We start from the raw sequence: 576716 nt of genomic DNA on the forward strand, positions 1-576716 counted from the left end.
ATTACATAAAAGTTGATGACAATGTTATCGCTTCTGGGGATCACTTCCCGGGATATTTTAGTTCAAATTCAAGCTAAGGTAGATGATAGAAAAAAAAAGAAAAAAAAAAAAAAAGACGTTGACGACAAATGGGAAGAATTTGAAGCTAGACAATCTTCAACATGCTTAATGCCTTTAGTTAGACAGAAGAAATTAAAACTTTTCGAAGCCTGGGGATAGAAATGAAGATGTTTTTAGGACCATGAATTTTCCTTGCAAACAAAATCCCAAGAAAAACACAGTTCAATGCAAATTAATCAACTTTTTTTTTCTACTGTACAAAAAATATAAATAAATAAATAAAAAAACACGCATGGCAAGTGCATGAATTTTGAAGATTTTTTTCAAACTCGTTTTTCTACGAGTAGTCGGTTATAACGAGTACCGTGGTCCCTTCGCGCTCGTTATAAGCAAGTTCGACTGTATAATGTGATGCAATTGGTATATCTTCGTCTCAACAGTAAGTTATTTCTCGGATTAGCTGTTTTACAGTTGCTCTGAGGCAACGATATATATTTTAAATAAAACTTTTTTTTTCTTCGGGAAATGGAATTTTGTTCATTCGAACTATGAAGTGTATTTTAATTATACTTTTTTTCTTCGCGGGAAGAAGAGCATTTTCATTTTTGTCGAATTGTAATACTTATTTTAAGGGGGTCTGGGACACATTTTGAAATTTTATTTATTGTGTATTTTAGAGTTTTGAATTTTTTTACACTGATTCACCATCAAATTAATAAGCAATATCACAATATAAATATGAAAAAAATTTTTTTATTCCAATTTAGTTTTTTTTAAATGGAATTGCTTTAAATTGCTATAACTCAAAATATTGTTGGTCAATTTTCAATTTTTTTTTTCCAAAAAAGTATGCACAAATATCTAAGCTTTAATTTTTATTCGGTGATTTTAAAAATATTGATTAAAAAAAAATTGAAGAAAAATTTCGAAAAATTCAAAGATACTTTTTTTAAAAAAAAATCATATTTTTTGCAGTAAACGGTTTTTTTTTCAAAATCGCCGAATAAAAATTAAAGTAAGCTGTTTGAAAAAGACATGCTCCAAATTTCATTACTTTATCTTCATTGGTTCCTGACTCATAAGAGTTTAAATGCAAGAAATCAGGGAAAATTGAATCATGGAGAAAAACGCGTTTAATGTTTTAAAGTTAAATACACATTAGTTAGGTGCGGGCAACAAAAGAATTATATCTTTCGTTCTAATAAAGATAGAAACACGATTCAAACGTCCTTTTAAGCAGAAAAAAAGGAGTAATTTTTAAAATGATTAAAAAAAAAAAAAAAAAATTGCAAAATTTGACGATTTTTGTGTCCCGGACCCCCTTAATGATTTTTTTCCTGGTAGAGGGCAATTTTCATTGTGTAACAGGCGTTTTGAGGAACAGTTGTCGTTATTCTAAATAGAGATTTGTTTTTATTATTACACGAAATACCCTTGGAACAGGATATTGCATTGCGTCGTGTGTCCTGCTACTAAGGAACACAAAATGACACAGATGACTGCAAGTCATAAAACATGAATAGGCATATACAAATAAAATTAATGAGTAAAAGACAAGATTGATTTCGAAAGTTTGAGCGGCTGAATATTTTCCGTAAATGAACTAAAAATAGCATGACGTACGCCATGTGATTTTCTGGTGTTGAAACATTTAAAAATTGTTCTTGTCATCATTAAGTCGTTGTTGTAGATAACTTATTTTTTTTTCCTCTTTTCCAGGGCTTCCCTTTAATACATACTCTCGATAGAAGGCTCTAAGACGGCCAAGTTGGTCTAACACGTCTGCAAGTTCAGTATGTTTCTACGGATGTTTGAATGTCAGAAATAACAAGCATTCTCAAGGTACGCCCTTAAAATTGTTATGTATATTTGGAAAAGGAGTTCGAAACTTTATATTTTATGTTCCTCACGCCCATTTACCCAAGGTGGGTGTGACCACATAAGCCGGGAAATATCTCTGCTGGTCGGGAAAAAAAGCTCGCATGTGTATCCTGACATATGAGGAAGTTGATCTTTTCATTTCCAACGAGGAACCCATACGGTAATGTAATAATGAAAAAAAAAAATGCAAATATGTAGAAATCAAAAAAGCATAGTAAATCATGTTTTTGCACGCATAAAATATTTGCCTTCGTATCCTCGTTATCATAATATGATATCTTAAAATCTGCCAAAATTTTAAGGAAATTCACCAAATTTAGCGAACTTTGGTGAGTAGTGGAGGGCATTTGTCTTATGTTTTGCAGATGGATGTCCTAACACATGCAGACGGGGAAATCGTCGACGAGAAATTGGTATCTTCAATTTCTGGCCAAGTCTTTAATTTTAACGCTTTTCCTAAAGTTTCGGCAGAGTTTAAGACCTTATATCTCGATAACGGTGTGACGTAGGCAAATAGTTTTGGGGTCAAAAATGTTTCATTACACTATTCGTGTGGTTCCCTGGTAAGGGCGGTCGAATCCTCACTTGATTTTGATTTTTCGAGAAAACTTTGGGCCACATTCTAGAAAAAATCGGTAGTATCCCGCTTCGAATCGACGTCATACTTCCTCCCTCAAACCATCTCCATTTGCGGAATTTTGACGCGGCAACGATTTGGGAGGAACTACGATGTCAATCCTAAGCAGAGAGGTCCCCTGCTAGTGCCAAATTAGTGATGTTTATGCAAGTTATCAAATGTTACGATAGCGTTAAGAATGGACACGTTGGAGTTCACTGTTTAGAATGTGTCATACTGGTAAGAAGCACCATTAAGTAAATAAATCGACTGTATTACAACATAAAAAGGAGGAGGGGGACTGCTTAGAGCGTTACTTAGTTTGCGTCAAAATAAGTACTCAACCAAATTTCGTTATTCAGAGCGAATACTCATGCATGTGGCGCAAGGCTCGCTAGAGAATCGCAAGCAAGACAGAATAATTTTTGCAGATTTCGATACTTTAATATGTGTGGTTTAACTTAATCATTAAAACAATAGTTACTCATAACATTCATCATCATGTTTTTTATAATACAGCGTGTCGGAAAAGTCCGTGACTTGTTTTAAAAATTCACAGAAAAGCAGCAGATTGTCGTATCAATATGCGATTTGTGCCAAGGTGCGATTGGTTCGAGAATTTTTTATGACATCGTAAAAAAATCAGTTATAGTAAGAATTAGTTTTTTTTCTGTGACGATACACTGAGTTTTTAATATGTTTCAAGGACTTTTCGGACGCCCTGTATTTTGAGGACTGGAGAAAGAAATGTTGATATCGTTTGCGAGTTACTACTTTATATTGATTCCAACACATTTAATGTGTTGCATGAACATACATCTATTTTTTTTCACCGTCATATTTTTTTACATTTCACCACATAGTGAGAGCATACAAGAAGCGAAACTAACATTAATCAGATTTGGAAATAAATAATACCTTTGTGCTGAGAAGTAAGAGATAATATAACATAGCTAAATTGCTCAAATTCCTACCTTTAAATTTGCAATTTAACTGTTTTATATTATCTTTTATCTTAAAGAATTGTTACGTTTTCTACCTACTCGTGAAATCCAACAAAATATAGGTAGCGAAAAGGATAAATGTGACTCGACGCAGCTGGAGTACACATAGCCAGAAATTCACCCATCTCGGCTAGTCGATTCAGATTTGATCGATCGATTTTGCGCACCGGATCTCAGATTTATTTAAGAATTTTTCTTCTTTGCTTTATCTGAATTTTTGTAAAGAAAAAAAAAGGACACGCTAAAGAAAACCTTATTGCATGATGCTGGGAAATTATTCTTTTCATCTGAGGAACTTTAACATTGTGTTTATAGGGAAATTTTGGGTTCGAAATGGTTTATTCGCAAAACGAGGTGTTGCTCTATCCGTTACCCGATTAAGTGGTGACTTTCTTGCTGACTTATATAATAGAGTAGCGCCATAGGATTAGTAGCGCCTTGGGCGCTTCCGTTACTTTGAAGTCTTATAAGAAGCATATTTATCGGAGGAACATCTGCGTCGTAATATGAGCTTCGCGCCATGTTCTCACACGTGTTTTGCAGCTAAAAATTTCGGAGTCCCCGATGTTCTACAAAAATCTGCGAGTACATAGAGCAGTGGGCGGTCATTCCAAGCTCGTCAGCTTGCGAGATCTAGATTCTTGCTCACGTGATCTGTTGTGACGTAGAAATGTCGCAAAGTAGTATTCTAATCTACTCGAACCTAGCCGCAAGCTACATTCGAGTAGATTAAAATGCTACTTTGCGACTACTACGTCACAACTGATCACGTGAGCGAAAATTTCGATCTCGCAAGCTGATGAGCTTGGAATAACCGCCCAGAATTCCCTTGTTTTACGATATGGATGGTGCTCTGTCAATGCTTATCACGCTAAGACTTCAAAGTAATTATATATAACAAACACTCAACCATAACTAACATAATATTGATGATAAAAGGTTTGAAGGTAAGTCCACTTTCGAGCCGCACTGTACATTACTAGTTGTTCCCGCACGGCTGCGCCCGTGCTAAGACTTTAACAGACATTCTCCTAAAAGTTTGGATTTTGTACGCAGGAATGAACACTTTTCACTTTCGTTTCTTTTGTCGTCTTATTTGGAAAGCATCCGAGATAACTTTCGAAAATAATCTCGAAAGTGAGTGAAAACGAGTTTCTCGGCGATAAGTCTTTCTGTACGAGCTCCGGCTCATTTACCGGAGCGAACAAAAAAGCCCGAGGTAGGAAGAAATAATGAAAGTTTTCTTTCCATTGCCAAATATGCTGATTACGTCCATTCTACCCTTTGTTGAGGTTGGATTTAAACACCTCGGGCTCTAAAAACTTCTTTGAACGCGGCCTTCCAATGACTTTTTTCAACTTTTCGAAAAGACTACAAAGTAAACAGATAAGAAGATCAGAAGTTCTCCGAGTTTAAAAACTGATTAAGATAAAGGAATTCAAGTAAATTGAAAAGTTTTGCCGGAGAATAATTTTATCAATGTAGAAAAAATGGGTTTGAAAGCGTGAGGGGAATGTTTAAATACGACAATGTTCGTTATGTTCCATTTCCGTGTAAGGAATCCCCATTTTATTTAACATCCCTTGATGACTGAACAAGCATTCGAATTCACTATGTTTAAATGATATTTCACGTAGCTATATCACTGTTGGGCAAACAAATGTTTTTCGTCATCATGCTAAGATGGAAAGATACCCACACCCAGTGTTTTTCAAAACCAAAAAAATTACCCCTTTTTACTCTACTTATTGCTAGTTGCTGATTATCATCAAAAGACAAAGCATGCATAATAATCATCGAAAGATCGAAATACCGCAACTTATTGCAACGAACCCAAATAAGGCGTTTATTATGAACACCAGCTTCAATCCATGATTTTTTTTCTCCTTAATGTTATAATTTGTCGAAATACAATCATGCCATCAAGCAATTTGGAACAAATCCCTCTCAATCAGGTTAACGCGAATTAAAGTCCGTTTTACTTCAAAATCTATTCAATCCACGCTTTTACTATAATTATCCCCACTGTAGGGGTAACATCCACAACATTTTTATGCTATTCATAAATTACTTTCTCAACTCATGCATTTCATTGTTGAGCTTGTACATGGCAATTTGCGAAAATTTTATTTGAGAAATAGTTGAATGGAAAAATAAAAATAAAATATGGTCGGTTTACTTCAAAATCAGCTCAGTCTAACTTATTCTTATCTGTAAATTATCAAGTGCAATCTCAGAAATATTTTACATCAGTGGTTCTGGCTGTTTTCTCAACTTAAGAAACAATTACGAGGCAAACATATTAAAAGCAGCAAAACATGTCTAAACTCTGTGGAGGCGGCTTTGAAATAGCTTTCACAAACGTAACGTTCACAAGTTTTTAAGGAGTGGACAGAACTTTGGAATAAATGCATTTAATAAAGCAGAAGTTAGTCTAAAAAAAAACATGTAAATTATGACGATTGAAGTTGTTCTGTTTTTTTTTTTTTTTTTTTTTTAATAAATTTACTCTTATTACTTATTGAACAGCCCTCGTACTAAATGGCCAAATGGGTTGAGTTATAAATTAAATGCACTGATGAAGAGACTCCTATGTACAGCCTTGAAATAGCTATATATGCTGTATTTTCTTGATAATTAGTGTTTTATTTACGTTGTTTGTTTAATTTCAATCATATGAAAAAGTGATCGGTACAAACATTCTTATACCAATTAGAACAGCTTTTGAAATCTTCACACATGACTAGTAGCATCTACTTCAACATAACGATTTAAATCATTATTGTTAAAAAAAAAAAAAAAAAAGTAAACGTCATTATATCGATACGTAACAATTTTTTGGAAGAAGTAAAAAAATGGTCGACTCTGTTTAAGCTACCCTTTTTTTTTAAATAAATAAACAAGAGAAGACCGAGAGAGTGAGTTAGAAATCGATTTTATTTCTTTAACTCAACAGCACTGCAATGGCATTGACGGAAAGAAAATCCGAAATGCGATTAACTTTCAAATATTTTCCCCAATTATGTTAAATATGTTAGCAATTTTTATAAATGTGAAAATATTTCTTGAGTAAATTCTGTACTTAGTTGAGTGTGCAAATAAGTTTTAAAACTTATTACTCTGTCACATCTTCGAAATTGTTTATCATTTTGTTCAGCGTTCAACATGTAGTTTCTTCAATATGTAAGTTTTTCTCCTACACATAATCTAAATAAATGCTAAGTAATGATGCAAACAGGGCACTATTTTATCTGAAATAGAGTGCAATTAATGGGAAAAAATTCCGTTTCTGTGAATGACCTTCGAAAAAGGCATTGTAGATTTAATGACAGTCGATCCATTTTTTTTAATTGTAATTGCAGAGCAAGTGAGAAAGATGTGAAGCCGATTGAGGACAAAAAAGCTCCTTTTTGTTCTCAACGTTCTCTTTCTAATTGGGTAGTCTCATTTTCAGCGCAATGAGGCATTTTTTTTTAAATGCTAGTTTTCGTTGTAGTCTTTTGCTTAATGAGGAGCGTCTGAAGAAATGAGGCAAACAATAAAAACTGATGGACAGAATAGAGACTATGATCAATCGTTGAGAACTAAACTGAAAAGGTGAATACGTTTGTGCATTCGAGTACCCTTCATCTCTTACTATTAATTGTGCCTCAGCCGTGTATTTCAAAATAAATAATAGTTTTGCAAAATTAGATTATGTTTTGTAATCGACTCCAGGGAAAACAAAAAGCAAGCATTTGGAGAGAAATGCCCTCGTTAGTTATGGAGAAATGCATCCCCTATTTCGTATTATTAAGAGAGCTTAGTTGGTGAAGAACGTTCAGTTGATCTGTGTGCTGAAATAAAGGGTAGCATATAAACGTTGGGCACAAGTAGTAATTTAAAAAACAATGCATATATGCGTCTTCGGGATAACCTTTTTAAATGAAAAAAAAATTATTTGAATCTGTATTCTTGAAAGAGGTGTATGCAGTTTTTTTAAAAATAATTTTGCTCTAGGTGTACTGGTTGAGTTTATTAAGTGGTATAGGTATGGGGCCATCGTTCAATTATGTGATCGTGATTGAGACCATTACAAATGCAGTTTTTTGAAAGTAAACTCTCAAATGTGAAATGAACTGAAAAAGAAAATAAAAATAGCGCCCTTTCTAAAATAGTCGCACGGAATACATATAAAAAACTTTCCTTTGATCTTGATAGAAATACAAAGCTTTGAGATTATGGAAGTTAACGGAAATTCAAAAATCCGATTAAGTGTAGGTTTTTGAAAAAGAGCCAAAATGTGAATGGTTTGAAACTACTACCTAACGTAACTGACTAAGTTAGGTTTTAAAAACTAATTTCGTGTTTAGTTCAATTAGTGTTTAACTTAGAATTCGATGTATAGTCAGTTTGGTTGGGTAGTTTATAGGAGGCACCAACTTTAAAAGGTGAACAAAAATTAAGAAATTGTATATAATTAGTAATGTATTAAAGTAGTTTACCGTGCAGTAACTAAAATAAGTGTTTATTTTATAATTGAGTGTTTAGTTTAGTTGATTTTTGTACTAGAATTGTAAAATGTATTTCATTTCTAGGCTTGAAGGAAATAGTATGCGAGTGTAATCAGTTATTTTCTGCTTTGTAGTTCCTAGGTGTTTTTGAAGGCCGTTCTTTTTTTAATTTAAAATTAATTAATTTTTTTAAGTGCTATTTTTTGAAAAACAGTCAAAATGTGAGTTGTTTGTTTATTTGTCCTTAAAATGATGCTTAACTTTTGAAGTTTAATGAATTGTTTAAGAAGTTACGGGCGTACCCACAAAAAAAGTGCCTTGAGAAATAAAATATATATATATGATGTATAACACACCACACACACACGGAAAAGGAAGGAGGATTCAACTGGTCATTTATTTCGTGATCATTTGGAGGTTGCAGGTGGGAAGGGAAATACTCTTCTAATGCATAGGGCAGTTTGAGAATCTGCAAATAACCGACTCTACGAATGCTTAGGGCCGATCAATGGTTTTCGAATAGAATTAAAATCGATCATTTCTAAACATAGGTTAGGAATGTTTCTACGTAAAAGTGCAGGAGTGTCAAAAGTAATAAACGCAGTTTACGTTTGAAATAAAGAATAGCAAATTGGGGTGCGTACTTGTTATTTTTTTTTATTGTACAGGGCGCATCAAACAATTTCTTACAACACAACTTTGATTATTATAAAGTTCTACGTAAGTTTCTTTCGTTGGACCCAAAATATATTAAGCCGAAATTCAATTTTACACCTACTAGAGCATCGTACATTTCAGGTGGTATTCGTCCAAAGACTTGAATGTTTCGTTGTTTTAACATTTGATATTTACCAGTACATTTCATGGATCCATTAAACGCACATTGCTTTTTCGTAGTTGCTTTTTCGCATTGCGTTGCCATTTGCAAACAGACGCAATCAGTAAAATTTCCCAAGAAATGCTGTTGTGCAATCTTCTGGATATGTGTAAGTTATTCAATGTTTAAAATGTTGTTGTATAAAACTGTTTTATGTTGTCTTCCTAATAAAAAAATACGTAACCTAAATTTCTTTTCTTCTTAAATTTTATTTGAGCATGAAAAGCGTTCAAAACTTTTGAATGGACTTTCAGAAAGAAGCTGACTTTTGCATTTCTTCGTCTTATTGTGTTATCAGGAATAAATTGATTATTTTCTATGTATAGATGAAACAAATATTTCAAAATGGATCACAAAAATTGAAACTCGCATCGAATATGATAATGAAAGTTGGGTGCTTTTTAATGGAGGAGTTTGCTGCAGGTTTAAACTAAATTATACATGCATTCATCGCATAAAGCTTTAAGTTTATTTCAGTCAACTTTACTTTTACTTGTTCGATGTCTAGAGGCGAAAATCGAAAATGAACTTACGATACGATGCAAAGAATTTCGAAACAATTCATGTTCGAAGACGCGCTTAGTATTCAAATTGGATTTTTCAGCTCAGAAAAGGCTTTTCTCCATATGTGCTAGTTTGTCAAATAGAAATCTCTTTTAAAAAAAGTGACGTAAAAAGACGGTAAGAAAGAAAACTGAAAATGGAATTTTTTCGAAGCAGCATTAGCATCTTATTTTGTAGTCGAACAAAAGCTATGGCTTCCAAACACGAAAACGATATCTCGATTATGAATGTATAGAAAAAAGGATTTCAATTAAAAAAGAATCTTGATGATGTTGAATGAGTAGTGATTGCGTTTCGATCTGCATCTAAAGTTGTTTTAGTTGTCTGTTCGATAGAAATCAGGGGTTTATTTTTTCTTTTTAACTCAGTTTATTTTAATGAAGTAAGACGCCGTGTAAAGTTTTCTCTAATAAGTCCTATAATCTGTCCTGACATCGTAATTACTTTCGTTTCATACATCGGAACTTGTTTTTCATCGATGACGGGTTGCTTAAAAGATAAATAAAAGATTAGACGCCACATGGCGACTAACTAAAAAAAGTGGTGACTAAAAAGATTTGTATCATTCGTCATCCGGTCGCCAATCTCCCAACCCCAACTGTATTGTCATTAGTCTTTTCTTTTGAATTTAACGGTTTAGATTTTTTGTGCCTTATTTTAACTATGGATGAGTAAAATTTTCATGAAAGTGAATAACAAGTTTCAGTTGCTAGAAAACAGACCTTTTAAACTTAAAATAATTTCCTGTCCATAAATATTACTTGATCATAATGATAATGCAATTCATTAGTTATATTAACTAATTAGTTACATTGACTTTTATTTAAACTGATAATATTTATGTTTTCAAATCAATTTGAAAGCCAATATTTCTTTAGTTACTCCTTTTTTATTTACTAAGTGGCGACTAGGGAAAAAAAAGATGTTTCGACTAATGAAAACAAGGAATGGCAAGTAGTTGTTTATGTTCGCCACTGGTGACCAGAAAATTTTCCCGATCTTGAACTTTATGTTGCTTCATTTATTCTGCAAGAGTTTTGTTTTTAATTTATCATTCATTTTCATCGCAATATATTTCATTGATATCGTTATCAATTATGTTAACGATAACTAAAGTCATCCATGTGTCAACATTTGGGGTTAACGAAAGACTGAGGTTTAAGAGTGGCCAGCAAAACTTCAGATTGTTCAGAAGGAGCAATGGTAATGACGTTTCCTGCACGAAAAAATGTAATAAATAAAATACTTTTTAATTCAAAAGTTTAAAATCCTAGTTGATCATTGATCAATGCGAATGTTCCGCGAACCGTAGAATGTCATTTTTTTTCTTCGATTGAAAAAAAGAAGGCATTTCACAAATCAGTATGCATCATAGGCAAATTATTATCCAGAGCTTTTGGTTTGTAAAAAATGCACTTTAAAAGTAAAAATCGAAAAACCAAGTACAGTAGAACCTCGTTTATCCGGATCTCCGTTTTATTGGGAGAAATTTGTAGGGTTTAATATGTATGTATACAATTCACTTAAATAATGATTTTAAATTATGATAGCAAGAACGGGACTATAAATATACCGACTATTTGTTTTTATTTTGATTAAATGTAGCTACTTTTGACTGCATACAGTAAATTATAGTAATGTAAAAACATGACGTTTTTGGAATCCAACACCAATGCAACTGAACTATTAATGATAAAGTGTTTTAAAGCGACCACTTTCAATTTTCATATAAAGCATTGTTTTTTGCTGTAACAAAAGATAAGGCTGCTTATTTAAGGGGTGTGTTTCACTTATTTCCCGCATTTTCCGTATTTTCTTTATCCGGAATGCCTTCGGTCTCAGTCCTGATAAACGATGTTGTACTGTATTGCTAAAACAATAACTTCAGTGGTGCACACAAGGACAGGGTCCAGGGGGTCCGAACCCCTCCCATGGCCCTTGAGTTTTTCAGTTGACTATAATCCTATGTATGTAATACGTAAAGCAAAGGTAGCAATAATTTCAGATTTAAAAAATGAAAAAAAAAAAAAAAAAAAAAACTAATTTTCTTTTTTTCTTCCCCAACAAAATCGAACTGCATGTGAACATACATTGTTTCAATCTGAACTGTCTCGTTTTGCCCTTGGTGTGGTTTTAGAATGATGAGTTTGCTTCGCTGTTTTCATTTTTAACTATGAGAAAACTAAATAAATTCATTTTTGTGCTTCCTGATGGCGGTATTTTAATTGAGTATTTGTTAATCATACATTTATTTAATTTAACTAATGCTAAGTAATAACTCAATAATTAAAAAAAAAAAGTTTTTTGTTCCCAACAATCGTTGAAATCAAAAAAATATGTTTGGATGCGTGTTGGAGTAGGTTATAAGAATGGTGAACCATCGATCGTGGACCGCCCCCCCCCCTTTGAGAAATTCCTGTGTGCGCCGCTGAATAACTTAGTGTAGAGGTAAGAAGGCATTCAGACATAGTTGCCCTTTATACTTTCATTTTACAATGTTTCGCAATGTCATTTCTGCATATATTAATGTTTTATTATGTACACTATGTAACCAAAAATATTCAAACACTTTCAAAAGTTCACTTTTTAAAAAAAAATCTCGAGAAATAAGGGACCAATTGTTCTCTAACTTTTGTTATGTAAATAGTGCATAGGCTGACACTTTCCAGTAAAAATGAAATCATGCATACATTTAAGTTAGGAGACCAACAGCAAAATGAAGAATCAGAAAAAAGTTTTGGTTCTCTCTTTCAAAATAAAAAGAATCCCTTCCTGGGAACGATGGATTAAATGATAAGAAAGTGGTTCTTTAGTTTTCAGTTACAATAAGCGCTTTAAAAAATCTCTCTTGGTTAATTGCTATAAAATTAATACAGAAAGACGCAACTTCAGTAAATACAAGCAGTTTAAAAAACACGTGGTAACTCTTTCAAGACTACCTAAGAGTTGGAGGGGAACAACAACAAAAAAAAAAAAGCTCCAAAATATGTTTTTTAAATACGTTTCTGTTTAAAATTAGGATTAAAAATTCGGAAGCACGTACTGCGAAACAAGTTAAAACCAGTATTTATAAGGCTTTGATTTTTCACAAGATAACATTAAAAATTGACTTTAAAACACAAAAGAAACTTTTGGAAGAAATTTAAATGAGTCGCTGAGAGAGAGATCAACTGAGGTATCACTAATGCCATTAGCTGTATGTGTAATAGCGTTATTCGAAGGGGCTTTGATTCAGTGGAGTGTAAATCCTCCAAGCTAAGAAGACGGAATATTTGTTAATTAGATTGCACAGGAATCCGCCTTAGATTTGTTGAAGAAAGTTATGTAAGGAATGTCTTGAACAGACATTCACACATACAAACTTAACACAAAGGGTTTCTACTCGACCATACAGATAACCACAGCTGTGGTTACAATGTCGAAATCATGTAAAATGTGTAATAGTTTTTTTTAAATACTTTTATAAAATTATTAAATACTTTTTACTCGGCTTTTCGTAAACACAGGAAGAACATATAAGGCTTGATTTCTAACAAACAAATAACTACAGCTATGGTTGAAATGTCGAAATCTTGTAAAAAATATTTAATAATTTTACTTATTTACTTTCTTATGTTTCAGAGTGATGTAGTCTTACTCAACCTAGATATATAAACAGTATTTAATCAATGTTAGTCCATATGAAATCCTCGATATTGTTTTTTCTCAGCGATGTTGCACACTAGAAAAGCAAATATGGGATCAATCGACATTGACTGAAGTATTTTTTTTAATAATTTAAGTAAAACAGTATAATTATACACTGTGCATTGCAAAAATAGCTTTGATTTGATAATTTTCGGTTTTTAGCCCTTTATGGAAATTAAATTTATCATTGCTTTTAAATGGTACGTGTTACTGGAATTTAGTTTATGTGTTTATGTTTATCATGCTCAACTTGACACAACTCATCTATTTAACTTAATACTTTATAAAAAAAAAAGTAAAAAAAAAAATAAATAAAATTTTGTCATACAGTGTTATTAACTGATTTTGTTAAACTACAGGCACTGGACCAAACGAGTATCTCATGTTAAGCAAAATTTCACCTAAAGCGATTTTGAGTTAACGAGGTTCGACTGTACCACACAATTTTATAATATCAGTATCAAATTTTGAAAATGCCTTGCATTGTCAGGTACCTGGATCTTCTTGGCTGATATTTTTTTAGACTTTTAGATCAACAACAAACGGAGTAAAATATTTCACAATTTCACTTTGCCCCGCTATTTCACTTCACATCGCATTCCCTTTTTCGATGATGTTTATCGTTTGCTATACTAATTTCGCTTTTAACTCGTGCGAAATCTTTCTTCATAAATGAACTGGCTGTAAGAATAAAACAGAAAGAGATAATTAAGGTCAATACCTTAAAATGGTCGAAGCTCTTTAATGAAGTAAAGTCAACCATTTCATTCAAACGTGCCTGTTTAAATTTTAAATATATGAACCATCCCGAGATAAATCTTTCAAAAAAATATCGCATCGTGGCTCGATCGCAGCTATCGATTTTCGTAACGAAAACGGAGAAATGTACTCGACTTTCACAGAAAACGACATTACGGTGTCTTGAAGGGTTTTTTCATCACTAACTTACCTTTCAGCGCTTTTAAAAGATTAAATTTTACAGAGATATGCGTTGGTGGTTAGGGCATTTTGATAAATTAAATCATGCTACAAACGTAATTATTGAAAAAGATGAAAAGGTGCTTGTTGTTTGAGAGAAAGTGGTTTATTTATCAAGTGATGCAATCGAATGTCGGTGAAGAAACAGACATACTAATCAGTCATTTTGAAAACGGATTGCAATTTTTCGAAATAAGTGTCGTTTAACAGTTTAAGTAGAATGTTTTATCATTGTTTAAAAATAAGTTAGAAAAATTAAATTGTATTTGTAGTGAGGCGATGCAATGTTCTAAATGCAAAGGGGGGGGGGGGTGAATCCGGGTAGCATCCCCACTTTGGAAATGAGAAGTGGATACAGAAGTTGTCATGAGCTGGCTCATGCAGGATAGCAAATAGTAGCCAAAATTTTTTTTTGGAGGGGAATATGGTTAGTTTTAGTCCTTTTCTATGTCCTAAACAGGAAAATTTCCTAGTTTTGGGGATATATCATCAAATCCCCCTCCCCCATTGGATACGTCCTGGAAACAGTGGCATAGTGAGACATTTTACAAGAAAGGGGGATGGGTGTGGAGCTTAGAATACAGGCATGCGTACATGCACACATATCAATGTTTTAAGTAATGTTAATAGTTTTATTGCATCAGGAGTTGGGTTATGACCCTTTCCCCAGAAACAAACTCAATCCATTTTTTTTAAAAAAATGACAAGGAGAGACAAAATAAGGTTCACTCGCTGCCTACTTTTTGTTTTCTTATTTAAATGCACAGCATTGTGCCGTACGTTATTCACAGATAAAAGCAATTTGGATTGAGCTGGTTTGGAAGTCAATCGCCTCATTTTATTTTTAAATTTTCCATTCAAATTCCAATTAAATGCATGTGGTATCTTACTTTTATGCCTTTAAAATCAAAATTCGAAGTTGATTAATCAATCTATTGTAAAAATGTTTTTATTGTTTATATACCGAATGTTTTTACACTGGCATTATGGATAAAACTTTAGATTAAGATAGTTTTGAAGTAAAACGGGTTTCTGCTGCGATTGTATGAATAAAGTCAAATATGTGTTATATGTATGTTTTATTTTCAAATAACATTTCTAGATACTCCTTTTTCATGTTTTAAAAAGTACTAATACAAATTCAAACAGGTTTGACGGATGTGAAAGAATAAAAGAGAAGCAAATAATTGTATCAATATTTCATTTAATTTATTTGAATGCTCAAATATTTTTAACAATAGTTAAGATGCAATGTTTCGAAATTAAAAAAAAATGGTGATAATGCTCAGAAAATGTTTTCTTCATTCTCAGTTTCAAAACGTGGGGACAATGGTTTATAAATTGGAACCGTCCCCACAAAATAGAGACTATTTTCGCCTTATTTTAATATACTTTTTTAATACTGACAATAGAAAAACTATTTTTAAGTACATGCTTTGAACTGATTTGGTCTTTAAAAGCATATTTCTTGCGTTTGAAAGTACTATAAACAGTTACAACATCATTTCATGACACGGAATAGAAAGAATGATCTCACAATTACTTAGTGCACAAAAGCAACTTTTATGGATGATCTCACAATTATTGAAATCAATTTATTTATCGGGAAAACTTTTTGATTCTTTAGGTTTGGCACACGCACCGCTCAAGTGACTGAAACGAATCTTTCAATTTCCCATTTTGCTCTAAATCAACTCAAAAAACTAACTCAGCGCAAATTTTGTTAAAATTTATTCTTCTGTGATAGTCAAGATATTTTAATGAGATAACTTAAAAAGATTAGGCACATGCGTGATAGAGCAATATCATTAAGTACTAATATAATAAATTTGTAAAATAAACATGAAATACCAAACATGAACACCAATATTGCTGCTCGTCTAAATTTAGACTCGTACAAGATATATACTTGAGCAGTCGCTGGTTCTCTGTTTGTTTCTGTAGATTATTAATCTTAGAGCCACGAGGCAATCTGTGAGTAGGATGTATCGGAATTGGAATGAATCTCTTATTGGGTTGTCCAAAAAGACCGCAGGGATAGAGAAGACAATTGACTGTTTCTACAGTTTACTAGCAGCGATCGATCAAATTTAAAATGAACGTCGGTATTTGGATAGCATACTTCCTACCCATTAGATTTTGGATAACGTGAGTTTGATGTAATGTCAGTACTTACCTATACTTAAAATAAATAAATAAATAAAAAAAAGAATCAGGCTGACTCACTAACAATTTTTGAAAAATGAGAGTCAATTTAAAAGTTTCATGAAATAAACATATAAAAAGATGAACTTTTTTAATGAAGCGAATGAATAAATAAAATAACCGCTTTTGTTTTTTGGCTCATGTAGTAAACCTACCGATTTCACCCCTAAATATCAAGTTCGACAGTAACACATGCGAAAGGACAGAGTAGTTTATATACATGGGTAGCGAAATTTTCTTAAACAAAAATTATTTGTAATGAAAAAGTAAAAAAGAGGGAAGGAACATTTTATTTACAAATTATTTATTTATGTACAAAATACAAATGTAGAACTCAACTTACTCTTTTTCAATGCACATTGCACAATGAAGTTTCAGTTGCCGTTTAAATATAATTTTAATATTTATTACTTAGGTTTCATTGAATAATTTATCTAGACTAATGAAAAAGTATGATTTTCTTTATTGGTGTTATTTAGTGTTATTTCCTAGTATACAGCTGATTTAGTTTGTTAAGTATTAGTTTAATTAGATATTGTTTTCGTTTTGTTTCCTTGTTTTCATTTGACATGATATTTTTTATGAGAAAAAAAACCGTGACGCAATAATGCATGTTTGACTTGTATATAAGGGCTCCCCCCCCTTTCAAGTCTCCTGGTGTGAAAAAAGCGCAATCATTTTACCTAACTGGTTGAACAAAGAAATATTTTTTTATACTAAATAAGTTTAAAAAAACGGCGTAGCATTTTGATGGACTAAAATCGGTTCTAAATATGTAACGTGAGATCGTATAGTTCTATTGATTCAAATAAAAGTTATAAGTTCCAACAAAAAATGGGACTGTCCCCAGTGTCTCCTATCAAGTACTCAGAATCGGCCGTATTGATACTTACTCAGTATCCATAGTATGATTGAGTCCCGCTTTTTTAGTATCGAATGACCATTCGGGGAGTCTGACGAGAAAGTTTTCCATAAATAGGATCCCATTTTGATCGAAGCTCAGTGACTCGTTTCATATTTAGCAACGTCTCCCGAATCAGCCGTGGTTATCATCTTCAGTTTCTTTTATCCCCAGCTTCTAAGAGTCTTGTCTTTTCAAAAGTGAATGATGAATCCAGAGGGTTTGTAAAATAGGCCCTCTATCGAAAAGATCTATTTTGGAGAATGGATGCTTTCTCCTTTTGTTGCCTCTATCGGCTCTGCGCTTACGAAAATGGAGCTCGGAAAACCTTTTTTTTAATACAATTTTCCTCTTTTTCTGGGACCCGCATTTCTTTTTCACTTTATTGGAGTGCTTGACTGTAGGCAAAGATTGATTTTTGTATCTTAAGTTCCTACATCTTTTAAATGTCTCATCCGATATTTTCATAAGGAAGTGATCTAGTTTCCTCAGGCAAATATGATAAATTTTTTTGGACAACCTGGATTTTCTCGTCCTTGAGCCTTGGAGCTTCGATTTCTATTTCGAAAACTCTGACCTGTGATTCGATCGAGTTTTATTATAAAATGCATTGTTCTTTCTTTATGCACTGTAATTTTCAAAACAAATTTCCAATCTGTTCATTTTGAAAAAGGTAAATTATCTTAGCTATTTCACTTTGCCCCACAGTCTCCTGTGGCTACTTAGGTTCGCTAGTCCAAAACAATGAACTGTACTCATTGTTTTTTACAGTACAATAGACCAGTGGTATCAGTGCTCGCGCTCGTTTCAAGCGCCCCCTTTTTCACTTCATAATTTCACTTAATGTTCATTGTTTTGGATTAGTGGACTCAACAACACTAGTCCAAAACAATGAAAACACTTTCATTCTTCACCTTTTATTACATTCAGTCGTCACGTGACGAGTGGTGATCACTAATCTTAATATTTAGCATGTGGAAGGCCATGTCGAGTGTCAGGGAAGGGGAGATTAAAGTGTCTAAGACAATTTTGGCACATGGTTTTGTCCTGCTTTCCTGTACCTAAGTTAATGCAAAATTTAGAGCGACGATTTTCTGGACATAATTGGACCTCGTTAAAAACAAAACTGTAGGAGATCAAACATTGCGGCGATATTTTTTTTTCTTTTTACCTACTTAAAAAGAAACAATGCAAGAAAAACAAATTTTGAACCTCCATGATGCATAACATTTTTCAAGTAACATATTGACATATTCGAAGTTTTGTATTTCGGATACGCAGTCGGCCACTTAAGGGGGGAGGGGGAGAGTCATGCCGCAGACTGCAGCATTGACATTTTTAGGGGGGTTATTTTTCCTTTTTTTTTAGGGGCGGGGTCTTCGCGATATTGGGGGGTGCGCCCTTGCTCTTAGGGGGTTAGGCACCCCTGGAGAACGGCGGATACAATTGCCCTCCTCGGACCTAAAGCTGCCACACTCTTACTACTTGATAGTTAAAACTTGCAGACCTTAATTCCAAATCCACTTGAGACTACGAACCTATTTTCAGACAGTTTGAAGATAGTCGAGGGGGACAGCATCTCTAAAATGTGTACCTTAAGTAGTACCTTAAACTTCGAGCTAAGTTCTTCTCTTTACGAAATGGTTAATGGCAATGAAAATCTTAAAACAAAGCACTTCAATATTTTCCAGTTTGTACTTCGGCAGAGCGGGATAACCTTATTTTATTAGGTCCGGAAAGCCGTTAGAATATTTGCCGTAAAGAAAACTTTAGAAGTGGGATCTTTCGGTTGTAAACTTAACGTGCTCTTTGAAAGTGTTTGGTAATTTCCTTTCGAAAGAAGTTGAGCATTCTCAACTATGATTCTGTTATTTTCATAGTCTCAAAGATCGTGTATGTAGTTTGCTCAACCCCATTTGCAAGGGTGTGCCATTTTTGTGTATTTATTTGCACTTCCTTTCGGAGTTTTAAACTTTGACATTTAATTTTTATTCATTTGAATAAAGAAACCATTATGTATCATACTATGAAGTATCAATATTGTAAATAAATGTACTTCAAAAATAATGATTTGTATGTGTTGCGGGTGTGATTGCGTCACACCCGCGTCATGCACAAATCATTATTACACGACGTTATCGACATTATCACACGACGCAAAGTTGACGCAAAAAGAAAGCTAACACAAAGGATGATAAAAAAAATAAAAAGAAGTGAAGATTTAAGAAAAACAAAAGGAAGTGAAGAAGAATATAAGCGGAAAGAAGAAGAGGGTTCAAAAAGGAAAAAAATGACTTGACAAAATAACGGAAGAAAGCTCCGGCGAAAAGTTTGAAAGGAAAGAAAAAATATTACCCATGACATTGAAATTTATAACAACCAAAATGTTGATGATGAATTGCGGTTATTTCTATATTCCACGTCTATTGCAGGCTCGGTTTTATATGGTAATTGTATCAATTCGGCCCGCAAGTCTTGGCAGCTAGGATGAAGACCGGTCTTGGTTGTGCATTATGTATACAGAAGTTTCTACGATTAAATCTGTGTAAATAATTATTTCGTAACATAAATTGTTTTTCCTTAAAATGAATCACATCTTTGTTCGATCCAGGCATGAGCAGGACGGGATAAGATTCACACAAGCCGCATACGATTTAAAAAAAAGGAAATCTTAGAAGAAAATTGCTTACATTTATTTCACGCATTCTCATTTTACTGTATTCTGCTAACTTATAAAGGGTGTCCCAAAATTAACGCAAGATTTGAATTTGCCACCATTTTTCCATAAATTGTTGGCAGCCATGAAAAAAGAACAATTTGACAGTTGAGAGTTTAGGGTTAGTAAAAATGGGGTTTTATTGTACCATACAGCTAGAGAGCATTTCAATTACTGCATAAGGCATTTCCTAGTTACGTTCTCTCTCATTTCGGTGATCAGAATTGCCACCCTAGATCGTGTGATTTAACATTATTAAATTTCTTCTTATGGGGTTATTTGAATTCAAAGGTCTATGTCAACAAGCCCACAACCACCCGTGCATTACCGTGTTGCGATACCGAGCGTCAATAACAGTAACTGCTTGACCAGCCTCAACTTTCATTATTTTTGAAACAATTGTTCAATAATGAAAGCGCGTTATTGTATCGTATAACGCTCCATTTTTTTGAACCCTCTCAGCTATCAATTTTTTTTTTTCAGAGATGCCAACACTATTTTGCACAAATGGCAACAAAATCAAATCTTGCGTTAATTTTTGGACACCCTTTAGTTAATACGAAAGACAAAATTTTCTTCATCACTTCTTTTTTATTAATTGGATACCTTTAAATTCCTGTCCGAATTCTAATAGTAAATTTTTATTTTAGGTAAAAGTTTTTTGTCTGTGTGGCCGGAGGGTGAGGGGGATTTGAGGTTCCGCATTCTCCGTACAAGTTGGTTAATTTGACCTTAATACCACAAACTATTCAGCTTTCTTAAGTTTTTTTTTGCCTTTGAATTTTTTAAAAACTGGTTGGTGATAGCTGATGCGTGTAAATTCAACTAATGTTATGTAAAATGAAAATGCTCTTTGTCATTCGGTTCGAAATCTTTTCACAAAGAAAAATAAAAGGAAGTGAGAAATAGAGTTTTACCCTGTGATAGTGAAGACTGAAATTTTTCTACCAACAGAAGAGAAAAAAAATCTAGCCTAACAGTGTTTCTAGTGACAATTTAAACCCAGAATAACAATCTGACCCAGTGATGTAAAATGCCTAGGCATTAAAAAGTTGGGGCAAATGCCCGAAATCCAAACATGCATGGGCGTTTTTTATTCTTCTCATTTTCTTACAATAGATTATTGTCAAAATGTCAAAGGTTCTAAAATCACTAATAATATTTCAAGTGTGATATGAGGCAGTGAGAAGCAAATAGATGTAAGAAGACATTTCAAAGTTTTGAGTAAAACGCTTTTAAAGATAAGGTCCTAGGTAGGCTTTCATTAAAAAGTTTTTCTAAATTATGCTGTATAACAGAATCCACCAGGCTACTAGTACTATCTCTTGCCCCAAGACAGAGGAGAGGTTCGTCTACCATTTGGTACTGGTTATCTCCACATTGTTAATTTTGCCACTTGTATCCCTTTGGTTCTCACTGCCTCATATGGTATGATGCATTTTTTTTTTCAATTTGTTTGTTAGAAGTAATTGTTATTTCTGCCTCCACTAAGTGTTTTTTTTTTTTTTTGAGAAAAATTAGTTTGTATAACATATTCTAAAGATACTTACTTTTATCGTTTCAATGTTCCACCGGAAAAACGCTAATAGCTAGCACATATTACGGACATTTGAAATTTAATGAAAAAAATTAAGGGGTTAGAAAGCTTTTGACTTTTTTTAAAAGGCCATTACTTACTTGCATTGTTTATTAATTAATTTATTTAGTTTTCATTTTTAAAAAAATTGGCTGCCAGTGCCCACACATCTTACAGTGATTTTGAAAAATTATATTACAATCATTTGTAGTTACTCTCCTTCGCCGTGTTACATTATATTTTATTTTATTTCAAAAACTTATTTTAATTTTGATAGTTTTTAGAAGTATACCCAGTGTTCATTATGATGGTTGTGGTATGATAATGACATAAGCATTTTCGAAAATATCTGAAGTAACATATACAAAACATTCGTGATTAAGTCATGCTTAGCAGATTAACTACGTTTTACATTGAAAACGTGCTTCAGCTTTGAAAGTTTGCCATCGTATTATAAGTTCCGTCAACGGGTTTGGTTAAAACGTTTCACGAAATATAATAATTAGTGTATGATATTTATTTCTGGAAAAACAATTAAAGTGTTATTTCAGTCATTAGTATATATTCAAATATTTCTTAAAAAGCCAATGCAAGCGCGCTGGAAACCTTTACGACTTACCGTTTCCCCTTTTCTTGGCTAGATTTCTACAGATTTTCAGCATTATTATCATCAGCTAGAATGTTTCTGTAGAATTTTCTCACTTAAAGACAGTTTGGAATGACTTAGCTTGAAGAATACAATATAATAATAACCAACTGCATGAGTATTTCTGAAGTGAGCATTACTTATCATAAGCACAAACGCAGCAAAAGTTTTTGTGGCTACCTTGATAGAAGATGAACACCTCATATATGCTGCTTATTTATATACTTTTCCAATGATAGGATTGGATCCCTAGTGTTAAAAAAACGAAATTTGGTACATTATGTTCTTCGAATGCTCCTATAAGTCTTGAGTAAGAAATTCCATTCAGTCAAGAAACACAGAATGCGATTTTGTCGAAAATTGTTCAATCGTCTCCAGCTTCTCCTACTTTACAAAACTAGGTTTAAGAAAGATTATTTCATAAATTTGACTAAGCCTCTTCAAGTGTTGGGTTTTTTTCACACTTCGACGTATTTTTTACATTGTTAATGCTTGGTAAGTGATGAAATACCCTAATAAATATAGACGAAATTCCACTAGTATTCAGTTGTCAAAAATAAAAGTTGACTCGTTTTTTTCTTTCTTTTATCAATCTGAGAACAACAACACTTGTATAACATCCTAAAATTCGTATCGGATCATAAAGTAGTTATGTGACTATATGCTGAAAATATTTGTAAGCCAATGTCATAGCCGAGACCAAATAAATAACGTCTTGTAAGTTTTCTTTCTTTTTGGCCCTTACCCAGCTTTCTGGGGGCCTTAAGGTCCGCTCTCCATTTCAAATACCGTGCACATCTGGGTTCTTCTTGGATCGCTATTATCTGGAGGCATTTTTCTTTTTCAAAGAAGGAATGAGGTGACCGGAATATCGGATCAAGATGCTTTTTTCCTTTTTTTCCTTTAAACTTTATTGAAGATTGAAATTGCTATTTCCTTGATATGAAGGGACTTTCCTTTTGCATTCGTTCAAACTGGATGATGTCCAAGCAGTTATCAATTCATAGCACTCCCGCGCATTGTCAAACGACACGCTATTTAATACAAAGAGCAATTTTTATGCTTAACTACAGCTTTCTGTGGTAGCGTTCGATTAAGATTAGATTCAGTTACAGTTAAACAGTGATTTGAGTTAACAACCTATGTTCATCTAAAGAAATGGATATCATGTTGCTCTCATATGTTACTTATAAAGTAGTGGTACAATAATATTTTCATTATGATGCGTTTCATTTTCCTTTTCGATTGTGACGAACTAACTACTACTAACTACTACTCTAAAACTAACTCATACCAGATGCACTTTTATCTGCTGGAGATTTGTTATAGCATTTCTTTAGATTTGAGATAACTTTAATAAAATGTTGAGTTGAAAGAGATTAGAAGAAGCTAGTAAAAAGGTTTGTAACATTTTTTTTCGGAGGAGAAGGAGGGGGGGGGGGAGGGAATGAGGGTAAGCGTTTAAAAATTTATGTTAATAGATGATGTAGTAAGTACACTTCCCTCAGCCGTACGAAGATCTCAACTTATCAACTCATCAGAGGTAAAAAAGTCTCCCATGGACGGTAGTAACATTTATTACCTTATGTGGGACTAAAATGGTTCTTGTAAAGATTTTGAATCGATAAATGAACAAGAATTTTTCCGTTTGAAACAATGAATGATTTAGAATCATATGTTCTGGTTTATGTAATACATAGAGTGGGGGGGGGGGCTGCAGTTTTTTTTTTTTTGGGGGGGGGGGGAGGAACGCAATCCACCAAAATATGTGGTTTTATTCTAAAAATTATGCAAATGTAACGTCAATTGGTTTCAAGCCACCTTTTCTAGTAGCGAGTTCCCCGAAACCCCAAGGTGGAATCTCCCCAAATGTGTTTTTTTTAAACAACAGCCCTGATTGCATACAGCAGAATTCATGATTCGAAATCTAAAAGTAAACGAGCTTTTGTGCGCATCACATGACTTCCTTTTACACCAATTTAATGTTATTTATCCATTATTGGCAATTTTAATGGGATTCAATAGTTAACTCTATAAATATCACCAACCGTTGCCAAATTGAAACAAGATTTTTAAAAAAAATCGCCAAATTTGTCGCCAAGTTGGCAACAAAACTTGGCGACCAAAAGACTGGCGATATATCGCCGTGTCCGCCAAATTATAACACCACTTGAGTTTGCGTCGAAATTAACAATGATTTCCCCTCAAAAAGGTGCAAAAGACCCCTTTAGAAACACCCGATCGCAACCAAAAGGAGAGGTGCGCAACTAGACCCCACTAGGAGTCTACGTACCAAATTTCAACTTTCTAGGACATACCGTTTTTGAGTTATGCGACATACATACGCACGTGCAGAAGTTACGAGAAAACTCATTGTAATTAACTCGGGAATCGTCAAAATGGATATTTCGGGCGTCTATACGTTCTTAGGTATATATGCACGTGTGGTCGGGTCGAGAAAAAAAAACTCAACATTCATTCGGGGGGTGAGCAAAATAGAAATTGAGGTCGATTTTTGAGTGAAAATTTTTTCGCGAATACAATGCTTCCTTTTTTGTAAAAGGAAGTAAAAAGAGATTACGGAGTACTATTTCTCAAGCTGTGTGCAAGACATTCTTTATGTTATCTGCGTAGCATTCAAGCAAATCACCATGCCCAAAAAAATAGGCTGAACTTACTGAAGTTACTTTACAAGTTTAAGAGAAATATGAAAATGCAAAAGAAATGTGTTATGTTTATTTTTATAAAATGAATTTCAGTTTGAGCAATCGTGTCGGATACTTTGGATTAATGACTTTATTGGGACAGATTTTCGTTCTCAAGGTTTATTATTTTTTTATGATATAATTTCCAAATGAGTCGTTTGGTACCAAAACCAACTCAATCCACAAATTTTCAAAAGTAGGTTTTTTTTCCATACTTTGATGCTTTTTATCTTGTCTATATTATCAAGCCAAAAAGCGACTTGGAAGGAATCCCTCTCAATCAGATCATAAACCGCTGTCAAAAGCCCATTAAACTTCAAAATCAGCTAAATCCATGCTTACACCATATCGACACTATGAAAACGTACGGCTACTATCAACACCTATATTATAAATAAACAGCTTTAATCAACCCACATTTTTGGTTTAAAGGCTAGTACACAGCATAAATGTGAGAAAACACATGCATTTAATTGGAGTTTGAATAAAAAATTGAAAAATAAAAATAAAATAAGCCCAATTTACTTCAAAACCAGCTCAATACAAATTATTTTTACATGTAAGTAATGAGACAATGCTGCTCATTTAAAAAAGAAAACGAAAACAAATCGTATGTTTTTAGAATGATTTTTTTTTTTGAGTAATCACGATTGCTTATTGTTCTCACTTGACTGTTTTGAGGTCCTATCATTTTATTTTCCCGCCAGCACCCTCTGCAGCATCACCGTCGACCGGCCGCCTCGCGATGCTACTCCTCTAGCGAAAACCGTCTCCAGGTTACGTTCATATCCTACACACCTACACTCACATACATACACACACACGCACAGATACACGCACACACACACACTCGATGCGAAAACATAATTTGAATTCAAAATGTCAAAATTCAATTTTTTTTTTTTTTTGTCGCTCCTATAATTTTTTTGTTTTAATGTGAATATCTGATTTTGATATTAAATGCATCAAATATCATTCGCAGAAAACAGTAACATTCTTAAAGAATGGCTTAGTACCTCGAACGATTAATATTAATGGTAATAATTCGACACGTTTTCTTTTCCGTCCGAATTCTCAATTCCCAAAAACATACACGTACAAAACATTCAAATTTAAAATGTATGCGCTTAGATAAGTACTGCCTTTTTTCATGACGTCATGGAATTTGTTCCATAACCTGTAAAATATTTCCTTCGATTAGTGTCGGTTAATTATGTTTTTCCAGTAAAAATGAGCTTTCCTTTTGGATATCAAAATGTTTCCTTTTGGTTAAGGCCATTTCCTTGTTTGTCAGGAAAAGATCTCTCTTGCGGAATTTTTAGTTTTATTTGCCAGCCTTTCCTTTCTTGTGGATAAATATCATTCAAATGATTTTTCTCTTCCTTTATTTCGATTGAAACTTTTATCTGCATGGCTTTTATTTCGTACGTGAAAATATTTGATCTGTAGCTCGCTTCTCGTGCATTTTTTTTCACTTTCTGTCTCTCTTGTACGTTCTTCCAACTTTCTAAAGCTTTGAAGAAGTTTTTTTTTGCCCAGTATTGATTAATTTCCGAGTTACGTGTTCACGAGAGAGTGAAAAAGTTAATTTATTCATTGTCTTCGTGCTTAATGAATGGGTTTTGTACATTTTTATTTATTTATTTAAATCGGGACTTGTATTGTTTTCCGTTTTTAATTAAGTTACCATGGGACGCTTCAGCGATTTACTGTGTTTGTAAAGTATGTTTTTCTCTTGCATCGTAATAAATTTCCTGACAGTGTTTTTTTTTTTTTTTTTTCTATACGACAAATACTTCCAACAGTACTAGTGTGTATTTCAAATACTTGCATAGATAAAACATTGTTTCGAATATTTTCCCCTGAGTTTTTCTTATCACTTTTCTCTCTACTGAGAATTTTGCGTCTGCCTGAAAATGATTTCTATTCAAGTTTAACGCCTAAGTCCGTGACACATCTTTAGTTGTATCAGCGTTTTCAAGATTTTGGAAAACAGTAGAACTATGTTTATCCGAAGTCTTTAACTCAGGTCGATTTCATTATTATTTTTTAAAGTAAATAAGCAATATCACTGTAAGAGATCACCGGAGGCAGCAAGGGCGAGCCCGAATTATCTGTTATTCCTGTTTTTATTTTTCTCCCTTACCCACCAGTAAGTTTTTGGAACATTTTGAACAATTCTTACTTTTGAAATGCTTTTGAATTCAAAACTGAGTGGATCGGCATGTTTTGCTTTATTAACTTTTTTTAAAACTATGTATAGGTTCAAAGTGAATTGCATTGTTAATAATACAGTAAAACCGGTAAAGTTGACCACCCTTGTAAGTTGACCACCTGTCTACACTGTTAAAAAATTTTCCGTAAAATTTACGGTAATTGTTACTGGCATCCATGTTGCCAGTAACTATTACCGTAAAAATCAAATGTTACTGTAAAATTTTACGGTTTCCTCGGTAGGCCACAGCAACCAATTGGAGCTCGGATCGCTTATTTTTCCAGTATAAATTACTGTAAAAATCAGCGATGCGTTAAGTCCGCCATTTTACAGTAACAATTACCAGAAAATCTTCATGAATTTTTAACACTGTAAGTTGACAGCTATTCTCAGGCACAGAATTAGATCTATATCATATAATTCAACTTCTATAAGTTGACCACTAAAGTAGTGCACCGCAAGTGGTCAACTTACACAGGTTTCACTGTACTTAAAAGTTTACTACATTGTTTCCAATTGAACTATGGATTCAAGCTTAATGTATCTTCAAGGCGAACGGAGGCTAGTGCATGCATGAAAATCTTTTGTCTCTTTTCAGTTCTGCCTCCTTCGCCGAGAATTCAATTCAACACCAACATCTGCTCGTTTTCTGCCTTTAACAAAAAGTACGTTCATAGCATTCGCATAATATATTTTACTAGTCTTGCATTGCGTTTTCTGATTTGTGTAACATTTATTGAGCAAATTTATTGATTATAATTAAAGTAATATGTTAGTTTTGAACAAAACACGGAATTATTATGATTTAAAATGTCCTCTCTAAATCTTGTTTCGTTTAATACTGCAATCGTGTACATTTGTAAGTCCTAGGAAATATATTTTTTTGATACTTGCTTCATGATTTAATTTTTACAGTCTCCAATTCATTGGTGTTCGTTTTGTATAATAATGAGTGTAGAAAAAAAAAATCTTGAAAGGACAGTGCGAAAATATGGATAACCGTAACTTTTAGAAAAATGAAGTAATCAACCGTAAAGCATAGCAATTCGAAAAGAGAAAAGAAAATCAAAATCTAAGAAAGAACAATTTTTAAAATTCTGGCTTGAATCCCAAAAAATAAAAAATAAAAATAAATAAATAAATAAATAAAATAAATAAATAAACAAATAAATAAAAATAAAATAAACATTTAAAAAAAATTAATAAAGGTTCAGAAACAAATAATTTTATTATTATTTCTATTTTTTATTTTGTCTCGCCGCAGAGGTTCTCCGCGGATTCCCGGGATCTCATAAAACACAGTTTGAATTCCACTGACCTAGTCGTCTTCAAATAAGGAATTACTAACATCTTGTGAAAGTGAACTTTTTGGAATAAAATGATGTCAAGCACAGGCGTTTTTTTACAACTCCTCTAGCTAAGTTCGCAATCCGCATACAAAAAACTGAGTGCTACAGTGTAAAAAAAGAAAGAAAGAAAAACGAAACAAACAAAAAGAAAAACTAGCACTTGTAGTATCTTTTATCCGAAATTGAGTTTCCTCGCTCTAGTAGTACTTTATTTAAACTCGTTATCTGGGCAGCAATTCAAGGAACAAACACTACCTCTTGTAACCCACCCTAGATAAACCCACTTGTTATCTCTTTCTGGCGGGCGAAATATCGTCAGCGTTTGAAAAATATTCATTTCGACCGACCCTCTTATCTTAACATGGAGAGCTCAATGTTAAACGTATTGATATATGAAAATGTTAGATAACCGCTAACTATAAGCAGTGGCAGAAAAGCACTTAATACTACATTGGTATCGTCTGCATAGCAGTAAAACTGCATTTCGACTCGGCAAATAAACCCTTCGTATGATTAACAAGATAAATGAATTTTGAACTTGTGACTTTTAAATTATTACATTTTGTTTCTTTTTCATTTAAATATTCCTTATGCAGGAGGAGTGAGTTAAGGAATATTTTCACTACTTTCAGGAACAACTTTATACGTGAAAACTTATACGCACTAAGTTAACTGCTAAAATCATCTATGGTTCTATCTTTGGCTGTAGCTTGGAATGTGTTCCAGCTAGGGCCATTTTACAATAAACTAGGGGGCTTCGCTCGACAACCCCCGTTTTAAGGGCGCTCATATAGGGGGGCAAGTTGGGGCTTAAGCCCCCCCCTTAGAAATGAGAACTTCCTTGCTTTTAATACGTTTTTCTTTGCAAAAATGCAAAAACATTTCTTTTTCAGCCATTAATGAATAAGTTATTAAAAATGTCAAATTTAAATAACTCTAATCTGTACTGAAATCGGTTTTTATGGGGAAAATATCCTGCTAAACCATGGGGAAAATATCTGAGCCCCCCCCCCCCCTTAAAATTTTGCATATGGCCGCCCATGCCCCATTTGCTATCTACCTTAGACCATTGAGCTGCATACCTAAACAATCTATGGTGGCTCAATGCTGCCTGTGGCTGGTGACCAGGGTTCGAAAATGTTATGATATTTTCGAAAATATCCGATATTTTGATATATATCGGATATTTTGATATCTATCCGATATTGTCAATTAGCACAAACTAAAGTCTTCAAAATAGTAAATGCATCCTCAAATCACTCTTTATTTTCTTATATTATAATTACAATACGTAGACTTAAAATTAAGGTTTCTTTCATTATTTATATATAATATTTCATTTTACATTTCTATCAATTTTGATGGAGTTGATTTAGCATTAGCTCTTTTTTTTTCTGTTAACTACTATTACAGTTATATGATTCAGAAATTAATAATATGCATTAGTCGATGCACAGTCATAAGACATTTTCTTATTTTCTGAGCAATGTTTAATGTTTAATTAGGCACTTTTAATGTGAATTATAATTGTTATATTACGTATTAACAATTTTATGAATATAAAATACAAGTAAAAATGGAATATTATATTACTTTGTTGTATTAATGATGTATTAATACATCATAAAAATATAGTACATAACATTTTAATTATTTTAAATACCAAATTAACGATATTACTATGATTAATACACTTTTTGTATTGAAAATACCATAGTTGAAAAAAAATATATCGAAAATTTCAAAATATCATGATATTCAAAATAAATATTGGATATATATCATGATATACAGGGTGTTCCATTTTAACCAGCAAAGACCTCTCTTTTTGCAACCGTTAATCCTAGATGCATACTTCCAGCTGCAAAAATGTTCAAAATCAGATGCAGAGTTAAGATATTGAAGATTTAAATTGAAAATAAAAATGAGTAAAAAAATTAAAAAATTTAACTTTTTATACTTGCTCTAGGTCCCCTAACTTATATTTAGGGAAATAATCTCCAATGAAAAATATTTCCGACACAAAAAGTTTGAAGTAAGTACGACTAATATTCACCGAGATATGAAACGCAGCGTTTTGTGACTTACGCAACTTTACACTCGCCGTTAATAACACCTTTTGGAGGAAAATGTAGCAGTTAACAAGTTTTTAAAATTACATATCGTCGCCTCAGGGCAACAGTAAGACATCCAATCCCAGAAATAACACTAAGATGTTCTACTGTTGCTCTGAAGCGACGATATATGCAGAGTGTGGTTTTTCAAATTGTTCGAGGTTTTGCAGTGTGTTTTGCGTGTCACGTCTTAACATTTGCATGAACTTTTAAATAGCAATGAAAAATATAAATGCCTTGTTTTTTTTTTTTTTACGTTGACAACCTGTCATTCTTCTGAAAGGGCGGTAAGTTTCAATCTCATCTTGTGTATGGTCCCTTAAAACTTTGAACTGGAGTATCTCCTTGAGTTTTGGTCGCACAAATGTCAAATTTTTTGTGTTAGTAATATCTTTCAATGGATATTATTTCCCTAAATATAAGTTCGGGGACTTAGGGCCCGTATAAAAAGTTATTATTTTTATTTTTTGACTCATTTTTATTTTTGCTTCATACTTTCAGTATCTTAACTCCGCATTTGATTTTGAACATTTTTGCTGTTGGAAGTATACACCTAGGGACTAACGATTGCGAAAATAGAGGTCTTGTAGGTTAAAGCGGAACACCCTGTATATCGACCGATATATATATCTTTGAATCCTACGGGTGACAATTGATGATTTTAATACTTTTACCTGGATGCCCTGAGGACATCCTCCATCCTCAGGATTGGATGTCTGGCCCCTGAAGGTTTAGATGGGTGAGAAAGGGCACGGGCAGAATGGCTTTCTCTGGATAGCCTGTGCCCAAAGCTGCCAGTAATGACCTGGCAGACGTAACCAGTCCGGAAGAGATAAGGTTACAGACTCGCACGCAGGTTTTAATAGTATAGATTTACGCACGTTTCTGAGTTGCAGATCTTAACTTGCAATTTTTATTACAAAAAGGAGCATTAGATAACTTTCTACATAATGGATTAAAACAAAAATTGCGTGGGTTTTCGTTTGATAAAACTTTATTTTATACATTAAAAAAAATATATTTGAGTACGAATTAAAAGTTTTGCAAAAATTGATGGTTGAAGCAATATTTCTATTTTTTAAGTTCCGTTTTGTAAAACTATTCATACAATATGTAGCAACAGGTTTCATAGCCAAGCCTTTTTTCCGTATCCTACCTTTCAGCATTGTAGCTGAAGAGTGCTTTAATTTCTTCATTTAAAGAAGGGAAGTCTGGGATAAAGTGATAACTAAATCAAAAGTGACTGGTTACTAAATAAAAACTCCAAATTTCAAGTTCTTTTGAAAGACTGAAAAAACTTTAAAGATAAAAAAAACCTAGAAGCGTCCTGGAACAGGGAAAAGTAAAGAGCTGTAGCCCCAGGGAAAACACAGCTCCGGAACGCTCCGGCTCTAGGTTCCTAATCCAGCTCCTGGTCCTTGCTACAGAGTGATTAAGTATTTAAAGAGAAAAACTTTTATACCTGGCGTCAAACTATTCTTAATTTATTTTTCTAAAGGAAAGAGTCCGTAACACGACGAAGCAAAATATCCTATTAAAGTTGCTTCTGGGCGCATTTTTGAACAATTAGCCATTATGCTTTACCTGATTGATTTCAGCTGATTCATTATTAAGCTCGAGGAAAATAGGGCAACTGGAAATACGGTGCGAATGAACCTGACATTAATTCTTATCGAAACTTTTTTTAATCAATAATCGACCAAACAATAGTTTTAATAGAAGAGAAGATTTCCTGAAATTGGAAATTATTTTTATCTTCCTTACAATCTTGCATTTTTGCAATCAATAGAAAAAATCCATTCACTTGGATTCAATTTTCGGACGAAGAGATGACTTAAAAATAAAACACCGCTTTATTATAAAGAAATAGAGTTAGATATTTCGTTAAGTTGATAATAGATTAATTAATTAGATACTTTGAAAAGATTGAAGGGTACAGTTTAGCATTCCGACATTCTTTGAAATAAAAATGCGCGATAGAAAAGTTTGTGAAGAAATGTATGCTATTTCATCTCCTTTTTTGAAAGAAAATAGTAACAATATGCAAATTTACATCTCTTTGCATTCGACACCTCTGATTGTTTTTGTCTCTTCATTTTTTCACATATTTACGAAGGCCTCATGCAATTACTTCTCCTTCGTCTTTTTTGACAGTAAAAAATTAATCTCTTCGGAAGATTTCATTTTGTTAAAGAAATATATTAGAAGAGTTATTGCTACTGTTTTAAGATCAGTAAGTACATTTTAAGTTAGGGTACACTGCAAAATAAAAGTTTTTCAAAAACCCAGAATTGACAAAGACCTGAAAATTCAAATTCTTAGTTACCAGTAGCCGGTAGACACTTTAAGTTTAGTGGCCACTTTTTCATTTATCCAGTACCATTTTCTTTTACGAAAACATAAAGGCACTACACTAAAAGGTAAGCTGTAGAAGACAGCATTGCCATACAAAACTGAACTGTAATTTCATTCATTTACATTTCTTTCTTTGTTTTCCCACTCCCAGGGTGTGTTCTAACCTTATGTACATTCCCGTGTATTTGCGCTGGCTAGTGGGGGAGGGGGTGGGGGTTGGAGAGTGAAATGAATAATGGCTTTTCTTATCAGTTGGTGCACACATAAATACTACACACACAGATTCGAAATATGTTCACTCGCTCATAGCTAGTTCTCCTGCTTAGAGCTTCTAAGGCTAATCGCAAAACGATCAACTCTAAAGGATACATACACACACTATTTGAAAATTCGAGCTTTTGTCCGCTTGTGATAGGCGAAGTACTTACCCGCCAGTGGAATCTACAGGTGTCTTTGAAGCCTTTGAAAGAGGTAAGATTAATAATTGAGCGAAAAAGGAGCTTCTCGTACTATGTTGGGAACTCCCGTTTCATCTCAACAATGAAACAGGTATTTTAAAACGTATCTCATTCTCAAAAATTTGCATCTCCAAAGTGATGCCGTTGTGACAGATAGATATTTATTTTCAGACAGTTTCATAGACGGGGCCCGGCCCCACGAGTCCGTGAACTTAAGACACCAAAATCTTAGTGGCATCAAAATAGCGAACATTTCTTTCTTTCGTCACCCTCCTTTTTTGGCTGTCATCATCACATTACTGCAGTTTTAATGTACATTTTATTAGTATTAGTGTACAATTTACAGGTATTAATCAGGGATTAATTCCTAACCAGTGGCGTACGTATGGGGTACAGTGCCCCTGGCGAACTTTAGGGATGGCGCCCTTCCTGCACCATTTTGCAGAAATTCAATAAAATCAATTACATTAGCATTCATAATTGCATTATGAATTAGAGATGGGCGATGTCGTTTTTTTTAACGACCTGTTCATCAGAGGATCGTTTGTTTTTTACCCGTTTATTGAACTCCTTCATTTGAACTACTTTGTTCATTTAAGTATGCTGCAAGTAATCTTTCTACAAGACCTAAAATTTGAAATTCATTTTGTTCATACTAAATAAAATGAAGGTTTATGACTTTTTTTTTTTTTTTTTACTCTTATGCAAATTGATTTTAAGCAGAGCTCTTATGTCTACTTTTCCAACCAGTGTTCTCAATAGTTAGAGGGTGGTGAGAAGATTGGGTCTGTTTGGTTTACCAGTCCTGGAAACGGTGGGAGAGAGTGGAGTAAATAAAGATTAATCTTGTCGGGCATTGTTGATCTTAAGAATCGACGGGGAGGGTGAAAGAAGGGGACTTGTTACAGGCAAAAGGCAGTTTTGGAACGGTGTTTTTCGTGCACCTCCATATACGTTTTTATAAAATCAGTACTATCGGTTTCAAAAGTGCATCTAATGCGTACACCACACTACTTCCTTTTGCACCTAGTTATCGATATCCACTGCCTTTTGCATTCTATCTTCGAGTTGAACCGAACCATTGCTTCGGTCACTCGTCTGGTCTGTGCCAATTCTTATATTAGCTACCAGTTTGTTTGGCACTCTTGGCTTCCTTAAGAAGTTTTCCATCTCCAGCTCAGTCACATCCTAAACCGGACTGATGAGTGCTAATAAGCACGAAACTGCAGTCCTCGGCTGGAATGACTGAGCTGACGCTGTATTTCTAGTTATCGATGTTTTTATCAACGTTAAATAATGTGAACATGTACTCATGTACACACGTTAGAAATACTACTTCTCAAAGGCATCACTTTTAGAAAATCTTCTACGAAAATAGAAGTATGATGAATTTAGAGAATATCCCTACAAAGCACAAAATGTTTTCTTCGAAGTTTTAGAATAAAAAATTGTTTTGCTATTTAAGATTTCAGAAGAAATGCATCTTTTGAATGGTTCAAAGTGAGATTTTTTCTTCTTTAGTTTTTAATTATGGATTTTTTTAGTCCTATTAATATGAATTTTATGAGAAGAAATAAATTGAAAAGTTAAGTTATTCATTGAAAAATGATGCACGAACCAACCACATCACATTTACGTTTTCTATAAAAATGATACACTCTGAAAAATAGTTTGCCATTTGTGGCACTTAAGGTTTAAAAACTTTTGTTAGCAAAAAGTTTTTGTCAGCAAAAGACTTATTGACTTTTGTCAGCAAAAGGTTTTATAACCTTTTCAAACAAAAGGTTTTATAACTTTTGTCGGCAAAAGATTTTGAAACTTTTGTCGTTTGTTTGAAAACGTAGTGCTCCAGCGTAGTAAGAAGCACTCCATTTTTCCCTTTCGTTCAAGAAAAAAGAAAAGAAGAAGAAAACGTCTTTAGATTTTTATGTACTATCATTTTTGGACTTCGTTTTCAAATAACTACTTGAAAATTATTGAATTTTCTTTTAGGATACATTAAACTGTTAACTAAAATAACTGTTAAGATTTTTTTGAAAGCGGAAAGATAATGGAAACTAGACTTCGGGAAAATATGATTCAATTCGGAAGATGAAATAGCAATGGGACTTGATGCATCGGTCGCCGTCACGGGCGCTCGACGCTCTGGTTCTAAAGTTTTTTTGTTCTTATATATATTACGCTTAATTAGACCCTTCCCAACTATTGTTTCCTGAGACGCCGAGCTGGGGAGCGGAAATTTACCTCCTCGAGTTTGCAAAATACCTGCTCGAATAAAGAGATCGTCGGCCATTGTAACATCTAGATGGATTGATGTGTTCGCTATGTTTCTTGTCCGATTTGTGGTGAGAATAGAAAAATCCGTTTGACTTTAGGCGAAAAGAGTCGGAGAAAATATCGATTTGCTTCTGAAAGACTTTTCGTAACTCACGGAAGTACTTTTGTTTCCTTTTGATTACGGACTGGAGGAAAACACATTTCCCAGTTTATATCTCGAAGGTTTACATTTATCGAGAAAAAAAGAACTATAAACCGGTAATCGGTAAAGGTTTTTTTGGGTACCTAGACATTCTCGGTACATTGAAATACTCAAAATTATGACTCCCCCCCCCCCCTCTCTTTTTTTTAGTGACATGTGTCTTTTGAAATGACTACTGATTGAGCTTTTTTGTGCTTAATAATAACATTTTTACCATATCTATTGAATTATAAAATAATCATTTTAGAAAAATGTTTTAAATTCTTGCATGTCACGCTCCATGCATAACCATATTGCTATCAAAAATGTTTTAATTTCAAATAAAATGTTTGATGTCACACTTTTTGTTACCCCCTCCACATTGTCACTATCACAATTTCACGAACCCCTTCCCCCTCAAAGTGTGACGTCATTAGCGAACGACTCTAATCTATAAAAATGGCTGTGTGTGTGTGTTCGTGTTCCTTGTACAAATCCACAGTTTATGTGGGATCTTTGCCAAATTTGGCACAGAGGCTCTTTATTGCTCAAGAATTCACATGAGGGGGGTGGGGTCCTGATACAAATCCAGTTTATGTCAGAGCTTTGCCAAATTTGGTACAGAGGTCCTTTGATGCTCAGGAGTTCACCTAAAAGAAAACCCGCGACCAGAAAACTCGCGAAACGGAATATTTACAACTATTTATAAATCACTTAATTTTTTGAATTTAAAAAAAAATCCAAAGAATGACTCCAAATTTTAATTTTGAGTCAAAAAGTTGCTCTTTTCTTCCCGTTTAACGGTAAATTTTACACTATTTTTTTTCCTTGCCTGATTGTTGAACATGCGTCACTTGACACAACTTTTATTTTCAAGGCAGACCGTACAACGCCGTTCAATGCAGCCAGTGTCAAATAAGAAGCCTTCAACTTTTGACTGAAATCGGTCTCCAAAATGGCGGTCGATCCGTTGGTCTTGCAGCCCGAGAATGTCTCAGCTGTGGAGTTCTGGTATGCTTGACACGTAAGAGTAAACATGGGTTTTCAAGTTGTCAGCCATTTAGTACTTGGGCGCCCCACCCTGCTGCGGTAAATGTGGGTGGTACTGGTGGTTGGCCTTCCTATCGCTTAGGTTTTATGAACACAGCCGGGGTTTATTGTACTGGTGTGCCAGTAACTTTTCAAAACTATGTAGTGCTCAAACATAGGGATCAGAGGTCACAAGTTGAATAACAAAAATGCAGACACGTTCCATTTATTTATAGTTTAACCTCTGACGAAGTGTCAGCCAGTTGTTCTGAACTTGCTTTTTCCCCCATCACGTGCAAATTTGTGTGTTCCATTTTTTTTTCTTAACGCAAAATCTATTACTGGTTAAAAAAAAAGTGTGATGAAAATACGTTTAAAGGAAAAACGTGTGTCTTTTATCTGTCAAGATTTTTGAATTAACCATGCAGTAAATAATTAAAATACATTTTTCCGAGTTCAGTAATTAAAAAAAAAAAGATGCATATGATCATTTTCTGTTTGAACATTTTTTTTTTCTTTTTCTTTCTGATCAATAAGGAGTTTTTCTTATAGAATGAAATATAAAAACAATACATTTTTCAACAAACGTTTTACTAAATTCAAAATTGAGTTCAATTTCCTTTCCCATTTTTTAAGATATCAAGAAAGAGCTGCGAAATTGTTTAACTTTTATAAAAATCTTCATAACGACGTACCATTCCCTTCAATTTATTTCTTCTTGTATTGAAAAACATTAGTAAAACTCTTAGTTCTCACACTGAGCGTAGTTGACTTCAATATTCTTCTCGCTACATGTTTTTCTTTATGCTTTCCGTCTTCAAAGTAAAGATTAACCTATTAATGTTTTTCAGGAGCTCGAATCTTCTTTGAAGTTTTTATATCGAGTTTCAATGGGGGAAAAATAACAATAGGACGAATTTGCCTTGAGGGACACGGGCCCCGGCTTGCTCCCCCTAGATTAGGCACAGCGCAAATCTTGTTTATATCAAGTAGTAACAGCTACTAATGCCAGAGCCGAATTTAGATGGGAGCAAACCGGGGCCCTTGAAACGAGGGGCAACTTCTGGGGGCGAGAAAACTAGAAGAAAGATGGGTGAGGTTTGAATATTTTGCCCCAGCTCGAAAAAATAGTGGATCAGGCTCTCACTACTTCTACTACAACTTAATTCTTTGGAACGGTTAAAAAAAAAAAAAATGCTTCATGGCAACATTGTTGTTACCAGGGCCACCCCGAACATAAACTTTTGGGTGGGTGGAAATTCTCATTTGCCGAATGGAGCTCCAAATTTCATCGAATGATGATAATTTTGCCGAATAGAACTCCAGATTTTGCTGAATGATGCTAATTTACCCGAATGGAATTTTGCCAAATGATGTTAAATTTGCCAAATAAAGCCCCAAATTTTGCCGAATGAGGATAATTGTGCCTAATCGTCAGCCAAAATGTGCCGAGTAAGGATTTTTTTTGGGAAGTCAGAGTGACTTCCTGTAACCTCCCATCGTGGCGCCCCTATTTGTTACATGTTAAAAAGACAAACATATTGTTTGGAAATGATGCGGAAAGTTTTATATCTCGTGTGATGTTGTCAAACCCCTGAGGTTATCGCACACCTGTGTTACATCTTACACGGATGCGATGAGGTTAATAATATATTGGGAGTACCATATCCACAGTTGAAGACATGCGATCATGAAGAATTCTTGAGGCCTAGCTCTTGCAGCAATGCATCGTCTAAGTGAAAAGTTGGTTTGATGTCAAAAATGCCTCAAATTGTTTCAGCCTCGCTGATAATCGAAAAAAAAAAAAAGGAAAAAAAAAGTTACTTGTTTGAAGTACATATGGTTGATTTATGCAACAAAAACACTTGTTTTCGAATGTTATTTTCGTAGTATCCCATAGTAGTAGGCACCCCGTGTAAACAAACCTTTTCCGGGTTCTTTTCAATGTATAACTTAATGTTTTGTTTTAAGCTTTTAAACTGATATAATCCTGATGCAAGAATCCTGAGTTTTCTTGTTTGCTTAATTTTATTATTTTTTTCTTCATCGTGTCAGTTGTTAGTGACTATAACAAAAGATACCCCTCATTGAATGCTTTTACCCAAGGTGTTAAATGGGGTCGATTGATTGCTTGTTCAACGCATAAGTGAGTGAAAATAAAATAATCAATAAAACTTCAATTGTAGACTTTTTCTTTTTGTAAAAGATTTTAAGACTCATACTACAGTTTGTTGAGAAATAAATAAATGAAAGCTAGAAAATAATTCTTGTTCAATAAAATAAAATCTTTTTGAGCGAGAATACATTGTGTGTTTAAGAACATGTGCCATATTTTATCATTTTAAATCATAATATCTCTTCATCATTTGGCTGCAGCTCTATTAAGCGTAGCTTTTTGCAAAAGAAATAAAATATTTGTATTTTTTTCGTGTTGTGTTGTTCTAAGTGAAGAAATGTGTTTGATTTCTTACATGTTGCAAAGGGAATAGCTTCACTTTTCTTCCAATTCTACGGGGATTATTCTCTTACAAGGTGCTGACCGAAACTTCTTTTTGACACTGCCGAATCTTTCTCGTTTCTTTTATCTCTTTGGGGAGTTTCTTGTTGTTTTTTTTCCCCCAGAGAAAAAAAAACTAATCAAAATTAAAATGACGGACTTGTGCTCATTAATATGTCGGATCTTTTTTTTCTTTCATTTATCTCTAATTCATTCTACATAGTTAGGACGTTTATCGACATTTCTATGGAAATAAAAAGTTATGTTTTCCTTTCTTCCTTCCTTATTTTTTTTTCTCCCGAAGCGTTCAAATTGAACGTGAACTAATTTTCCATGTTTCCAATGACTTTTCACATCAACCGATACAACTTATTTTTCTCGCTTTTTTTTTTTTTTTTTTTTTTTTTTGCCAATGAGAAATCTTATCAGTTGAAACTTTTATGCCTCTGAATTATAGTTGCAAAGCTCTCTCTGCACCAAATTATAACTACTGATAAAATTTGCCTTATATACTGTGCACCGAATGTTCTTCTTCAAAATGTTTCTTGATTCATTTTGTTTTTGTTTTAATGTGATGAACATTTTTATAAATAGCTTTTCAGTAATGCCTGAAACGTGTCCAAATCTGTTTTGAGTGACAGTATGTCGAACATTTCATGCTAGTTTTATACTTTATATATTAGTTGGTTTTTCTGATCATTTGTCTTTTTACGTGTGTTTTGCTGATTTTCTATGAAAATATGCTTAGCGTTTACAGACTTCATATCAAATGCTGATTTATTTACCTATAGTAGTATTGTATTTGTCATGAACTTAACCGCTGTCACACTGGTTTTGCTGATTTTTCTCTCAATAAAGGTTCTACAAAAAAAAAAAAAAAAAAAAGGAAAGAAAGAAATTTGTGAAGTTCAAAAGTTAGTTGTTGATTTTCTAACACAGGAGATTTTTTTAAGCAAAAGTATTTTGTGTCTCTCCATGAATGATGACTTTATCAACACATTTGACCCCTTTCCTTTGTAACAAAATACCACATAACCCCATACGCCGAACATCTGACCCGAAATTTTACGAACATGTTGTTTTACCCCCACCCCCCCCCCCAAAAAAAAAAAAAAACTCCTAGTATTTTCCTATTGTTCGTACTGAATCCAAAACGCATTTCTTCAAATGTCTCGAAAACTCATTTATGCAGATACTGCCGTTTACCAGTCCGTGGCAGTATATATAAAAAAAAATAGACAAAATGAAAAATCTGACACAAATCACGCATAACAGAAATATATTAAGTGAGAAATGGAATGAGCATTTTTTTCCCCCGTAACATGATTTGTCACCACATTCGCTTGCTTAAATTCTCCGAAGCATGATTTTCTTATGCTTTATCATGAATTATTTTTTTATTATTATTTTTAAAAATTTCTTTCATAATTTATTTATTTATTCATTTTGTGTGTGTGTGCCGAGTGACTCACTGGAGTACTGATGAAACGTGTGCAGCGTTTTTTTATTGTTCACCATCTAGTAGTATAGTGCCTGCTAGAAGAGTTGGAAACTGGAAAAGAAGTTTCTTATGTCTGTAATGGAACACTTCACAAATGATTCGGTTCTAGATCACTCGGCCTTAAAAGAAACGGGTACAGCAAGAAGGATTAGTTTTTACTTTTATTTCTAACAAATGGCTGCAGGCTTTCATTTTTAAATGAAGCACGGTAAACTATTCCAGCGATTCTCATTGATTTATAACTTAGATGTGATTATTTTAACCATTGCGAGCTAAAGTAGTATAAATCAGTAAAACAAGATTTTGAGCCATTGATTGGTTTAGAAGCTCATTTTTCACATAGCGCTACTGCGGTTTCGTTTTACGATTACTGTCTTCTGAAAAATGGTTCAATCTAGACCTACGCCACTTTCGCATGAAGAAATTTGTTTTTACCATATCATAGAATGGGGTTACAATTGATTTCTGATGCTGTAAATACAGATTATGGAAAAAAAGGACTTTGACCATTTGTTTGGAGATTAAATGAATAATGACTGATCCAAATAAAGAAGAAAAAAAAAATGTTGCACCGTGATTTAATTTTTATGATAAGCATAGCTATTTTCCTCAAATTAATTGTTTTCGTCATTTTTAATGCATTTTAAAAATTTTCAATCAAAATATGTAAATAATTGAAAGTGGAAAAAAAGTATTTCATAAGTACTTTATTGGCAAATTATTTAAAGCGTTGACTGTTAGAGGAAAGTTACCAAATATGAAATAGTATCCCTAATAGAGAATACTGGCATTTTTATCAAACGGACTCTGACGCAAACTCTTTCTTCGTGTCCGCGTTCGCGCGTACAAGTCGTAACATGTCAGTCGAGCGAGCCCTTTCATCACAGTCGCAGTGTTTTGTTTTGTCGCTTCCGCATAACTTTCTAAAAAATGTAAAAAACACGTATTTTTCATACAAAAAGTGCATACAGTATTGTTGTTATAACTTCTAGACATAGTTTAGATATTTTTTTGTGGGTTTTAGTGGTATTTGATTGTATTACCTTATCAAAAATAAAAATATAAATGTCAGTTTGAAGTCGTTTGAAAATCCAAATATGGACCAATCATAGTATCCAATTATGGAATAAAGAAACAAGCTAAGAGAGAAGATTAAGCCTAAGGCAGATTCTGATGATGATGAGGAGATGATGCTGTTTGATATAGACAGTGAGCCCGATGCCTTGATAGGAAATACAGCTCCAGACTCTGAAGATTCAGTGTATTTTCTGTCGCATGCTGTTTCAAATGATACCCATGGGAAACATGGGTCAAGTGCTTCATGTGTGGGCTTTGGGCACATAATGATTGCGCAGGACCAGAGTTTGATGCCTGGATTTGTGTTCTTTTCTATGTTATACCAACGTTTCCAAGGAATCTCATTTAAGTTAAGGTTAAATTTTGATGGTGTTTATAGCATTCCATGTGTGGGGTACCTATTTTATCATTAATTAGTTTTTTTAATTATTATTTTATTTCAAATTAGTCAATGTAACCAAAACTTGTTACAAAATAAAGGGTAAATATAATGATTATTATTAATGACTACAAAAAATTTTTATTTGTAACGTTTGGGCAAATTATGTGTAAAAAACAAAATGATATTCCATATTTATTCACTTTCCTCTACATAATTCCACTAGCTGGTTCTGACGAAGCATTAGCGCGCAGTTATACTGCGATTTATCATATTAAAAAAATGTTGTTTTTATTGATTCAGCAGTAACTTAAAATCCTGCTGTGATTTTAGAATAAATAGTTTTGGAAATTTGAGTCTGAATTCTACTGAATCAAATAAGTCATCAAAATGATATTTTTCAGACCATCGGAATTCGAACTCACGACCTTTTGCATCATTATCTTGACACTCTAAACAACTGAGCTAATGGGTCTCCATTTAGGTATGCAATGCATTGAAGCAATGTGCAAAAAAAAAAAAAAAACACACACACACACACAGAATAAATCGGTGTTTTCGACAAAACAACCAAAATATGAATTGTGTTTATTTTTCGCCAAAAGCGGTGGAAAAAAATCTTTTCAAATGATGCCTTATTGATGAAGTTTGATAAAGGGTTGAGAAAGTTATGGATTTCCTAATATAACCCCTTTGTTTGTGTAATTCGCAATAATAGAGGGTGTTTATTAAATAATAGTTAACTATATCTAAAGTATACGGGGGCACCCATATGCGAAATTGTAAACGGGGGCTCAGATATTTTCCCCATGGTTTAGCAGGATATTTTCCTCATAGAAACGGATTTCAGGACAGATTAGAGTCATTAAAATTTGACATTTTTAGTAACTTATTCATTAATGGCTGGAGAAGAAATATTTTTACATTTTTGCAAAGAAAAAAGTACTAAAATCAAGGAAGTTCTCATTTCTAAGGGAGGGGGGGGGGGCTTGAGCCCCCACTTGCCCCCTTATATGGGCGACCATGAAAGTATACGCTGATCCATGTGGCTGAAGTGTATACTGGATTGTATAACAGCTCAGCGTACTGTATAAAATCACAGCGGGGGACAGCTTTCAGCATTATCACTTTGTTTCGATTGCTCTTAACAATGCTATTTTTGCTTCCGTACGTGCTTTTAACACTGTATGGACGTTGAGAATTCTTTAGTTTTTCATGACAGTCTTTAATATTAAAGAAAAAAGGGAAGGTTAAGGACTATTTATTGTTGTTTTCGTTCATTGGAAATGAAAAATATCCTTCATATTTGTTTCCGAGACAGTCCTCTCAGACTTTCTGTCTTTTTTCTCGTCCGGAAGAATATTCCCTATTAAGGACAAGAAAGGTAGTTTATCTAGAGTAGGTTTAGCACATTTAGTGCTAGAAAAGAGTTTTCTTATTGATGATTGTTGATACATTTTACCTTAATGTCTTATACCATCCGTTGCTGAAAGATGTATTTGCTCTAGATTGCGCTCAGATGTTGCTTGTATCGAGCCTAATGGCCTATATGTTATTTTGATTTATTTATTTTTGCTTTGCTTCGAGAAGGATTCGTTGATAAAAAAAAGATGAGATCGATCAATGCAACTTGTTATCGCTTGAGCTCGGAAAAAGAAGACCCGTATTGTTGATGTATGAATTCTTTCAATAAGTCTTCCTAGGTATTTTACATTGATGATGTTACAATATTTTCTTGAATTAGTTTTACAGTGAAGATCAAAATTAGCGGTTGCCTCTCTCCACTTGGCGACTAAGTAAAAAAAGTGGCGACTAAAAACTTTCGTGCTATTTGCCACCTTGCTAACAATCTCCCCGACCCCACCTGCGTTACTATTCGTCTTTGTTTTTTTTACATGGAATTTAATCATTTTAAGTAGGTTTTTTTTGTGCCTAGTTTATAAGTTGTGGATAAGTAAAATCGTAAATGAACTCCTGTTCGTATGATAAACCCTTGATCATACAATAGCCATACAACATTTTCTTAGCAAATTGTATTCTATCTCCCTTTACATGAGCCACTTTCCCTTATTATTACTCGACTATGGCGAAGCCAAAAGGAAGGGTTAAGATTTTAGCAGTCTGTATGTTTTTGTATTTACGTATGTTCCACCGTAGCGCCTAAACTATTTATCCGATTTTGATGAATAATGTGTCAATCGATTCGTTATTATGGCCCGAATAACAAACATGTAGGCTACATTTTAACCGACTTCAATAGTGGGAGAAGTCGATTTTTTATTTTTTTTTTTTATTTATTTATTTTTTTTTTTTTACCCGACTACGGCGAAGATGTAGTGGCGAAGTCAAAAGAAGTGTTATGATTTCTGCAGCCTATGCATGTTTTCGTATTTACGTATGTTCTATCGTAGCGCCCAAACTAGTTTTCCGATTTTGATGAATAAGGTGTCAATCGATTCGTTATTATAGCCGGGTAACATAGGCTACATTTTAACCGACTTCAACAATAGCAGGAGCCGATTTTTTTTTATTTTAGAAGTCTTTGTATTTACGGTCTTTCCACCGTAGCCCCTAAACTATTTATCTGATTTTTATGAATAAGATATCAATCGATTCGTTATTATGACCCGAGGAACATAAGCTACATTTTAACTGACTTCAAAAGTAGAAGGATTCGATTTTACCTTGTAAATCTCAATTTTAAGCGATTTTTTTAGCACTAAATAAATTTATTAATAACCAGACTTATGGAACAAAATGTAAGAAATAAGTTAGGTGTTGATTACAATTAAAGTCGTATTAAGTAAGATCAATCTTTTATAACTAAAATTTTCTGTCAGTTTGATATAATAGCAATAAATTAAATTTACCATTATTGTAAATCAAACTAAAATGCCTGCATGTTAAGTGGGTATTACTCACGCTATTATTTTGTTGTCCATCACAGGTTAAAACGGAAAATATTTATTAAAAAAAATTTAAAAACTGAAACCCGACTACGGCAAAAAACAGTAAAAGGTAAGAAACAAGGTAGGTGCTATTTGATGGCATCGTCTTATTGTGCAAAACAAGACAATGATATCAGATAACATCTACCTTGTTTCTTACCTTTTACTGTTTTTTGCTGTAGTCGGGTTTCAGTTTTTTAAACTTTTCTTTTTTTTTCTGAGTCTTGTAATGCATTTATCTTCCTTAATAAACTCCTAGTAGGCCTGAAATCGTTTACAGAGAAGTACTTTGGGCGCGGAAAAGAACCCTATGCACTTATTAAAAACGGCATCAATAATCAATTCCATAATGTGGTGTTGACATTCCAGAATTTATAGTTTCTTCATTTTTTTGTATCAGTATAACGGGTGCTATTGATTTTGTAAGTATTGATGCTCCTTTGGTCAAAGCACAACACTTTGTCAACATACAACGAATTAATTGCACAGAATTACATAAACTACAACATCTTACAGAAAAACATTTGTATATTTACATAATCTATCGTCGGCACCATGCTAAACTAACAAATGTGGGAAAATCGCGAATCTCGTTTTTCAAATTCGATGGTTGGCCGTAGTAAATGAAAAAGGGCTACCTACTGCTACTGGTTATAACTACTTTAAACGATAGTTTTACTCTTCAAATTATCTATGAAAATTAAAACATTGAAAATAACTCAACATGTCAGGTGGAAAAATAATATTTTTTTGGTTCTCCTGAAAAGTGCCAGTTTTCATATTCGTATGTTTATCATGGTGCCGACGATATTTCATGATTAATGATGAAACTATGTACAGAAAATATCATTTTTATAATGTAGATAATTTCTTTTCAATTAAATAGCAATCATATTTGTGATTAGTAAGTTACCAGCCTATAGCCAGGGCTAAGGCAGAAATACGTGAAATACACCGCCAACTCAGTCATTCCAGCAGAGGACTGCAGTTTCGTGCTTATTAGCACTCATCAGTCCGGCTTAGAAAGTCACTGAGCTAGAGGTGAAAAACCTCTTAAGGAAGCCAAGAGTGCCAAACTTCCTAAGCGGTGTAGTTTAGCGGTGTATTTCATGTATGTTTGTGATTATTTTATTCCTTTGCCAATACACATATATTCTGATGCAAACTTCCTCTGCTTGCTTTGAGCTACCTCTAAATATTATCGAAATGTTATAAAATTTTGTTCCTACTTATTTTCTAATGATTTGGAACCAAATGAGAGGGTAGGACTCAAAAAATGTTCACTTTCGCTATTTTGGACCACCCTAATGGACAGCCCTAGCAGAATATTTGTGTGACTAAATTTACCATACTGCATGATGCAAAGAAGTAAAACGGAAGTTTGAATGTTTTGTTGCAAAAGAAATGTTCGATTGTAGAAGGTTTTATTCCTGTGATTTCTTAATCCGTTTACCCGAGTTGGCAGTACATTTCAATCTTCATTTACGTTCAAGAACATTTTAGTATCTATAGATGGAATCTCGTCTTGTAGCTCCGTTAGCTTAACAGCCAGTCTTTGAGACGATCGATAAAAAGCGCTTTTAACCAATTACAAACAGTGAGGGGGGAGCATTCATTCACTTTGCAATAATAACTTATGGAATCTGTACAATATGTTTTTTAGTACTATCTCCAAGAAACGTTTTCTTTTTATTGGTAGTGGTCGTGTTTCTTATTTCCTTGATGACAGCAGTACATACTGTATTATTATCATTTAATTCATTGCTCAATGTTGGTAAACATGATATATGAAGCGTTTATTGTGTCAAATCGAGCTCAATCCATTTTTGTAAATTTTTACTGTAGAGACGACAAAACTTATCTCGCTCAGCCCACTTCAGTTTCCCAAAAGGTATTTTTTTCTTTTCTTTTGAAAAAACATTCGGTGTACGACTTAATTTTTGCATCTTTTATAACTAGGCAATATTGGCTCGTTAATTACAGATAAAAATAATTTGGATTGAGCTGGTTTTAAAATAAATTGCCTTATTTTATTTTTATTTTTCCATTCAAATTCGAAGCTAATTCAAGTGGTTTATCACTTTTGTGCCATGTACTAGCCTGTAGAGTCAAAAATGTGAGTTGTTTAAGAAATTTATTTTAATTATGTTGCAGATGTTATCCGCATGTTTTTACATTGAAGATATGGTATAAGCTCGGGTTGAACTGGTTTTGAAGTAAAACGGGTTTTTGGGCAGTGGTTTTCGACCTGAGAGGGATTCTTTCCAAATTGCTTTGTGGTGTCATAGTGTAACAAAGTGTCAACTTATGAAAAAATAAAACTTTGAAACTTCATGGATTGAGATGATTTTGATACTAAACGCCTCATATATAAAAACAAAACTTTACTTTGAAAACCATTTTGTTTATTTAAGATTTTTTTAACTACATAAAAAAGAAAGTCTGTTTCTTCCACCATATTACTACACTACTGGCCATTAAAATTGCTACACCAAGAAGGCGACATGGTACAGACATGAAATTTAAATGACGGGAAAAAGATGAGGTGATATGCAAATGATTAGCTTTTCAACGCCTTCAGACAACGCAGGCGCCCGCAGCGACACTTACAATGTGTCTAAATGAGGAAATTGTACAGCCAATTTCCCGCGTGCAAATTCAATTTGAAAAAATTTTGTGGGTGCCATTGGATACACATCTCGGTCACCTCTTGTTCGCATTGACGACACTGAACAGTCGGTGTTACATTTCTGATGTGTTACGACCCGTGGCACTACCCTTCAGTCCAGTCCTGCGAAACTCTACGTTTCAGCTGGATAATGCACGACCGCATTGTGGCCGGTATTGTGCAGACTTTCCTTGATACGGAAAATGTTGGACTGGTGCCCCGGCCAGCACGTTCTCCAGATCTCTCTCCAATAAAAAAACGTCTGGGCAATGGTTGCTGAACAACTGGCTCGTCAGTAAACGCCAGTCACTACGGTCGATCAACTGTGGCATCGTGTTGAAGCTGTATGGGTTTCTGCGCCTGTACATGTACATGCCATCCAATCTCTGTATAACTCAATGCCCAGGCGTATAAGCGCTGTCATTGCTGCTGAGGTAGTAGTTCTAGGTACTAATTTCTCAGGATCTATTCGCCCAAATTTCTTGAAAATTTAATCATTTGCTATTTCTAACATAATATATCTGCCCAATAAATATCATTTTGTTATCTGCATTTCTTCCTGGTGTAGCATTTTTAATGGCCAGTAGTGTATTTCTTATAAAACATAAATACATAAATATATAGCTGAATAAGTATAATAGCTGTAAGTAAGCAAATAAACATAATTTACGTGTATTTTCACCTTTCTTCAAAGTTTTCCTCTTGAGATTAAGACACCCTATATGTGCACAATCACCAGACTCAGTGTAAGAAATCTTTCCAATTTCTAGAGAAATACATGATGAAATATACGCAACTTTCAAAGGATTATGTATAACTGAAAGCAAGATTTTATGTAACACTATGAAGCAACTCAACTATAAAACATGTTTTACGTGACTGATAATATTAATGTAATGTTGTATGAATTATGAAATTAATATTTTTAGAATACAAGATCTGAAACGGGGTTTTATATATTTCGATGAAAAATTTTCATCGTCATCTTCGCTATCCCTGAACTTTATATGTATTATGCTTCAGCATGAAGGATTGTTTAAGAAATTAGAATTTTCTACTTCACTCTTGGCTATAAGTTTTTTTTTTTTTTTTCGGGTTTCTTTGTTTTATTCAAAATATTTTTCGTTTTGATTTAGAAGTTTTGGGTCTTTTTCTTTTTTTTTTCTTTTACCGATACATTCTTATGGGATGATTCAGTCAAAAAAGAAAAAGGTTGTTCCACATTTTTTGCGCGGTTTTGTTATTGTTTTCTTTATCCACTTTTAAAGTAGCTTGAATGAATTTAGGGCTGATAATAATTTGAAAGTTAAAAGAAGCAGCCACTTGTTCTTATCCGGTGACTTTTCTGAGGTTTTACAGTTTGACACAATTGCGGGATTTGCATTGAACGATTCTATTGAATCATCCCCGTCATGCTCCCAAGATGGGGTTTTGTTCGAGTTTGGCATAGTGAGAATAGTGCAGTAAAAATCGAAACGATACGCACCATTTCGTTGCTAATACGACAGGGGAACAGTGATTTCGCTGACTTAGATCTGTAACTTGTTTCTGACTAACTTTTGGCCCCCGAGTGCAAAAATGTTCTCAGTTTGAGACCCAAGTCAAGTTTTTAAGCTACACATGGCTCAAAGCGGCAAATCTATAAAATATAGGACAAAAGAAAATAGTTTTTTGGAAAGCAATAATTTCATACATTACATACACAGTACAAAAATATTAACCTTCTGGTGTTCCTGATAAACAGATTTTTTTTTTTGCATTCCTTGCAAAAAAAAAAAAAAAGAATGGCGTGACAATGAGGCGAAGTACATAAAATTTTTCACAAATAATAGTAAGGTTTCTTGCAATACAGGCTCTGATGAGGAAAGTGGTCACATTCTCAAATTAACATTAGGGGTAGAGAAAAAACTTGACTTGGTAGATGAAAACTAACTGCAGTTCAAAAATCACCATGCCTATTTTACTTTAAAAATGCTCAACATTTAGCTCACCAGAAATGTTGTTGAAATCGTCACTCTGTTCTATATATAGTGATATACATACTATTTGAACAATTGCCAATGTATGTCATGTTTTATAGCCTTAAAAGTAAAAGATTATTGCAAATCAGTACAAGAACAAGAATTATACGAAACTTGCATATCTTACAGAATCCGGTGTAGGAAAGAAGTCAGGAGAAGTCAAAACTATGGCTGCTATCTATCTATGAAGTTCACAGACGTTTCTGCCAGATAAGTTCTCTAAAAAGTATGATTTCAACTTATGACAGCCATACCTCGTCAGACAGCCCTACACTGTAAAAACGATTCAGAAACGTTCCTGGAAAATGATGGACAACTAATGCACCCAATTTCTGCCAGTAAACATATTTTGCAAAAACCAGGAACGTTTTCCGCTAAGTGTCAGTAACCTTCCTGAAATTATTCCTTGAATCTTTTTGGAGAATTTGGGAAATCTCCCTGGTGAAAGCCTGTCTGGAACCTTCAAAGGAAATTCGGTAGATTTAATGTAATTGATTAAAATCTTCCTGATTTATTAATAAAGCTCCAGAGGCTTCAATGCAACCATGGCCAAAGCTAAGGCAAAATTGCAAGTAAAAACCAAGCATCTCCATTGCCTGCAATCCTGCAACTATTCAATTTGCTCTCATTGGGAGCTTTGTCTACTTGGATGGGCCGTAATTGAACTAAAGTTAATAAAATTTATACTTTTATTAAACACGCTCAGTCAATCCTAAAACCGGTAGCTAAAAATATTTTTAACAACTGTGAAAAGTCTCCATTTGTGCAACTTGTAGCAACTTAGGAAACCTTTTGCAAAAATACTTGATTTTACGATGAAATAGATAAAATTCGTGAAATCCCGAAACGTTCCATGGAAATAATCAGTGACGTTTCGAATTTTTTTTAGTGTATGACAGTTCTTCCCCGTCCTACTCAGCCTTCCCCTGCCATGCCTAAGTTTCCGCTTCTTTAGTAGATGTGAGAAAGGCACATTATTTTGTAAGGAGTTTTTTCGTGTGTTAATATGTACAATATCATCTACACACGTTTTTTCTTTATTTTTTTAACCCTTGATGTTTGCATACATCGTGAATTTAAACTATGAAACTTGCATGATAATCCTCCAAGACTCGCGCCGGGAGTAAAATATCATACCAAGAAGAAAATGTATTTTGTTTCATCAAGTATTTTTATTTTGTGGTGTTTAGAACTAATAGTAAGAGACACATTTTCATCTAAAAAACATTTTTAACATTTTTTTAGGGAAATAGATAGTGTGATAAAACTTTTCGCAACGCGAGTTCTGAAGAGTTAAGGGGTTACAATACATCAAAAATGATGAAACGATCAAAAAAAATTTTATCGCTTATTTCAAAACTGAAAACTATTCTAAACACAGGGGAAAAATTTCATTGCTTTAGTTCAAATATTTAAAAAGTTATGCGTGGTTTTAGGCCATGCTCGCTATGTGTTCTTATGCAAAGGAGGAACTTTAAATTGCTTTTTCTCGATGATGGATTTTTTGTGTTTTCATGTCATTAGAATCCCTAAGGATTTTTTTCTATTAAAGATACAGCTTTAAAATAATACTTTTTGCAATTGGGATAACATATTTGACAAAACTGTGCATTGGATAAGCATTTTATAAAGTACTCAAATGTTTAGAGCATGTTAAACCTTTAAAAACCAAATTTTTTTAAAAAAACTTTGAATTTTTACATAATTAATCACAGAAAATTTTCTAATAAACTCATTAGCAAATGAATGCACAGATTTTTAGAGATGATTGTAGTGATCGTTTAGCAAAAAACTTTTTTTAAATTAGTGCAAAAATAAGAAAGGCTTAGGGATTTTAAAATGTTGAATTTTTCTTCAAATTTTTTTAATTTTTAAAAAAAGTCGGCAATATTTTTAAATTTTGAAGATAAATTATTGATTAAGAAATGAGTATGCATGTTATGGTTTCAAAAAAATATAAAATTTACTTAAATTAAAAAAAAAATGTTTGAAAGGTACTGTGACCCCTTAAAAATAATCATGGTTCCTTTATGAATATCAATTCTAATGACGCATTCCGTTGGTCGCATGCGTCAGACGTACAATAGGGATGCACCTTAATCCCATCCATTGGATCCTTTTTTTGGACTTGTGTGTTTCTCCGAATAAGTAGTAGCACAGTTGTGAAAGATTTTTACAGCAGTCATTAGGATGCTGAAGAGTCGTGATTGCTTTTTGCTCTTAAGTAATCTCATTTGCTTCTCTTTCCTCGAGTTGGCCCTTCTCACTGTTCAACCATTAAACGAAACCTTCAACTACTCTTTCCATTAACGAGAGTCTGGGGTATACCTCAATCGGGATTCGTGTTTCTTTTCCTATTCTTCCTCTCAGAGATTCAACACAACTTCAAGAATGGGTAGCGGCGCAGTAGCGACTAAAAATGTCGCCCCTGTCCCGTGTAAAAAGTATTCAATGGGTTAAATTAAATAAGTATTTCAACTTATATAACAATCATTTATTTTAATCAATAAAATTGAAAAAATATTTAAAAAAAAATTAATTTGAATTTTTGGCATCTTGAATTCAAAGTATGTTTTTCGCAATCACGAGCGTGTGTGTTTGTGTAGGCGCATGTGTGTGGGTGCGTGCGTGTGTGTGTGTATGTATGTATGTATGCATGTGTGTGTGTATGTATGCATGTTGTGTACGCAGTGCTGTGTGTGTAGGCGTTCTTGTGTGTGTATGTATGCATGTGTGTGCATGTTGTGTATGCAGTGCTGTGTGTGTACGCGCGTGTGTGTGTGCAGGCGTTCGTGTGTGTGTGTGTGTGTAGGCGTTCGTGTGTGTGTGTGTAGGCGTTCGTGTGTGTGTGTGTAGGCGTTCGTGTGTGTGTATGTAGGCGTTCGTGTGTGTGTGTGTGTAGGCGTTCGTGTGTGTGTGTGTAGGCGTTCGTGTGTGTGTGTGTAGGCGTTCGTGTGTGTGTGTATGTGTAGGCGTTCGTGTGTGTGTGTGTGTGTGTGTATGTGTGTGTAGGCGTTGGTGTGTGTGTGTATGTGTGTGTAGATGTGTGAGTTTGTATGCGCGTCTGTGTATGCGTGTGTGTGTAGGATATGGACGCAACCTGGAGACGGTTTTCGCTAGAGGAGCAGCATCGTGAGGAGCCGGTCGACGGTGGTGCTGCAGAGGGTAGCGGTGGGAAAATAAAATGATAGCACGCCAAAACAGTCAAATGAGAACAATAAGCAATCGTGATTGCTCAATAAATAAAATCTTTAATAATCTGCAGTATTTTATTAAAGATAATAATAAAATATAGCAGATTTTTTTTGGATTTTGTGGGAAGCGAATTCATTAATAACGCTGTTGGAAATGTCCCGTTCGATTGATAGAATTGCGACAATCTGAGTGTACTCATAGTTAGGCTTTCCAGATTTCTGAAATGTTTAACCGGAAAACCGGAATCATCCCCCCCCTGCCAGCGTAGAGAGTATTCAAAAGGGTGCACACCCCTGGTTGGTTTTTAGAGTGTTTTAGCGGGTAGTTCATTCTCAATGCTATGAATAGATGGTTACTAATTATGAACCTAAACCATCAGGGGTTATAAATAATACATGACGTTAGCAGATACATTGAAACATTTTATTTCCTTCATGTCAATATTTTTAAGTTACTTTAGTAATTTAAAAACTTTTAACTGTTGGTCATCTCTGTAATCAAATTTACAGAAGAAAAACTTTGAATGAAGAATAAAAATGTGAACAATATTTATATGTTCTTTGTATTTGCCAGGACTTTTTTAGAACATTTTTTTTGTCTTTAATCTTGTTCTAAAAATCCTGACATGCAAATCTGATATTAATTTTACAGATCAAGTCTACAAATCTGTATCTCAGAGCCAGATTAACATAAGTCACATAATCACTACTTTGCAGGATATAGGAAAAACATTTGTCTGGCGCATGCAAAGGATAGGAGTCGCGTTCTTTTAACACTGGTAAATAATCACAGAGGATTTTTTTTTTTTTAGAATAGCGATTGCATGGCTCGATGTGGACTAGGATTGTACATGCAATGCAGTAATAAACAAAAATCGCAATTTTTGGTCATACGTCAGTTAAGCTCTGGGGAAGAAATGAAAAAGTTATTATTTGAAATAATCCTTTACAGTGAATTATTTTCATACCTTTATAGTCATCTTTAATCAAATTTATCTTTTACCGGGACGTTAAGTAAACCGGCCGGGACACCGAGATTTTGTCTGAAAACCGGGACTGTCCCGGTCAAACCGGGACGTCTGGCAAGCCTAGAGTGGATCTCAAACACTTTTCTATAAGTTGTACATTCTAAAGGGTGTCCCAAAATTAACGCAAGATTTGAATTTGCCACCATTTTTTCCATAAATTGTTGGCAGCCATGAAAAAAGAACCATTTGACAGTTGAGAGTTAAGGGTTAGTAAAAATGGGGTGTTATTGTACTATACAGCTAGAGAGAGTGAAACATTTCAATTACTGCATAAGGCATTTCCTAGTCGCGTACTCTCTCATTTCGGTGATCAGAACATCGCACCCTAGATCGTGTGATTTAACATTTTTAAATTTCTTCTTATGGGGTTATTTGAATTCAAAGGTCTATGTCAACAAGCCCACAACCACCCGTGCATTACCGTGTTGCGATACCGAGCGCCAATAACAGTAACTGCTTGACCAGCCTCAACTTTCATTATTTTTGAAACAATTGTTCAATAATGAAAGCGCGTTATTGTATCGTATAACGTTCCATTTTTGATTACCCTAAACTCTCAGCTGTCAAATTGTTCTTTTTTCAGGGTTGCCAACCATTTATTGCAAAAATGGCGGCAAATTCAAATCTTGCATTAGTTTTGGGACACCCTGTATAAGTATAACGCGTAAGGAGGACAAAGACTTGGCTACATAACTTAAGTAGTAAATAACTACTCATTTCTTTTCTTGTAATTCAGATTTTTTTTTTGTCTTGTTATGATACAATGATAGTGAAATATAAAGATAAATCATTATTGTCATTATTATACATAGGCAAATAAACCTTTGAGAAAAGTCACAGAAAATGATCAGCATGAATGACAATATGTATTGTCATGTTGAATGTTTTGTTTTATGTTACGATTTTTTTTTTTTTTTTATTTTTTACGCGGACAGGTCAACATGTCCGGTGTCGGTCACATTTTCCCATATGACCAGCGATTGCATCAGACAGTTGTTTTTCCTCAATCACTCTCAATTGAACCGATTCAAAAACTAAATAAATAAAGTGACCCTTGTATATGTGATATCTATCGACAACGACATGTTTAGAAATAGCTAATTTTCAAACATGTTTATTGGGTTTAACGTTGTATAACTAATGGCACTTCTTGTTCTTTTTAGGATTCCCTCTTTCTTGCTCAAGATATTCCACTAAGGTAAGAATTTTTTTTAATTCATTCCTCGATCAGGAACGTCCCGAAAGCGTTTGGGAAAGCAAAAATTCTCAATTTGTCGAATGGAACTCCGAATTTGGCCAAATGCTAAAGTACGCGTATGCATACAATAAAGTACATCTAATAAAAATGGATATTCATGCATTTAATAAAATAATTTTGAAAAAAAAAAAGAACCGACTTCAAAATTGCTTTTAAAAGTGAAAAATAATTTTATTCTTTTAACACCATCGATAATACTTTTAAACATAATTTTTGAAGTTGGCGCAAAAACCAAAAGTAAAATCACGTGTAACCATACTTTGTTCATAGTTTTCCTGAAAATCATCCAAAATTAGGAACGAAACATTTATGCCGTTACTCAAATATGCCTGTTATCAATTCATAATATATGCGAGTGGTATTGAAGAAACTGGGCCCAGTTAAATTTATAGTTGAAGTTGAATTATGAATACGAATGATTTTATCTATCGTTTTTGCGCCAACTTCAAAAAATTATGTTTAAAAGTGTTATCAATGGTGTTCAAAGAATAAAATTATTTTTCACTTTTTAGAGCAATTTGGAAGTCGGTTCTATTTTATTTTTTTTAATTATTTTATTTTATTCTTTTTAGTGAAAATGTGTTTCAGAAATAGTACGAAATTACCATCACGAAACTTCACATGATTTTTTGATACAAATATGGGAAGTGACTGTGTCATTTCGATCGTGAACCTCTTTCCTTTTCCAAACATAGACTAAAACTTCGTTTATAGGAGTTAAATATCAAACTTGTCTGGAGAGAAAGAACCCACCACACCTTCCTTGTTAACTAACATCATTAAAGATAGCCAAATTTTGCATTTCTGAAAAAAATACTCCCCCCCCCCCCCCCCCCGACTCCATAACATCACCAGTGATTTCAATTTTCGAAAACATTTCAAGAGAAAATCACTGCTCCCTGTCTTCCATTTACGTTACCGAAAAAAAAAAGCTTAAAATTGCGATTTTTGACGGTAGTTTTGGAGTTTTCTCAAGAGCCCTTTTTTTTAGACCACCGTAATTTATTGTAAAATCTGTACAGGAGCTTTACACTTAACAAAAGAAAAAGAGAATGACGTATTATAGTTATGTTATTGCTAGCGTGATTTAAAATTGTTATTTTTGTAAAGATAAAAATGTTTTTCATAAAATTTGATCTGGATGAACGAGGGCCGGATAAACGAGGTTCTACTGTAATTTCATACACATAATACATTTTATATACCCTCGATAAACATATTTTCTAAAAAAATTCCGCTCACATATCCATAGTCTGGATTCGCCACTGTTTATATTTAATCATTTAATAGGGAAATTGCATGAAATTTACTGTTTTTTACCCATAAATTTGGCCGTAACGAACAAATATCGTCAAAGTAATGGGACCTAAGTTGAACCATCCCCTATCCATTAAAAAAAATAGTTAAAATCGGTTCACTAGGTAAGACGCTGGGAGTGGACAAAAAAAAAAAAAAAAAAAAAAAACCCTTTCGGTGTAAACTGATTACCGCCTTTTTTGAAGTCGGTTAAAAATAGCAATATTGCAATTTTGTCCCCGAATTTGCCGAATTGACGTACAAAATTTTCCGAATAAAGATTTTTTTGTGAGGGCACAACGACCTACAGTGACCTCCCATCGGGGCTGTCTTCAGTATAAACGTATGCAAGACACTTTATCTTTCATCTGCTCAGTTTTAGTATATATTTTCATTCTCTTACCATTTTCATTAGATACTCATATTCTGTCTGTCGTTTTAATAAAAATAGTTTGCATCTGAAAACTGTTACATAATGAGCGGATTCTGATTTTTGTTTTTCGAAACCTCATGAACACATTTTAGGTAAACGAGCAAGAATGATTGTTCCTTCGTAGTACATACATTGAACTTTCATAAATTCCTACAATCTGATTGTTTATAAAGGAGTTGCGTATTCGTTTTTCACCATTCGTTCTTCATCATTTTCTAGTGCATTTCCCCAAGAGTGGCAGTCATGCTTTCACGTGGCACCTTTATTAGTGGATGACCATTACCACGAGATCGGCCCGTTTCCCCACCACATGAAGACGCCTGCTCTCTTGGCGATGCGAAATTGCGCCAAGAATTTGATTTTGCCGAGGGCATTCAAAACCAAACGAATACTCAAGGTATCTATTGCAGGCCGCATATCACATGAACTCTCAATTTTCTGCATCTTGAAAATCCGACTGGAGCTACGTCGGTCGTTAGGTCAAAAAAACCTGAGCCTATTCATCGCGTCACTCTGCCATCCATCAGGTGCGACGAGAAGCCATGTCAGCCTAGTCAAAACTAGCGTGTCCGCGTCGGAAACAGTACAGTCAAACCTCCATATAACGAACTTCCACATATCGAAATTTTCTATATATCGAAATCCCTGCAAACTTCTATTTTCATTACATAGAAAAATTGTTTCTATATATCGAAAAGATCTCTATATATCGAATTTTTTTTCGAGACATTCGTAGATTTTTTTTTCCACTTCAGACTGTTTGTCTCATGAAAAATAAAAATTAGGGGAGAAAATTATGTTCATTAAAGGTTGCTACGAAACTCATAAGGAATCTGGGGCTGAGGGCTGTGTAGATAGGTCGTTGCGCCGTTCTGGAGTTCCCTCAAGTTTATTTCAAATCTAAGTTGTAACCAGTAACAATGTAAAATCAGTTTCAAGTTATCCCTTTTGTCTGTTGATTATCATTCCTAGTCTTTTTAGCTTCAGTAAAAATCATTCAAGTTAAGTAGATTGATTCTTTACCTTTCTCTCGATTACACTGTCAAAACGAAACCCCCGTAATGTTACGAATCAAGTTAATTGCAGAAGAATGAAGATGTATGATGGCGCAAAAATGTAATTTCTGTTAATTATTTATTTTTCGACTTTCATTTAATCCGATGCTCGTATAAATTAGAAATTGGGTTTTATACACGAAAATTAGCTTTAATTTTAGTGTTTTGGGAGATTTTTACGATAAAATAAGATCGTTTCTATATATCGAAATTTCTATATATCGAATTTTTTTCCGGAAATTCGCTACTTCGATATATGGAGGTCCGATATAAATTAAGTTTTATGAGAGAGAGGGAAGTTTCGCGGTCAAACTCACAAGAGGCTCGCTTTGGCTTTCGGTGACACTGCGTTGTGCTGGTTACGTATTATGCGTTTTAAATTAAATAAAGAAAACGAGCTAATATCCCCCCCCCCCCTTTTATTTTTCTTTTTTGGCTCATACTAAATACTTCTGAAAGGTCAACCCCCTCTCCAAGCTATTTCTTTCAAGATCTATTTAGTACGAGCAGGAAACTGTTAGTTTGGGCTTGTTGAAGTTTTGTGTGCCCCCCCCCCCTCCTCGACGCCCAAATCTAGGGGTTTTCAACAGAGATGGGTTTTTAAGACAGGAATTTGTTGGTTTTATTAATGAACAAGAATACATTTATTCAATATTCTATCTCTAAAACAGAATACTTTCATTTAAAAACATTTTGTTTTACGAAGAAATCTAGATTGATGGTTTCTTTCATGTACATGCATTGTCTATAAAGTTTGCTTTGGGAGGAAACAAAACAAAAAATAGATCTTCCCCTCTCTAGTTATGTGTGTAATTTTTCTCTTTATGTCATAATTTTTTCCTACTCATTTGTCTGGTGTGTATGTGTATAATTACATCAAGACAAAAATAAAACATTTCCTTTTTTTTTTTTTTTTTTTTTTTTGAGTAGACGATCACCAAGAAATTGTTCCAAAGAAATTATTATGAGATCAGTTTTAGTACATAGTATAACATTTTATCCTAATTGATCACTTTAAAGATTAATAACTGAACAATTAAAATAACAGCAATTACAAATAATTGAATATATTTTATAAATAATTAGTTACATAATCTTCGTTTTTTCCCCATAGATCTTGGACTTTACGAAAAATCCCGTTGTCAGCCTTGAATGAAAAAGTAGCCGCCGTTACTCGGTGGATGCTTGTTTACTGAAAGCACGCGTGTTTAACATTTAACCTTTTCGTTGGAATTCGGCGTATGTGAGAGAGTGTCCGTCAGAGGGCGTTCCGGCAGCCGCACGAAATCCCTCTATTAGCGGGGCCAATTAACAGGGCGCTCTGGAAGAGCGAATCTGCTGACTTAGCCGTTTTTCGATAATGGCCTAGTGCTTCATTTTCACAAAATCCTTTCACATCGGAGGGCCGTGCTCATAATGTAGAAGAAAACATTTTATCGTTCTAGTTTTTGGCGAGGACCACAGTAGATGTGTGCGATTTTCAATGGCTAAGGAAAACAATTCACTGCATTAAACAGGGGAATGACTGACTGAGTTATGTTATACTTTTTTTTTGTGAGGTATACTGCCGTGCTTAGCACAGATGTGGTAGTAAAACCTGTGAAGTTGACCACCCTTGTAAGTTGACCACCTGTCTAAGTTGGCCGCTTTTTTCATGCACGGAATTAGCCCTTACCATATACATCAATTTTTGTAAGTTGACCACCTGTTTAAGTTGACCACTAACGTAGTGCACCGCAAGTGGTCAATTTACTCAGCTTTCACTGTATCTGCATATTTTTTCAAAATTGAGTTTTTGTCACCGGGTGGTCATTAGTAATTTAGTTTACTGAAATCTCAACTTTTTTGGCGATTTGTGAACGCGAAATATTAAAAAAAGCTATAGCAAAAAAGTGGTATCTGCATATTTTGCGTAGTTTGCTTAAGCAATTTGAACGTATGTAACAAATACTAAGCCTTTAAAGTGGTATCTGAGCAGTTACTCTTTTTACTTCCTTTTACAAAAAAAGGAAGTGTGTATTGTATTCGCAAAAAAATTTTCATTCAAAAATCGACCTTAATTTCCATTTTGCTCACCCCCGAATAAATGTTGAGCTTTTTTTTCTGACTCGACCACACGTGGATAAGTGCCTAAGAACGTATAGACACGCGAAATATCTATTTTGACGATTCCCAAGTTAATTATAACGAGTTTTATCGTGACGTCTGTATGTACGTATGTATGTGCGTTTGTATGTCGCATAACTCAAGAACGGTAGGTCTTAGAGAGTTGAAATTTGGTACGTAGACTCCTGGTGAGGTCTAGTTTTGACCTCTCCTTTTGGTTGCATTCGAGTGTTTCTATAGGGTCATTTGCCCTTTTTTGGGGGGCAATCATTGTTAATTTCGATGTAAACTCAAGTGGTGTTATAATTTGGCGGACACTTGACGATATATCACCAGTCTTTTGATCGCCAAGTTTTGTCGTCAACTTGGCGACAAATTCGAAGGATTTTTTTTTTATAATCTGGTTTCAATTTTTCCACTGTTGGTGATATTTAGAGAGTAAACTATTGAATCACATTAAAATTGCCAGTAATGGGGAAATGGCATTAAACTGGAGTAAAAGGAAGTCATGTGATGCACACATCAGATCGTTTTCTTTTGTGATTATGTAGATACAACTTTTATACCTTAGTAAAGCAGTATATTTAATAATGTAGCAATTTATTGTAATAGAGTATGTTGTGTGTTTAGCGTTAAGGGAAGTTCCGCTGCTTAAGTTTAGCCTTGCTCTGAATTGAATAATAACGCAGACGATTTTTATCTGCAGGCGAGTTTTATTTTGGCATGCATTTTTCATTCTGTTTTGGTTTTAAGTCGCAATAAATGGTGGAATAAGGATGATGTGTGGTCAGTTGTCTTATTTTATTCATTATATCGCATAAATTTCATCACATCGCATAAATATGAACAACCCCGCATCTACCAGCACCTTTCCGCATAAAAATACAGTCCGCTATCGCAGCTATCGTACAGAGTACTAAAATTGAACAGTTGGTATAGTTCGATAATAAAAACTAATAAAACTTTGCATAAATGTTCAAGGAAATATTAAGCTTTTTCTATTTAAATTTTTATTTAAAATTCGAATTTTAAAAAATGAAATGCATGTAAAATATCCATATCTAATTCTTTAATGCAAAAAAAAGAAGAAAAAAGCATTACATTCTACGGCCAATTATATTTTTGTTTAAGTATCGTCTGCCGTCAAACTTATCTTCATGCTCGGTAAAACTGAATCTAGAAAATAAAACATTATAAATTATAGCATCAACGCATTCTTTGAGTATAAAGAACATAATACTATTATAGTTTAAAGTTTTACGTGTCCGAAATTTTAAAAAGGGTATTTTTCAGAAGGCGGATTCTGTTAGATTTGTATTAACAAAATAAAGCGACAGGAACTCCAAATAAAGCAAATGTTTTCAGTATTATTTAATGATACACTAAACGCGTTTTAATTAGCTATTTTTGTCGTATCTGTGCAGATACCCGTAAAAATGACTAGTATTAGTCACTTATGGTGAAATTAACCTAATATATGAATAGATTTTGAAGGGAAAATTTGTCGTAACTACATTTATTAATTTTAAATAAAGACTTTTACCAAAATACTCTCTTACGTAGGTTAGATAAGTTATTTACGAAACGACTACCGCGAGTTGAATATTTAATTAAGTCACAAATCAAAGAAACGAGTTGTAAAACTTGAATTATCAATCTCTCATTTTGAGCTCTACTGCAGATACCACATCTGTGCTTAGCACGGCAGTATAAACGTCACTCTTTTTTAAAAAAAACTTTTACCCCCCCCCCCCTCTTATTTTGGCACCCATTGTCGCACTTCACCTTATCCCTCCTATTTGTGTAGTCATACTTCTTGTTCCCCCCCCCCTCGCCTCTTGTCACCAACTGTCACAATTCCACATAACCCCTCCTCCCTCAATGCCTGACATCATTTGTAGACAGCCCCTATGAGGAGCCCTGATTTCGACATTCGGAAATGGTGTGCGAGGAATGTACAGGGAAATGGCACCCTGAAAAAGTCAACAATTAAATATTTTACAGCATTTTTTTTTTTTTTGAACGAATAGTAGTGCATAATATTGAACGACACAGGAATGCACTCTCCCCCTAAGTGCGATGCCATACATCCTTCAATTGCTACGGAGCAACCCCCCCCCCCACAAGAACGTGTCCCCTCTCAAAACCCTGTAAAATCAACTCCGCTAAAAATTTTAATGGGACTGTCTGTGACATCATGAACCATGAACCTCTCCCTCTCGTAGGTACTCCTCAATAATTCTTAGTTACGGGAAGTAAATGGCTAAACTCGACTGTATTTTTCCAAATGTATTCAGTTCAACTAAGACTAGAGGCCACCGAAAATATCACTGAAATCTGGCCGAGTTTCTGAAAATGCTCGCTTATTAGGAATGCACGAGCAACAGATTTTTCACACGGGTTTTTATCGTCCTGGGAAAAGGTGGCCGAGTTTTCTGGATTCGATCGAGTTATTAAGTGTCTAGTTCTTGAGGCACTTAATAACTCGACCTAGGTCTAGCTCGGTTTCCAGATATCTTATGCTGGCTTGATTAGGGCTACACTCAAAAAGTCCCTAAAAATTTAACATTTAGCCATGAATGCAGTTTCTAAGGAAGCCATTTTAGTAACTTAATGCTAGAAAATGTGGCAATAAAGATCACTTGATTCCCGGGAGAAAAAAAAAAAACAATTTTTCTTCAAAAAAATTTCGGACATTTTTATGCAACAATTAATTTTTTGTTCCTCTTTATCAAGAGAATCACTTCGACTGTTATCATAACAGCGTAGAGCTTGCACTATCAAAGTGTGATAAATGTGTTCTCATTGCCGATGGGATTTTTCGTATAACCCATGATGAGGCTCATCAAAGTCCTAAGATCTGGACGAGAAAACGCAGCAGCCAGAATATAAACAGAATTTTTTTCTGAGCGTCTACGACGCAAAACAATAACGAAAAAATAATCTGAGAGATAAAAATACGGTAGATTAATCGTAAAATCTAAATCGACTCTGAGAAATGCTTAATAAAAAGATGCAAATACAAGTACGTGCCACTTGTGTATTATATCCAAGAAAATACAGTACAAATCTTCATCAGCTGAAAGACTTTTTTTTTTCTTTGAAATGTTTAGCTTGTTTCTCCCACAACTATGAAAAAGTTTGCAGACTTTTCCAAAAATCTGCGACTCACGTTGCAGCGTCGCGCTGTTTCCATTACCTAGTTTTTGCTCAGGGGCGTGCACATAATTTTTGTGGCCCATCACAAAGGACTTTTACAGGTCCCCTTCCATATTGTTTGCCCCTACGTGCCTATATATGTTTCACCCCTTATTTTAAAAATCTCGGGCCCTTTCAAGCTCAGGCCCGGGCCAACAGGTGTGTCCCCCCCCCTGTGCACGCCCTTGTTTCTGCTACCTGGTATATTCACGTTTTTGTAATTGCTATTATTGTAGTTGGTCGGGAAAATGTAAAATAACAAAAGTATGATAACGAATACCAAAATTGATCGCTCAATACTTAATTTCTATTTCTAATGAGATCTCCCAATGATCAATAATTTTTGAACAAATTTTTTGAAAAATGCTATGAAAATCGTTTGCTGCAAAAAATAAATAAAAAATTAACGTCTTGATGCAGTAAAACAGATAGTGCTAGAAGACAGGCAGGTAAGATTTACATCATAAAGGGAGAACTTTCATCGATGGTTAGAGTGGGGAAGTTTTCCCCCCTCTTTCTAAAGCAGTCTTTTTATACAGTCATAGCAAGTACAAGAAAGAAACCTTCATCAGTGATTGCTTAGCCAAAGAAACTATAATTTAGTTAAGGTATTATATTTTATCGTTAAAATATTTAAGAAATTCTTTTCTTTCGTTAAATTAAAACCAAAACCCAGAATCTCTATTGAAAACTAAGATGTTTGATTTTAACCCAAGATTTGGCAGCCTTGCTTGACTGCTTCTTTTGTATTAACAAACAAAATGCAACCACCTTGTATTTGGTAGTGCGTCATCGGTAGAATTTGCGAAAATTCTGAGAGGCACTTAGATCATGTTTGGTGAAATCGACACGTGATAGTTAACAAGGGAGTACAGACAGCCCGAGTACGACACTTTTTAAAAAGGATCTAAAAAGTCACATTTGCCCCGGGACTGGGGCATTAATGACTTTTTGAGGGGCATTTGTGATGACTGCCAATTATAGGTGATTATTTTAGTGCTTTATCATACAGGGTAATTGTTATGAAAAATTTACATTCTGAACTGCAAGTAGCTACATTCTTAGTTTTAATATGACAATAGGTTCTTGAGAAATTAAATTTTATTATGACCCACAAATTAGAACATTTTTCAAAATTAAAAATGATACATGAAAAAAGATGTTATAACCTACAATTTATAAAGGAAACAGTGCAAAAATGACATTTTTTAATTTGTTAAGTTTTTGTACATTAAAGAAATCATAGCATATGTTTTTGAGTCCAACGTGAATGGTCCAATTCCTATAGTCTTTAGTGGACCAGCAAATATAAATGGCTTATTAATTTCTGAGATATCATCTCTTCTTGGCCATTGGAAAGTTTGGTTTTCAACCTTGTGAAGAAACTTAAACATATATCCAGTTCCAGTTTTATTCTCTGTCAAAACTCTCCCAATATAATAACACTTTTCAAAATATACAGCATAATATTTCTCTAACTCGACTTGACACTGAACTTGATTCAATTGTTGTTTGAGCCCATCTAAAGTCCATTCTTTTAAATCACTTAATAAATTTAGTTGAGTTCCATGAATTTTGCCATCATCTTTATCAACAGAACTATTTTCATTTTGACTCTTTATCTCAGGGTAAGTTTCAAGTTTCCCTATTTCTTCATATTCTTCTAGTTCATCAATAATAAAGTCACTCACAGATATATCACCATCACTGTCCTTGTTCAACTCTCTGTTAAGTTCTTCTTCCAAATCTCCGTCTACTTCGTCATTATCAGAATCTACTTGATACACTTTAAGCTTTTTTTTTCCTGTTTGCATAGATTTAGAGCTTTAAGTTCACGTTCTTCCTTTTTAATTTGTCTTACAGCCTCTCTCTCTCTCTTTTCTTTTGTAGTCTTTCATCTTCTTTCGCTTCATTTTCTCTAGCCTCTCCGATTCTTTTGCTTTCTTTTTCTCCAGTTTTTCTTTCTGTAATGCTTTCTTTTTTTCCTCTTCCGCTATTCGTTGTTCTAAATAAGATTTACTTGTTAATGTTGTTGACAAATCTATTCAAAGACGTTTAATAGGCTGTTGGGTAACAGTTTGAAGTAATATATCTTCAAATGAGCATCTTGGCTAAGTCTTATGAATTTAATAAATAAAAGATAATACTTTATAATAACAGCAATACATTTGAAACTTACAAACCAAAGATCTAAGTGATGTTTAAAAACATGATTCAAATCAACACCAACTGGTACCTATATTGGAATCACTTTTGCCCCACACTTCTCATCACTATTGCCCCCCTCCCATTTTTAAAGGGGAATAAGTGATTTCACTTAAAATAACTGTTATAAGTGTTAAAAAATTTATATTATTATAAATTTATAATGTAAACCTTCATTTAAAATAGCGCAGTACAAAAATTATATTTTTAGAACAAAAATTAAAAATTTAGTGAAAACCTTTGTAGATTATCAACGAACCTGAAATCCATGTTCAAAAGTAATGTAATAGGAAAACTCCATCCATTAAAAAGTATAATGTAAATGCATCTCAAATACTTTTGAGTGTTATATAAGACATTTTAAGGTATAAGACTGAGGTAATTTCATACGGTAAATAATAATATCACAGGAGTAATAAACCCTGGTCACATTTGCCCCAAATCACAATTGCCCCACCTTACCCTATATTATATAAAAAAAATGTAGGTAAAAATATTACCCAACCAATGGTATAGAATTGCCTAAGCAGAAGTGGTCCAATCATAGGGTTGCCGCAATTCTAAGTTTTAATATTGGATCTTTGGATAGTGGCAACCCTATGATTGGACCTCTTCCGCTTGGGCAACTCTATATCATGGGTTTTGTAATGTTTTTATCTACATTTTTTTTTTACAACTTATGTGTCAACCTTTTTTTGCACGTAGGCATCATATTAAAACGAATTTTGTGGGTCGGAACACGTATAAAATTTAAATCTATTGAAATGTTCTGTGCAAAAGGGCCGAAGAGTACAAACCAAGAATTGTTGTTATCATCACTATTGTTGTTATCATGTTCATTTTATTATTACATACAAATAAAGATGATCACTTGTTTTAAAAGCTTCTAAAACTGAGTTTTCGTCAGGTCCCCCCCCCCCCTCCCGCCTTTGAAAAATTTATGTTTTTACACATAAATGGGCATGTTTTTTTTTTTTTTTTTGCTGTTTTCCGATTAATTTTGCATATTGAGTATACAACCTTTGTCCTCCCTTGGAGAAATTCGAAATCACCAGCCTGGTTTTCGTTACATTGAATATTAACTACAGACTACATATGGCTCGTGAGCTGTAGTTTGTGCTTGTCCCACTGGTTAAGTTTACTGCTCTAGGCAGCATCTGCATTTATTTTTCTTTTTTTCATTTTTGTCATTGATCTTCCCGCTACACAGAATACTCTCTATAAAGTCACCTTTAAAAAAATCAAAACCAGATCATTAGTTTAGTAGCTCTGATGTCACAGACAGATACACAGTCACATACATATGTGTACAAAAATACACAAGTACACACATTAAACTTGTAACCCCCTTCCTTTTTCGCCCGTGGTTAACCGTTTGAGGCACAAAACGAAGCTGTAACAGGCTGAGAACAGGTATATTTTATTGAAGCTACCGTATGAGTCGGTTGAAAAAAAGTTCTGTACTGGATGTTTTTAAATGATGCCACTATGTCTCAATTGGTTAAAAAGAGAGAGTTTTAGATGGGGTCAAGTTATTAAAAAAAATGAACTTGATTTTGAAAACTGATGTTCTCAACGTTATTAGTCGCCTTAAGTGATTGATACGGTATTTATTACCTTGTGTCTCGTTTTCTCTGCTGGAAATGAATGATGCTTTGAGCAGTACTTTAATGAATATGTAGAGGTAACTCATCAATGTTGATGATGTGTTTACTAAGAATAAGGGCATTTTCTTCTAACTCTCTTCTTGTCAAAAAGTTTTTGATTAATGCCTTTGCGTTCAGAGAACATTGAATGTATATGTGACAACAAATCATTGCAAAACTTTGACAGTTTCGGTTGGTTAGGTGATGGTAAGAATTAGAAATATTTTAAAGGTGCATTTGTTTATCAATTTGTCTCTTTTTTGTTTCTAATACGAGATAGGTGAAGCTAAAATCATAGAAAATATTTCACCATTTCACTTTGCCCTGCTCTTTCACTTTGCCTCATTTCTCCCTATATGGGAGGGGTTGAAGTGAATTTTGACATTTTGTGACAAAGAGGGAAGAAGGTCCAATATGTTGAAAAAATTGGGACATCCATTATATTTATGAACAGCCCCAAAGAAATTTTTAGTACAAGCATGTTACTCTTATTTAGGGTATTTAATTTCTATGACAAAAGCCTGAAACTTGATTTGCGCTGCACAAAAAAACCGTTCTCTGCAGTACCGTTGCTATCAAAGAAAATAAGATCAGTGAAATGTTTTTATAAGTATCATATTGTTTCAAGAAGTGGAAGAAAATCCTCCCTTTTTGCTAAATGAAAACCATTCCCTTTTCCAAACTCCCAAAGAAATCATTTATTTCTTTTACCATAAAGTATTTGACATAAATTGTACACTGCTTTGCAGAAAATCATTCGATTGCTTTTTTGACAAGCGCAGTTGCTTCACATTTTCCTTCTTCTTAAAAACTATTATTTTAAGCAATCAAAATGCTTAAAAGAATTTTCTGCTTCAAAAACATCGGGCCATTCTTAAGCAAATAAGTACCTCGAAACCTGTTATTACATGTCTTTAGTCTTCCTTCAAATCGATAGTTAGAGTTTTGAGAATACTGTTCTTTCTTCCAAGCTCATTTTTCTAAAACGCACCAAAAGTGTTTGACAAAAATATCTGCATTCAAGAAGCTGATACTGAAGTTTCTGTTGTACTTAGGCGCCAAGACTGAAAATTTTCAATTTACGAATTTCACCTACTCTTGTCATTAAGGGGTCTGCCTAAAATATAATTATTTTCTATTTTTTAAAGGGAAATTAGTGTAAAAAATAGGCTAGTTTTACAGTTCGCACCAAACACTCTATAACCATTTCAGTTTAATATGTTTAAAACTCCTTTCGTATGTAAGTCACCATATTACTTACCTAAGTTCTCAACTAAAAGACTCATTACAATCCCAAAACTGTTTTTAAAAAAAAATTGGCAATATTATTGAAATTTACATATTTTCCACCAAAAAAGCCTCAATTTTTCCCGGGTAAACACCGGTAACATTTTTAAATACTGACATACAGCTTAGATTATGTAAGTTTATCAGGTTTAAAATATAACTAGCAATGTGATAAACGTTTCTTGAAAAAAATCAGGTTTATTGGTATAAAACTTTTTTAAGTTACGCAATCTGTCGTAAATGAAAACTTAAAAAAAAAGTAGTTTTTCAGAAAACGCATTTGAAAATGTCTCTTATTTTAAAATTAATGGTTTACATAATTTTTGAGGCTAAAATCCTTCATGTGAGTAGCTTATACAACCCATATTCAAAATAATAGAATATTTCTCACTTTTTGAAAAAAAGTTTATTTTAACCAAATATAAATACAAATTAGGTTTTTAAATGAACGTGCCACTTTTCTTAGACTTTAAAGTGTGTATTTCAGTTCAAATATAATCAATTAAAAATAATCTTAGATAGACTTTATAGTGTTGAAGATTTACATAGAGTCAAAAAATTACAATGTTCAAATTAAAGGGAGAAAAAACACATTCAAAAGAAACAATCTCAATACTTGAATGCGTCATACTTTGCTGTATTCAATGCTTTAATTCTTTCACACACGGATTCTACCACCTGTTTACATTAATCGTTTCTGACAGTTTTCATACCCTCTTCAATCCGGAAACGAGCTAAACTTTGTTGGCGGGCACCAGGTCTTGAACCGCTTTCTTTAAATTTGACGGTACCACAAATTCTTGATCGTACTGAAATTGGTCGAGTAGAGTTGCTTGACCAGTTTAATACCGAAATTCCCCTTTCTGTTTAATATGTATGAGTCGATTTAGAGCCATGACAAGGAGTAGAATCTTGCTGATAGATAAAATGTGTCACTAAATGTGTAACTGCTGTGTCTCAGATGAAGTATTATGCAGCATTATTGATAAACAGCAGAAGTCACGCATTGTTTTATTTTAAGATAGATATAATTTCCCTATTCCAGCATCCCCCATGCACCCACAAACCAATGAGGATATGTCATATTGGAGCGAAAGTCTTGCACAAGATTTCTCATGCGCTTTTTTTTTTAAACGTCAAACCCGAGAACCTTTTTTTGTTTACAGATATTTCAAAAAAAAAAAGATTCATCACTGAATATAATATTTTTCCAACCGTGCAGCCCCTGTATGAACCTCTCTTTGCTCCGGGAGAGTTGTGCACGTTTCTGCTTTATGTTTATCTTTGGTCTTACTTTGTAGATCCGCAATTAAAACTGCAGTTTATGCAACCTTCCAAGTGTAGTTAGCGTGGACAAGATAACTATACCTTTTTTCCAACACTTATGGACGTAAGAAGCATTTTTCAACGATTATTTTGGACGATTTACTTTAATTTGAGTTCATCTCTGCCAGGTGTTACAACTTTTCTACCCGATTTACTTCGGTTACTTTATAGTTGGTCAGCCCTTCTATATTCTTTCAAAATCTTACATACCATTGATTATAAATCGTTTATTTGAATTGAGTTGGATGGTTTTTTTGTAACTTTAAGAAATGATACAATATGTAACTTAGTTTTTTTCCTATTTATCACCTTGACGACCCATTTGGAGCAATAAAAAGCTTTTAAAAGAGCGTAAAATTATCCGGGCCCCAAGCTCCATACTTGGAGCAAACTATCGGTTAACAGTATGCAAATATTTTCGCTACATTTTAAAATTCAAATTGAATAAATGGATTATTCTAATTTTTTGACCCATATGAAACATGTATCTATTTTTCCAATGTGTTAATCATCCATAAATTATTAAAATAATACCTACAAAGTTCTTTAAATTGATTTACCCCTGCATGAATAACGAGTTTTACTCTTTTTAAATTGCATGCGTTCATTTTTCCCGACTCAAAGACAAGTTTTGTTCAAACAGTTCTAATATTCTATTATTTTGAATTTGAGTTGTACAATATACAATGTTTAAATATATTTGTCAATATGTTTACTTTTTTTTTGACTTTCTTTTTTCCTGATCTTTGGGGTTTCTAAATTTAACTTTCGGTTCTTATAATATCCCTTCCGGTGTACTTAATTGGCTGAAACTTTTTTTCTAATTATCGTAAGAAGGCTTAAAAAATGCTTGCCTGTTTGAAAAAACATACGCGCTACTGAAGGGTGTATCTATTCTAGGGTATATTTGAAATTAATTTGCAAAATGATTCGTTCTAGAATTATTGTCATTGAACATAGTGTTTGTTTTTTGTGTCCATAAGTAATCTCGTCTCAGTGCCGGATCTTTGATTTTCGCAAATCGGAGAAAGGCTTGAAACTGCTGCCCTTGCTCATCTTTCTTCATATTTTCTAATCGAATTTCAACGAAAAAACCCCCTCAGAAATAGAGTGAATTAACCGGCCCCAGAAGTTGCCTCCCGGGGCAAGGGTCCGATTGCTTTCCCCTACATCCCGCACTGCCTTCTGAAACGTGTTGCTGAAAGTCTAGAAAAGGGTTTTTTAGCTGCCTGAAGTATGGATTCTGGCGTCACGTCGATAGAGTATTGGGCATCAATGATACGTGATCATCTTAGATTTGAGTATGACGTATCGATATCGAGTGCGCATGTGCTTTAAGAGAATGGAGTCGCAAGGGGGAAACATTGAAATACAGTTAAATTTTGATATTTTACGTTCACTGAAATGTGTTGTAAATATATATATATATTTTGAAATCGCAAATAGTTGATGGGATTTTATATCAACTATCTTAGGTGTTTATTTTCTGCAATAATGCAAGCGTGAAAAAAAAAAAAAAAAAGGAAAACCAAAAATAACACGTTTCAATGGGGAATAGCAAGAGAATTTTAGTTATAGAAAAACAGAGCAGTCCATTTTGTTCTGTGATCATAAGTTGTTGTATTTAAGTAAAGAGCTATTAGTTTAATTGTTAAGGAACCTGATCTCTGTTAAGTTAGGAAATAATCATAACTCCCAGTTGACCCCCAGTGGGGAACATGTCTGTGCTACGTCGGAGCATAATTTAAATATTCCCAAATACAACCATTTCAAATTGAAACGGTCACAAACTATCCAGTTCTCTTTAACTCGCCTAAAAAATAACCATTTTTAGGAACATCAGGAAATGCACTGAAACAAAAATATTAAAAAAAAAAAAAGTCTGATCACAATTTTTTAAACAGGAGTACAATTACCATTCTCTTAATTTGGAAACTGAGACGTGCTAAAGTGTGATTTTTTATCAGCAAAAAGCAATATATGTATTACAAAAATGAAATATATCACTTAAGTTTTTATCTAAAAGTCTTAATTAAATACACTTAAAAGTATCCTACTTGTGAGTAATGTTATAGTTTTTATTTAATAATTACGTACAGCTTATAATACCTTAAATACCGTTGTTTTCTCTAGAATGCATTTTTCAACCGAAACCGAACAGTTTTAGTATTTGAAGAACTGTGTTACTGCTAGTTATAAATTTATTGTCTACCGCACAGTGCATTTCATTTTCTCTTAATTTAATTTTGGCTGCAATGATTTATTTCTTTTAATTATTTAATTTAATTAATGTCTGCGCTATTTAATGCTTTTTTTTAAGTGGTATTGCTAGAAGAAAGTTGATGAGAGTTCCTTGATGAAGTTAAAATATTTTGATGAAATGTGAATGCTGTTTTTCTCACTCGTTGTGGACAGAGAGAGTATTAATATTTTTTCATGCAAGTATATAATTTAAACTACATCTTTTATCAAAATCCATGTATTTGATTTTTATTTACTAAATGAAAAAAAGTGTTTCTTTAAAATTCCAGAGAGGCGGAGCCGAAGAATCAAACTGTCATATAAAAAATAATAATAATTTTTTTTATTTTGAATATGATGCGTGTAAAAAAAACTATTTTATTTCTGTTCATTTGAATTTGGGAGCGTTTAAAGTGAGTTTTTTTAGTCGTCTATAGTGCGTCAAACTGCATTTCTGTAGTGAATTGAAAAAGGATTCATTATTCCGCCTCCGAAGAAAGGAAGCACTACTGAAAGGCCGTATTTTTAGAGAACTTGAAAACGCCGACTTAAGTACCTGCTATCGGTTCATTCGACTTTCTTTTTTTTTATCTATATTTATCATCTTTTTATTTTCGGATTGTTTTATTTTATGATCACTTGAGTGCTAGAATTTGGCAGCCGTCCCAAAATCACTCGAAACAAGTGGTATGATAGGGAACGAGCTCGAGAGAGGATTAAATAATTGCCGGGATTTTTCTGGGAACACTCGACATTTTTCTCCGTTGTTGACTGTTCGGAGTTTGATGAGACTTTTTTTTTTTGTTAATGTTTGCGCTGCGGGTCATTTGTTTCCATTCCAGTATTTGATCTCGTCTCGACGAGGAAGGATGATGGGTTGTTATATCGGGCTGTTTAATTATCTCAACAAGAGAAAGTCATTCCCACACAGATGCTCGCTTACCGAGAAACACTAAATTGTTTGCAAGTGTGTTCTGGTGCAGCAGCAAACCCAAGTTCAGTTGGAGAGTGACTGGTGACATCACTTATCTGGATCTCTGTTTTAGTTAATCTCCGAGAAACACTAAATTGTTTGCAAGTGTATTCTGATGCAGCAGCAAACCCAAGTTCAGTTGGAGAGTGACTGGTGACATCACTTATCCGGATCTCTGTTTTAGTTAATCTCCGAGAAACACTAAATTGTTTGCAAGTGTATTCTGATGCAGCAGCAAACCCAAGTTCAGTTGGAGAGTGACTGGTGACATCACTTATCCGGATCTCTGTTTTAGTTAATCTTCAGCGTTTTATGTGTTTCATGGAAAAAATGTTGACTTTTTATCGAGTGTCATGAATTCCTTCCATAGACCGGAATTTGAGTTATATCTGTACAACTAGTAAACTTCCGTGCGTGATTGATTTCAGATGGATGTCTTCCCCATGTAGTGCTTCTTGAATTTCAATGCATGGCACCTGCGAGAGGAATGGCAGTATGATAAACAGCAGTATCATGATAAGAAATGTCATGACACATATACTCAATGACTTATGTAGTGCCGTGCCGGATGTACTATTCGGAAACGTTTTCTCGTGACACCATAAAAAAGAATCCATCCATGGGATATATTCCTTCGAAGAAAAGAGTTCATGACCATCAAAAGTTAATATCGGGATTCGATAGCTGCTGGAATACTATGTTCTACGTAGGTGGTTGAGTACATAGAAAAACTGGATTTCGGACTAAAGGTAAGAAGATGAGTGAAATATTTTTGAGTGTTTTCCCTATCTGTGTGCTTTTTAAGGGTTTGCTTTTGAAAGAATCTTAAGGTGTTCGGATAAATCCATATTTTTAGGTTTTCAGATATTTTTTGTGACAATGGGGGTATTGGCAAACGCACAATGTTTTCTTAAACGTACATATGGTTATAAATTCTTAAGAGTATGCTAAAAAAAACATTTTATTTACTAGTAGAAGCAAAAGTTACATTAATTTCAGAAAGTTTTTGAGCCAACCATGGAACATTCGGCGCTGTTCAAGTTCCTGTGCCATCTACGTCAGATTCTGTTATACAATGGCGGACAAAAAATTACATTACTTGCCAAACTTCACCTTAAAGAGAAATAAGAGAACAATTGTTCTGTAATTTTTTCACATTAAAAGGCATGCTTCAGTTAACATGTTTCAATGACATTTAAATTACCCATGCATTTAGGGAACCAGCAAAAAAATTGAAGGAACTAAAAAAGCTTTTTGATCGTCCTTCATTGTAAATTGCTGGGAATAAACTGTAAAGTTCAGTAATTAGTTTACTAACCACGGGCAATAGTTTTATGGATTATCACGAAAGTATAACTTAACCTCACGAAGAGAAAAACATTTGTTTCAAACATTTCAAATTTGTTCGCACGTTTCTGGCTTATAACAAGCAGAGTTTTTCTTCTTGGCTTACCAAACTTTCAGAAAACTTGACAGCATGCAAGGGAATCATTATACTGAATTTTGAGAATTCGATGAAACATAAATATTTTTTTTTCTTTTCAAATATCTAAAAAAGTTTTTTGATCATCCTTCATAGTAACTTGCTGGGAATAAGCTATAAAGTTCAGTAATTAGTTTACTAACCATGGGCAATAGTTTTATGGATTTTCACGAAAATATAACTTAACCTCACGAACATAAAAACATTTATTTCAAACATTTCAAATTTGTTCGCACGTTTCCAGCTTATAATAAGCAGAGTTTTTCGTCTTGGCTTACCAAACTTTCAGAAAACTCGACAGCATGCAAGGGAATCATTATACTGAATTTGGAGAATTCGATGAAACATAAATATTTAAAGCAATTTCTCACTGAGCATACGCGAGAGAAAGCAATTTATAACTTTCAAAATTTTATAGCCAAATAAATTTTTCAACATATATAAAAAATTTCCAGTTGAATATCATCAAAATGTAAAAAGATGTCTGCGAGCTAATGATCCGCATTTCAATTATCTTCGGATAGGCGACGAATCGTAAGGGATCGTTCTCAAATTTGCAACACTTGTCTGCAGTGTGATTTCTGAGAAAAACAAAATTATTTGTGTTTCAAATGCGATATTTTTTAATGGTTTGTTTTCGCATTAGCGATTTTTCAAGTGAATAATTCTTGTAATTGTTGTAATAGTTGTTTGCATTTCCGGTAAGAGTCACCATAAAGTTTAACGTCTTAATTTCTTACAGCCGTGTTCCATTCGATATATTTAAATTAGCGCGAACTTTAAAGCTCTTAGAACTCTGGAATGCGCTTTTTCCAGTATTTCCCGAATAGTTGAGCTCGAAAAAATATTATAAAATAGATTAATATAATTTTGTGATAAATCGGAGATTCAAAGAGTAAAAATACATCAGAAGCGGAAAAAAATCGGAAATTTGTGCTTTTCCGCCTTTTTTTTTCTTTTTGAATTAATGATTTAGTTTAATACGCATGATAAAATCGCGAGAATATCCGGCATTGTGATTTTTTTTTTGAGCAATCACGATTGCTTATTGCTTTTGTTTGACTGTTTTTGGCGTCCTTTGATTTTTCCCACCGCCACCCTCCGCACCGTCACCGTCGACCGGGTCCTCACGATGCTGCTCCTATAGCGAAAGCCGTCTCCAGGTTGCATCCATGTCCTACACACACGCGCATACATACACAACTACACACGCACGCACACACACACACAAACACAAACACACACATACACAAACACACATACACAAGCCTGCACACAGACACAAACACATATGCCTACACACACATACACACATACCCCCTCCCCACTGACATTCATATACACAACTACCCACACACTTATGCCAGCACACAGACACAAACACACATGCCTACACACACATACACATACCCCCTACAAACAAACACACACTCCTACATACACACACTCGTGATTGCGAAAAACATAATTTGAATTCAAAATATCAAAATTCAAATTAATTTTATGATTTTTTTTTTTTTTTTTTTGCCATACTCCTTTTAAAAGCGCGTCTATTGCGGTCTCGCGCTCTATCAGAACGACAGTTAAAAAGTAGTATTCCCAAATTGTTTTTTCCTTTTTTCCCCCCTTCTCGTGAGTAGACTGTAATATACTTAAGACTTGACTGCTTCTATTCCCGTTTCCGTCCTCTAATCGGAAATAGATCTACGAAAGTATCTTTTTACCTTTATTGGAGTCGTGGGCGATTTTTTCTTGACGCTCTTAGAAAACTGCTTAAGGGGGAAATGTTATTTAACGGGAAATTTCGATTGCAATTAGCCTGTCTGGGATTTTAAATGAAGGCGTTAACCCTGTCAAGCGTAACAATTACTTATATCATTCAAAGGTTAGAAGAATACCCTTTATTAAGGCGACGGTTTTTATCTGTCGAACTCGGTTGAGTTGTTTAATTGGTCTTTGGACACTTTAAAAGGGGTTCTTTGAAAATTGTTTCTTCCAATAATTATCAATGAGTATTCGAAATGAAAAAAGTTTGTGTGTGTGTGTGTGGAAAACATAATAAAGATACACACTCATGGTCTTCTTCCAGAACTCAAGTGTCAGGAAATGAAGCTACATGAGAGCAACATTAGTGTTTGTTTGCAATGAAATCGAATAGTAGAAAATTCCCATTTTAACACGAAGTGCAGACATAACGGAATATGATTTGGTTGGATTTCTTTTTACCGACTTGAAATATATTTGTTTAGTGATTAATTTTCAACTAAACGGTTACGAAATTCCTCTGCGTATAAAAAATGACGACGAAGCCAACTTGTATATTTGTTAAGTAAACAGTTTTTTACTAAACGATCACGGAAATCCACTGTGATTGAAAAATGGCAACGAAACAAACTTGACATATGTTTTTTGAGTGAAGCATATTTTTGAGTGAAATATATTTTGTTGATTTGTTGAATTTTATCAATACGATCACGTAGTTCCAATACAATCAAAAAATGGCTACGAAACAAACTTGTGTACAATGTATTTCACAACGTAGTAAGCGAATGTGGACTCGATTGTAGATTTAGAAATGGCACGATATGAGAGAAAGTGGGCAATTCTCAGAAACCTGACCCTTTCTAATCACAAAGTCATTAAGCATAAAAATGTTTTAAATTAAAAAAAAAAAGATTAGTCTTTATTAGGTCACTTAACAATATTACATTTTAGCTGTGTTGTTCTAGTACAGAAAATACTAGAGAATGACATTTTATTTACACAGAGCCTGTTATCATAACCCAGAATAATACTGAGGTTAAAAATGTTGTTTTATTAGTCCTTATCTCTTAATTGAATTACTCATAACAAGAATATTTTTTTTTTAAATGTGGGTTTCAAGGAACTGGCGTTCTTATTCCGATGAGGAGCTTTGAGGAATACTGTCTTTATTCAAAAGGGAATTTTTCTATTTCGGAATTTTTCTTTGTTCTGATTATTTTTGAAAATATTTTCCCTATCCAGGTAGAGATTTTTAAAGCGACGGTTAACATTGGAATAATATTACCCTTATTCTATCAGGGGTTTCAGAGACCGATTTCCTTACTCCAATTTGGACCTTCTGGAATTTTTTTATCTTTTTCTAAAGGAGAGTTTTGGAGACTATTGTCCCTATTCTTATTGGATTTTTCAGAAACTGTAGTCTTTATTCTAATGAAAGTTTTAAACTGAACCGTTAATTTTATTTATGAATCATTGTCCTTCATTTTTTTAAAATTTATTTATTTTTTGGTCGGTTTTGTAATGAAACTTTTTGAGGGTTCCCCTTATTGGTAATTGGTTCTTTTCAATGAAGATTCATGAGTTTTTGTTTCACGATATTTCAGGACTGTTATCTTTATTGTAATGTCACAACTTTGACTTACTTCTTTTTCTTTGTTCAGGAGAAAATTTTAAGCATATGTCACGCGTTGTTCGTTATTGTACGCAACTGTTGTCATTATTGTGAAGCGAATGTTTTCCTCTTTTATACACGCCTGAGAGTTGAGCGTGTGTCACTTGACCTCGCTTTTATTTTGTAGGTAGACCGGGCAACGCCGAGTAACGACGCAGATACTGGTTTATAAAATCATTCCAATAAAATTCGTGAAACAAAAATCGTAAAAGTAGTCATTTTCGAAGAATTACCATTCACCAAAATTGGAGTCTCGGTGAAAATGCGTTTTTTCATAAATGAAAAAGTTAAATAAAAGCCGTGATTTTTGGAATATATGTGCGGTTTTCAGTTGATCAATATTCGACTATTGTGTGTTTCTTTTTTTTTTCATTTATTGTAACTATATCACAAATTTCAATTAAATTCGTCTTCCTTTTGGGGATGCAAGAATTTTCATTTTGTTCTAATGATACAAAATATTTCAATAAAATTCTTTACTCTTTGGATACGGAGATATTCACTTGATTATTATCCTTCACTGCGTGACTAATATAATTCATACTCTTGAATTAAATACTATAATCTGTATGCTGGGTTTTTTTTTTTCATGTATAAATAAGATTTTATTTTTGTTGGTCTGTTTATTTAATTTTGTTTCATTTATTATTATTTTTAGACGATAAATCTCAACTTAGGGATTTTTTTTGCTTTTTTATTGGCAATTTCTTTCAGATTGGATGGTTACAAATTATTATTTTTATTATTCAACTTTAAATGCTTAGCTACGGTGGTTTTGAATGATTTTAAAGAGTACATACTTGAATTAGATGCTTTTTCTTTGGAAGAGGGTATTTTGATGAGTAGCTGACAGCATTATAGTAGAATTTTTTATTACTTCGTCTAATACGCGTGGAGCTTAGGTAAAATTAAATAATGTGTGCTCATTTTAGTTTACGAAACAGTGTTTTTTTTTTTCTATTTTGGAATGAGAAGGAAAATTTATACACTCTCAAATAGCTTCTTTTTTTTTCAAACCTTATTGTACGAGTACAGCCATGCGGGTACAGCTAGTTAATAAATAATTGTTGATGAATATGCGATCATTAAAACAAGTAGTTAATGGTAATTATTAAAGTAGAATTCCTTTTTCTCATACATAGGTCTCCAAATTTGGAAGAAATGTAAGATATCTAGTCGATTGTTGACTTTGCATTTAAGGTTTTTAAATTCTTACTGCAAACCTTCAAATAATAAAGTTTGCAGTTTGTGACAAAACATTGTAATGCTATTCATAACTGTAAACTTTTTTACTCATGGAAATTTATTTTCACATTTGAACTAATTCACAGTGTAGCGCATAAGGAAAAATGATGGTTAATTTTTCATGAATGATTAGGTTCTAGCGACGGTCATGATATAGCTCGGTTATCTGAGAATGACCTATAAATGAGATTTTTTTTTCTCATCAATGTAGCACAAGAAATCATCGGCATTGGTGCTCTTGGCAAGTGTCAATCGTGCTCTTGCGTTTCTATTTCCTAAATTTTAGGCTCCTCTCATTTCGCAAAGCTTTTAGAACATTTATTCTTTATTTTGAGTGTGAAATGTTTATGGTGAGGTCAAAGCATGACATTTTGTTTTGTCACTATGACATGCAGATCGTTCTACAACAAATCTCTTAAAAACTTCGCCCGCCGTACGTTTAATAGCAACTTCCAAGGCTGCGGAGGCAGAGTCAGATCAAGTTGGGGTAAAGGAGTCGGAGTCGTATGTTATAAAATTCTAGGAGTCGAAGTCAGTTGTTTTCCCTCCAAGGTTGAAGCTCTGCATTGGCTACAGAGTACGAGTCGTAGTAGGATCGATTTTGGGATAAAGGAGTCAGAGATTTTGAAATTCCAGGAGTCAGAGTCTGTCATTGTTCCTCCGACTCCCCAGCCTTGGCAACTTCACGAGAAAACAGATGCAATACCGTAAGCGCGGGCTACTTTTGCTCTAGGGTCCTTCTTTGGCCCAAATTGAGAAAAAGATACGACGTTTTCTGTAACTCTTCAGGAAGAATTTTTTAAACATGTTTTGACAGAATCTGTTAGAGAGCAGCCTCGTGGACTCAGTAATGTATACCATGCAGTTCAATAGCTCTCCACAAGGAGCAACACTACTGGTTTTGTATTCCTTGTGCTAACATGTGTCTTTACCTGTATAACCTCTCGTACTTTTACCTGTAGAAGCAGTTCTATGTCAGCTAAGAGTTTGTGAAGTACAAAAGCTAAAAGTAAAACTCTAACCAGGAAAAACACAAGAAAATAACAGGAATTCTCTGCAACGGATTAAGAGCGATCTCAGAATCAAATTCTCAGAGCTCAGTTACATAGCTTTTATTATGGAAGATGAAGAGGAACTAAAAGTTGCAGGAGGTTTAGAAAACGTTGACCCAGTTGCACCTACAGTGGTGATTATAATTATAAGGACACACAGAAAATTGCACAGTAAAAAAGAAATATTCCTTAAATAATTCAGTGAAATTCATACACAAAATGCCTTTTTATGCTAGAAAACATTGTGGAATGCAGAATATTTGAAAATTCAAAATACAAATGTTTACCTTGATTAATAAATAAAAGAAAAATCTCATTGTAAAAACTGGACAAAATTATAAGGACAACTAGCATTTTGCCCCAAAAAACCTCCCAGTAATCAGTAATATCCCTCTTTTTTTCAGTCACTTTCATCAGTCTTGATGACATGGGAGTTGAAGAACGTTCTTAGAAATTTTTATCCTTACTTTTTTGATGGAAAAAATGAGTTATTATTTTTTTCTATATTGAATGCAATTTTTTCATACTTCGGGTCCCAAAATGCCTCACAAAGTTTCCATTAAACTTAGAACGAACCTTTTGTCCGGTCAGTATAGTAACAAGATTTTTAACATTCATGGAATATAGTGCATAGCTCTAGATACAATAATTCTCATTCCAAGAAAGGAGTTTTATGCTGAACTTTTAAAATCAGCTCAAGAAATTTTCTATAATCATCTTTTAAATCATATCGCAGTTTTTTTACCAGATTGTATTTTATAGCTCTTTACACCACCCTCTTTTCCTTATTATTGAGTCTTGTAATGCATTTATCCTTATGAGTAAACTCCCAGCAGGCCTGGAACCTGTTGCTAAGAAGTAATTTTGGTGCAGAAGTATAAATCTGCATTTATTAAAAATGGCACCAATAATCAATTCTATAATGTGGTGTTGACATTCCAGAATTAATTATTTCTTAATAATTGTGTACTAGTAAAACAGGTGCTATTGCTTTTGCCAGTATTGATGCTTCTTCGGTCAAAGCGCCACACTTAGTCAACTTACAAAGAATTGGACAGAATTGCATTAACTGCTACATCTTTCAAAAAACATTTGTATATTTACAGAATATATTTCATGGCTAATGTAATGTTGAAACTGTGTTCATAAAAATAGCAATGTAATTAATTTCTGTGAAGGGAAAAAGCAATCATATTTGTGATTAGTTTGGTCCTTTGTCAAAACCCTTATATTCGGCAATGATGCAAACTTCATTGGCTTTGAGCTACCTATAAATATTATTCAAATGTTATGAAATTTTGTCCCACTTATCTTCTAGTGTATTGGAACCAAATGGGAGGGTAAGACTCAAAAGTTTAGAATTCTTTGTTTTACAAAGGGTGTTCTCTTGGGGGGGGGGGGGGTCAGTGTCAAAAAAAATCACTTTTTTACGAACTTATTTCTTAGAAAATGGTTTGATTAAATTTTTTAAAACCTTTTGTGCGGTTTTATGTATGGTTTCAAAAATATTCTATAAATTTTTCCCAGAGCACCTTTGGAGAAAGATGATTTGCGGTGTTAACTGTATCTCAGTTGACATTTATCTGAAATCAAATTCCATTTGAACTTAGTCAAAGTATTAATTAATCCTCCCACCTACGTTCTCAAATCTTTTTTTGTATGACTTTAAAACTTTTGGCTCCCTTTTGAATTTAAAAATGCTATTTTTCACAAATAATTCCGTTATTTTTTTAGTAAAAAAAAACAATAAAAAAGCTCAAACTAAACGTAGGGGGTAAATTTTTTACCCGCAGAATCTGTGTTCTAAATTTGAAATGAATCGGTCAATTAGTTTTAAAATGAAAATGAACACAGACTTTGAAAAAGTGGTTTTGAAAAAAACGCGTTAAGTTTTAGAAGCTAAAAAGCATCAATTCCAGCTCCATAGAAAACAGTCCCTGTAGCAGCTTCGATCTCCTCAGCCTCTTCTTTTTTCATTATTTTTTTATAGTGTATTTGACAAACCCCAAGCAAGCATCTGACATTCTGAGCTTCAGCAGCTGTCACAACTGCTGCATTCTTTGGCAACTGTCGGAACTGCAGTTTGAAGGAGCGGATACTGAATACTTGATAACTTTGAGAATTTTGCTCGAAACGACTTTTAATTTGGGAATATATTTTTGAAATGTTTCATTACAAGACGAACCAAAACTGAAGAAAAGATGACTCTTCTCCGTCGGTAATTAGACAAAAACTAAGTATGCTCACACAATTTAAAAAATATTTAATTTTCCTTAAAACAAATACTTTTTATTCAAACTTTTTGTAAAATGTATTTTTCTTTCAAATAAATAGTTGTTCTTATGAACACTTGCCTTTCTTTGGCTGTATTTGGTTCTACAACGATTTTAAAATGGGAAAACCAATTCGGGCCAAAGTAACCTAAATATAAAAGTAAAATAGGCTCAAATAAAGAAAAAACAATTAAAAAGGGAAACAATGCTTTGAAACAAAGTGATGAGTAAAAATGAAATTAAGAGAACTCTAGATGCGCCAAAAATGTTTCCACAGTTTGGAAATATGAATAGTTACAAAATTATTGTGTGAGAAAAGATGAGAAAAATTCCAAAATGTGGATCAAAGTAGCCTGCGTTTATGGTAGATTTCTCTCAAAAATAAAACCGCTAAATGCTTAAACATGGGATTCGTTCCCAGCTAAAAGGGGAACCCTTACGGCCGAGGTTGATACGTGCAAGTTAAATATATTTGGCATTTAATGTCTTCAAATATGTGTCTCATTAACACGGTTTCATAAATGTAACATAATTTTGTCTACCTATTTTAATCTTTAGGTTAATGAGAACACTTTGTCGAGTCATTTTCGCCAGCGTCATATTTTCTACCTTTAAACAATGGTGCCAAGTTAAAGTGGAACGATACTTAGTTAATCTTTCCTTAATATTCGAAATAAAGTAATCGTTTAATAAAATTGGTTTATACTTGCATTAAATATGTTCAATTTTTCTTGTCTTCTGTAATTGAAAGCTTTCTGTCTCGAACTTAGTACATGAGGTTCAGTCTTAACGAATTTCATACTGAGCCAATTTTACTAGTACAAAATATGCCTTTCGGAGTTGAATTAACGTATGTTTAACCTGATCTGTTATTCTAGAAACCTTTATGTGAACGGAGAATTGAGGTCGATTCAGATTGTTCGTTTATGATCATTTACTGCACATAACTTTTTTTTTTTTCATTCAGGATCGAAAAAAAAAAATCATACTTCGCTCGGGAATAGGGTCTCATGTCAAACCAAAATTTTCGTAAAACTTTCAGAAACCTTGCTTTTTACATCTTATATTCATGTTTAATTAAAAGAATATATATCATTCATCATTGATGGGTAATTAATGTTTGAAATGCGTTAAAAAGCTCTTTTTTAAAACTTCCTGGCAATGCTTTAACGTTTTATAATTAGAGTTCTATGAGAGCTAAAACGTTGTATAATGGCTTGTTTTATAAACAATAACATGCATTTTAGCTTTATGTAATTTAAACATGTTTTTTAACAAAACAACCCGCACAGTTACTAAATTCAAAATTTTTAAATTTTTTTAAATAGTCCGTTTTGAACATTTTAAAATGTATACATAGTTTTTAATGTATTTTGATGAATACATCCAAAATGTTTCAGAGTGGGACCATGAAGGTATTAGCAATTGCGACAAATAATGTGAGACATTTTAGAAAATATTTTCGCACTTTTATTTAATATGAAACTTGAATACTTTTCGGGACTTTTCTTTCCTCAGAAATAAAAAAAACAAACTTTGAGATTAAAAAAAAGTCAGGTTTTTTTTTGTATTTTATTGGTACATCCAAAAAACTTCAAGAGTTTAACCATGAAAAGATCAGTAGATATTAAAAACGTTTAGCAAAAATTGTAAAAACACATTACTGCATGATTTACTGTAACTGCTGACCCTTCATGGTTCCCGGCAGTTACAGTAAATAATGCAGTATGTGTTTTTGCTAAAAGCTTTTAGTATCTACTGATCTCTTCATGGTTGTACTCTAAAACATTTTGCGGATATATTCACGAAAACACTTGAAAACTCATATTTATTTTTCGAAATTTTCAAAAGACACATTGTAAAAAAAATTAAATTTATTAAATTCTAAAATTTTGTGAAAAAACATTTTTTTCGAAAGTTATTCAAAATACATACATTAAAGTACACGTAATTATCTTTAACATAAGCTATAGCGCCATTCTGTTGCTCTAGTAGAACTTGTGGTATGAATAACATTTTAAAGCACTTTAGGCAAGTAAAAGTACTTTTTAATGAATCTCAAAAAGTAGTTACTCATGATAGATCAATGATAGATTATGAATTATAGATTTTATTTAAAAAATAAGTATATTTAAACTGTCAAAAAGTAAGATTTCTGAATGTTTAGTAAAAATCAGAGATGGTCAAGTTGAGAATTTGTTTTTTTTTTTTTTTTTTTGATTGAGATGGAATGACCCGAAAATCTTTTGAAAACAAACCGTTTTTCACAACTTTCTGAAGTAAAAGATACAACACTTCGATCGCTTTCAGACTGGTACTACTGAATGCACGAAAATTGTTTACTTCAGCTCCAAACTTGATTCTTGAAATGACAGGCTTTTCATTCTAAAAATATAAATGTATCGTCATAAAAAGACGTTCATCTCTATAACCGCTGAGTTGAACGATTCAAATAGGATTCTGGCTAGCTTCACATTTTAAGACACACCGAAGAAAAATAAATTACGTTTCTTAAGTTTTAAAAATTGAATCATGATGAGAATTGTATAAGTGTATCAAAGATTTAAATGGATATCACGTAGAAAATGAAATTTTACAAAAAGGAAATACCCATCACTGAAAAAAGAAATGTTGATGGTGAAGTAGAAAATAAATTGCTTTAAAGATGGATTCTTTTTTTTTTCTTTTTTTGCGTTCTATTAAAAACGAAATATGTTAAGAAAGTATTACGAAACTGTTTATTCTTGAAAAGCACATAAATAAGTGACAACTATCAGAATTCATTTTTTTTTTATCTGTTTATCTCACATATTGTATCTTTGATTCATTCGTATGATTACGTTCCAAAATGTAAGCTCTTTTGCTCCTTGCACATTTCATTATTTCATCACATCGATGAATCTGTCGAGGAATAATTAATATTCTTAACAGCTACTTCAACGTTTCAAAAAAAAAAAAAAAATCAATTGACGTTTTCTATCGGAAATTATTAAGAATCGATTACTTTTTTCCATTTAATTTTTAGCATTGTTTTCCATCTACATTCTAGGTGCAGAACGAAATGTTGTCGGAGATTGCTGTAAGGTGTAATAACAGTTTTTTTTATAAGTTGCTGAAAATTTTTTAAAGTTTTCATGACTCGTAAGATTACAGTAACGTTTTAAATATTCGTTTAGTTATGATTTTATTTATGCCTTCCCCACACAGTTGTATTTTTTTTTTTTTTTAGTATGTAGAAAATAACATAAAACATTGAAAATATTTGAAAATAAAATTAAACCTTTTATTTTGAATGGAAAATGCAACTAATATTTTTTTAGTTGATTTAAATACCATTACTTATAAGTTTGAAATCATCAAAACTAAAGAAAAAATAAAAAAATATCTGTTTTAATCATAGAAGCATGCAAATTTAATCTCATTCGTTTTCGTAGCTTCATTGAAAACGTTTGGGCAGAACCGATCAAGGAGCGATCCCCCCCCCTCCCCTCCACCGCATTAGGTAGAGTTTTTCCCCTCTATATACTATAGTGGAACAAATTTGGTTCATTTAGAGCTACAATGCAAGACGAGGAACTTGTTTAGTAAGCTAAAATATAATTCTGTAATTCTAAATATAGTAAATTCACATATTTACTTACTCCATACAAACGTACGCGTCTTTATGATAGAAAATAGGATCTTTATCAAATTAAAATCAAACAAAATGTTATAAATACTTTCAAAAAAAAAAAAAAAAACACCTAAACTAAACAGCTGATACGAACTAAATGCAGCTTCAACTGCTTTTTACAGCATTTACTTTAATAATTGATGTTCTTTCCATTACATCTAGTTGATAGCACGTTATATGCACAAACGAGAGGCGTCGATTTTACCCGCCTGTACAGTTTATTTACAGGAAAAGCAAACAGGAGTGCCCAGATGGGAGGTTACGGTAGGTCACTGTTACCTCCCTTGGGCAAGTCTTGTCTGATGATTCAGCAAATTTGGGTACCTAATTGCAATATTGAAATTTTTAAATGACCGAATGTCCCATTTCATTAGATGTACTTGTGTGTACATACCCGTATTTTATTATTCGGCAAATTGAAAATTTCCGCCCTCCCAAATATTTCGGTTTGGGACTCCCCTGAAAGCAAATAATGAGTAAAGTACTTATATTTTGATGTGACAAGTTGCCTTAATTGTTTTAAACATATTTCACTGTAACATAAACCATTATTAAGGTGCACATACAATTTTCAAACCGTTTTGCTATCTTTTTCTTTTTAAATTGTTGAGCTAATGTTATCTTCACTTGGTACAACTACAACTATGGCTCAACTCTTGAAAACCACATATTTAATTTGTATAATTTCTTAGTCTAAACGAAACTGGCTGTTTTATTTAACTTAGTATGTGAAACTATGTTGATGCGCTTACTTATATTACATAGTCTATATTCCTTCATTTTCGAATTATTTCATATCTGTGAAAAAGAAATTTCAGTTTCCTTGTATGTCAGACGTAACACTTAAATATTTCATTTCTTTTTCAGGGGAAAGATGGCTTTTCCACCTCATTTCAATGTTTCACGCATAAGGTAACTTATATTTTTCGATAATTTAATTTTTTTTCAAATATGTGAACTCTAATATATACCTTGTGTTCAAAACCATTTAGAGTGCATTTGTATGAAGTGCATGTTTAGAGTGCATTTGTTAAACTAACTCATGTTTTATATTTCATGGAAAAGTAATGGAACTGTGGAAAAATGTCTCAACGAGTTCGTATTTACATTTTATTTATAAATTTCCGCATGGTTTGTTGAATAAGAACTTTCTTGACGAAATAAGTTTGACTGATTCTGCTTTTATGTTTTACTGGAAAAATTTGCTTTTTTAAAGTTTGAATTTTATAGAAAATTTCCTTTATTAATTTACGAGAAAACTACCATTCATAGTATGTCGGACTCAAATTACCTCTTCATTTTAGAGATTTCTCGTCTAACTCGAGACTTTTAAATAAATACTTTTATGAAAGAAATGTTTAACAATGATTGAAAACAAATAAAATAATTTAATTTTTGTAATAGGAAATAGTATATATATATATATATATATATATATATAAATATTACTTATTACTTTAGATATTTCTTTATTTAAAAACTATCTTGAAAAATGGCATTCCATATGAAGCACAATAACTTTACTGTATACATTAATAAATTACTATTCTATAAATGTTCAGAACTATTCAATCCACTATTAGCTTTACTTCAATGTAATGCAGTTAAATTTTGAAGCTTTCCATAAACAATATTTAAATTATTTCGTTTGCTCCGTAACGGACGTGTCTCATAAGGTACGTCTGTTACTGAGCCAAAAAATTATTTGAATAATGTTTTTGGAAACTTTAAAAATTTAATTGCTTTACACTTCGAAAGGTTTCAAAACTTTCGAAAATTTTGAAACTTTTCTAAAAGCTCCAAAATTATTTAGTAGTAGGATCTATATTCTTCATAAAGTTTATGCAAGTAACTCGAATCTAACGCATTTGGAGTCTTTGTATGGCGTTTTGTGTAACAAATGCCGAACCTATTGAAATGGAAATGCAGTTCTTCTCTTTTGGGAGGAAATATATTTTTCGCTGGGTCGAGAGTCATGTCAAGTGTTTTTCGATACAGATTAGCTCAGTCATTACTCAAAGTCTGACAGTACTGAAACTTTAAACAGCCCTTTGAAACCTGACGCCTAATTGTTCCGTCATTTTCTTATAACAAAAAAAAAAAAAAGGTTCGAGAGACATTCTTTGAATGGCAGTTAGCTAACTATTCTTACATAATTCCATCCACACTTTCTTAGCCTGTTTTACGACGGTTGAATTTAGAATCTATATAGCAGCCCAGAAATTATTGGGTTTTATATATTATAAAATTTCATATATATAAGTATAAAATTTTATTATATATATAAAAATAATAAAATAATATAAAATATATATTATTTTATTATTTTCATACATATATAAAATTTCTTAAAAATATATAGTATATACAATTTGTAAATATAATATAATTTCATTCATTTTCAGCCATCTACAACCATAAAGAAATTAAAATATTTAAAAAAAAGGCGTACCTAATTAAGGGGAAAATTAAAAAAACAATACCACCGTGGGCAGATAAAGGGCAGTAACTGCAAATATCAAATATTTCTTTTTTTTTTTGCATTTTTGTCATCTATTGTACGTTAGCTTTACTGTACAAGCTTGCTTATTTCGTTTTTGCTGAAAAAAAGGGACCAAAAAAAGTCTAATTCCAATATTTCCCTATTGTTAGTATGGAATCCAAAACGCGTTTCTTTCAAATATCTCGAAAACTCATTTCTGCAGATATTGCCGTCTACCTGCCCAAGGCAGAACAAATAGTGTTTTTATCTTCAAGTCGGGCATGACCTTCAAAGTTTGAAACAATTTTTTGGGTCCAGACATTTTATTGAAATAAAATTTTAGTAATTTTTTAATACCATTCAAAAGCCGAGCGATGTTTTCGTTTATCTTAAAAAAGGATACCTTAATTTTAAAGGCGAATTTATTTTTTCGGTAAAGAAGTACCGCAGTAGCGTTCGAACCCCAAATCACGCCTGATATACTATAGGTATATAAGCAATGCTGTTTTTCTGGCAAAGTAAATTTCCTTTTCACATCATATTGATCATGACTCAGGATGCAATTGGCGTTCCGGTACTGAATTATTTTGCGAATTCACCCCTGAGCCCTGATATATATGTACTTAAAAGCTCGTTTATCCATTCTTCTCTAATTCAAATCAAAATTTTTGCCGAATGTTCACATAGATAATAGTTTTGAGTTATGACAACTAGAACGTAATTTTTAAAAAAGCAATACATATTCGCTTTTTATTTTGATCTATTTAATGATAAAACTTTTGCGTGCACACATGTTTAAAATAGACGATAGATTACTAATTTTTCGTTAACAGATGAGGGGGGGGGTTACAAATTATTTGATAAATAGTTCTTCATATATGGTTTTTTTCTATTTGTACAAAACATGGTTTTTCATCATAATAAAAGGTGAATCTGCAACGAGAACACTGCATAAAAAGTAAAAGTGGAACATATTTTATTTTTTTTAGTGAGATAACACTACACGTTAATAACGTTTATAAAACAAAATAAATGAGTAACAAAATAAATCCTTTGATCTTCCGTTTTGTACTTTTTCTCTTATGGGAGTGATGTCGTGAGGGCTTCGCTCAAAGCACGTGTTTGGAGCTTGTCGTTCTTGAGGGGAGGGGGGGAGGTTGAAGAATGAGTTGAGAAACAAAACGATAACGGATATTACATGCGTACTCTATGCGTGCTTTGTTCCTGCCTTTTTTTGATTCTGCTACATGCATGGACACCTGCTCGTGAATATTTATTAGAGCACGAACTAGTTATGTTTTTACAGCAGATATGTGTTTCCTCACTTGAAAGCTGATAATTAGGTGTTGTGTATTCACTTTTCCACTTCATTGCTCTTGGCATTGTTTTTTCCCTTTCAAAACATCTTGGCGCCATGCTTACTCGTCCCTCGATATTTTTTTTCAGTACAAGAGCAATTCCAATTCAAACAACTTCTAAAGAGTGCTCATAATGTACTATATCTGTACAATGTTACTTCGTAAATCCGAATCCCGCTGATCCGAAACCGGATAAACTAAATTGAAAAAATGAAAATGGCAACTAAGCGAAAATGCACAAATTCCAGTGACAATCTCCTGGTAAAAAGTACTGTCATCCATGTTGCCATTATTTTGTACCGTAAAATCCTGTTTCACCGTCAAATATTACGGCAGAAAAAAACGAGCACGCTGTGGCTTGTTGCGCTCAGTAAAAAGGACGACATGTAAGCAGTTGGATTCCAACCTGAGCCTTTTGTTGGCAGACCGATTTGCTATTCCCTCAACTAAATGAGACGCCACGGGCAGGGGGAATAGAGAGACATATTCTTCACGAAAAAGTCACGTTTTGCATAAATTTGCTCTCCAATCGCTTTTTTTTCCAGTACCATTTACTGTTAACTTTTTCTCTACTGTAAACACTCTATTTTACTGTACTATTCACCTTCAAATTGCCTTGATTTTTTAACAGTGCACAAGAGTACATCACTAGGACTTCTACTTATTTTTTCTAGATCAAGTACACTAAAGAATATGGGATGGCTCAAAGTTATCCGGACTAGCTCAAAGATACCTTAAATGATCGTGTACGATGCTCTTGTGTAGGTTATGTGGACTGTATCTCAATAGTCAATAAACTCATTTCGAGTAAAACAATACATTTATTAAAAACGTGTAAAATATAAAATCATACAATGAACTAAAGAAACTGAAAACACCACCCTAATCTCTAACAAAAAATACAACTGACAAAAACCAACTGGCTAAAATAATCAATAACAGTTTTTATAACATAGGGGCACGTGTGCGCACCTTCTTGACGCACACTGCCAACGCGCCCTCTGCTTTAAAGTATGCAAGGGATTTAACAGATCGTACCGTTTCAAAATACATTGAGCTCAAGATACTAGTATAAATTATGTACGAGCGGGTTGCTGCTACAGTTATTGTTGTTTCATATTCTTTCTTATTTAAGCTAGCAAAATCCTTTTTAAGTATATATTTGTGTCGCTCGCTATTCAATGCGAATCAAGCGCGACATGTGTTTCATCACAAAGTTCGCGATCACCGGTTTGGCGACCTCTTATTATAGAACAACATAAAACTGTACTGCAGTGGGAAGGTAAAGCACAGTAAGTGTAGAAATGAGATATTTGAAGAAACGCCTTTTGGATTCCAAATAGGTAAATGTTGAATTATTCAGTTTTTTCCCGCTTTTCTTCAGCGGAAACCAAATAAGGAAGTTCTAACAATAAAGCTGAAGTACAATAGATAACAAAAATGCAAAAAAAGAAAAATTTGCTGTCACTGCGCTTTACCTTCCCACGGCAGTGTACTTCACTGGTTGCTATCGCGCACAAAATTATTCCCGTCAAGTTGCAGAGGACAGGTATACAGTACTGTATAATAAAATTAAATGTTGTACTTGAGTTAATACAGTGAAATCTCGTCACAACGAACTTCAAGAGACCGTGACTTCGGTTCGTTGTAACGGTAATTTCGTTAAAATGGAATTCATGCAATGAAGCGGAATTGAAATCGGAAATAAAAATTTACTTCTCTGAAACGCATATTTCGTTGTATTGGATATTCGTTGTGTCGGGATTTCAGTACTGTATATCATGTTCTGCCCTCAATGTAGAGATTCAGCATTAACTAGACTATATTCGAGCTTTTTGATCTTGCTTTCAATGAATTTAGACTAGGACGCGTTCACTTCATATAAAATGTCGGACTTTTTCACGAGTACGGAAACTAAGTTCAGACTCCTCTCTAGCTGCTTCATTTTATTTGTGTCGTATTTATAACGAATGGATAAAAATGTCATGGATCGATCGCTTTCAGAGTTCCTAATTTCAGATCAAAGAGCTGATAATATGCTGCTGAAAACATTTTGTTTAAACCATGAAGCAGAGTTCTAGTAGAGAGAGTTTAGGATTGCTATTCCATACCCCAGCTTGAAAATTTGTTTTGTTTGGCTGTCACATGACAGTCTGTTGCGCCGACTAATTGCACGGGAGTTAGAATGCTATTAATCACTTTTTCCCCCCACTTCTAATTGGAATGACAGCTATGCACAGAAATAATTGCTCACTGTGGGAAATAAAGAGATAATGATTGTATGTAAAAAATGTTATAAAGTTAAAAGTAAATTCTATCCCTTTCAAAAGCGTAAATTATGTATCGTAAATTCGTGTTTCCACATATTTTGTCATCGTGTCGAAAATATTGCTTGCCAATTTAAGATACCTTGTAATTGGCGATGTGTATGAAAACATTTCGTTGATTTTTATTGGCTATTGTTTTGTCAGTTGAGTTTTTTCCACCAATTCCTATGGAATTTCTCTTATCGAATGTCCCCAAATGTGAAAAGAAAACTGAAAGCATTTTGTGACGTGACTAGACCGCCGTAGAAACTTTTTATATGCACCTAAATCTTGTAATGGATTTCGAAAAGTCGGCTTCCATTCAGAAATGTGATAAGAGACACGTATGCTTTAGTTTAGCTTGAGCACTCAGTTTTGTTTACGAATAACACAGACCTAGGACAAAAGAGTTGAGCCTTTAATATAGCCCCATCTTTTAAAAAGCCAATATAAGAATGCTTCTGATCCACTGGAGATAAAGCCTTTTTCCCCATATTGTTGACATTCAAAGTATGCAATTACTCTGGGGATATTTTCCTTTCCTTAACTTCTCTAGCAATCGATTTGATGGCACAAATCGATGTTTTTTAGAAGATTCAAGAAATTCTATGACAGAATAATCTTTTTTCGTTTCCATTTACATCCTGGAGTTTTCTGTTCATCTGTATGTTGGATTCTTCGATTTGGTTTCGCCAAAACTTATAGGATATTTCCCCCCTGATTTTCCCCTTTTTCTCTGTATTATTACAGTAAGTTCTGGATTATCAGAGAGCGATTTAATCGTGTTTTGAAGAATTTGGATGTGAGGTTTAAAAACTTTTCTTAGCAATTTTGTTGCCATGATTGATTTCCAAAGATTCTAATTATTTGGATTTGTTATTATACCTTTTGGTGACCTTTTTTTGTTTTCCCTCGTATATTTTCATTTATTAGTACTGATTCAAATCATCTATTTGTCTTATCAACAATAAAAATTGCAAACATTCATATAATCATTGATTAGTTGTGTTAAGCAGATTGTATAATTGGTCTAAATAACACCAAAACCTTCAGTTCTAGAAACAGGGAAAACCCCGCAAAATATGAATTGAAGGGAGGAAAAAAACAATATCACACCTGCATTCTACATGAAAATCGCTAAAAGCAATATCATTCATTTACTATTAATTAAATTCAGTCTGTCAGTAAAATCTTTCGGAAGAGATGTTTTAATTTATCGGTATTTCTCAAAGGGCCGCAAATCTAAGTAGATTTCCTAAAATATGGAATTTTTTGTCAAAAAGCTTCAATATTAAATCGAATATCGCTTTTTTTTTCTGCAATGCATTTATAAGTATAACAAACTACGACTTCTGAAAACGGACTTACAAACTTTGGTCCGGTCTCAATAATTTCTATACTCAATACTATTAATATTTTTTATTTTAATTTATGACCAACATATGGCACATAGAGTGCTACAATTCCTATATCAAAATCACGTGGTACAGTTATACTGAACAAATATAGTTTCAGAAACAAATTTTATTGCTATTTTTTCTGTACTGAGTAATTTTCATTAGTCTGCAACTTAATTTTTTAAAATTGTTTTAATGAAGAATGGTGTAATAAAGTGAACTTATCTCCTAGAGTAAGTTCTTATCGTTCATAATTGTTTCTAGTTTCTTATTTTTTTTATGAGAGCCCGGCACTGCCAAATGCCCACCGAGTGCATATGGAGTACGTGTTTGTTGAATACGTTTGCCTGAAAGTCCTGCGGTCAGCCGCTGGCGGTGACCATGAGCACAGAGTATCGGGAGACTTTCCCTCCCCTTCAGAACTATGCCTAAATGGCAGAAGTGGTATTGCTAGCTATCGAGACCAAACCAGACTCATTCCCATTTGATGGCCTCACTTTCTCAGAAGCCACTCCCTTTGTCCTTAAATTCATCCCCTCTATGTGAATGGAGCTTGGGTCTTCCAAATAGTATCATTAAGAACAACAACATTACAGGAAATATTTATTTTAGGTCTTTCCTTCTTATAAGAGGATTTGGTTTTCAAATATTGAATAAAAAAATATCTTAGGCAGCGTGATAGTCAATAGCGATGCTATATAACGAGTACGTTCTCGGAGTTTCGGTTCTGAGACTCGGTATCGAGAATCGAAACTCGAAATATCGATATGATCGTTCGTATCCTACTTCAGCACCGATTGTTTGGTATATTTTTCGTATCGGAAAAGCCGCATACTTCCTAATAATGTGTTGATAAAACGTGAAAATGATGCGGATGTAATGCGTCATATCGATTGGAAACGAGAGAAGTTGACTTGATCCAGAAATGAGACCTTATTGAGGCTCCTTTAAAGATAGCTGAGAATGAGTTCTTATCCACTCATTTAGAACGCTCTTTTCCTCGCGTCTTTGGAAATGATACCGAAACTAGGTGTTTGTACGAAAAATGAATTGCGTTTCCTAATTGCTTTTCTTTGAGCTTTTTCGTGTTTTTGAGGACTTCTGCTTTCGATCTGTCGCTTTCATAACGCATTAGTTTTCGACAGGGAAAAATAGTTAGCTTATTTTTATAACTAGTCCGTGTAATGAATAAGTCGAAACGACATTTCTGATTTAGTGAACTCCCGATTTTGTGTGGGATTGACTGGCGCGGCTATCGCGCGTAACCGAATTGCATTGAAGCACTTTTATGTGGAATTAAAGTTTTTTAACACTATTTTATCATAAAGTGATACGTGCTGATCTTCCTCTAATTGCTAAAGATGGGTTTTAGAGTGAGCTAAAGCTGCGATGTGACTCATCTTTGTACTTAGCTATATTTTCTTTGCTCTCTTCAAATTCTTTTAACGCTTCGTTCATCATTGGTTCAGTAGTTACATACTCCAAGCCTGAACTGTTAGTGTCACAAAGAGTACACGGGACTGTATATAATGAAACTAGCTGCGTTACCCGACGTTGTACGTTTTACCTCGAAAATAAAAGTTCTGTAAGTGACGCATGTTCAGTGTGTCACAGTCAGGCTTGCATAATTTTTTGTAACATTTCCCGTAAACATGTAAAAAAGAGCCATTTATATTTAATAGTAATATAAATTTTGAAAAAGAAGGGACTTAAAATTGAATCAAAATCTCAAAACACCCTGGGGCCTCATCAGGGGTATTGAACTGAGTTGTGAAGCTCGATTCAATTTAATTTATGTACAGGTTTAAAATGCAGTTTATGTTAGTGTTTCTTAGTATATATATATATATATATCTATATATATATATATATATATATATAGTTTTGTAGTTTTCCATAAACAATATTTAAACTCTTAGTTTTGCTCAGTAATGGACGTATATCAGAAAATACGTCGGTTACTGAAACAGAAAATATTATTTAATACCAATAAAAAGTTTACTCTTTTTAGATAAACTAAAAGAAAAAAAAGTAACTGAAATATTTGTTTTGAGAGAGGAGGGATGATCTTATAAATATAAGTAACCCATCCTTAAAATAAGTTTCGTAAATAGTTTTAAAAATTCTATTTTATAAACTAAACAGCAATTACACTAAAGTAAATATTGTCATACTGAAGTAAAGGGTTCAATATTTCATGTTTCATTAAAAAATGTTTTTTTTAAACCATTATTTTTTAAATAAAAATTTGGCGATCATAAGTTACCCCAGAAATGCAGTGATTAGGGATTAGTCCGTGTCACTCAACGTCCTTGTTGGACTAATTTTCTCTCCTTCATCCTAGCGCAGGAAGAGAAAAGTAATTTCACGGACTAAATGTCGAAACAAGGATCCGTCAAGTAACGGAAATAGTCAATGTTGAAGATGTCTAGAATCGAAATATATATTTTGATTCGAATGGTTTTCCAGAGGCTCTTTCTTCCGTTGAGGATATAACTGGAACATTTCGATCAATTGGAAAATATTTCTGGAATAGATTTACTTCCTCGGTACTGGGAATTGTTTAGTGTTATATTATTTTTTCACTTCTTTCTGAACTCTCTCTTACATTTATTTCTATTGATTTTACTTTTCTAATCTATTACTTCGGGTCTAATCTCAAAAAAGAACGTCGCTATCACTGTAATTAAAATGGTGGTATGTTAAAAAATGATGTCAAATTGTTGGCTACAAAAGATGGTGCTAAAAGTTCGATCCACTTTTTAACAATAGGGAAGATTGCGAAACATTAAACTTCTTCGTCGACGATCGGAATATTCTGCTGTCAAGACATTTCTTTCAGTGATTATCAAACGTACCATTCTTAATAGTGATGTTCCGGATCGTTAAAAAAGTCGATCCGCGCATACGGATACGGATCATTAGTGTCAAGATCTACGGATACGGACCTCTTTTTTTTTAACCCAACTCAACTATCCAAGTGTGAAATTTGTTACGAAAGGTATTCCCGTCAGAATAATGGCAGTTTCTACAAAAAATGTCAACTGCGGCAAAAATATAATCAAGACTATGATTTCCTCTTCAAAGAAATCTCCGTTAAAATTGAGGGAAAATTGGAAGGAATGGGTCAGCGCTGCATTAATGCTTAGATGGAATGTGAAAAATTATTTCTAGCTTACTCGGTAGATGTAGGATACAGGAGCAAGAGTGTAAAGCTGCTACTGGACAGGCTAGTTTGTATGGAGAGAGGTGACACTTGGTTATAACATTACATTTATTCTCAAAGGTAGTTAAAATAAAAACATTAACAAGAACAAGAAACCTGGAACAAGACACGCAACAAGTACACAAGTGAGATTCAACATGGCCGATTCATTCAGTTCACTTCTTCATTTTATCTGTTGAGTGCTAGTCAATGTTGCCAGATATGACACTCTCCTCCTTATTTGTTAGTTAGTAAACAAATAAAAATACACAATGATGTACAAAATAAATTATTACAAAGTAATGTATACATTCATGAATCAATGCCATATCTTTGAATGGGTTTTACGTTTCGCTTTGGTCTGGTAGAACGTATCGGTGATTTTTGAGATTCAGCATTCGGAGGATTTTCGGGCTTAACTATTGACGGTTCTGCATTAGGTAATGTTTCATTTGTACAATTATTTTGAGCATTTTCTTCATTAGGTTTGCTAGCAATATCTAATGCAGGTAAAATAGCATTCCTAATGGATGGTACATTAACATCACGATTCATATTAGTTAAATTTGAAAAACTAAATTTTTCTTCGTCTATTGCAGACTTTCTAAGATGATCAGAATGAACATATCGTGTTTTGTTATTAACTTTAACTAAAATGTATTCTGGCTTATAACTTTAGTAATTTTACCAGGGAACCATTTAATTACATCACCTCTAGTTGATTTAACCCACACCCTCTCATTTATTTCAAAATTTCTTTTAGTAGCGTTGCGATTGAAATAAGATTTTTGATAATCCTGATACTTTTTTTCTTTTAACAAATGATTACTTCTAACCTTCGTAATAGCAGTTTGTGGCAAATAGCCAAAAATCAACTCTGCAGGAGTTTTTAGCGTTACTGATGAAGGAGTATTCCTATAAGCAAAAAGTGCCGAATCTAATCTATGTTGAAAATTATCATATTTACGATCAGAAAATGTTTGTCTTTTCAACATATTTTTAACAATAGACACTGAATTTTCCGCTGCACCATTAGAATTTGGATGATATGGTGGAGAATTTACTGGATTAATCCCATTGGATTTAAAAAACTTTAAAATTAAGTCAGATTTAAATTGCTGAGCATTATCAGATACTACATCACTTGGTAAGCCAAAACAAGCAAATAATTTTCGTAATTGAGTTATTGTCGACTTTGAATCAATGCTATTTACTACAGATACGTCGATCCATTTCGAATAGGAATCTTTAACAATTAAAAGATTTTTACCCTCAAATTCCGCAAAGTCTATGTGTATTCTTTCAAAAGGCTTGCCAGTTAAAGGCCAAAAATTTGATTTTACTTTTGGAGCTGAAGGTCTTGTGAGTTGGCAAGGTATACATTTATTTACAAAATTTTCAATAAACTGATCAATTTTTGGGAACCAAAAATAAGCTCTAGCCAACTGTTTCATTCTAAAAATACCTGGATGTTCATTGTGAAGAAGCTCCAGTACTTTTTTATGCCATATTTCTGGAACCACTAACCTATTTGCTCGAAGTAAACAATTTCCTTCAACACTTAATTCGTTCTTTACCTTTTTGAATTCATTAAGATTTTCTTCAACATCGGTAGGCCAACCAAACTTAGTGTAATTCAACACTTTTGATAAACAAGGATCAAGAGATGTTGCTCTCTGAATATCATCAATTTTTAAATTTTCAAAATCAGAAAAGAAACATATGAAATGTGTGAACTCATCAATTGGTTCATCATCTTTACATGGTAATCGAGATAGTGCATCAGCGAGCAACAACTCTGTACCCTTTTTATGCCTTATTACATAATCATAATTTGAAAGGATAATGGCCCATCTTTGCATTCTCGCGTTAACCATAGTTGGTACAGGTTTATTATGACCAAATAATGTTAACAATGGCCTAGAGTCTGTCTCGATGGTGAATTTTTGACCTTGTAAAAATTTATTAAACTTTTTTATACCAAAAATTATGGCCAAAGCCTCTTTATGCACTTGAGCATAATTTCTTTCAGCTTTACTCAAAGTTTTGGAAGCGAAAAAAATTGGTCGAAGCTCACCGCCAGGAAATTCATGACACAAGACAGCCCCCACGCCATAGTCTGATGCATCACATTGCAAAACTATTGGTTTTGCCATATCAAAATGAACCAAGATATTATGCTTTTTTAACAAAGTTTTGCTATGTTCAAAAACTTTTACACAATTTTTATCAAATTTCCACTTAACATCTTTTTCAAGTAATTTATAAAGTGGACGAAGAGTATTAGATAAATTTGGAATAAAATGAGAATAATACCCCAATAATCCAAGATAGCTTTTCAGTTCAGTACAATTTGTAGGCACCGAAGCTTGATATATATCATTACACTTTTCATCTAAAGGATGGACACCAGTGAAATCTTTCTTATGCCCTAGAACTTGAATACTGTCTTTAAAGAATTCACATTTAGAAATATTTATCTTAACATTGTAAGAATTTAGCCTATCCAAAACAATTTCAGTTCTTTTTATACATTCTTCTTTTGTATTTGCCCTTATAAATAAATCATCTATGTAACAATTTGTATACGAAAAATCTTTCAATATTTCATCCATCTTTTGTTGGAAAGGAAAAGAAGCTGATTTGATCCCAAAAGGAAGTTTAGAATACCTGAGTAAACCTCTGGGGGTATTTAATGTTAGCAATTCCTGTGATTCAGGGCTAATTTGAATCTGATGGAAAGCTTTTGATAAGTCTATTTTAGAAAAATATTTCCCACTTCCCATACTAGTTATAATTTCTTCCTGAGATGGTAGAGGATAAAATTGAGTTTCACAAAACTTGTTGACAGTAAGTGAAAAATCCCCGCAAATTCTAACAGCTTCCCTACCATTTCCATCCAGTTTGGGAACAGCAACTATTGGTGTTGCCCATTTGGAATGGCCAACAGGGTACAAAACACCATTGTTAATAAGAGTATCCAACTCCTTATCAACAAGATTTCTTAAAGCATAAGGGACTGGTCTACTTTTGCAAAAAATGGGAATAGTTTCCGATTTCATTGCTATATTAATAGGTACACCCAAAATACCAGTTGTATCATTTAAATTAAAACAATTTGGATATTTATGTTTGAAATACTCAACAGTAGAAGAAACATTATCAAAATTTACATTTTTATCAAATACCATATTTATACAATCATCAATCTTAATTTTCAATATTTTGATCCATTTTCTACCTAACAAAATAGGCTTATTATCATTATCACAATCAACCACAATTAATGGTAAACTGTAACACTTATTCAAATAAATTACGGGTACATCATAATTTCCTACAATTTTTAAATCATTGTTAGTGTAAGATTTCAATATTGGAGCTGGTTTTGACTCTATGCAATTTAATTTCAATTTTTTAAATTTATTTAACGAAATAATTGAATATTCACTGCCAGTGTCAATTTGCATATTCACTTTCACCCCATTGATATGAACATTAGTAGTGTATGGGTTAACGCTACCCAAATTCTTAGACATAACAATGTTATTCAAATATTCTGATTGTTCACTCACACTTACGTTACTCGAATTTTTAGAAAAAATGTTATTCAAATAAGGTTCTGGTTTATCACTTACATTTGCAGCACCTTCAAGAAAATTCGTATTTGAAGCTTTACATGCAGGCTTAATGTGACCCTTTACACCACATTGATAACATGTAGCATTCTTGAATTTACACTCTCCTCTGTGAAATTTAGCACAGTGCTTGCACGATTTTATTACTTTTGTAATTTGATGAGGATATGTTGGCTTTCCAAAATTCTTCCGTGTCGAATCTTTTGGTTTTACTTTCTTATACTCATTAATTTTGAGGACGGTTTGATTTTCTTCTTTTAGTGACTTGGTCTCTCTAGATGCTGTTTCCATAGCAAGAGCCAGTTCAGAAGCTTTAGCAAAATCAACGTCTTTTTCACTGAGTAATTTGTTTTGAATTTGTTCGGACTGTAATCCACAAACCAATTTATCTCGAAGTGCGTCGTTTAGAAATGCACCGAAGTTGCACTTGCTGGCGAGTTCCTTTATTTTTACAATGAATGTTGAAATATCTTCATTACCTTGTTTGAGATTGTAGAAGCGAAACCTTTCCATAATGGTTGAAGAAGCCGGGGAATAGTAATCCGTTAAAACTTTCACAATGTCGGCATATTTTACATCTTTTATTTCTTTCGGCTGAAGTAAGTTGCGAAGCAATGAGAAGGTCTTCTTTCCAATTGCAGTCAACAAAAGGGCACGCTTTTCATCATCGGAAGTGATTTTGTTGGCCTCGAAGAAAAAATCCGCTCTCATGAGATATTCCACAAAGTTGTCCCCTTCGACAAAACTTTGCAAATGAGCAATACCAGTGTTCGGCATCTTATTGTAATATTTTCCAATTTATTCGTCGCCAATGTTGTAGTTTGTATGGAGAGAGGTGACACTTGGTTATAACATTACATTTATTCTCAAAGGTAGTTAAAATAAAAACATTAACAAGAACAAGAAACCTGGAACAAGACACGCAACAAGTACACAAGTGAGATTCAACATGGCCGATTCATTCAGTTCACTTCTTCATTTTATCTGTTGAGTGCTAGTCAATGTTGCCAGATATGACAAAGACTATGATTTCCTCTTCAAAGAAATCTCCGTTAAAATTGAGGGAAAATTGGAAGGAATGGGTCAGCGCTGCATTAATGCTTAGATGGAATGTGAAAAATTATTTCTAGCTTACTCGGTAGATGTAGGATACAGGAGCAAGAGTGTAAAGCTGCTACTGGACAGGCTAGAAATAATTGTTCCCATTTTATTTCAGCAAAAATGCAGCGCTGACCTATTCCATCGAAATTCTCCAACCGACGAAATACAGAGCCGGGAACACCTTTACAAACAGTAAATAGAGAATTTAGTCTCACTTTTTTTAAGGGATGCCGAGAAAAACAAAAATGAAGAATAAGAGAAACCCCAAATCAATAACAAAAACTGATATTAAACTAAAAATTTAAAAAACAAAACATGTCCCAGAGAGCCGACCTCATATTAAGATGAATTTCGCAGGTCAAAACACACATTTGTTAGCAAATATGAACTGACAGCAGTTAAAATTTTAAATAATTGAGCTTTTTCTCCTTATCTTCCGACTGTGAAATCGCTACCAATCACGCGTATAAAGACTTAGAACTGCATTTAAAATTTACTTAACAAGGTTATAGCTCCTTCTGTATACAAGTTAGAAGTTTCAAATAAATATCAAACGCAGAAAACTTCGTTCTTTCAATTAGGGCCAACATTTTTAACGTACGGGTAAATTTTTACTACCATAATTATGAAAAACGTTAAATCGGTTTTTAATTAATATCCCCGGTAATTAAAGTTTTACAAAAACGAGGCCAAGCTAAGAACACTTTCGATCAAGTCTCCTTTTGAACGAAAAATGAACTATCAAAATCGATTCATCTGTTTAGGAGCTACGGTGCCACAAAAAGACACACTGATCCACACTTTTAAAACTTATTTCCCCTTCCTTTTTGCAACGGGGGGAGGGGGTACAAATTGCCTTCTGAAATGATACCTTATAATTTAAATAGGGAATAAAACCTAATTTAAACGAAATTTAAGAGTCTTTTACTCAAATATTTAAAAAATTTTAGAATAGAAATGATCCGTTTAAGATCTGTCAAAAAAGTTACGGATACGGATACAGATTTTTATTTTCCCTCGGATATCCGCGGATACGGATATCCGGAACATCACTAATTCTTTAACCCTAATGTTGGCTCGCAAATTTCTGAGTCAAGTTATTTTCTAATGCCTAAAGTAACTTGATCAACGCAGTTTCTTTACAAACGGTGCAATATGAAATAAAAGTTACCTTAATTTAAAAAAAAAAAGCTTCTCCTGTATTTAAGCTCTATTAGCAAAATAATCGGTGCAAAATTTTAGATACGGTTGTTTGAAGATATCAGCTAATGATTGATGATTTTAAATAACACGGAGATCATGCTTACGATTACAGTGAACGAATTCAAAAATTCTTGAAAGGCTACTTTGAACTTGCGCTAACGTTTGTAACACAAAAAGAGGAGGAGTTATGACGCAATTCGCATAATTCATAGGCTTAGACAGTAGTAGAAGCAGCAGCCGCAGAAACACTACGTGCAAAGCATTGCATGTGGAAAAACTTTTAATTAGCGATGTGGAAAGAGTGTTTCTATAATCAGATATTCGAATGTACCAACGTCAATGTATCATAGTTGAAAATTAATGAACATTTCACAGCTATAAAAGTTCACATTTTGAACTGTAGCACCGTAAGAAGTATATTCTCCCATGAACTAGTACTGCAACGTCATAGTTTAACTACATTTTAAATTAAAAAAAACAAAAAAAACTCTTAACCATGCACATAACTAGTCATTTACCCCATATAGAGGAAATTATTTTTTACTACCTTTTGCATTGGACTGAAAAGGATTTTTAAAAAAAGGCGTAAAGTTCTCATTTTAAAAGATATTTCAAGTCATGAGGAGAATAACAATAATTATTCAAAAAAATTTAATTCATATCAATAGGCAACTTATTTTATATACCCTCGAATGCGGTTTTTTGAGGTATAATTCCTAATATACAGGGTATTCCGTTTTAACCTGTAAGACCTTTATTTTCGCAACCGTTAGTCCTAGATGTATACTTTCAATTGCAAAAATGTTCAAAATCGAATGCAGAGTTAAGATATTGAAAGTTTGAAGAAAAAATGAAAATAAGTCAAAACATACAAAATTTAACTTTTTATACGGACCCTAGGTCCCCTAACTAATATTTAGTGAAATAATCTCCATTGAAATTTTTTTTTTACACAAAAAAAACGTGATATTTGTGAGATCAAAACTCAAGGAGATATTCCACTTTAAAGTTTTAAGGGACCATACAGAAGATGAGATTGGAACCTATCGCCCTTTCAGAAGAATGGCAGGTTGTCAAAGTAGAAATTTATATTTTTTCATTGTTATTCAAAAATAAATGCGAATGTTATGCCGTAATACGCAAAAACACACTACAAAACCTCAAACAATTTGAAAAACCACACTCTATGCACACATATGATTTTAAACACTTGTTAACCGCTATATTCCCCCCCCCCCCCAAAAAAAAGTGTCATTGACGGTGAGTGAAAAGTGGTGTAAGTCACAAAACGCTGCGTTTCATATCTCGGTGAATATTGGTCATACTTTCAATGGAAGTTATTTCCCTAAAAATAAGTTAGGGGACTTGGGGCCCGTATGAAAAGTTAAATTACGTATTTTTTGACTTATTTTTATTTTCACTTCGAACTTTCAATATCTTAACTCTGCATCTGATTTTGAACGTTTTTGCAATTGGAAGTATACATCTGGGACTAACGGTTGCGGAAATAAAGGTCTTGCAGGTTAAAACGGAACACCCTTGTATACGTAATTTCAGTAAAGATTTTTGTTGTAGGTTTTACTCCCATACACTCAATCAGGGAGTTTGAAATGTGTAAGGCAAAGGATGTTGATGGGTCTGCATACTTATTTTCTTCTTCGTTCTACGTTAAATGCGTTTTTGGAAAATCTTATTGGTTGAAATAACTTACGGGGAAAAAAGAAAGAAAAAGAAAAAAAATAACAGCACGAACTTGCTACGTTTTCAAGTAAAAACAATTTCTTGGACAGTAGTATTATGCCATAACCCATCCGACGAAATCCTTCGAAACTTTCAGATTTTTAAATCTTTATCCTTATTTATCTGTTTGAATTTGAAAAGTTGAATATGAATGGAACATATTTTAATTTTTTCATTAAAAATCAGACTTGTCAGAAAATGATCCAAAAAATAGGTGTTGTATGAATGGAGTATTATTAATAAGATTATCTTTTTTTTTCCAGACTCTGATGCAGAGGTGACCCACTGCCTGCAGCATTATGGGGATGCAGCAACGTCACTCTTCATCGGTAGTCATCGTAGCCAAATTGTCTTCAATGCATGTGGTGCTTCGGATATTGGTGCTGTTGTTTATCTACAAGAATGCTAGAAGTGAACTAACGTTAGATTTCACTCAAAGGGAATATAATGCTACTGTTCCTGAGAACTCTGTTGGAAAAACTTATGTTACATCATTTGAAAAGATGGGAATTTTTATATCTGATCCTTCACTTTTAGTACGGTATAAAATTGCTTCAGGAGATCCTGCAAAAATGTTTAAAGCAGAATCTCGTACGGTTGGGGACTTCTGCTTTCTTACTTTGAGAACAAGAACCGAAGAACAAGCAGTCTTGAACAGAGAATATCAGGATTATTATGCTTTAGGAATACGAGCCATGGTGACGTCGTTGTACCGAAGATCAGTTAAATTAAAAGCAAACACAACAGTGCATGTGCGAATTTTAGATACGAATGACCTAAATCCATTTTTTGATAATATGAATTACCACACTACTATCCCTGAAGATTATCCCTTGCACAAAAACCTCCTTAGAGTAACAGCAACTGATCCTGATGTCGGAATAAACGGCGATGTCTATTATAGTCTGCGTGAGCCTTCATTCCAGTTCGCCGTCCACCCGACTCGAGGATTTCTCACTCTCACAAGACCATTAGATTACCAAAAGCAAAGCTTGCACAAAATGACAATTGTTGCTGAGGATCGTGGACCGAAATTTCGAGTAGCTGGAAGCATGTCATTCCTTAGCACTGCCAATGTACAGATAAAAGTGACTCCAGTAAATCTCCATCCTCCCGAAATTCAAGTTCGGCACCTGCCGCAGATTTTGGAACACAGTGATCCAGATATCTATGCTATCGTGCGGGTGATTGACGCGGACAGAGGAGTTCATGGCGAAATTGATGGCTTGGGAATAGTAAAAGGCGATACAGACGGATATTTCAAAGTGTCTCCTGGGAAGAAAACGAATGAGTTTGAAATTGGAGTAGCGGATCCTGGACGCGATTTAGCTGCTGGCAGCTATGCTCTTGTCTTGCAAGCGACCGATAGAGGCACACCACCTAAATCAACTGTAAAAACGGTAAGGTATTTTCCATTTCCATGTTCCCAATTGTTTGAGTTTAAATGCCTGTAGATTTTGTGCATCTAGATAATATATGAAAAATGGATCCTGTATCACTTGGAAAGAAACACAGGCATGTATGATGCGATTTGATATTTACACAAAAAGTTATTTGAAAAAATATTAACGATTCAAATGATAGTTCTCATTCACGCTGTCTAGTTTTCTAAAAGATTGATATTGGTTTTTTAAAAATATTTGCCCGTTATGAGCCATAAACTTGCGAAAAAAACTGGTATTTATGAAAAAAAAAAATCTTATATCTTCGTGAAGATGAGGGATATTCTAACGAAAATCCAAAGAATAATTGTGTAAATATAACATGGCAAACAAAACTAATTTGTAAAATTAAAGCTTTTTGTGATGCAGGACGATTGATAAATTCAAAACTCTAGTTTTAAAACATTATCATTTTAAGCATAAGAAGCTTTAGAAAGTATTCGCTTATTTAAATACGCCAAATGTCCTTCAATTGATCAGAAGTTTAATTCTAACATACAAGATATGTTGCATTCGTTGTTTCACAAATCATTATTTTAGTATTACGTCACACGAATGATTTCCTTTTATTGATTCTGTTTCAGATCCACTTGAAAGTGTCAGAAACTTCTTATTCCGTTCCCAAGTTCAGCCATTCTGACTACGACGTGGAAGTGGAGGAAGTCTCGCCAATAGGATATCCCCTAGTACGCTTGAGTGCTACAGTAGAAAAAGGCAAGAATCCTCTTCTCTACAGCATAGAGATTGGAAATGACGAGGGCATGTTCGCAGTCGACCACAAAACTGGAGTTCTTCATACGGCTAAAGCTTTGGACCGCGAACGTCGGGCTTATTACTCTTTGACTGTTAGTGCAGTAGACAGCGGTCGACGAGGTGGATCTCATCTTCGCAAAGGTACAGCGATCGTCAACGTCCGAGTACTCGACAACAATGACAATGACCCAGTTTTCAACTCTAGCTCAATCGTAGTGCAATTCGATGAAAACCGTTTTCAAGGGAGTGCTGTTACCACCGTCCATGCGACAGACGCTGATGCAGGTGACAATGGTTACGTTACGTACAGTTTAGCTAATTTACACCCTGTACCTTTCAACATCGACCACTTCACCGGAGAGGTAAGTTAGTTCCTTAGTTTAAATGCAATGGCTTGTCTATTTATTAACACAGTAACTGATGTGCAGAGCTTAGTGTAACGATGCTTCATAAATTATCTTCACATTTTATATCATCATATATACAGTGCCGGTAAAAAAAAATCTTTACATTAGGTTGGCAGTTAAATACTTTACATGCAAACTTCTTTTTATGATTTTACTTTGCATTCTCCCTAGTGGTTTGGCCGATTTCCGAGTAATCGGCCAGATTGTGGCCGAAAATTCGGTATTCGGCCAATTCCACAAGAGAGCATGCCAAGTAAAATCATGACAAGAAAAAGTTATGTAAAGTTTTAAATTGCCAACCAGTTTTAAAGTTTTTTTTTTTATCGGCACTGTACAAACTATGTAGAATTTAGTTTTATGTTGTCGGGAAAGTATCGAAACCAACCTCGCGAAATCCGGGTTCTCGTTAAATCGGGGCTCGCTATAAGCGAGTTTGACTGTATTGCTTCATATCTCGACAGCTGAAACATTTTGTGGACTAAAAAGACGATGCTCTTTTCAGATTACGACAACGGAAACGCTGGATTATGAGACGATGCGTCGGGAATATACTCTTCGAGTGCGTGCTTCGGACTGGGGCTCTCCTTATCGCCGACAAGCGGAAATGAGTGTTCGTGTCCAACTCCGAGACATTAATGACCACCGTCCCCTTTTCGAGCGGGTGGACTGTGTGGGCCAAGTACTAGAGAGCGTTCCTTTGGAAACACAAGTGGTCACTCTCTCTGCCTTGGATTTCGATGCCGGAAGTAGAGTTCGCTATTTGATGGTTCCTGCCGACGACGATCCTTGTTTTGCTCTCAATGAAGATAAAGGTATTCCATTCACCTTTTCTTGAATCTCTATTGAATCTTTTATTGGACACTTTATGACACATGATTCAACTTTATTTTCCCCACTATTTGTTAGTAGGCTGTTTACTTCCTTCTCTTTTAGGTATTGTTCTATTTTTTTTTATGTCATTTCTGTTTCCTCTTTTTTTTTTTAAAGGTTTCTTCTCGTGTATTTTTTTAAATTTATTGCTGGTAAAATAATAAATGATAATCCCACAAGAAAGATTCTAGAGGAGAATACATGCAAAGAAAACAAACATTTGTAAGTCTCTTTTTCAAGATTTTAGGACCGACTGAGTTGTTTCGCGTTCTGGATTGGCTCTTCTCATTTGGCATCTTACATCCACAATAAATCCTTGGGACGAAGAGTTAGCCAAGTGGATTGTGCATCAGACTTACAGAGGGATTCGACTCGCCTCCCAACCCACCTCCATGTATGCCATCGCGTACATGCGAAGTATGCATTCGTTATCATGTCCCATGGGTCTGAAAGTCCTGTTTTCGGTTGCTAGCTGTTACCATGAGTGCAGAGGTTCTAGACACCCCCCCCCGACCTTTCTCTCATTACCATGACTAATTTGTGGGTGTGGTGCTGCCATCTGTTAAGGCCAAGTCGGACTTCTCGTTATATTGGAGACTCACTTTCTCAGAAGCGGCTCCTTTCCAGCAACAACAAAAAAAGGGCTTATCTCTCCCGTCAGTGTTATGACATTATCAACAGCCTCATTATCCTGAATGGTGGTTTTTTAGTCGTCTAAATCTAGCCAAATAAGCTTTATTTGCAACTTAATGTCAGTTCCATGTTAAGACAACTCCCTCATACAAGGCAAGTTAGCTGATTGATTCAACTCACCACGTGCCTATCATAGTTCGTATCCATAACTTGTTTTCATCTAGAAAACTCACAGGCTGAAGTGCTGGGTTTGTTAACAACTTCATATTTATTGTTTTCACTATCATTTTGGTCATCAACGCTCTCATCTCTGACGGATAACGGGCCGGGACAAGTAGTTACACTGTCACAACGTGCCTCCTTCACTTTGTCCCAACTAACCCCGTGTTACACCATTTTGAACTTACTCAATAGTTTCCGAAATATTATCATAATCAGCAAATGAAATGCGTAGAATAACAGCTCGAAACATAGGTATTTAAATAAAGTAGGAATGTCTTACGTATTTGAATAATGTTAGGAAAGTTTTCACACCTCAGTATCCTTAGTGACAATGACAATTACAACGCAGGTCACAAAATTTACTTTTGCTATAGAAAACAAGGTTCATATTTTTATTTTGAAAACAGTTACACGCTATACTTCCAAACATACACAAGACACCGAGACCATCAAACTGCTCACTCACATGACACGACAGTTTGAAACCTATTAGCTCAGTCAGGAGGCTCGATGGCACAACTTGCCCCTGGCAAAACTAACCCCGGTCTCCCCTACTTTAAGTATGATATTTTATGCATATGGTACCGCATGTATGAAAATTCGGGACTTAAATAATTTCTGTCTTTTTTTTTTAACAGGTGTTCTTAAAGTGACATGCGATCTATCAAAACAGTCCAAAAAAGATTGGCTTTTGAACGTATCAGCAACAGACAGTCAACATTTTGCGGATGTTATGACCGTGACGTTAAAAGTGGTCTCCAAATACGAAGGAATGAGCTCTAAAGGCGTCAATATTGATTGCAAAAAGCTTGACGTTACTGAGCGCTACATGGAGCTGTTGAGTTTAGGTAACAGTCGAAACAAACCTTCGGAATTTACAGATGAAGCAACTCCCAAGCGCTACGGAGATAACAGGCATACTCCACAGTTCTTACCTACTATTCCAGCCGAAGTTTGGATTAATGAATCAGCAGCTGTCGGGTCTGAAGTAAGTCTTTTATTAGATTAATACCATCTTTGACTTATTTTATAAAATCTCCTTCTAATTTCAAACTACAGTTAGACAAACCTAACCTGGCAGCATTCTGAAGGCTACACGAATTCTAATCACAGCATTGCAATGCTGTGATTAGAATTCGTGCTTAGGTTTGCTCCAATTATAGTTATACTGTTTTCAATCTAGACGCTTTTGGATTTTGATTTTTTGATGAAAAACTCCGTATAGATACTGAGCAATACGTTACCGTCTTTCCAGAGCTAAGACAATGTACCAAAAGCCTGGTTATTGCATCCAAAGACTGCTGCTTCGTCACTGTTATAGACTTATCACTTCGGAATAGTCGATGTATTGCATGAGTTCTGCCTTAGCTCTGGCTAAAGGGCTGCCTATTACCTAAGCTTTTACCTCAATTTTCGAATTGAACAGCACCAGTGCCTGCGGACTTCGCTGGCGTGCGAGACTAATTTAGTAACCAGCTTCTTGGTAATCTCAACCTGAGAGCATTTGCCTCCGGTTCGGTTATTTACTATTCCAGATTAATGTGTCCTTAACAAAGACGAAACTGCATTCTCTGGATATCATAACCGTGCTTTCGGTATATTGCATCTGCATAGACACTTTCGTAAGTATTTTCTAATAATTAAAATAATGTTCAAATTCCTTATTTTTTTAATTCAGCACTCCTCTATGTCCAAGTTAGGGTACTACATGTATGTGTGAAATGAGAGTGGGGATCCAAGGGAGATTTGGAGATAAATCCCCCCAAAACAAAGAAATTTCCCTTTTTTGAGCATAAAAAAACAGTAAAACTGACTAAATTAATTCCCTTCCGAAATTTTATCACAGCCCCCTTCGAAATTGCTTCCTGGCTACGCCACTGAAAGAGTATCAAGAACAAACGAGAATGTATTTTTGCACAACGACTTTGGAGGTAAGAATTTAAGACATTCATTCTCACGGCGATGCCAAATTTAAATCTTCTTTTATTGTGCCTGTCGAAATGGAAAAAGAAGTAAAATTTAAATCTCTTGGTTTACCTTTACCTAGTTTTGGTATATGTGGATTGGTTTATTTTTTAACTGCAATTTCTATGCTTAATTTCTGAAAGGGATTTAAATGTTAATCATAAACTATCATTTACAAACAATTTTAAACTTCGAAGGATTTGTGCGAATCTCTCGTGAAAGCATTTGTAATTCGAAAACAAAATAATAATTGCAGGTAGGGAAAAAGAGGGCACATGTGAGCACGGGGCGCATGTGAACATGGTATGTTTTACTAGGATAACATCAATTATTAAAAGACGCAAGAAAGACTGTTAAGAGCATAAAAATAAGTGAATGTGCCACAGTGTACTGTGCTAATAGTTCACAGAAAGGATTTTGTTTCTTTAAATTTCAAAATTAATAACCCAAGATAAAAAATCAATTTTATTGACGATTTGCTGGAAATCCGAAGCTAAAACTCGGCAGTGCGAAAGCAGTAAACATAGTTATGTAAATTCTCGGTACTACTTTTATTGCTATGGAGTAATTTAGTCTGAAGAAATATGCTTTTTTTTTTTTTTTTTTTTTTTTTATACAACTGTTACATTTTTAAATCAGTTGATAAACTAATTGCTAAGATCCAAAAACACAATGCTGCCAAAAATAGGACTAATTCACTTTATTGGAAATTCAAGTATACAGTATCAGTATATAAAAATATATAGTTACACCAATACTACTAAGAGCATTAATAATGTAAAGTAATACTAGTTTCATAATTAATTAGCAAGTTAATTAAACATACAAATAACTGAATAATAATAATATATGTAATATTTCACCAATTGAAGTGTTTTCGATTTCTTGATGTTTTGTTGGTTTGTTTATTTTTTCAAAATATGACACTCTGTAGTTCTAATAACAATTCGGGACAAAAACGAATGCATTACGCTAACATAAAATGAAGCTGAAAAGGAAGCGAAAACACATCCAGTGTGGTAATATTTCTCCGAATTTTGATCAAAAATGGCGGACATTTCGACCTGGTATATGTAGGGGCTTTAGTAACAGTTTCTTTGTTTTAGCAGATTCTGATGTACTTTTATCACTGTTTTTTTCGTGTAAAAACATATTTTATACTAACTAATAAGCTAAGTTTAATTATTGCAAACCATCATATATGAACATTCACGTAAATTTATGGCAATGTTTAAATTTTGTAATTAAATTAATAATTCTTTATTTTTGAAAATTAGTTCTAAGGTAGATGACGGGGCACTTGTTAACACAACATCAAGGGGCACATGTGAACAGTTCCCGTGTCCTCTCTGCTATAAAAATATTAGTATATTCTTACTAAAAGTGTTAAACGAACTGTAAAGATTTATAATTATTATTTTGCTGCAATCAATTTGTAAATTTATTGTTAATTATTATTACATAATTATTAATTATTTATTTTATTACTTTTTATTTTCTTAATTCTTTAATTACTAAATAGTTGGCCAAAAAGTTAGAGGTATGTATATAATATTTGCAAGGAAAATAAAGACAAAATATTTTTCGAAAAACTGAAGTTTAGAATAATTTTAAAATTCATCATCATATTCTGCATGAAGCTTAAACACACTATATAACAAGAATAAACTTTACGTAATAAAATATTCTTTGTATTGTTTAGTCTTGTAAGATTTTTTCTTGTCGATCCAGTGATTAGAACATGCTATGAAACTTTACAATTTGACAGTGAGCAAAGTTTTATAATTCGAAAAAAATAGTTTCTGAATGATAGTTACTGTACAATTCAAACTGACACAATATAGTCTACAAACCCTTGAATGTAATTGGTATATACGTATATGCTTCATTGTAACGAGTTTTTCGTTGAAATATGATGCCCGTCCTGCATTTCTCAACTGTGTTCACATGTGCCCCAAGCTTGTTCACATGTGAATAATTAATTGAAGACAGTTTTCAAAATTCCGTAAAGTATATAAATATTTTCTTTTACAAATCCGAAAAAAATCCATGGCACGCAGAAAAGACTATTCAATCACGGGGACCCTCTTTCTGTGAGATATTGGTAATATTTTCTGGGAAATTAAGAAACGAAAGAAATTGTTCCGATGTGCTCGCTTTTCCCCCATATGTATATGAATGCAGTGGCGGATCTAGCCGATCATTTTGGGAGGGGCCATCCAAAATTTTTGAACAAACTCTCGAGAAACTTTATTAAAATGAATGATTCTAAAGGGAGAGAGAGAGTGTGTGTGTGTGTGTGTGTTTGGAATCCCCCCTTCCTAGAAATATTTTACCTAAGAGGCTCTAAAAATCTAATTTCAAGCTTTTTTTGTGCGTATTAGAGAAAGCGATGGAGGATTCGTGAGCTCTCCCTCCGAAAAATTTCGAAATTTAAGTCATAAATACGCAAATTTAGGCTCGCTTTGGTCTCGTGAGCAATAGGTGACCCTGAGGACAACAGCATTTAGAGAACGTCCAAGTGTCTAAAGTTGGAATCAAGATATGATGTAAACGAAGGAGCAAAATTTTGGGAATGATAGTTCTTTTTCAAGGAGAGGGATATAATTTCTTTCCCAAATAAGGCCGAAATTTCTTTTAATGTAAAAAACATGTCTTAAATTTTGTTATTTTCTCATAATAGTTTCGTTTTTTTATTTTTCTTTAAAAAAAATCCTACAATCGCAAGGCTTTGGGAGGGGCCATGACCCCCATGGCCCCCCTCTAGATCCGCCCCTGTATGAATGCGTTAATGAACCTTAACAAAATGATGAACGAATCTGCATTGGGAGTTGAAAAATCTTATTGAGTTATTCAAACATGAAAAGGCGTTAAAAATTCTAGCTGTTGAAAAACAATGACACTGTCTTAGAAATCCTGTTGATTAACATTGTTTCACGAAAACTCTGCCACGAGACGCATCGCAGTTGAATCGATTATTTCAGAAGCGGCGTAAGTATAGTCTAATGGATTCCCGTAGGACTTACGCCCTTCCTGAAATAATCGATTCAGTTAGGCTATCAATGGATTCAACTAAAATGTTTGCCGGGAATAAATTAATTTCATCAAAAAAAAAAAAAAAAAAAATCAAGTTCCAGGGAGTTTGTGTAGAAATGTATTATACACAGATCTATCCACCTGCAGAGAAAAAGTGAATGGTAATGTTTCAATGAAACACATTTCGGACTTCATAAATCTGCTGCAATTCTGTGCATGATTTTTTTTGAACAAAGTAATAATTAATGTTACTTAAAAAAACGTTTGAAAATAAGAGAAGCTTCATGTTTTTTTCGTGAAGTGTCATTGTTTGTTTACAGTAACAGAAATATTTCAATTGAAAACTCGCTCCAAACTCCGCGTTCAGATTAGGGATGCGCCGATTAATGGGCCATAATCCGTCTTTTTTCCGATTATTTACAATCGTTCAAATTTGACCGATTATTTATAATCGGTCAAATTTTACCGATTAATCGACAGCAAAAATAAGTTTCCAAAATATTTTTAAGCATATTTTCAACACGAAACTATAATGAATGTAACAATAAATAAATGTGATATTCTGAAAACATTACTGTACTATGATGTAGTAGGGTAGACCGGGGCACGTTTACGCAGTGCCCTTTTTTCCAAACGAATTATAACTGGAGAGCCAACAGTCATAACAGATTGATGCTGCTCCTTAGAAATATTCTCACAAGTTTTTGAGCATCAGTCGAGCTTCGGTCTAGCATGCAGAAAGAAAATCTGTTTTCTACTTAGTTGAGTAAATTTTGTGTTGAACGTTTTGAAGCTTATTGCGAATAAATAATTCTTTAAGAAACAACAAATACATAAAAATTAGTAGAATTTTATCCTTTTTTGAGAATTGTATTTGGATGAACTGATATGTTATTAAAATTTTTTGCACGTTAAAAATAAATCCAAACTTGGCGACGGGGCAAGTTTTCGCGTTGACGTCGAAGCACCTTTATACACACGTTCTTACTGAGTCTTACTTAAACGTGCCCTGGCATTTTTTTCGCTCCGAACTGTCTCAAACATTTTTAGTATTTTCAGGCTATTTAGTTTTGAAAATTACCATTTAATTTTTAATTAAGTTTCGTATCTTATACCTTACAATCATATAGTGCTACCTCCATGCCCCTTCAGCTTTAACTTTATACACTATTCCGTCTGTAATAAATTTGCCTTATTTTAACGATGGTAAGACATTATGTTCAAAACACTAACAGAACCACGTTAGGTGTCAAAATAAATATGTGTAAACGTGCCTCGGGTCTGGGGTAAGTTTACGCAACCGACTTGGACTCAAAAATATTTTTTTTAACGGTTAAAACCACAAGCTGAGCAACAACTGAATATACCAATTTTGACTCCATCAACTGCTTCATAAAACTGCAGTGTCTAAAATTTCGTAAGTTAAAACATAAAAATGAGAAAATTCATTGAAAAAAATCCGTCTAAACGTGCCCACAAGTCTACCCTATGAATGTGTACAAGTAAACAAAACAAATAGCTTAGAAAATGCTTAAAACTGAATGAAATATTAAAGGATCATTTCCTAAGTTAATGTTATCATATCCTCACCCCAGCATTTGATGACACAACATCCCCACCCCCTCCCTAGATATTTTGATCCTTCTAACTATACATATGATTACATCAAACACTTAACAACTTACTCTTAAAATTATTAACTTTCCATTCAACAAAAAAGTAATTATTCTTAACTATCATTTGAATAAAAAAATGTGTACATACTATATTATATTTTTTCCAGACGGATAGTTGAAGTAATATTATTATTATTATTATTACTATTTTGGATAAATATGCACAACGTTGCAACATGTTTCATGTGTCGATACTTTTCTCCTTGAACATAGTACTTTTAGTTAACCGTATAGTTTTTACAAAGAAATTAAGTCTTGGATTAAATGGCTACTAAAAATTAGGAAATAAATTTCGATTAAAAGTGCTCCTAAGTTAGCCTGCTGACCACAGGTTACTCCCTAATATTTTTAATTTTTCATGTCTAGTTAACAGGATGTCATTTTACTAACAATAACATTGAAGTTGGCTCAAGTTGGATAAAATTTTGAAATTATTTTTGGAAAATTGGAAAGTGGGGAAAAATAAATCGTCTTTCAAAAATTAACTATTAACTATTTCTGAAGTCGAAAATGTAAGAGAAAAAATATGATGGAGCAATTGGTAGCCGTAAAAGTAATCATTATGATCATAAATCGACTCCGCCGATTAATCGGCCCATTGTCAACAGCGGTTACTTCTGCGATTTTACTACCAATGAAAGTAGAAATATTACTTTCATCGGGCCAAAATTAGCATAATTTTTAGATTTGGGAATCTCAAAAATGTTTGTTATATCTGTTGAATTTAAATTCATTAAAACAGTTCGCTTATAAGGAAATTTAGTATTTGATATTAATACATTAAATTAATAATGAAGCAAGCACCAAACCGTAAACTATATAATCTTAAAAGAAAGACAAAAAAAAAAAATGTTCCTTGATTTTTTCTTTAAATTAAAAATGGTTTTGTTATTTTTAAAGAAATATTAACATTATATAAACCAGAATTAACAGAAATAAACTGATACTAGACAATTAAAGAACTTCAAAGTTCAGGTATAATATCAACTATATTTCATTAAATGTATAAAAGTGAGACAAAAGAAAAAAAAATAAGTAAAAATTTTTTTTTTGTTGCTCCTAGAACCCAGTAAGAGTTTTAATTCTTCCGTAGCTTGAAAGCAAAATGAAACATTTCCCCGAAGTTTTACATTTTACAAGGACCATTGAAAATGCTATTATTGAGTGTATTATATTTCAATATTTTATTGAACATAATTAAACCATTAAAACTGAGTAAATAAAAGCAGAAGACTTATAATTTACAGTGATAAATATTTTTATTTATCCATTTTTTAAAAAAATACAGAAGGACTTACATCTCCCGGGAAAGAAGTACTTAAAAAAAATTTAAAAAATTAAAAACGAATTGAAGAAGTTAAAAGACGTAACCATGCCAAAAAAAAAAAAGCAGCATTAATTTTAGTTGCGAAGATGAATTTCGAATCATTTGCTGTACTTTATAAATCTGCAGAAGTCTTAAGCAATTCTTACGATAACTTTAAAATTTTAAGCTTTATCTTTGAAATATCTGCAGATATAGTACAGAAATCCTATCCGCTACTCATATCTGGTCCGCTATACCCACCCTGGCAGACCAGGAGATAATTGATTGCCTAGATATGTATTTTCTTCTCATGCAAAAATTTGTAATGTAACTTATGATCACTTTTTTCTTGTCTAGTAGCTCCTCTTTTATCTAATAATTATGAGGGTATAGCAAGATGTTGACAATAAATATTTGACTTTACTTTAACAAAAATTTTCAATTATGTTTAACTATAAATTAAGAAAATTTGTAATCTGTTATTTCCTTTTTGCAAAATAAGCTACACTATTTATTGAGTTTTACTGTACTAGTGGATGTTAAAATTGAATGTCTGTTTCTCTAGGTTCTTGCTGTCAGAGCCCGAGACAGAGATCATGGGTATTCTGGACTTCTGGTGTATGTAGTTAATTATAGCAACGAAGGAGATGACTGTTTTAAACAAGATCTTAATAATGGTAGATTGCTTGTAGATTGCCCATTAGATAGAGAGCGAACATCGAAGTATGTTTTAAATATATCTGCATTCGATCTTGGAAAGCCTCAAAAATCCGCTTCCACACAACTCATAGTTAATATACGAGATGAAAATGATAACGTTCCTACTTTCGAAAAATCCTCCTACCACTTTGTGATTCCTGAAAATGTTGAAAACGGCACCTCTGTGATCCGTCTAAGAGCAACGGATATGGATGAAGGTGAAAATGCTCGTTTGATCTTCAACTTAGAAGGACCTGCTTGGGATATGTTCCATGTTGATAAAGACACTGGTCTTCTGACTGTTGTGGGTTCTCTGGATAGAGAAGTCACAGAAAATTATGCTTTACGAGTTTGGGTTAGAGATGGTTCTCGAGACAAACCATTGATGTCGTCCACTATCGTTTACATTCGCTTGGAGGACGTCAACGACAATCCTCCTATGTTTGGCCTCAAACAGTTCTGGGTAAAAGTGAGAGAAGATCTTCCTATCGGCACTGTTGTTATGGTAATGTCCGCGAGAGATCCTGATACCGGCGATGGGGGACGGATTGCCTATGAAATGCTAAATGGAGGAACTTTTTCAGTGGATCCTCTAACAGGCGTTGTTCGATTAGCTAGCTCTTTGGATTTTGAACAAAAGCAATTGTACAATGTGACTGTTGTTGCCAGAGACCAAGGTGATCCTCCACTGTCTTCAGTCGCTTATTTATTAGTTGAAGTGGAGGACGTAAATGAAAACCTTCATCCTCCAAAGTTCCTCGATATTGTGGCTTCTGGTTCCATACGAGAAAATAAACCAGAAGGAACATTTGTTATGCAAGTGACTGCTGTGGATGCTGATCCTCCTGGTATAGATTCTACAGTGACGTATTCCATACGGGATGGTGATGGACTGGGGATCTTCGCTATTGATGATCAAGGTAAGATGTTATCTTTGTCCTCGTTGTTTTCATTTATGATAAGCATAGATTGTGGTTAAATGAACACCTTGTTTTTTATCCCCTATTTATCACTTTAGATAGTAGTAAATGCATTGTCAATGTAGTCAATGGGTTACGAGTGCGAATATATGCTTCAAACTATTCTTCCATCGCCAAAATCAAAAGTTTGGTGTTTCTACTTAAAAGAAGTTTGTTTGACTTTACCAGATGCGTTTAGTTCAGTGCCATCAGTATTGGAATTGAATAGATAAGTGAAGTTTTTTGGTCTGAATCAAGATAGAAATAATGAAAAGAAAAAACAAAATTAAAAGTACATTGGTAACATATGTGCAGTGGGAACTTACGTTCCCCTTTACTACATTCCTTTTATCTTTGCTTATTTTTCTCCTTACCAGCAGCACACGTAAATCTCAATGTGGGTGAGGTTTTCACAAAATATTACCCTTTTTTTAAACAAAGCGAAATTTCTTCACGCAATAATTTGCTGAAATTAAAAAAACAAAAAAAAACTGACTGACATGACACGGGAATTGTCTGATGTCACAGGATTAAACATTTTTCTTGTTGCACTTATTTTACGTTGCGTTAAAAAAGATGTCATCATGATTCTATTAAACGAGTTGTGATATGTCATTGAATTGCAAACAGACATGAATCTCATTAAAAAACAAGTGAAACAACTTTTATCATTTGAAAGGAAAATGATCAGAGAGCACCATCCAGTTTCCAAAAGGTAAAATTTATTTCCTTTAAGGTAAAAGTAGGAACGTCTGAGATAAGGCGACATTCGGTAAGTAGTTTTAACGCGTGGTTCATCATAGTGAACCTAATTTCCGCCTCTTAAGAGCTAACTATGTTTTTCGAAAAATGAACAAAATGTGACCTTAATTTCTACTCTATTTAACCAAAGCAATGAATTTCGTAGTGTGCAAGAGTACTGCTGAAGAAGACTATTTTTCACTTACTTTAAAACAGGATTTCACTTTGAACTTGCATTTTAAGTTTTTTTTTTTTTTTTTTTTCCACAACCGTACACCGAACTCGCTCATTAAACGACTTAAATAACTGCAGATGCTCTGCAATAGTTGCATTCGAGCATTGAAAATGTTTCATTGACTCTGTAATATTCTTTGGAGGGGGAAAAAACAATAAAAATGAGCTAAATTAAAAAAAAAAAAAAAAAACATGCCAATATACAGGATGTTCCGTTTTAACCTGCAAGACCTTTATTTTTGCAACCGTTAGTCCTAGATGTATACTTCCAGTTGCAAAAATGTTCAAAATCAGATGCAGAGTTAAGATATTGGAAGTTTGAAGCAAAAATAAAAATAAGTCACAATATACGAAATTTAACTTTTTATACGGGTCCTTAGGTCCCCTAACTAATATTTAGAGAAATAATCTCCATTGAAAACTATTGCTAACACGAAAAACTTGATATTTTTGCCTTGTGCGACCAAAACTCAAGGAGATACTCCAGTTTAAAGTTTTAAGGCACCATACAGAAGATGAGTTTGGAACATATCGCTCTTTCAGAAGAATAACAGGTTTTCAAAGTATGAAAAACAAGATATTTTATTTTTCATTGCTATTCAAAAATCAATGCAAATGTTTGCCTTGATACGCAAAAACACACCACAAAACCTCCAATAATTTGAAAAAATCACTCTCTATGCACACATGTAATTTTAAACACTTGTTAACCACTATATTTTCCCCCAAAAGGTGTCATTGACGGCGATTGAGAAGTGGTGTAAGTCACAAAACGCTGCGTTTCATATCTCGGTGAATATTGGTAGTACTAATTTCAAAAGTTTTGCTTTGGAATTGTTTTTCAATGGAGATTATTTCCCTAGGTATAAGTTTGGGGACCTGGGGCCCGTATAAAAAGTTAAATTTTGTATTTTTTGACTCATTGTTATTTGCGCTTCAAACATTCAATATCCTAACCCTGCATTTGATTTTGAAGATTTTTGCAGTTGGAAGTATACATCTAGGACTAACGGTTGCGAAAATAAAGGTCTTGCAGGTTAAAACGGAACACCCTGTATACAATAAAACATAAAAAATGAAAAATTATAAATTAATTGAGTTTTAAGTAATTAAAACACCATAAAATAAGCTATAAATTTTAATTAACTTACCGGCGTAAACAAGATGGAGACAAAAAGCTGAAGAGCAAGTGATGGCGAAAACTTAATTATAAAATTGAGCGTAAACAAAACGGGCAGACTAATAAGAGTAAAAATGAACGAAGGATCGGAACTAAATCAAATCTTTTTGCAGCGCAATGTTCTAAACTGTTCACCGTTAAAAGGAACGAACGAACGAAGTATGGTAAGACTACTATTAGTACATCGGTATATTGTTTCCAAACCGTTCACCGTTCAAAATAACGACCTTTCATTTTTTTAGGAGCAAACTGCACCTTTCATTTTAAGGAGTCGGGTCTTTTAGACTCGTTGTTCAATGGCGATGCATCTACAATCGGATATAGTAATGATAAATCATTTCCAATTTGAAACTTTAAACATAATCTGAATGCGTGTTATGACATGTGTTGAACATGATTCATTCTGTTGTGTGAATGAAAAGCTGGTTTAGTATGCATATGAAGCGAGGGAGATTCTGAATAGAAACTCGTTAGAATGAGAGGGCACACCTAGCTATGTGGCTTTACGGAAGGACTCTCTCGTGGCGCAGAGTCTTGCAAATAGGATATGCTAATGAGTTCCCGCTCACAGATCCCATTTTCGATGTCACTTCCGAACGCTATCCGTGGAATGAATGTTGAAGAAGGAATCGCGGAATGGAGGTGCCCTCTCCCCCTCCCCTTTTGTACCTTTCATTTTGTTATTAAATAGGATTTCGTTTCATTTGAGTGCGGATCCATTTCGAAAGTGATTCTCTTTCCCAATACCGTATCATGAGCACTTAAGAAACCAACTTATTTTGCCTTAAATCGGGGGAACCACTTTTCGACGCCTCATTTGATGTTTTTTTTTTTTTTTTTTTTTTTTTTTGTATATAAATGAAATTATGACTGATAATTTCCTCATTTATAGTTTTATTTATGATAATGGCTGATGAAATCAGTATGATCGATGAATCATTTTTATTCACTGATGATTTTCTTAAACTAAGAAATGTATTTTCCGTTTTATTGAACAAGCGATGTGCGCCCATTTTTAGCCTATTTTCTTGTAAAATGAAAAAGAAGAAAAAGGCTAAATGCATAACAAAAAACATCTCTTAGCCTGCTGTAATCATCACTAAAATATCGCTAACCTGTTTTACATCCATCACTTTCTGGCTTTGTGTGCATGTAGCGCGTCATTATTTTTACATCTCGTTTGCGACCATACGTTTGCATATAGTCTTGTTTTTTTTAGACGTTTTTTGTTACAAACATGGCTCTTGTTGTTAACATTTTACGTGGTGGAATTTCTGTATTTTTTCCTAATCAATATCTATGAAAATAAAGATTTGGTTGCTTTACATTTTTTGTATATGATTAACAGAATATTAAATGTTAAACTAAATAACTTCTAGGATGACTTTTCACTAATCATTTAGTTTGTGTTGTGTCATCCGCGAAATAAAACTATCGCCAATTAAATCGGGAGAATGTCCTTTTTCAAAGGATGAAAGAAAGTAAAAGAAATCTTTGGCGTTTGTTTGATGCGAAATGGGGTCAAAGAAAAATCTCATTTGATTTATTAAGAAAATGAAAGAAGCTCTTTTTAATTAAAATTTCTTTGATCATTTCGTTTTATCTAAAAGTATTAGATTAATGCCTAATTTTATATGATCGAAAACAAAATTTTCTGTTTCCTGAAAGATCATAGTTGATCTTTTGAATTGTAGTATGTATTCATATGATCGTTTGTTTTGATTTATTCTGAACTTTTACCGGAGTTAGTTTTTGAATATTTATGCATTTAATTAAGCCTTGTAGTCATGTGACAGTTCCTTGCTATTATTACTGAGCATTTTAAAGTTTCAAAATTTTCTGTTTCGTGAAAGATCAGAGTTGATTTTTTGAATTGTAAAATGTCTTCATATGATTCTGTTTTGACTTACTTTGAATTTTTATCGGAGTTAACTTTTTGAATATGTTTGCCTTCAAATAAACCTTGTGGTCATGTGACAGTTCCTTGCTCTCCTTACTTAGCATTTTATTCGCTAGGTTAATAGATAACCTAAAGACTAGGGCTGCCATAGCTTGGGCTGCCATAGCTTTATTGATGAAAACGATACATTTATTAAATATTTTAACGGGGGGGGGGGTAAAACATAATATATTTACTAAAATATATTTTTTTGGCTGAGCAATCTAGAATGGAGGTTTCTTTCATGCGCAATCTGCGACTATCTAAAAAGAATGGAGTGGGGAATCTACTGCCGTGGGCAGGTAAACAGCAGTTTCTGCGGAAATAAGTTTTCGAGACATTTGAAAAAACGTCTTTTGCGTTCAGTACTAACAATAGGGAAATGTTGGAATTTATTTAACTTTTTTCGCGCTTTTATTCAGCGGAAAACAAGCTTTCACAATAAGGGTAACGTACAATAGAAGACAAAAATGCAAAAAAAAAAGTAATAATAATAAAAATTCGCAGTTACTGCCGTTTAACTGCCCGCGGCAGTTTTCCCCTTTTTAGCTCTGGATGTCATTTACTTGTACTATCTGTATAATTGTATCAAAACATTAATTAAACTTTTTTTTCTGAAATCGATTAGCACTTGGTTAACTGGCACACTGGTGTAACCACCATTTTTTCAAGAAATGAGTCCAAAAAGAATACATATTAAGAGATGAATTTTGGAACTTATTATCGTATTTTTTTACTTCATACTTTTTAAGATTAATAATCGACCATTATAAAAAAAAGTGAACACATTTTAAGAATCATTATCAGTTACAACATGATCTTTGATTTTCCCCCTCGATCTTGGACATTTTCTGGGCCCAATCCTGGGTTTTGTGAAAAATTCCACTGTCATCCCTGCATTAGTCATGGTTGTCGGTCTGAATCATTCAATATCAATTGAAAAAAAAAAAAAACACAATAGCATATAAAAATAACCATCACGAATCGCAACGTCGAACACAATTTCATACCTTCAGAAACCACTATTTACAAATCTTTACCAACAAGTTTACTTTAGATATATACATTCATAATTAAAATATGTAACTTCTCAATACGTACTCCAAAAAAACTAGAAGTGGGCAACGCTGTTCTTTTTAATGATCCGTTCATCAGAGGATCGTTCATTCAACTCGTTCATTTGAACGACTTTGTTCATTAAAAAAGTTGCAAGTAATCTCTCTGCACGGCATACTCACGTACATTCGAAATGTTTCATTAGATTAGTAATATTCTTTGAAGAAAAAATAACTGAAATCGTCTAAAAGTAAGAAAATATGCGTATGAAAAATGAATCAAAAAAAACTTTATTCAGGTTTAGATGTGTAAAGCAATTATAGTTCATTTTGTAAGATATTTCTCAGTTGCCAAATCGTAAGATATGTTTTCCATTCTAAAAATCGCAGGTTCATTTCAGCATATCATAAAATTAAGTTATTAAATTTTACAACACAAAAAAATAAACTGTTTGTGACGTCAGAAAATTTTCAAAATTGAACTTACTTGAAAATAGTACTGCAATTCTAAATAGAAATATTATCAAAGTGTAGTATGGTCAGAGGTAAAAGTAAAAAAAAAAAAAATTAATGTGTGTTTTCGGTTACATTTAAAAAAATGTAAATAGAAGAGAGAACTAAAAAAATAAATAAATAAATAAAATATATGAAACAGGCTATAATATGAACCACAATAAATAAAGAAATGTTTATTAAAACTATGTACGTTAAATATAAATACTCTTAACAAAAATATTATAATCATAAAAAGTCAGCTTTTTTAACATAAAAACTGGTGTAAGTTGACTACATATTGTATTACCATTAGAGTAATACAGTAAAACCTGTAAAGTTGACCACCTTTGTAAGTTGACCGCCTGTCTATGTTGACCGCTTTTATCAGGAACGGAATTAGCCCTATCTTGCATAATGAAGGAAAACCTCTGTAACTTGACCACCTTTCTATCTTGACCACCTATCTTGACCACTAATGTACCCCAAATTTGGTTTGGAGTACTGTAAAAAACCCTTTGTAAGTTGACCACTTGGTTTGTTTATTAAAACTTAATTTAGCAAATTATTTTATTTTATTATTATTTTTTTATAGCTTTCCAAGAATATTTTTGATGCCAGACCAACATTTTACCAACTAAATAAAACAGCAGCATAACTAAACCTCCTTATAAGTTTAACCACATTGGAAAACTACTAAGAACCCTTTTATTCTCCAAACTTGTTTTTCTTTTGTTGTTCTATTTGAGATTACCTTTTGTACTTTCTGTTCAATGAAAACATGTGTCGGTAGAAAAGTACAAAGTATTATTTTACCAGTTGCAATATTTTGTGGCAACACTGGAATTGTGCTAGAGTAAAAGTTACTTGCATTGCAGTATTTCTGGTGCAAGGGATTAAGAAATAGGACATCTTCATTTTCAACTGCCTTTTAGAACTATGAGAGACCAGCTTGTTGCTCTTTGTGTTATAGTTTTACATAAAATGGCTTCAAAAAGAAAGTTAGTTGAACTTGAGATTGAAAAAAAGCATCAAATATTAAAATTAATTGAAAAGGGGGAAATCCAGAGAAAATTAGCTGACGCATATGGAATTTCCAAAACTAGTGTCTAATAAGTGCGCCAAACTTCAATAAGGAGTTATTTTATTGAAAAGTAGATCATCATGGTTATAAATGTATTAAATGTATATGAGAAAAAAAAATAAGCGAAAAATTTGTTATTTTTGATTAGCTATGAATTTTTACGAACTATTAATATCAAATAACTTTTATAAACAATGATTTTTTTTTGATCAATTTACTGAAATTTTAAATTTACACGATACATTATACGTCATTCTGAGAAAAATAACCTCTAAAATATTTGAATAACATTTTAAATTATTGTTTCAAAGTAATGTTAAACAATGAAAGTGAGTTGAACAGTCAAAAAATGACATGGTGCAAGAAATGACAAAAAAAAAAAAATCATTACCCCCTTTATAAGTTGACCACCTGTCTAAGTTGACCACTAAACCTGGTGCAAATTGTTTATTACCCTCCCAATAAGAACAGGTAAAAAGTCCTACCCCCTTGTGCGTCGGGTTTTGGAATGGGGGGGCATCTAAAAATTGCTGTTTTGAGCATTTCTTCGGAATTTTTAGAGTACATTTCAAGAGGGAATATTATGTCATACAAAATTTAAAAGCATGAAAATAAAGGTGTTTACCCCCAAGAGGGATGACACAACCCACTTAGAACCCCCCTATTCCCGTAAAACGAAGCAGTACCCCCGTTCCCCCCTCCATACATTTCAAGTGGAAATATTATTTTATGCAAAGTTAAAGTTAGTAATCAAGTGTGTCCATCCTCCAAGTGCGATGGTGCCCCTCCTTCCAAAGCTACAGCACCCCTCCCCCGAAAAAAAAATAATACGCCAATCTCTCCCCCCCCCCTTCTTTCCATTTCAAGTAGAAGTATTATTGCATGTAAATTTAAAATGCATTAAATTAGGACTGTCCACCCCACAAGAACTGTAGCTCACCCCCTAAAAATTTCAGTATTGCATTCTGTGCAATGGACCCGTCTCCCCTCTAGTAAGCACCCCTGCCTGTTAAATATCAGTTCTTTATCTTTAAACATCCCGATTCTCAGATCATGCTTCCCTACCCGGGAAAATGGCGTTCGTTCTATTTGGCTCTACGATTGCAACGATTCTTCTCTGAGCAACTGTTCCCGATTTCACTAGTCTCATTATTGTTCTTTTTACGGATTTCGTGTTGAAATTGGGCTTCCTTTCTCTGTTTTATGGAGAGATCGACGTTTTTTCTCTCCTCCAAGAAATGAGTCCAGCGCTATCTTTCGATCCCTGAGGCTCGCTTCCGAAACCCATCAATACTCTTCTATCTGTGTTGGACAGTCGAAGCTTTATTCCTGTCCTCTTGAGGTTGTCCAAATTTTGACTCTCTATTCCCATAGTGTCATGGATTCCCGTTAGGAAGGAGTAAGCAGAGCGATCTTGTCTCTTCCCTTCGGACTCTTGGGTCATTTTAATGGAAATTCATACGCAAGTTTCTGAAATTAAATGGGCGAATAAGACGAAACACAATTGAAGGGCTCTGGGCAAGAATGTGATAAGTCACACTTTTGAAAAAATCAGTTTTTTTTTGTTCTAAATGCTTGTTTGATAATTGAAATAAACATGACAATGGATTATGTCATTGTCAGAATAACGTATCTGGTTTTGGTATTGCAGAATATAGAATGTATAATATCTATAAAAATATTTGTAGAATTTTTCAAAAGTTGGAAATTGGCCTACCGGAAAAAAAAACTCATGTGACATATCACGTTCTTGCCCCCCGAGCCCTTCAATTTTTCTATTGAATATATTTATTCTTTTTACTTCCTTTTACAAAAAAGGAAGTATCTTATTCGTGAAAAAAATTTTCACTCAAAAATCGACCTTAATTTCCATTTTACTCAGCCCCGAATGAATGATGAGGTTTTTTTGGCCGCGACCACATGTGGATAAGTGCCTAAGAACGTATAGACACGCGTAATATCCATTTTGACGATTCCCGAGTTAATTACAACGAGTTTTCTCGTGACGTCTGTATGTACATATGTATGCATGTGCGGATATGCGTATGTGCGTAAGTACGTATTTATGTCGCATAACTTAAGAACGGTATGTCCTAGAAAGTTGAAATTTGGTATGTAGACTCTTAGTGGAGTCTAGTTGTGCACCTCTCCTTTTGGTTCCATTCGGGTGTTTCTAAAGGGGTCTTTTGCCCCTTTTTGAGGGGAAATCATTGTTAATTTCGATGTAAACTCAAGTGGTGTTGTCATTTGGCGGACACTTGTCGATATATCGCCAGTCTTTTGGTCGCCAACTTGGTGACAAATTTGACGATTTTTTTTTTTAATAAATCTGATTTTATTTGGCCACTGTTGGTGATATTTAGAGAGTAAACAATCGAATCACATTAAAATTTCCAGTAATGGGGAAATGACATTAAATTGGAGTAAAAGGAAGTCATGTGATGCACACATCAGCTCGTTTCAATTGAGAGCAAATGAGAGCGCTTTAGGATCATTCAACCTAAAATAAAAAATAAAAAAAAACTTTTCAGATTCGTGTCAATTAATTTTACTAAAATTTAGATTTGAGTCTACCCACGTATTTATAGGGAGAAAAAGTTCTTTTTTAAAAAAGATTTTTTTGACCATTAGTTTGTTGCGTGAGACCCGCCAAAGTTCTCCAAAAATCGCGAAAAAGTGAAATTTCGGTACTTACAAAAATTTATTTTTCTCAGCTCATGCATACAAAATTTCAAAGCAATCGAATGATCGCTTCTTGGTGCGTTGATTTCTTTGTTATCGAGTGTATGATGGATATTAGTGACTAGGATGAGTTTTACAGGGTGCGGTAAAAAATGGCAACTTTTTTTATAGTATAATTTTATCAAACAAAGAAATTTTGACAAATTTAACAGTTAATAACAATAACATGGACCTTTGGCCACATTATATTCAGCCTGTTTCAAAGTGGCCTCCTTCGGCGGCGATACACAGGTCTAGGCGTGACTTGAAATTTTCAGCGATGGGCCGCAGTTCTCCGGTGACAGTCGAACCCATTCCGGACGAAGCGATTGCTTCAGCTTCTCCAAACTTTTGTGGGGCTTAGCACAGACCCTGGCCTCTAAAATGGACCACACGCTGTAGTCCATCGGATTGAAGTCCGTCGAGTAGGGTGGCCATTCCGCCAATGAAATGAAGTCTAGAAAATGGGTCTTGCACCAGTCTTGCGTCATTTTGCCTTGTGAACCGGCGCCGAGTCCTGTTGAAACGTCCAATTTGCATCGACGATGTGCTGTTGTGCGTAGAGAAGCACTACAGTCTCGAGAATGTCGCGGATGTAGACTTCTTGGTTGATTTTCCTCCTTGATCCATGAAAACGAGTGGGGTCTTACCGCTGGCGCAGATTCCGCCTGTTTTCGACGGTGTCCGGCGACGGCTGAGGTGCCTGGAGCATCCGAGGACCAGATCCGGTCGTTTTGTTGGTTGTGCGCTTGCCCGACGATCAACAGCTTCTCTTCCGTGAAGAGGATACGCTCTCATCGTTGAGCAGCGGCCCGACACTTGAGTTGGCGGCATCTTTGCAACCGTACGCGTTTGTTGTCGTCGCGCCTTGAGGTTGAGCTCCTCTTTCGCCATTCGGCGTACAGTTCGATCGCTGATGCCGGTCTCACGAGCGATTTTTCTCATGGAGAGCCTCGAATTTCGCTGCACTCCCTTCTTGATGATCTTGCGGTGGGTGGACATGTTGAAGGTCCGCTTTCTGCGACTTCCTGGACGGCGGCCATCGTAATCAATTTCCTTGTATAGTTTGATTGCTACAGACATGACGTCCTTTCCTACACCGAGCAAACGAACAATCTAACATTGACGTTTTCCTTGCCGAAACAGTTCCAAAATTGCAACGCGTTTGTTTGACGTACAACAAACAAAAGCATGTCAATTAATCGATAGAAACTTGACAAATGACTGGCACAGAAAAATACAGAGAATTTAATAGTAAAATAATCATGTGGCTGCACTTAAACATGTTCGCGTAAAAACTCATACAAAAAGGTTGCCATTTTTTCCGCAACCTGTAGATGCAGACAAAGAAAATAAAAAAAGAGCAACGCAGAAGAAGTTTTTACATCCTCATGGGCCTTCACGTTCCTTCTACTATCTGAACTTTAAGAATGTTCTTAATGCACCAACAGTAAATGATATTATTACGAAAGTAAACCCCAGGAGAAACCCTAAAAAAAGGGTTTACGGCCTCTCAAAGCAAGAATTGGACTGTGCGAACCATTGGTTATAAAAAGTATTTTCGGCTTTGCAATTTTATCTGCAATTATCTTCGGATGTCATGATTGTCTGTGGCTAACAGTTCAACTTCAATAATTTAAATGGTGAGACTTTGAAAAATCACTTCTTTTTCATCATGATCGAATAGCATTCCCATTATGAATATTTTCCCACATCAATAATAGTGAAAGGAATGGATATTCTATTGTTTCTTATCGATTAGCAATATCACAGTGGGAAAAAAAAAGCGTTATTCTGCGGCATCGAAATATTTCAGAATTAATTTTCAGTATGATCTCACTGCAGTCCCATTCCGAAGTCTTTACCACATGTAGACCACTTTAGTAGGCAAAAATTATTATTATTATTTTTTCTAATTAAAAAAAATATACTTTTGAAAATATTCAAGGTCAAGTTATGATTTTTGTGACTTTGAAATATTAATTTCAAATAACCTCTCCAAGACACATAATATGAATGGCTTCTCCAAGAGTATTTAAATGACACCTAGTACGGAACTCTAACTATCATAGAAACTGAGAAAATTGAATTTTTGTAAGTGCCGAAATTGCACTTTTGAAGTACTTTTGGGGGTAGGTAGACTCAGACAAAAAACTAACGGTCAAAAAAAAAAAAAAAATTTCTATCACTAAATGAGTAAACTCAAACCTGTGAATTTAGTAGAAATTGATGATGGTCAGGTTGAGAGGCTCTTTGATCAGGCGTGGAATGTCCCTTTACTCTTTTCGATTTCCTCAAAATACTTCTTCAAAACAGTATTTTAACGACTGTTACGCATGAAAATTAAAGCAGATGTGTCAATAACATTAGGAACCTTTCAACCAAATTTATAATTAACTAGCAGTACCCGCACGGCGATGCCCGTGATAAGAATTTAAAGGAAGTCCGTAGAATTAAAAAATCCAGCCCCCTCCCCCTTTCTGATGTGAAATGATCATTTTTCTTCAACTAAAATGCGTACACACCTTTTCAAAAGACCTATTACAGTCTCTTCGGAGTTTAAAATTGTCAAAACTCATAAAAATCTTAACACAGATGCTTTAAAACTCATAATAATCCTTCAACTACATAGTTCATCTCTTAACGCGCCAAGCAACCACGCTACCGTAACCCTGCCTTTTAGCGAGTGAAACGGTTTGTTCTGCAATTTAAAATGTTTCACCAAATAAACAATACTATGATAAAAATGACATAAAGAACAATCGCAATTGAATAATACGACAAATCAAATTTTTTACTTAGATTAGTAACTATCTTCAAATATAAGAACAAAAACAAACGTTGAAGAAATGAAGAGAACAAAACCCAATAGAAAAATCCTACAAAGTCAAATTATGTACCTGAATATCGAAAAAAAAAAACCGCATTCAAAAATCAGTTCGCTGACTACAACAGTCCAACAATATCGTAGCCGACCACGCGTCTGAGCCGCGTGGCATGGTTCCTCGCAGCTATCGACACTATCAGCCAGCGCTCTCTCGATGAGTTAACTTATCCCGCCATCTATTAGGAATTCGTAGAACTAAACAATTAATTAAACATTTAATTTGCAATTACAAATACTCTGGTTATTATAAATGAAGGAAAAATCACAAAAATGACAATTACTCAAAAAGTTAAATGTAGAATTTTATGAAACTTACCCACAATATGCAACACATAGTAACATATAAAATAACATAAAAAGAAATTATCAGACCATTATGGCAGTACAGAAATTAACACATCCCTAAAATGAACAAATCGAAAGTGTCAGTTTGCTATAGGAAAAGTACCTTATATATGAAATATGTTCCCCTCTAGAAGCAATACAGCACATACAGCGATGTGTGATGCTGTCAATTATACGGTCTATCAGTTCCACAGGAAGCGGGAACCATTGCTCTTGTAAAACACTCAAGCGCGGCAAGGGTGCTGGCCACTCTATGCGGAGAATTGTAGCTTGTTGAAGATAGTCATCTACCATGCGAATTCTCTGTGGTCTTGCGATATCGCACTGTAACAGGAAAGCATCACCTATTGCCCCGGCATATTGGTGCATATAAGCATCAAGGATGTCATCTCTATAAACCTGAGCATTCACGATTCCCCTTGAAAGACATGGAGGTCTTGCATCCACCTAAAGAAATGCCACCCCAAACACAGACACTGCCTCTTTCGTATCTATCTCTTTCGCGGATGTTTGACGGATGGTAATGGGTTCCAGGTTATCTCTATTTTAAATAACGCCTACTATCACTTCCTAGACTAAATCTCGACTCATCCGTAAAGAGAAAAACTCTCCATTGATCAGATGTCCACTGGATATGTTGTCATGCCCACTGTAAACGGTCCCTTCTATGGCGACCTCTGAGTGGCCCACAAGTGGCTGGTGGTGACAGACCACTTTCGTGAAGCCTTTTACGTGCAGTTGACGTTGACACCAACCTTCCGGTGGCTGCAGCGAGGAAGGATCTGAGGTGAGTCGGAGTAACGGCTCCATTCCTGTGTGCACATAACCCCAAAAACCGGTCATCGGCGCTCGTCGTAGCTGTTGGCCGTCCGTGGCTGAACCTCCTGGATGGCGAATCTGTCTTTTGAAATTGGCTCCAAAGTCTATAAACCACAAAAGGACTCACATTTAGCCATCTGGCTACTTTTGTTTGACTTTGAACTGCCTCTAGTCTCCCAATGACTCTCCATTGTAATTCTGCTGGCCAATGATGCCTGGAAGTCATTGTTACAAAAGGGCTGTCTGGGATTTCTTATGGCAGTATCACAACACAGTTTATAGGCTTGCTCTCAAACATGGACTTTTTATGCTCCTCACAGATGACGCACTCCATGTGCAGCGCCACTAATTTGCATATTATACTTTTATTGAGCAATTCTTATTCAAACATATTCAAATTTTACACGGTTTGGCTTATTTTTGAGAGAGTTATCGCTTTTTTTGTGATTTTTCTTTAATTTATGATAACCAGTGTATTTCGTTCAATCTGATTAAAAAAAAAAATAGCCTATAGCATTCCTCAATAAATGGACTATTCAACACAAAAATGTTTTTTCCATTCGAACCTGTAGTTCCATAGATTAGCTAGCGCGTTCAAACAAACAAACTCTTTAACTTTATATTATTAGTATAAATTAGTATAGATTTGGCTTAAAGACTTTAAGTATAGATATATATATTTAAAATATATTTTGATATCTTTAATTTATTTTCTTTTAGTTCCCCAGAGTAAAGAATTTTTACTCTCAATTTTCCTAACAGTGCAAAATATTAAATTCAATCACACGTTTGACATAGCTTTTGAATAAATTAGGGAGGAAAAAGAACTTAAAACATCAAACGAAATAATAATAAAGTAGCGTTAGTACGTAGTACATTGGACTTCGATGTTTCTTTCTCAAAGTGAAAGTGACCATGATACAAAAATTACTGACTTGATGTCAATTTAAAAATAACAAAAATAATGGTTAGCTCTTGGTTATTTTAATATCAAATGCATGAGTGGAATAGTTGTTTCAATAGTAAGCGAACTGTATGCAGTATTTAATAATGAACCATTTTACGTTAAGAGCTTTCAAATAAAAAATGAATTGTAAATATGACTCCAACTTGCATTTCCATCCAATAGATGGCTAATATTTGACATGAAAATGAAAGAGATGTGTTTTTCTTCAAAGATAAAAAGTCTCGCTTACAGTTTGCTTTATGACTGGCGAGACTCATTCGATCACATAAATTGAAAATGTAGAACGATTTAAGAGTGATGTAAAAGTTGCGTGTCTCTTTTAGTGCCATTTTTAATATTTATCAACTCAAAATCGAATTTATGGGCAAACTTTTCTCCGAGTTCAGTCCACATTATAGAGCCATAATTTATGACTCTGTTTATTCTAAAGATGTTTTCGTGATAAATTTAATAAAGTTTTACGTGGTTGCAGAAAAATCGATTTCTCATTCCCACATTTTTAATATTGCTTTTCGAAACAGGGTCTTCTTTCGCGGTTGAAAATATAAAACCTAAATGTGGAATCGTAAAAACTCATCCGAAACTTTAATGTGCTCTGCTTTTCATAAACCTTTTCAAAAATATGCTTTTTAATGCTTTGTTGGGGTTATTTGTTTTCACCTCTACTCCTAATGGGAACTAGTTTCTCTTTTTCCCGTTAAAAATCCATTTCAAAAATTTAATTATTCCTATACAGATGATCAGTTTTGACGCTCTGATGCCGTTAAGAATGAAAACTAGTTTACTCATGATTTTGCTCGACTTATGCTCACACGAAAAATGAGAATGTTTAAGAACCTGGACTAACTTTAAGCAAATACATATACATGCTGGATGTGCAACATCGGTAACTGTTGTGGAAAATGGCGGGAAATAGAAGGAAAATACCATTTTTTTTCATTTTTTGTGAAAATGAGATTACTTTTCAAGCTCACCAATGGGGGTCATTCAATACTAAATCAACAAATGGCCGTGTCGCACCATTTTTGATTTTGATGAAATTCGGTAGGTGATATGTACCAATATTGAAAAATGTTCCCGAGATGTAGCTATTTTTTTGTTCCGCGGATGAATAAAATTTGGCATTTTTGATCATTTTTCTAAAACTTTAGTAAATTTATTGAAATTAGTACGAAGATCAAACATGACTTTTTGTGAAGTTGAGAGAAGAAACTTTTATTTGTGCATAAAAATAAATGATTTAAGTTTAACCTAATTCAAAAAATTTCCTGGTCAAACCATGGTTTAAAAAGTGGTTTTCATCATTTCGAGCATATAAAAGTCGATGAAGGACTAACAGTAAGAGGATTTTTTTCTTGTTGCAGTTAGTTATGCATATTAAAAGCACAGAAAAAATAGGCTGATACTAGAAGTTCTTCATGATGTAAAAATTTCTTTGACTTAAGAAAATAGAAAAAACAGGGGTTTTTTCACACCCCAAAAAGAAACAATGGGTTAGGTGAAATTTTTTTATAGCTGATATGTTGTTCTTTAAAACGAAACAAAAACTGTCCTGTTTTCTAAGGCGTGGAAGAGATATAGGCATTTGAAGAAAACATGTGTAATTGGTGAAAAATTATGTTTTGTAAACATATATAATAAAAATTCATAGCTATTTACAAAATTATATTTTGTAAATATATTTCAATGAAACTTGGTTAGATGGTATTTTATTAAGCATTATTAGGCATTTATTCCTTAAAAGAATAGCCAATGTCGTTAAATTAATATGATGCACTTGTGTTCTAATAAACAAATGAAACGTCTTTTCTCGATGCTGCTCAATAAATAAATTTTGTGCTGTATGATAAGCAATTTTTCTGTTCAAGTAAATATTTATCTAAAATGTTGAAGCAATAAACTAAACTGAAAGAAAAAAAACTCGTCCTTCTGTTTTAAAATATCCTATTTAAAGTTTGTTTAAAGTTTCTACCAATGTGGGAACTCTCACCTTACTTTTCCCCTTGGTATGAACAAGAACCTTGATTTTTATGTCATACAGTGAATGAATTACCTAAACGCCTACTGTATGTACCTAATGACAAATGAAACGCTGTTGGTTACTTATTTGCGCGCGTATGATTCTTTCACTGAAAGAAAATCGAGCTATGAACGAGCTCTAATTTGCGACTTCGAAACACGTGTGCAGTCGCGCTCCAATGGAAGGTCAATGTGACCTCCCAAAATTTCCCTGTTTGGCAAATTTTAGAAGGTCAATGTGACCTCCAAAAATTTCCCTTTTTGGCAAATTTTATCCGACAATTCGGCAAAATTTGGAGTGCTATTTGGCAGAATTATTATCATTGGGCGAAATTTTTAGTTCCATTCGGCAAAATTATCATCTTTTGGCAAAATTTGGAGTTCTATTCGTCAAAATTGGGAGTGCTATTTGGCAGAATTATCATCATTGGGCGAAATTTTTAGTTCCATTTGGCAAAATTTGGAGTTCCATTCGGCAAATTGGGAATTTCGACCCTCCCAAAAGTTGAAGTTCAGGGCGCCCCTGAACGTGTGTGCAGTATTCATAGAAAATGTGTGCGAAACAACGTTAGAACACATTTTTAGCATGTAACGTTGGAATTTTAAAAAAAGGAGAAATCTTTATATTGACTTTAAGAAAAGACAACACTAAGAATAACCCATTTGATTGCATTTTGTTTACTTTATGAAGCATTTCTGAAGTAACTTTTCTCCATGTTTGCAAAAGTGCTTAACTTATAGTGTCATTGACTTTTACTGGGAGTCAAAACGGAACAGCATATAGAAATATAATCCTAAATATGACGGCGATAATTTTAATGGGACATTTTGCAAATTTACGGTGCGACATCACTCGAAAAAAAAAAAACCGTATATATTATAACTGGCAAAAAGAGAAAGCGTGTGTCAAAAAGGGAATGTGTGTCGGGTCGACTACTTTTTGTGGATCGTGAAAAAAAAAAAAGTCTCCTTGCGTAACATGATTCGAATGGATTCATTAAAAATGAAACGGTTTGAAATTATTTTTAATGATCCAGCATGCTCTGTCTCATCCAAGTGTACGAGTTGTCAAGTGAACGGTATGTCCTTCATTCCGCAACTCATTAAGACATGATGTATGAACGTGATTTGTAAGGCCCTCGGTTATTGTGATTGTGGCCTTAATAAAACGAAATGAGATACTGCTTCTTTTTGTAAAGATTCTTGTTGCAGTTAATTTTGTGATTAATTAATTGCTTCCTATAATGTTTCAAACATGACTCAATTTTTTGAGAAACTGAGCTTTAATGGATTTCACGCCTAAATCCGAAAGATATTTAGATGTACTTTGTCGGCTGTATGAAGATAGTGCTTATAATTGAGTCCTCTTGATTCAGTAACCACGCACCAGTTATCAATCATATTTTTTATCGCGCCCCCCTCTTTTGCCCGCCTCATTATATGAGTTGTTGAGAGCAAACGTCGTGTAGGTCCTTTTTTTTATAATTTGTATTTTCCCCCATCAGAAATTAGTTTTATCCTCATTCTACTTAATGTTTTAAGCAGGGCTGCGGAGTCGGAAGGAAATTGGCCGACTCCGACCCCGACTCCGACTCCTGGATTTTGAAACGCCCGACTCCGACTCCGGATTTTTAAAAAAATTTTTCATTGTATTTTTTTAACTCCCTTTCTCCCTCCAGGGGAAGGGGGAAAACCTCTAAACAGAGATTGCAATATTAATTCCTTTTTATGAAAATTTCGCCTTTTGTTTTTTATTGTAAACACATGACGCAAACAACGTTAGAAATTCAATTTAAAAATCAAATTTTCCAATAGTTACGAGTTAAAAAGTGAGATGACTTAAAAATTCCTTTTAAAAAAAAATTGAAAAGGATTATCTGTAATTTGCCCCCCTTTAATGTTTAACAAATAGATATTGATCAAATCGTATGCTTTCAATTTTTGAAAGCTGTAACTTGAGAGCTTTTTTGAAAGCTTTTCTTTCTAAATCCAAGTTCTTGAGAGGGGGTGGTTTGCCCCGGGTGACACCCATCTGGTAGATGACACCCAAAAATAATTTCAGAGTTTATAAAAAATATAAATATTTTAAATTATATTTCATCAATAAAATTTCAACGAAAATAGGGCACATATACGTCAGGAGCTAATTTTACACAATATGCGGTGGTATACAAATATGTACGAATAGCTTTTACTATACCTATATTTCTTCGCTAAATTTTTAATTTAAATTTTACTGGCTGCTTTAGAATTAACCTTAATATAAAAATTTTAAGATTAACTGCAATTATTGAGTGTTGTAAGCAAGAAATCATTTACAAATATTTTGTTCCATACTTTGCAGTGAGAACCAAGCTTATAGAAATAGTCTTAATAAAGAAAAAAACATTAGATTATTTCATCGAATCGTTTGGATTCGTGCTTTCGCGGCAGAACTTCTTTGAATATGCCGATCACCCTTAAACGTTTCAACCTTAGCTACGGGCCTCAACTCACTAATTTGTTACGTTTCTTTTACTGTTTTATAACTGAGATCAAACAAAACACTATATTTCTATTTTTATTTGAAACTGATTACTTGAAAATGTTAGGCAACAAAACCGTTTGCTGACAGTTGCTATTAGTTGAGTTAAAAAACAAACAAACTAGGGGACGGCTACAGAAAGTTCGGTAAGCACTCAAGCTAGCTGATTGTCATAATGGCAGTTATGTTCTCATTAGTATCTTTTTATACATGTAATCGAACCAATTGGTAGTCTGTTTTTAAGAAATGAAAGGAGAGTCAGTGAAAAGGAAAGAAAAAAAGAAGCCCGGAGTCGGAGTCGTCATGTTTTCTATCGATTCCGACTCCGACTCCTTTTCCCCAAAATCAGCTCGACTCCGACTCTTCGACTCCGACTCCACAGCCCTGGTTTTAAGTCTAGGTTAAACTATTTGCCGATAGACAGTCATCGTAAAACGGAACAGCAATGGCGTTTTGTGCAGATAACTAAACCTTTCAATGATTCAAAATAATGTTTTATTGTCTTCCACTTTTTTCTCTCGACGACTCAAATAACAACATAATAATAATTCATTTTGATGGATTCTGCGGCACTGAAACCTTAACTAAAAATCTGCCCTGAAACTCCTAGATTGTTTTTAGTCTAAATAAACTCCCACTGCTTTCATCAAATGATATTCTAGTTCAATATTTTTTATGATGCAAAATTGTTTAATCTCAGCCCTATAATAACACTTATTTCCCCCATTTTCTGCATCAACAGCAATAACTGAGCACTTCTACTCGAAACCGGTAGGTTTCCTGTAATGTGGACGCTGTTCACAATTACCCAATTTGGGAGTTCACTATATGACCACCTTTATCTCAAACTATGGGGTTTCGTCCCTCGCTCGCTTCGCTTGCTAACCTTCGTTCGCCATCCGCGGTGACTCATTGCCGCCTGCAGCGGGTAATAATGGATGATTTAAATGCTTTTCCCCCCTGGATGTCCTCAAGACATTTTGGATGTCCAGTCCCTTATCTCCAGCTTAAAGTTTGGAGGGGCGACATAGCTTTCCCTGGATGTCCTGTATCCACCGGTTCTGGTATTGACGTAGGTTAAGGACATGCGCAAAGACAGACACGCACTGATTTTAATAGTGTCGATGTTACGTGTAATGTACTTGAAAATTTCATATTTTCAAGTGCACAATTATTCAAACCGACAGTTGTTTACTGAAGTATAATCAATACAACTATTGTATTTTACAGTAGAAACCCTTAAACTGGGATTAAAGCAGAAGATGCTCTTATTGTTTAAATAAAATTGTATTAAAATCCTTTTAGCAAAAAAAAAAAATGCAAATCCTGTTTGTCAAAAGCAGCAATTTTTTTCCTAACATATTTTAACAGTAAAAAGCAGGACAAAACTGCTCATTTTTTTAAATAAGTTAAAAGAGAAATTAATTAAGCTTAAAACTCTGGATTTGGCTCAGGTGATTCTAAAAGATAAAAATATACCACAGGGATTGTTTCAACTACACCTGTGAACTTACTGTAAGAAAGTTTTTCTAAAATTTGAAACTAAAGTCTGAAATTTTTACTCCGTGAAATACACTCTTAATTCAAAAGAGCGAAAAAATAACTCTTAAAAAGAGTGAAATCTATTGCGGGTGCATTCATTCTTTCTGAGTGCTAGCTTTATCGAAAAAAGACGCTTTACGAAAAAACCAAGACTAAAACTTTTCTTTATTCGCGTGAAATTCGGAAACACTCCGTTTGATGAGAGAAATATGAAAACATTCTTTAAAAGAAGGACTCAAAAACATTTTCATTGGTTCGATTCTGTCACGTGATTTTGTTTAGGGAGAATCTTCTATACCTCCACGTTAGGCTTACCTAACGTTGGTCGCGAGTACCAAGTGGATGTCGCTATCTAAATGTCTTCATTTAATGAATTTAAACAATATTTGTTGCCGAATGAGGTTTCTGAAGGAAGTGCACAAAAACTGCATGGTAAGTGCGAAGAATTTTCTTTTTTATTACAACTTGTAACTGTTAATATTTCTTGAACTGCTCGTATATCATTACAAATCACCCACATGCAATGTTACGGCGAACTTTTTGTAACTTTTTCTTCCAAATGAATGAAACTTTCATCAACAATTTTGTTTCGGTCATCGAATCAAAAATAGGACATTTGAAACAGTCGTTACCATCTTTGGTGTGTGTGTGTGTACTGTATATATATTTTAGGCAGGTGTTACAGACCCGACCATGCGCAAATCTATAGGTCGGATACCGAATCCGCTCCCGATGGTCGGAGCTCCAACCACTACGTATATTTTAAATTAATCAAATATTGTTTGTGTGTATAATAAACTTTAAAGAGTATCATAAACTTTGTACAATACACTCATTCATATGTGTAACATCCAATTCATTAATTAAGTAAGTGTCCTAAGGGGGAGGGGGTGGAAAATTCTCTACATACCCTTGCTTGGAGGGGGGGGGGGGTTAGATCCATTCTTACTAATATTTTCCAAGCCGATATTTTATATTAGAAATCCGCGGTCAAGTGGTTTGGCAAATATTATATTTCATTTGCTTCAGGAAGGTAAAAGTATGTATTTTAGGATGAGCTGTTTTGTGTTTCAAAGAATGAAACGTGTAAAATATAATAAAAGAATCGCTCTGTGTTTTGCATGCCTTATTTTTAATTAGTATCGCATCATATACAAAAATTATTTGTCGAAAAAACATTCGGTCTAGATTCCTTACAGTAAACATTTCTTTACTCAAAAAGGTTTTAAAAAAATAATAATGATAGTTAATTTAAGAACGATCCCAGTGATGTAATATTTGTTATTTTATTATTGTGAAGAAAAAAAAGAATCTTACGTAAGATGGGGGGGGGGGAGGGAATCTTACATACCCTTACATAGGGGGAAGGGAAGGTCAAAAATATTGCCAAAATTGTCCTTACGTAATTAATGAATGGCCCCGAAGAAACAAAATTGAATTCAAATGTATCTTGTCATAATTTATGAGTGACTTTTTAAATTAATTTGAACTGAGGTAACTTTTAAAACATTATTAATGTTAAAAGGCATACCGAGAATATCAATATAGAGTTTCAAAATTTTAAATCTATTTATTTGGAACTGTGTATGTTTGTTTAATTTTATTTTAATCTTTAAATTCGGAAATGTACGTAATATTGCACGTGGGTGATTTGTAACGATATACGAGTAGTTCAAGAAATATTACCAGTTAGAGTTTTAATAAATTAGAAAAGTCTTCGTACTTACCATACTGTTTTTGTGCAACCTCTTCGGAAACACTAAAAACAGTTTTTTTTCACACTTTTTAACCTAATTTTTTTTTTCAAATGAAATGACAATTTTAAAAACAGTTTTAAATTCAAATACACAGCATAAGCACATGAAAACACATTTAAAAAACAATTTCACCAAAGGAGAGTGAAATGATTTTATCTATTTTATTCTAAAAAAAGTGAAATAGCGGCTTTCCAAAACGGAAAGCAATCACTCATTTAGGATATTAATTTAGTCTTAAAAAAGAGTGGAAAACACTTATCAAAAGGGAGTGAAATTAGCTTATCCAAATGGAGTGAAAATAACCGCTCCGCAACAGGAATGAAATTCACTCCTATAAGGAAAGTGCGTTTTCGAAACTGTAAAGGAGTGAAAATTTACTCAGTTTGAGTTAAAATCGCTGGAATTTTTTAAGAGAGTATGATTTAAAAACGAGAATGAATGAAGGAAGAAATACTTGTTTCGTCCCCTCTAAAATTATGGTGCCCAGGTTCACAGATCCTTGGGGGATCATGCTCAATGAAATCCTAAATTTTTTGAGAGGACAAGTTGAATACGCAAAGTAGAAAATAAATGGATTTATATCTCGAAGAAAGAGAATTATCTAATGCTTTCTCATACAATCGGGGCTAGAAGCTGGCTAAAGAAATGCCAGAGCACTACTGTCTTCAGAGCTTTTTTTCAATGCATAAATAGCCTGATTTCCATTTAATATGAGTGAAAATTCACATCAAATTCAAAACAAGTGCACTCTCGCAAATGCTGCCCTGCTTGAATTGAAAAGGAGCAATTGAATTGAAAAGAAATAATAGCGCTTTTTGTACTAGCATTGGAAAGAAAATTTCAATCATTTACTGTTCTGCCAAACATTGATGAAAAAACTTTCATCAATGCTGCCAAACTTTCTTTTTCAATTTTATGTGACTTTTATGTGAACACGTTTGTATTTCATAAACATTAAACCCTAAATAACTTATGAAAGTTATCAGGTATTGCACTTAGCCATTGGCTTCGCGCAAGCTGTTACGCGTTTATTGTTTCCCTCTTGCAGTATAAGAAAGTCCCTTTCTTTTGAGAACAAGTATCTCTTTTGGGCTGTATAATATATTCTTTTATAAAAAAGCAAATGTGCACTGCTCCAGTTATTTGAAACAAAGAAGAATTTCTGCTTCCTAGAGGAGATCAAACAGAAGTTTTGGTGAATGAACCCACGCACGATTGTTCTTTCGTCTTTCATAGAGGAAATGTTCTTTTCTTCATCTTGGGGTTTATTCTTCATATTGCTGCTTACGGATCGTGTATAAAAAAGTTTTATTTTTATTTATTTTATATATTTTTTTGTTTTTATGGATATAACATCCATTTTTCGTGAAAAAGCCTCCCGAACCGGTTAAAAAAAAAAAAAAAAAAAATGCCCTCATTTCGAAACTGACCATCAGCGCCTACGAGAAAATCTGAATAGGGTAAATGACAAGTTATGGAATGCTGAAGGATTTTTTTATTTTTTAAATTTTAATACTATTGTTGTGCATAAAATACACCGCCAGCCTGAGCTGGCGTATATGTATTTCTGCCTTAGATCTGGCTATGGGCGGTAACTTACTGAAAAAACTATTGTTTCAGTTCTTGTTCTTGGAAAAACTAATTCTGTAGTATGTTGACTTACCTATTCGAGCAACACTAAAATTAAAGATGGATAACGGAAAAGTTGCTTTCGAAAGATTCGTCTGAACAAAAACAAAAATCAATGAATAAATAAAATAAAGAGAACTTACTTCCCAACTGCTGTGTTTTTTATTTATCGTTTGCCAACTGTAGCTTATCTTTTATCATAAGTTCTAAGTAATAATTGATTAAGACTGGCCCCAATGATAATATGAGCCCGCAACTAAAATACTAACTTTTAATCAACTAGTTATGTGAACATAAGCATGAAATGATCTTAAATATCTAAATGAATGTGGAAAATACACCTATGATAGAAAAAAAGCTAAGGAATCAGTACATCTTACCAATAAAACTGCGATCTGATTAAAGAATTTAAAAAAGAAATTGCAATGTCAGTTCCTGAAGAAATAAACCCTTCAAAACTTAAATGCAGAGAACATTCACTGTTAGTGGCTGAGAAGCATTGACATAATAAACCCCGCTGTAGATAAAAAATTTCGCTTTGAAAAGGATGTGGTGGAATTGTTCTTGAAAGATGCTAGTTTGAGAATCTGTTGATGGTATTTCTGGAATAGCGATTAAAAATTTGACAATACAAGACAAAAATGGCCATTACGGGTTTGCTGCCCATAACCAGTCATTTACCCTTCTACATAAATCCTGACATAACCGGCGGACTTGTTTCGTACAAACCATGTAAATAGAGCTCTTAAAAAGTACATATATATGTGGAAGAATGCTTGATAAAGTTATTTTAAGGATATTTTGAACAACTTTAAAGTTTTTAACTATAACACCTACAGATGAAACTCACTATATATGATAAAAACAAAATTTTTTCTAACACTTAAAAACTTGAGAAAAATGCCGAAATCCTAAATGTGATCTTATTTTTATTTTATTTTATTTTATTTTTTCGTTGGAAGAAACTTTAGAAAGTGTTATATTTTACTAAACATTAAACCGACGTTACTATTAGACTTGACGTTGACATAAGTTTGAGATTGATTGGTTGAATTAAAATTGAATTGAATTCAAAGCACAAGAAAACTGCAAATCGCTTTATTTTTGAAATAAATGATGACTACGCTTTAAATAGTTATTTTTACTATTTTTTTTTTTCATTTTTTTTTTGGCTGTGATTAGTATAAAGTAAATTCAAGCACTTTTTCAATGCTGGAAAGAATCAGTTTCTTTAAATTATTATTATTATTATTATTATTATTATTATTATTATTAATATCTTAACCTTTTTATTGTACGATTATCTTTTTTTAGCAATGACGCATCACGATTGTAATAATAAACGTATTTATTATAATTTTCCTAATGCACAGCTTGTTACGTACCAGGCTTCAAAAAAGTGACGTCACGCGCAAAAGAGCCGCTTTCGAGATGTCCTTCACACTAGATTAATATTTCATTTAATAATGGGCTGACGTACGAGAAAATGCTTTTCAAAAATGTTTTTTTTTCTCTCAATATCTATACAGAACGAAAAATTTTATTTGAATGTGCAACTTCCCAATTATCCGAACCCGTAGTCTTTTCGACAATAGAAGACAAAAGATCCTTTATTTACTATTTTTGTTTCACGACAATTATTTTTTAAATGTTTCAACAGAGTCGTGAGTTTGCGGCATTCGTGTTTACATTTGCTCGACATTTATAACATCATCAAAATTTACAAAAATGACTGCAATCAAAGCTTAGCTCTTCTAAATTTCTGCTTGTTGGATAGAAATCACGGATGAATAATTTACAAGGTCATAATGAAGACAAGTACAGCACGATCTTCGCATCATTTTGTGCCTTGAAGTGCATTAGTTCGTTTTCAAAGCATTTCCTCTGCTTAGCTTTGCACTTTTGACAACAATGTAAAGTCTGTCTCTTTTGTTACATCCCCCCTTCTATTCTAAGTATGTATGCGGGAAAGGATTTTTGGATAAATTGTTTCGCTGATTCCCTGTTCTCTAGGAGGGGATGAAAAACGATACCAGACATTTTTACGAACAAGCGCACTTTGTTACCCTTTGTTTTTTTAATTTTTAAAAAAGTTTTTCTGTTCAAATATCTAATTCAGGCGACAGCAATCACGCTTTTAGTTATAAATTCACCATTATGAAAGCATGATTAAATGCTTTGATAATGGTGTACTTTTTTTCTACATATTAACCCCCCCCCCCTTTGTCACAAAGTGTCACCTCCCTCAATCCCCCCTTGTCACATGGCACGCTACTTTTTATTAAAAAAATTCTTATAAAAAAATGCTTGGTGTCACATTTCTTGTTACCACCTCCCTCCCCCTTGTCACAGTTTCACTAACCCCTCTTCTCCCTCAAAGTGTGACATAATTTGTGGATAGCCCCTTATGCGAAAGATAACTTGTTATCTAGATTTAGAAGTTTTTACACTACTTTCTTGATTTTTTCTTTTCTTTTTAATTTAACAAATTCCGTCAATAACTGAGAACTCATTGTTAGAATTTGACAACATTAGTATATAAAATGTTCAATGATCAAAACAAATACTACAATTAAAAGTTGTTTTCAAAAAATAAAACGGAAACCCTTTTATCCTGGCTTTTACTTTTCGAATCCTTTCTTGTCTTGAAGAAACGAGAGATCAGTACTACTGAGCCGCTCGACACTGTCATATTGAAATTGATTCGACAGTTGAAGAAGAATAGTCAATTTAAGAAGTGTACAACCGTTTTTAAGAAGTGTGCAATTTCAAGAAGGAAATATTATATTTGACGTTTCCTGTTGCATTTCAAGTGTCGTATGCTTGATTATGAAAAAAGTACTATGGCCTATATAGGAAAATATAAAAAAAGGAAAATTTGAGGAAAATATTGGGGGGGGGGGGAGGGGAGGGGGCTGGTGTGTTTAATTCTTTTCTATGGTTCCAAATTCTCTTTTGGACACGCTTCTGAAATAAAATATTTAAGTGAATCATTTGGGATTTGGGAATAATGATATGCGGTCATAACGGCAACAATTGAGTTATCTCAAAGGATGTTTTTCGCTGGATGCTTCATTTGAGACCTACTACGCATAGCTCCTCGTTACTCCATGATCCTTATACCGGTTTTTCACAGAAGCTGGAAAAATGGCATAGAATCTTTTGCTTGTAATATGAAGTGAATTCTTTACATTGAAGACATGACTGAGTTTGAGCCAGGCCGAGAGCTTTTACGAATTGATATTGCAACACTCAGATGTTTTTAATATCATTCAATTCATTTGACTTATCGATTTATCTACCAAGATGACTACTATTACTAAAAATGTAGTGCTTGCACGTGCTTTGACGACCCGGTGAGATTTTTTTTATTACACGCAATGTGTTTTGTCAACATATTGATTCATATTTTGTCACTAAGTCAGGTCATTATGGTGAGTTGTTTTTATTCAATTTTTTATCATGAACGAACCAATATTTTTTCGACAAGAAAGAACACTCACAAATCATTAAATGCCATCGATCTACTGTTTAAAAGATTTATTACAATAAATATTTCAGGGAAGTAAGACTTCCTGGACACTTTGGAAAAGATATTGAGGCGAGCTACTAAAGCAAGACAATATGATGAATGAAATGTAAATAATACGTTGTAGCTGATAGGTCAGTAACGTAATGAAAATGTAACAGAACCGCTGCATGTTAAAGATTCAGATACGATGCTGGCCTGCCGAATATAATCCGTTCCGTGTTCTCTTATGATGTTTGAAATTTTTGAAGACCTTGATGGGACATATGCAGGGGTGGACGGGGCCCGCCGTCCCGGGGGCCGATGCGCCCTCAAGCCTGGACACCTTTTTTAATTTTTTTATTTAATTTTATTTTTAATTTATTTTATTATTTTATTTTTTGGTACAACTTTCTCATTTTTATATAGTTATTTATTTTTTGCGCTCACAAACCTGTGCGACTTCCCTTCGCTTTTCTTTCTTATCTTTAAACTCGTAAATCTGTGTACAATCGTGTTTTTGCACCTTTTGTTTTAACATTTTTTTTTTTTGCACTTTTTTTTTTTTTTTGCTCCCTTTGGAGGCCAAGGTTGGCGCCCTTTTGCGGTACCCAGTCCGCCACTGGACATATGGCATATACATCCGTTAAGTTCAAAATTTGAAGGAAATAAATGTATAAATTTTACCTTTTAAATGTTATTGAGTCATTTGAGCTTTAATATTACACAAAAAAAAGTTATTAGTTATGAAATATACTGTTCTCTTTCTTTCTTTCTTTTTTCAAACTTCTATATTCTACCCCAAAGCTTATGGTCCTTAAAGATTTAAATCTCTCTTGATGTAAGTCCTCCAAGTTTTCTCATACATAATACCTCTGGGAGCACTCAGCTTCTGGTCTGGTTCAAAATTATCCTACCCTAGCACTTGGAATCGTGAGTGGTACAAGCAACAACAACAAATCTCTTTGTTCTCGAGGTTTGGACGCCTCTACAGTGTGATTGTACATTAAAAATACAATGTTTATCATTTCCCTTTGATGATAATCTCATTTAATAAAAATTGTCTTTTAAATAATCTTAGAGGTAATATTAAAATTACGTGATGATCTTTTTCTCAATGCGTCGTTTTTCGACCGTTCTGAGTTCTACTTGTTAATCTTATTTTAAAGCATCTTTTTATTTCCTGCTTCTTTTCGGCACTAATCACTCATTTAATTTGAAATGTTCCTCGAGCCATCGTTGCATATTTAATTAAATCCTTAATCAGCAATCGTTTTGTGAAATGAGCCTCAGGTTTTAATCTGGAGATTTTTCTTTATCAAAAGTAGATTTCCTATCTTCTGATTAGCCATCACCGAGGTTTGCAACTCGAAAAGTGAGAATTTTTTTCCATTCGAATATTTTCTCGAGCACTTAATTTTCTTCCGATGTAATCAAATTCGGGTAATTGTCTGCATACTTTACGTTACTCGAAACACTGGTATTGGTCTTTACTAGTCGAAGAATTAACGCAATTAAGCGATCAAACATTATTTTACTAATAAAAGGCCCGGAAATGTTTCTGATACATATTAACGTAACAAGCGATTGCGAATCTATAATTATGTCATTATGTTTCATCAAGTAAGCGAAAAGCTGTTTGAGAGTGGGGAGATGAGGAGATATGTTTATTTTAAATTAAAGATATGAGCTGCACTTTTCATTTCTTTTGATCTCATTTTCAGTCCGAAGCGGAAATAGTCTTAGTGATTGACATTTCGTACTACGAAAATCCCAACCAAATGACCCAACCGATTTAGTGAGCTCTCCGGTAAAGCTGACTCATGATCTTTTCAAACTCGCGGATTTGGTTATACGCGGTTGAAGATTTGAGGTCCCCTAGTTACCGACTAGACTGGCATGACTTCTCGTCGAGCCTGGTTCTATGTTTTCTTTTTTAGAAACATTTTATTTATAAAATAATCCTTTTTTTTTTTCGTGCCGATATAGATTAGCTAACATATCATTTGAAAAGGTAAGCCACAATGCATTTGGGTGGCAATTGATAAGCAAGAGCGTTTCTTCAAAGATGACTACAGAAAAATGGCAGTCACGCAAAAACTAGGTAAGTGCATTTTCTTTCTGTAAATCCCACGATAACTTTTTTAAACAAATTCAGTACCTGTTCAGTCAAGGGCACTATGTCCATTTTTTTTTTCTTTTCAAATCGGCATTTACACATCATCTCACTTGAATTTTTGTACTTTATTCAAAGGTATAAAGCACTAAGATGCTGATGATTTTTCATTTTATAAGCCTATAAATGACAACCAGTAACACAAATAATCACAAAAAAAAAAAAAGAACTTTAAACTCATCTCCCAGCTAAATTCGTTTTTGTGACTTAATGCCCTTTACCTCCTAATAACAGGAACGTTTCTTTCATAAGAAATGTGAAAAGTAAAGTTTCCAAAGTGCTGTTCAGGAACACTTGGTACATTTTTATCACAAACTGTAGAAATATCATTCGTCAAAATACTCAGTCTTAAATTTTTTGTGTGTTAATTGTAGTTAACCCTTTGCACTTGCTCATTCTCAGAAAATTTTTCCTGCAGTTGGACGTTTTTCCTTTTCTTTTTGTTTGCTTTAATCTGGCTTCCCAATCACTTACTAAAATCTTTGACTGGTTATTAAAGGGACGTTAGTCGCTATGGTGACACTATCTGAAATGTCATAGTATATTGACATAATTCCAGTCGCTCTACTGTAATACTTGTTTTTTTTCTTTTGGTGTCTCTCATAAGACTCGTAGTTTTATTGCGGAAAACATGCCCTTTCTAAACACTTTTCATATTCGCTCATAAGCAATTCATCATGACTGCTAATTTAAGACATCGATTATTTTGTATAATTTTGTACCATGTTTTTTTCTGGGAGACGAGTGAACAAAGAAATTTTGAAATGCTAAACACAGTAGATTTCCGAAAACTCTGCCTCATCCTGGCCAAGCAAAAAAAAAAAAAAAAAAAAATCGGGCAAACTTGTAGCGCGCACATTCCCTAAAACGAAATTGGTCACCTTTTCGGTTCATTAAGTTTGATTTTCGTTACTCTAGTGTGACAAAATCACACAGGTAAGCTCCGTAATAGAGCAGTACTGTTCTGTGCTTGAGAGACACATTTTGAATACAGTGCCAAATTTGGCATATTTTTTTCGAGTGAGTGGCGTATTTTATAGGAGACGGTGGGGGCGGCTGACCAGCCTTAGGCCCCCCTGTTCGGGTGGTGAAACATGAACACCGATGCGCAAAATAAAAATCTTTAAAAGCAGCTTAAAATTAACTAGCTACAAGTGGTTTTTTTTTTTTTTGTTTTTTTTTTTTTTTTTCGCTATTTTTAACTGGCATTTTTTTTTTCATTTCAAAAATATATTTTGCGAGTTTTTAACAGCTAAAACCGATGGGAATTCGAATTTCAAGAGTATGAAAAATAGAGAAGTAGAAATCACCTCTAGATGTTATGCTTGAGGTCTTTCATATGCTCAGTTGCAGGCTTGTCGGAGTGGAGGTTACTGGGACCTATTCAAAAATCATAATAAAATATTTCTATGCTCAGCACTCTTAAAATTTCATGTTTTATTTAAATTTTATTCAATTTTTATTTTCAAACCGAAAACGGTGTATTCTAAAAAGTTCAAAGGAAATGCAAGTTATATTTAAATACGAATGGACTTTTCTTCATTAGTCGATAGCTGCTGAGTTCTCTCTTATTTATAAAGTTTCTTCTAAATAATTACGTTAATAATGATTGATCGATAAAAATGCAGTTCGGTGATGCAGGATTTTTATTTATCGCGAAAACGTTTATTTAATAATTATGAATTAAAAACTATAACTCACGTTTACATCATTTGAATATTTTTTGTTATTTTTTTTAAATATTTTTTTTTTTTTATTCACCATCAATATTCCAATATCCACCTGGTCACCATGACTTCAAGTGCAAAGGGTTGAACTCTTTCGTGAAATATTATTTCTTTCTGCATCAAGTCCTGTCATTTTATGAGAATAATATCCTTACTTCTTTTCCGAAACAGTTGTGGATGTCCTCATGTCTTTTATAACCGATTCTTCGCAAGATGCAACAGTTGGGAATCTACAGATTTTGAGCGAATGGCACCTCGTTGTCCAACTATTTCTGGAATTAGTGTTATCTGCTTTGGAATCTTTTTTTCTCTTGGAAGGAAGGCGCACAGCAACAAAGTGTCGGAGAAAATACTTTCATGAAAAATTAACGCGCACATGTGATTTCATTACTTACTATACTTGGAACAAATTATTATTTAATTTCAAAAATATTTGTGATGAAAAACAGTTGTACAAAAAGGAAAATAAATTTTTTAACTGGATTCTGTATCTTAATTTCCATTTTCACTAACATTGCCGTGGGCAGGTAAAGGACAGTAACTGCAAATCTCATTTTTATTTTTTGCATTTTTTGTCATCTATTGTACATGAGCTTTTTTGTTTTCAAGCTTGCTTATTTTGTTTCTGCTGAGAAAAAAAATAGCGAGGAAAACGACTAATTACAATATTTCCCTGTATTTGAATCCAAAACTATCTTCAAATATCTCGAAAATTCATTTCTGCAGATACTGCCGTTTACCTGCCCACAGCAGAATACTGTCCAATATTTCTTTTTGTGCTTGAAGGACCTTTAGGAATTTTCAAATTGAGCTGCTTTATTATGAGGGATTAAACCTTCTGTTGTATTTAAAGGAACTATCACAGTGGGCAACGTTTTGAAGCTCCATGCCATTACATTTTTCTTTTATCATCCCTTTAGCCTGAACTTAAAACAGAATATTGTATCCGCTGCTTCTCGTTTGATGTTTTTGCTGTGACGACCGCGAAAGATAATGACGTCACTTAGATTTCTTCTGATTGAATGAAAGAAAAAGTACGGCATTTTCTTTAAAAATTTCTGAATTGGATACTGTTTTGAACTTAACATATTATAAAGTAAATAAAATAGGGAAAAGTTAGCTTATCTAAGTAGCCACGCAGCTTTTGTTTATGATAGTCGCTTGCAGAAGAACAGTCCTTTTCAACAGAAATAAAAGATATCTTGTGTGTGTTAGGCAGTTTATTTGTGTTTATAAAAACTCTGCCAATAGTGAAAAATTTGAAAAACGTGTGTATGCTCTGAATTATGAAGGATAGAAATACTAGTACAGGAAAAACCTTCAATATATCGTCGCGTCAGAGCAACAGTAAGACATCTTATCCCAGGAATAACACTAAGATATCCTACTCTTGCTCTGAGGCGACAATATATACGTACTTTGAATGAAGATAAAGGAAGATCATTTATGGAGCATGAAAATCCGTGTGATTGGAATTGATTGATTTCAAACAAAAACTAGCGAGCGGAAATATGTTTCATGTTTTTGACTTTTCAGAAAACTCAATCCGACCTAATTGGTTTAAGTTTATTTTAAAGCTATGTTTTCTTCATCAACATTGTTGGCACTCTGCAGAAGAGTAAGAAACATCAAATTCGCTGGAGCCTTCCACATTTAGCATTAACAGTTTGACGCTAGCTTTTGGTTGAAATTTATTTCTTACTGCAAACAAGCAACGACGCTTCACGAAAACAGTTTTATTTGCCAACGCTTGCTTGCATGTCAACTCTGGCTTTCCTTGTTTTAAAGTGAACTCTTTCAATGACGAATACCAACAATCCTGAGGAGGGAAATAAAATATTTTGAACCCCATTTTCTCCCTTTTCCGTTTTTTATGCTCATTTTAGCGATATCCAATCCATAAACAAAAACTAGATCCGCCCTTGCGCTTGACGCATTCTTTTCGAAATAAACGTTTAAATCGATGAATAGGATTAAACGTTGTCGATTCATTTCATTTTCATGTAAAGTCTTTCTTACGATATGCAGGGGTGCCCACCTGGGAGGGGGGGGGGCATGGCGCAGGCTGCGCCTTTTTAGTTTTTAGGGGGGTTGTTTTGAGGTTTTTTCCTTTTTTGGGGAACACTCTTGCTTTTGGGGTTGCGCTCTTTCTCTTGGGGGGGGGGGTTGGCCACCCCTGCGGTATGCAGGCTAAATGCACTGAGAGACAGTGGTTTGGCTGTCTTAGATCTGTGAATTATTTTTGATAAACTTACGGTCTCAGTTCTAGTGTATCACGTTAAGTTTCTAAGTTACATAGGGCTCAGAGCGATCAGTTCACTAAATATGTGACTTATTTTAAAAGTGAGGACAAGCAAAAAAAGGGAGAAATTAGTTTCAATTTTGAGGCCTTGAATTCAAATTATATTTTTCGCAATCACGAATTGCGATAGGACCCGACGCGTTGGGTTTCTTTTTTCTACTAATGACTTTTATCCTAACCATAATCTGAATTCAAGACGTCTAAATTCAAATGAGTGCCAATGCCTGGATGTTATGTGCTGGACAGTTTTTGCGTAAAGTCGAGAAGGTCGTATATAAATAATTCGATTCCGATGAGGCACATGGACGCCTGCATTATAAGCATGATAAAATCAAAGTACCGACGTCATTCAACGGTCAAGTGAAAACAATAAGCAATTCGTGGTTACTCAATATTTTTTAATTGCGCGTGAATTGCATACACAATAAATAAAAATGACCTTTTTGTGTTTCTGACGAACGCGGAATTGTTTCCCAATTCTTACTAAAAAATTAAATTTTCTCCGTGACAATCAAGTCAATTAAAATTCGTCACAAATTATAATAGTAATATTTTGTAAAAGGAAGACTTTATTTCAATTTTAAAAGTTTGTATCAGCCACTGGGAGAGCTGTAGGTCTTCCAGTAATACGCGCTCTATCGCGGAAAGTGGTCCGATTCACAGAAAGTGTAAAGAAAAGCCTGACGTGGTAGAATAAAACCAGCTACAGTTTTGAAATCAGCATGCCTATTTTACTCGAAATCAACTCAAAAAACTAACTCGGCAGAAATTTTTTTAAAATTGTTTCCCGTGTGTTTTCTATCATGTAGAATGGTAATCTTAAATTCTCCCCCATAATGTTCTTATCGTTTACCGTATTCCTACTTAAGTAATGGCAAAAATGGGTTCCCTCCCCCCTCAATGGTATAACAGTTTTTGAAGGAAGAAAAAAACAGCAACTTTTTGTGGTCTAGAACAACTAGTTTGCTAAAACCGTACTCAACATTCCGCCACAATATTTTTATTTCTTTTTTCACGCCAGCGTGAACCAAGTAAGGTCATAAACGGTATCAACAAAATCGGCATTTACTTTGAATGAAAATATCCGAGCATTAAAAAACCTTTAGACTGAACTATTATCCCCCCCCCCTCTTTATTGCTCAATAAAAAGCAGACTATGTGTCTATGAAATAACACCGTTTCGTAGTGCTTATGGCTTCTCCCTGAACGACACTTTAAGAGATTCCTATGGACAAAAGCAGCGTAGATTATGATCGTGTTTTCGCTTTTGTGTCCTAAGATTGTTAGTAGAAAACATGCCACTTGAAAATCACCTTATTAAACTTGCGTAAGGAAAAGAAGGATTTAACAGTTTGTGTCTTTGGTTGAACTTGGCATTCATTTGGAAAAAATTTGGTCGCCAAGTTTTGTCGCCAACTTGGCGACAAATGTGGCGATTTTTTTTTTTTTTTAAATCTGGTTTCGATTTGGCCACTGTTGGTGATATATAGAGAGAAAACTATTGAATCACATTAAAATTGCCAGTAATGGGAAAATGACATTAAATTGGAGTAAAAAGTAGTTATGTGATCAGCTTGTTTTCTTTGGATATTGATCAGTTATCGTCAAGTTATTACCTGGTACTATTTTAATCGTCGTTGTCATTTTCTTTCAGTCTGGTGAATGAAATTTTATTCTCATCTGAATCAATTTTCTATTAGCTCTTTTGTTTACGTACTTTTTCATATTTTTACGAGAATATGATATTAATAATCTTGCATCATGATTCGAGAGACATTGTTTCTGTCATTCAATATGATTTTGAGTTTCTTAACATAAACATTTACAAATAAGGCTTCCGCTGTTCAATGATTTGAATTCATTCATTGGTCTAAAGGATCTTATTTTTTGGTTCCACCTCATTAGTGGAGCACCGCTTGACACCAAAATGTCTCTACTCGTCGTCAAAAAGGTGAAAAAACTTTGGGAAATCAAGCAGAACGTAAAAATTCGAAGTTCAGGTCGAAATCTTTAATTTGCTTCAAATATTAGAAAGTCGACGTCTTACAATGCTGTAAGAAGTTTTTTTTAGTTTAAATTCCTTTTTTTTATTTCGAATAATTTTCGAAACTATTTAATTTTATTGCTGAATGTAAGAAAGATAAAATACGTTTTCCCTTCGATTTTATCTCTTGAGACGCTCCAATTTAATGATGTAACAGATTACAACAAAAACTGCGGGAAACATAGTCTCAATGTTTGTAATGGCAAATAGGAACTAATGTAATCCCATATCTTGAACCAATCAGCTTCTTGTACTAATATTTATCATCGCGTAAACAAGTACGAGCAATAGGACCCATTGCTAAAGCTTTAAGGAGGACATAGTATCTTCCCTTAAAGGTAGGGCATTTACGCTAATGCGAAAGTTTTTCAACTACGATAACGGTATATTTATTCAGTTTCGGGATGGAAATAGTTTTCCTTTCTGTTAAAATTTTACTTTTTGTAAAAACTAAACTTTTTTTTTCTTTCTTTCTTTAGTTTGCAAGATAGGGCTGAATTGCGATGTCCTCCTCCCTTCTTCGTTCGACAAACGAGAAAGGAATGGAGTCATAAAACGTGTTTGTTTCGCCTTTTTGAACGGCACTTCAAGATAAGTTCGATAACGTGCCATCTTTTGCGGCGAAGAACACACATTTCATACCAAGTGTTTTTGGCAGCTGCTTCGTAAAATGCCACAAAATAAAGAGTTTCTTCGATAACGATGTTGTCACTTTACAATTTCCTTTCTTTCTGCTTTTAATGTTTCAATAGTTTATTCTGTCAATGGAACAGCTATGTATTTGTGGTATCCCCTGGGTTGTCCAATAAAATAAGTGTTGCATCATCAGGACGCACCCTAGTCTCTACATCAATTCAAAACTGAGGGAAGTAAAAGTGTTTAACTGGATGATTGAAAAATAGTCATTAACGTTCATCGACGCCCTTTAACAACTTCATTTTCCACCCATACTACATTCTACAAGACATAAAATATGACTTGTTTTGGATAAAACAGAACTTGATTTCTAAAAAAATATATAATTATTCAATCATGGTTTTTGTATTTTAAAACGTTTATATTTAATCAATGTATCTATTTAGTTAAATTATATCCTCTTCACGGTGTTATGAAGGGCGACTTTTTTTCATTTAATAGTAACAAAATCGGAAATGAGCGGAAAAAGGAGAAAATGAATAAAATATGAAATAGTTGATCCCCTCACTAATTTTATGCTGTACAATGTGCGAATGCCCATCAGATTTTGATAATATTGGAAAAATGTGATTTTTGAAAAAAAAAAAAAAAACGATATTAAAAGAATGTTACTGTTCATAAAAACAATTAAAAGAGAAGCATACCTCATAAATAGCATAGGAGAAATACGAAAAATGTTTTTCTGCCAACGGAAAAAGATACATCCCTAGAATGCAAAGAGCTTTAGGCACACTTTTAGGGTTGAGAAATAGGAGAAAGTAGGGTCATGACGCTCAATTATGGGCACAACATGATTTGCTAGTTCAATAAACAAAAAATCAATATATTTTTAACGAAGTACTGGTCTAAAGTACAAGGAAAACATTTCAATCAACTAATTGGTATGAAAGTTTTAGATTTTTAAAAATAATTGAGGGTACGTAATTGCGCTCGAAATTTGGATAGAGCATTTAAGTGCGACAAAAGTACGATGATGTTTACATACGTATGTGACCACTACCCGAGACTTTATGCAGCCCCTTTCCTCATAGTGTTTAGCAAAGTCACGTTTCATTATTTATCCCGACTTTGCCGCAAAAACATCAGATTCCCAGGTTTCGGTATCCATATTCCGTTTGATTTGAAGCATATTAACTAGGTGATCATCATGTCACAGTTGCGTCTCGTCAATGGAGCTAATGTGATACACTCATCAATTCACGTGGGCGCCATCATCCTTCCTCGTCATATCGGATTCTAATGCATCATAGTTGGGGCAACAAAGCGCTACAAAAATAAATAAAAGTATGAATATAAAATGTACATTTTTTATTGAGTAAATCAACAAATTGATAAATTAACGTTTGAAATTACTAGTGTGCACTTACTTTCAAGTAATATGTTGTAGAATCTATTTTAAAATGAAATAATTGCAAGCTAATAGCGTGAGGGCGCAAAAACAGTGTACTTCTGTCGATGATCATCGCCTAACTGGAAAATGCTGTTTGCTTTTTGCAACTATGCTGTTTGCTATATGAGATTACTGTTCGTAGATATTAAATGTAATTCTGTGTAGAGACATTTAAGTGAGCGGGATTGCCCGCTGATCGTCATTATCCTACTTTCCCCTACAACACGGAAAATGAGGCTTGATGTCATAACTTCTGATTACATCGGAGGATGTCATTTCTGGATGACATGCTTTGATTAACAGTATAGCTTTGTCAACTTCCTTCCGAGTTTTTAACATTGCTTAACGGAGCTCGTTGTTACCATATATGGGCAGTCATTGATATCGGAATCTTACATGAGATGTTGCTTCATTCACAACGAGAGTATAGAAAGAAAATTGAGGTGCCTGACCTGACCAATGAATGAACACTTAGCACCAATTTCTCTTTTGAACATTCATAATGCCTTTAAGAACTAGTATTTGGTGCTCAACATTAAAAGCAGTTCTATTCATATGTGCAGTTATTGTGACAAAAAACGGAGAATGGGTCGTCTAAAGTTTTTTTAAACTTTAGACGACCCATTCTCTATTATGCTACAACTTCGTGAGGGAAAACGGCTAACTGACGGACAAAAACGAAACTTAAAAAATTGTATATAAAGAAGTAATACTGGCAATTCATTTTTAAAAAAATTATGAAAACCTTTTGGAAACAAATTATGGACAGTGCATTCCCTGATCAGGCTTCCCTACTTGAAAATAAAACCTCGATTTGGCTAATTTCTAATGCCTAAAATATTTGAAGGGAAAGGGATCTTTATATATGGACAAAATGAGTCATTCGAAAGAGGGTAGGAGCAACTCTTTAAAGATTAACACAAATCAACTGGCTTTGACCTGGAAAAATTAATTGGATGAACCGTCTACTCTTCGAAACAAAGTTAGATGAATTTTAGTGAAGAGTATTTATGTCGTGTCGCTAGAAACACAACTTATTTATGTGTAGTTAAGCGTGAATAACTTACACACTGATGGACGAAACATTTTGCGACTCCACCAATTAAAGGTGAGGTGAGTGTCGGTTTGATTCGCGAATAACATACTGCGATGATAATTGTCCTCGTTCTAATACGAGAATTCCTCCACCTCCTTTCTCCCCAAGAAGAAATAAACTGTTTTGAAAGTCAGGCCTGTTGTTATCTAAGATCTAAGCCATAATATACATCATGCCACTAAGAACTAGCATCTGACATGTGACAGCAAAAAAATTGTAATTGATTTATGCATTTTCTTTGTGAAAATTGCCAGACATTCTACGATTATGTGTCAGGATCTTTTGCTATAGTGCCTAGAAAGAGTAGTGTACCGATCGACGGAGAAAAAGTGAGGTCAGATCTGAGGAAAATCCAGATGGCGCTGCGCTCGAGGAGTACGTTATGCTCCTCAATCAGACTCGTTTTAAATCAGCCATTGCATGCTGATTTCGCAGTTTAAAAGCCCCGTTTTTCGGTTTGAACTTATTTCAGCGCAAAAGACAAAATCTGTAATAAGTGCTCTTTGTTACATGGGTGTTCATTTATTTTTTGAAGCGTATAAAATTACCTAATGCTAATTTATCTTCAATGAAAACAGTAGACTATAAGTATTCAATAACTGCGCGTCTCTTATTTCTCTACTAATAATACAGCTGAAAGTCTCTCTGTCTGGATTTCTGTCTGGATCTCTGTGACGCGCATAGCGCCTAAGACTGTTCAGCCGATTTTCATGAAATTTGGTACAAAGTTAGTTTGTAGCAATGAGGTGTGCACCTCGAAGCGATTTTTCGAAAATTCGATTTTGTTCTTTTTCTCTATCAATTTTAAGAACATTTTCCGAAGCAAAATTATCAAAAGATTGACGAGTAAATTACGAAATTATCATGACTTGGAACCGTAACATGGAAAGAGCGAATGAACATAGCCAATTGGCGAGAAATTCATCATCCATTATTTGTAAATATACAGGCTAATCAAATGACTCTATACTAGGCACTATACTTTTGCAAACCAAATCATTCCGCTTCAAACTTCTTGTTCAAACCGTCGGTTGGAGCATTGAAATTCCACAAATTGAGACGATTTGAAGGAATATTTATGACGTCAATCCGAAGCTTTGTGCTACCGATCTATTCTGGAATAAGACCCAATTTTTCCTCTTTAAAGCCATACACAAAGGAATGTGTCCAAGTCCACGTGTCTTTTTTCAAAACCACACTACAACCAGTGGAAAAACAAAAAAGAAAAAAAATCTAATAGTTTCTTTTTCGGAATTGTATGAAAGGAAATTACCTATGTTAATTCATTCAGATAAAACGTTTGAAATCGTATTTTTAATTATTTTATTTTTAACCAAATAAATAAATAAAAAAACGAGCTTTTATTTATTTATTTGGTTAAATAAATAAATAAAGTTTATTTATTTAACCTTTAAATAAATAATTTTTTAAAGTTTTGGCTTTTCTCGGATGACTTTTCATCCAGAAGCTCACACTTCTTTGCATTGAAAAAGGTGTTCCTTGTAACACCGAAACACGTGTCTGCAATATTTTGCAATTTTTGTGCTTTATGACGTTAGATTACTGATTTTTTTGAATCTTCAGCACAAATTCGTTATTAGTTATAAAAAAACGAGTAGTTCATTCACTGGTAGATTTATCCAAGTTTAATATTCTGTTAATATGTTTGCTTTATGATTGCATTAATTAAAATAATCCTATAGTCAGCAGATATTACTTATAGATGAACGTACATTTCTGTTTCGTCTTACCGCCAAGAGAGTGACGTGGCATCAAATCCTTTCGTTCCTTCATTAGAGTTTTAACCAAGAATTAGAGAATCGTAACCTTTCCCTCTAATTCCCCCAGGGTGACTCGAAAGTTCACTAAATGCACTGCAATAAACCTGCTGACGGGTGGACATTCCGCGCAACTCGAGCGAAACAACTGAGCTTCCAAAACGAACGTCGAATTTATGACTAGAGCGTCCTATGCACATGGGGGAGGGGGGATTTATGCCTTAGAAGCAAGAAAATAAATGACAGCTTTGGGAGCATTTTCAGACACTTTTAAAGATGAATGTTCATGCGCATATTTTTCTTAGTCTCTGGGGTAGGAACTAATGATTTTACGAAGGAGAAGAGTTTTACCGCTACTCAAATAAGTATTGAATTTTTCTCTAGAAAAAAGAAAACAGTTTAGTATTGAACGAATGTTGTGTCTTAGACTTTTCTGAGTTCTGATTTTCATCGTTGTAAAAATTTTCATTTATGACGTAATTTGTAGAGCTATTGGAGGGTGTGAAAATTAGAGAAATAAAAATGTGTTTTGTGTGTGAGTGTGTGTGCTTATCAGAAGTTCCTTCAAATCAGAGCTACTCCTGTTGAAGTACATGAGTTCATATATATGCAATCAGACCTCGACGTTTGGTCACTCGCATATGATGTCACCTCGCATGTAAGGTTACCCCTTAATGAGCATGTAAAGTACCAGCTTATTGAATGATAATTTTATGTTGAGGATAGTCGGATATATGGTAAGGTCTTAAAAGATATTTTTTCAAACAAATCAGGCAGGTTCGGATAATTAACATTTTTGATTTGGCTGAAATTTTCAGGATATGGGTGACTCTCCAAAAATCTGACATTTTCCAATCACATTTTTAAAAAAAATAAAAGTGCTGAAAAAATCTGAAAAAAATTATACTTACTCTTTGTTAGGAACTTATTAAGAGAAAATAGAGGGAACTCACTTTAACTATGTTACACTCTCAAAAGAAGAGGTCAAATTTTCATACAGCAAGAGACTGACAAGCAGCACCAGGAGAGTTACAAAATGTCTTTCTTCATGGGTTATCTAAAATGTAACTATAATATTAAAGAAATAACTGAAGCCTAAATCAAAAAGTATGGTTATTAAATGAAAAAACAAAATTTATGTAAAACCTCTCTTAACAGACACTCCAAATTTCTTCAAGTACAAACCACATATTGATTTTTTCCATATTATTCACTCTGATTAGTATACACTCCGAATAATGGACATTCATTTCAACGAAAAAAAATTCGATTGCTACATCAAAACTTTATTTAAGTTAACCATACACAGTATGATAAAATTTACAAAAAGAAACATTACCTTCTTGCGAATTGTTTTATGGTTCATGAAAAACAAATAGGAAATCAGCAATATTAATAACATCTGTTTTACTTTTAATTTAATGCAACTACGAAATTTATAGCAACTTCACACACACACTAACCTATTCGTGTAACATTTAGATTAACAAATGTCTAATCAATAAATCTCTTTTGGAACGATTCGATTCGTCTGAACAACAACAAAAAAATATTAAATAAATAGAATTATTCTACTGATACATTTATTATTTTTATTTATCGTTTGCCAAAAATTTAACTTTTTTTTTCCAATCAATCTTATTTTCCAACTAATGTACTGGAAATAAATCCTTCTATTCTACGGGATGCATTACTAGTGCTTGGGAAATAATGCTAGGAGAGTGGTTTTTTAGGACAGGAGTATGACATTTTCCATACAATTTGCCTGTTGCGTAAGCCCAGGATAAAAATAAAGGTAACTAATGTTATTTTTTGATTCTAACCTCTTAATTCAACTTCACACTATGAGTAGAATTATTATTTTTCTGTTATTTAACACAGTAATTTTGTCCAATAGAATGGCAGCGAAAAATGTTACATACCCAGTTTTGAACTTCAAAGTTTTAGTAAGGACAGCAGGCAAATCATATGAACTTAATACTCAAGGAATCCAACAAAATGGTGATAATAAACAGGGTTGTAACACAGCAAATCAAAAATTCCTTTCTTAAATTTATAATTATTGAACTCATTCCTGGGACAAGAGAATGACATGAAACCGGGGGACAAAGTTTAAACCGATGTACCTTGATGATTTAAATAATTTAATTTATTTAAAGAATGCTATTTTACACCTTTAAGTATGCTTAATTTTGTAGTACAAATTGAATTTGTGGAATGTTGATACAAAATTTTTAAATAATTTAAGACCATTTGAAAAACGGATGGTCACACGCCAAAAGTGACTTTCTGGTTATTTAAAATTTTTTTTAGGAAAAATTAAATGACTTATTGTTTTAATAAGAATAGAATAATATCAGATAAGTTATTTCTAACTAGTAAAAAAATGAAAACACTTTCTGAGTTAAACAATTTTTTGTGTTAGGCTACTGGGACATAATATTGTTAGGATTTTGGAGAATCACCCATATGCGTATCATCAAAATTACTTAAAGTTTTTTTTTTTTTTAAACATTGCATAAAAAAAGGTTTCTTTGCGCTTTGGGAGGTTAAAGTCGTTCTGTTTTTGAAAGAAATACCAGTCAATTGACATAAAAACTCGCATACTTTTGTTTTCTATTCTATCACCCCGCTCCTAATAAATATCTATTGACATGAAATGAGCAACGATTTTTCTCCTTCATCTGATCTTTGAAACATTTCTTAAAAAGAAATACCAGTCACTCGACTAAAAAACTCATACACTTTTGCTTCCAATATGCTAACAGAGTTGCTTTTCTTCATTCATACATCATGCAAGTTTAGGACATATAAACGGAGCAAAAAAGAAATCGTTCTACCTACAGGGAGGATTTGGTACACTCGGCCGTGGTGCACCGCGCTCAACAACAATATATTTCGTGGTTCCAAAAGACATTTTATCTCCTGAACCAGAAAGTAGAAACCTGTAAACTTTTCTTTCGGCAGCTTTTCTTGGGTAAAGAAAACGACCGGTACATCGGAGCGTGAAGAGCTTTCCTTTTCCTTGGAGGGAGGAACTGTGTTGAGTTACAGAAAACCTCCCCTTGCACTTGTTTTTCCCCCTTTCTTTTTCACGGGCTGCCCTTTATACAAAGAAGGAAAGAATCAAAACGGTTTAAAAAGAATAGGACAAAAATTGCATTTGTTGAAACGGGAGGTAGATCAGTGCCGGAATTTTCGAGCGAAACTGAATTTCTTTGCTTCTTAGATAGGAGCGATTTTGCCCACATGCCTTCCAAAATACGAAGCGTGTTTGCATATTAAAGTATTTCGAATCTATGTTCTTCCAAAGCTATGCTTTTAAAGCTCAAACGAAAAGAGTTTGTTAAGGGGAGATCTATATGTGAAGGGAAATTTTTCCTGGAGGAAATAATGCTGCTTTTTGTATATAAAAAACATTATTTGCCAAATCTAGATAGATACAAGTAAACAAATAGACGGCTTATTGTGCCTCTGAAAAGTTGATCCATGACCGTGAGAGCATTTACTCTTTTTTCGAGAGTTCGGTGAAAAAGGGACGTATTATTGGCACGGATTTGTGTTGTAAGATTTTTGCAAAACTACTACGAAAGTAACCCGACTTAACTAAGTGCCAACTACCCTTTTCCATGTTCCCAATAAGGAGTAAACATTGTCAAGGTCACGTCAAAACTTATCAGAGCCACACTATGCTCAATCCCGAAGCTTCCACAAAACAAAAAAAATCATGACAAACAAATATATGAAACAATGAGGCCTCATTTTCTCACCAGATGATAACTAATATACTTTATCAAATCATAATTTTTTTCATTTATTCCATGTCAAGGAAAAATAGTTCAAATATTCAATAAATTAAACATGCTAATTGAAGTTGGAATTATTTTTAATTTTCGTAGATATCCGATAGATTTTATAAATAAATATATTTAGTTGTGTATTTTATTAAATCCTACATTGTCTGTGAATAGATGAAAAGATCCGGCTTAGATTTATTTATTTATGTTATTATCAATTTTCTAGGAAATCTTTATGAATAAAGTGACATAAAAATTTTGCACTCGTGGTTGTTAAATAACAAAAAATCTTACAATATGATAGCAAAAGTGAATTTTTCGCAATTGTTGGTATACCGTATTTTAGTACTGACAGTACAAATAACCGAGCTTACATTTTTGAAAGCGGAAGTTCTCAATTTGCCGAATAGGGCTTCTCATTTTTCCGAATGATAAAATACGGGTATGCACGCAAAAGTGCATCTAATGAAAAGGGACATTCGGGCATTCAAAAATTGCAACATTATTATGTCTCCAAATCGTCAGGAAAAATTTAACAAATAAAGACATTTTAATGAGGTCCTAGCGACTTCCCATCAGGGCGCCCCTGAGAGTAGCATTCCAAGTTCTGAAAAAAAAAAGCATTTCCAATTGAAAAGTTCGGCAGTTAAGTTCTTGTCTGGCAGGGGAGTTGGTCAATGAGACACTAGAAACTCACATTTCTTCCGTGAATGCACAGTACATTATATTGTGTATGTTCATGAGTGCCTGCAGAAAAAATCTCTCGTCATTCCTTAAAAAAACACCAAGGTTTTTAACTCTTCTGGTCCGATTTTGTAGCTCTTAGCGTGGCTCAAAATTGGCAAAGAATTTGGTTTTCTTCTAGTCAAGCTAAATTGGTTGACCGTTCAGATAAACGGGACTCCAATCAACTGGGTTCTTCTATATTATTACAACAGGATTTTTTTTTTCTCTTGGACTGTCAATACTAGTAAGAAAGGTTGTTGTTTTTATTACTACATTCGATGAGATGAAAGCTTCCTGACGTCATTTTCCCCCTCTGTAACAGGAACTATTGGTTACTACAAGTTACCTTTCTTTGGTGCTGCGTATAAAACTCGAATGATTTTCTAGCATCCACAGACTAGTGGCAAAATCAGCTATTTTAGACACCATTCTGTCTAAAATAGCTGATTTCGCTATTTTTCGGTGTGAAATGCAATCTTATTTGACATCATTACGAAAGCGCAGATACATCTCCAAACTTAAAAAATAAATAAATAAATAAATAAGTGACCATTCTTTTCCCCGATCGATACTTTTAGGCTTCTTATCGATCGGAGCTTTTGTGTGCCACTCACTAAAATCAAAGCTAGATAATAGAACAGCTATTCCGGTTCCTTTATTTCAAAATCTCTTTTGCTCATTTTTACTATAAATGGTCATAATTCTGATAATCAACGCTTCCTGCTTCGTCTACTTTAACCGATATTGGGCCAAACGTTACTTATAAAAACACCAATAAATAAATGAATGAGAAGTACCGTCTGGCTCTGATAAGAGGAGGACTGATCTTGGGAGATTTCATTTCGTCAAGGAGAGAATAAGTAGGAAGTGTTTGCGCTTACACAAGCGCAACTACACAAGCGCTATTGGTACTCTTGTCCGTGTTAATTTTGCGCAAGTAGTTCAACTCAAATCCGCGCCAACAACACGTTTCTCTTCGAAAAGAAGTAAATATTGTCAAGGTCATGGCCCAACTTATCTGAGCCACACTATGCTATAAGTGGTTTCTTTTCTCTCTCTCTTTTTTCTTTTTTGAAATCGAATGTTATTTCAGTTCACTCTGCCTGGAAACGTAAAGGTAATTAAATCATTCTAAATATCAGTTAGAAATTTGTAAATACTTTTGGGAACTTCTGGCGAGTGTATTGCATTTAAACAGGTGCGGAACAATATTGATTACCAGATGTGCAGAAAACGATGCGAATTCACATCTATGGGTCATTCATTCCACAGCATTTGGCTTCACGAGTCTGAAAAAAAGAGAATCTTTTTTCAAATAAAATTAATTTAAGTTAATTTTATCAAAAAAAAAAAAAAAAACAGGTATGCTACATTATTTTAGAGCGCTTGAAATCTCTTCTTTTAAAATTTTATGAATAGAAGATTTGTATTTTGAAGTAAATTATGGTTGAGGGGGGACTTCATTTGTCACACATTAACGTATTGATGAATTTACTCATAATCAAGTCGTTTTCCATTTATATTTCCGGTTTTGATTTTAATTACTTTCCCTTGGACTTTTAATGGACTTTCTACTCTATCCGTCTTTGGAAGATGCTTAATGCGATGATAGCTTGAGATTGAGGCGTTTAGTATCAAAACCAGCTGAATTTATGAAGTTTCAAAAGTGTTTTATTTTTTTTTTCATAATTTGGTCCTTTTTTATCTATACAGTACCGCCAGTATCGTAACTAAGATTTCATTTCGGAGGGGGTCCAATGAAATTTGCGTATCCTCCAATTCAAGTGTTCTTATGTTATACGACCGGGAAAATATATACTTGTGAATTTTCTTACTTATGTCGGGGAGGGACCAGAACCCCATGGACAAACTTGTGCATAGTTAAAAAGTGAGAAACCACATCAATTTAATTGAAATTTTAAGTAAAAATTAAACAAAATAAGGCTAATTGACTTCTAAACCAGTTTGACCCAAATGTTTTTCATATATAAATAATGAGATAATATAGCAAACTAAAAAACGAAAACTCAAAAGAAATCGTACACCGATATTATTCAAAGGGAAGAAAAAAATCTCCTAGAAAAATGAAGTGGGTAGAGCGAAAACTGTTTTCTCTCCTGTAAAATTTTCAAAAATTGATTTAGCTGGTTTTGATAGTAAACGCTTCGATTGAAAGTCAGCCAATTTAACGGAGAGTGGTTAATAGAGGTGCGTGTGAGGACGAATCAGATGGAAGCGAGCTGATTGAATCACTGGGATTCGGCAGGTGCTGAGGTTCACGTTTCGATTTCATGTTCGTTCACACATTTTGAGCCTCACGATCACTCTCTCTCTGTGCCGTGGTTTTTCCATCTGCTTTCCATCAGTTGAGGGGGTACAAGAGGGATTGCGTTAGTAAGATGCCGTTCATTCGGAAAACAGCATTATGACATTCTTTAACTATTATTATCTGCAAATATAAGCTGACTGTATGTGAGGGTGTATGTTCCTTATAAAGGGTGTCCAAAATTAACGCAAGATTTGAATTTGCCACCATTTTTTCCATAAATTGTTGGCAGCCATAAAAAAGAACAATTTGACAGTTGAGAGTTTAGGGTTAGTAAAAATGGGGTGTTATTGTACCATACAGCTAGAGAGCATTTCAATTACTGCATAAGGCATTTCCTGGTCGCGTACTCTCTCATTTCGGTGATCAAAATTGGCACCCTAGATCGTGTGATTTAACATTATTAAATTTCTTCTTATGGGGTTATTTGAATTCAAAGGTCTATGTCAACAAGCCCACAACCACCCGTGCATTACCGTGTTGCGATACCGAGCGCCAATAACAGTAACTGCTTGACCAGCCTCAACTTTCATTATTTTTGAAACAATTGTTCAATAATGAAAGCGCGTTATTGTATCATATAACGCTCCATTTTTTTAAACCCTAACCTCTCAGCTATCAATTGTTTTTTTTTTTTTCAGAGATGCCAACACTATTTTGCACAAATGGCAACAAAATCAAATCTTGCGTTAATTTTGGGACACCCTTTACAAATCTCTTAAATAAGTTTACGTAAGATGTTTGCCAAATTTGGCAGAGGTCCTTTGATGCTCAGGAACTCGCATTGGAGGGGGGGGGGAGTCGCCAGAAAATCCGTGAAACGGAATGTTTGCGCCTATTGATAATAATGACTAAATTTTTGAAATTTAACAGAAAATCCAAAAAATCTAAGTTTAAAGTGTCAGTCATAAAACTGCTCTTTTCAAGAAAGTTGACAAACAATTTTATGCATTTTTTTTTCTCTTATAATTGAGCCCATGTTTTTACTTTTGGTTTGATGTCTATAAAAGTTGGATTGAAACTAAAACTTCGTATGATATGTGTTTCCATTCAGGTATGCATTTTTAAAAATATATAAAATCATTTTATAAATTATAAGAATTTCGAAATCAAACAGTTCATTTAATGCGATAGTAGAAATGTTTTATATTTTTCGAAATGTATTAGACTGAAATTTACTTGATAAAAAAGAAACCTGAGGCGACAAGCGGAAACAGCTGCTCAGAAAAACTTCTGACACTCAAATCTGAGATTTAAAAGTTGCCACCTTTATTCAGCAAAAGAAGACTGCTTAAAATTATTGACTATGAATTGCAACTTTTATATTCAGAGATGGTGCTCGTTTGGCTTATTTTATCTATACGGATTTTTTTTCCTCTTTTTTTCTTTTCAAGTAAGATGTTGATTACAATATTCACTAAATTTTCCTTCCTAAAACCTGGTGTTCTTTTTCGTTACTTACTAATGACAGAGTATTTGTTTTTCATTAACTTATTATTGTTATATTTATTTATCTAATTATTTTTAAATATTTTACCATGATAAAAATACCTCGTTCGTATAAAATAAGTAGCAATATAGTATGCAAATTATGCTCGACATTTTTTTTTTATTTTGTTAAATTTAAGAAACTAATAAATTCCCTAAAAGTTGCTGCACAAAAGTGCAAATAACATTTTTGTGTGTGAGTGTATTTTTTAGGTTTAGTTTAAAGTAAAATATTTGTGTTTCTACTAGATAAATATTTTAAATTTTTAACAAATAATATAATAAAAGTATGTAATAATTCTATAAAATCATCGTAATATTTGTATGTGAAACATATGGGAAATCAGTGGATTTTCCAATTTCGTTCATTTTGTCCTTTCCGCTGCTTTGAACTTCTTGCAAGAAAGCGGGAAAAATAGCAACCCTGGTCATATGAGGCAGTGAGAAGCAAAGGGATGTAAGTGGCAAAATTAAAAATTTGGAGATAACCAGTACACATGGTAGGTGAACCTCTCCTCTGTCTTGCGGCAAGAGATGGTACTAGTAGTCCTGGTAGTTGCAGCATGATTTAAAAAACAATTTCAATGAAAGCCTACCTAGAATGTTATCTTTAAATGCGTTTTACTCAAAACTTGAAAAAATGTTCACTTACATCCCTTTGCTTCTCATTGCCTCATATGTTCTATTACATATGTTGCCATTACAAAATGTTCAGTAGTCGGACAATCATTCTTTACACCAACCCAGATGATCAAACGGATCTAAAAAAAAAGTGCTGGCTCTGTTCCTCCGGGATGGAGCTTTTTGAAAACGAGATCACTCCATTAAGTTCCTTGATCTGCAACAAGTTACAACAAGCTATAAATTCAAATAATAATACTAATAATTATTATTATTATAATTAGAAGAATAACAATGAACACAGTGTCAGGGCCTGATTTACGGCAGGGCATTCGGGACCCGGGCCCGGGGCACCAAAGGAAAGGGGGAACCAAATTTTTGTCATCCTTTTTTATAAATTTAGGAATCAGTTTTCGGGGCCTTCAACTAAAGGGAACAAAAAAATTGTCATTTGAATTTTTTTTTTTTATTAAATGAAAGCATATTAGCCAATTGTTGTGTAGAACTATTATTTTTGTTATTGAAGAGAATTAAGTGTCCTTTGCCTACTCTCATTTCTGATGGTAAATTATCTTTATTAACTCTATTATCAATAGAAAAAAGTTTGACCTAAAACTTGATTATGAGGACATTATAGATGAATTTACTACAAGAAAACAAAGGAGAAAATATATAAAGAATCATTGATGCGCAGAAAGCACATTATGCTTTCCATACACCTTTACCATTTCTATCAGAGTTTTTCCATCTGCAGCTGTAAAAAAATTTTTAATATGAAAACCATAAATTTATTTTAGATTTATATTAAATGATTTCTTTGCAAAACATCTTAATTATTAACTTTTTTCGAATGAAATCGCTATTTTAAAGTTTTCTTTTTATTAAAATAATATCCAACACTTACGATCATATTTTTTGTGTGTGGGGGGGGGGGCACCATATTTGTCAGTGCCCGGGGTACCCAGGTGTGTAAATCGGTCCCTGTCCTTGATTTGTTCTAAGTTTTGGTTGTTTGCTAAATTCAGAATCTTGATACCTTTCGATGACTGACGGCGACGGCAAAAACACCATTTAGAATCGAATAGTCTGGCCAGAGTGGCTGCAGGCCGTCATGTAAGGGGTTTAATTGCCCCCTCGGTATAGAAAAAATAATGTTTTTTCATAAAAGTGGGTGTGTCTTTTGTTTTCCGATTAATTTACATTAATTCCACACTTTTTGCTCCCCCCTTGAATAAATTCGAAATGGCCTGAGTGGCGGCAGTGAAATTGGCTAGAAGAGAAACAAAAAAGTTGTTCTTTTTTGATCCACTGAAATCGAAAGTGTAGACCACCAACATGGAAACGAGTTGTTGAATAACAACAACTTTTTTTTTATCATCACTGCAACATCGTGCTAAAAATGAATTGTGTGAAGCAAGTTAAGAATGTTTGATTTTTTAAGCGGACTCTTTCATTGGTTGGCGAGTCGTGAATTATAACACTGAGGCTGTCCATAAATGATATCACACTTTTTAAAAACACTTTTGACCTCCCTCCCCCTATGTCACAAAGTGACACATTTCACTTGACCCCCTCCCTCTCCTTCGTCACGTGTCACGTTATTTTTTATAAATATATTTTAATGAAAAATTGCGTGATGTCACACTTCTTGTTACCCCATCCCTTCCCCTTGTCCCAAACTCACAATTTCACTAACCCCCCTCCCCCCTCAGCACATGACATCATTTGTGAACAGCCCCATATTGATGTCACGCTTTGAGGAAGGTTGCGAAATTGTGAGTTTGTGACAAGTGGGAGGAGGATAGGGTAATAAGATGTGTGGGTTCACACATTTTGGTTGAAATAAAAGTGTTTTTGTTACAATGGTGATCATGTAATTTATTCGTGACAAGTGATAAGAAGACGTGCGGCTCATATAGAGAGAAAAAAGGACAGATTGTGTCAGAGAGAGAGAGAGATTTTTTAAAAATGTGACATTATGGATCTGTTTTTATACATTACTTTCTTTTAAAATGCCGTGCTCTTACTATTTCTGAAATGCTACTTGCTTTGTTATTTTTATATTTGTTTAATTATTCATTTGATTAATGCTTTTTTTTTATTGTTCTCTAGGTGAGTAAAATTGATATTTTCTTCTTATCCATCGAAACCTGAAAAAACTGATTTCGTTTTCTGCGCTGAAACTGTAAGTAACTTCAATCTTGATATTTGCCTAATCTCAGTTCAATCCTTTTTCTTCAAACTATTATTCTCATTGTTTCAGTGACTCAAACCCCAAGTGATCGAAAAAAAAAAAAAAAACTTCCGCAATAAATGTAGAATGTAAATATGAAATATCATTCATGTTGAAAGATAAGTCTGCTAAAAGATTGACTTTTTTTGGTGAAAATCAATAGGACAATGGAGTGCGAACGTGGAGAAAATTCCAAATGCAATAGGTTTAAAGGAATAAATATTGAAAGAAGATCGTATCATTGAATTGAATCACACGATTTCAATCAGTGTAGAAACATTTCTGATGTACATTAATGATTAAGATGAACGTATAATCATTATAACGCAATTCAGTTATGTTTGTAAATACTAATAACTTTATTCAACGTAAATGTTATTCATATAATGTTATTTAATGTTTGACAGTTTTATCGATATATAATAGACTTTTGTTCAACAATGTCTGTATGAAATATGTTACCTAACGTGATCAGCTGCATTCAATCTCACATATTTTCGATTTTCGATGGAAATACAATACGAGCATTCAGGCTAATTTGAGCTCGATTTTTTTTTTTTTTTTGTCAAAAACAGAGCATTCCAATTATTATTTATTTTTTTTTAATATTAGTACACTTTTAACGGGAATGCAGACCCTTATCGAAATGTCATTCCAATGTTTCAGAGGTTATGTACAATAAGTTTAAGTTATTATACAATATATTACCTCTTCCTAGTTTCCATAGAGCGCATGACTGAGTCATTGAGATTGTTTCTATCTCGAGACCCGACGAGAGGGCTATGTCAGCCCAGTCGGAAACTAGGGGCCATGTCCTTGGGGAGGGGGGGGACAGTGGTGAAATAAAAGGAAAGAAAGAGAGAAAAATAAGAAAAACTCTAAATAAGCGAAAGCGTAAAGAATAAAATTTTCTTTCAGTCTGAGTGTTTGCAAATACACAAATGTTCTGTACTGAATGATAGTTAGGGTAAAAGTGTGTGGTGAAATAAACGATGCCGAGATCGTTCCGTGCATGCTGTACTAGCAATGCCCACACGGCCATGCCCGTGCTAAAATTCTGAAGTCCGTTGAATAAAAACATTAACGCTCCCCCCCCCCCCTCTCTCTGATGTGAAATGATCATTTTTCTTTAACTAAAATGCGTACGCACCTTTTCAAAAAAAAACCTATTAAAGTTTCTTTAGAATTTAAAACTATTCGCAAAAACATTAAATTAGCTTCACAGTTGCTAAAAAACTTTCTAGCGTACTTGTGTTTAGTACAGTGCAAACGTATCATGTGATTAAACCCTTAATGTATTTTAGGGCATTTTTAAAAAAAATAGTACCTAAATGCTTAAAAACATTTTGCAGTTACGAAAATGTAATTCATATTTAAGTAAGAATGGAAGAAAATCTTTTCGACCAAAATATTTCTTTTGTGATTCAAAAGAATGATTAAAGTATATTTATGGAGTACGAAACAAGTGAGTACAATTTGTGATTTTAAATTATAGTAAAGAACAAAGTGTCTTTATTTTGCAATGTCGAGTATGTATGTCTTCATACCCTTAAATCTTTGACATCCTAACAAAACGGCTACTGAATAATAATGAGACATCTCTAGTATGAATGAAACTTCGTATTATGATTTCATTTCATCAAGTTATGCTCTTTATTTTGCAATGTCGAGTATGGATGTCTTCATACCCTTAAATCTCTGACATCCTAACAAAACGGCTACTGAGTAATAATGAGACATCTCTAGTATAAATGAAACTTCGTATTATGATTTCATTTCATCAAGTTATGCTCTTTATTTTGCAATGTCGAGTATGGATGTCTTCATACCCTTAAATCTCTGACATCCTAACAAAACGGCTACTGAGTAATAATGAGACATCTCTAGTATAAATGAAACTTCGTATTATGATTTCATTTCATCAAGTTATGCTCTTTATTTTGCAATGTCGAGTATGGATGTCTTCATACCCTTAAATCTCTGACATCCTAACAAAACGGCTACTGAGTAATAATGAGACATCTCTAGTATAAATGAAACTTCGTATTATGATTTCATTTCATCAAGTTATGCTCTTTATTTTGCAATGTCGAGTATGGATGTCTTCATACCCTTAAATCTCTGACATCCTAACAAAACGGCTACTGAGTAATAATGAGACATCTCTAGTATAAATGAAACTTCGTATTATGATTTCATTTCATTAAGTTACTTTAGCCTTGGCGTCACACTTAAAATCAAGATTTGGGATTTTTCTGGTCGCCAGTGGCGAGTAGAAAAAAACTTTTTAGTTGCCAATGCTATTTTTCTAGTCGCCATTTTTTTTCGTGAACTTGAGAGTAACTGAACAAAAAATTAATTTTTATGTTTCAATTAAAAATCAACAGTTTGAATAATGGTTATTATGAATAATGGGTGGCATTTACATTCATAACACAAGTGGGGTTATAAAAAACTGACAACGGAGTGGCGACTGATACTAATATTTTAAGTCGCCAGCTTTTATTTAGTCGCCATGTGGCGAGTGGCAACCGCAAACCTTGATCTCTACGCCACACACGTGGCCGAAGTCGAACACTTTATTGAGTTGTTTTTTTTTTTTTTTTTTAACTTGAATTCCTACCATGTTCGTAGTACAACTCAGTTCTTTCTCTGTCTCAGATTTTAAATATAGCTGAGGAATAAAATGTAGGAACTTAGACGCGGAGGGAAACGATTCGAATTCCGTCGAAAAATCGATATTTGCTGACCTCAGTGAACATAGGATGGGTGATGACGCAGCAGCGACTTCAGCAGCTTTGAATGAGAAATGAGGACTTGAAAAAAAGTTGAAAATCTAAGAGAAAGTATGAAATTTATTTTAAGCAATCTCTGAATAGCATGCAGATTAATATTTTTTAAAACGTGTCACAAACAGATTCACGTTTGATTAGAAACTGAAATGTGATGAATGTGACACTCTGAGGAACGATATGTCTATGTTTCATTATCCTGTTGATTCTTTTCAATGATTCCGTTCACATTCACCTAAAAGCTTACTCATTACAGGTACCTACTTTTAAACAGCGATTAAAAAAAAAAATCTTTTGAAAAGGAAAAACCAACAGGTCATTGCGGGTAGAAATGTGATCCCATTTCTTAACTAAATATCAAGGTGGCGACTAAATATAAATTAATTTAAAAAAAGGTGGTGACTAAAATTTTTAGTTACATTCGCCACCCAGTTGTGACTTTCCCTTTTCCCACGTATGTTATCGGTTGAAATAAATGCCGTTAATTAGTTATATTAGTCTTTATTTAAATTCATAATTTGTATGTTTCAGTAGCAATTTAAAAGCTAATTTGTTGTTCAGTTACCTTCTTCTTCGTAGCAAGTTGAGAAAATAAGTGGGGATGCATCTGCTACCTACTGGCGACAAAAAAAAAAAAATTCCCCAATCTTGATATTTATCCTCAACCTTCAGGCCCTTAATCTTTGCTTTAGACGATCTATGTTTGCGAAGTTTTAAGAAATAGTGTTTTTTTTTTTTTTTTTTTTTTTTTTACGATAACTTTTTTTCTTTTATAAATTATTTCCATTCTATAATTTAGCAAATTGGAAGAGTCAAAGAAGGTACACACACTGGTTCCTGGATATATACCTGGATCATTGCATACGTGGTTTCTGGACCATTGCACTTGCTTTGTAAACGCGCCACATAAAAGCAACTTGTGGTGGTATCTGGATGACAAATAAGAAATTCTTGACATATAGGGAAAAAAATATATCGTTAGGAAAAGGATATAAAAGCGTAATAATAATAAGGATGTGTCTTTCTCAGAGTCATGTTTTACGGAGGCTATTTTGTCATATGGGAAAGGTCGTTAGTAATAATGTCTAAACTACATAAAAAGCTTGAAATGACGACATAATAATGCTCATCAAGACACTCCCTTTCCTACAGACATTATTAAGGTCTTTAGTTGTTGGAATTCACCATGATATCAGACATTGCAATGCAAATTGGTATACCTTCTTGAAAATGCGGAAATGACAAAAATGCGACAAAAATCTTACGCTTAAGAACTGCTTGTTTGGAAGCAGTGGTTTCATTACATTTCTTTTTCTTACTACATTCCAGTATTAACTATAAATGCCAACTTGACCTTCAGAAATTTCATTTTCTGAGACACGGAATGAATAGGATATTTTGCATTTAAAGGATATGCATGCAATTATTAATTACTAATATTTGAATATCATTCATTTTTTAATTACCTTCACAAAGAGAGGTTTTTAGAGGCTATCAATTCATACCGTATATATACATATATATGTATAAATATATATATATATATATATATATATATATATATAAATATATATATATACATATATCAGGGGTCTGTCCAGGATTTTTCACAGGGTCCGTTTTTTGTGAAAAATCAAATAATTTTGTGAAAAGTGAATTAATTTTGTGAAAAATCGAATAATTTCGCAAAAAAAAAAAGTTTTTTTTTTGTTTTTTGTTAAAACGAATGTTTAGAATTTAGAGAGGGCACATACTGCATCATTTAAACTTAAAGTTGAGTGTTTTCCTCTTCTATGTTAAGAATATCATTCTGGGGTGTTTTTCTAGTATTTGGCGGGGGGGGGGGGGCGGCGGCATCGCTCTCTCAAGTAGCAATATTTATCTACCATTCTACATTATGTTAAATTATACTAGAAACATTTCTGTACAGCATTTAAAATAATTGTAAAAAAAAAAAAAAACAGACAAGGGTTCAGCATTTATTTTTTTGACCCAAGACACTCTTAAAAAGCACAGAATTTCGTTTAAAACTTATAAATTCCGTGATTTTAACAAAAATAAAAAGAGATTTTATTTGTTTACCACTTAACAAAGCGTACTAAACATCGAAAATTCAAAAAATCGGATTCCCATAGCAGATGCAAAGAGATCGCTATTCTCAAAGTGAAGGTATCAAAAGTATTAAAACCGCTTGTAAAAGAAATATTTTTGGTAAAATAATTTCAAAACTGCATTTTAGAGTGCTATGATAAACATATCATTAATATCTGTGGACACAGTTGAAGCAAAAAAAAAAATTAAACCATCGATTCAGCATTTTAATTTTTGACACATAAAAGAAAATGGAAGCATCACAAGAGTGCCGATTTTTTTTCTTTGTAAAATTAGCAGATTTTGTATAAGCTGATCCCTCTAATTTGACTTTAAAAAAGGTTTCAAAAATTATCGGTTTGGGTTTAATAAGCGTTATTTTGCTTTCAGATTTGCTCTTTCACTAAACAATTTGTGAAAAATTCATTCTTGTTTATCAGCATTTTGTGAAGGGTCCGTTTTGGTTGATCAGGATTTTGTGAAAGGTCCGTTTTGGTTGATCGGATTTTTGTGAAGGGTCCGTTAACGGACCCAAATATCCTCTGGCCAGACCCCTGTATATATATATATATATATATATATATATATATATATATATATATATATATATATACACATATATATATATATATATATATATATATATATATATATATATATATATATATATATATATATATATATATGTGTGTGTGTGTGTGTGTGTGTGTGTATTGGGGGGGGAGGGGGGCTATCTTTTACTCCACTAGATGAACCGATTTTGATTATTATTATTTTAATTTATAGAGACTGGTCTAACTTAGGTCCCATACTTCCGGTTGAATGTATTTCTTCTTCGGAAAAATAGATACAAGTGGGGAAACCGGTCATTTTTCATGTAAATTAGAAAAGCTTAATTTGATATTTCCTTTTATGCCCTGCTACTACCCTGTAAAATAAAAAAATGTGAGCTGATGCAACAATTTATTATAATGCACGTTTTCTGTGACGATATGGAAAATTCAGGGATTGAATTAATTGGTTTTGAAGTAAAACGGGTTTTTAGCGGTGGTTTTCTAGTTATGATGGAAGTTTTCAAATTATGATTCCTGATTGAGGTGGATTTATTCCAAGTCGCTTTGTGGCGTAATAGTATAGAGAAAGAAATATCAAATTATGTTTTTTTTTCTTTTTTTGAAAATTCATGGATTGAGCTTAGAGATTGCAATACCAGACCAGAAATGCAATACCGGTATTCGGTATTTTTTTTAACGTGATACCGGAATTCTGGTATTAATACCGGTACTAGAAATTTCCCAAAAAAACATTCAAAAGCATAATGTTTCGTTGCCATATTTTATTATTTTGTGCAAAAGATGAATTATTTACTCATTTACTTATTTTGAACAAATGTAAATTTTGCCGAATAGAACTTCAAGTTTTGCGGAATCATCAGAGAAAATTTGCCGAATAAGGAATGTTTTGGAAGGTCACAGTTGCCTCCCATCGGTGCGCCCTTGCCAGAACATTAGGTACAAGTTAAAAAAGCAAATTTTTAAAATATGACGTTTAACGGTTCAAATGGTGTGATACTTAAAATAGTTATCTTTTAAATGATATGGAACATGTACCATCAGAGTTTAAGAAGACGAACGGCTCTTTTTACTGAAAGACATTTTCTTCAGGTCTAGACAGAAAATTGCTTTAACCTTTTAGCCGACCTTTATTCTCTACTTCTTACGCTTCAGTATTCTAGTTGAAGTTTCAAAGAAACTCAGCTAAAGAGAGAAGGACGTTTGATAAAATTCATATTAACTTATTTGTGGATTCCTGGGAGAAAAAACAACAAACATTTTTTTCGATTCTAGTGCTATTAGCACTACAGGCATACGAAATATGTTCATTTATTAGTGTGATATGTTAAATTTGCCAAAAAGTGGATTTCATGTAATAAAACGAACATTAACTTTTAAATATCAAATGGCAACCCCTGTTTTTGCCAACTATTTGCTTGTAGCAATCTCATTTAACCTTGTATTCTAATTTTCGTGTCGTGTTACGTAACAATCAAATTGAGAAAACACTCGTCGTAGTTGAAATGCTTTTTGATAGTTTTGATTAAGATATCTAAACTACCTATTTTACCTTACTATTTGTTTTCTTGTATGAAACTATGAACCAAAAGCAATAAAAGCATGTTTTGCAGGATGGAAAATATTAGATTTAATTTTTGTAATGCATTATGAAGTTAATATCTTAAAAAAAGAAAAGATATCTAGAACTATGTCATATTTTGATGAAAAATCAATCTGAATGTTCTATTATATAGATATCCAAAACTTCAGTTTAACATATTCACTAGTTTTTTTTTTGAAAATAAAATTTACTAACGCATTGGGGACTATGTGTCATTGCTGAATGTATATTCTTTGAAACGAATAAAAATCTCAACAAAGTATTTTGTATAAGGTTACTTAAGGTTTTTGTATAAGGTTACTTACGTATTATAACGAATAAATAATGCCGTTTCTGTTTAAAAAGCCTTAATGCGCACAAAAAAAAAAAAAAAAAAACCCTTAAACCTTTATGCAGTAAGTCACAAACAATATAGCATCGCCAAAATTACACAAACAGCAATTAGAATCGCAGGCACGCGTTTCGGGACTACATGAAATGCATTTTTAAGCTGAAAAAGAGAGCTTATGGATGAAAAAAATATCCGTCAGCGATGTTCTAATTCAATTTAGTCTCTCAAGAAATCACTAAAAATTAGGTTGGATCGAAGCATTTAATTAATGTTTTCTGAATAAACAGCAGTTAAAATCTCAACATGAGTTGGGAATTAAAAAATAACATTTATTTTTGCTGTTTATAACTACATATACTTGCAAGTGTGTAAAACGATGTTCTCAACTTATGTGTCAACTAAATAAACAAATGAAGAATTAAATGATCAATAAATAAAGAATTAAATGATCAATAATTAAAATACAGCATCCAACTTACTAAATCTGAGATGAGAACTCAATTTTCATAAGTTAAAATTTTTCTGTGCCCTCGGAAAAAACCCCTAACTAAACATCTCTCATCTCAATAAAATTTTGACTTCAAAAAATTTTGCTTGAAACGAGCTGCTTAACATTTCTTTTCAGAAATTTTGAGATAATGTCCAAAGTTCTTTTTTGAAGACATTGTTTAAAAATATTTTCGTTTTGTGAAATAATTTTCGTTTGCAAGTAAAACATTTTCAGTATAGTGCATTCCAACTACACTGATGGAGAAAAACCAGGTGTTCCAAGAAAAATTCGACATGTAAAGGATTCCACTTATCAAAGAAATTAAAGAACGCTGCCTAAATCAATCGGAATATTAGCGAAATATAAAAATTAAAGTGCCAAACAAACTAAAAACGTCAAACAACTAGAATTTATAGCGTTAAAATGATATACAAGGTATGATTCAGAGGGGTTTTTTCCGAGAAAGGAAGCGCGAGCGGACGGGCTAGGGAAGTAGTGGGGGATGTCGGTGAACGAACGGAAACTGCGGCAGTTGACTTTGGAACACTGTAGAGTGCGCATTGCTCGCTGCGTGAGTGCGTGTCATTGACCTCGTTCGAAAAATTGGAGATACGAGAATGGAGCAGCATTTAGAGCACTCCGCCGCAAGAGGGATCGAGTCCATCCGGCCAACAAGGGCAACTGGACTCACCACCACGACAATGCGCCCGCTCACACGTCACGCGCCACCGACGAAGTTTTGGTCAAGCTCAACGTGACAACATTGCCACAGCCACCATACAGCCCCAACTTGGTTCCAAGTGACTGTTTCCTCTTCCCCCGAACCAAGACTGGCCTAAAACGGAAGCGATTTGACTCCATCGACGCCATCCAGCAGGCTTCGACTAGAGCCATGGACAGCATGTCTCCCGAGGACTTCCAGAAGGGGTACGAACAATGGAAGACGCGTTGGCAGCGCTGTGTTGATGTCAAGGATAACAGTTTAAAGTATTTTACTCCGCTGTACTAAAATGTCCAATACATTTCTAGTTCTGAGATCAGTCTTGAAACTTTTAATCCTACCCTGCATGTCTGAGGTCAGCTCTTATTTTTTGTATCTTATTTCTCATTGCATCCACTGATGCACTCGCGTACGATTTGCACCAGCCAGATTCGTTTGAACCTTGTTTCTGTTTTTTTTTTTTTTTTAACTTAATTTAAAAGTAGTTTCCAGAAATCGCTACAAACTATTATTTTTTTGCACGCACTACTCACTACTCTACTTTTTTTTTTTTTTTTTAAGTAGTACGCTACTCTACAAACTACTAAAATATGTATCTACTACAGTAGCGTCGCTGCTTGTAGCGCGCTATTTCTGACCACCTGTCTTAAGTCTTCTCTAAACGAGCGTTTCTGTTTTCCAGGATCATTTAGTATGTGACAGCAGTTCAAGAAAAAAGTAATCGTTCTGTTATCGTTGTTTTAGTTTGACACACAGCGCATTTTGCATTCTTAGGTAATGAGTATTTTATTCATATCGGCAGTGTTTGAGCTATATGATTGAACGAAAACACTTTTATTAAACATTAGTTATTAATGGTAATGGATTTCATAGCTGTTGTTTCGATACTTAAAATTTTTTCTTGACAATAATATTCAGATCTCGGTCATCTGTTGCGTCATATTTTATTGATATACAAAAAAAAAAAAAAAAAAGATGTTGAAATGGATTTTATTAAGGAATAGTTCATTTTTCTTTTCTTTTTTTTCTCTTTTTTTAAGAAAGGGAAGTATGTGATTTTTTGGAGTTTCCTTAACTATTGAATATTATGATTGAGAAATAGTCTTGAATTCGACTGTGTAAGAAGTGAAATACGGTATTCCCTCGATTGTTCTTGCCCTAATTATCTGATTTTCGGATCCTTGAACGACTAAAAAATGCTACTAATTTATTTAGAACAAGAGGAAGATAGCGCACCTGCAAAAAATGTCAACGAAATTGCAGAGCAGAATTTTTTGTAGAACAAACTAAAAACGGAAACAAACGTCTGTAATTTCATTTAACACTAAACATTAACGTAAACTGTAGATTGCTATTATGTGGTACTAAAACTAGATTTATAAATATTCACCTTTTTAAATAACTTTTTGTTAAGTTCTTCTTTTAATTTAATGTCATATTTTACAATTTTTCGTTTATGTGATGTTTTAAAAATTGTTCATCAGATTTTCCACAATTTCGATTATCCGGGATATTCGCTTGTCCGGGCCGATACATTTCCTGAATATCCTGTTGAATCGAGAGCACTGTTATCTCGAAATTATGTCCTGTAACCTGAGCAATAATAATAATTTAGGAAACCTTTAAATCATATCAAGCCACTTGATTTAAACCCGAATTCTAGGGTCATACTTCACTCCACACTCGTGAACTTTTTCCGAAACATAATTTATAATATATTTGTAAGTATTAAAGTCAAGAATTCATGTATAATTTTTGTTATTTTGAAATCCTTATTGCCATTCAAAACTGAACTAAACGTTTTTCAGCGAAAATATAAAATTTCTTTAAATTTCTCTTTTAAAATGTTTTTTTTTTTTGAAAAATCGTCCCATTCATTTTCATGTAAATGACATTTTAATGTAAAACGAAAATATTTAGTATTCATTGTATGCGCAATCAAAAATTTTCTATAATTATTTGATACTTCTCTTATTGCATAACATTTTTCCCTCCAATAAAGAAATAAATTGATTTTTGTAACAAGCTCCAAAACTGTATGCTAGTTAGATAACGCTGACTTAGAGATGATTCTTTAGTTGTCACGGCGTAGCACCCTGTTGCTTTTTCTGAAGCACCCCGTTGTCTTTATGAATCGTCCTGCTTTTTAAAACAAGCACTGAGCATTTTTTTAAAAACTACCCTTACAAGTACCACTTTTGTTCCTCGCAATTTGGGAAATTTTCGTTATAGTGACATTCCTTGCAAAAAAGAAACAAAAATTCCCGTTTTAGACTTTTATCGACACTATTTTTATGCAATTGGTCGTCAATACTTTCGTGATCGGTATGTTTGTGCGATCGTACATTTCGGTAGGGTCCATTCTGGGGACGGAGGTTTTTTTCCTCCTAAAAGTCCCTTTTATAGTTTCAAGTCTCTATAAGTCTGATTTTTGAAAATCTCATCCCCTTTTTCTTTTAAAATGTTAGTTTCATTGTGAATTTTTCCATATTACTTCGTTTATCTGTAGCTTCTTTTCTAAAAATAAAAACATGAATGTTGTTTACATATCTTATTCTTACCACACATATGATAGTTTGTATCTTTTGAATCAAATGAGGCGTGGCAGCTAGAGTTCGAAACCATTGGTTAGGCGTTATATATTCATCCAGCTAAATTTCCTGTTCGACGCAAAAGTAGTTTTAATAATAAAATAATTTTTTTGTCGATTAATCAGTTAACATTGGCAGATTATTACTAATTAACAAAGTGGGTGATTATCGGTTACTGACCGGTTACTGATCAGTGCATCTCTAGATTTAACCTTTAAAAGTTAAGATTAAAGACACTTATCGGCTTTTTTTTAGAATTCAAGTCTTTTCCCCGTGGTACAAAATAAAAACATTTTAGGAGCCCTTAGGACATAAAGAAGCCCTTTTGATGCGTAGTACCATCCTTTTTAAAATGTTCTCCATTCCGCTACTTTTTCGTACTAGTGTCAACAATCGGTTACGTAGGTTGAATGTTTCGCTGTTTTCTTGAATTTCCTTGACTGCAGTTCTTTTCTTTTCTTTTGTCCGTATAATAGTTTGATTTCTGGCATTTTCTAAATGCAACGGTCAAGATTCTCAATACCGCTCTGTAAATCTCCCCGATTGCGACTTCCTTGAAAGCAAAATAAATGAGAGATCGTTTTTTTTAATTAATAAAATGTCTTGGAAAGCTCTCTTAAATAGCAAGAGAAATCATAACCGTTTAAACGGGACATACATTTACCTGATTCAATGAGAGCTTTGACAAGGATTTACATTTTACTTGTCGAATTGTTTGCGAACTATTTTATTCATTCAATGTTTAAGATTCTTCAAATAATGTAAACGTTTTTTCCAGACAATGTCAACTTTACATTTGAGCTATGATTAATGTTCGCTCTTCATAACGGTTTTTTCCTCCCAAAAAAGCGTTTTCGTTTCATTAGTGAAAGTGCTACAGCGGATAATAATGAAAAATCAGCATTTCTGATGAATTGATATTAAACTAATGACTTTTCGATACTATTCAATGTATAACTATATCGATTTTTTAATCGCCTGTTTTTTTAATTGTCATCGTTTCGAAAATATCTTTTTGGACGAGAGAACTGCATTCTGATAGAGTAAGAATCCAGACACGTGTTTCGAGATTACAAAGAGTGTTCGGAGTTTTTCAATGCGAAGCTTTGTGAGGTACAGGGACAACAAGCATAAGTCACTATCAAGTGTACTTAACTAATACTGCTGCTTGTCTAAACATAGCATACACACATATTACTGACAGGGAACAAATGAAGTTATTAAAAAATAATTCAACTCTTTTGAAAGTGTAGATTTTTACAATAACGTAATGTGTTTTGAAAGTGTGGCATTACTGAAAGTGTTTGTACTATTGGTCTCTGTAATGTACTTATTTTCCGTGAACGTCTTGATTTTTTCGTGGCAAACCGTGGCGTAGCATCAGAGAAGGCTAATACGCTGAGCGTTTTCGTTTAAAAATGAATCTTTAAAAACATAATTGTTCATGATAGTATTATACTTTTATTTATAATAATTTTTGTATTGCGTTTTAGAGTGAAATAATACGCTGTTTTAAAATCAAAAAGAGAGATAGACTACTGCATTTCCTAGAGGTTCCCAAAAGGAACAAAAACTAAAACGAAGAAAAGATCCTGTTTTACGATTTAGTTAAAGAGTATAATCGGTACACTTGGGAACTTGAGTCCAAAAAAGCTGCTCTGCTCTGCGTAGTGCGCATGTCCAATAAGCCGATATTGCAGAGTGAGGTAGTAGGATTATGACTTGAATTGTAAGTGATGACAATGAACTTTTTGATATGGAATCAGAAAACGACAATTATTTTGTTTACTTCTTAAAAAACGTTTCGCTCCAATAAGATTGAAAGTTGAACACTTTCATTACAGTCAAAATACGAAGGCTGTTCAATAAGTAATAAGACTAAATTCATAAAAAATACAAAACAACTTTAATCGTCATAATTTACATGATTTTTTTTTTAAGAACAACTTTTGTGGGACTAAATGTATTTATTCCAACGTTCTATCCACTTCTTAAAAACTTGTGAACGTTTAGTTTGTGAGAGTTTTTCCAAAACCGTCTCCGCAGAGTTTAGACATGCTTTGTTGCTGTTAAAATGTTTGCCTCGTAAAGGTTTCTTAAGTTGAGGAAACAGCCTGAAATCACTGATGTAAAATAATTCTGCGGTCCCCCTTGATGATAACAGCAGCAGTGTTAATCAATGTTTCTGTGTTGGACGTTGAAGGTTGTCCCCCACGTTTAATATTTTCCATATTTTGCCTGCCTTCCTTAAAAGCTTTATGCCAGCAAAAAGTACTGACTGTATACATTGCTTCATCGTTGAAAACTTCACATATCATATCAAAGATCTCCGATGCTGATTTTTAAAGCCGAAAACAAACTTTAATCGCATAATTTCACGTGATACTCAGGCACATGAGTCTGTACACGCCAACTATTGGTAGCTTTTGTTAATACAGACTACAAACATTTTTCATGCCACATAAATTAACATTCCGATGAGTTGTTTCGCGGCAGTAAAATTAGTTTTATTTCTTGCAGGCGCCCGCCAACAGACTTCAATTCAATGACATGATACTCATTGACGTGAGTCTGTACACGCCAACTATCGGTAGCTTTTGTTAAAATAAACATTTTGCATGCCACAGAAATTAACATTCCGATGAGTGGTTTCGCGGCAGAAAAATTAGTTTTACTTCTTGCAGGCGCCCGCCAACAGGCTTCAATTCAATCACGTGATACACAGGGACGTGAGTCTGTACACGCCAACTATCGGTAGCTTTTGTTAATACAGACAACAGACATTTTTCATGCCACAGAAATTAACATTCCGATAAGTGTTTCGCGGCAGTAAAATTAGTCTCATTACTTATTGAACAGCCTACGTATACTAGTTGAAATGAAGTTCAGATTCAAGTGTTTATATTTTACTTTTGAAGTACAGTTAGTTCTGCCGTTAATTTCACCCCGCGCAAAAAAATATTCATCCATGATACATCGACAACGGGGTCGTCAATACAAGTTAAAAGAAGTTAATAGCTGCAGAGCAATTTAATTTCAAAATGTCATTTATCAAAAAACCAGGCTTTATGTCATTTATTTCCTCAACTGCAGTGATAGCCTCCGTTTAGCAATGAAGAAGTAGGAAATGAGACAATATCGTCCATTCAGAGCTACAGTAAAATAGTTAAGCCTCGAAAAATAGTAAGCCATCCTACTGTTGTTTTGAGGCAACGATAATATATAGCGCACAGATTGTGCTATATCTATGTTATGTGTGTTCTATTTCGCATTGTGAAGGGAAAATTAATTTCATCTGTTTAATTACGGAGTATGTATCAGCTTCTTTAAGGAAATAGAACATACAGAAACTTGTACGGAAGTTTAAAAAAAAGGCATCTCCGCAATAATATATGCCGGGCTGATGAGTGCTAATAAGCACGAAACTGCAGTCCTCGGCTGGAAATGACTGAGCTGGCGGTGTATCTCATGAATAATATATTATACCGTAGATAATAATATCTGATTATTTGAGCAAGCATTGCTTACATACTTTCTTTTCAGACGTTCACTGACTGAAATATGGATGATTGTAAAAACTGAAGATCTACTCATTGAACGTATATTTTGTATTCGAAGAGATTTAAAAACTGTTTCGTCAATGTACAAGATGTATTCAAAACTTAGATTGGCGGAATAGGTTTTAGAGAGAGATATTTTGCGATACTGTTTACGCATTTGCAATAGATAACCGACTGACTTAAACCGATTTCGCACCAGAGCAAAGCATATTCGCTTTTTCGGAAATCTAACGATAAGTGTATTTTCGAATCTAGGCATAAATATACAACACATTTTCTTTTTCCGGCTTTTCAGAAAAGTGGGAGCTTCCTCCAGACAAGCCTTTTAGAAAGCATGTGTGTAAAAAAAAAAAACTACGTACTTGGCTCTAGATTTGTGGCACATAAGGCCTTTTTATCTTAAGCGTCTTTCCCTTCTTCCACGGATCCATCCATGCATCATCCGTTCCACCCTTTTGGACAAACTTCCTATTTTTTTCCTTGTTTTCTGAGTCCTCGTAAGTAGTAAGGTGCAACAATTCCAACTGTTTTAGACTCATGGCAGATGTCAGGTGAAAGTCTTTTGCTTTGAAGAAGAAATCATTTATTAAATGCTAAGACAAATGAGCCAGTGCGTTTCGCGTTTTTCAAGTAGAGTAAAAACGGTTAAAACCACGCAATGTTTTTTACGATCCCTTTCATGGTGCACTTGAACCGCGTGCATGGTTGCAATGCAATGACATAGTATTTAGCAGGATAGAATCAAGATAAGGTATGACGTGAAATTAACGAGCAATTTTAATTTTGTATATTGATTAGAAATTTTAAAGTGTTATTTTTTTAAAAACAACAAATGTATGTCAACGGAACGCTTACGGAATGAGATCTACAACATTGAGAAGAATGAAAGGTGGAGAGAGTGAAGACTTCAATTCTTGATAAAAGGATCCCATGTCACGTGATATATTTGACAGTAAAGTATTGGAAGAAATCAAGTTTCCTCCACCCGTTTCACATCAAAAGTGTCTCCCATTCCTCGAAGATGAATCATGTGACTTGAGATCTTTGAATCAGTATTTCCTTATCAAATGATTGAACTTGCTCCCTCCAGTTACTAATTCCTGCTCTAAGACTATTCTACAACTATTTCTTGAACCCTTAACTGGTGACGTGAGGTTGGGTGTCTTACACCCCAGAAGAAATGGACTGCTTCATTCAAATGTTTTGTAATGTTGATGTATATGTCTTTACATGCATAGTCTATCTCAGGACTGTTGACGCTCGTCCTTGGACGATTCCACTTCAGAACTGGTTGAAAGCAAGATAAGCTCAGGTTTTTCTAATCACGCGCTCGCGAAACAAGTTTATTGAAACGTTGTTGTTATTTAACAATGAGAATTAAATTTCGTTTGAAAACTGGAGATAAATTTCGCAATAGCCAAGCCTTGATTTACTGCCCTCCCTTATTTCTTATCAAATCTGAGTTTTTGGCTCTTCTACCGAGCGCCAACAATTCTGAACCAAACTGTATATACGTATATTTCCTACGGTACTGTTTTTAGTAGTATTTAAATAAAAAGTTATAATACAAAAATGATTGAAATTTTTCCTAATTTAATTGCTAAATTTTGTGGAGTGCGCTATTGATGGGATAATGGAGTTACATACATCCGTTACAAAAAAAAAAAAAAAAAAAAATCACCTCACAGGTAAAGGGTTAAAAAGCTTCTTTTTGTCGATCAGTAACTGAAAATTACATCAGGGTTCTGACGTAAAATTTATGTGTCTGTTTCGTGACCAACTCAAGTAAAATCGCAGAAATTATTTCTATCATAATGTTCTATTTCTTTACTCTTCTTTGATAATGAAGTTTGAAGAAGATTCAACTCCATGTCATGTTGCTATACAGTTAAAAACTAGTTGCAAGGCAGTCATATTATACGGATGACATGGTCTTAAAGAACAATGAGGATCTCAAAAGCCCTTGAAATCTACGGGAATGTGCCACTAGACTGTCTTTGATGCAAAAGGTTCATCAACAGCCATAAATAAAAATATTGGTTTATCGCGCTGCTGTCAACTCTCGCTGTTCAAAAACTATCTGATGAAAAATGATGAAAATAATGAGTTATTGAAAACGTTCTGCCAAAAAAGCTGATATATGTCGACGCAAGCTGTAGTTTTGGAATTTAATATTTTCTCTTATCTATTTGTTCCGCCTTGACCTCCATTTTTAGTAATCAATACGCAAAGAGGTAGGCATGTGTGTGTGTGATGGAGATCTTTTTAAGTTAAAAAATCTAATTTTAGACTTTAAAACTCCTATATTTTATATCTAGGTATGCAGCGTTTTCGACTCGTAACGCCAGTAAAGAGTTGAATGTATTTTTTAAAAATCTATAGATGAATTTAAGACGAAGGTCTAAACACCGAATTACTGAAAAATAAAAAAAATAATTTAAAATATTTGTAAACAAAGCGGATGCAATTGCTTTAATTTTACAGAGCTGCTTTCTGCGTTTCTAACCTCTGCAATTGCTAACCCAATACAAAGATTGTAAGTTATTTTATTAAATAATTGTTTACATTTCAATATAAAGAATCCATAAAATGATTGCTATTTGCCATCAGGGGGGTGATGAAAAATGCAAATTTTTGGTGACATTTTCAAACTTCTATGCAAGCAGTGAAAGATTGGATTGAATTTTAACATCAAGATGCGTGTGCGACAAAATTACGCACATTCCTAAAGTCGAAAATCTTTATCATTTACGTTCGCATTGGTTTATTTTGAATAGTCACAGTTTTATTAGTCGGTCAAAAAACGTCTATGTCAACTAGATTCCTTTGATATGTGCCTGACATATGAGACAGATGGAAATAACCTTTAAATCTGTTTTTGTTTAAGAATGTGTCTTTTTTCAAGCACTGTTCCAATTGAAGCTCACTTTCAATAATTTAATGAATTGTGAAATGAAAATTAAAAATTGATATGAGAAAGAAAAATATCCATATTTTGCAAGAAGCTAATCTGAAATTTATTTCGTACATTGTAACGTTAATGAGAAAAATGTTTTTCGGATCGAAATTTCGGACTAGTTATTGTACGTATATCATGGAACATTGTTCGATCGACTGAAATACTTATATTTGAATTACGTAGATTAAACAAATACACAACAATATATTAGTATATGCCACTTAATGTTTTTTTAAAAATATATTTCGATTTTCGCTGCGCTTTGTTCTTTCATCAAAGAAACGTTTCTAATAGAAATTCTGAAAAATGAAGTTTTCCTGCCTCAGTAAAAAAGATGTTATCATAATCTCATTTTTAAAAAGTGCCGATATTACAACTTTGACTAAGTAACGTTATACTTTCTTATAATTTTCGTGTTCAAGCCTCCAAAATCCAATCACATTCTGTCGTGAAGATAATCAGAAATACTTTCATATAGCTGGCACCTTAGTTTTTTTTTTTTTTTTTTTTACATCTAGTGACGCATTATTTTTTCATCACGAATTTCCCCAACAAAGCAACTTCAAAAACGATTTCCAAAAAAATAACTTTTCTCGAATTTAGAATCGTTTCAAAATACTATTTTTTTTTTTTTTTTGAATTTCTTCTCCTTTTTTTTTTCATTTTAAGAACTTAGGTAGTAAGTAGAAGGGGAAAAATAGGAAGTTCAATCCTTTTTCTGCCCCTCCTACTCCCCCGTATCTGGACTATATGTGAAAAAATCTAGGCTATTTCCTCTTTTCCCTCGCTTTTAAATTGCCTTCAAAACCCCAAGAAGGAATATCAAGGTAAATTTTTCTTTAAAGAAACTTATTCAGAGCTTATTCGTATTTCTGTTGTTATTCTTTCGAATTTTTTTATCCCTTCTATTAGAATTTTTAGTGGACTGAATTGGGTTTTGTGGAAAATCTTGGTGGTTTTATCATGACATATCTTCTTTCCGTTTCTACCACCTTATCTTCTGACTCCCGCTCTACCCCACTTTTTTTTTCATATCTTTTGTTCAAATATGAAAGCTCTAGAAAAAATATTTCTTCATCCCGACATTCTTTCAAGGTTTTCCTATTTCAGCGTGTATAAGTTATGAGATTGAACGCAAATACTGCTGCGCAACTAGTACTATTGCTTCTAAGTTCCGATGAGGATATGGAACCTTGTTTTTCTTCGATGTTTTATGCATTAAATTCGACAATGGTTTGAGATTCTTACTCAAGAAACTCCTTAGGGAGACCAGGAGAGAAGCTGACTGCTTTTCGTGAGGAACAATAGAAACATTAGAATTTTTAGAGAATGCTCAAATAACTGTTCCGATATTTACGCACCCAAATAATCTTTTGCACTAGAATATTTTGTCGAATAAAGCTTTCATCAATTCGAACTTTTCAGGAACTCTGTTTAACATTGTGACTATTCAGGAGTAGTAGGCTCGGACTTCTTTTAATAGCTGCTCAATGCTTATTTTAACTGTTTAATGTAATTTTAAAAGGTGCATTTTCATCTATGACAAAATAGGTAGATAATATCCCCCCCCCCCATTTTGTTATTCTTGACTTTAATCAGAATGTCGCTTTGCCGAATAACCCAGTCCCATTTAGGGCTGTTTATTGTAAGTCTACTGCATTTTACAAGGTGTTACAATTAAGTAACAGAACTAGTCTTAAAGAGAAGCTTTACTGAAATTGCATACAAATTCTTTTTAGTCCCCTCCAACAGACTTCCTTTCCCTTTTTATACGTCACTGCATGAGGGTTTTCTTCTAATTAAAGAAAAGCTGCTGTTCATTTGGTGTCACCTTCTTAGTAAGCCTACCGTTATTGACTACAGAAGTGTCCTGCAGCAGTTTGTTCTCTGCTACACTACAAACTGAAAATGTGTTCCCTTTAATGCATGGTTCACTTTTGGAAACAGGTAGAAGTCGCATGGTGTGAGATATGGTGCGTATAATAAATGATCGAACCCGGTAATGCGTCTGTGCACCAAGAACTGTTTCACAGAGCATTGAGCGCTGATGATGTATTTTTTTTTTTTTTTTTGGTAACAGTTGTGTGCGAACTTTCGTTTTATGCAAATCTTGGTTTAAAATATTTCTTATAGTCTCTCTGTCTGTGTTCGTACTATCTGAACACTCAAACATCGGTCTTTGTGCACAATTTCATTATTTTTTTCAAATGTTTTCATCAGTTCTTGTTGTCACAGGAATGTTCATCATCTTCAATAACCTTTGTACCTTCAAAAACCCGTTTTTTCCTTTCAAAAATTTGACTGCGTGACATGTCAAACATCCCTTTTAACGGTTTAGAACATTCAGGTGGAGTTTGAAAACTTCACTTGAAATTTCAAATTTATGTGATTTTCCATTTTTTTTTTAAATTTTATTTATTTATTTATTTATTTATTTATTTATTTTTTTTTTTTTTTTTTCGCTTTTAATGATCGCGGCACTTCGACTCAACAACGTCTTACTCAAACAAGGATGAAAGAAAAAAAAAGATAGAGGGATAAATAACGTGTCACCAGTGGCCTGTGCCAGAAGTATATAGACCAACTACATTCCATTTTCATTGTTCCACATCAAGTCTAATGACTGGGGCATCCGCAGTCTGCTTATTTAATTGTCAAACCTTGTATTTTATGTTCTCGGACTTAATGTTTGTAATCGATGCGTTATCGATTCAACACAATTCGATTTTTTTTTTCATAATAGTTGTTAAACACTAGAACTTCAATAAATTTTAGCACTTCTAAGAAAATTGTTTCGACTGGTCCTTGGTCCGTTTCGGAAATCCGTATCATTATTTTGGTTCCAAGTTTTACTGCATTCATTCATTTTCACAAGAGCTCGCCAGTTTCAAGATATCGCGAAGAAGAAAAAACTGTCACGCAATTAATTGTCATTGAAAAATAAACTTTACGAAAGTGAAAGCATATGATGCACGTGGAAAGTAGCCAAAAACTGAAACCATCATAAAACTCATTTCAAAAAAGAAAAAAAAATCCGATTCGCATCTTTTCAAAGTGGTATGAATAACAGACTGCGGAAATGTTTTTAATTTCGATCCATTTACTACAACTTTCACTCGGATTCTCATAAATGTGTTGCCAGATGGAGGAGTAGAGGATTTTTGAGAAACATTGGCAAGTCGCCATATTTTCCTCTCGCTATGGGAAATTGAGTTACGTAATTGGTTGAAAGAAAAAGATCGTAATCGAAAAACTGTCCTCCAAAGGTGTTCAGCGGAGGTGAAGAAAGATGGATTTTGAAGTGAATCGCTTCGAAAGACTCTTAAAACTCATATGGGCACATAAATAAATAAACGCGATCAGTGCACGTTTGGGTTTCTCGACACATTTGGCATTTGCTAATAATTCATTCCTGTTATTTGAAATTCTTCGTCACCGAACTCTGCTCAACTTCGGCGAAAGTAAAGATAAATTCAAAAAGTGTACTTACTTATACTTTAAATTAATTTTAAATTTACTATATGCGCTTTTACCATTGATACACAGAGTTGAGAAATGGTCTGCGAGTATAAATTTATTTTCTTGAATTTTCAAAAACACAGGCTCATAAATATAGCTGCCCTCACGAGAATGCGGATTTCACAACGTAAGAAAAGCACTTGTATGTCTATGAAATCAATACTAACCGTATAACGTATGCAGTAAAGCAATTTCTTTTTTACCCTGCTATTCGACTTTTTTTTCAATGCAATTTTATTACAACTCTTAGAGTAGATTTGTTTTTATTTAGTAGGGCAGTTGTTTTAAAGGTTTAATTAATTCTGAAACCCCTTTTGAAACTCTTGGGCCATATGCTCTTTTCTTCTTTCCCAGGGACTCCCCGATGAGAGATCACTGTGACTTTCCTAAAATTTCGTTATTCTGTAAATTTTGTCTGAAGATTTGTCAAAATTTGGAGTTCTATTCGGCAAAATTATCATCATTTGGCAAAATTTGAAGTATCATTCGGCAACATTTTGAGTTCCATTTGGCAAAATTTAGAGTTCCATTCAGCAAATTGAGAATTTTCGCCCTTCCAAAAATTTATGTTTGGGGCGTCCCTGTTCCCCTCCCTGAGTTGGATGTAATAGTGCTGTAACTGACCGGATTTTTTATTTTCTAAAAATAATCACAGTACCCGTTTGTTTCAAATCTAGGTGTGTGTGTAAACGCTTTCGTAGAAGATGCAATGAACCATTTCAAAATTGATGAACAATTATACCTGTTTCACTTTTCCCCTGCTATGGAGTAGATGGGGAAAAAAAATCCCTGCAAAGTGATTTTTTTTTAAATCAGAGGCCGTAGCTTACGCCTACGATCAGGCATGTAATGAGCCGGCTTTTGAGCCAATGGTAAGCGGCTGCTGTTTAATGTTTTGTGTTTTGGGGGGTGCGACATCGGTGTGGATGTTTTTACCATCGAAGTATTATGATCAATATTTTTGTAAACATCTAAAACATGAATTTTATCGAAAAAAGATAAAATCTTGGTATGGTGAAGTTTAGGAAAATAAAGTTATTGTAAGAACTAGATCATTTATACTGAAATCATTCAATAAAGTTCGGAGTTTTATTCGGTAAGTTGAGAATTCCCCCCCCCCCCCCCAAAAAAAAAAAAAAAAAAAAAAAAAGTTTCCTTATTCAGAAAATTTTGTTTGAGTATTCGGCAAAATTTGGAGTTCCATTCAGCAAATTAAGAATATCCCCCCCCCCTCTGGAAAATTTTAATTTCGGAGCGCCCCTGACAACCACCTCGCCTTTTCATATCATCTTTATCATAAAGACTCATATCTGATAATAAAGAAAGCAGTTCTAGTCATATTTGTAGACAACGCAAAATCTTTCTCAGCTGAGTTACGTTGTGGATTCCCCCAGTGAATGGATTCATCTGATGATAATATGCTGTTGAGCTGATTGTCCTCCCGTTTTGGGGATGTAACAAAGCCCATTTTCCACTATTTGTCTTCCGAACGGACATCTTAATCCGCGCCTCGCAACTCTCTGCCTTTCCCGCGGGGACTCTCTTCCCGCTTCATCTCTCCGTGAACACTCTCTCCACAAACTGGCTTAAAGAAATGACTTAATTCCGAAACATAAACATGATCAATCTCTTGGTTCTGGTTTTGAGGAACTAACTCTCATTTAATGAAACGAATGGAATTCTCTGGACTACCCACAGTTTCGGTTCAAATGAAAACGTAGTATAATTTGATAATAATAATAATAATAACCTCTAGTGTACTTGAAACGGAAGGTTGAACATATTTGTGCGGAAGACTTGTTATTCACATCCCCATTTCAACTTTATTCTTTGCAGAGGAACTAACTAATATAGGTTTTGTAAATTGATTGTACCAATGTTTTCCTGTCATGCAGTCCGCCATTACGTTGAGGAAAACATGATACTTTTTTAAAGGGTCTAAGGACCCTTAACCTTCAAATGTTCGATTTTCTGGAAAAAATATATGTAATGCCTGGTTTAATTCTGAACAATTTTATACCTTATTTATTACCATACGCAAAAAACTTTTCAAGTTATCGAAAAAATGCGTATATTTTCCCCATAGAGATTTATGTTAACAGCAGCTGTTTAAGCCTCTTTTGCTCGGGTTGCTGTTTCTCAGGTTTCTCGTTTTGTGCGCATGATATTTCAGGAAGTTTGTTATATATTTCCATAAAACTTTTTGTGCTTGTTTGTCTGGTTTATTTTTATGATCTGAACCTAAATTTATTTATTTTTTAAAAGTTATTTAATTTTTTTTTCTGAAATTTTATAAGTTAATATCAAAATTTTTCAAAATTTTGGGGGGAAATACATATTATTTTTTTATATTAACTTTTACTTTTAGTTAAAATTTTAGGTTCAGATCATAAAAATAAAGCAGACAAACATGCATGAAAAGTTTTACGGAAATACATAAGAAACTTTCCAAAATATCATGCGCGCAAAACGAAAAACCGGCACTTGAGAAAAAGCGGCTTAAACAGCTGCTGTAAACATAAATCTCTATGATGAAAGTTTACGCATTTTCACGATAACTTGAAAAGTTTTTTTGCGTATGGCAATAAATAAGGTATCAAATTGTTCAGAATTAAATTATGCATAACATATATTTTTTCCAGAAAATTGAAAATTTTGAAGGTTTTTAAGGGTCCTTAGACCCCTTAATTGTGTGCTGTAAATATTGTTAACATAGTTGAAACCGGCTTTTAGTGCGTAGTGTCGTGTAGACAGAGCTTACTGCTATAAGAAAATAACAGTTAAATATCCCACCAGTTTAATATCCCACCACCTCATCTCTTTTGTTGCTGGAAACATAAATTTTCCGTTTACTATAACTCTTTTTTCTATTTACTAATCGTTACTAGTAAAACAAGTGTAGGAATAAGATATATACCCCTGTATCTGCAAATATTTCTTTTTTTTTTTTCCTAATTTTATCATCTATCTTGCTCTAGTTTTATCGCATAGGAATGCTTATTTGGTTTCTAATGAATATATAGCATACAAAGAACTCCGAGATCCAATATTTTAACTGGGTTTTGTGGGAGTTCAAAAAAGGGTTTCTTAAAGTAACTAAAACTAATTTTTGTAGATACTGTCATTTGCCCGTCCCAAGGCAGTGTAAATCGTATCTTTAAAACCAATATACCTGAATAGATAATTTTTATAAGCGAGTTACCCTACCATCCAGTGGCGTAGCGAGAAAAAATCCTTGGAGGGGGTTAATTTTTTCTGAAGTTTAAAGTAAAGCCATGCCCTCAAGTTTATACACTTATACTGTGTGTGTGTGTATATATATATATATATATATATATATATATATATATATATATATATATTCGCAGAAGAAACCGTTGTATATTTATTGTTTTGGGGCTCATGGGGGGGGGTTCTGATCCCCCTATCCCCCCCCATGGCTACGCCACTGCTACCATCAAAGTAAATTCAAAATTTCAGCGTTTTTTTTTTTTTTTTTTGGAAGCCTAAACTGTGAGTATTTCCATTGCCACAAGTTCATTAGGATTATAAAAGGTCTGTATATAAAACAAACCTGATTTTTGAAACATAAATATGATTTTTGACGAAGTAATTATTAATAAAAATGGATTTCGATGTCCTGCTAAACTTCCAGATAATTTTTGTTGATATGTAGGTTTTACAGCCTCATTTTCCCCATTTACATAAGTCCAAAGAAATAAAAATTTGTCGCGTAGAAGTAAAGATTTTACAAAATTGACATACATTTTGTCGCAAAATTGATTCTTAATTACATAACTCACTCATTTAATCTGTCGGATTTAGTCGAGAAACCGAAATCTAATTTTTGTGTCAGTTGTGGTACCTTTTCTCTGTGTTTTCAGTGTATCTTACAAATTCGTCCAAAAATAGCTATTGCAGGCCTGTAATTTAAAGGGGGGGGGGGGGGGGGTTGATAAATGAATGTTTTTACGTGTAAGAGGTTCTGGTTTCTGCTGTTTTTTAATAAAATTTGCTCCCTCCCCCTGGAAGAATTCGAAATGACGAGCCTGAACTAATGTAATGATTTTAGAAAAAAGGAATTTGTGTATTCATTAATGGCTGCTCCTATTAAAAATACGCGTTATACGGACTGTACAGATGTGTGTGCAACAGCAAAATGGATTTTGAGCTCTCATTAAAGTCATATCCACAATAAATGGGAAAAGCATGTTTAATGATAATACGGTAAATGCGTGTGGTCTCGGAGACGCCTCTACGATATTGGGAAAGACATATTGGTAAAAGAACCATGAAAAGAAAACAAATTTTGAAAGTATCTCCCTTTTTCCACTAAAAATCTCATTATAATAAAGATCCAAGGAAATTCAAAAACCGCAATTACGAAAGAAAAAACATCTTCCTCCACGGGAGATGAAGAATGGAAAACGTTTTATAAAACCCAAGCGAATTATTTTCGAATTAGGGTAGCAAATGGAGGGGTGGACCGTGGGGTTGAAGATGAAGCGTAAGAATCGCAGATTGATTGCCTAATTGGCGTCATGCGTTCTTTTTTCTATCTTTTTCGCATGAACCAAGGGAAACATTTCGAAATTACCTTTTCTAACTTTTTTTCTTCAAGTTTCGAAGTTGAAAGAAAATTAAAATCGCTACTAGCTTATTCAAAAACAAATAGAGGAAGCACTTAAAAAATAATAAAAGTAATATTAAAAGCATTTAAATTTGTTTTTGTAAGTTATGTTTTGGAAAAGACTTTTGAAATGACTTATTAATAAACACTGTTATTACATGTTTTTTATTTCTTTCCAGTTATTACTGATTAGAATGGATCAACTCGCTTGCTTTTATCTCCGCTATGATTCTAATTTTTCGCACCTTCTCGCAACACTAACAACAAAATGCGCGAATGTCTTTCATTGCCAGTAGAATTAATTATCTTGCCGTTTAGTTGAAATCCGTGCGATATTGTTCAAGATGATACTTTTTATTCTTTTCTATTGTTAACAACGATGAAATATTGTAAAGAAAATGCGAAACAATGGAATGATTTCCGATTTAAAGAAATCGTATTTTCTGTCGGAAGTATTTGGTGTATTATTACAGAAGAAAATAAAATGCTCCTGTTGAAATGAACTTGGGGTTCGCTTGCCCTAAAAGACAAAAGCTTAAAATCTTTTCGGAGATGTAATTTCGCAGTTAATTTTCTCTCATCTTATCCTAGAGTATTCAATTGAAACATGTGTAAAGGTTAATGAAAAATGTGTTGCGTAAAAATCGTAAGCAATGATTTTGGCCGAATCTCTTCTATCATGCTGGCAAACGTTTCATAGTTGATTTAATCCTTTCTCTAAGTAAAGATTTATATTTTCTACTAAAACAAACACAGACACACATGTTTTTATTTCTATTTATCTAAAAGTACTACAAAACAAAGCTTTAATTCTAGACAAACGAGCTGATGTGTGCATCACATGACTTCCTTTTACTCCAATTTAATGTCATTTCCCCATTATTGGCAATTTTAATGTGATTCAATTGTTTACTCTCTAAATATCACCAACAGTGGCCAAATTGAAACCAAATTTAAAATTAAAAAAAAAAATCATCAAATTTGTCGCCAAGCTGGCGGCAAAATTTGGCGACCAAAAGACTGGCGATATATCGCCAAGTGTCTACCTAATTATAACACCACTTGAGTTTACATCGAAATTAACAATGATTCCCCCCCCCCCCAAAAAGGGGCAAAAGACCCCCTTTGGAGCATCCGAATGCAACCAAAAAGGGAGGTGCACAACTAGACCCCACTACGAGTCTAAGCAAAGAATCTAAGTACTAAATTTCAACTTTCTAGGACATTCCGTTCTTGAGTTATACGACATACGCACATACATACGTACATACAGACGTCACGAGAAAACTCGTTGTAATTAACTAGGGGATCGTTAAAATGGGTCTGTGCGTTCCTAGGCATATATCCACGTGTGGTCGGGTTGAAAAATAAACTCAACATTCATTCGGGGGTGAGCAAAATGGAAATTAAGGCCGATTTTTGAGTGAAATTTTTTTCGCGAATACAATACTTCCTTTTTTGTAAAAGGAAGTAAAAAAAAAGCATTTCCATTGAAAAATTCGGCAGCTAAGTTCTTGTCTGACAGGGAGTTGGTCAATGAGACAGTAGATGCTCACATTTCTACCACTTTCACAAACCAAAAAAAAAAAAAAAAAAAAAAATCATCAAATTTGTCGCCAAGTTGGCGACAAAATTTGGCGACCAAAAGACTGGCGATATATCGCCAAGTGTCTGCCAAATTATAACACCACTTGAGTTTGCATCGAAATTAACAATGATTTCCCCCAAAAGAAGGGCAAAAGACCCTCTTAGAAACATCAGAATGCAACCAAAAGAAAAGGTATACAACTAGGCCCCACTAGGAGTCTACGTACCAAATTTCAACTTTCTAGGACATATCGTTTTTGAGTAATGCGAGATACATGCGCACATACACACATATATACGTTCATACGGACGTCACGAGAAAATTCGTTGTAATTAACTCGGGGGTCGTCATTATGGATATTTCGGGTGTCTGTAGGTTCCTAAGCATATATCCACGTGTGGTCGGGTCGAAAAAAAAACTCTACATTCATTCGGGGGTGAGAAAAATGGAAATTAAGGCCAATTTTTGAGTGAAAATTTTTTCGCGAATACAATACTTCCTTTTTTGTAAAAGGAAGTAAAAATGAGATTTTGTGCGCTGTGAAAAAGAGTTAATTGATTTGACCATTTTGATTCGCGCATCTAAACGATAAAGTGTAATGGTACAACTCAAAAAAGTTTGATCTCCTCAGTTTGAATCTTTTAAATGCCTGAAATGCAATAGCTTTCGACACAGATTTTTAACAATTAATTTCGTGCTTTAAATGCACGTCTTGAAAAATAAATATTTTGTTGTAATATGTTCACCTTTAAAAGATTGTTATTCGCGAAGCTCGTGGATGATATCATTTTCTATCAGATTTCCAGAAATGGTCTCTCAAATTCCGTTTTATCAAGGCAACTCTAAAAACGAAAATGGCCCCGTTTCGTTACAGAGGACATCTCTGATATAGTTATTTGCAAGATTCTTTATGGAAGACCTTTCTTTGAGTGAAAGGTTTTACAATAGAACCTTGATTAACCGAAGTAATTGGGTTCGAATCTCTCTCGATAATCCGAAAACTCCGTATAAAAGAGAGTACGTACAAACGACGGCCATGAAACCACAGAAACTATGGATTTAGGCATATTAGCATTTTCAAACTAACTTCTGAATATGGTTTTTTTTATATTTTGTTGCTATAATTGAAATGTGTACAATAAATGTCTTACAAGTCAGAAAATGCAACGTAAATAAAATTTAATAAAACGTAATATAGTTACACCTTAACCTTATTATGTTATTAATAATACAGTTAACTATGTGTTAGTCTTTAAATAATGAAAATAAAAATAAAAAATGATAACTAACTAATACTATGCAGGGGCGCCCCGAACTTAAATTTTTGGGAGGGCAGATAATCTCAATTTGCCGAATGGAACACCAAATTTTGCCGAATGGAAATCCAAATTTCGCCGAAAGGAAAGGGATAATTTTGCCGAAACGTCAGAAAAAATTTACCGAATAAGGAAATTTTTTGGGTGTTCACACAGTGACCTCCCTTGGCGTTCCATCGGAGCACACCTGATACTATGCTTTACTCTCCAATACGATAGCTTTCGAATTGAATAACATTTCAAAAACTACAACTATTTATAATATTGCAAAATTTACTGGTGAGTTTGGACAAAAAAAAAAAAATAAATAAAATAATGAAAGAAAAGATAAATCTACGTTGTTAATTTGGCGCCTGCGATGGCTGTCTTCGATGAAGAAGTGATATTAGGCGGATCGGAAAGTAATGTTTTTTTTTTTCAAACGAATAAATTTATTAAAGTTTTATTTTTAATCAACAATGTAATTTCCCTCGTTATCAACTACTTTTTGACGTGTAGTGAACAAATTTTCAATTCCGAATAGATAGAAATTTATCGGTTTTGAGCAAATTATGTAGAGATGACATTTTACGTATCGGAAACTCGAGTCTTTTTGTCACATATATATCGGAATAACGGGAAATCAGGTGATGCAATTTCAGGTGAGTATGGTGAGTGAAGCAATCGGCCACAGCTCATTTTAATTTTAAAGGTCATTTTCTGTTGATAGTGGAAATATTCGCGCAACACATTGCACCATCTGATTTTCCTTTCTTCTCATCGCTAAAATACTTTCTATGAGAGAAAACTGGAAAATTTGGCATGTATCCGACAAGCCAATTTTAGTTTTTTCCTCCAAAAATCAATTGATTTTTATCTATCCGGGATTGAAAATTTGCAAAAAAGATGACAAAAAACTATTGATAACGAGGGTAATTACATCATTGATTAAAAATTAAATATATATATATATATATATATATATATATATATATATATATATATATATATAATATATATATATATATATATATATATATATATATATATATATTCGTTTGAAAAAAAAATGTTATTTTCTGGTCTCCCTAATATTTTTACTTACCAAAATAAATAAATAAATAAAGCTCCTAAGAACCGACGTCGGCATCGGTTAAACAAGGTAACAGTAAATCGAATTTCTTTTGTAGGGGAATGTGGGGCAAAGTGAAATATTTGCTCTGCTTATAGTTTCAATCTGGTAATACTTTAACTATGTAGTAGCACATGTATTCTATTCCAGTCAGGAAAAAAATTGCCGCCGAAAATTAAAGCATATGACAGTATAGGCTGTTTTCAAAAATTGATACTCATATTGTAATATTTTTTGTAAGTCAAAAATTATTTTTGTTATTATAAAATGATAAAAGTTATTGTTAGTAACATTTTAGACATTGAGACCTTCTAATATTCTATGCTGTATTTATTTAGCTAAATTAAGCTAATTTGTATTTTAAATATTTTGTACAATTAATCAATTACATGTTGGGCAAAGTGGATGGGGCAGAGTGAGATAGATTATTTCATTTACTCACACAATTAATTACTAAATCACGTGTGTATCCATTTATTAAGTAATTAATTTACATTTCTTCATTTAATAATTCACTTATTTATTCATTTATTCACTTTTTTTCTATTCATTCACTCTTTTTCTCACTCATTTATTTTTCTTCATGTATCAATTAAATAAATAAATCATTCGGTTATTGTTTCATTATCGTTTCATTTATTGATTCAACCTTTTATTCACTGATTCATTTTACCTAGAATATTTTTATAATTGAATAAAAAATATTTCATTAGAAAAATATTTCATTTTTCACTTTGCGCCATGAAAAAAAAAAGGGAAATTTTTCCACTTTTTTTTTTTTTTTTTTGAAAGCTCAAATTTACTTCCAAAAATGTAAAAAAAAAAAAAAAACGTTTCAATGCAAGTTTTGTTATAAAATACAATGTTCCTTCTCTATGTACCGTAATTTTCAAAACAAATTTCCAATTGGTTCATTTTGAAAAAGCTCAGTCATCTTAACTATTTCACTTTGCCCCACATTCCTCTACTTGTAGTGTTCGTTTGAATGTTATTACGAAAACCTAATGGATGATTTGGAGATCGCTCACTCCTCAAAGATGGTATGAGTTAACGGGTCGGCTGACAGTTCATCTCGATTGTGAAACTGCGGGGACGATAAATAATCCTGGACGGGAAGTAAATTGCGTTATTATTCGCGGTTCCTGCGATAGGAGACGGTGCGAGTAAAAACTTCCGACGTGGAAACTGTGACACCGTCCTTTCACATTCTAAATAAGGCAGGAACAAAATTCCCGCTCCCTTGATAGAGTTGTTGAATATTTATACGGGTTCTAACACAGCTGCCAACGTCATTTACGATACATTCGATATAAATAATGTATTAAATTTAAGATCCTGTCCAGTGAGTGTTAGCATTCCCCCTCTTTTCGGTATGAATTTCCTTTTATCAAATCGCTTCTGCTTTGCTGTTTTTCAATTAATTCACCCGTTTTTAGCCTTCTTTAGTGGCGTATCCAGGGGTAGATGGATCCAATTATCCCGAAACACAGAATTTTTCTTTTTTTAACTATGCATAAGGACTAAAATTAACCAATCCTCCCCCCCCCCCCCCCAAATTCAACTGCATTTTCCCCCGAACTTTTTTTTCTGGTTACATCACCAGCCTGCTTTCCCATGTCTAAAAAAAAAAAACCTTCAAAGAAGACAACGGATGTATGTTAGCTTGGCGTATCCCGGAAATACGGCTTAAAAACGCTAAAATGTATAAGATCATGAAATAAATTATGAAAAAAAAATATTTCATAAAAGTAATGTAATGAGATGACTAAATGCTTATTTGTCAATCTATCTGTCGGTCTTTGTGTCTGTCTGTCTCCCCTAATCACTTTGAGGGAATATTCTAATTCGAACGAAAGATCCATACCAGCACACCTCATTCATATATTTTAAGTTTTGGTTCGAACAATTTTACGTCCAATGTTGAACAGTTTTAAAAAACCTTAACATAAGAGCATGTGAGAAAATGTAAGGCACATTTAAATTACGAAGAAAAAGGTGAATTCTCTTTGAACTAACTTTGCTGCTGCATGACTATCATTAACAAAGAACATTTATGAAAAATGGATTTGTCTAATTTGTGAAAATTAAAAAGTATTTTTTCAACATAAAAAAAATATATTAACGCCTACGAAAGAAATACTAACATCCCCCCCCCCCCAAAAAAAAGCACTAAATATTTTTGCATGGAAAAATATTGAAAAAGATCGAGATTTTAGTTTTTAGTTTTCTGTCTAAAGATATATTTTCAAAAATTAAAACGTAGTTTCTCGTATATTTAACACTGTCGAAATTTGGAGATGGAGTGATTAAATCAAAGTGAATTGAAACTGCAATTTTAATTTTAATAGAAATGGTTATGGATTTGTCAAATCTATATTTTCAAAAATAAATCTTTGTAATCATTTTTATTCATTTCTGTTTTTGGCAACGATTTCAAGGTAAAATCAGAAACTCTTTTGGAACAAAATTTTTAATTATAAATGTTTTGTTTTTGTTTGTGAATGGTTGAAAATGAAATAACGTTTCAGGAAAAAAGCAGTAATTCAAATTGGGAGTTTCATTTTGAAAGAATACTTTACTATACTTGTATATAGTTTTTTCTTCCTATCTTTTATAAAACAAACTTTTAACTTAAAATATTTCTGTTTAAAAAAAAAAGTTCGAATTTTTATTGAAAGAGTATGAGAGAATGAATTTGCTTTCGTTTCTTATGGTAACATTCATTCGCAGTTTTTGTGTTGAAAACATGCACGTTCATTTAAAATGTTAATAACGGTCGAAAGACCAAGGGCTTCCGTGGGAAAGAGAGTGGAAGCGCTTGCTTTGTGTGCCGGAGGTCGTGGGTTTGATTCTCAACAGTGCCCTGGCTGTTATTTCCCTCTCGTTGTGCTGTAATTTCCATTCTGATATGTGTTACCTGTGCCGTGTTGCACGGTAGAATGCCTGCGTATAAAAATCGAAAGGTCAGATTTTTCTACGTAAGATGGAATTCGTTCGAACAGTTAGAAACAGTTTAAATTAGAGTTGTAATAAGAAAGTAATACAAAAATGCGATTTCAAAACTTTAAAATGCTCTACCTGAATTTGAAGTCTAGGAGTAGATCTGAACTAAATCTCTATATGAGGCAGTGAGAAGCAAAGGGATGTGAGTGGCAAAATTAAAAATTTGGAGATAACCAGTACACATAGTAGGTGAACCTCTCCTCTGTCTTGGGGCAAGAGATGGTACTAGTAGCCCTGGTAGTTGCTGCTATACAGCACGATTTAGAAAAATATTTCAATGAAAGCCTACCTAGGATGTTATCTTTAAACGCGTTTTACTCTAAACTTAAAAATGTCCACTTACATCCCTTTGCTTCTCACTGCTTCATATGTAACTGTTGAAAAATAATACGAAATTCAAGCATAGCAATGATCCTTTTCTATTTTTACCTATTCTTATTACATATTAATCTTTGGGTAATTTGTAATTGACTCGATCGGCGACGAAAAACGATGCCAAAGTTGCATTTTGAGCACTTTTTGTTAGCTCTGATTTGGGACTCCGTAGAGGAAATTCGCGTTGCCCGGGTTACCGTCACCTGACTACCTGTTTCATCCGATGTTTAATTATTCATCGTGCGGAGCCGCTCGATGAATCTACACTCTTCGTTTCTTTAGAAGCTCAATCCAAAACGAAAACTTCCGCAAAGCGAATCAAAGAGTTTTCCCTCCATGTGCGATGTCGTTGTTTACCAGACACAAAGCTTAAAAATGCCTCCGAAGGAGGACGAAATTCCACGAAATAATAAAAATGAGGTTTTTATAGTTTCATTTGAGGGAGTGTAACACATTTTTATGATGAGGGAAATTGAAATAACGATTGCTATTTCTAAAAGCATTCGTTGAGACATAGATGCAATAAATATGCTGGTTAAAACACACTCACGCACGTTTGCTTAACTTGTTGGCACAAGGCTCGACTTAAAATTCTCTACGCCTTGTCTTCTTCGTTAAGAAATTGGTAGAGATAACGTTCATACCGTTTTTAACTTTAATAAAAATTTAGTGCGAATAGTTCGTGTACACAATTTAAAATTTCCCAGTAAAAGGCTGGGTGTTGATATCATCGAAGCGGGATATGCTTTTAACGCTCTTTCAAGCGTATTTTACGCATTAAAAATAGATAAAAGTCTTATAAGCTTAGTCGAGGGTATTTTCACGCTTTGTATTTTGAATAAAAGTTAAGCATCGTGGAAAAAGGAAGTAATAATAACTCGGGGTAAGAATATGTTATGCCACATGATGTGAATTTTTCAGTAGGCCAATTTCCAACTTATAGAAAATATTTGTTGAATTTTTCAAAGATATTATACATTCTATATTCTGCAATACTAAAACCAGATATATATTTCTCCAAATGCCGTAATCCATTGTCACGTTTATTTTAATTTTAGTCATGAGAAACAAATATTTTGATCGGAAAGTCACTCCTTGTGGCTTGTCACATTTCTGCCCCAAACCCTTCAATTGGAATTTTTGATGTATTATTTGAATACTGGTTGCTTTTTTACGAGTAAATTCAAAACGTAAAACGTACTAACTGTTAAAAACCACAACAGTACACAATTTTTCTTTCTATTTCATCCTTAGAATGCTGGTTTATTATTGATCACTAAGATGGTCCATGGTTTGTATTCACTATTTTCGTACATTTCACTCGTCTGAAGTAAATATCACTTCTGTAAAAACTGTCGAAGAATATTTTCTCGCCTTGAAAAATACTTAATCTGCAGCCCTGGTTGAAACGACTCACAGTTGACAAATCAATGCTTAATGCGAGGAACGGAAGAATTAATTGTGCATTATTGTCTAAAGATTTTTTTTTCGTGAAAAGCATATCATTCCTCGATAGAGAATTTTTAATTAATGCTACAGATATTGTAAAAACTTCATAAAACTCATTCAAAGGAGAGCTCCCATGAATATTAAGAACCAGAGCTGTTTTCGCGAAATAGAAATGCTTTCTCGTTTTTCATGAGACTAAAGATGAAAATTAAGTGTTGTAACATAATTACTCAGTGTGATGTAAGCGCCGTGGCAGTCAGCGAAGTCAACCCAGTCTTCTTTTAGCGGCCGACACATTATCGTATAATTCAGGGTGTTTCAAAATGAATAGCGGGGTTTTAACATGTTATAATATTTATTACAAAAAACTTACAGCCATAAGTGATATATCAAATGAAAGAGAAACTCAAACAGTTTTGTTTGTTGGCATCAGTGCGCATGCGCGTGGAATGTTTCTGCTGCAATCCGCCTTATCTGGATAATTTACAGCTATGGCTCTTCCCTCAACTGACACAAGATGAACCAGAAAACTTCACCTTTCAGCAAGATGGTGCGCCGCCTCACTGGCATAATGAGGTACACGATTGGCTTAACCTAACTGTACCCGACCGCTGGATTGGCCGTAAGGGGCCTAATGACAGGGCTTGTTTCCCATGGCCTCCACGGTCACCCGACCTAACGCCGTGTGATTTCTATCTTTGGGGGTTTATTAAGGACCGTGTGTATATGCCTTCACTGCCAGCCGACCTTCCCAAATTAAGGAACAGGATTGAAACAGCTCTTACAGCAATTACTAATGAGACACTCATCAAAGTTTGGGAAGAACTCGCATATTGTCTTGACGTGTGCCGAGTGACGAATGGTGCTCACGTTGAACACTTGTAGGCTATTATGTAAAACTGTTTGAGTTTCTCTTTTATTTGATATATCACTTGTGGCTGTAAGTTTGGTGTAATAAATATTATAACATGTTAAAACCCCGCTATTCATTTTGAAACACCCTGTATTATGGTGCGTTTCTTGGCACTTTTAATCTTGTCTTCTTCTTTTTTTTTTTTTTTTTGAGATAATGGGGGCACGTGGTACCCTTAATACCCCCCTGCGCACTTCTATGGTTAGATTTAGCCAGAGATGACAAAAGGTATGACTGAATTCTATTTTGGCGCATAAAAACTTATTAACGGTTTAGTTTGATAAATGCGCTCGTCTCTGCTCGCTAAATGTAAAGGTAGACATATACGGGCAAACCAAACCGCACAGAAGTTATATTATGGCAGCTTCAAAACATAATATTAAGAATAATAATTACAATAAAAATTAAAAATTAATGCTCAATTATTGTGTGACTAGAAAATCACCCGTCAAGGTATGATGGGTGAGAATTGCTTCTACGTTTGAACGAAGCAATGGCCCATTTGGTGATATTCTGATGCTTGAAATTTAATCCCTAACTCCAGTGGATGAACCCTATACTCCAGTGGACAGCGTTCATTGTTGCCTACTTTTTCGTTTCTTCATTCTCCTAAAATGATAGTCTTACTAGTAAAACAGTTAAGATACCGGATCCAGTTCAGCCTCGTCAAAATAAAGCATTTCCCTGCATGTCAAAAATTACCAGAAAATATTATCAAATTATCATGTCGTGGAGCGAGTTTCATTGCTGATGACGTCAGGACCGTTACTCGATCATTCGCTATTATATTATATATGAGGATTCCGTTGAAGGGAGACTTAACCTTAAAGGATGTTTTCTTTTTCCTTTTTTTTTTTTTTTTTTTTTGGAGTAACATTGGGGCACTCAGCCTCAACAACTTTTCTTTTTAACTTGTGAAAAGTAAAAAACTCCTTTTAAGTGAGAAACTCGCGAAGAAAACTCTCTGAAAAGCTCCTTGAGACAATATTAGTTGGAAAACCTACCTACCATAACCTATTGCAAATAAAAATTCGAAATCGTAGAAACGAACAAACGAGTTCTAAAGCAGAACCAAGTAAACTCATGCAAATCGAGAAGAAAAAATAAATCTGACCAGTTTAACACATGAAAGTAAAAGTAATTTCTTTCAATAAGTTTAAGACATTTTGAGAGACTTATCATTTAAGGAAGCCAATTCCCCTCCCCTCCCCTCCTCGTACCCCCGTTTTGAAAAATCATTTTATTTAAATAAACGTGGTAGAAGTTTTTTTTGTTCTCCTATCGTAATTGCATTGCCTCCCCCCCCTGGATACATTTGATATGACAAGCCTGCATTTTGAATTTAAAACTTTTAAATGAACTTTTTACTCCTAATAATAAAACCCCTTATCAGTGCAGCGTATGAACACGTTTGTAGATGTGACTGTTTCATATTTTGTGATGTTCAGTGTTATTAAATGAAAAATGTTTCATTTTTATTTCAAATAAATGTTCGAACTCTACTCCGAATTTTCTATGAGAAGACTATTTATCATCCGGTCATTGTGAGAGGCATTACTTAGCCAGACAATCGTGTGGCCCTTTTTTTCCCCCTCAAAGCTATCTAGGACCTCTGGAGTACCGCCAACTTTCTGTAACTGGCGGGAATCTATAGCTTCCCATGAATACTAGTTTTACGAAAGATATGCTTAAGAAAAGCAATGCATAAAATATGGTGTGACCACATTTCGGGTTGACTTCGAACAAGAGCCAGTGGTCGGATGTAACGTGCTACCAGAAACTAAGCTACTGTAGTCGCTATTTGTAGTTTGTAATGTCATGCGCTACTTATTAAAGAAATTAGGGTAGTGAGTAGTGCGATAGAAATATATTCTAGTTTGTAGTAAATCTAGTTTCTGGTAAATTCTTTTAACGTTAATTTCGTCAGTGCTGGACCTAGAGGGAGCCCTTTGCCCCAGTCGGCAACTTTTGGGGAGCGGCAAATTCACCCTATTTCTGAATTTTTTTCTTTTTTTTGAAAGTAGATATAAAAACTAGAAAGAAGACGGGTGTGAGGACGAGTTTCAAGTTTGTGCCCTGGTTCGTGAAAATTTTACATCCGGCACTAAGTTTCGTGAAGAAGCATGTTTTAAACACAACTCATTTTTCGAGACTGATGAGATGAAGCTAACATGAGTCTTATTAGTGAGCGCAATGAGAAAGCTTCCGAGGCCGAGCGTTTTAGAATGAGAAATATGTTGGTGCTTCAAAGCAGCGATGTTTTTGAAAAAGGCTAACACTGCCCTATTATTGAAGTATTAATACTTCGTATTATGGTACCAACCAGGGCTTACTTTGCGTGTTAGCTCACGGGAGCTCAGCTCAGCTCTTGCCCTTCTATTCAAATTTAGAGAAATTTTTACATATTTGACTTTAATTCATAATGTTTACACAGGGAAATGAGATCTGAAGACTATAGTGCTCCCACACTTCTTTTGTCAGAAATTAAGCCCTGATTACAATGTAGATTTGACTGCAGTGACATAATTTTGTTTACTCTTCTGAAGAGAGAAAGGGATTTCGAGCGTCTTGTTCTGAATATAAGTTATGTTACAGATTCGATTTTGTTTGTAAATGGTGATGATATACATGCACTTAACAAGTATAACATCAAGACCGCCACACTTCACGTTTGAATTCGAAGGAGCTAGAAACATGTGAAGCAAAATGATAGACAGAAATATCCCTACTATACCACGCACTATAAGGATTAGTATTCATTCTTAGGAGGAGTCATAAAAATGTTTAGTAGCAAGACAGATTATTTCTCAGAGTTTAAAGAAAAAGTTGTTGTAACGTGTCTTTTGAAAGATTCTTGCTCTGAAAAGGCTACTCACCGAGGTATTTTTTAGTCGTACGTTATTCGTCGGACACTGGTTATATGATAAATTATTGTCACAGTGATAGCTTTAGTTTATTCGTAAATAGGGTTCGTGTACGTTCGAGCAATGACTACACTGTAAAAAATTTGTGTAAGGTGACCAGTATTAAAATGTGTAGCATTACACGAATTCTGGAATGTGTAGTATTATAGTTTAAAAAAATCTTGGAGGAACCTTGCAGTATGGTTTTGGTTCCCAACTTCACGTCAGTAGAATTCAAAGCACATGCGTAGATATCAACATCGGCGCAGAGCTGGTAAACTCTTATTAGCGAAACGAAAACCGGCCTTTGTGGTCAAGCGCAAATAACTCTTGCGTATTTCCTTGGAACGATTCAGGATTTCACTGATTTTCATCTATTTCCCCGTAAAATCAAGTATTTTGCAAAAAAGGTTTTCTGAATTCCTATAAGTTGCACGACTGCAGACTGTCGTGGGAAATAATTTTCGCTACCGATTTAAGGATTGACTGAGCGTGTTTAATAAGTATATCGGCTTTAGTTCGATTACGGCCCGTCCTGGTTGACTAAGCTCCCAAAATGATTATCCAAATAAGCCTTTGGATAGCTGCAGAATTGCAATTTGGATGGCTTTGGTCATGGTTTTGCATTGATGCTTCTGGAGCTTTCTTAGTAACTCAGGAATGTTTTGATCAATTACATTAAAGCTACCGAATTTCCACTGAAGGTGCAAAGTGAAGGTGCACCCGAAAATTCTGGTGTAACCTTACGCAGAAATTAGTGAGACGTTACGCTATAAATACATTACCATGGTGATGTAATGTACCATGGTACTTCAACCATGGGTACCATGGTACTTCAACCATGGTACGATGTACCTATGCACCCATGTACCATGGTACTTCAACAAGCGATGTGTAATTTTACATCAGTCATATATATTAGTTACTCCAGAGCAGTGGAGGCAGCTAAGCTGCCACCGATTTTATGGAGTGAGGTTACAAAAATTTTTTGGTGTAGTGTTTACTATGCTTCATGAAACACTTGGTAGAGATCAAGATTCGCAGTCGCTACTTGACAAGCTGCAAATAAGTAAAAAAAAATGGCGACTAAAAGTTTTGGTATCATTCGCCACCTGTTGCCACTTTCGCTAACTCCATCTCTGTTCTCGATTAACGTTAATGCTAATTGTATCAACCTTTATTTAAATTGATAGATTTCATGTTTTAGTAGCAAGTTAAGAAGCTAGTTAGCTGTTTAGTTACTTCGTTGGTTTACCAAAAAAAAAATTGGAAAAAAAGAAGTTGCGGCTAATAAATTTTCTCCTACTCTCCACTAGCGACCAAAAAATATAAAAAAATGTCAATCTTGATCTTCAGCATTTGTACTTATATACATGCAGGAAATCAAGGCTGTTATACTCGTACATTCGTACAGATTATTTATTACTTAATTCCTGTTGCGATTTATATTCACTATATGCTAGTTATTTTAAGCAATGTCTTGCACTCCAGCAGAATTTCTTTCAGCATTCTGTGAAGCAGAATAAAAAGCCCAAAAATAGTCTGCTAGATGAACATTGAACAGGCAGTAGATTAATCGTAAAATCTAAATTAGCTAAGAGAAATGATTAAAAATAAGAAACTAAAGTTTAAAACTACGGGAACATACAACCAGTGGATTATATCCCAGAAAAGACTAGCTAATATTCGGTCGCTGAAATGTAAGATTATTTTGCTGCAACAATTTAAGGTTTTTTCGCTTGAACTAAGAAATAGTCTGCAGACTTTCTCAAGAACCTCCGACGTTACATCGCACATTGCAGCGTCACGAGGTGCTCATCCGGAGAAATAGCTTTATCTTCAGTGCTTTGATATTGTAACAATCTGTGATCATAGTCATCGTTCATCGATATCTTCCTGCACATAACTAGGTAACGTGTGCGATCGAAGAATCTACTAAATCCAGTGGTTGGAAAAACTACATTTCTTTTGTAACGAACTACAACTACAACTACTTTGTTACAAATGTAGTTAACTACAGCTACAACTACTTTTTTTCAAAATGTAGTAACTACAAACTACTTTTGAAATGTAGTCGCTACTTCGCTACTTTCCAAAAAATAAGCAAATAAAAAGCATACACAATAGGCTGTCCCTCAAAAAATGAAAGTCAATTTTTCAAGTCGCATACACTCTTGTATTTTTCCTCTTGTGTCAAAACAATCGTGAAAAAAAGTTTCATATAATTTGCACAAGGGCAACCAGTGCCGACTTGCACCTGAAACTGTAAAACAGTACCTGTATGCTAGGCCAAATCGCAAAAAAAAAAGTTTTTTAGAAACTCGAAATTTTTGTTGGGAAACGTTGACCCTGTACCCAACACCCCACATGTACCACAAGAACATTTATTCAAATTAAAAAACATTTAGATATGCCACACTTGACCTAAAATTTATAATTTTACTTAAAAAATTGATTTTTTTTTTCAGTTATCTTTTAAAAAATTACATATAAATTTAAACAGAATATCATGTTTAAAAATTAATAACGAACACATTTACAGATCAAATTACAAACGAATAATAAAAAAATAATATATTTTAAATGAAAAATTTAACTCAGCCTGGAAGCAAACCAGATCTTTGAGTACTATGTGGGAGACTTAAAAATTGCAGGAAAACAAACATTTCTATTTAACGCTAATTACCTACTTTTCCACTTTACTGTTTATATTTTCCAGCTTGATAATTTCGTAAAATCTTACATTTCTGAAAATATGTACAGTGAAACCTGTGTAAATTGACCACTTGCGGTGCAGTACTTTGGTGGTCAACTTAGACAGGTGGTCAACTTATAAAGGGGGTAGTGATTTTTTTTTTTGTCATTTCTTGCTCCATATATTCATTTTTTGATTGATTGACACTTACTCTTTCTGTTCAACTCACTTTCATTGTTTAGCATTACTTTGAAACAATTATTTAAAATGTTATTCAAATATTTTTAGAGATTATTTTCCCAGAATGACGTATGATGTGTCATGCAAATTTAAAATTTCAGTAAATTGATCCAAAAAAAAAAAAAAAATCATATTATTTATGAAAAGTTACTCATTTGATATTAATAGTTCCTAACAATTCATAGCTTCTCAAAAATTACAAATTTTTCTCATATACATTTATACCCCATGATAATCTACTTTTCAACAAAATAACTCCTTATTGAAGTTGGCGCACTTATTAGACACTAGTTTTAGAAATTCCATATGTGTCTGCTAATTTTCTCTGGCTTTCTCCCTTTTCAATTAATTTTAATATTTTATACTTTTTATTGATCTCAAGCTCAACTAACTTTCTTTTTGAAGCCATTTTATGTAAAACTATAACACAAAGAGCAACAAGCTAGACTCTCACAGTTCAAAAAAGCAGTTGAAAATGAAAATGTGTGTGTGTGTCCTATCTCTTAATCACTTGCACCAGAAATACTGCAATGCAAGTAACTTGACTCTTTAGCACAATTCCATTGTTGCCACAAAATAATGCAACTTTAAAAAAATGGTTTGTATTTTTCTATTGACACATGTTTTCATTGAACAGAGAGTACTAAGGACAATCTCAAATAGATCAACAAAAGAAAATCAAGTTTGAGAAATAAAAGGGTTCTTAGTAGTTTTCCCCTGTGGTTAAACTCAAAAGGAGGTTTAGTTATGCTGCTGTTTCATTTAGTTAGTAAAATGCTGTTCTGGTATCAAAAATATTCTTGGAAAGCTATAAAAGAAATAATAAAATAAAATAATTTGCTAAGTAAAATTTTAAAAACTAAACCAAGTGGTCAACTTACAAAGGGTTTTTTACAGTACTCCAAACCAAATTTGGTGTTCATTAGTGGTCAAGATAGACAGGTGGTCAAGTTACAGAGGTTTTCCTTCATTATATAAGATAGGACTAATTCCGTTCCTGACAAAAGCGGTCAACATAGACAGGTGGTCAACTTACAAAGGTGGTCAACTTTACAGGTTTTACTGTATCAAAAACTTAATTTTTTGAAGAAAATTATAAATGTTAGGCACGTGTGGGATTTCTAAATGGTTTTTAATTTCAATAAATGTTTTTGTGGTGCATATGTGGGTATAGGAGGAACGTTTTATCAACAGAAATTTTGAGTTTCTAAAAAAACATTTTATTTCAATTTGGCCTAGCATTACACAAATGCTGATTCATACTTTCAGACATAATCGGCACTTGCTGCCGTTGTTCAAATTATATGATTTTTTACTTTCTTCTATATCTAATATATAGAAGAAAGTATTGGATTCGTGCAAATTTTCAAATTTCGAATTTTGACGGATTCGAACGTTTTGAGGTGTACTGAGTCCATTTCGACTATTTTTGGAAAATGTCTGTCTGTCTGTGTGTATGTGTGTGTGTGTGTGTGTGTCACGTCTGTGTGTGACCAGTTTTTTGTGGCCGCTCTACAGCAAAAACTACAATCACCCGTTCTTTTTTTCCATTGTGAGTGCCCTATCTCAAGAAGTAATGCTACGTTCTGGTTGAAATTTGGAATACATGTGAATCCATATGTAAACCGGCTTTGGTTCAATTTTGACGCCAATCGCTCCAAGAGGTGTTGATTTTTTTTTTTTTTTTTTTTTTTTGCGAATAAAAATAGCTTTATAATTGCAACAATAAGAAAGATAAATCGTAATAGACTGTCGTCTGCGTATTTCTCGTGATTTTAATTGTATGGAAATGATCGGAAAAATTATCTCAATGATATAAAATTTTTAACTGTTGCCATCCTGTGTTTGTTAACAAATAAATGTTTGTAATTCAAGAAAGGCTTTTAAAATAACTTTCAATTTTCGCTCTTTGCTTTGCTTTTGCAATAATTCAGACATTGGAATGGTCGTCACTTTTTGCATGTGTAATTTTGTTTTTGTTGGGAATATTGCTTCCTCATCAAGCATGGGGAGGGATCAGAAAAAAAAAAAAGAAAAATATAGAAGAAAGTTTCGTGATGGCCACAACATACTAGTAATTGTATGGAAATGATCGGAAATATTATCTCAATGATTTAAAATTTTTAACTGTTGCCATCTTATGTTTGTTAACAAATAAAATATTTGTAATTAATTCAAGCAAGGCTTTTAAAATAACTTTCAATTTTCGCTCTTTGCTTTGCTTTTGCAATAATTCTGACATTGGGATGGTCGTCAAGTTTTTGCATGTGTAATTTTGTTTTTGTTGGAAATATTGCTTCCTCATCAAGCATGGGGAGGGATCAGAAAAAAAGATGTATATATATAGAAGAAAGTTTCGTAATGGCCACAACATACTAGTTTTTTTTTATATAAAAGGATAAAATATAAGAGAGTGTGCGACTTGAAAAATCAACTTTCGATTTTTTTTGGGGGGGGGGGGGATCCTGATACATACACACACACACACACCGTAAGAGAATTGAACAAAAAAGATTGATAAATTAGCTCATCAGAAGACATTAAGAAAAATGTCCGTTATCATACTCTCACACACTGTAATGCTCGTTTTTATTGTAAGTCCTCCAGAACAGTTCAATTTCATCCTTTTCTATGACATTTTAAGTAGCTTCTTTTTATTTGGTGAATACTGTCAAAAATTTAAGCCTCGCTAAAATATTTTTGTTTTTTAATCTTCGGTCAGTTCATATAAAATTCACCCAATTTTCAACTCACGAAATCACCAATATCTTTATTTTCGCGAAAATAAGTGCTTTTTGCAATATGAATATTGGTGAAATATGAAACTTACAACGGCAAAAAAACTAATGGCGTCAAACAGATAGAACGTATGGCGTCAAAATGAAATGCCTGAGGTCAGCTCGTATTTTTATGAGTCTTATTCCTCATTGCATCCGCTGATGTACTTGTGTAAAATTTGAGCCAATCAAATTCGTTTGAACCTTTTTTCTTTTTTTTTTAGTTTATTTAAAAGTAGTTTCCAGAAATCGCTACAAACTACTATTTTTTTGTAGTTAACTACTCACTACACTACTTTTTTAAAAAAGTAGTGCGCTACACCACAAACTACTCAAAAATGTAGCTACTACAGTAGCGTCGCTACTTGTAGCGCGCTACTTCCAACCACTGACTAAATCGATACAATGAAGCTTTCCTTTTTGAAACTATGTATCTTCAATGGGATGCTATTTTCATCCTCTTTGTTGATGATTGTTACAATATTTCGTTCTATGAACTGAAGATCCATTTAAAGTGATGACCGGGAAATGAATGGTCTGTTAAATATGTATTCGGGTATTTTATTTCAGGTGAAAGCAGGGAGTCACTCACATTCGAAGAGGAGAAAATTTATTTAAGGCTCATCTTGGAGAGAAAAAAAAAAAGAACGGTCCATTAAAATAGTATTTGTTTGCGTGAGGAAAAGCGATAAACTCTTTACTTGAGTAAACTGAACTCTTTACTTAGGGGAAGCCAACATGTAAATAGGAGGGAACTCAAAAGAAAGAAGCAACATACGGGTCTCAAGATAAGCTTCTTATGGGAAAGAGCTTTCTTCGAGTTTTCGCTTTTACCACATAAAACTAGTTAAAGAGCATAAAAAGGAATGGGCCCCAAAAAATTATTTTTATGCGCAAGGTAAAAACTCTCAGCCAGTAATAGAATTAGGCATGGGGAGGTCAATCTCATTATGAAAAAGCGCCCGAAAATGCTTTCTTTGCCGGTGAACCAACTGCATTTTTGAAAAGGCTTCTTTTTCTTTCCCTCGGGGTTGTTCTGCGGGAAACTCTCTCTTTCATAAGTTTCAATAAGTTGCGAGAATTTCTCTGTAGTCGCGTTGATAAAACCTTTTAAATAGCGCATTTGTTTCAATATTGCCATACTCTATGCACATATTTATGACGTACGCTCACTGTAGTAATGATACCTAACGTCCAATAAGATGGTCCCTATTTTTCCAAAGATTCACACAAATGGAGAACGGCAGTAGAACGTATTCTTTTAAACATAATGAAACTGCTTTCTAAAGAGCCGTTGAGAGCAAGGTGGTGTAAGACAATACTTTTTTATAATTTATATTTACACCACCAAAAAATTCGTTTTTGGTGGTGTAAACCTCATTCTACTTCATGCAAAGTGGTGTAAGTTCAAGTTCAACCATATGCCGATAGACAGTCATCGCAAAACGGAACAGCAATAGTGTTTTTGTGCAAAAGTGACTCTTAAACCATTCAATGACTCAAAATCTTGTTTTATTGACTTGCGCCAGTTTTCCTTTCAGTTGTTCAAATAATTTTTTTCGATTTATTTCCAGTCACCGGTTTGGGCGTAGGAAAATCATTTTTTATATTGTGAAAAATAGAAGGTTCTGTAAAATAATTTCTAACGTGCTGCTATAGTTGAACGGTGGCGCACGTAAATATGATTTGAAACGCACTAAGTAAACGTATTTTTTGCCGAAGAGTGCTATGTTTTCATTTATATTCTTTACTGTTTTCAGGTAAGTTATAAAATGAGCATATTTCGTAAAACAATTTCCATGCAAATATTAAATGTCTGGTCCCCTCTTAACGTTTTTTGATTATTTTTAATTAATTAATTTATTTATTTATTTGAAGCCCACTAGTAGAGACATCTTGTATCGTTTTAATAAAAACAACTCCCTATAACGAACCCTGATTTTAGGAGAACCCGGATTTAACGAGGAAATCGGAAGCACTTGGTTATACTAAAATGCTAAAGCAAACCCCGATTATAGCGAGTAATACTGCTGTCATTCATAAACTTTTTATTGAGTTCTATCTTCCCGCTCAGCGAATGCTTCTCTTGTTTTCTTCTTCGTTGTAACACATATTGACAATCCTAATACTGTAGTTAATGTACAGGGTCCGGTAAAAGAAGCAGCGGTTTTCAAATTTAAATCACGTTTAGACAAAAAATGTTACGTACATTATTTTGTTTCAGAATAGCACAAATAATTTATTTTTCTCTTATTATTATTATTATTATCATTATTTTTATTTGAAAATTGAACGCTTTAAATGTTGAAAATGATAGAATTGCCGGTTTCAGTACCGATCGCCTAGGACTTTGAAGAACAGCAACAAACAAGCAGCAACAGTAACAACAGCCTCTGTGAATGACAATGCATTCACAGAGATTCAAGCAGTACGATCGTTTCCTGGTGGTCGCTTTTTTTTTTTTTTTTGGCCAGAAGCTATTTCTCGAATGTTCTTGATCCACAGCAGTATGGAATCTCGGCTCTTCTTTTTTTGAGCAATCACGATTGCTTATTGTTCTCACTTGACTGTTTTTGGTGTGCTATCATTTTATTTTCCCACTGCCACCCTCCGCACCATCACCGTCGACCGGCTCTTCACGATGCTGCACCTGTAGCGAAAGCCGTCTCCAGGTTGCATCCATGTCCTACACTTACACGCGCATACATACACAACTACACACACGCACACAAACACAACTACACACACGCACACATACACAACTACACACACGCACACATACATACACACAAACACATACACACACATACGCCTACATACACATACATACAGACACCTATACATACACACACAAAAACATACACGCACACATACACACAACTACCCACACATTCATGCCTGCACACAGACACGAACACATATGCCTACACACACATACACATACCCCCCACACACAAACACACACGCCTACATACACACACTCGTGATTGCGAAAAACATAATTTGAATTCAAGTTGTCAAAATTCAAAAAAAATTTTTCTTTCCTTTTTTTTTAATGAATTTTTTAACATGGAAAAAGTTATCTCAACAAAGGTTTTGTGATCATTATTGGATAGGAAAATTATATGAAGTATTATTTTAGTCCGTAACATTCGCAACAAAATTTAGAAAAGCCAAACTGTGAAAAGTGTATCAACTATACCTCCCCCCAAGGTAAACTCTGGCTGAGCTAGTATTTTTTACTATCTGTACGTCTACTTGAACACTGACGAAATATAAGTTTGTAGGAAACCCATTCTCTTAATAATAATTATATTTTTTTTAAGTTAAGTTCTGTAAATGTTATTAGATTACCTTTGAGTACTACATAAAATATTTTCCGAACCTCTTTTGATAGTTTGAATGTTGGGAATGTTTCATTACTTTTTAAAACACAAGAGTTGAGTGAAAAGGCGAGGAATTCTCGACATTCCTCTTCCTGAGTTTGTCTCTGAGCAACGAGGCGTCCGGAACAGTGTCGCTCATCTGCAAAATTCGATTCAGATGTAATGGGAGAGAAATGTTTCGACATTGTGAGCGGCTTTTTCAATATCCAGAAATAAATATCTTCTTTTCCTTGGATTCGAATTTTTTTCTTTCGTTTTTCTAACAAGGCAGGGTGAAGTCTTTCAGCACTGCAAAAGCCATTGAGTATGTTGAGGGTTGTTAGCTTCAAATTCTTCATATTTTTCGTTATTGTCGTCGCTTTCGCATTCATTATTATTTCTTTTTTTATCTGAACTAGCTTGAGTGCGAAGCACAATATTCCCGGAAGTGACAACACTGGCGTCAACAAATTCATAATTTTTCAAATAGTTTTCTACTCTTCAAATTAAAAAAAAAAATCGCAGTCATCACTTGTTCTCAGCATTTATTCCACACAAGTAGAAGAATTTTATTTGTCTACATTTAAGCAAAATGGCAACGATGCAAATGTCGAAAGAAAAAAAGATGTTTCCTTATTTAAAATGCTTATAACTCTGTTCCTCGCTTATTAATCTACTCCGTTATTTTTAACCTTAGGTAGAAAATGTTCTAACAATGTATTTTTTCCACTCTTTCGAATGAAACCGAAATTGAATCAATGCGATAATTAATTCGTATAGAAAGATGCATTTTTGGATCAAAAAATTAAATTTCATATAAGTAAAGAACTATTTATCGATTTTTCTTTTCGAATCGGTTTGTAAACTTTCCCACCACTAGCCTTGACAAACTGAAAATTACAATGATATCGGTCCGGTAGTTTCCGTGTTCACCCCGGACATATAAAGTTTTAGTTTGTGTTTTTATAAGATCGTTAACTTTTGGTTGACTTCAGAATGAGTAAGGAATTTTTCCAAGAAAGAATAAGCTGAGCTGGGAGTCAACAGAAGTTTTATGAATCACAAAATTATTGCTCGCTTTCAGCGGGATTTGCTTGGGTTTAAAGACGAGTAATGCTCTCATAGATTAATCATTGTACACTGTAAAAAAAAAAAAAAAATGTGTAACCTTAATCCATAAATTCGGTGGCAACTTAGCTGCCTCCTCTGCTCTGAAGTAACTAACTAATTATTGGTGTAAAAGTACACATCACTTGTGGAAGGTTATACCATGGTAATGTAACTATAGCGTAACTTCTCACTCATTTCTGCGTAAGGTTACACCAGAATTTTCTGTATGCTTTAAGATAAATAATTGCTTGAATTACACATTAGCAAAAATTAAACTTTCGTCTGATTTTCTTGAATGGGTACTCATTTTTAATTGTAAGTAGACAAAAACTTCAAGTTCACAATTCTATGGTTTAAATTATCTAGATATATTAAATGATCAAGTAATAATTTATTTCTATACGATTTAAAGTGAACGTACAAAAATAAATCAGTAGGTTATATAGGGTTAAGTTAGGTTAGGGGTAGGTTATATGCTTCATACTGCGTTATAACAGCATTGAAAAAAATCATCCTAAAAACCCCTTCTTAACAGCTCTTGCTTTTAATTATTCGTTTATTCACTATTTATCAAGTTCACGCTTTTTCACGACCACTGTACATGACTTATTTATTCATTTTAATGTTCAAACAAGACATTTTTATTGTACTAAGAGAGGAAATAACCTAAGTGGTGTGTGAACCAACAATGCACGAATATCGCAGATAGATCGCGGGTTAAGAGCTTTTACCGCTCGGCCACCAAAGGCCGAGTTCTGTTTCGCTAATAAGAGTTCACCTGCTCTGAGCCAATTCTGATCTTTACGCATGCTCTTTTAATTCTACTGAAACCATAGTCAAGGTTCCTCCAACAATTTATTTTTTCAAAACAATGATACTACACACTACAGAATTCGTGTAACGTTACACCCATTAATACTGGTAACTTTGCATATATATATATATATATATTTTTTGAGCAATCACGATTGCTTATTGATTTATTTGACTGTTTTGAGGTCCTATCATTTTATTTTCCCGCCAGCACCCTCTGCCAGCATCACCGTCGACCGGCCGCCTCACGATGCTGCTCCTATAGCGAAAGCCATCTCCAGGTTGCGTCAATATCCTACACTTACACGCATACATACACGCACGTACACACACACACAGAAGCAGATACACACACATACATACGCCTACACACATACACAAACACATACACACGCCTACACACATACACAAACACATACACAGACTCAAACACATACACACACTCAAACACATACACACACGCATACATACAGACACCTACTCATACACACACAACTACCCACACACTCATGCCTGCACACAGTCACAAACACATATGCCTACACACATACACATCCCCCCCCCACACACAAACACTCAAACACACAACTACCCACACATTCATATCTGCACACAGACATAAACACACATGCCTACACACACATACCCCCTTACACACAAACACACATACCCCCCTACACACACATAAACACACACATACCCCCCCCCACACACACACATAAACACACACGCCTACATACTCACACAAACTCGTGATTGCGAAAACGATAATTTGAATTCAAGAGGTCAAAATTCAAATATTTTTTTTTTTTTGCAGTGTACGAACCAAATTTGTATGAAATACACCGCCGGGTGGTGTATTTCATGTATTTCTGCTTTATGCCCTGGCTATAGGGCGGTAACTTACTGAACAAATCTGTATGTTTTCTTCTCTAAATCCGGATTCTCGTTAAATCAGGGCTAGTTATAAGCGAGTTCAACTGTATTCGGCAGAGATGACCTGCTGCAAATGATCTCGTAGTTTTTAGTCAGCACGCTAACACTATATGTGATTCATTCGATTAGCAGCAAAAAAAGGAGGGACTTCAAAATTGTTCACTTAATATCCTGCAGAGATTAAGTAATGGAAATAAAAGTAAAGTGACGAAACTTTCGGTAATTAATTAACGGCAACTTCTTTTTTGGTTTGTTTCTGTAAAAGGATGATCCGAATCAGGCTGCTAATTAATTAGCTAAGTAAAAGGTTTCTCCTCTCACGACAGTTTTTCGAGCGATCGATTGTTATTATTTTCTTCATTTCGTAACGAAGGAGTTCCGTGAACGAAGGTATTAGTTGCGCTTCTGCAATCATGGCGCCACAAATGTTTGTTCAGCATTTGAGTATCGCAACTCAATAATCACTTAATGTATTTTTGTCTTTTGTAATTTAAAAAACCTCTAATAATGTTGTTATTGTAGTCAGATGCTCAATGATACCACAGTATAATTTTTATGGGAGCTCAAATCTTGCCTTTATTTTTAATTTTATGTTTTTTTTTTTTTTGAAACATTGGACCGAATTTAGATTATTAACAAATTAAAATATATTCTGTAGACTTTTGGACTTATCTTGTTAGAAATCGCAATCCCTGATGACTACTACAGTTTTCGATACCTGAAATCGAGTCTTCGATACCTGATATCGAGTCTTCGATACTCCACCAGCAGATACTTTGAGACTTATTTTTCTCCGGTACCGAGTACTAGAAAAGTGATAATTTTCTAAATTAAAATCGCTTAAATGAAGTTATTTCGAAGCGTGGACAGATTTATAAAAAAAATATTCTCGTTAAAACTTCTTTAATTTAGCCGGTTTTAAATTTTAATTATTTAATTATTCTTTATTATTTAGTTTTTAAATGGAATATACGTATAGCCGTTGTCACTCATCCTTAGAAGTCCTTCAAGAAGTCAGTTTTTTCCTAAGCAGAAAACCACGCCAGATGTTCATTCCACAGAATATAGTGTAACATATAGTGTAACAATTGTACCAAATGGCTCGTGAGCCATTTGGTACAATTTTCTCCAGATAAAGTTTCAAAACTTGTCAAAATAAAAGTTAAAAGTACTCGATACTTGTACATTACTCGTGAATAGAAATTTAGTTTTATGGTTAAAATTTTATATCAGAAATATGTTGTATTTTCTATTCATCTGAGCATAAAAGTTTTATCGCACCCCCCCCCCCCCACTTCCAAATAAGCTAACTTTATGGATTTCTACCACGAAAATAGCGAAATGAGCCAACGTGTTGTGGTGACTGCACACTAGGAGTTTTTTAGTTTTTTCTTTGTTACAGTAAAGTGTAGTTTTTTCTTTGTTATAGTAAAGTGTAGTTTTTTTGTAAGATCCGCTTTGGTTGTCCCAAAGTATCGTTGTTGCAAATGTAGAGAAATAAATCAAGATCAGTTCGTTCGAGAAGTAAAATTTTAAAAAAAAGAAAGAAAAAATCTGCATATACATCCATTGATATGAAACAACATACGAAAAGAAATATGAAACAACCAACTAATTATCCAACCTCGTAGCAATGATAATACAAAGATGAAATTAAAATAATTCATGGAATGATGAATCAACGTTAATGCAATAGTAATACCGTAAACCGGGGTTACTTTGATACAGGTTTCGCATATTTTGTATTGTAGCACCCTTATTTTTCAAGATATGTCAACAATTCTTGAACCAAACAATAGCTTAACGTCTCAGCTTTAAATTGCCGTTTGAAATTCTTCGATATATTGAATAGGGAGGGAGGGGGGGGGGTCATTTTTTTTATTAATGTCACCCCATCATCCGGGGTTACTTTGTAACAACGTGTTTCCTCCATCTAAAACGACTGTTTCGGTGGTTTGTAATAAAGTTACCCCATCCCCACATAAATCAGTGTTGCCAAAACCATTTTACTGTTTCAATCAATTGGCGATGTCAGCGCACTCTGAAAAGTGATTCTTGAAACCCTTAGACCACCAGGGGGTCGCCAATTGTAAAATTAAGCCCGCCAGAATGGTTCAAAAATAAAAAAACAGGTTTTTATAAAGTTACCCCGTCAGTCTTAAGTAACCCCGGTTTACAGTAATGTAAAAAGCAGATGCCAAATGCAATAAACGTGTATTCCATTTTTAGCTATATTCATTCCTTTAGAATAATATTTGAGATTAAAAGACATGCCTCCTCCTTGGCCATTCTTAACCGAAACCTCATTTTATTGTGGCAAAAAGTGGCTTTTATGTTGTAAATGAAATTCTTATTTAAAACAAATATTGGAGCTGTGCTGTAGCAGATGACACATCCCCTCGCTCTGCTCCTAAGTTCTGTAAATGTCTCATTTGTGTGAAGAGTAAACATTTTTACCTATTTTTGTTATCGAATTCGAGTACGTAGAGTTTCTTTAAGATAAAATTTGACTATCTGGGGGTATTAAACTATACATTCGGGTGTCTTATCCAGTAATACCCGAAGAGGCTAAGTTGCCCCACGCAAAGTGGACCAACTAACCCCATACGGCCATTCTTTCTTTTCACGAATCAAAGAAATTATTCTAAAAGCATTTCATTAACATATAGATCCAACAACAACTACGAACAATTATCTTTCTGAATATTGCTTGCCAAAATAGACATTAAAGTTTATTGATAAATATTGAAAAAAGCAGTTATTTTAAGAGATGAAATGAAATCACCTAAGATAAAATTACAGCTAGTTCTTTGATGGGTGCTGCTTTTTCAATGATATTTATGTAGAAGGGGAAGTTGGAAAGCCACACACTTGGCGAAATGGACAGATCTATCTAATGGGTATTTGGAGACGTATAGCGACTAGGCCAATAAGCTCCTAATAGCCAACTAGCCTGGTCTCCCCTATCCAATTAAAAATTATAATTGCTTGATGTATAGGGTAGACCAGACACGTTTACGAAGATTTTTTTTTTTCAATAAATTTTCTGATTTTTATGTTTGAACCTAGGAAATTTCAAAACGTGGTGGTTTTATATAACAGTTAATGAAGTCAAATTTGTATATTCAGTTGTTGCTCATCTTGTGTTTTTAATCGTAAAAAAATGTTTTTTGAGTCCAAGTCGGTTGCTTTTTTACGTATCGAGTGGGACATGTTTACGCATAATAAATATATCAAGGAGTAAAATGATATAGGTATTTAACCAAATTTAAATGTTTTATTTCTCTTAAAGCACTTTGAAAATAAGAAAACCACAAAAAATTAATTAAAAAACATTTTATAGGCTAAACTAAAATCATAGGGCATATTGCTAATTAAGAACAGAAACTATTTAGTCATCTTCTTCATCACTGTTACATTTTACTAACAAAAATAAATTATTTCTTTTCGCATACTTGTCATGGGACTGCGTTTTGATATCTAGGACATTGAACCCTGTCTTGCCCTTTTTTCGATTGGTTGTGTGCTTTCAAACAATAGATGCAAGCACAATTTTCTACTTCGTAAACAGAAGCGTTCATTAATTTCCTTTTTACAGAGTTTTTCCCTGTCGCAGGTTTTGGTTTCATACATTTTTCTTTGATGTCTTCTATTTCTGCTTCAATAAAAACTTGTAAATTTTAAAGTAATTTCTCTTTTTTTGTTCTGCCCTCCCCCTTTTTTTTTGTTCTGCCCCCCCCCCCCTTTTTTTTTGCAGCTTCTAACTGCTCTTGTCTGACAGCTTCTTTAATCGGAGTATCAGTTGGGGGAAAAAAGGAGGGAGACATAAGTGACGATGTGGAAGGCTTAGTGGGAGAAATACTTGAATTATCGATAAGACTTTTCATTATTTTAACATCTAACGTGGTTCTGTTAGGGTTTTGAACTAAGAAGCTGTTACTTGATTAAAAATGAATGGTGATTTTCAAAACTAAATTACCTAAAAATGCTAAAAGTTTGAGACAGTACAGAGCGAAAAAAGCGTCCGGTGCCCGTTTAGAAGTAATACAGAGTAGTAAGACACAGTAAGAACGTGCGTAAATGTGCCCCTATGAAAATGCGTAAACATGCCCCGTCGGCAAGTTTGGTTTTATTTTTAATGTGCAACAAAATTTAATAATTTTTCTGTCCATATAAATACAATGCTCAAAAAAAAAAAGGATAAATTTCTGCTATTTTTTTATATATTTATTTGTTTTTAACAAAGTATTATTTATTCACAATAAGCTTCAAAACGTTCAACACAAAATTTACTCGTTTATTCAGTAGAAAAGATTTTTCTATCCGCATGCTAAACCGAAGCTCAACTGATGCTCAAAAACTTGTGAGAATATTTGCTAGGGAGTAGCATCAATCTGGTATGATTGTTGACTCTCCATTTATAACTCATTTTACAAAAAGGGCACTGCGTGAACGTACCCGATGCGTAAACGTGCCCCGGTCTACCCTATTTACTTTTTCTAAAAATTAGACTCTGTCACAAAAAAAATATGTGCATCCAGAAGGAAACGAGCTATATTCACAAGAAGATAAGAAAATTATTACGAATTTAGAATAAGAGATCGTTTTATAAAGTAGTTATGACACGACAAAGGTCACAAAGCTGTAAGAAGTATCCTCCTCTGGTAGCTATACAAGCCAAAACACTGCGTGGCATGGAATGAAGTAGGTCACTTATGACCCCTGCGAGTGACATGCCATACTCTTTGCAGTTAGGCAGCTAATTAACCAGTATTCTGGCTACAGTTGCCTTCCAAGCATGACCCAACCGTGTTCTATTGGCTAGAGGTCTGATGATCTAGAAGACCCTGGGAGCATTTTATTTCCTTAAAGATATTTTTAGAAGAATCACGCAATATGTATACGAGCGTTATCTTGCTGATAACGGGCACTTGAGCGACTTGATAACTTAGGTCGGCGTTAAAATGTCGTTCACGTAACTGCGAGCAGTCATAATGCCTAGAAGGACGACTATAGGTCCTCGTGTGTCCGACCCCACACAATCACACCTTATATAATCACGGTATGCCACCCTATAACAAATGCCGGATCATACTACTGACCTGACCGCCTCTACACGCGTGTGATTAGGTCATGAGCCCTGAGACTGAATCGGGATTCATTGTTGAAGATCACATGCCTCCTGTCAGTCACAATCCAACTTGCCAAGTGCGGCAAAAGTCCAATTAACGTTAACTATGATGTGGGGTCAATGGTAGGCATCATAATGAAAGACGGCTTGCGGTACCAGCTTCTTCTAGTCGTCTCCGAGTGGTTTTTCTTGATACCACCAGATGCTTGGAAGGTATTAAATGGCGTCGCACCTGTGCTAGCGACGTTTTTGTTACGGAAGTAGCCACTCTTATGATTGCGCGATCCTCGCGTTCATTTGTGTTCCTAAAACAACCTAATTCTCTGCAACGGTCGACCACCCTTTGCATAGTCTAAGTCAAACTCAAAGTCAAACAACTATTTCTATTGCTACCATTTACGTCTCAAAGATCGTTCTAGTCACATTAGCGTCCATACAAGTTGGTAGTTTTGTCTGAATAGTCCTACGGCACGAGTAATCACACTTTCAATCTTCCCTAGCACCGCATCTTGTATGCGCGTAGCTCGTTTATCCTTGTATCACTGGTATCACAAAATTTAATTCATTTGCATATTTCTTACGAGACTACATTCCTCCCGAGTTTCTTGGTTGTAGCTGAATTCCTTTTGGATGCATACATATATTATATATTGTGACAGACTGTATTTTGACAAAACGTTACTTAGGGGGAAAAAAAAAAACAAGCAACTGCAAATGTTTACAACAACATGTCCTTTGACCGACAACTGATTCGAGTCATGTGGAGGTTCTCTTTATAATGAATCTCGTCCCATTTTTCAGTCTCCAAGAGTTTCGATAAATGTCGTGAAAGGTTTTCTTCTCTAGCTTATTCCTCATCATATATACGCAGCACAGCAAGATAAAACCCGTTCTTTTTAGACAACTTTTTCATCATTTCTCCGCTTGCCAACCTGCAAATAAAAGTCATTTGTGATCTTCAAAGACAGGGCGCTAGAAAAAAAAAAAAAAAAAAAAAAAAAAATCCAGAAAGCAAAACATTTTTCTTTACTTTCTTTTCACGTAAGATTTTGTCTTTCTTCGAGGAAATTGTGTTAGGCTTTCGCTTTCTGCCGATGTACGGTGGAAATGATGAATGATTACGACGAATTTCTCCCATTTCTTCTGCTGCTTCAATCAGGGCTGTGGAGTCGGAATCGGATTGATTTTGAGAACAAGCATTCGGAGTTCAAGATTCGGTTATTTTTTCTCCGACTCTGCAGCAATACTCTCAATAGCAGTACTGATACGTAATGTATTTGACGATAAAAACCGATAAAATAACACATTGATTTAAGATGAACATATTCATGTGCTACTCTGAACGCAAGACGCCTAATGTCAGTTGCTTTTGGAAAGCGTATCTGCCTCGCCTTTTTATGGGCTTTTGCTTACCTAGATAGCATTTTATGATTGAATCCTCTTAGAGGTTTTTCCATTCAAATACAATTCTCCTGCTACATCAACTAAATCGTAAATGGTATTCTTCCAAAAGAAAGTCTTGCTATTCTGTTTGGCGACACCTCTAAAAAGAACCTTTTGCAAATAAGGATGTCGTCTGAGAATGTACTTCTAGTTGCTAAGATAAATAAAAGATCACTCGCTTCAATGGAAACGGTTTATTCAAATATTTTGAGAGTGCTTTTGTTGACAAATTTATTCTTCTTTCATTCGGGATTGTTATCTGTTTATTTATTTATTTATTATTTTCATTAGCATCTCTTTCAGTCCGTTTTTCCAGGACACTCAGGATTTCTCTTACTTTTAAACATGACAACTCATTTTTTAGAAACCCAATCTATGTCTCATCCACGGAGCGTTTTATGTTTTCTGATATATTTGGCTAGGTAGAAAATACATCTTGAAAAAAAATACATTTTTCATCATTTTATTTCACTGTTTACTATAACGTAGTAGCATTTAGCAGCGTGTTTTTGCCGGAGGTCATTTTGGATCGAAAAGGAACCAAGGGATTTTAAAAAGATCGACCAGACAGTTCATTGCGCGTTTTAGGGTGCATCAGAAGAGTCTAATAAACAATAGAACAGCGGTGATTGGGGGGGGGCATGTAGTTTGCAAGTAAACATAAATTCATATCAGAAAAATGCCCGAAAAAACTAATGTTCTTGATAGTTTTTTTTTTTTTTTCATTTTTTGTCGGCTTTCCAGTAGAAGTTAAAAATAGAGAGAGAGAGAGAGAGAAAACACCATGTACGAATGCAAGAGCCATCAAGATATCCCCAAAAACAAATAGAAATGTAAAAAAATTTAACGAACTAAGTCAAGAAATATTTTAAGCAAAACTTTGAGAGCAGCGCTATGCGATGAAAAGAATATGTCGTCCGTATGTTCGTCCGTCCTTGTGTCTTTCATTCTTTATGATTCCTGAGTTAATAGGCCGATTCAAACGAAATTGTATTGTTTAAGAGGTTTTCAATAGGACCTTTCAGTCACATGATCTATTGACAGTTTTTCTTTAAACAAGTTTTAATGAAAATAACTCTACTCCTAGAAAATACCCAGAAAAATATTTTTAATTGGATTATTTTAAGGACGTTTTAAATAATTCAGAAAAATTTTAACTCTTCTGCCTACAAGAAAAGTTAAAACTTTTTTTATTTAAAAGGCTAATGATCAAAAGAAAAAAAAACCCGAAAATTCGAGAATATTTTACAAAGTCTGAATATATTTTTCAGTTATTTATTTCAAGGAAAAAAAAAAGATACTTTTAAAATTGCAATGCATTTCTCTGCAGATTTTACATTGTTGAAGGTAAAGGATTGATTTTTTTATTTTCGGCGGATTCAAAGCTCTTTATTGTCAAGGCAAAATAGGATATTTAATGGAAACTGTTGCAAAATATTTTTATTTTTAACATAAATGGTTATTTTGGTGTAAATTGTGTATGTTAACTGGAACTTTTGGACAACAATTAAAAGGGAAAATAAATTTTGTATTGGAATATTAACAGTTCGATATGATTTTTCAGAAATGAGATGTCCTTTTATAATGTTGCATAAAATGTTTTAAATTTATTTGATTTTTGATAGTTTACTTTGGGGAAATGTGTGTTGTCATTCAGTTTTAAAATTTGTTTTCCTTACATTTGTTAGAAAACAAGCTACTGTTAGAAATGTTTGTTTAAATAACCAAGAAAAATGTATGACTATTTGGAGTTTGCCTAAATATAATGTTAAGCCATTTCCGACACATCATTTAGTACATTGCTTTGTGTTAACCAATGATAGTTTTTTCCATACAGAATATACATTTAATTTTCAAATTTGTTTCAACTGTTAAAATGATATGTTTTAAATAAGTCCAATGAAGATGGCTAATGCTTTAAAAAGTATGTATTTTACTTGGTGATCCGTGCGAAGCATTCGCGCACGACAGCGGAAATTTAAAAATCCGGTTTTTTAAATGTAATTTTTCGAAAAGCAGCCAAAATGTGAATTTTCTGTTCATTTCTCACCGATAGCGGTGTAAAAAAATCCTTAAAATGTTGCCTTGCTTTTAAAATTGATGAAAAATTGGTAATTATGGCGCACCCGCAAAAAAAAAAAATCTTCAGAGATAGTATATATGATATTACAATTTACTGTGCTAAAATTTAGGGGGGAGGGTGTTTTGTTTTTCTGGTTTTAATGCAACAACATAGTTGCAACATTAATAACAACATAACTGTGATTCAGAATTCTGCAAATGTTGAGGCTACATTCGTCGTCATTTGGATCAGTACTCCTCCGTTGAGGGAAATAAATGATTCAAAAACGACATTTTTCAGCCCGTGGGGGATCGGTTCGATGGCATCCCCGTTTTTCGCACGACGCTCTTACCAACTGAACGGTTAAGGTCTCTCTAGCGGCATGATAAACATTAAAGCATTTCCTAATGAAACGAGCTGATGTGTGCATCAAATGACTTCCTTTTACTCCAATTTAATGTCATTTTCTCATTATTGGCAGTTTTATATGATTCAATAGTTTACTCTGTAAATACCACCAACAGTGGCCAAATTGAAACCAGATTTTAAAAAAATAAAATAAAATAAAATAAATCGCCTAATTTGTCGCCAAGTTGGCGACAAATCTTGGCGACCAAAAGACTTGGGATATATCGCCAAGTGTCCGCCAAATTAAAACACCACGTGTGTTTACATCGAAATTAACAATGATTTCCCCCCAAAAAGGGGTAAAAGACCCCCCTTTGAAGCATACGAATGCAACCAAAAAGGAAGGTGCACAACTAGACCCCACTAGGAATCTATGTACCAAATTTCAACTTTCTAGGACATTCCGTTCTTGATTTATGCGACATACATAGACACATACGCACATACTCGTACATACGTACATACAGACGTCACGAGAAAACGCGTTGTTATTAACTCGAGGATCGTCAAAAAGGATATTTCAGGTGTCTGTAAGTTCCTAGGCACATATCCACGTGTGGTCAGATTAAAAAAAAAACTCAACATTCATTTGGGGGTGAGCAAAATGGAAATTAAGGCCGATCTTTGGGTGAAAATTTTTTCGCGAATGCAAAGTAAAAACAGAATAAAAATATTTTTTGAAAAACCGCCGAGATGTAAATTGTTTATTTTTGCCGAAAGCGGTGAAAAAGTGTTCAAAATGATGCTTTACCTACGAAGTTTGACGAATTACTGAGGAAGTTAAGGTTAAAAAAATACACCTTTAAGAAATAATATGTATGACTAATGTAACAACTATGAAATAAATTTTAACAGTTCTTTTCTACAGTTTAGTAGCTTACATCAGATTTCCTGGGCAAATAACGGAATAAGTAAGGGCATGAAGTGCAGTTCGCTCAAAACAGATGAAATGTTATTTTTAGATTGAAGTTTAGAAACGCTTGCAAAACGTGATCTATATAAGCCCGGAGATAAAACTTTGAAAGGGAGTAAGATATTTGAAAGAGAGAAAATTGTTTTCAGTCATAAAGTAGATGCGCGGGCCATCACTCAATCAAAAAAAGATAACAAGCAGCGTTCACTTGGAGGATTTATTGGTCATTTATAAAAATCCAAAGTAAGATAAATAGTTCTTGAAAAAAGTCACTTTTTGTAATATTTTTTCCCCAAGAAAGATTTTTTTTTCTTGTATGACTTTAGAAAAATGACTTGTTTTTCCAGCAGCTTTTGTTTGAGATTGGAATTTTGTTTTCTCAGGAAATATTCGAACCCGAGCCGTATTAGACCGGGAAACCAGCTTACGATACTGGCTGACCGTGATTGCCCAGGACCGCGGAGCTGTTCCCTTGACGTCCCGAATAGATGTGTACATCGAAGTCGAAGATGTCAACGACAACACTCCTTTGACATTCGAGCCAGCCTACTATCCGAATATTCCAGAAAATTCTCCAGAAGGTACGACTGTCGTCAAAATGGACGCCTTCGACCTGGATGTCAATCCTAACCAGAGGATATCTTATGAAATCACTGCTGGAGATCCGCACAAATACTTCATTCTCGACTCGGCAACAGGTAAGAATTCATGTGCATTTTTAAAAACTTGTAAAAACGATTCAGAAACGTTCCTGGAAAACAATGGGCAGCTGATGGGCCCAATTTCTGCCAGTAACATATCTTGAAATAGCCAGGAGTGTTTTCCGCCAAAATTCAGTAATCTTTCTGAAATTATCCTGGAAACCTTCTGAAAACTCAGAAATCTTCCCGTTTGAAGCCAGTTGTGTCTCTGGTAGGTATAATATAATAGGTATCATCACAGAAAATCTTGAAAGATCAGGAAGGTAGTAGGTATAATGTAATAGCAGTGCTATTATATCATACCTACCACCTTCCTGATTTTTCAAGAAAGTTCCAAAATCAGTATTGGAAACATGGCCAAAGCTGAGACAGAAGTGCAAGAAAGTATCAAGAATTTTCCTCTCCTGCAATTCTTGCAAAGCTGCGCAGTTCATGGCCTTATTCGCTCCCTTTGGAAGCTTAATCATTCTGGACGGCCCTTTATTGAACTGATGCCGATACACTTAATCAACACTCAGTCAATCTTTGAACTGGGAGCTAAAAATATTTTTCACAACAGTGAGAAGTCTGATTCGTGTAACTTGTAACAATTCAGGAAACAACAATTGACAATGATACTTGATTTTGCCAGGAAGTGGGTAAAAACCATTGAAATCTTGAAACGTACCTCGGAAATACCCAGTAACGTTTCGGAAGTGGTAAGTGCTCCCATTTTCAGGGATCAATCCCGGTGAAAGACATCAATCTAAAGCACATGTTTTTATTTTTCTATCTTATTTAGATTATTTACTTATTATTTACAATAAATATTCCCATCTTGAAAGGATTTTATTTCCATTTCATTTCTGTTCTTTATAAATGTTGTTTCAATTGATACTAATTTAAGTGGAGAAACATCTGTTACTAATCACTTTTGATTGCAGATATTTTACGCGACTTGGTTTTCCTGTAGCTTCATACTAGTTTTGTTAAAATAAGTCCCTATCTTTTTTTATAAACATTTCTGATGGAGTAAGTCAAAAGTCAAATAAAAATATTTTAAAACGTGATGTTCACAGTTAAACTTTAGGTCTCTTTTTAAAACAATGGAACAAGCCATTTTTTCCCCTTAAACCTAAGAAACAACAAATGTAAAGGAATAATATTGAATAGAAACATAGAGAGAACAAAATTCAGTCTCTTGACTCTGAGTTTGCCCAACATTAGGGACCATCGACTAATCCACTAACAAACAGTGGCGACATCTATTGTAACATCATCAATAAAGTGCCACCATTAAATGCGGAAGAAAACTACTAAAGGAGCCATGTGTCTTTCTATTATTTGTAAATATTACTTTCCTTGATGACAGCTTGATCCCTTAATAAGGGCTGCTGTCTATGGGAATTTTTCTTTTTCTTTAATCTTTCCTCTTGCGTTTGAACAGTAGAAATTGTTACTCCTTGTTCACTGAATTTCTGTAGAAAGTTTCTTCTTTCTCTTTTTGTTATTGACTACAGCTCACATATCAGCGGTAGTCCTGTAATTTTCTTTTCTACAACCTGATTTTTTTTTCCAAGCTTTATTCTAGCTCCGTATCTGGAACTAGTTTATTGTCCTTCTTAATCTCGTCACGTTCCTGGTCTTCTGGCCGTTAATTATTTTCTTGTTTTCGACGGTAGCAAAAAAATATTTTTCCACCATGACTCAAAGATCTCTCAATCATTCCTCGAAGCGGTTCTGATAACATTATTTCGCGTTTTTAATTACGAGCTTATTTTCAGCGGTGATTGTGAACGGTTGCATTTTCTTGTGAAAATATTATTTAATTAATTATTAGTTAATTTATTTTTGGGAGCGGAAGCTTAAGCAAATCCGTTCTATAACTTTTGTAAAATGTCTAAGGACACATATTATAGTGAAATTGAAACACCGTATATATATATATATATATATATATATATATACGAAAATTAATTACTTTTTTCGCTGGTTCTGGAATATTCGAGTGTTTATTTTTATTGTTAAACGGTTTTACTTAAAAATCCATATCCCTCGAACTTCTACACACCCTCTGCGGATTTTTGGCTACATCTATGTCTCTAGACTATGGCTTGTAATTGGTAAAGCTGGTAAGCGACGAACGGGTAACACCAGATCAGATCCTTAATCCTTATTATCCGCGATCGTAGATGGATTGAATTAATCCGTAGGGTAGTAGTAGACTTCCCTGGATCCTCAACGCTGGGGTAATTCCGTGAAACCCTAGATGGTACGTTTCGACTTCTACAAAGAAAGCTTCTTCGATAGGAATCTGTCAAACATATCCATTTATGTGACGTATTTTTGTGTTATATGTGAAATATTAGTCGGTTATTATGTTGATAGCTACCTTTACTTAAGCTCAGTCCCAAGTGGTACATCACTACGGTCTATCTCGGCAGGCAAACTTACGAGTCGTAACACACAAACCGAAATGGGTAAAATGGACGCTTCTGTGAGAATTTTGTACATTCGTAGCTGCAGGAGGTGTCGAGTTTCATTCTGTGTCAGTAACGGTACTATTAGTGTTCATCCCGCTCTTGCAAAACTGGTTTCGCATTGTGAATCGAACTTCAATCTCTATTTTGGCTACAATGCAAGAACTACCACCCTGTCATAATACTCATATGAAATGGATTTCATTACCCATTGCTTTTAAAGATGATAACATGGCGGCAGAGGAAGGAACAACTGATTTAATCATTGGCACCCTCAACAACCTACAGATTTTTTCAAAAGTTATAGCAGCCACAGCCTCTTCTTGGAGTTCTCCTACATCGCATGACTGGTAATTTGTCAAGCCACCCGAAGGTGCTATTGCTTTTGAAGGAAATCGTGCCCAACAAATTGCAACATCAAGACTCGTAAAACTAACACCTAAACCATCTTAAATTTGACCTAGGAAAACACCCTGTTGTAAGAAATTTAACATCGCTCCATCCACCCCTAACATCTTCTGTTTTGCTTGAGAGTTGTAAAACAAGATCTTTTTCGAAATCCTTCAGACTTTTTCATAGTTTTTCTTCTTATGAATCTAGTCTAATTCAGCGACTAATCAGATAGAATTAGCAACTACAACATGTGTACCAGCAACTTCATCGTACGTGATATGTATGATACATGTATGAACCTCAATTGAGATTAAAAGGTTTCAAGATCGTCGTTAAGTTATTGATTTCAAAGAAAGTTATTGATTTAAGTTATTGATTTCATGAAGTTATTCGGGAGTTCGTTGATGCAAATCAAGAAATGACTTAAACAAGCAATATAAGGTAGATGACATAGTGCAGAGGCTTCTACTTGCTCTGGAACTCTGCTATGGATTTCGCTTCTATACAATAATTGTTATGTCTCAGTTTATTGATTTTTCTTTCTTTTTTATTTATTTATTTATTTATTTGCTTGCTGCATAGATGACAATATTTTTTAAAATTGTTTTTAACACCTTCATTGATTAGGTTTTAACCATTTCGTGCTCTTAAGACATGCTTACAAAGTCTACTACAGACTTATTTGCGTGAACAACTCTGGAACACATTTTTAAAGCCCTGCCCTGTTTTCTTTCATAACTTATTTCCCTGTCGCATGCTCGTATAATTAAGGTAATTATTTTCTTAAAAATGAAGTTTCTAAATATCTAAGTAAGCTAACCCAAAATCCTACAAAACATTCATTACCGACGTATATAGCGCTTTTGTTAAATTTCGTGCTTTCATCTTTTATTTAAAAAAAGTCCTAGCTTGTTTGCGTAAGATGAACCAAGTATGTATAAAGGGGAAAAAAGAGCAACATTAACATTTCGAGTTAAACCTTTGAACCCCGACGCTGTCGTTCTAATCTTCCGAGAAAAATCTTTTCTGAGGTGAGTGCAGTTTACTTCATTACCAAGTGCAATGTTCCTCATTAAGTATTCACAACTCCTTTTTAACCTCTTTTCCCGAAATAAACACAGCATTAGTCTTGAGCTGTATCCTTCTGTGGAACGAATCGGGAAATCTCGTGATATTTAAGTGCTATCTGTTGTGCTCGAGCAAGTGGCTTTGAATCGATAAGGCGATCGCTCCTTGCAAGCAATATCCAAGTCTCTGCTGCATTGGGAAGGGAAAAAGTAACGTCTTTTGCTGAGAAAATGGGTCGCTCTTCAATCCGAGGAAAGAGGATAACAGCGGAGTTTCACTTTTCTTGGATGATCGTAATAACCATAAAAACCAAGTCAGATGTGTTTGCTTGTTTAATCGAACTATTGAAAATGAGATATTTTTTCAGATATGTACCAAATGATTATACCATATTTGTCAAACATTTTTGATTAATCTCACGAAAGTCCTGAGAATATATGAATAGTTCTAACCAGGAAAACCCGAATAGTGTAATAATGAAAAACATTCAGATGGGAAGCATATTAGAATAGTTTTGACGAAAAAATCATTTGCCCTTCCCCCTCCCCGTTACTGAGACCCTTAAAGTCCGCAGAAGTTTAAAGAAAACTGCCAAATTTGAAGACTTGGCGAGAAATTGAAAGTGCCATACAATTTCACCGTCTGCCAAGACGTCCATCTGCAAAGTGTGTAAAAGATGTTTTGCATTACTCACCGAAACTCTGAAATGAACTCTAAAGGACTGACTCCTTCGTTATTTACTATAAAGTGTCTCTTTTTACGCCATTCCTAAAATTCTAGCGGCTATTTTTCTCAATGATGCGGACAAATCCAGTTTTTTAAGAATCTTATTGGACATTACGATTTTATTCTCAGATGATACGTTTTTTTTTTAAGACTTATAGAAACTAAACTGAGCAACAGTGAAAAATATTGTTTTTCACTTTTAAAATGTGTGCTCTGCACTGATGTTTGTTTAAAACTAGGTTTCTTGGCAACTTCATGTATGAATTTGCACGAAAATGATGTCACATTTCTATTTCTATTTCTATTCAAGAGTCACAACTGACTACAACTGTATTTATGTCGAGGTCTGCGTACTAGTGCCTTGCCTCCATTATTTTATATACCGATAGATGGCAGCACCATCACCGGATCGAACAGTTAATGAGAATTTAGAACTAGTCCAACAGCTAATAGCTACCTGGAACTAGCACCCCCAGAGGTATCGTTTCACTTGGAGGACTTTGAGACCACGAGCATATTTAACGTCGCCCAGCCCCCTTCAATGACGACGGTGGGTCTTCGACCAGCGGGGATCGAACCCGAGCCCCTCCGGCCCCGAGTCCAATGCCCTACCGATCAGGCTACCACGGCCCTCCTGATGTCACATACATTTAACACCTAGCAAGACATAGAGTGCCATTCTTCCTTCCTGAAAATGAAACGAAGTGATAAGGTGTGTATATTAATTGGAGAAATCTCTCCCCCCCCCCCCACTTGGAGATCCTAGCTAAAGAATCTTTAATGCCGAATATCAATGAGCAAAACAAAAATAAAATAAAAGGAATGGAGGGTGTGGAATACATGTAAATCAAACAATAAAAAGTAAAAACTACGTGTTGCCAGGCTAGAAAAATTATTATTCAATGCAACTTAGAAACATTTTTGGTGTTTTCCTAATGTATTGGACTATATTGATTAATAACTCTATTCCTGTGAAGGGAATTGACGATGTTACAGTTGAAAAGTGGCAGTGGAGCTAAGTACCAAACATGTATCATAAATATCTGTATAAGAGAAATGACAATGATTTCAAACAAGAAAAATGAACGTAAAAAACCGTTTGCCAAAAAATCCTACCAATTGTGTTCTATTTATTCCCCTTGTAACATGATATTCCGTATTTCAGAAACAGCAGACGCCTCTTAGTCGCCTTCTTATGTTTTAAAACGATCAACTAGATGAACGACGTCACTTGTTTCGTGTGCTTTTTAAAGAAAAATGGCTGCGAGATCCTATTTCGTGTGTCTCTATTGACACGTATATATCTAAAGCAACAATTTTCCCCACTTGTCAGGGATCTCTCGTATTCTAAGGACCATTAGTGACACTGATGGTAATGGTAAACCGTTTTTGAGAACGTGTTGATTGCGGATGGAAGGTTGCTTTTTGTCTTAGCGCAAAAAATCTTTTATGATAAACTTATACCTCCAGCTTTAATTTCTTAATCTAACAGTCGGTATTCTTTAATAAAAAAATTAGTTTTTTTATTCTTTAGATTTTCATCTTAAAGAATATTAAGATTTAAGATGACTGGCTGAATAAGCATACGTCTTTAAGTGTTAATGCAAATTTTGTGCATTTAAAGGGGTGTGGTGTAATATATATGTTTTGTTACCGTTAAAGTATGAAATCCGTTATTTTATAGAATACCTAATTATTTCATGGAATAACTGATCGTGTCCTTTAAGGTGTAAAACTCTCTTGCATTTCATGGTTTAGCCAGTTATTTTATAGAATAGCGATCTGCAGCACGTTTAAATGTAAAAAAACCTATATTATATATCTTGCACGACAAATACATTTACTTTCCACCCCTGTGTTACCGCCAAAATGTTCGTGTAAAACCCAGTGCATCAACAAAAAATGCTTTTGTTTTAGAAATAATTTTCTTTGTAATTCCAAGTGTCATTTCAGTAATCTTTGTTGTAACAAATGATTTTATGGTACGTTTCCATGAATACCATTTATACGCTGCATAAATTAGATAAATTGCTTCATTTTCACTTTAATTGTCTATCTCATTAGTTTATTTATAGAATACCTATATATATAGTAATTCCATTTTAGATAAATTGTTTATTTTACACTTTAACTGTCTCTTATTAGTTAATTTACAGAATACCTAATTATTTCATAGAATAACTAGTTAACTAAGTTAAATTACTACATAGAAATACTAGTTAAAGTATAACAAATTAATAACATATTACACACTTTAACGGACACGATCAGTTATTTCATGGAATAACTAGGTATTCTACAAAATAACTGCATTATATACTTTAACGGTAACATATATACATATGTATATATATATATATATATATATATATATATGTATCTTCATACCCATATTTTGATAAAGTTTGGTGCCCCTCTCGAAAACCTGCATCTTTTCAAAGTAATATTTTCAAAAAAGGAGAAGAAAGAAAGAAATTTACCCTATTTCGGTAAGCTTAGAATTGTGGTGCTCAGGTCCACGGACCTGCTGGACCGTGTTTTTATCAGGCCCTGAGGATTGAAATATAATGGAGTATTAAGCAACATGATATTGTCGAACAACGTAACTTTGGGTGAAAAAGAAAGTTTTTATTTTTTTAATACTAACATACTGAGAAATGAGACTAGCAGAGGGCTTCAGACTACACAAAGATACATTGGAAAATAGAAGAAGGAATCCGCAGAAACTAAAGATTTGCTATTATCATACAATGATTTCCTATCATATTTCTGGTAATAGACGAATCTCACATTTTCAAATGTTCTGAGGTTTGGGGTGAAAAAGATATTGGAATGAAGTTTTATTGCTTTATCCAGAATCATGAAAATCATATGTGTTTCGGTTTCAATATTTGGTCATTTAAATAGATGCTAAGTTGAGTGTTTGTATATTTGCCATGGTAAATAGATGCTAAGTCAAGAGTAAAGGTTGGGTAAGGATTGTATCCCACTCAAACAACAATGTTTTTTGACGAACAAACAGAAATAATGGACCTTTGATGGTTTGTTTTAAGCTGATACAAACACTCAACTTAGAGGCGAAATTTAACGAGTTATGCCGCCTTTTAATCATTTTACGATGAATGTTAAAAATTTGGCTATTCGTGCTGTTTAATCACTCCAAACTGTGACAGACATCTTCACCTTTTCTGATATCAACTTCTGCCTTCTTGCATGAAATCATCTACGAATGTCTTTATTATTTTTCATTGTATCCTTCGCATAAGCGTAACTTGACGTACACTACAACCCGCGTGAGCTTGGTGAATGCAGTTGCAGACCCCATGCAAGAATGCAAAAATTAATGTGTTATGATCACTTTCTAAGGGCCGACAAGAGGCGATGTCAGCCTAGCCCTAGTTTGAAACTAGAGGTCCTTCCCATGAGGCTCGGAATCGGAGTAGATTAAATTTGACGAGTTTTATGGGGGGAGCGGGGCACAACGGCCAAACTGACAAGGGGCCCGCTCTAGCTCTCGGCGGCCCTGTCTATACCACACACCATGACTTTTTTTCTTTTTCAAATATTGTATTGTAAGGAACAACGTTGCATTTCTATGCAGGATGTTTATTAGTTTTTCCAAAAACGGCAGCTTTTTATGTGTTTAAACGATCTATCTTTACTAATAATAATGCTGAAAGTCTCTCTGTCTGTCCGGATCTCTGTCTGTCTGCCAGGATCTCTGTGACGCGCATAGCGCCTAGACCGTTCCGCCGATTTTCATGAAATCTTTATTAATAATAAAGCTGAAAGTCTCTCTGTCTGTCCGGACCTCTGTCTGTCCGTCAGGGTCTCTGTGACGCGCATAGCGCCTAGACCGTTCCGCCGATTTTCATGAAATCTTTATTAATAATAAAGCTGAAAGTCTCTCTGTCTGTCCGGACCTCTGTCTGTCCGTCAAGGTCTCTGTGACGCGCATGGCGCCTAGACCGTTCCGCCGATTTTCATGAAATTTGGCACAAAGTTAGTTTGTAGCATGGGGGTGTGCACCTCGAAGCGATTTTTCGAAAATTCGATGTGGTTCTTTTTCTATTCCAATTTTAAGAACAAAATTAACATTAGATGGACGAATAAATTACGAAATTGCCATAACGTGGAACCGTAACACTGGCACAAGCCAATTGGCGAGATACGAAATTATCATAACGTGGGTACAAGCCAATTGGGGAGAAAATTCACCATACATTATTTGTAAATGTACAGGCGAACCAAAAGATCTTTTAATTTTTCTATTACGGGCAAATCCGTTCGGGTACCACTAGTTATTAGTATTATTGCTTTTCAATGCGATGAAAAAAGAGCGTATTTAATAACTCTAAGTTTTCATTTAACCGTTGGAGCTCTGAAAAAGGCTTTTCGAAAGTAAGATGACACTTTATTTTTCCTCAAAGAGAAAAAAAAAAGTTTCTAGTTTGAGGTTTCCTTTTGTGTCATTGAAAATCTGTTGTTATTCTTGGAAGTGCAGCAGTCGCTCCTTCCTCCAATTCATTGGGGCCTCCTCTTTTGTGTTCGAACAGTCCTGCGAGTCGATTTTTGCATTCAACGACCCTTGCCGTTCCTCCGGTGGCTTGTTTTATTTTTATTTATTGCTCTATCAAGTTTTCGCTGCCCAAGAGGAAATAAAGCAGGTTATACGCGGAGGGGGAAAACGAGAGCAAATAGACCACGAAATGTTTCTCATCTCTGAGTATTGTGTTTCTTTTTGTTTTGCTTTCCCGGGGATGGTGATGGTAACGCTCTTTTTATTGCACTTAAATAATCACAATCGATTTGTTTGCATCTGAAGAAATAGTTAATCGAATCGTACCCTACAAACATCTATCCTATCAGAAAAAAAAGAAACTTCTTTTCTTCAGACCCCAGGGGAAAAGGATTTCCTTTACCGTATATATATTGCCGTCTTGTGACTCTAATAAAATAAAAATAACGACTGTAAAAAAATGCTCTACCGTTATTTGGGCCTAAAAAAAGAAAATAATAAATAATAATAATAAAAACGTGAATGAATTTTTGGTAGCTAAATTTCAAGTTTGAGAGTTGCTTAGTAGCATAAAACCCTTTAATTAAAAAAAGTCAAGATAAAAAAAGTGAAATAAGTTATACTTTACACCATGACGAAAAATTTACCGATGCTACGTTTTCTTGGCGATGATAAAATGAAAATGTTTTCAATAGAGCTTTGAATGATTAAAAAAAAAAAAGAATATTTTTTTACGAATTTTTTGTCATAGTACCTGTTAAGAGATGAGCTCCAATCAGGGTCTTATTCGAGGGGGGGGGGGGTGATATATCCCTTCTCTGAAATTCGGAAAATGTCCTTAGTTTCAGGATTTTCCTTGATCAAAGAAGGGTGGGGTCCTCCCTCCGAAATTTAATCATATCATAAACCTCTCCGATTCCTCCCCCCCCCCCAAATTTACACAAGTAAGTGCATCTAGAATGATGGGGTTAGAGTTAGTACAGAGGCACAGGCTGAGGTTACAGTGGACTATCTCTATTTTGAACACTCGTGGGAGCGAACAAAAAGTGTTCAGATTATGGGAGTTTTCATAGCGAGACTGGTAATTACATGCACAGATATTCTGTTGCGTTAATAGACTACGTTCAATACTTTACCAAATGAGCTATACTGCCGTGCTAAGCACAAAAGTGGTATCTGCAGTAGAGCTCAAAATGAGAAATTGATGATTAAGTTTTACAACTCGTTTCTTTTGTTTGTAACTTCATTAAATGTTCATCTCACGGTAGTCGTTTCGTAAATAACTAATCTAACCTACGTAAGAGCGTATTTTGTAAAAGTCTTTATTTAAAATTAATGAATGTAGTTACGACAATTTTTCTCTTCAATAACGTTTTCATGTATTAGGTTAATTTCACCGTAAGTGACTATTACTAATCATTTTTAGGGGTATCTGCACAAATACGACGAAAATAGCTTAGTAAAACGCGTTTAATGTGTTATTAAATAATACTGAAAACATCTGCTTTATTTGGATTTTGCTGTCGCTTTATTTTCTTAATACAAATCTAACAGAATCTGCCTTCTGAAAAATACCATTTTCAAAATTTCTGACGTTTAAAACTATGTAAACCGTAATAGTTTTATGTTCTTTATATTCAAAGAATGTGTTGAATTTTTATGCTATCATTTATAATGTTTTATTTTCCAAATTCATTTTTACCGAGCATGAAGATAATTTTGACAGCAGACGATACTTTAACAAAAATATAATTGGCCGTAGAATGAAAATGCTTTTTTTTTTTTGCACAAAAGAACTATACATATATGACTATCTTACATGCATTTCATTTGTGAGAATTTGCATGTTAAAAAAAAAATTAATTAGAAAAAGCTGAATATTTACTGGAGCATATATGCAAAGTTGTATTAGTTTTTGTTCTCTATCTATATCAACCTATTAAATTAATAGGTAAACTAATTTTAGTACTCTGTCACAATAAACTGCTACATTATTAAATATGCTGCTTTACTAAGGTATAAAAGTTTTATCTACATAATTACTAAGGAAAAATCAGGTAACTGATGCTTAGATACCGCTTTAAATGCTTAGTATTTGTCACTTATGTTCAAATTGCCTTCGCAAACTACGCAATATATGCAGATATTACTTTTTTGCTGCACCTTTTTTTTTTTAATATTTCGCGTTCACAAATAACCAAAAACTTGAGATTTATGTAAACTAATTACTAATGACCACCCGATGACAATAACTCAATTTTGATAAAATGTGCAGATACCACATATGTGCTTAGCACGGCAGTATGCCAGTTATTGAGATAGATATGCTGAATTTTGGATTGGCGTCTAGTGACTGATTAAATTCAGTAGGACGTAAACTCTTGTATCTCTTTGTTTTTTAATTTAAGAAGTTTTACTTACCAAACAACTATAAAATATTGCGTAACAGTTATCGATACACTCAGGGGTGGATCCAGAAATTTTTTTAGGGAGGGTCAAGTTTCAATGGCGAGCGTGATAACCCCTTCTATTAAAAAAATATCAATTAAGCAAGGATGATGGCGCACCACCTCATAAAAGCTACGGTTTACTCCCTCCCCCTCAAATGAGATCAAAACTTTTTCAAATTACTGCCCCTAATTTTTCAATATCGCAGCAATAGCCCAGTAAATTAACCCCGGTCAATCCTTTGAACTATGACGCTCTGAAAAGAAATACCTTACAGAACAAAGCAAAAAAAAAGGGGGGGGGGGGAGTATCATTGATTCAATGCATTATTTTTTCGGATCTAAAAATTCGAAGTTTGATAAAAATCATGATAAAATTCTAGTCACAGGGGGGTCAGCTGACCCTTTTACCCTCTCCTGAATCCGCCCCCTGGATACACTACCTCTAAAAAATAGTAATTTTAATATGTTTTTGCATTGTGTATTCTCGTGCAAGGTACGTGTTATCATCCAATTGTTTAAGTGAAAATGTTACCGGGTTATCCTCCCTCGCAGTAGGTAATCGTACTTTAAAGGTCTTGAAGGGTTGGATTTTTGAAATACGCAGTTCAATGGCAGAAACTTCAGGCAAAAAATTGCTCAGCTAAATGATCTTATGAAATGCAGCAATATCCACGAAAATAATCTTTCTTCTTCCTCTCCTCACACTGTCAAAAATGAAACGCTCAATTTTGACGGTTCTGCAATCCTCGAGCACTATTTCGTTATTTTTGACGATCCTTTCGTCACCAAATCACGTGATGTTTGACAAAACCAGAAATCTCAAATTTTTGACGAAATATTTTCCTCCTGATTTCGTCACATTGCAGTGCATTCTGGGAGTTTTCATTTCACTCTTGTACTCGCTCGTTAAATTATCCGATTATTCTACGGCAAGTATCCTATAGGATTCATTAAAAAGGTTAGTATTTATTGAAATTTTTATGTGCAATGTGCCTTATTTTGTTTATTATTGCATTTTTGTTTAGTGTTGTGTTTATTGTTGTATTTAAAACACATTAAAACTGAAAACAAATGGTTCGATTAGTTTTAGAACTATGTGTGTTTTTTAAACAAACTTTCAGTCACCTCCACGTTAGGCTTAGCTAGCATTATATTTTATTTGCAAAAGAAAACGTTGGTTTGTTGACATTTGTTTCCAAAAACGTACTTCCTTTAACGATAAATAAATGACAAACATGACCAAAGAATTTGTACGAATTTAAACTTACATAAAAAGTTCCACCGTAACTAAACTAACGCAGATGATGAAAACACCGCCTTGGATAAATGGAGGGGAATAGAACTTTGAAACTTTTAATTTCAACGCTGAATAGGTATGTTACATGGTTATGAGTTTTCATTCGTCTTCATGAATTTTACAAAAAAAAAAAAAAATCTGTGAAACGAAGAGTATTTTTTAGTTTAATACATCAAATTTCTTTTACTCTGCATTTTTATTTTCGTAAACAAATATGTACTCTTCCCCCAATAAATATTTATATTTTTTTCTTCTTCCACTGTACATGTAATGTTTTATTCAATATAATAGTAATAATTTATACAGTAGCTCCCAAAAGTGTTCGTACACCTATTATTTCCAATGAAACATTGCACTATCCATTAGTTAAAATTAATATTTTGGAATGAGTAAATAATAAGATCTATAATTCATTCTTTACAAAACTAGATTAAATATTTCGATAGCAAAATAAAATATGATTTTTAAGAAATTAAAAATAAAAAGGTATCAAGAACATATAACACAAAAGTGTTCTTACAAAATATTTTTAAGTAATTGTTTAGTAACCTTTAAAACAAACCCATGAAACTCGAGGAAAAAAGCACCTTATGCAATAAAAAATAAATGCAAACAGCTTATATCAGCTTTTAGTTCCGAAATGATGTCCTTTTTTTTTTTTTTTTTTTTTTTGTCATGCTCGTTGACAGGACTTATAAAAAAGCGTACCTCATGTTGTTTATATAATCTCTTTCCCCTTTGCAGATGTTTGAGTATTTATGTTGCATATCGACAGTTCATTATTTGCTGAGCCTGTTTTTTTTTTTTTTTTTTATGTTTTTACTTGCATAAAACATGAAGTAAAGTAGCTATCAATTTAATACAAATTATTTTAAATTAGACAAAACATTAATTTCCATAAAGCACTCTTATCTTTTTGCTTGATATTTCAACTGAAGATTTTCAGTTTTTCCGCAAATTAAAATAAGTTACTGAAGGTAGAATTTTAATGTTTAACCTCGATTTTAAAAAAAAAGAAAAGATAGCAGCATGTCTGAAAATAATAATAGTGATGGTAGGCATTTTTTGTTTATTTTCACACTTAATACGCTCAATTTATAAATTTTTCTGTGTCAATTTGTGTTACATGATTTGTGACAATTTTGAATTTTTCCATTATATATAGTTTATGTAGCAAAAACAAATGCAGCATTAATATTATTGCCATATTTGCCACCTCAAGCTATTGTTAGCAAAAAATGAGAAATCCCGGTCTACATTAAACCAGACTAAAAGGCAGAACACTATTCAGAAATTAATTTTAGAAACCAACTGAGAGAAATTATTGTCTGGCTGCCTAAATAAAAATTTTGCCCATCCGCTGCAAAAATAACTCACTCTTGCAATCTGCTTGGGAAAATAGCTATCAGCATCAAAATAATCATGCATTTTGAAAAATGTGAAAATAAAACCAGAAGCTCTTTAAAGACATAAGAGAATCTAAGCTTTTTAACAAAAGAAAAAAAACTGAGATTTTATGAAGGAATCGTGGAAAAATGCTTTATTTCAGAAATAAGCTGCTGCATTTAATTGTAAAATGTTCCTCGAAATAGAAAAAGATCAATGTGCATGATGGCATACACACATATGGACTTACACATTTACTTATTATATATATTTTTTCTTCTTAGAAATCTTTTAGGAAGGATCCAACATCGCGGAGATGATCAACACCAGGACAGACGAAGACTTTTTCAATAGTTATAACAATATTCTAAGTGTTCGTACATTATGCATATGCATTGATTTCATGTTACACATGTTTGGAAAAAAATAATAAAAATTTAGCGGTTGAAAGCACAGGCATATTTTATATTTTTTTAAAGAATAATTATACTAAATTAACTTTACCAACAGATTTATTTCATATCTGCATTTTTTAAAAATTAATATTTTAAAATATTCTTCTACATTTCGGCAGACAATTCTTATCAAAGTATGAAGTATTTAATGCATGCAATAATAAAATTCCTGTATCAAACATAAATTTTGACAAACAAGCATTCTACATAGAAGCAAAATTAATAAAACAAATAACTGATTGGAAAAATAAAAAGGTAAGCTTTTTCCTAAGATTATCTAATTTCATTTTCTATATCCAATTTTAGAAGAAAGATACACAAACTTTAAGCTGTCCATTTTATTGTACTTTTTCTTTGAAATTTATGGTATTAGTTGGATAAAAATCTTTTTTTTCTTTGGAATTTAACATGCAATGCAATAAAGAAGAAAATCTCCAGTAATGTTCCCCCGAACATATATTAATTTAATTGTGCATGAAAGTGGCATATGACTTATTCTTCCAGAACCCAATATCTACTGAGGAAGTCGGACGAAAAAATTTCCAGTAGGGCTGGGCAATTTAAAAATTTCTACATCGCGATGCATCGCAATATCGCGATGTAGTTCAAACAGATTGGAATATTCGTCCCGCTATAGGGGATTACCTCCCCCGCCCCCCCCCCCCATTGGGGAAGTTTTCCTTACAAAAATCCAGACTTTTGTCAAATCTTTCCCTAATTTGGCACATAGGTCCTTTACTGCTCTGGTGTTCACATGTTGTAATGAATACTACCCTATGTGAAACTACCTATGTGGATTTCCAGCAGCAAAGGACTTCTAGGCCGAATCTGGAAAAGATCCAACGAAAACTGGATTTTTTATAAGGAAAACTCCTATGGGGTTTGTCCCACATACCGGGACGAAAACTGCCCCATGAGAATTCCCAAGCATCAAAATACAAATGTACCAAATTTGGAATAGATCCGATGAAAACTGGAATCTTATAAGACGCCTCCTCCCCCCACACGAGGGGTTTTCCTCTCCATAGCGGGACGAAAACAGAGGAATTCCCGAGCGTCGAAGGACATCTGTGCTAATTTTGGAACAGATTTGATAAAAACTTTTCTTTTTAAAGAAAACCCTCTGCATGGGGGTTGCCCCCCCCCCATAGCGAGACGAAAAACTACCCTATGAGAATTCCTGAGCATCAAAGAACGAACCTCTGTGCAGAATTTAGAAGACCTCCGACAAAATCTGGATTTTTTGAAGGAAAACCCTAGTGAGGGTCGCCCCCCCCCCCCCCATAGAATGGCGAAAAATACCCTCTGTGAATTCCCGAGCATCAAAGGATCTCGGTGCCAAATTTGCAAAAGATCTGTTAAAAAATAATTTTTTACAGGAAATCCCTCCGTATGGGGGTTGCCCCCCATAGCGATACGAAAACTACCCTAAGAGAATTCCTGAGCATCAGAGAACGAACTTCTGTGCCAAATTTGAAAACGATCCGAAAAAACCGGATTTTTTGAAGGAAAACTCCCATAGGGGTTGCCCCCCCCCCCCATAGGTTGGCGAAAAATACCCTGTGGGAATTCCCGAGCATCAAAGGACCTCTGTGCAAAAATTGGAAAAGATCCGACAGAGACTGGGTTTTTATAACAGAACTCCACGTATGGGGGTTGGCCTCCCCTCTCCCCCCCCCCCATAGCAAGACGAAAATTACCCTAGGAGAATTTCTGAGCATCAAAGAACAAACCTCTGTGCCAAATTAAGAAGAGTTCCGACAAAATCTGGATTTTTTGAAAGAAAACCCTCGTGACGGTCGCCCCCCCCCCCCCCATAAAATGGCGAAAAATACCCTGTGTGAATTCCCGAGCATCAAAGGACCTCTGTGCAAAAATTGGAAAAGATCCGACAGAGACTGGTTTTTATAAGAGAACTCCACGAATGGGGGTTGCCCCCCCCCCCTCCATAGCAAGATGAAAATTACCCTAGGAGAATTCCAGAGCATAAGAGAACGAACCTCTGTGCCAAATGTGGAAGAGTTCCGACAAAATCTGGATTTTTTGAAGGAAAACCCCCATGGGGTGCCCCCCCCCCCCCACACAGAAGGACGAAACCTAATCTGTGTGAATTCCCGAGCATCAACGGACCTCTGTGCAAATTTGGAAAAGATCCGACAAAAACTGGATTTATTGAAGGAAATCTCCCCTTATATGGGTTTAATTAGATACCATGGTGAGTTTTATCTGCAATAACTAGTTTTACTGTTTTAAAGAAATGGTTTGTTTGTATTTTTACAGTAATAAAATTTATTTGACGTATCTTGTGTACCTCTTTTTTCAACAATAACTTGTCTGTTTTTAAGCGGGGGGGGGGGGGGCTGCAAGCCCGCTATTTCAACTTTCTTTTCCAAATATGGCAAAGGGTCTGCACCCAATAAAATTTTTACAAAAAACCAACTAAAACGACGGACACCTATGTGTAAAAACATGACTTTCAAAAACTGTAAAGATCGTCGTAAATGACTATTCTATGAGAGTGAATACACGCATTAAATTGGGAAATTACTATGGTAAAATTCAGAATTTAGGATTTGATCAAATCTTATAAAATACAGTCGAACGTCGTTAAAAAGAACCTAAAAGGACCATTAAAATCGAGTATTTTAAACCGTAGTTTGATCCAGCAGTTATTTGTTTGAAGCGTGTTCGAATTAACGAGGTTCGACTGTATTCTCAAAAAAAAAAAAAAAAAAAAAAAACTAATGTGCTCAAAAGAAAAAAAAAAGAAAAGAAATTTTCTTAAAAATTTACGAAATTAATGACCTCATATATGACGAAATTAATTTGACGAAACTAATGCTCTCAAAACTACGAAAATGATTGTTAATTTGACGAAACTAGAATGAAGAAATATTTCGTTACATTTGACGAAATTCGCATCCTCAAATCATTAACAAAAGCAGTTTCTTCAATTTGACGAAATGTTCGCTCGGCGCATATCCCTGGAAGTGGTTTCGTCAAAAACGAAGAAAATTTCGTCAAATTTGAAAGTCCATTTCTGAGAGTGCATCTTCTTAATGTTCTTCAATCATTGTGATAGAATTGAGAAGGTATTTCAGGTTTTACAATTTGATTCATAGGAATTCTTGAGCACTGATTGTGAACATGTTCAGTACATAGTGAGGTAATAATTGAACGGAGTTGAAAATAGCGGTCATAATACTGGGGTGTTCATATTACAGGATGTTCAGAGTACAGATAGTTCGGCCTATGCTAAGTCTACGGAGTTTCGGCGGGATCGTCAATATGTGTTCAGAATATCGGGGTGTTCACATTAGGGAGTGTTCACATAGAGAGAGTCCACTGTATTGTATAATAATACGTTTCAAAAAGATCGCTTGAGAATGTTACCAACTTTTGTATTCAAACGTACCTGAACATGTTGCTTATTTAATTCATACATAGCCCCCCCCTCCCCTTTATCTTCTTTGTTTGCACTTTTATATTCTAGACTACGGGTTCCCTTCTCGCTTCGCTCGCCAACTCCCGTTCACCACCTGCAGAGGGTAAATGCCGCCTGCGGCGGGTGACAATTGATGATTTTAATGCTTTTACCCTAGTATGTCCTCCGAACATCATTGATGTCCGACCCCTTAAAGTTTAGAGAGGTGAGACAGGGCGAAATTGCTTTTCCTGGATGTTTAGCATCCAACAGTACCAGTGTTGACGTAGTAGACATTTACAGTCCGGAGGAGATAGGGTTACAAACACACAGATAGACGCGCACTGGTTTTAATAGTAATAGATATCTGTTAGAGCCGCAAAAGATAATTTATAAATTTATTATTGAATGTCAAGTTCACTTTCTCATTTTAATCGCTAACAACAAGTGGGACAAAACAAATGTGTTATGTAACCATCCTATTTGAATTTATTCGTCTTCCTCGTTCATTGATGTCCAGATAGTTCATTCACTTTCCTGAATAATAATCGTAAAGTCATGCGATGTTTTTGAAGTTGCTATTCCTTCTCTTGTTTGAAATGAGCCGCTGAGAGCGTAAGTGGTGTATTTATGCATGAAGTAGAATGAAGTTAAAATTTATTATTTGGATAGTGCAAATTAAAAAAGAAATAAAAAATTCGATTTGCTCCACTTTTGCTTTCAACGGCTCAAATAATTAAATGTCGTAAAGAACGTGACTGGCTTCTCTTCTGATTATTGCTCCATTCTGGTCTAGTGGTGAAAACATTTCTTATAAGAATATTTTTGTATAATTTCTTGGGCAGAGGTTTAGCCTTCTGCTTGCTCTGTTCAACGAGAACATTTTCATAGGGAGAGGGTGGTCTTAAATTTCGTACACATGCATGCATTTAGTTTTTATTTTCTATGGGATGCTATGACCCGCCAATAATCTTCCTTCCCTTTGAACCTAAGGTACCGTTTGTCCGATCTTTTCTCTAGATTCACTATCTTATCTGTAGGCTATTAATTGACTAAATACATTTAATTTCTAATCCCCATAACATGAATAAACACATACCGGGTTTGAATCGTTTTGTAATTGTAAGTACATGTGGTGCACCAGGTCCATGCGTGTAGTTGCACCATGTTGGAATCTAAAATCAATCGAATACTAATAAAATATAAGTGCTTTCATGAAAGTAAATATACGAGTATGTTTATTCATAATGGATCGCGAAATGTCACAAGTCTCAAGATCTAACTTTTTCTTACAAGAGTTCTTTTATTAATACATATCCCTTTCCATGAAACGTCACGACTTGAAATGAAAATCTTTTTCCTCATTTTATTTTCTTTCTTCTCAAATGATAAGCTTCATTTTTTGAGCCTCAAAGAGATGTAAAAGAAAAAAAATGTCGATTGGAAATGATAGTACGAGTTTCTCTCAACTCATTCCTTTCAAACTATTTTCAGACATTTTTTTTTTATTTTAGCTCGGGCTTTTCCATTCAGAAGAACCTTGCATTTTACATTCTTATTTGACTTACAAATTGTAATTTTTCGTCTCGGTATCCGCCGATCTTGGTGTGTATATATATACAGGGTGTTCCGTTTTAACCTGCAAGACCTTTATTTTCGCTACCGTTAGTCCTAGATGTATACTTGCAATTGCAGAAATGTTCAAAATCAGATGCAGAGTTGAGATATTGAAAGGTTGAAGCAAAAATATAAATGAGTCAAAAAATACGAAATTTAACTTTTTATACGGGCCCTAGATCCCCTAACTAATGTTTAGAGAAATAATCTTCATTGAAAACTATTACTAACACAAAAAGCTTGACATTTGTACGACCAAAACTCAAGGAGATATTCCAGTTTAAAGTTTTAAGGGACCATACAGAAGATGAGATTGGAACTTGTCGCTCTTTCAGAAGAATGACAGGTCTTCAAAGTAAGTAAAACAAGGTAGTTTATTTTTCACTGCTATTCAAAAATAAATGCAAATGTTATGCCGTGATACGCAAAAACACACTACAAAACCTCGAATAATTTGAAAAATCACACCCTGGCACGCATGTAATTTTAAACACTTGTTAACCACTATATTTTCCCCCAAAAGGTGTTATTGATGGCAAGTGAAAAGTGGTGTAAGGCACAAAACGCTGCGCTTCATTTCTCGGTGAATATTGGTCGTACTAATTTCAAACTTTTTGTGTTGGAATTATTTTTCAATGGGATTATTTCCCTTAATATAAGTTAGGGGACCTGGGGCCCGTATAAAAAGTTAAATTTTGTATTTTTTGACTCATTTTTATTTTCACTTCAAACTTTCAATATCTTAACCCTGTATCTGATTTTGAACATTTATGCAATTGGAACTATACATCTAGGACTAACGGTTGCGAAAATAAAGGTCTTGCAGAACACCCTGTATATATATATATATATATATATATATATATATATATATATATATATATATATATATATATATATATATATATATATGTGTGTGTGTGTGTGTGTGTGTGTGTGTGTGTGTGTTTCTGGATATGTTTACATGGAAAATCTTTTTAAGGCTTTGATAAAGCAGAATAACTGACTTCATCTTTTGCGATCCAAGAACTGCTTCTCTTTTCTTAGATTGATTTAGAGCAGCGGTTCCCAACCGGTGGTTCGCGAACCCCTGGGGGTTCGTGAAAAAAATGTTGGAATAGCGGATTTTTAACATTCCTGTTTCTGATGAAGTCTTATGTTCCAGCGGTTTCAAGCAAATTTACTCCTTTTTTACTTCCTTTTACAAAAAAGGAAGTATTGTATTCGCAAAAAAATTTTCACCCAAAAATCGGCCTTAATTTCCATTTTGCTCACCCCCAAATGAACGTTGAGTTTTTTTTTTCAACCTGACCACACGTGGATATGTGCCTAGGAACGTACAGACACCCGAAATATCCATTTTGACGATCTCCGAGTTAATTACAACGAATTTTCTCGTGACGTCTGTATGTACGTATGTATGTGCGTATGTGTGTATGTATGTCGCATAACTTAAGAACAGAATGTCCTAGAAAGTTGAAATTTGGTACATAGACTCCTAGCGGAGTCTAGTTGTGCACCTTCCTTTTTAGTTGCATTCACATGCTTCAAAGGGAGTCTTTTGCCTCTTTTTGGGGGGAAATCATTGTTAATTTCGATGTAAACTCACGTGGTGTTATAATTTGGCGGACACTTGGCGATATATCGCCAGTCTTTTGGTCGCTACGTTTTGTCGCCAACTTGGAGACAAGTTTGGCGATTTTTTTTATTTTTATATTTTTTATTTTTATTTTTTTAAAATCCTATTTCAATTTGGCCACTGTTGGTAATATTCAGAGAGTAAACTATTGAATCATATTGAAACTGCCAAAAATGAGAAAATGACATTAAATTGGAGTAAAAGGAAGTCATGTGATGCACACACCAGCTCGTTATTCATTTGTCTCGTCTCTCGCGCATTCTGTACTCTTAGCATGAAAACATTACTTGATGAAAACATTACATGAAGTATATGCGATCGTCTCAAATATTTTGCTGTTTAGTTCCTTTGATGACTATTGATGTCCGACGAAGAGGTTTTGCTCTTCTCTTGTGTTGAGTCAAAATTGAGTAGAAGTGAGATCACGCTGTTGTTTGTTGCTTTGCTATAATTTTCACACTACAGACGACAATTTGTTTCGAGCTTCATTGTCGAAAAAGAGAAAGAATGGCTAGCAACCCAAAAATACCATAAGACGCATGAAAAATTAATTTAGGAAATTTTCGTGGGTGAAAATTTGACAGTGTGAGATTTACGCAGTAAAAAAAATAATCAACGGAATTTAACTATTAAACTTAATTAGCCTATATGTAAATAAGGAATTTATGAAATTTGTGTAGAAAATGTCTTTTGTAGTAAGTGAGCTTAAAAATATTTGTTTCGCTAAAAATTACCTTTTGTGTAAAAATTAGAGTAAATCCTTTACATTGAAAAATAGACGCTTCTGTTATTTTTTAATATACGCATTTTACTTCGCACTTGCAGCATAATTGAAAAAAAAAATCTTCAGCAATCAAACGATTAACATGCACAGTATATCCTTATCAAACAGCTAGGCTCGTAGTCCTTTTCAAGAAGACTTAAACCTAGAGATCTTTCTCATTTTACTGGAAGAAACAATTTCATTTATTTAATCTGAGACAGTTCCCTGAAAGGTATTTTAAAGACCATTTTTTAAATTGATTTCTGGTTTAGTAATAGAGATAAATATATCCTTGTGTCAGAATTTTCAGCCACGTTTTTTGAGCCTCTTTGTTCCTCAAATATCCCTTTCAAAAAAATTTCAGAGTTGATTGAAGCTCAACACAGAATAATCAGTGTTCATTTTAGGTGAATTTGTATTGCATTCATTTTTTAGCGATCATTTTAGTTCGTAGCAATATTTATAATTTTTCGTTTTGCAATTATGTTTTCCTTCTTGTTATTACTATGGAGTAGCATCAAACTAGAAAAAAATCTCCCAAATTTTATTTTCGATTTGTGTGTGTGTGTGTATACGCGCGTGTTTTTTTTTTTTTTTTAAATTTTTTATATATATATATAGCTTGTTACTTATTACCTAGTACTCAAGGGGTTCGCCAACTTCTTTCGGAGTTAGGAAGGGGTTTGCAGAGGGAAAAGGTTGGGAACAGTTGATTTAGAGTAACTTTTCTTGTCAGTAAAACAAATGGTAATTTGTTATCACCGTTATTGGTTCGTTGACATGTCTCGCTTTATACTTGGCAAGATAATGTTTAGTGCCTTGAAAATTTGCATAGAGGTTAAGCATAATCATTTGAAACATATTTTCAGATATTTACATAATTGTACATAATTGTAAAGAATTTTAAAAAGAACACGAAAACAAATAAGGGAAACTTAAACTAACAAGATTAAATTTCGTCAAGTTTATCGTAAATTTCAAACTAAAGGGCTTATGACAAAAGTCAAACACAAAACTATCCTGCTCAAGAGAAAATGATGTTAATATTGGAAAAGTATCGTCTCTCAGAAAAAAAATTACAACTAGCTATAAATTAAGAAAAAAAAATTAATAATACACGCACACACACACAAAAGGATTTATCCAAAAATAACATGAAAGAGACCAAATAATTTAAAGGTGAAAGACTTACAGACAATTAGAGGAGGTGTATCGCGCATTGATAACAGTACCACCGACGTGCGTAAATTCAGAAAGAGTACTTTTATCTTACGTTGGAAAGTAGATTACTAAATGAGTTCTAGGCTCAGAACCAATTCAATCGATGCATAATGTTTTTTACTATTATTGATTTTTTATTAGGACATTTGTTCCTTCATTTTAAATTTGTTCACAATACGTTTTCATAAATAATAAAAATTTTTGTATAAAATCATGAAATGTGGCAAGGAAATAAAATGTTTTCAAGTATTTTTTGAGAAATTTCAAATACCGGTATTGATACCGGTATTCCGGTATCACGTTTTTAAAATACCGAATACCGGTATTGAATTTTTGTTCCGGTATTGCAATTCCTATTTCTTTGTTACGAAGATAAGCAACGTGAATTAAAAGCATCGCTGGATCTAAAGACTGTTTTACCGTACCTTTGCAAGTAGAAGACGAAATCAATAGCTTTTACGAAGCAACTATTGTATTCTATTAATCTAAAAACCCGGCTGAACGGCGATCGTTAGGATCGGCTCATTTTCAAGTTAATTTTGCATTGCTTCCGATTCGTAACTGTTCCAAACTAGGAAAGCATTTATATTCTCGTCTCTATTTTACGACTTGAGAGGCTTTCTGTGCGTATTAACTGCATTGCAGTTAATTGCACTTGGACGAAAATTGTATTTAGTCGATGCTTTTACTAAACAGGAATAATGAGCGCTCATTTTCCCTAAGTATGCACCAAATTAGGGATAACGTAGTTGACGCATCCTGGGAAGTATGATTAAAAGCGAGTCACTTTTATGATGTCTTGCTAGCAAATGTATTAATTTTTATGTGCCCCGAAGGTATATCCAACTGCAGTAAAATAGCGATCAACTTATTTCAGATATGAAAATGAGGTTTGAGCAAAATATCGTTTTTCGTGATAAGAGACGTCAACATTGGGAAGATTTTACGATCGACAATGGTCATGCTTGGCGGCATCGAATCATATTATGTAGCTTTAAAATTATTTTATTTCCTGAATCCAATTTATTTTTGAATATCTTGTCAAAATTTAATTGTAAGTCTTTTCGGCCTAATGTCAACCCCCGATGCAAAAACAGTGGGTTTATAAGTTTAGCGTGTGTATCTGAGTATATGTGTATCAAAATGTCTGTCTGTGGTACCGGAGCTCCTATACGGATAAGCCGATGTTTATTTTTTTTATTATTATTTTATTTTTTTTTTTTTTGCTTGAAATATGACTTGATTAAATTTGTTACTACCAGTTTATTTTACTCAACCTGTCGGGGCATTAGACATATGAGGCACAGCCAAATATTTTGAAATTGGTTTCTAAAAAGCAGGTGGAAGCATTGTATTATTAAAATATGCATTTTGTAATGACGAAAACACTTCTTGGTTTGTAATTTTCTTTTATCTAGAAACAATTAAATATATTTAGTGTTTGTTGGTATATTCTATGTATTTTGGTCTTCGAGATTAATATATATGAGATGTGGTGAAAAAAGCTGGGCATCACTGTTTCTAGCTATGGATTCATTTGAGTCGGAATGTTTAGTTTTTAATTTACTGTTAGTTCTTGGCTTCGTTTCCGTCGAAATGTTATGTGTTTTCGGTGGAATGTAAATCTCTTCGATTTGTAAATTGAGAACAAGTGATGTTTCTAAATTAAGTTCAAAGGAAACAAAAACAATATTATTAGCCTGAAAACTTTCATTTCTCTAAACGACGATCTAAATCTGTTTAAAGGAGCTTATGTATGAAAATAAAAAATACGGATTTCTCTGAACGGTTTTTCATACTTCTATTGTGTTACGAAACAATGAAAACTGCGGCTTATGTGTAACGGAGTTGAAAAGGTGGAATTCAATTATTTTTGATATGTTTTCATCATTTCTGATCATTTATCATTTTTCTAAGTATTCTGAATTATCTTGACTACTCGTTTCTTATACGAGAAGCACATTAAATGAATTTTTAAGTCTTTTTTGAAAGCCATGTCACTAATCCAACTCCCCAGTTTTTTGTTGGAGATGTTTTAGCATAAAAAGGAAAAGCATGTTTTTGAAATTAAAAAACTATGAATGAAACAAACTTTTTTCCCCCACCTTTTCTTACATTTGATTCCCCCTTTTCTTACATTTTTTTGCGTGTGGTGGGAAGCTGTTTTGCGCACCTTAAAACGTTATCTACATAAAGTCAGACCAAACAGTTTAATGACTTTAGGATTGTTTTTATTTGGACTCACATTTGAAACTGTTTCATTTCAAGTTGTGTAGCTTAGTGTTAACTACTATTTCTTTAAAACAAAAATATCATCTCAAATTAAAAGCACAGTCGAACTCACTTAAAACGAGCCCTAATTTAACGATAATCCGGATTAAGCGAGGAAATCAGAAATGTTTGGTTGGTACAATGTTAAATCAATGGGAGCGTAACTCGCTTTTGTGGAGCAAGCTCCGCTTAAAGCGAGCAATATTCTTGTGATTCCTCAATTTCAGTTAACGTCCATCTAAACTTATCCCTTCTTCAAAAAATTCTTTCAGCTCTTCGAATCAATTTAAACTTACTCATGAGTCATAAATCCTACATACAATGGCAGACCTAAAAAATGGCCTAAAAATGGCAGCCATTTTTTAAAAACCAATTTTTGAAGTAGAAAAGCATTTGAAAATGATACATTTGTGGACGTCAATGTTATCACATATGAAGATAATTTATCTCAAAACCTATCTAATCCAGCTGGATATTTTTTAATCCAATGCAGATTTTTAAAAAAGCGAAAAACATCGACGATAAAGACAAACGTGAACAATTTGAAGTTGAACTACTCTCAACATAAACGATGGCTTTTGATGTGAAGACTAATTTTCAAACTTTTTTTTGAAGAAAGATGTGCAAATGATGATGTTTTTCTGATTATGTGTATACCTCGAATCCAAAAATAAAAAAAAACTAGAGAGAGAGACAATGGGACTGATGAAGAAAATTAGCTAACTTCTTAGGTACTATACCGAAAAAAAAAAGTATAAATTAATTTTCAAGAGCCCGGTTTTACGAGCACTCCGTTATAACGAGCAAATATTGCTGTCTCTTCGCGATCATTACAAGCGATTTTGTTTGTATTACTTTGAAAGTGAAAGTCAAATATAATAAATTATACCCGCCAATCTCTGTAACTGATTTTCAAATGTTTGGGAAGTCGAACTAAAGACTTTAGTTACCTCTTAGCGTCTTAGCATGCTTCATCACATGTATCGCTTTACTTGACTCAATAATAGTTGTAAATTACGATTAAATAAAATGTTTTGCCCACATTTGTGAAAGCATGTTTAAGTTTAACCTTAACCTTCTTCGGTGAAACGTAAAATGAGCTTGTTAAGCTCATTAATAAGGCGTACTGAGCTGTAAGGACAACGGATTCGTTTAAGCAGATGGAATAAAAAAAAAGATGATTTTGGCATGCGTCCTCCACATTTTAAGTGGAGCAGCATTATTATCCATATAACAACGCATTTTAATGTTGAACATTTCCATGCATTTCATTGCACTCATTAGAAAACACAATGAAATCTGACTTTGACAGGAGAGGAATACAGTTTTAACAAGTTGAAGTTCCCGACTCTTTAGAATTGAGTCGTTGAGAGCAGAAGTGGTGCAAATAAATAAAATTTGATTTTGAGCAGTTGAATGGTTTAGAAGCCCCTTTTTGCAGAAAACACTATTGCAGTTCCGTTTTTGATGAACGTCTTTCGGTAAATGGTTGAATTTAGACTTTTACAACACTTTTACTTGAAGTAGCAGGAGACTAAAACTATAATATGATGGTGTTACTACAAAAATGGCTTATACCACTTTTGCTCTCAACGTCTCAATTGTCCTAGGATAAAATGATACGATGTTGATTCAACATTTTTACTCTGTCGAAAATCTCGTTACTCGTATAATGGGAGTTAAATTGGAGCTTGATGGTAATATGTCGATTTTGATTTTCATTGAACAATAGACAAGTCTGCAAAACAATTCTGTTTTGTGAGATTGGATGGTAAATTTTACGTCATTTGAAGTGCTAAATACAAAAAGTAACTCAATTGCGTAGTTATTTTTTAAAATCTAAGCGTGGGAAAATAACATAGAAAAGGCGCACGAAAAAAAACAGCACTTTTAGCAATAGTTTCTGCATCATTTTTCTTATTGAAAAAAAAAAAAAAAAAACTGCCTATTTGATACATACACACACATACGCATGCACGCACATGCGTAGTCCTTTTTTTACTCTGAAACGTTTTCCTCTCCTCTGTGTTAAGTGTCTCAGCATTCAACAGTAATTAACCTTGCTTGTTGACGTCCCATCATCTATGTATCGTCTCTAGATATCACACACATCCTTAAATAGTTTGGCCCCGATAAGTTGAGCTATGACTTTGAAAATGTTTTTCTTCTTAGGTGAGTTCAGTGATGATGGGACGCGTGTTAGAGGTACGGGTTTGAGCTGGAATACTTTTGCAAAACTAGTGCGAAAGTATTCCAAATCAACTAAGCTCCAATTGTCGTCTCCTATTACCATCAAAAGGGGATATCATTGTCAAGATCACGGCTCAACTTATGAGAGCCACAGACACTATATAGACACACTGTCACGCGTCTTCCGCATTTTTTGAAAATGCAAGGTAAATAACCTAAATTTAATGGCAAGACACCCACCCCATGCCAACTAGTAATAAACAACACACAGCATTAATTAAACTACTACATTACACTCTTGATGCCAACACGAGCACATGATCACGCAGAAGCTTTAACTTTCGTTTTAGCATGCTTCCTTATCTCAAATTACAAAATTGGTTACTATTTTTTTTTCCAGAAGCACAGTTTCCTCAATCGCTAGTGCATTCTTCATACATCAAAATTAGAATTAATTATTTAATTTAATTAATTATTTTTATTGTGTGAAACTACATCACAATATCTAGGGGTCACATCACATTCATAGCATTTTTGTAAAACATTTCAATAAAATATGTAATTCTTTGGAATCTTTGTATGCGCTTACTTATTTACCAATAATTATTTTTCATGCCCTTTCATAAAATCAAAACACTGAAGAATATATCAGTTTTTTAAAAGTTTAAATTTTGAGATCTTGAATTCAAAGTATGGTTTTCACTATCGCGAATTGCGATAGGAGGAATTTCTTTTTTCTACTAATGGCTTTTATCGCAACCATATTTTGAATTCCTGACGTCAAAAGTCAAATGAATGCCTGGGGCTGGATGCTGGATATTATGTGCTGGATACCTTTTTCGCGTAAAAAGGATTGTGTAAAGTCCAGAAGGTCGTTAATAAATAATTCGATTCCGAGGCACATGGATGCCTGCATTACTGTCAGCCCCGCTTAATCGAGTAAAATCTCTAGGAACCAAATTTAAAGATGTAATGTTAGAGATCCCCGCTTAATCGAATAATTTCTTCGGAAAATCGAATAATAGTAATCGGCTTTCACATATATTTTTGCTGAAAATTTTTTTGAATACGTTAAAAATAAATAGGAGCAATTACTGACGTAAAAACTTAAAATAGCATTTTTCAGCAAACGACGGGCGGGAAAAACAACATTAATTTTCCATCAAAACATTTCCATTATTCTATCTAGTTTCTTCTATAGTTACCAATGCCATTACCAACAGACAGTCGATAAATAAATTAAAAAACACAACAAAATATCAACATTGCAGAAAATAAGAAATTGATAATTATTGATTACGTAAAACGCGGTAATTGAATTTAGAAAACTGTTCACAAAACACATTGAGCAAGGAATCCACTTTTATGGACTTTCTCCAAAAAATATGAACTGAAAAAAGGTGTAGATTTAATACCTCAAGTTGTAAGTTGCATATTTATAATTTTCATATGTACTTGTATTATATATACTTAGTTATTATACATGTTGTTGATTACTTAGCTTATTTAAAACGCTTTTTAATCAAAAACATTTTTTTTCTATTACTTAGATATTGATTTATTATTACGTTTTAAGCAAAAGTTGTCAACCAGGGAAGATAAATAAAATTTCCCAGCTTAATCGAATATTTCTTGAAACCGACGGTATTCGTTTAAGTGGGGCCAACAGTATAAGAATAGAAAAATAAAATCAAAGGCATACGTCATTCAACGGTCAAGTGAACACAATAAGAAATTCATGATTGCTCAAAAACAGTTCGAAATCAAGAAAAAGCGCACCTAGTGTGAGTGACCTAAAGTTAATAACTTTTTAAATAATTAAACTAAGCGTGGAAACCCTCTTCTTCATAAAGTTTGAAACAATCTGAAGTTTTAAAACAAACAATAAAAAAATCGAAAAGTTTGGTCATTTTTGAGGTTATGTGGCCCTACGCCTTTAAGGATTTAAAGCGATGTACCGGATCAAATTGAAATAATTCAGGTTTGTTCCGCCTTAGAGTACTACAGAATAGAAAACACATATCGATAAGACCTAATATACGATTAATACTTATTACTTTTGCCAAATATCAGAACAAAAAAGAAAATTGAATAGATCTCGCCCAATTGAAGTTTTTTTGTAAAAGTTTCGGACCAATTCAGAATTTTTCACACTCAAAACCAACTGGTATATTCGAAAACAAACTCTTCATTCAGAAATTCCGATCATATTAGTTCCAAACAGAAAAATAAATAAAAATACGCACGCATGCGATGCGGTAGAATCGGAGGGAACCCATAAAATTTTCAATGCCAGTTCCAGATACTAACAAATTTAAGATTAAAGACAAATACAAAAGAAGGACGGTGGAAAACGATAAGAGCACTTTCTTTCATTCAGTGGGCTTGTCATTTTTTGCCCATTTTCGAACTGTTGTTTCGTACAAGTGACGTGTGTCAAATCCTTCCCCACCTCCTATTGCCCTTCTACTGCTGTTGGGGGTAAAGCTATTTTTCGGAGGGCTAGGGAGCGGGAGCCCACACAGCAGAAATCGGAGTGACACGGGCTTACCGTTTTGGTGTCTAATTGAATCGTCGTGATTGGTTAGGTGCGGAGGTGTGGCAAGTCAATCGAGGGGCAAACCAGTCGCAGCCCCAAGAATCATTCTCAGAGCTTGCAAGCGAAACGCTAACATTTTAGAAGCGATATGCAAAGTGTTAGAGATTTAAAATGTGTTTCATGTCCCCAATTCGTTGTTTGTTTGTTGTTTTTATTATTATTTTTATTTTTTTTTTAGCGAAATACTAAACGTTATTTTGACATGATCTATTTAGTGGTGTACAATTTTTCTGGGTGGGCTTTGCCCACCCGGCCCATAGTGACGAGCCGCCACTGAATTTTCAAACTTTTTTTTGAAGAAAGATGTGCAAATGATGATGTTTTTCTGATTATGTGTATACCTCGAATCCAAAAATAAAAAAAAACTAGAGAGAGAGACAATGGGACTGATGAAGAAAATTAGCTAACTTCTTAGGTACTATACCGAAAAAAAAAAGTATAAATTAATTTTCAAGAGCCCGGTTTTACGAGCACTCCGTTATAACGAGCAAATATTGCTGTCTCTTCGCGATCATTACAAGCGATTTTGTTTGTATTACTTTGAAAGTGAAAGTCAAATATAATAAATTATACCCGCCAATCTCTGTAACTGATTTTCAAATGTTTGGGAAGTCGAACTAAAGACTTTAGTTACCTCTTAGCGTCTTAGCATGCTTCATCACATGTATCGCTTTACTTGACTCAATAATAGTTGTAAATTACGGTTAAATAAAATGTTTTGCCCACATTTGTGAAAGCATGTTTAAGTTTAACCTTAACCTTCTTCGGTGAAACGTAAAATGAGCTTGTTAAGCTCATTAATAAGGCGTACTGAGCTGTAAGGACAACGGATTCGTTTAAGCAGATGGAATAAAAAAAAAGATGATTTTGGCATGCGTCCTCCACATTTTAAGTGGAGCAGCATTATTATGCATATAACAACGCATTTTAATGTTGAACATTTCCATGCATTTCATTGCACTCATTAGAAAACACAATGAAATCTGACTTTGACAGGAGAGGAATACAGTTTTAACAAGTTGAAGTTCCCGACTCTTTAGAATTGAGTCGTTGAGAGCAGAAGTGGTGCAAATAAATAAAATTTGATTTTGAGCAGTTGAATGGTTTAGAAGCCCCTTTTTGCAGAAAACACTATTGCAGTTCCGTTTTTGATGAACGTCTTTCGGTAAATGGTTGAATTTAGACTTTTACAACACTTTTACTTGAAGTAGCAGGAGACTAAAACTATAATATGATGGTGTTACTACAAAAATGGCTTATACCACTTTTGCTCTCAACGTCTCAATTGTCCTAGGATAAAATGATACGATGTTGATTCAACATTTTTACTCTGTCGAAAATCTCGTTACTCGTATAATGGGAGTTAAATTGGAGCTTGATGGTAATATGGCGATTTTGATTTTCATTGAACAATAGACAAGTCTGCAAAACAATTCTGTTTTGTGAGATTGGATGGTAAATTTTACGTCATTTGAAGTGCTAAATACAAAAAGTAACTCAATTGCGTAGTTATTTTTCAAAATCTAAGCGTGGGAAAATAACATAGAAAAGGCGCACGAAAAAAAACAGCACTTTTAGCAATAGTTTCTGCATCATTTTTCTTATTGAAAAAAAAAAAAAAAAACTGCCTATTTGATACATACACACACAAACGCATGCACGCACATGCGTAGTCCTTTTTTTACTCTGAAACGTTTTCCTCTCCTCTGTGTTAAGTGTCTCAGCATTCAACAGTAATTAACCTTGCTTGTTGACGTCCCATCATCTATGTATCGTCTCTAGATATCACACACATCCTTAAATAGTTTGGCCCCGATAAGTTGAGCTATGACTTTGAAAATGTTTTTCTTCTTAGGTGAGTTCAGTGATGATGGGACGCGTGTTAGAGGTACGGGTTTGAGCTGGAATACTTTTGCAAAACTAGTGCGAAAGTATTCCAAATCAACTAAGCTCCAATTGTCGTCTCTATTACCATCAAAAGGGGATATCATTGTCAAGATCACGGCTCAACTTATGAGAGCCACAGACACTATATAGACACACTGTCACGCGTCTTCCGATGTCTCACCATCAGTCTGGAAAGGTCTTTAGAAAGATGTGTCACCTTTTCTTTTTCATTTAGCATAATGATTTACTAAATGCTAACGAATGAGAGTAAAAGTGTTTGATTAGTGCTATGTCAGCTTGACAGGCTCGAAATTCAGGTAGCAATATGAAGATTATCATTTTTATTCTCCTACCTCATACCTGCTTAAATAACAAAAGATCAACTAAAAGATACAATTAATGAATTTTTTTGAGCGCCAGAAATCTCGTCTAATATATTTGCTTCTTACATTTTTCAAAGCTTGTGTATCAATCTATGTATGCATCTATCTACCTATCTATCTATGCTCCTCTAACTTTTTCCGAACGCCAGAGAATTGATGATCGAACCAGGTATCAATAGATTCGTAATGTTTCGGACACCATGTTTGGGTAACTTTCGGTTTTCTACGACTTTAATTAGTGGATAGATTAATAAAAATGTCAATTCGAAGCGACGTTTCATTCGCTTCATAATTTCCGATTGTCTGTTGCTGGAACCGTGCCAGCAGTGCTTCGCGCAATAGTCACGCTACAGGAAACTTTATCTTTGCGCAATAAGTTCAACCCACGATGTAGGGAAAGATGGGGATTGATCAAGGCTATCCGGAAATTTTCGAGCCTTCGACTCCGACTCCTTTACCCCAAAATCAGTCCGACTCCAATCCGCAAGCACTGGCAGAATTACGGACTTTGAGGAAACGACCGACTCTTGACTCTTAGAATTTTAAACCTCCGACTCCTTTACCCAAACTCAGTAAACATAGCCAATAGCGCGTGCTGATCATTTAACGTTCCGCTGCAGGCGGGAAGATTCATTCTGTCGCCGCCTCAAGCAGCAAAAAAGGGGCGAATCCCCCGAAGCACACCGGCGATGTATTTCGGTATTGCGAGGGAAAGGAGTATACCAGCCCGCCGCAGGCGGGTTGATCGAGCCGCCTTAGGCGGCGAGATAGAGGCGGGCGTAGAAAGCGGCGAATATAGCCGGCCTAGTGGATAGTATTTGTTTGAAATCCAATCGTATTTAGGACTACTTCATTAAAAATATGTTTTCTTTTATGATATTTTATTTTATATTACGGAAGAATAAACATGCAAGTAAAGATTTAATTAAAGTGGGATTTGAAAAGGTTCTGCCCTCACTGTAGTGAGAATGCTCAGGTTGTGAAACAACATTACCTAGACATTGTCAAGAAAATGGCGTGCAGAAAAGAACGAAAGAAACCTTTCCGAGTAGTAAAGTGAAAAGACGAGGACCGAATAAAATAATAAAAGCTGTTCTAAACTAACCGAAAACGAGAAAGGGAAAATAGATGACTACAAAAGAGCTTTCCTTTGTCGACAACACAAGTAAAAATACTATAGAAAAGCTTTTTTAGTTTTCGAAAAGAAAGCTTGTCGAATTCATTGGCTGCGCGGGAAATGATGGATTGCTTTGTCTGATGTTGAATTGAACAACTTTTCATCGGATGTTTCTCCTGGAGATTGGGATCATAAAAGGAGTATGCGTCTCAATTACGAAACAAGGTTCTGGTTCTTCAACCAATAGGTTCTTTGATTCCATTTGCCTTACATTTTCTCCTACAAACTTAACACCTTTCCCCCTAAAAAAAAAAGGTTGATTCTTGATGTTTGCTTGCGTGTACGGTTTTGTTTTTGCTTGGTGGCTCGAAGAAAAAGAAAACATTACATTTAAAGGTTGTGTGGCACCTACTACTTAATATTTTTATCGCCATTTTCCCCGATAATGGCAATAAAAGAGGAAAAATAAGTATTTGTCTCAAATATTTGTTCGTTTTCTCCTCTAATCATGAAAGACGACTTGATTAGAGGAAGGTGGACGAACATGACTATCAATATTGATTTAGTAATTGAGTAATAAGGTAATAAATGCTTAAGAAATATTTGATATGGCAGTGCAATTGCGAACTTGAGAAATACGTTAGAAAAAATAATAGTATTTTTAATTCTTTTTAGTAATCTTAATTGTAACTTAAAATTAATTCATTAATAGTGTGAAATGTGTTTTGAAAATACTTTTGCATTACTGATACGTTGTTATTTAAAGGTGATTACTCTTTTTTAATTGTATCCATAATTATTTGTTTAATAAGAATGATTTGAAAATTGATTAGCAAATAATGGCTCGAAGACTACTTGATGTGATAAGACCTTTGTATACCTAGTCTTAGATATTTTGAACTTATGTACTTAAACAGAACTATGCAGGGTGTCTTAGTTAAATGCTTCAGAACTCCAAAGAAGAGTAGGATGCATCCTGACGACTCGAAATTATATAGAAGTATAGATATGCCGGGAGTATTCCAGACTGTTCGGAGTTCCATGCGCCGAAGATGCGAGGTGTGCATTGCAGACGGTGGATAAAACTTCGAACACTTACTTTGACCCATGTACTTTTTGCTTTTTGCAGGTAAAATTAAAAAGATTTTTCAATTGCGGTCCCTTTCTTTATGATGCTTCTCTGTACATCATCGCTTCGGGGAATCATTTCCAACAACACATTGCTATATGATTTTGAATCGTCATGATGCACCTTACCCCTCTTAGGAATTCTGAAACTCTTAACAGAGGACACCCTATATATACCATTTATCTCGGCTTAATGTGATCTCGGTTATGTTATACGTTTGAAAATTACCATACGCGATTCACACACACAGCACCATTTTCATCTTCACTTCCACTTACCCATTCTTCCTTCTATGCGGGAAAAGTAAGTTGTTTCACACCACATTGCGTGTTTTGCTCGATATTGCATCCCACTCCATATTGCGCCAACCTAATTATCATTCTTAATCACATGCATTAATCAGGGGCGTTTGGAACGTAAAGTTTTGGGCGGACGGAAATTCTCAATTTTCCGAATGGAACTCCAAATTTCACCCAATGATGATAATTTTGCCTAATGGAATTTCAAATTTTGCCGAATAAATCTCCAAATTTCTCCGAATGATGATAATTTTAATCTAATAAGAACTCCACATATTGCCTGTCAGACAAAATTTTCCCAATAAGGAAATTTTGGGAAGATGACATTGACCTACCGTGACCTCCCATTGGGCATTTATTATGCTTGGAATCGAATAAATACAAGAAACGTACACATTTAATGTCAATATAGAAGAAATAACAACTCATAAAACTAATTTTCAAGATATAAAAATAGCGCAACCTGATTAATGTTGCACTGGGAGCTGGCAAACGAAATGAGCAGGGGGAGTAGCCTCCTAGTATTTTAGATATCATTTGTCTAAATTTTTTGAATGAAAAACTATCTTATGTGTTTTATTTGCCAATATAGAATGTGTGATGTAGCTTATTCCTGAAGCATTTGAGTTTAGGCCTTTATTTAAAAAATATAAGAAAAATAATTACATATTCGTCGCTAGAATTTTACTCGATACTATTACAATTTCCGCTATTACCCGTTAATTGTATTTTTAATGTTCTGACAATAATTTCAAAGTAAGGGTTGTTTTATTTATTTTTTTTCCTTCTCTTATCCGTTTCCTTCTCTTATTCGTCCGTTGAAGCGTTTCCGCAATGCATTATATTTCATATTCAAAGTGAAGCAGTCGAAGACGAAGACATCCCAAAATCTTATCGTGTCGTAATTCTGAGCAAACCTCTCAATCGATTGCTTATATCCGTGATAAAGAGCTAATCGAAAGCACAGAATGCTAGTTTGGCAAGCTGCTCACGACTTCTTAAGTTATCAGATTTAAGCACTCGAACAGACTTGCTGATTGCTATTAACGATGGCGGTAGCGTGCACAGTTTCTGATGAAGCTTTCTAGAGTGTGTTTTTCTTAAGAGAACGAAGCGTTAACACCTAAAAGTTAGCTTGGCTTTTCAAAGGTTTTGTAATAAATGTTTGGATTACACAACCCTGTTACACGCTCATTTTAAAATCGTTTTGAAAAAGCTTAAGTCTCCAAGCCAAACAGACACTCAAGGGGTGTTTAACATGCCGCATAACGATGTGACATAGACATTGACGATTTTTTACATTTTGAAAATCCACGGACTGCAGCCGAGTTTGAACCAAGTTCTCGCGAGTTAGGAATCTAACGCCGCCTAACCACTATGCCACTCTGCTGGCAATTGGAATAGAAACTCCTTTTACGCCAATGGACTTAATGATCTCTTTACGATTATTTGTGCATCATTATAATATTAGGAATATATAATGCATGTCCATGAGTAGGATTCACTTTTAACTGATAACCTTGGTACAGTTGTTGGGAAAATGGTGATTTTGAAGAAGAGTATTGGGTGGATGTTCACATCACGAGGAACCGTTTTTTTTTTGGTTGCTTGTAGTCATCGGGGACTGTCACTTGAACGTCAGTCCTGACTGAATCCTCATTAAGTTCAGATTCAAGATAGCTACCGAAGTCCTCATTTTGTATATTCCTCTTGCTATATTAAGGATTAAGCTGTTTTTTAATGTTTGAAAAAGGAAATTTCTTTGATTCTCACTGGAGTATCCAAAGTGTTAAAGCTAAAATTTCGCAAGATTATCTTAACTTCCTCCTTTTTTGTCCATAACCAAAAATTGGTTCGAATGGACCAACCATCTAGCAGAATTATTTCGCTAAGTAGTTGAACTAAAAATTCGTTTTTCCTCTAATTATGTCTTCATATCTCTTGAATTCTTCAAAACCAAAGCAAATGATAATAATACTTGCGCCGTTTAATGACTTTACGGGAAGCAACCGAATTTGATGCAGCGTAACACGCTTCTTTCTCAAAAACATAATTTTGTGACGTCATTATTAATTTGGCTTCCAATACGTCTCCTTAAATGTTTATACACTTGCTCTTCAAGAGTGAAGATGCAACTGTATTAACAGTTGCAATGATAATATTAAAATGACATATCTCGAACGGGATTTTTTTCCGCCTCTGTGATGACTTCTCTATATTTTAGAAGAAACTTCTGCTTAAAGAGATGCCGCGCTGTAACCGATTTCTAGCTTTTATGCTTAAATACACTAGTCTACAAAAAATAACTTTTTTTTTTGTTACATAGAGAAAAATACCTGATCTTTGTGTAAAATGATGCGCTGGATTCAAATATGCAAACAGTTTTTCTCCATCACCGACAGATTTTTTGTAACACTAGAAAGAATTTTGAAAGAAATGCGCAAATTCACATGCATGACTAACACTAAAATAATGATCAAAAACTTAGCTATTGTTCTTTTTTTCTGTATTTGGCATTAAGAACATTCCTCTTAAGTGTCTAGCATTAATCAGCAAGAATTTATTCACTTGGACAATGGGGAGTCCCCCAAAGATACGTTTATTTAACTTTTCACCAATAATACATAGAAATTCTGGTTTTAAGTATTCAAATTCAGCACCAGTGTTACAAAGTAGTGATGTGCCGGATCGTTTAAAAAATACGGATCCGGATCATTAATGTCAAGATCTACGGATACGGATCTCAAAATTTTTTTACTCAATTCAACTATCCAAGTGTAAAATTTGTTACAGAAGGTATTCCCGTCAGAATAATGGCACTGTTTCTTCAAAAAATGTCATCTACGGCGAAAATATAGTGAAGACTATGATTTACTCTTTAAAGAAATCTCCGTAAAAATTGAGGGAGAGCTGGAAGGAATGGATCAGCGCTGCATTAATGCTTAAATAGAATTTGAAAAATTATTTCTAGCTTGCTCGGTACAGGAGTAAGAGTGGTAAAGCTGCTACTAGATAGTCTAGAAATAATTTTTCGCATTTTATTTCAGCATAAATGCATTGCTGACCCATTCCACCTAACTTACTCCGACCGACGAAATAACAGAGCCAGGAACACCTTTACAAACAGTAAATAGAGTATTTAGTCTCACTTTTTTTGAAGGAATGCCGAGAAAAACCAAAATGAATCCCATAACAGAAACCCCAAATCAATAACAAAAACTAATATTAAATTAAACATTATAAAAAAGAACCTCATATGAAGATGAATTTCACGGGTCAGAACACACAATTGTTAACAAATATGAACTGACAGCAGATAGAAATTTTAAATCATTGAGCTTTTTCTCCTTATCTTCCAACTATGAAATCGCTACCAATCGCGCGTATAAAAGCTTAGAGTTGCATTTAAAATTTACTTAACAAGATTATAGTAGGTCTTACTGTATAACTTGGAAGTTCCAAACTAATATCAAACGCAGAAAACTTCGTTCTTTCAAATTAGGACCAATATTTGTAACGTACGCGTAAGTTTTTACTACCCTAATTGTGAAAAACGTTAAGTCGGTTTTTAATTAATATCTCAAGTAATTAAAGTTCTACAAAATCGAGGCCAAGCTAAGAACACTTTCGATAAAGTCAGTTTTTGAACGAAAAAAGAACTGTCCAAATCGGTTCACCTGTTTAAGAGCTACGATGTCACAAATTGACACACAGATACACTTTTAAAACTTATTACTCCTTCCTTTTCATGACGGGGGATACTATTTGGCTTCTGAAACGATACCTTATAATTTATATAAGGAATAAAACCTAATTTAAACGGAATTTAAGTCTTTTATTCAAATATTTAAGAATTTTTAGAATAGAAAAGATCCATTTTAGATCCGTCAAAAAAGTAACTGATACGGATACGGATACAGATCTTTATTTTCCCTCGGATATCCACTGATACGGATATCCGGAACATCACTATTACAAAGTCTTTACAAAGTTTCTGAAAAGGCCTAATTTAGCATCAAAGACTAGCAGAATAACATGAAAAGTCTTTTTATTTCTTTGAAGTCTTCTTACCGTTACTTTCCCATTAGCAGAGGAGAAAACAACATTGTTTAAAACCCAAGCAGTTCATAAAATTTGTTTAATTTAATTTTTAGCCAGAAACAGTTGTCCCAGGATATGTGTTGTACTAAATTTTATCTAAAAATAGCTTACAAATATCCATATGTTTCCTCCCTTTTGACTGAATGTGCTAGTGATACCGAAGGCAATGTGTTTGAACCATGCAATAGTATGGCTTTTAAACTAGTTTCGAAAGAGTTAATACCAAGTCTCATCTGTTTGATGTTAAAATAATGACATATCCATTATAGAGTAAGAGTCAATACTATTACAGTATACTAAAGCATTTTCCTTAGAGTAAAAATCTATAAATTCTTTATGTTTGCGTTCAAATGTAAAAACACATAAAATGATTCAATTTAGGTAGCGTATATCACAAAAATGGGTGGCATTAAGACTGACCACCAGGTTACCACTGCAGTACCAGCAAATCTAACTATCTATCTCCACATTTCTTGTCTTTATGACAAGATTTTAATTGTTGATTATGAGTTTTTATCATTACGTGATACAGGAAAACACGAGAAAAATTACTTTAAACGTATTATTGCCAAAATCTGTGGGTGATGGAAAAATTCTGATTAAATATTTGAAATCAGCGTCAAAAATTACCCTAGAAACACTATAAATGTTTCATGTAACAAAATCTCTGTTTACCAGTGATATTAAGTCGAGTAAAATGTGTGATTTCGTATTCGAAGTATGTGCATAACTGAAGAAAAAAAATATAGTAGAAGCTCGATTATCCGAAACTTTTTGAACCAAAACCTCGTTTAACCGAAGTCGGTTTATTGTTTTTTTTTTTTTTTTGGTATGTGAGCAACATTAGTGCTAGCACACCGGAGGTAGACATTTCTACTGCTGACACAAATTCACGCATTTCCATCTCTTCTGGTTTTTTTTCTCAAACCCACCAGAAAATGTTTAAAACACTAAATAATTCTATTTTTCAATCATTTCAATATTCAATCAAATTCGAAGGTGATCGAATGTCAAGTAAAGTTTTGTTTTATTAAGTAATTATTTTTTTACTAGGTATTATGTTTGAAGTTAAATAACAAAGAATACAATGTTCAGTATTATTAACAACGCAATACAGATTAAATTTTACTACATTATGTCTTATTAATTTTCATTGCATTTTCCGAATTGTGTAGCATTTACTGTACAAAGTTGTTCATAATTGGCGTTTCAAAGTTTCCATTATCGTTTCGTGCTGGCTTCAAAATTTCAAGTATTATTGAAAGCTGGTTTCAGAATTTCCAGTGTGGTTTCTTATAGGTTTCAAAATATCTAGTGTGGTTTCTAACAGGTTTCAAAATTTCCAGTACGTTTAAAAACCACTATTAAAAAATCTAGATTAAATTGATTTTCGTTTAAAAATTTCCAGTAAGATTTCATACCGGCATTTAAATTTCTAGTGCGGTTTGTTACAGGTTTCAAAATTTCCATTTCGTTTAAAAACCAGTATTGAGAAATCCAGATTAAATTGATACTAGTTTCGTAATTCCCAGTACGTTTAAAAACCAGTGTTAAAAATTCCAGATTAAATTGCTACTGGTTTCAAAACTTCCAGTACATTTAAAAACCAGTATTAAAAAATCCAGATTAAATCGATACTGGTTTCAAAATTTCCAGTAAGATTTCGTACAGGAATTTAATTTTCTTTTATGATTTTCTTTTTTCCAGTACAAATCATACCGGGTCTGGCTTCATTTGGATACTGGTTTTTGGATTTTTTTTTCCCAATAGAGCAATGACGTCTCACTGGAACGAACTTCAAGGAACTGTAAATTTTATTCGTTGTAACGAAAATTTCATTGTAATGGAATTCTAGAAATATTATGGAAATCAAACCTCGACTGAAAATTTATTTCGTTGTACTGGTATTCGTTGTAACGGGATTTCACTCTATAGTTGGAAAGCAGAATATGTAATTTGCATAGGTTCATATATTTAAAATCAGAGTTGAGCTTCTGATCTCTCCTGGCAGCCATTTTTTAGTGCCTCTCTTATCCACAATTTTCGATTTACTGAAGTAAATTCGCTTCCAGTATAATCGATGTTCTACTGTTTGCATACTGAAGAAAAATAAGAGTTCAATCAGTAACCCTCATTTTGAATGGAAACCTCGAAAATCAAGCATAGTTCCAGTCCCGTTAGAATATTACCTATACCCAGACAGTAAAATTGCATTATAACGAATACCGATACAACAAAATATCCGTTTCAACGAAATAAATTTTCAGTCCCGATTTAATATCCATTAAATTGCTTGAAATCCATTACAACGAAGTTCTCGTTCCAACGAACAAAGTTCGCGGTTATTCCAAGTTCGTTGCATCTCACTGTATTCTGCAAAAACTATCCTTCTTTAATCAGATTAGAAACAAAAGCTGCATCGATAACTCATGGCTCATAGGTCTTTCAACAAACAAACAAAAATTTTTCAGTTTAATTAGGGGAGAGAGAAAAGGACAACGAGAAACTATGGCAACTAATTACATCTCGTGCCACCTTTTCTAGGGCCTCACTCAGCATCCGCTATTCGCAAGTGCTAATCGCATTAAGATGGCCGATAGCAATAAATATCAACTCATCTCGGTCTAACACAGGAAATCACTTTGTCATTTGTTCTGAAGAGCTTCTTTCGTGTTCCAACTCTTGTCACGATTGAATCAGAGGCACAAGATAGGCAAGAGTACAATAGAATCCTGCTATATTCGGTGAACCGTGAAATGGGGTATATCATGTTGTTCCTCGATACTTTAAGTTATTTGAAATTTCATGTTTCTTTCATTCAAAGCAGGGGCACCCCAAGCTTAAATTTTTGGGAAGGCAGAAATTATCAATTTGCCGAATGGAACTCCAAATTTTGCCGAATGATGATAATTTTGCCGAATAAGGAAATTTTTCAAAGGTCACGGTGACCTTCTTCCGGGTGCCCCTAGTTGAAGCTGGTTTTGAATCCAGTATGCTTCAGAACCAGCGTCCTCATTTCACCAGGAAACTACGCGTGTTTTTGAACGCATAAAAGTATTTGCCCTCGTGTCCCCGTTATCGAAATAAAAAATCTAAAACCTGGTCAAATTTTAAGGAAAGTTGCCAAATTTAGCGAGTTACGTTGAGGAATGGGACACACCATTCACACACTTTGCAGATGGATGTCTTGCCACAATACAGACGGAGAAGTCTTTTGTTATCTTCCATTTATCGCCAAGTATATAAATTTGGCGGTGGGGCACGAGAGAGAGAGAGAGAGAGAAGACAGTTTGACTTTCAAAAAAAAGTATCAATATGCTCTTTCGATAGTTACCTGTTTAAATGTTTTTCATAATTCCACATCATTGAGGAACTTCAATTTCTGGGGGGGGGGGGGGGAATTCAAAATTTTAGCGAATGAAGCATCGATATTTTTATTTATTAATTTATTTTTGTTTATTTTATTTATTTATTTATTTATTTATTTATTTATTATTTTTTGAGTGATAAAATACGTACTAGCATGTACACATACTTACATTTAATGGGAAGAGACATTCGGTTTTTTTTTTTCGAAGCAATTTTGTCCCCAAATTTGTCGAATAGTGAAACATAATTTAACGAATAAGGAAGTTTTTTGCCGGTCTTCAGTGACCTCCAGTCCCGTTCATCGCATAGTCTCTTTGTGATAGTGATGCCCATCAGCTTCTGTAACAAGAAGGAGAAATTGCCCATTTCGAATGAGTTAGATTTTCTTCCTGAAAATATTATTCATTTTGCTGCCTTTTTCTTCTCGATTCCTTGTGAAATAGTTTCGGGAAAAGTCATAATTTTTTTAGGTCTTTTGTGATCTCTTTTTAAAATAATAAATAAAATCAATGTCATTTTTGAAAAACGCTATATCCAGACAGTGGCGGCCCGATTTTAAGTTTTTAGGACTGCGAAAATTCTCAGTTTGCCGAATGGAACTCCAAATTTTGCCAAATAATGATAATTTTCCCTTATGAAACTCCAAATTTAGCCGAATAAAGATAATTTTGCCGAATAGAGCTCCAAATTTTGCTGAATGGATCTCCTATTTTTTCCGAATAATAGTAATTTTGCCGGATTGAACTCCATGTTTTGCGGAACGATATTTTTTTGAATCGTCAGGCAAAGTTTGTCGAATAAGGAACTTTTTGAAGGTCACAGTGAGTTTTGAAGGTCACAGTCATCCATCGGGGCGCCCCTGTATCCAAAAAGAAAAAAGAGGGGCTTTCTTTTTGGGTAAAATTTATGTTTACGGGGACATTAGCTGAAGTATATAAATGCTGAACAAAAAAAAAACACACACAACTATCCCTCTATGAATGGCAAACAGAGAAACAGAATCATCCATTCAGAGAGGAAACTGTACGTGATAATTCTTGGTGATGAAACAGCATTCCTATATGTTTGCAACAGCAATCACTTCTCATGAAATAGGGTACAGTAACAATAGAAAAACTTTGTTTGAAATAAGAAGTGGGAAAAATATTTACTGAGTGAATATATGCCATCTATGCGAGACTCTAAATCGGGACGGTGGGAAACAAATTGAAGAAGCAATAAGGAGGTGATTGGATGAACTTGGTGTTTTAACGGAATTAAAAGTGCCCTGAGTCAGAGGAGCAACAGGAATGACGTTAAATCAAAAGTATGTTCGCTTAAATTGTACTTTTTCTGTCTAGTGGAATGTAATCTATAATGCAACACCAAACGCAGTTTCAACCCCTGGTCCCGGATGCTCCAAGAACTTTGAAAGATCTACAGAGTTAGTATTACTGGAGTGCGTGTTTCTTTATCCAGAAGACTGAAACTGGCTGTCTACTTAGTAGAAACTACATTGTTGCTCAGGGTTGATGGCGCTCGGCCTTTGATCAGTTCAATTTAGGACCGGTAGAAAACAAGAGCATGGGTCATTGTCAAGCGTTGGCAAAACAAGGTTTTTTTCGTAAAGCGTCGTTGTTTATTTACAATAAGAAATAAGTTTCAATTGAAATATGGCGCGTAACTGCCATTTTCCAAGATTTTGATATTTTTGACCCTCCCAACCGAGCACCAGCAATGCTGAGCCACACTTTAGTGGTCAAATAAGAGGGGGGGGGGGCAGAGTTTCTGTATTTGGCATCTTTCTCACTATATCATATTGAAGTTAAAGCACGCGCATAACTATTATAAGTTTGCGTGCTTTAAACCGTTGTGCTCGCCAAGAAGTAATGGTAAGCCCACTTTCATGTGTGCAACCAAAGTATAACCCTAGTGCACGCTATAGTTAAAAGCTCTGTTGAAATATCCATGTATATCAGCATCTTCATACAATTAAGGCATAACATACTTTTGAAATCGGAACCGGAATAAAAGCACCAGCTATAAAACCGAGCAATGATTCAGAACTAATCTCCAGCAGCTCAAGTCGGCGATCGTATAGCGAAAGATAATGGACAACACACACAAAAAAAAATAAAAGTTGTCTGGGTCATTTTCTGTGACCGACTCTGTGCATCCGGTAATCCTCTTGTCTTTTTGCTTCGGTCTTTGGGAGAAATCCGTCCGTTCAAGTAAAAAGAAAGCCGTCCAGAGAGAGATAAAGGATTTTGCGCTCTGAAAACTCCTTTAGCTTTGAAAGAAAACTCTATAGCCAACTTAGGCGACAGACACTCGTGACTTCTCCAACTCACTTTTTGCGTTTAAACAGCTTTTGTAGACATTGCTCCCGGGCAAGGTAGACGATTCTTGACACAAAATGAGATACATCATTTTCGTTGCTTTTCAAACGTAACTCTTATCATTATTTCTAGTATTTTATGTTGTTTTCCAATGAACTAAAATTTTAATTTTACTTTGCCTTGCAATTAGAAGCTTTAAAAAAAATATATTTTTCATATTGACTTATACTCGGAAACACGAAGGACAGATTAATTTTATCATAATCTAGGGAAAAATCATTTTTTTTATCTATACTAATAATATAAAGCAATAGAGTTTGTTTGAACGCACTAATCTAAGGAACTACTGGTTCAAATTGAAAAATTATTTTTGTGTTGAATAGTCCATTCATTGAGGAACTCTATAGGCTATATAACATCATGCTATGACTAATAGCAGTAAAGCAGCAATAAAAAATATTATGAAAACGGGAAAATTTATATTATAATATAAAATGCACGGAACGCAAAACGTGTGTAGCCATGGTGGCTCGACCTGAAAGCGCGGAGTTCGTTATCCAGTGAGTGTAGGTTCGAGTCAGCCATGAGGCAAATCTCGAGTGTACTTTTTAGAGAATATACTAAACAATAAAAAACCATAAAACATACTTAAAAAAATTTGTAAAAAAAATTATATGACGTATCATTGTCTTATTTTTCTTGTTAATTATGTAATCAAAAAAGCTGAACAGTTTTTTTGTTTGAACACGTTCATATCAGGAACTACTGGTTCGAATTAAAAAAATTATTTTTGTGTTGAATAGTCCATTTATTGAGGGAGGCTATAGGTTATTTTTTAAACCAGATTGACCGAAATATTTGTTATTGCAAATTAAATGTTTAATTAATTGTTTAGTTCAATGAATTCCTAATAGATGGCGGGGTAGGTGTAGTTCTATGAATTCCTAATAGGTGGTGGGGTAAGTTAACTTTTCGAGAGGGCGCTGGCCGACTGTGTCGATAGCTGCGAGGAACCATGCCCATGCTACGCTGTTGTGATAAGCGAACAAATTTTTGTATGCGTTTTTTTCCGATGTTCAGGTACATAATTTGTTTTTTTAGGATTTTTCTATTGGGTTTTGTTTTCCTTCTTTCTTCAACGTTTGTTTTTGTTCTTATAGTTGAAGCAGTTACATATCTAAGTAAATAATTTGATTTGTCGTATTATTCAATTGTGATTGTTCTTTATAACGTTTTTATTATAGTATAGTTTATTTGGCGAAACACTTTAAATTGCATGGAAAACAAACCGCTTGAATCGCTAAAGGGCAGGGTTACGGTAGCGTGGTTGCTTGGCGCGTTAAGCGATTAACTATGTAGTGGAAGGATTAATTTGAGTTTTAAAGCTACTGTTAATCTTTTTATGTGTTTTGGCGAATAGTTTTTAATTCCGGAGAGACTTTAATGTCTTTTGAAAAGGTGTGTACGCATTTTAGTTGAGGAAAAATGATCATTTCACATCAGAAGGGGGCGGGGGGCGTGGATTTTTTTTTTTTTTTTTTTTGTTCAACGGACTTAACTTCTTAGCACGGGCATCGCCGTGCGGGTACTGCTAGTGTAAAATAAAAGGATTGTATTCATTACAGTTATTATCCACAATCTTATTCATTCATTTAATAAAAACATTTTCATGTTTTTACTACTCACATTAGTATAATTCTCCAAATTTTCAAAGCAAATGAGCGCGGTTAAAAACATTTGTAAGTATAGTAGTGATGGCGACAGAAGTTGGTGACAGATGGCGACTTGTCATTTTGACACTCTTAGCTCACAAAAACTAAGCAACTTAAGTAGTAGCTCTTTGGTTGAGTTAAGATAGTTTTGACATATAATTAAATCATTCTGACAAGGTGTCCTTTCTTACACCGAGATCTTCAAGTGCAAATACTAACGTACTATTTGTTAAACGTAGTAGGAAGTTCTGTTTAATTATTATTTAAATTTTTAAAGAAGTTTTTAACAATGGCCTTTTGAATTATAAGGGTAATTGTACCATTTTAATTGATAGTTTAATTGTTACAGACATGAAAATACATGTTTTAAAAAAATCTCAAAGTTAAAACATTCCTTTACCTTTTCCTACATAAATAAATGAGTAAATAAAACGTGATTTCGACCTTTACGGATTAACAGCTGATTTCGAAGGTGAATTTTGGAGTTAACCCTAATTTATTAATAATATCGGACAAAGATAAATGCATCCTCATCCGTTTTCCTACTTATCAAAATGAAAGTCCTTTCTTTATTTGTATCAAAAAACGGAGTTTCTTGTTGCGCCAGGTTAAGGGAAAATGTCAAACATTCCGGAAATTGCCATCACTTAAGATCGAACCTGCAGCAGAAAAGAGATTTTGGGAAGACTGGAACGAAATGCAGAGAGAAACGCAAACAAGCATTATTTTGATGGAGAAGATTGAATCATTCTTTCTGCTTTTTACCTTAATAAAACATAAGCAAATGACTCCTTTAGAGTTAGAGATTTGAAATACATTTTCTGAAATGAAAGAGGACAATTTTGAAAGAATTGTATTCTGTTTTCGAAGAATATCTTTGGCAAATAATTCAGCTTAATAAAGGGAGAAGGGGGAGGACCCTCCTCCATGAGCATTCTCTTAGATGAGCTTTAAATAATGAACTATGAACTTTTGATTACTTATTCATTCGGTAGAGGAAGTGGTGGTAATACGGAACCGTATAGGTATGATGGAATAGTGAGTATTTAAAACTTTGAAAAGGCTACTTCAGACTTTTATTTTTGTTCTGTTGTCAAGCAAATCTTAAGGATCTACAGCTGTAATCTGTTCAATAGTTCAATAGGATTAATTGTGGCGATTTTTGTTCGTTGAGCTTTTCTCTGTCTCTCCTTTTTTTTGGGGGGAGGGGGAGGGCATATCACTGCCATGGGAATGTAAAACTCAGTATCTACAGAGATGAGTTTTTGTGAAAATTGAAGAAACGCGTTTTGGACTCGATGCTTACAACAGGAAAATGCTGGAATTGGACTTTTTTTTTTTTTCGTGCCTTATTTTCAGCGGAAACCGAATAAGCAAGCTTGTACAATAAAGCTAATGTACATGTACAATAGATGACAAAAGAATGAAAAATGAAAATTTTGCAGTTATTGCCCTTTTTTCTTCCCTCGGCAGATAAAAGCTAATGAGGTTATGTTTGAAATATGGAACCCCATCAGTGCAACTTATTTATTCTACGAAGCCAGATTTTCAGAAGACAGAAGTGATGAGTATCGATCTAGATGGGATAAATTGACTGAGCCTTAGCCGGCAGTCGGTTGTAGAACTTGTGAAGAAGTAGATAAAGTGATGAGAGGTGGATACAGCAGGGCTGACCACTGGTAGTGTGGAGGGTCATGACGCCACTGAAATTTTTTGGAGATACTTTCAAGAGTATTTCTCTCTTTCTGGGAAGAGGAACCTTCGTGTTCTTAGGAGTTTTCGCGGTATTTAGGGCAGATTCGCCACTGTGTGTGTGTGTGTGTGCGGGGAGGAGAAACCCTCGGGTGGACAATGAGAGCTATTTTCGCGATGATTGCCATTTAAATTTCCCCGTTTCCATGCGTACTCCCTTTCTCTGAAAAATATTATTTTTTTTTACTATAAGCAGTGTTACATATAGATTTTCATTGTAAAAAATCGAACGAAAAAATAAATGTATAAATTTAAAAAATAAAAAAGTGTTGCTCCATATTAATTCGTTTTCTATTCCAAATTTTCCACAAAAACAGCAAATCTGGGTCTCATATCTTGTCTGATTTGAACCTAAATATCTGGTTGATTATCATCATCATCAAACAGTGTTTCCCATCGATGTCTTTTGAGCTGGTCACTAGTGTCATATAATATTTATTAGCTCACGTGAGCGCCACTACTCTCCGTCGTGATGTTGAATTTTAATGTATTATAGTTGGCGTAACAAAACACTGCAAAATTAAGTGAACGCATGAAAGTGCAGCTAAATGTAAATTTTTATAGACATAATGAGTAAGTTAACATTCGAGAAAAAAATGTATACTGCTTAAATTCAAATAAAATGTTTTAGAATTTTGTAGTAAAGTTATTGAAGACTAATAACGCGAGGTCACAAAAACAGCTTACTTTCCGACAATGTATATCTTAATGGATACTTAAAATAGATACATGTGGGTCTGTGTCTCGATCGCAGATTTTCAATGAAGTTCAGTTTAGAGGCATTTAAAGCCTTGGTTTCCTGGAAGCGAATCGCCGATCTTCGAAGTCGCTCATCGCCGTAACGCTGAAATCAAAGCCAAGTAGATTCCGACGTGGCCATTCACGACGTCGAATTAGCTCGGGCGCGCATGGGCAGAAGAATCAAGTTTTCGCCTCGGCGAAGAGCGACGCCGACGATCGGCGTGTTTGCTTCTAGGAAACCAATGCTTTAGTGATTGGGATTGCCCGCTGAGTGTCATTACCCTATTTTCCCTACACGTATGCAAACCAAGATTGCCTAGAAATATAAAATTAATGTGTTAGCACAAATGTTTTTTTAGGATTTTTTGTCTGCCATTCGATGTTCTATATTATTGAGCATGTGAGCGTAAATATCGCTGAGAAAAGCGACAAAATGTTTTAATCCTCAAAAACTTTAAAAAATGAGTGTTTATGTAACGATAAAAAAATGTTGAATACCTTGAAGATAACGCTTAAATGAATTATTTACATTGCCAAATATTTTTCGATGACACCATTGCAGATTGTTCCTCGGAAAAGAAGTTTTTGAACTCATTCGTTGCTTCAAAGATAGAAGTATTTCATTAATTAATATTATAAAGCATTTTAATCGGAAATGCCTTGACACTACTTTAGGAGCAGAAATAGTCATTTTTCTAGCTGTTACGTTGATCGTTTTTGGCAATGTTCCCAAATGTTTTGTTTTAGTAAAAAAATGAGTTTTCATGTTACGCGCAAACGTTCAGTAAGTGTTGAATTTTTATTTCACTTGCTATAGCGTGTCATAAAATGATTGCTTAATTAAAGTATAGTTTAGCATTAGCATAAAGACATTAGCGAATAAAAAATTATCATATAAGCTTTGTGCTAAATTTGATTAGGGTGAAAAAACAACGTAAATAAAGCACAAATATTGGAGAAAATACAGCATATAGCTATTTCAAGGCTACAATGGAGCCTCTGAGGCATATAGCTCTGAGGCTCCATTGTATCCTTGAAATAGCTATATGCTGTATTTTCTCCAATATTTGTGCTTTATTTACGTTGTTTTTTCACCCTAATCACATTAGCGAATATTTTTTAGTTCGTTAATGTGTTAATTCCTATTTCAATTTTATTGACGGGTACCTTAAGTTGAGGTCGCGTTATACCTATTATTAATAACTTAGGAGAAACATACATTCTTGTAACATAATTAATTATGCATAGTTGTTATATGAGCTTTTAAGAGTAAAAGTGGTTTAAGTGTCAATAAAACAAGGTTTTGAGTCATTGACTGGTTTAGTAACCACTTTTGCATTAAACACTACTGTTGCTTCCGTACTACAATGGCTGTCTAACTTGAAGTGGGTGAGCCTATATATATATATATATATATATATATATATATATATATATATATATATATATATATATATATTTATTTATTTATTGTGGATGCGCCTTTGTTTATACTATTCATTTTGTCAATAATGAACTCCGCTTTTTGATCGTCGCTCAATTTTTTAGCTGCTGAGAGCAAAATTGGTGGAAATCAAATACTTGCACCACTTTTGCTCTTAACGGCTAATGAGAACAAAGCGCTTGTTTTGGTAAAAGCAAAGTTTTTTTTTTTTTTTTTGAAATGAAAGTTGAAGCAAATTATTTAGTATACATTGAGCCGTTGAGACAAAAGTGGAGTAAATGTTTCATTGACTTGCACCACTTCTACTCTCATCGGCTCATTTCATTACCGATTAAATGATTGCTAATCACATATTGCGTGAGTTAAAAAAAAAACCTCTCAAAATTTTTCTGACATCAATCTTGCTGATTCTTATGTAAAATGCCCTCTGAATCAAAAGGTTACTACCGTTTTCTCCTATCACTTACCATTTTTTAAAGATAGCGCCTCCAATTTCTTTTAGTTTTCGACAGTTTTATAGCCATTTTTTCTTTATTTGGAGGGTTAGGGAGCATTATAAGAACTGTTAACATTCTTGAGAGGGGCTAGAGAAATGAAGTCAAAAGTATGAACATTTGTTGCAAGGAGGGAAACTCACGGGGCCAATAGTTTTTGAAAATTAATGAAAAACGATCTTTTTTCTTCTTCTTCTTTTTTTTTTTTTTTTTTTACAATTGTTTTCGCTTATTTTTCATTGTAAAACCAGAGTATTGTTCTCACTCCCTTGAGCCCCAAATCCGAAAAAAAAAAAAAATCACATTGTAAAATTTAAAAAGAAAAAAGTCGTGAAAGTATCGCATGTTGCATACGTGCCACATCGCAGATCTTCAGCAAAGAATATTTTCGTATTACTTATATTTATTCATTTTACATTCACGGATATAATTAAGATTGAAAATGAAATTAAGTTCCTTTAATAGCATAAATGTATATTTCTATTTCACATTGCACCGCCTCCATTGTTTATCAATTTTCTTTACATAGTAATCGGGAAAGCAGACTTGTTTAGATCTGATCGTTTTATGAAGGGGGGCGGTGGACGATACCATTTTTTTTTTTTTAAATTTTTGCATTTAAGTGTAAGTATATACAGAACCCAAGTAAAAAGAAGAAAAAAAAAATCACATCCAATTATTGTTTTAAAAACATGATTTTTTGCATCAAACTATTTAAAACGCTCCGTGTGCTTTAAATATTTATTTACATTCCCCTTCATTTTCACATTTTATGACATAATAAGTCAGGACTAAGAAAAATGGGTATTCATTAGTAAATTCGTTCATATAATACCGAACTCCCGATGGCTCATGGAAAACGCGCATTTTCCTGCCTTCATTTCCGATTTTTATGCGGCAGAGACATCATTTATCTTCGCAGTTTCTTAGGAGTCGTTTTTAAATGGCTCCAAAATCGTTAACATCGTCTTCAGAAGTGACCACCCAAATCATGTCACTCGGATTCAAAACAAAAAATGGATCTTTTACTTTAAACAGGCTCTTGCGAAGGACGCTATTATGCACCGTCATCAAAATCGATTTGAGCCACAACTTGGAAACGAAAAGGGAAGAAAACCTTAATCATTATCATTCGTTCTTCCATTGGAATCTTGTAAAACAAAAGAGTCCTTTCAAACAACTTGTTGGATAGTCACTGTTAAAAATGTGTTTTCCGATGGAATAGGAAACAAATGAGATTTTTTTCAAATGACTCAATGAATTCGGATAGTTTTCCATCAAGTCTGGAATGATTTGTACCTTCGGACATTTTCAGCTCTGGCATAAATCCGCTCAATAATAATTGAAATTAATTTTTGATGAGGCGTGTTGTTATTCATGTTTCACCTCTCTGGTTTTGAAACTCGCTTTTCTTAATTTTCTTTTTTCATTTATTTTTGAAACGAGTCTTTATTTCGAACTAAATCTAATGAAAGATTTAAGATGACTTTGTGCAGGACCTGATGGCAGATTATGTCCTCGGTTTCAAAAATGGTATGGGCTTAATTTTGAGGTTTATCAATGAAGCCTTGAGAGCAAAAGTAGTAAAGGTCAGTTTGCTTACAATTTGTGTTTACACCACCGGAAAATAGTTTAAACCTTATTCCACCTTCCTGCGAAATTGGTGTGGTTAAGTCTAGATTCAACCTTGGCATGCTTAATGAACTAGATTACCTATAGGTAGGATGTTTGTTCTGCAACAAACGAATCATACATTGAGAATTAGTTACTAAAAAAACTTGGTATATTTATCTTTAGTTTCTTGTATCAATTATTTCAACGGATGTAATTAGTTTCGAAAATATAATTTTCATTTTCTAAATCCGCCCATTTGTCTTTTCTAACCCCAGGGCTTAATTTCTAGCAAAAGGAGAGCAGGAGCCTTATTGTGTTCAGAATTTATTTTCACGGCTAAGTGGCCTGAATTCCGTCAAATGTGTAAAATGTACGTAAACCTGATAGAAGGCAAATGAAGCCTTTCCTAACCCTCTTCCAGGAATGTGTTAATGTAATCGGTTAGAAAACTAAGTTTGAAATGATGCCATTCTGTAATTACTTATTTGCCGAAAATGAAGTTGCATGTAGGCAGTGAGTTGTAAATGGAGCAGCTCTGACTTTCCCGTCTGATTTCAATCCTCGTATTCTGTTAAAAGGAGACGAAATTGTGAAACAAATTAGAACTAGCTTGAATATGTTTTTCACGCTCAGCGAATAATTCTTTCAACGAAGTAACTTCATTGAAATTTTGCTGTACTAATTATTTCCCAACATTTTGCCAATTGCCTTCTTATATCAAAATGAAGATGATACATGATGTAATTATACCTATGTATTATAATCTTTTGAATTCTATTTTTCATACCCGGAACAGGGATGCATTTGTATCATCTTATAGAAAAGTTTTCCTTTTAGTAAGAAAGCAAACAAAGAAATTCTTTTATCTACTTTCCCAATCCTTCAGATTCATGCGTGCTGAAATAGTCGAACCTCCTTAAAACGAAATCAAAGGGGACATTTAAAATCAATTCATCTTAACCATAGTTCGTCCTATCCGAAGAGCAATAAATAGCGTTGTTTGCAGTGCAATAAGACGAGGATCGCAAATGTAGTTCGTCTAGCAGTAATTCGTTTTAAGCGTGTTCGAAATGACGAGGTGCGACTGTACTATTCGTGTGTTTCAGGTCTGATAATATATTATGAGATTCATTATTGGTTTCGGTCTCGTGATTCATAGAAACTTATGATTCTTTTTTAGTTATGAAAAGAGATATTGTTATCTATGTATGAATTTATTCCTTTGTTTGCAATTATTATTATTACTGTCCCCGGAAGGGGTTCATGGGCAGGCAGTGCCACTGAAGATTTTAAAGGAAGTTTCAAGGGGTCATTTTCTCTTTTTTGTGTATGTGGGGGAGGGGAAACGGCCTAGGGCGTTTCCTCAACTTGCCGCCCTTTTGTTTAGAAAAATTTTATACTTTGAACGGTCAGAACTATTTTAAATAAAACTGAAACTTTTTTAAGACGAATGAAAAAAAAAGGGGAGAGGATCCAAAAATCTCAATTTCAGACAATTTTTAGTAACGCTATTGGAAAAGAAGGTGAGGGTTTCCTCCCGATTTTTTTCAAAGTTGAAGTCAGTTTTTTAGCCCGTCTTTTAAATGATGTTAAGGGGTCGGCCGATCTTCAAGGAAATTTTCCTAAATTAAAGTGTTAAAAACGCAATTTAAAGGAATAAGGAATCCTTGGTGACGCTAAGACAAAGGAGAAATTTCGCTGGATCTCTCTGGAAATTTTTCGACACCGAAGTTTCAAAAGCGCAACTGTAGGCTATATTTCGGGGCGTTAAAGAGTGGCCTATTCTCATCAAAAAATGGAAAGTCAGACGGCTCTTCCTTGGAAACTTTTTAAAAATGACATCCTAAAAATGCTACTTTAGGCAAAAATCACGTAATATAAAATCACAATCAATTTATTTACATCAAAAGTGTCAAATTCCGACCCCGAAAAAGCGCCGCCCGGTGCAGACCTCCCCCTCCGCTCCATTCTAGCTGCGCCATTGAGAAGAGGAGGGGGGGGGGGCTCTGATTATGGGATATTCCATAGCATTTTAGAGAGTTACGCCATCGATCTGGGAAAGATAAGCACTCCTATTAGTTTTATTATTTTTATTTTACTTTATTAGTTTTAGGAATTGAATTAATGAGCTTATTTTTCCTTAAATTTTAGTAATAAATCCCTCAATGGCCAACGTTGCATTCGAGTGCGTCTTGAAGTCGTTGACTAAAAATGAGTGAAAACACTAGGGAGAGAAGTGCTTACAGCATTTATTCGAACGAATATTGAAATTCATTTTCATTCCTTCGCGTCACTTCAAAAGGTTAGGAGTAACCATTTCATATGAATGAATTTAATTTACTTCTTCCTTTCGTCAGCTATAGATTTTTGCTCGCTAATATTGAGGGCAAACAGCGCCATCTATTGATTGTTAAACGAACTTGTTATCGGATGGATGTAGTCACCTTTTTAAATTCAGGTAAAAAATGTTTCGTTATCGGTTGTGATTTTTTAATTATTATTTTACCAAGGCTGCATAACACTGCTGAGTCCTGGTAAACAGCACGAACAATAGGTCCGTCATTTGGGAGATCAGGGGGGGGGGGTGTCGATTGACCTCCCCCCTTTTATTTCAGAAACATAATGAAATTTGGCATTTTTGTACGCATTTGGTTGTTTTTTTTCTCTCGAAATATATTGAACACAAACCCTTTGACCCTCCCCCAGCTCCACCCCACCCTTGGAAAATTTTGAAATGACGGGCCTGACAAACAATAACGATAAAAACTATTCGTGGGAAAGCAAGTATTATGCTGTTAGGTAGAAAATTTTTATTACAACGAATTTACTTTTTACGTCGATAGTGATAAGTATCGTTACGTTGTGCGTGCTACAGTTGGTAGAAAAGTAAGTAGAGAAGGTCTTCCCGAATCGCTCTACCTGCGCTCCGAGTGCCAAAAAAATGTAGTATCGCTAAACTCAACGAAGCAGTGAGCGTTTGATGGTAACCACTGGGGTAACCTAAAGCCCTGGATCCTTCTCCTAAGTAGCGACACGGGGAGTTGTCGGCCATGTTGGGGCCAAGCATCGGCTGTCTTCCTATGTCTGCTATGATGAAATAGTGGTTTCTTAGTAACTCCTTGTTAATAAATATTCCTAGATTCTTCGAGATAACAAAAATTTGAATGTACATTAACTTTTTTTAAATTTTTATTTGGTAAGGAAACTAATTTTGATATTAAGGCATTTTAATGTGCAAAGATGTTGATGCTTAATGTTTTACAATAATTCTCGACCTTTTTGCGAAATATTTTTTTACTCTCTTCCCCGAAAGCATGGAAGTAGGATATTTATGTTGAAAGAATAGATATTATGATTGTATTGATTATCAGAATAGCATAAATAATTAATCATCCATTGATTAATCGCAACAGATATACTTTATTAACCAAAAAGTAGATTTTTTTTTATCGTACAGACACAAAATTAAGCTGTATGTTACAAGGGTTTAAACTACTGTTTCTTTGAATTTTAAAGTAACATAACCAATGTATAAATATGATACTTGCAGTTCCAGTTTGTATAGAATATAAGTTTTTATTATTAAACTGAAATGAAATTTCGAATCGAAAACAATGTAGTATTTAAAAATAAAGCGGCTTTCTTTTCATCCATAAAACTCATGGATTAAAACAAACTTTCGGTATTTATTTCAAGGATTGAATTCTTCTTTGAAAACTTCTAATTATATTTAATCATTTACTTAAAATATAAACTATCGTTTTCAGCATTAACGTTTCACTACACAAAGTGGATTTAAATAAAATTTTGAATCAGTAACGCAATGAAATGCAAAGTAAGATTTTCTGCCTTTTAATAAAATAAAATAAATGTTGTCAAAGTAGCATGTTCATTAAAAATAACACAGCAAAATACGGTGAGTGTTTCAAGTTTTATATTGCAAAATTGTTAAAATATAAGATATTGGATTAGTATAAATATTTTTATACAACATCAACTCTCTCAACAATATAATGTCCGTGAATAATTGATTGTTTTCTTTTTTAAATGTCAATGAATAAAGGGAGACATTTGTCATATTAACTCACAGAAACATAGAATAAAAGTAATAAATTAGCTTAAGATTTTAAACAAAAGTTTTAAAATACATATAAAGAGATGAATCAATTACTCGTGTTATTGATTTTGTATTGCACATTAATGCATGCTTACAATTCTGTTAAACATAAAAGTAATAGTTGCTTGTTTCAAAATGTTGCTTTCGTTTCACTGACATTTTTCCTGAATTCACTAAACAAGTATTCAGATTACAGATCTGAGATAAATAGAAGCATTGATGATAAAGTTTTAAATATTAACTGCGCTGAAATAATTTGAACTTTAAATTTTGGCCAAATAAATCGATATTGTTGAAGAAAAGTAAATAAATAAATAAGGAACTGGCCATTTAATAAATACGTGTTTACACGGAAGAGTTACAATAAATACTTTATGAAACACCAAAAATGGCAAAAAAATATCCTGTGAAAATAATCCTAGAAGAAGAAATGAACAAGAACTCACTGTAAAAAAGTAAAAACTCAAGGAATGCAATATTTTTAACTACGATGCGTTGGAAAAAAAAAACAAAACAAAACGTGAGTTTGAATACAAACAAATATTAAAAATATATACAAAAAAACATTGAGTTATACAGAGATGCACACTGGGGGGAGGGGGGAGGGATAAAAGAAGTGAAGTCATCTCTGCCGATTCAATGCACCCAGATTTTACGTTTTTCTTTATTTCGTTTCCCTCTAGGTAAAGGATATAATTTGGTGCCCGATTCTGCCCTATTCACTCACTTAACGGCACAGTAAGTAGGTGCTAAAATGAACGAAGAAATAAATATACCGATAAATAAATATGAGCAAGAATAGCGAGAACGCAATGTTAAAAGACCGGTAAGCACTCAGATTTTGGCCCCAAGATGTCAAACGATTGCCCACGTGATCGGTCACATCCAATAAGAATCGGAAGCGGCACCAGACAATAGGGGAAAACGATGTCGCTACTTCTTCTCCGTTCGAGGGCTTTAGGGTAACCTCGTCCAGCCTTCAGCTGAAAGCCATTGGTTTCAACAGATAAATTGCCGATCACCAATCCTAATACGGTAGTTTAGGTTAGTTAGGTTAGTTAGTTAGTACATACAAGTGACGGACTTCTGCTTGTGATGACTGTGTCTCAGTGAAGCAGACTCGTTATTAAGTCGGGGGACCCTAAGCGTGTCGGGGGGGGGGGGCAATTCCCTCTTATTCTCAGAAATTTGTATTCCAACGCAACAAGTTGGCGTAATTTTTGGTATTTAAAAAAAAAAATGCATTGAGTAAATACCCTTTGACTCCCCCCCCCCCGTCCTTCCTGGAAAAAGTCGAAAGGACGGCCCTGCAGCGAAACAAACTTAACGGGACGACATAGTTTCTTTTTTTGTCGAATTTCCTTACGCTTATTAATAATAAACAATTCTATAAAAAAAGATCCGCTAGATCTGAGACAATGTAAGCAAAGTACACTAGATGACATTTAAAATATGATTTTAGAGTTATGGAAAAAACAATCCAACGTAAACATAGTCAAGTCCCCATGGCACTTTTCGATTCCAAAGGGTACCTGTTCGCACACTTAGAGTCTCAAACAGTTAGTCGCCTTCATTTTTAAGTGTACCTTTTAAACCATGGTTTCATCAAGTACAACTCGCGATTTCTGTCTATAGAAACAGCTTTCACTCAAAAAATGTGCCTTCGAAGTCTATCCCTGACGTCCTAACTCGGACGCAGTTCAATTTATCTCCTTTTTGGTAAATGCTCAAAAAGAGGATGATCCACTGAGAAGTCATTTTGCATCATAAAAGGAAAATGATGACCTATCGAATTGAGATGGAAATGCTTATAGAAATGTGAAAATTATGTTAATATCGTCATAAGTATTCACTTCGGAATTGTTTTGAGCAGCTTTAGGTAATTGATAGAACTCTGCTTAAGGGCTGCCCATAAATGATATCCCGCTTTTTTTCAATATTTCAAACCACCCTTTTGTCAAAATATCATGAGACCCCTCCTCCCTTGAAGCGTGACATCATTTGTGGACAATCCCTTAGAACGGAGAGGCTGCATATTACTTACACATTTTTTGTTATCTTGGCTGCTTCATTTTTTTTTTTCATTTGAATCAGAACAAAACACAGGCCTTTCAGCAATCATAGCCGACGTAAATCTGTAAATCAGCTGCATTAAGTAATGCATCCCCCCCCCCCAGCGTTTGATTATTATTATTATTATTATTATATTTATTTTGTTCCCTTTTATAAAACATATTTGAATTTCGTTTTAACAATGTCTGCCTAAAGCCTAAATATTGAAAATAATGTCTTAGGGGTAAACTTATTTCCGTTCTTTTTTCTTTAACTTAGAAATAAAAAACAGAGTGGTATTTCTTGATTTAAAGGAATGACGACAAACTAGAAAATCAGAGTAGATTGAAATTTATTTCGTTGTCACCTTCATTAACCTGCGAGAAGAGGGCTTCTGTTTTAAACAAATTATGCAGATTGGATTGCTATGCAAACTGAAATATAAATTGGAATCAGTGATGTTCATCAAATCTGAAATATATTTTGAGATTGTTAGTTGTATCATTTGAATCAAATTGATTTTTTTTTTTTTTTTATTACCTAGCAAAGAAAGGGAAACAAAAATATTTTTCCGATTTTGCATTTATCCCAATCCCCCATTTTGAAAAAGTCCTCTTCCTTATTCCTCAAGTTAATGACAAAATTAAAATATATGTTACCATTATATTAAAGCAAAACTGAAAATGAATGAAGTTCTAGAAACAACTGAATAATTAAACCGTTGAGAAACAAAAGTGGTTGAAGTCATTTTTTAAAATAATTTGTCATTCACCATCAGAAATTAGTTTTAACCTCATTTTACTTCATCCGAAAGCAGTAGCGCAATCAGGGGATGAGGGTGGGGGTGGGGGCTCACCTGGCCCGCCCACCATTTTAATAAGAAGAAATAATAATGTTAGGGGAAATTATTCATTTCTTTTTAACAAGAAAGCAGTTGCGCAACCAGGAGGTGGGTTGGGGGGCTCACCTGGCCCCTCGTCGCCGGATAATAAGAAAGTCTTCGAAATGCTACTTCTCCGAAACCCTCCTTCCAAAAGCGTTATGGAGCATTTCAAATTTCGTTTCTCACTATTCGATTGCTCAAAATTTCCAGGGAACACCCCCTAAATACATGACGACATTGAAAATCGCTTAAAATTTGCGTTTTTGGAGCTTCAATTTCAAAACAGTTACCAGCCTTAATGTTACCAAATACGGTCTTCAATCGCGTTTTTAAGATTTGAATTTCAGAAAATATTCGAACAATCTAGTGTCATAAAAACATAGATTTTTTAAACTACTTAGAAAAAAAAATAAGTGGAATAACTCCTCAACCCCTCTTTCTAATATCATAGAATATTGCTTAAGTTTTTCGGAACCTTAATTTCGAAATATTTTCTAGAAAAGAGCTCTAGAATCCCCATCCCGTAAATTCTTCAAAATGTTTCTGCAATTGCCGTTTGGAACTTAAATTTCGAAAAATTGAAAGGGAGAGAAAGAATTGATTTTGATATATTTTTTGAAAAATCGATCGGAGACAGTCCCTGAGTGCCATCCCCTATAACCGCGTCCCTGACATCACCAAAGAAGGTCTAAAACTGCGTTTTAAAACTACAAGTTTCAGATTATTTTTAAAAATATGCCTCAAACAGAAAGAGAATTTTTTTTCTAGTTGTGCCACTGTCTGAAACTTGTAAGTTTGTGGATGAACCTAGACTTAACTACGTTATATAGAAGGAAAATAATTGATTTAAATACAAAATAATTACTGAAAAATATTTTTTATAAGTAAAAACTACAATACGAAAAACATTCTCTCTCGGTGAGGTGAGGTTCATAAGGTCCCAAACTGCAAAAAAAAAATCGACTGCATTCAGCATTAATTTTCTCTGTTACGCTCAAAACGCTATATAGGCTCAAGTCAGGGGTGCCCCAATGGGTGGTCATCTTGCCCCTCCAAATATTTCCTTATTCGGCAAATTTTGTCAGACGATTCTTCAAAATTACCATCATTCGGCCAAATTTGGAGTTCTATTCGGCAAAAATATCATTATTCGGCGAAATTGGTGTTCCATTTGGCAAAATTATCATAATTTAATAAAATTTAGAGTTCCATTAGGCAAGTTGAGAATTTCCACCCTCCCGAAAATTTTAATTAGGGGCACCCCTGGCCCAAGGGAAGTAAAAAAAAAAAAAAAAAAACAATAATTTCAGAATTTAAATTTTTCTGGTGTGTGGCACCCCGCCACTGGAGCGTTAATGCAATATTTTCCTTTGAGGCGTTAAAATGGAGAAATGATTTTATGAGGAAGTGAGCAGTAGTTTTTCTTCTCGCCGTCTTCTTTCATTTCCACTGCAGCAACTCGAGACGAATTCGCTATAGTAAGAGAGTGAGAATGACGGCGAAAACGTAGAAATCGACCATAAATATCTGGAGGTGACAATGTAATGTCTTTCGAAGAAATGCTTCTCTCATAAACCTGACGTTAGATTCGGCTTTCATTGCTCATTCTTTTTACCTCACATTTCTATTGCTCTTTAAGACGTCTTCTGGGACATCGCTCATAGTTTGCCTATTTCTAGGAGCATTGATTAGTGTTAAAACTGATTTTCATACCAGTGGCGAGCAATTTTTCTCTTAGTTTGAGATACAGTAGTGTCCGTTTATAGCGAACTTGTATGTAACGAATTTGCGGCTATAACGAAATAGTTTCGATTCCCTTTGCTTTTAAGGCAAAAAATTACAATCTTGCTTATTTGGTTTACACAGAAAATAAAGCAAAGAAAGAAACATGGAATTCCAACCTTTCCCTATTTTTAATACAGAATTCAAACGTGTTTTTTTTTTTTCGAAAATTTCAAAAACTTCTTTTTTCAGATACTGCCCTTTACCTCCCCACGACATAGTGCATGTAGTAAGTGGAGAGAAGGAAGTCGGCACAGTATTAAAAATAAGCTAACAAAGGCAGAAAAAAATGTTCAATTTAAAAACAGTAATGTCTCGAGCTACAAAACCTTTTAGATTCCTAGTTAATAAAAATGTGATTTTTTTTTTTTTTTTTTTGATGTGCACTATTTTTACTTTTTAGTGTGTTTTATTCATTTTTTTTTTACAACGAAATTTTTATTTGGTCCATTTGACTTCGTTAGAAAAAAGGGTGCGACTGTATATGAGGCGTTCATAGCTAAAGTGAATCAAGTCAAAAAACGACTTGATCTACTTTAACTCTGAGCCGCTGATATAATAGGAGCCCGGAATGAGAATATTCAGAGCTAAAGTGGATCAAGTAGTTTGTGAACTAGATGAACTTTTGCTCTGAACGCCTCACATTTATATGCAAGGCGTTAAGTATCAAAAACAGCCCAATCCTTAAAATTTTACAGGGAAGACAAAAAAAAAAAAAAAAAAACGCTGGTTTGAGCTGTTTTCCAAAAAAAAAAAAAAAAAAACGGATTTTGACGGCAGTTTTCGATTTGATTGAACTGGATGCGTTTGAATTCGTTTTAAAACGCTCTAGCGTCCCCCAAGGGTGCCAAATTATGAAATAAAAGTACTTTTGAAATTCATGAATTGAAACTGGTTTTGATAGATAGATATAAATAAATTGCGAAAATAGCATGCTTGTAATTTAACCAAATATGAATGTAGGGATCTGGAGTAGGGTGGTCCAAAATTTTGAAGGTAAAATTTTTTTGAGTCCTACCCTCCCATTTTGTGCCAATGCATTAAAAAATAAATCAGACAAAATTTGAAAACATTTGGATAATATTTAGAGGTTGCTCAACGCAGATGAAGTTTCATCATTGCTGAATGGAACGTTTATGACACACGACCATTGACCTCACTAAAGTTAAGAGAAAAGAAAAACTGCTATTTTTATTAACAAGAAAACAATTGCTTTATAAAATTGCTATTATATACAGTCATAACAATAGCTATGAAAATATTTTTGTAAATATAAATACATAAATCTATTCCTTTAACAGTCGTGATCGAATAAATTTTCAAGTTGTTGTTGCTTATGTATATATTCCTAACTGTAAACTTGAAATACGCTCTTAACTGTAACTGTGACCAACAAAACTATTCTTAATTGCTTTGGTTTTAGTTTCACCTCTATTGGAATGGCAGTTTGCACTTATTTTTGAAATTCATATGTCTCTGTTTTAAAATAACTGAACATGGCAAATACCTCAACTAGATCAAAATCAGAGGATTATCTTCTTAGTTCAACCTGACAAGTAGTAAACTACCTTCAATTCATATGACATTAGATATGTTTCTTCATAACCATATTGAATTAAAGAAAACTGTAAGAGAATCTTCAAGAAATACAATAGAAGGAATAACAAAATTTTGGCAAAAAGCTAGAATACTCATACAAAGACCCCGAAAGAAATGGATGCCACTATGCAATTGATTTCTCCTGATGAATCAGAAGAGTTAGAATATGAAGAACAAGTACCATTTTTAGCGAAAGAATAATATTCAAAAAGGAAGAAAAAAACGAAAAAGTTATGACATCACATTTGGCAGCAGCTTTGGACAAGACAAAAGTTTCTGATCGCAGTGCTATGTTTGTAGTTGCTGAAGCAGCAAAGAGTTTAGGGTGTGAAGTAAATGATATTACTTTTAAGTAGAAGTTCTATTCACCAAGAGAGGATGACACGCCAGTATAATATGTTTCAGCAGTTGAAAACAGAATTTCAGACACAGAATGCTAAATTAACAGTTCACTGGGATGGTAAATTGTTGCAAGACTAACTGGCAAAGAAAAAGTCGATAGACTTCCTGTCATAGTATCTGGGTAAAATGCCCTTCAGTTACTTACAGTATCTAAACTTGAATCAGAACTGGAGAAAGTCAAGCTGTTGCAGTTTATGAAGCTTTGCAGGTTTAGGACCTAACTGACAAAGTTTCTGTGATATGCTTTGACACAACGAGTGTCAATACCAGGGAAAGCAACGGTACCTGTGTTTTACTAGAGCAAAAACTAAAGAAAAAGTTACTATATTTTCCATGTTGACATCCCATTATGGAATTAGTTATTGGTGCGGTGTTTAATAAATGTTTGGGTTTTTCTTCCGCACCAGACGTACCTCTTTTTAAATGATTCCAGGCATACTAGGAATTCAAAGACAAAGACAAATACATCATAGGAATTAACAATAAGGACATTTTAGCACAAGTGACAGACGTAAAGGATGATACAATAGTATTTGCTGAAAGATTACTACATGACACGCAAGCAAGACTATGACTATCGAGAATGTCTTTATGCTTAATATTTCTCGTAAAGACCCTCCGCATGGAATCAATTTTGTAGCACCTGGGGCTATGCATCATGCTATATGGATGTCCAAAATTTTTTATTGTTTCAAATTATGGATGTTTAGCTGTCAGTTTACCATCACGTCAATAGAAGAAAAGGGATTGCAAAAAATATGCATATTTGTTGTACGTGTGGCTTGGATGACTGCTTCTATGCCTCAAAATGCACCATATAATGATTTTAATTTAATGAAATCTTTATTGAAGTATAAAAAGATTGATGAAGACATAAGCAAAACTGCAACGCAGAAATTTGCCAATCACCTTTGGTATTTGTCAGAAGAGCTCGCGGCATTAGCCCTTTTTGATAATAAAGTGCCACACTGCATTAAAAGACAGATGGTGAAGGCGATGAATGAAGTGAATGGTAAAAATAATGTGGTGGAGTGCCCTAAGATTTCGCTAAAACATTTTTATGGATATGAAATTTGAAGAACTTGTTACAAAGGGGTCAATTTCATTTTTACAAAGCATGGGTTTACCTGATACCTGCATTAATGTAAATCCAGAGATCTGGGAGCTTCAGGAGGATTTTAAGAAAGCAAAAAGGATTATTCAAGGAATTTCAGTGGTTGATGATAATGCTGAAAGGGGTATAGCCCTTATAAAAGAGTTTAATGGAAAAATGACACACAATGAAGAACAATTGCAATTCTTGCTGCAAGTTGTCAAAGAACATCGACTAGCTCATCCTGAATGCAAAAAGCAGAGTTTGTAATATGTACTAAGGAAAGCCGTATACATAACTGTTGAAATATTATTATTATGTAACTATTTTTAACTTACAAAATGCTGGCGATTTTTATTAAATAAAATTATATACTTTTCCTAGCGTAAGTTTTATTTCTATCTGCATTTATGGCATAAAATGGTAAAACGCAGAACTTTGAGGCTATTGAGCTACCTCTACATGTTAAAATTATGAGCTCAAACTTCACAATAATTATTTTTTACTCAGATGGAACCAAATGAGAGGGTAGGCCCAATAAAAATCAGAATTTTTTTAAAAAGAGCCTTTTTTGGACCACCCTAATCTGGAGGCTGTACACAAATTTACAATATGTATCTTCTACTATTTTTTCGAGTCAAATTTTAATATCTTAACTCTGTGTTTTGATCATTTTTGCAATTAGTAGAAGTTTGCATTTGGTGCTAACGATTGTGAAAATAGAGGTTATTCAGGTTAAGCGTGGGCATGCTGTAGGGGGGGGGGGAATAAGGGAAAACAATAGGAAAAAAGTTCTTGCTAAAAGGTGTTCCCGAAAGTTATTTGCCCGGAACCACTTCACGTAGAAATACTAAATGTCTTGAGTATTGAGGCGTAAAAGGGAACCCCCCCTATTCGAAATAGATACCAATGTCAGGTCGAGCGAGCGTCACTTACTACAGGGGATATAAGTGATGAAAATGATTGAGAATTTCCGGAACAAACTCCATTTAGTTAAAACTCTGCCAACTCTATCTCCCTTTTCATTAAATGCAATAGTTGCTAGAACTGGTGTGCTTGACGTTCTCCCTTCATTTGGACGCTGACCTGATCGCTCGATTACTTAAACCGGAATGAGCTAGATGAGCGGCAATCCTGCGCCTCGCATGATCCTGATTGCGTGAACCATTCCGACTGGGATTCGCGACTCTCTTGTCAGATGGAAATGGCTCCGGATTATTATTGCGGGATCAGTGAAAGCACACGATCGAGACACAATGAATGGCTGTGTGCTTTCAAACAAAGCAGCTTGGAATGAAAGCACTTTAGACATGGCTGGATTAACCAATGAGCAAAATAAGCACGTGCTTAGGGCATCATGAGGAAGGAAGACACCAGAGGATTTCCGCTAAAACACAACAAATCGCATCACTTGCGAAAAAGTAAAATAGTGTGATTTTCTTTTTTTTTCCATTGCATGTTTGAGGGCACAAAAACTCCGAAGAATATATTCAGTTCATGAGAATAATTAAACTGCAACAATATAATACTATCAGTCTATAAAAACGCTATGAAATGCGCTCTTTAGATAAACGTAAATGACATTGAAAATAAAATAAAAACCTCATTAAAGCTAATTCCATTAACAATTTAATTTTTAATCTTGATTTTCTAAAATACATTTACTTTGCATTATTTAAATATATTTACTTTACATTATTTAAATACATTTTCTTTGTATTATTTAAATATATTTACTTTGTAGAGAGAAATAGTGATTGAGGTTCAGTAGGGCACTGTTCCATCAACATGTCCCGCTGTTTCCTCAATGTAGTATTTTTAAATAAAGAGTCAAAAGTTTCACAAAATTTAATAGTGAAATTTAAACAAATATATGTACATGCAATTAAAACTGTTTCAGCTTTGACTATAGAATTTTTTTAACCTTTAACTCAAAAAACTACAACCTGATTTATCTTATTGTGGTAATAGAAATAAAACAGGCTGCAGTTTCCCTAAAAGAAGTATGGCAGTGGCTAGTTTCCTTACTCTTGCCGTACAGGTTAATATGGCATACTTTACTAGTCTTGAGTAATTGAATATGAAACAAATAAATGAACGATCAAGTGTAATATTTAATTTTTATTACTGTCTGCATATGTTGCGTCATGTCATTCAGTCTTTTGGTTTTGATTGTTTAGGAAGAGTACCAATGCATAACTATATACAATACTGTTAAAGCTAAAATAATAATATATATATATATATATTTTTTAATGAGAGTGACGAATTTTGAAAAAGAGGTTTTTTTTATGATATCATTGCTAATGATATTTTTTTTAATCTAATCTGTCTCTTCCCGCACGAATAGCTCTGGGAAAAAACATTTTAATCAGTTTTCATTTTCAAGAAATATTCTGTCTCTCACATTTGTCATTTGTAGGAGGTAAAGAACTTGAGCAACGAATAAAAAAACAGTCATTATCTTACTTTACGTTACTTATGCAATAAGGGTAATAACACAAATCCGCTTAACGAAGCCAATTTCCAAATTCACTTCATGAAAGAAAAAGAAGGAAACACTAATCATTAAGCATTATTCAAAAAAGAAAGAATTTCTTTCCAAAATAATATAAACAAATAAAAGAGATGTGAATAAAAAAACGGTAAAAAAACAAGTTGGATAAAGAAAAAAGTAAGAACTAATTACTGTGTAAATAATACGAAACCACTTAAAGACCTGGAGGGTGAAAAAAAATGAGTAAATAACGCAAAGCAATTTCTTTGATAGAATTCTCGGGGACCGTTTTGAAATACGGAACTAGTTAATGAAGAAAAGAAATTTCATTTTTTTCGCATTTGGTATGTGCTGTTATTCGAGCAAACAGAAGCATTTTTTTTTTTTTTTTTTTGTAGTGTGAAGAAAGCATCTAAGAATTAGGTATGTACAAAAAGCCGACTAAAATAAAAAACCTGTGGATATATGTGTGAAATTGTAAAACAAGTGCTTCTACATTTTGCATGATTTCCGCAGTTCGAGTCTGAAATGCGAATACATCACTATAAACACAAATGGCTCCCCCCCTCCATATTTATTAACAACTTGCACCCCATCCCTCTCACTCTTTTTTGTTTCTCTTTAACTCTCGCCTTTTATGTTTATTTGATACAAATAGTCCATATATTTGTTTTCTTCGTAAGATTATGAGAATGTTGTTTTTATTTCATTTGAGAACAAACAAACAAAAAAAAAAAAAAAATCATGAAGTTACTGAAACGCCCTTTTAAAACACACACACATGTAATGCCAATGTACAATTGTCTTAATGATGCCCTAACTTTTTTCGGACAACAAAAGTAAATCTCTCTTTCAAGGATTTTTTTTTCTTTTTGCACGTATTCGTTGTCGAATGTATTAACAAAACTAGTGACACTGAGCTGGACAATGAATATGCGTTATAACATGCATCAATATATAACTTTCATAATTTCACAGCCATGTGGAAACTACGTGGAATCCAATTGTGTATCATAAAAAATCATTAAGATATCGGCGATCTTATGAGTTGTATTTTAATAATTCTCAGAAAGGTAGATGGGTGGTAAGGTACTGTCCACAAATGATCTGTGTTAATCATTTATCACAGCGCAGTAACTAAAAGATTGCGTTGCCAATTCACGAACAATCCCGTACAAATCATCACGTATCCGAGAACACAGCTCCTTAGATCGCCAATATCTTTTTCAATTTTTTCGATATTCAACTGCAATTTTTCACATTAGCTGACTACGAAATTAGGGATGTTTTAAATCGGTATCTTTCATGAATGCCCAGATAGCCATAGTTCGCAGGCCCTGATTACCATACAGGCCAACTAGGCCTGGGCCTGGGGTCTCATCTTCTTAAGGGCCTCGATTTTTTTTTTAAACGTATGCATAGCATTAAAAAATCATGTATTTTTGTAAAAATAGTAAAAATTCTTCTTTTAAATAAATGTTAAACATTATTTTAACATTACTTTGCGTTGACTTAAAATAATACAATAGAGAGGGGGGCCTCTAAAGCAACGTGGGCCTTAGGCCTCACTTTTAGTTAGTCGGGCCTTGATAGTACGTATTACATTCTGTACATCCCTTTTAGTTCTGACTTAATCATTCAATGCCTCTTTCTCTATAGTAATCGGTTATGGCTACTCCAAAGTCAAGCCTCCTACCTTATTTTAAGACATTTCCGTCGTGACCAATTCCATGTAAATAACTTACGTGAATCATGTTTTTATTGTCCTCTCATTTTGAAAGTTAGTTTTTTATCTTTTCCACTTGGCTTTACGCGGTATCGAATGTTTGTCTGGAAATAATGAACCTCCAGTTTAATAACTCTCAATAAATTTTCTCTTGCTAGGAAGAGGCACATTTCCTAGATTAAGAGTTATAACAGTTCAAAAATACCTTGCTTCATTTTGACATCGTCTCGAGATTGATTTTCGCTTTTGTCAATAATGTCTTGGAACTCCTCGCCAATCGATAAGCGTAGGGAAGCTTTAAAATGCCACATGCTCAAGTAAATGAATCGGTTTGTGTTGCACGAAACTCGAATGATGACAAAGACGCCAAGAAAGAGTACTTAAATGAAATGAAGCGTTTAGTATCTAAAGCAGCTCAATCTATTTTTAAAAATTTTATGGGAGAGACGAAAAACATTTCACGCTCTGCCCACTTCATTTTTAAGATGTTTTTTCGTTTAAAAAACATTCGATGTACGACTTCGTTTATGTTTTCTTTTTAAATTAGCCATACTGTCTCGTTATTAACGGGGAGAAAAATGAATTGAGCTGGTTTTGAAGGAAAAGGGCTTTTTTTTATTTTTATTTTTGAATTTTAAATTCAATTTCCCACTACATTAAAGTAGTTTTTTATTTTTATACCGTGTAATAACTTAAGGTGGTCACAAAAACTCAATTTTTACCACGGCACCCCTCTAAAATCTGCCAATGGGCTAGAAAATATGATTTGCAAAGTTTCAGCTTAATCTGATAACATTAAAATGTGCCTCAAAGAGGCTAAAGTTACGAATAACAGCTATTTTCTACAAAAAAATCCGTATACATATAGTTTTTCTTCTTTAAGACCAAATTTCCTAAAAAGTTCATTCTGGTATCATTTTATAGGAAATGTTATTCTCGGGATAACCTATTTGGTTCTTTTTTTTTTTTTTTTTTTGCAAAATGTGCCGAATGGTACTTGGCAGTTTTCAGGTCAGCTCACAGAGGATATCAGTAATGAGAAATTTTCGTGCAAAATCTAAAACATTACAATATTCAATTGCATTTATTCGCTCTATGTTGGTTTTATTTTTTCCATTTAAAAGGCTTCATTCGGAGGTATTTTAAAAATCAAATGCAACAAATTGTTGATTTAAAATAAAGGAACCAAGCTGTTCAGAAGAGAAAGCAAATAGTTAAAATTCCAAAAAAAAAAAAGACACACTTTATTGCTTACACTGTTGAATTATACATCAATATGTTATTATTCTTCACTGACAAAATAAAGTGGTAATGACTTGGATATGGCAGCTTTTGAAGAATCTGGAAAAATCTGTCTGCATTCAGACATAACTTGTAACAGAAATTATCGTTTCGCTTCATCTTTCGTCAAAAAGGAGTTAAACTCTTGAATTAGTTTTACACCTCTTTAACTGAGTAATTGATAACCGTCAAACTGATTATTATCTTTTTAACTTTAATAAAATATTGATTTTCACGCTATTCATCAGAATCAGTATTTAAAAACTCTATCGATTTCAAATCTCTTTAAAAAAATTTAAAGTTTGAGGAGAAACAAAATATTCTACTTATTTGTCCAGTAGACTATTAACTTCTTTCAATTTGAGTTGTGCTTTTGTGTCCCTATCATCACAATCATCTTCATCATCTCCTACTTCGGATCTTCATTTTGCACCCTTGTTTGTTTTGATCATGTCAGATCAGGGGCGGCAAATAGGGGGGTCAAGAGGGGGCGGTCGCACCCCCAAAGTTTTTGAGCAGAATGATAGAAAATGGGTGAATTCAATTTATGTAAGTCGGAAATCAATGTTCATTAAAAAAATCTCGCTGGTTCTCAGTAACTATTTGATGAAACTGGACACATTCCCAGACTAGAAAAAGTGTTTTTCGTTATTTGGATGATGACTTGGAAATTCACGAAGTATTTTTCGGCCTTTTCACGACTAAATATTTCATACTTGTGTGCCCAGTGTAACGATGGTATGTCCAGTATGAGAGGCTCGTGCAAAGTGGTGTGGCTGCATGGTTTTCTCAAGAAAATTCCTTGATATTTTACATTCACTTCTACGCTCATTTTTCAAGTGTATATTTATTTGACGAGTGTTCATCGCTTTCTTTTGCAAGAAACACGTTTCAGCTGCTAAATGCATTATCTGCTTTCATAGAAACTTCTTAAAAATGCATGTGCTTATTGAATTAAAAAAAATACCATATCAACAAATACCTTTTATGGGGTTCTATAGTCATGCAATCTCGGAGTGACACAAGATGGTCTTCAAGAGTTAAAACCATAAAAATCTTTCTCTATAACTTCAAAGCAGTGATTTCACGACTGTGAGAATCATTGCAAAACGATTCTTTCAATGGTGAAAAAGATCATGCTTTTCAGTATCTATGACTTCGTTTGAATTTTTATTCAATTTGTTTGTATTGAGGAAAGTGTTTTAAAAATGCTTTACTCCATCAAAACATCTTCAATCGGCTACCCTTAATTTTTGGACTATTCAAGCCACAGTTCAATCTACAATTGATCTGTGCGTTCATACTACCATAGTTCAATCTGCAACTGAAATTGAAAATAGATTTTACATAGATGTATATTTCAATCAATCGTGAAACTTTTTCAAAAAAATTCTTCCTCCGAGCCAATTTTAAAAAGGCGCTGAAAAATAAATAAATAAATAAAAAATTCCACATGACGATGTGAAGTCAAACACTGATTTTTTAATACTTTGTATGAAGTAATAGATTGTTTTTCGAATAAAATTAACACAAGATTTGATGATAATTATTTTTCTGCATGGTTGGCTCTATATTATCTGGAATGGATTTTCTGAAAACGAAAAATAAAATGTTTCAATTATGAGTAAAGTTTTTAGCACTAGGCAAGAAAAATTACAAGCAATATACCGTCAGACCGGTTATCACATCCAGAGACTGCAGTTCCGTCCTTGTTACGGACTCTTCAGCCTGGAATAGTGAATAACAGAGCTGGTGGCAGATGACATCTCATTGAAGCTGAGAGCGCCGACGAGACTAGATTATTCAATGATGAAAAATTAAGCCCCTCACAATTTTTGAAGTAGCCTGGGTGATTTTGAAGAGCGAGATATAAAAAGTGTTTTCATACATAACTTTGTTACTTCAATCTTCAATTATTTTTTAACTATTCCAATCAGCTCAGCTGGTAGAGAAAGATTTTTGTTAGGTCAGAGAAAGATTTTCGAAGCACAATGGGCAAAAAAAAAAAAAAAAACCTTTTCTCTTTAACTGTACTAACAAAACAGCATGACAATGGGCACTGATAGTAACACTTCCCTGTTCTTCCGAATTCCAAAAATCATGCATTAAAACTTTTCCAAAAGGTATAAAAACTTCAGTATCGAAATGTTTTATATGAAAACTTATTAGAAAATGAATCAAAATTTTAATTGCTTCTAAGCACTAATTTTTATTTATATTAAACCGATTTTATGACCACTTCCTGTCAGCTAGGCTTGCCAGACTTCTGAAATGTTCAACCGGGACCACCAGGATGTATCCCCCCCCCCCACAAACGTCGCTAGTGTTCAAAAGGTACCCACCTGTGGCTGATTTTTGGTGTTTTAAAGGGCAGTTTATTCTTAATGTTACGAATAAATGGTTACTAATTATAAACTTAAAACAGGAGTTATGAAAAATGACGTAAGTGGATAAGATTTGAGTATTTCACTTTCTAAGATGTAAATATTTAATGTAAATATTTTTTTAAAACTGAAATAAGATGTAAATAATTACATTTTATTTCAATTTAAAAACACTTTGAATGAGGAACAAAAAAAAATGAACAATATTTAGATATTTTAAGGCTTTTTTAGTCTTTTCTGGTTTCAATCTTGTAAAAATCCTCACAAGCTAATCCGGTATCAATTTTCAAGTGACTGTTACAAATGATAAAGTAATTATCCTAAATATTCCTTCACAGTTAATTATTTTTAAAAATAAATTATAAAAATAAAATTTTTAAAAATTTGTCTTTTTACGGGACGTGAAGTAAACCGGTCAGGACGTCGGAATTTTGTCTGAAAACCGGGACTATCCCGGTCAAACCGGGACGTCTGACAAGCCTACTGTTAGCTAATGTGTGTTTGTTACCGCACTGTGGTAATACATATTTAAGAAACTCGACCCCTCAAATGAAATGCTGAAATGCCGCCCCTGTGTCAGATGGTTAATTATTTTAGAAAGCCCTGTTATAGACAAAGACAGATCACATTATGAAAAAAAAAAACTTTTAAAATTCATAAATTCAGCTGGTTTTGATACCAAACGCGTCGAGTTATCTTTTTTTTTTTTTTTTTTTTGTTCACATTACATTTTCAAAAGATGGCAAGGAACAGATAAAAACATATAACTTTACAATGTTCTATCTAAGGAATAGTTCGAGTGGCTAGTAGTGCAATGAACGGACTAAACCACGTGCTTGAATAAATGTTGCTGTTGAAATGTCATACAGCATTAAACTCAATATAATGAGGGTTAAGGGGCTGTCAACTGAATGTAAAGTAAAGGTGACTTGAATCATTTTTGCATAAAACGTAATTGTGTATGCATGATTGCTGTTACTCAAATTTTACATGAATTCATAATCTTGCTTGCTAAAAGTCCGTAGCATTCACTCATTTGTGAAATATGTGCAACTTGGTCGACTGTTTCAGTGTTCATTCAGCATAGCTTATTCAAAGATTTTAAAATTAAAATTATTCTCAACATTAAATGTTCCGCCAAATTCCTTAAACTTTATTCAATTAAGATTTTGACGAAGAGCGCGTTCGAAAATGGATTTTCTAAAGTATTTTTTCGAACAATTGAAAATGTTTATCACTAGCGCCTATCACTAGCCACATATGTTCAAATTTTAGTTAATAAATCTTTAAAACTAAAATTTATATTTAGCCCTCAAAAAGGAAGAACATTTCAGATATTTTGAATTTGTTTTTATTTTTCTTTTTAACTAGAAGTAGGAAAAAATAATTAATAAAAACTAAAAGGATATTTCGCATATACAACATTAAAGCAAGTTAGAGATTGATTGATTGAATCCGGGAGAAACTAGGCCCTCTTAGACTCATTAAGATTTAAAATATGGGTTCTCTGGAGAAGCATCATTTAAAAGAACAATCCTAAGACCTTAAGAGAACTATGAATGGGTATTGAACGTGAAATGCAGGCTCAGACGTGCCGTCGAAGGTGGTGTCTAATGTTTCCCATAAGTCATACATGCATTGAAAGTGCTATCTTGTTAATTTCATTAGGATGTGTATTAAGCCAGCACAGTTTCTATTTGAGCTTATGATTGAATTTTATTTGTATTAGACTTGATTTAGAGCAGCCTTTATTTTGCTCAGGGATTGCAATACCGGAACGAAAATGCAAAACCGGTATTTGGTATTTTCAACAAGTAATACCCGGAATGCCGTTATTAATACCGGTATTCTAAATTTCTCAAAAAAATTATCAAAACCATGGTTTTTTTTTGCCATATTTCATAATTTTGTAAAAAAATACACTAATAATGAAATTTTTTTGTTTATAAATGTAAAATGAAGGAACAACTGTTATAATAAAGCATCACTATTAATAAGAAACAAAATGCATACATTGAATTGTCACTAAGCCTGGAACTTATTTAGCTTGGCCCATTCTATCACTAAGTCTATCTTTATCTGAATTTACTCTGGACGGTGGTACTGTTAATAATGTGAGATACATCTCCTGTAACTGCCTCCAAGTCCTTCATCTTTTAATAATTCGGTCTCTTACTTGCTTGATTTGGATACATCTTTTTCGATTTTTCTTGTGTTTCTTTTGTACTCTGAGTAGTTTTTTTTATAATTAATTTATTTATTTATAGCGAGTTATGATTTCTTTTCGAAAGACAATCCTTTTCCAATTTCAATATATTTTTCAATGGTTTTCCCTTGATCAGGATAGGTCTGTGTTTACTTTTTCTTTTTATTAACCCTTCGGTCTGAAATTTGCAATGAATGTAACCAAATGTGATCTAGTTTCTCTTATTTGTTTTCGTTTTCTTTCCACAACTGTTTGCAATTATATTATTATCTGAAAATATTTTCCAAATAACCGTGTTTTTTCTCTATGCAAGTTTTCAAGGTAGTAGAAAAATGCTAAATATTATATTGCCAATTATACAGCTATACAGTATAGCGAGACAGGACAGCACACGAATACCGGGAACAAGAAACTACCATTTGTTGTATTAGCAAGAATTTATTTTCTCGAAATTCGATACTGCAGATACAAATATTTAAAAAATATATTATAAACTATTGCTGCAATTGATAGTTAAAATAAATTATTAACATTTGTAGTTGTACTTGGAATCTACGTTTACAAAAGGGCAAACATATGATTAAGAAAGTGGAAGAAATAAAGACATGGTGCACATAAAAGCACGAAAATGCGATTCATCACACCATCCAGTGATAGAAACATCATTTCGTATTGTTGCTAGTTATATTTATTGATATTCTATTAATTCGTAATTTTCAAGCCAACTGTTTGCAACAATCGGTCTATTTTGGTACTGCCTCATAGAAAAAGAAACGCAAGTTCAAAATAACAGTAAATATCTAATAAGTTAAATTGAAAACCAAGGGCGCCCATGTAGTCTTAGAAATTAGAATTACCTTGCTTTTAGTACATTTTTTTTTTTTTTTTTGCAAAAATGTAAAGCCATTTCTTCTCCGGCTATTAATGAGTAAGTAATTAAAAATGTCAAATTTTAATGACTCTAATCTGTCCTGAAATCTGCTTCCATGGGGAAAATATCCTGCTAAACCAGGGTTAAAATATCTGAGCCCACCCTTACAACTTTGCATATGGGCGTCCATGTTGAAAACTCTTTAATTAAAAACCATTTATTAATAAGATAAATAAATACCTTTGTGCCAATAGTAAAGTCAGACCAAACAACGTAAGTAGAAGCACAAATTTGTAAATTACAGCAGACACGTGTTTCGGCGTTACAGGGAACGCCTTTTTCAATGCAAAAATAATGAGCTTATGGATGAAAAGACGTCGGATGTCTTTTCATCCATAAGCTCATTATTTTACCTTTTGTCGGATGTCTTTTCATCCATAAGCTCATTATTTTTGCATTGAAAAAGGCGTTCCCTGTAACGCCGAAACACGTGTCTGCTGTAATTTACAAATTTGTGCTTCTACTTACGTTGTTTGGTCTGACTTTTCATTTATTAATGTCAGCTAATACCCAAAATACTGGTATTTTACTTCAGCAAATACCGGTATTACGAAATTGCAAAATAGCTCGAAATACCGGTATTCGGCACACCGGTATACCGCTATTGCAATCCCAAGTCATATTCCTATAGATAGAAAATATCAAATGTTCCAAATGCTGAAAAGTTGTGAATTGGGAAATGAATCCACTCCTGTACATTAACAATCATTTTGTCTGTTCTTACAGGTTTGATAACAACGTCATCGAACTTGCTGGACAGAGAAGTTCAAGAAGAGCATGTTTTAGAGGTATTTTATTCCACTTCAAAAATGAGACTTGAGTAGTTAAAAAATCTCTTATCGTAAACAGAATTTCATGCATAGGCCATTAGAAAATTAACGGGGATTTCTCGTCCCTGTGATTTTACCGGCTTGAAGTTTATTCTTTTTGCATAAGAAAATTGGTATCAGTAGGGAAAAAGTGAGCATTTGATATTTGTTGTCTTAAGTTTACGCTTTATTTTACATGAACAGAAATTCCGAAGTAGGAAAAATATTTTTTTTTAAATTAGCTGAGAATACAAAGCTGATTAATAATGTATTTTGGGGTAAATTGTGAGTTGAATAGATATTTATCCATAAATAAACAGCTATTCACAATGAGTTACGAATTTTTAATTTGCTTTACCTCGTCATGTTAAATATACTAAAGTTTAGTACGAAATGCTCTGTAACCTTCATGGAGTGTCTTTCACTTGGTGGAAGTTCCGCAAGATAGCAATATTGTGTTGTTACAAAGGCATAAGTGAAGATCAAGTCAGCCATTTTATCTTACAATGTTGCTGCATGTACATAGTTTGTTTCTGAAAAAGCTCCTCAAATCCTCGAAAAGGGGACGAGTTCTTGCAGCCTCCATGAGCTCAGTAACATCATTCCTTACAGCAATAAAAATCCTTTTTCAGTTACCTGTTATTAAAATGGTCAATTTTTCTCCAAAAGCAAAACCAGTGTATCCTCAGTGTTTTAGGTTAGGTTTTAAGCATGGAAATCTACTTATTTTAAATTTTTATGGTTATGTACACATGATGTTAAGAGGACCTATGATTTATGAATTTATAAATAATTTTATATTGAATTGTAATATAACAATTGCTGTAACCTTTTAATGGTTGATAAACTGAGAATTTATCAAAATATAAAATTATATAAGCTGAACTTGAAAACTACCTTTGTTTTTTCGTTGTTGGTCGCGACGTCCTCGAAGTACACCGTCGAGGACTGTGTACAACTACTCGCCATTGTTCCCGAGGCAGCCGCCGCTAGTGGGCAAGGGTTGGACCCTCTTATAGTTTCTTTATAACTGCTGAATGGGAGGGTAAGCATTTGCAATTGTAAAAGACTTGAGTTCTAGAACAGCGATTCTTAAAACGATCAGTGCCATATCAAATCATAAAACTCAAGTATTCAGGAACTTTTAAAGAATTAGTGTGAGTACCTCATGCGATCGTAGTTAAAAAAAATAGTCGCTACTTCGCTACTTTTTAAAAAGTAAATAAATAAAAAGCATGCACACACACCGTTTGAGGATTGAACGAAAAAAGGTTTAGATTTATAAACTAGCTCATCTGAACATGGAATATTACTAATGAGAATTACCTATTCTTTGTTTTTTTTTCTTCAAAAATTTCCGTTATCGTACTCTTATATAACACTGTAATACTCATATTTATTGTAAGTCGGTCAATGCAGTTCAATATCATCCTATTCTATAACATTTACAGTAGTTTCTATGCTTACTGTAAAAGCACTTACTTTCGCAAGACGTTTTTCGCGATTTTCGCGTGCCGATCGTAATCACGAAAATTTAAGCCTTGCGAAATATTTTTGTTTTCCAACTTTCGGTCTATTCATATGATATTCACGAAATTTTCAACTCGCGAAATCACCGATAGCTTCATTTTTGCGAAAAGAGGTGCTTTTACCGTATTGGAACAATGATCTCGTTGAAATCTAATAGGTTCATCCACGGGACATTCTCGGCAGCCAGAAAACACAAACGAATTAATAAATTGGCGGTTATCGCTTATTCATATACTTTTCTTTCTAAGCCAATCTCCTATTCAATGCAAGTACAGTAGACCCTCGTTTTACGCGGGTTTATTTTACGCAGTTTCGATTATTCGGCGGTTTAAGCTTTGACACCTTTATTTTATTTTACGCGGATGAGTTTCGGTTTTACGCGGATGCGGTAATCCAAACAGGCAAAATTTTCCCCGCTTTCAAAATTCAAACTCCTAAAGATTGCAGATTACGCGTAACCAACTGCATTTTGGCGTGCTAATAATCGAGCTTGGACCACTGAAGACATTTTATGCGATTGGTTCCAGAGCTCTTTCCAGAAGTAAAGTTATTAAACTCACACAGTTCAGAACTCACTGGAAGAAGAGCTTTTAGGAGTGACAAAGGAGGCCAAAACCAACAAGGATACCGACGTCGTTGACGCACAGCCGAAAACGTTCACATTGAACATTTTGAGCCATTCCTAGACAATAGAAATGATTTTTCTGATTTGTTAGTGAAGGAAGATTCTATCATGGAAATGAGCAAGTGATCATGAATGCGATAATGCTCTGCAAAGAATTACAGAGAAAAATTCTTAATGACTGCTAAAAGATTATCACAGCCAGCTCCTCTTTATAAACACAACACGAAATTAATTTGTGTTTTCTTTATGCATGTTGTGCATAAGAGTCGATATAAGTATACATTAATCTACGGAATCAAACCCCTATTTTAACACTAGTATTAGGTCTCAATTTACGCGGTTTCGATTTACGCGGAATTTCCGTCGAGTAACCCCCGCGTAAAACGAGAGTCTACTGATTTGGCGAAATATGAAAATTACAATGCCAAACAAACTAATTGCGTCAAACAGATAGAACGTATGGCGTCAAAATGAAATATCGTCGCTCAGAGCAAGAGCAGGTAACTAATCCCAGAAATAACACCAATAAGATATCTTACTGTTGTTCTGAGGTGACGAATATCTGAGGTTTGCTGGTATTTTATGAGTCTTATTTTTCATTGCATCCGCTGATGTACTTGCGTAAAAGCGTAACTTGCATCAGTCATTCGTTTGAACCTTGTTTCTTTTTTTCTAAACAACTTTATTTAAAAGTAGTTTACAGAAATCGCTACAAACTACTATTTTTTTGTGTATCGAAACACACTACGATATTTTTTTTTAAGTAGCGTGCTACACTACAAATTACTAGAAAATGTAGCTACTACAGTAGCGTCGCTACTTGTAGCGTGCTACTTCCAACCCCTGGTTCAAATGAAGAAAGGTTACAAATAGCGTTTTTTTTTTAATAAAAAATAAGTGAAACAACCTATGTGAAACAACTCGAATTCACAGATTCAACAATGGACCACATGCACCAACAATCGGACTGCATAAACTTGTATTTTATTGCATTGTAATGCTTACATTAACATTTATAAAATGTAGTTGATTTTACGTTGATTGATGAAAGGACAGACGTAAGTTTATTATTTAGGAACATTTTTTTCCGGCGTAAGAGTAGCAATTAGGCCTTAAAACACGTTAATGCAAACTTTTTGAAACTTTTGTATTTTTCAAATAAGAATTCGAATTGAAATTTCATACTTGTATTTAAATTTCAAAACAATGTAGTGCGGTAAATGGCTAGTTATGATCAGCCAATCTCTAATGGGCAGATTTACCTCGTATTACCAATGTCAAGTTTTAAGCAATATTCTAGGATTAACAACATTAGTGGATTAGTCTAAAAATAGATCATTTCAATCGTACCTCCCCCCCCCCCATGTTTTTACCAAATATAAGTTTTCGAATACAGTGGTGAGTAATTAGATTTATGAATTTTATGCAACAATAGCATTTACGTTTTTGAAGAATTTCTATATTAAAGAACAAACATTGATGGTATTTCTTTTATTTCTTTTCTTTTCTTTTTTTTATTTTATTTTTAAATCAGATCACGTTTTTATTGGTAAGTACTCATTTCTTTTTTTTTCACATAAAAATATTTTTACTGTTTGTTAAAATTCGTAAGATCCTCTTAAGCAAATGTGTTCATAACTAGTTAATTAAAAGTAGGTATTTTCCTTACGTGCACATAGGTCCATTATTAAGTTTTTGGCTACTATGACTCAAAATTATTATTTAGGAATGATAATGATACTTTAATTTAGATAAATAAACTGAAGAAAATTTTTTGGAAGTAGAGACATCAAATTTTTAAAAACTCCGTTTTATTTTTCGTATTCTTCTTTTAAAAAGAAAAAAGCTGAAACTAATTTATTTCCAATACATTAGTTGGAAAAAAACCTTTCTGATCAAACATAAGCTTTATTTGACAAACGATAAATAAAAATTAAAAAAATAATAATAATAAGCAGTGAAATAGTTCTATTTTTTTAATTATTTTTTCTCTTTTTGTTTCTGTTGTTGTTTTGACAAACCTTTCAAAAGCGATTTGCCAGTTATCTATTTTTAACTTAAATGCTGCTCAAATAGATAAGTCAAAATATTTTTAATTCGACTATATTGAAAGAAAAATAAGTGTTATTAATATTCTTGAATACTTTTTATATGTATTTCCTGAAAATAATTGAATTCAGCTAGCATGACTATTACTAGTTTTTCATACGAACAATAACTAAACGTGCTGGACCATAACGAGTTAAGACAGTGCATTCCAGTTTGCTTCAAAAAAATCCCTCATGGAAATATCACAGCTATAAAAGTGCAATTTCTAAATTCAAACACCTTTAGAGTTAGTTCTTTCCATGAAATAAAACTGCAACATTTGTATCGAAATTTAAAAAATGGAAAAAAAAGAAAAACCCTTAAGCATGTCCATAGCTGGTAATTTTCCCCACCACAAAATTGTAAATTGTTTGAAAATTTTGATGCATGTTTTAAAAAATATTCCAGCCACTTTCAATAAAAAATTTCGATTGTGGTAATATCAACAATATCACGAAAGTCTTCAGATGAAAATGAAGAAAATTTTGTGTACCAGCCATTTGCTATATGAATGGAATTGGCTATACTGTCAAAAGTATTACCTTTTTTATTTATTTATTTATTTTTCTTTTTAAGATTACTGTGAGTGACAATGGAGATCCAGCCCTGACATCCACCACTCGAATTGTTGTCAAAGTTCTTGACGTAAATGATCATGCTCCAACGTTCTTTCAGAGGCTCCAGAGATGCTACATACCTGAAATGGCGAAACAAGGACCAACACTTTGTCAAGTAATGATGCTTAAAACTTTTAGTATATTGTTACAAATTCTGTAAATAGTAATTATTGTAGTAACGTAACCTGTAAATAGTTTCCCGTAATAAATATACAGCCCCTATACATTCGGCTGAAGTATATGTTCCCCTATTTTTTTTTCATTGGTAAGATTTGTGAATGAAAAGAAATAAGAAAGCGTGGAACGGTGTAGCATTTTCTGGAATAGTTGAGAGATCTCTTTCTGTGTGTATAAAAGCCGTTACGCAGGATAAAAAGTTTAGTTTCGATTGAGAATTTGTACTGAGAGTGTATTAGCTCTGTTTATTGCGAGGCATTTCGCTGTGTTGTTTTCGTATTTGGAAGTAAATACGTGTGTAACCGTTGAGTTTACGGTGTTGAGTGATAATTGCTTAATTGCTGATGATTAATCTAGCAGTTGTTAACGATCTCTCCTGTACATAGTGTAAATAAAGCTCCTGTGTTTTTATCAAGAACTGTGTCGTCCTTTCAAGAAAGTTGGAAGTCGCACCGGATCCGTTACAATATCAATAGGGTTCGGGTATTAAATTTGGGTTAAGTGTCTACGAGAATACTGCCGTGGGCAAGTAAAAAGCAGTAACTGCAATTTTATTTTATTTATTTTTTTTTTTTATTTATTTATTTTTTTATTTATTTTTTTTTATTTTTATTTTTTTCTGCGTTTGTGTCATTTATTGTACGTTAGCTTTAGAATACAAGCTTGATTATTTGGTTTCCGCTGAAAAAAAGGCACGAAAAAACGTATAGTTCCAACATTTTCCTATTGTTAGTATTGAATACAACGCAATTTCTTCAAATATCTCGAAAACTCACTTCTGCAGATACTGCTATTTAGCTGTCCAAGTCAGAATAGTCGTGTAGGCTTGCACAAGCTTTAATGCTGTTATCAATGACAAGTGTTTCTACCTTGGAATTTGTGGTTTACTAAGAGAGGTATAGTTTCGCTGTGATAAAGTGATCCATGACAAGGACCATGTTTAATTCTTTTTAGAGATTTCAGTGAAAAAAAAGAATTTTTTTGGCGCTGATTTGGGTTGGAATACTCTCGAAAAACTACTACTTAAGTAACCCAACTCCAATTCACTGTCAATTACCCTTCCTTTTTACACCCGAAAGAAATACACATTGTCCAGGTCATGAATCGACATAGCAAAAGCACGCTATAATGTGCGATAAGTTTAACCAGTTACAGTTATTGCGTGCATTTTTACATAAACTCGTTTAGTGACGCCACCCTACTTTAAGAATATACTTTGAAATTTAATTCACGTAAAAAAAGGAAGTTATTATTCTTTTTTTTTTTAAAGTCTCCTCGTCTATGAAGTTAACAGTGAGGCTAAATTTGTGTGAGAGCTAAGCTCCTGCAATTCTCTTCAATTTTATGTCAATGTTAACATGTTTTAGACTCTTTATGAGTAAAATAAGCTCTGAAGACTAGGACTCGCACACCTCTTTTGTAAGAAGTTGAGCCCCATTTAACACTAATATAGAAGTAAAATTTAGCAAGCGAATTAATTGATTTCAAAACCTATTCTTGTTCTCATGATACACAATTCACTAATGTATTTACATTCAATTCGTCTTTGCTTTTAGGTTTTAGCTTCAGACGATGATTCGGGTCCAAACGGTGACATTTCTTATGTGTTATCAGAAGGGACGAGTGCACATTTATTCCGCATTCATCCGAAAACTGGCGTCATCTATAGTCAAGGGCCCTTGAAGGGAGGACAACAATATGAATTGATGGTAACACTAGCATTTTGTGTATTTCAGTGTTTTGGTGGAGTAACGAAAGTTTTCGTAATTATAATTAAAAATGAAAAAAGGTGACGACAATTTCCGTTATAAGTTTTCCAATTGCAGTTTCTCCGTCTACAACGTGTTTTTGGAAATTTTCTTCTCCAGTAACTTTTTGTGCCGTTTGAAAGGTATCAAATCGAAGAAAACATTTCTCTTTCTCAGTTCCTTTTAAAAATCGCTGAGGTATAGATAAAAGATTGCATTGCAACTGCTCATCGATGACTTTAAAAAAAATGAGAAAAGATCTTTTACGCCTATAAGGAAAATTTTCAAACCGAAATGTTTCAGTATTTTACTAAATGTTTCTTCTGCTGTTTTGGAGAAATGAACTTGACGTAAATTCTCCTCTTGTTATGGTTTTTTAAGTATCCTTGGGATAAAATTTATTTATCTATTTATTTATTTTTTATATGACTGGCCATCGGTTTCTACAACGTACTTAATACTTTTTTGTTCCTTAAAAACTGTTTGAAACCTATATTTCGGCCGTCCTTAATTAGGTTTTTCCATCTGCCATCGGCCGTCTTTGAACCAACAGCGAACAATCGGCATCGGCCCATCGGCCAAACATTGCCATCGATCGAGCCCTACATGTTAGTATCGTTAATAACCTTCTGAGGGGCTATAGAGGTGTAAATTCAAAAATATTAACACAAAAATATGAACGAGGGAGACTTGGGGGGGGGGGGGCATTATCCCTCAAACGATTTGACAAATCATCAGAAACTATCCTTTTTTTTGCTGCTTTTTTCCACAATTTTTTTCGGTGAAAAATATTATCACCTTGAAAAAGTATATTCATTTATAAAATTCTCCGCAGCTCGTGTATGAACCACATCGTGGATTTTCACTAAAGAGACTTCCCATATTATTTATATTTATTTCAATTCCATCCATCCATGTAATTAGGTTAAAATGACAGCATGAATAAAATTGATTTAAATCGTTTATAATGATTTTTATTGAGTTAGAGTTTTATTTCTGAGAAATATTGTTTGCAAATCTCGCATAATACATTTCGTTGTACCGAATCTTCAGAAATTAAACTTTCATGCTGTTTTCTTTTTCTTTCCAAGGTGACTGTTTCGGACGGCGGAAAACCATCTCTAAGTTCAAATGCTAGAGTGATTTTGGAAGTAGTCTCGGTGTCTGAACATAGCAAATCTTCTCCAATTTTGCACCCTTTAGAGCCTAACACAATTGTTGTATCAGAGAGCGAGAAAGTTGGGAACTTGGTAGCTATGGTACAAGCAGAAGATCCTGATGGAGATACGATCTGGTATTCCTTAGCAGGTATTATTGCTTTTCTTATAGGAGTAATTAATCTCAAATTGTATTTTTGCCCCCTCTTTTTACTGTGATATAAAATAATTAAACATCCGTTTCATAAAATCGCCGTTATATTTTAAAACGCGGGGAAATAAATGTTGCAGTTAAGGAATCTCTCTTATCTCTACTGAGAAACAACAGCTTTCTCATGAGAATTAAGAGCCAACTATGGCCCAACCAAGGTTTCCTGCATGAACCTGAAGTTGGGATTGTTTTAGCTAATTGTCGGCAAATCAACCTGTCGTTTCCATTGTTTATCGTTTTTTATCCCAACCTAAAACAGTGTTAGGCTACAATTGTTGTTGCCAACCACATAAGATCTGGTTAGAATTCTGTGGGCGAATTGTTAATCAAACTTTCCGCAGTTTCCATTGTTGTTTATTCCAACGTGTAAACGAATGTTTTACCAATGTTGCTGTGTCCAACTGTTTTCAAACACATTGAACGAGGTTGGGACTTTCTTTGCTAATTGTTTTCAAAAATACCCAACCCTACTGTTCCGACTATTTCCCAACATCGCACCAAGCATCTGTGCCGCTACGGAAGTTTAAGACAGAATTACATCTTTCCTCCTTAATTCAAAATTTTTAAATGAAACGCGAAATTAATAATTATACAGAGATAAATATTACTCTAGTAATTGATGAATACACACCTTAATGGTAACCAGATGACCTTTTGAAATGCGGCTAAACCAAGCGGCAATAAAAAAATAATAAATAAATAAAACTAACTGAAGTTTATTGGAATTTTTTCATAGTGTGAAATTTTTTTATAAATGTGAATAGCTAATGAATATTAATAAATACACTCACTGTCAAAAGTTAAGCACGAAGAGGAAAATGTAAATTTCTAGAAGTCAGTCCGAATTGAAGAAGCTGCAATTCCCTGCAGAGGTAGATAGAAGTATGCAAATAAGTTGGGTAACAGCCAATCACGATTTCGTGTCGAGAAATAGGCAAAGATGGCAGTCGTATAAGAAGACAGCATTGTGAAGGGTTATTTTTTTTAATTGGGGGGTGATTTGTTTGTAAGTGCCGATAAAAGGTGTTTAGAACTTTCGTACGATTTGTTTTCAAGACAGACGTGTTTGTATGGCTTCTAGAAGACGAATGGAAAATTTTGAGCAATGGCGTAGTGTCGGACGCACTGAAGCAGGACAATCAATCGGAGATGTTGATCTTTTCTTTGGCGTTCATCACGCCGCCATTTCACGATTATGGAAACAATTTCTAACGAGCCTAACAGTTGCCCCAAGACCTATGACCGGTCGCCCAAGGGCTCCGAACCACGTGGAAGATCGATATATTGCTGTTGTAGCCAAGCAGAACCGAAAAGATACCTCTACACGTGTGACATCTACGGTTGCAGCGGTCATTGGTAAGACGATATCTTCCACTACTGTGCGCAGAAGGCTAAACATGAATGGGATGTATGTCCGGGTACCACGAGTTTGTGTTTCTTTCTCACCCCAATCCAGAGCGGCACGATTAAAGTGGTGCTGCCGACTTGTCAGTTGGACTGTGTCTGATTGAGGAACTTGTGTTCACAGATGAGTCAAGATTTGCTCTGCAACCCGATGTTAAGCGTGTAAGGGTCTGGAGAGAACAAGGACACGCTCAATCGGCCCCAGAACATCACCGAACATCAAGCATTCCGAGGTGGAAGATTTATGGTCTGGGCAGGGATTTTGTTGGGGTATCGCACTGACCTGCACATCTACTGACGGGGTTCCGTGACGGCTATACGGTATCGGGATGAAATCCTAGACCCCACTGTGAGATTGTACGCTGCAGCAGTGGGTTTTGCTTTCGTTTTAATAGACGATATTGCTCATCCCCGTAGAGCCGCCATCATTGACGATTACCTGTAGAATGAGGTTATTGCGCGTATGGACTGGTCGGCGTACTCACCCGACCATAATCCCATTGAAAATCTCTAGGATGCCCTCGGCCTTGCTCCTAGTACATGTTTTCTACCCGCAACCACTTTCACGTGCTCTTCATGAGGAATGGATATTACTCGGTTCTGTGGTGGTTGATCACCTCATAAAAAGCATTATTACATTCTCTAAACTTTGTATGCAGTTGAGGGGATGCTCAAATACATTATTAATGTCAGTTTTTGTTGTTTGTTTAAATTTAAACAATGTTTTGTAAATCTTACGATGTGAATCTTATAATTTATGAAAATTCACTATTGTTTTCATCTCTGCGTGTAATTTATTGTTGTGCTCATTGCATAAACATAATTGCTACTTTCCTGTCGCATTTCATTTCAATCAAAGCAGTATTTATCCGTTTTTTTCGCATTTTACCTCTCCGTACTTAACTTTTGGCAGTGAGTGTAGATTCCATTTGCGCGTAAAAGTTTTGTGTAATATAAAATGCTTCTAATTTTTTACATTGTATACATCATTGAACATGTTTGCGAGGTTAATGAAAGGGTCTGTCAAATAATCTGTTTGGGATGGCCAATCGGGATTTTACAGAAGTGCCAAAGAGGAACTCCGTGTTTTCAAGTGCCTTACGTTATTATTTACTTTATTTACTTCAGGTTTTACTGTGTTGGTGACTTATTTACTTTACGTTTTAATATGCATTATTGTGTCAAATAAATAATAATAGAAGCGAACAGAGAATAATTATTTATTACAAATTTGAAATTCCAATGCTAATTTTAATTGAGATCGAACTCTCTTTGTGATTTGTCAGAAGCGTTTTGTTTTATTTTACTTTCATGATTTGTAACATGAGGCTGCCATTATGTCATTCAGTAGTAGATAAAATAATGCATCCGTTGAGAAATGACGCATCTGTCCTCAATATTTTTTCGGCAGTTACTTTACAGAAGTTTCAAATTGTTGCTTGATAGATGAGGTTGTTGCTTGATATAGTTGGGGCTTTTAAAGGGCCTCAACTATCAAGCAAAGCCTTTAAAGGACCCCAACGGCCCATGAAGTCTTTAAAATAAGCTTTAAATAAATCAGTACACTTAGCATAAAAAAAAAACATTTCGTGATATTTCAGTGAAATTCAACACAGATCAGAGACTCAGTCATTATTTGAGAACATCTGCGAATCTTAAAAAATAACAAAATAATCTTACCAGGAGTCCCTAAAATGTGCGTTTCGAAGAAATTTTTTTAAACGCATTGTAGAAAGCAATAAGAATCCTCAAAGTTTAAAAGCAATAACTTTTTAAAAAATCTTATAATTTCGTAAAAGCTTCAAACATTTGAAAAAATTAACCTTTTCGAAACATTAGTAGGAAACCCACAGAAAATGTATAAACTGTATGATTAGCCGAAATTAGAATGTATTTTTGATATTAGAAAAAGAGCGGTTCAAAATATGGTAGTGAAAAGTCACACTGAGATCTAAAGATTTGAAGTAAAAATAATTCTTTACCGAAGAGATTTCACACAAAAAATAGATGCACCGTCAGAAAGAGCAAAAAAATATGAGATTTCTCACTCTTTTTGTTTTAAATCGGCATTTTCAAAAGCAAAAAAAAAAAAAGTTCCAAACCAAAATTTAAATATGTTACGTTTTTGAAAATATTTATGGAAATATGACAAACATTTCGCCCCTAATTCAACGTAAGGAAACCCGAAGACTCTAGTCATTAGTGTTTCATTTTTTATCTCCTACTCGTGTCCAGAAATGTTATTTACATCCAACTCCTAGTAGTCCTTCCCTGGATCCTGGATTCAGTTATTCATTTGAGTCACTTTAGAGTTTCTTGTTGTAATGGCATGTACTAGTTGCAAATACACACCCAAACCTGTTTTTGTGCTGTGGATAGGGACCGCATAAAAAATTACATTAAAAGAAATCCTTTGAAACTTCACGAGTTGCTATAAAAAATATAGTTTTCGCAACACAGTTAATTTTTTTTTTTTCATTCTCACGTACGAAAACTTACGAAACTACTAGGAATTGCTTCTTTAAACAAAATCAAAATAAACCAAGTGATGATAATTTTCCCGAATAGTCAGACAAAATTTCCCGAATAAGGAAATTTGTGGGAGGTCACAGTGACTTCCATCGGGGTGCCCCTGTCGTCACTTGAAGATAATACCTCGCACTCGTTTTATGAATAATTTCGGCAATTTAGTCCAAATCTGATTGAAATTTTCATTTACCGCACGAAAACATTCTCAAAAAAAAAAAAAAAAAAAAAAGTCGCACAAAAAAAAAAAGACCTCACAAAAACAGGTTTGAGTGTGTAGTTTAAATATTTTCAAAACTTTGATTTTCTAAATTTAATTTCCATTTATGTATTTGTTATAATCTATATTTTTTAATTTAGTCATTTTGACACACTAACTAATTATGGTCATGTCACGACTCATGAATAGTGCTGTGTGAAGAACAAAAGTAGACCTCAATTTTATTATATGGAAATAATGGGAGTTGTTTGTTAAGAGAAACTAAAGTCAATAAAGTAGATACCTATTTTCGTATGAAATGTTAGTATAAGAATGTTTTCCTTGTGTTTCCCATAGGTGGCAACGTCGGTGACATGTTTCTAATTCAATCCAAAGGAGGAGCTGTACTTCTTGCACGAAAGCTGAAATGGGAAGTGCACCCTTTTTACAACCTAAGCATTAGCGTTACTGACGGAGTATATACAGTCTTCACACATGTAAGACTTCCCATTTTAGTTCGTATTATTACCTGTACCTCTCTTCTCTTTTACTATATCAATATTCATTCAATTTATATTTTTTTTAATTTCTTATAAATATGGTGACGTCACAATAAGTAAAAGTAGAAACTCTCATTAACGTAGTACTTATAAATATAACGAGCTCACAGAAGATAATTCTCGTACGTATTTCTATAACCACTAATCATGTGAATGACTAAGAGTCATTTAAAAATAAAATAATAGCAATGACCTAAAAGTGACATCAAAACGCCACATAGATGGTGCTTAACTTTACTATTTTTGTTGCAACATGCGCTCAAGTAAGCATCTAGATATAGAAAATTTAAACACCATCTACATGAAATACACCGCCAGCTCAGTCATTTCCAGCCGAGGACTGCAGTTTCGTGCTTGTTAGCACTCATCAGCCCGGCATAGGAGTGACTGAGCTGGAGGTGGAAAACCTCTTAAGGAAGTGAAAGAAGAGTGCCAAACAAACTGGTAGCTAATACAATTAGCACTGACCAGACGAGTGACCGGAACAATGGTTCGGTTCATCTCGAATATTGAAGGCAAGGCAGGTATATTCAGTAAGTTACCGCTCTATAGGCGGTGTATTTCATGTATTTCTGCCTTAGCCCTGGCTATAGGGCGGTAACTTACTGAATACCATCCTTTCTAGCAAACAAATTGAAACCTTTTTTTTTTTTTTGGCATTTCACCAATTTTTTTCAATACTTTATGAATGAAGAAGAAGTGTTTTATAATAAACTTATTTTAATGTCACGTTTTTTGAATTTATGATTTTTAGCTGGCGGTGAAAGTGATGAGTATTAATAACTATATGCCAGAGTTTTTGGAACATACTTACAAGGTAGAAATTGGTGAAAACAGTCCTGTAGATACCGAAATATTGAAACTGGAAGCTTTCGACAGAGATCAAGACAAGCGATTACTCTACACTATTCATAACAGGTAAAGTATGCAAAGCGCTATAATACCTTACTCCTGAAACGGCAAGGAATCATTTCGCTTCGGATTGACGTCACAACTCTTTCCTCGACCGTCTCTGGAAAAAAATTTCGGAAACGCAGATATCTTCTGACATGACGTCCATCTGAAGCGGAATGCTGCCGATTTTTTCTGGCATAGGGCCATAAGTCTGTTTTTCCCCCCTTTATAGCAAGTTATTCCGCTAAAAACTTTTTTGAGTATCTGCATAATCTTGTGATCCGTAGACTTATTTTACGCACAGAAAAAAAAAAAAAAAAAAAAGGAGAAAGAGCAGCCATAATTTTTTGTTTGTTGTAAATGTATTTTGTAAGATTGGTTTTTTATTTCGTGTTTTTGGCCCAATATTTAATGTTTCTAAATATTACATAAAGTACTCTTCGCTTGCTCGTTTTTTGATCAATCTTCAAGTATGCAAAATCGCCAATGGCTTTGGCTGTTAATTTTATGATTTTTTTGCAGTCCAGACTGAATTTTCTAAGCAATTTTTCCTTTTTTCTTTAAAAAAAAGAAAAAAACTGTGCATTAACATTTGAGCAAAAAAGAATTTCATTTTCAAAAACTCTTAACACCTATCGCTAAAAACTAGCATTTCACACATGATAGTAAAACTTTTTATTGATATACGTAATTATTATTTTCAATGATGAGAACTTTTTCTGTTCTATAATCTATATCAAGATTTGGGGAGGGGTGGGATAAGTGAAAAAATGTTTGGCAACCCAGAAAATTAACACATCTAACCAATGAACAAACGCAACATTTTCTTGTTTCCGTATTGGAAATGCATAGAAAGAAGTGATTGCTGCTATTTCATCTAAACAAAATCTTTTGAATCTTTAAAAAAATTCCGAGCTGTGTTCTTTGAGTGCATTCATTCGCCAGTTGGAATACCCTATATAATAACCTTTTGCGTAATGTAGTTTGAACTACACATAAAAATCACTTCTCGTCTTCGTTTTATGTCATATGGTTTCTGAAAAATGTTGAATGAAAATTTAAGGATCACAGCTGTTTCAGTGGATTCTGCATTAACTAAAGCTTGACTTTTGTATCAAAAGCAATAAAAATGATTTTCCTTGCTTGATTATTTATTGAATAATTCTCTTTCAGCGCAAGTCAGAGCATATCCAAATTTAGATTAGACTCAAGAAGAGGAATATTATCAATCGCACAACCTTTGGATCACGAAACAGCACAACGACACATTCTTACCGTTGCTGTAATGGACAGCGGTACGCCATCCAAGAAATGTTTTACAAGATTGGAAGTCAATGTTCATGATCACAATGACCACGCTCCACAATTTTTAACAAGCATGTTTGAAGGACAAATTTTTGAAACAGCTGCCATCGGGACATCAGTACTTCAAGTTATTGCCATAGATAGAGATAAAGGGAAAAATGCTCAACTTACGTATTCCATAGTGTCTGGTAAGTTTCAAATTTTGTTAAATAACTTTCAGAATTTTTATTTTCCAATGTTTATTGAATTGGGTATTTATTTTTAGCGATATTTTTGCATATGTTAAATCTTTCTTTCCGAAGAAATAGGCTAAAAACTAGAAGGAAAAAAAAGAAATGAAAATCAAAAGGTAGCAAGTGAAATTTATGGGGATAGTGTATGAACAGCCACAATTCTGAGTTCTTAAAAAATATATAAATGGAGAATGTGAGCATCCTAATGGCATTAATTATCCTAATGACATTTTGATTCCACTCAGACATTTTTCTTATTAAGATAAATAAATACTTTTGTGCTGAACAGTAGAGTAAGAAGTAAACAACGTCAGAAAAGCAAATTCCCAGATTACTACAGACACGTGTCTGCAGTAATCTGCGAATTTGTGCTTTTCTGACGTTGTTTATTTCTTACTCTATTTTCCTTATTACTGCTTTCCATTAGTATATACATTTTATAATACGTATGTTCTTATTTTTTTCTTTTCTTACTTGTAAGCTGTCAAATGAATGTTTCCGGAGTTATTAGCAGTTGACACCCACAAGATGTTGTCAACAGTTAATGATTTAAAATTTTGAAATGTTGTATTTGTGTCATTTAAAAGAGTACTGTAAAGTCACCTATATTTCTTTTCCTATGTTACTTTAACATGACACTGTGGTATATACAGTGCTGGTAAAAAAAATTGCATCACCCTCGCATTTTCACAACAGTGGGATATGTGAGAAGTTTTATTTGACCGATTAACGATGAATGTATGTGAAATTCTGCAAAACTTATGAAATAGACATTTAAGAGCAGGAATCCGATAATTGTTTACTTTATTTATTGAAATATATGACCAAAACTGTAACAAGTACAATATGAATTGCATCCACGTTGCCAAGTTACCGAACGACGACGAAAAAGTAAGTAGAGGTTTTAATTGTAACACTCTTTCTGTTCAAAAATAAACAAAGTAACATGAAAATGTTTGAACATCATAAAATATGACCGAATATTTTGTTGGTCCGCCTCTAGCTTTAATGACAGTTTGACATCTACGGGGCATTGAACGGATGAGTGATTGAATGTATTCTTTACTGAGTTCATGGTGCCAGACTCGAATTATTGATTCCCGGAGTTTTTCAAGTGATGTTCGCTTATGTTTCATCACTTCTACACCCATTCTATTCCAACAATTTTCGATCGGATTTAGACCGGGGCTGTTTCCGGGCCAAGGTAAACTGCTGACCCCATGCTCATTTTTTGATTTCTGAACCTGCGTGTGTGTTTAGAGAAAAAAAAACTTAACCCTATGTCAATTTAAGTCTAATGGCAGGATAAAGGTTTTTAGATTGTTACTTACCAGTTTTTCCCTATGGCACGGAGGAGAATCATCCTGGAAAATGACGTTTGGAACTGAAGTAAAGTGATCCCGGATAGTAGGAAGCAATTTCTCCTCCAAAACGCCAATATACACCTGAGCGTTTACTGTTCCTTGCACAAAGTGAAGCCCACCAACTCCTTGATCAGAAATACATCCCCAAATCATCTGAGATACGGGTTGCTTGACTGTGTGTTGAATGCAGTCGGGATGGTATTCCTCTCCTTTGCGGCGTCTAACTGTGTGCTGTTCGTCGGGCCCATGCAGATTGAATTTGGACTCGTCCGAAAGCACAACTGAATTCCATTGATCGACAGTCCACTCTTGATGAGCTTTTTTCCAGTCTAGACGCTGTTTTCTCATTTTTTGGTCAACACTCGCACCACACTGTCGTTTTCGTACAGTAGACGTGGATGCGTGAACACCCGATTCGTTTTCCATGCTGTTCTAAGGTCTGTGGAAGATGATTGTCTGTTCCGAAGACTGAGTCGTATCAAATACCTGCCCTGCGCTACATTGGATATTCGTGGATGACCACTGCCACTCTTTCTTAATGTGCTTCCGGTGCTCTTTAGTTTATTCAGTAGTCGAACAACAGTCGATTGCGAACAGTTTATTCTTTTTGCTATGGAACGTGACGACAATCCTTCTTTGTCCAATGCAACGGCAACACTCTTCCTTTTGTGGTGTCAGTTGAACGTATTTCGACAGACTGCAACTCATTAGTCCAGATCGTAAATGAATGCGTCGAACATTCAACTGTTTTTTTTATTTTTAATACAGTTAGAAGGATGATGCAATCTTACGCAATAGAGCTTGCGTCATGTACCGATGCCAATTCGTGTTATATGATGCAAGAACCGTTAAATATTTCATAATTACTTATAAATGCTAAAAATATTCGGATTTCACGGGTGATGCAATTTTTTTTACCACTACTATACCTGTATTAACATAATGTTATGCATTGAATGTTATGGTGCTTACATAAGAACGATTGTAGAAAATTTTCTTTGACACATTAACCTGAGTTCTTACTTTGAACAATTTGAAAAATTCTCAGATTTTATTTACTTATTTTATTTATTTATTTACTTTCTTTTATTCATATATTGTTTGATCCTAGAATTGTTAGTAAATATAATTTGTAGCTGCAGTTAAAAGTTTTTTTTATTGTTCAGTGTATTTTTTGATCGTTTTGATTGTCTTATTAATCGTTCTGGATTATACAAAATCTATTATTTTCTTTGTAGGCAACGTCGGTGGGGCATTCTCTATTGATCCAACGCTCGGCATCATCCAAGTTGCCCAAAATTTGGACCGTAACTCGATGTCGGAATATTTTGTTAGCATTCGAGCCACTGATCATGGAGATGTACCGCTCAACTCGAGTGTAAACGTGCATATTATCGTTACGATAGCAGACAATGCAGCACCCAAGTTCGATAGATCGGAGTATGTGATTGAGCTTTTCGAAAATGGAAGAAGCGAACTGAAAGTGGTGGGAGTGTCTGCCACTTGTCGATCATCTGTATACTATGAAATTATAGAGGGAAATACTGATGACAGTTTTGTCATCAACCCAACTTCAGGCATTATACATACGACTAAGTCACTAGATTATGAAATGAATATGTTCTACAACCTGACAGTGCGAGCGACAAATATGGTAGGAGCTGCAGCACGTGCGAAAGTTCTTGTCCACATACTGGATCGAAATGACAATCATCCCACTTTCTTGGAGTCGGATGTCACTGGTGTGATAAGTGAAGCTATGGATGCTGACAGTATTGTGTTGAATGAGTTCAATCTGCCTCTTGTTGTTGCGGCTACCGATGCAGACTCTGAACTAAATGCAGTTCTCCATTATAAGATAGTTGAAAAATCGGCTACTGCTTTTTTTCGAATAGATTCGAGTACTGGTAAGAAATTTTTGCATATTTCATGTTGCAAGTCATAGATCGTTACTTCATAAGATAAAAACTCTGGGAACGCTTCGTAAAACTTGATTTTTCTCACGCTAAATATTAATAACAAAAACTCGAAAGCACAGTCAAAAAAAAAAATTTTTTTTATTTTTAAATATGCATTTTTAATAGGTTGGTCCAAAAAGCTTTTTGTTTATCAAATGTTGTGGTTCATGGAATTTATTGATATACGAGGGCTGTTTTTAAAGTAAGTACCGCTTTGAAATAAAAAAAGTACAGATGGAACAAAGAAATTTATTTCACAAAAATCTACCACCCTTACGCTATTTATGTCCAGTCACCTGCAATGCACTGAAATTGCTAATGCCTTTTTCTCACGTGCATACGATATACTGTACAGAAGAGTGGTGCCACCGAATCTTGGAGAAATCGAGAGGCTATGGCAGTGCCCTTTAATCAGGAATAGAAAAATGATTTTCCTTTTACAAACGGAAATTTCGATATAATTTAAGATAAAATAATGATAAAATTTAAAAAATCTGAAGAAAAACGGGAGAAATTGGTGCTTAAACGTTAAACTGGAAAAAATAGGCAAAAAAAAAAAAAAAAGAAAGAAAAAAAAAAGAAAGAAAAAAGGAAAAAAAAAAACGGGAAAGTTGGCAGGTTTGTAGAATACAGAGGAGGGTAAGTGAGTTGTTTTAATCTGGGACTAGTCCACCCGTGCGGAACTCCGCACTGTGCTTCGAACCGTTTCATGCGGCATTTCACTCTTTAAAAATTTCAAAAAAATAATTTTATGAAGAAGAATCGAAAAAAGTAAACGGAAAAACGTAAACGCACAAAAGAAGGCATGTAATTTGAAGACATCAGCAACAAAACCTCGTTAAATACAACGTTGTGATAATGTGATAATCGAACACTTTTTGGTTGTACGTATTTTCAATGCAAACATAAATATCATTAAAAGCGTGACTGAGTGACTCGTGAAAAAGCAGTAATTGTGCATGTGAAAAAACGGGTTGTGGCAAATACCATTCTGCCTATGAGAGCCTCTGACGGAAATAAAGAAATATTAAAGAGATATTTACTGGCACGGATTCGAACTGGCGCCATTCTGATTATCAGCACGACACTCCAACCAACCGAGCAATTGCGCCTTCCTTCCCGAATGCTATTCGTTGAAGCAATGTGTAATAAAAACAGCAAAAAAGCTTTTTGATAAGAAAAAAAAGATCATGCGTCTATGTTTTGTCATTAGCCAGCATGATACGCTTTAAAATTATTCGTAAAACATGAAATTTGGTTAAGTAATGAGGAAGATCTCGCGTAGCGATTGAAACAAACATTCTAGAGAAATAATAAATTAAATTGAAAATAAGTGTTTTCATTTTTGAAAATTGATACATTTTCCCATAGCAGGCTGCTTTAATCGTTACGGCTTGAATGCCAGCACATGTTTTTTTTTCTTTTAATCGAACTCTTAAATTTCAAAACCAAAACCAGTTGAACTGAGGCCGTTTTTTAAGTGTAATTTTTCGAACGTAGACAAAATGTTTTTTTTTTTTTTTCAGCCGAAAGCAGAGGAGTAGAAAATGATTTCTCACTAATGAAGTTGATAATAATTTTAATGTTTTATATGGTATTCGAATAAATAATTAAAGATTTACTGGTTGAAACTCGTAGTTTTATTTTAGCGTAGTATTTTTTCATTTGTACAAAAGTTCGAAAACTGCTATTAGAAAAATCTACATTTCAGCATACAATGAAAATGTTTTTCTGCACAAAAAGGATTCCCTTGAGGTATATCTAATACTTTTTTTTATGCTTACATTATGCTCAGTGGTGTGGACGGAGTCAAAGCTTAAAAAAAGGGAAGAACATCCTTCGATTAGCAGTCAAATTATCTGAATGATAACTGTAGCCTGCATAAAGGAGTCGAAACACCAAATAGTGTTCCCACTGCATTTATTTTATTACGTGTGTTATCTGTTGTATGTTATGAGTACATGTAATGCGTAATATTACTGTAAATTTGCTATTATGTCGGACAGCCCGAACTGGCCCGAAGTTCAGACAGTTTATAGCCGAACGCTCTACCGAAAAAAAAAAAAAACCCCACAGGTAATTTTAATTTTTTTTTTTTTTTGCCGAGAAGTGTTTTTATTTTTGAAAATTTTTACAATTTGTTATCGCAGGCTGTTTGAACTGTTATGACTTAGATGGCAGCACGTGTTCATCATTTAACAGCACGGTTAAAATACAAAATAATTTGAACTAAGTTCTTTTTTAAGCGTAGTTTTTCAAATGTAGTAAAAAAGTGCTACGCTATTTGTTTTTTTGCAAAAAGAAGAAAAATATATATATCACCCTTTAAATTGAGGTAGTATTTTTTTTATTTGTACAAAGAGTCAAAAACTCATTAGAAGAATCTATATTTTAACATATGTTTTATTATATTTTACTGAACAAAAAACAATTCCAATGTAGTCTGAAATCTTAAAACTGATACTTATATTTTCGCTTACATTATGCTTTAATTTTCTTCCTATAGCCAAAGCTTAAAAATAAAAAAAAAACCTTACAATTGAGTACCAATTTAGCTCCGTGTTGCATCAAGTTTTCATAACAGCTAGGAGCGTTTCTACCTCATGTATTCCCTCATATTTGTTCATGTTATGCGCGATATTTTTCTAATTTTTTGATACACATTGCCCGGACGTGGGCCCAAACACGCATTCTCCTGGTTACCAGTCGAACGCTCTGCCGATCAAGCTATTCAGCTCTGTCGATAACAGTGCAAGTTAAAGTTATAAATTTAACCGAAAACCTCATTCTGGTTTTTTAAAACAGGTTTTTTTTGCCCGAAAAAACAATTTTTAGACCGTGGGTCTATTTTTCGTCAGTAGCCTGCACGAAAAGCTTTCAAATAAGGTGTAAATCAAAGAAATCGATCAAGAATTGAGGAAAATCTCGCGTAGAAACCAAAAACAGGCTACAGAAATAATATATAAGGATGATGGAGACAAAATTTTGAAGTGCTTAAATAATTGAATATCTGATTTAGAACTACAAAAGGCAAGAACTTCTTTAAGGGCACACTCTGCAGCACGATTTCAAGTGCATGATGATGGCAATCCAAATGTAATATATCACCGTTCAGTTTTTGCTCTAAAAAATTGCATGCACAATTTATACGGTTGGTATTGCAAGTCGTTGTATCAAACACTACAGCTAGAACAGTTAGAAATAAAGAACTATCATCTAAGATATCATATACAACTGAAGAAATATCTAAGGAATTCCGAGAGGCTGTTCAATATCAGGACCTGAAGTTATCACGGTAATCCTGTCGGCGTTCTTTTTCCAGTTACATATGGATGTAGCTTTGTATCCCAGTGAATAACTACAAAATCTAACTTTAATTTCATGAAATTTAATTTTACCGCTCGAAGATGTTCTTTTGCTCTCTTAAGGAATGTATGATTGATCAATAGGTCATTTGGATTTAAATTTACTGCATCTACATAGGCTGTTAATAAATGAACAACATCTTTATCCCTAATATGGCATCTGTCTAACAGTGATGAAAGGCGAGCAGATATCAATAGTTGTCAAGCTTTTTTGCATTGCGGTAGACCAGCTGTAGAAAGCAAAAGTACAACAGATTAGAATAGATACCCATTTCGATTTCTAAATCTTGTGAATCGCAAGAATTTGATGATAATAAAGGACTATGTACTGAAATAGAAGAAAATTAATTAAAGGTATAGATTTCTGCATTGTTCCGATCTGGATATTTTTTTTTAAATTTATATTTTAGCTATGGAAAATACAGTATATTTTTATGTTAGGAGTAATCGAGAATTTTTCGAAATTTATATTTTAAAAATTAAAAATTGCATAAGCATTTGGGTATGTTTATAACTAAAGAACAGCGAATTACAATATAATTGCAATTACTTATATTTATAGCATTGAAACCTTGCGACTCTATTTGCCACACCTATTACATACACAAGGAATTTTGCAAATCAACACCCCCAAAGCCTGGAGGAGGCAATTTGTTGTTGTCAAAGATCGTTCAATAATGGCCTAGGCCATTCATGAATGGCCTATAGAATTCCTTGTGTCCATCTTGATTGAATTTTAATGTTTTATATCGTATTCGAATAAATAGTTAAAGGTTTACTGGGTGAAACTCGTAATTTTAATTTGGCGTTGTATTTTTTTATATATACAAAAGGTCGAACACTGCTATTAGAAAAAACTACATTTCAGCATACATGATAAACGATAAAGTTCTTCTGCACAAAAAGGATTCCCTTGAGGTCTGAATTTTTAAATCTAATACTTTTTTTTTTAATGCTTACATTATGCTTAGTTATCCGAAAGGAGTCAAAGCTTAAAAAAAGAAAGAACACCCTTCGATTAATAGTCAACTTATCTGAATAATAACTGTAGCCTGCATAAAGGAGTCGAAACGCCAAGGAGTATTCCGGTACATTTATTTTGTTACCTTACGTGTGTTATCTGTTGAATGTTATGAGTACATGTAATGCGTAATATTAATCTAAATGAGCTGTAATGGCGGACATCCCGGGCGGGCCTGAAGTTCAGCTAGTTTATAGCCAAACGCTCTACGAGAAAAAACTTATCAATTTAACTGGACAACTAAGTCCAGTGCTTTTAAGCTTTATCAAAAAAAAAAAAAAAAAAAAACAGGTTAATTGTGATTTTTTTTTTCGCCGAAATGACGCAAAAAATTGGAAAAAAAAAAAAGCCTGCATAAGAACTACAGGCTGCATCAAGGTTTTGCAACAGCAAATGCTGCTTTTCCGAAAAATTTATTTTTTGATCGTAGGTCGACTTTTGTCATTAGCCCACCCCATAAGCTTTAAAATGAGGTAGGAATTCTGCAAGAAATAAGAAAGATCTCGCATACCGCAGAAAAATAATCCACAGAAATAATATATAAGATAAGATATTGAAGAGAAGTGTTTTTATTTTTGAAGCTTTATACAATTTGTTATCGCATCTGCTTGAACCGTTATGGCTTAGATGGCAGCAGATGTTCATCATTTAACCGAACGGATAAAATATGAAATCAGTTGAACTAAGTTCGTTTTTTAAGCGTAGGTTTTCGAATGAAGTGAAAATGAGACTGGCTATTTGTTTTTTGCCGAAGGAAAAAAAAAATGATATTTTACCCATCAAGTTGTTAGTAATTTTAATTTTTACTTCGTTTTCTACTAAATATTCATATGTTAACTAAGTGAAAAGAAAAAATATTCCATTGTAGTCTGAAATCTTAAACCTGATACTTTTATTTTCGCTAACATGATTCTTTAGTTTTCTGACCGGGACCAAAGCTTTAAAAAGAAAAAAAGGAAAACCATACAATTATGAGTCGATTTAGCTCCAGGTTGCATAACGTTTTCGTTCCAGCAAGGAGCGTTTCCATCGCATTTATTTTATTGCCTCACTTGTGTTATTTATTGTTTTCAAGTGTTCATGTAATGCATGATATTCGTCTTAATTTTTTGATGTGGATCGTTCTGCCGGGCCTGAACACTCGTTCTTCTGTTTACATTCGAACATTCTGCCGATCGAGCTATTCAGCTCTGTCGGTCACAGCGCAAGTTAAACTTATAAATTTAACGAAATCTTGAGTCCCGGTGCTTTAAAACAGGTTTTTCTTTTTTTTGACAGGAAAAAAAAAACAATTTTTAGACCGTGGGTCTATTTTTCGTCATTAGCCTGCACGATAAGCTTTAAAATGATGTGTAAATCAAAGAAATCGATCAAGAATTGAGGAAGATCTCGCGTAGGAATAAAAACCAGGATACAGAAATAATATATAAGGATTAGACCCATTTTCCTTCTTTGTTGGACAATGGCGTCTTTTTTGTAGGGTAGCGGAGGCCCTTGTGGATCCTTGCCGCGGGACCCATAGAGAAGTGTACTGATGTTCCACAGTTCACACATGCCTTGTGCCGTCACTGATGTCGGAACACAGAAAGCCTTTTGAACCTACAAAACCGGGATCGGGAACTACCTACCGGGATTTGGGATCAGGATTCAAATCCCTAACCCTGACTTTCCCGCTCCAACTCAAGGTCTCGGTTTATTGTATGTATACGGAATGATGATATGAGGTGAGGAATATATTTACGAAGCAACATGATGATTTAACGATGATTACAACTGAAATTTAAGAATGTGTCCACCTAGCTTCATTTTCGAAACGCAATGTTTTCATGAAGTTAATTTTATGTTTTATAGATTCGTCTAGCTGTGATACAGTGAATGTTCAATGATTACAAGATTTCAGTTTACATTTTTGTAATGAAAAGTGAACTAGATACATAATTTTATTTTCCTTTCTTCTAGATTGATTTGAATGCAATATAAAAAGCTCATAAAATAAATGCAACGAAAAATATTTTATTACTATCTTGGATAAAAATAGAAATATAGATATTAACAGGAAAGTAGGAAATCTATTTTCCCTTTTTTATTCGCAAAAGTGATTGAAAAAAGTTTTGAAAAAGAAATTAAACGTAAAAAGCTATGTACTATATGCATAAAACAAAATTTTGTTTTAAGAAACCGTTGAAAGCAAAAGAAGTGTTAGACATCAAAGCTATGTATATGCATAAAACAAAATTTGTTTTAAGAAACCGTTGAAAGCAAAAGAGGTATTAGTCGTGATTATCCAAGCATTTGTCGTAGCGTGGTACAGATTTTAGTATGCCGATTCGTAGAACGTTGCCACCTGTGTAGTCAACCATGGGGTAACATGTTCTCAGAGCTCATCATTGATGTTGTGCCATTGACTGCGAAGGAAAGACACCAAACAAACATTTTTAGATGCCAAAACTAATGAATGTTGCTGCCAGCGTGGTCGGGCAGTCCGGAAAATGCTCAAAAACCTCCCAGCCAAAGCCCTGTACAGGCGGCAACTTTCTATGAACAGACATGCAAAAACTTGTACCACGCTGTGACAAATGCTTGGAAAATCACGGGAGCAATGTCGATAAATATAGTGCTGCAATCTTTTAGCATCTGTTTCTGCTTGTCCTTTTTTCTGATTATTTCCTGAATTGTATACTATGCAATGTCTATTGAGCGAAAATTCGAAGGTATTTTTGTCATCCCTTGTTTTCACCCCCCCCCCCCGCCCAAAAAATTGCTTTTCAAATAGAAGCCCATTGTTCTAAATTGAAATGTACTGCCGTAGAAAACTTTTTGGTGACTTTTTTTTCAATATACATTCTTTATTTTTCAACTTGAAAAACAAGCTAAGGTGACAGAAATATCTTAGGGCTAATGACACTACACTAATATGAGTTGTATTACTGTTTTTTTTTTTTTTGGGTAAATTAGTGTTTACTAAAGCCATGTCAATTGCATGCTATTTTATAAGGAATCTTTTAGAACTGAGACGTTATCAATTTTACAGTATTTTTCTTCTAAAATTATTTAAGCAATAAACATTACAATTAATATTTCAAGTATGCTATGTCAAATTTTCTTAACTCCTTTATTTCAGGAGCAATTAGTACGTCTCAAGTTTTGGATCATGAAAAATTCGCCAATTATACCTTCACCGTTCAGGTGACTGATATGGGAAAGCCTCGACTAAGTGCTATTGTTCCAGCAACTGTCACAATTTTTGTAACTGACATCAACGATTGTCCTCCTCAGTTTGAACATCCATCCTATGCTGCCGTCTTACTTTTACCGACTCATCAAGGGGTTGTCGTTACGTCTGTAAAGGCAACGGATCCAGATACTGTTGCTACCACTGCGATCAAATACAACATCGTTTCAGGAAACTTTGGAGATAAATTTTCAATTGATGAGAACACAGGAAAAATCATAGTTCGCAATCCAGAGGATATGAATGAAGAATATCAGCTTGTTGTATCAGCAAGTGACAGTGAATATGAAGCAAGTTCTAAAGTTTCGATCAAAGTTAAAGAATCGCGAGCCAGTTCGTTGAGATTTAGCAAAACAAAGTACACTGCAAAGGTAGAAGAAAATTCAGCAAATGTTGTCACTGTTGCCGTAATTACAGTTATTGGAACAGCATTAAATGAACATTTAACTTTTAAAATATTAAATCCCTCTGAAATGTTCGAAATTGGAACTACATCTGGTGTGATTCGAACGAAAGGCATCCCATTTGATCGAGAGCAGCAAAACTTCTACACGCTTGTTGTTGAAGTCAAAAGTGAAGTCACATCGCCCAACCAAATTGCTCATATCTTGGTAGAAGTAACCGTGACAGATGTAAATGACAATCCTCCAATATTTGTGAACTTGCCCTATTATTCTGTCGTTCCAATGGAAGCGACAAAAGGATACATTGTCAGAAAGGTTAGTTCATTTTTTTTAGCTCTAACTCTTAAGAATGCAATTATTTTATACAAAAACACACTTTCAAAATTATAAATTTTGAAAATGATCATTTCGTCAGCTAAACAACTGTCAGATAAAAAAAAAGGCTTAAAATAAATGTACCAGATCGGTAAAAATATTTATAAAACGAAAGTATACAATCATTAGGGGAAGGCCGCCTATATTGGACCCCCTAAGAACAAGATGCCCGTGTCGCTAAATGTGAAGCAAAACAAAAATAAAAAATAGGGCGTCTGAAGCCAAATTAATTAGGAACCGCCATAGGTATTTGTATTTTCTGTAAGTCTAACGATAATTTTTTTAAAATTATTTTTTACAAAGTTGCAAAAGTTCAATTTAGGAATATATGTACCTATGTTGAACCATGCGCTTCCTAAATGGAACCGTAACAGTAATGATATAATAATTTGCATTTGAACCGTACAAGTCTTTTTACAGGATTTGCAATAGAATTTCCTTTGCTTTGGGCTAACTTGGCGCAGTGTTGATGAACCCTCTGATGGCATTTCATACACTAAATCATTCTTCGTACTTCCTCTCTATGGCAAATATTGCAATACCAATTGTTTTGTGCGGTTTTTTGCTCCTTCTTTTGCGGCTTTTCCTGTTCTGTGTCCTTTTTCTGCGTCGATGACCTTATAACGTTTGCCGAAGTAGGTTTCCTTCTTCTACCTTCCATTTTTTATGCAAAGCATGTGTGCCACCTTAACAAAATCATCAATAGAACTGATGATCATAACTTAATGAGAACTAACCACTGATTCCTCGAAACTTGCATTAATTTTATCCGTACATTGTTCTTGTGCATCTTGAACAGCTGACACAAAACATGCAGCATGTTTACTTTGTTAGTCTCATCTGGACTACAAACTTCTGACAAGGTTTCTGCAGAGTCGCTGTCATTAAACACAATTGTACTAACGAGTCAAACTCCTGTTCTAGAGAATCCATTGACAGAATATTGGCTACGCTTAAAGTTTGTCCATAAGAGTCACCCAACAGTTCTCTTATTTTATATTGGGTAATGGACCTCATTGGGTGTTTTCGCATCCACGTATCACAGGTTCGATTGAAATGTGTTTACAGAGGCTTGGAAAAGGCCACGTCCAAGGGCTGTAAACGATGCTTAGTGTGTGCTGGAAGAGGAAGCATTATTACACCGTTTTCGTTAGGCAAGTTTATAGCACAGCCCCATATCATCATTCCTGCAAAAAATTGAACTTTTTTCGAACTTACTCTTTCTGTAATAGCTACCTCCGCCAGTCCTCTAGTTTGCTTGGTTTTATAACTTTCTTTAACTAATAGCAACTGTCAGAAAATATTTTGTTCCCTAATATTTCGTAAGTAGAAGCAGTTCTTGAATCGGAAGTAAACTTTTTCAAATAATATTTTTTTAAACTTTGATTTCAGTTATTAAGTAGTAAAATAAATGTATCCCTGGGGTAAATTGGGGCCCGTAGCGTGGGTGGAAACTTCTGAGGGGTGGGAAAATTCAAATAAGTTGTTGTGCGAAAGATCAAAAATAAAAAGTTCGTTTTCAATCTCAAGAATGTTCTATAAACTTGTTTCTCGTAAAAGGTATGAAATAAAATCAATAATGATTTCTTGATCACAATGCTCAATAGAAGTTAATCTTAAAAATCTTTATATTAAGGTTAATTCTAAAGCAGCCGAAAAAATTTCACTTCAAAATTGAGCGAAGAAATATAGGTATATTTTCAAAGCTATTGGTACAAAGTTGTATACCGCTGCATTTTGTGTAAAAGGTCGTAACTGGCTTTCTACGTTAAATCTCTCCTTGCAGCTTTTTTTGACTCGAACTTAAAGGAATCAATTTGGTGTCGAATAAAAATAATTTAGTCAAATTTTCAGCTCCTTATCTTAAATGACCTTCGAGTTAAAAAAAAAACCTGTTTTTTCGATTTTAATTTTTTTTTCATTCAAAATCAATGAATGGTAATTTTTTTGCTTATTCTTACGAATAAAATGCATGAAAAATTATTATAGTCATAATTTTTAAACGAAAAGCCGATTTTGGCGACGGAAATAAAATTTAAATATTTTTTTCAATGCTTTTCTGATAAGTGTTACTCACCAAATTTTGTAGGAAAATGTCTTTTATACTCCTCTACACTCAGGAATTTTTTCGTATTTTTGAAGTTTTGGAACAATACGAAAACAAATTAAAAAGTGATTTTTCTTTTCATAATCTTGCGTTTAAACAAATAAAAATATTTTTTATTGCCAAAAAATTTATTTGAACAAGTCGGTACAAAATCGTCTGCTAAGTAAAAAAGAAAATTAAAAAATATATATCTTTTTTATTTCGAAAATACTAGTTTACCAGAGGAAAAACATAAAGAAAACCATTAAAAAATAAAGACAGATCCTTCATGAAGATATTTGAAGTGAAAAAAAATATATTTAAGAGTTTTTAAATAAATATTATTCAATGCTAAATTGTACATAAAGACGATTATATAATTTGTCCACACTATTTTAAATAATTTTTCAGTCTGGATCTAATAAAGGCAAAAAATTTCGAATATTAAAGTAACTTTCTTATAATGTAGACACCGTTTAACATATTTTTTTAAATAAATGACATTAGCTATTTTCCAACAATTTATGATGATTTTGTAAGTAAGGTTAGTCTTCGTCACTTTCTTTATTCACAAAGACATTGACTTTTTCATCGATGAACAGACGACGCAATATTTCAGCAGACTTTTCTACACTATATGACTAAAAATATTGGGACACTTTCAAAAATTCACATTTTTACGGATTTCTCGAGAGATAAACGACCAATTGCTATGTATTTTTTTCACATAAAACGTATACTTTAGCTGCTATTTTTCAACAAAAATTATGTCTACTACTAGCTGCGTGCCTGGCGTTGCACGGGCTACTTAAAAAATGAAAGAGATGTCCAATTGATGTTTTTGTATTACTCTGGCATCAGTTTCTAGAGCGCTAAGGAGGAAATAAATACGCGTAATGCAAGGTTTGCAAAACACCAGTAGAGCATATTTTTGGCAAAAATCTCTTTAACGTTAATCATAGTTATCAATGATACAAGTTATGAGTATTTTCAATTAGCACAAAAGATGAAGATATATGCATTATCAACTATAATCTGTGCTCACGTTAAAATGAACTACATCTGATAGACTATATCTGAAATAATTATGCACAATTACAATCAGCTTTTTACATAAAATGACACACACTTTTTGGTTGATTACGTGAAACTAAAGCACCAAGATTAAATAAATACCAATAAGCATGTATTTAATACCAAGTCATCAGATTCCAATTTAGCTTTAGTTAAAATCCTTAAAAACAATCTTTTTGTTCAACTCTGTTTCACTTAAAGAAATCCAAACATCTTAATTTAACATGTTCTTTTAACGATACAAACTGTATTTCAAAAATAGAAACAGAAAGGAAAAAGAGAGTTATTACAATTCGAAAACTCACCCACGTGACGGGAGAAAGTCCAACAAAATAAACATAATTAGTCGCACATCCTAAGTGTACCAAAATATGAGGCCGGTGAATGATAAACTTACACTACAATCAATAAACATAACTAAAGAAACAATTTTCATGTGCTGAAAAGAGTTAAGAACGTTGAATGTAAGAAATAAAAAAGGACAGATGATAAAATAAAGGCTATTTCCGAATAGGGCAACCAATTTTAAACTAATTTAAAATGAAATTCTTGATGGAAACGTTGTTTTAAGATTTGGACAGCAGCCAAAAAAATCTCTTTTAAAACAATTATTAGAATTTTACTTGCTCACGCATATGCAAAATGGCAACAGGAAGGAAATAAAAATTCCTGAATAACGTTATGTTAATTAACGTTTTAATTAATATATCTGCTAATTAAAGTCGCACAATTACGAAATTGGTCCGATTGCTTTCTTTGGAAAATTTCAAATTGATGGGTATCTCGTTTGACTCTCGATTCGCAGCGGTTCTCGAGAAGATCGATCTTCAGACAGACAGACAGACGGACGCGAACAGATTTATATATTATAGTGGATTCATTTAGAGGAAGAGCAACACATTGAAGGGAAACAGAAATAGGTTTTTGATCATTTTTCATTGTAAATAACTGGGAATGAGGTATAAATTTTCAGAAATAAGTTAAAAACCTATCTTCAATTTATTTTATATTTTCGTGAAAGTATCTCTTATACCCACAGAGATATAAGCATTTCTTTCAAAAATGCAGAATTTTTGTGAATGTTTTCGGTTCCTATCACGCAGAGTTTTCCGTCAAACGTTACTAAACGTCCAGAATACTTAACAGCATATTTGAGAAACATAATAATAAAATTTAAAGTTAAAACATTGACAATTTAATGAAATATGAACGCTTAAAGCAATTAATTTTTCACTGCGAATGCGCGAAAGATAGCAATTTATAACTTTCATGATCGAAAGCCCAAATATTTCCTACAACTCATAAAAAAATTCCACCTTGATATCTTTAAAATCTAAAAAGTTATCAGCGATGTAATGAGCTGAATTTTAACAATTCTTTGCTAGACCACGAATCTTGAGGGATAGTTCGCAAATAATCCGTTCTTATTATGAATCACTTTGCAACGACAACAGGAAAACAGTGACAGTTTGCGAACGACCCCTTACCATTCGTCACCTATCCACGAATTATAGAAATTCGGCTCATTAGATCGCTGATAACTTTTTAAATGTTAAAGATATTGAGGTGGAATTTTTTTTATGAGTTGTAGAATGTATCTGAGCTTTGGATTATAAACGTTATAAATTGCTATCTTTCGCGCATGCGCAGTGAAAAGTTAATTGCTTTAAACGTTCATATTTCCTTAAATTTTCAATATTTTAACTTCAAAATTATCTTATTATGTTTCTAATATGCTGTCAAGTATTCTGAAAGTTTAATAACGTTTGACGGAAAACTCTGCGTGATATGAGCCGAAAACCTTTAAAAAAAGTTGCATATTTAAAAGAAATGCTTTCATCTCAGTGGGTATAAGAAATACTTTCACGAAAATATAAATATAGATTCTTGATAGTTTTTTAACCTATTTCTGAAATTTATAGCTTATTACAATGAAAAATGATCAAAAACCTTTTTTTTTTGTTTCCTCAACTTGTTGTTAGTCCCCTAAATGAATAGTAGACTTAATTTTTAGTAGAAAATGTCATCTGGAGTATACTTTTTATCAAGGCCGTATCCAGAATTTTTTTTCGGGAGGGGCCCAGATTAGCACATTGCCCTAACACACACACACACATATAGTATATATAGACACAACAAACGCATAAAAATGTTAACATAGAAGACTTTTACATTAGTTACATTCTTTTGCAAATCAAGATCAAATAAAATAAAAATTGCTTGCTCGACAAATCATGGAACTTAATGGACAGAGAGGAAAAATGAGAGAGGAGAAAAGAGAAGCACCCAGTCATCTGCTCACATCGGCTTTTAGTGAAGTTTGTTTTTGATCACTAACCCTACTCCCATTTTTTTTCATTAAATGCCATACAGTATGAAAATTGTACAAAATAGTTTAAAAGAAATGGTGTAGACATTCAGAAAATAAGAACGGAAGAGTAATATTCTGGCCATTTGGACAATTCATACTTTATTTTCTTGATAAGATACAAAATTGAAGAACTTTTCAAGGAATTTCAAAAACTTAAATAATTTTCAAAGACTCTCGAACAGTTGAAATTATTTGAAGCTCTTTATTTACACTTTTCAGAAGTTGATTGCACAGTCTTACAAAATGATTATAACTTTGTAAGACACACCCGTTTTAAGTTAAAAATAAATGCAAGGAAATATTTCTCGAAACAAACTTTTTTTTTCAATCACAAGTAGTGCAGAAAATGAAAGAGAGTAGAGTAAGTGTTTTTTTATTTCCTCATACTAAAGGTATTAACAGTATGCAGTAGAAGTAAGAGAAAAAACAAGCAATAACAAAAGAACTTCCACGATACTGAATTCGGCATTAAATAAATGCAAGACAAGAAACATATCAGTCACAAAAATGATCTTGAAAATTATGCTACAAAAACGCGAGAATCGTGATTTTTGCATTTTTTACTCAGGATGTATCAAGGAGCTGAATTTGGCACATCTTGGTAACAAGATACTCGCCTAATCGGAAACTAATGGCCCAGCCTTTGAGGAGTCCTCGGCTCGAAATCAGTACAGTGTAAGTTTTATAAGAGTTTTAGGGGGAGGAGGGCAGGGTCGTGCACAGAGGGGAGAAGTGACACCTGTTGGCCCGGGCCCGAGCTTAAATTGGGCCTAATATTTTTAAACCTAGGGTTGAAAATATGGGTAAACAATATGGAGGGGGCCCAAAAGAAGCATTTGTGACAGCCCCAAAATTTCTGTGCAAGCCCCTGGAGGAGGAAGTGCACAGAAGTCAGTTTGGTAGACTTGAAAAGTCTACCGAACTGCAAAGGGCCTGCTTTAACCCTGGACTTCCCTGAACTGAATTGGGAAAGAGAGCAGGAAGTCCTAATTAAAGGTCTAAATTTCAAGTGTGCCTTGCAGATAATGAGAACTAGAACTACTTTTTCTGCATTTCTGCAAAATATTATAAATTTTGAATAGTAGCAAAATTAAGAATAAAAAAAAACTTTGTTATTTTCCTTTTCTGACATTAGGAATTTAAAGAAAAAAAAAACCTTCTGTTTTACGGTACAAAACATTTCGGGTTTCGGGGGCTCAGGGCCCGTCAGGCCCCCTCTGGATACGGCCCTGCTTTTTATGTAAGAAAAATGATAGAGCAATTGGTCTTTTGTTTCTCGAGAAATCCGTAAAAATATGAATTTTTGAAAGTGTCCCAATTCTTTTGGTAATATAATTTATATTTGCCAAATGTCGAGCATGAGACAGAAAATATGTGATCGCAGCAATGTGTGAGCAACATCCGACAGTAGGCCTACCATTTGCAAAGTCACAGCAACATCGAGTAATTCCAGTGATGTCATTCTTATGTGACTGATAATCAAGAAAGCAACGATATGTTTTTGACTTAATTTTTTCGCGATCTCACTTTAAGTTTTATAATATCAAGTGTGATTTTGACATAATGGAGTTTAATCGTTTCATCTTCATTCATCATCTCAGCTAAATATGATACAGCTTGAGACATTTGATTTTGACATATATTTTCAGTCTCATGCTCCATATTAGGCAAAAATAGTAAAGCCAGCTGAAATAGTCGTCTATTTATTGATGAAAAAGTCAATGTCGTTGTGAATAAAGACAAGTGACAAAGACTAACCTTACTTAAAAAATCATCATAAATGGTCTAAAATTATTATATCTAATGTGAGTTATTAAAAAATATATATGTTAAATGGTGTCTAAATTATAAAAATGTTACTTTAATATTCGAAATTTTTTCTTTATTAGATCCAGACTGAAATATTATTCAAAATCGCGTGGACAAATGATATAATCGTCTTTATGTACAATGTAGCATTGAATAATATTTATTTAAGAACTCTTAAATCATTTTTTTCACTCCAAATATCTTCATGAAGGATCTGTCTTTGGTTTTTATTGGTTTTTTCTTTATGTTTTTTCTCTAGTAAGATAGAATTTTCGAAATAAAATATAATTTTTTTTTTAAATTTCTTTTTACTTAGCAGACGATGTTGTACCGACTTAGTTCAAATGAATTTTTAGATAATAAAAAATATTTTAATTTGTTTAAGCGCAAAAAAAAATTATGAAAAGAAAAATCATTTTTTAATTGGTTTCGTATTGTTCCACCGCTTCAAAAAATACGAAAAAACTCCTGAGTGTAGAGGAGTATAAAAGATATTTTCTGACAAAATTTGGTGAGCAACACCTTTCAGAAAAGCATTGAAAAAAAATATTTAAATTTTATTTCCGTTACCAAAAATCGACTTTTTGTTAAAAAATTATGACTATAATAATTATTCATATATTTTATTCCTAAGAATAAGGGGAAAAAACTATTCATTGATTTTGAATTTTACTATGAAAAAAAAATTAAAACCGAAAAAACAGGGTTTTTTTTTTTTTTTTGGAAAAACTCGAAGGTCCATAGAGATAAAGAGCTGAAAATTTGACTAAATTATTTTTGTTCTACACCAAAATGATCCCCCAAGTTCAAGTCGAAAAAGTCGCAAGGGCAGATTTAACATAGAAACCTGGTTACGGCCTTTGCTGCAGACGCATATGTACCCATTCTTTCCCAGCATTATAGTTTTCTATTGTCATTGAAATTTTGTAGAGGTAACATAATTTAAGGCTTATTTGGGAAAAATTTTAGAATAAAAATATTTACATTTTATAAATTTTAAAATTAACTTGGGGTGTCTCTACCCCCTTCCAGATAGATGTCACCAGGAGGCTTTGCAAGAAAGCTTTTCTCTCTAAAGTTACAGCATTCAAAAATTGAATTCACACGATTTGATCTACATTAATTTGTTTAGCATTAAAAGGAGAGCAAACCGGTCTTTCTCATTCTTACAAAAAAAAAAAAAATGGGATTTTTGAGTAATCTCCCTTTAAAAATTGAAACTATCGGAAAAATATTGATTTTAAAATTGAATTTCCAACGTTGTATGCATTTTAGGTTTGCAATTAATTACGACGCGAAAATTTTATAAATGGAAACTTATATTTCAATCACTGTTTAAGGGTTTTTTCTTTTTCCCATGAGGGGGTGAGGGATTGAAAAAAAAATAATAAAATTCAAAAGCCGGAGTCGGATTCGTAGTCGGACGGTTCAAAATCCAGGAGTCGGAGTCGGTCATCTTACCTCCGACTCCGCAGGCCTGATTGTAAAGGATCGTTTGCAAAGTGATTACACTTGCTTGCAATCGTTCAGCGTTTCTAGGGTGTGATTCGTGAGAAAAATGGTTTATTTCGTGAACATCATCTTATGATTCATCGCGCTTCGGAGTATCCTTATAATACAGCACATCAAATCGCCAATATCTTTATAATTTTTTTAAATGTTCAACTGGAATTTTTTTATGAGTTGCCACATTTATTTCAGCTTCGAATTATGAAGGATATAAATTGTTATCTTTCGTGCATGAGCAGTGAAAAGTTAGTAGCTTTAAACGTTCATATTTCGTCAAATTTTCAATACTTTTATTTGAAGTTTTAGTATTATATATCTCTTGTATGCTGTTAAATTCTCTGAAAAATTGGGGAGGTTTGACAGAAAGCTGCGTGTTAGACGCTAAAGGCCTTCAAATAAAATTCGTTATCCTCACGAATTCAAATGATACTTTGATGAAAATATATAAAATAATTGTACATATTGAATAAACTAGATTTTGAAATTTACCAGCTTATTCCCAAGTATTTACAATGAAGGATCTATTTGTTGCTGATCCCCCTTAAGGCATATACATGGGTGATTTATTTTTTATTGGAAAACGATAGAACAAGTATTGTTCTCTTATTTTTGAGAAATCCGTAAAAATATAAATTTTTAAAAAGGTGTACCAATACTGTTTACCGATTTTCTGCAGGATTTCTCGTTTTACATTTTATTTTCAACTCTTGATATTCTCAACTAATGATTTTCAACTCTTTTAACCAATGTCTTCCCTTTTTAAACAAACTCAGCTTAATATTTTGATACTTGAGTAAATTTTTTGGTGACTTGACAAAAAAGGAAATCGAGTGCTTCCTGATTGTTCATTGCGGTAGTGAGTTGAAGAGATTTGAGAACCAATTTTATCAACCGATCTCCGCATGAATTAAAATTCGTATGTTTTGAGATATGTCTTCTCTTTATACCGTGAAACCAGAGGCAAATTCTGTAGATTAAATGAATTGAAAATCACTTTTGAAGCTTGCGTTCTAAGTATAACCTTCTCCTATGCTTTTAAGACCGTCCAAATCCAGATTAAATGCAGAAATGAAATGCAAATGCATTGGGAAGCATTTTTTAATGAATTAAAGACACATTTATCTAGAAAAATTACATGTTTTACTAAAATGTATTGATCTGCAATGTTTTGATTTTTTTATTTAAATAATTTTCATGAAGTTTTAAAGAAGATTTCTATTAGTGAACTATTTTTTTTAATTTTCAACTTTGTGTAAATAAAGGACCTTTATTTTAGAATTATGCCAACATCGAACACATGTTTCGTCGAAAATAAGTTTCAATCCTTTTGCATTTTTTTTTGATTATTACTTTGGAAAATACAAGTTATTTTTAACAATGCTGCTTGTGTTCTTTAATTCTTTTATTTTATTTAACGCTCTATTTTAAACTTAATTTTAGTTATTATCAAGTATTAATATAGCATAGTCAGTAAATTGATCACTTTTACACTATTATTAACAATCTAAACCAATTCTTTTGTTGAAGTTTAAGCTGTTCGAGAATTTTTTTGAGAAACTGTTCAAGTTTTACACTTAGATTTTTTTCAATGGTGTTGGTGGCAGAACATATAAAACGAAACCCAACAGGTGTTTTATGAAATTTTGGAATTGCATATAAGTAAGGTAGGATAACAGAATCAGGACTTGGCAATTTAAAAAGTTTGTAAGCAGCAGCAAGTTTTTTGATGATGGAAGATTCATTAAGTTTGGAGGAATTATAAGTGGTGGTTTTTTCTAGTTCATTTTTCAAAATATTAGCATATAATTTTTTGCAGCAGATAGAATAATTGGAACTAGCTTTATCAACAACTGTAAAGACATAGGATTTTTTAAAATCATTAATGGCATTATTTTCATCAGCAGAGAGATTCTATGTTGACAATATCACGTAAACGTGATTTCAAATCAGTTAAAAAGTGGTGTCTGTATTCAAGAAATGCATTAAGTGGAGCCTTAAAACTATAGGAGATTTTTCTTAAAAAATACTCAAGTTCAAATGCAAGCTTATTATAAGCTTTCAAAAAATTAATACGAAAATCAGGCCGATATTTAGTACCCAAACTAAAAAGTTTAATGAGCTTTTTGTTTTGTAAAAAATTTAAATCACCGGTCAGAATATGACCAAGATCAGAGTTGTAGAAGATGGAATTAGAGAAATTAGCACAATTGCAATCAAAGTCCAAATACTCACTTTTATTATATATATATATATATATATATATATATATATATATATATATATATATATATATATATATATATATATATATATATATATATAATAGCAATATAAAATTTGAACATGAAGAAACGTAAAATTGAATCAAAATCCCAAAACACCGTTGGCCTCATCAGGTAGTTACTCCCCGAGGGTAGGGAAAAAATCCTTGAGATGTTTCGTGAGTGCTGCTGGCGAAATACCTAACAAAATAGATATCGGGGTACTAGTGCTGTTTTTTTAGGGCTTTTCGTCTGCAGCACTCACGAAACGTCTCAAGGTTTTTTCCCTACCCTCGGGGAGTAGCCCCCTGATGAGGCCATAGGTTGTTTTGGGATTTTGATTCAATTTTACGTTCCTTCTTGTTCAAATTTTGTATTGCTATTAAATTTATCGTCTACCAGTATCAAAGTGCTGCCTGTGGCACCTATTGAACTGAGTTGTGAAGCTCGATTCAATTTAATGTATGTATGTATGTATTATGTATGGAATTATTTTGATGTTTGCGAAAATTTAATTAGAAGTAAATTGTAATTTTTTGTTAGGTACATTTTAAAAACAGACTAGCGGCAGGAGAGAAAATTTAAAAATATTATGTATATAGAGAAAATCAGCAAGATTTTTCAGTTCAGTAGAGGAGTAATAGAGTAGAAGTCAAATATTTAGAGGAAGGCATCAGCCAGTGATTGTTTAAAAAAGTACTGAAATTGGACAACACAAATCGCATGGAAATTACAGCAACAAATCCATAACAGAAACTTGAAACTGCATCGTTTTGAAACCACAAAATCTGTTGCTAGTTTATATAAATGTGCAGCATTTATGTAGCACTTAAGTTTGAATGACGATTGTTTTTAACAATACCGTGACTTTTTACACTATAGCTGGAAAAATGTAATTAGTAAAGAGCATTGTGTTATAAAGTGAATATATTTTTTTACTACTTCCTTTGTGTCTAACATGCTGCAGCACTAGCACAGCCAGAACTAACTTCTAGTGGTGAGGGGGGAGGTTGACCCTCATACCCCCTTGTTGCGCAGAAGTAAACCATAAAGTTGGTAGTAGCAGGGTTCGTACGGGTCATGGAAATCCTGGAAAGTCATGGGAAAAAAAATAAACAAATTTCAGACCTGGAAAAGTCATGGAAAATTAATATTTTCATTAAAGTCATGGAAATTTATTTCAAGTCATGGAAAAATGTCTTGTGCAGTAAGAAAGCAACAATTGCTAAAAAAGCGCTAGAAATATTGAGTGATTTAGTAATATTGCATATAAATTGAACGATCTCAAAAACAAGTCCGAGTTTTGGAATCCAATTTCATCCGCTTCTGTAACAGCCGCTCACCTTTTTTTGTGATGTGATTTTACTACTGGGGCATTACTAATTTTGAACCCACCATTATTTTCATTACTTCTTATATTTTATATTCTGTAGTAGTGGACTCGCATTTTCTTGATTTTGCCACGCCCCCTCAAAAAGTGTAATTCAATTGCATACCAGTTCGTTTCAACTACTTGTAAAAAGTTCGTCATTAAATTTTTCAGAGTTTATCTTGATATGTTGAAGGTTTTAAAATGAAGACTTTAGTCAGGCAATAGAACATTAAAATAGGGGAATTCTAATACTCTAAAAAAGTAGTGCCCAACATATAGCTCACAAAACTGATCCTTTTAGCCAGCTGAAATATCTGGTTTGGAAAAATGAATTTACTATTAAAAGTGGCTTTACTTTAATGAACGAATATGCTGTCCAGTTACATGAGTGATTAGATGCACTATTGATATCAAAGGGCAATGATTTTGTGAAGTAAATTTATTATTTTAAACTTATTCAATTTTTATCAAATTCATTACTATTCTGTTCTATTTATTAAATATTTATTAGACATTTAAACATCAATGTATTGCATTCATTATATTTTTATTTTCCTTGAATTTATCTGATGAAGACAAAAAAGAATAATTTATTACTTTCAGCAGTATGTACTGATATTTTTTTCAGTCACAAGTAAGTGCTCCAATGAGGTAATGGCACTCATGTAAAAGTTTTTCTAATGCCCATTTCCGAAAAAATTAGCAAGTTTGACATTAAATAGTACTATTCTCTTCGTGTCACAAAGTCATGAAAATGTTTATGAAGTCATGAAAAAGTCTTGGAAAGTCATGGAATTTTTTTATCCAAATTGAGTATGAACCCTGTAGTAGATTTTAAACCTTATCAAAAGTGCCTTCTGACAAGTATAACTCGTATTGAAAGATGAAAAAAATCTACAAATGAGTACATTTTTTATAAAGTTTACCAGAATTAATAATCAATAAGTTGCCACAATGTTTTTAATTGGCTGGGATGCTTGATTTTAGTTTTTATGTGTTTTTAAAACCAACAACGTTTTTGCTTTGTGCACGAGAAGGTTAAAGAAAATAGTTCTTTTAGTCCTGATTCCCCATTAAAATCTCATTTTCCACTTTTTGAGATGAGCAATTCTGAAACATATCGTCTACTTTCCCTAAATTTTCTCTTTTGGAGCTGCTGTCCTTCAGTGACCTACTGTCTGAGTGATTGCTTTGACATACTTGAGGCGGTTTGTCCAACTCGCACCCTTGCTTCGGGTGTACTTTCCCCCTTTGTGCTGTAAATTATTTTATATATTGTCTGCATGTGTTCTGTATTATAGTTAAAAGTCCATTATGCGACCTCCGGAATGGTCTATTCCTCGGACATTTTTTAACAACCAAAACAAACAAGCAAAAATCTTTCGAAAACAAAAATTATATATTTTGAAAAAAAAAAAAAAAGAAAACATCTCCGACTACAACTATGAATTGCCGCCGAATATATCCTGTGATCTTTACAGGTTATAGGCATTGACGTTTTATTTTCATGTAAGAGTCCTCATAACTTTTTTATTTTATCTTTGTCAGCAGCCAGCAATACTAAAATCCACTTAAATTTTGCTCGTTTTTCCAATGTGTACTAAGCACCATTTTTTAATAAAATATCAAGCAGCTGCTTCATTGCATTTAGAACGACTTGTTTTGATGTCTGATTTTAAATATATATCAAGTTGCAAATCCATCACACATGGATGGAAAATCGGATCTCCAAACTATGCCATGTAAAATTCGTTACTACATATACTGTTTCTCAACCATCAGAATTTTAATTTTTGTGGTTTATCTAAGCTAAAAACAAAGTTTTCGCGTATTGTGTTTTTTTCCCCCTAAAAATCCCTCCAAAAAAGTTGTGATGTGTCTGTGAATCGTGGTTTTTTTTTTTTTAATATGTTTTTTAGCTATTGCACGTTGACGCCGAGCGTGAATTGAAAAAAAAAAAGGTTTAAAAAAGCGTTACAAATTTAAATGTAACTCGTTAAACAATTCATCTAAAGCAATAGGCATTCGTGGCACAACCGGCTTGAATATTCGGCTGTTAATCGAAAAATTGATGGTTCAAGCCCACCTGTAAAAATAATATGTGTTTTTGGTTTTCGTATTTCTTGAATTTTTAAATTTGTATAATCAACGTATGCTTTAAACCTGTTCAAAAATATTTCACGAATATGCTTTAATTTAAATTTCATTTTTAGTTTTATGTTTCCTGAATTTTCAAATACTTCTAAGCGTACTTGAAAATTTATACAAAAATACTGTAACCAACATAAACTGCCGCCTGATGTCTAGTGGTCACAAAAATCTGACTGCGACAGAAGGTCCGGGTTCGAATACCATCTCGGGCATGAACGTACTTTCTCTCCCCTGTCCTTGTCCTTTCTTTGTGTGAATGTGTTGTTATGCTGTGAATGGTTGCCTACCCTATAAACGGGTCTTTATGGCATGTGTGTATTGTAGAAGTCGGACTTCACACCAAATTACGATGCAGTTGAAAAAGCGAAGCAGCGCACCCCAAATTGCCAGCTTAGCTGACACACGACAACAATAACAACAACAACGTAAACTTTAAAACTATACAAAATTATTTCACCAAAACCCTGTAGTTAAAATTTTCAGTTTTTGTACAAGTAATTTGGTTTAAAAACCCCTTTTCACAGAAATGTGAAACAGGTGCTCCAGTTAGGAAATTTCCGTAATCCCCTTTCTCTTATTGCAAGGTGTTTTGCTATAACATGTGTTATTTAGGAGCTGGAGGTTCAAAATACTTTTCATTTTTCAATCAAACAGACATGAAAAACATTGTTCATATCTAGACTTACATTTTCATGTGGAAACTATCTCTGAAGAAAATTTGAAGGTACTGTACGCATTCTAATATTTGATTGAAGTAATAAAAATATTCAATCAGTGCTTAGCTCTGACGACTCAATTTAAATTGTTACAATTAACCGGTATAGAGTTGACTACCCGAGTACGAAACAGCTGACATTTTTGAAAAAAAGGAACAATTGAACAAAAAAAAACATTTCACCTGCTACCTTCTAGTCTAAGATCCCACTAGGCTTGATCTACCCTCATCGAGTGTCCAGAAATTACACTCCTGTTTGTGAAAATTGCAACACCACGAAGGACTTACGCGAGTGAACTGAAAATTGTAGGAAATGTAAAGTAGGGTATAATATGCAAATGATTACAGTTGCAGACCGGTAGCGCATGCGTACGCTGAGCAGCGCCCTCTGAACGGCGGATCGAACCGAATATAAATAAGTGGCTTTAGCGAAGCGTGTATGATTATCGGTGGTTAGATGCTAGAGTAAACGTTAACTGAATCTTTACTACGCCTCTTCGACGAAAGAAAGCGAAATTTGAGCAAATTTCGGAGTTTGAACGGGACAGAATCGTCGGCCTTCGTGAAGCTGGTTTGTCTTATCGTGCAGTAGCCGCTCGTGTGCAGCGTAACAGCAGCACAATCATGCGTGTCTGGAAGCAGTGAACGGACGAGGGTCGGACAGCTCAGAAATCCGGGAGTTGACCCCGAAATGTGACGTCAGCTCGCAATGACAGACACCTGGTGCGTATGGTGCTGACTAACCGCACAGCTTCTTCATACAATTGGCAGCACAGTGGTCAACAGCTACAGGTGTTTCATTGTGTGCTTCATCAATTTGGAGACGTCTGCTGCAGCGTGGGATGCGCGCAAGGATTCCTTTAGACAGGATTTCTCTCACGCCAAACCATCGCCGCCTGCGGCTACAATTGGCCAATGTGCATAAGAGCTGGCGTGCTGATTGGCAGCAGGTCGTCTTTTCTGACGAATCCCGCTTCAATTTGTGGCACCATGATGGCCGAATTCGTGTCAGGCGCTATGCCGGTGAAGGGCATATTCCGGAGTGCATTATCGAACGCCACAGTGGAAGAACACCCGGAGTTATGGTGTAGGGTGCCATAACATATCATGGACGATCACAGTTGCTACGAATTGTGGGCAATTTGAACAGTAGCTGATACATAAACGAAGTTTTACAGCCCCAAGCTATTCCTTTCCTGCAAGGATTGCCAGGGGCTGTATTCCAGCAGGATAAAGCCCGTCCACATATCGCCAGGACTGTCAAATCCTACCTTGATTCGCAGCAGGTACAGCTTCTTCCTTGGCCTGCATACTCCCCGGATATGTCACCGATTGAACATGTGTAGGGTTTCGTTTGACGACGTCTCGCTAGCGATCCTCGTCTTGTTGCTTCGACAGACGAACTTTGGTTGCGCATACAAACAATATGGAATACTCTTCCGCAGGCAGATAGATATTCAAACTTTGTTTCACTCCATGCCGAATCGTGTAGCAGCTCCTATTGCGGCACGTGGTGGATACACAAAATACTAATTTCTATCTCTTTTTATTGTTTGTTTGTTTTGAAAGTGTAATCATTTATTTGTACCATTACCACTCAACTGTGTATTAAATTTCATTCAACTATGATGCTTCCTTCATGGTGTTGCAATTTTCACAAACAGGAGTGTATTACCAGGGCCCGATCAAGCCAAACTGGTGCCCAGGTCCTGAGTAGATGTTGGTGTCCCCCCCACACATAAGAAAATCCGCACAATTTTAAAGTCAATGTTTCATACTAGAAACCTTACTGGAAATTACATTTTAAAGGAACATTACTACATTTAAAAGGAAATCTGGGATTTGAATACCAAACACTTGATAGTCACCAAACTATCACAGTTAAAATTGCCTCTTAAGGCGAAAAAGAGTTAAAAAACAATTTAAAACTGCAAAAAAAATCTTACTAATTCTGACATCAAGCTTTAAAAAAGCTTCTTTCTGGCTTTAACAGAGGTAAATATGTCGACTAAATAATCGAAATCTATGTTTGATGTCACAGAATTTTCAATGGTCAATAAGGAAAACGCCTTCTCAAATGATTTTTTATTCTTTTCAAAAATGAAAAGGAACGTTCACTGGAACAGCTGATGATAGGCAAGGTAAGAAGAAGCTGCAGGGGTGAATCCACATTCGGAAATGTATGTGTAATGTTTAGTGATCTTATCCTTTTAAAACATTCTCCAGGAGAAGGGTTACCTTTTGCAAAAATTTGAAAGTGTGTTAATTCTTCTGGAAAATGTTCATCTATGTCATCCGAGTAATTATTTTGAAATTCTAGAGCTAAGGGACAACGACTTCTTTACGCGAAATGTTTTTAACTTTATGAGGTTTTGAGCTGATTTTTAAAAAAAATTGAGTCTTCTCCCTTAAAGTTGAGAAAAAGTAAAATGAGCTTTAAAAAAAAAGGAAGTAAGTAAGTGAATTTAGGCTAGGCTATTTTGGTGCCCCTAAATTTGTGGTGCCCAGGTCCGCGGACCCGCCGGACAGTGCGTTAATCAGACCCTGTGTATTACCATAGATGAAGAGTAAAAGTTGTAGATAAAATGCCCTGGCAGTTTTAGATGCTCATTTTTGCAGAACATAACTTATAATATTTAATATTACATGAATATTCTTAATAGCTTGATTTTGCAATGTTTTTACTCACTTCTATTATTTTACCAAAGCATCATTTAAGCTTAGAAACAACAAAAATAATCAACACTTATAGTATAAATATTTTCGTTTCAACTTGGACATTTTTTTTTCCAGGTACATGCGATTGATTTAGATCTTGGAGAAAATAGTCGAATCCATTATGAACTTTTAGAAGGTGATAACAAAACTTTTAAAGTGGATAGCAAGAGCGGAGAGATTATACTGCTAAAACCTGTTGGTTCTCAGAACCTTGATCATGAAATAGTTGTTGCAGCAGTGGACGGAGGTATGAATTGTTTAATTGAATCATTTTCTCCCTTCCTCACTTGCACACCTAAAGGCTTATTCCGGCACTCGGACAGAATCATTTACGCTTCGGATTTACGTCAAAAGTACTCCCTTGAACTGTCTCTGCGTAGACTTTCCGCAAACGGAGTCAGTTCGAGAGTTAGTTATGACGTCAATCCGATGCAGAATGCTACCGATTTTTTCTGGAATAAGGTCCTTAGTTAAGGGTAATCCGCTTTGAAACATCAAAACAAGCGGTGGCTTTAGTCATTTAAATCAAACTGAGAGATATTAGAATTTCAAAGATTAAATTATCTAGTTAAAGCAGAGTATTGTATTATAGAGATTATTTTTAAAAAAAATGGGTGATTAAGCGATAACATATCAAGAACAATAATAATACATTGTTGGTGAAAAAGAGTACGTGGGCTTAGAAAGGTTAAGAGCCACTGTCCTACTTTGTAATAAATGAATTATTTAAATATGCAATAGTTAATGATTGAAAGTTGTTTTTTTTTAATTTAGTAAATTGGGATGTTTAGTAATTTTTGTCTAATATTATACGCATGTGATTATTTTCAGGCATTCCTCCGTTGAGAAGTACTGTGGATGTTCCGATCCGTCTGATTAACAGAGATATGCCGGTGTTTCCGAAGCAGTATTATAATATATCGGTCTCGGAATCTCTTCACTCCAAATCGGCAGTCCTCACGGTCTTAGCCGATAGTCCGGAAGGAAGGCAGCTCATATATAGTATTGTCGATGGAAACAGTCATCAAGACTTTGGTGTAAATTTTACTACTGGTGAGGCTTAAAGTACTAGTCATTTCTAATTTATTCTTGCTTCTCTTATGGAATAAAAAAATAATAATAAATATTAATAATAATTATTTATTTTCATATGAATTTGAAGAAGTGTATAAAATTTAAAAACTTCGAGACTATCGCTGCCCCTACATAGTTTTGTAATAAATTTTTATGTCTGTTATTCTGGGGTCTAACATTATTCATCCCAGAATCATCCATTATCCTACATAGCGGCTGGCTCGAGTACATTCGGGCTGGTTCATTGAGTTCAACATCGAGAGAATAAAATCCTTTGAAAAAAAAAATACTCTAATAATTTCAATGGCATTGCCGGCATTATGACCCCCCCCCCCTACATGGGCCCCGTGCCTTTGGTACTATTATTCGCACAGATTGCTTGAATATTTACCTTCCAAGACGTCAGATTGCTTTTCTCTAGTGTAGATGTTAATATACAGATGATATAGCTAGGATTGCCCCCCCCCCCATGTGTGATGGCACCCCTCAATTTCGTCGCTCCTTTCCCAAAAACGCGACTTTATTTTGAAGAAACTAAACTCTTTTTTATATAACTTCTCTGATGATTTCAATAGTACAGTCAGCATCATGACTCCCCCCCCCCCCCCAATGGGCACCCCTACTTTAGTTATTATTATTCGAATAAATTGTTTGAATATTTTCTTATTAAGATCTGCCATGGCTTTTCTGTATTGCAGATGATATACCTAGGGGTACCCATTCCCCCAACTGCGATAGCCCCCCTCAATTTTACCAAGCCTTTTACCCCAAAAAAAGCAACCCCCTAATAAAAGGAATTCTTTTAAAACAACGTTGCTAAAAGTTTCAATGGTAGATATGCCTCATGATCCACCCCCCCCCCTCCCACACACACACACATACACAATGGAATTCCAGCTGTAGCTATTATTATTAGAATAAATTGCTAAAATATTTATTCACCAAGATGACCGGTGGCTTTAAAATTTGCAAAAGAGACTATTTTTTTAAGTTTTTAATATTTATATTTTGCTATAGTGTGGCGTGAAATTATTCGTATTTGTTAAAACTTCAGCTACAAATTTGGTACCCCCAACTTTTGGTGCCCTGGGCCCGTGACCCATGTGTCCATGCCTTAATCTGGGCCTTCGACTATTCTAATAGTTTTGCAAGTATTGTTTCTCAAGCCAAAGTAAAATGTTCAACATTCATTTGCAAGCATGCCATTTAATAGATTTCTTTCAAAATTCTTCTTGTAGGATACTAATAAAATCTGAATTTAAAAAATGGATCGTTTTTCATAAATTTCAGTTTCTGGAAAGAGGAAACAATCTACTTTTTGCTTATTGATTTATTTTAAAGACGGGCATAACATTTTCTAATACCAGATAAAGTTTATAATATGGATGAACATTTTATTAGCTATTTTTGTTGAACATGATTTGGCTTTGATTTTATGCATTTTTATCTTCACTGCATTTAATTTTAACTTTTATTTGCATAGTTTATTATTTTTAATGTAAAATGCACTTTTTAATATTTTTATTTTTTGTATTCTTTCAAGTTATTTTAAAGTAAACAGTTATGATTATTTGCAATGCATGTTGTAATCATAAATTAACTGGCTTTTTTATGATCTTTCATCATTTAGACCCTGGTAATAGCAATGGGCCATGTGAGTACTTTTATTTTCGTCTGTTTTTTTGTTTCATTTCCTTTTTAACAATCACTTTCCTTTCAATCAAAGCACCATTCCTCTAAAAATATTATACCAAATTTCTAACGATTTCCTTTATTCTTCACACCACCGTATAACTTTTGGTGTACAAAAACTCTTTACACTTTACTTTCTTACCATTTTTTAATGCTGAATGTGTTTCCATTACTGCTATTGAATCTTGTTAACATTTTCCAGTCTCTTTTTCAATTGGCTTTTACTTCTAACACCATGTATGGCACCTAATTATGATTTCTTTTTTCTTTCCTGCCTCTGTTTCACTTCCCATAAAATATATTGTGTGTTATTTTCTTCTTTTATAAATGTAAATAAGTTTAAATCCGTTATTTTATTTGTTTATTTATTTATTTTTGCATTAAATTAAGTATGATAACATTTAAGAATGTGGGATACATTGGAATGGGAAGATGATATTAATTTTGTCACTCAATCTGAAAAGAAATGATTACCAATATTTAATGATAAAATATTTTCTTATCTGCACAAAATGAAATGAAACAAGAAGAAAAGTGACAGCTACCTTGCAGCTGTTTAGTAAGCACGGCCTGGTAACCCATGTAGCTAAGGCTATCAGTGTCTCCGTCAAATATATCTATTATTGAAAAGAATTATTATGCGGATGTATCTGAGCAATTTAGGTATTCTTGTGTGATGTTCAATAAAATGAAACTATCAAACTGTATAAAATAGTTCAAAATTATTCAAACATTTCAAACATTTGAATGAAAAATGAACTAAAACTGAAGCCAATAAGAAAAAAGTAAATGACTAATTTTCTACCACCCATTAGATGAAAAGGTAAATATCTTGATTTCTCTCTCAAAAGTTCCCTTAGTACTATCGTAATATTTGATAGTAAGAAACTAGTTTATAAATGCCTTTCATACTAGCAGGTGTTTCCAATTGCTTGATTCAATTACATATTTGAATTTGATTGGTTGATTATTAACGTGATGCATTATATTCGGAACAGCTTGTACTATTTGTTCTGAGTTTCTTCAGATGTAAGTTTGTTCAGTTTGGGAATTATCTGTAAAGAATTGATTTTTTTTCCTGATACATGCATCACTATCTTAATATTTTTTAGTGAAAAAACTGGTTCACAAATGTCCTTCATACTGACAAGTGGTTCTGCTAGTTTGAGTCAATTACATATTCAAGCTTAATTGATAATTTAAGGTAATCCAGGGTTCGTACGATGCTCAGAAAGTGCTGATTTATATGTTATTGGTTTTTAAGGGTTGGTGCTTAAAGATGCTTAATTTTATTTAGAGATTCTGAAAAGTGTTTAGTTTTTGTGTTGTATGTAAAAAAAAAACGCAAAATCCACGGTTTTACAGATCAGAGAAGCCATATGCACAGTGTGAATAAAAATTTGAATGATGTATCAAAGGTTACTGATTTAAAAAGAAGACAAATGTGCCAAACTTTCGATAACAAAACCGAAAGCCCGAGTTGCCAACTTTTCCAATTTGTAGCCAAATCTCCCCCTTTATAGTTTATATCTCCAGAATTTTTACAAAAAATAAATTTCCTTGAAATAATAATAATAATAATAAACTTAATTATTTAATTACGAAGTAAAATTTTTGGTGACGAAGTTTATTACGTCATGATTATTTGTTGCGATATTCTACTGTGGGAGTTTATAAGATTTGAGCCTCCCCCCCCCCCTTCTACACTGATCTGCAAAATACAATAATTTCTAGTAAAGGTTTTTTTTTATAGGGGTATAGAACTTCGTCGGGAACACTGTTTGATATGTGGGCCATTTTGACAGTTTTCACTTGTTTTGTGTTTAGTTTGGTTTGCCATTTCATCATGAATAGTCAACAGGACGGTGCAACATGCCACACAGCGCGTGTCACAATTGATTTGTTGAAAGAAACTTTCGGTGAACGAATAATTTCGCTTAATGGACCCGTGAATTGGCCTGCAAGATCATGCGATTTAACGACGCTGGACTATTTTTGTGGGGCTGTGTGAAGTCTCAGGTCTACACCGATAAGCCACAGACGATTGACGCCTTGGACGAGAACATTCGCCACATATCACTCACATACGGCCCCCATTGCTGCAAAAGTGATAGAAAATTGGACTTCCCGATTAGACGTTCTCCAAGCCAGCCGAAGTGGCCATATACCAGAAATCACATTTAAATAAAAATGGCAAAGAATCATCTTTCGAATAAAGCCAAATTCATGGCAATTTACATCATTTAACGGTGTTTTATTTGAACCTAAAGATCTATACCTCTAAAAAAAACACCCTTTAGAATCGAGACACCTTCAAAAAAAATGCCTCCCCCCCCCCCCAAAAAAAAAGAACTAAATAGCTCAGAAACGCCGCGATTAAAAACTTTGATTACAGAGAAAGAAATTGAAATTTTATAAGCATGTCTATTATCCAAAAAATGCAATGCTCATAGTTGAGAATGAAAAAATTCCATTTTCGAGATCGCGATTTTTATAAAGGGTCCGTTTTCACGAATGACGAATACGACTTTGTCAACTGTTGCTTTTATTCTGAACTAACAACTATAAAATACAGGTTTTTCATATTTTATCTCCTTATTTTTTATTTTCTTAAAAACGAGCTCCAATTTGTAAAATTGGTCCGCGATTTGGGAAATTTCTCATTTCCCGGTTTTTTCGTAAAGTTGGCCTTTTACTGGAATTAAATTATTTTATTAATGGTTAGATAAGAAATAATGATTTCAGAATGTGTCAATATCTATTTATTTATTGTTTATTTAATAGAATTGAATCTATGTTTAAACATTAAACCAACTTTTTTTTAATTTGCTGATATTCTTTTAATGTAAAATGATAACATTTCTAGTTTTGACTCTAAGTATGAAACTGCGAAAGTAATTTTTCTGCATCACGTTTCTCATCCAAAATTCCAACTAATTTCAATGTACATAAGCTTCTCTTATTCATAAAGAATATATTAATTATCTAGATAGTTAGTATCCCTTATATTTCTCGACTTAGAGCAGTTTAAGGAAAGTGGGGGTAAAATGATCGTAGTGTTTGGCTGAAGTATGTATATTCCCAAACAATTTTTATCATTTTAGGTATTCCTTTTTTTTTTCTTTGAGGAGAAACGGTCGACATGTCTCCTCTCGCCACTACTAGCATTCAGTGAAACAAAAATTGCCTTGAGGATTTTGATAACAAAACAAAAATATCTACAAGCAAGTAGAGTGGTACTGATGGAAGCTACGTTTGCTGCAAGTCTTTGAAAAGAGTATGAACTTCATGAAAAGAAAAAGAAATACATTCTTTGACTACTGCTGCAAAACATTCTGCACGATCCTTTTGCAGAAGCGCTGCAGAATTTCTGCAAACATCTTTAGATTAAAGAAGCAAGTTTTTGCAGCAACCCTTGCAAACTTCTGCTGAACATCTGCTGATTCTTTCCAAATTGAATACGTAAATCTTAAGTTCTCTAAAATGATGCTTTTTCGGCTCAAAACTCGACATTTTCGCGCGAAAAAAGATTGTGATGTCGCTAATAATGCAAAGCTATGATGTTGCCAAATGTCTAACCCTGATGTACAGTAGACTCTCTCTATTCTAATCACTCATGGGACCGAACAAAAGTGCTCAGATTATAGGGGTGCTCATTATAGAGGGAGACTGGATAATGTATATAAGTATTCGTCGGACCATCATGATATTGTTCAGAAAATCAGGGTGTTCAGTTCACATTAGAGAGCGTTCAGTTAGAGAGAGGCCGCTGTATTAGCAGTTTTGTATAAGCATCACATAATTTTTTTCTGACGAAATGTCGAGTTTAGAAACGGACTAAGCGTTACTTCTGAGAACTGTGGATCTACTTCCTCATTTTGAAACATTCTGCAGGATTTTTCAGAATTCCTGCAAAATTACTTCTTTAATTTGAAGGTATCTGATGAGTTCTGCAGAAAATTTGTCGTAGGCTGCCCCCCCCCCCCCCCCCCGCACACCTTCCCTCTCCTTTATATCAATTAGTTGCCCTGCCACATCAATTGCTCAATGTTTGGCTACATAAATGATCATCACTTCTCGGTCATAAATTTCTCTTGTATCTCATGATCAACACTTTTATGTAGTTAGCTCTATAACAAATAATTCAAGCTGATGACACCTCCTTCAGACAAATTATCTACTGGTTGTTGCATACAGGTCAAGTAGTATGGGCGGGAGTTGATGAAAACTGTGGATTGTCAAAATTTGCCAGTAAGAAACATATTTACGTTTAATATTTAATTTGTAGAAAAGTACTGTTCTAGAATATGTTGATATTGATGAAGTTGAAAGCAACATAGTCTAAATACTAGATGAGACACTATTCAATCGCAGAGAACATTACAAATCAAAACATGCCTAATATTAAATAACTATTGCACTAAACATCAGTAAGTATTAAATAATATTTCAAATGTTAATAACAAGAACTGTGCAACTTAATAACAGAAATTATTTTACATGTGCCACAAAATATTACAAAATGAGTATCAAATTTTGAAAATGGCTTGTATATTATCATATACTTTGATATTCAGAGATAACTATTTTCTGAGTACAATTAACAATGTGTTTGGTAACATTGTTCAGATATCGCCGGATAGGTAACTGCAAACTGCGTAAATATTTTACCATTTCATTCTGCCTCACGATCTCCTACTTGCAGTATTTGCTATTGGTATGCATAATTGCTAACAAAATTAACAAAATATTTCAATCTATTTTGTTAATTTGTGCTTCATTTAAGCACACATAGCTCCTGTTTCAGTTTTGAGCTTGTCTAACTTTCATAATGCGTGGAAAATCTATTAAAAAACAAAGCAACCGGGTTAGCAATTGAAAAAACGAACTTCATACTGTGAGCCAGAGCCAGATTTCTGCAAGAAGCCTGTCACCATGAAAATCATTTCATTTAATGTTTCTGCAAAAACGAGAACTTTATAAACACAAAATAAGGGGTATGTATCTTCACCTGTAGGTATAATAGACTTCTGTACGCTTATTGAATTTATCATTTTACACTAATTGGGAAAAAATTTGCGTCTTTATTAACATTAATGCTCTTTCAGCATTTCAAAATTCACTTCTATATTACACCTGATAAAGAATAATAATGCTTTCTTCTTTAATTTAGGTATCATATATGTTGTGGAAGAGCTCGATTATGAAACAACACAGCAATATCATTTGACAATTCGAGCTACTGATTCTGTGTCTGGAGCATATGCCGATGTAACTGTCCATATAAACATTGATGATGTCAATGACAACCCACCTATATTTGAGAAATCTTCTTATTCTACTTCTGTCTCAGAAGCAGTTCCTTTTGGAACGTCAGTTTTGAGGGTCAATGCAACGGATCGTGATTCCGGAAATAATCAGCGAGTGCAGTACTTTATCATTGGTAATGCTACAACGTTTTTTCACGTGGAATCAACGGAAGGAATCGTCTTCATTAAACAGTCGTTGGATCGAGATAAGAGCAGTAATTTCTTCTTTTTATATAAGTTATAAATTGTTCTACTTTTATATTTTATGTTTTGTTAGTTTACGCATGGTGTGGTTCAAAAGAAACTTCCCCTATATAAAAAGCCCTAGCCGACTATCCTCTGAACCAATCGAAACGAAATTTTTCATAAAGTTGTTTGAATGTATGCGCTGAAGATTGTGCTGATTTTAAAGCAACGTAGTGCATAATGCTCATGGTTAATTTGTGAGAAGTTTGAAATTTTTTAATGGCAACTCTAACTTTTTTCTGTGCGCAAATTAATCAGCTTATTAAAAAGCCACAAATGGCGTTGTGATTAGTGTGTACGGAAATTGTTGGCGTAATATATTTGACAATAGCATTTTAAAGGATTAATGACGAATAAGAGCAGAAGCTTTGACCAACTTAAATTAGCATAATTCAAAGAATTAGACAGTAGTAGAAGCACATCTCTAAATACCACGTGCGGAGCATCGCTTGTGGAAAAACTTTTAGCAGAGTAGAAAGAGTGTTGTGTTTTTGCAACGGTGATCTATTTGCGCAAGGAAAAAAGTGGGTGCTGCCAAGAAAAAAAATTCGAAGTTCTCTCACCGTAATCGTGAGATTTGCATTGACCAAAATCATCACAAGCCAATCAATCCCGCATCAATGATTGCAACAAGTCAATCTCTCCAGCGCATACCTTCCAACAACCATGTCTGAATTTTCAGTTTCATTTGTTCAACGAACAAGCCACAAGGGTTTCTCATATAGGGGAATCCCCCCCCCCTTTCCCTTTTGGACCACCCTGTAAGTAGTGGAATCTCACTACAAAATGATTTTGTATGGATTTCGCCAAACTGAAATCTTATGGTGAGATTTTAATAGACGGCTGGTGCACGAAAAAAGGAGGGCGGGGCAAAGAGGGTGCGAGAGATGGGAGATTAGGTGGGCGACGCCCCTATAGCAGACTTTTTTTAAAGTTTATCATTGTTATTGCGTAACAGTACCCGCATGGCGATGCCCATGCTAAGAATTTTAAGGAAATCCGTTGAATTTAAACCCCCCCCCCCTTTTCTGATTTAAAATTATCATGTTTCTTCAACTAAAATGCCCATCCCCTTTTTCAAAAAAACCTATTAAAGTCTCGTAGGAACTTGAAACTATTCGTTAAAACACATAAAAAGATTAACAGGAATTTTAAAACTTAAAATAATCCTTCAACTGTATAGTTCATCGCTTAACATGCCAAGCAACTACATTACCGTAACCCAGCCCTTTAGCGAGTGAAGCGGTATTTTTTCTGCAATTTAAAATGTTTCACCAAGTAAGCAATACTATAATAAAAACGTTATAAAGAATAATCACTATTAAATAATACAACAAATCAAATTATTTACTTAGATAAGTTATCTTCAACAGTAAGAACAAAAACAAACATTGAAGAAATGAAGGAACCAAAACCCAGGAGAAAAGCCGTACAAAATCAAATTATGTACCTGAATATCGAAAGTAAAATGCATTCAAAAATCAGTTCGCAGATCACAACAGTTCCACAATAGCGTAGCCAACCACGCGTCTGAGCAACACGGCATGGTTCCTTTCAGCTATCGACACTGTCCGTCAGCGCCCTCTCGATGAGCTAACTTATCCCGCCATCTATTAGGAATTCATAGAATCAAACAGTTGAACACTTAATTTGTAATTACAGATGTTTCGATCGATCTGATTTAAAAAAAAAGGCCTATTATAGCCTTCTTCAATAAATGGACTCTTCAACACAAAAGGAATTTTTCAATTCGAGCCAGTAGTTCTTTAGATTAACGCGTTCAAACAAATAAACAAACTCTTCAGCTTTATACTATTAGTATAGATTAATAAATAATATCTCTAAAAAACTCGTGACGAGAACTCGAAAATCGGGATAGATAGTCACAGTTGCAGTGCAAGATTTCGGATGACTTTTTCTCAAACCAGTGATGTCAATAAATTGTGAATAATGCCTAAGCATATTTTAGCTTTCCCGTGCATGTGTGCTCACGATCAAAAATTAAGAATTATGAGCTTTTATTATTTTTAAGCGAACTTTGTCGTTTACTTTTATTGTACTACAAATTTTGGAAAAGGACAAAAGTTATGTAAATATGAAACTTGTTGATTAAACAAGAAGTTATACACAAAAAAAAAAAAAACTATAAAAAATCAAAAAACCCAACCAAACAAACTAAAAAGAAAAAAAAAGTGCGTCACGGGACGCTCGGCAGAATTGATAACGTTCATAGGAATAAATAATTATTATTTGATCCTATGAAAGTAACAATTGGCTTATGGTAGCTATAAAAAGCAACGAAATTTTTGCATTGTATGTTATTTAAAAATCTTGTAAAGACTGCATCAAGTACAGTTCCATGACTTGTAGTGGTTTCAGCTGGCCTATTAACCATTTGTAATTGTAATTTGGATTGTATGAAAACCATACTAAATTTTTATCTCGATCAGAAGCAAAATTAACATTAAAATCTCCGGTTAAAATTAAAGGAATTGTATAATAAATTGAATCAACTTCAAAATTGCTCTAAATGAAATAATATTTTATTCTTTGATCACCATTCAGACTACTTTTAAACATAAGTTTTTATTTCGGCGCAAAAAACAAAATATTAAATGACGCGTCGTTTCTAAATTCACTGGTTATCATAAATTAAGGAAAAATCACAAAAATAGCGATAACTCTCTCAAAAATAAGCCAAACTGTGTAAAATTTAAATATGTTGCTGAGTAAGATTTGCTCAATAAAACTGCAATATGCAAATTAGTGGCGCTGAAATCGGAGTGCGTTATCTGTGAGGAGCATAAGAAGTTCACGTTTGAGAGCAAGCCTATAAACTGCGCTGTGATACTGCCATAAGAAATCCGAGATAACCATTTTGTAACACTGACTTCCAGGCACCATTTGCCTGCAGAACTACGATGGAGAGCCATTGGGAGACTAGAGGCAGAACAAAGTCAGACAGAAGTAGCCAGATGGCTAAAAATGTCTTTTGTGGTGCATAGACTTTGGAGCCAATTTCAAACGACAGATTCGGCCTCCACGAGGTTCGCTAATTACGGCCAACGGCTACGACGAGTGCCGATGACCAATTTTTGAGGTTATGGGCACGTAGGAATAGAGCCGCTACTCCGACTAATCTCAGATCTTCCCTTGCTGCATCCACTGGAAGGTTGCTGTAAACGTCAACAGCACGCAGGAAGCTTTACGAAAGTGGTCTGTATGCGAAGGAACTAGCCATTTGTATGCAACTCACACCTTGCCATGGAAGGGACCGTTTACATTGGGCACGACAACACATCCACTGGACGCCTGATCAATGGAGGGCTTTTCTCTTTATGGATGAGTCTAGATTTAGTCTATTAAGCCATAGTAGGCGTTATTTGATATGGAGATAACCTGGAACCCGTTATCATGTGTCAAACATCCACGAAAGAGATGGTTACGAAAGAGGCTGTGTCTGGGTTTGGGGTGGTGTCTCTTTAGGTGGACGCACAGACCTGCATTTCTTTCCAAAGGGAACTCTGAATGCTCAGGTTTATAGAGATGACATCCTTGATGCTTATGTGCGCCCATATGCTGGGGCAATAGGTTATGCTTTCTTGTTACAGAATGATATCGCAAGAGCACACAGAGCTAGCATCGTAGATGATGATCTTCAACAGGTTATTATTCTCCGCATGGAGTAACCATCTCGATCTCCGGACTTGAATCCTACCGAGCACGTTTGGGATGCTTTAGGTTGACGTCTATCTGCTCTCAACCCGCAACCTCAGACCCTTTCCACGCTTGATAATGCTTTGCAAGAGCAATGGCTCCCGCTTCCCGTGGAACTGATAGACCGCATAATTGACAGCATCACACATGGCTGCATGTGCTGTATTGCTTCTAGAGCGGAACATATTTCATATTTAAGGTACTTTTTCTATAGCAAACTGACACTGTCGATTTGTTCGTTTTAGGGATGTGTTAATTTCAATACTGCCATAATTGTCTGATACTATGTTTTTATGTTATTTTATATCTCACTATGTGTTGCATATTGTGATAAGTTTCATAAAAGTTTACAAGCAACTTTTTGAGTAATCCTCATTTTTTTTATTTTTCCTTAATTTATGATAACCAGTGTATTTCGTTTATCAGAAAAAACACTCAAACTTACGAAACATTTTAGATTTTACTCTGGGATGAAGAAATTAAATGTTTATTTATTATTTTTGTTTGCTCGGCCGCCCCCAACCTTCGCGTTGCGGATTCCGCGGGGATGAAATTCGTTTAAAATATGTCCTTTTCACAGTTCAAAGCCCTAAATGAAGCGAGATATTTTTAGTATAACTAATAGCAAAAATGTTTTTGTTTGGAAAATAAATTTAAAGATTAAATGCTGTTTTGAATATGTATTGTTTAGAATGTTATTGGTATTATATTTTATTATTAAACTCACCTTTCGTTAGGAGATTGCGTTATGTTGCGACGATCACCCATCTTCTGTTAGTTTCATTACTTTTTCTACTATCACTTAAGTCTTAAAACTGACCCAAACAGTAAAGAAACAGAATTTCCCCGAGCATGTGTGCTTCTGTCGTATGCGAGAACGAAAGGAATGCAGACAAGAGTTGCGTCGTTACGCATTATGTCACAAATCGGTTTACCCTCCCATAAGAAGAAAATAATAAATAAACAAAAAATAATAAATAAACAGTTAACTTGTGCATCACAGAATAAAATCTAAACTGACTTTAACTTTGAAACAATCAATCGTTAAAAAGTTAGCTTTTTTTTTGGTGGGGGGGGGGGGGCGAATAAAGTGTGCGGTTAGGATCCCTGGTAATTTTTATTTTTGCAGGGGGGGGGGGTAAAATATAGATACTAGCCTGGTCGTAATAATACGCCAATTTTATCGTTTCTGATTTAAGCTTAACCTTGTGGTTTGTTTATGGTGATAACATTTATTTAATGTTAATTTTAAAGCAGTTTTAAATCTTTAAATTTATTTTCAAAACAAAAACATTTTTGCGGTTAGTTATAATAAAAATATCTCGCTTCATTTAGGTTTTTGAACTGTGAAAATGTGTACATAATTAGAACAGACTACCGTATTACCCCGCATTTGCCGGCATGCCACAAAATATGAGGGTCACCAGATTTTCAACAACCCTTTCCTGGTCCTTTCCGGCATGCCGGAAAAAACAAGGTTAAAAAAATCATAACGGAGATTTTAATGTTCATTTAGGTAATATTATCATTTAGGTATTAAGTAATATGTATCATTTAGATATTAGGTAATATGTATCATTTAGGTAATGTTATTTAATGTTCAATAGGAAGCTTTTTTCTCACCAAGCAACCACCTCACTTAGAAAAGCCTCTCGCCAAACAAGATAAACAATTTTCAGGATCTATCAATATTTCTGAGGAGTTGAAGGTGGGAGGAGGTTCAAACGGAAGTAGATGTGATGAAAGAGGAGAACAGGGAGGATGATAGTTTGACATATACTTGGCGAGCAAACTAGATATCATGACTTTTTAAGGCTGAGGGTTTTGGGGTTTAGGATGAAGGCTTTCTTTTTTGCGGGGAAAAGTTAAAAGTTTTCTTGGCGGGGAAATTTTTATAATAGGGTTGTTTTTGCTGAGATATATACTACTGAAGATTTCTTGCTAGCAGCAGCTCGGTGGCTATATGGTTAGCGTGCTGGATTCCCGTGCAATCCATCCCGGGTTCGATACCTCTCGAAGATTTTTTTAAATATAAATTTATAAAGCGACTGTTACAGTTAATTGAAATTTGAATTGAAGAAAATACTTTATTTTTAAATACGTGATGTATTTTTAATAGAGAAAATTGAGATCAATCGATTATCGATACTAATAATATAAAACTGATGAATTTGTTTGTTTGTTTGAACGCGCTAATCTCAGAAACTACTGGTTCGAATTAAAAAAAATTTTTTGTGTTGAATAATCCATTTATTGAGGAAGGCTATAGGCATTTTTTTAAAAATCAAATTGACCAAAATATTTGTAATTTTAAATTAAATGTTTTATAAATTGTTTAGTTCGGGGAATTCGTAATAGATTGCGGGTTAAATTTAGTTCTATGAATTCCTCATAGATGGCGGGGTAAGTTAACTCATCGAGAGGGCGCTGGCCGACAGTGTCGATAGCTGCGAGGAACCATGCCGAGCCCCTCAGACGCGTGGTCGACTACGCTATTGTGGAGCTGTTGAGGTCAGCGAACTGATTTTTGAATTTCCTTTTTTTTTTCGATATCCAGCTACATAATTTGAATTTTGTAGCATATTTCTATTTGGTTTTGCTTTCCCTACTTCTTCAACGTTTGTTTCTGTTCTTAAGTATTGTTTATTTGGCGAAACATTTTAAATTGCAGAAAAAAAACGCTTCACTCGCTAAAGGGCAGGGCTACGGTAGCGTGGCTGCTTGGCGCGTTAAGCGACGAACTGCACAGTTGAAGGACTATTTTGAGTTTTAAAGCTACTGTTAATCTTTTTATGTGTTTCGGCGAATGGTTTTGAATTCCAAAGAGACTTTAATAGGATAAATAGATAATAGATACCTTTGTGCTGAAAAGTAAAGTAAGAAATAACAATTGAGGCAAAATGATCATTTCACATCAGAAGGGGGAGGGGAGAGCGTGGAGTTTTTTATTCAATCGACTTCCGTTAAATTCTTAACACGGGCATAGCCGTGCGGGTACTGCTAGTAAATTATAATTTGAATTACCACGGCAACAAAATTCGGGTAGGACTTGTTAGTTTACTTATAAAATTTAACAATTTAGTTTTTGTTTACAGTTATATATTTTATACATGCACCAAAATGATAATTATCATAATAACATGCAAAAAAAAAACTGTTTTGACATTTTGCACAATGTATAAAGGAAGATTGTTTACAAGAGCAACCTTTCTGTAAAAGATTCGTAGGAAAACATGCTTCATTAATATTCGTAAAAATTTCTCTTTTGTTCGAAAGTTTGGAAGTATACCGAATGATTTTATTAAAAGTTGGCGATGACAGCTGATGATCGACTATTGATTGTATTTTTATGCTGTCTTCACGGGTATTTATTTTTCTATTATTTTCAACAAGATACGCACAATTTTGTATACGCTATATTAGATTCTTTACTAAGTCTATAAAAATAGACGTCGCGAGGTTGAACAAGAGAGGTACATTTTGGTGAAAAAAAACTTCTTCAAAAGGTAACGAACCCGGGATGGATTGCACGGGAATCCAGTACGCTGACCACATAGCCACCGAGCTGCTGCTGGTAATAAGTATATAGTATATATACTAGTATATAAGCTGCGCATAAAATTTTAGAGGCTGTTTTCTCCGAATGTTCTGACTAGTGCGCTTTTTTACTTTACTGTGTGAACACTCTCAAGGGGTACTACTAATCTGCTGAATTTCATCCCGATCTTAATTTCCGAGACCGTAAAGTCTCCTTGTTAGTAAACAAAAAATGCAAGCAGTAAAAACTGCGTGCGAAACGATCCCGAATGACAATATGGCGACTGGTTGTTGCTGTGGTGAACAGTAGCGTAACTAGGGGTTGGCAGGAGTGGCTTTCGCCAGGGGCGCAGCAGTCAGGGGGGCGGCATTCCAATGATTGATAAAAAAAATTTAAGAGTTTTTTTTTAATCATAAAATTTGAAAAGTGCTTTAAAAAATGAAAAAAAAAAAAAAAAAAAAAAACTCGCAAGAAAAAGAGCTAGAGACAGATACATAACATCTACTGAGAATTAATATTGGGCATCATTGAAAACAATTCTAAAAAAGACAATAAGAAAAAATTACAATGCTGCCTCCTATTTGTCGAATCAACTAATCAAATGGTCCAAAAAAAAAAAATTTTTTTTTTGGAGGTCACAATGATCTCCGGTGACTTCCCATGTAGACGATCCTTGGGGGGGGGGGGGGGGGCGCAATTACTTTAGTTTGCCAGGTGCGCTAGACCCCATAGTTACGCTACTGATGGTGAATTTTGATTACTGTTATGGGTTTAGTGTCACTTGCAAGGTTGACGTTAGAATAATCTGTTGGCATAATTAAAGTTAAGTTTAAAATCCAAAGGTTAAGATATTTAAACTAAGCCAACATTAACTGGCCGTGTAATGTCAAGTTGGAGACAAGCAAAAAAAACATGTTTCAGGAAAATACATTTATTAAATATGACTAGGATTTTTATAACATCCCCATAAAATAACACCCCCAAAATATCATAACAAAAGTGGTTCCAGTAAATAAAGGAAAAATGTCACCAATATGTCGATGTAGTCGCTGGCCAGTCCGAAGGATCAACTTGAAGCAACACAAAAGGTCCCCCCCCGGATCACACTTCAGGAATGTCCGTAATGGGAAGGCAACATTAGACAGTTCGTAGATCGGTGAACATCTCAGGTAGACATATAGGAACTCACTTCCCCGGCAATATTAATTGGCCGGACACAACACAAGTGTTTCTTCACCTGGACTCATACTAATTCCAGGACTTGGAAGATTTAGATTTACACACCACAAAAAAACCCCGCTAGCATCGCAGGGAAAAACCCCCCCACACGTGAGCCGGACTAGGCTTCACGATCAAAACAACAACCGGGGATCGTTGAGAGAAGAGAGACTGCCGCTGAGTGCTGTCACTCGCCACAATATATATGTTTCATCAGCCAATGAGATTCCATGCCTCGATGACGTCACCACATTAACTTCTACTTCAACCATCACTCATTTGTTTGTTCCACTGCCGCGAATATTCGTACTCCTCTCCATCGACAAGTGGAATTAATTCGAATCAATCAGGTGACAACTCAACTTTTTCTGAATCGACACATCGGGACATGCAATCTTCAATGGTTTCAGTAAACAGTCGCCATTAATTATGGCGTGGGGGAATTGTCGATTGAAGTGTTAGCACCAACTAGTTGACAAGTTCAACATTTACCAGACTGGGCTTAAAGTAGGTACATTTAACTTTAAATTATTTTCTTTAAATTATCGGCTGTGGACCGAGAAAAAAATAAAATAAAATAATATTTTATGCCAACATAATCAATATCGGCCTGGGTGTTTAATCTCTACAGCGCCATATTGGAACAAACATACTTACATAGATTCATAAACACATTTACCCACCTTTGCGTCGCGAACACTCAGTCGGGTAAAAAGCAAGATGCATGTACCATAGTCTATACATAAATAAAAATGACAAAGATTTGTTTTTTTATGATGCAGGTACAAGGAAAATGGTAAGGCATTGAAACCAAAACGTTTACCACCCTGGGTTAGGTTTTTGCTGAAGTCATGCGGCATCTGAAGTCGGATTTTGGATTAAATTCTCCATACCCGCCCACCCCGCGTCCCGTGAATTGGGAAATGCCCACACCACTTTGCCAACTTTAGTCGATATGACGTAACTTGAAACTTGGACTTTTGTTAGATAATTGTTGGCCAAACTGCCCAACTGTTTTCTTCTATTGAAGATATTTTACCGTGCTTTAAGATGCGTACTTAAACGGCACAGACAGCACAAGTCAGAATGAAATTTATATCAGAAAAAGAAGGAAATAACCCCAAAAGGACACCAGAGAGAATCAAACCCACGACCTCCTTTACTACACGCAGGCAGGTGCCGGAGCTAGCGCTTTTCACCGTTGGTCAAACCGTTCTGCTCCGACCAAACCATTTACCAACTATTCTGACCATTTCCCAACATTGGGCTCGGGTTTACCATCTGTGTTTTAGTAGGGATCAAAAAATATATTTATATCTGTTACGCCTAGTGTTTTCCCTCCTTTTCTCTATCATTGCTAAACACATATTTAGATTAAATTCATGTATTTTTAGTACTTAGCTAATTTTTTTTCGTCTACTGCACAAAAAATTAATCCAAGCAGAATGAGCATGGGTGGAAGCAGAAATGTGTGGATATCTGCTAAATGCTCATTTTGGGCATTTCTTTTTCCAGAATTTCAATTTCTGGAAGTCCATTTTTTTTTGTAGTGTGATTTTCTATCCAATCTAGCTGGAGCAGAAATTTAGAAGACGGTCTGACCCATGAGGGGGGGGGGGGGGCTATCTGCCAGGAAAAAAGAGCATTAGTGAAATTTCCCTGCCCTAGTTAACTCTCTGTCTTGAAAACTAGAGCTAATCTGAACTTTTTGTGGTGATTTTCGTGTTTAGCGAGGCAAAATACTTCAGGAACAGCTATTTTTTTTTAGCTGGATGGACTTTTGGTGTTCCTATTCCTATTCAGAGTCACAACTGACTACAACTGTATTTATATCGAGGACTGCATACTAAGTGCCTTGCCTCCATTATTTTATATACCGATAGATGGCAGCACCATCACCGGATCGAACAGTTAATGAGAATTTAGAACTAGTCCAGGAGCTAATAGCTACCTAGTGCTAGCACCCCCAGAGGTATCGTTTCACTTGGAGGACATTGAGACCACGAGCATATTTAACGTCTCCCAGTCCCCTTTAATGACGACGGTGGGTCTTCGACCATCGAGGTTCGAACCCAGGACCCTCCGGCCCCGAATCCGACACTCTACCGATCGGGCTACCACGGCCCCTCTTTTGGTGTTGGATAGTTTAATAAGGCACTAACTATACTTCCTATGTTCTTTCATATAACAAGAGTAGCGTCTGAACAATAATTTTCATAATGCTTCATTTGTACCTCATCTTATGCACATTGTTATTTCCGTAGTGGCATTTTCCTCCATTAATATTATAGGTCCACTACTCAAAACAGAAAAAATCTCAGTGAAAAACAGAAAAAAATCTCAGAAATTCAGTTAGTGAGCAACTCAACTCTTATCATGGTTTCCATGGTTCAGAAACTAGAACGTAAACAATAGCAGAGAATAATCATGGAGCTAGTATCGAGGGGAATGATGTGTGTCGCGAATTTTGAATGCGGATTTTCAGCGATTGATGTCTCCAATTGGTGCAGAGTGTGAGTTTTCATTAACTTATTTAATTTTAATGGGAACTGAGTGTTTAAGAGTCTAAATAAATAAATGCATTATCCAACACCGAGGTTGCTTTTTTGCGTAGTCCGCGACGCCAGAAGACATTGGACAAAATAAAAATATATGTGTGATACTTTAAGTTATTGCTTTGATGTAATTGAATTGTTATATAATTCTATTGCCTTAGAATAAGTTATAAAAAGTACTTTTATTCTACTACTGAATTAAAGTAGAACGCCTATTAATAAATTAATGAATTCACAAAGAAAACTTTTATTTCACTGCAGACTGGTACTCCTAATATCAGGCATTTATTTTCTCTGAACGTCATTGAATTTTATGAAATGCATTAGAAATTGAACATAAGTGCATAAAAACAGATAGTCACATTTTATTTTTTTATAAAGCATGTTGCAATACAATATATTTTTAAAAATAAAGATACAAAATGTTTGAATCTTCATGTTTTTTTATGAGTTATAGGATCAAAATTTTTTTGTTAGAACTAAGGATGAATGTTTCTTTTAAAATTTATATTGTTTGAAAAACACAAAGTTAACTACATGATATTTTGGTATTTTGGGTTTATTCTACTTTAAATGCAACTCCAAAAAGTTATAAAAACTTCTTAATTTGCTGTTTCACAGGCTGGCAAAGTTTTTGAATAAAACTGATATCAATTTTTCCCCGCTTGACATTTTATTCTGATTGACAAATTCCTTTTACTGCAGACATATTGTAAATTCTTGTTGTAAAATATATTTTAATGCATTCTATAATGTCTCAAAACAGGAGTTCCAAAATTATCTTTTTTCGCGGCAGCCTTTGAAGAATTAAAATTTCCTTGGGGCTCCTTTAATCAATCAAATTATGTATGAACTAGCAGCCCCTCCCGACCTTGTTCGAGTTAAAAGAAAATATCTATCATAAATGAATGTTATGCAGGTACTTTTTAATTTAAAATTTAATGATAAACAACATTTTAGTTTTCGTTTTTGTGACTTTTGAAACAAATCGATTTGACTCGTTTCGTGATCAAGAGAGACCAACATATACTTCCTGCTGAACAGTACAATCTTCCAGTATGTAAAGTTGTGCAACAAATAATTGTGCATTTTAACTTTAGATTTGATGAAATTTTCATTTGAAATGGTAATCACTTAAATTGGAAAAATAAAAGTGCAGGGATCATGTGAATGTAAGGAATATCAGTCAACTGAACTGCAGCTAGTGCTGAAATAAGAATTTTCTGAATTATATTGTTCTGTAGTGATTCTAATTGAGGTCCAATTCCATTGGCAAGATTAGGCAAATTAAAAGTAAGCGATAAAATGATTTGGAATATCGCTTTTAATTTTAAAAGTACGAAGAGAAGTCCTGAGGAGTTAATAAGGGATTAAAGTAATTTATGAAGATGATGCACAGCGTTGTTGGAATAAAACAATAGCCCTCTCCCACATCCAAGTAGACATTTTTGACTAAGATTCTTGGTTTCAAGATAAACATTGAGGATCAAATCATTTAGAGATAATATTCCAACTCATTGTTTTTGATAAGATTTCCTTTTCCAAGCATTTTCCTGTTACTTACTTGCAATAAAATACTCAAGAAAGGCTTACCACCATCTCCTAAACAGGCTCTTATAGTTGTTCTTAAGATACAAATACAAATACAAATACAAATGTGACGACCAGCAACAGGCTCTGGGCCCAGCTAGGCTGGTCCTAGTCAATTAATTAGTCCCCAATGAAGATCAATGGCCCGAGATTGTATAAAGCTCCTAAAAAGGAGGCAACTTTAATGAGGCTTCAAGTACATCCTCAGGCGTTCCTCTAGAGTACCTACCACAGGAGGGTTTGATGAAAGTCACTATCAAATATGAAGGTGACACCTATCTTAAGTTTGTCTGATCTTTTTCGGGTTCTTTTTTTGGGTTCTATCTACACCTTCTATATTCGAACAGTGGCTCATTGAATATTCGTCCTACACTTTGAGACACCCTCTTAAAGAGGTTATCTCAATCGCCCGTTTTTTCTAAGTCTTTCTGGAGGAGATATTCGAAATAGTTTAACCACCTTGAAGTTCTTGACGAAATATCTTGTTCATTTAACATGTAATTCTGGACTGTTTAACCGCAAGGTGGTTAAATGTACAAATGTTAGTTTTTTCATCACTAAGTAAAGTCCCAGCAATTCCGTGATAAAGCATTGCAAAAGCCAGTCTGCCTATCGATCGATTATTGTCTAAGGTTGAATTTTTTAAGCTTTTACAGTTTCACCGAGTATGCCGATAAAACTCGTTCATTTAACATGTAATTCTGGACTGTTTAACCGCAAGGTGGTTAAATGTAGGAATGTTAGTTTTTTCATTACTAAGTAAAGTCCCAGGAATTCCGTGAAAAAATATTGCAAAAGACAGTCTACCTATTGATCGATTATTGTCTAAGGTTGAATTTATTAAGTTTTTACAGTTTCACCGGGTATGCCAGTAAACATTAATTTGTGTTCCTGGTTTTCAACGTTAGGCGATTGTGCCATAAGCAAGTGGCTGAGCAGGTACTAAATTGTGCAAGTGATTCAAAACGTACTCATTCAGTAGATTGCAACCCTGAACTAATCTTATTTTTATAGAATTAATTTTGCTGGTTGGCAAACAAAAGTAACCTTTTGAGTTTTTGCTTCATTGACAAATTTTGCTTTTCATTTAAATTAGACTTTGGTTTATATCATGTGATAATTAATCAACAATCATAATTTTTCTGCTGATGCTCTCCCTGCAATATGTCATCACAGAGATCTTTTTAAAAATGTTTGCCGTAAAGCAATATAATCTAAAAGCTGACATAAATGATAAAATTGTTACAAAGAATTCCCTGAAATCAGGAGCGGAACCAGAAAGTTACCTGTGTCAAATAAGGTTTGTTTCCAAGGTTTGTCATCCTCTATAAGACCGAGTTCTATAAATGCTGTTTGCTAGGTTAGCAGGACCTGTTCAAAACCTGTTGAAAGATTTTGGGAAGAAGTTGGTCCACGAAAATGTTCTAAATGAATTCTTATAGTGACAAAATTCCGATTTGTTAGTATAGGATGAATATGGTATATTCTACTAAGAGGTGAGTCTTTCTCAATCTGCGGGGATACCTTTCTACCTCTTGTACTCGTTTTGTTTGGAAAACTTGTTATTTTCACCTGCCTCTAAATTTTTTTTTTTTCAATTTCGTTCTGATAGGATATTTGTAAGCTGTTTCATTTTAAATTCATAAATGTGGTAATTAAGAAGGAATATTTCTAAAATAAATTTAAATTTTTTTCCCCTCTTTTGTGTCAAATTCTTATTGAATGTTCTTTGTATGGTTTTAACTCTTAACTTTGAATTTATGGTAATTATGTGCAATTAATCTTTGACTTAAGAATTTTGAAAACTAAATATACTTAAGTGAATTCCTTATTATATATTTTTCCTTTCGATTTTAGTATGATTAAGAATACTTAAAGGGGGATAGCCCGAAATGCATGCAAAATTACAACTTTTAGAAACACGGATTATTATCGTTCATCTGCATTACTTGAATTCAAAAACTAATTTGCCCAAAGTGAATCTCAAGTTATGTTTCATTTATATAAATTTAAAAGCAAAAACATTCTGTGACCCTAAATGGTTTGCAATGTCCAATGCTAATAGAATGTTCTATACCCTATCTTCTGCAGTCTCAAATACATGCAAAGCTTTTGGCGTTTTTTTTTTTTTTCGCTGACTTGTTTCCATCCCTCAGCATTCAGCTCGATGAGAACCTTCACCCATTCTGACATTCCAAATGCGGGATAATCGGGGTTTGTTTTTACATATATAAAAACAAAACCGTATGAAACTTAAACTGGTAGCAAAGACAAAGTATTGGTTTAAAAAATTAGTATAAATACACAAATGTATAATTTATAGCCTATGTCACTCAGCACGAATGCACCTTTCATATAGTGAAAGAATTTTTCAAATAGGTGCAATGGTTCCGGAGATTACCTCAAACATATAAACATACAAAAATCTGCTCTTTCTTTTTATAATATTTGCATAGATAATGATACCATGGACACTTTGTGGTGCCCCTTGCCATGATTGTAGCCAGAGGGGGGGGGGCAGGGAGGGACAACCACCCCTCCCTAGAAGGTAGCTTCAGATCCCCACTCTCCTCGCTAATGTCACATGATATGAATTAAGCTTTCATTTTTAGGACTTAAATGGAAAAAAATTCTGGAGGAGAACTGCTTAACTGCATTTCCCCCCTCCCCATACCCAGGGCCGTCCCAAAGGAGGGGGGGGGGTGCCCTGCTTGCCTCAAGGCGCCCCTTGTTTTGATGGAACATGACGACATTCACACGAAATGAGGGGTGCCTTGTGGCGCCCCTCTTCATTTAAAATGCCCCGATTGTATAAAATTAGGGGAACCTTGTGGAGCCACCTCATTTCAGGTATCATAAATATGCAGCCATAGACACACAAAATAGGGAATCATTGCAATGAATCTCGATTTAGTCCTATGGCACGAAAATATTCCTGTCTCTCAGTCTCCAAAACATTTGTTTCCTTTGTATCATTGAAACGTACAATTTCTGAGAATATAACTGTTTCGAATCAAACAAAAAGATACTTCTCATTTGTCTAGTTTCTCACCAAATTTGCTTGAGTTCTGCCCCTCCATGCACTGACGTAACTAGAAAATTTTTTTAAAGGGGCACATTGAAAAAAAAAATGTTTTTTTTTTGTTCATCTGATAGGAAAAAAGGACAAAAGGTGTCCGGCTCCAAAATTTTGAAACTTATAGTTTTAAAAACGCAATTTTAGCCTTAAAATGCGATTATAGGCCATGTTTATTGACATTAGGGTATGGGACTGCTCAGAGACTGTTTCCGATTGATTATTTAAAAAAATAGATTGAAATCAATTCCTTCTCCCCCTTCAAGTTTTCGAAATTGAAGCTTCAAAAATGCAACTTTAGATAAACTTTAAAGATTTTATAGATAGGAGGATCTGGAGCATTTCCCAGGATAATTGTTCAAAATTATGGTTCAAAAAATTTAAGTAGTGTTTTACTTTCAGGAGCTATCCCACTTAAATTTTTTGTAAGTGTCGTTTGAAAAATCCATTGCTTGTGATATTAAAGAAAGGAGGCATTGGGAACTCTTGCACGAATATTTTCTTAAACTCAAGTCTTAAAAGCAATTTGTAAGGTCATATTTTGTAATATTAGGGACAGTGATTTTTCGAAATTAGAGCTCCGAAAACGCAATTCTGAGTGATTTTCGGCGTTGTTGAGTATTTGTGGGCTTCTCCCTAAAACTTACAAATATTTGATGCAAAAGAATAACATCTTTGTTTATAACACACACTGGTTATCATAAATTAAGGAAAAATCACAAAAATGAGGATTACTCAAAAAGTTGCATGTAAAATTTTATGAAACTTACCACAATATGCAACACATAGATATAAAATAACATAGAAAGAAAGTATCAGACAATTATGGCAGTATTGAAATTAACACATCATTAAAATGAACAAATAGACAGTGTCAGTTTGCTATAGAAAAAGTACCTTAAATATTGAATATGTTCCCCTCTAGAAGCAATACAGAGCATGCAGCGATGTGTGATACTGTCAATTATGCAGTCTATCAGTTCCATGGGAAGTGGGAGCCACTGCTCTTGCAAAGCATTATCAAGCGTGGAAAGGGTCTGAGGGGGTGGGTTGGGAGCAGCTAGACGTCTTCCTAAAGCATCCCAAACATGCTCGATAGGATTCAAGTCGGGGGATCGAGTTGGTTACTCCTTGCGGAGAATTGTAGCCTGTTGAAGATAATCATCTACAATGCAAGCTCTGTGTGGTCTTGCGATATCATTCTGTAACAGGAAAGCATAACCTGCCCCAGCATATGGGCGCACATAAGCATCAAGAATGTCATCTCTATAAACCTGAGCATTCAGGGTTTCCTTTGGAAAGAAATGGAGGTCTGTGCATCCACCTAAAGAGACACCACTCCAAATCCAGACACAGCCTATTTCGTAACCATCTCTTTGGCAGATGTTTGATAAATGATAACGGGTATCCATATCAAATAACACCTACTATGGCTTAATAGACTAAATCTAGACTCATCAGTAAAGAGAAAAGGAGAAAAGCCCTCCATTGACCAGGCATCCAGTGGATATGTTGTCGTGCCCACTGTAAACGGTCCCTTCCATGGCAAGGTGTGAGTGGCACACAAATGACTGGTTGCCTCACATGTAGACCACTTTCTTAAAGCCTCCTGCATACTGTTGACGTTGACACCAACCTTCCAGTGGATGCAGCAAGGGAAGATCTGAGATTAGTCGGAGTAGCGGCTCTATTCCTACGTGCACATAACCTCAAAAATTGGTCATCGGCGCTCGTCGTAGCCGTTGATCGTAATTGGCTGAACCTCCTGAAGGCCGAATCTGTCGTTTGAAATTTTCTCCAAAGTCTGTGTACCACAAAAGGACACTTTTAGCCATCTGGCTACTTCTGCTTGACTTTGCCCTGCCTCTTGTCTCCTAATAGCTCTCTATCGTAGTTCTGCAGGCAAATGATGCCTGGAAGTCATTGTTACAAAATGGCTATCTTGGATTTCTAATGGCAGTATCACAGCGCAGTTTATAGGCTTGCTCTCAAACGTGGACTTCTTATGCTCCTCACAGATGACACACTCCAATTTCAGCACCACTTATTTCCATATTGCAGTTTTATTGAGCAACTCTTACTCAGCAACATATTGATATTGTACACGGTTTGGCTTATTTTTAAGTGAGTTATCGCTATTTTTGTGATTTTTCCTTAATTTATGATAACCAGTGTAGTATAAGAAAGCTGATATTAAATTAGCACAAGTAAAACCAAAAAACTCTTGAAAAGAATCTTGGATGAGTCCATGAGTCCAGTTCAAAATTTAATTTTGATGTAATTTACTTTGATAAATACATTTTCTATTTATAATCAGCAAATTATTTATTCGCGTTCTTAGTTTGATCAATATAAATAGCCAATTCAGTTTTAATTGTTTGTTTTGTATCTAGTGGGATAACATTTTACTAGATAAATATTTGGATTTTTAACATTTCCATTTTTCAAAAAGTTTTTGGGGCATTTATGTTTCACAAATATTAAAAACATATTCTTTGCTTGTGTTTTAATTTGTAATATGCATAGCCCTTTGATTGTTCTGTTTATCAATATGTAAAAATTCAAGTATGTATTATGCACTGATGTTATAACTAACTTGATTTTTCTGTGTGTATAGGGGGGGGAGGGTGCGAGGAAACTTTCGGCCCGGGAGCCGAAAGCTCTTTGGATGGCCCTGCCCTTACCTGGTCAAAAATCAGCCATCAGAGCCTCCCCCCCCCTTCTTTTGTTTATTTGTATAATGCAGTTTCTCAACATCACCTAAGCTCCCAATATCCGCCCACTTCCCATAACATCCCTTACGCTAACTCAAGATTGTAATTTTAGAGCCTCAATATCAATTAATTTCCTGGGAGAATGCTTATGCTCTTCCCCTCCTGCTAATGTCACCAAAAAGAGAGAAAAAAATATAATGTGTTTTAAGGCGTTAAGTTTTATAATTTTTGAATGAGTCCTCCTCCCCCTCTCCGAATATCTTGAACATATAGCTAAAAATTGCATCACAAAAACTTCAATGTCAAAAAATATCTAAGAATAGCTTCTAAATTCTGACTATTCATCAAACGTCATCAAAGATCTTCTAAAATGCGTTTTTTAGAAGTTCAATTCGAAAAATCTTGCAGAGTAAGGGCCCTTGACTCCTCCCCATTCTCTTAAAGTTCCCAATCACGGAAGATGGCATAAATTGCGTTTTTAAAGCTACAGTTTCGAAAAATTTCTGACAAGAGGATTTGACGTCATCACATAGATAAACTAAAATTGACTCTGACTTTACAGAAATATTTGGAAAGAAACCCCAACCCTCCTCCCCCTTGACAATATTAAAATTGCCAAAAGTTGCAAATTTCCTCCCTCCCCCCCATAACCTCCAACACCGCTAAAAATCAACTAAAACCGTTTGTAAGGATTTGATCTGTAAAAATTTTTGGGGGAAGTTCCCCACCCCGTCCCTCTTCCGATTTTACCGCACAGTAGAGGTGCGACATAGATGGCAAAACATCGATGTTAGAAATTAAAACATCTATGGTATTGATACATCGAATGTTTTAAAACATCGATCTTTTTATTAAAGTATAAAGTATAATAGTTTTATTAATATCATTTTTGAATATACTACACTAATTTAAGCAATACAAAAGAATATGTACCCGACTAATAAATTGAAAATACTGAACCTCAAATCATAAATATAATTTAATAAGAATAATTTCGCAACATCTTGGTATTATAGTAGGACAAAAATTGATAATATAAGACAAGCACCGATTAATACAAACTAGTTATAGTAGTAAGGATAATATTTTCAAGATGAATGAAACTAAAAATAAATTTACATCAAAAAAGAGTCTAAGAAAAAATGTATCATAGCACTTACTGTCTGTTGAATGCTGAGAAAAAGTTGTGTTAATTATTTTAAAAATACAAAATTAATTCTAACCAGGCCCGGCTCTTGGGGTTGGCGACCTGTGCCACGGCCTAGGGCAGCAGAGTTTAGGGGCGGCCAATTTCATAATGGCAAAATGTTAAAGAGGCAAAAAAATAAGAGGGGGGGGGGATAAATGAAAAACTCAAATCAGTTCCTTTATTTATTTTTTTGTAGCTCAAAATCAGCAGAACGTGAGAGTATGCTCGATGATTTTCGAAAAAAAAAAACATATAGACCGGGGGGGGGGGGGGGGACCTGTCAACATCACCTGCGGCGGCAAATCTACTAGAGCCGGCCCTGACTCTAACAATTATTTTTAAGAGCAAGAAATACTGTTCAGCTCTGACAAGTTGAGCTATGGCTTTGAACAAGTCCATTTCTAGGCATTGTTAGGCGTGGTTGAGCAACCATTGAAACCCTTTTATTGACGAGAAAATCCTGTACCGCTTGGCTAATAGTTAGGTTTAGTGACATTGTGTTCGCCAAATAGGCAATACACTGCCAACTAAATCCGCAAATTCTTAAGCCCTTTTTTTCTCTCACCCCTATTTCAAGTAATGGAATCGTTGAATAGGTCGGGCAGCAGAGCTCAACTATTCAGAGGTGGACAGTATGTGTTGTACTGTTAGTTAATAATTAAACACAAATTGTAAGTAATAGAGGGACAACTTGTTGGGGAAGTTGATAAGTAGCCTCAAATATTGGTGTTGATAGTTTGGAGAAAAAGAAGTTTGTTTACTTTGTGCCCCAGAAGTGCATTTCTCTTTTCGCAGACTATCCCACCAGTCAGAGAAACATCTCTTTCCGATGGAACAGAAGTTGCCATCACTATCAAATACTTTAAAGCAACTTTTACCAGCTCTGAATTTTTAAAGTTATAATTTTCACCATTGTAACATAATGGATTTTCCTCTAGTTTAGGAACTGGAGCCTTGAAATAGATTTCAAGCTCTGTCACCAGACTACCAGTGTCAGGTTCTTATAATAGCTTTGACCCCTTCCTCACTCTCTAGTTAATCTTCTACTGTCTTGTAGTGATCTTCCCAAAAATCATCCTCTAAACAGAAAAATTGATCTTATAAAATGGATGCAAAAGAATTATTTTTTTGGCAACTCTCTATAAGTAAACTTAATTACCTAGCGAGAAAATTGGAGCAAATTTTATGGTAATTTTCACTTAAAATGCAAAAATATCAACATCAAAAGAACATTAAAACCAAAACGTTGATGGTCCAAAAACTTCCAGGTTAAAAGCATTGATGTTTTAACAAAAACATTGATGTTTCCAAAATATTGACATCGATGTTGCACCCCTACCACACAGCCTAAAACTTTTATGAATATATAACCTTTAGTATCTATCTTACATTCAAAGCAATAAATTGCAAGTAAAGAATTTCTCAATATTGAACATGCAGTAACTTTTATGAAATCACTCATTATTTAAAAAAATTTAATGTAGGAACTAGAAAGCAGATGGGTAAGGACGGTAGTTTCAAGTCTTTGCTCCGTGGGGAAAAAAACATCCAAGATACAGCACTAAGGGGAAGGGAACTAAAAACCACCATCATGTTCCTCTATGCTTGCCCCTCCCTTACAGTGTTCATTAATCTACTTTTTTTTATTGGTGAAAAAATATACTCGAATGATGAGCTATTGTAAGAGGTGTTGCTGAATTCTTTCAACTATAATCTTAAATCTTCTTTTCACAGGCTTACCATGATTTCATGGTCATGGCTACTGACAGTGGCTCTCCTGCCCTTAGTGCTACTACAACTGTTCATATTGACGTCATTGACATGAATGATAATCCTCCAAAATTTGAATACTATGAATATGAATGTATGATAAGTGAGAGTGCTCAAAGAGGACAGTTTGTGACACGAGTTCTTGCATCAGATCCTGATGAATCGGATCACAAAAAGTTAGCTTATTCCATCGTTGGTGGAAATGAACAGCAAGTGTTTGCCATTAACTCGCAAACAGGTTTGTATATGCTTAGTCTTTTAATCTGTTGATAGTTTGCACCTTTTAAAAGTTACTACAGTCAAACCTAGTTAATTCAAACATACTTTAAAGGAGTTACTGCTAAGAGGAACTTCATTTGAGATGCCTGTCAGGCCACCATTTCGAAAATATTCCGGGAGAGGCCAAAGAGTATAGGTGTACACTCACTCAATGTAAAATATACTGAAAAACAACAAAAACCATGCCCACTCATATGTAAATTTCCCAAATGATAGGCCTAATCCCTGACATGTTGTGTTTCCTCATAATGCTATTTATTGTTTTTTGAGTAACTGCAGTTAAGGCAAACTGATTTTGATGATCTCTTTGAGTTTGTTTTTACAAGGTTTGTGCCTGTATTAATCTAAAATGTCCATAATTATAAATTTTAAATTGCTCTAATGGTTAATGAAGTTTATGTGAAACATTTTGATTGCACTTTTTCCATTCCTATAGATAACTTTGCATAAGAGACAGAAAATTTTCTCTCTCATTGACACTGTCCAGAAAACTTGACCTGACTTCAGAACAGAATAGATAAAACATATATCTCACAGACTCTTTTATTCACGGGACACAGTACATAGCATGGGAAAATTTATATTAGAAACATTTCGAACTACCTGTGCAATATTAAGACTCACAGCTTGAAATTTCTCAAAAAACACAATCACTCGCTATTTAACTTCAGAGAAATCTCTTAACCTTTTTTCTCTTCTCTCTCACTATCATTACTCAAATATTAATCCAAAACTCTTATCTGAAACTTAATACTAAAAGATAACATTGCCAACTCTCAAAAAATAGAACAAAGAAGCACAACTACAGTTACACTTCTTGACGAGACATCTCGTCCATTTAACATGTAATTCTGGGACTGTCCAACCGCAAGGGGGTTAAACATTCTCTTGTAAAATATGAAAATTAATAATACAAAGAAACCTCTCAACAGACTCTGTCTTAATGTCCCTCCAGTCTTATTCAATACTCTCCCTAGTTTTTATTTATACTGGCAGCTTTGCTTCTTGTAAATGCTAAGCATTTTTATGTACCCATTGACATTTAAATGTGTTTTGACAGCTCTCTACATTTTAATAGTTAATAATATTCTGTTGAATGATTTATAAAGTCTATACTTTTGAAGACACTTTTTAAAAAATGGAATCCTGCTTTTATCATCCTTACTAGAATACTTTTTTATTGTTAGGAATAGTGACTCTGTCTAATTTGCACCAGTTCAGCAACCAGTCTATGTACCTATTAAATGTATCTGTGACTGATGGTGTCTACTCTGGGTATGCAAGAGTTAAGGTGAATATCCTAGGAGAAAATAGTCATTCTCCTGTTTTCACTCGTACAGTGTATGAAATAGCTGTACGTGAAAATCTGCCGCCTGGTGCACCTGTAATCACTGTTAAAGCAGCTGATGTAGATAGAGGTGAATATGGAAAGATCACATATAGTATTGAAAGCCAAGTGTATGATAAGATATTCATGATTGACCCCGAAACAGGTATGAAACGCTTTTTTTTTACTTATGTTCAAGATAGTGCCATTTAACTTTTTTTGCTGTTTCAGTTATTATACTTATGTAGTAAAGAGGAGAAACACTTATATTAATGCTATCATTTCTATATGTATATAAATATAAGGAATAAAAAATAATGTTTAAATGAAGCACATTTGAGAAAAAATTGGTTTCAAAAGAAATATTTTAAAAATAAACTAAACATTTGCATCACGCCACGGTTTAAGCTGAGTTCAAAAGATATTTAGCAAAAAAGCTAAAATTGAAAATATATCTCATATATTTGTTTTTAATTTGAAATAAAAAAAATTAGAATTGTATTTATTAGTGAGAAAATACAAGTTTTATTTTTTAAAGTGAACTAGTCCACTCCCCCTAATACTGGGGACACATAATGCTCATTGAGACAAAGTTTAGTTGAACTTTTAAGTAATTTTAACGTCTTAGCTAAGATTTCAAATAAGATTAAGTTGAATATCATGACTCTAGCTTCCTCTCTCGGATCCTGCATAGTATAGTTGTACAATGAAACCTGTGTATAACTATACTGTCTATAACAATAAACATGTCTATAACGATATTTTCCTTGGTCCCAGAAAAATGTTAGCCATGAATAATCAAACTGTCTATAACAATAACTTGTCTTTAACAATATTTTTTTAGGTCCCAACTGTATCGTTGTAGACAGGTTTTACTGTATTTCATTTTTTACTTGAGCAAAAAGGAGAAAATGACTTGCTTCATTTTCGTACTTTAGATGGTATTTTCACATTTAGCAAAACATGCAACCGTAGTGGAAACTCTGCATCACACAAAAGATGTAGAACTTTTCAAAACTTCTTAAGGTTGGCTTTGAAAAATGAATCCAGTCTCTACTAAGTAAATCATGTTCTCTACAATTGCTTAACTTGAATAAAATTATGAAGCAAGAAAAAATTAGGCTAAGTTGAATTGTAATGATTTATTGGTTGCTTTTTGTAGGTAATTAAATTATCCTTTTATATCTTAGGTGTTCTGTATGCTCGTATTAGTTTTGATCGGGAAAAGCACCGTCTGTATGAAGTACCTATTGCTGCTTTTGATGGCGGTGGTAGACCAGGTTATTCTACAGTTCGAATATCAGTAACAAATGAAAATGACAATGCTCCTCAATTTACAGTGTCGGATTATCAGGCATATGTATATGAAAACACTACTGTTGGGACAACAGTGTTGCAGGTAAAACTTTCAATCATGTGTATTACATTTACTTTTTCTTCATTTGTGAATTAGAAATAAATTATGCTACATGTAATGAACTTTTTGATTTAGGTTACCCTAAGGCTAACTTTTTTAACAACAAAAAAAGAAAGAAAATATTGTAATTCTGTTTGCAAAAATGGGTTTTTGAGTTAGCTATTAATGAAATATATCATTGTGTGCTTGATAATGTAGTATATGTAATTGACAAACAGAGTATGTAATTGATTTTTTGAAAAATATTTAGCATTAAAAGTAGTCTTTATGTTGGATAAAGGAATCAATTGTGGAATTCAATTGCCTTTTAAGCTGAAAGAGATGTATTTGTTATTAGGAGTGAAGTTTTTCTTTCATTTTTAAATTTGGTCCATTAGTGTCTAAATGAACCTAATTTAAAATGACTTTTCTACAATAACAACCAAATATATTTCTTATTTTTTCAATCTTTTTCCAACTATAACTCACTATTGTCATGCTTAATTCATTGTTCACTTTTTGCCTATAGATTAAAACGCCAGGTGTGGCCAGTGCTTTAGTAGTGGCCACTTCAAATTTACTTATATGCTTTGAGGAAAGCTATGAACAACAATTATGTGATTTTTTTTTTTTTTTGTTTCTCAATTTAACTATTGTGTTGAATCAACTTTATGCATCAGTTATTTGAATTTAAAGTAAGTAATGTAAATTTTTCGGATGGATTTTAAGATTTTGGACACTGGATCAAATTTGAGGTTTGGAAAAAAGAATGGATAAAAAATTGAACAAATTGAAATTCTGGCATTTTTAGAAATTGGGACGATTTAGAAAGAGTTGGGCTATAATACGCTCATTGAGTTTCAAGAGGAGCAATTAAAGTTGTAGACCCTCAGTTTAGAAATATACTTCACTGCGACTACTACTAGTGCGTTTCAAACCTTGAAATGGCCACTTATGAAGCTATACTGGTGTGTTTACCTTCCTGTTTTTAATTTTAGAAATTATTATTATTATTTTTTTTTTGTTTTACAAACGCCGAACATTGGTATCTGTTTTACAAATGTCGAACATTGGCATCTAAGCCATTTGTTCATGAGCTCTCAAATATTTTTTGACACTGTCCTCATGTTTAGATAATACCAGGGGCATGTACAGAAATTTTGGGACCCATCACAAATCACTCTTTCAGCCCCCCCCCCCCCCGATATTGTTTCCTTATGTCTCTTCATATATATTTCATACGTCATTTAAAAATCTTGGGCCCCCTTCAGGCTCAGGCCCAGCCAACAGATGTCTCTCCCCCCCCCCCTCTGCACACCCTTGGATTATCAGGCAATACAACTTTCTAAATGTTCAAAAGTTGTTGGTTGTTGGAAGTCACACAAAGAACATTCTGGGGAATCCACCACTCCGATTCTATAAATATGGTCTCATAAACAGTGATGTTCAGTGAGGCCTCTAAAGAGAGCCACTGCAGTCTTCCTAGGATAACTGAGAATTGTTTTGTTTTCTCTCAAAGTCCTCCATCTCTTGTTAAGTGCCTTTTTTTTTTAAGTGTTGCATCATATCTTGTTTGAAAATTCTTCTGAGGGTCAGGTTAACAAATAATTTAGTTGTTTAGAAATGAAATAAGATATTAATTGACAAAAAACAACCTATTTTTCAGTAATTTTGTATTTATCTTATAATATATTTCTCTCAAACGTTTGAGATAACCATTAAAGTGTTAGTGTCTCTAAGAATGTTTTAAATTGTTGTGTACAAGGTTATAAATATTTATGCTAAGCACATATAAAAACTCAAAACAATGTTTCTTATTTTCAATTTAGGTACGTGCTGTAGATGAAGATGATGATTCACATTCTTCTTCCGTTGAATATAGCATATATTCAAATAATGCTTCAACAATAACAGACTTGTTTGGCATTTCTAAAGATATGGGTGAAGTGTATCTCAAAAAAAGCGTGTCTTCACTTGGTATGTTGCTGATTTTTTTTTGATTTTTTAAATGTTTTGAAATAAATTAATTTCTGTACCATAATAGTTAAAACATATCACTTCAATGAAACTCACTTTCTGTTTCTTCCATATAAATATTTAAAGTGCAAGACTTGTTTTGTTGTAGAATTAAATGAAGTCTTTTAATTTTTACTCAAGAAGTGGTTTTTTAAAAACATACTTGTAGTTGTTGAGACTTATTTTCAATTTTCATATTAGAAAATGAGTGTTGTGTAGCAAATATCTAAACTACTTTTTAAAGTTATTTTCTTTTTAAAAGTAATTTAAATAATGAAATAAAGTATGGAAAAAAATTATATTTAATGATCTTTTACATCATTTAGTTAACATCAATAGTATATCACATTAAATTACTTTGGAATTTATCTGTCCTTTGTTTGAAAGCTTTGTGTATTTCATACAAGAAAACAATATCAGTAACTACTTGAGATTTTGAATTTATTATATTTTTAAATAATAAATTTTTGAAACTGTTTAATTTAAAATGAAGTCCCAACTCTGATATTTTGAGCTTAATTTCTGAACTTAATTTTCTGTAACTACTTGTACCATGTATAAATATAAGGTTTTCTCATGAGCTAGGTTCTCATGTATGGGTCATTCTCCAGAAAACGTAACTTCTGAAGTGGAATATTTTTCAATTTCGAAACCTTTTGTTTTCCTTTTTTTCATTCTTGCATGAAAGTGTTACCTATAAAAAGACACCATAAGCAACCACCCAGCTAAGTTCCAATTATTTTACTCTTAAATAAAATAAATAAATAAATGCATTTTTCACAAAAATTAAAAAAAAAAAAAAAAAGAAAAAGACGCTGAATGTTTAAAAATTGAGGCCAATTTAATATCAAAGTAGTAATTTTGTTAATTGTGCAAACGATGAACTATTTTAATGATTAGTGGGAATCTAATCTTTTGCTCTCTTAATTAAAGTACTTCTTAATTAGTAATTATCCTTTTAGTTCAAATGTGTGTTAAAAAATAGTATTTAGTAAATTTGAGAACATACTGGCAATTTATAATTTTAGTAGAATGCCTAAGATTGATGTATTTCTCCCCCATGATTTATTTTGACTTCAGAAATAATGACGTTGATAAGGTCTGTCACAGAGGTGAAGAATTTTCCATTAATATAGACCTAATGAATACACTTTTCAGGGAAATATTTTTTTTTTCGTTGCTACAATCTGCACATGTTAAGCATATGAAAACATGTTCACTTCTTTTTTTACATTTACGTCCCTGAAATTCAACTTCACGAAGGTGAGAAGTCACAAAAACCACACTTAGTTTCAAAGGCAAAATCTATCTTCATGTTTTTTGACAGAAATCTCACAACTTCTTTATGACTGAAAATAAACAAGGGGGCTCCCTAGTATCACTGAAAGTAAAATTTGATGTCATTACTGCGATGTGTTCATGAGGAATGGCCTTTTTGATTTTAGGCAACGGAGGTGAGAATTTATTGTGTGACATGACTCCTTATCCTACTAAAACGAACTAAAACACAGTATTAAAAATTTAAATATACTTAAGCAGCTAGTATTTGAGACACTTGTGAAGGAAAAATAAATAAATAAGTATATTCTTTTAATTAAACAAATTATTAAGCATCATAAACAGTCACACAAGGTGTGTGACATGCCATAGAGTTGAGAATCCACATGTTGTGAACCAAAAGTATAGTACAATAAAAATTAGTATTAAAATTTTTTTGGCAGGTTTAAATAGATATAATTTTGATGAAATTAAAAAGCATTGTTAAATGAATTGTTCCTTAAAGTTTTTACTGTAAAAGGCATGTAACAGAGAAGTTACACTTTTTGAAGAATGACCCGTATATGATATTCTTTTCATTCATGGTTCTTTTAATTTTTCACTTATATTCACGTTCTCTTTTCAGTAAATCAAGCATTTCAATTTTTTGTACGAGCTCGTGATAGAGGCCTTCCTTCTCAAGAAAATGAAGTTCCAGTGAATGTTATTGTAGTTTCCAGTTCAGTTGTTTTACCAAAATTTGAATTACCAAAGTATGAATTTTTCCTCTCAGAAAAGTCTCCCATTGGAACAGTTGTGTCCACTTTAAATGCTAGTAGTGCAGAGCCAATCCACTATGGATTTGTGTCTGCACCTATGGACTCCATTGTTGAGCTACATCAATCTGTTTTTAGTGTATTAGAAGGGGGCAAAATAGTTTTAAATTCTGCTCTTGATCGTGAAGCAACTTCAACATATCAACTAGTTGTAAAAGCAGAAACTAGTCTGAGTCCTCCTTTAATTGCCTACTGTGATATAACTATAAATATCATGGATGAAAATGATAATCGTCCAATTTTTGAGTCAAATCCATATGTAATGACTTTAGCTGAAAATATTGGTAAGGGTTCAAGCATTTTAAAAGTACTTGCTAAAGATGCTGATGTTGGAAAAAATAGTGAAGTTGTGTACTCTTTTGGATCTGATGTTGGAAATGCAGCTAATATATTTCGGCTCGATTCAGTAACTGGGTGGATCACAACTCTTTCTTCATTAGATTATGAAACATTATCATGGTATAATTTTAGTATTGTGGCTAAAGATAAGGGTCATCCTCAATTGAGCTCCACGACCACAGTTATGCTTCGAATTCAAGATTATAATGATAACCCACCAGAATTTGAGCGACAGCATTATGATGCTGCAATTTATGAGCATGCTGTGCCAGGTACTGTAATAGTGACTTTGGAAATAAGAGATGCTGATTTTGAATCAACCAAAAATGACTTTTACATCACGAAAGGCAATGAAAGACATCAGTTTCATGTACGGCAAAATGGAGAGATTTTTGTGAACAAGCCACTAGATCGTGAAACAACAGCAACTTATTCATTGGAAGTTCTAGTTACTGACGGGCTTTTTGTTTCAAAAGCAAGTGTTGCAATTGATGTTTTGGACACAAATGACAATCCACCAATCTGCTTAAAAGTAAGAATTTTCAGTTTTTGTGACTTTATAGTATTTACACCCTGTCCCAAAAATATATAAGCACAAGCATAAAATACTCTTCACAGTTAAAATACGAGATTTTTATATCATATGTTTATAATTTTATTGATTTAATACGTTTATTTTGAAGCAAAATATCTGGAAATGGCATCTTGGATGCAAACCAAACTTTCAAGTTTTTGTCTCACAAAAAGTGTTTTACTGATTGGAAGAAAGTAAGTCAGATAATTCAATTTGTCTGAAAAATATTCCCCTATTATCAGCAGAAAGGGAGTTATCTTGAAACATGATAATGTAAGATCACACTGTTCAAGGTGAATCCTTTAAAAACTAATAAGCTGTGGTGGGCTGTTTCACCCACCATACTCACCTGACATTGCACCATTGCTTTCACTTTATTCCTATCGAAATGTGACATGAAAACTTGAAAATTTGTCCAATATTCAAAATGCCATCTCCAGATGTTTTGCTCAAAAACTGATTAATTTTTATGCATCTGGGATTTAAAATTTGTGCACTACATGTGGCAAAGGTTGTTGATTACATCATGGATTAAAGATGTTATGTTAAAATTAGTTTTAAGAATTTATCTGTTTGAAAAAGCAGCATTTCTTAAAGATTCCCCCTAATAGTTTTAAAAAGTTATATGTATTGTAAATTACCATGTTAAAATAGATTTTTTAGTTCCTGATTTTAGCTACAGAGCTGTAGTTCTCAGAATCCTGCTATGAGTTAAGGTAATATTATAAGCAGAGTTCTAGAAATAGGTCACTGCAAATTTGGAAAAAATTGAATGTTTCAGTTTTGTCGAGAATTGTTGCTTGAAAGAAGACATAAGTATTTGTGATTGAATAAAATGTATTAATGATAGTCTAATAATTCTACTGAGAAAGCAAGTCATAAGAACGACATCTTTTGGCCCTTTGAGATTCAAACCTAGACCTTCTCATTGTCAGTAGGACCCTGTAACAAAAAAATATTTTTTTTCACCGAAAGCGTTGATTTTTTTTAAAACCAAAATGCTGCCTTACATACCAGGTTTGACAAATTATTAGTTAGGTTATGGCATTTCCACAAAAAATCACCGTTGAAAAATAGTGCATATTATTGCCTTAGAGCAACACTAAGACATCTAATCCCAGAAATAAAGCTAAGATATCCTACTGTTGCTCTAAGGTGATGATATGATTTAATTTCAAAGTGATATGGTACAATAACTGGAATAAGATCTGTAAACTGTAAACTTTCTCTCTCTTATGAATAAAATAAATAACTAAATTGAATTTTGTTTCATTGAATATTTCAAATATGATAAGTAAAATAATTTTGTTCTTTTCAATTATGCTAGTTTTTGAAACTTATAGCTAGTGGTCTTTTCAACTTTAATTTTTTAAACTACAGAATGTCATTGCTGCTTTTCCGTAGAATATAGCTAACAAACAAAAATTTTCTGTTATATTTTCTTGGGAAGAGATTTTTTCCTCCTTCTGTTAAGTATTGGAGGACTTATATAAAAAGCTTTCATTTTTCATTGAGCTGCACTTTTATTAAAAGTAAGTAAAATCAATCAATGAAATTGCAAGAGGTATAAAATGTTTTTTCATTCAAACAGCATTTACAAAGCAGAACTATAATGATTTATAAATGACGATACCTATGTATTTTATAAGCTCGAAACTAGAGAAGATTTTTTTCCCATTGTAATAAGATTTGTAGGACCATAGATGCTATTTGTTGGTCATAAAATAGAATAAAAAATGTTGATAGCATTAAAATAATTGAGACCAGTCCAATGTGCCCCATGGTCCAACGTATTTCACCTCCCCCTAGTAAATTTTGAAAATTTAAAATTATCCCTGTAAGGTTTAATTATATTTATGAATGTTAAAAATTAATAACTGAACTTTTCTCCTTTTTTTAAATGATAATAAAGATATTATTTAAGTTTTTAGAAAATCAAATATTTTTGCTTTAAAAAAAAACACCCTTGTTAACTCCACTGTATTTTGAGGGTTTTATTTGTGATAATGGTTGCAACATGTTTACAGACAACTCTCTAAGGAAAATATAAAGGCTGCATTCTGCAATCTTTTACTCTTTCTGTCATTTTTTGTTTTGTGATTTGTTAGTAATTATTAATTGTTGATTTTTAGCCATCTTCTGAAGCTTTCATTTTTTAACAATAAAACTGGATACTATTTCAGACATACCAAATAGTTTAAGTGGGAAAAATTATTGTTGAAGGGGAGCGTTATTTCACTAAAAATGTTTTTATGGGCAAAATGTAGTTTTTTTTTTTGCAGAATTAATATTGTTATATATATGTATCATTATGACAACTGAATTAAAGGACACATTTTTCTTTTCAGTCGAAATATACTGAGAGAATTTCTGAAGCTATCCCACCTTATTCGTATGTTCTAACCATTGAAGCTACTGATGCAGATGATGGCAAAAATGCTTTGCAACTACATAGTCTTTCTGGAACTGGTGCTTCCGACTTTATCATAGATTCAGCAACTGGTAATACAGTCTCAGCTTTTAAAGATTATTAAACTTATTTTTAATAAGGGTGTTGTAACTTATATTTCTTTACAAATAAAAAGTTCTTGTAAAGACTGATCATTTAATGAAAAAAGTTACTGCAAGACTTAACTTAAAATACTTCTGAAGTTTTCTGTACATTAACGCAAATAGATTGTAGTTCAGAACCTCTGTATATACAAAATAAAGATACTTTTAATGTGAGTCAGAGTCAGAAACTTCTAAACTTTGCAGATTAAACTTGAAATTTTAAAGGTCAACATTGGAAAAATTGAATAGTTTAAAAAAGTAATTGTTAAATATCTTGTGATCCTTTTTATTACATTAAAAGTTAGTTGGAATTTTGTTTAGTACATATTGAAAAGACATGTATTCTCATTCTAGGAATACTGAAGACTGGCAAAAACTTAAACCGAGAACAACAACCTCGATACTTTCTTCAAGCTCATGTGCAAGATAGAGGCCATCCTGAATGGGAATGTTCTTCAAAAATTGAAATATTTTTAGATGACGTGAATGATAATGTCCCTCAGTTTACTCAACCAATTTTTACTGTTGCTGTAGCTGAAGATATTCCCGTTGGATCTCTTATTAGTAAAATACATGCCATTGATAAAGATTTAGGTATTACTTTAAAGCTTACTATATGCTAAAAATTTGCTTTAATTCAAAATAAAGTTTTATTTTTCACAAGCTATGTGGATTTGCAATTGATCTGGAGATCATCTCATACAGTCATTATAATATACCCTCCAGATCATAGAGAAATCTGATATGTTATTATCTGCATGATGGTATGATATTCTAAAGATAATGAGATGTAAGAGCATAGTTTGTTGCTTGAGCAATGTGAAAAACCTATACAATACACACATGTTTTTTTTTTTTTTTTTGGTTTGAAAAAAATTAAAGAAGGTGAAGTTTGGCTGGGTGTTTTATTAAAAAAAAATGAGATACTGCATTTTATTGTTGAATTTGAAATCTCTAAAAAAAAATTGCATATTGGAGCAACATTTATTTTTTTGAATTGCCAATTAACTAAATCTTGATTTGTAGTATTTTATTTTGCCTTTTAGTATTAGTAATTATCCTGAAGTAAAGCTTGTAAAATTCTATGATGCATAGGTAGAATGACTTTGCAAATATTTGAACTTCTAACCTTGTTTTTATGTAAATATTATTAAATAGTATATGAATAATGTTTATTGCATAACATCTAAAGTTGCTGTTTAGCTCTTTATTTAAGACACCCTTCAAAAATTCTGTTGATGCCAGTACAGATTACTAGTAGTTTCTTAAACCGATTTTGTAAAAAGAGTAAAAAATAGAATAAAAAATGGGGAGAAAGTTCAATAAATCATTTTGTTACTTTGATTTTTTAGTTTTATTTTTTGAAATATCCTTTAGATATAAATACAAAATTACATACTCAAAGATTAATTTGGATGGGTGTGTGGGACAGCTGCATTTATTTTTTTCTGACACATTTTACAAATAAGGTAGTAAGTAGGTCATGGAGCTGATTGATATTGGGCTTCGGAGCCCACAAGAACATCAATTCGGAAACTGATGAGTATAGTTATTATTCTTCCTGTTTTCTCCTGACAGACAAGCTCACATGTGGGACATAACTTGACACACAACTGGCAACTTCTTTCTATCACTGGAAGTTAAACATGCAATAGTTTTCTCTTTCAGAGCATAGCAGGTGTTAACCATAATTGCTATTATTCCTTGTACAGTACCGTCATAGAAAAGTCGGATGTTTAAAAAATTTCTTTCTATGCCTACATTGAGCCTTGCATAAATTTTCGACTTGTTTTCATTTGGCATGAAGCATTTATTATTTTACTCTTTTATATACCACTTGTCCAGCAAATCCTATTAATGTACTGATTTTTATCATATAATCCTCCTTTTACAGAATTGTATTCTGCTATAAGATCAAATCAAACATTCCAATGCTGAAAACTTTATGAGAGCTCCCTGGGGTACAGGGCTTGATTTCCATGTGAACTCAGTTCCTGTACTTTGTTTTTTGCAACTTTTTATTTTTATTATTTTTGTTTTTAACTTGCATTTGTTTTTAAATTGTGTTTAGTAAGTATGGTCCTTCACTTCTTTTGTTAGAAATTATGCCTTGCTTATACTTACGTCAAAAAAAAAAAAAAAAAAAAAAATTGCTTGAAATGTTTATAAACAGGTTTTCATGTCTAAATTTGAAAATATTTTATTTCTTTATCTTATAGGCGGAGGTAGAAAAATTTCTTACTCTTTTGTAACCAACCCTCTTGGACAATTCGATATAAATGAAAAAACTGGAATTGTTCGCTTAAAAAAGCCTCTTGATCGTGAAACTGAAGCCGGATATAATTTAACTGTTCAAGCTAGTGATCATGGAGTGCCTCCTCTCTCTTCAACTGTATTGCTTAGTGTAACTGTCCTTGATGTGAATGACAATCCACCTGAATTCACAAATAAGATGATGTACTCGACAGTATCAGAGTCTATCCCAGTTGGATCTGAAATAGCTACAGTTCATGCAACTAGTGAAGATATTGGAATTAATGCTGAAATTTCGTATTCAATCATTGGAGGAGATGAACAAGGAATGTTTGAAATATCCAGCACAAGTGGTAATGTATTTTTATGCTTATGTAAAATGAAACAAGATTCAATTCAGTCTTTGTTTATGAGAACTTATGCACAGAAAAAAAATTTGTTTCCTAATAATACAAAAAGTACAGCAAGAACCTGTAATTTCTTACCTTTTTACAATGTCAATTGCTAAATATATTAGCTCAATTGATGCCACAGGATGAATGTGAAACATAAGCTGCTGGAAGTTAATGTTTCTTAATTAAAGCCACAGAAAATTCCAACAGCCTTAGTATTCATTCAGTATTCAATTATAATAAACTTGACTGAAATTGCACTACAATTTAAAAGAAACTTACAGAATTTAAATTATTAGCAACATGAGAGACAGACTACCTAAGTAAAATCAATTGCAATGATTTATGTCATACATGATTGTTTAAACAAACTGCAATTTGTTCCCAACAGGATAACTTTTAAAGTAGTATGATCTGTTACAATATCCCTCATCAAATAACTTGAATTTTATCATCCAAATTATTGATTTAATCTTCATTATTTATATGGTGACAAGAAATAACTTCAGCACACGATACATTATAATTTTAATACTAAATGGAAATATTACGATCAAACTTCAAAATAAATATGAATACATTATTTCATTTAATATGAGTACAAATTTTCAAAGTTGCTACCTTTAACCTTAATACAAAATCATATTTTACCCAATTCCTTGCGTAAGGATTCCTTTAGGGATGCCAAAGTTTTGTGAGGTTTAGCACACACCTTTGTCTCCAAGATGGACCAAACAGAATAATCCATTGGGTTCAAATCTGGGAAATACAGTGGCCATTCTTGAGCTCCAACGAAGTCTGAAAAATATGTCTTGCACCAATCTTGAGTGCCTTTATCTCTGTGTGCAGGTGGGAAATCCCGTTGGAAGGTAAATCTTTTGTTTTCAAAGAACTTTTGTGACCAAGGTAAGACAACATCTTCCAAAATGAGTTTGCAATATGTTTCGTGATTAATCTTTATCCTTCGATCAGCAAAACCAAGTTGGCCTTCGTTGATGCCGTTTAACAATGCAAGAAGGTCTTGGAGACGAGGGTGTGGGCCAGTGGCGGATGGGTGAGCATGAATTGGCTCTGGCATTTACAGGTCAGTCGGCCCCTTAAGAGTTAACGCCCCCCTACTTTTTTTCAAATGCAAAAGACAGAGTGGATTCAGCTTCTAATTTCAGGAGGGAATCATCACTAGAATTTGAGGACTCAATGTAGGAGAATTGCCTTGACGAATGTGGATAAAAAGAATTAATAACATACGAACACCTGCATAGAAAAAGGTGTAATATTCTTGCAGATGATGGGGGGGTTCCAAAAATTTTCGAAATTATAACTCCAAACATGCATTTTTAGATGATCTTGGGCATTGTTTGTGGAACGGTGGATTTAATGAAATCCCCAAGAAAATTTTCGAAATTAGAGTCTTAAAAGCACATGTGTAGCTTTGGAAACACTAGAAGAAGGGGTGGGGTTCAGGAATTCTTTCCTTTCTAGACAAAATTTCTCAATTGAAGCTCCCAAATCGCAGATTTCAATGATAATTGACTCTCTTTGAGGGAGGGGGATGTTTTTTGCCGATAAATAGACTTCTGAATCAGTCTCTGCAGGCAAACCTTATATGCAATAATGAATAAAGAGGCAAAACTTTCCACGTGATATTGGATGAAAACAGAATGGATAATTTGAAATGAACGTGTGAAACAAAAATTCAGGTGATCCTTAATGATATTAGGAAAGGAAGATTAAGAAGCAATCCCCCAGAAAATTGTTGGAATTTTAAGTGCTAAGAACATACATGCTGTGTAAGGCTATTTTTGGTGGCAGAGGAAAACAGCTAAGGTAAGGAATATACTTTAAAGTGAGGTATTAACCAGAAAAAAAGGTGTATATCTCTAAGGGCTTCAAGTGCATGACATGTCAAGCCATCATGGAAACATTAGCCCTGTGTTAACATTAGCCAATGTCTCCTGAATTTAAACCCTTTGCGAGGTCAAAAAAGTACCTTTTACGTTTTTTACACTTACTTCCCGTGTATGGGAAGGGCGGTTTTTTAATTATTTCAGATGTATCTTTAGGGTTCAACTTCTGGTTTAAGAGCAAGAAATTAGTAAATCTAAGCATTAACAATTTGAACCTAATCATATAATATTAACTTCGAGGGTTTCTCTCCGGCAGAAATGAGTCCAAATTTGTCTTAAAAATGCACCTGAGATGATTTTCGGTAGGGGGCTCTCCTGGATAATTTTTGCGAAATTGTAGCTCTAAAAACGCAGCTTTATATGGTTTTTGATGGTTTGTCTAATCTTAATAACATCTAGACGGTCTTTGCATAAGTTAGGAGGAAGGAGGAGTTTTCGGGAGATCTCCACCGGAAATGCTTTGAAATTGAAGCCTATAAAAAGAAATTAAAGACGACCTTTAATGGTACTGTTGAGTATGTTGTGGACGCTCCAACAAAAAATTTTTAGGGTTAGCTTCTAAAACGCAGTTTTTAGGCGATCTTAGTGTGGGTGAAGCTGTTCAGGGACCCTGACCCTCCTTCGGTATTTTTTAGGAATTTGAATTCTAAAACGCAGTTGTAGATGAACTTGCTGATGTTATCAAGGTTTTCGGGGTTCCTCCCAGAAAGCTTTATGAAACTAAAGCCCTAAAAATGAGAACGGCTGGGATCTGCGGTCGGTTTACTGCTAAATACTGGTTCGGCTATTCATTGCAATATTTTAAATCTCCCTTAGTGCATTTTAAATTTTTTTTTTCAATTTAAAACATGTTTCGGCGGCTCCAACGATACCATCACGATTATTTATCTATTCATTTCTTGTATTAAGCTCAAGCTTGTCAAATGCTTGTACTACTATGTAGTTGAATACTTCTTTTTTCATTAAAAATTGTTCGAAACCTACATTTCAGTATCCTTCAGTTAGGTAAATTATAATAAAGAACCGAGGCTGTTCCAAAATGACATTCAAGGGTCTAATTACTTAATATTCAAACGTTGCATTTTCTTTTAAAATTTTGCTGGAAAAGTACTTTTTGTCACTGGAATTTTACTTGTTACTTTATTATTATTATTTTTTTTTTACTAAAAATGTTTTCTTCCTTTCTTTTTGCTCACCACTAAATTAAAATTAGTAGCCTCGGTTCGGCACCTCGCCCTGGGCTCTATCCTCCACTGTTCACTATCCCCCACGAACTAGAGGCAGGGCCTTAGAAGGTCCAGGGCAGAGAAGCAACAAAATTATCTTATCGGCCGGTGAATTTACCGACACGCAGAAAAACATCTTATTACTCACAGCACGAGTTTGTAGATTTTTTTTTTAATTTTGTAACTATTACTTTTCTTGCAGAGATTTTCTTATAAGTCGTTGAGAAATAGAGGCAGCTGTTAGGGCCTTAGAAGGTGCTGGGCAGTTACTCAACAAAATTATTTTATCAGCCGATGAATTTACCGACACACAGAAAAACATCTTATTACTCAAAACATAAGTTTGTAGTTTCTTTTTTTGTTTTTTGTTTTTTTAAATTTTGTAACCATTACTTTTCTTACAACGTATTTCTTACAAGTCGTTGAGAAATTTACCGTTTTTTTTTAATGATATTACCACAGATATGATAATTTTTTGTTTTTTTTTTAGGAAGAAAGAAGGAAAACAAAGATTTTTTTTTATTTTGTACAAAAAAAATTGTAAAATTCATTGCAGTCCAAACAGAGGCGGCCCACTGGGCAAATGCCCGGTTGCCTGCCGGCCCCATCCGCCCCTGGTGTGGGCTAAACCTTATAAAACTTTGGCATCCCTAAAAAAATCCTTATGCAAGAAATGGAACAAAATATCAGTAAGTGAGTTGTGGCCCAGAGCTGGAAATTTTGTGACATGTTTAAAGCTCTGTATCAAGAGCTATAGGTAGCCACTTTGAAAATTCGTAAATACATTAGGTGAAATAATGTAGTCATATAAAATGATGTAATGTATTTGTTTGTAGGTGAAATAATATATTTGTTTTGAAGTTGGGGCATAATATTTTCATTAGCATTAATATTTTAATGTATCAAATGTGTCTCCAAGCTATTTCTTGTAGCCCTGTATTTTAAGATGAATTCTCTGTTGAGAATTTTAAGCTCGATTTGCAAAAAAAAAAAAAAAAAAAAAAATGTATGCTGTGTAGCAAAATATTTAAAAAGTTTTAAATGTGTCTACTTATATGAAAGTATCAAAAACTCTAAATGCAAAAATAGAAACAAAATTAAGAACTTGAATTAGTCACAAGTTAAAGAATTGCTGAAAGCAACTGTTTCAGGCTTCCTCTTCATCAAAAATATTCAATGCATGATACTATGTTGTCATTTAGTCAAGCCTTACCTTTCCTTACATTAGCTTTCTGCACTATTGATCAGTCCTTGAAAGAGCTGTTTGCTGTAGATCCTTGACAATTTAGATGTTAACTTCTGTTGATCATTTATAATACATTGTATTTATGCTTTATTTATATGTTATTATTTGTTTTCTAACTCTTTTTAGGGCAAGTGAGACTCTTGAAACCATTAGATTATGAAGGTGTGCATGATTATTTTTTGACTGTCCAAGCTGTAGATGGAGGATCGCCTCCTCTCAGTAATCAAGCTGTTGTAAATATTACTGTGACTGATGCAAATGACAATGCTCCTGTATTTAGTCAACCATCTTATCGTGCAATGATCAGAGAGGATGCAGTTGTTGGAAGCCAAGTTATTCAAGTAATTTTGTTAATATCATGTTTAGTGTTCTAAAACTATACAATCTTACTGTTTGATTTGAAATAATCAAAATACTAAAAAATTCATGCATCAAACTTACTTCTTGTCATATATATATATATATATATATATACACAGGGTGCGGAGAAAGTTCCCACAATTTTATTAGCTATTTCAATAGGCTGTAACTAACACATAATTCAACAAATCAACAAGTTAAAGCAATAAAAACTCTTTATTGAAACAATAAAAATAACATTAAACAAAAAAATTGTAACAATTGTTCAAAATTGGCTCCTTGGGCTTCAATACATTTACGGAGACGCAGTCTGAAATTGCCGACAATGCTCGCGCACCACCGTTATCTCATTCCAGGCACACCTCAGAGCCGTTTTGAGCATGTCGACTGTGGCGTATCGTTTTCCCAAGATTTTTCCTCCAAGATTGACCACACGGAGTAATCCATCGGATTGAGGTCCGGTGAGTTAGGGGCCAAACATCCTTGCCCCAAAAACCTGGGAACAGATCTTCGCAGATGCAATCATCGATCGGACCGAATGCGCAGGAGCCCAGTCTTGTTGGAGTGTGAATCCATCTTTGCCAAAGTGTTATGTTGCCCATGGGCTTAGTACATTGCATAGAACCCGCTGCTGATAGCTCGCAGCATTAATTTTGACGTTTCTGTCAATGAAAACAAGCAGCGTCTTCCCAGTGGCACAAATATCCACCCAGACCATTACGGAGCCCGGAAAGTGATTGTGTCCGATGATATTTGCAGCAGCGGTCTTCTTCTGATGCTTCTTAAGCAGTTGGCGATGATTTTGATGGTTGTTTGTGGGCTCGATGGTGAAGATCTTCTCATCGGTAAAGAGAACCTTCGAAAGGCGAGCACCAGCGGTCAAGCAAAGCATCAGTCGAGCTTTTATCAATCTTTTCTGCGTCATTGAGGAAGTGGAGGCGATTGATCTTGTAAGAACAAAGTCCCAACTTGTTTTTCACGATGGTTCGGACGCTTTTTTCGCTGATCTCCAGTTCTTTTGCCATCTTTCGCATTGAGCGATCTGGATTGCGACCTGTGCGACAGCGGATCTTCTGCACATTTGCTGGAGTCGTTGCAGTGGTGGGACGACCATTCCGTGGATGGTCGGCAGTCCCTCCAGTCTCCTTGTAGCGTTTCACAGCGTCATAGACTGTTTTACTCTTGAATTCAGTCCTTCGAATAATATCGGCTGTTTTCATTCCCTTCTTGTGTAATTCAACGACAATAACACGCACATTTTCACGATTATAACTCCCTAACTCAATTAACTAACAAAGAACAAATGATTAAACCTCAAATACTTTTAATGCCAATAAAAAATATGTGCCAAATGAATCGCCAACATACGATTTTAACACCAAAAAAACATTTTAAACAAAATTGTGGGAACTTTCTCCGCACCCTGTATATATATAATGCTTGATTATAATTTAAATATTTCTTCTTCTTAACCTTCATCGTTATTCAGATGAAATATTAGGTTATCTTTGAGATGGTAATGCCGTAGAAGCACAGATTTGTTATGTATAAAATTAGTTGTGTGCATTGTGCACAGCACATGAGCGGGGGAAAGCTGAATAGCAAAATAACTAAAGTTTATATGTTTCCTTGGTCAGTATTTTCTGAATTCAGTCAGTTAAATCAGTATTTTTTGATGATTTACTACTCGGTTCCCTTAAAGATATCATAATTGACTTGATCCATCCCTCTTAAGGAACTTGAAAAGGTGGCACTTGGGCATTTGAGACATAGACTGTCACAAAGATAGCAACAACATAGGCTAACAACATAGATTGCCATCAATGTAAACTGAGAAGTAAACAAATACCTTTTTTTCTACAATCAGTTTAATTTTTTGTTAATCATCATTATTAATATTAAATATTTATTTATTCTTTTTTTTCTCTCTTAAAATGTTTGTAAAAAATAATTGGTCAACCATTTAGTGTTATATAATACTTGCCGGAAGTAATATTAAAATACATTATCATACTCTGAATGAATCCTAAAATCAATACATATGTAACAGCAGTAATCTTAACATTACAAAGCATAAACATTACATGTTATTAAAAAGTTACATGGTTTTAAAATGTAAGAATTTCATTCTAAAACTCACTTGAATGTATCTCATCATGTGTATTTTACTTCTATACAGGTTGCTGACTGTATCATTAAAAATTTAGGATGTGCTTCATTTTTTTAAGGGGGGGGGGGGTAGGCTCTCATTCTGGGGTATACTCGAGCATTTCAGGAGGAAGTTCCAATGCCTTTTGTGGGGATAGGCGTCTCTGGGTTTGTTTCTTTGAATATAAATGATCAAACTTAATTTCTTTGGAACATGTTAGAAACATATTTTATGTTATTTATAAATGCTTGTGTTAAAACAATTTCTTTCAGGTGCTTGCAAATGATGCTGATAGTTCCCCAAATGCACAGTTATCCTTTTCAATCATTTCTGGTGATGACAACAAGCATTTTGTTATTGATGAAAGTACTGGTTTTATCAAAGTTGCAAAACTTCTTGATAGAGAAATGGTAAAATTGATCTTTTCACTTTTTTTTTTTTGAAGTTTGAAAAGATTATTTGTAATGCTAATAATTCTTAATTTTAATATCAAGAAAATATTATTTTAAATCATCACCATACAGGGACACTACACATTAAGATATTCATTTTTTTGAATCTTCTTAGCATTAATAGAAATCTAATTTTGTGCACTTTAGATTTTTAAAGCTTGATTGTTTTATATCTGTGATGTTTTAAAATTTTTGTAACAAATGTTATATTTTTAGTTATGAAATAAGATGTTATTCTTACAATTTTTGTGTATTTTATTGTGAGTGGAAGAGGAAAACTTCTTGCACATAATGAAAAAAAAAAAAAAAATAAATAAATAAAAATAATAATAGCTTTAGAAAAACTGAAATCTACAGAAAATACTTGAACTGTAATATTGGTACAGTATACTCTCGATATGTCGAACTTCAATATCTCGAAAACCTTGATATGACAAAAAATATATTTCCCCTTGACTTTGCCTTGTTATGTCGAATTTTTTTCAAAGTCAAATGTAATTTTTCCGGAAAATCCTCATTTTATTGTCTCGAAGCAACTCGAGGAATATTTCCAAAAATTTCTCACACCATTCATTATTTCTCTCAGGGGTTAAGAATGATTTGGAAAAGCTTATCTACTGTCACTTTCATTCTAGAGCCCAGGGGTGTCAGGAAATGTAAATACTGAGAAGCTCAAAAAACCTACCTAAAACTTTTCACTCCTTTCTCACACCATTTCCTTGGTCCTTTTGACCCTATTTCCACCTCTGTAAAAAATTGAGTTGAACGGAAAAGCCCTTTAGATACACAGGAAATGGTGCAATCCTTTGTCCAACTTCTTTTGTTCCGGGGCGCTTGAAACTCATTTGAAACCATTCTTCAATTTAGTAATCCAAATCTTTGATAAGTTTAGTCATGGTAAATCACTACATTTTGCTACTTCATTAGAGTGTTCTTTTTTATTCTTTTTTTCTCTATCATTTTTGGCTCATTTAAAAATTTAAAATTTTCGTTGTTGTATTAAGACTTTTTTTCAACTTTCTTTTCATGTTTCCACTTATTTAACTATTGACTAATTTTTAGAATATTATTTTATTATAATTATTACCTCGTTATCTCAAAAACTCGATATCTCAATTTTTTTACCGTCCCTTCGACTTCGACATATATCGAGAGTATACTGTATTTAAAATGCAATTAAATTTCTCAGTAATAAAATTATTTTTTAGCTGATATAAAAATTACAAAAAATATTTTGTTCAAAAATTTGTTTTAGATTCCAAATTATGTCTTGCAAGTCTCATGTTCGGACAGTGGAAATCCATCTTTGTCATCAACTGCGTTTGTTAATGTAGATGTGTCAGATGTTAACGATAATCCTCCAATGTTTTCTCAAAATAATTACTCTTCCATTATCCAGGTAAAAAACTTAAACTCATGGTACAATGTTTATTGTTTGAAATGTGTATTTTTAGTTTCTTATTCTGTTTAAAGATAGCTTCAGCATTCAAAATTATTTGAATTACTAATCTCGGTAGCAGAAACAGTGTGATGCTGAGATGTAGGTCGCAGATTCTCGAGAAAGTGTGCAGACTATTTCTTAGTTGAAGGGTGAAAAAAATTAAAATTTTAACAAAAGAATAATTTTTAATTTCGGCATGCAAAGATTTATGCCGTATTTTCTGAGATATAATCCACAGGTTGCATGTACTTGCTTTTTAAGTTTAGCAACAGTAAAGCATTTACTGATGGTCATTAAAATTTTACGATTAATCCAATGTAGGTTTTTCTTGCGGACTATTTTTCAGATTTTGAATTCGCATCGCCGACTGCTGAAAGAAGTTCTGCTGCCTTGTTAATGACTAATTCAATGCTTTAGACTTTTAATTTAAAATTTGTTAGAAATTTTGTTCATTTTTATGAATGTCAAGGTTTAAGTACTAATGAAATGTGAAAGTTACTTGCTGTGCTTGAAGTGCTTCATTGTCCAGACTTTCTCCTCACTTGAACATACTTGAAATGGTCAGGGAGAGTTGAACCGTTGGGACAGTAGCCTTGTTCATGCTGAATACAATTAAAAATTTAATATTGTATATTAAAAAGTTAGTATTGAACATTGAAAAAATAATATTGAATATTAAGTTTCATTAAATCATTCTTGTTTTAACTCATTCCATCTTTTTAAATTTTAAAAATAACTTATTTTAATATACTTGTTGAAGCTCTCAAAATTAAATGAAACTCACTTATAGATGCTCGCTTAAATAATAGGATTGACACCGATTTTTTTAGTGCAAATGTTAAACAAACATGTTGGTTATCAAACTTATTTAGTTTCAGATCTCTGCTAGGAGGACAATAGTTGTAATTAGATTTTAAATATTTTTGTTTTTGTAAATTGCATCAAATAAAAGTTCCAATATCTTCTGGCGCCCTTATAATGACACCAATTTTGTTACATATTTTTGATGTATGTAAGGGTGGCTAGAAAATGATCTAAAAATGTTGGTGTCATCATGAAGGCGCTTTGAGAAAATTGGCCTTGAATATAGAAAAAAAATTCATTTTCGGTCATTTTTAAACAGAGTTTGTGGGTGTCGCCCTCGTAGTGACACCAATTTGACAGCTGTAACAGTATCTAACAAGACCATATATTAATAATAAATATAACAACAAGCACGTTAAAATCTGTAAATTTGAAAAACCAGCAAAAATCTGCCACGCCCCCTAAACTAAAAAATGTATTTTCTCAAAAACGGTAAGTCAGACAAAGCTCAAATTTCGGATTTACATTACATTCATAATAAGGAACACCATATGTGAAAATAAAGAAAATTAAAAATGTCAACAATCCACAAATGCCTTAAACTGCCTGATTCTTACAGACAGTGGCTCTTAGTTTTTCATTTGCCATTGCTTTTTTAACCTTACAAATGAAGAATGAATGTAGGAATGAGCAACTAATGCTTTTAAAACAATTTTGATTGAACTAAACCCGTGTTTTTTAGAAATTACTTCTCTTGCTAATATGTTTGGTCTACAAAGTTTTGATCTATTTTGAAAATAAAAATAATTTTCTTGAGTGTTAGTAGAAAATCTCTAATATTTAAATCAAGTTAACCTTGATTTTAACATCATATAAGTAAGCCCCTATATTTTGGGAAGCATACATATATTTTGGACATGCCAAAACCAATCATGTGCTTTGCTGAAAATTGCTTATTGTGTTCAAAATTTCTTGCTGTTGCATCTTTTAAGTATTTCAATTCTTTCGCAAATTAGAATTTGTTTTGTCTTTGATTACTTTCAATTGACTTGTTATAATTTTTATTTTTATACTTCTTTAAACAACTTTAGTTAAACATTGTTAGTACACATTTTATTTTGGAAAGAATGCTAATTTTCAAACAAATAAAGTTTTTCCAAATAAAATATTCCTGTATGGTTAAAAGACTCCCCCCCCTTATTTTTCCACCTCCCGGTATTTGATTTTTTTTTCTGATGTCAGCTAGAGATGAAGAAGCAGTATATATATATGTGTGTGTGTGATACAAAAGGGAAAAAATGGCAGAAAAGAAAATGAAGGAGATTCTTGTGTAATTTAAAAATGCAAAATATTTCAACTCAAAAGTGGTATGTTCCAAATTTTAAAATAATACAAAAATTAAAATTCATATAATGTACAAATCATTAATATTTTTGGGCTTTTTTAAAAAAGTTTGGCTTTTGCATGTAAATATAAGCAGTGTACACAATTTCTTGTCAATTTTATAAAAGGGGAAAAATATTCCCAGCAATGCATTTTTTATATCTTATCCTCTTTTGGCTTTCTTGGTATTTATAGAAAAAAAGTATGTAAAATCAATTATTCTGCTATTTTAATATAAAATTATATTAATAAAATCTGATGCTAAGTATAACATAACTGACATTAATATCAAAAAATGAATGAACAAATTCATAAATAAATGAATTAAACAAAACATTAAATCAAAAGAATGGTTTGAGAAAATAATGATGTAAAAATCTTGTACATACTGCTTATTAAGGAAAACTCAGGGCTCTTTGTTTTAATGTTTGCTCTGAATGATGTTGTAGTGCAGTCAACCCACTTATAACGAGTTAGAAGAGACCGTGATATTTGCTCGTTATAACCAAGTGCTCCTAAAAAAGGAGTTTAGGAAAAAAATTATAAGAATTCACTCATTAGAGTACCAAAAAAGTTGGCTAATTTACTTTGAACTATCTTATTGAATTGGTGATATTCATTTAAATTAATGTGTGACTGAAGTTTCTACAGTCTTGATTAAACATTTAAAAAGTCTGATTTAAATCAAGAAAATCTGATATAAATTTAAAAAAATGGATCCATTTTTTTTTCTTTTTCAAAAACATCATTTCACACCTTATTTTGAGTACATTTGTTCTGCAATTACATAAATTGAAGTAATAGATGTTTTGAATATTAGGCTTAATGAACAAACTTTAAGTGAAAAGAGAAAATCGAACATTTAACCTTTAAAACAGTTAGAACTTTTTTTTTTTAATTTTTTTCGAAAGTGTTAAAATGTGTCTAAGCATAGACTACATTTTGCATATTAAAACTAAAAAACATTCACAAATGCTGTAAGAAAACTTAAAATATAATTACTGCAAGAGTCAACAAATATACAAAAAATGTAAGTTGAAAGTATTTTTTATGCATTTTCAACTGGGATGATTTGTTTTGAATTCCTATTTGATTTTATGTATCCCATGAATATAAACATTTTTAATTTTAAATGTTTTATTTCAGGAAGGAAAACCTATTGGTCATACTGTACTTAAATTTGCAATAATCGATGCAGATGCTCCTCCCAACACTAGTCCATTTGCATTAGAAATAATATCTGGAAATGATGATAGAGCATTTAGAATTGTCCAACAGGATACATCTCTTCGCACTGCTGTAAAATTCAACCATAAAAAGAGAGACAAATATATCTTGAAGATAAAAGTTTCTGATAATGGTAATCCAACTTTGCATAGTGAAACTTGGGTATCAGTCTTGATCATTGAAGAAAGTCAATTTCCTCCTGTTGTTTCATCTTTAGAAGTTGTTATAAATTCCTTTCGTGATGAATTTCCTGGAGGCGTTATGGGACGTATTCATGCTACTGATGGAGATCCTTATGACAAATTGCATTATGAAGTTGTTTCCCCATATAAAGATTTGTTCTCAGTAGACAGGGAAGATGGTACTATGGTAGCTTTACCAGGACTGGATGTAGGTTCTTATAACGTAAATGTTAGTGTAACTGATGGGAAATTTATTAGCTATGGCCTAATTTTAGTTGAAGTAAATATGGTGAGTGAAGAAGCAGTGAAAAATAGTATTGGTGTGAGGTTAAAAGGCATTACACCTGAAGATTTCATACTTAGCCATCGCAAAAATTTCCTGCATGGGTTGAGCAATTCTTTAAATGTAAAAATGAAAGATATTGATATTTTAAGTATTCAACCTGCGGAGGCAGTTACAGTTAAAGCAAAAAGAGATTTAAATCGTGATCTTGATGTATTATTTGCTGTGCGGAAAAACCCTCATATGTATTATCCTGCTAAACAGCTCTTATTAAAACTGAAAGAAAAACAGTCATCATTCGAAACTGCTTCAAGTCTTAAAGTTGTTAAGGTAAGAGGATTAAAAATTTTCTGTGATTATATTAAATTGCTCATTTTTTTTTCTGTTAACAAGTATTTGCAATGCTAAGAAATGTTCCATTTTTAACATCAGTGGCCTTCTGTTGTATAGTAGTAACAGCTACCTACACTTATTTGATTGAAAAACACATGCTTTTCATACATTACGGAAATCAGACATGATTCACAACTTTCAAAATCACTCAAAATGTTGAGTTTATTTTGCTCAGAAAACAAATAAGTGTTTAATTAGAACCACATATTTTCTTGATTATTTGAAAGGTTTCATCATGATTAAGAAGTGATTATTATATTTAAATGTTACATACACTTTTACTATAGTTAAGATCAGTGATCAGAAAAACTACTTTTTTTCTGTAGCCAACTACAACTACTTTATTACAAATGTAGCGGCTACAAACTACTCTTGAAATTTTGTTGCTACTTAGCTACTTTTTAAAATAATAATGATAAAAAGCACACACACACTTTTTGAGAATTGTATGAAATGGAAAACTCAGTGGTTTAGATTAATAAATTAGCTCATTCAAGCATGGAATATTACTAAGAATTATCTATCATTCCTTTCTTTCTTTTTGAGCCAATTTGTCTTTCTAAACCACTTATTACATTTTTTACCAATATTCACTGCAAGAAAGGATTAAAAAGTTGAAATAATTCTACTTTCAAATTTTTAGTCCTTTTTTGCCACCAAATATTTAATTCAAGAAGTGCAACTCAGTTGCTTGACAACGTAAATAGAAGCAGTCATAATTTAATTTGAATTCTACTCAAACATACATAAAAGGGAAAAAGGGCACATTTGAACAGAGATACATGTCGATAGCTTAATTTTCCTAAAGTTAAACAATGAAAATTATGGAAAAGAAAAAAGAAAAAACCTTGAATGGCAGCTCTCTGATACATTTTCCAAGAAAATTTAAAGCAATTGCTGTTAAATTTTCCGAGTTATGTCAGTCATGCAGTTTTGTAACTTAAGCAGGGTTGGCACTTCCTTTAAAAAACCTTAATTTCATCCAGCAAAATTAAAGTACTTAAAAAACCCTTAGTCCTTCATTTTCTGAAAATGTCCTTACTTTTTAAAGAACTATATTCAACTCGGTCCCTGTTTTCTTATTTTTCTGTTACCCCCTTCCCCCTTAAAATCTTCATCCTCTGCAATATGTGCCTAAAACACAGGGTTATTTAGAGTTTCGACCGGTGGTGATTTTAACCATGAATAAAACCGGTTAAATCTGGCTTGAATAAAATTAGTTTTGACCATTGGGTGTGGATACAGGAAATAATCAAGTTTAAAATCGAAATAAATGAGCACCAGATAATTAAAAGAAATATAAAACATCAATCCCATAATCAGTCACTATTCATTATTTAAGTAAACAGTTCATTTTACACCCTATGCAAGTAATAAATGACGTCATGTTCCAAAAGGTTAGTCACCTCATAGGGAGAGTGTGCACCACTTGTTTCATAGTTTTATGCGCACCAAAATGAATTTCAAATTTAATCAAAGTAGATTACTAATTTTTTAACACATTGAAAACATGTCACAAGTTTTGAAGAATAGCTATTAGTTCATGTTGTAGGCTGTTTAGTGGTCCTAATAAATGAGTCCTCTTTCTTCTTTGTGAATAACTTTTAATGTTAAAAAAAAGTTGCATTTAATCAATACATCAGTTTTAAAAATTACTTCAATTATGATAAATACACATCCTATTGTGTTTTCAATCATTCATTAAAACGTGCAATATTATGCATATACAAACTATGTGTACCCATATTAGTGTGTTTTATACAATACAGTTTTGGCCAGCTCTATGGTGGTTAAATCCAGTTTTAGCAGGTTTTAATCAGTTTTTGGCAGTGGCATGACCAAAAGGGGTTTGGTCCGGTCAACACTACAACCCTGAAACATATGTTTGGAAAACGTGCCAAAGAACTCAAACGCGTATTTTTCCGAAAATTGCATGCCTTGTTTGAGATTTCAATCTTTTTGCATCCTGCAAATATTTCAATCATTTTTAGTGTTGGAAGGGTTTTTTTAGGTTCCAATTTTTTTCTAATTTCATGATTAAATGAAGTAGCTTCAAGTTGTTCTTTTGATACTGGAATAGTATTATGAAGTTTTTCCATCCACGTTTTGAGTTCCAATGCAAGGAAAAGGATTACAAATTATTTATATATTTATTTTCAATTCTCACTGTGAAAAGTATGTTCTACCACATAAAGAAAACTTTGATTTTTCACTCTGTTATAAATTTTTACTTAACGAACAATCCAAATTTTAAAATTTACATTCCCATTTTCAATACCTTAAATTCAAATGTTTTTAGTTAAAAAAAAGGATATTTTTCTCTAAAAAGTTTGAAAGATTATTGAGTGATACAGCCAAGGTTGAACCCTGGCTCCCTCAACCCTATATTCGAGGACATCAAGGGGTAAAAAAAATGCTGCCTCTCTTTCAAAATTTAAATTTATATAGAAATAAACAAACTTGCAAGAAATGGTTCAATGTAGCAAATTTGTACAAAATGAGACGTTAGAAACAAATGAAAAGCAATAAATAACAAAACCCCATAGTTTAAATATCTTGAAGAAAAAGAGATTTTAGTTCTTTTCCTTCAATTTGCCTCTCACTCCAAAAATGTATGCTTAAAAAAAACTTAAAAATACTGCTTTAATCTGTAACTAATTTTCTTTTGCTATCCTCATTTTCTTAGACCCTTTTTTTATAATTGAAATTTGAGAAATACTGGGTCATTCCATCATGACGAACGTAATATTTAGAGACTCTGTTTGTTGCATAATAAGAGTTGCACACGTTTAATAATTATTTACTTGTGTCTTCACTGTATTTTGTGAAACAATAAAATTTCTGTCTATTACTTCGTATCAGAAAACACACAAAAGTCACATTAATTGGTTTTTGAAACTAAATTACTATACTGTGATGATGAACGTAACATTTTTGCAACCTAGAATATTTACATGGAATTTAGCCCTGAATTTCTTTAAAGTTTAAATGTAGATATTGTTTGGAAAACAATGTATTGCACTATTTTCATTCCTAAACTTTATTTTTCATGCAGAATAATACTCGTTTTTGCTCGTTATGTAACAGAAACAAATATTTATTCTAAATATGACTTGTAACTCTGAACATGGAACAGTTTAAAAATAGTTATGCATAGTTAAACATCATGCACATCTCAAACTATGTCATTAAATAATTTCAAATGCTAAAAAGCACTTCTATAATCCTTGAGCAGTCTCAAAAATTACTACTATATGTGTCCCCAGTTTAATTGTATTTAAAAAGAAAAAAAAATCATTTTTATTAATGAATAGAGGGGCTACCTTGCTCTCAAAGGCTATGATTGTTTCATTCTACGTCATTAAATAATTTTAACTGCTAGAAAACACTTCTGTAATCCACAAAAAATCTGCAAAGAATTATAATTGATCTTCATTCAATCAATGAAAAGACTTACAATATTGGAGTACTCCTATTTTCTTCTATAAAAATACTGTGTATTTAGAAAAACACTCTTTCAGAAAAAAATTAAAAATAACTCATTAAAACAATTAAAATATTTAGTATTGATGAATAACTTTTCATATGTTTCATTTCTCAAGGTGTTTTGTGGTTAGACTATAACTTAATATTTCATCAAACTTCATAAGTAAGGCATGATTCTATCTATAAAAAATTAAAATTTCACTGCTATCAACAGAAAATAAAAGATTCATTTTTCAAAAACATATATTTAAAAACCAGACTTTCAATGAATTTGTTGGTTACATTGCCAATTTCCATTATCATTATTAAAAGGCAGACCTGTGCTGCCATCTATGAATTTATTGGTAATGCTGCAGATTCCCACCATCATTATTAAAAGGCAGACCTGGGTGGTCATTCCAAGCTTGTTAGCTTGCGAGATCAAGATTTTTGCTCGCGTGATTGGTTGTGAAGTAGAAATGTCTCAAAGTAGCATTTTAATCTACTCGAATGTAGCTTGCTGCTAGGTTCGAGTAGATTAGAATACTACTTTGGGACATTTCTACGTCACAACATATCACGTGAGCGAGAATCTCAATCTCGCAAGCTGACGAGCTTGAAATGACCGCCCTGTGCTGCCATCTAGTTATTTTGCTGCTGGGAAAAAGTGCTGTAAATGGGAACTGTTATTACACTTTGTCACTTTGCCATGTGTAACATTATGCAGTTTTGGGCAATGATGGCATTTCCTTAGTTTATTTTTACATTTATGTAAGTATTTCAGGGTTAAATGACACATCTATGTACAATGCTATGTATATTTTCAAATTATCAACGTCGGCTCATAACTATATTCATGCGAGCACACCCTCTACCACCACTAAGTAAAGTATAGGTGATCAACGTTCCGCTGCTACCAGCCTTTCCGATCTTCTGGTAATAGCTCCCTTATGCAGGCTACCTATGACTTCAGTATTTTGGTAAAGATCAACCAGGAGGTTAACTCGAAATCTGTTCACCAAATGTTAAAACATTCATTACATGTGTTGTCATGTTTCAAAAGTTAAAATTAAATTACTCTTGATTTAAACAAGCATCCATTTTATGCCTTACCACATTTACCTCCATAATGCACTTACACTGCGTACTCGAAGTGTGTTGAAGGGTAAAAGATTCGTATGGGTCAGCTCGTATTATTTATAAAGGGTAGCTCCAAAAATAAAATGAATGCAGAGGCAGACTATTAAACTTATATTGCTGATTTTTTTCAACTAAAAGGGGACAAAAAACTAGTTAATTGTAAATTCCAGTACACATGCAAAACAAAGATTAAATAGTAATAATTATAAATAACATGTAATTATTGGCTGTAATATTAAGGGAGTCGGAAGGTAATGTAATTTTTTATAATCAAACTTTTAACGTGTTTTCTTTTTAATCAATGATGCAATTACCCTAATTATCAACAACCCATTACTTGCTAATATGCAAATTTTCAGTTCCTAAATGGTTAAAATTAATTGGTTCTGGAGTAAAATGTGTGGAGATGGCATTTTATATATCAGTCAAAATGTCAAGTTTTTGTTCAAATTAAAATAAAGGGAAATCAAATGAACAGTGTTGGACCCTCACCCACCATAATTCAAAAGTTTTTTTTTCTTCCCCAGAATTTATCTTGAGCAGTGATCTTGAAAAAAATCATGATTTCTATTTGTACCTTTTTTGTATTTGACAATCATGGAGTTTATTCATCCGGCATTGCACCATCTGATTTCCCTTTATTGCAATAGTTGCAACACTTTTGATGTGAAACTTAAAAATTTGGCTAGTATCTAAAATGCCAAAATGGATTGATTTTTATCAATCAGGGATTTAAACTTAGCACACTAGGTGAAAAAAGGTTGTGGATTGTAAAGTGAATTACATCATTAATTAAAAATAGAAACTTGTTAAATATTTATTTGTTTGAGAGAGGCATTACTTTCTGGGTCCTCTATTCTCATTCTGGAATTATTTAAATTAGGAATAGATTTAGTTAATTATTTATGGATTTAGTAAATTTGGAATGGATTACTATCTATTCCTCAAGAATTCTCACTCACAGTTAATTATGTAAATACAAAAGTAGCAACCAGAAAAGCTTGCTCTTAAGTAATGTATACTTTTTTTTAATTAGATCATAAAAGATAGATGTACTTCTGATCGTTGCATTCATGGCGATTGTATTGATCGGATAGTTTTGGATGAAACTTATGTTGTCAGTATCACAACAGAAACTCTTGGATATGTATCTCCCCAACATATTAGAAAGTTGGAATGTGTGTGCAAATCTGGTTATGGAGGTGAGTTATAAAAGATTTTTCTATTTCTTGACAAAAGTTTCTGAGGTTCTTCAAGTTTGATGGCTCTGGTTCTGCAGGGTAGCTTCGGAAAGGGTGAAGGGTGATTAGTTCTCGTCAATATTTTATAAAAATACATAAGGCTGGGAGAGATTACACACAATTCTACATAATAATCAAAATAGTCAACTAAAAATCAATTTTTTTGCCAAAGTACTAATGGATAATGTTAACTTCATTTGTTTTTATGCATTTCTTTTTCAATTTCTCTGGTATTCTGTAATTTATTTTGTGTACTATCTCTCCTTATAGGGCTGGTGTTATTGTACTTATTGGTAAGAGAGATAGCTGTAAATACAAATACAAAAGTGACGACCAGCAACAGGCTCTGGGCCCAGCTAGACTGGTCCTAGTCAATTTACAATCCCCAGTGAAGATCAATGGCCCTCTTAAAACTATCTACTACCTTGCTCATTACCACCTCTTCCGGTAAACTGTTCCAAGGTTCCTCTACCCTGCTAAAATAATAATTTTTCCTAATATCCATGTTAGCCTGAGATTTAAATAGCTTAAAACAATGACCCCTTGTCCTGTTTTCAGTGCTAAACTTCAGCCCCGTAACATCTTTCATTTTAATAAATTTATACAACTGAATCATGTCCCCTTGGTCTCTTCTTTGCTCAAGACTACATTTTTAGCCTTCTAAGCCTGGAATCATAGCCTAAATGAGAAAGTCCATTTATTAGCCTTGTAGCCCGCCTTTGAACCCTTCCCAATACATTAATATCTTTCTTAAGATAAGGAGACCAAAACTGAACAGCATACTCCAAATGGAGTCTTACCAAACTTATACAAATACAAATACAAATGTGACGACCAGCAACAGGCTCTGGGCCCAGCTAGGCTGGTCCTAGTCAATTAATTAGTCCCCAATGAAGATCAATGGCCCTCTTAAAGCTATCCACTCCCTTGCTCATTACCGCCTCTTCCGGTAAGCTATTCCAAGTGCCCACGACCCTGCTAAAGTAGTAGTTTTTCCTGATTTCCAAGTTAGCCTGAGATTTAAATAGCTTAAAACAATGACCCCTTGTCCTGCTTTCCCCGCAAAAATTTAATCCGTTTACATCTTTCATTTTGATAAATTTAAATAACTGAATCATGTCCCCTCTGACTCTCCTTTGCTCCAGGCTATACATGTTAAGCCTATTAAGTCTGGTATCATAATCTAAATCTGAGAGTCCCCTTACTAATTTAGTTACCCTTCTTTGAACCCTTTCCAATACAAAAATATCTTTCTTCAGATAAGGCGACCAAAACTGAACAGCATACTCCAAATGAGGTCTTACTAAACTCCTATATAAAGGCAGAAGAACTTTCTTAGATTTGTTTGAAATAGATCTATTGATGAACCCAAGCATTTTGTTGGCTTTGTTACTAGCAATACTGCACTGTTGACTAAACTTGAAGTCCTGATTTATAAAGACACCCAGATCCATAACATTTTCTGCCTGATTTATGACTGAACCCTGTAAACGATATCTCATACGCTTATTTCCATGACCTAAGTGTAGCACTTGACATTTCCCTACATTAACTGCCATACCCCATTTATCTGCCCACTTAGTAATATGATCTAAATCCTCTTGCAGCTGTTTTACTTGTTCTTCATTTTCGACAATCCCCATAACTTTTACATCGTCAGCAAAACAATTCATGCTTCCAGAAATATTTTCATTGATGCCATTCATAAATATAATAAACAAAAGAGGCCCTAAAACTGATCCCTGAGGAACCCCACTTAAAACATCACTCCAATTAGAATGATTTCCTCTCACAACTACTCTTTGCTTCCTACCAGTAAGCCAATTTCTAACCCAAAGTAAAGTTTTTCCTCCTATTCCAATGTCAGCTAACTTGCTGAGAAGAGCAACATGCGGTACCTTGTCAAAAGCTTTTTGAAAATCAATATAAACAACATCCACACATTTTTTGTTATCTAAAGCTGAGGTAACCTTGTCGTAGAAATGCAATAAATTAGTAGTACAGGATTTACCTTTCCTGAAACCATACTGCAAACTAGTCAACAGACTATTAGTCTCTAAGAACATCATGATCTTAATTTTGATCAAAGTTTCGAAAATCTTACAAATCACCGAAGTCAAACTTACAGGTCTATAATTCCCAGCAATACCTTTAGACCCCTTCTTGAAGAGTGGCGTTAATATATAAGGGCCTTCTATATAAGGGCAGAAGAACTTCTTTAGATTTGTTTGAAATAGATCTATTGATAAACCCAAGCATCTTATTGGCTTTGTTACTAGCAATGCTGCACTGTTGGCTAAACTTTAAATCCTGACTTATTAAGACCCCCAGATCAGTAACTTTGTCAAATAATATGTAGATTGTATTAATTCTAAGTTCAGTTGTACTGTCATCAGTATGATTTCTTAGTTGTTAAAAGTAGCATTTACATGTGAATTTTATTTTAGTAAGCATGCATAATTGTTGTTAGGGTAGATTTGATTCCTTTAAAATTTCAGAAAGTTGAGAGTCCCTTCTGTATTGAAGTAAGAATAACTATGATGTTACTGTAATAGACACTTGTGACTAGGTACTTACTACTTTTTTACAACAGCCACTTACATGAAATACACCGCCAGCTCAGTCAATTCCAGCCAAGGACTGCAGTTTTCTTGCTTATTAGCACTCATCAGCCTGGCATAGGAAGTAACTAAGCTGGGGTGGAAAACCTCTTAAGGAAGCCAAGAGTGCCAAACAAACTGGTAGCTAATATAGAATTAGCACTGACCAGAAGAGTGACTGAAGCAATGGTTCGGTTCAACTCAAAGATTGAAGGCAAGGCATGGTATATTCAGCAAGTTACCAGCCCTATAGCCAGGGAGACAGAAATACATGAAATACACTGTCAGCTCAGTCAATTCCAGCCAAGGACTGCAGTTTTGTGCTTAACTTGATGAGATTTGTTCATCTGAATTCCAACTAGTCACAATTTCAAACACACTCAGGGTTTACCATAAGCTCATTCTGAGACAATGATGGAAAATGAGGTTTGATTACATCTTTTCTATCTCTACTAACACTTTAAGCTGACTTAATACAGTAAAACCCCTCTTAACAGACACCCCTCAAATGCAGACACGCCTCTAATGCAGACAGTTTTTAATTCCACCGCAGTAAGGTATTGAGCCTAATGTATTAGAAACCTCTCATGGACACCCTCAAATACAGACACAGACACTATTTTGGAAGCCATTTACATGTCTCTTTCCTTTTTTTGCGGACAACTGAATTTAGGAATAAAATAATAAATTTTGAGAGTAAAATAATTAAACATTGTAAAGTTTGTTACATCTATAAAGTGGATGAAACACACTTGTTTTATAGAGTTTGGCAGGATAAAACTCAGTCTTAATGGACAAATAGCTGCTCTGGTGAGAAATTTTCTAAAGGCGTTGTAACATTTTTTTTATAAGCACCATAGATGGCATGAAATTGTAGCCTTTTGTTATCCGGAAAGCAACTAGACTCCAGTGCTTTAAAGGTCAGGATTTAAAGCATTTACCAGTTGACTGGTATTTAAAGGCATTTAAATTAAAAAAATCTGGAGGGATGACAGCTAGTGAACCAGTATTATGTCAAATCTATTTTTGGTTTTGGATAAAATGTTTGTTGGAGAAAGAGACATGTTGTTTTCTTGCAGGATCAATGCAACTCAATTTCAAGCACATTTGTAAACAATATAGAGACCATCTTCTTGTTAGCAAACACAATGTCAAAATGTTAACTTATGGATGCAAAAATTTAATGCTAGAAAAATATGTTAGTTTTAACGCATTTGATCAGTAAAAAATGCTAAAACTAGTAGTGAGTTGTTCAAAACTGTTGATGTTTTGGATGTGATCAACTGTGTAAAGTATGTTTGGAGGAAGATTAAAACTGAAACAATAGCAAGTTACTTTCATCATGTTGAATTCAAAAAATTCTGTGTCAGAGTGTTTTTGTGGCAATAATGAATCTAAAAGATTGCAGTCGTTAGTGCAACTATTAAGGTTTAGAAACGCAACTTGAACTATATATATATATATATATAAAATTAAGCAATCAGAATTTCAAATATTAAACAAATTATAAATAATAAGTGATGATAAAAAGGAAAAATGCAAACAGCTATTAAGTAGGAATAGATAAAGAGTGAATCCAGAGCTCATCAGCCGTGGAGGATTCATTAATTATGGTCAAAAGACCAAAATTTTAACTATGAACTAGAAGAGAATGTTTAAGCTCCAGTACATGCAATATAGAGTAACAATGGGCAAAAGCACCACTTGCTAAGCTAAAAACAATAAACTAGAGCTCAAACCTAAAACTAAAAGCAGAGGATTTCGCCTCGACTAATTAGGAAAACAAGTTCCGATAATTCCTGATAAAAAAACATTCCATTTGTCAACATAACATTAAAAACATATCCAGAAATCAGTCCATAGACATACCGAGTCGCCTGTTTGGCACGTGTAAAAAATTCATCCACTCCGGTGATTCATAAAAAATGGTTTGTCACGGCTGTATCATACATTTACACAGTTAAACAGTTTCAAAAGAAGCGAAATGCTCATCGAAGGCTATACTTAAGCAAATGTTTTCAACTAGATTTTTAGGGAAGTTATTATTGAAAAGTAAGTTTTTGAGTACTGAAATTTCTTGCTTAAATGCAGAAATGGTATTGCAAATTCTTTTTATTCTGATAGCTTGCGAAACAATGCCAATAAAAACCTTTTTGCTTAAGCAGGAGGAAAAATCTTGAAAGCTGTTAACTGTGAAATTGAATTCGCGTCTTTTATCATAGATTGTAGTGGAACAATTTGAGTCAATTTGTATGTTGATATCCAGGAAATTAAAGCTATTTTGATTAGAACTGGTCTTTTTGAGCGTTAATGAACTATGATAAATAGTTTTGCTAAGTTCAGAAAAATTAGGAAAATTTATACACAAAAGGTCATCAATGTATCTGCAACAAAGAGGTGTAGAGGAAGGATTGTCAATTAAATATTTTCTCTCATAATATAAAAGAAAAAGGTTGGCTAATAAAGAGCTAAAATTAGCTCCCATTGCTATGCCATTAATTTGCAGAAAACATGAATTACCATTTTTGAAAAAATTATTGAAAATACAAAATTTAAAAAGACCAAGAAAAAACAATTCATTAAAATCATGGGAATCCTTGACCGAATTAAAAAGTTCTGAAACAGAGGAAAAAAGTTCAATGAGTGGGATATTGGTGAAGAGGTTTTCAAAATCAAAAGTTTCTAAGTAATTTATATCAAGCATATTAAGTAAACTTGATCACTTCAACACTATTATTAAGAATCCAGAACAATTCATTTGTTGAAGTTTAAGTTGTTCAAGAATTTTTTTGAGAAACTGTTCAAGCTTTACACTCAGATTTTTTTCCGATGGTGTTGGTGGCAGAGCAAATAAAGCGAAATCCAACAGGTGTTTTATGAAATTTTGGAATAGCATATAAGTAAGGTAAGTTAACAGTATCAGGACGTGGCAATTTAAAAAGTTTGTAAGCAGCAGCAAATTTTTTGATGATGGAGGATTCATTAAGTTTGGGGGAAACATAAGTGGTGGTTTTTTCTAGTTCATTTTTCAAAATATTTTAGTTTTGCTGCGTTGCGCATCTATGGGCTCTTGGTGTGGTCTTTTCAATATTTCTCACTTTTATTATTATTATTATATTTATGTATATATATGCTTTTATTTTAAAAACTTTCGCATAAATAAGTTATGGAGACATTTAAGTGTATATTATAAAGATATTTAAATTGAGAGTAAAAAATGAATAATATAAAATAAGCGAATTAAATTGTAAAACCCCTCTCCTGTGGACAAAAATGTTCGTCCCGTTAGTATCCATTTTATAGGGGTTTTGCTGTCATTAACCCAGGATATGTTTGCATAAATGAGGTATGTATGCAAATCCTCTCTGTACTATCTTTAACTTCTTACATCATTTTCTTTCGTCCATGTCTGGAGAATTCTAGAATGCCAAATATTCTGCTTGCTGCACAAATTTGAAGTGAGACATTTTGAACTACCTTTACAGTCGACTTTATATATTCTTCAAGGCGGGTTGTTTATTTGATTTAATTTGGAAAAAAAATTTGCACTGTGATATGAAAATTTACATATATCCAACCCATGCTGCTGAGCTTTCTTATTAGGAAAAGTAGAAGCATTGGTTAGCACTTCAATATTAACTAAATTTATGCTTAATTAATGAAATTAAGTTAAGTATTAGCAAACTAATGAATAAGTGACATTTGTTTGCTCTTTGCTAAAAAAGCATTAATTTAATTATTAGTTTCACAAATAATGCACATTTTCAAAAATCCTACAGTTAAAGGCTTCCCTTTTAATTGGTAAATTAAATAAGAAAACATTCATTCAGTTTCTGCTAATGAATCTACTGTTGTAATCAGCATTTCAATAGTTTTAACTTTTTTCAGCAATGTATTCATTAACAGCAGATTTAGCTCTCCTCCATTCAAATGTTGATGCAGTTACTTCTTCAAGTAAAATTCCACAGCATGGAATTTCAGTTGAAGTTTTTTTTTTAATTTGAAATTAATAATTTTATTTGAAATGAATAATTTGCAGAAAAAGCAGCACAAGTTATAAATGTCAATGATACACTTCAGCATTTTGTATGATTAACCTTTTTAAAAAATAATATTCAAAAGTTACCTTGCATTTTGATAAGTGGCAGTGGCAAACCCAAGGCGAGGCCCTTAAAAGTCAAGTATAAAGAGAAAAAGGAAGCAAAGAAAATGGAAGTGATGGAAGTAATACAAATAAAGAGAAAAAATAACTTTTCTATTCTAGCCCAAAATCAATTTTGGATTTCTTCAACCTAATACTGTTTGACAATGGAGGAAATATCAACAATAAACACACTCATTTTTTCCAACCAACAAACATCTCAATAAAATATAAAATGCCCAAGGAAACAAGAATTTCTCCTACATTTCTAATCCTTATTTATAGGAAGGAAAAATAGAGAAGAAGTCTTGTTTAGTCATGGGGTCACAAAACTCTTCTTGACCTATGATAAAGAAGAGGTTAGTTTTAGGGATTACTGTAGTATGAAAATATTTCATCCAACCCTCACCTTTTTGCATTGAAAAGAGGTTTTCTGCAACTCCAAAACTTGTGCACTCAATGTTGTATTGTTATTGTGTGCTTCTAACATTGTTCCTTGCTTTGTATACATTAGGGTACTTTAAATCAGCCTCTAAAGGAAGAGGTGTGGACTTTAAAAAACAAATATTCACTTCTTAGTGTTTCCCAACCATTGTATTATTACTTTGTTACCCTGTTACAATTAATTTCTGGTAAAAAGTTTTTATTAAAGCACATTCTAAAGAAAAAAAAAACGATAACATTACTTAAATCATTAAAAATGCATAGCCTGGACATAAATATATTTTGATTAAGTTTTGATTTGAGAAGTTGTTAATTTTTCTTATTTCTCACAACACATATGCCTATAAATTATTATTTTTTTTAACAATTTATTTTCTTTTGTTTTTGTCACAGCTATTTTGTATAGTTAATTTGCATATTTGTTCTTGTTTCTTCTGTAGGTAACCGTTGTGATGTTGTAATCAATGAGTGTGCTCGAAATCCTTGCTCTTCACACCATGTTTGTTTCCCACACCCATCAGATCTCGGCTACATTTGCCAATGCCCCCCTGGTAAAACAGGTCCATTGTGCGACAGAGACAAAACAAAAATATGCCGTGGCAGTACTTGTTATGAAGGTCAGTACTTAATGCATTTTTGATTATTGTAGAATTGGATGAAAATTAATGTAATTAACAATTAACATTAAAAATTGCTGTATCAGCATAGGAAATAAGCAGTACTGCATCTCAGTTTGCGATTCAAAACCTATGAAAGACAACACAGTATCATATATTGTATCAAAATTTTGTGATCCAAAAAAAAAACTGAATATTTTTGAAATGAATGACAAAACTACTTGTTGATGCAATGTACTTGAGGCACCCTACTTGATGATTTTATATGACTATTTTTATTAATAATGCAAATGATTTAAATTTTTCAATGGTATAAATTTAAATTTTTGAAATTTTTATACCCTAAATATTCTTGTATTGTAGAACCACCCATTTGCACCAGTTCTTCTATTTTGTAAAAGATAAGTGATAAAAGTTTGTAACTGAAGTTATTGTTGGAAATGTTGCACTCATTACATATTACATTTCTTAAAACGTGTTGTTTACTTGTTGAAAATGTAATTTAGCAAATGTTGTAAAACTGCTCCTCAAAATGAAATACTTATTTTCCACACTGTGCTGTATTTTGAATAAATGCTCAACTTAATATCAAATTTAAAGCTTCTTGGTGGTCCAGCACATATGTTTGCATGTTGAAATATTTTTTTTCTTTTTATGAACTTAAGAGTTTTCTGTTATCTTTTTCAGAAACCTTAAACTGTACTTTTCAACCTTATAGTTGTTAGTAGGGTTGACTGACTAGGGAATAAGCACTTAAGCACAATTTTATTTTATAAAAATCTTAGTATTTTTAAATATTGTAATTTTCAGTATGTGGCAGTTAAAACATTTTAGTTGATATACACTTAACTTTGATTTAACCATACCCGGTTTATTGATTTTCTCAATTTAATGATACATTTCACTGGTCCAGATTTAACTGCATTGAATGTATATACTCCTCAATTAACCAATATCCTTGATTTAACGCTAACTTTTTCCGGTCCCTTGACAAAACAGTCAAAGTTTTGCTGTATATAAAAATATTTTGACTGCTTAGAAGCATTGCACATCTCACAAGTCTAGCAGTAGCAGAGTATTGAAATTGCTTCATGTGTACAATGCAATCGCCCATATTGTTAGCAATCAGTGTTCCTACAGGTATTTTGAAATGCTTAATTTCAGTGGCCTGATACAAAGAGCACTTTACAAAATGCAACACTCCGTACAAAAGCACTTTAAAGTAGGGAATGTTAGGCAAAGTAAAATAGTGAAACATTCACTCTGCTTTTAATGCCACCTAAATAATATTTTAACTTTATCAGTGTTTGAAATAAGTATTTATTTTTAGGAGCAGTACTGCTCCTCAAATTTTGATAGTGTAGAACAGTTCTGTAAAATTGTACTCTTAGTCAAGTACATGTGCAGCAAAGTGAAATAGTTCATTTCATTCATTTACTCAATCTTTTATCAAATTGCTTATGTATTTATTTATTTATTACATTATTTCCATTTCTTCAATTAATAATTTCCTTACTTATTCATTTATTCATTTATTTTCTTATTCATTCACTATTTTATTAAATGATTTATTTTTCTTTTATTAACTTATTTATTTATTCATTTATTGTTTCATTTATACATTCATTTTTATTTACTCATTTATTTGATCAAAACTAATCAAATGGAAAATATTTCATTAGAAAAATTATTTATTTTTCACTTTGCACCATGAAAAAAAAGTGAAAAATGTCCGCCTTTTTTTGGAGGTAAATTTTTGCCAAAAATAAAAAAATACTGCTCTTTCTTTATGTACCCTAATTTTCAAAACAAATTTCCAACTTGTTCATTTTGAACAAAGTAAGTAATCTTAACTATTTCACTTTGCCCCACATTCACCTGCTTAGTTTTGAATAATTAAAATCAATCAACATTAGAGTATGTCATTTAAAAAAAAATTGAATTTTGACTTGCACATTTAGGATGCATTGTATTTACTCCCAAGAAATTCATTTATAGTATTATTTTTGAAAAATTATAAGGTTTAGCTACCGGGAAACAAGTTTAAAGGTTTGAAAAAAAGGCAAAAAATGACAATTTCCAAAATTTTTTAAGAAAATTCAAATGTTTAAAATTCTTGTTTTAAAACCTCTCAAATGCTTCCTTTTAACATTTTCACATATCTTTATCATAAGCTACATTCCTTTACAGTTTTTACTGTGTGAATAAACCATACATTTTCGTGAAATTAACCAAAAATCGATTTTTTTACTATTTTTCATGCATTGCAATATTTTCCCTTTTATTTTGGTCCAGTATATTATTTTTCTTAATAAATGTGCACTGTGCATCGCTTGTTTGAAATGCAAATGTATTTTATTGCATCAATAACCGAGAACCCACCACAAGGATGTGGTTGCAGTTCATTCTTCACTCTGCCCTTCACATTCACCCAACCAAGAAGGGTAGTCATTACAAGACTGACATTTTCACTTAGTGCACGAATTTCAATGTTTAGACCAAGGTATGAAGTAGTACTAATGATTCAGTTTTGGCATTATGATCATATGTGTAAAATTGCTCTTCCATCTCTTGCGTCTACCTGATCTTTTGCCCCATATGCCTTTCTCTGATTCAACTGCTTTACATTTTGACTGTCGCTCACTGCCATCACCAATAACAAGTTCTCCAAATTGTTGTTGTGGCTAATTCACACTCTGGCTGCTGACAGGGTAATGAAACTGGTTAAAAAGTAGGTAAATTGGAATTTAGAGAAGATTTATAAGAAAAACATTATATTTATAATCATCAATGCTAAAACTGACTCAAAATCCAACTTCAAACCTGTACTCAAAAATAGAAACGTGTTTAAAGTCATATAGTAATTGTAAATATGTAAATAAATTGCCTGGGTGGATGAAAAGGGCAGGATGGAACTCAAAATGCAGCCATCTCCTTGTAGTGGTAGTGTTGTTAATGTACTTGAAATATAATTGTATTTTCAACAAAGAGCTGCATAGTACACATTTATAGCGAACAACATTATAACTGGAATATAAAAAAATATTGAATGTGCAGAAAAGTTTTTAAATAAATTGGTTTTGGTTAATTTCCCGAATCTTTTCGGTTTATGCACAAACTAAAAACCGTAAAGGAAGGTAGTTAATCATAAAGACATGGGAAAAGCATTTGAATGATATTAGAACAGAAATTTTATATTTTATGTATTTGTATTTGGACTTTTTGAAAGAAAACCCAGAATTACATAAATTATGTTTTCCCAGTAGCTAAAATTGTTTTCCCAAAACTTTTTTTTTATTTTTTTTTTGTACCTATCAACTCAAAATGGGTAAATACACAGGAAAATGTATGTTCCAAATCTAAAATAAACATACATTTTTGTGTCATGCCCTACGACATTAAAAATGTAAAGGAGTTGAATTAGATAAAGGCATATATTAGAGGCAAAAGACGCAACAGATGCATTTATGAAAACAACTTTATCCTTACGATCATAATGCCAAAACTGAATCATAAATACAGCTTCATACCTTGGTCCAAACATTGAAATTCATTTAAAATCGTACAGTAAGTGTAAATGTAAGTCCTGTAATGACTATCCTTCTTGTTTGGGTGGATTGAAAGGGTAGAGTGGAGTTTAAAGTGCAGCCACCTCCTTGTAGTGGGTTCTCTGTTGTTAATGCAATAAAATACACTTGCATTTCCAATAAAGAGATGCACAGTGCACATTTATTGTGAAAAAAGTATACCGGATTATAAAAGGCAAAATATTGCAATGTATAAAAAAATGGTTAAAAAATCAATTTTTGGTTAATTTCATGAAAATGTATGGTTTATTCGTGCATAAAAACTGTAAGGGAATGTAGTTAATCATAAAGATATGTGAAAAGAGTATTAAAAGAAAGCATTTAAATAAATTTTACAACATGACAATAAGAATTTTAAACTTTTGTATCTTCATAAAATTTTTGGAAATTGCCTTTTTTTGCCTTTTTTTCAAACCTTTAAACTCGTTTCCCAGTTGATAAACCTTAATATTTTTCGAAACTAATTCTAGAAATGAATTTCTTGGGTGCAAAGACAGTGCTACAACCACTTGATTTCTCCAACAATTTTTATACTTATTTTCATTTTATTATGTCCTAGATCTAACATACAAACACTCTTAGTACAGTGGCTAAATGTGTCAAGTCACTAGCTGGTCATTTTTTATGTCGAATCTTTTTAGTACCTGTTCACATGCTGTAATGAACATTGCTAATTCTCTGAGGAATGTCACTGAACTACCCTTTACCTGCAACCTGGCAGATGTGGAAAACAATGTTTTTACTTACAACATATGTGCCTTTGTTTAGTCCAAAAATTCTATGGTGTGACATACGTACCACAGTCTTTTATAAGTTAATGTTTTTGTTTTCATTTCAAAGTATTGTTTACACTTCTTCATATTTTACAGAAAAGAATCCTATTTCGTACAATGGAAAGAGTTATGCCCGATATTCCCTTACCAATCCATTTGAAAGGCATTTGAGCATTGCAGTTAGTGTTCGAACAGTACAAGCCACTGGTAATCTGATGTATGCTGCTGGAATAAGAGATTACAGCATTTTGGAGGTGAAAAATTAAGCTCTTTAGTAATAAATAATTTACTGCAATATTTGAACATAATCTATGCCATTAAAATCCAACCATACCTATATATGTTTGCATGTGTGAAGTGCACCTCTCAAGTGCACTACTGCTATGCCAAGAGCACTTCTTAAAACGGGGTTCCCACGGGTCCTTGAAAGCAGCGTCGGGTCCAGACTTTACATTTGGGGGGTGCGGGGGGGGGGACTTTTTTAGAAATTATGTTTATCAAGGGTACATGAAATGTACAGTATTGTTGCAAGTAATTGGGAAATGCATTTTTTTAAAAATCAGTTTATTCAAGTTTTTCATAAGTATATTTAAAACTTATAATTAGTATGACCTCCCGAGACTTAATAACATCACAAACACATTTTGGCATGGAATGTACTAGACAGCACATATAGTTTTAATTTCAATGTCTTTATACCATATGTCAATAACAGATGAAATTAGCTTTTCCACTATAGTACTGTCAAACTTATAAAGATGTTTTTTAATGATAGCCCACAAATTTGCAATCGGATTTTAAGTCCGGTTAGTTTTCTGGCCAATCCAGTGCAGTAAGTATGTTTTAGAGCAGAAATTGGCAATTTGCTTTGATGTGTGATATCCCGAGTCGTCTTGTTGAAAAATGCCATCTTTGTTCGGCCAAAGTTTAGACATGATTGGAAACACATTTTGGGTCAATATCAAATCGTAGCTGGCACTGTTCATCATTCCTTCTACGAAAACAAAGGATGCTGTCCCTGAAACACAGAAACAACCCCAAAACATCTTTGTGGGCGGGTACTTGGGTGCTTGATTAATGTGGTGCGGTCAAAGGGAATCTCCTTCTCATGAACCAGGATCTAAATCACTTCACATAGTTTGCCTATTTCTTCTAACGTTTTTGAAGTGTGTTCTCTCAGTGCAATCACTTTAGCACGTATTTCATAGCTGATATCCATGAATCTAATTACTCCCACAACAAGCGAGCAACTAACACTGCCAACTTCTAGCCACTTGGCTGAAGAATTTATATGCCTGCTACTTACCTAATGCATACAAACAGCTACTAGTTTGACAATAACTGCCATTTGAACTCTGAGCTGAATTTGAGTGCTTATTCATTCGCTTACATGTGATAAAGCGAAAAAAAAATTACATTTCCTGATTCATTGCCACAATACTGTATTATGTGCCACTCCTCCAAAAATTCTCTGAAATTGAAGTCCTAAAACCGTTACTTAAGTTTTATTTCGTAACAAAAGAGAAAAAAGGGGCAGAAGTTCAATGTTTCTTTATAAAATTGTTTTCAAAAATTGTACAAAGTCATTTCTGGGCTGATTTTAGGAAGGAAAGGTCCAGAGGCTCCCCACCCCCTCTCTCTAAAAATTTTTAAAAATAATACTTTAAAAATGCATTTATAGGTCATCCCTGGAGACTTTAGATAAGAAGGGAGAGTTAGAGATCTTCCTCAGAGAGATTTCAAAACTGAAATATTAAAGACACAATTCCATGGTATAAGGGAGAGTGTTGTATCTTGGGACATTGCTAATTTTTAAGAATTTATTTTTAGCAGCCATGTTTTTGTCATCTCTAATAGTAACCTTCACCACTAAATGGGACCATAGTAAAAATAAGCATCAACTGAGTAAAATTGAGGATTTTGTGAGAGAAAAAAAATTTCTTGACTCCAAAGTAAATATTTTCTTAATTTTTATTGAATTTTCTGCCTTTGTATTTGCAAATTTAATCAACTGAATTTTTTTTGTTATAAAAAAGAAATACTTTAAATATTTTGCTTATAAGAAAAAATAATGATAGTGCATCTAGATTGACCATTATTTTGTACCTTAGGACATGTTCCAAGGTACAACATATGCATGGTTCTTAATGATTAAGATATGTTTAGGAACATGGAACAATGTTCTAATCTCATGTAGTCCTTTAAACATATTTAATGTTAGATAATAATTTATTATTCATAATTAATTATTCATGATTTAATTCAGTAACATGAAAAAAATATTTTTTATTGTTTTCTGGTACAAAATTGGTTCAAATATATGGCTGTTTCCGGAATCATGACGACTTTTCCATAGTACAACAGGATGTGTTCCAAGGTACAATAGGATGTTGTACCTTGGGACAGCTTGGAACTTTTACTTAAAATGGCTGCCAATATTTTAGTTTCAAACTGTCTGAATTTTAAAAAATATGTATTGCATAGAAGTATGTTGTGGTATTTTAATGTGACTTTTAGATTTTAAATTTGATTCACGTAATTGACGTTAAAAATTGAAAATGTAAAGTGTCCCAAGGTAAAACACTCTCCCCTATTTGGCAGTAAGGTTTAGTTATCCATTGGGATTTTATGGATCCTCCTCTAGAAAAATTTCTTCAATTGTAGTCCTATAAATGAATTTTTGGCTATCTTTCACGTTAGAAGGGTCAGCATTCAAAGGCCGTCTGCAGAAACTTTTTGACAGTTTTGAAAATGCATTTCTGGACTACACGTTGAGATAATGTGGCAGGTGTTGCATGTTCCCCTGGAAATTTTTTGAAATTGATAGCCTGAAAATTCATTTTTTAGACTGTTGACTTTAAAGAAAAGGAGAGAGTTGCTTGTTTTTCTCCAGAAATTTTTTGATTTTTAGGCTCCAAAAATACAATTCTATGCAGTCGTTGTGATGCTAGGAGAAGGGGTAAGAGATTTGGGAGCTCTCTCATTTAAAAACCCATATAAAAGCTATCTTTGGCACCGTTAGATAAGAAAGGGGGTTTCCTGCTTTAACTTTTTTGAATCTGAAGTCCCAAAAAAGCCATCTGGGGTACGTTTGGCCCAAGTTGAGAAAAGGAGCAGAAAACTGACCCTTTTCTGGAAATGTTTATGAAATATATTCCTTAAAACTGCATTTTTAAGGTTATTTGTGGTGATATTAGGAAAGGGTGTTGGAATCGGGGTTTTCTCTCAGAAATTTTGCTAAGCAAAAGAATGAAAAGTGAAGTTGTAAACTTTCTTTGATATACTAAGGAGATCATGACACCCTTTTGGAACCACACTTGGGCTCTATCCAGTCACTAGAATTTTCCACTCAAAGCAAGGTCCCTGACTGACTTATCCCAGATCCAGCTGTGACTTTGGCTCTTTTTGGAAACACGCTTAAGCTTTACCGAGACACTAGAATTTGCCACTCAGAGCAAGGGCTGGGGCTTCGCTTACCCCAGATCCAGCAGTGGCTTTGACTCAAGGTATTTTGGAATATTTTTGAGTTATGATTTTCCTGGCAGTGATAATTCACATTTTTGGTTATTTACTGAAGCGTCTTTGAAAGAGTGATTGAGTTGTGACATCAACTACACAGTCATCTGAGGCAAAACCCTCAGAATCATCTAGGATTTTGGGAGGGTAACAGTCCCACAGTTTCCCCTCCGTGGATCTGTGCTTATTGAAAGTGCTTTTTCAATGAGCTGTTACAAAGGGCCCTTTAAAATGCTTTATTTTGAGCAAAAACTCTTAATTTTTCTTTAAAGGTGCTTTATTTTTTTTATGAGTCCTAAAAAGATAAAAAGTTATCTCTTTCCCTTTTCTCAAATTTCTCTTTTTAATGTCAAAGCCTATTGTTAATTTCTTTTACTGAAATTCGAAATTTCAATGAATTACTGAGGAAAACTGCCCACTTGTTTTTTTTTTCCCTCAAAACTAATATTAGTTATATATATTTTTTAAGCCTTCCTTGCTTCTGTTTCTATAGATATCTTGTGTTTCATTTTTTAAACTGATCATATATTTTTAATTGCACATGATAACTACCCATCTTTGTTGAAGTTTTAATTTGATCAAACAGTTACCTTGATAATTGCATAATAGCTTTTATGCATTTGCAATACTGCAGATTACTCCACATTTCGCAGCTTACACCACTGATTTTTAGTTGACCAAAGTTCCAAAATTTAATGACATTTTAGAACACAATCTATTAATTGGTGCTTATATTTTGTTTTAATAATGTTCGTTTTTGTCATATGTGTAGAAAAAAAGTAAGCTTATTACATTTAGTATTGTATTATATAATTTGACATAAACAAATAAGTATTCTATCATAGCCTAAATTATTCAAAAAATACTGCTTGTCTATCATAAAAGTTTCTAAATTTTCATAGAATTTATGTAGTTTTAACGAAGGTTAATCCAGACATTGATCTCTATCAAATATTGAAACTATCTGTTGCACACTTAAAGAGTCATTGCTAGCTTTTGATCTGGAGCGAAAGGGATTGCAAAAAGAAAAAATAATAATAAGAAAAAGAAATTATAATATTTAGGGTAGGTAACACTGTTCTAATGTTAAATATTAATTTCTTTAATTATGCATTTTTACTATTGTTATTGCTATTTTAGATTACAAATGGTTATGTTCAATATCGTTTTGACTGTGGAAGTGGAGAAGGATTAGTAAGAATGGAGCAGCTCCAAATCAATGATGGCCTTTGGCACGATGTTTGTGTTGAAAGGCGAGGAAATGCTGCTGAAGTGATTGTAGACAAAGTTCATCGTATTTCTGGAAATGCTCCTGGAGTTCATGATATGCTTAACTTAGATGGAAATGATATTTATTTTGGAGCTGAAGTACGTCATCATCCAGCAGTTTTTGGTTATGAAGATATAAGAATGGGATTTGTTGGTTGCATGGATGATATACGAATAGATGGTGTATCTTTGCCCTTGCATGTCGCTGGTGGCAATAATGTGGTAACATTGAGAAGGTAATCATTAATTTTTTTTAAATATTTTATTCTAATTAGTTCTTATGTTTGATTCCATCTATAAAAATTTCGTTCTAGTTTAAGAAAATCTATTTAGGAAACCAGGATATCAATGACTTATATCAATTTATTTCAATCTGTAGTTTAATCAAGATTTAAATCAACTGATATTTTTTCTAAAAAATCATCGATTTTAATCATTTTTTAATTGAAATCTTTAAAACCTCTTTGAAAGTTTTATATTTCACTAATTCTGCCTTTTTTAGTATAAAAATTTCTTCCTTATTTTTGGGTTTTACCCCTTAAGGTTTATCCTCCCTTGACTATTCTTATCTACTCAAAGTATCTCTTTATTCAAGCCTGAAAATTCGAATTTTTAGTTTGTACCCAGTGGCAAGAGTAGACATTTTAAAATAAATCGCCAGATTTTAACTTTTACTAGTCACTTAAGCAAGGATTTTGTTTTAAGATAAAAACCATAGGCATCGCCAGAGGTAGGTTGGGGGCTAGGAGGGGTCCGGACCCCCTCAATAACTGAGACTCGAACCTCCACAATAGTTTGGATTTGGGAAGGTAAAATCCCCAGTAGCATCAACTCATCGGCCGATCATCAGCCATTCATCGAAATCCGATCAAACTTTGATTGGCGGATGATCGGATTCCCATGAGTTTTCATCGGAAAATGCTCCAATATGTCTCATCAGCAATAGTAGAATCCAATCATTGAAATCTGATGAATTTTGCTCCCTATACCGATGAGATTTGGAGCAATATACGAGCAGTGCTGTTCCGAGGCGATGAATTTAGGATGAAAATACGATGAGAAGTAGTAACAACTGTGATATAGGGACAAGCAGGAGGAAAAAAAAATAACATTGGGAAGGGGTCTGCCATCTTGGATGATCACGTGACCCTTCTACCATCTTGAAAACTCTCAGGAGGGGTATTTTCGGATGACGTCATTTGGGACAATTATTTAATATATTTAAATTTTTCTTAATAACTTGTTTATTTAATTTCTAATTTCTTACTTTTGATGAACGTGATTCATGAGTTTAATCTAAGTCGCTTTAGCCGGGAATCGATCCCTAGGACTCTGGAATACGAGATTCATATGCTAACCACAAGACAAGTAATGCTCTTTCCAAGGAGGAAAATAATGTGTTAAATGGAAGATCATTTGTGGCCCCATCTATCGGGGGGCAAGGCCATGACAGATTTCTGAACAGAAAGTGAGGATTTTATTCAGTGAACATACTTGTGGCGCCAGCTAGTGAAGAGTCGGAGTCGATCATTTTGCCCGCAAACCGAGTCAGAGTCGGTAATTTTGGGAGTCAAATTGAACAGAGTGGAATTGTTTTGGAGATAGAGAGAAATCATTCAAGAGTCGGAGTCTCATTTTGTTTGCAATTCCAGTGAGGTAATCGGGGTTGGAATCGTGGAGTTAAAGTTGAATTGATTTTGCAGCAAATCGGAGTAAATACTTCCAAAATCCAGGAGTCGGATTCGGAGACAAAGTCTCGGTCATTTTTCCTCCGATTCTCAACCCTGAATGTTGATCCGTATAGCCTTACGTTTGATCAATAGTCGGATATTCGAATAATAAAACTTATCCTATTTTAACAGTTGGGAGATTTCCAAAAATTTTAGATTGGGAAAATTTTTATCAGAAAATTTAAACGACCTACTTGTTCTCCGATGAAATGTAACTTGGCAAATTTTCATCTGAAAACTTGATCGTTACGATCTCTTTTTCCGATGAAATGTAGCTCAACAAATTTTCATCGGAAAATTTGATCGTTACGATTTTGTTTTTCGATGAAATATAGCTCGGAAAATTTTCATTGGAATATTTAGTCGTTACGATCTCTTTTTCCGATGAAATTTTGACCGACAAATTCTAATCGGAAAATTTGGTCGTTAAGATTTCGTTTTTCGATTAAATATAGCTCGGAAAATTTTCATCGGAAAATTTGATCGTTACGATCTCTTTTTCCAATGAAATTTTGGCCGGCAAATTCTAATCAGAAAATTTTATCGTTACGATTTCGTTTTTTTATGAAAAACAGCTCATCAAAAACCGTTTCTCGGATTCTGATCGTAACGATATCAGCGTGCGTTACGTGATGAGTTTAGGAGGAGTCCATGATCGACGGAGCAAAATCCGATGAGTTGATGCTACTTGGGATCCATCATTTTGGGAGAACTTACTGTTTTAATTCCAAAGAAGGCTATATTGCACAGTTACATAACAATAAATTATTATGTGAAATGAAATTTAAGAGGATTTATGTTTTGATGTATAGTTATTATGTAACTGAAGGCAAATAAACCTTGAAAGAAAATAATTAACTGCATGAAAAAATAACGCAAAAGAAAAGCAACTGTCTGAAATGACAGCTGAGGAGCAAATAATTGCTTCTAAAACACTGTTAATTATTATCAAAAGTCTAAAATACCTCACAGGCAGACCCAAGGCTTTATAACTGATATATCGCTCCTCCTCAGTTCTGGTTGTGGATTTCAATTTAAAAATGAAAAAAAAAAAGAAAAGGGAAAACCTTAAAAATTAACGAGTATATGATAAATGAGCAAATAAAAAGTGGGAAAATGTCTTCTGTAAGTTAAAAAAAAGAAGCACAATCTTAAAACGTTATTTAAGAACATCGAGATTATGTATTATTAAATAACCTGTCAAAACGTAAGTTTCAAACTTTTTTCGCGGAAAAAAAGTATTAATTCATTTTACAGATGCATGAATTAAAACTTCAGTTTTAAAACATGAATAAATAAATAGATATAGTTTCGTAAAGGCTGCCGACATATTCATATTTCTAATTTTTTCAATAAAAATATCATCACAAAAATTTTATCTAAGTGGAGAAAAATTATCTTGGTCGCTGAAATATGTTTTGAATAGAAAAAAATCTGCAATGCCGGGAAAGAGAATTAAAATAGTGTGTTGAAAGTTCACACTTGTAATTCTAAGTGTTTAAATGTAAGAAAAGAGAAAGAAAAAAGTAAAACAAGACTGTATGAAGAAATTCAGGAGGTATGATATATTTAAAATAAAATAAAGTGAAAAAAATGGGTGTAAGGTATCAATGTTAAATACTACATTAGTTCAAAATGTCAATTTTTTTTATACCGAGGCAACAGACGCTTGTATTTTAAGCAAATAAAATATCCGGCTAGGAATTGAAAAATTCTGTATGAAAACCGAAGCAGCCAAATGGTTTTGAAGAAAAAACTGTAGAAAGGTTTTCCATAATATTTTTATCAATGATTAAAACAAATAAAAGAAGATTGAGACACAGCCACAAAGGGGGAAGGGAGGCTTAGGGTGGTTCAAAAATACATGTACAAAAAAAGTTTCTTCTAGATAACAGGCCACTCCTCAGTATTTTCAGACTTGTAGATAGTAATATACTGGAAGAATTTTAGCTTCCTATTTCAACTGAAAAGTGCTGAACCCCTTCTCCCAAACTTCATACGTATGGGGAGGGTGTTAAAAAAATACATAGAACTGAAAAACGAATGCTACATATTGTAATATACACAAGTAATATGATTATACGAGGTTTGTTTTTTAAGTATGCTCCGTTTTGTTTTAGACACCAGTAGTTCGCACACATACCACAACAAAACAAACATGTGCGACATGTACCGGCATGCCTCAGGAACAACTGTGCTCATTTACAGTTCTGTAGCTAACCTGTCTGGTTCTTTCTATGCTTTCATAATGTTTAAGACTATCAACTCGCCCACCGCATGTGAGGTTCAGTCAGTGATACGCTTTTTGTCAGCTTGGAACCTGTCTGCTGCAGAAATTCATAGACAGCTTTGCGAAGTGTACGGTGATACTGTTATGAGTGACAGCAAAGTGCATAAATGAGTAAGAGAATTCAAAGATGGTGGAGACAACATCCATGATGAGGAGCACTCCGCTCCTGCTCCTTATTTAAACCCCTTCTTTGATTATAGATGATTTGATGGTTTCAGTGGAAGTAAAATCTTAGCGAATCTGTTGATGAATTTCTGTTACAAAAGTTTTTTTTGGAAAAATAACGTTTGAAATATAATGTTTTTGTAATTTTTAAAAATGTCAATTTCTAGTCTAGGTATGTTTATCAATGTAAATGAATTAACAACTGAAGTTTGTGAAGTCTTTTTTAAAAAATAATTATCCAATCCATGTAAAAAAAAGGTGGTTTAAATTTAAAAAAAAAGATATATTTTTTTTTTTAAATATCATTTTTTTATCCACTGTAATAAACAATAAGGCTTACATCTTTGACAGCATTTTGCTGAATGATTTTGAAAAAGGATTTTGCGAATTATTCTGCTAGAAAAATCTTTCATGTACAACTTTTGAGTATGATTGTCTCATATGTGACAATAGAATTGCCCCATATCAATGTTTCCAAAAAAACAACAAAAGTTGCTTTTACCAGTGAAAATATTTTTTTATTATCTTTGAAGCACAATGTACTTACATGTTTCTTATCTGTCAAATCTAAATATTTTTTTTAAATTGATGAATTGCTTTCTCTAGATTTGCAAATGTACAGTTCCAATGTGCTGTTCTGTTTGATCCTGGTGTGTGTGGCAGTCAACCTTGTGCAAATGGTGGTACTTGTAACGCTACAGGAAATGCCTATACCTGCCAGTGCCTCGCTCGATTTTTAGGCTCTCGTTGTGAAGTCGATACAAATCCTTGTGCCTCTAACCCGTGCCTTAATGGTGCCACCTGCCATAATGTAAACAACAGCTTCCGCTGTGACTGCCCTGATGGTCTTAGTGGAAAACGTTGTGGGTATGGTCGTTACTGTAATCCTAATCCATGCCATAATGGAGGAGTATGTGAAGAAGGAACTTATGGACCATTATGCAAATGTCGTGGGTTTTATGGAGATATTTGTCAGTATGATGTGAATGAATGTCAAGCAACTCCTTGTGCTAATGGAGCAACTTGTCATAATGTACCAGGATCTTTTCATTGCCAGTGTCCCTTAAATGTCACTGGAGCTCTCTGTACGGAGTTCCTTTATACTAATTCAATAACCTCAACAAAGTGGAATACTACTGTAGAAGAAATAATTGGAATAACTGTTGTAGTTGTTTTTATAATGTTTTTAGCTGTGATACTTGCCTGTTGTTGGAGGATGAGACATAAGGTAATTTATTTTATTTTCATCAGTAACAATGACTTTTAATCAAAGTAATATTTAACTCGACTGTTGTAGTGAAAAAAAATCAACTTACTTTTCTCTTCAAATGCTTTGCTGAAAGGAGAATAATTTGGTCTCTTGTTGAAATCTTAAGTAAAAGCTTTTCCATTGCTGAAATTGCAATCAATCTAGAGTATCTTTGAACTCTGGACAATGTACACTTATTTTTTGAGGCAGAAAAGTAGCCACTTCTTTAATGCAATACATCAACTAAGAAGGCCTACCCTTTGCTATTATAAAGTGGCTACATTTTTTTTACTTTTAAAAATTTCTCCCTCGCTCAGCAGAATTCTAAAAACATAACCCGATCAAAGTAAATGGTGCTAAAATTGTCTTTTTTATACCCAGTGTATTTAAATGGATTTTTTTTAAACTGGGGATTGATGCAAATGATTGACTAGCATTATAAATTCTGCATGGCTTTTTCTGCATTGAAATTTTTCTTTCTTTCTTTTTCTTCTTAGAAAAACCTGAATTTAGTTGCGCACACTAAATTTGTAAAGTTAAAATGTAGTGCTGATATTTAATGTGTTTTGTGTTCTGGTAATATTTTTTTAACTACATATAAAGATTTTCCAATTTGTCTAATAATTCATAGACCAAAAGTCAGTGTAATTGTTTATGTAAGCATTTGACACATCAGTCATGAATATTTTGCAAACTATGAACTACTACTACTAGTATGAACTATTAACTACTACTTGAAATATTTATACTCCTTCCTTAGAAGTAAGAAATATTCTCATAAAAACAGCAAAAACGATATGAGACAGTAGATGTTGATATAGTTTTCTCTTATAGTTTTCTTTTACCTTCTGCTGATACTTAGTAACAAACACTGTTTAAATCCTATGAATAGTTTAGCAATAAAAAATCAATTAAATATACATGTATGTGTGTTCGATTACATATTGCTCAATCTATCTGTACAGGTATGACTTTTTTACGTATACATTTTTGCTTGATTCTCAGAGTTAAAAATTTGGATAATAAAGTGTTAATATCTTCATATATATAATTGCCAAAACTGATCGAGTAATGCTCACAAATTATTGTCTGCTTTAAAATTGTAAAATTAGATTCTCAAAGAAAAAAAAGTGAAAGTTATCTCTTTTTAATAAAACATTGTCTGTTTCCTAATTATTTGATGAAAAATGAATGAAAGATTTTTTAATGTATTCAAAAAAAAATAAGTTGTTTAGTTTTCCTTTTTGTTTTAAATATCATCTGTGCTTTCTTGCCAGTTTTATTTGCTTTTGTGGCACAAGATAGATTGGCTAAATTCTGTTTCGGTGATGTACTTAAGTGTTAGACTACTGGTAAAACTACTTTTAGTCTATGTTTAAAAAAAAAAAAGTCTGAAATTTTCAGAATTTAATTCATTAATATATGCTGTTGTCAACGTAAAAAGATCATGCCTGATGTTGGCAAGAATTAAAAATTTTATCTTCATGTTTGCTGCATATGTATTTCAAATTTATTTCTAATTTTAGCAAAAAATAGTAAATTAAATCAGTTGTATATCACACGCGAGATTTATTTATTGCAATTCCAATGATACACTTTAACAATATTTTCTGGAAATGTTGATGAACTGAGAACAGCTTTATACTGATTAAGATTTCAAAAAGGAAAATCATTAGAAATTTAAAATGTTTGATGAGTTGCTAATTTCATGATTTCATGAACAGAATGGTTAAGTAACTTTGTATATAGAATTCTGTATAAGTTTTAAACATTTCTGTCCCATATGCATCTACTTTAGAGCTATGCTAACATGTCCAAAAATTGTTATTTTCTGGTTAATATTACATTGCATGTAGAATTTAATTCTGCATTAAGCCATAGCAAAGTAATACTGTTTTTAAAAAAATATAAATAAATAAAAACCCTTTACATTTGTTTACCACTGTAGCATGAGTCCCAACCTCACATGCAGTAAACAAATGTTTTTACGCTCTCCTGAAAAATAGGAGAAAATGTGACATATGAATCAGGCTTTGAGGTACAGATATTTTTTTTGGAACACATTAAATTTGACGGCCAATCTCTGTAATAAAGAAGCAATTTGCCCTTGTCATACCATGACGGGTTATTTTCAAGTATATACATATAATTGTCACAGCTAAGCGTATAGGTTGATCAATACATACAATAGAGGTAACTATCTTTAGTAGCAAAATACCTTTTTTCGCACATGCCAATATTCATGATTTTTTCTTTTTTTTTAAATACAAATTGAATTACACATGTTTTAAAACTGAGGGCAAATTTGTGATTAGGAATTAATGCATGTGTACTGATGTCTTAAACAGCTCCTTTGACCATTATGAACAGTTTTTTTTTTTTTTTAATATGTGTTGGAGTAACACATGAAATCCTGTTTACATTAAAATCACAATAATAAGGTATTCACTGATCCATACTGTTGGTGTGCTGGCATTTGAATGTTACAAAGTTTATCTGTACCCAGATGCGGATTCAGGTTCTGATTTTGGAGGGGGTCATTTCCGGAAGGGCATAAGTATCTCTCTTTTTTTTTTAAAAATAAATCAGGGTCTGGGGCAAATTTTTTGAAACATAAATTTACAAAGCCTAGTGTTTGGCTACCTTTGGTTGGTTTAAAGTGTGCATGACCCCCCCCCCCCCTCTGAATCTGCACCTGGCTATACCTGTGAGAAGTTCAAAATGTTGATAGTGACTTTGTTTTATCATAACTGAATGAGTTTCTTTATAAAATATGTAAATTACATGTGTTGTTAACTTTTAAAACAGAGACGACAAAGAAGACCTAGCTTCCAAATGGGTGATGAGCCAGGTGCCAATGAATTCATGCTCAAAAACCCTATTATTGAAAAAGACAATGTGAAGAGAGTCAGCAAGATCAGCAATTTAGATGCTACTTTCAGCACACCTCCTCTGCCTCCCCGTCCTGCCTCATACACGCCAAGCACCCAGGAGTCTCTGAGTGTCCTGGCTAAGTTTGATACTGTCCGCAGTTATGGAAGTGCTGCAGAGGACCTCGAAAGCCACTCACCACGGTATGGGGGCCAACTGTTCCAAAACATTAGTTCTCATAAGAGCTCTCATGTTAGTGTCCCACCATCCCTCACCCCTCCTCCACCATCCAGCTCAGATTCAGATTCTCTCTTGAAAGCCGGGTGGGAAACAGATCTGAATTCTTCCAAGGAAAAAATCTATCAAGATAAAATACAGAATAGTAAGTTTTTGTATGCATGTCTGATTTCTTTTCCCCCAGTACTTTTTGTTTTATTTATTCTTTTTATTCTGTTGTTTTATTATATTTTAAAAAGAGTAACATTAAGCTTTAAAAAATCATTCTTTGGCCATCAAGAGACATTATGTTATTTTTATTGTTTAAATGTTTCTATTGAAGGGATTGATTTCTTAAAAAATTCTTCACTGGTGTTTTTTCGGACATTGAATAAAACCACAACATTTGTTAGCAAACAATGTGAAAAGGGGTGCAGTCTTTTATAAACCATTTACTGGTTTCCTTGGTTGCATATTTAAATTATGCTGGCTTTGTAACAAGATTTTTCTGTATGTAAATTAACTTTTTGATATGCTGTTTGTAAAAGATCAAAAAATTGGGATGTATTCTTTAAAATATGCCACAGACTGGAAAACTCTGTGGCATATTTAGAAGTTATAGGTACAATGATATAATGTAGTATATATCAACAAGTATGAAGTTATTCAGTAAGTTACTGCCCTATAGCCAGGGCTAAGGCAGAAGTACTTGAAATACACCGCCAGCTCAGCCATTCCAGCTGAGGACTGCAGTTTCGTGCTTATTAGCACTCATCAGCCCGGCATAGGAAGTGACTGAGGTGGAGGTGGAAAACCTCTTAAGGGAGCTAAGAGAGCCGAACAAACTGGTAGCTAAAATAGCTACCAATACCTATTTTACTGCAGTCCTCGGCTGGAATGACTCAGCTGGCGGTGTATTTCAAGTAAGTATGATATTAGTTTTCGCAACAAAATTTTTTCTTTCTGTTGTAAAATACTGATTTTGTTAAAACTTATCAAAAAGTAACTTAGCATGATAATTTGGAGATAACAAAAAGCAATATTCATTTTGCAAATTATCAGTCAATTTCATACACATAAATGTGAATGTGTTTACTACATAGGAACAGGAATTTTATCATAAGGGCAAAAGTTATGACCAGCAGCAACAAGTTTTGGGCCTTGGTTCGGCTGGTGTTAAAAAAAAATAACAATCTCCAATGAGTATCAAGATCCTTTTTCACACCTTTGCAAGTGTTAGTCTATAAGTTGGGTTGGGTTTCTTAAAGGGAAATTGAAGAAATTGTAAAAAATAGAAAAAACTGGTAAAAAGGAAAGAAAATAGAAGAAACCAAATGAAACCAACTGAAAACAAAACAGTTGTAAAAAGTTTTAATACAGTGGAATCCCATTACAACAAACTTGAAGGGACCACAAATTTTGTTCGCTGTAATAGGAATTTCGTTGCAGCAGAATTTAAACAATGTAACAACACTTACGTAGCGACTGAAAATTTTTGTTGAAACGAAAAGTTTGTTGTATTGGTATTCACTGTACATTAAGTTAGCATAAATATACTCTTGGAAATCAAATGTAAAGAAGATGAATGACATCATTAGTATTAGAGAGGATTTTTTGAGAAAATATTTGACTTTTAACTACAAACTCACCCATCTGCAGGGTGACACCCAAACTGAAAGCTTTTAAAAAATATAAGTAATAATCTGAATTTATATAAAAAATATAAATTCAGAAAGTTTCCCCCAATATTTTAAATTATATTTACTCTGTCAAAGTTGTCTCTGTCATGCATTTGCATCACCACAGGAAGGGGGGGGGGATTGCTTGCACCACCAAACCAAATGGATTTAAGAGTTTATGAAAAATATAGATACTTCAGTTCTGAAACTAACATTTTAAACTGTATTTAATCTATCAAACAGAGTAGCAGAATTTCGGGGGGGGGGGGGGGGGCAGCATTTGCGCCAGCTGACGCCCTTCTTAGGTAGTGACGCCCAAAATGTGTTTTGAGTAAAAACCTAAGCTCAAATTTAATTTAAGCATAAAGCTTATTCTGTAACAATAGTCAGACACTTTCACTTTAGTAGTTTCACTTTCCAATAATTTATTGTTTAACCATTTGAGATTTTTTTTCTTTCTTTGTTTTATTTATATATTATATATATATATAATAAGCAAGCCAAATTCCAAAAATTAAACAAATTATATAAAAATAATGATGATAAAAAGGAAAATTGCAAATAGCTATTAAATAGGAAAAGACAAATGACCATATTTAACTTTTGACCATATTTAATGAATCCTCCACGGCTGATGAGCTCTGGATTCATACTTTGTCTTTTATGACAAAGTTTCTCAAATGTCTCAAAGTATGAATCCAGAGCTCATCAGCCGTGGAGGATTCATTAAATATGGTCAAAAGTTAAATATGGTCATTTGTGTTTTCCTATTTAATAGCTATTTGCAATTTTCCTTTTTATCATCATTATTTTTATATAATTTGTTTAATTTTTGGAATTTGACTTGCTTATTTTATATTTACTTGGCATTTTAGTTTTGATGTGTTGCGCATCTATGGGCTTTTGGTGTGGTCTTTTCAATATTTTTCACTTTTATTATAATTATTATATATATATATATATATATATATATATATATATATATATATACATATTGAACCAAAACAAAAGAAAATTAGAAAAGAATAAAATAAAATAAAATGGAGTAAACCACAAGCCCAATGTTGCGCAAAGCAGCGAGCCAAACAAACAGCCAGGTAAATATTACAAAATGTAAACAATAAACACATAAGGGATTTACAAAATTAAACAAATAAGAATACTAAAACTAATAATAAGACTAAGTTGATGAAGCCAGAACTCCTCAGCAGTGGAACCTTCATTCTAAGGTCAACAGACCCAAAATTTTAAACTGAAAACTAAAGCGAGGATGTCCAGTTCCGAAAAAGCTAGCATTCAGGAATACATAGGGCTAAATGCACCGTATGCAAAAAATGAACACAAGAGTTCTTGGAACTAGGACCTAAAACTATACACTGGGGTTTCGTCTCGACTATTAAAAGCCAATGGCTATCAATAATAGTCCTCCACCATACCACCAGCAGAAATTCAAAGGTCTTACCTAATATTCCAGGTGAGAGCTCAGTTTCATGTCCCGCAAGTCAGTGTTCATTCCAGTCAATAAAACGTAGATCCATTTAAATAAAAAAATATTTTTCCATAAAAACAGTTCCATAAAACGAGTAAAGTCGACCGAAAAACTAATTTCTTAAAGCATCATTAACTAAAGTCCACGTGTTGTGGTTTGCTAAAGAAAAATCATTTCATTAGAAGCAGTTAAACGGTTTACACTGAGGCAAAGTGTTGATCAAAGGCTATACCAGCGAAAACGTTGTTGAACGAGATTATTTGGGAAATTGTTTTCAAGTAATTTATTTTTAAGTAGAAAAATTTCATGTTTGAAAGCTGTAATGGTGTTGCAAATTCTTTTGATTCTGATGGCTTATGAAACTATGATACCGATAAAAAAAAAAATTTACTGAGGCAAGAAGAAAAACTTTGCAGGCATTTAACTTTGAAACGAAACTCGCGTCTTTTATCATAAATGGTGGTTTCACAGTTGGATTCAATATTAATTTTAATGTCAAGAAAATTAAAAATTTTACAATTAGAACTAGTCTTTTTTAATGTAAGGGAGTTATGATAGATTTTTTTGCTCAGTTCAGAAAAATTGGGTTAGTTGATACACAATAAATCATCAATATATCTGCAACAGAAAGGAGCAATATCAGGATTATCAATAGAAAATTTCCTTTCAATAAAATAAAAAGGTTTGCTAGGGTAGAACTAAAATTAGCACCCATTGCAATACCATTGATTTGTTGAAAGCTGTTGATATATATATAAAATATGCAAGTCCAAATACCAAATATTAAACAATTTATATAAAAAATAATGATGAGAAAAAGGAAAATTGCAAGCAGCTATTTAATAGGAAAAGACAAAGTATGAATCCAGAGCTCATCAGCCGTGGATGATTCAATAAATATGGTCAAAAGACCAAAAAAATTTAACTATGAACTAAAAGAGAGTGTCTAAGCTACAGTATATGCAATATAGTTCTTCACTTTGTGCATCTTATGAGGCTTCTTTCTTAAATGTACTTTTTAGTTTGTTTTCAATAATGGTTATACCCAAAAGTAATTGTTCACTGCAGTAAGTATATTTAAAAATGGTCAGGATATGAAATGAATGTGCAGATTTGTTCTTTTCTGTCATGCACAGATGTGTCAGAATGTCTCAATTTTATAGTCTAACAGTATATGCTTGCTATCTGTAGTGCACTTTGATGTGTGTGTGGGATTATAAATATTTGTTTGGAAAAAAACAACTATTTTTTCTAAACTTTTAAACTACTGAAGAGCCATAAGTATGCTTCTACTGTGCTGCATGCTGCTTACGAGTCACAGGTTGCTGACCCATGCCTTAGGCACTACTATGCCTCAATGAATGGGCAGTTTGTGCCTCTACTCAATCCCAACACCCCACCAATATTAAAACTTATGTTTTTGTTATTTTTTACATTTATTTAGTTATTTATTTTTGTCACAAAGTTATATGTAACCTGCTGAAATTGGGTTGTTATTATTAGGTTTATTTTAATTAGTTAATCAGGCATGCACAACCTTTTTGAGAATGCAAGACCGGAACTGAGTTGGTTGAGGGCCACTGGGGGGGGGGGGGGGTTCAAATCATAATTTGAATCATAAAAATGCACACTGAATTTTGCAATGTATTTGTAGCTTGATATAACTTTACAATATCTTTGCTAACTTCAGCTCTCATTTAGAGATAATGTAAGAAAGTAAGTCTTTAATATTTGGCACACAAATATGTCTAATTAGATAGTTTAGATTGCATCTTTTGAAACTTATTTTTTTCATTTTGGATTTGTAAACAGTAGTAGCAAAAGGACAAAATGGAACAAAAGTTTCCATCCTTTCTTTCTAGTTTTAGACTTCAAATTAATGCAGAAAAAGTTAGTTCGCAGGTGCATGTACTGCCAAATACAGCGGCACAAGCAACTGTATTTAAAGAGGCTCATTTTTCTGCCAACAAGTACGTAGAAGGGCCAGTCCAGTAATTTTCACTTACTGCCTATTTTTGTGAAAATAGTCAACATTCTAGAATTTGTAGCAAAAAAAGAAGTTCAACCTAATTTTAGTTGGAGAAGCAAATATCTAAAGTATGTGTTCTTGGTTACATTGATAAGTTAAAAAAAAAACAAAAAAAAAACTGATGAATTGAAAGATGAAAAAAAAAACTCAACAAAGGAGCAAAGAAATATTCTATGGCAAAACATTTCACTGGCAAATTTCAAACACAGCAATGGGTCTCAATTTCAAACTTGATTTTTTTTCTGGGGGGGGGGGCAACTAAGAAACCACAAGGAACAAAAATATTCCTAGTACTCTAGCTCAGTAGGTTTTATACTCTGTACATTTTAGGAAATAATCAGAAAAGTGATGAACCAAGCATATGTTAAAAGATTGCTTCACAATCACTCTGAATGTGCCAAACTTTTTTAAGCTTAATTCTCACATGCAAACAAGTAAATAAATGTCATATTCATACCATGTTTGTATTAATCCAGGGGTGATTGTGTTCCGGTATTTTACCGGATTTCCGGTATTTGCATCTTAATTTCCGGTATCTTCATCTTCGAAAATACCGGAACCATCCTATATTTTCAGAAAAACCAACTTATGTAAAATTTAGGTCGATGTTTAATGAAACGCTGAAAGTCCAAATTGAAGACGTTTCGTTTGGTATAAAGCGTAAGCTACCGTCATGTTTTGCAATTTCTATGGTAATTATTGAAGAACAGCTGGGGTGAGAGATGGAATAAAGGCTAGATAAGAAGAGAAAGGAGCGTTGCTTGATATTTTTCCCCTTAATATTTTCTTTTCAAGATGTCTAATATCGTTTCTCTGTTGCATATCTTAATATGCAGATGATGTAACTAGGGTTGCCCATTCCCCCCGACTGCGATGGCACCCCTCAATTTTACCAAGCCCCCTTTTCCCTCAAGAGTTACCACCCACTAATAAAAAGACTTAAATTCTTCTTAATTTCTCCAAAAGTTTCTGTGGTATAATCTGCTTCATGCCCCCCCCCCCCCCCCCCCCCCGACACAAACACATGAAAATCCTTGCTATAACTATTATTAGATTGCTAAAATATTTATTCACCAAGATGGCCTATGGCTTTTCTCTGTTGTAGATGCTTATGTATTAGGCTTTACAGTCCCCCCCCCCCCCCATTAAATGTTGAATTTAACGACTTATATATCGAAAATATCGATATTTGGAGAGCGATATATCGTGGCATTAAAATTCGGATATCGCCTAGCCCTATTGCGCAGTGATCATAATACATTCTGCCCCTTTTGCCCCAAACTTATTTAATTCTGAAATATTTATGCACTTTTAGAAAATGAATGTAATAAATGGTTAAGGATTCAGATACAATGGAGGAAAATAAAAAAATTCTTTGAAAAATTTTTAGACATGAGAAAAATTAAAAGAATTTAATTCTCTCCATGCACATGGACATATTAAGTCCAATTACAGGGTTCGTACGCTCCTTCAAAACTCCTCCAATACTCCTTCATTTATAAAAAAATTTTGAAGGGCCCTTCAAACTCCTTCATTTTGGTTTTAACTCCTTCTTTTATATATATATAGTTCGAGATACATAATCTTCCTCTATAACAGAAACTTAAAATACTTCGATTGACAACTAACTTCGTCTTTTAAGGCGATTTTAATATAGTAATTTCGTGCATTTATTTTTTTCGATTTACAAATTGATCATAGTTAATTCATAAAAGTTGACGGTGAAATTTTTATTAGAAGACTAAGACATTTCCCAAGTGAAGTAAAACATGCTTAAATGGTGCTTGGCTACTTTTTCAAGTTTTATGATTATTGTTTTTTCCTCCCACACTCTCAGCAGCAAAAGTCAAGTTGTCTAATTATTTAAATATTTAAAACTACATAAGTAAATGTACTACATTAAGTGATTGCGTTAGAAAAAAAACAATTGTTTAGTTAATTGCAGTTATGATATTGTAAAAAAGGTCATCCACAAGTGATGTCATGCTTTGAGGAGGAGACGGTCTCATGAAATTGTGACAAGGGGAAGAAAGAGGGTGACAAAAAATGACATCACACAGTTATTGTAACAATATGTTTGTAAAAAATATGACGTGACAAGAGGAGAATTTTGGGGTGAAGTGTGACTTTGTGATAAAGGGTGCTGATGGTCAAATATATTGAAAAATAGTGCGACATCATTTACTGACGCTCCATTAGTACTCCTTCAAAATCTCATTTTACTCCTTTAAAAACTCCTTCATTTTATTTCTGAAACTGAGTACGAACTCTGAATTAAAACTTCGAGTTTTAGCCCCAACAAATAATTATGTATATGAATAATGTGTGCATACACGTAATGTGTATATGTATGCCCATCAAAACACTTTTTCTTCTTGGAAAAAAGTTCAGGTATTTTTTCATGGGGTCACAATCACCCCTGATTAATCGGTACAGCATTCTATTTCATTAGTACATTTTGTTTTAAGCAGAGCAATAATTTCCATATTTGTGAAGATACCATTTTTATTACATTATTTTTTTGAATCTACTGATTTTGCTAGTCCAATTTTTGTGGAGGTAAACCGTAAAATCGGGCCAGTATTTAAACTTAAAAATTGTAAAGTTGAATGATAAATAGAAAATATTTCATAAATTAGTTTAAAATTCCAAAAAAGAAAAAATCCCCTTTTTTTCCCGAATAATTTATGCATCTCTGAGTTATAAAATGAAGTTTATCTATTTTCTTTATGGATTTAGTTGGTATGTTCCGCTGCAATGTAAAAAAAAAAAGGATTCACAATAAATGCATGTTTAACAATAGGTAATCATTTTATTATTTTTTCTAATATTTAATGATTTATGTACTAATATTTGGCTCTTAAAAAAAACAAGCTTTCTCATCTGAAAAAAAAAAAACTTATCTCTGTGTGTGTGTGTGTAGAAGGGTTGCCAACTTAGGGTAAGTTAAACAGAAAATCACTCTTTATTTATAGTAATGTTTGGTTCCACTTCAGTGCGTACTAAATAAACTTAATTTAAACTTTCTTTACATCAAATATATAATAGAGTATAAGTTTTTCTTTTCAACTTCTGAAAGCTTACATTATATACAGTGTTAAAAGCAATTATGTACCAGGAGGGGTGACTACAAGTTCTTGCACCCAGTGACATCAGTACTAGGAACACAACTCTGCTTAAATTAAATTGCTCAAAATGAAACTGTTTGTGATTCAGTTTTTAATTGTGTCAGACATATTTCTTCTCATACACATTTTTTATGCCTTTGTTTCATATTTTTCTTGCTATCATAATGTACTTCAATGGATTTTTATAGATCTGAATCCTGTTGTTGTGAATTTGCCAGATGAAATAGATAAATGTAAAAGACATCATTCTGTAACACCCTTTGATTCTGTTGTTGATACTTCTGGTAAGAAACTTCATTTCCTCTATAGCTACTATTTCAATTATACTGTTAAACAGATGTCCTCTTCGCTTGAGATTTGTGACATAAAATCCTGATACTGATTATGTTTCCAAATATGTAATATTTTTCATTATAGAAAACTTGAAATGTTTTTGTGGTTTATTTAGATGTTAGCTTAATGATATGTAAGGCAGTAATTTCAATCAAAGAATTTACAAATATTTCCAAGAAAATTGTTTTTTTTCCCATAATTTCTTTTATTCACCACTATTTAGTGTTAGGTATCACTGTAAAATAAAAAAATATATATATTCAATTAACTAGTTTCTTAAAATATTTTATTTTTTCACATTAAGAGCTGGGAGTACAGAATATTGCAAAGTATCGTGTGGTACTCTTCAATGAAAGCAGTTCATATTTATTGGTACAAGAAAAAAATTGCTCTGACAATTATAATTCAACAAAATCTTTAATGCATTGTATAAAAGCTAAATACTTTGTTCCACCTACCCTTCAACATAATCTCTCTAAATATTGAGTCATTCATCCCTTTTGGCACTGGAGTGCACATTCTTTCAGGCCCTTCCTTTGAAATTTTCCCAGGGAGGGGGTGAAAGGTATTATACTCTATGCATTTTATATCAAAAAAAGTACATCCATTGATGTACTCTATGGGGACAAACACACTGTTTTATATCATCTGAGGCTATCCAGCTTTGATGAAAGTGTGATGTATTAACTTCTCAAAGCCAGGGAATTACAACTGCTTCTGACCCCTTAAATGATGGATTTGCATCATTCATGGGTACTACTGTTTGTTATTTTGCCAAAATTATTGAAAAAGTGTGTTTTGTAACTCCTCCTGATCCACAAAGTGTTTAATTTCCAAAAAGTTGTTTTAAGGTTAGAATAAGAAAAATTTTAGGAGTCAAATTCTGGATTATTAGTTGGATGCATTGAGAAGAAATAAAAGGTTAGTAAAGCCTGCAGCTCTTGAACCAAAGCTTCCGAATCACATGATATATTTGAAAGCAAAGTATTGGAAGAAATCTGGTTTCTTCCACTCGTTTCAGGTAAAACGTGTTTTCCTGAAATGAGTGGGAACCATGACTTGAGATCTGAACCATGTCACTTGAGATCTTTGCCTGAGCATTTCTTAAGCCAATGATTGGACTTGCTCCCTCAGTTTCTAATCCCTGAGCTAAGGTTGGATGTTGCAGTACCTTTTAATGTGTTTCTTACTGAACTAGATATAATGCATAAATTGTCATGATTGCATTTAACTTTATATTTAAAAAAAAATTACTGAATAATGTCATATTGCACTTCTAAACTTTTCTATTTTAAAACTTATGTGTTATGTGACCAATATTTACTTCTAATTCCTGATAATAAAAAAAGTAAAAACTGTTATCATCAGGCTTACTCCATGAATGATAGTTAAAAGTATTCCCTGATAATGCAAGCATGGGTCCTTCCAGAGTGACTAACATAACATTCCCCCAGCTGATTTTCTAACTCTTTTTACTTAAAACCTGAAGTAAAAACAATTTTTTTTGGTTTAATATGCAGATTTGAAATGTAAAAGGCAACTTATTTTTTCATATCTACCAAGAATTTGAAGCAAAATAATCACTGATAGATATTTTTTTCAGCAAAAAAAGCATTGTGACTAATGTAACAATTTTGCAACCTTGAGAAACAATGCTTATGTTAAGAGTAAAATTTTTCTCAAAGTTATACAGGCATTTAAAATTGGTGGATATATTTGTAAAAGGTAAACAATCCATTTTAGAAAATATACTACGTATTTATTACAGCTTTTTTTTTTTTTTTTTTTTTTTTTGGGTCCTTAGTGGTACTTTTACGAAAGACTGTTTGTGACTAACGTAACCTTCGAATAACAAGCAAAGCACACACATAAAAACTCTTCGTTATTAATCTCTTGCACTTACATTACTTTGAAACTTTTTAAGAACTTTTTATGTTGCATTATGGTTTTTTCTGTACTTTTTTTTCTACATTAGTGTTAGAAATTTAACGGAAGGATTAAGTTTAATTTACTCAATTTGAATGTGCCAAAAAAAAAAACTTTTTACTAACTGAATACCATCATTTTTGGGCAAATTAAATCATAAATATCTCTCTTTTAAAAGCTTAACTTCATACAAGTTGATAGTTTCACCAAATTCTAGTATTCTGCCAATATACTAGTTATCGTCATAAGAAACTCCGTAGTACTTTTTCAATGACACATTATTTTTCAAGGTTTACTGATTCATCAAACGAATAGTGTTGTATATTCTGAATTAAAATGTAATATTAAAAAAAATGTTCAAAAGACCTTTAAAAAAGCCTTTTTTAAGCAGACAAAGGGTCTACATTGTAACATTACTAGAGATATTTTCACCCTAATTTTTTTAGTCAATGTAGGCTGTCTACTTATTTAAAATCCTAATGAAAATGTACATTAAATGAAATAAGTTTTAAATAATAGCGGTCATTTCTAAAATGTTACGTTAGTCACATCTAACAATTATGTTAGCTCAAATGCTATGTTAGTCGCATTAATTATTTTTTAGCTACTGTATTTAAAATAAATAACTAGCACTTTTTAAGTATATATGATACAGATGTAAGAAAATAAAAATTGTTGACTGGTACAATTATCTAGTTTAGTTTTAAAACAGAAATTAGTACATTTTCATGACTAACTTAACGCAAACATTTTCAGTAAAATAATCAAACTAATTAAAATACTTAGAAGAAGCTGCTGTACCCACGAACGGTTGTACCTGCAAACCTTGGTCAGGAAATTCTGAGTATTGTCAAGAGAGATCGGATGGGGGTTTAACGTATGTCTCTCAGTCCTCTCCGGGAGGTTTCAACGCCATCAAACAAACCTGTAAAATTCTATCACTATTTTTCGGTTTTAGTAGGATCTAAGTAAAATTAAAACACATGTACAATTTCTTTTTCTTTCTTTCTTTCTTTTTTTTTTTTTTTTTTTGTATGTCATAGATTGTGTTATTCATTATAGTTGTAGGCATAATGTTTCCCTATGTTTTGAAGGTGTTGCTTCTGATTTTTAATGTTGTGAAACTGTGGTCTTGTCCATATCACTGGCTTGCAAAAGCAAAATGGCCTACTTTTGTACCCTAGGACACATAACCATGTGTATTTACAAACTGCAATTTTTAGTGACTTTGAGTTACACCTGAGTCTTCTTAAAATGTGAAGTACCTCAAAATGGTGCATTGTCATCAACATCCAGAATTTACTTTCAACAATGATGATGAATTTGAAGTAGGGCTTGAAGATATAGTGTTAAAGTAACCCCCACCTTTTGTAGGATCTACACCGTCAATCTCAGCTGTTTTCATTTGAAGTCGACTTTTCTGGGTTTTTGTTGGATTAATCTAAACTGAATTTTTTGTAGTGGGTTAATTTTGTTAAAGGTTTTAATTTTCACATAAATTGAAATCATTATATAAGTACATAAATAGCCATGCTAGTCATGTGTTTAGTTAATTTTTTGTTTAAAAACTTATTGGGCTCTCTTAAGAGTAGTATTTTTTAAAGAGTTCACTGATATTAAAAATTAAGGATAATTTAAAAAAGGGAAAAAACCTTAGGTATTCTGTTAATTTTCAAAGTTTGATTTTTGTTGGATTTTTGGTTTACTGTCATTTTTAATGGATGTTTGAAGTATTTCAATATAAAACGGCCTTTGAAAATGTACTGAGTATAACTGAGTTCCCCAGACCTATTTATTATTTTTTATATGTCCATCGGCACAAAGGCCAATGTACGTGGGGTAAATGGGGTGTTGTACCCATGGACAAAAAAGGCGATTTTAAAGAACTTTTTTTTGCAGTTGAAAGCTTTGAGATTTTCACCGGAAAAAATTGCCAAATTAGATGACAAGTTGTAGATTCTGCCAGAAAATTTTACAGATCGATTATCGATTCACAGAGACCAGCAAAAATTGAAAAGTAAATTTTGTCTGTGGGTACAGCAGCTTCCCCTATCTTATAATATAGGTTAAAAAGAATAGTCAATTGTATTGGTCCAACATCTAAAACTTAAGACGTGGGTTTTTGCATATGCAAAGCCTTGTTTATACAACCTTGTATGTTTCGAGCCAGAAGAAAAGCACCAAATGGAATTTTTGTCAACTGTTACTGGTTTTTATACTCGAACCTATGCTGAATGAAAATTTAGGTCACAATTAGGGCTTTGTGAAGAAAAAAAGTTTGAGGTTGACATTTTTATGGAATGACCGGCATGTTGTTGTTTTTATAATGTACTTTCAAAGAAATGCACTACAAAAAAGTAAATGAACACTTCTATTGACTTTACTAATGTTTACTTTTTAAATATTGAAGTATAAATTAATGTTTTTATGTATGATCACATTTGTGTTCATATTTTAAGCAAAAATTAAATAAATACAGAAACCCCTCATTGCATTAATAACTTATTTGGATACATCACAATTTTTTCCCTGAAAAATTAAATGTAAATAAAACCGTACTTTACATTTAAGATAACTAAAATTTAAAACATTGCATTTCTCGGGAAAAGTCTCTCCTTCTTTCATAAATAAATGAACAAAACTGGTGTTTTCTCTAAACTTAATACCGCAAGCTGCATTTTTGAATTTTTATTTCATCAAAAGGTAAAAGAAAAATGTTTAATTTTTTTTTATCTTAAAGGAACAAGTATAAACTATTTTTTCCCTTAGTTAGTATTAAAGAAGCCATCTTGATATGATTGTGAACGGAATTTTTTTAAGTACATCATTGTTTTGTATGTTGAATGAATAGTTCGTGTTTTTTATCGACACCCAAGCAGTGCAGAAATTTTTTGCACCCCAAACCGTAGGTTGGTTTGTACGAGGGAAGGGGGGCTCATTCTTCTGTGATGCCTCTAAAATGATAGTTTGTATCCTTCCCAGGTCTCATCCTTAAGATCTGATTCTTGATTGGGATGTTTTTCTTACTCAGAACTAATCAAGTTTTCTTTGAAAGAAAATTTAAAAGAATTTTATTTTAAGTATTAAAAGAAAATTAGTTGTGTAAAATATATCTTTTTCTAATTTGTACTCTAAATTAACCGTTGTTGAAATTTTAACTGTGTTATTAAGTTTCTATTGGAATTTCTCAATTTTTGAATTTTGGGTTACTTTTCTTATGAATGTTGGTAGCTTACAATTTGAAGCTTCTTATTGTAATTTAAATTCCTGTTTGGACTATTATTGAACATATTTGTGTGGAATATACTCAAAAAAATATTTAATTTCATTATTTAGGCCCTGAAAATAAGTTTGAAAATAAACAGGATACTCCTCCCCCCACCTCCTAGGGAAGCATCGGTACAGGGTAAGATTATTTCATCGTGGCATGCATGGCTAAGTGATGTCTTTTAACTTAAAAATGCTAAAAGGAAATTTAATGTTAAATTTGGGCCAAAAAATGCTCAGCATAACAGTTTTTTGTTAAGTTCTAAGCACTTATTGGCATTTAACTTTAGTGCAAGGCATGAACTTTGCTTGAAAAATTAGAGTTTAAACCAGTAAGTAGACTATTTATAAAGAAATTATTATCTTTTGCTTGGGTAACAATAAAAGAGCCTAAGAAAAAAAAAGTTATTTATTATAGTATGGCTATTAGTTTATGGCTAAAACTATTTACAGGGGATATAAACATGAAGAATGTCCAATAAACACAAATAAGCTTTGGAATATATATAAAATTATGTAAACAGCTCATAGAATTACATTAAAGAAAACTAATTGGCTGTACTGTTATCAACATACCAAATAACAAGAGACCTTCTCAAAGATTTAAATCCAAAACATGAGCCCTAGCATTCTATTAAGAGATAAACAAAATAAACCCTAAACAAGCAACTGGCTGAAACTTCAGAAATGACAGCAGACTCAACTATAGTGCCTTGAAAGAGTAGTGTGCCAACCGGCGTTTTTGCCCTGCAATGCTTGAAGACAAATTTTAGGAAAACTGCTAGAGGTCAGTGCGGTTAGGGAGCATGCTAAATTTTGCGGTGTTTGCATTAGTAGATGCGGGATTTTGTTACAATTTAGTTCCGCGTTTGAAAAAAATAAAACCTGATCTTTCCGCAGATGAAACTGAAATAACCATGTATAAATGTATTCTAAATGAAATTGTTCATAATGCTAAGAAGTTTAGACTGAAAACAAGTGGCATCTCTGTTTAAGCAACCACCCCCTGCTATAACATATTAATTTGCATTAGCATTACATAAATTAGCACAATAATTTGCATTGCTTTTGGTTAGATTTTTCTTTTGTCTCCACTTACCAATTGCTGTTGTTACCATGGTGTTAATATATTTAATCATAAAGATTTAGCTCAAGATCTCTTTTTTTTCTCTAGCAAAAACTAAAAATCTGTTGGAAGCCCCGATACTGAGCTTTAATGTATTTTGTTTTTGTATAAAGGAATTAACTTAAACAAGAAGTTGTTCAAAATTTGTTAATAAATAAATAAATTTTTCACTTTCGAAGTGAATTGCACATAAGTTTGTCCATTAGTTCATTTTTCACTTCACGGAGCATTCTTGCAGAAATAAACTAAGTCCAAAAAATATGTTGCAGAAAGTAAAATAAAATTCTGCCACAGGGCTATAGACTCAACCAAGCTGCTGAAAACAAGCATGGTTGAACAGATTAAAGTTAGAAAGAATAAAATGAAACAAAGTACCTAGGATTTGCATATTCTCAGCATTTTGCATATTGGGTAGTTTGGCATGCAATCTTGTAGTAAAAGAAAGTAAGTAGAATTTAGTGAGAAAAAACATTTTAATATTAAAGGCACTTGGCATATAGTATAAATTCAACATTTAAAAAAAAACTTGCCGTTTCTTCTTTACGAAAAAAAACTGCGTTATAGAAAACTATTTCTTTTTAGCTTATAAATTGCATAAAATCATGAGTTGTATTATGTTTACTATACAGTAATATCTTGTTACACACATTTTATTTGTTGTTGCAAGAATTTTGTTTGAATGGAATTCAATAGAATTGCAACTGTTGACTACAGTCAAACTTCGTTATTGCATCACTATAGGGACTGCCTATAGAGTGTAGCCATAACCGAATAGACATCTTAACCAGATTAGTTTAAAAGTGCCTAGTTAAACAATATTTTTATAAAGTTACATATTTAATAAACTGAAGCCCAGTGGCTCAGTGGCAGCACTTCGGGCTCCCATGCCAAAGGCCTGTGTTCTATTTCCGGGTCAGGCATGGTTGATTCAGCAGTTCATTCTTTCATTGTGTCGATAAAATGAGTAGCAAGTAGGCTTGGGAACTAAACCCTGGGGGCTTGACTGACCACCTAACTGGAACATCTGCCTAGCACCCCAGAGGCCTTGGTCAGGAAGACTGAGATGGGCCCAGTGGGTATGCCATACCACTGGGTTTGGTATGTAACTAGTTAATAGTTTGTTGTTTTTAATTAAATTCAATGAATGTAATTTTGAATTATTGACAGACAAGACGAGGCTAAAATCTTAGGGAAAAAATACTTCATTTACTTTTTTATTTCATTCTATAACTTTCCAATAAGAGTTTGCTTACTTTCTGAATAACAATTTGAACAATTGTACTTTCTGCAAAGATGATTCTGGCAGCTAATCCCTACGATTCAAACAAGGAAGAGCGTTATCTAATTTTTTGTATACAGTCGAGCCTCCATATATCGAACTTCCACATATCGAAATCTCAGCAAATTTCAATGTTCATTACATAGAAAAATTGTTTCTATCTATCGAAAAAATCTCTATATATCGAAATTTTTTCGAGGCATTCGTAGATTTTTTTTTGTCCACTTTAGACTGTTTGTCTGATGAGAAATGAAGGTTAGGGGAGAAAATTATGTTTACTAAAGGTTGCTAAGAAACTCATAAGAAATCTGGGTTTGAGGGGTGTGTAGATAGGTCGTTGTTTCGTTCTGGAGTTCTTACATTCCCTCAAGTTTATTTCAAATCTTAGTTGTAACCAGTAACACTGTAAAATCAGTTTCAAGTTATCCTTTTTGTCTGTTGATTATCATTCCCAGTCTTTTCAGCTTCAGTAAAAATCATTCAAGTTAAGTAGATTGATTTTTTACTTTTCTCTCGATTACATTGTCAATACGAAAATCCCCCTATGTTGAACTGCCGAAGAATAAAGATGTATGAAGGTCCAAAAATGTAATTTCTGTTAATTTTTCAGTTATTAACTTTCGTTTAATCCGATGCTCGTATCAATTAGAAATTGGGTTTCATGCAAGAAAATTAGCTTTAATTTTAGTGATTTAGGAGATTTGTACGATAAAATAAGATCTTTTCTGTATATCGAAATTTCTATATATCGATTTTTTTTTCCGGCAATTTGCTACTTCGATATATGGAGGTCCGACTGTACTTTAAAGGTTTTGTGTATTTTTCGTCAATCTAATAAAAGGCTCAATAATGTTCTTTTCCTCTCATAGAAAAACTACGGTTTTTCTTCTCTCTTGCTACTTCCTTAGTCCAGCTTTAAAATCCATTTGCTTTGAATTCTTTTCTATTATCCCTAATGTTAAAGGCTAAAATCTATCACTTTTAGAAGTTATGTCCACACCCTGCCATTCTTTAGGTAACATGCATAGGCTATAAAAATATAACTTTCAAAAGTACATTATTACACAAACTGATCCTTTTATTGTCACAGTTTGTACAGCTAAATGGCTGTTCAGATTATGCGAAGTCTGTTTTAATAGTGTCCTGATTAATGAGGGTTTACTTTTCTTCTATACAATACTGTGCCAATCATTACACCATAAGCTGTAAACATGTAATGATAGCTGAAAATGTTGGTATTTGCTTTTTGGTTTGGAGAGTTGCTTTTAAGAATGAGCTATGTTATTAAAATTATAACTACAAAAGAATTTAAATAATACAAAAATTTTAAATTGAATCCACTTTACATTTTACAAAGAACAACATATTAAACTTTTGAATTGCAGCAGCACTTATAGAAGCATTAAAGTACTATAAGTTGGGCTTTTCAGTATATTTTTAAACACTGACACAGAGCTTTTGTGATTGAACTGGGCATAGTAATGTCAAATGAAAACATAAAATTAAACTAATGCTTTACCATGGAGAGATGGCAAATGACCTTGAAGCAGAAAGTCATTTGTATCATTTGTAATTGGTAGAATCAGCCAGAAAGTGCCGATTAGTAAGATGCGTGCTCTTGCTGAGCTTATTTATTACAAAATATTGACAAACAACATATTATAAATGATGTTTTTGCTTCAAGGTCATCTGCCATATCTCTGTGGTCAAGCTTTAATAGATGGTCACTCTAAAACAGAGCTTTGCAAATATGATCATTATAAATGTATGGGTTAGCACTGAATGTATAGACATACATTTGGTTGCATCAGATTTCAGTAATTTGGGAAGGAATTCTCTGTAGGAAAATTGAATTGGTAGAAATATCTTGGTAGAAAGTGAAAGGAATTCAGAGAAAAATAATTATTGGAACAAATTTTGAGAAATAAATTTTTATCAATAAAATGAGGGATGAAAAAAGATCTTTTCAGTGATAAATGATCCAAGCATTTTATAAATTTCTATGAAAGTAACCAATGCATGTACAAATTAAGTTGTATCTGGAATATAACTTTTGTTCATTATTTATTTATTTTTTGCTTAATCAATGTTGCTTTTAGTATTGTTTATTCTTTCGTTTAATAATGCTTGTGGTACATTATGAACAATGCATGTGGTTAATCATTTTTTCAGATAATCATTTTCTTTATACTGCCACAGAATGTACTACCATTCACTAGTATATTATACAAAGCATAACCTAGTACAATGCTTTTTAAGGAAAACAAGTAAAACATCGATCAATATCAATTCTTGTCTTTCTTTCAATTGTAGAAGAACATTTCTGATAAGAATCTATTCATTGTAACTAGGCACTAACTTCAAAATTCTTATTGGAATGCAATTTAAATGTTAAGCCACAACTGAATCAAACTGCACAGAAATTGGTGTACCGTGCTTTTTAATAAATTTAACACATAATAATAAGTTTCTTATTTTTTCTAAGAACCAAGAATACTAAAAACAAATAAGCAAAATTATCAAAAATACTTTTTAACCTTTAAAGTTGGATTTTTTTTAGTTTAATCCAAAGCCACCACTGAATTGAATTGCACAGAAATTGGTGTAAAAAAATTAATGATGGTTGCAAATCTGTGATAAAGAACAGGTCATTTTGCAATATTTTGCCATTTAATTGTTTAATTTGATGCTCTTTTTGACTTGAAAGGCAATCTCTTAACGAAATTTTTAGCGAGCATTTTATAAAAGAAAGTTATTCCTCTTATATTGACATTTAATGTATCTGTAGTGTAAATATTTAAATTACAAGTTTTTCAATTTTAGTTTTACTATTTTTATTTATTCATTTTTTGCATGACTGTACAGATTTCAATGTTTGAAACACAGATATAAAATCTTGAAATTAAAAAATATGTAAATGGTAAAAGGTCAAGTTTTTTTTTAAAGCTATCTTTGTCACAACTTCACAACTTATGACAAAGTGTGTCTGTGATCCTGTTCCAAAATCACATATGTAAACTGTTCTTTATTTCAGTTTCAGAATTAATGTTTCATAAGTGTTGAATCTTTCATTCAAGAAGCTATGATTTTATTTATTTTTTTTTTTTAAATTAAATTCTAAGTACTCTTATGTGAATTAATACAATAAAAATTCTGAATATGTATGGGAACTATAATTTTTCCTTATCATTATTACAATTGTATTTCAGGATATCACTGGGACATATCAGATTGGGCAACTCCTGATGAATGTGTGAACAACAATTTTATAGATGAATCTCCAACTGAAGGTCAAGATTCATCTAGCGTTCAAAGCACAGATTCCAATAGTGTTGTTAGCCAAATCGAGCTTGTACCTGACTCTACTGGAAGTTCGAACTTAAAACATGATCAAAATATTCCTAGTTTGATTCCTTCGCCATCTAGATTCAAATTAGAGAATAGTTCCAGTTTAGACACTGCAAACCCAACTGGAGTAAATGAAAAGCCAAAGTTTTCGAAAAAAGATGGTTCTCCACCACCTTATTATTCTCAAGAGAGTGGTAAACCTTGGGCTGAGTTTTCAGATGAAGATGATGATACCTACGGTTTTCCTAAGCAAGGTGGTAGAGGATTTAGGGTAGCTTTAGAAAGTGGTGACTATGGTGCTGTAAACAGAAATACAGAAAATGTGTACTTAGATGAATTAGATTCAGACAATGCTTCAATGTCAGATGCATCTGTTAAAGTCTGTGAACTAGATGACAGTGAATTAGATGCCTGTGATGCTGAAACATTACCACCACCAAAGAAATATGCTTCCGTGCCATCTTATGTGTGATAAGGCCATTTCTAGAACATAATTTTATATTGTTGAAATGTGATTTAAAGCAATTAAGCCTAGTTCATGTTACATAGTATTCTAAATTTCAAAAGCTGAAAATTTGTGTCATTTAATGAGGACAGAATCTGCATTAAATATGTAATGAGTGGAAATAATAGAAACACTCTTCATACAGTTTCCAATATTTTCTTTTGTGCTGAATATTTCAAATTGGTTTTTAAGGGGGAGATTAGTCGGGAAAAAATAAGAAAACAAATGATATGGTGAAAATGCAAATGTGATGACCAGCAACAGGTACAGGGCCTAGCTAGGCTGGTCCTAGTCAAATTTATTAGTTCCCAATGAAGATCACTGACCCTCTTAAAACTATCTACTCTCTTGCTCATTACAGTCTCTTCCAGTAAGCTGTTCCAAGTGGTTCCTGTTATGACTCGGTAGGCCATTCTAATAATAATTATCCATTTATATGAAATCAATTTAAATAAAACAAGATTGATAATAGATAAGCAAAGAGCTTACCTTCATTTGTTCATCTGTTGTTCACGTTGGGCCTTCTCTCTATAATCATTTTATATTTCCTTTAATTGTGTAGTGTTGTCATTATTACATGCTTTATGTAGTCACTGCTCAATAATTTAACTAATAAAGAAATTAAATACATTTATTAGCTAACGTTACATCACATATCTACACACTACGGTGGTTCGAGAGAGACTGACTGTTTTGGACGCGAACGCGGAACAAAAATGAAAAAGTTTTGGTTTGGATTTGAAAGTTCGCGTTTCAGTTTACAGTTTTGGTTTGCGTTTAGCAAGGTTCCTCTTCAGTTCACTTCAGAGATCACTATTGGAACGTCATTTCTAATAGTTCCAACCCTACTAATGTAGTAATTTTTCCTAGTTTCCAGGTTAGCTATAGTTTTGAGTAGCTTAAAACAATGATCCTTCGTCCTGCTTTCGGTACAAAATTTTAACCCATTATCTTTCATTTTTAAGAAGAAGTATCTTAAATAATAAAATATTAATTAAAGCATGTACCCAAGGGCAAATCCAGCTTCTAGTTTTGAAACTCTCATTATTAAATGATCAACACACATCTGAAGAAAGAGCATAATTTTTTTGGACATAAATGTTGTATGGAAAAAAAAGCACATTTGATGCAAGGAATATTACAGCTTCTACTTATGAAGGGAGTCATTAATGAAACATGGCCACAAGGATCTGAAGTGGACGTCATAAATGTAATTATTCAGACATAAATGGGAGAGTCTTAGCACTTATCAGGATAATTTTTGGAAGCAAAAGGCCCTTAAATGCTGTTTTAAATTATCTTTAGTATACTTAAGTTGGTAAAGACCCTCCTAACCAAACCCTGGATCCATGCTGGCTTAGATTTTCATTTTAGTACCCTCAAATTCAGAATTGCATATTTACAGTTTAACTGTTAAAATCCAGTCATATATCTACAAAAATGACTAATAATGGTTCCGTATGTAAACTTTTATCTACACTGGTGTAAGAAATTAAGAGAATTTTCATATTTTGGTCGATTATTTTCAGAACTACTGGACCGATTTTAATGAAATTTGGTATGTACATACATTGAAACAATACAAAACAAATAACCACCTAAAATATAAAATACACACGCATGATCATAAATAACACTCGTTAGAGTTGGATGGTATGAAACACCAATTGCAAAATTTAACAAAAAAAGGGGGTTATTAGTGGTTACGGTCCCCTCTAACAGACATATAATCCTCGCAGTGTGACTCCATATTTGAAAGGAAGCAGTTTATGGGATCCTAGGGGGGGGGCAATTGTGTCCACTTGTTCAACAACGTTGTACTCTGGCTGTGGAGGTTCCTCAGAGGGGTGTTGCGAGTGTCTATTGCCCTTCAAAGAGCGTCCCAGACATGCTCTATAGAATTGGAGGGGAGGATAGTCACTCGATGGATTGGTCATGCAGATCTTTAGTCTCCAACCCTATAGAACATGTCTGGGATGCTCTCGGGAGGGCAATAGCAAATCACAACACCCCTCCGGGGACCATCCATAGCCTAAGAACGCCGTTGTGGAGCGAGTGGGAAATAATTGCTTAATGATCCCATGCATTGCTTCATTTCAAATATAGAGTCACACTGCGAGGCCTATACATCTGTTAGAGGGAACCATATGCCCTACTAACCCATTTTTTTGTTTAATTTCGCAACTGCTGTTTCATGCCGTCCGACTCTAATGAGTGTTATTTATGATTATGCATGTGTATTTTAAATTTTGGAGGGTTAATTGTTTTGTATTGTTTCAATGTATGCACATACCAAATTTCATTAAAATTGGTCCAGTAGTTCTGGAGATAATTGACTAAATCTGAAAATGCTCTTAATTTCTTACACCAGTGTACATAGTTAGTGTGGCTTCGATAAGATGAAACCTGACCTTGCTTAACTTTTTTCTAGGCAGTTCAGAGAAATTGCAAAAAGTTATTGAAATTGAGTTGCGCTGTCGCCTTTCTAACAGCATTACAAAAGTATTTCAATTCATATCTGTGCGAATAACGCCCTTTTAAAGCGACTTCCCAAATGAAAAAAAAACTGCAATCTCCTTTTATTTTCAATGTTTCTAAGCGTGATAAATCATTGCTCAAATTGAAGATTAGAATGTTTTTTCTTACCTCCATAACAATTCTCTGAAGTTTGAGAGTTGATTTGATTTTTTAAGCCGTTCGAGTAATAGTCTGAGTGAAAGCTAGAATTCTTTTCTCAGGTCTTCTGCGCATTTGTACTGCACAAGATGGCCGTCTCAAGAATTGATGGAAATTTTTAACCATGTGTTTAAAAATTAATTTAAAAATTTTTAGTCCTAAATTTAGAATTTGCTCTTCGACGTGCAGATCTCCGGGATAGGTTCAGTTTTTATACGTCACTGCAGAAACACAAATGAAGTTTAGCCTTGAAAATTGGCTCAATAAGAATCGCTTATATCTCCTGTTCTAATTAATTGAGAAAAATGGATCAAACATGTTCTTGTTCAGAAATGAAACCCTTTTCCAATGACAGATAATGTTAGTGGGTGGGGAATTTTGTACCCCCTAATTTGGCGAAAAACCCGAAACTTTAGCTTAATCAGTTAATTATGAAAAAACTAATTAAAAATTTAGAATTTGGACTTTGAGGTGCAGACCCCCCGGGGTGTGTTTGAATTTGGTGCCAAGTTTCAGGGCTGTAAGTACTATGGGGTCTTCTGAACGTTGGGTACAAACTAATGAACAAAGAAACACAGTCTGTCTTATATATACAGTTGCCTCTCTGTTTAAAGACTTTCAAGGGACCTCAAAAAATTGTCATTAAGTAGAAAGCGTCCTTAAATAGAATGCTTTTATCACTATAGTGGACCATCTGGGACCGTGAAAAGCAGTCGTTAAATAGAGAAAGTCATTAAATAGAGCGTCGTTAAACAGAGAGCCAACTGTATATTATATATATATAATTTTTTTTTAATTATGAGCCATATCTTGTATTTAGAAGCAATATGTGCCCAAGTACTATGATTTTAATTCAAAAAGCAATGACTGAAATAACAATGTAATTTGCAAATAAAACATGAGAATAAAGACCTGATATAGCAAATAAGAATTTTAAACTTCCAGTTTCAATCTTCAAGAACATCAGAATTGCATTTTAGTACTTTAAAAAAAAACGATATTTTTTAAATCAAAAGAAATCTTATTGTGCAAACTTGGAAAACTTCATTCATCATCAACGCTTGTTATTGGATACATGTATGTGTGCATGTGTATATAGAGTTAGATTTATTAATGAGACTAATTATGTTATAAACGTAATCGGTGCTTAGAGATATGAAGAATCTATACTATTAAAAATTGTGCGCTTATGTGTGTCTCTTTAGAAATCACCAGAATGACTTGGAGTTTAGGCTCAAAACACAGAGTTGAAAAATTGTGTGGAAGATTTTCCGCCTCTGTGAATCTTTAATTAGCAGGCCTGTATTAAGTCCGTGTTTTATACATACATGTGTATTTGAAATGTCACTAAGTAGTCTTGGAGTGGTTGCCAAATTTAGCGAGATATAGTCAAGCAAGCATCATTTTTGGTGACTGCTTTTATGAGAGTGTGTAGAGAGGGGGGGGGAGGGGGTGCAAGCAAAGCACCAAGGAAAGAATATAAAAATGACCAATTGTTCAAAGGCAATATTAGATTTGATTTATGTTTAATACCATCTATGCAGTGTTATGGAAGTAAATGACTCTCCTTCTGAAGAACAAAAGTGGAAAAATACATTTTGCTAATATAAAATGCATTCAGCACTTAAGAGAATATTATTGTTGTATTGAAGATATGTTTCAAGTTTCCTTACGTCTATTTTCATATTTTTCTCATTTTTCCTCTCTATTAGTAGCATTTTTTCACCTGTGTTATTAATAGCCTAATATCAATTTAACTAATACAGTGAAACTCTGGTAACTTGACATGCAGATAGCTCTACTACCTCGGCAGCTGACATTAATTTTTGAAAATGCTGACCTAATGCTAATTCCAATGGGGCAAAAACTGTTTAATTTGTCACATTTACAAGAATCCCTGTAAATCAAACCTCGCTTGCTGTTCTGGTCAACTTTTTTTGTCAATATTATCTCTCATTGACCTTTTCTGAGAATTGTACATTGAGTTTTATTGGTTAATTTTTTTTTTTTTCCTAGAAAGAGTTCTTTATAGGATTCTGTTTTGTACCCAGGAAGTCTATCTTCACACCTTGCACCTTTGGGGAAATCTTTAAAAATATATTATTTTTCATGAAGATTTTTTTTCAAATTGATACTATTTATTTTATGATGTAACTTTTTAAATAATCATTTACGGAATTTTTTTTTAATTTCATATAACCCCGCATCAACTGACATGCCCCTAAGTTTGGGGTACATAAAGTTTTAAATAACCTTTGCCTGGTCCTTTTCGGACATGCCAGAAGAAACAAGGATAGAAATATTTATTTAAGCTAAATAGTATAATAAATATTTATTTAACTTTCAAAATATTGTGAGCTTTAAATCCCTATTAATGTTACTAAGCTGTTTAATTTTAATTCAAAATCAATTAACAATACTATTTTTACTATTCTAATAAGAAAAATCCAGTTGACTATGCATATCATATTTCTCGAAGTTTTTTTTTTCATAGGAATGTCATTAATTCCTCAATAATTAATCAAACAGCAAAAGTAAGGCACCATTTTAAAGATTTTTACCACTTTGGGCAAAAAAATAAACAAACAGACAGCTCACATTTTGGCAGTTTTTTGAAAAAAAATCTATTTGTTCTGTGTTTTATTAAGCATAGTTTTAATGTATAGCATTTAGAAAGAGAGGTGATCTTGGTGCAGTTGATTAGAGCATTGTGCTAATAATGGGAAGGTTATGGGTTCGAGCATCCCATGCACCAGCAAATATTTTTAAATGAATTTTTTCCTCAGGTGAATTTTAATCTAAATATCCAATAATATATAATCTAAATTCATCACGAGATTCCGAACTATAGTTGTGTTGCAATGCATTCAAGTCAGAAATGAAACGTTTATTTTAACTTGGTAGATTGCAGTATCATAAATAATATTTTTTTCTCATGTGTTTTTTTATTTTTTTTTATTTATTATTATTATTTTTTTTTAAATCATTTTTAATACTTGGTACAACTATATAAGTAAGGCATCATTTTAAGATTTTTTTTTTTCAAATTAAACAAACAGTTCACGTTTTGACTATTTTTCAAAACAATTACCCTAAAAAAATTCAGTTTTTGAATTTCTATTGTCAAGCGCAAATGCTTTACTTGGGTTAGCTAGCTTTCATTAAAAAAGTTGCAAACATTTGTCTTCAAGTTAAAATATTTTGCAATAACATGAGGAATTTAACATACTTAGTCAATAAAATTTGAAAAATAAAACATACATAAAGGAATTTGAAAACGTAATTGAAAAAATCCTAAATTAATCACAACTACTATGATTGCTCCTTAGTCAATCATTTTATTAGCATATAACTAAATCAAAAGCGAATGACCTACTAACACAATTTGACAATTTTATGTAGCTTCTTGTTTAAATATTTCTATTCTTGGCAAAACAAATTTTTCAGTCTTAAAAAAAAATCTTTTAAGAATTATACCTCTGACTCCCTTTTTTTTATAATGTAATTCATTTATAGTTCTTTTAATCAACTATGTGAAATATCGTTACTTATATTTGAGAGATTGCACTGTTATAAAGCTTTGCCAATTCATTCACTCGGAATTTTTCCCCCATTAAATTTAACCTATTATGCAATTATAGAATATGCTGCTGATCAAGGAATGAAATTCGCTTTCTCTGTTTACTAGCCATTCACTTCTCTTGTCTATTTTTTCCCTACTGTGTTTTGCTTTGTAATTGGAACTGAGCTGGAGAAATTACTTTTTTTTGTTCTTGTTGCAAAATAAACCCTGAATTATGTTGCATGTCAGAAACTGGTTAACCTCACTTATTTCCAGCATGGTGACTGATTCGGGGCAATATAGTTACTTGAATGATAAGTATTAGTAAGTAAGCAGTACAGTAAACTCAGCAAGAATTAAAATTATGTAACCTTGGCAACCTGATACCTGCTTAACTGAATATGATTTCATGTTTCCTTCAGGTGTCAAGTTTTCAAGATTTCACTGTATTTTTCCTCAAAATGATTTATGTCAAAAATAAATAAAATCTGTTATTTTGTGAGGAATACTTCGAAGCAGCTACTTTATAGCTAGTGAGAAATGTATGTTTAGACTGCTCATCCTAAATCTTGACACATTTTGTTGACCAAAATCTTTGTCATTATGCAATTTGTACAAATATGCATTATTGTTATTGTATAATAATTCTGTATCTCTTGATCTAAGGGATTGATTGCTATGGAACTAAATAAGGGTCCAACTTTAACTTAAAATTGAATAATTTACAGCTGTTAAGTTTGGTATAAGATAAGGAAATGTAGCTGTTGGAACTGACTGTGATACTTTTTGGCAGCTACAGTCACTGAGGCTTAAGCCTACATTAAAATTTTAAATCCTCAGGTGTCAAAGTCCAGCCATTTTTATACTCATCATTTTTTTAGTAGTCAAATATGATCTGCATTTTATGATAATTCTCATATTACAAATACCAAAAATACCATTTGTTTAAAATTTTGTAATGCGCTTTTATACTGTTTGCTTAGAATTGTGCATCCCTTGCGTTAGCCTATCTCAAGAAAAAAACATGAACAATTTATATACTTCATAACATGAACTATATTATATGGTGCTATGTTTGTATTGCCATGATTTTGGTGAAGAACTCCTTTCACTATTTTGCATTTATTGTAGAAATGTTTGTAAATGCTCTGATGTATAGAGAATTCTGTGAAACAACAATACTTGTGATAAATGTCCTTTGTGTAATAATGAACCATAATCAAACAAAATTTTAGATTTTTTAAACAAAAACCGATGAATAAAATTTTATTGCTTACTTTATTACTTATTTTATCAAGAAATGATGCTAGAATTGATTTGTAAAACATCTCTATGATTATCTATGAATAATAAATTATTATCAGCCAAATGTTAATGGTGAACCATAATTTGAAATCTGAGACTTATTTTTTCAAAAATAAATTCACATTCCTGACGTTGGTGGAAATTAACGTTCTCTTCACAAGTAAAAAAAAATTATATATATACACATACATATATACACAGGGGCGGATCCAGAAATTTTTGTAAGAGGGGTCAAGTTTCAGTGACCAGTAAAGTGGAAGAAAACAAAGTATAACTAGAACTTTCTTCAAAACAATGTGCAAAACGTATACATGTATTCTAATAAAAAAAAGTTATCGTGAAAAATAATTATAAAAGTATTCGAATAAATGAAAATAACACCCCCATTTTTATGTTTAATGTGCCGAGAAAACTTTCGTTTCAATGAAAACAAGAAAGGCACAACATTGCTGCATTAAAATTTTATGCAACAAAGTTTAAATAAGTACAGCATTGCTGATATACGTTTCAAAGTCTGTATTGTAAACGTACACTGATTAACGCCTGGGCCTAGACTCAGCCGCCGAGGTTTAGGACCCCTATCTTTTTCAAAGTCGCATGACATGTAATAGAATTTGCATTTATTGGACTTCAAAAGACAAGTTTAACAAGTCTAAGTAAAAAGTAATTAACATTGACTAAATACACTAAAATTTCCAGGACTAAAAATTGACGTTCAACAACTATAATAATAAGTAAAGAAAAAATAAAATAACAATAAAAAACCTTTCTCATCACATTTGGGTCAGCTGACCCATTGACCCTCCCCTGAATCTGCCCTTGTACATACATACACACAGGGTCTGTATAAAAAGTAATGAGACTGAGCTGTGTTCTAAGAATTTATTGCAGATATTAATACTAACACCTAAAATTCTTCAAAATAAGACCTTTGGGCTTGCACGCACTTATCCCAGTGACTCTTCCAAGCTTCGAAGGCTGCTTTGCAGCGTGGTTCCAGAATGCCTTTTAAGTCTTGTATTATGCGCTTTCAGGGTATCTGAGTTCCCTGACGATGTCTTTTTAGTGTTGTTTACTTTTTCGGGAATAAAAAGAAGTCTGCTGGGGACAAATCGGGGCTGCAGGCGGGCTGGGGAAGCGTACAGATACCATTCTTGACCAGGAAGTCTTGGACGATGAAGCAGGTCATTCCAGCATTTCCAAGTTTTCAGTCATGTTGCTTTGAACTGTCATTTTATGAAGTCCAACTTCGTCTATAATCATTCTCATGCTCAACTAGACTTCCGAATGTAGCACAACACGCACACATTCCACATTTGCGTCCGTTCTGCTGGTTGACGGACGTTTTGCTCGAAATCCATCCTCGACGCTCTCTCGGTCAGCTTTAAAGCACTTGTGACACCGAAAAACATGCGCTTTTGACAGACAACTATCTCCGACCACTTGCTTACACATCTCTCAAGTCTCTGAGGCCGATTTACCAAGTCCCACACAAAACTTAACCTTGCACGTGTAATACTAATCAGTTCAAGGACCTTTAACCTTCACAATTTTCGACTTTCTGGAAAAAATATATGTTATGCATATTTTAAGTCTGAACCATTTGATACCTTATTTATTACCATACACAAAAAACTTTTGAAGTTATCGTAAAAATGCGTAACCTCTCCCCATTAGAGATTTATGTTAACAGCAGTTCTTTAAGCGTATTTTTCTCAGGTGCCGGTTTCTTTGGTTTTCTCGTTTTGCGCGCATGATATCGCAGAAAGTTTCTTATATATTTCCGTTAAAATTTTTAATGTATGTTTATCTGGTTTATATTTATGACCTGAACCTTTTTTTTTTTTTTTGAAATTTTATAAGTTACTATCGAAAATTTCCAAAATATTCTGCAAAAATATTTTTTTTTTAATATTAACATATCATTTTTAGTTAAAATTTAGGTTCAGATTATAAAAATATACCAGACAAACATGCATCAAAAGTTTTACAAAAATATATAAGAAACTTTCTGAGATATCATGCGCGCAAAACGAGAAAACCGAAGAAACCGGCACCTGAGAAAAAGAGGCTTAAGCAGCTGCTGTTAACATAAATCTCTACGAGGAAAGTTTACGCATTTTTGCGATAACTTGAAAAGTGTTTGGCGTATGGTAATAAATAAGCAGTGGCGTACCGAAGGGGGGGGGCGGTCCGCCCCAGGCCGGGGGTGGACCGCCCCCGGCCACCTTTGTTAGGGGCTTATGTTAGGGGCCACCTTTGACATAGGCCCCTAAATTTCAATTTTTGGTTTTCACCAATATTGTCGCATGTCTTGGTTTGAATGCTTAAACAAGTTGGCTTAATAAATCATAATTATTTTAAAGAACAAATATTTGTTCACAGTGACTCCTTTTCGGGATCAATGGAGGGTTTATGATACCCAGGCCCCGCTTTGACATAGGCCTCAAAATTTTAATTCGTTTTCTTTTTCGCCAGACCTGCCTTATGTCATGGTTTAGATAAATAAAATGTTGTCTTTTTATGTAGAATGAATATTTTCTCAGTGCCTCTTGCCTAAACAAAGAGAGGGCAAATTATGTCCCACAGGCCCCGCTTTGACATAGGCCCCGAAATTGTATCTTATTTTTTCCAATAGACCTGTCATATACATCATGATTAGAAATATTAATCAGTTACCTATATATGCTAGTATACATCATAAATTTTGTTAAATATGACTTTTTTTTCACAGTGACCCGTCCTAGTGTACAAAGGCACATGAGCGCTTGGGCCACGAATTTAATGGGGGCCCCAAATTTTTAAATTAACCAAACCTATAAAAATCGTTTGCTTTTATTTCGTTAAGTGCTTTCAGCAAAGTTTTATACATTTTTTTTCAAACAATCTATTAAAAAAAAAAAAAAAAAAAACGAATGTATGACAGATGCACGTTTATAATTTTTAATCATTACAGTATACAGCTAAAATATCTGTTTTATGTTTTGTTTTGTGTATTAAGACTACGATGGTCTAGACTTAATTCATACACTATTTTTGAAACCAAATTCAAACAGATAACCAAGGAAAACCATTCCTAAATGAGCAGTTGTCTATCCTTTGTGGCGTTGGAAGAATCAGCAAGATAAATTTTTCTTTTTACCAGCTGCACTTCTGTCTAAGAGCAAATCGGACGGACCCCTTCTGACTCAAGCAAAGGGGACTTCATTTTTGCTATGCCCCTTTCGACAGCATAAAACTGTTTAATTGGTCAATCCTTCGGGACTTTTGACCTTGACTGCATAATACCTCCTCCCATCCATTCTGTACTCGATTGCAAGCTTACTTGACTATGGAGAAATGAGCTGCGGCCAAGCGAAAGAAATAGTTTTTAGCGCTTTGTCCGATAATCGGGGGAAATAGAGAAGTTTTCGATTTTTCAATTTTATTTTTATATGATAGAGTAACATGTATGAACATCATAGGTGAAAAAATTTTTGCAATACGATAAGTAATTTTTTTTAAATTAATTTTTAAAGTTCAAGCCCTTGTGACGTCAAATGGCATAGGAAGTGACGTCATGCGCGTTTCCGATAGGAGAGAAACGCTAGCGAACCGGTTCCCATGTCATGGGAGAAACCGAAGAACGTGCATTCGACTTCGAAGACGAAACGTAAAAGGCTTATCTCCTCGCATTAAACTCCTCGCGTTTCTGGAACATTAAACCTCTCATCCTCTCGGAAATATTCGAATATCACCATTGAGGAAGATTATTTAGATTGTGCTTTAACGAATCCGGCCTCCATAGTGTGTTCAAAAGGATTATTGAATTTCTAAAAAATATAAATATCAGCGCGCTCAAAATGTCCCTAGCGAAAACAAGGGATCTTCGGCGGAAGGCTGCCCATTCACGCCCTGTGACGTAGGCTCGTGACGTTTCAGAAGAGCGCATTTTTGCGCGTGGATTTTTAAAAATTAATTAAAAATCAACCACGGTGTTTTAAAATTCGGCGATGGTAATTTTTTTAGTTTTGAGGGTCAATTAACAATATCCAATAGCCAAAATATGAACATTTAATAGGTTGCATGCCCTCATAATATTTTGAATGCCCTCATTTCTACACATGCATAAAAGGTCAGTAAAATGTAGTTACTAATATTTTTAAAAAATATTTCAATTCATGATTACTAATTGAATTTTGTAATGAAGAATTGCAACTTCTATACAACTAGATTAAAATTAGCTGCTTTAATTTGTTTTATATGTTTTTAAATATATACTTGTATGTTCAGATGCAATAAATTTTTAAGATACAATATAATTTTAAGACTTTTTTCTGTTTTTGATATTTTCTGACAAAGCACAATTTTATTAAAAATATAGTAACTTAATTTCACTTAAAACCATGTGTATTTACAATAGTGTCCGAAATCAAACCAACACTACCTGAAAAATGTAAAAATGTACCACTTAAAGTAATTACTGTAATATATGGTACATACACATAGTTTGAGAAACTTCAGTTTCAATACCAGATAGGCCCCATTTCGAGTAGCGCCCCAGGCCCCCATCCATCTTGGTACGCCACTGTAAATAAGGTATAAAATTGTTCAGAATTAATATGTGCATAACATATATTTTTTTCCAGAAAATCGAAAATTTTGAAGGTTAAAAGGTTCTTAGACCCCTTTTTTGGAGCTGGAACCAACTTTACTAATAAGGGGTACACTGTAACGACGATGCTGCCTGAGCAAAGATTCGCAAGTGACTGCAAACCCGGAGGGAGTATCTCCAGTAATCCCCACCACCGACCAGCAGTATCGAAATCAAAACCATGCTTTTGATTTTTTTTTCTCTCAATATTTTTGATTAAAGGGTCAATCCAGGAGAAATTACCCAGGCTGTGTTGTTCGACATTTTTGATTTTCTTCATTTTTTTTACCAGTTATTTCTCACAACTAAGTGATTTCAAAAGTGTTGAAAGAAATTTCGCATTAAAAAAATGTTTGTGCCCTAAAAATTTTTCTTTCAACACTTTTGAACTCACCTAGTAGTGAGAAATAACTAGTAAAAAAATTTGGAAAATCAAAAAAGTCGAGCAACAAATTTTATTCTTTTTGGGTGATTTCAAATGGATTGACCCTAAAATGTGCATATTGTGCTTTAAAACTTTTAAGTTCTGTAATTTTGTCTGTTATATGTACATATTAATTAAAATATTCGATGGTTTTTCATATTAAAATGTCGAAAACCGAAACTAGCGGTAAGTCGAACATTGGATAAGTCGAAGTTTCCCGTCTGTTCTTTTAGATTCGAGTTATCACGAATTGACTGTATATATTTATTAGGATGTCCCCCCCCCCCAAAAAAAAAATAGATTTGTCAAGTCGCACACCTTATATTTTTCCTTTTAGATCAAAACAATTGCAAAAAAAGTTTCATATAATTTGAACAACGGCAAACGACTTGCACCTGAAAGTGTGAACCAGGACTACTGTATACTAGGCAGAATCGATTTTTTTTTTTTTTTAAGTTCGAAATTTCATGTTGATAAATCGCCGTCCACGTGTACCACAAAAATATTTATGCAAATCAAAAAATATTTAGGTGTCCAGCAGGAGGTCTAAAATTTGTAATAAAATCGATTTTTTTTTTATATATATATATATTTTTAATGTAAGGTAAATTTTTAGCAGTTATCAAACTGAAAAATATAAACAGCAATGTCGATAATTAGCGTTAAATAGAAATTTTTGCTCTCTTGCAATATTTAAGTCTCCCACATGGTACTCAAAATATGGATTTTTTTCAATTTTAAGTTAAATTTTTCATTTTAAATAATTTTTTATAATTCATTTGAAAATGTATTTGCTAGTAATTTTTGAACTTGGTATTTTATTTAAATGTATATGTAATTTTTTAAAACATAAAGCGAAAAAATTAATTTTTTTAAAGAAAATTATAAATTATAGGCCTCCTGCTAGACACCTGAATATGTTTTTAATCTGGAAAAATATTTTCGTGGTACATGTGAGGTTATGGGGGCAATGTTTTATCAACATGAAATTTCAAATTTAAAAATAAAAAATATATATTCGGCCTAGTACACAGGGCTGGTTTACACTTTAAGCGCAAGTCGAAACTTTTTTTTACAATTGTTTTGATCTAAAAAGAAAAATATAAGAGGGTGTGCGACTTGAAATATTGACTTTCGTTTTCTTTTTTTTTTTCGGGGGGGGGGGGGGCACCCTAATACAGCGCTTCCCAAACTTTATAGCCGGTGGACACCTTTTATTAACTAATATTCAGTGCTGACCCCTGTCATTAAAATGCATAGATTCTTGTATCTTGTAATGAATTGAAATTAATTACATAACAAATATTATTAAGAGAGGAAAATCAGTACATATTTAAAAAACATTTGGTAGGTAGTTTACTAGTACGCTTAAGTTTATTAACAAACTAGCTTTGCACGGTCTACCTTGAAAATAATAGTTGTGTCAAGTGACGCATGTTCAACAATCAGGCTTCAATTAGAGAAAAAAAAATACTGTAAAATTTCCTGTCAAAATAATCATTCTTAAAGAAAGAAAACGGCAAATCAAAAATTCCCGAATAAATTAAATGTAACATTCCATAAATAAACCTAAGAGCCTAAAAAAAGAAAGATAAATTGCCAAATAATAAAAGGGCGAATTTTTACCTCGAAACAAAACAAAAAAAATATTTAGTCACAGTCGAGAAAAAAAAGTGGCAACCTTTTGAATGGTTTTATTCAAGCTAATTTAAAATGAGATCGCACAAACGATAAATTTCCGATGAAAAATTTCTATTCCATTAGGCTTAAAAATGCTTGAAACTTTTTTCTGATGATTTTACAGCCTTTTTTTTTTTTTTTTTTTTTGAAATTTTGTCGAAGGAAATGAACTCTAGGGATATTTTTTGCAGGCTTTCGAATGGCGCTAAAATCGAACTGGTCGGATATTTATTTCGCTTAGAAAGAGCCATTTTCGGGCCCTATAATTGAAATTTGAACGGGTCGGTACTTTTTTGACGTTTGAACCCCCCCCCCCCCCTACGTTCTTTCTCGGGTCCCCAAGTACCTCCCAGCCAAAATTGATCGAGATCCGACGTAAACTGTGGATTTGTATAGGAAACATACACACACACACACATACATATATATATACACACACACACATATATTCTTTGTTCGATTTACATAGATTCTGGAGTTAAAAAATCAAATTAATGAGATAGAATTCAATTGGTAACAAAACGATAAAAATTTAATATTAAGTATCGAATTAATGGATTGAGTAACAGTGAGGTTGTTTTATCTGGCACAATTTTATAATATATTGGGTTTCAAATACCTAATACATTGATACTTGCTGTCGAATCTAGACAGTTCAGAATCTAGACAGCTTCGATATTTGGTTTTTGTCGCGCATAGGTAGAAAATCTGGATTTGCATAGATGTGTTGTGGCAAATGGAAGAACACGCATTGCTTTTCCAACGAGCAACACACGGCTTGTTTTTTGTTTTCCGGATAAAGTCAAAACGGGAGGTAGTAGCTACCAAGTAGATTTCAATATGCAGTCTGAAGTTTATGTGTGCCAAACATTTATATTCATACGTTTTCAACCTAATAATGAAAGTTTTCAATTATTAGATCTCAAGAATTGGGAAGGAAAACAAAATGAGAAAAAGAATTAAAAGCTTAACACAACTATTTAAAATAATAGCTTTACCACACACACACATTACGTGTAATAGGTAGATCGCGTATTTTGCCATTACGCATGAAATCGGGTGAGGCACGGTTTGACCACCCAGTCGTCGCTCCAGATATTCTCTTTAGCTGAATTATACCCCCTTTTTGTTTGAGGGGGGGGGATTTCGCGGGATCGGGATCAGAAGGCTGAATCATAACATTGCTTTAAAAGTGGGGGCTGTTCATATAAATTATGTCACACTTTTTTAAATATTCATGCTCCCCTGACCCTTTGTAACAAGGTGTAGTACTTCACCTTACCAAAGGGCCAATTTTAAAATTGACCTTTTGTCACATGTCACGCTATTTTTCATAAGTATATTCTTATAAAAAATGAGTGACGTCACACGTCTTGTTACCTGTCCCTCCCCCCTTTTTACAAACTAAAGAATTTCACTAATCCCCCCCCCCTCCTTCCTCCAAGCGTAACATTATTTGCAGACAGCCCCTAACTATTATGATATAATTGTGTAACACTGCACTTGGTTGCCTGGTAAGGGTTTTCTGTAGCTTTCTTCTATTCAATACACTAGTGCAGGCCTTTTATTCTTAAAAATACTTTCGAAAGGAATTCCCCAAGCTGTTGACCCCAACTTCTGTGGTACTTCAAAAATAAATGGAGAATTTTAAGATAGTTAAGCTTCAAGATATGAGTCTATATCTGAGTAAATATAGGGGTTTTTTTTGAGCAATCGCGATTGCTTATTGTTCTCACTTGACTGTTTTGATGTGCTATCATTTTATTTTCCCACCAGCACCCTCTGCAACACCACCGTCGACCGGCCGCCTCACTATGCTGCCCCACTAGCGAAAACCGTCTCCCGGTTGCGTCAATATCTTACACTTACACGCATACATACACGCACGTACACACACACACAAACGCATACATACACCTACACACAAACACATACACACGCCCAAACACATACACACACTCAAGCACATACACACACACCTACACACAACTACCCACACACGCATGCACACAGACACAAACACATATGCCTGCACACACATACACATTCCCCCCCCCCACATACACAAACACCCATACACACAACTACCAACACACTCATACCTGCAAACACATACCCCCCTACATACAAACACACATACCCCCCCCCCCCACACACACGCCTACATACACACACTCGTGATTGCGAGAAACATAATTTGAATTCAAAAGGTCAAAATTCAAATTTTTCTTTTTTTTTTTTTGTCTTTTTTTGTCATTTATTTTGAGTCGCTATTTTATTTTAACAATTCAAAAACATCTCAAATATCTGTTAGTTTGAGTATATTGGACAAATGTAAACATGGAAATATGTTTCATTTTCTTGGATTTCTCTGAAAGAGATATACTTTACACGTGTTCATGTTGGATAAACTATCTCTTTTCCTGAAATAAACTTGAAAAAAAAGAAAAAAAAAGCAGACAGAAAATCTGAAACCAGTAGTATCTCTCGTTTTTATAAAAATAAAGTAACGAGATACTTGAGTGTTCTTCCAAGCAGCTTCGAAAGTCGACTCTCACTCAAGTATGCTCCAGAGATTTATTTTTTTTAAACAACGTAATTTCAAATAAGTGTTTTGTAAAATCAAGTCTTATTTTCTTGCTGAACTTTATTTCCTCCGTAAACCTCTCGTGGGAAGCAAGAATAAACAGGATTATTCTGCTTTGCAAAACACTAAAGCCTACAATGTGGGTAAAAGATTTAAATCCGTATGGATTTTCCAGGATGGTACAAATTTAAACCCTAAGAGCACATATTTCAGAGCTTAAATTCAGTGTCAAAATCACTTTGCTTCGACGAAATAAAGCATAAAAAGATATCGATCTTATGCGTAGGCAAGTTTACAATGTGATATCTAAAACATTTTATTCCAAGAAATATACAGAAAGTATTTTTATTTTTAAGATAAACTCTAAAAAATGTTCAAGTTATATGAGCTGTCGTTGGAAATGATCAATATTTCTTGCTGTGGAGAGATGAAATGTTTAAAAACGATGAAATTGCGAGTTGGAACCTTCTGAGGATATATTCTGCTTTACTAAACAGCTATTTTAAAGAGCTGAAGTAAAAACGAGTGATTATTAGTTTAAACTCATTGGCTGTACAAGAGGTAAAACAGGGCGGTAGTTTGTCCTGGGCAGGCCCAAAAATTTTTTGGACAGGCAAGAAAAAATTACAAAACGAACGAAATTAAAGCACCAGTAAAAGTTGATAAGCTCCAATTAAGTCTTTATAAATTGTAATTAAAATTTTAGGGAGGGATGGTCCGATCCCTTCTTTAGAAGTAGTCCTGCAGTAGAGCCGTCACGAAGAACAAAAAACTGGAGCTGAGGGTGAAATCGGGGGGCCCTTTAACTTTTTTCAAATTTATGTTAAATGCAGACAGAAAGGAAATTTCATCTTGTCCGTTGTCTTTTAGAGAGTCATTACTACAGTGGTAGTCAAAATTGTAAGGACAAAAGAAAAATCCTCAAATCTTGGCTGCATTTGGTCGGAAAGTTATGCAAATTTTATGGCTGGAAACTAATCGTACAAGAAACTTTTTCTTAATATCTTTTGTGAGAAATACATAGGAATTTCGTGTTAATAGAATGAAGTTTGAATTTAAACATCCCTGGACAAAATTATGAGTACGATTAGAATTTTGTGTTCTGAAAAACAAAATGTGCTTGTTTTTTGTTCTGCATACTGCACTACACAACGATATGCTTAGTAAGCGATTGGGAATGTTGTATTCTATTTTTACAGTCATACCGTTAGGTACTAAAATTAAAGAATTGGAGAAAAAGAAAGTGTTTCCTTGAAAAATTCACGACTTACTGTACGTCAAACAGCAACAAATCTGAATAGAAGAGATCTGTCATTTACATTTTTCTTAAAAATCCCGGCAAATAAGGACCACAAAGTCGAACACGTCGGAAATCTGGTTTTGTACGTGTGAAACACATGATTATAAGAGAGACGAGCTTGCTCCAAAAAACAAACATCAAGAGACATTAGATGGGAATCACGGGACGCGGGAGCGTCCCGGCCGCCAAGAGAACCAAACGTCGGAAGCCAACAAAAGCAAATCCACCGCAAAGAAAGACGAAAGAAACGAGCTGATGTGTGCATCACATGACTTCCTTTTACACCAATTTAATGCTATTTCCCTATTATTGCAATTTTAATGGGATTCTCTCTCTAACTCTTTAAATATCACTAGCAATGGCCACATTGAAAGCAGATTTAAAAAAAAAAAAAAAATCGCCAAATTTTTCGCCAAGTTGGCGACAAAACTTGGCAACCAAAAGACTGGCGATATATCGCCAAGTGACCGCCAAATTATAACACCACTTGAGTTTGCATCGAAATTAACAATGATTTCCCCCCAAAAAGGTGCAAAAGACCCCTTTAGAAACACCCGAATGCAACCAAAATAGGAGGTGCACAACTAGACCCCACTACGAGTCTATGTACCAAATTTCAACTTTCTAGGACATACCATTTTTGAGTTATGCGAGATACATACGCACATACACACATACATACAGACGTCACGAGAAAAGTCGTTGTAATTACCTCGGTGATGGTCAAAATGGATATTTCGCGTGTCTATACATTCTTAGGCACTTTTCCGCATGTGGTCGAATCGAAAAAAAAACTCAACATTCATTTGGGGGTGAGCAAAATGGAAATTAAGGGCGATTTTTGAGTGAAAATTTTTTCGCGAATACAATACTTCCTTTTTTGTAAAAGGAAGTAAAAAGGGACTAAGGAACAGTTTACACGACAGAACAAGTTGGGATTTTCTGGCCTCTGTATCTCAGCCCCATGAAGACCCCCGGAGTTGATTTTTCGTGAACTCAATGTCTAGTGGCCCCTGACGACATAAATCAAAATACAATCCCCAGGACAATCAGGGGGAGGAGGAATTCAAGTTAGAAAATCGCTGTTCGAAAAAGTTTTCGATTTCTTTGACAGGGCTACAGCCTAGACGAAAAGACGAATCAAGCTGAAATTTCGCACACATATTCCTTGTGCCCTACTGATGTGCCTTTTGACCCCCTCCCCCTCGTTTTTACCCCAAATTGTACCTTCCCGGGGTTCTTCCCCAGCCCCTAGGGGGGCTATGGTAATGATTTTTGGTATACATAATCTTAGGGGGCCATTGAGTACATATACGAAAATTCAACCCCCAGGGACATCATATGGGCTGGAGTAAATAAAGTTTGAAAATCACTAATTTCCCTTAAATTCTTATGTATACTCTCAGCTCATAGGGTTTGTTAATCTCTGACTGCAATTACAAGGTTAGAATAAATCTAACAGTTGTTCAAAGTTGTCTTAGGAAATGAAATTCAATCAAAATTAAAACAGATCCAACAGTTGCAACTAGACTTTAAATCGCGGATATCTCAAATTTGCCACAGCGACTGCGCATACGCACGGACTTAGCTCATTGGGCTTTCTGTTTTAAGAGTCCATGTTGTTTGTTTATATTTAAGCAGAGAAACAAATTAAAAAATGAGATTAGAATGCTGTCCCCCCCCCCAAATTTTGCCGATACGAAATCCCCCCCCCCGTTTTTCGGTTTTGATATATTTAAGGGGGGGGGGATTTTAAATGTCTGTGCGAAACTGGAGTTAAACCATTAGAATATTTTACGTGACATATTATATGAAACTATACGCATATGATACATCTAACTTTATAATTGAAAGCAAAAAATAACCCTTTTTTTATCGGTTTGCTTATTTTCTACATTAATGCATTTTTCAAAAACATACCACATTATCAACTGAAAATATATGAAATACGTGTATGGATATCCGTGTTTTGCAGTAATTTGTTAACAGACAAAATTTTTGCAATTAATTTAATCAAGACTTATAAAGAGCTAAGTCCGCGTGCATCATGCGCAGTCGCTGTGGAAAATTTGGGATATCTGCCATTTGACGTCGAGTACAGTTGTATAGCTCTTCTGACACTTTCAAATTTAAAATATTTAATGGCTTAGTTTTTTTTTTTTTTGCTTGGTAATAACATGCGTTATTTCGTTTTTTTTTTTTTTTTAATGAACTTTTAAACAAAACTAGGCATTAAACAAGACAAAGATCTCCATCAAAAAAAATCTCCAAACAATTAAAATTATCCCATAAAACGTAAAAAGCTTAAAACGTAAATACGATTTAAGAAAAAAAGTCATAAAATAAAAAGTGAAAAGCTAGATTAAAATAGCCCGCAAGCTGTAAAACATTTAAAAAAACCTTCATGAAAATGTTGAATAATCCGTCAAATAAACTAATAGAATTTATTGCGAATTTGTAAAATACTCGAAAACAATGTAATTTAAAATATAGTATTTTATTATCCAAGAAGTTTTCTATGCAACAGAGAGGATACAAAGATTGCAATAAAATTTAAACAGCCCAATTCTGGCAAAAATGAACGTAGAATCTAAATGTTCAGAAAATAACTTGATGTAAAATTAGGCTTGCCATTATTGTTCCTTAAAAACACAAAACAGGGTTGTTTCAATTGAACATTTTTTGACTTGAAGTTCTCAATTCTAAAAATACAAAGTAATAATATCAATGCAAAAAGATGTGATAAATCTCATCAAAAACAACCCTGTTGTAAAAATTTCTCCGCCAAGAAAACCTTTAACTTTTCCGCACAAAAAAGAAGGCCTTCATCTCAAACCCTCAGCCTTAAAAAGTTATGATATCTAGTTTGCCCGCCAAGTATCTGCCAAACTATCATCCTCCCTGTTCTCCTATTTCATCACATCTAGTTCCGTTAGAACCTCCTCCCACCTTCAACTCTTCAGAAATCTGGATGGATCCTTTAAATTGTTTATCCTGTTTGGCTGGAAGCTTTTTGCTCACCAAGCAACCACTTCACTTTGAAAATCTTTTCGCCAAACAGGATAAACAATTTAAAGGATCCATCCAGATTTCTGAAGAGTTGAAGGTGGGAGGGGGTTCTAACGGAAGTAGATGTGATGAAAGAGGAGAACAATGAGGATGATAGTTTGGCAGATACTTGGCGGGCAAACTAGATATAACTTTTTAAGGCTGAGGGTTTTGGGGTTTAGGATGAAGGCTTTTTTTTATGCGGAAAAGTTAAAAGGTTTTCTTGGCGGGGAAATTTTTACAACAGGGTTGTTTCTGATGATGTTACGATACAGCTCTCGAACTGTTCAACATGTTTTAAAAGATGAGAAAAAAAATCATGATGTGAAACTAATGTCCCGACGGAGTTTTAAAAAGTTCATAAGAGACCAAGGGTTGGGCGTGCCAAAAATGCGTTGCTATGGGTAAAAAGTAAGATAATATAGGATGCTTGAAAAGTCCTTGACACATTTAAAAAAAATCATAGAAAAGCAATAAATTGTCTTATGAATTTTCAGTTTGCTCTATAATACTTTACAAATTCAAAATTTTTTTTATGACATCATAAAAAATAATAATAAATATTTAGTTATAAACATTTAATAAATACTACTGCTGTTTAGATATTTTTCATATTTCTTTATTTTTGCTCTTCATACACTGCTATATAGCAATGTATGAAGAGCACTTTCAACAACCTCAAAAATAGCTTACAAAGAGTAATTTCAGAATTATTGAATGCTTAACTCTTTTCCTCTTTTTTTTTTTTTTTTTTTGTTTGTGTGTTAGAATTTTTGAATATTTCTTAATGAACAAATGCGTGTTGAAGCCAGAGCCACAAAATGGAGTAGTCTCTATGGCAACATAAGGTTCTATCGTCGAATAATGCTATCGAGCGGAGGAATTCTTACCGAGAGATTAGGTTCCAAAATACTTTGTAGTCCTGTGAAAAATCGAAGCATGTAAAGAATATGTGTTTGAAATGGGATAGAAATGTTATTGTTTCCAAGGAATTTTCTGTTCTCGAATTCGTAATGCATTTCAGATTCTTTTTCATAGCAGATGCAAGTTCGTATCGCACTGGAGCAACGAAAACATGCCTTCGGGGGGGGGGGGGAGAAGGGCCATGAGTCTCGCTGAGCCCCTGGTATCGTATAAAAAATAACTCTACGACATCATAAAAAACGTAATGATAGTATAATGCCGCCGAAGAAGTTTTTTCTACACTTCAAAGAGACTTCTCCAAAGCAGAATTTTTAAATCAAGAGTAAAAATAAATACTCAAAATTTATTAATGAAATATAGAACATGCATGCAATTAAGAAAGTTTCAGCTTTAAAATAATGCATTGATATTGATTAATGAACAATAATTTGTTCTTCAAATTCAAAAAAGTATAACTATGCAAAAATAAATAAAATATGGCTCATTTTAAAAATTTTTAGCATTTAAAATACATTAAAAATTCCATTTGTCCTAGTGTACCCCGTGTCCCACTGTATCCCCCCCCTCCCCTATAAATGGAAGTTTGATGATTCAATCCGCCATGTAAAATTGCGGGATTTGGAATTTAACAGCTAGTGAAAAAATTACTAAAGTTTTATAGTAAATAATAACTTTTAAAGTGCAAGTTGTCGATATCTGCTTTCAAAAAACATTTTAATTTGTTCTGTTATGTATTTATCAAGCGCTATTTCAAAAAGTAGTCAGTTTTCAAGAAAATGCATCTTCTTTAAGCAGTTACTAACAAGTTAATACTGTAACGGATCCGGTGCGGCTTCCAACTTTCTTGAAAGGACGACACAGTTCTTGATTAAAAACACAGGAAATTTATTTACACTATGTACAGGAAAGATCGTCAACAACTGCTAAATTAATCATCAGCAATTAAGCAAATATCACACAACACCGTAAACTCAACGGTTACACACGTATTTACTTCCAAATACGAAAAACAACACAGCGAAATGCCTCGCAATATACAGAGCTAATACACTCCTCAGTACAAATTCTCAATCGAAACTAAACTTTTTATCATGCGTAACGGCTTTTTATACACACCGAAAGAGATCTCTCAACTATTCCAGAAAATGCTACACCGTTCCACACTTTCTTATCTCTTTTCATTCACAAATCTGATCAATGAAAAAAATAGGGGAATGTATACTTCAGCCGAATGTATAGGGGCTGTATATTCATTACGGGAAACTATTTACAGGTTACGTTACTACAATAATTACTATTTACAGAATTTGTAACAATACGTTTACTTTAAAATTGCTTGTTGAAAATTTCAGCCATTATGAAAGTAACCTCTTTGAAACAGTTATGAAAATTTAAATATTTTTCAACTTTGCAGCAAGATCAAAGCATGGTTACCGCATTTTAAATTACACAGAGGAACAAAAAAAGTTTTTTCTTTGGTACCCAGAGTTTGAGAACGAATTTTAGATATGTTTGGGGGTCTGAATCGAAATATGAAATTAGGTTTTCTCTATCAGCTCTACTTTTTCAGATAAGTGCTGCTGTTTTACCCAAAATATGCAGTTTTAACTCCATTTAGGGCACTTCTAAAACAAGTACAGGCTTCTGAAACAAGGACTGCTGCCAGCATATTTGCCCTATTGTTAGTCTGCAGTCCAGTTACATTCAGAAAAATTCACTAAAAAGAGTAAATGTCTGGCAAGTTTAGTAACAACGTATCAACGAATAAAGATCAACTTGTAAGTTCTTGCTTTGCACATATACGCTACGCAGAATATGTGACGAGTTTGATCTTTGTATATAGTATTTTCAGGACCCGATTAATATGGTAGGTGACCCTAAACAAACATTTTTTGATGGTCTCTGCAGTCAAACCTTATAAACGTAAGCGTTAAGGAAGAACCAGGGATGTTGGTTTCAGGGGTGTGGAGTAGGGTTTCCGATCCCGCGCCGAATTCACTCCCGCGGGGTTTCGGGATTGTAAGGAGTCAATCTCGCGGGATTGACTTTATTCTTCTAAAAATTAAATTTTTATGTCAAACAGAAAAAAATGTGCTTTTTGGGATTGACTGCTTTTATTACTTGAATTAATAGGCTTGAATTTCATGCAGCAATTGTAAAGCACTACGAAGTCGGATACTAATTAGCAATTATCGTTTGGTAAAGACCAACTGTTCCGCTCCTACGGGATGCTAAAGGATTTTTTGCTCTAAAAATAATGCGCTTAATGAAAACACGTGCTGTGGCACCTCTGCAATTGGTTTTACTAAAATTAAATAATTGTGAACATGAAGAAAAAGATCTGCATTAACTTCATCATCTTCTGAAATTTGATTTTTCTTTTCTAACGCTAGGTTTTCTCTCAAGAATTTCGGACAAAAACGATGCCTCTTGGTTTGCCGTGTTTTGCTGTATCCAATTTAACTTGCATTGATAAATACCCTTGTTGCTTCATAAACGTTGGCCACTGTATGTGAATTTGATTCATCACAGCAAGAATTTGAGTGCTACCTACTTAAATTGAACATTTCACCTCTCAGTAAAAGTGTTTGGATAATTTCGCTAATTTTACGCCTCAATTTAAGGAGGAATTCAAAAACATGATCAACTTAACTCACTTAACTGTCATGCAAATCATTCTGTGTTTCATACAACTTTCTATCGTCCCTTTTAAAGTCGCGCCGAATGTATAAATAATGTCAGATTTTTCAATGCTTTCTTGTTTGGAGTGCACTTTTTGTAAGTGAAAGGTTTAGAGTGTATTTACTAAAGCTTACAGAAGTGCTCCAACACTGCATTCAGGCTACTCCAGCGGGTTTTGGAATATGTAATACACTTTCGTTATTTTTTCTAAACCGTCATTTACTGGATTTTAAATTTTAGTCATGGTTTTCGAAAATGCATATAAGTTTTGAGCATTTTCTCACTTGCTGAACGTATGAAAACTGAAACCTCGAATGAGAATACAAATTCATTCTCAGAAAAATATGATCGACTTTAATTGTGTTCTTAAATGGTAAATCCATCGTTGGTCATAAAAGACACATCAGTTTTCTTTGCTCTTTTTGCAGATATACGTGGAAGAAAATTCAAACTTCAGATGATGCTTGTGAAAATAGTTGTTTTATGAGCGGCAAAAGCTACAGAACGCTTGAATGGAAAAAAAAAAATTGCGGGACTAGGAATCCCGCGGAATTGAGAGCAAAATCCCGCTAAACATCCTGCGGGATCCCGCGAGATTCGGGATCGGGATTTCGAGATTGGAAACCCTAATGCCCGTGTAAGACACGGTCATGTGCATGTTTGCAGTAAAGCTACTAAAGGTAAAAGTTCAAAACTGTCCCAAGTATGGGCACTTGACTGTAGCGTATTAATCATATGTTTTCCATTCGAACGAAGTATTCCATTTTTAAGATGTGCCTTAGTACTTCACCACAGGACAAGGTATAGATGGGTAGATATGTCTCTTTAAAAATAAAACAAAAAAAAAATTGTCCATTGTCCCAAGTTAGGGATCCCCCTCCCTAACTTGGGACACTTAACATTTCATGTTTCTTTCATTTATGCAGCAATAGATAATATTTTGGGGCACCAACTATCATTTCAGAGAAGTTGATTTTGCTACTCAATTAAGAAAATAATATCATTTGATAGAAATAACATTAATCTTGTAAACGTTCAACGATTTCAGAATGTATACTTGCCCCTGAAAATATTGAATGTCTTCCCAGCGTTCTTAATTCTCTTAAATGTAATACTTCCGCTTTCCCCTCTATAGTTAGCAGCATAAAAGCAATTGGTGAACCAAAATAATTCTCAATGCAGCTGATTTTTAGCTCTCCAAGATCCCCATTTCACATCTTTTCACATTCATTTTCATTACTTCATAATACATGAAATTCACAACAAATAAATTGGTCTCATCTATACTTTTAGACTCATTTTCATCAGTATAAGAAACATGTGTAATGTTTTGGTAAAACTTCTTTTGCTCATCAGTAGATTCCAATTTTTTTAACAATGACAACTTTTCTGTCCTGTTATGGTACGACACATTTATTGTCATCAGAATATTAATCATTAAAAAAAAATTATACTTTTTTCTTAATAAAATTATGCACTTTATTTCCTCAATATTCCTTATAGACACTTTTTATGCCTTCGAAATCTAACTTGGAACAGTGTTTCAAGTTTGGTGCGTATTTGCAGATTCTCAAATATGAATAAATTAGTTAAACCGTATTAGTTAAGTGGAAATGAAATTGCCCAAACTAGACACAGGTACATAGCCGAGATGAAATGTGCAACAAATTCAATCAAATGCTATTCAGTTAGCGCAGGTTTTCCATACTTTAAAAAAGAATATTTCTTCAAAATTTTCAAAATTATTAAACTAACCCACAAAGCTGATACATCAAAGTTTGACTTACATAGCCTCAACAGATTCATTTATTCTTTACCACCATTTATTTCTTACTGCTGAAATACTGACCGGTATACCAGCCCTCAAAACTAAATTCGGCAAAATGTCCCAAGTTTGGGTACTGTCCCAAGTATTATGGACACTTGACTGTACTATTATAGAATTGGAAGGATCGTTGAGTTTTTTCAAAGAATGTGTATTATCAGATTTTTAAAATTAGATTAAATTATTTGAAAAGCAAACATTTTTATCTCAATTTGCGTTAAAAAAAAGCGGTTGCTGGATTTCTTGTGAATATTGTCGATCTATTACACTTAAAAGTCATGAAACATGGCACTCAGAAGAAATCCAAGGTTTTGAAAACACGATATGAAAACTTTTTATTTTTTGTTCGGGCTTCTTGTTTGATCTTTTGTTGATTCTAGCATAACTTCGGAAATTGCTTGCGGAAAAAAAAAAAAAAAAATTGAATTTTGACATCTTGAATTCAAATTATGTTTTTCGCAATCACGAGTGTGTGTATGTAGGTGTGTGAGTTTGTGTGTAGGGGGTACGAAACAGGGAACCCCGCTCTGCTATGCCATCTGGGGCTTCCAGAGAACTGACCTTTCGGCCGGGGCCCCCTTACCCGTAAGGGAACGAGATCTAAGCCACTTACGACTCTAGACACCGTGGACCCAGGTACGGACCTGACTCCGGTGGTGCCCATTGCCTACTCACTGTCCCACTCGATAGCCATTGGACAGATACAAATCTGCTCACACGCAAGTAAAGAGTGGTCGTTTTACATACGTGGATGCTACACCATCGTAAAACCCTCCCCATTTACCCGGGCTTGGGACCGGCATAGGGACGGGCCTGGTCCCCCAAAGACCAGACCCCACCTACGGCTGGGTTTGTGTGTAGGGGGTATGTGTATGTGTGTAGGGGGTATGTGTATGTGTGTGTAGGCATGTGTGTTTGTGTGTGGGGGTATGTGTATGTGTGAGGGGGGGATGTGTGTGCAGGCATGAATGTGTGGGTAGTTGTGTGTATGTGTGTGTATGTGTGCGTGTATAGTTGTGTATGTATGTGCGTGTGTGTAGAACATGGGTACAACCTGGAGACGGCTTTCGCTATAGGAGCAGAGTCGTGTGGAGCCGGTCGACGGTGATGGTGCGGAGGGTGGCGGTGGGAAAATAAAATGATAGGACGCCAAAAAAACAGTCAAATGAAAGCAATAAGCAATCGTGATTGCTCAAAAAAGGATACCACCAGATAAATTAAAAAATTCCTATTCCAATCAAGATTTAAAAAAAAAAAAACATTTAACTCAATTTAAGGACTTCGGAAATTTTTTGAAAAACCTTACATTCATCATTTGCTTTTGCTAACATTTTACTTGCAAAAATTTACAATGGTTTAAGCATTAAAAAAATCCCCAAACATTGAAATTTTTAAAGATAATCCTTTACAAAGTGACTCAGGTGTTTTCATATCCCCTTCTCAAGACTGAAAATGTGCCTTTTATCTAGTAGTTGAAAAGATTTGAAAAGAATATTTTCAATTTTCTACTCTGCTTTTCGCTTTTTACATGAAACCAAGACAAACTCTTTTGCTAATGCCTTTTAAAAGAAATATTTATGAAACTTTTTCTATTGAACTTGGAAACAATGTTTCTAAAACGATTAATAAAATTTCCAGAACAATTTTCAATCATAAAATATCCTTTTTATCTGACATAAAAAGGACACAAATTGGGTTTATCTTAAAAAAAAAAAAAAAAAAAAAAAAAAAACCAATTTGATGAAATCTGTTTTATTCAATTTCGAAACATTGTTTCTAAAACGAACAATTATTTTTTAGACCTTTTTTTTTTCTTAATACGTTTAATTAATCATAAACAATTTAAATAAATGGCAGGCGAGGAAAACGTCGGTATAAAAAAGGAATATGTACAACAAACAGATATTACAAAAAGCGTAATTTAATTTGGTCGTTAAAGTGTTGAGACGTTTTATTATTATTACTCTTTTATTATTAAAATAATAATAATAAGTGAAGAAAGATATTAAATTTTTAAAAAGGGGTCCCGGCAAATGAAGTATGATCTATGATTATCAACATATCAAAAAAAAAAAAAAAAAAACCCACTCAAAAACATCATATTATATATAGCAGTACCCGCACGGCGATGTTCGTGCTAAGAATTTAAGGGAAGTCCTTTAAATAAAAAAAATCTACGCTCCCCCCCCCCCCGCGCCCTTCTGATGTGAAATGATCATTTTTCTTCAACTAGCATGAGTACACACCTTTTAAAAAAACCTATTACAGTCTCTTTGGAATTTAAAACTATTAGCCAAAACAAATCCAAAGATTAACAGTAGCTTTAAAACTTAAAATAATTCTTTAACTGTATAGTTCATCGCTTAACGCACCAAGCAACCACGTTACCGTAAGCCTGCCCTTTAGCGAGTGAAGCGGGTTGTTTTCTACAATTTAAAATGTTTCGCCAAATAAACAATACTATATTAAAAACGTTATAAAGAACAATCACAATGGAATAATACGACAAATCAAATTACTTACTTAGAAATGCAACTATCTTCAACTGTAAGAACAAAAATAAACGTTGAAGAAATAAGGAAAACAAAACCCAATAGAAAAATCATAAAAAATCAAAATTTACTTGAATAATCGGGAAAAAAAATGCATTCAGCAAACAGTTCGCTGACCATAACAATCAACAATAGCATAGCTATCGACACTGTCGGTCAGCGCCCTCTAGATGAATTAACTTACCCCGCCATCTATTAGGAATTCATAGCACTAAACAATTAAACATTTAATTTGCAATTACAAATATTTCGGTGAATCTGATTAAAAAAATAACCTATAGCCTACTTCAATAAATGGATTATTCAACACAAAAAGAATTTTTCAGCTCGAATTAGTAGTTCGTGAGATTAGCACGTTCAAACAAACGAACTCTTCAGCTTTATAATATTTGTATGGATATGATTATCAACGTATCAAAATACAGATACAACTGTTATACATCTTAGTCATTTATTTAATTTTCATTTAATACAGTATTACTAATTGAAAAATAATCACTAATTAACTTTTACCTTTATATTGAAGTTCGAGCACTTTACTACAACTTAAACGAGTATAAATAGCACATATGTTTCGGGGTTACAAGAAACTCTTTCGTCGTGAAAAGATGCGAGCTTCTGGACTACAAAGAGTTATTCGACGAATCATTCGTCGGATCAATTCATAAATGCTGTTTTGAGTTTGGATCGAATATCTTCTATACATATTTCTTTTTAAAAAACATTAGCAAAGTTAATTGCTTTTCTAGTTAAAACAAAAATTGTAGCAGAAAACTGTTCGGGAAAATTTGCTATTCATTTTAAAAACGTTTTGAACTTGAATAGACAAAGTTTCACAAAGGTTTCTTTTAAAAAGGCATTAGCAAAAGTAGTTTCCATTCTATTGCATCGTCATAAATAAAGTTAAATGCGTATTGTATCTATAATGCCTTTAAGGAAAATATTGTCCTATCACTGTTTTCGATCAATAATGCTTATGAAACATATCAACGTTTGACGTCAGGATCGATAAGCACACCCATTGAACACTTCTCGAGGCAGCAAGAAACAGAATCTTTGTTATCCAAGAGTCGACAACTAGGCTCAAGGACTGCACGCACGCCTTTTAACAGGGGCGGATCCAGAAATTTTTATTAGGGGGGGGGGTCAAGTTTCAATGTTCTGCGTTACATTTCGCACGTTAAAAAGTAGGTAAACAACGCCGCCCATTCCCCAAGAGTGATGGTGCGCCCCTTCATTACGGAGCATCATCCAACTCAAAGAAGATCAAAATTCATTCAAATTATCCCCCCCCCCCCTGCCCTTAAATTGTTCACTGCCAAAGTCTGTGCCATAGATCATATTCACTCAAATTTTCATCAAAAATTATATTTCTTTAAGCAAACAGGCTGGTCACATTACCGTAAGCTTTGAACATATATTACAGGAATAAAATACGGTTGAACTCGGTTAATACGAAATGGCAAAAATCTATGAATTATCGATTAGCCGTACACTTCTACTACCTAAAAAAATGATGAATAGTTTCTAAAAACAAACATTTTAAGTAAAGTGGTCAGAAATTTTTGTTCGTCTTATAGCCGAGACTCTCAATTCAATGTACGTATTATGCGTCAAATTTTTGATGTAATAAGATAGCAAACCAGACTTAACGAACAAAATGTTCGTTTTGGCCGTGATTTAGTACTAAATGTGATTGTATTAAGAAAGTTCAAGTGTAGTTGGAATAGTACACACACATGTAGTTTGAGGTGGAAGAGTGATCTGAAAAGACGTGCAGCTCCTCAGAGATTATTGTTCTTTTGAAAAAGAACAAAAAACTCAAAACAACCCTAGCCCTGTAAACGAACTCGGTCAATCTTTTGAATAATGACGAGATGAGAAGAAATACTTTACAAAACCAAAACAAAAAAGGGCTAACATTGAGTCCATTGATATTTTTTCGGACCTAAAAAACTTTAGTTTAATAAATAATTAATCGTGATGAAATTCTTGTCATAGGGGGTCAGCTGATCCTTTGACCCTCCCCTGAATCCGCCCCTGCCTTTTAAGACTAACCAAATACAAAATGCAGTCTTGACTAATAGCAAACCTTCTTCTAACAAAATAGTGATACGTACAGTGGTAGTCAGAATTATAAGGACAACAGAAAATTAAACAAGAAAAAACAATTTCTGAAATTATTCAATGAAATGCATGCATAAAATGCTTTTCCTTGCTAGAAATCATTGTGGAATGCAGAAAATACTAAAGATAAATGTTTTGCAATAATAAATTTTAAAACTGTCATTGTAAAAACTGGACAAAACTATGAGGACAACGCGTGTTTCTACCTGAAAAACCCTAATAATTAATAATTCCGCACTATTTTTTTAATCACTTTTATCAGTCTTTACGTCAGAGAAGCTGAAGATCGTTCATGGAAATTTTTATCCTACCTGTTTCGATGGAGGAAATGAGTACTTGCTTGCTTCGATATTGAATGTCATTTTTTTGATACTTCAAGTCTTAGAAATCCCCACAAAGCTTCCATTAAATTTAGATCGGTTCTTTTGGTCGGTCAGTAAAGGCATTTTACGAAATTAGCACCATGCCATGGTTTTGATGTCTGAGAAACATGAGTTAGGCCTTATCCCTCTGGAACAAACCGTCTCTACTAGTAATTAACGGTGCTTTTGATTTAAAACTTATCGTCCAGCACATCAACATAATTCTCAAAATTCATTCTGCCCTGCATAAAAACTATTGGAGTAGTTTCCGTCCGTCCCGAAACCTCCTCCGACCATAACGAGCCACCTCAAATTGTACGTTTTGAAAACTTTTTTTTCTTTCACAGAAATCGTCCCAGAAGTAGCAAAAAGCATCTAGTCTAACCAAATTAAAAATTTTCTTATTAGAAACTATTACATTACCCACTTTTTACAGTGGGTAATGTAATAATTACACTTATAATAATGCAGTTTTGGCACCCTCAACCATTGGTCTCTCATAAACTTTTGTAAGAGTCGATAGTGATATTAGTTTTCTTTACTAATAATAAAGCTGAAAGTCTGGATCTCTGTGACGCGCATAACGCCTAGACCGCTCGGCCGATTTTCATGAAATTTGGCACAAAATTATTTCGTAGCGTGGGGGTGTGTACCTCGAAGCAATTTTTCGAAAATTCGATTTTGTTCTTTTTTCTATTCCAATTTTAAAAACATTTTACCGAGCAAATTATCATAACATGGACGAGCAAATTACCATAACGTGAACGAGCAAATTATGATAACTTGGACGAGCAAATTACCATAACATCGGCGAGCAAATTAACGTAGCAAATTGGCGGAAAATCATCATCCATTATTTGTAAATTTACAGGAGAACCAAATGACCTTTTATTTTTCTACTACGGGCAAAGCCGTGCGGGTACCGCTAGTATACAAGAAAGCGTTTCCTCTTTTCGTAAAACATGTTGAACAGTTCGAGCACTGTATCTTAACTTGAATTCCTGTTTAATTTCCACCGATGTTTTTTTTTTTTGGAGCAAGCTCATTCTATTATCATTTTTTTCATTCGCATAGAAGCAAACGATTCTCTACCTGTTCGTCTTTACCGTCCATATTTCCCGGGATTTTGTGAAAGCTATAAATGATCAATCTCGATCTATTCAGATTGGTTGCAATTTTTAGCGAAATTTTCAAAACAACCATTTTCTGTTTCCCAAATTCTGAAGGTTTTGTACCTAGCTGCATGACTGAAAAAATAGAATGCGACTCCTCAATCGCTTATTAGGCATTTATATCGTTATGCAGTGCAGTTTGCAAAACGAAAAACATGCAAATTTTGGTTTTTAAAACACCCAAATCTAATTGTCCCTATAATTTTGTCCATATCACATAGTCGAAATTTATCCTTCATTTTATAAACACAAAATAGTCGGCTGGTGGCGTGATAGTTAGGCGCTGGCCTTCTGAGTGGCCAGTCGGTGGATTTTCGAGATGCAGAAAATCTTCAGCGCCCATGTCGTATGATTATGCGGCATGTAAAAGATCCCTTGGGTATTCGTTTGGCTTAGAATATCCCTCTGCTAAATCAAATTCCTAGTGCAATTTCGCATCAAATGAGAACCCAGGTGCCTCCATCTGGTGGAAACTGGGCGTCAAAAACACTACTGTGTCATGCATCAGTGCCTTAATGGTGACACACGAGAAACTGATGCATTGTTGGGGAGCGCACCAGGGCTGGTTATGACCCAGACACCTCTTGAGGTGGGTCTCTTATATGCCCCATTGGAAAGAATAAACACAAAAGTCCTGTAAAATTGCCAATAAACTTTTTTTTTAAGTTTCATTTAGCATTAGTTTCCAGTCATAAAACTTGGATGCATTTGGTCGGAAATGTATGCAAGATTTAGTGATTTTTCGTTTGTCCTCATAATTTAAACTACCACTGTACATAGATATTTCATGGCTTGCCTGTCAATTTTGTTTGGAGTCTCGTTTCTCGTGAAAGCTATCAAATTCTGAAAAATTGATACCGTCTTTCAGTTTTCTTTCAAAAAAGTAACCTTAAACAAGAATCTTTTTTTTTTTTTTTTTCCATTCAGTGGTTTTTTGTGAAAAATACGTTTTAACCATAGTTGTAGAATAATTTTCATTTTCTGTTATCGTTAATAAAGTGCAATTAGAATCTTTTCTTACGGCTTTAACATTTAAAAAGTTTCCGACATTCTGCAATGCACCATTTTCCGGGAATTTTTTTCCCTTTGATATCCTAGCCATGAAATCTTTATTATAAATAAAGACATGAAGGTGTTTTAACTGCAAGCTTTAAGCTAAAATTGGAAACTCGTAAGTTTAAAAGGTCAAGTCTCTTGTCGGAAGTCACTCCTCTGACGGAAATTGAAAGGCTAAATCAAGACTCGAAAGTCATCGGCGTTCTTGAAAAATCTCGTTTTACTTATAAGTTGGTGGAAAATGATGAGTTTCTTTGAAATAACGGAATATCTAAGAGGGCTGTTCTTCTCATTCATCATAACTTTATAAATCGAACTTTCGCATACTTAAAATAGTACAGCTCTTAAATGCAACAGCGCTACGGCAATCCGAAATTTAATAGTTTGAACGCCCACGAATCCAAACGTCACCGATGTATGGTTGGGTGGTATGTGGGAGCAAATGAATTCCGTTTACTCTTGTAGCAGATGATCTTTATATTTCTGTATGGGAGAGCTACGTTAGCAGTTTTAATCAGTTTTTTTTATATAGGTATACAGTCAGTAATCTTGATGTGATGGATATGGGACAAATTTATCACACGGTACGTTTGATACCATCTTGAAGTTAGATGCATTGCTCTTCATGGTACGTCATCTTGGGGACAGTTTGCTACAAACAGTAGCGTAACTATGGGATCTGGCGCTCCTGGCAAACTAAAGAAATCGCGCCCCCTTCTCTCCCAGGGTCGCCCACATGGGAAGCCACCGGAGGTCATTGTGACCACCAATTTTTTTTTTTTTTTTTTGAACATTTTTATTAATTGATTCGTCAAATAGGAGGCAGCATTGTAATTTTTTTTCTTATTTTCTTTTTTTAGAATTGTTTTCAATGATGCCCAATGTTCCTTCTCGGTTGATTGTATATACTTCCTCTAGCTCTTTTTCTTGCGAGTTTTTTTTAAATTTTTTAAAGCATTTTTCTAATTTTATAATTAACAAAAAAAAAAACTTTTTCTTAAAAATCAGTCGAAATGCCACCCCCTGGCTGCTGCGCCTTTGGTTAGAGCCACTCCTGACAACCCCTAGTTATGCTACTGGCTATAAAGTAGTCATAACTCTCAGTTTCATATTGCTCCCATATCATTCGGCCACAACAGTACTGTTGATGCTCTTTCTTGGCAATCAAGCTCGCCGAACTTTTGTGTTAATAGTTTTTTTTTTTTTTTTTTTTAATGAAAAGGTTCAAATTTCTCCCGTTGGCGCTGATGTTAAAAAATTTGATTGGTCAAAAAATACCCGTGCTAGTATCAACTCAAAAAGTCCTTTCTGCAAATCGCACCCATGCAACAAAAGTGATACCGCTCAAAAAAAAAAAAAAAAAAAAACATTGGAGAAAACCAAGGGTTTACGCGATTCTTCTTTCAATTGATTTACAGTCAAGTGTCCATACTTGTTGAGACAGTACCCTAACTTGGGACATTTTGCCGAATTTAGTTTTGAGGGCTGGTACACCTGTTGGTATTTAACCAGTAAGAAATAAATGGTGTTACAGAATAAATGAATAGTTATCTTATGAGGCTATGTGAGTTGAGCTTCGATGTTTCAGTTTTATGGGTTATTTTTATGATTTTGAAAATTTAGAAAAAAATATGCGATTTTTCAGTACGGAAATAACTTTGGTTACCTACGCTGCCTGAGCAGCATTAGTTTGAAATAGTCTCTCAATTCATCTCGGCTATGTATCTGTGCCTTATTTGAACAAATTCATTTCCACCCAACGAATTCAGTTGAATGAAAAATTATCATGTAAGCTTTGTGCTACAATATGATTAAAGTGAAAAAACAACGTAAATAAAGCACAAATATTGGAGTTTTTCTCCAATATTTGTGCTTTATTTACGTTGTTTTTTCACTTTAATCATAATTCAGTTGAACTTATTTATTCATAAATTTCAGAATTTTTTTATGAATTGAGGGCTATTCTGATGACAATAAATGTGTCATACCATAGCAAGACAGAACAGATGTCATTGTAAAAACAATTTGAATCTATTGATAAGCAAAAGACGTTTTGCCAAAATATTACGTATGTTTGTTCTACTAATGAAAATGAGTCTCAAAGTATAGATGAGGCTAATTTATTTGTGGCGAATTTCACGTATTATGAAAGAATGAAAGTGAATGTGAAAGGATATGAAAGAAGAAACATGGAGAGCCTAAAAGAAAAGCTGTGTTAATACTTAGTTGAGTTCATCAGTTGCTTTTATTCTTCCAAGCATAGAAGGGAAAGCTGAAATATTACATTCAAAAGAATTAAGAAGGCTGGTGAGACAATGTTTTCAGGGGCAAGTGTACATTCTGAAATCATTATAAGTTTACTAGACTATATTATTTCTATGTAATGATATTTTTTTCTTTACTGGGTTGTAAAGTAAACTTCTTTAAAATGACAGTTGGTGTCCCAACCTATTATCTGTTGCTGAATACATGAAAGAAATATCAAAATAATAAGTGTCCCAAGTTAGGGAGGGAGGTCCCTAAACTTTTTTTTTGTATTATTTTTAAAGGCACATATCTACACATCTGTACCTTGTCTTGAGGTGAAGTACTAAGGTACAACCTAAAAAAAGAAAGAACTTCGTTCGAATGAAAAATGTATGATTAATGTTCTACTAATGGTAAAAATCCAAAACTGTCCCAAGTATGGGCACTTGACTGTACTCTCAAATACTACATTTGACGAAAATATTTATGACCTTGTGTTTGCTGGCTGGTTTTGGTTGTTTAACTAATGGTGTATACCAGAAGCTCGAAAAATGTTCTCCTAAATTATGAAAATTTAATGATTTATCATCATTGATATTTTATCATTTATTCGCCACCACGCATCAGTTTTGTAAACTAACTTGTGGGAGGAAAGAACAATGGGTTTATATATTTTAAATCAACAATAAGTACGTTTTTCCAAATTTTTGAGTTGTGTCACTTCTAGAGATGAAAACAGTCCGAAAAAAATCGGAACATTTCGGAAACAAACAGAAAAAAAAAAACGTTTTTTTCCGAAGGAATTTGTTTTCGATTCGGAAAAATTGAATTCTTTCAACTTTTCAGGAAGTTTTAACTGAAATTTTCAGCAAAAAGTGATAAAATTAGTAGATCTCATACTTAAATTCAATTGCTATTTCCTTCTCCCCCCACCCCTTCCTAGTATGTTAAAATACTGTCCAACTTTGATACTGCACGTTGTTGTATGATAATAAAATTTACATACATAGATCAAAAAACATTTAATATGTTTTGCCCAAAAAATGAAATGTTTTCCACAAAATTATCTCAATAATATCAATTATATATTTATTTATTTATTAGAGTGTCCTAAAAATATGAAAGTCGGTTTTTCAAGTCGCACATCCTCTTATATTTTTCCTTTTGGATCAAAACAACTGCAAAAAATGTTTCATATAATTTAAACATCGGCTACCCGTGCCGAATTTCGCCTGAAAGTGAAAACCAGCCCTATGTACTAGGCCGAATAAGATTTTTTTTTTAGTTCGAAATTTCATGTTGATACAAAACGTTGCCTCTATAGCCCCACATGTACCACAAAAATATTTATCCAAATTAAAAAATATTTAGGTGTCTATCAGGAGGCCTAAAATTTATAATTTTCTTCAAAAAATTGATTTTTTTCGATTTACCTTTTAAAAAATTACACATACATTTATAAAATATCAAGTTCAAAAATTATTAGCGAACACATTTTCAAATCAACATTTGCCAAAGAACAATAAAAAGAAATAAATTTGAAAGGAAAAATTTAGCTTAAAATTGAGAAGATCCGTACTTTGAGTACCATGTGGGAGATTTAAATATCGCAAGAGAGCAGAAATTGCTACTTAACGCTATCATCGACTCCATTTTTTATATTTTTTATCTTGATAACTTCTCAAAATTTACCTTACATTTTTAAAAAAAAAGAGAAATTAAATCAATTTTTTGAAGAAAATTACAAATTTTAGGCCTGCTCAACACCTAAATATTATTTGATTTGGATAAATATTTGTGTGGTACATGTGCGGCAAGAGGCAACGTTTTATAAACATAAAGTTTCAAACTTCCAAAAAAAAAAAAAAAATTTAGTGCACATAGTTGGTTCACATTTTCAGGCGCATGTCGGCACGGGTTGCCATTGTTCAAATTGTATGAAACTTTTTTTTTTGACCTAAAAGAAAAAAATATAAAAGGGTGTGTGACTTGAAAAATCGACTTTTTTTTGGTGGGGGGGGGGACGACGGACACCCTAATATCTATTTTATTATTAACATTTACATTCCATTGAACAAAACCCAATTAACTTTTACATAACACAGAACAAAACTTAAACTTAAAAAGTTTTGAAAAAATACAAAATTTAATAATTATAAATTCACATAGCAGTAAACTAAACACCACTTAAAAAAAAAAAAAATTCTGCATACTTTGCGTGCTAAGAACAGAAGTGGAATCTGCAATTGAGCTCAAACTGAGATAATGCGTTTTAAAGTTTGTCTCTTACATATATTTGATTCAGATGTCTTTTTTTTTCCAGAATTTTTCTAAAAATTAGTTCCCGATAAAATGACCCTAAAACATTTCATTTATTAAGCAAACTGCGAAACAGAGAACAACTTGGTTACAGTAACTCAATTTTGTTCAAAAGTGCAGGTAAGACTACTTTTTACTACTGTGCTTACCACGGCCGTATAGTTAACTGAAACTCCAACGTGAGTTTTGGTTCAGCTTCTAAAGGCAATCTAAAATAGAAAACCTAATTGTTATGAGTAGACACACCTTACCCAATATTATTGGTTGAACCACGATTTGACTTATTTCTCGTGTTTGACCAAGAAAGCTCTCCATCATAAAACAAAACAAAAAAACGCTATTTTTTTCTAATGAAACTTACCTTTATGTATATTTCTGTTAAGAACAAAAAGAAGATGCCTGGATTGCATACGTTTTTTAATGCTTAACCCTTTATATGTTCCAAGAAAAATTAATAAACCCTATTTTTATTCATAAAAAATCAAATTTTCCGATTTGCCAATTTTTTCAGAAAAAACCAAAAAAAAAAAAAAACAGTTTTTTTTCACCACTTCAAAATTTCCGGAAATTTTACATCTCTAGTCACTTTAGTTGCCGGGGTGAGATGTATTATGTGTCAAGAAATTTTTCTTAACGCTTTGATTACCATGGTTGTCATATAGGATAACCAGTGATGTTTCCGTTGAAACACTGGCTATCAGATACGAAAGTCAGCGTTCTAATGGTTGCCCCGAGGTGAATATTTGCAATTTTGGTTTGGCAGTCAAAGTGTTCAATTTTGAAGCAAATCCGTTTATCGGTTCAGGATTTATCACATCAAATTTCTATTTTTTTTTCTAACTGGTCAAAATTATTTAAAAAAACAAAATCAAGTGAAAAAAAAACAAGGCAATAAGGCAGTCTCAAATCTTTCGAATAATTTTTTCCCCGATTCGAAAATTTCGTCTTAAGTAATTTGGAGACACAGAGAGACTGACGGAAGCACAGACCGAAAGACAGACCAACATGCCGTCAAAAGCTGATCTCCTCTTATCATAACCCTATTTCAAACATTTAACTTTTAATGTTTTTTTTTTTTAGTTATGGATTTTTTTTTCTTGTTTTAACAATATTTTTACAATGCATTAAGCAAGGGCTTCTCAATTTTTATAACCAGTTCACTTAGACCTGCATAGGCCAATATGTAGTGCGGACCCCTATAGATAGTACAAAATAGATATTTGTAGATTAGATTAGATAATTTGTAGTTAGTTAATTGATCTTAATTAAATCAACCATTATTTGTTAGAGGGGAAATTTACTATTTAAAAAAAGAATTAGGTAGTTTACAGCGCTTAACTTTATTTAGAACTAACAGTACCCGCACGGCGATGCCCGTGCTAAGAATTTAAAGAAAGTCAGTTAAATAAAAAAATCCACGCCCCCTCTCCCTTCTGATGTGAAATTATCATTTTTCTTCAACTAAAATGCGTACACACCTTTTCAAAAAACATATTAAAGTCTCTTTGGAATTTTGAACTCTTCGCCAAAACACATAAAATGATTAACAGTAGCTTAAAAACTCAAAACAATCCTTCAACTGCATAGTTCATCGCTTGACGCGCGAAGCAACCACGCTACCGTAACCCTGCCCTTTAGCGAGTGAAGTGGTTTTTTTTTCTGCAATTTAAAATGTTTTGCCAAATAAACAACACTATAAAAAAACGTTATAACGAACAATCACAATTGAATAATACGACAACTCAAACTGTTTACTTAGATAAGTAACTATCTTCACCCATCTGAACAAAAACAAACGTTGAAGAAATGAGGAAAACAAAACCCAATAGAAAAATCCGACAAAATCAAATTATGTACATGAATATCGAAAAAAAAAAACCGCATTCAAAAATCAGTTTGAATCAACTAAACAATTAATTGAACATTTAATTTGCAATAACAAATCTTTCGGTGAATCTGATTTAAAAAAAGTGGCTATAGTCTTCTTCAATAAATGGACTATTCAACACGAAAAGAGTTTCAGTTATAAACAGTAGTTCATGAGATTTAGCGCTTTCAAACATACAAACAAACTCTTCAGCTTTATATTATTAGTATAGAATAGATTTCTGAAGTACAAAAATCAAAGTGAACAGACAGAAATCAATAGGTAACAAAGTCATTAAAATTCAAAACTGAGCATCGAATTAATTGAAAGAGGGACAGGTTGTTTTAGCAGGACAATTTTAATATATTGGATTGAATTTTTGGTATCTGGAGTCGAATGTCAAGTTTAGCATATAGATAACTTCGGTATTAAGTTTTGGTGGCTGCATAGATAGAAAATACGTATTGACAAAGGTTACATTTTTCCAAATGGGAGAACATGATTTGCCTTTTTAACGACCACTTGGTATTTCTTGTGTTCTAGACGAAGCCGGGGGTGGGGGGGGGGGGAGATTGGGCTAATTATCCTGGAAGTTAGATTTTATATTGCAGTCAGAAGTTATGTCGTAACATTCGTTTTAACATTACGACTGACTGCATGGCTTTGTCAAAACAGAAAAGGTTCAACCACCTATAGCCCAGTGGTTGGGTAGTTGAATACGGAAGTAATTGGTGGAAAGCTGGAAATTGTTTTAATTTATGCCGTATGGGTCTGTAATGACCATACTAAGTTTTCCCCCTTCTACTAAGTGAGCTTTCGCCACAGCGTCCAAATTAGTGCCAAAAAACACCTGTTTTTTCATTAGTGTTACAATATCTCAAAAATGGCTCTTAAAACGACCAAAAATACATGCAGGTTTCTTGTAGAGCACAAAATACTGAACAAAATGAGTACCTACAACCTGCATTTTTGTTAAATATTAAGCTCACAACTCTATTTCAAAAATTGGCTTAAATTACTAATTAAGCGCTTAAAGCCAGAACGCACCTCGTTCCTACGCTCCCTAACGTAAAAAAATGGCAGGAAAACTTTATTATGTTTATTATTGTAATAGAAATATATCGTAGGTGGAATAAAAGTATGAATGAGAAGGAAGGAAGTTGAAAGTAAGGAGGGAGGGGGGGAAACGCGTATCCAGGTTAATTATGCTAACCCCTTCCCACTCCCACCGGCTCTCCCTTTCTCCACTGAAATACCTTCGTTCCCTCCCTTCCGTCCACTCACCCCTTTCTTAGAGGCCGAATAAACCTTTTTATGCTGAAATTTCTCCCATTCGCTAAAAATTCCGGAGGGTGGTTTCTTACAATCGAAATTTTAATGCATTTCCAATGGGAAACTATTATACAATATATTTAACAACACGGCTTTTATATCTAAGTAATTCTTAAAAGTAATTCTTCTAAGAAATTAAAAATAGTATAAAAGAAAATAAGTTCAGAAATACAAAATTCGCTTCTCAGAGTATGTATGATGAAATTATACTCGAAACAGTATTCATATATCACTCATAAAAAGTAATCTTCTTTTTATCTAACTATTGACGATAAATAAACAGTCAGACTTATTTCAATGAACACTCAATTTTTGCATTCTAGTAGTGCAAAATGAAATATTGATCAAATTAACACACAGATAAGAGTAATTAAAAAGGTACTAGACACGTAATTGTAGAAAATATATTTAATTACGAAAACGTGAGGTACAAAGGGCAACATTCCAGATTTCAAAACAGCTCTTATTTTCTTATGTAACAGCTTCTGACACACACCATTACTGCCATAAGAGAGCAAGAATGGTCTGTACAAAACGCAAAGGACATTATGGTCACTAAGCACTTCCAACGCTGCAAAAATCATTTTTAGGGAAACCAGGTGTTATATCTGTTTTGTGATTCTTGATGAACTGCAGATGAACACTCTATGAGTTATTAAAAAGCAATTCCTACCTGTGTATAAGCCTGTGTTCTATATGAGATGTTTCGTCCTTGCCTCAAGCTAAAAAATAAATGTATAACCGGAAGTCGCTAATTCCCCTCAATGTTACCATTTCTAAGAAAAAATCTTAATTCACTCTACAAGCCTGGCACACCAAATTTTCTGTTATCTCGACGCTTGCAGTCAAGTTCGTCGATAATTTAGGATCTGTTACCAATTATTCAGGATAAGATTTTCGATTGCATATTGCAGCTGGAAAGTTTACTAGAGTTTTATTTCATAATTGCACATTGCAAACATCGTTTTAAGAATAAAATAGATCGTATCTTCAGTTTTTGATTTCAGATACATGAAATTTGATTAAATTTATTTCAGTTATTGTATCACACAGCAAACTTATGGGGATTTTTCAAAATGATATAGCATGTAAGCAGGCAACAATGAACTTTCATTTTCAATATTAAGAATTTTGAATTCCTTCTTGCTAAATTATTTTGCAAGAACAGTTAAATATTCTGAGTTAAATATTCTGGCTATTATGTACATTAAAAAAAAAAGAACATTACTGTATCTGAATGATAGGTTTTAAATGATTTCGAGGAAAATCCACGAAGAATTTATAAAAGATTATAACAAACTTAACGGTAAATATGTCGTCCCCCGCTTTTTTAGTTTTTTTTAAATGGTTATTGTGTCAAAACGAATCGTTAATTATTGAGAGGGTGATATAATTAAACAACTTCTTAGCCATAAAAGCTGTTTTTTTAAATATATTGTATAATAGTTTCCCATTGTAAATGCATTAAAACTTCGATTTTAAGAAACCACCCTCCGGAATTTTTAGCAAATGGGAGAAATATCAGCATAAAAAGGTTTATTCGGCCTCTAAGAAAGGGGTGAGTGGACGGAAGGGAGGGAACGAAGGTATTTCAGTGGAGAAAGGGAGAGCCGGTGGGAGTGGGAAGGGGTTAGCATAATTAACCTGGATACGCGTTTCCCCCCCTCCCTCCTTACTTTCAACTTCCTTCCTTCTCATTCGTACCTTTATTCCACCTACGATATATTTCTATTACAATAATGAACATAATAAAGTTTTCCTGCCATTTTTTTACGTTAGGGAGCGTAGGAACGAGGTGCGTTCTGGCTTTAAGCGCTTAATTAGTAATTTAAGCCAATTTTTGAAATAGAGTTGTGAGCTTAATATTTAACAAAAATGCAGGTTGTAGGTACTCATTTTGTTCAGTATTTTGTGCTCTACAAGAAACCTGCATGTATTTTTGGTCGTTTTAAGAGCCATTTTTGAGATATTTTAACACTAATGAAAAAACAGGTGTTTTTTGGCACTAATTTGGACGCTGTGGCGAAAGCTCACTTAGTAGAAGGGGGAAAACTTAGTATGGTCATTACAGACCCATACGGCATAAATTAAAACAATTTCCAGCTTTCCACCAATTACTTCCGTATTCGACCTTTTTTCACTCCCCAACCACTGGCCTACTATGCATGATCGCGCAGCATTTTATCTTGAGATGTCGAGAAATTAATGCTCAAAGGACAACTCTATGCTTCGAAGGTGTTCACATATTTTATCAAGCAAAGAGCTCTCATTAGGCTTCAAATTATTTTCCTTCGAAAAATCATTCCAAACAAGAAAACACTTCATCTCCCTCTTTTCAACTGATTCAGCCCAAACTGGATTTTCTTTTGAATGTCCAAACTTTGTTATTAGTATCATAAGTTGTGATGCTATTCCCTTGCAAAGAATCAACCATTTTCTTCATTTTTACGAATAATATCTCATAACTACGAAAGTATACATTGTCAAATAACAGACATAATACTGCAGAACGTAAATCCGGTAATCGTGAAACTTTTGCCATTTATAATTGAATCTCATGGAATTAATTCTTTTACCAGTTCCAACGGAAAATTCATGTTTTCAAATGCAAAAGCATTATTTCACTATCGCTTAACGATCTTTATTATTATTTTTCTTTTAAGTTTGCCGTTTACCCCCGGCACACCCCCAAGAGATCCGTGAACCACAGTTTGGGAAGCCCTGCATTAAAAGCTATCTTTCTCGTATTTAGTATTATTTTTTTACTTTTACGGAAAAGAATGTTAAAAAGCCAACTCATCTTCAGTGTAGAAACGAAACTATAAATTATTATAATAATGATAGCTAACGGCTGTCATCTTAATGCACTATTTACATAAACTTTCGATCCTACTTATATGTGTTGAAATTCAGTATGATTTAGCTATTAGTTTTTAGAGATTTTTTATAGACATTAAATCTTCTTTCATGTTCTTATGAACTTTTACGGGAAAGCAAAAGTTTAAAAAAGGGTAAAAGTTAAAAAAAAAAATGTGGGTGCACAAGTTTTGTGCTGTTGCTATAAATCTTAAATTGTTTTCCCTCACTTAAAGTTTTCTTCGGATCTTTATGAATTCAAAGTTTTCTGAAATGGCGTTATTTTCAGCCGACGTTATTTTCTTATATGCTGTCTGTTAAATGAAATCTGGTCATTGTACATGACTAGACGTCTCGTTTTCAAAGCAATTGTCTCTGTGACGACATTTCGTCTATTTGCTAAAAGAAGTCCCATTCATCGAGACGTCATAACAACGGCCAAAAGTTGGCTAATAATTTCAGTGAAAGTGCATTTGAACCGATTTAAAATGAATATACCGCACAAAAATGTACAATAGGAGAACGAATATAATACGTATGTACATTTAGTTATTAGGATTTGGGGGAGCAACAGGAACTAGTACATGCATTTGGTGTTTTCATAATGTAAATTTTACTTTTGTTAAAAATATTCAAGTCAAAAGCTAGTTAGCATTTAAAAAATCAAAACTTTACCGAAAGACATTACGTGGGGAAAATAAAAGGACACTCAATCACTGAAACAAAAGAAGTTTTAGGAAAAGAGAACAATCACAAAAATAAGAAAAAGAAAGGTCAGGAAAATAAGGATGGGAACATTTGGAACAATTTTGTAAACAAATCAATTGTTACGGAATTTATTCTAGACTTTAAAACGAGTAGATTGTAGAAAATAACATAAAAAAAAGCACGTCACGCAAAAAATACACAATGATTTTAAAAATGACACCTTTTCGTGCATGTATTTCTGAACGTAAAGTCTTAGGCGCCAATAAAAAAAATAGGTGCCAGACAAATTATTTCTCATAGTTTATAGGAAAATTTAATGTAACATGGGCTTTTGAAAGACTTTTATGCTGAAGGAATTGGTCATTAAAGTTTTTTTTTATGTTTTTTTAAGTCACTCAGGTAACCTGGCTTTCGGAATTTGTCCGAAGGTTTTAAACGAAAGTTTTAACTCCTCAATTTAAATTCCCCCTTTTGTTTTCAAAGTTGCATTACGTTGTATAGAGTTACTAAAAACAAAAATTGATGAACTGTGTTTGTTTTCTTTAATTCTCTCTTCTTATATTTACTCTCTATTCCTTGTTTAAAATATTTACTCAATATATTTTCAAAACAAATTATCTTATATTGTTACCTATTGCAGTTTGCACAAATCGAGTAAATATTGCGTTTGAATAAGAATTTCTTCGGAGTACTTTTAGTTGTATTAGTTGTCTAATTGGAAGGGGGGAGGGACTGAGAACAAGTCCGTCATTTCAGTGATCAGATGGGTTCAATTATCCTCTCCCTCTTCTTCCCGAATTTTATGTATACAATGTAATTGTGCATTTGTGTAGGGGAAAGTTGCCGTCAATAAACCACATAACAGTTTGATTTTTTTTAGAAAGGAAATCAAACTCAAATTTTACGTTAATTATAGGAACAATTTCTCAGTGTATTTCTCTTTTAATAAAAATATTCACTTTCATGATAATTATACACAATAAAGAATGAAAATTAAAAATAATGTTAGCAGGCAGTCCATTCATGGCTACCGGTTGCTATGGATGGACCATCAAGTTTCCATCGATGGACCACATTCTCAAATTAAAAAATAGATGCGTAGCTTACAAGTATTTATAACAGGGGATCAAAAGCACTAAAAACAAACAACAAGTTAAAAAAAATAGATTTATTTTCTAAAATGTTTTATTTTCGGATAAGAGGAACCATAAAAAAAAAAAAAAAAAAAAACAGCACTCGCACAACACACAGCTGTTGTCGTCACATCTGGTTCACCATTCGATATTTTCCCAACCTGTGCAACACTGTTCTTAGCTAATATCTTTTCACCTCTTCTGAACTGTTGAGAGTTTTGATAAATCGGTTTTGAAAATTTTCGTTCGAAGCAAAATTTATCTTGTTCTCTAAAATGTCAGAGAACATTTTTGACCATTTTATTACTGAAACCAGAAGCTTAAGTCTGAAACTACCAGAGAATATAGTAACTAACAAACTTTTTGCCTTAATTAAATCTATAGGACATGTTATTTTTCTCAGCCTCTTGAAAGGCCAATTCCCCAATTTTTCGGAAGTAATTCCAAAAACTTCTGCTCTAGTTTCAAAATATGATTCAATAATCATATTCCTATTTCAGAGAGCTTACTCCTATAATTTCTAATAAGTGACTAAGGTAAAAACCTGATTTTTTCCTTCGATGCGACTGTTTAAAGTTGCTTTCAGGACTCAATATTGTCGGCAGACTTCGTTAAGGTTCATGCCACCATTTCTGTACGCTACTGTAGCACGTTATATGCTCTCATTTGTCCACCGGCCACATTTTACTAATTTTTGCATTTTTCTGGAACAGCAAAAGTATTTGAAACTGTATATTATGTTTTAAAATTTTAATCGATTTTATAAAAAGTTGTGACTTAAAATTATAATAAAGTATAAGAGCTTTCATGAATTACTGAGATTGTGAGTAATTTTCAAAGGTAATTGAGCTGAAGTTACAACAATATTTGAGTCTGTTCATCATGAATGAACCACTTTGTCAAGTGGTCCATTCATGAAAACACCTAACGGTCCAATGATAGCAACTGCGTCATTTTGAATATTCTTATAGGTGTTACTGCTGTGACAAATCATGATGAAACATGAAGTATGGGGAATTATACTTGTCTCTCTCTCTCTCTTTTAAGTCAATGTTCACGTTTAATTAATCAGTAATATTCAAAGCATGTTATAACTCAATGAAATTCTCAATAATTAGTAAGATAATGGTAGAAATCTTTTCTGAACGATTAACAATATGATGAAATAATTTTAGCTACTTGACGACTCTGCAGTCGACTGTTTTCAAACAAAGGAAAGTACTAAAACTGATTACGCGTCTTCACAAACTCTGGTACAGGAAGTATCTTTGCGGTCTAGTCATGGAACTGGTTTATTGACGGCAACCTTCCCCTATGATTTAATTTTAGCACCCCCAATTTAGTGCGTCTCTGTGATACAAAAGTTTCACTTTTATCGACACATAAATATTTTTTCGAAAGTTGATACTTTATATTGTGATACATAATGGTCCCTTATGTTCAAATATATCGTCGCCTCAGAGCAACAGTAGGATATCTTAGTGTTAATCCTGGGATTAGATGTCTTAGTGTTGCTCTTAGGCGACGATATGTAAATTGAAAGCCAAAGCTAAAAATTCCGAGACTTAAGTGAAACTATATAATATGTAACGAGCTGATGTGTTCATGACATGACTTCCTTTTACACCAATTAAATGTTAATAGTGTCTTACAGTAAACAAAAAAAACACTTTAAATATTTTCACCCCTAGTCAGTCTCGTAGCGAGCGTTTTCCAGATATTAATTTTCCCAATATTGGCAACTTTAACGTGATTCAATGGTTATCTCTAAATAGCGCCAAATTGATACCAGATTAGAAAAAAAAAGAAACTTTTTGGGAACTTGATACTTTATATTGTGATACATAATGGTCCCTTATGTTCAAATATATCGTCGCCTCAGAGCAACAGTAGGATATCTTAGTGTTAATCCTGGGATTAGATGTCTTAGTGTTGCTCTTAGGCGACGATATGTAAATTGAAAGCCAAAGCTAAAAATTCCGAGACTTAAGTGAAACTATATAATATGTAACGAGCTGATGTGTTCATGACATGACTTCCTTTTACACCAATTAAATGTTAATAGTGTCTTACAGTAAACAAAAAAAACACTTTAAATATTTTCACCCCTAGTCAGTCTCGTAGCGAGCGTTTTCCAGATATTAATTTTCCCAATATTGGCAACTTTAACGTGATTCAATGGTTATCTCTAAATAGCGCCAAATTGATACCAGATTAGAAAAAAAAAGAAACTTTTTGGGAACTTGATACTTTATATTGTGATACATAATGGTCCCTTATGTTCAAATATATCGTCGCCTCAGAGCAACAGTAGGATATCTTAGTGTTAATCCTGGGATTAGATGTCTTAGTGTTGCTCTTAGGCGACGATATGTAAATTGAAAGCCAAAGCTAAAAATTCCGAGACTTAAGTGAAACTATATAATATGTAACGAGCTGATGTGTGCATCACATGACTTCCTTTTACACCAATTAAATGTTAATAGTGTCTTACAGTAAACAAGAAAACACTTTAAATATTTTCACCCCTAGTCAGTCTCGTAACGAGCGTTTTCCAGATATTAATTTTCCCAATATTGGCAACTTTAACGTGATTCAAAGGTTATCTCTAAATATCGCCGAATTGTAACCAGATTAGAAAAAAAGAAACTTTTTGGGAACTTGGTGATACATTGCCGAGTTGGTGAAAAAATTTGGCGACCAAAAGCTTGGTGATATATCGCCAAGTGTTCGCCAAATTATAGCATCACTTGAAGTTGCATTGAAATTAACGCTGATTTTTCCCCGAAAAGGTGTAAAAGACCCCTTTTGAAACATCCGAATGCAACAAAAAGGGGAGGGGCACAACAAAATCCCACTTGGAGTCTACATACCTAATTTCAACTTTATACGGCGTACCGTTTTTGAGCTATTCGAGATAGCTACGCACATACGTGCATACAGATGCGTTTTGAAACAGTTTAGTACGTGCATTACAAATTCTAATTGCAATTTATTTAACTTGGACATCAGATTTATCAATTCTGCATGAGATACTCGTTTAGGACTTACAAAACGATTGTAAAATTTATCCTTACAAATTTCTTCTCCATCTTGTTGTAAAATATCGATTCGTTGGGGCCCAGATAATTCATCAGTCAAGAAATTACTAATATCTTCAGCTTCTACATCTTCAATTTCTTTTTGAGCAAATCTAAAGCTTCGTCTAATACATCATCACCAATGACTGAATATTTTTGTCTATTTTTTTTTCGATAATTTCAATATTAATGGTACATACATTTTCCGTATCTACAGTTTCTACTTCTTTAACTTCATTCCTCCAAGGCAAAAATAACAAAATTTGCTCCCGATAATAATTAAAAGAGTCTTGATTCAATTCAAAGCGTCTGTACCTTATGATTGAAGTTTTTTCTTTAGGTCTGTATTCAATTAATTCGTCATCATTTTCCTTATTTGGAAGTTTTCTTTTTGAATAGCTGGAAACAAAATCTGCTAGGTAAATATTTTCAAGAGCTTGTGGTCTGTTGGCGTACTTCGTTATGACGCTATCCATGAATATTTCAGTAGAATCAAAATTTAGTTTTTTCAATTCAGCTGGAGACTTGAACATCAACGCCCGCTCATTTATCGGACTTGTGTTAATATAAATCGACTGTCTACTGCTTTTTGACAATGACAGCGACAAAACGTGATATGCCGCTTCTTGTGCCGACATCAAATTGCTATTCAAAAATACATTACTAATTTTTCGAAATTTTTCTTTTACGCTAATATTGCCACTACTAACATCAGATTCTGCATCACGTAAGAGTTTAGAAAGGCCTGCTTTCACTTTTCCTACATAGTTAATTATGAAGGATGCTGCACCGTATTCTTCCAAAATAAACTGTACATCAATTTTAGCTTCAAATAAATGCAATATCATTTTATTATAACAATTTATATTAACTTCTAAACTACTGCGTTTCAAAAATACTTGTACTCTTTTTAATGAACTCCTCAAAGCTAAAATGTATTGTTCTTCTGCCATGTCTAGCTTTGTTAGACAATCTTCAAAAGTAACAACTTCTTGCTTTTTTGAAAAATACAGCATTAAATTCCGAATATGTGACAAATTTTTTGCAATTTTATCAGTTTCTTCTTTTTTACTTAATGGCTGCAAAATCATTGTCTTGCTCATAACAGGTTGTGGACTGCATTTCATTTTGTTTTTTTTTTAACCTTTATAATACGTATGTGTATGCCTGTGTCGTTGAACTTCCATTAAAACATCATTTTTATCATATTTACAAGTTATAAATTTATCTATAAACTAAATGCATTCATTTACACTTTCACAATTAGTTTGATCATACTGAGGTGCCCCTTTAATCCAGAAAAAAAATGTGTTCATGTGGAGATCCACGTACTTGGAATTCTATACGGTCATAACTGTCTTCAACTAAATATTCTTCAAAAATACTGTTTTCGCGTTTTAAGAGTAACATTACATTGGGAACCTTGGAACAGTTTACCGGAAGAGGTGGTAATGAGCAAGGGAGTAGATAGTTTTAAGAGGGCCATTGATCTTCACTGGGGATTGTAAATTGACTAGGACCAGTCTAGCTGGGCCCAGAGCCTGTTGCTGGTTGTCACTTTTGTATTTGTATTTGTATTAATTTGTTTGCTTTGTAGTCGAAGTACCGTGCGTATGTTACTGGATCTTTTGTGATCAATTGTGATTTTTCTGAATCCTCTAAGTGTAATGCTTGTTCTGATGATATTGTCTTATTCATATTTAATTTACTTAAACATTGCAATAATTCTGGCCAAATTTTTTCAGCTGCCGATAGTGTCAGAAAGATTGTAGGCTTTCCTAATTGCCTAATCATAGCCATTAATTCACGTTTCTTTAATTCCCAGTAAGCAGGCGAAGATCTGATTTGTTTTAAAAATTTATGACCCTGATCCAGCTTAATCATATTGTCTAAAAACGCTATATCCAACACATTTTTAACTTGAACATCTGAAATTCTCTTTGATTTTCTTAAGCAAATATTTAAACTAGCTATGCATGATTTTTCTAATTTCTTTTTAGCCATAAAAAGAACCCTACTAGGTACACATGACCTTCGATCCCACCGCCTGACTTCTGACTTGGCTCTATCACTATAAGAAATGAAAGAAGGGGTGTTCATTTTATGTCCCCCAAATATTTTAGGAAAGCATAGTTCGTCTAAATCTTCCACCGCATGCCAAGGAACTGGAGATTTTCCTTGCCCTGGAGTTATAACTCTAACATTGTCAACGATTTCCTCATTTCTGTCCACTAACATAACTTCTTCATCTGATTCTATTTCAAACTCTGAATCAAAATTTACATCATGCAAAATATTTAAATAATTTTGACTATTGCATATTGGTGTACTATCGTTAATATCTGAACTACAAAATTAATTTTTTCGCTATACAGTCGACTCCCACTGCAACGCGATCCGACTTACGCGAAATGGTTATAACGCGATTTTTTCACCAGTAAAGAATTTTAGGCCTAACGCGAATTCCTCCCCACAACGCGAAAATTTTCGTTGGGGAATCGTGGGGCGCAAATATTGGCTTTGTAATTGACTACTATATTATACATTATTTTCGTGAATAGACCTTCATCCCTTTCGGATCACTGCGAGCGGAAGTCTGAACATTACTCACACAAATAACTCTCTCTCTCTGCTCCTAATTTTCCATTTATTTTTTTTCATTCCAAATTAGAAAGTTGATGAAATATAATGACACCTAAAAGCGCTGTTTGATTTAAAGTTTGTGAAGATAGAAAGAAAAAGATAAAGTTTTTAACAATTAAAGGAAAGCTAAACCTTCTGGATGTTAAAGCTGCTTGAAAAGCTGAATCTCAACAAAAAAATGCGTCGAAGGTAGCACGACAATTAGGTATGATTGATTCTTTCATATTCCACACATACGATTAAAAGTCAAGAAAAAGAAACCCGTAAAAGTTTACCGAGTAATATCTTATTAAAATGCAAAAATTTATGGAAATGGAAGCTGCTCTTGTATTGTGAATTAAAAAAACCTGGAAGAGGGGTCTTGCCATAGATGGAAACGTTATAAAAGAATTAGCGAAGCAACTGTTTAAAAATATATTAGAATAACGGTTTGATCACGTAGCCTAAATCATTATCATCTTCACTTTTTTAAATTACAAATATCATTACTGGATCTACTGTACAGAACAACTATGGTGCATTTACTTTTCGTACTGTATACTGTGCGCACCGTATACTGGTTTATGTCTTTCTTTCCCATTGATCATTGATTTTGAGCATCGTAGCAGTATTTAATGTTGATTTTTTTTTTAAATATAAGTAAACATTCGGTTTTTTATGTAAGAAACAGTAATGTGTGGTTAACAAATGTTTTTTAACAGTTGAGGGGGTGTTTACAAGTGTCTAAAACAATTGGGTACATTTATAAAAGTTTTTACACATACCCTTTTCCACAACGCGAAATTTCGACTTACGCGAGGGGTCTTGGAACGCATCCCTCGCGTAAGTCGGGACTCGACTGTACTTGCTCTGAAACTTGTGTAAATATTCAGCATCAATCTGGATGTCGTACTTCTTATAAAGTGGTACACTGTTAAAAAAAACCTGAAAGTTCAGGTAGTTTTCTGACTGATTTTAACAGAATATTTCCGTAATGCTTCAAAACTTATTTTTTCCTTCCAAGAACAGAAATATCACGAAAGGAAGTGATGAAAACAGAATTTTTCCATTTCTAGGGTTGCCGCTGTGCTATACTTTGTTAGTATTCTGATTAGCCTTCAAGTTATGATAAACATCGCTTTTTGATAGTACTTATTAAATCGCACTGTTACATGTTGTTAATTAAAAGCTTATTTAGAATAACAACTCAGATGCCGAGACAAAACAGATAGCTTGCTATTTCATGTCTGGAAAGTAATATACTAGTAGTACTAGAAACTGTTTTTACGCCTTTGGGCTTTGTAAGTTTGGAAAAATGTTTGCGCCATTTTCAGACAGGCAGATGTGTTTTGATCGCCTTGGAGATTTGATGTGGGTTTTACTGAGTCAGTATTAGAATATTATTGCGGTGCATTATTTTGCTCAATACTTCGAAATTCTATTCGTTAGACGACGTTCGTCGTCGTCGACGACAATTCTATTCGTTAGTCATATTGTGTGTTCTAGCGGTGAGAACAGTTTTAGGATCTCGTGTTATCCATTTAAAATAAAGGCTATTGGATTACTTGTGTCCAGATGCAATGGAGACACTTAAATTTAGCACCGCTGGTCACATGTAAGTATTGTTGAATATCTTTGTACATGTTAATATACAAATGTATTTTTCTTGTTAATGTGCATTTGATAGAATACCGTTGGTAGCTTGATTTAGAATTTATAGAACTATTATAAAGTTACTGTTTTTGCTCTAACGCGTTGTTATTGTTGAAAGTCATTAAAAAGTTAAATGGTCAACATTTCGTATCAACCGGAGATTATCGTGGTGTGCAAGCAAGACAGAAAAAATCACTCTTTTTTTTTTTTGACAGATTGAAGGTAAACATTTTGAATCTCTAAATAAAAGTATTTCTTGCTGTTATATTTTTTGCGAAAAGGCATAGTAGATTGTTAATCTTTGAAAATACAATTACAATTTTGACAAGAATAAGTTTTCTTGACTACTTAGAAATCTGGAAACATTCATTACTCCTTTCGGGATTTCATTTATAATAAAAAATATAAATTATTTAATTTATTTCCTTAGGATCTCATCCAACAACTTATTTGAGATTATTGCAAGTTTCTTGTAAAAACATTTCGGGTAAAACGAACTGATTGATATGTTTAGCATAAGTATAATGCTTATGCACTAAAAATCTATGTTGCTATTCCAATGAGTGAAAAATGCGGAAATCACCGAGGGGGGGGGGGATATACATCATCTGAGCAAAAAATTCTTCACGTGTATGTCAATGATTCTGTTTTTAAACACGGTAAATTGGTATGCGGTACTCTCCATCAGGTATATTATTCCATGATAAAGTCAACCGGTTTTTGATGGTATTTTATTTGACTCATTCTGCAAATAAAGATATTCTATTTTTCAAGTATGCTTTTCCATGCCACGCCAGAATATGTACGAGGAGATGTGGACGGAAATATCGAACAGTATCAGCATCAAAAATTGGTGTTATATTTAAATCCACTAATTTCCTTGCTGGTACTTTTCGATTATTTTTATTCATCTGAAGGTGCAAATTTCAAGATAGATGCCTTGAAAGGTAAGTTATCAAGCAAAAATTTCACTTAAAATATATGAGTAATAAATACAAATTAAAAAAATAATAGTTCTTGAATAGTTAACTATTTTTCTATTATATATCATTTTAAACATAGGATAGAAAAACAAGAATGAAATTTCAGTAAAATATGTTAAAATGAGAAACGAAAAAATAGCGCAACGAAAAATCAAGAACCGAAAGTTCTGTAAAGACACAGAAAATATAAAAACGGAAAAATAGATGAACGGAAAATTTAAAAACGGAAAAATAGATCAACGGAAAGAAGAAAAATGGAATTTTCGTTAAATCACGGAAAATTTATAAATGGAAGAACAGAACTAAACGGAGAAATGAGAAATGGAACTTCTGTTAAGTCACGGAAAATAATTTAACGGAAACGTAATATTTACGGCAACTTTGCTGCCGGTACTTTATCCGTTATTTTCAGGAAATTTTTTTAACAGTGTATTTCAATTAAATGTCTCAGCGCTTCGCAGACTACAGCAGGGCGAATTGTTTCAAACATGTAATTGCTCTTGTGATCTATATGCCTCTTCAACTTTAGAGGTAATGTAGCCATCTGATCAAAATTTCTTGGCAATACCTTTAGTATGTCATTTATTTCAATTGGTATATTTACTACACTGGCTTTTAAGCCAAGTTGGGGATTTACTGCAAATGATTTCAAAGGTTTAAGTTGCATAAAATTAAAGTAAGGTGCAACCATTCTCTCTTCAAGTGGGGACAACATTTATAAACACTTTGGAACATCAGCAAACTGCAATCCATTACTGGTAGACATATTTGGTATTCTGCCTTTACTTACGTAAGAGTTATAACATTTGATTTATAATTGTTTATGTTCTGGAAAATGTCATCAGAAACTGTCTGTTTAACTTTATCTGCGTTAAAGTTGACTACAGAGTGATTGAAAAATAATCCCTCACACGAAAAACATATATATTGAGGTAAACATGCTCAATCTTTTATAAATTGCAAAAAGTACTTATCTTTTAGTTCGTTACTTCGCTGGTATTGTCGGATAATATTCCCTCTAAGTCGCAGCTGATCATTGCTTTTTTTGTTTATTTTTTGTTCCCTATCTTTTATTAGCTCTCTTGTAGGATATAACTTTTGTGATCTCAGTTTATTTATATGTTCTTTGTTTTTAATAGATTCTTCATATTTGTAATCATCATCTTCCCGTAGTTTTTTCACTCTTTTTGTGGCTTTTGCATTTTCTGCCGTTCTATATTCGTTACTGGATTTTAATGTTTTGATTCTTTCTTTTTTTTTTTAAATATTTTCTACCTCCTTGTAGTTATTATCTAATCTTATTGCTTTTACGCTTTTCTTGTTTTTAACATTTTCATTAGATTTATACGCCTCATCTTCTCTTAATTTTGTCATTCTTTTATTGGTTTTTGCAATTTCAACTTCTTTATACTCGTCATCTAATCTTAATGTTTTTATTCTTTTTTTGTTTTTAATATTTTCACTCGATTTATATTCCTCATCTTCTCTTAATTTTGTCATTCTTTTCTTGGTTGTCGCCATTTCTACTTGTTTATACTCATCATCTAATCTTAATGCGTTAACTCTTTTTTGGTTTTTAGTATTTTCACTAGATTTATATTCCTTATCTTCTCTCAATTTTGTCATTCTTTTCTTGGTTTTCGCGATTTCTACATCTTTATACTCCCATCATCTAATTTTAATACGTTAACTCTTTTTTTGGTTTTTAGCATTTTCACTTGATTTATATTCCTTATCTTCTCTCAATTTTGTCATTCTTTTCTTGGTTTTCGCGATTTCTACATCTTTATACTCATCATCTAATCTTAATACGTTAACTGTTTTTTGGTTTTTAGTATTTTCACTAGATTTATATTCCTTATCTTCTCTCAATTTTGTTATTCTTTTCTTGGTTTTCGCGATTTCTACATCTTTATACTCATCATCTAATCTTAATACGTTAACTGTTTTTTGGATTTTAGTATTTTCACTAGATTTATATTCCTTATCTTCTCTCAATTTTGTCATTCTTTTCTTGGTTTTCGCGATTTCTACATCTTTACACTCATCATCTAATCTTAATGCGTTAATTCGCTTTTGGTTTTTGATGTTTTCACTAGATTTATATTCCTTATCGTCTCTTAATTTTGTCATTCTTTTCTTGTTTTTTGCAATTTCTACTTCTTTATACTCATTATCTAATCTTAATGAGTTAACTCTTTTTTGGTTTGTAATATTTTCACTAGATTTATATTCCTCATCTTCTCTTAATTTTGTCATTCTTTCCTTCTTTTTCTCAATTTCTACTTCTCTATATTGATTATCTAATCTTAGTGCATTAACTCTTTTTTGGTTTTTAATATTTTCATTAAATTTATATTCCTCATCTTCTCTTAATTTTGTCATTTTTTTCTTGTTTTTCGCAATTTCTACTTCTTTATATTCATTATTTAATCTTAATGTTTGGACTCTTTCTCTGTTTTTAGCATTTTCTACTAGTTTATACTCAGCATCTAGGCGTCTTTCTTCCATATATTTCTTCCTTTTCTCTTTTTTTCCCCTATATGACTGTTCCCCCCCCCTTTTTTTGCATTTATCAACAAATGATCCTATTGTTTTTTTCAGCCGGAAATGTCCCTCGGCAATTTTAACCTGTAAAGATCATTCATAATATATAAACTTATCGCACTGTAAGAGCAGAAAAGTAGCTTAAAATTTGTGCTCGTAAAATAAATTAAAAAAAAAAACTTTAATTTCGATTAGATTTGATAAACACTAAGTAGTTTATTTACAAAGAATACACAAAAACCGACTAAACAAAACCAAAACTTAATTTGCTTGCCTACACAAAATAAAATTATTTTTGCATTTTTTTTTTTTTTTTTTGTAACCATTAGTAGCAGCACTTGAGACTCTCTTATTGAAATCAAACTCCATAGTTGGCAATTGTTTATGTTTTATGATCACATTTATATACAATGAGAAAATGAAAATGCTTACAAAGAACAACAAAACGATGAAAAGAGAAAATATCCGAAAAATCAATTAATAAATGAGATACATAAATAAGCTGCAATGCAAAATTTGTGTGCACAATATTTTAAAAAAATTTTGCTACACAAGTACAATGCTCCAAAATATTAATAACAATTCGAAAATTTTTATTAAGTCATGTAACTGTAAAACTTTTAAAAATGGCTAAGATTAGAATTAAAGGGAAAAAACACCTTCACAGTTAGCTTAGGTTTTGTTAAAACTTTACCTTATGATATTATACAGAGAACAACAAATAATAATGTAAAAGGTGCATTAATAACCAAAACAGTCAGGGAAAAATTCTAACGAGTAAAATACCAAAAAATTATTTAGAGATAAAATTTTCTAATAAGGACTTAATGCATTATCTTATAACTTTATTTTAGTTAAGAACAAATCAAAAATTATTAAAAGCATATTTGTTTAAAAATTTGGAAGTATAACTACCGATATTCCGACCTTGAACATCAAGCATCAAAATCTTGAAACAAATGATAGTTACGAAAATGGTAAAAACATTTTAAAATATCATCTCCGGGAGCATTTTTCAAATTAATTCAAGAATACTAATCGTTTTAGTCACATATTTCATGGCCAGCGTTTATTTCTCTAGCAGAGGATATCTGAAACTAATACTCACAAGCAGAGCTTACGGTCTCGGAAATTCAGATCGGGATGAAATTCAGCAGATTAGTAGTAACCCTTGAGAGTATCTGCACAGTAAAGTAATATAGCGCACTAGCCAGAACATTCCGAGAAAACAGCCTCTAACATTTTACACGCAACTTAAATATACTAGTAGAAAATTTCTCATCTGCAGCAGCTCGTGGCTATGTGGTCAGCGTACTGGATTCCAGTTCTATCCATCCCGGGTTCGATACCTCTCGAAGAATTTTTTTTGTATAAATTTATAATGGCACTGTACAGGTAATTGAAATTTAAATTGAAGCAAATACTTTATATTTAAATACGTAAGGTATTTTTAATACAGAAAATAGAGATAAATTCAAACGATTATAATTTATTTTTTAATTACCACGGCAATAAAATTAGGGTAGGACTTATCAATGTACATATAAAATTTAACAACATAATTTTTATTTATTAATTGCATATTTATATACATACACCAGAATGATAATTATCATAAAAACATGCAAAACAAAAACTATTTTAACATCTTGCACAATGTATAAAGAAAGATTGTTTACAGGAGCAACCTTTCTGTAAAAGATTCGTAGGAAAACATACTTCATCAATATTCATGAAAATTTCTCTTTTTCCGAAAGTTTGGAAGCATACCAAGCATACCGAATGATTTTATTAAAAATTGGCGATGACTGTTGATGATGCAGTCTTCCCAATATTTATTTTTCTATTATTTTCAGCGAGATACGCTCAATTTTGCATACGCTATATTAGATTCTTTACCTGGGTTTAAAAATAGACGTTGTAAGGTTGAACAAGTGAAGTACATTTTGGTAAAAACAAGAATTCTTCAAGAGGTATCGAGTTGAACGGAAACCCAGTACGCTGACCACATAGCCCCCGAGCTGTGGCTGGCAAAATTCTCTACTAGTATATAAGCTGCGCGTAAAACTTTAGAGAATGTTTTCTCGGAATGTTCTGGCTAGTGCGCTTTATTACTTTACTGTATGGACACCTCTCTACTAATCTGCTGAGTTTCATCCCGATCTGAATTTCCGAGACCATAAGGTCTCCTTGTCAGTGTTGTAGGAAGATTGCCGGTTTTGGCTAATATAAGCCATTTTGGTTATTTTTGATCACACTTGGCTAGAAAAAAATCTAAAAGCCAAGCTACATGTCGCTTAATAGTTATCATATATAACATAATTTCGAATTGTTCCATTGAACATGACACCTGGCCACAAGGATTAACTTCTCGAGCCTTATATAACTCGCAGGCCGTAGGTTGGGCTCCAGTGGTTAAGAATATTTTTGATTAAGTCATCTTTTAAACAATAACAACAGTCTACATGGACAAGTTTTGGGGGGCACTATATGACAGGCGGGTCGTAGGCTAAAAAAATCCCGCTAACACTCTCGATCAAGTCGTGCTTAGATTTCAAAAAAACCATCAAGATTATTGGTACATAGTTTTCGATTCGTATTAAAGAGGCGGCAATTGGGACTGAAAAGTGGGAGTGGGTGGCAAAAAAAGACAGCTAAAATCCATTAGGCTTTTAGCGACAGCAAAAAATAAAACAAAAGAGAGAAAGAGAAAAAAAGTACCAAAATTTAGCTAGGACTGGTTCTGAGATCAGATGAGCGGTAATTGTTGAAAATCTAGCAACTTAACTCACGTGTTTTCATAAGATTCTGATGAATTTTGTACACAATAACTTTTCGCAAAGAAACAATTGAATATGAATTAGAATAACATTATTTACCCCAAAGTATTTTGAGATGTGACAAACACTTGATAATAATTGAACAAGTATGGCTTGTTTTTAAGTAAAACAATTGATTTACTAATATCTAAAAAATAAATTCATACACTAAAAGTTGCTGTGCAAAATAATGTTTGTACACAGTTATACAAAGTAAAACAAATAATTGTGTCCTGAAAATTGAGATTTCTGCTTTTTTTAAAAATAATTTCTAGTTTTTGTTCCTAAATTGAAAAACATAATAAATAAACGAACCGTAAAAAGTAGAGAGGGGCAGTTGCTAACCGCGCTCCCCCCCCCCCCCCCCCCCCCCCCCCCACCCCGCCCTGAATCGCCGCCACTGATTCGTATTATTAGACGCAATAGCCGGCCACAACGCTCAGCTAACTAACCCCAAAACAGATTTCATTTACAAAGCAATTGTATTGGGGTTTAATCGTGATGGAATAGATAAAAAGCTGGTTTTTTTATGCGTCAGTTATCAGGGCTCTGTACTTAAAAGTTTTTTTCTTTAATGCAAAAAAAAAAAAAAAAAAGAAAAGAAAATAAGATGAATTTTACTTACTAATAACTTTGGCACTAGTCGCTATTTTAGCTTCAGAAATATATGATATACTAGCTTTTAAATAGTGCATATATAGAGAGACAAATAATGCATATACATTTTCAAAAACGAATTTTAATGAAAACTAGGATACCATATGGTCCGTGAGCCGTAAGATGGGCATAAATGGAAAAGAACGCTCTCGAATAAGCCGCTTTTAAACAACAGCATTTGGCCTCATGGATCAGCTACACGGGCCCGATGTGTCCCGCGGGTCATAGAATGGATTGAACCATAAAACACTGTCGACCAAGTCCCCCTTCAATCAAAAAAAAAAATCCAGATCAGATTATTTGTTTTCGATTCGCCACATTGAACATTACAACGAGACATCAGCTTCGCGAGCCTCATACGAACCGTACAACAGTAAGTTGGACACCAGTGGCAAAAAACAGCTTCGTTCAAATCAACTTTCAAACAATAATAACGGACCGTGGGTTCAGAGCTCTAATGATGTAGAGATAAACACCTATACACACATTAAACTTATTAGTCCTCCTTTTCATTAGCATTTTAAAAATTAAAATTCAAAGAGATCGATGTCAGTTAATTCAAGTCAAGATTAAAAGAGTTTCGAATGATCAAGGCTGTTCTGTAGTTCTAAAAACAAGCAGCATCTACTTTTCTAAACGAGCATGTCCTTCAAGACGAATAAAGTATGTCAAACAATGCGTAATAATATGAAAATTCTACTTTGACTAAAGTAAACGGCTGTAATTTTAACACGAACGCAAAACTGCCAAATCAGGGATGAAGAGCTTTAGCTTTACAACTCTCTATTGATCTCTAAAATTATTTCTATATTCAGAAGTTTTAATAATACTGGTAAATTATGCCTAAAATAAAACTTTTGGTTTCCTGCTAACGCAATGTGAAGCCTTTTAAAAGACAAGCGCTTTGTGTTTGTATCTTTAGATGCGAATTAATTTTTTGAAAAGTATCATTGGTGTTATTTGTTTAATAGGTAAAGGATATCAAGGCTCAACAGTTTAGTGAATTGCATTACACTGAACTGTATAACCATCAACACGTAAATCAAATTATTCAATACAATGAAAGACATGCATACAATGACAGTAAACACTTGAACTTTTTTTGATTCATCGAATCATGGACAGAATATATAAGTTGCTGACGCTATTTCAAGCGTCTCTTTTCTATAAAAGTTATCATAAAAATGGTGAAATTAATTTTTTCAGTGAATTTAAGCAGAATATAAGAAAAAAAAATAAAGAAATTAACGTAAATGCGTTTAAAAATCTTCTAGGCGGCGTATGGATTTACAAGTTAAGTATTGACTTTCTAAGTACGCAATGCAATCTGTAAGCAAAATCTAATCATGTAATAACGTTGAATACAATCAAAAAGAGAGTCAACTACTTTTTAAAATTTAATAAAAATTTCAGAAAATGTTTCAAAACTATCATATGCACATTAGAATGTTTAAAAGCCCCAACAAACACCTGAAATTTTGTTACAAAACAACCACCACATTTTTGCCCCCAAAATAAATTGCAAAGCTAACATCTTACAATGAATAATAGGGAACGAATTGCTACGTTAAAATGAACAACGTTGTTTTACACTCATTACCATAATAAAAGGAAGTTAAACTGTGAGGAAAGTAGAATTAATAACATAACGTGTACTTACCTTTAATTTGAGTTACAGCTTTGATGCCCTAGCGGAGTAACGGCAAAAAGGAAAACATGGCTCTCGACCATGTTGAATTAGTGAGTTTGTGTTCGAAATGTTCCGGACGGAAAGAGACCTTTTGCGCATCATTTTGCGCAACCTAAAACAGTTTATTATTGCTTTTAAACGTAGCAATATTAATCTGTAGGGAAACAACAATGTGTTAGTGCAAAATCAACATTTTTTTTTCTTGTTTCGTATTGACTGCTATGAAATGTCATTGCACAATATTTTCGCATTTATTTCAGAAATGTATCTGAAATTATAGTAGATGCCCAATAGGATATATTTATGCTTGAAATTTTGGCAGAATCGAAAAAATGTGAACAGTTATTCCTTCTTTCAAGCAACATCGACAATCCCGAAAAAATGCATTGAGCAAAATCGTCGCCTCAGAGCAATAGCAAGATGTCCTATTGCTGGTCTCAGACGACAAAATACAGTACACTCTTTCTATCTGAACATTCCCTAACTCTGAACACCCCGAAAATCTGAACACATTTTGATTGTCCCAGCGACACTCCATAGACGTAACATAAGCTGCCCTCTCTGTACTCTGAACACCCTATAATACGAACACATCAGTATTACAAACGCTATTTTTAATCACCTTCAGTTATTACTTCTCTACACTGTAAAAGAAATCCGGAAACTTTTCCGAGTATATCGTGCAGCTGCGGTTCATGAAATTTTCAAAAACGTTTCTGATTATTTCGGAATTCTCTTTCTATAATGTCCAGAAACGTGTCTGAGTATTTCGGAATCCTCTTTCAATGTTTCTGAGTATTGTGGAATACTCTTTCTGTAATTTTCAGAAACGTTTCTGAGTATTTCGGAATCCTCTTTCCTTAATTTCCAGAAATGTTTCTGAGTATTCTGTGCAGCTGTGGTTCATGAAAGTTTCGAAAACGTTTCCGAGTATTTCGGAACTCTCCAAACAATTTTCAAAAACGTTTCCGAGAATTTCAGAATCCTTTTTCCGTGATTTTTTCTAAAATATAATTCTTTACTATAGTATTGCATACCATATCAGTTTCAGTTCTTTCATATCTAACAGCAATGAAACAAGCAATTTTAGAATCATTCGTGGATTTTTTTTTCTGAATTTCTAATGACAAATAGCATGGTAACAGCATAACATATGCACAGTTATAAATTTTTGAAAATTTATGAAATAATATAGTAGTTTTATTTCTAATCACAAAATCGTCAGGGGAGGGGAGGGGGGGGGGTACTTTCTCAAAAGTGGGATTGTTTGTTAAACAATCTTAAACTTCAGTTTTTCTCTTAATATTTTCAAGACAAAATTATCAACACATTGTATTTTTAATGCAGAACTTAAAAACATATCTTGTATCAAACTTGATAGCTTTTATTTTCGGATAAAATTTGACAGAACTTACCTTCCCTTCGCGTCAAATCTATTTCTCTGACGAACAAAGTGTACCGAAAAGTGCCAACAGAAATTGGTGAATTTAAATATGACACCAAGTCCTAATGTTGGAACCATTCGGGGTGATTCTTCTGTTCTTGTCCTTTTCCAGTTCATCACAAATATAAATACTTAATCAAAATAGGTTACTGATTTTATTTTTACAATGTGCGCAAAATGCATTATATTTTATTTATTAAAACATTGAATTCTATTGCATGATTACTCCATTTCATATATACAAGATTCCCCCCCCCCACACCATAAGAGTGATGGTGAACCCATAAAATGCTATAAAGCGCCCCCCCCCCTTAAAAAAAGCAATCCCTGAAAATGTCAATGGCAGTCTGCTTGGTGAACGCCCCTCGTCTTCTCCCCATATGTACATTGTATATTAATAACATAGTATTTAAAAAATGATCACTTTTAAAACAATGACATGAAATAATATTTCTTTTTATTTCGGCTTGTAAATGCAGCTGTTCCATTTTTGCCACTGACTCATTCCTCCTGACTGTCCTATATTAAACTAGTATATCCACGAAGGAAATGTTATTTACCGAACAACTAATGTCAAGGAATTTTTTGTCAACCACATTTAACAAAATGAATTAGCACATGAATTAATTGCATAACTATGTTGCTTACTAATAGATAACTGGGCCATTTTCTAATGGTATAAATATTTTTAAATAAATGAATAAATTATAATAAAAAAGATAAATAATACTGGCACATTTTTTGTGAAGCATATTACAATACTAGAAAACATTTGCATTACCATATTTTTAATGAATTAAACAATTGATTTTTTTTTGAACCAATGTATGTATATCCAAGTATTTCGAAATAACTTTTCTGTGATTGCTTTTCAAATATAAATCTTATTTCTTTTGCGTAATTAATCAGTTTCAATTAGTTACAACAAATAGTACACTGCGCACATAGGAATGTAGGAAAACTTTAAATTAATTCGATAAACCCAAAAACAGTTACAATTGGAGCCTCATCAAATGCAAATCAACAAAAATATAAATGTATATAACAACATGTTTTAAAATATTCATTAATACTTAACAAGTGAACATGAGTGGAAGAAAATCTAAGTACCTCCATTACAACTGGATATGTAATCCAAAGGGTTTCGTTTCATTAAGTATAAAAACGGGTGTTGAAACTATTCACGCTTGAACACACAATATATATGTAATCATGGTCGCACCGGAAATTGTAAAGAAGCAAATCGTTATTAACTAACTTAATAGCTGCGTACATCGTCTAAAAAATCAAGGGCAGCCCAAAATGCAAAGGCGTAAAATTAGTTTCGACACAATTTACTACACTGTTAAAACCAGGGGTTCCAGACGAGTGAAAATATTCCCTCAAAGCTGAAAGCATAGTGCCTGAAGGTGCAACGCAGGCCAGAAAATAGAGCAGAGGAGCCAAAACAGCATGCAATAGTTTGGCTTATTGAAAAAATATGAAAAGACCGTAAGTAATGGGGACGCAGAAAGACTCATTGCGCATGCGCTTTTTGCCTTAGACATACATTCAACCAAATCAATTTGGCGGACAAATGATGATTGCGTTTGTGTGTCTTTCACATTGAATGAAGTACACTATTGGATTAAAACACAACTTTTTTGGATTAATTATCCGAAATTACAAGTAAGTACAGCTTTTGATCACTTTGTAGCTTTTAGGGCTTTCAAACATAGTTAAGTGTTTAAAAGTGCATTTATTGCTTTTCAGTAACCGTTAGTCTTCTAGTTCCCGTTTACCGTTACTATCGTGAAATTTCCATCATTCAAAACGCTACTAAAAATATCTGTCATTATTTTCTTGAATACTCGATAAGCAGCTTTTATTAGTCACCAAAAGAACCTTAATAAATATGTTTCTTGTGCTTCGTAGATTATAACGGAAAGCTAGCGAAAAAAAAAAAATCTCTCTCAGTCTAGCTCTTTTTTTCTTTTTTTTTGCTTTTTCATTCAAGTGTTAGAATCATTTCCTGTTAGCGGTTCTCGATAGCGTTAGAACTTTCTTTTGGTTTTTTATTTAACTGTTGAAAAACTTTATGCGCATTTTATTTTGTTACTCTTGATTAACGTTTATGAAACGATTTTGTTTTTCCGTAATTGTAATATCCCTGAATATTTTTGGCTCATCATGTAAATAATCCATAAGTACAGCTATGCTTCATTTTCGGAATACGTCAAGTTTTAGTAAATGTATAATTTCTCACATGTTTTAAATAATTACTCGTCTTTAAATTATAACGTATTTGTGACAGATCTTTAATACCAAGTGAAGGGGTAGATATTTATTGTTTTATTAATTTTTAACATTACTTTTTGTAAAAAAAAAAAAAAAGAAAAAACATCAGAACCCTGAATTTTTTCACGTGTTTTTTAACGACCCCAGAGTTATTATTCATATTATTTATTTTATGATTTTTTAAGAAAACGATAAAGATTTCACCTGTCCGCAAAGTTTTTCATTTGCTTTTACCGCGCCGTGGGTCAAAGAGGTTGAGAAAAACTGAGTTAGAGCACGATCAGATGAATTAACGCTACGAGCACTTCTTAACTATGTTGAAAACTGTGAAATATGATCAAATGCTGTAATTACATGTTTTAATCATTTCCAATACCGAGTTCAATGTGAAAAATGTCCAAAACGTAGAATATCATAAATCAAAACAAAACTAAAAAAAAAATTAATTTGAAGTTTTGGCATCTTGAATTCAAATTATGTTTTTCGCAATCACGAGCGTGTGTGTTTGTGTAGGCGCATGTGCGTGGGTGCGTAAGTGTATGCATGCATGTGTGTGAGTGAGTGTTGTGTACGTGCGTGTGCGTGTAGGTGTTTGTGTGTGTGTAGGCTTTCGTGTGTTTGTGTAGGCGTTCGTGTGTGTATAGGCGTTCGTGTGTGTATAGGCGTTCGTGTGTGTGTGTAGGCGTTCGTGTGTGTGAGTAGGCGTTCGCGTGTGTGTGTAGGCGTTCGTGTGTGTGTGTGTAGGCGTTCGTGTGTGTGTGTGTAGGCGCTCGTGTGTGTAGGACATGGACGCCTACCGCCCAGCAAAAGTGGATTCCGGGTGACAGTGGTCAGGACCAGCCGCCCCGCCGCCGGTGGACGGTGGTGCTGCAGCCCTGGTCCAAGCTCAAAAAGGAACCGAAACATCAAGGACGCTCAAGTGAGAACAATAAGCAATCGTGAGTGCTCAAAAAAAAAAAAAAAAAATAAATAAATAAATACACAACTGTATTCAAAAACGCACACAATACGGGGGAGGGGGAGGAGGATCTATAGTAAGGGTGCCATTTCTCTCTCCGAAGGATCCTTTTTTTCACTCCGGCTGTCTAGTTTTTAAAAGGTGCCTGTTTTTCACCCTATTTAGAGGTGCGATTTCGGCTCCGTATTGGGTGCCGCTGGTGAACAAGCGTTTCTCCCCTGAAAGGTGCCGAATGCATCCTGTAGTTTTAACAGTGTACTCTCTAGACATGAAATAACAAGCAATCCAATGCTAAACAGTTGCTGACTGCAGCAACCATAGATAAGGAAAAAAATAAGCTCTCGTTATTTCCGACTCACTGGCGCCAGGGGCGGTCATTCCAAGCTCGTCAGCTTGCGAGATCGAGATTTTCGCTCATGTGATCGGTTGTGATGTAGAAATGTCGCAAAGCAGTATTTTAATCTACTCGAACTTAGCTTGCGGCGAGGTTCGAGTAGAATAGAATACTACTTTGCAACATTTCTACATCACAACCGATCACGTGAGCGAAAATCTCGATCTCGCAAGCTGACGAGCTTGGAATGACCGCCCAGTGTTGGAAGGATAAAATACATTTCGAAGCATTGCGCCTCACTTCCGCTTCTAGATTTTTTGAAATAACAAAAAGCTTTCTGAATAATGAGGAGTTCGCTATTGGATGAAGGATTCTTATTATTTCGGAAACGTTTCCGATATACCCAGAAACGTTTCCGAAATTTGTTACAGTGTATATACTGAACGTATTCACAATGGGTACTCTGGAATTCCAATGAATCAAATGGTAATAACGGAAATACCTTCAGTTTTCTCACAATTATTTAAGAGCATTAAGAAGAACATGAAAAGAGGAAGAGAAAAAATGGTGGATATTGCTTCCTTATAAAAATCATTCATCAGTTGAACATTAAAAGCTTTATGATTCTGCCACCAAACTGCATATTTCTAGAAACCAACCATTGTACCAAGCAGTATTCAAGACCTTCAAAGTAAGATTATCAACAAGCAATATGCGGCTAAGAATCACCGGCAGAGCTTTTCATCTAAGCGCTCATCTAAGATGATAACACGTTCTTTGTCTGAGAATACACAATGCTAACACAGACTCAAATTACTTTTTTACAGGTTCTAGCGATAACCCCATTTTAGTATTTTATAGTTGAATATAACGTAAATCTTTTCTTATTAAACTAGTTTGTCGCGAACTGATGCAAAAAAGGGTTTTACAGAGATTAAGCTCTCAATATCGACTATTTTAACGCGAATCAATGCATAACTCTCGAAAAAGAATGGCCAAATTCCAAACAAATTAAAAAAAAAAAAAAACCCTCCAAATTGGCGACAAAATTTGGCGACATATTGCCAAGTGTTTGCCAAATTATAACACCACTTGAGTTTGCATTGAAATTATCAATGGTTTTACCCCAAAAAGGTGTAAAAGACCCCCTTTGGAACATCCGAATGCAACCAAAAGTGAAGATGCACAACTAGACCCCACTAGGAGTCTACGTACCAAACTTCATCTTTCTAGGACAAACCATTCTTGAGTTATGTGAGATACATACACACATACGCACATACATACGTACGTCACGAGAAAACTCGTTGTAATTAACTCGGGGATCGTTAAAATGGATATTTCGGGTGTCTATTCGTTCTTAGGCATATATGCACGTGTGGTCAGGTTGAAAAGAAAGCTCAATATACATTCGGGGGCGAGCAAAATGGAAATTAAGGCCGATTTTTGAGTGAAAATTTTTTCCGGAATACAATACTTCCTTTTTTTGTAAAAGGAAGTAAAAATATCACATGAGTGCACAATTACGGAAATCCCTCTTTAACCGATTGCCTGCGACTCGGTGGGGGCTCCGTAGTTGTTTTGAAAGGTTTTGAAACGTGGTTTTCGATTCGTAACATTGTACATAAAAGCACACGGATCACACATGGTCCACGGGCCGTAGATTGATTACCACTGCTCTAAGTGATCATCTCAAAAATGTAAATAGCTCACAACGGCTTCATCCACTCAACTCTTCATATAGCAGCATTTACATGATCATCACAAAATGTAAACATATGCCATATAATCTCTTCTTCCACTCGCCACTTCCAATAGTATGTACATAATAATCTGAAAATGTAAACAAATGTCACGTAACTCGTTCTTTTACTCAACAGCTCAATTGCAAAGCTAATTATTACTTTTTTGATCCGATGACGCTTCATTTGGTATCAATTTTTATAATTTTGATTTTACGGCTTCAATAAAATCGTTTGTAATTCATGCATTTGAACTTGGACCGGTATACGATCATTATTCCATCAATTACTGAACTTTTATTATGAATTCCTTTTTGAGGTAATTGTGTATCATTTGTTGTGCATATTTTATTTCTATTTTCATAAAAGAATTTTCCTACATATTGTTTTAACACCTCTTTCTACAATACTAATTGAGTCATTCCGTTAGATTTTTTTTTTTTTTTGCCTGTTTCATAATGTATATTTTATCAACGTTAATAGTTTTCAAAGTAACTCCTGCTTTTTTTTTTTTTTTTTCATTTTTAAGCAATTGATGAACTCTTACTATGTCTCGACAGAAAAAAGTTTTAGACACTCTGATAAATTTATAAGTTGAATTATTAAGTTTCTAAATGGGTAAGGTTCTAATCATGGGATTTAAAATTCAGAAAATTGTTAGGATTATAATTTCTGTGCAGTTTATGGAGAAAAGTACTCAAAAAAAAAAAGAAAAAAAAAAGAAAAAACTCTTCTGCTATTTTACTCAACAGAAGTTAGCAATTATAATCTCTTCTGCAAGAAAATTTCTATGGACAGTTTTTCTTTTCCTTCTTCTTATTTATTTATTTATTTATTTTTTGTAAAACTTTTAAACAACCTATATTTGGATTCAAAATTGCAGTATTTTTGTTGTCACTCGGTATACTTTTCTTATCCAACATCAAAAAGCTACAGCAGTTTTACGAGAAGAAAGGGAATAAAATATGTTTATGCAATTTCTTTATGCAGTTTTCGCTATCAGAATAATTTCCGTTATAAATTTTAAAAATCTTTTACAAAATTAAACAGCATGTCTTATTACAGATTTTTACTTGTATGCAAAATGTGTGCAAGTTCTTGAGACTACAAGGAAATGTTATTGTTTCAAAAATTTTTAAGGACGAATGATCACAAACATGAAGCAAAAAAACTTTAGAGTTCATTACAGTCTGCCTTACATAATTGTAGGTAAAATTATTAGATGTGTGTTTTCTTCATTTCTTAGGTTAAGGATTTAGGAGTGCTAAATAAAAGACTAATTCTAAAATTATATATTAAGTAGAAATAGCCCATTGAAAGCGTGCCGAATTTTAATGCGAAAAAGTTTAAATTTTTATTTTTATTTGCCGTTTCGCCAAAAATAAGTTTAAAGAACTCGCCAAAAAATGTAGAACAGCACCTCAGAGTAACATCAAAAAAGATGAATTATTTTCTCTTTGTGATCAGATTTTTTGAAATCACAGTTTACTTCAATTTGTTCTTTTGTAGCCAATTCGATTCATATAATTGCACGCGTGATTCATTTGTAGCTTGTTTCTTTTGTTATTACTCACTTGACTTGAAAAAAAAAAAAAAAAAGATTAGGAAATAGAAATTCATAAAAATTAAAGAAAGTTTTTCCTTTTCTTTTTTTTTTCAGTAATGCCGCTGAACTTATTGTTTTGATGGCTAGACCAAGCTGCAATTGCTTGCGGAAAGGAAATAAACTGTGTTATACGTGTAATAAAATTGTTTTCTTCAATTGAACAAGAAGAGAATTTTGAAATTTTAAAAAAGAATAAAATTATTCCATTTTTTTTTTAAATATTTTGTTTAATGTTCCTTCGGTATTTTCATTGCCTCAAACATTATTTTGGAAAAATATTTCAAGTTTCAAATATGGTTTATAATTATAACTTGTTAATAAATCCTATCGGTTAAGAACTGCTTTAATATCTTTAGAGTCTGAGTATCGTTGCTTCATACTTTTTAAACATTCTATGTCTATCACAGTTACTTTGTGAGGAAGTAAATCGCAGATTCTATTCATCCCCTAGATAATGAACTTTTTGGAAACACACTGAGGCGAATAAAACAGGGTTTCATTCGTTTACAAATTGTCACGAAGTAAAGTTTCCCATACACAATTGCTCAGAAAGGATTCAATATTGCTAAATTTTAAAAAAAATTTAAAAATTGCTGCATGCGCATGTTTTTTTTTTTTTTTTTAAACCAATGAGGCACTATTTTTCAATGGCGAAAAACTCTTAAGACTTTCGACATTTCATTTTTTAAGGAAGTTGCAGCCATCTTTACTTCTACTACCAGTATCGTGTAAATCAGGTAAGTTTTAATTTTCAGTTGTAAATTATTGTTCAATGTTGAGTATCAATGCATTAACTTAAAGCTACAAGTTTCTCAATGTTCTTTATGTTTTTTCTAGAAACAAAATTTGTTGAGTTTCGAGTCTTGTTTTAAAAATGCTGTTTTGGGGGTACTGTGGGACAGCGTTCCATTGCTTCCTCGTCAACATAATTCACTGTAAAGTAAACGTATTTTAAGAAAATGCAAATTAAATACATTTTTCAACATCTAGATTCGACATTAAATAACTTATGGTCAATAGTTTTAATGAGGTATCATACAAAAAATAGCTTTAATAACATTTAAACATCCTTTTGGAAATGGTTTCTAACAGCCTATATTTTGCTGGTACTAGTATATTGATCTTGTTAATGGTTCCACGTTATACATAAATTGTAATCTTTATTGATATTTTTGATCTTTTTCGTATCCGAACATGTAATTAAAATTATTTTCCTCAATTGAACAATAAGAGAATTTTAAAATTTTAAAAAGAATAAAATTATTCCAATTTTGTTTTATTTTAGTATTTTGTTTAATGTTCCTTCGGTATTTTCATCGCCTCAAACATTATTTTGGAAAAATATTTCAAGTTTCAAATGTGGTTTATAATTTGTTTATATATCCGTTTAACAACTGCTTTAATATCTTGTATGTACTGTAATCTCAATCTGAACTTAGTAATAATAAATATTGTCAGAAAATAGCTGATTCTACTTGTGCAGTTGTCGATGTCCCACTGTACCTCAAACTCTGTCCCACTGTGCCCCTACATGGGGCACAGTGGGACACTTTGACAGTCTTTCGAAACCTTATTTTTTCAAATGAAAACGAATGAGAAGGGCCTGATTACTGAATAGGCCAACTAGGACTTAGCCTAGGGCCCCCCGCTCTTTAGGGGCCCCCAAATGGCTAAAATTGTTTTACCTAACGAAAAAAACGATAATGTTTGATTACCGGGGCGCCTGAAAAATGGTTTGGCCTAGGGCCCCTCAACGTCTTAATCGGGCCCTGCGAATGAAGATAAGTTATGAAAAAAATCACAAGTGATAACAAAATGTTCTGCAATCTTTTTTTTTTTTTTTAATTAATTTTCTCGTGTGGACAACACAGATGTTTCGATTGGTACAGCAACGAGACAAAAATGTAATATTAGAACTCTGCTTTGTAGTAAATAATGTGGGAAAGATAATAGAATTTCTATTGGCCGCTAATGTTATTTGTTGGTCTTACTAAAAATGAGAGTGTGGCTTTACTTGGTTCTTTTATCAAGGCCTTCAATTTCATTCGCTAACAACAAGTCAAATCGCGCAAGCTTAATTTATCCAGAAGAAAAGCTAAGAAGCTAAAGATGAAGCTTTGAAATTATGTTTTCATATCAACTTACTATAAATATTTATTTTCATTAGAGTTTTGAACACAACTAGGTTCAAGAAAATCCCAATTTCAGAATTAAATTACGTTTGAGCATTAAAGGTTCGGAGATACGTCATATAATTTACGTAATCACGCAGTATAACTCAAACGGAACATGCAAACAGTTTTAATATCACAAAATAATAGGTATTTACAAAACATTGGAAGTTTTTAAACCACTGGATGTTGTAAGGTAACGTTACAATACAGAAATATGTAAACGTAATTGAACTAGATGTATATGTATAGTGTTTTTAATCAGTCCAATGCTTTAAAGCATGCTCAATATGTTATTGAGCAATTTAAATGAAAATATTTCATGTTGATGCTCAGTTTAATTCGTGCGGTCGTCTTTAGCCTTAGATATAAATCGAATCAAGTTTGCGTAATTTAGTTTTTGCGAATGCTTTCAATCATATGCAAAGCAATTCGAGTTAGTAGTACTAGCTTTCAGATATGATTATTATTTTTTAGATCTATCAAATTAATAACGAAGAAAACCTACCACACTCGTTTCTGGAAATCTTGAAAGAATGATTTCGTAAAAACGAATTTTAATTCGGCAGTGTATATCTTTAGAATTTCCATTAAAAATTCATTAACACATGTGCTTTCATAACTTTTATGAAGTAAGTTTATATAATATATATATGGCCGTTGGTAGCGAATGAGATCAGACAGCGGAATCGTAAAACTCCAGATTTGGAGCTCAACGTCACCAAATACCCATTAAAAACATCCTGAGCAAGGCCAATCCATGGGTCCACAAGTCCCGTGGTTGGTTGCTTGGAATCACCATGCGTGCAGTTACTTTACTTCTTTCTTTCCTATTCAAAACTATGCCAAAAATGTGGTGGTGGTGATTCTACCATCTACCGAGGAAAAAGCTCGCGTTCCTCCCCCTTTCATTTGAAAACATTAAAAAAAGTAATCCCGTTTTAAAATTCACAGTGAATTTTATCCATAGTATATTCTATTGTATTGAAACATTAAGTCTTAAAAAGTATTCAAAGAAGCAAATGAGCTTTTATTTTACAATTACATTAAAACAAAAAATAAATGAATAAACTTCAAATAAAATGTTTAAAAAAATAATAATAAAGAAAATAAAGAAAGAGTTAAATTAGTTTGATTAAATTTCCGGGAGACATGACTGCAACAAGTTTCATAAAAAATTAACTTACAATATAAAACATGCATCAAATTAAAGTAATACCAGATTATTAATGTTAATTTGAAGTTGCTGAGCTTTGAAAAGACATGAAAACTTAGGCGCGCATCTCACAATATAGATAGTGCCTCCACACCCCTTCAATTGCGAAAACTTCAAAAAGAAAAATACCTTTAAAGAAATCTCCCCCCTCCCCCTAAAAATTTCAGTGCCACAGTTATTTTTAATTATTGCTGTTGAAAAACTGTCATTATTATGAAACCATGACCCCTCCCCCCCCTCGATGAGCACTCTTGAAGAGTAACGCAAGAATTCAACTTGAAAAACGTAAATTGTTGTATGAATTATACTAAATTATGAACAGTGGCGGATGGGGCCAGCGGGCAGCCGGGCAAATGTCCGGTGAACCGCCTCTGTTTGGGCCGCATTGAATTTTACAATGGGGTCGTTTCCAAAATTTTAAAAGTATTTTTTTTCTGAAAGAGCATGCTTAGAAACATAGGATCTGACCATTTTTTAAATAATTTGTTTTTGTTTAATATTTTTTAAAAAAATATTTAAATCGGAGCGCTTTTATTGTTTACGGCTTCTGCCTATGACATCACAAATGATGAAATGCTATTCCATGTTGCCATTCACAGTGCAAAATATTTAATTCGCATCTTCACTCACGTGTATTGGCAACGATATGGTTGACAGCAAGCGTAGAGCGCAATTTTAGTTCGCTTCTTGATTATCATAATTAATTGCAAAATAACTCTTCTGGCTTTCTGATTGAGAAAGAAGTATATTTGTTAATAATTTTGTAAAATCGTTTTTTTTAGCAATTTTGGATTCAACAAAGATGATGACCTACTCTGATAGCTTTTCTGGTGTCATTATTTCTCAAGTAATTTTTTTAATGACTTAATTTTCTGTAATTTCGTTTACTTGAAGTCATAGAAACAGCCGAAGTAGAAAACAAAGAAAAGTCGGAAAAACAGGGAATGTGATCATTTTTATCTGTTATTTCGCACAAAGAAAATGGGCATTTCCTGCGAGCATCTTAAAACAATGGACACAAAAATCACTTCTTCCTTTGACGAAAACAAAAAAGAAAGTAAAACTAATTTTGAGACCACCCACACAGAAAGCTATTAGTGAGTGTTTTCGAAAAATTGATTTTGCGAAATTTCGCAAATTAAAAAAGTGTTTTTGTTTAAAGAACAGTTGTGTTTATATTTCATCTTCGACGATTTCGTGCATGAGAAAGTGAAAATGTAATTAAATGCAAAAAAACGTCCATTTTACCGTGAATGGGTTCATCTGTAATAGAACTTAGCGGTACTAACTCCTGCGTAACATGGGCGTATCCAGAGGAAGGCAAGAGCAGCTGCCTTCTATTTTTCCAAAACAAATAATATTCAAAGAAAAAAAAAGTTTTTTTTTTAAATTTAGTTATTGACAATAGCTTCAACTTCTAAATTTTTGGAAGAGTACGGCTCGGGTTCTTCCTTGATGTTTTGTTGGTGTAATACCGAAATACCACTATGAAGTTAAAGCAAGGTAATTACAGCGTTAAAAACACTGCCCCTTTCCGCAAACTTCAAACAAAAAATGTTCTTTCTTTTAAAAAAGCATTGTATGCCACACAAATTAGCTGCCCAATATACCATGAAATACTTTACTTAGAAAAGTACCTCTTCCAGGTATGTCATTATGAAATTTTCTAGTGCGTGTGGGGGGGGGGGGGAGCAAACGGTATAAACTATTGCATTTCTTGGGGGAAAAACAACATTTTTATACACGTTCATAATTGCATTGTTTCCAAAATCGAAGCCCTGATTCCCCAAATGACGATCTAACCCAACTCCCCCCCCCCCTCCCTTCCTTGTTGAGCTGGATACCTCTTTTCTGTGTAATAACTCAAAGAAAAATTATTTCCCATAACGATACACTTTTTCTGGTACTTTTCATGCATTTCAGTTTTTAAATGACTTTAACATATCATCTATAATCTGGCAAAACAACGGTGAAAAAGATATTTGGGGGAAAAAGGCATACTAGTGTTTCTGGGCTCAAGGGAACCCTTTTCGATGCTTAGCCTTTACATCGATAAGCTTACAAGACGATGCAAGTTTCTAGACGTAAAGATAATCGGCAAAACAATATTTTCTGTTATTATTACGGTTAAACGAAATGACCTATAAATTGAGCAAAGGTACACAGGGGTGGATTGGGTCCCCCTAAGAGAGCACCAACCTAGACTCCCAAAGGGCACACAGATTCGAGGGTTAAAAAAAAAAAAAAAGGCGCACAGACTCGAGGGAGCAAAAAAAACAAAAAGACGCATAAGTTTGAGGACTAGTTCACCCCGTGCAGGTACATAAACTACTGCACACAGTAAAAACTATTTTTAATTCAAGAGAATGAGATATAAAACCGCATAAGAGAAAATTACAGTACAAAAGCCTAACAACATATTAATGCGTAATATGTGCTTCGGGTTGAGTAAAATTTAGTTTAATGCGGTCCGGATTATTGAGGGTTTACTGTATTTAAAATTCATCATATTTGTTCGATTTATTATAAGTTTTGTTTTAAGAAATTCGTAAAAAAATTGCCTAGAGCTAGATTGATAAAATAATAAGGTTTTGGCCGACGGCGTGTGGTGCTAGCGCTGCACACTTGCTAGGATCTGCTCTGCAACTGAATGTAGCACGTCTGCATGAATTGCAGAAACCTCATAACAAGGAAAATTTCTGTCCGGCCTATGTTGAAGGGAATGAACGATAGACAAGTGATTTTAAATAGCCCCACCACTTAGCTAGACCCCATAGTTACGCTTCTGTTTAAAATATAGTGGGAAATTTTCTGAATTGAAGTATTTATATTTTTCCAAAACTTCCACTTTGGATATCACCCCCCAGACAGATGACACCCGGGGTCGTCCGCCCCCCCCCCCCCCACCTTATCGACACCACACCTATAACTATCGCAGTTTATTTACATTTTCCAATGTATTCGTTTAATAACATTCTCTGCAACTTTTTAGGCTGATAAGCATTAATGTTCAGTTCTCTAGGGCTATGCACAGTCCCCGTGGTTTTTTACTATATCAAGAAGTGATAAACAATGAGGCCGATGCATACCCAGAAATAAAAATATATGTATCAGCGCTACTTTATAAGCATACCTAAGTACATTTTTAATCATAATTTTGTTTTGGAATGTAAGTTGAATAATACGGGAAGGTTCTTTACTTAAGATCTGCGATGCGGCTTTGACTATGCAACATGCCATGCTTCCAATATTTTTTCAATTTTTTTTTTACGACGTGAATCTTTTTTTCGGAAATGAGGGTCATAGGAGTGAGACCGATATTCTGGTTTTGCGTCGAAAAGTAAGTGAAAAAGTTTGCGAACACAATCCCTAAAAAAAAGATCGGTTTGACATATTTTTTAATATTTTAAGGGGAAGGAGGAATACCCCCCCCCCTCCCACGAGTTTCCCTACTTGCTCCAAATGTTCATGGTTTTGAACTTTGCACCACACTAGCCCCTCAGAAGAATGTTGATGATTAATAAAATGTTCCTTCCCCCTCCAAATACAAATAATGGCTATGAAACTGTCGAAAACAGAAGAAAAGGGGGGGCGGGGCATTTTGAAAAAGTCGGGGATGATGATGAAAAACGGTGGTTGTATTTAGATTTAGGGGATAATTTTACATATGAATCAGCAAGAATGGTGTCAGAAACATTTGGAAGATTTTTACTTTCCTTGCCGCGCAGTGTAATTAATAGTGGAGTGTTCTCATCGTTTTTCTACGTCCGTTACAATGAATTACTCTACTGTATCGTCAACAATAGTTTTCGCTTTCAGAAGAATAATTATTATTCAAGAAAAATGAAAAAAAAAAAAAAAAACGGAGTCAAAAATATGTATTATTCACGGGGATAAATCTATGTAAATCGTGCTTTATAGAACGCATAAAATACTACGCATTAACGAACTTATGTTTTGAATTAATAATTGGCGTTGTTCGTTTAAGTTAAAAAATACCAGCAAAATTGGCGATAGGATTGAATCGGATTCTCTGGCAACCTTCGTAACAAGCTTCTTGAATGGAGCAATCCGCCCACGCAAAACAACTCAACCGATGTGACGTCACAGACGCACTATCGATTCTACGCCCATTCATGATTTCTTGAAGGTTGGAAATGTAACTGTTTTTAAAATTCTGCGAAAAAAGGTATTTTTTAGCTGCAATTTCAAGGCTCAGAGGCGTGGGAAGTGTTTTAAATAATAAATTAATCAACATCGCTGTGCTATATTTTCTCCAATTAATTGTACGGGGTGAATGGCTATTGAAGTTAAATAATTGCTAAAGTTTTTTTTTTTGTTAAAAAACACTACTGATGAGTGCTTTTTAATCCGTAATTTTTGGTAAACATTTTGCGTGAGTGTTTCAGCAAGCAATTTTGAAGAAGAAAAAAATTTGAGAGCAGAAAGGATTCAGATTGTTTACAATGAAAAAAAAAAAAAAACCCTGAAAAAAAATGTTTTCATTAATAATTCATTTGAAATCTCAGGTTAAAATAAAAACAATTTTAAAACAAGTAGAGCATTTAACTTTGTGTGGAAAACAATATGCTAAAATAAACGCTTTCAAACCACAAATACGTAAAAAAATTGCATACACAGGCTTTATAATTATTAAACTACGAAATCGTGTAATAAATATTCTGCAGATTTCTACTGTAATAACTCTGATTTTATTGTTTAATACTATTTAATTGTTGGAGGTAATTGAATATAACAGATACGCGTTTCCATCAAAAAAATTAGATTTCACAGAATAGTCAAATAAACTTCGACATGATTGAAAGCATGGTTTGAAGTTTTCTACCAAAGCTGAAAAAATACTTTAAATACATTATGACTCTGTTCATAGTTTACAAAAATTTAAGCTATCATGGTTTATACATTTATTTGACTTTTTTCAAAGTATTTCTACAACCTTGCGTGTCCTGCAGAACTTCAGTTTGATTAAGAAAAGAAACATTTTGGTGCTAACTACTTAATAAAAGAGAAAAGAACCCAGGTATTTTAATTTTGCTACACTTGGCCCCTTTGGATTGTATTTTAGCAATAAAAGCGTTACGTAAATTTTCTCAACTTTAACCCGTCGCCAAATTTTCAAATTTAAATCAATAGTCAATTTAGGGCAGATGATAGCAGTTCCAACTTAACTACTCAAAGTTAAGTTGACTCAGAGACGAATGGCTCAGAGACAGGGACTCTGAGGGCCCAAGATAGAAGCAGAATCCAGGCAGCTGAGATCTGAGATGCGGTACCTGAGGTCTCCTAACTGCTGCACACTTATGTACAAAAGGAATGCAGATATTAAAAAAGGATTGAAATTTTTTAGCCTCTGTGACCAATATCGCATTCATTGGAAATATCATATCCGTTGTATGAAACGAGTGAGACTTCTTAGAGCTTATTTTTACGGTAGGCCGAAAGGCAAGCGAGATCGTTACAGGCCTAGAATACGGTGGTTGAATCAAAAAGCCAAAACAAGCTTTTAGCCTAATCCTTGATGGAGATGACGGTGAAAATGATAAATTAGGTGTCAAGTTGTGTTAAACATTTGAAACATGGGGACTTTTTTTTTTATTATGTTTGTTATACGCAGTTAGTAAATTAATTTCAGCAAAAAATATGTTTGAGTTCTGAAAACATTTTTTTTCTCTCATTTAAGTAAACGTGCAATAAGCAAAACACAGAAGCGAGTAATTTGAGTATTTGGAAATTTTAAGGCGGAGGGGTCTCATTATTGTTGTGATTTTACCGAGCTAAACTTTAATTTTTAGTTTCATAAAATGTGGAGCTCTTTTTCTTACTAAGCTTATATAAAAATCTCAAAAAAGACAAATAAACTAAGAATTGTTGTGTAATTTTGAAAGGCATCTGAATAATTTTAATGACAAAACATCATTTCTCTTAAAAGTAAGACATTTATGGACTTCTATGTTCCGTACGAAGCTTGTCCACAAACAGAAATAATTTTATTCAAGCACTAAACAACGGGAATAAAGATTCATTTCGACTTACCAAAATTTTAAGTTCGATTTACCGAAGTTTCACTGTATTTATATTCTCACATTTATTTTCCACTTGCTCAATGAATTACTTTGAACTCATTAGTATAGTGAGCTATTCTTTTTCAGATCAAGCAGGATATGTGCGCCAATTATCAAAAATTTATTTAAATAAAATACTGATGTCTTAAGTAATGACATATACTATTATAGAAATATATATATATATATATATATATATATATATATATATAGAGAGAGAGAGAGAGAGAGAGAGAGAGAGAGAGAGAGAGAGAGATTTCCGCCCGTTACAACCTTTTGTATTTCAACATAAAATTAGTCGTTTCCAGAAAATCAGCGAAACACTCACTTTGAAATTCAGTTTCAAAAGTGTTAAATTAGTTCAATTGATTATATTTTGATTAAGTGACTGAAGAAAACGGTATTTTTTTTACTCTTACATCATTCATGAAAATCTTTTATAAGAGTTTCATAATATATTATATTTCAGGCTTGGGAGGCATACAATTTCAGGAATTAAATTTGAAAATTATCAAAGAATACAACTTTTGAATGAGGTAACTAAAAAAATACTACCTTTCTTTTCATTTCGAAAATATGTTAACTTAAAGGCGTTTCGGCGGTTAACAAATTGCCATCCATTAAAAAGTTGAATTCTGATTAGAATTCATCTGATTTCTTGAATGTGATCTTACCAACGTGATGTGCACATTTCGTGGTGATAATTTTTTTAAAGAAATTAACTAATTAAAAATCTAATATTTTAACACCAAACAATTAGAGTTACTGCGATAATCCGCCTAAATTAACGACCGATTTACTTAGCAGGGCCAGTTAACACTAAGATCAACTTGGGGAGGGGAGTATACGTGATAGACTTACATGTAAAATCCACTATAATATTAAAATCTGTTCGCGTCCGTCTGTCTGTCTGTCTGTCTGTCTGTCTGTCTGTCTGAAGATCGATCTCCTCGAGAACCGCTGCGAATCGAGAGTCGAACGAGATACCGATCAATTCGAAATTTTCCAAAGAAAACAATAGAACCAATCTCGTAATTGTACGACTTTAATTAGCGGAGATATTAATTAAAACGTTAATTAGCATAACGTTATTCAGGAATTTTTGTTTCTTTCCTGTTGCCATTTTGCGTATGAGCAAATAAAATTCTAATAATTGTTTTAAAAGAGTTTTTTTGGCTGCTGTCCAAATCTTGAAACAACGTTTCCATCCAGAATTTCATTTCAAATTAGTTTAAAATTGGTTGCTCTATTCGGATATAGCCTTTATTTTATCGTCTGTCCTTTTTTTATTTTTTACATTCAACGTTCTTAACTCTTTTCCTCATATAAAAGTTGTTTCTTTAGCTATGTTTATTGATTGTAGTGTAAGTTTATCATTCACCGGCCTCATATTTTGATACATTTAGGATGTGCGACTAATTATGTTTATTTTGTTGAACTTTTTCCCGTTACATGGGTGAGTTTTCGAATTGCAATAACTTTCTTTTTCTTTCCTGTTTCTATTTTTGAAATACAGTTTGTATCGTTAAAAGAACATGTTAAATTAAGATTGCTTGGATTTCTTTAAGTGAAACAGAGTTGAACAAAAAAATTGTTTTTAAGGATTTTAACTAAAGCTATCTTGGAATCTGATGACTTGGTATTTAATTAATGCTTATTGGTATTTATTTAGTCTTGGTGCTTTAGTTTCACATAATCAATCAAAATGTGTGTGTCATTTTATGTAAAAAGATGATCGTAATTGTACATAAATATTTCAGATATAGTCTATCAGATTTAATTCAGTTTAAAGTGACCAGAGATAATAGTTGATAATGCATATATTTTCATCTTTTGTGCTAATTGAAAATACTCATAACTTGTATCATTGATAACTATGATTAACGTTAAAGAGAATTTTGACAAAAATATGTTCTACTGGTGTTTTACAAACCTTGCATTACGCGTATTTATTTACTTCTTAGCGCTTTAGAAACTGATGTCAGAGTAATACAAAAACATCAATTGGACATCTCTTTCATTTTTTAAGTAGCCTGTGCAACGCCGGGCACGCAGGCTAGTAAATTATAAAATCTGTCAAAAATTAAACAGTCACGTCAAGATTTATCAGTTAATCCGTAGTGAAATTTGTGAGCTAATTTTTCAAGAGTAAAAGCAAAAATAAATAAATAAATAAAATATTAAAAATTGTTGCACTTTTAGCAAATAAAAAAAGTTCTTAAAAAAATCAAATAAATTTTAAATGAGAAGTAGGGAACATGAACGAACGTGTATAAATGACTCTTTAAAATAAACGGTGCCGTACGATCTCTTAATAAATGAACAGTCATTCTTTTGGCTATGATATTTAGTTTATAATTTCCTCTCTTTTTCTCTCATTTAATTTTCTTTATTTATTTTTAATATCTTTTGATATCACTTTCATTTTATACACATTCAAAATCATTTTTGTTTTATTTTCACTTATCATACTACACTTGTTAAGATATTTGTATTTAAAAATAATGCACTATTTCACGTAAGTTCATATTTTTTTTACATTGAAAATGTCATCGGGGCTTTTCAAGACCAATTTTGTAATTTTCTGACGTCAAGCCAATTTTATTTATTTTTTTATAAATTAAAATTTAATTATCTGATTTTGTATCATGCTGGAATCAAACCTTCGACTTTTGGAATAGAAAACGGATCTTGCCTTTCTGCCACCGAGAAATATCTTACAATGTACTATACTTGCTTTATACATTTAAATCCAAATAAAATATTAATTGATTAAACTTCAATTGCTTCCCCCCCGCCCCCCGTTAAGTAAATTTAGTTTCTTTTCCTTAAACGAGTATTTTTTTAATCAATAAAACATTTCTAGCGCACGTGAGTAACTCTCGCAAAGGGGGCGCCCTGAAACGTTTCCAAATGAACGAGTTTAATGTGTGCGTAAAAAAAAATGAACGACCCTCTGAAGAATAGATCATTAGAAAGAAGGACATTGTCCATCTCTAATTAAAAGTGGGACCTTTTCTTTTTACCTCCCAGAAAATGATGAAATTTAATGATACTCCGACAAAAAAAAGAAAAGAGAGAGAGCAAAATGTTGCCACTATCCATTGAAAATATTCTCGATCGAGGTCGACCGATAGATCACGCTGATGTAGTATTTCTGCACTCGTTCAAAATTTATGTTGACCATTTCTAAGAAACGTCCATTAAACGTCCATCTCCCTTAAGCCTTGGTTTCCTAAGAGCGAAAACGCCGATAGTCGGCGTCACTCCTCGCCGTTAGGAAAACTTGATTCTTCTGCGCATGCGCGCCCGAGCTAAATCGACGTCGTGAATGGCCACGCCGGAATCCACTTGACCTTTATTTCAGCGTCACGGCGAAGAGCGACGTCGAAGATCGGCGATTCGCTCCTAGGAAATCAGGGCGTTAGCTCTCGCTATTCACTGGAACAAGAAATGGTCAGTGTAGAGAGATTTCACTGTTTTGAAGAAAATGAAGATTTTAAATTTGTGTGTGAACTACGCGTAACTCATCTGTTTTCTGACTACATCTGCGTTCGATTAAGCACAATTCGTGCTGCAATGGATAAGAATTAGAAACTAAATTTTTGTAAAAAAGAGCACTGTTAAAAATGGGTATTCAAAAATAATGAAAATTTACTCATTTTTGAATACTTTCATTACTCAATATAGCTCCGAATCAATAAGGTTCAATTTTGAGAAACACATGTACTCATTTCACGACTCGTATTTCTCGTATGTTTGTATTTGATGCCACATTTACTCATTTTTGAATCAATTGTATTCCAAAAAAAAATGAATACATTCAGAGTTTCATTTTTGAATACATTTTTTTAAACAGTGAGTTTAATTAAAAAAGTAGTGCATTTTTTCGAATTTTCTGATGTATACTATGTCGTACATTGAATGAGAAAAAATTAATATGCTTATCATTATTTTCAAGGCATCCGTTTTAGAAACAGTTAGCGCTGAACTGTGTCACTTTTGTTTTAAGGAAAACAAAAAGTACTTCAATAAATTAATTTGATTTCAAACATAGGCAATATGCTGAAAGAGTTTTAAAATAGAGCATGAGAGAAAACCTGTTTTTGTCTGGAACACATTGCTTTAAATGTTACAATTATGCTTGGTGCTATTGTAATAACGCATGCTATTGTTAAAAACATTGTGGGCTAGTATTCGTTTTAATCCACTATTATACCATTCGTGTATCTAAAAGGTTAAATCAATTTTGAGAAACAAACTAAAAGTGAAATAAAATATGAATGTAAAAAGAATGCTTTTTTAAGATCCTTTCAATACTCATACTCAAAAATGCATCAAAATTCAACCTTTTTCCGTCATATCTCCCCAAGCTAAACGTTTTTAAAAAATGCGTTCGGTATATTTTAATCCTTTTTTTTTCTTCTTTTTTGCTCGTCATTTTATTCTTTAAGTAATACGATCTCCGATTCAATTTCTACAGAACAAGAAATGTTTCTTCCATCTTTCCTCCGTATGTATGCATTATCTAAAGGACGGCATTCCGCAAAAATAATACCAGTTATTTGCGATGTCGTCAATCAAACATTCAAAGTCTTAACTTACCATTCAGTTCTACTTTGCAGGCTTCGTATTACCAACTCTTGGGGCTTAAAATAGAAATATATTTTCGATTTCTTCAGGCAAAAAATGCTTTTTAAGCTTGAAAGTAAAGCATGTGTGCTTTATGCTCAGAAAAGGGACCTTACTTTTAAGCATTTCCGCTTGCCATTGAAATATCGCCAAACTTTTATATTATTAACTGCAATGAAAGATTTAGTAAACAGTAATAATCTAGAAAATATTTTCCGTGTGTGTATTTAATGATGTTTGCAAGTTTTTAACCATAAGAACGATTTACTACTCGTAAGATTTTCATATTTTTCAACAAAAGTATCAATAGTATTTATTTATTTTATTCATACGTATTTGGATATTTGATTTGCAATATCATTTAAGGTTATTTTTAAATTGATTCATATACACAGCCGTGTTGGCAGGTAAAGGAAAGTAACTAAAAAATTTTCATTTTTCTTTTCTTTTATTTATTTATTTATTTATTTATTTTTGTCATCGATTGTACGTTAGCTTTTTTTTTATTTATTTTTCTTTTTTACGAGCTTGCTTATTAGGTTTCCGCTGAAAAAAGAGGAGCTCGAAAAAAAAAAAGTCTAATTCCAACATTTTTCTATTGTTTGCATTGAATCCAAAATGCATTTCTTCAAATAATAATTGAATCCAAATGCATTTCAACTTCTTATCGGAAATTGATTCTGCACATACTGCCGTTTAGTTGCCCACGGCAATACACATTACCGCTTATTAATTTTAATGCACTTGCTTTAAAAAAAAAAAAAAAAAAAATCAACAACATGCGGAATACTATGCTCCACTGTAATATACATGTAACTGTTGTTTGTAACGCTGCTAATATTCATTTCTGTATCAAACATTAGTAGTAAAAAAGGGTATAAATCGGTTATTGGCACATTTTCCAAAAACGAATGTTTTAGAGCAGAGTGTTCGATCGATCACTATATCATATGATTAAAAATATATACATGAGTGACATAGTAAGTTGTGCAGTTAGATGTTATCTGAATGTGCACAAACTTAGGTTAAAAGCAAAGCAGATCAGAAACCGGTTTAAAGCAAGACTGCACAATAAAATTTTCTAGGTAGGAGTTACGTTTAAGCCCTATGACAAACAGGTCATAACTTACGGCATATTGGTCATTTACAGAAAATTTTCATCGGTGAATTACAGTAAACGTTAAAGGAAAATATTGATATTACGAAATTTTTGACCCCTCAGGTCCTGGACAACTTCATTAAACATGAGGATAACAATTTAAGGGTTATATCCGAAGAAAATAACTTCAAAACAAGCCGTAAAATTCGTGACGAAATGATAGGAGAAGTGAAACTAGCGTATCAAATATCTTCAGTCAAATGACGCCTCCAAGCCCCTGGCTTAAACTGTGTGCAAACATCAGGAAATCCACTTCAACGGAATGCAGTTAAAGGACAACGTTTAACTGGGGATGGAAACACAACTATTTTACACGTGACCAGTGGAAAAGTACTTTCCACTATTGAGAAGAGATATAATGGAGGGAGGGAAGACTTTTCTTTCTTGAACCAAAGATGCCAAGTCACGCGATGGATTCTAAAAGAAATCATTGGAAGAAAATCAGGTTCCTTTCGCTAGTTTCACGCAAAATGTGTTAACCACTCGTCGTTGTTGAGTCACGTGACTTGGAGTCTTTGCCTCAGCTTTTGCTAAAAAAAATGAATGTACTTGCTCCCACATTTACTAATTCTTGCTCTAAGCTTTCCCCTAACGAATCAAAATTTAAAAAACTTGGATCTAAGAGGCGTTACTATGTTCTTCGTGTTGTGGGTCTGCATGTTATCCGTGCGTACAATCAAGTGCCCATACTTGGGACAAGTTTCAGCCTTTACCTTTAGTGGCATATTAATCACATGTTTTCCATTTGAATGAAGTAGCTATTCTATTTTTAGGATGTGCCTTAGTACTTCACCTAAGGACAAGGTGTAGATATGTGCCTTAAAAAAAAAGTAAAAATTAATTTGAATTTTGACATCTTGTATTCAAATTATGTTTTTCGCAATCACGAGTGTGTGTGTGTGTGTGTAGGCGTGTGTGCTTGTGTGTAGGGGGTATGTGTATGTAGGCATGTGTGTTTGTGTCTGTGTGCAGGCATGAGTGTGTGGGTAGTTGTGTGTATGAGTGTTTGTGTGCGTGGGGGGCGGGGTATGTGTATGTGTGTGTAGGCATATGTGTTTGTGTCTGTGTGCATGCATGAATATGTGGGTAGTTGTGTGTTTATGTGTGTATGTGTAGGTGTCTGTATTTATGCGTGTGTATGTTTTTGTGTGTGTATGTGTTTGTGTGTATGTATGCGCGTGTGTGTAGGATATGAACGCAACCTGGAGACGGTTTTCGCTATAGGAGCAGCATCGTCGACGGTGATGCTGCAGTGGGTGCTGGCGAGACAATAAAATGATAGCACATCAAAACAGTCAAATGAAAGCAATGAGCAATCGTGATTGCTCAAAAAAAAAAAAAAAAAACGTTCATTTTGTCCCAAGTTAGGGAGCCCCCCCCCCTAGCTTAGGACACTTGACATTTTGATCTTTGTTTTATATATGCAGCAATAGATAATAGTTTGGGGCGCCAACTATCATTTTTAAGAAGTTTATTTTACTACTCAATGAAGAAAAAATTATCATTAGATATAAATAATATAATCTTGTAAAGGTTCTAAGATTTTAGAATGTAGACTTGGTCATGAAAGTATTGAATGTCTCCCCAGCCTTCTTAATTCTTTTGAATATAATTTTTTCCGCGTTCCTCTCTATATTTGAAAGCATAAAAGTAATTGGTGAATTCAAATGATTCTTAATGCAACTGTTTTTTAGATCTCCATGTTCCTCTTTTCACATCTTTTCACATTCAATTCCCATCACTCATAATACGTGAAATTCGCCACAAATAAATTAGCCTCATCTGTACTTTGAGACTCATTTTCATTAGTATTGTAATGGCTCACCGGCTATAAGCGCAATACAAAGTTCTTTATATGCAGATTTATTTATTTATTCTAAAGACGCTTCTGCATTACTTCCAAATAAAATTGGGAACAGCGTTGATGATTTCCGAGTAATTTAGAGCGGAGATCTCAACATCAACTCTGCATATGATAAAAAAACTACCATTCATTGAATTTTTAAATAGAGATTTTAATTTTACAATGCCCAATGATCTTAATCGTAGCACAATGAGATATAAAACTATAATTGATGCAGTCTTGATAAGATATTTAAATAGATTCAAATCAAAATCGTTTATTTTCTATTTTAGTAACCATAAAACTATAGTATCAGTTTTGGATTATAATGATAATCAGGGTGTAAAAAAATCAGGATATTTTTGAAATAATAAAAAAACTGAATTTTTTTATTTAAATCTGATTTTTTAAAGGCTTTAGAAACTTTCGTGATTGATTAATTTATATTTTTAAATACAATTAAACTTAAAATCGACATTTTAAAAATTTAAAAACAATTAAATTTTAAATCACACGCCACCAAAATATTTTTATATCATCATGCAAAACCATTTTAATACAGCGGCATATGATTCAAATTAAACTTAGAATAGATTGCATAGTTGGGCAAAAAATCGGCATTTGGCTTTTATAAAATGTCTTTTCATCCACAAGCTCCTAATTTTTTTTTCTTCCTTTTCGAAATGAACGAAACTGTGTTATACGAGACTTTTTTGAAAATAACTTTTAAACTTATTTTTTACACTAATTAATCATGTACATAGTAAAAATCATGTCAATATGTACCGTGTTATATCGAAACCGTGTTATACGAGACTTAAGAAATAATGTAAATCAAGGGATGTATACCGTGTTATATCGAAACCAAGTTTCATTAAAAAAAAGTAAAAACTTTTTAGAGTTATCAAACATTAACAGAATGTATTAAACAAAAATGAAATTCCATCTTTTTTAAAGATAACATTCGTGTTATATCTAAACCATGAAATAATAAACTGAAGTATAAATACTACCATGAAATACGTTTCGTACCGTGTAATATCGAAACCGTGTTATTATAATCGCATATTTGGTACCGTGTAATATCGAAACCGTGTTATAATAATCACATATTTGGTACCGTGTAATATCGAAACCGTGTTATAATAATCGCATATTTGGTACCGTGTAATATCGAAACCGTGTTCTAATAATCGCATGTTTGGTACCGTGTAATATCGAAACCGTGTTATAATAATCGCATATTTGGTACCGTGTAATATCGAAACCGTGTTATAATAATCGCATATTTGGTACCGTGTAATATCGAAACCGTGTTGTACAAGTACCGCGTTATACGAGGGACGCCTGTATTTGCTACACTATTTACTTTATAAACGAACTCAAATAAAACATACCAAAATTTATGTAATTGATGCTCGGATTGCTGATAAATGTAAAAACTAAACTGTAGCTGATATTTTGAATTTACATATTATGAAATTTTTATTTTTGTAACTACAATTAATTTTAAATGAAATTTAAACACACACTCACCAAATTTATTTTGTAGTTTTAAGTTTTCACTTGTGTCGGCAGTCCCATGATTGCCTAATGTTTTTTAAAATTCTAGAATTCAGTCATTGTTATTATAGGCTTAAACATTCCGTTTCACAGATTTTCTGGCGAAAACCCTCAACGTGGCGTTTTTGCCTTCCGAAGGGGGCGACAACTACTCTACAAGATTTTTGAATCATAAAAGGACCTCTGTGCCAAATTTGGCAAAGATCCTGCTTAAACTTCGGATTTGTAAGGAGCATACACGCACACGCACACACATATACATACATACAGCTGTTTTAATACACAGGGGTGCCCTCCCCCCCCCCAAGTTCAATGGCGCAAATCCTTCCCCCCAAAATATATCCCTCTTTCCCTTTTTTCATTTTTTTAGCTCTCTTTTCTGTTTTATTATATATTTTTAAAAATATTTTTTATTTATTTATTTTTAATTATTATTATCATTATTTCATTTAAAAAAGTTCTGTGCTACGCCAATGACATACATACACACAAACTAAACAATAAAATAAAAATAAACACATTCAAATAAACTTCAATAAATAATTTAAAATAGAAATAAATCAACAAATAAAGAAAAATAAATAAATTTAGAAACTAAAATATCCCCCTCCCAAAAAAATTCTGATGGCGCAACTTCATAATCCCCCCCCCCCCTGTGAGCACCCCTATATATACACAGCTGTACATTAATAATAAAAAAGCAACTTTTCCACGTAAACCTAAACGACTAAGTAAATGTATTCATTTTTTTAAACTTAATAAAGATGTTCTCCTAATTCTATGAAATAACATTATGTAATGAGAAACCAAGCAATTATGTTCTTGTTATTTTTCAAGGAACTTTTTTGTCTTCGCATATGAGGCATGAAGAGGAAAAAAGTAAACCAAATTTGCCGTTGCATAAGAGAAGATTAATTGAAAATTAAAATTTAATGTCGCACATTAAGAGCTTTTAATATTTTTCTTCAAAGAATTCAGTTTTTCCTTTTAAAATGACCTTACAGTTTTTAAACAAGATCATACTACCAAAGAGTATACAGTTACAAATACAGCATACCAAAGAGTATACGTCGCTTCGTTTTTTTCCCTTTCTTAAAATTGAAACTGGAGCCGGATTTACATTTTATTTTCCTGCAAAAAGAAAATACTAATTTAAAGTTCCAAGTATCTCGAAAGAGATTTTGATTAATTGGAATTCAGTTCGAATCAACCAATTTCGCTTCGAATTACATTTTTTACAAATTCTGTGTGCCACCATAAGGTTGATTTTCGGACGGAGAAATTTTACTTGTATATTTTTTAAACATTTTCATATTCACTGGAGTTACATGGAAGTGGATTAATGTTTCGTAAAAGATGCGGTGCTAGGTAAGGAGTCTAAGGCTTAGAGTACTTATGAACATCTGTTTTGGCCTTGCTCTATCTGTAAAACTGCCTTTTTTTTAAACTCCTAAGAAAACCATGTTTGTTTACTTCTAATGGATCTACGTATTACCTGACTGTATTTTCAGAAGCAACTACAGTCGAACCTCCATATATCGAACCTCCACATATAAAAATTTTCTATATATCGAAATCCCAGCAAATTTCTATGTTCATTACATAGAAAAATTGTTTCTATATATCGAAACAATCTCTATATATCGAAAAAATCTCTATGTATCGAATTTTTTTCGAGACATTCGTAGATTTTTTTTCCATTTCAGACTGTCTCATGAAAAATGAAGGTTAAGGGAAAATATTATGTTCACTAAAAATTGCTACAAAACTCAGAAGGAATCTGGGGTTGAAAAGTGTGTATATAGGTCGTTGTTCCGTTCTGGAATTCTTAAAGTCCCTCAAGTTTATTTCAGATCTAAGTTGTAACCAGTAACACTGTAAAATCCGTTTTTAATTTTTTCCCTTTTGTCTGTTGGTTGTCATTCCTAGTCTTTTTAGCTTCAGTAAAAATCATTCAAGTTAAGTAGATTGATTTTTTACTTTTCTCTCGATTACATTCTCAAAACGAAACTCCCCTAATGTTGCGGATCAAGTTAATTGCCAAAGAATGAACGTGCAAGACGGCGCAAAAATAATTTCTGTTAATTTTTTAATTATTCACTTTCATTTAATCCGATGCTCGTATAAATTAGAAATTGGGTTTCTTACACGAAAATTAGCTTTAATTTTAGTATTTTAGGAGATTTGTACGATATGATAAGATCGTTTCTATAGATGGAAATTTCTATGTGTCGAATTTTTCCCCGGCTATTTGCTACTTCGATACATGGAGGTCCGACTGTATTTCAAATTGGTTCCTGAACTTTTCATTTATAAGTCGCAGTTATACACAACTTTACTTCCTACATGTAATTTTGAACCGTATGTATTAAACCAGTTCCAATAAAGTCGTTTTTTTTTCACTTACTACTTCTGCTATTAGAGTATGAGTTACATTTAACCTAAGAAAATAAAATATAATATGTACATTTTATTGTTTTTAACATTTTTTTAGCACAGAAAAATTGGGAAAATAGGAGAAATTCTGAATATATTTTTATTTTTGTTCTTCAACAAGTATAAAATCAGACATCAATAAAGACCGAAATGGATTTCTTCGTAAACTCAACGTTAACTTAGTGTAGGAATTGGTAAATTTAATGAAATTAAAGCATATTATAATATAAATAAAGGAAATTGCTTAAAATACTAAATTTAAATTTAATGAAATTAAAGCACATTATAATATAAATAAAAGAAATTGCTTCAAATACTCGTTTACGTTTGTATGCTCATGTTGAAAAAAAAGTTCTCCAGTTTGAATAGTCCCGTTCCTAAAAAAAACATAAATGGGTCATTCTTCAAAAAGTAACTTTTCTGTCATACGCCTTTTACAGTAAAAACTTTAAGGAACAATTTATTTAACAATGCTTTTTAATTTCCCCAAAAAATATATCCATTTAAACCTGCCAACATTTTTAGTAATAATTTTTATTTTAATATATTTTTGGATCACAACAAGTGAATTCTCACCTCCGTGGCATGTCACAAACCTGGTGTGACTGTTTATATTGCTTAATAACTTTTTTAAGTAAAAGTATTATTCCTTTTACAAGTGTCTCAAATACTAATTGTTGAAGTATATTTAGTTTTGCTTTAGTTCATTTTAGTAGGATAAGTAATTACATCACACAATAAATTCTCACCTCCGTTACCTAAACACGAAATGCCATTTCTCATTAACAGGTGGCACTGATGACGTCACATTTTATTTCCCGTGATACAAGGGAGCCTCCTTGTTTATTTTCAGCCACAAAGAAGTTGTGAGATTATTGTTGAAAAACAAGTAGATAGATTTTGTTTTAAAAACAAAGTATGGTTATGGTGAATTTTCACCTCCGTGAACTTGAATTTCAGGGATGCAAATTGATGTAAAAAAAAGAAGTGAACATGTTTTCATATGCTTAACATGTGCTGATTGTAGCAACGAAGAAAAAAAAAATTCCCTGAAAAATGTCTCCATTAGGCCTATATTAATGGAAAATTCCTCACCTCCATGACAGACCTTATCAATGTCATTATATCTGAGGTGAAAATAAATGATGGAGGGGAAATACATCAATTTTAGGCATTCTACCAAAATTATAAATTGCCAGTTTATTCTCAAATTTGCTAATTTGGAAATATATTAATATTATATTATTTTTAACACACATTTGAACTAAAAGAATAACTAAAAATAAGCCGTACTTTAATTAAGAGAGCTTAATATCTAATCATTAAAATAGCTCAATCTTTGCACAATTAACAACATTTTTGTTTCCATGAACAAGGCATGTTTTAATTTTTTTTAAATTACGAGTAAAAATAATTTTAATTTAGCTGGGCCATTGTTTATGGCTACTTCTAGTAGGTAAGTTTTTCATGTAAGGATGAAAAAAATAGAAAACAAAAGGTTTCGAAATTGATAAATATTTTCGTTTAAAAGTTACACTTTCTGGAGAATGACTCAAATAAATTATTGTCAATTAGAATTCTAATTCACATCTTATTGAATTCTAATTCACACCATATACATAATCATATGAGAAAGTATGAGATCTGAATTTTTCTAAAGATGGTGCTAGTCATCGATTTAGGGACACTATGATCGCTTCAGCACCATCATCTCCCTTTAACATCTGACAAAGATTTTCAATGAACAACAACCCAAGTTGCTTACACCGGTATATTTTCCTCTAACCTTAAATTTCGAGTTTTGTGTCTACGAAGTACGATTTACGGACAGCATTGGTTCCTTTTTCTTTGCATTCATTTGTAGAATACTGATTCTAAACCATAACAATTACACATTATAACAAAAAAATCGACGCATCAAGAAGAAATCATCCGATTGCTTTGAAATTTCGTATGTATGAGTGTTTTGACCAGATATGCAAATGATTAAAATTTGATGACCAATGAATGAATAGTTTGATCTCCAGCGCATCGGAACTGCGCATCCAGCAAATGTATTTAGAGCAACTGTCAGAGTTTGAAAGAGGTCGTATCATTGGACTGAAACAAACCGGTTGGACGAATCGAAGAATCGCTCGTCATTTGAGTCGAAGCGATGTGTTGATTCGAAGATGCTGGCAAGGATGGGTGGAAAATGGCTGAGTTCAGCGTCAAGATGGTAGCGGTCGACCTAGGGCCACAACAGGGCGTGAGGATGGAGTGGTTGTCCTATCAGCTGTCACAACGCCTTCTTCATCTCTATCAACCATCAGACATTCAACCCAAACACCAATATCCATCATGACCATTTACAGACGATTGAGACAGCGAAATCTACGTTCGCTCCGGCCGTTACGCTACCTGCCACTGACGCCTGCACACTGCCGAGCCAGATACAGTGGTGCATGGCTCGATAAGGTTGGAATAATGCCGACTTTGGACGTATAGTCTTTAGCGACGAATCCCGCTTCCAACTGTGTCCCGACGATCATCGAAGACGTGTTTGAAGGCACTCAGGGCAGAGGGGGAATCCTGCTTTCACTATTGCACGCCACACCGGCCCTCAACACGGCATTATGTACTGGGGTGTCATTTCCTTTGATAGCCGGACCCTTTGGTCGTAATTAGAGGTACACTTACTGCACTGCGGTACGTCGACGATATCCTAAGACCTGTTTTGCCACCGTTCCTTTTGCAGTACCCTCGGCTGGATTTTCAAAAGGACAATGCCAGACCATATACGGCACATATTACTATGAACTGTCTGTAAGCTTGTCAAACACTTCCTTGGCTTGCTAAATCGCTAGGTCTCTCTCCCATCGAGCATGTCTGGGATATGACGGGAAGGCCATTGAATCTGGCACGGAATGTTTAATGACCTCGTTCAACAATTGGAATGAATTTGGCAGGAAATACCGCAGGGCACCATACGGTAGCTTTTTCGGTCTATGCCACGCTGCGCTTCAGCTTGTATTCAGGCTAGAGGCGAGTCAACAAGTTATTGAACTTATTACTGTAACTGTGGCGTAAATTATTCAACTGTTCTGAGACTTTAATCATTTACTATTCTGTACATTGTCTTTCCATCCACCAATTTTCGTCTCAATCGGACAACTCCATCTTGGTGCGTCGATTTTTTTGTTAGAGTGTACTTCCAGAAGCTTAGGATGAAGATGCTCTATCGCAAGATACGTGTGTTAACAATGGTTTTGATGTCTCAAATGTGGTGAACTTGGCAGTAAGACGATGCTCTCTGTTTGGTTTGACCAGGGGGTGTGGTCTGATACGAGTTGTTAAATCCTAGAGAAACGTTAGTACTAAACGTTGCCGACAACAGTAGGTTGATTTGAACCGTTAAGTGTATGAAAAATGGCCAAAATGTCAACAGACACTGCACAAAAATATTATTCTCCCTGCTCAATGCTCTACACATCGGCAGAACAGTTTCACGACTCGCTGGAAGCACTCAGCTGGGAAGTTCTGCCCCACGCTGCTTGCTCGCCAGACTTGCCTCATTCCGACTACCGCTTGTTTGCATCGACGGTCACTTGCTGAGCAGGGCTTCGGTTCCTACGAAAATGTGAAACAATGGCTCGGATGAACGATTCGTAACAAGATCAGATCATTTTTACTAGTGCGGAATTCCCGAATTACCCAAAAGATGGAGGAAATGTATAAGAAGCCACACAGCGCATTTTGAATAAAGCACTTTTTATCTTTTTCAAACAACGGACGAGTATTTTTTACAAAAATAAAAATCTGTTTTATACTTCAACATCTGGTACACGTTTTTGAAAAAAAAGCAGTTAATCATATAAAAAGTGAAACTTTGTTTCGCATTTAGTTTAACAGTCGGCGGTTAGCGCTCACTCTAAAAGGAACGAGCGAACTATTTGTTTTTATAATACTTCTTGCGAAAATATAAAAAAGTGAAAGCTCGAAAATGAAAATGCTTCAATTATCTAGTTGTCAAGGGCGGCCTAATTAGGGAATTGACCATTACTTAAGTTCATATCCTTGAGAAGTGTGTTCATTAGAAAGGAATACCATAAAAAAAATTTGTTGCATCAAAGCTTCTTATAAATAATATAAAATACATTCTGCAACAAAATCATTGAATTCTAACACTTCTAGCCTTTGTTATCAACTTTTTAATGAATGCATAAAAATTGAATGTAAAACTATAGTTTTTTATTTAATAAAATTAATCTTTTAACTACTGATTATTTCATGAATTACTGCTATAATCTCCTGAATAACAAAAAATACATGTTCCAATTAATATTTCCAATATTTATGCATCTTCACCATTGACCTTCAAGGAGATAGGCATTTTAAATCCACAGAAAAATTAGTTTGTTCATTAAAAAGTCTTAGAAGTAAACAATTTTAATTAAATTCTTTGCTGAAAATTTATCTATAGCGAACGATGAACTAAACTTAAACAAATGAAATGACAAACCCTGCGCCTTAAAAACTTGTTAAAAAGAGATTTAACCAATTATCGTGTACTCTTTATTTTGTTTTGCATGCATCAAAATATTAATTAAATCTTACATGTAAAGGATTTCAATTCAAAAAATACTTCTTTCAAAGTCTTTTTTTAAATTAAAAATCGACAAAAAAAAAAAAAAAATCTCATTTTATGTAAAACTGAAAGTTCAGTTTTAAGACAAAAACTTCAGACAACTTTTAATGATTGGTTTTGGATTAAAAACATGAACATATATTATTTAAAAAAAGACCGTTAGATATTTTTGAGAAATTGTGCGCTGTTTTTACTTATAGAACCTGACGTAACACATGACCTTTAAAATATCTAAAGAAAAAATAATCGTAAGTGAAAGCAAAATATTTTTAGAATAGAAAAGCATTTATAAAATATGAAGACTTACTTTTCATTTTATTTACCTTGAATGGAGCTTTTAAAATGGAAAGAAATCATTATTTATGCATTTGAAAATGTTCCGCAAATCGTATTTATTTCTTGATGCGCTGTTCTTTATTTAGAAACAATGCTGGAGAATTTTCAAATTTAGCTTACACATCAGTGGTCTAACAAATTTGTGTGGGTTAAATGAATCATTGGCGGTAATTAAGCAAAAAATTCTTTGTCGGGTTTCGGTAACGTAATACTTAGAGTCACGTTTCATTAAGAAACTGTTTTTGATGTAGTTTCAAAGCTTCTTTTGCCATGGTTAAGAGTAAAATTGCAGATTGACATATGTGTGTGTGTGTGTGTGTGTGCACGTGTATTGTGGCTGCTCAGAAGGGTTATAACCTCATCTTCTTCTAGTCACGAAAGATAGCATACAACTGTGGTTTTTAGATTTCAGTTTCGAAATTTTTCGGGTATTATGTTATTTATGTTGGGAAAAATTTTGTCCTGCATATCACGCTCATGATCGGGTTGCAATGCATTTTTTTCCCTCGGAAAGTAAGTAATCTGCGGAGAAGAAAGACGGCAACTTTTCTGTTTGAACATCTTTTCTTTAAAAAAAAAAAACAGAATTATCATTGTAATTTCTGAAAAACAATGTTTTTTTTCAAACAATTTTCTCTGTTCCGTTTCATGGTTTTAGACGACTGACAAATCGCGTACGTTTAAAGACACATCAAACCAAAAATACTTTTAGAGACGGATTCTGGTGAAAGAAAGATTTTAGAGTTCATAAATTTACATGGAATCTACTGAACTAATTTCACAAAACTTGACGCACATGCCATTATGGATTTAAAAAAAAAAATCTCCATACTTACGCTTGCCAGACGTCCCGGTTTTCATAAGTTTGATAATGGATAACCAAAACAGTCTAAAAATAATAAACAGTGAAGGATTATTTAGTTTAACTACTCTGTCATTTGTAACACTGATATAAGAAATTAATGGCAGACAGCTTGTGGAGATTTTTACTTAAATTTATCTGCTAATGGGTTATTCCACGGTCACGTGTGGGACAATTTGGACTAAACTTGACTTATAATTTTGTATATAGTCAAACTAATAAGGGCTGGCAGTTAAAAATTTTATTCGAACAGTATATCCTTCAGTTCTGTTGTTGAAAATCTATTAGATATGCAGCGGTGGTAAAAGAAATTGCATCACCCCGCGCCGCAAAGGAGAGGAACATCATCCCGACTGCATTCAACACACAGTCAAGCATCCCGTATCCCAGATGATTTAGGGATGTATTTCTGATCAAGGAGTTGGTGGACTTCACTTTGTGCAAAGAACAGTAAACGCTCAGGTGTATATTGGCATTTTGGAGGAGAAATTGCTTCCTATAATATTCGGGATCACTTTACTTCAGTTCCAAAGGTCGTTTTCCAGGATGATTCTGCGCCGTGCCATAGAGCAAAACTGGTAAGTAACGATTTAAAAACCTTTATTCTACCATTAGACTTAAATTGACATGGGGTTAAGTAATTTTTTTTTTCTCTAAACTGACACGCAGGTTCAGAAATGGAAAAATGAGCATGGGGTCAGCAGTTTCCCTTGGCCCGTAAACAGCCCCGATCTACGTAAACAATTATCGGATTCCTGCTGTTAAATGTTTATTTCATAAGTTTTGCAGAATTTCACATACATTCGTCGTTAATTGGTCGACCAAACCTTCTCACATAATCCCATTGTTGTGAAAATGCGAGGGTGATGCAATTTTTTTTACCAGCACTGTATACATGGCTTTCCTACTAATTACTTTCTAGTGCTAGTTTCAAAAAGATAGAAGTAGTAGGGCATTACACAGGAAATCAGATATTTTGTCCCACACGTGACAGCTCTATATTTAACGCCGAAACTATTATTTTAAAAATGTAACAAAGATTTTTTACCTAAGAAACTACACATACACGTGTCATTTTTTTAAGCGAAAAAAGTTGGCTAATTAAAAATTTTGAAACGAAATATAGATCGGTCACGTGCGGGACAAAATGTCTGCGTTTTCGTGGAATGGCTTTAGTATCATTTATTATTACCCCTCTATTAGTTTTATATAGTAACCATTTATTCATATCATTGAGAAAGAAAAATCCTCTAAAACACTCGAAAAAATGGCCAGGAGTGTGTACCATTTTGAATACCCACGCCGATGGGTGGGGAGCACTCCGGTGTTCCGGTTAAACATTTCAGAAATCTGGCAAGCCTACCCATACTCGACGCAAAGCTATGGTCCTTAAAGGGGGGTGAAGTGAATTTTAAAACATCTTAGAGTTTTGTTCGTAAATACAAAAATTAAAAATCCCGGTTTCAAACTACATAAAAACTTTATCTCCTCCCTCCTCCATACACACGCTATTAAAAGTGTGTGTTGCATAGGGTGAAATGCTTCAAGCACCAGCGGCATCCCATAGGGAAGCCGCGAAAATGGCCCCTTTAAAGGTGCTATTTTGGGTCTTGAGTTGCCATAGAAAGCCAAAATGGCTCCTTTAAGGTGGTGCCATGTTGCTCTTCATCATGAAAGCTGCTATATGCACCCGCAGTTTTCGCAGTGCACCATTGTTTTTTTTTTTCGTTTTCTTAGCATTCGAAATAAAAATCCACTCTACTTAGGAAGTTCCACACTTCTTACGAAGTGCAATAGTAACATACAAACATTAAAAAAACAGTTGTATATTCATTAGTATTAGTCTCTGAAGAGAAGGAAAAAGAATCAATAAACTTTTTATTTTATTGTCTGAGATAATTCTGAAACCCAAGAAATGAAACTGCGAGATTTCTAAATAATTATGTTTCTTAAGAGTTGCTATGTTTGAATTTTATTTTCCTCTAAAATTTTCTGGCGGATCCTTTGAAATCTTTCGATGGAATACTTTTCTACTTTCACGAGAAATATTTCTAAGGTTTCTAGTAAGGGCACCTTTCAAAATTTGAACAGATATTCCACCTACTTTTAGGACAATAAGGTTTCATAAAAGTAGTTTTCTTCGAAGAACTTGAAAAAAATCTTTCAGAAAGATCTGAGAACAGATCTTTTAAAATAATTCTAATAGATCTTTTATTATCCTCTTAATATGCTATCTATCTGTTAAGCTAATAAGGTTTCATTAGATGACTTTATTTCGAATATTTTTGAAATCATTTCCAAAAAATTTCATAAAAGACCTACTAAAATTTACAGATATCTTCTATTTATACATCACCGTCTCAAAGCAACAGTAGGATGTGTTATTCTTGGGACTGTTGCTCTGAGGCGACGATATCTATATTGAGAATTCCATTCTTAAAACTTTTGCACCGGATGATTTTCTAATAATTTTGGAACTAAATAAAAAGCGATGTTCTGGTGTAAAGTCGCGGTCGCCCCTATCTTTGCTGTTGAATAAATGAAAAAAAGAGGCCACTAAAAAGCCCCCCCCCCCCTTTTAAAGGTCACTATTTTTATAGTTATTTTTCTTTTCTTATTTTTTGTAAATTCCGAAGTTGACATTAACTTCTCCTACATTCATATCGCGATTTCCGAAATTACAGGGTGTTTAAATAATTTTGCTGTGGTAAAATAAATTAATCTAAAATAACTATTTTACACTTAATCATAACTCTATGTTTATTTTGAGCCTAAACTCAACAAATTCCTCCTCCCCCCGCCCCATTAGTACAATATTAGCTAACGTAATGTTGATCGCACTAACACCGAAACTTGAAAACGGTGTCTATGACAAAAAAAAAAACCTCAACGCATCTTTTACCCGTGATGTTTCATCAATGACAAAGTCCTCGCACACTGGTTCGCAATTTAACGCATTAAAGTAAATAATAATAAATGCAATATAATATGTAACAACGAATATGCTTGCTAACACCAAGCACCTGAAGTACAGCAAGGAGTGTTTTCTGCCGTGTGCAGGTAAACGGCACTATTTGCAGAAATGAGTTTTCGAGATAGTTGAAGAAATGTGTGGTGGATTCAATCTTAAGAACAGGAAAATGTTGGAAATAGACGTTTTTTTTCGCTTTTTTTTTTTCAGCGGGAACTAAATAAGCGAGCTTGTACAATAAAAATAAAGTACAAAAATGCAAAAAAATAAAAAACGAAAAATTTGCAGTTGCTACCTTTTACCTACCCAGTGTAGTTTTATAAGTGTCAACTCCTTCAGAACCATTTGTTTTAACATACATTGCCACTCCTAATATGACGATTAAAATTCATGACTACTAGTCGACCCGTGCGGAACTCCGCACTGTACTTCGAATCGTTTCATAAGGCATTTCGCTCTTTAAAAATTTCAAAGAAAGAATATTATGAAGAAAAACCGAAAAAAGTAAACGGAAAAAAGTAAGCGCACAAGAGAAGGCATGTAATTTGAAGACATCTGTAACAAAACCTCGTTAAATACAACGTTGTGATAATTTGATCATCGCTTCCCTTTTGGTTGTACGTATTTTCAATGCAAATATAAATATCGTTAAAAGTGTGGCTGAGTGACACGTGAAAAATCACTAATTTTGCATGTGAAAAAACAGGTTGTGGCAAATACAGTCCTGCCCATGTGAGCATCTGACGGAAAAAAAGAAACATTAAAGAGATATTTAGTGGCACGGATTCGAACTGGGGCCATTCTGATTAACAGTACGACGCTTCAACAAACCTAGCAACTGTGTCTTCCTTTTCGAATGCTATTCATTGAAGGAATACGTAATAAAACACAGTAAAAAAGTTTTTCGCCGAAAAAAATATAATAAGATCATGCGTCTATGTTTTGTCATTAGCCAGCATGATACGATTTAAAATTATTCGTAAAACATGGAATTTGATTAAAGAATGAGAAAGATCTCACGCAGCGATTGAAACAAACATTCTAGAAAAGTAATAAATTCGGTAGAAAAAATAAGTGTTTTTATTTTTGAATATTCAACAATTTCCCATTCCAGGCTTCTTTAACCTATACGGCTTAAAAGCCCGCACTTGTTTTTCTTTTAATCGAATACTTAAAATTCAAAACAAAAACCAGTTGAACTGAGTCCGTTTTTTAATTGTAATTTTTCGAACGTAGACAAAATGTATTTTTTCAGCCGAAAGCAGAGGAGTAGAAAATGATTTCTTACTAATGAAGTTGATAAAAATTTTAATGTTTTATATCGTATTCAAATAAATAATTAAAGATTTACTGGTTGAAACTCGTAGTTTTAATTTGGCGTAGTATTTTTTCATTTGTACAAAAGTTCGAACACTGCTATTAGAAAAATCTACATTTCAGCATACAATGAAAATGTTTTTCTGCACAAAAAGGATTCCCTTGAGGTATATGTAATATTTTTTTATGCTTACATTATGCTCAGTGGTCTGGACGGAGTCAAAGCTCAAAAAAAAAAAAAAAAAAAGAGAAGAACACCCTTCGATTAGCAGTCAACTTATCTGAATGATAACTGTAGCCTGCATAATGGAGTCGAAACACCAAATAGCATTCCACTGCATTTATTTTATTACGTGTGTTATCTGTTGTATGTTATGAGTACATGTAATGCGTAATATTACTGTAAATTTGCTATTATGTCGGACAGCCCGAACTGGCCCGAAGTTTACACAGTTTATAGCCGAACGCTCTACCGAAAAAAAAAAAACCCACAGGTAATTTTAAATTGTTTTTTCTTGCCGAGAAGTGTTTTTATTTTTAAAAATTTTTACAATTTGTTATCGCAGGCTGTTTGAACCGTTATGACTTAGATGGCAGCACGTGTTCATCATTTAACAGCACGGTTAAAATACAAAATAATTTGAACTAAGTTCTTTTTCAAGCGTAGCTTTTCAAATGTAGTAAACATTTGATACGCTATTTATTTTTCTTTTTTGCAAAAAGAAGAAAAATATATATATTATTCTTTAAATTGAGGAAGTTGTATTTTATTTGTACAAAGAGTCAAAAACTCATTAGAAGAATCTATATTTCAACATACGATTTATTATATTTTACTGAACGAAAAACAATTCCAATGTAGTCTGAAATCTTAAACCTGATACTTATATTTTCGCTTACATTATGCTTTAATTTTCTTCCCGGAGCCAAAGCTTAAAAAAAAACCTTACAATTGAGTATCCATTTAGCTCCGTGTTGCATCAAGCTTTCATAACAGCTAGGAGCGTTTTTTACCCCATGTACTCCCTCATATTTAATATTCATTCATCATGTAATGCGAGATATTTTTCTAATTTTTTGATGCAGATTGTCCGGACGTGGGCCCGAACACTCATTCTCCTGGTTACCAGTCGAACACTCTGCCGATCAAGCTATTCAGCTCTGTCGGTAACCGTGCAAGTTAAAGTTATAAATTTAACCGAAAACCTCATTCTGGTTCTTTAAAACAGGTTTTATTGCCCGAAAAAGCAATTTTTAGACCATGGGTCTATTTTTCGTCAGTAGCCTGCACGATAAGCTGTAAAATAAGGTGTAAATCAAAGAAATCGATCAAGAATTGAGGAAAATCTCGCGTAGAAACCAAAAACAGGCTACAGAAATAATATATAAGGATTGTGACCAAACCGTCACCTCCCCTTCCCCGGAAGGTAAATTTTGGCTGCGCTTGTTCCTGGCGTGACGTTGAAAATCATCTAAATCTCCTCAGAACTGCGGAAAGGGCCCCCACGTAAAGTGTATTAACTTTACGAAAAAAAGCTAAGAAAAGAATTGAAGGGAAAAAAACATGCTTAAATCTGAAGTAGCTTTCTTTTAAAAATGAATTTTATTTACCAATGTAAGACTTTATATGCACCTTGTACAGTAATGCATCGTTTATACGTCTCTCGATTATACTTCTTCTTCTGTCCCGATTCATTCCCAGCTATACTAATAATATAAAGCTGAAGAGTTTGTTTGTTTGTTTGAACGCGCTAATCTCAGGAACTATTGGTTCGAATAGAAACATTATTTTTGTGTCGAATAGTCCATTTAGTGAGGAAGTCCATTAGTGAGGTTATTTTTTTAACCAGATTGACCGAAATATTTGTCATTGCGAATTAAATGTTTAATTAGTTGTTTAGTTCTATGAATTCTTAATAGATGGCGGGGTAAGTTGACTCATCGAGAGAGCGCTGCCCGACAGTGTCGATATCTGCGAGGAACCATGCCACGCGGGTCATTATGTGATTATATACGCGGGTCATTATATTTGGTATCATTATGTGAATCAAGCACGTTGAGTTTATACAGAATTAATTCTCCGGTTTCATTTACAGGACAGAAGGAAAAAAGTTTAAATTTGTTTTTCAGTGTAATTTGTGTAGGTATGAAAAAATCCCTTTGCGGTCAAACGCCTTTGAATAGTGCAATCGAAGAAAGTGCCGTAGAGTGGCAATTGCATACATTTTCTGTCGCTGCATGGCTAGGTTATACAGTAAAACCTGTAAAGTTTACCACCCTAGTAAGTTGACCACTTGTCTAAGTTGACCGCTTTGTTCAGGAACGGAACTAGCCCTTATCGTATAAATCAACCTCTATAAGTTGACCACTTAAAAAGTGCACTGCAAGTAGTCAACTTACACAGGTTTCACTGTACATAATTGGAATCGATTATTTCAGAAAGGGCATAAATCCCACTAATGCAACTTTTCCGGAATCAATAAAAACTTATTATTTCATTCAGAAATGAACTAAATTCTTCAAAAAATTTTATGACTAATCTAGCCACAAGTAGGATCATTTCCCTACCTTAAATTGTGTTTCATTTCGTCACTAAAATTAATTTAAGACATTTTAAAAAAATTTTTAAGCACAGCTTACTAAATTTTGTATACCCTTTCTGAAATACTGGATTCATTTCATTTTGCAGGATTTTTCGATTAGGTTTTGTTTTCCTTATTTCTTCAACGATTGTTTTTGTTCTTATAGTTAAAGATAGTTACTTATCTAAGTAAATAATTTAAATTGTCGTATTATTCAATTGTGATTGTTCTTTATAACGTTTATATTATAGTATTGTTTATTTGGAGAAACATTTTAAATTGCAGAAAAAAAAACCCGCTTCACTCGTTAAAGGGCATTGTTACGGTAGCGTGGTTGCTTTGCTCGTGAAGCGATGAACTATACAGTTGAAGGATTGTTTTGAGTTTTGTAGCTGCTTTCGATCTTTTTATGTGTTTTGGCTAATAGTTTTTAATTCCAGAGAGACTTTAATAGGTTTTTTTTGAAAAGGTGTGTATGCATTTTAGTTGAAGAAAAATGATCATTTCACATCAGAAGGGAGAAGAGGGGGCGTGGATTTTTTTACTCAACGGACTTCCTTTAAATTCTTAGCACGGGCATCGCCGGGCGGGCACTGCTAGTTCATCATTAGGCAAAAATCTGTTATAGGTTCCGCCTTCCTAAATTTTGAAAATTTTCTGCTAATTTATCTTTTATAACTTCTATTAGGGGGGGGGGATCCGCTCTCGTATGGAAGGTTTAAGGTTAAATTATGTGAAACAATATGAGATGGAACGAAGCATCGGCCACTTGCCGAATGGTGGTTCGGTTCATTCAGCCTATAACAGTTCTGTATCTCAGAGGCAGAGTGACGTAAATCCGAAAATTGCGATTTTCTGTTTATTAGTACATTGTATGTAGAAGCCTATTCCGCATCGAGCAATGTGAACGTAGTTCTTAAAAAAGAATCCTTTTCAATTTTTTACCTGGGTTAAAACTGCGCTTGTCCCATCCTTTTCATGAACCAGAAAAAAGTTTTTCCTTTCCCCTGTAAAATTATCATAATGTGACTTAAGTACTTCTGGCTCTGTGTTACAGAGTTTATGATGCTAATACTTTTCACTCAACATTATGTAAAATATTGTCTTTTAAGTTTTGCGCAATAATACCTCCTTCAAAATGTTTCTGACGCCATTCATGCTGATGCATATGTAAAAAAAAATGAATTCCTAACTTAATCACCGTTTTCCACAATCACTCCCCACTTTTTGGAACTAGCGCATTTTTTTTTTTTTTTTTTTTTCAGTTTTCGACATTTACATAGTCTTTATTTTTGTTTGGAGGAAGAGGGAGCATGGAATTAACCATTAGCATTCTTCTGAGAGCTGGTGCGGTGAAAAGTTCAAATGCATGAACAATTGTTGAAAATGGGTGACTTATGAGGGCAATACCCCTTAAAATATTTTTCAAATCATCAAAAACGATTTTTTTTACTTCTAGAGGTTTGTTTTACAATTTTTTCATTTATTTTTCGGTGAAAAACTAGAGTATTGGACTCATTCCGATAAACCCCATGTCCTAAAAAAATTTCACGTTTAAAACAAAAATAATAATAAAAATCTTGGAAACACCATACAGACTCGGGGTCACACCGCAGATTTTTAGAAAAGAAACTTCTACCATTACTGATATTTATTCAAATAACATTCACAGATAGTAATAAGATGAAAAATGAACTTAAGTATGCTTATAATGTTGCTTTAATGCACTGGGGATATACCACCCCCATTTTATATCACTTCTTGAAATTATTAGAGAGGGATAACCAATGGTTGAAAGCTGTAAAAGAAAAAAAAATTATAACAGAAGAAAGATCATTTCTGATAATTTTTTAAATATTTTAGAGAGAATGCTCCTAAGTATCGTTTTTGTTACAAATGTTCATGTTTTTTAACTTTTCACCACTCCAGCCCTTCAGGAAAATGTTAACCGAATGCTCCCTTCTCCTCGAAATCAATTTTTTTTAGCAATCACGATTGCTTATTGTTCTCGTTTGACCGTTTTTGGTGTCCGTGCCTTTTTCAACTTGGACCAGAAGCCTTTGCAGCACCACCGCCCACCGTCCTCTGCTGGCGGCGCGGCTGCTCCGGTTTTAGCTATCCGATCTCCTGGTCGGAAGCGTCCATGTCCTACACACACGCTCGTTCACACACATACACACGCACGACTTCACGCACATACACTCACACACGTCTACGTGCATACACACAGGTCTACGCACACACACACAGCTATGCACACGTAACTGCCCAGGAGGAGAGGCAGGCTTGGGGGGGATAGGATCCGTTTCTAGAAAGAATAACTCCAATGAGTAGGGTCCTGTCTCAGTTCGTGATTGCGAAGAACATAATTTGGATTCAGAATTCAAATTAATTATTTTTTTTTTTTTTTTTTTGAAACTCGGGAAAGCTGTAAGAAATAGAAGAGGAGCAATCCCAAAAGAGTGGCGGGTAATGAAGGAAAACGTTGGTCATATTTAAATTTAGGGCGTCATTTTACATATGAATCCGTAAGAATTGGTCTCACACAGACGCATTTCAGAGTTTTTTTTCTTTTTTTTCCTCGCGTAGTGCGATCTTATTACAGAATTCTTGAACACTTTTTATTACAACTGATACAATCCTACTTGCTTGGTAACCAACCCACTTGTTAACTTTCTCTGGGATTACAGATCGCTACATTGAAGCTAACAAAGAGATTGGGTCAGCTAATAGAATCAATTTCAAACAGAAGTAAATTAACAAAATAAATAAAGAGACGAAAGAGAATAGCAAACCGATTGAATTTCGTCGACTGACGCGATTTTAATTCAGGACTTTTCTCTCAAACTACTTTTCCAGGAACAATAAAGGAGTGTCGTCGTTGGAACTGCATACAATAGATAACTAAATACCCTTTCTTCATTAATGATTAATTTTAGAAGGAATGAAAGAAATGTCTGATACTCTAACCCTCAACACGTTTCTACAGTTGTCAAGAAGCTTATTAACTAAATGGATACAAGAAATAGAATTGCGTTCCATTGAAAACATTTTCCTTGCTACAAGAAGCTTTTTGTCAGCATAAAAGCAATTGATTGCTTGCTAATTATAAGAAATGTACCTAATTTATGCATATATTTATTGCGTAGAAGTTCATGAACTGAAGTCCGTTTTTGTGTTCTTGCGTAAATATAATTGAACTGAGCAAAAAAAAACAACCTTTTTCCTTCGTTTTCTTTTTTTGGTAAGTAACAATTGAAAATTAACTTTCATTTAATTTTTTGAAATCAAGTAAAAAGCATTTATGGTCATTCTCCAGAATGTGTAACTTTTGAACGAAAAAATTTTTCAATTTCAAAACCTTTTGTTTTCTTTTTTTCTCATTCTTGCGCGATAGTGTTACCTACTAGAAATAACCATAAACAATGGTCCAGCTAAATTCCAATTATTTTATTCATAAATAAAGAAATAATAAAATACCTAATTCACAGAAATAAAAAGTGTTTGAAAATGGAGGCAAATTTAATATCGAAGAAGTAATTTTGTTAATTGCACAAACAATGAGCTATTTTAATAATTACTGTGAATCTAATATTAAGCTCTTTTAATTAAAGTCTTTTAATTGAAGTAATTAATTTCATTAAAATTTTAGTGATCTTTTTAATTCCAATTTTTGTTGAAAATAGTATATTATTAATGTATTTCCAAATTAGTAAATTTCAGAATATGCTGGTAATTTACAATTTTGGTAGACTGTTTGGTAACTGATGTATTTCCTCTCCATCGTTCACCTCAGAAATAATGACATTGATAAGGTCTGTCACGGAGGTGAGATTCACGGAGGCGAAGAATTTTACATTAATATAGGCTCTCAAACTACATTTTTTCTTAAAATACTTTTCCAGGAACAATAGAGGAGTGTTGTCGTTGGAACTGCATACAATAGATAACTAAATACCCTTTCTTCATTAATGATTAAACTGATGTATTTCCTCTCCATCGTTCATCTCAGAAATGATGACATTGATAAGGTCTGTCACGGAGGTGAGATTCACGGAGGCGAAGAATTTTACATTAATATAGGCTCTCAAACTACATTTTTTCTTAAAATACTTTTCCAGGAACAATAGAGGAGTGTCGTCGTAAGAACTGCACACAATAGATAACTAAATACCCTTTCTTCATTAATGATTAAACTGATGTATTTCCTCTCCATCGTTCATCTCAGAAATAATGACATTGATAAGGTCTGTCACGGAGGGGAGATTCACGGAGGTGAAGAATTTTACATTAATATAGGTTCTCAAACTACATTTTCTCTCAAACTACTTTTCCAGGAACAATGGAGGAGTGTTGTCGTTGGAACTGCATACAATAGATAACTAAATACCCTTTCTTCATTAATGATTAATTTTAAAAGGAATAAAAGAAATGTTTGATACTCTAACCTTCAATGCGTTTCTACAATAGTTACGGAGCTTATTAATTAAATGGATAACTTAAAGGATACATTTTTCAGGGAAAGAAATTTTTCTTTGTTACTACAATCTGCACATATTACTCATATGAAACATGTGCACTTATTAATTTTATTATATTTTTTTTACATTAATTTACATCCCTGTCAAGTTCACGGAGGTGAGGATTCCCAATAACCCTATTTAGATTTTAAAAACAAAATCTATGTTCTTGTTTTTTTACCCTTGTATCATGGGAAATAAAATTTGATGCCATTACTGCCATCTGTTAATGTGAAATGTCGTTTTAAGTTTGGGTAACGGAGGTGAGAATTTATTGTGTGACGTAATTCCTTATCCTCATCCATCCTTTAATTAAGCAAGTTATTAAGCAACATGAACAGTCACACCAGGTGTGTGACATGCCACGGACGTGAGAATTCACATGCTGTGAACCAAAAATATATTTTAAAAAATATATTATTAAAAAAGTGTTGTCAGGTTTGAATAAATATAATATTGATGAAAATAAAAAACATTATAAAGAGCTGATATACCAGGAGTACAAATTTGAATTACTGATTTTGTTTCCAAAATAACATGTTAAATTCGAAAAGAGGATAAAAAGTGCTTTATTAAAAATACACTCCGTTTTGTTAGACATTTCCTAAATCTTTTGAGCAATTTGTGAATTATACGTTGGTGAATAACTTCTCTTTTGCTGCGAATCCTTTACCAAGTCAATTATTTCACATCTTCGTACGAAACGAAGCCCTGCTCAGTAAGTGCGTGAATCATCGATGCAGACAAGCTGTAATCGGAAAGGCCCAAGTCTGGTGTGCAAGCCGCATGGGTTAAAACTTCTCAGTTGAGTGCTTCCAACGTGTTGCTAACCCATATTGCCATATGTGATGGAGCATTGAGCAAGAAGAAACATAACTTATGCAGCCTTTTTCGGTATTCTTTCCTTTTTACGAGAATTGAACTATTCAAACCGCTCTTTTTGCTGTTGGTAATGTTTGGAACCGTTTCCCCAGGTTTTAACATCTTGTAACAGACCATCTTCTCCCACCAAACACAGAGTAACAACTGTTCATCAAATTCACCACATTTGAGACGCCAAAGCCATCGCTCATATGTATCTTGCGGTAGAGCATGTTAGGGCCGTGGTGACCTGATCGGTAAGGCCTCGGACTCGTGTCCCGGGTTCAATCCTAATTGGTCAAACATCCACCATCTTCATTAATGGTGACTGGGGGACGTTAAATATGCTCGTGGTCACAAAGTCCTCCAAGTGAAACGATACCTCTGGGGTGCTGAACCAGGGATGGCTCGGTTGACTCCCTGACTGATCCCCTCCACCGAAATGACGAGCATGACTATGCATACACAGGGGCGCTCGTGCACTTGTTGATGGCAGCAAATTGGCGCTGTGTCAAATTCTTATAGCACGAAATACATTGATGGAGCATCTGTTGTCTGAAATCCACAATTCATTACAAGTAAGTCCCTAGTATAACACGGAATTTCTACAACACAGTTTCGATATTACTCAGTGTAAAATTTGTGACTATCATAACACGGGTTTGACATTACACGGTACGGAACTTGAATTTAATACTAAATGGTTTTAAAAAGAAAAAGTTAAAAAGATTGACTTTTTTCTTTTGTTCTATACACTGTTAAAAATGGCTGATATTAACTCTAAAAAGATTGTTTCTTTGCTTTTTAAAAACTTATACGAAAAAAGTTTGTCTCCGGTTCGAAAGTTTGGTTTGTCATCCTCTCCCCCCCCCACACACACCTTATAACACTGACTTTTAAGAGCCAGTTTTTATAAGAACCGCGCACAAATGGGGTGTTCGGTTATACACCATTTTTGATTTTGCTCAAATTTTTATGGTGAATTCTTTTAAAGATTTTAGAAGACACTTATTTTTTCTTTCCCTCCAAAAAAATTTTTGGGGACCTGTAAAAATTCGTAAAGTGGAGTTCGACGTAGAGGTTTTTCGAAATCAGGGTTTTTTAAGATTCGATTATTTCTATGTATTGAGCATCAGCCAAAAAAATTCTTGTGTTGACAATATGACATTTAGTACCTAAATTGAAATATATCTTAAATTTTGTGGCTCACCTTCAGCAGTGGCGTAGCGAGAAAAAATTCTTGGGGGGGGGGGGGGGGAGGGGTTAATTTTTTCTGAAGTTTAAAGTAAGGCCATACCCTCAAATTAATACACACACACATATATATATATATATATATATATATATATATATATATATATATATATATATATATATATATATTATATATATATATATATATATATATATATTTACCGTCATAAAAGCTATTAGCTCATAAACAGAACCCTTCAGGTTCGACTGAAAAATGATTTTTTGGGGCTCATGGGGGGGGGTTCTGACCCCCCCCTATCCCCCCCCTATGGCTACGCCACTGACCTTCAGTACAGCCTTTCAGGGGTCGCCAAACTTTGTCGGAAAAAAATGAAAAAGTGCCATGCTTGAGGCCCTCTGGTTTTCTACATCAGGGGTGCCCACCTAGACGGATCATGGCGCAGACTGCGCCATTGAAATTTTTAGGGGGGTGTTTTGAGGGGCATTTTTCACTTTTTGGGTGGGCTCTTGATTTTGGGGGGGGGGGGGGTCTTCGCGATATTTAGGGGATGGGTGCTCCCTTTCTCTTAGGGGGTTAGGCACCACTGCTATAGGAATGATAGTAGAAAAAGGGAACCTATTTAGAGCAATTCAAATTTTTGTTCCTACCACAGTCGTTTCGGGGTAAAAGCAAACAAATGCATGAATCATAATTAGTTCTATTCATTTATTTTTTAATTATTTCTTACTGCATATAAAAAGAGCTCTCTGTGCACGCTCAATCGTATCGCAGTCTAGTTTCAGGGAAGGCGTTACTTAATGAGCTTATATATAATTCAATTTCTACTTTCATTCAGGTTATTGAAATCCTTTCCCAAATTCTTTTGTTATTCAAAATATTTTAGCCAGTCTTCACTAGAAATACATACAGAATCATTTCATGCATTTATTCAAAGCTACTGCAGGATATTATCATGAAGGAATGGAATATTAAAACTTAGAAAACAAGCAACGTCGAAACGAGATTCACGGAGAAAGATAAGAGATTCAAAAATATTAGTATCTTCGGCGCTCTTAAATTTGATAAGAATCTTTCCAGAAATTGCTTTTAACATAAGAGTAAGCAGTCTATGTTGGGCAAATCCGTGGGAAAAAAACAATGCTGGCGACCATCGAAAGCATAATAGAAATTGGTAATAAAGATAACATTTAAGAATTCAATTTATTGATGCGCATTCATTTATTACATTGAGAGAGCACTGATGGACACAGAAGATAACTAAAAATACGTTATTTACACGTTTTATTTTTTAGAAAATAAAATGTAAAGATCCTTTGGAAAAGGAAATCCATTTTCAAATATTGATAGCAACAATAATGCTGAAGCTACTTCTACTAATAATGATAGTAATAATAGTTATAACAACAACAATAATAATAATAATCATTATATAATTATAATAATAAATATTTTTATTATAATAACATAATACTAAACATTATAATCATATTTATAATAATAATTATTATTATTATTGTAATTATGAATATCATAATCATTTTTATAATAATAAAAATTATTATTGTAATTATAAATATTATAGGAACTATAATAACAATCGAAGTACATAACTGCAGAATTGGGTCCCTCAAAAATAATTTTTTTTAAGGAAAACCTCTTAAATCTGCCACTACAAAAATATATGAGTTACAATAAGTTTTCTTGTTTTATTCAAACAGGTAGGGGAAAGTTTTAATCAGAGAACTATGCAGTGATGGCTGTCAGGGGAGGACTTCAAACTAAAATCCAAATTTTAGTCTAGTGTTGTCTACTTTTGTAGCTCTTCGCAGAAAAATATTGCTCAGATTTTTTTTTGACCAAAAAAAAAAAAAAAACCATGAAACCCATATATATGCAAACCAATCACTGTGAAGAACTATGACATGATCAATGTAAAAAAGTATAGAAACCATAGGCATATTTCAGTTTAGGAGGGTGACCCACTTTCCTCAGTGACCCACTTCCCTCAATCAACCCTACCACCTTTAAAATACACAGTTAACTACCGAGAAATTGGAGATCATAGTTAGCTTGATTTACTATGAGTCGAACTGGGTAGTTACAAAAACTGGCAAGTCTTAGGTAATTGGACGGGTTAAAAAGATAGGGGCAGAAGTCATCAAACATTTTACAAATTAATTTAAGCGTGGATTTGGGTTCCTCTTTAGTTCCTTTATCAAATGTACCAATCGCACAAAAACATACTAAAATGCATCGCCTATACTAAGAGCGTGCGCTCTCTTCAGGTGAAAATGACAGTGGCTAAGTCATTTTCCATGGCAATGATCTGACCAGCGGCCAGAATGATATTGTAAATCATTTTAAATTACTTGTAACTTTTTAAAAAGTTATTTCATAAAAGTTTATGCCTTGTGAAAAAAAAGTACCTTATATGTTTGAATACAAATCCTTCTTTTGAAATCAAAGTTCACACACTCCTGATTTTTTGCCGATATTTTTTACAATTATTTCAATATACATAGTTTACATAGTTTCAATTTATATTCATAGTTTCAATACATAGTTTACATAGGTTCATTACATAGTTTCAATTATTTGAAACTATGTTAAGAAGACTAACACTACTTTCATTCATCCACCACATTTTTTGTGGCATATAAAGTTGCTTTTGTTTCGTGCAGTAGAACCACCACGAGAGCATAACGCATGCGGCAGTTCAGAATACAATAGTATGCTTATAGATCACAGATAATCCTCCTTGCTTTTGTACAAGCTCACACAGCTTCACAATACGCATGAGGCTATTCTCTGCCTATTGATATTTGAGACTTTTTTCTCTTTTAATAACGTCAACCCTTCGATTGGCAGGCAACCCTTGGATGCCACAGTTACTCGCGTTGGTTAATAAGAGCGTTACTGGCACAATAAATTGAATACCGAATGATAACTACTTAAGTCATGTACCCGATTCTCCGAACAGAGTTCTGTGTTAAATTCTTCCCCAAATCGAATATCAGTACTAGAATAAGCAATGCAATTGAAACTTTTTTTTTTTAATTTTGTCAAAATTTAATGCATCCACAAACTAATTTCTTAACTTCTTAAATATCCTTCCAAAGACAAATTGCAACCAATCAAACCCTGTTGCCTGAAGCACTAATAAACCCTTTTATTCTCTATCTTCAATATGCGCCTTAGCTCATCATTCCATTCCTGTTTTCGAATTAATCATTGTCAAAGTTCGAACAGGTGTCCACAGACTCTTCTGCATGTTTATTTTTAGGATTTGATGGATTGCAGCATTCCAAGACATGTCTACGTTCTCCCGAAACAGCGAAAACTTCATCGCTCTAATCTAAAAATTTTTTTTTTTTTTTTAATATCCCGATGTTTTTTATATTGTAAACAGCAAAAACCACTGAGAGCATTTTTTGATGAATGGGTAAATAATAAGTATGTGACGACGAATTTGAAAGAAAGAACTTGAGATTCATGCTTGAGAGATTTTCTATAAGAAGAGATGAGAGAAGGCGTGAGTGTTTACAGTTTCTCGAATTTCCGCATCATAACTAGTTTTCGAAAAAAATTATGTGCATTTTTAGTTGTTCAATATGCATGGTAAATACTGTGATATATATTTTTTTTTTTTTTGGGGGGGGGGGGCATGACCTCTTGAGTCAAGTCATATAATTTCCATGATTGCTTTTTGGAAACGTGCTGCTCGGCCATTTTTTATTTCTTTTAATCTCTTAAAGCCACATATGGGATATGTTTGAAGCAATTTTTATTTTTCTCGACTATAGTAGAGAACCAATTATCCGGGAAGTTCGGGACCATCGCCGTCCCGGATATCTGAATTTCCCGGTTTTCTGGATCGCTAAAAAGCGCTATTGGCCGTTTGTTTATGAAACTTAAATTCCCATAATAAATAGTTATACATATTAAAAATCGGTGTTTCCCGCGCTTTTCCGACGTGACTTACGCTCCAAATGGCTTTAATTAGAGACTATTCAATAAAATATTGCTTTAGAATGTGACAATATTCATTTCTTTAGCATTCAGTTGGAATAAAACACGAAAGTTTCAGACTTACGAGTGTACTTTTTAATTCAAGAAAATATTTCGGAAATTTTGACCTGCGTTAAGCATAACCCTCTGAAGTTCGTTTTTGAAAACATTTTCCCTAATTATAGATGAGTAATATGGTATTTATTAAGAAACCATTCATACTCTTTTAGGTATTTCAAAAAAATGCTTAGTTTTTCAAAAATTGCCGAAAATGCGCATTTTTTAAAAATGGCGGGAAAATCGGCAAAAGGTTGCCGGTTTTCTGGTTTCCCGGTTTTTTGGTTCCCGGATAAAAGGTCCTGCACTGTATTTACCTTCAATTTTATAGAGGTTTGCGTTTATGAATCTTTTAATTTGTATGGTTGTGGCATTGAAAGAACTAGTTCAAGAACGAACTAGTACGTACGAAAGAATAAGTAGTGTGATTTTTTTGTCTTATTTTTAAAATCTATTGTAATTTGGTGGAAAACTAACTTACTCTGGCGAATATGCCGTACATGTGATAATTTACTTTAAAAAAGTTCATCGGATAAGCCATAGCAAATCATATCACTTAATATTCATTTATTCTGAAATTCCTCTCTATATTCATGTGATCATTGATAACATTTACAACATAACGGTATACAATAACATAGATTTCAATTTTGAAGTGCGTACAAGCAGCGACTTATCTATCAGA

At 33.6% G+C, this 576716-nt stretch overlaps 1 protein-coding gene across 1 annotated transcript; it reads left to right on the forward strand.

Annotated features, from left to right (window-relative positions):
• The first annotated feature begins 106127 nt into the window (after positions 1 to 106127).
• On the forward strand, positions 106128 to 460877 carry LOC129231593 (fat-like cadherin-related tumor suppressor homolog). The gene is given in 41 exon segments (XM_054865953.1): positions 106128 to 106216; positions 106843 to 107373; positions 107921 to 108230; positions 109782 to 110131; positions 117692 to 118745; positions 231421 to 231735; positions 308255 to 308316; positions 313157 to 313312; positions 314931 to 315083; positions 316214 to 316430; positions 320977 to 321116; positions 321934 to 322097; positions 323247 to 323566; positions 326214 to 326882; positions 334441 to 335270; positions 353472 to 353643; positions 354228 to 354449; positions 356101 to 356124; positions 361336 to 361681; positions 383045 to 383322; positions 384551 to 384856; positions 385881 to 386089; positions 387916 to 388063; positions 390006 to 391066; positions 393457 to 393610; positions 394016 to 394255; positions 395881 to 396267; positions 400812 to 401026; positions 403467 to 403604; positions 404902 to 405045; positions 408421 to 409296; positions 415001 to 415166; positions 422831 to 423007; positions 427464 to 427621; positions 432024 to 432388; positions 436944 to 437565; positions 440395 to 440839; positions 449187 to 449282; positions 454594 to 454631; positions 454633 to 454663; positions 460139 to 460877. Coding segments are annotated over 40 exon segments (12723 nt in total). The 5' UTR covers positions 106128 to 106216; positions 106843 to 107019; the 3' UTR covers positions 460750 to 460877.
• The last annotated feature ends 115839 nt before the right edge of the window (positions 460878 to 576716 follow it).

The sequence above is a fragment of the Uloborus diversus genome, chromosome 10, assembly GCF_026930045.1.
Source record: "Uloborus diversus isolate 005 chromosome 10, Udiv.v.3.1, whole genome shotgun sequence".
Classification (NCBI taxonomy): Eukaryota; Metazoa; Arthropoda; class Arachnida; order Araneae; family Uloboridae; genus Uloborus; species Uloborus diversus.